Raw genomic sequence first — 513,642 nt, 5'->3', positions numbered from 1 at the left:
CATGTAAAGACAAGTCTCCTGGACTCAGCTCCCTGCTCACACAGAGAGCAAGAAGTTTAAAATGAAAACAGAAAGCAACAGCACATACTCTCTGGGCTAAATGTACAACCTAAATGCATCTTCCATTAAAGAAAAAACTCCTACCAAGAGATTCAATGGTTATTGTTCAGTAGAGTCTGTTTATGGGAAAAATAAGGAACAACTTGTGCAGCAGCACTGCACTGCTCTGGTTCGACACATGCCCACCTGCCCATACATCACTGCCCTCAGATGTCTGTAGTCCTTCCAGAGAGGTTCTCCAGACGTCCAACATGCTCTTGAGAGCTATACTTATTTGTGTCTCTTCCACCTAAAAAGAGGGCCACAGCAGGCAAAGGAACAAAAATCATTCCCACATAGCATTTTACAGCATCCAGAGGCCGAAGTTTGAATGTGTTACAAATGTGCACGAATTCACATTTCTCCCTTCACTAATGATGGTTTTACTTAAAATGCACTCATGGATGCTATAGCCTAATGATTTCTCCAGACTCTTAGTTACTACTACACATCATACACATATGCATCCACTGCACAGTAACAGTCCATGGTCAAAAACATTGTAAAAATAAATTTATTCATACATTGACCAGTTTTGTATTTCCTCCAAAAATGTAATGACTTGACATTATACTGTACGCAATAAACTTAGGAGAGCCCTTAAAGTGAGACATGCTAGTCAAGACCACTTAAATATGAGAAATGTTAAATTAAGGCCAATATTCAGATCTATAATGCAGAAAAAAAGCAACTTAAAAGGCCCCAAAGAACACTTGAACAGCTGATTAAATTTATTAGTGCTTCTATGCAATAAACACCTTCATGACCTCTGAATTGACATGGCACTGAGTAAAAATCCATTTTCATTTTGTTTGCTTGTTTAACAAGACTCTAGAAAGTCGCAGCACTGCAAACACACACTTAATTATGGAAATGGTAAGCATCTCTAACTTTCTGATTTTTTAATAAAGAAAACATTACATTAGATATACTTCCTCCACCCACAAATATAAAGCAAAGCTTTCGGGATATTTATTTTAAACTGTAGAGCTAAAATTAGAAACTGCAAAATTTGTATAGTTCTATCAAGGAAAGAAAAAATTCTGTGTTTGGCTACTGTTTATTGAACCTAATTTTGTGTGTGATGTGGTTTTACAAAGTCTCTGTCAAGATTTTGACAAGTTACCCCTATGCAAAGAAGAACCAGATGATCCTGTTTTATTTTGCTGATGCTCAGCTTCCCCTGCAGAACTTAAGTATGTTTTAATAGTAAAGATAATTGGGTGGCAACATGTAACAATCTAATTTACCAAGAGAAAAAAAAATGCATTCTCTCCAGGACTTTATGTTATGCTCTGATAATTTAGATTGGTACCTTGTGGCCCCAATCAGCAGAAAAACAGAGGCTGTGAACATCTGTGGACATTTAGGAGGTGAGCTTCCTGTGGAGAAAAGCACTTCTTTTTCAAAGAATACTACCTAATGGATAAACTGTCACCTTTCTTAGTAAAACAGGACTAAGTAGAGCCATGGTCAAGCACAGAAAAAGGAAGATTATTGTCTCCAAACTACTGCACTCTTTCCTACCACATTAGAGGAGCTCCAGAAGTATGTCTTTGGGGTAAGACAATGAGCAACGATGTGCCGAAAGCTGCATGCCCAGGGAGCTGGTGCTATGCCTGTTCCAAGGCAGTAAAGATACACTGATATTCTTGTAGAAGGCAGTTGTTCTGAATACACTTAGTGAAGCATCTTTTGTCCCAAAGATAGACTGGCCATGCTGACTAGCAAATTACAAGGGGCTCAGGTAATCAGTTTGCTGTTGTTTGAGCTCCATGCTGTTCAAAGACAATAGAAACCATGTTTGTGTGTAACTATCATCTCTTCTTTTCCTCTCCCCCACTTTCTGAATGCAAGTTTTGGTGGGGCATCATTGCCAAGAGATCCTCAGTTCTGCTTCCCAGAGGGTCATTAGACCTCTACATGCCATGGAAATAAACCCAGGGACACACTAAACCTAAACAATGACTTAGTCAAGCCAAACATTGGCTGAGAGGATTCCCCCAGCCAGAACTCCAAGCTAGTTCAGGGAGGCAACCAGTCAAGACATAGTTAAAGTGACACAGATGCCCATTAAGATGAACATTTTAACAGGGAGTGTCTCCCACCCATAAAAGACAGACAGAGTTTATGTAGACAAGCCATCGGTAGGAAGCTCTGATAGAGAAAACTACTGAGTACTGTTATGAAATTTATTAAACTCATTGCTCTGAACCTTAATTTTTAAAAAGTCAGGTCCAAATTCTTTTTTTACAGGTATTAGATCTTTGTCTTCTGATGTCTGGATGTTACAGCCACATTCACAAAGGAGATCTTCAATGCTAACCTTATATACAGTTTCTAAATTAAAGCTGTTGTTCTCATATAGCTAACTCAATTTCTAATATTGTGAGATCTGTACTAAAATAATACCAGCTGTAGTATGCAGCAAGATATCAAGTTTGGGGTAACCTGAAAATCTAGAGGTTTTCTAATACAGTTTGTACGAAGGATTGCCCTTCCTGAAAAAGCAGTCCTCTTTAGCTGTAGCTTGGATGTAGAAAATGCAGTCATTGGCTGGAGAACGTCACCTGTCTTGAACTATGATGAGATGGGATAGTGATGGGATGCTGTAGGTAATTGGAAGAAGTAAGTCTTTTCTTCCGTGACTACACTGATCTATGTTGATTTCACAAGCAAAAGGATTTCGGAAGCTCCCTGCAACTGATCAAGCACATAACCAGCTTGTCATATATATTGTAGACTCAGATACTTGGTAAAGTGAAAATACAGACTGAAGCATGTCACATGTAGCCTGCTGTGACTTCCTTTCAAGCTTCCTTTCTGTAGTCAGAGGATGGGAAGGATTCCCTCAAGCTTCTACACCAGTCACTGAATCTGAGTGATGCTGAGCCAGTTCACAGTCAGACCAGACCACTAAACCGCCTAATTGATTTCCTGTTTATCACATCCCCTTGAACATGGGGAATGCTTCTTGCAGCAGAGCCCAGGAACTCACTCTGATAAAGCTTATTTTCTGAAATTATCAAGTCATGTTGAACAACAGGAAGGTCTGGAAAGTTTGCCCCTTTTCTGGGAGTTTGTCTGTAAGCGTGGTTACACCTGACTGACATGTTTGTGTGTGCATCGTTTGATAGCCTTTGATTCTTTCCTTAAAACATACAAATAATGTAAATGAGAACTGCATGAGACAGGAAGTCCCTTAATAAATCAAAGAAATTAAAGAACTCAGCTTGCCTTCAGAGGAAAAATTTCTCAGCCCCTAAAGTTATTTAAGAAACTGGATGAGGTAGATAAGAGACTCACAGCATTTTTAAAGTCCTGGTACTGCTGCATTTCATGTTGTCATAGTGTAAGTCTGATGTGGCGTTTAAGAGGACAGCAATACTTACTGTTCCTCATTATTCTGTATAGCTAACCGTCTAACTTTTTGCCACCCCACTTTTGAGTTCAAGTTACTTGGTCATGCTAATAGTCAGCTGGCTGAAAAGAAGCTTGGTTTCCAGTATAGCGGAGGAGAGAGGAAAAGAGAAAGGAGAGGAGGAGAAACAAACTGATCTGTTTGTTGTTGGGATCACAAGAACTGCAAAGTAAGTACAGAATACAGAGGTGAAAGCTAGTAAAGCAAAAGAAGCAGTGAGAGGCACATCAAAGAGAGAAATAAAAGTAAGAAAAGTGGAGGAAAAAAGCATACAAACTGAAAAAAACAGAAACAGGATGAAAGTATAGTAAAAATGCTGTAAGCAGGAGATGCTTCTGTAGGAGCCTGGCCTGCCAAACAGGGACAGAAAGACGGGATCAGACTGGGTCATGAAAATGTAAACAGCTTTGATGGAATTGAAGTGCAAATGCTGCTTGCACAGGTCTTATCCTCCAGGGTAGCATTTTGCCTTGAAGGCAACTGGAGTGTGGTCTAAGCGCCATGGGTGTTCCTCCCCATTATCTGCTTCCACAGCCCTCCTGTGCTCCTCACAGCCCCAAGCTGCCCTCCTCCCCTGGCTTCTTACTTTGCTACACAGTGTACCAGTTTTTAAACATCTGCTTCTGGTGTTTCAGGCAGGGAGCTAGTGTTGTGTCTCACTAACTCCTCCTAACCAGGTGGGTTAAACAGCAAGGCGTGTACAAGTTGCTCCCGTAAAGTCTTTTTGGCATTCGCAAGGCTTTTTTTTCACAGCTGAATGTACAAAATGAAGCAATTGCTGATGAAGCTGAAAATGTTTCTGTACCTTGAAAATAAAAATGGTTTTTGTCACAGTCTTGGACAACAATGTGTCCTACATTAGGTGTTGGTAGATGATCCTGAATATCTCCGTATTAAAGCATACACCTCTATGCATAGCACACTATATATATTATATACAAATTGACTACAGCAGGGACACTCGTATACTTTCTTGGATGCAAAAGTAGAAATGTTCCTCAGATAACACAACATGTTAATAGAATTACTATTCTAACATATGCATGTTTTCAAACCCACCACATTACAGAATAGCACAGATTGCCAGGGATTGATATAGCAGTGCTCCAAGGATGTAAGAGCTCTGTACGCAGCATCTGTGAAGAGAAGATTAATGACATTAAGCCATTCCTTCCGTACTAATACTTCCACAGAAAAGCTTACTCTTTACTACCCGATAGTCTTCCATATTCATAATACCAAGTTCACTGATAATGTTTCCATTGCTGCTAGCACTGAATGATCACAATGATTTCTTAATTTGCTTGTGCATGCATTTTATATCTTGTTTGTGCTGTTTTGATAGGGTCTGGATTCCTAGCATCTTACTTCATTGCCAGAACAGCATACCTGAAATACCATTTTGAATGGTTGCTTATTTATACCTTAAAGTCTGTTAACCTAGCTGATGCTTATAGCCAAGTTGTACATCATTCCTTGCATATTTATAGACATGTGTTTGCACAGACTATAATGTTACTAAGTTTACCACTTAAAATTTAAGCCTAATTATGTTGTAATTCTGTTTGCTTCTGTCTGTACCATCAAAAATTTATCAGTAGATCATTAAAACCTAAGTAAAAGTCTTTTATTTATACTGTACTCTTTATAGAGGTGTAAAGAAAACCAAGAAGGCAATAAGGACTGCATACCAATCATTACCAATGCTTCAGGTTTTTTGTAAATGGTGTAAGGAGTGGCAGAGAGCTGGCTGAAACAATTTTCACCTTTTCAAAATAACAATTGGATCTTCTAAAGTGATTGTTTCATCTCCTACTTCAAAGCTTTGAAAGAAAGTATGACACTACTCAGCTTGGTATCAGCATGAAGTTTCAGGACCAGGATCCCATTTCAGGAACAAATTTAAGAAGCTCACCCACTTCTTGTTCCTTGCTGCGTAATCCTTCTGGCCTTGGAGCAACCAAGTTTAGAATGCTGTTGACCAGAACAGGTGCCCAGGTGCAGGCGGGGTGGGGGGCCTGCAGGAGTGACCTCTGTGGGAAGCAGATGGGTCTGCCCCCCACAGACAGTACCAGTGAGCTCCAACTGACCCACCGCAGGGCACAGCTGAGCCCCTCAGCCAAGATGGTGGTGGCTCCGTAGTAACATATTTAAAAAAGGGAAAAACCGCCGCACAGCAGCTGCGAGGGAGGACTGAGAAACATCTGAGAAACAGCCCTGCAGATACCAACGTCAGTGAAGCAGGAGGGGAAGGAGGTGCTCCAGGTGCCAGAGCAGAGATTCCCCTGCAGCCTGTGGAGAAGACCGTGGTGAGGCAGGCTGTCGCCCTGCAGCCCACAGAGAACCACAGTGGAGAAGCTACCAACACTGTAGCCCACGGATACCCCCACGCTGCAGTGGGTGGAGATGCCCTGAAGGAAGCTGCAGCCCACTCCAGAAAAGCTGTGCCCCATGGAGAGGAGCCCACACTGGAGCAGGTCTTGTGGCAGGACCTGTGACCCCATGGCGGACCCATGCTGGAGCAGCCTGTGCTTGAAGGACTGCACCCCGTGGAAGGGACCCATGCTGGAGCAGTTCGTGAAGAACTGCAGCCCGTGGGAAAGACTCACACTGGAGCAGTCTGTGAAGGACTGTATCCTACGGGAGGGACTCCATTCTGCAGCAGGGGAAAAGTGTGAGGAGGAAGGAGCAGCAGAGAGGAACTGTTGCGGACTAACCCCAGCCCCCATTCCTCATCCCCCTGCACTGCTGGGGGCTGGGGGAAGAATGAGGTAGAAGACTTGGCAGTGAAGGAGAGGAGTTGAGCCTGGGAAGAAGGCGGGGAGGTCTTTCACGTTTTGTCTTTTCTTCTCACCATCCTACTCTATTTTTAATTGGCGATGAATTAAATCCATTTTCCCCAAATCAAGTCTGTTTTGCCCACGACAGTAACTGGTAAGAGATCTCCCTGTCCTTACCATGACCTATGACCTTTTGATCTTATTTTCTGCCCCTGTCCTGTTGAGGAGGGGCAGTGAAGGAGCAACTGGGTGGGCATCTGGCACTCAGTCAAGGTTGACCCACCACAGAACTGATGATAATTCAGCTGATGTTAAAGTGAAACCTTAGGATCATGGTATCAAAAGATAAGCTTGGAATGGGTCTCAGGAGGTTTCTAGGTCAAACTCATGCTCAAAACACAGTCAGCTATGAGGCCAGACAAGGTTGCCTTGGGACATTATTCAGCCTGGTTTTTAAACCCTCAAAGGATGGAGACTACTCAGCTTTATACTCCCACACAAGTAAATGACAGCCATCAAGGCAGAACATTGTTTGCATCTGTATAAACATGCACAAGACAGCCACCAAATCAGGCACCATGTTAGTCTGCAAGAGTGTTTGAACATACCAGGGTTCTCTGACCACAGAGCATTCACTTCATGAGCTTCTTCGACACAGGTATGCCTGGTGTCCTTTAGACAAGCCTCACAGAAGATTAATAATTTGTCCATAATCACAAAGAAAACTCATTAACAGTGTGAGCTTTCGTTTTGCCTTCTATGAGAGCATGAGCTTTAAGTTCATGGAGGAAATCTGAGCAACTGAACCGTTGCTGGGTTTTGAGATTATTCAAACACCTATAGAGTTAGCCACTACCTGCACAGCATTTGTGGGATTATCCTGTGTATTTCTTCATAGGCAGAGACATATGGGGTAAAAGAATACCGAGAAGTTATTCAGTTATAATTAAATTATTACCCTTGTCAAGAGTTTGATTGCTGGCTAGTCGGGATCTCCAGCTTATTGGGAACAACACTTAGAAATACTCCTCCATGCAAGTTTTTTCCAGGATGTCCCTCCATGGTATCGGCTTGCTCAGAACAGCTTGCTTTAATGAAGAATCATTTTGGTTTTCCTCTTCATCAAAGACTGCATGCATTGGCAGGACCACTACCATCTACAGGAGAGCTAGCCAGAAGACATAATCCTTGAAGCCAGCTTAGTGCCAAAATCCGTCCTGTGAAGGCTGGTTTTAAACAAGCTAACAGCCACTCATCAGGTCCAAGCATAATGAGTTCAGGGTTTAAACTCATGGCCAGAGAAGCTGATGGTTCTTTATCTGTGGAATTACTTTGTTACATCTAAAGCCATTTCTAATGCTGCAGCTGATCTTGCATGAACTCCTGTTATACCTCCTGATATTTCATTAACCTGTCTTCTGAAGGGCAGCATGTGCTCAATACCTTACTACAGTTAGGACAGCAGTTTAACCCACTTTGCAGAGGGTATGTTATGACACAGTGTCAGTAGCAGAATAGTGGATTAGGAACAATGGTCATTTCTATTCCTACATTTTCCCCTCATAGTAAGCCAGATTGAGTGAATCTGTGTTTTGCTAACTATGCCACCTTGGGGCGGCGGCACTTACTGTTCCAGGTCACTGTCCCACACGTTGCTTTATCTGAACAGGGCACATAAAAAACACTTCCAAACAAATATGATTTCTAAACAAGGATGTTCTTTCTCAGCAGTCTCCTGGGACTATTCATTCAGCAGCAGCCTAGAAAGAGAATCACAAGGTTTGGATTTTTCATATGCCATTTGGAAAAGAGACTCCCCCTTTTCAGCTAATTTGTTGTTAATGAGCTGACAGAAAAGATCCTAGTAGCAGCAAGGTGCATATCGCTCTTCTTCCCTCTCCAGCAACTTGTGTGAATGGTTAGAAGAGTGATTAACTGATTGATTTACAAGGCAAAGTCCTTGAGCCATGGCCCATAAAAACAGCTGTCTTCTTCACAGGATGAGTTTCCCACCAGACCATTTTCTTCTGACATTCAGCATCGGTTATGACTGCCTCCAGAATCAGCATCTGCTGTGCACTAATTAGCCTTCAAGTTTCTTTTTCCTTAAATATCCATTATTTGCCATTATAATACTAAATCAAAGGAGATCAATTTCTGATCCTCTGTGATAGGATATTCTAACACCTACTTCATAAGAAACATTGTTAAAAATCATTGAGGGAATATAAAACGTAAAATTTAATATTTCAAGGCACTGTGAAAACATAAAAATAACTGATTGATCGTCACAAAGAGGAGCAAGTGAGATGGACAAAGGTCACTATGTTTTTCCTGTAGCTGAGGTATAGACTAAGTCAGTGGAGGAGTAAGAACTGCATTTCAAATGCCAGTCTCTTACGTGTAAAGAAGTTGGTTATTGCCTTTTGACATGCCATTTCTCCTCATCTCCTCAATAAAAAATGCCTATGATAAAAATATTAGTGAACGCGGTAAGTCATGATTTTTGAAGAGAGTGTAAGTGTCATGTTAACAGGCCCAGAACATTAGAAGAATATAATCCATGTTTAAAAAAAGGCAGATTTCAAACCTCAGATTATCAAAACCAGAAATAGTTACAACTTGGTATGCTGAAATTCATTCTTAATGTTTGTTGTTCCATTATTTTTAGTTTTACTTTGGCTTTCATGTAGCAAAAAAATCCTATGTGTGTCCTATGATAATATTTAAATTCCTAGGCCCACAGGCCCAGAGGCATAACATCAGTGGGATTTTTGCCTGAAAGCATGTTTATAGATGTGGAATTCAGCCTTGAATTTTGTTTCCTTCACCATGGAAGGAGTAGGAGGGAGATCATGTATGAACCACTCTGTGTCTGTACAATAAAAATGAGAAATCAAACACTTTAACTGATCATCTTACTCAAAGACAGAATAATATGTTCCTGCTTTGTTGTGTATAATCTAGGGTCTTGGGATTAACCCAATTTTTCTCATCCAGAGAAGCCAACAGGAATGAAGACAATCAGCAGAGCACAAGATGTATAGAATTTATATACATTAGATAACTTGTGCCCTAAGTGTCTGGAAATTATCTTCTATGACATTATTTAGACTGCAGAGTGAGGCTAGGACATGTGAATTAAGTCAGCCTGGCCAACAACCAAGCAGCATATTTAAGACCTTTGTTGATGCTGCCACAAGAAACCACCTGGGAGTAAGGACATGCTCGTTCTTCTCATGGATCTCAGCCTTCTGCAAATACAGGTCATACCCATCTATTTTGCTGTGCCATAGAATGTACATTCTCAATTACGTCTTTTTTCTGAAGAACTGGGTGGTTTTTTTCCATTTGCTTCTGGCAATGACATTGGTTTGATAGGGCCATGAGAAGAGGAAAGCCCACAGCAAAGCCCTGCATGTTCCCTGGTGACAGAAAAACAGCCAGACGATTGTGGGTCCTGTCAAATGACTTCCAAATGGATCATTCAAAGACAGCCTTCAGATAACTACTTTGTACTAAAGTATCAGGAGGGTGATCTTCATACGATGAGTCACACAGTCCTTATTTTTTATACTGCCACTCCTCTTTGCAGAAAAACAGGCCATTTTTCACTCCATAGTGGTTAAGCTGCAAATCTACAATGAAAACCAAAGTCTCACTTCTGGGTATGATAAAGCCAATGTGTTTTCCTATGCTTTTGTTTCTAGATACACCAAAATACAGGTGCGTGAAATTAACAAAAACAGAAAGAGTGCAAACACTACTGGCTTTTCAGGTACATTGTGCCACCAAAAACCTATCATACAAATATTCATGAAGATTCATGGTATTAAAACTTCTTGTGAAAAGCTTTTAAACACCTTGAAAGAAATCCAAAGGCAACACCAAAGTCAGAGGTGTAGAAGACTGGTAAACACCAGTAAACTATATCAGTAAGTCTGGAAGCAGATTTCATGGAGGTAGCTTTCTAATAGCATTTATAGCATGTCTAATGAAGCCTTCTGACACTCCACATCTTGTTTCCAGTTGTTATATAGTACTCAACAATACCACTATAATAAAAATAAAGAGTATGCCACCAAACTTTATGCCATTAAAAAAGAAAACAAGAAATTGTGTATTTTCCTCCTTTTCCCTGAGAGCTGGAATATGTCTCCAAATAAATACAAGAGCTGATATTTAATGCCTAGACTTAACAAACAGCTGTGGAGTGTGGGAGGCATGTCATCTACTAAATTAAGAGACCAAGTCTATGAAGTTTTCCATGCACACCCAGCCCAATGAAGTTTATTCAGTGCTTGCTGACAATCCTCACAAGCAAAACTAGTTAGACAAGTGATAGCTCCAACTACTGGTGCTATTTGTTTTGTGGTAGACAAAGAGGCTTTCTTTTGAAGTTGATTGAGGTTGGTCATTGCAGCCAAACGTCAGGCTGAAGTCAAGATGATCTGTCACTGTTGAGTTACTTGCCAAAAGAAGCTGACAAGGAGTCAATGTTCCCCCGCCCCCGCCCTCCCAACTAAAGGGACATTACCAAGATAAAAATCTGATTTAGAAAGAGATTTTTCCTTTGCTTGTCATGTTAACACCACATTTTGTCACTGAAAATATGATTTTTTCTAGATTAAGTTTCCCTGTAATTTGTTCTGGTTTTGTATGTGCTCCTGACTAAGGTCAGTCACTAAAGCAAGCTGACAAGTTTCATGTTTCACTCATTCTGTTCTGCTACCACAAACAAGTCTGTTGCCTTCAGCTTTCAATACTGAAGAAAAATAACTATTTGGGAAAAAGAACCATTTTTCAAAATTAAGACAAATATCACATGATCACAGAAAAACAGAAGAGTTGAGGTTGGCAGGGTCCTCTGGAGGTCATCTGGTCCAACCCCCCTGCTCAAGCAGGGGCACCTACAGCTGGCTGTCCAGGACCATGTTCACATGATTTTTTTAATATCTCCAAGGAGGGAGAGTCCACCACCTCTCTGGGCAACCTGTGACAGAACTCGGTCACTCTGACAGTGAAAAAGTGTTTCCTGATGTTCAGAGGGAACCTCCCGTGTTTCAGTCCGTGCCCACTGCCTCTGGTCCTGTCACTGGGCACCACTGACAAGAGCCTGGCTCCATCCTCTTGGCACTCTGCCTCATATACATTGATAAGATCCTGTCACCTAAAGGGTTACATAGCCTGTGGGTGTGTGCAGATCACAAACATGGGTTTGTGGGATTCCATAATACACAAGGACTCAGAGGCTTTTATCCTCTGGATTTCTCTGCTTTATTACAGATCACCACAAATTCTAAAAAAATCACCACTAGCAAGTATACCTATGATTATCAAGGAAAAAAAATTACATAGCAAGCTATTACAAATTACTATTGGCATTCAATAATATAGTATCAATCAATAGTATGGCAGCAGTTTATAATAGAAGCAAACCAATTGTATAGCAACAACCAGTAACAGCGACAGCCAAGTAGGTACATACTGTTACGAGTTACTACAAACTTATCATTAGTGAAGCACCTTATCAACAATACAGCAGCAGATAAAATTATGATAGATGACTTGTATGTATAATAACTGTATCAAGTGAATTAGGCAGATTTCAGAAAGAGCCAAACCATCCCAAAGGGGAGGACAAACCGATCCTGGAGGAGGACCCAGCCATCCCAAAGGTGGGAGGACAAACCAAACTGACCCCAAAACTGGGCCCAAAGGAGGACAAATAACATGAACAGGAAGACTCCCACTTGGAAGATGATCTGCGTCAGAGTCTGGCGTCAGCCAGGTGCCCCCAGTGAGAGTCTAAGGCCTCACAGAAAGTTTGTGAGGAATTCAACCTCTTCAGCAAAGGAAAAGTACACGCACCACTGGAAGTTCTCAGAGAGAGAGGCCCCATTCTGGATAAAAATTAAGGCCTCTTTATATCATAGAGACATAAGAGGGAGTAGGACATTACCATTCTGAGTAGCCAATAGATGCTGCTAATTTCCATATTTTACCTTAAACAGCCAACAAATGATGCTGTTTTCTGTTCTTTCAGACCAATTTTATTTTCCAGACTGCTTCCACTTTTTCAGACAACATGTTGCTGTTCTTTGGGGTTTTGTGCTTGTCGATGGTATCTCAGGATGTCTCTGGTTTTTAGGTACCCTGGTTGTTCTTCAAAGAGGCCAGCTGCAGTTTTCAAGGATGTTTCTGGTTCCAAGGCCCAGATCCTGGGCTCACAGCTCCCAGGCTGGCAGGCATTTTCTTTTGCTCAGTAATTTTCCCCTTCTCACCAGGCTGCCCTTATGGCTGCTCATAACAAATCCCTCTCAGCCTTCTCTTCTCCAGGCTGAACAGTCCCAGCTCTCTCAGCCTGTCCTCAGAGGAGAGATGCTCCAGCCCCTTCATCACCTAGGTGATCCTTCACTGAACTCTCACCAGTAGCTCCATAAATAAAGGGGAGTGACCTTGGAATACTTAGAATAGATCTAATTTGTCCAGTTGATTTATGTGTTACACAGGGGTTTATGTGGTACATATGGATTTGTATAGTATACTTGAAATAAGGTAGCATTTTTGAACAAGGATATAAGGTTTGGATCAATTAGTAGCTGTAAGATTCTCCACCCTTACTGTAATCTCTGATTTTGGTCTGATAAGATTTTGGTAGACAGATCATAGACAGAAAAGGATGTTTAATTTCAGCAAAAAGAGAACTACTACCCAAGCAATTCACAGAAACATTGGGGGGGGGGGGGGGTGTTGGTGCTGTTGACTCTCTTGAGGGGTAAGACACCTTGCAGAGGGACTAGATAGATTGGAGCATTGGGCAATGAATAATGGGATTAAATTCAAGGAGTCCAAGTGTCTAATTCTGCACCTGGGATGGAGTAACACTGCATAAATGTATAACTTGGGAGGGGAGTGGCTGTGGAGCAGCCCTGCAGAAAGGGATCTGGGGTGCTGGTTGACAGCAGGCTCAGCACCAGCCAGCAGTGTGCCCTGGCAGCCAAGAGGGCAAACCACGTCCCGGGGTACATCAAACACAGGATAACCAGCTGGGCAAAAGAGGGGATTATCCTGCTTTATTTAGCATTGGTGCGGCCTCACCTTGCATACTGTGTGCAGTTTGGGGCCCTGCAATTTAAGAAGGATGTGAAGGTCCTTGAATGCATCCAGAGGAGCGTGACCAAGGTGGTGGAAGGGCTGGAAGGCAAGTCCTGTGAGGAGTGGACGAGGACTTTGGGTTTGTCTAGTTTGGAGAAAAGGAGGCTGAGGGCTGACCCCATTGCTCTGTGCAGCTTCCCGAGGAGGGGAAGTGGAGAGGGAGGTGCTGAGCTCTTCTCCCTGGGATCCAGTGACAGGTCACATGGGAATGGCTCAAAGCTGTGCCAGGGGAGGTTTAGACTGGACATGAGGAAGCATTTCTTTACTGGGAGGGTGGTCAAGCACTGGAACAAGCTTCCTAGAGAGGTGGTTGATGCCCCAAGCCTGTCAGTGTTTAAGAGGCATTTGGACAATGCCCTTCAAAATATGCTTTAACTTTTGGTCAGCCCTGAAGGGGTCAGGCGGTTGGACTAGGTGATGGTTGTAGGTCCGTTCCAACTGAAATATTCTGTTCTATTCTATCTGAATCTGTCATTGAAAGACTTCTCTCATGAAGATAAAGCCTTGCCCAAAAAACAAATATCCATGGGCTGTAAACTCATCCTTTATGTTTGATCTAGTCAAAGTAAAGCTGGTTAAAATGTTCAAAGTAAATTCAGTGCCTTTCACATTGAAGTTTAGGTGCATACTAGTTTTCATTGTAATTTTCTTTCAGAAGCCCTAGCACATGACACAGAATTCCCAATCTATTTTAAGATTTTGTTAATTACTTCATAGAAGTACATAGTAAATGGACAGTAGAGAAGGCAATCCCCGTCCTTGGTTATATATATATATATATACATGTAAGGAGAGGATAATTCAATAATAAAGCATAAAATCTCAGAGAAGCACTATGAAAAGACTGATGACTTGTGTCACAGTAGCTGTGTAATGATGCCATCACTGGCCACCCTTTGCACTTCCTCTGCCACAGAAAAACCTGCTCACATCATTACATCAGTGAACAAGCCAACAGATATAGCAAAGAAACATCGTGTTCGTGGCGGACTGAGGCCAGAAACAGTCAAAAGCACAGCAGCCCAGGATCTAACATAGCACATTTTGGTACTTGGATCAAGATCTGAGTGTCAACACGGAAGTTACGGACACTGGACACAATCATTGGGATGTAAGGGAATTGTGAAAAAGCAATCTTTCAGATCAATAATTAGTAGTTTCCGATGTTCTGGAATCATAACAGGGGACGGCAGACCTGGTTGCAAAGCACCCATATCTTGCATGACCGCATTTACTGCTCGAAGGTCGTGTAGCAACCTCCATTTTCCTGATTTTTTAGGAATTCCAAAAATGGGTGTATTCCATGAACTTGTGGAAGATACAATATGTCTTGCTACCAATTGTTCATTCACTAATGTTTGTATGATTTGCAGCCTATCTTGTTTCAGCGGCCACTGATCCACCCACGCTGGTTCGTCTGTTTTCCAGGTGAGTTTTAATGCAGGCTGCTCTTCAGAGGCCGCTCCTAAAAAGGTTGTGTAACTAAACGAGCACCCATTTGGGATAAAAGATCCCGACCAATTAGAGCTATCGGTAAATGCATCACATACGGTCGAGTGGTTACCATAGTGTCCTCTGAAAAACAAAAGGAAACTGGTATTTTACTGATCATTGTTCGTTGAACGCCTCCTACTCCCACTACCCCTGTTGGCACTAGTGGCCACTCACTAGGCCATCTGCCTGCAGGGATGATGGTAAGGTCAGCTCCAGTGTCTACCAGCACTGACATTGCCAGGGATTGTCCATTAGGGTGCGATATTGTGACTTTTTCCTCAGGCTTTCCTCTAGCAATGTCAACAGCTAACAGCACTTGAGGCTGACCCGTGGGACCGAAACCCCCATGGCCTCGTTCCACGGCCTGCGCTCTGGGCACACGTGCCCAAAATGGTATTAGCTGGGCTATTTCTGATCGAGCTGGTATGGTAACAGGAAGGGTCAGCGTATAGACCATAATTCTTATCAGACCACAATAATCTGCATCAATAAGTCCTGGCACTATAAAAACGCCTTTCCGAGAAACAGAAGAACGACCTAATAGCAATGCGCTTAGCCCATGCCCCAATGGTCTTTTTTGATCAGAATCCGTAAGTTGCACTTCGGATGTTACCAGCGTAATGTCTACTGCAGCTGCCAAGTCCACCCCTGCGCTTCCGCTGGTTGCGGCTGCGCAGCGGTCCAGGCACCCTCTACTTGTGCCGTCGTGCGTGGGTGAGTCGCACTCTGAAACTTGTTTCCCGATCTCCTGCACTCTTGGGTGTTATGATTGTTTCGCTGACAGTTTACACACCTTTTTTTCTGTGAATCACTCGGGTTGGTCTCACTCGAGCCAACAGCTATTTGGCTCCAGCAATCCTTTTTTAAATGCCCCGTTTTTCCACAACAAAAACATTTTTTACCTTTTCGCACTCCTTTGCTTTTTGTTAATAGGGGTTTTACAGCCGCTCCTACCGCAGCAGCCACCACTGTTGCTTTTTCTGATTCTAGCATCCTCTCTGCAGCTTCTAACAGCTGAGCGGTGGTAGAACCTTTTGGCAGTACACTAAGAGCTTTTTTGGTTTTTTCATTTGCATTATCAAAAGCAAGCATATCCAAGAACTTGGTTTTCATTTCAGGATCTAAATCAGGGTGTGCCATGATAGCGGTATGCAATCGATCAATAAAAGCTGAAAACACTTCCGTGGGGCCTTGCTTCACCGAGGTAAAAGTATGTCCAATTTTCTCATCATGCACGCTACTCAATGCTTTGAAAGCTAAGTCCTGACTGAGTTGTAAGACTTCTGTGACAAATTGTGCTTGCCAGTCAGACCTGGTGTAAGGGCCCACACCCAGCAACATTTGAGCCTGTACACCACATAAAGGATCCCCTTGCTGTCGAGGGATAGCGGCTGCATTTTCACAGGCCGCTTGCCAGTTTTGATAAAACTGGAGCTGCTGGCATGGAAGCAATAACATTTGTACAATCATTTTAACATCGTACGGTGTCAACAAATGCGCAGAAAATACATGTTGAATAATAGATTGACTGTACGGTGATTTTAACCCATATTGAGTAACTGCTGCCTTAGCTTCCTTTAAAACTTTCCAGTCTAATGCTTCCCAAACAAGACCTCCATGTGCACCTGTCACAAACGGAATAAACTGACCTTCAACTAAAGCACCTCTAATTACCCCCTTCCATCTGTTTGCTGGATCTCCGACCCCACGCCCCGTTAACAAAGCCGTCGGAGGTGACGGCAGCAAAGGTGCCATGGCACCGATCTCACCCGATACGTCCTGTGAATTAAAGGGATTCGTTGGAGGTGGTCGCGGGAACGATGAAAATCCTGTGCTGAAAGGTGGCAGAGGTGCAGGAAAAATTGATGACACCGGCTCGGGCTTCACCAACGACTCCAGGCGGGCTTCGAGAGCCTCCAGCTTTTGTAGCATTTCCCTCAACTGCGTATCCCCCAGACCTGTCGCCCGTTCCTCCTTTTCCTCAAACAGGGATGGAGGAGTGGATGGCGGCAGCGGTGGATACAGGGACGAAGTGACTGGTTTAGGTGATGAAGAATGGGATCTAGAGACTGAGCTGTTTCCCGTCTCTTCTGCTGGTGGTGGTGGAAATTCTGCCAGGCTGTCAGCTTTTTCCAAAGTCTGGTCTCTGAGCTCTGGATCTGCTACCGCAGACTTCCTAGCTGCACAAGTCCGTGCGGAGACCCTGTTTGCCCCAGATACACGGGCTGGAACAGCAGCTGGAATTTGAGGCTGCTGAAAGAGCAGAGCTGTCAAGCAAGGCATCTTCTCCAGACCCTCCGGTCCTAATGCTGCAAAAGCAGACGCCGCAGCCGAGCACTCTCCTTCATACTTCTTAAAGTCTCTATAATTAACCTCCACATCGTGGAGAATCTGCTCGCCTCTTTTGAACCCGAACTTATGTTTTGCCAAAGTTCTTGCCCTATCTTTTCCCAAGTAGGGACGGCAAAAGCATCTCCAAATGTAGGGAGCAAGCCTTTTTCTCTCGCCCAAAGTAACAGGGCTTTCAGGGTAGACGAGTCATAACTTAACCCTTTCGTTGAGAGCATATGTTGGAGGAGCTTAACCACTGCTGCCTCTTCCTTGGACATAGTGGACCCCATCTCCTCCCTGGCCGCTTGCCTGATCAGGGCAAGATTTCCACAACACTAGCGTTTTCCCGAGTGCCGGGGCAGCACTCACCTATGGCTGGCTTCTGCACCCTCTCTCCGTCGGCTCCCGTCATAGAATCCAACACCGATCCGAGGGTCCCTGTTCGGGCGCCACTTGTCGACGCGGAAGTCACGGACACTGCACACAATCAATATGATCAAGCAGATGCCACTTTATTGCCCAAATAGCTCAGTTTATATAAGCATTTTAGTTCCTGCTCATGCATAAGCCATCTGTTGATTGGTTAGAATGTGCTGTCAATGCGCCTAAAACAATAATTTGATAGGATAAGGCCTTCTGATCATGCGAATGGTTCCCTCCGCCTGTATTCTGTCTTGTGTCCTGCTTTCAGTCACGTATGCCCAACTTTGTTCAGCTTTTTGTGCTTATTTCATCAAAATTTGTAGCAACAGTTAATTTTCGCTATGTCCTTGAGGCCTGCTGCCTGCAGAGGTCTCTGGCTCACAGAATAATCAGTTCCATTGTGTCTGGATTGTTCACTATATGTCCATTGTTTTCCAAATATCCCACATCTGAGCAAGGTTGAGCAGCCTTGTCAGTAACAGTAAATAGGACAACAGGGGCAAGAAACAGGAGCAGGAACAAGAACTTAGACCTGAGGTAGGAAGACAGGTCAGAGCAGAGCTCCAAAAGAGGCCAGAAATCTCTGTCCGACTTGCTAGTTAGAAATCTTTGCTCTGGTTGCCAGTTTGAAAGCTGTGCATGGCATGGAGTCTGTGCCCCACAAGTTCAGTAGCATTTGTCAAAGCCAGGCAATCACTCTTTACGGGTGGGCAATTGCTCTTATCCAGTGCAGACTGGAGCAGCTGAAGAGGGGTTAGGGCTGCAGATTGATTCTGCAGATCCCACTTTCTGCAGATTGATTCTTATTCATTTATAGAAGAGAAGGATCAAGGCAGCAAAGATTAGCAGTCCCAAAGATGTCATACTCTGGTTTGTCCTGATACCCAATCTCGATAGCCAGTACAAAAGATTAAGGGGAAAACAATCTGCCTTTTGCAGCTGTGCAAATTGAAGATACATGTTTGCCCACTGTAAATAAAACCATGATGTTGCTGATTCATTCCAATTTCTGTGAACTATTACATTTTGAAGATTAGTAAGAAACATGGATAGTGTATGTGCACTGTAAAGTACAGGGAGAGGAAAAAGTCGGCTGTGTAATAGTTTCTGCAAACCATCGTGGCAAATTTAGTAGCCATTAATATTTCTGCAGAGACTCTTGAATGCTTGTAATACCAGAATAAAGAACAGTCAGGCCAAGCTTTATTCCTAGTTGTTCCAGGGCGATTTAATCTTCTTCCAGTAATACTAACAATGCATCACACTGTATTTGTTTCAGTTCATCACAGGTATTCCTGTCTCGTGGTTATGGATAACAGGGGTAGGGGCATGAGAAATTGCTGGCTTCCCCTTCAGTACCACGGGAGCTGCGTAAATCGCTGCACCACTAGATGGCATTCAAAGCATGAGCCATAAATTTCACTGCAGTCTTGGCAGGATTCCGTTGACCTCTTTAATAATAAATTAAGAAAGGCCATTATGTGCCCAGAAGACCATTCAGTGAATTCTTAAATAATGATACTGATGCCTCAAGGGAATCTTGAAACAGAGAAGCACCAAAATTATCTGGCTAAAGGGCATTTCTCTCTCTACAGTACTGTAGAAAGCAGGAATTTTGAAGAAGAGGACAGTATGACCCCTGAAGTGAAATATTACATACGATATCCCACAAATGTTCCGATGAGATGAAGTAAATCATAAAAATTCTAAGAAAATTAGAGGTCTATGGAGATGGAAGCAAACTACTGTCTGCATACACATGCAAAGCATGTATACACATCTTATCCTTATGCCTTATGCCCCTTGACATGGCCAAATCTGACAGCCTAGCCTCCAAACAAAATCGAACCTGGCCAGACATACTGAGCTTAATCTTTTTCATCTATCTGAAACTACTTCATCAATTCATACAGAAAGAAAAGTTTATTTAAAAATACAGGTGCCACAGTTTAAAAGTAGAAAGAATACGGTCTTAATTACAGTGCAATGCAGAAGAATGCCTGGAAGTTTCAGTTTTCTCTCTCTTGTCACATCTCCCGTCTGTTTCTCTTCTTCAGGCTCACACAAATATGAATACACACACTTACTATTAGTTTCAAAGTTTAAGTTTAAGTTTATATGCATGCAAGAGGTGGTCAGAGGTAGCTGTTCAGAGGTTGTTTTATTCTACCTTTGCGCATTTCTTAAAAAGACCTAGCAGCGTCCTGGCAAAAACCAGGGGGACACTTCTCCTCATTCCCATTTCCCAAAAGTATTCCCAACTCAGCTTGTGCCAAGACAACATGGAAAAGGGACAGGGTCTTTATGCCAACTCTTAGAGTGCCTGGGGAATACCAGTTAGCAGGTTTGGTGTATGATCCATTATAGAAACTCTACAGCCCTTATGTTGTAGTAGTGTTAATGCAATGGAACCACCTGTAAGCAAAATAGAAACTAGTCTGTTATCCAAGACCATCGTAGATCTTCATTAGATAATGTTTTTTTGTCAATTAACAAATAAGAGGATTTCCTTTACAGGAAAAAATATTGATATGATAGAAGACTAAGAGTGTCAAGTATGTTTTTCTCTGTTTTTCAGGGAGTAAATAATGGATTGCTTGAACTACAAACTCTTGAGGGCAGAGAATTTCTCTTTGGTTTGTGCAAATTGTCACATCTGTGCTACTCCAAAACAAATCAGTAATCATCATGGTAATAATAATTAGCAGTCATAGAGAATGATTGAAGACATCATCAGTAGATAAAAGATGGCAGGCTGACAAAGACAATGTCATATGTAAAGGGATGTCATATACTTAGAGCAATGCCCAATGGAGTAATCAGAGAACATGAATAAAATTATACCAATATTCCAGAAGCCCAAACAAGACAGGGCACAAATAAGGGCATAAGCATGTGTTTCTGAAGGAGAATGAAGGCATGGCAATGGTCATTAAGGCCAGTTTTTAGTTTAGTCAGAGCAGTCTTTGACTGACTATGGAGTAAAAGGGAGATTGTTAGGAGCCGAAGAAAAAGGATGGAGTTCTAGGCTGGTGGGAACATATCAACCTCTAGAGTTTGTAGAAAAATCAAACAGGTACCAGTGTAAGTAAAGAACCAGTCAGTAAGGAAGCCAGAATCTCTCTTTTGATTTTTCAAAGGTTTAGAGTCCTTTGCCACATGAAAGACTTCAAAGGTAGCCAGAAATGTTTGCAATGACAGTGAGTTGTCTGTGTTTCTCATGTAAGTCTGACTTCACTGTGGTACATGTAACCTCTGCCCCAAAAATCAACATTCACAATTTATATTTTATAGCCTATTGGAAAGACTGCAATAGTTTGTTACATTACAAGACATAGTGGCCAAAACGTGTAAATCATTCTGGTATTTCATATGCAGCTAATTCTCTGAGCAAAGCATAACAGGAAATTCATTATGATAATAATTTTACAAATGCTAGAGGCATGTTTTTGTTATGTGGATTCCCCTTTGAAATACCTTGACTATTCCTCAACACTGAAACCTTCAGACACCTTTTGAAATGGTGTGTTGAAAAAGTAAAGATGAAACATTTGATAGAGTGTAACACAGTGTTCTTTGTAATACACCATTTATATTACCTTTCCTCATTAGCTACAGAGGCATGTGAAATTATATTGGGCTGCTGCGTTTACTTCAATAAAATGAACACAAGCAGTGGGTTGTGATGTATTTTCACTTCAAATGGATTAGCACGAGTAGAACTCACATAGCAAACCACAGTGTCTGTAAAGGAAAAACCATTTGGCTATTTTATGTAAAAAGTACCACAGAATACACAGAAACCTAATCCTACTTCTTTTTTTCATCTAGATAAAAAATGCTTTTTGTTTCCTTACAAGTAGATTTCAAGTGCAAGGTAGATTAGCTACCTGGAACATATCTGGTACGATCTGCCTAATTTATTTCTGCCCATTTTGAGGAATTTTATTACAGATGGGAAAATGAACTGAATAAAAGAAGTTTATCCGATTTTTTTGCGGGGGGAGGGGGGTATTATTAGGTCACCCTATAAAGGCACCCCAAGCTTGAAGGAACAGAAATAGCTTTCATGCTTTTTGCATGATGTAAAGTAATACCTTGAAACCCCACAGTCCTCGCTACATCTTGCTGTTTAAGACCAGGTGTGTCAGGCGTAATCCATAGAGCAGGTTCCGAGGCCCACTGTGCACTGCTTCCAAGTTGCAGAGACATTATCATTCAAGTTGTATGGCATAAAGAAGCCCAGCGTTGTTCTTCTGGCTGAGGTAATGAGTTAACTGATTGAGAGGAGGCTGCTGAATGTGTCTATTTATGAGGTTAATTTTTACTTCATAACTCAGTAGCTGTGTTTTACTTTCCCTGTTCCCTTGCCCACTTCCAAGCCTAACCTCTTTTCTTTCAGCCTTACCTCTTTGCTCTGAGAGTTTCTCTTGCTCTGCCATTTCTCCTTTCTCTGTTAAGTACTCTCTCTCCACATTCCCACATACCCTGGCTCTTCTAGAAGACTTTCACCAGGGGTCAAACAAGCCTGAACATGGAAATCCTCTGATTAATTGGCGGGGGTGGGGAGGAGGCTGCACAGGCAGCTGCAGAGATAACCCCTGAGCCACTGTAGCAGTTGCAGGCGGTTATACTGGTGCTTCTGCAGCCTGGGTGCAGCGGAGGCGAAGGGTTCTGTTCTCCTCAGCCTCAACACGTTTCAAACATGGCCGTGCTCTGATACTTCCACATGACTGGGCTCTGGCTACTTGTCAGTACCAGAAAAGATTGGGAGGAGCTGGACGTGAAAGCTGAAACGCCGCGTTCCTCCGTTTGCCCATGGTGCGGGCAAAACAGAGGATCTGGGGCAGGAGACCGCTGAGCTCTTTGATGTGCCTGCCATGGGAAGCAGGAGGATGCTGCCAGGCAGGGCAGCAGGCAGCCAGGCTTGCTGCTGCCCTGCTATTGCTACGTGCTGCTGCTTCCTCAACAGCAGCAGTACATAGATAGACTGTTTGGCTTTTCTGGTCTACAGCGTAGGCCAAAAGGGTAAGGCAATTTTCTTTCCCCCAGCAGCCTGTTGTCCTTGATGGCTGCCTTGAGTCAGCCCTGTCTCTATCTTATTCAGGCTGCAAATTTTTGAATGTCAGGAGATGCCAGAATTAAAGTTAGCTTGTACGTGCAGTCTGCGATAGCCTTTAGTTACATCTGCCTTGTCTCTGCAGAGCCCATGCTTAAGTCAACGTATAGAAAAGGCAACAGTCAATAAATTGCTATTTTTTCTACTCACTGTCAAAAGTTTAGGTTATAAACCTTGGGGTGGTTTTCTGCAAATTGTAAAGCCCCTCCTTCAAGGGAATTATTATGGGCTTTTCTATGTGGCTCCTTACAACAGTATCCAGCCACTTCACAAATACTAATAAACTGATAAAGCACTTGTGAGATGAGTGGTATTCTGCTGATACTCCACAGAGCTCAGTAGCACTTGTGGAATTTCTTAGTTCATTGCACAAGCCTCTGCCACTGGAGCTAACTAACTGATTCATGTTAGGATGCTTTGCTTTCTGCAGAAGGCGATGAAGTATATGACCACGGAATGAACGAGATGCTTTGCCTTTGAGTTTCACATACATTTTTTGTAAAGGCTGTAAAGGAATAGTGAAATTCAGGGCACATGCCATCCAACCTGGTACAGAGATCTCCACACAAGCGCTGTATGAACTAGTTCCACGTCTAGTGGCATCGATGCAGGACTTAGCAGCCCAGGAGCATCACCACACCAAGGTGGGTGCTGTTCAGGGATCCAAGCTAGTATTCTCCCAAGAGGTGCATGACAACTCATTGGCGTCACTCAAAGCTCATGTGTATCTGAGGAGGAACTGTACAATGCCAGGCAGGGCTGGGGATTTGGACAGACAGATTTGTCTGCTCTCTGTCCCTCAGGCTTAGCATCCTCTTCTCTGTTTCTTCCACTATGTTCATCCCAGTTGCATTCTTAAACCACCATTTGCTCTTTGTCCTGCTCTTGATCTCTTCTCTGACTTAGTATCCATCTTCCCTACTCAGGCCACTGGTCCCTGTCCCAGCCAAGAAATTCTGTAAGAAATTCTGAACACCAGATGTCGTTCCTGCCTCTGTTTCACCCAGATGGCTGCATGCCAACATCCTTCTCTCTGCTTAAAATGGAGCTTTAACTGCAGGCCACAAACATATTTTTATGTTTTTTCCTGCTTATGTATTACAGTATCACCCACCCTACTTTCCAGCAAGAAAGGTTCACTGAGACCAGGCGTATCCTTTATTTAAAGGTGTGATCACAGCTTAGGAAAATAACTTTCCTGTGGATACTCATAAATACATATGCACTGTTTAAAAAAAAAAAAAAAATTCTCCCAGAACTTTAAGATGCTAGAATACATGTTACTATTCTGAAAGAAAGTAAAATAAGGAGATGTCGTGGTTTAACCCCAGCCAGCAACTAAGCACCACACAGTTGCTCACTCACTCCCCCCCATCCAGTGGGATGGAGGAGAAAATCGGGAAAAGAAGCAAAACCCATGGGTTGAGATAAGAATGGTTTAATAGAACAGAAAAGAAGAAACTAATAATGATAATGATTACACTAAAAAAAATGACAACAGTAGTAATAAAAGGATTGGAATGTACAAATGATGCTCAGGGCAATTGCTCACCACCCGCCGACCGACACCCCGCCAGTCCCCGAGCGGCCATTCCCTGCCCCCACTCCCCAGTTCCTATACTAGATGGGACGTCCCATGGTATGGAATACACCGTTGGCCAGTTTGGGTCAGTGGCCCTGGCTGTGTCCTGTGCCAACTTCTTGTGCCCTGGCTGGGTATGAGAAGCTGAACAATCCTTGACTATAGTCTAAACACTACTGAGCAACAACTGAAAAAATCAGTGTTATCAACACTCTTTGCATACTGAACTCAAAACACAGCACTGTACCAGCTACTAGGAAGACAGTTAACTCTATCCCAGCTGAAACCAGGACAGGAGAGAAACAAAGTGAGCAGAGTTACAGAATCAAAGAAAGCACAATTGGAGGGGACCTTGAAAGATCACCCCAGCCTTTGTAACTCCTGCAACAAATGCCTGTCCAAGACTACTCCTACCTCTTTTGGCAGTCCCTCTCCCAGTACTTCACTTCCCATTAGAACACCTTCTCCAATATCTAGCTAAAATATCTCTTGCTCTGATTTAAGGTCATTACATTTTATCCTCCCCACTTTGCACAGTTAGCAAAGTGTTTGAGTTTATGGCAGCCGTTACTCAGCTGCAAATTATTATCTTGTCTTCCTTAGGCCAAAACCCACAAGATCCTCTGGTCTTTCCTTAGTGGTCATATTTGATCATTTTCAATGTCTTCTCCAGACTGTCTCCAATTACTTAGATCTTTCTTAAGGGCAATACCCAAGCTTGGGACAGACTCCAGCTGAGCTTTACCAAAGCTGCGTTGAGCAGACAGATTAATGCTCTATTATACCCCAAATATCCTGTTGTTGCCATGGGCAACAGCGAGCAGGAGCAGCTAGTGGCTGAACCCCCTCCCATTAGTGAGAACAGCATTTACAACCTAAGCAGAATTGAAAGAGATAAAGAAGGTTGTGGAAAATGGCCACGGGTGGATACAGAAAGGAAAACACCAGCTGAGTCCAGATAAAGGAGCAGCTGAGGTGAGCTGAAGGCAATACCATGTCCAAATGAAGAACTGGAAAACTGCAAAGTGATGGAGCAAAGAAACTGTGAATACTTGGTAGATTCATTAACTTAAAGAAGATGCTTCCAGTTGTCCCCAGATCTCTGGCATGTGCCCTCTCCAGGTTCCCAGGGCTCCAGGCTGCGTGGCCAACAACTTTGTGCCGCACACTCACATCTGTATCCATAACGTCTGTGTGCACAGGGGCAGACTGACTTAGTGGCAAGCCACTCAACTGGCTGTATTTATCACCCATTGCTATTCTCACATATACACATCTTGGAATGCTGTTTCCTGTTATCACAACAGCATTACCTTTTTTTTTTTTTTTTTAACTGAAGCTTTTCTTGTAGTCCAGTGTTCTCCAATTTCCTTTTTGAAGGACTGCCACCTTGTCACTTTTCTTCATTTTTTATTAGTAATAACACTTATCTACATTGCCCTTGTTCTTTCTGAATGCCATCCTAATTATTATTATTTGCCTTAATAATTTTGATTTCTAAACTCATCCTCCAGTGTACTCACTGTCCTTCCCACCTTCATTTCATTGCAAATTAATCAAGCTTATACTTCATTTATGCAGCTCCCTCATATTCTTTCTTTAGCATCAGAGCTTGCAACTGGTACACTTCAAGTTAGTATTTAGGACCAATTTTATTTGTTGTTTATTTAGGCTTTGATTTGCTTCCTCTAGCAGCTAAGGTTGAGAAAGGCACCTTTTCAGGAACAACACATAAATTTTTGCCCCTGCCCAATTTTTATAATATATTAAATTTTTAAACAATTTTTTATAATTCTAATCCAAATTACTAGATCTTGTTATTCATATCAAATGGCATAGCTACTAAATATGTGCCTGTTTCACAACCTTTTCAGAATTCATTAGTCATCTGAAATATTATTTCAAATCTTTTTCATTAAGAAAAACAATAAAATCCATATGTAAACTGCCTTTCATGCCTCCCTCTTATAATACATTGTGTTTAAGCTAGAATTTAAGTAATATATTAAAATCAAATGGTACAAATATATATACTAGTGTTTAATCAAAGCTATTAACTTTGAAATCAGGTTTTTTTCCCATTCCCATTTCCAATACAAAACAACAATATTGCTGCTTCTTAAACAGTTCTAGAAAACTCTCTTTTCAGTGCTCCCTCTGTGAATAAAATATACTATCTGCAGCCTCAATGCTGTGCACACGGCGTATACACGTCATTTAAATTCCCCCTGTTGGGTCACTTGCTTCAGCCTAAGCACAGGCATGAGCATTTGCCATGGTGGGATTTAAGAAATTGGTCTTGTAAATTTTCGCTTCCTCTGTGGATCTGAAGGTGTCCAGCCTCTGGCAAACACCAACTTTCTCTGCTATTGAAGTGACCAGCCCAATTGCTGTTAAAACATCCTTATTGTCCCCAGATTTCTCCCAAACTACGAAATTCCACAGCTTCTTTGATGTCTACAGTTTCAAAGATTCCTCTTAGTATTTGCTACAAAATGGAGTTTAAGGATGAAAGGAAGGTCTGCTTTCTAAAGCTGATGATCCTGAGAGAGCTAAGAAACCCCGCTCTGCAGCCACTGTGTTTCCACCGCATTGGTGCTGTGGTCAGTGCTTTCTAGGCAGCATCAGAGCAGCATTGGCTACAGTGAACAAGCATTTCCCTGAAACGTGTGCAACTGGTAGTTACCATAGTAACACAGAGATATCAAGTGAAATTACCAAAGATGTGCAGCTCAAATTACTTCACCAGCACTGGCATTAGTTAATATTCTAGATGTTTTAAGCAAACACTTTAAGAAATAAAGAGCTGGCAGAGCACTCTCAAGTTGACAAAGTAGTCTCTGGTTTTAAAGCTAGACCAAATTATTTGATAACCACACACAATCGGTTACAAATGCTTTCCTAATGACTAACTCTTGTTTGATACAGAGCACATTCAGCTACAGCCTCTGTCTAGCTTATCAAATACACAGCATATACCTTTAATAACTTGTGACATTCCTAGTGGACAGCTTCTCAAGTCTTATTCTACGTGGAGATTACTGTGAGCTGAAGAGAAAGAGGTATTCTCTAAAAGGTCATGAGTTGAATTTTCGTAAGTACCCAAATAATGTAATACAGATGTCTCCATTTCAAGAGGGCAGTAGGTCTGGAAGTTTGACTGTAGTGAGAGTCAGCTTCCTTCATACCTCTGTTTATATATCTATTTATAAAAGAAGTTCAGGTCCCAAATAATGCAGATACTTTTTGAAATTTTGCTGTTAAAGAACAACTCCTCAGCTGTAAGGAATGTGAACAGAAGGCCAGCAGTAAGTTTGTTACCTCCATTTTTGGGGGCCTATCTTTTACATTCTTTATTAATTATGGCATTGGGATACATCCTACACTGTAAAAGAAATAGCAGTATTTGAAGTGGGTGTCAAAAAAAAAAAAGCATCATACAAACTTAATACTCTTTTGGAACTTGGCAGTTCCCTTGTACAGCAATTTGTGGTGTTCAACACATGTTATAGCAAAGAATAGCTGATCTTATTACCTGACTTTACTTAGCTGCACTTCTAGAACAAGAAAAACTCTCTAGCCTTCTCTAGACCATTTGGACAACTCATCTCCACACCTTTTCAGAAAATGCTATATATAGACACAGGTAAAACAACATTCTAATAGGCATAGTATGTGAGCGGTTGTGTTGCACTGACTGGATTTAATGTGGGACTAATGTGGGAAATGGCATCTGTAACCCTCTGCTGATTCACAGCAGATCTCAACACCTTTAAAGATTAGAACACACTAAAGGGGAAACCTCCTTTAATAGCTCTGTCTTAGAGGAATAGTGACAAACTTATAAAAAGAAGTAGCAAAATACTTCCTATTGGTCAGATCCATGCGATGCGAGTTTCAAGTCCACAGGCAAAAGCAATTTCCATCATCTCTGTTCAACTTATTCAGAACACTTTCTTCCTAAAGATGTAACATTTGATTTTCTCAAACTGACATTACTTTTTGCTTCTCCATTCTCTCATAAAATGCTGTTGAGTTTCATTACTTTCACTGGATTTTGAAAATTCAGAACAATTTTCATTATAGAAATCTCTCACTTTGCTTTTTCCCATTAATAGAATCACTACATTCAGAAAGATGTACATTTTAAAAAAAAAAACACCCTAATTCAGTCCTGGTTTTTTACCTTTACTTGCATAGAATAAAGCTCAATTATTGCCAGCCAGTCTACTCTAGACTACCTTCTTCAATTTGGTTAAGAAATTAATTTGAAAGATTGCTGTTTCTGTGTTTGAAGTGTTGTGAAGGATCTTGCCAAGGCAACCTTTCTTTATTTTGCCTGAGGTTTCTCACTTAAAACTTTTTAAAAATCCATAAAAAAACAGATAATACCTTAAATATCAGTAGTGTTGTAAGTACACTGTGGTCACAACAATATAATTTTTCATTCATAAAAAGAGAACATCAAAGAGACTTTTTAAAAAAGACTATTTGGAGTGAGTTGCATGCATTTCATTTGCATTTGACTCAGGAAGTGAAGAGCAAATTCCCTATACTTAGCTGATTCTCCTCTATCTAACATAAAAAGATAGCTGCAAATCCATAAATGTGTGATACGCTGTAGAGGCATTGCTGCAATGTCATTCATTATAAAAATGCTGCAGGCATCTCCTTTTCACTTGCTCCTTTCTTCAGTATTTTTATTCCAGAAAATAAGCATAAAGAAAATCTTCAAAGCTATTTTTGTCTCTATATGTAGGAATTTAGTATGCATTAAAAACACTTAGCTAACAACTGTAGAGAGCGAGATTCCTTCTTTTAAATAGAAAGGGAGTGGCTCAAGCAGAAATCATTCAAACAGCATAAAAAAGATCTGATTCATTGTTTTCCTGATTTCTATGACTGTTACCCTAGTTATAAGCAGAAAAGTTTCCTAATAGAAGCAAATTATGAGTGAGGTCCTTGGCATTGAGCACGGGTGACTACATTGTCAAATAAATCCCAAAAAGGATTTGAAAAAGAGCTTAAATACAAAGGAGAGGAAATTTGCTGATAATACTGAACTATTCAGGATAGCCTAATCTAAAGCTGGGTTACTGGGTGATAAGATGTTAAGTGAAATTCGGTGCAATCTCCTAGCAAAACCAAATATAATTACAAATACCCAGTAATGGGCTCCAAATCACAACATCTGGGTGAAAGAGAATTTGGAGTCATTGTTCTCTGAAAATGTCAGCACCATGTTCAGTTGTGCTTATAAAGGCAGATAGGATGCTAAAGGGTAAGTAACTAGGGAATGTTAAGAAAGGAATAGAGGATAAGATAGAAAATATCATTATGTCACTGTATAAACTCTGCCATTCCCGCATTTTGAACATTACATGCAGGTCTAAAGCATGTAATGGGAGTACAAAAGGTGGAGGGTTTGGTAACAGGGATCATCAGAAGTGTACAACAGCTTTATGTTTCTATATGAGGTTAATCCAACTAGACCAGGACCCTTCAGTGTGGAAAAGGGGAAGAGAAGGCAGGAAGACGCTGAAGAGGAGACAGTTGCTTACTGTTTCTCATAGCTCAAGCGCACGGGGCACATAATGAAGTTATCAGGCAGCAAGCTTAAAACAAGTAAAAGGAGGATAAAACACAGCTAAGCCAGGGAATTAATCATCCTCAAATACCAAGTAGTCGGAGTAGGAGTGGGATTAGAAAATTTGACAGCAAACAAATTCAAGGGTAGCTGTTAAACACAACAGGGAGCATTCAATCTCCAGTTCAGGAAGTTCCTCAATCACTGATTGCCAGATACTCCTTACTTCAATACTATATTCAATATTATTACATAATTTCCTAAGTTACCTGCTACTGGACACTGTCTTGAGATGGGTTACTGGACAGTCTTTGTTTTGACCCAGTTCCAACTATGCCTCTGTATTTTTGTGCAGTATAATCTAAAATACGCTGGGTCTAGGGCTGGAACTGACACAGAACCAGCCACAGTATCAATGAGATACAAGAGATTTCAGGCATGAGGAGATTCTTGGGAGCAGTGAGGAGTCTATCCCTGCATTTCTATGACTTTGTGGACTCAAGCTGTCAACCCCCAACAGTGCCTGTTTTAAGAATGATCATTTATTAATGTAATAAGCGAGAAGCTGAAGTCCAGTGTGAATGTAACTGAGATTTCCAATTAATTTCCCACAGGCAATGTGCAGTCGCCAGATGCCAAAGACACGTGGCTATTACCCAGCTAGGATCAAACTCTAAGCAGAGTTCCTGTGGTCAATGCCTTTGTATCCATTAGCAAATTCCCCAACTCAGCCAATGCCTTTGTTTTCATATTTCTGCAATGGTGGCAAGCATTACCCTAATTTTGGATGTAAACAGTGCCATTCTTAGCATTAGGAAATACATGCCACTGACTAGGTAAGAAAATAAAAGAAAAAGTGTCAAAGGCAAAGGTTCAAATTTAAATACTATTGGAAAAATGGGAAGAGAACTAGGAGATTAAAGTAAGATAACCCCATAGGAGACTTATTTTTAGAAAGAAATACACATGTATGTTGATGTTGATCTGACAGGCTATGTCAGGTTACAGAGCTCCGCAGAAAAAGGTCACCACACTTCTTACTAATGTATTATTTCTCATGCTGCTCAGAGCAGTAATCTCTGGCAAGCAGAGATCAGCAATATTAAAAGGCTACAGATCATGAATCATGTCATATTCTGGTCTCCAGTCAACTTCAGCTCATGTCTCTCACAATATGTTTTAATTTCTTAATTTTTTTAATTAATTTTTTTCATGTTAAAAAATTAAAACATTGTAAGCAACATGAGCAGGTAGAGGAACAGGAAGATAGAGGTCATGATTAGGGCAAAATGAACAAGTAGTATAGAAAGATTATGTAAATAAATGTCTCTAATAACAGTTCTTGATAATGGCAGAGTTTTTTAAGTAGAATAACTGAATACTTTATGTAATCTGCTGTGATAAGGAATGATGATAAGGACTTTCATAAAGAAAAGGTGACACATTGAACATCTGCCAATTCCTTGCCTTTTACCTCATGACTGAGTCTTTTGTACTTTGGATGAAACAGCCGGAGCAGCAGCTGATAGAAACAAGAAAGGAACTTGTCCAAGTGTATTTTACAGGCTATGCAAACATAGTGTTTATTAGACAACCAATTACTTCAAAAGTTAGTGTGTTTACAACAATTCATGTTTCTCCTCAGAAAACAGTAGTCTACCAACATCCCCAAATATGCTTATAGTTGTAAAACAAAAAAGTCGAATGCAGAATGAAATGTTGAGCTTATATCAAAACAGAACATTCTGAATACTTTTTTTAAAGTATTTGTATAAAAATGAGGTCTTAATAGAAAATTAAAAGCTCGGACTTGATTCAGTTGAGATGAAACTAAATTTTCTAACTGTGGAATTCCCTCCCACAGAACAAAACCTACAGTTTACAATCAGCTTTTAAATAAGGCTTCTTTATTTCCATTTAAAAGTTTTCCAGCTTGTTTATCTAAGGGTGGAGGAATGAAGTGCCCTGCCATTAAACCCTAACAGTATTTTCCATTAGTTAAAAATGTAAGATGTTCTTCTGGTCATCTCCAGTCTTCAGATTTTCTCAAGTACTATCCCTTGATATTTATAATCCACCGTTCTAGGAAACCAGGTTGACTGTTAATGTTTTGGATGGTCAGCATTCCCCCTCTGGGTATCCTACTGACCTACTGAGCTTTCCTCCCAGTCTAACCTCAAATCAGGAAAATCCTTTTGCTGGTAGAATAATTCTTTCAACATGACCTAGTTGCTACTTATGGCAAGATTCATCTAATACAACGTTTAATTTAAAAGCTTTTTTACTGCTATTACTGTTCAATAGCTTGGGTTGTTTGGTTTTTTCCTTCATTTCTGTACACAATTGTGGGATAAAATGAAATCAGGTGTCCTCTCTTTGAGTGAAAAGTTTGTCTCTATTTCAAACGTACAAAAGATATTTGAATATACCCGCTTCCTAGTTAGAGTAATTTTTCTCCTTTGTTGGGTGCAAATTCTTAAAGATTTATTATTCCACTACAATCATACCCCAGACTGATGCACATCGTATGATAACCTTATTGCGGACTATCCTTTTATTGGACCGCTAATCTCAGCACAATCTTATTTGCAGCCTGAACACATAGCATATATGTCACCTTGATTCATCTGGTAATTGGATAACAACTGCATGGGAGCACATCCAAAGAGCCATCACACCCTGCAAGAGGCAGAAGTAACCTATTAGCAGAGAGACCCATGAGAACGCCAGAGCCTCAAACAACTTCTAGAACTGCTCCTTGCTGTCATTGATGGTAATAAGGTAACCTACTGCTTCACAAACAGTGACTGTTCATAGAAAAACATTCTGTTTGAGATGACAGCAGCTTTTCGTAGAGAATGAAATTACTATTGCAATAGAGGCAATGATTCACACATAACCAAAACTGACAGGCTTTTTTTCCCATGAAGCACTAGTTTGTGCCATTAACACACAAAATATTAAGGAATCTACACAGCGCCAACTTGCAATGAAACTGTTTTTAGTTTAGTGTTTCTTACCAGTTATTTTTTTTCCAGGAAGAATTCCTCCAGTGAAACAGTAGGAACTCACTGATTTGCATCAGACTGCACAATACAACATGAGCTTGCAGGGCAGGAAGATTGTCTCAATATAAGCAGGCCAGCAGTTTTATCTCTTCAGAGATGTGAAATTTTATGGCTGGCCCCAAAAATTGGACATCATCTCATCTCATTCAAATAATGGCCAATTACAGGTATTAGGAGAATGAGAAGATATGAAGGACATTCTAAATACAGACAGGGTGAAATATTCTGAATTCCACCCCGTTAGAAAATGTGGTATGATACAGAATTTTGTTTTCTGCTTTTACAGACTCTGTTGCTAGGCTTGCATCCTTCATGAGGTCTATAAGGACAGGCCTGCGCACCTTCCTTAGCAGTCCTTTGACCTTAGCGGAAATCCATTCTGCACAACTTGTTAAGAAAAAGGACCATGACGCCTTCAATCCTGTGCTGCAGTACAATGTCTACTGCAAAGAAAATTAAATCCCTAGACTACAGCTATGCTTTCTCTCTTTGCCTCATAACCTTCTTCCTTATTTTCTTTACTTCCTCTGGCTAGAAAGCTAATTGGAGAACACATTGACCCAATTTTACATATAAATTTAACATGTAGAAGGGACAAGAAATTTAAAGCTTCAGCTTTCACAGCAGTTATAATTTAAAACTGCAGGTGTTTATTCTAATATATAATAGTGGAAAACTATATTTGCATGCAGGGTAAGTTATGAAAACGAGCTTTTTATTTACACTGCAAATTACGTTAGGGTCAAATAAAATTGTATGAGTAAACCAGACAAATAAAACTAATTCCATTATGAAGAGTTTCAGAAGAAGTCCTCCTTTATGCTGGCTCCAGTGATAAGATAAAGAGTTACCAGCAGTATATCATCAGAAAAATTCATTTGCTGATCACAAGCCTGGGGGAAATACGCTGTTACCTAGCAACTAGTGAGAGTAGCCTTTTTAAAATAAATTAACCCCTTGATGAGTGTCAAATGCATAACTGGTCTGCAGGATTTCAGATTCTTGCTCCTCAGCTTATCAGTAAGACTGTTTCTGACCACATCAGAATGAAAGCCATTTTTTTTGCCATTTCAAATGGCCTACACTTGGCCTCTGAAGACATAAAATTGTTACACATCTCCCTTCATAACCAACATCTCACATAAAGATGAATCTGTCACATTACATTGTGTCATGGTGCAAAGAGCCTCAGCCCAGAAGAGACCTCTGTGTGACTGAGGTTTCTACACAGCCCAGCTTTGGTCGAGATGCCTTGGGTTCCCATACAAGGGAACTACTGTGTATCTTTACGCTCCTTTCTGCATTAACCAGTGCAAAATTTAAATGTGGTACCAAAGTAATGCTGCCACAGGGGATCTCTAAAGATCCTGTGTGCATGACACACCTTTCACTTTGTTCTAAGAAATACACAGTTTGAAGTTTTTGCTTCGCAGGTATAAGTTGAGAAATAGTTACAATTTTCTGGTAATGGATGTGAATAAAAGGCAAATACTTGGGCAGCCAGCACATCCAGTGAGCCATGAACTCCAGTTAGACCCTAGAAACTAAAGGGTTTATTATGCAAATGACAATATGTTTGAAATAAACTCTCAAATTGCATCTATTACCTAAATGCCAAGAGACCACAACAACCTATCAGCAAGCCTGAGTTATCAAATTTGTTTCCTAGGACTGTATTTGCAATGGCTGGAATACCTAAGATCAGTCAGTCCTCATGACAGACATCAAACCCGATTGGTCTCCTGCAGCAACATAAATATGGAGCAAGACCACTGAAATTAATTGAGCTGTTGTACACATGAAATCAGAGTGAGATCCTAGAGGTCACAAACTTTTGACAAGGGCAGGAAAGCCCACCGTTTTCAAGGGCTGTACTCAGAGTTTTTTAGTAGGTAAATATAGAAGCACCACTGTCTAGAGTCAAACAACCTTTTTCTGTCCTGACCTCTGCACCTGATCCAGTGAGAGCTGAGCGTGTCACATAAAGTCATACAAAGCTTAATGGAGGCAGCAGCAAAACTCAAAAGAAACAGAATGAGATTCAGGGCATGAAGGGCACTCAGGATGTGGTTGTGATCAGCAAAAGCAGCTTCTCACATGGCCAAGTGTGGCAGATGTTGAAAGCTCTGTAAAGGTAAGTGAAACTGCAATTTTTCAGAAATTTCAAATCTATTCCAGTGTAAGTATAGGCAGGTTGGACTGCAGATGATATTTTCTTTATACACCCTTTTACTACACAACAAGACCTCTTATGTACAACATAGCCTCTTTTCATGCCACAATCCTGATATGTTATGGAGGTCTTAACATTTCTGAGGAAAGATCTTGAATATACCATACAACTTTGGTGGTTGGCCAGATCTTTCTATTTGCTGATTTTGTGATCCTTCTATTAAGTCCTTCAGACAGGTGACTTTTGCTCTGCAGTATGAATACCCAACTAGCTGCAATATTAGAGAGAAGAGCACCTTCAGCAGGGAAGGTTGGAAGTGTCCCAAAAAAAAGGGGAACATCCTATGTAAAGAGAAAATATGCAGGCAAGAGAAATTATATTAAATTTAAATGGAAACTAGATAAAACATTAGAGAACTGATTACAGAAATATGTTAAAAGAAAAACTATATGGTAAAAATTCTAAGGCCAGACATTTTACAGAAAAAGATTCTGAAGTGCGTGGTGACAAGCAAAAAATAGAGATCAGAGAAATTATGCGTGTGTTAATTGGAGTGGAAAACAATTGCCAGTGAAGCGATCACCTCTTTCTTTTAACTGCAGTTTAGTATTTCTCATTCTCTACATATTCTGACCTATTGTTTTATTTTACAATGCCCTTTTTTGACAATAATTGGCTTTATTGTCTCAACACTTTCACAGATAGCCATTTTTAGTTTCACAGCTTGACTTTTAATGATGTCTTTTCTGACCTTATTTTGCTATTCCCTGTGTGTTTTTAGTAACCTTACTTTGATTTGTTGCAAATGTGCTGACACAGCACTAATTCTGGTTTCAGCTTATTAGCTATAAGTAGGAGTTACACCTGAGTCCTCTTAATGTCACAAAGAAAATCTAATTTGCCTGTCTGTGCAGCCTGAATCCTTAAAACTCAAGGATAATGCAGCAACCTGTGAAGCACATGCATTCCTACAGGCAGCGCTAAAGAAAAATGTGATAAGTAATTAGGTTTCATGATTTATACATCTGTTTCTTCTAGATCCTGCTTGCTTCAAAAGTACTAATGTTTGATTAATGTGGCCTTCCTTTTGATATCTCAGCTGAAAATACTAAGTCCTGGGTGAACAGATGGTGAATTAAATTGAATGATAAGAGGGAAGAAGTTAAAGCGCTTTGAACATGAAAAAGGCAGGCACAAAATGCATTTTCATTCCTTAAAGGCAAAATATATAAAATATCTAGCTGACCAAGGGAGGACCCTCTTAAATATTCAATTTCTTCATTTGTAGTTGTCTACATACTTAATTTTTAATATTTTTAACACAGTGTGTAACTAACCACTGAAAACTCTAGTTCTTTCTCAGAGAATTGTGTTCATATCAATGCTAAAAAGAGAGTATACTTCCTCTGCAGCACTGCCTGTTCAGTCCAGGTAAAAACTGTTCCATCCTGGGAAATACTGTTTTGGTGGGGGTACACAGCACTGCCAAGACACCTAGCCCATGGACTCCAGATGTGTACCACCAGAGAAGAAGGGACCAACCGGAGAGGCAGAGGACAGGATATCTCTGTCCCATTAGCGGAAGAGGAAGGAAGATTCTTCCTCATTGTGAAGATTTCTGTAGTAGCCTGATAGAATTCCTGTAGAGACTCTGCGTCTGTCACCACCACTGCAGGGATACAGCTGAAAAGACAGGGCAGCTCCTGAAAATGTTCTGCTTCGGCTGAGTTTCTGTTGCTTGTGTTGCTAACATTTCTAAGCTCATTGTAAGGCTATCATATTTCTGGTTTATAACATCCTGTATCTCCCACACAACATGCTACATTTTACTGATGCATCAATAAATCCAAGAGCAGATGTTTGTGTGCGTCTCATCTGTGAAGTTATGCCTGGCTGTGATAGCATTTCAATGTATCGTGTTTTCTACTGCCAGTCCACTTGAAGAGACTTTGTTCTTTCCTTTCGGCTGCTAACCTTTCTTCTCCAACTCCCATTGCTTAACATAAAACCTTTGAACGGGAAGTTTAGATAGTTTTACACACATAAAAAGCAAGCAGATGTATAGAACATTTTTTTAATTCCTCCCTGTATCTTTCTGGGCTAGTTCTTAGAAGATTAAAGAAAACTATTAAGCACATACAGATGTGTCCATTTCATGTTCTGATCATCTGCTTTTTCAAAGTGGAACTTCTGTGGAGGAGCTGCCAAGAATACAGCTTACATCAAATAAAACAAGAGTATCACAACACAAGTGGATTTGTAAACAACCACACAGAAAACTACTAAACTCCAGCCAGAGGTTAACCAGGAAAAAAAAAAAAAAAAAAAAAAAAAAAGGCTTTATTATGGAGATTGATATACCTACACTAAATGCTTATAAGATCTTCTGGTTTCATCCAGATATTCACCCCCACAATACTTGAAGCAAGATATCATACAACCATGATCTTTGCATTACTAACATCATATTGTGGGTCAAAATTTTACTTATGGTCCTCTGTCTACTGTTTTTTCTTATTGACCAGCTTGCAGGGCACCTGGCCACTAAGAAGCACTAGGTCCTGGCACTTTGGTGGGATCGAGGTTATATGAATATAGTCCTCTTCACAAAACAAATGTGGTGCAGATCCTCATCAACCATAGCTGCACCTATGTTAGGCATTCGTGTACCCCACCCTTGTTATGACTCTAATCATGGCCTTAAGAGGAATAGGTTGGATGATGCAGTTGGGAGGGCCTATAACAAAACACATTAAGAAATCTCAGAATGTGGTGAGTTAGACCTGATTTTCAGAGGTACTGAGCTTTAGAACTAAAGCAGTTTGCTATATATTTTTCAATCTTTTCTAGGCGTATACTTTACCGCTGTTACCCATAAAGAGCTAAAAAAGCATGTGTCCTTTGGATAAGTGGATTACAACGTCAGTTGCAGGAAGAAGTAGGAATTCATTATTAATGCCAGATAAAGCTAGATCCCACCACTCCAATTTCTCTGCTGTGACAATTGGAGGCTGCATGTTCTGCAGATAAGGGAAGTACATATGCTTCTAGAAAGTCTGGAAAGCAGTTGTGTGTGTGTGTGCTTCAGTTCATTGGCTAATGGGAGAACTGAACATCAGATCAGAGTATAGGTGAAGATTAATAAAAATGCTTGCAAATATACAGAATTCAAAAGGTGGCTGGGTCTTCTATACCAGATGGAAAAAGATGTGAAGAGAGACAGAGGCAACAAAAGGAATCATTACAAATATTTCCTGTTCAGTTCTGCTGGTACTAGCAACATTGGTGTGCAACACAAGCAGCTGCTTAAGCTATTTTAAAGTTGCTTAACACCTGCTGGAGATGAAGTTCCATATTTTAAGATCATGTTACTGGCCACACTGTAACATGGTGTCACTCCAAGTAATGACAATGCATGGTAGCAGGGATTTAAAGGTGTTAAATATTCTCTAATTCTATCTAAATTTAATTGCTATTTTAGCATGCAGCATATATTTGCTTCACTATTCTTTTTCCTAAACAACTAAATACAGTGTGTAAAACACAACAGCGCATAAATACTGCAGTACTCAGAAGATTTTCTTCATATTTGCTCAACCACAGGAATTACTGAGATGAGAAATGAACTGTGTAATTTAGACTTTAGAATTTATTTATGACTGAACAGCACTGCTTAAGAATCTTCTTGTTAAATCTGTAGTGATCCAAAGAATGTATTCATAATACTCCTACAATCACTGGGAGATGGCTCAGTGTCTTCAGTATCCTCTCTAAATTTATTTTTCTCCCCCCCCCCCCCCCCCCCCCCGCATTTAAAATTCTCAGATACAACTTTATCGGTACCTCTGCCTCACCTAATCATCTAGGCACCTGTTCTCTAACTGAGTCCAGGTCTCACCCCATAGGTAGGTGTCACCACAGCCAGGTCCCCTGCAGAGCCTAAGCTGGCTGGCACGCCTAGATCACAGCACCATCCGTGTGCAGGGTCAGAGAAGAGGATGTCACCTTCTGTGCAATGGGCTAATTGCTAAAAGAGCTATGCAGAAAGCAGGAGGTTTGGCTTTGTGCCCCTCCAGAGCACGAGAGAAATCAAACCCATCCTCTCTGGTTTTTGCCTGTGGTTTTACAAAAGTCCTCATGCCACCCGCAGATGAAATTTCCTCTGACACCCATCTCCCTTTCTCCTCTCTCTACCTGCCACATGGTCTTGTCCATGCCCTTTTATCTGCTCTGACGCTTGCCAGACCCTTCACAGAGATGCCTTACCTGACTGACACAGCAACACCAGAAAAAATGAAGCAAACACCCACCCTCCCTTTCCTCTGGTAATTTCTGCCATGTCAGTGAATTAAATCAGCTTATGAAGGTCTAATTAGTGTCAGGGGCAAGTGTTAAAGGAATAGCACTCAGGAGCAGAATCTGTTCTTCTTTCGGTGCCAACGGGCTATGATATTAGCTAAACCCATCTCATGCAGATGTGTTTTAAACTGGTGGCTGGTCACCAGGCTAAAGGCTAGACTGTCCTGCATAGGCTGCCTGAGAAAGTTACCTTCTGCTCTCCTTGCTGTGTGTGCCACTTAAGTGCGCCACTACATAGCCAGGAATGCAAGCCTAGGAGTTCACAAGAGAATGAGCAAATGACAAAGAGAATTGGTTTGCAATGTAATGGTGTTCAAAACAGGTCATTATTTATTTTTGCCATCTTATTGCTGATTATATGAGGAAAAAGAGAAGTTTAAGTGCTCTTCCTTGCAAATCACAAAACTTTGCAATTTTTTCTTCCTGACTTGTTAAATATCCATTTCACTTCTTTACACACGGTCTTAACAAGTAACAAAAGCATAATAGATTACCAATGACAAAATTACATGGTTTATGGCAATGCAGTGATATTTCTGATCTTTTTTCCCCATGTCTGCTTCCAAAATAGAAATGTTAATAGAATGGAATGTCCATGCATCTAACCACCATGGCATTCGCAAAGGAACACTTTTCCCATATATTTTACCTTTGATCTGAAGAATTAGTTAAATGATCCCTTTTTCATAATAGTCATTATCAGTTTTCACCTCCAAACCCAAAATCTAAATGCAAAATGAAAGACTACTTATAAACATGCTATTTTAAATCTGACAAATTTAATATGGGTTTTAATAAATGCTTCCTGTGCTCATCACAATTTTGCAATTAAACTGAAGGAAAACATTCATTTTATACTGACATTGAACTGATGATAAGACTATCTCCACTATATTCATGTTTAACTCATCCATTATTACATTACTTAATTAGGAAAAAGGAAATGAAGTAAAGTCTCCTTCTCCCTGGGTGATCAATTAGACTTCCTTATTCTCCCCCCCGCCCCCCCCCCCCCCACATTATTAGGGTTAAAATGAAATTACAGGGATTAGTTCCTATTTCCTTCTGGAAGCATGGAGCTCTGTTACAACAAATTATTGAGCTAAAATGCAAAATTTAGATTAAGAAATAAAGCCCTAGCACTGTAGTAACTACTTGGTTTAAAATGTGCATTTCAAGGGAAATATTTGTAAGCTTATTAAAGTATTGATCAGTTGATAGTCAAACAGCAGGAGGACTGAAGATCACAGTGAAGAATCTCAGTTAAAATGCTGTTCTCCTTTTGTAATTATTCAGGAGGATAGTTACCTGCTCTCATATTAGTACAAAGTTTATTTCATTTGTTACACTTTAAATGCACTTTCTGTGAAGATTAATGAAAGAGTTGATTGGAGACGCAGTCAATAATTAATAAGCCTGATCCCTATCTAGTGCATATATAATTAGGACAGGTGTGATTATTCTTTCTTTGTTAACAGTTCAAGAAGTATCTTGTGCCTAATGCATCCAATCCAGGCACCAGCATTTAGCTCCATATGAAAAATTGACTTCAAGATATGGCAAGATGTTGCCTGGCAACAGCTCTTTTATTCTGAATGGCATTTTTGGGGCAGAGAGTGAAAAGGGAAGAGCTGGAAGGGAAGTTCGACTCGAGAGGCCTGCTCTGAGCTAGATTCCCGTGTTACTACAGGACTGTGATTCTGCTCAGGATGGATGTGGATCCCACAGGGGACTGCGTTTTGTGGCTCTGTCAGTTTATAGGATTGCAGACGGCTCCACTTTCCCTTTGTGTCCAATTCAAGCTGCATAGTTTCTTTTTTGACCCGGCCAAACAAGCCTTATTTAGAGATGCAAATAAACTGTGTTTATTTTGGTGTCAGCCACATGAGGAAGAGCTGTGATGTCTGGTTCCAGAGAGGAGCACTTTTTCTTTGGAATACATGCCAGGATGGCCATAATGAAAAAAAAGGATCCTCATGCAGACCTGGGCTTACTTTGGTATCTGTACATTGCACAGCAGTCCTCCTACTCAGCCCTCCCAAATGCTACTAAAATTTCCAGCTCTGCACATGTGGCAGGAGTGGTTCATTCAGTCGTGGGACTATAAGTAGCAAATACACATTCAAAATGTCCTTTCTCAGAATACTTGGGACCTATGTCCCCATGACCCTCAGCTTGGGCTAGATAGGATAGTTCAGTCACCTTTTTAGTTTTTTGGAGGGCTTTGTTCTGACTCAGTTATAAGTTAGTTTATCTCTAACTAAAAAAATAGCCCAAAGGAAAGGAGAAGGTGGAGAAGTTTGGGGAAAAAAAAAACAAACCACCAACAAAGCAATACTCTCGGAAGGCAAGATGTGAGCTTAAAGGTATGTTAATATGCCCACAGTACCACCAAGAAAGCTGAACAGAAGCTAAAAAAGGAAAGAAAAAGACCCAACAAAACCCACAGAACTTAATACCAGATATTTTATTTTTCTATCATATGTCTGGACTATCTACAACTCCAATGTGTTTCTCTACAAAAGCAGTATTAGTTTAGAAAAAAAATTGTGTGACTGACTGCCCATGAGACTTTAATTGGGAAAAGAGATCAACTCCTGCAAAATCCCTAGATATTTTAACAGCAGCAAATCAAGAAAACAAGGTTCTGACTCTGCTGCTTATGATACCACCTTGTGAGGACTGTAATTTTCCTCCCCGCCGTGCTGCCATTCTCTTCCATCTATTCCCTCCAGGAAGAAAAAATAAAATCAATTGTTTCTTAAGTCACTTGAATCATTATCCAACAGTTTCCTTTACATCCCATTGGGTTCATATTTTAGAGTGATTTTGAAAGGGTATTGCTAACCTTTGAGCTTTTGACTGAGCTTGTCCTTGTCAAAAAATCCAATCTACCTTACTACTTCTGCTTTAGTTTTGTTTTTTAAAGTAAACATGGCATGCATGAAGAGTGTGGAGGAGACAAGTGTCTGATATGTTAGCCTCCATATTAAAAGGGGTCTTGCTTTACTTTGTGAGCTCTTTTGATATCCCAGAAAACAAATTATTGGGGAAAAATATCAACCAATTTTTTCAGGTTTTGTTCATGAATGCTGGATGCAACATGGGAGGATTTAGATCTATTTTGCTGGTTTTGTTTTGAGGTAAAATTAAAAAAAAAAAAAAAAAATTGAGATAAAAGCAAAGGGAATGACCTTACTATGAACCACATCCTCTAGGTCTGCTTTTAAGCTTACACTTTTTCTTTAGTTTTCTGCTCTTGCTTTCACTTACAGCATTATTGGTGATAAAAACAATGGGAAATACTAAAAAAAATACCACCTGCATGCAACTGACAGCCTTTTAATGCAATTATCAATTGGGCCTTCTCTGAAACACGGTAAAATCTTACCTAGACCCATGTTCCCACCATTTTATGTTTCAAAAGGAAAGGATCAGCATAGATGTGTCCTGGGGTCAGAAAGCAATTTACTGTCTGTGCTTATAAAATAAGGATTCGTGCAAATGATAATAACAGTTGTTAGTTTATTTAAACCACAACTTCCTGAACAACTGCCCCGCTATGGGTGGAGGGGTTTGGTGTTTCTCAGCCTAATGTTTGAACTAAACAAGAAAAAATGGCATACACTTTTTCTATTCAAAAAATGTTTCAAGTTTGATTTCCGATACTGCCCCTCAGAGTGACTGCAAACTTGTCATGGTGTTATCTGGAAACTGCACAAATATAGTATGTGTTCAACTATGAATGGAAATACTGTTAAGCGTAGGATTTGGGACAGTTACCTGTCAACCCAGCCTGAAATTCTTTCTCTCTTTCTAACAGCAGCTCCTTGACAGTTAGTTTCTGAGAGCAGCCTTTCAACCAGTGGTATATGAATGTACTAGTAATTTAATCCGGAACATGTTTTACTAGTTTGCTTTACAAAATGTCAAAGGCAACATCAGTAAAGCTTTTCATAAAAGGCAATAGACGTAACAGCTGTTTCCCACTTTGTCTACTATAACCATCACTCTCTCAAGAATGAAATTCAATTGATTTGACAGGATTTCTTCTTGATAAATCCATGCAGCCTCTGTCTTATTGCTTTATTATCCAAATGCTTTGAAATGGTCACATACAATTTGTTCCTACATCTTCCCTAGAAGCAGTATCAAGTGGGACTGCTCTGTAACTCTTCATGGTGTCCTTCCGCTTGACTTTTTTAAAGATAAGTATCACAGTTGCCTTTCTCCTACCCTTCCTTTTTCTTTGAAGAGATCTTGAAAATAATTGCTGAGGTTTAGAGAGTGCTGACTGGAATACACATAACTTATGTCTGTATTCTTTCAAGGCTTGCTCTTCCATTTTCTTGCCAGTTATTTAACCCTTAGTTAAAACTAGGTTTTGCTCAGGCAGCGATCATGAATAAGCTCTAATTGCCTTTCTGTGAAGAGAGAAGCAAAAGATATAGCTGAAATGCTTCAGCCTTCCCTGCTTCCTCCATTATTTCCTTTCCCCTTTGTTACATTGCTGAACTGTATTCTCCTTTGTAGCCCCCCCTACACGAGTTTACTTTCCACATTTTTTCAGTCCTTGCAACACACTGAAACTCAATTTGTGCCTTAGTATTCTTAATTTATGGTTACATGCTCATGGTAATCCTTTAAATTCATGTGCCACTTGGTTGTACTGCTTTAACAGTATAACTCAGGCGCATCACCTTTCCAGAAAGAATTCAGTTTAAGCTGAATTCAGTCCATGCCATTTCTGCATTAAAGCACAGGCTTTAGCAGTGGAAGTTTATGCGTGCTGGCATAATGGTGTCCCCATCAGCAGTTGTAAAACTAAGGCTGCAACTGGACTGTTTTTCCCGAACTCATATACTGCCTTGCCCCCAGCAATGTGTCATCTCTCTGCCTCCACTCTGCCTGCAGGTTTGCCTAAGAGGTCTTTATCAGGGATGGGTTAGAAAACACACAAGTAGTTCTTTCAGCAATTCTGACAGATGATACAGGCAAATTGGGAGAGGTTGTAGGCAGGAATCTTCTTCGCCAACATGGCTCTTCATAGACACAATGAGCGTCTGCTCCCTATTACCAGTAGGAAAGTACACTCCTAGAGAAATTTTACACCAGTATAAAATTAAGGTGTAAGCCAGATCTGTGAATTCCAGAGACAAAAGGTATCCCTTAAACTACATCAGTCAAGCACAATGTTTGCTTTCACCTTCCTTTCTGTAGGAACTGCCATTAAATGTGTAACAATCATCATGAGTATCACTTGACTGTAACAAGTGGTGTTTTCCAATCTGCCATATCTTGGCAGAATTGAACATACATTTAAGTATTGACATTGATATATTAGTTCCTTCTTCAGCTGACAGAACAGCTGAAACAATCAGTGACTTGGTCAGAAAGAACAGACATTTATTTGCACATCATCACTGGTGATTTGAGCTGTGGAAATAAAAACCGGACTTCAATAGTCACTTGCTACTTGTGCGGTTGAAAAAGAAATACCCCAACACTTGCTCTGTTATTTTCAAGACAGACATGAAAATGCTTTAGGAAAGCTGAGAATAAAAAAAGGGGACTGCAACTAAGTGGATTGATTGTTGATGGTACCATTTGCAAATGACAGTACTAATGTTAACTTTATCAACCACTCTGTTACAAAATAAGGTGAGATGAAAATGAACTTTTGCTTCCATTTAATTGCCCAGCTTACATACTGAAAAATACATTAAAGTACAGTATAGGTAAGTATAACCTGATTTTGAGGGTCGGGTAATATTTTTTCCTCACATATCAAAAGAATTTGAGAATCTTGAGTATATTTAAATTTGTAAGCCTTGGCACATACATCTGGTTAGGTACATCCCACAAATCAGTTATTTCTATATATTTTAGTTAGAAAGATCTTACTATGTTCTGCAGATTTTTAAAAATACTAGATTATTAGATTGCCCATTTGCAGTTTTTTAATTTTTGTAAGACAAATGTTAGAAAGACAAGTTATATTTCTTCTACAAATTGCTAAACCAATTTTGTGACAGTGTTAATAATGTGACTTTATAGGTGCTAAATTTTATGTCATAGTGTCCTAAATGAAAAAAAAAGCTAGAACGGTATTGGCAAATTCCTTGGTCATGAATTTCCAAAACACGTTTTAGAAAAGCATTAAAAATAGCAAGTGTTTTCATCCAGTAAAATACATAATCTTTCAAATAACTACCCTCACATTTTTGTTTCTCATTATATTTCAGTGAACAAAATTACTTCAATGACCTTTAACTCCTCTTTGGTATAAGAGGAAGTTGACCTTTTAGGAAACAGTAAGTCTTAGTGAGAAGCATCTAGCAGACATGCAAAGTTAGCATCTAAGCCTGGTGGGACTGTCCTTAGAAAAGATCACTACATAGTAGAACGCTGCTTAGCTGGCCTACTGGGTTTCACTTCTCATGTTAAATTGGTTGCAGCTAGAACATAATCTTGATTGCATGGTCTTTTTATATAATTTTGTTTAAATGCATTTTTACCTGTAACTGAGTTTCTAGCCTGGCAACTGAGAACTCAACCCTTTACTTCACTATCAGAAACTTGTATCCTTTGCTTTTATAGACAAAATAAATACAAACAAAATGGTATTGTAGACAAAATCACTTGCCACCCAGGGCAAGTTTGGGAGTACAGGTGACACAACACGTTTCTTGCTGTGTTGCCTGGGCCTATCTGGAGACTAGCATGTCTCCATACTTTTGCCTGTAGTCATATACTTAACCAATCCTACCAGATCATCTTTGAAAAGGGTATCAGTTTTTATTATGACTGTTGCCATTACACTCCATGGCAAATTAAAAGTCGTTAAAATTTTAAGCCATCTAACTAGCATTGAAGTGATGCAGATTACAATGTTATGATTTTGTTCTTTTCCATAGCAACCATTTTTCTGAACTATCATATTTCCTACCAAGAAAACAATTATCTAGTCTAAAACAAGACTTAATCATTTACATCATCTAATTTGACCCACAAAAACTTAACTGTTTCATCTTGCTCTTTATTCACATGATAAATGAAGGAAATAAGTGATATTCCTTAGAATAGGTGAGTGGTTGCTATTGTCCTTGAGGTTCTTGTTTGTTCTTTTCTTCTGATAAATGTTGGCTTTGGGAACCAAAGTTCCTGACTTACATCAATAATGAATCAAAGGTGCCTATGCTTGACTCTGAGCACTGTTACAGGTAGTGTAAATGCAGACATCTCAATTCCAGGGAGCAGCCCTGCCCTCCTGTATGCTTTCACTACTGTATCTTTCCAGCTTAAGGGCCCTTCCTACAATTCACTAACTCCTTCAAGTCTGCCAAAAACTTTATAAATAATGTAGTATGAGAAGTATTCGTTCTACATACATTTGAATAACTCCTAGCTTGCATTTTAGTTTTCCCAATAGACCATACATGGCATACCAATAATAAAGGTGGCATGTGTTTAGGGTGTCCTTTTCCTAAACTTGTTTTCCCTCCCTACAGGGTTCCATCAATTTAAGGCTCCTACTAGCACACTTGGTGTGACAGTTTCCATTTACAAGGACAGATATTATACTATTCAGTTAATTTATTTATGATACTGAACAATCATTGTATAAACCCGTTGCTTTGGACATCGACTTGTAATCAGGGGCCTCTCGGGTTGAGACTGCTTACAAGGGTAGGACTGTCATCTGCCCATCCTTTACCAGTCGCACAGATATCTGACAGCTGCATCTCCTAAACTATGGGAGCGATTATGGTTACTTTAAAATCTTGTGCTATGAACAACGGTGTTTCAAAGTCTGGCTGTTGAGAAACTGAGCTGTCTGCATAGCAGGAAGGCATGGAGCACCTCATCAGCCATCCCAAGTTAAACTTTCATTGCTTGTCAGTCTGACCCTGCAGTCTTTGATTCAAACTGATGGTTAGAAATGAAAAGATTTCAAGAGTATTATTTGGAACATTTATTTCCGCTGTATCTTTGACCGTTTATTTAATTGAAAGCAAGAAATTTTCCTTTTATAAATTTTTCATCAAAGTAAACTTTCTTTTGCCAGTAAAGAAAACTCAATACATATAATTAAAAATCATAGGTGCTAGCTGTGGCAATATAATTTCTCAATTCTGAATCTCAAAACACCTAACAAACTTCATTTACTGATAGTATTGATCCACCATTGTTATGTAGATAACTAATTGCCCACATTTACATACCCTATTTTAAAGCTAGAATTGGGCTTATTGGGCAGGAAGTAAAAATAGGCTACATTTTTGGCACAATCCAACCCAAACAAGAATATCCATGTTTCCTTTACCTAGAAATTTTTAGGCAAAAAGTCGTGTGTCATCTCTGAGACAGATGAAAGAGCTAATCATGCTGAAAGGATCTAATTCTATAGCACTCCAGCCCTGCAAAATCTGGGAATGTGGCAACATTGCAGCAAGAAGAGTCTTGCTGAGCAGCTGAACACTGCAGACTGACTGATCCGGAGCTCTGTCGGACTGGAGCTCATGTGCAGCTCTGCTGATTTGCTGAACTCTGTGGAAGCAGAGAAACAGAATCAGCAGCCTGTGATGAAACTTTTCATCTCCCTATAATTCAGAGAGCTAGCCCAGCAGGCTTTGAACTCATCAAAACTCAGATGATGCACTTGGAGCAGACCTTTTAAGATGGAGCCTATTTTATCTGAACATTATACATCTTCTGATCATGAGTAAGGAGAGCTGTTTCAGAGATGCCAAATCTTTCTATAGTTAAACAGTTTCCTTTTAAGCTTGACTTTTTATGCATGAGATATTTTTGGATCAGATAGGTTCTACAAAAGCATTAAAGATTCATTTACATTCACAGTGAAGAAAAAATATTTTCCCCTGAGGGAGCTGGAAAGCTCTGAAAAACATACGTTGTGTCACACCAAGTTTAATGGGAGGGGAATGATATCTTGTAACTGGCTTTTCATAATATCAGTATGTGCTAAGGTAAAAAATAGTACCAAGCTCCTCTGCATACAAATTAAAACCTTTCTTGGACATGTCTCCTCCCTTAGTGACTGACTAACTGGTGTTCAGGCATTTACTGTCCCTACCTCGAGTGGCACACACTTAAATGAGTGTTATTTTTTCAAGGACTAATATCCCAGCTTTAAATCTGGCTCCTTAGCCCAGAGAGTTCACTATTTTAATTGTGTCTATGTCTTGATCTCAACACTATTTATATAAATAACAACTACAAATATAAATGCACAGTTTGAGATTTATGCTAAGTGCCTACACTCCACTAGAACTGTAATCCCGTTTGCCCCTGTATGTTAGGTAACTTCATTTTGGAAATAAATGTCATAATTATCATAAGGTAAATGAGATTTAAAATGTTAAGCTACATACTTTGTTCTTTCTTCATATCTTCAGAACTGCTTGGATGTCAAAGGCTAATGACAGTGTTACATGAAGTTCAAGAAAGATTTTTGTCCTTTGAAAAATACTAACACATAGAATTATGCTTAAAAAGTGGTTAACCTTACTGAAATCATATTACAGTACATTACATTAACTATTGAACAGCCATTTATTTCACAAGACTGTTATTTGTTTATATTGAATATAGTCTCCTTTCAGCCTCATTTGGAATAATCACATGCATGTCATCTTAGAACAGTTTCACCACATGGTTGTCATCCACACATAACTCTATAAATCTTAGGTACACTGTTAAGTATGGGATTTCCAGACAGGATCACAGTGCAAAATAAGGAGTACCGGTCAGCAGACATTAACTAGATTTAAGAGTAGATGGGTTTGCAAGAATATTAAGAGAGCCTCAGGAAATGGGAGGTGAAATACATACGGATTTATAAGCTGAAGGCATCCCCCAGTTTCTTCTGTAAAACTATTAATGTCGTCATGACAGCTTTATTGTTTCCTTAGTTAAAGGAGTATCTCTGGGCTGCAATTGTCAGAAACACAGAGCCACAGCTAGCACATAATGTCCAGTGCTTCATGCACAGCTGTTCCAAATATTGAGCCTACTAGCAAATCTTGTTGCTGATGATGTGACCTCCATGGGTGATACTGATTATGGAAAAGTTGAAAAAACATTGGTTTCTGTCTATTCTCCTTTTGATTTTTACATCAGTATTTTCAGAGTAGACAATATGCTTTCCCACCTTTGCAGATCTACACTCAGGTGTAAGTGGGGACATGAAAACAAGCAGTTGTTGTGATGTGTGACCTATATTCTCTCTGTAACTTTTGGCGGGTCATTGAACATCTTTTCTTGATTTCTGCCTTGGCAAAATAAGTGCTACCATTTTAGTATAGTATGCGATATAATGATAAAAAAATAAAACAGGTTATTTCCATTACTGTATCAGCAACTTCTTTCAGAGAACTGTAGCAGAGAATTTGTTTAGTAAACTACTTCAAACTGCGACAAACTGATAGCAGAATGAATGTATACAAGTTGAACAAAACTGCTGAAGAAAGCACTAATTATAACAGTATCTCACATTAATGAGCTTTGTGTTGTTAGATAGTAGTATACTATGTGGTACTGCCGATTCTGAGAATTGAAAACTTAAAAGCCATTTCCCAAAAAACATAACACTGGCATTAACATATATTATTTTAAAAAATATAAAAATTCCTTTTTTACCTTTCAGACCACACTCAAAAAAGTCTTCAACAAATTCAAGGAACTTGTTCCTATGAGAATGGAATCTAAAGGGGAAACAAGGGTCCATCAAACCAGCATTTGAAAGAGGTAACATTAAAAATAGTGAATTATTCCAACAAGCAAGAAAACCAGGAAATATACTATAAGACTAAAATGGTGACATCAGAAGCTTGTTAATGCTCTGAAAACCAAAAAAGAGTCACAGAAACATGAAACGAATGACACATTGCTAGGGTACAGTGCAAGATAACAGCTGAAGCACGTAAGGACAAATTAGAAATTGGAAGTATTCAATGGCTTTCTTCACCCTTTCATTTAAAATAAAAAGTATTCTGACCCAATTTTTCATACATATAAAGTTTAATAATAAGGTAGTAGGAACACAGCTTTCAGAACAGGAAATGAACAGGCTAGAGGATATTTAGATGTAAATTTAAAAATGTTTTTAAAGTGTAAGTAACTGAAATCAACAGGGCTTGATGAAGGTCACCCTAAAGCAATGGTTCTCTCGTGAATTTTCGGCTCCCACATCTGACCACATTTTCTCTCTCACAAGACAAAGATAAGTAATTTAAAAAGAAGCTTTCTATTTAATTTTCTCAAGAGGAGAAAAAGCAGAGATTGAGGAATAATTATGAAATGTCATATATACAGGAAATACCCTTACTATCATATGCTTGAAGCAGTTTTAAATTTATTATCCAAGCAGCTCACATTATTAAAAAGTTTGGACAGTACTTTGACAAAATCTGTGTCCTTGACAATTCTTCTCCAATAGCAGCTAAGTAAAATAGATGCCACATTATTTGTCCTTTAACATTACTGTGACAGTTTTTTCCTACAAAATCTTATTTAAATATTGTAATTTGAAGGAGTATCAAATTCTATTACCACTCAAAGCATTTAAGAAAAACAGTAGGAAGTAATTTTTCACACTACACATACTAAACTGTAGAATTTGTTAATATGGAATGTTATGGACATCAAAACCATAAATGATTAAAGATCAGTTGGACAAGTTCATGGGCAAAAACCTCTGACATGTAGTTTCAAGGCTCTGGAAGTCCTGTAGGTCACAACTCTTTAAGTTTGGAACAGTACATTGGGAGAAATATCCCTATATACTTCCTTCAGTCTTGGAAATAAGTGGTTGCATTTTTGAAACAAAATTTAGTGTCAAATTTTGCATTCATTTAGTTCTCCAGTTATAAGTACTCAATAAGATGAAAAATACTCTTTTCTAATCTGGCACAGGCAAGCAGCAGTCAGATATCATACATAATTCATGCCTGTTGAGCCAGTCTTCAAACACTGAGTGTTTTAATAAAGAGGTAGAATTTTCATTTTTTTTAAAGACAGATATCTCTACAGATGTAGGAGACTCCAAAATGCACTGCCAAAAAATTAATATAGGTTTAATACTTAATATCATGAATTTTGCTTAAGTCACTCAGGCAGAGCAAAGAATTATCTGGTAAAACATTTACATATATAAGTATTATGTGTATGACATATTTACAGCGTAGCATGTGACTGTACAAAGCCAAAGTGGCTATAGCACTTGAAATATTTAAAGATGAGAGAGCTGTCAACCAATCTTAGCCTGTGGGGAAAAAAAATTTTTATCCAAAGCAAAAAACACAACATAGATTAGAATGAGTGATTAATAGATGGGACCCCGAAAGTAAGAGCCCTTGAGACAGAGATGTAAAAAAAACCAAGACAAGACAAGCAGGTAATATTTAAAATACTTGCTTTTAAAGAATAGTTTCTGGTGGTTTTTTAAGTTAATCACACTTATGGGTATCGGTGAAAAGAATGCAACTTTGAGGCATTCATAGTGTCAGGATGTTGTCTGGAACCCTGGATTTCCTCAAGGGAGCTGAGGTATTTTTTTAATTCTACATTCATCATACAATTTCCAATCAACCCACTTCAGCCACCTAGAAGTACATTTTGTGTCCTTTAGCATTACCACTACTACCAGCTTAACCTCAAAACTGCAGTAATCACAATTATGTGTCTGCTTGGTCAAACAGGTAGAAAGAGCTTGTATTTGTGCTAAATATCATGCAGATGTATTATTCTCCATAGCCTAGTGATTAGTACTCTTACCTTATTCTCCCAAGACTCTTTATGTGTTTTATGATGAACACTCACTCAGCATAAAACAGAAATAATACTCACAAAACGTTCAGAATAGATGATCACAATTATCCCCTCTGGCCACTCGAGCTATTAGCTTATACATCTGCAGCAAAACATTGGACATTTTTCTAATGGGATGCTCTTATGAAGAATTGAATCTCTGACCGATGCTCTGCCAATGTTGCAAGTAAACAACCTCAGGGTTCCTCAGTTGAGGCTCTTCTTTTGCTGTTATCACTCCAGATGTCTATGAAATATGACTAGATATCAGCCAAAAACCTTTTGGCTATTAATAAATGCCATTTCTGGTTAGAATTGTGTTTTAGCAAAAACATTTCAAAGGCCTGCATGCTACAAATAAGATGGTTTCATTCCTGACCTTATTATTTTTCCATTTGACAGTCAGCTCCCTGACAGATCAACCCAGCTAAAATATGTGGGTAAAATACTGCTGTAAGCAAGTTATGTATTAAATGTTTTAACCTTGAAAATAAACACAAATCTTTTTTTACCCCAGTAACTGAAAAAGTGAACAAAAAGTGAATGTTTTTTCTCAAGTTTGCCTTGACTATTCAGATCTGATTAGAAACTACAGGAATACCTGAGGCTGAATTAAAAAAGTGAACAGCAAGTATTATGACAACAGTGTCTATATGAAGTTTAACTTTTGTAATTCTGAAGTATATATAAAAGGTAATATTTCTACCACGGTTTCTAAAAATGGATCAAAACACCCCATCAAAGGAAACAGATCTATGATTTCTAGACTAAGGAGTGCAGTAACATTTCCCCTTTTCACCACCTTGAAGCTGCTTCTATTGAAGGCAAAGCTCCCAGATGGATATAGCTCAAAAGACAGAAATTAAAGCAGTGATGCTCTTGTCACTCTTTCCCTTCATTCGCGCACTGAATAAAATAATTTCCCTCATAATGCAGCTCTGTTTGTCTCCTATTTTACTTTCCTTTTCTCATGTAAAGTAGCTACATTCACTTCTATATTTTTGGAAGCTGCAGAATACCAATGACACAGAAGAAAAATACAGTGACTGTGCCAATATGCAGAGACTGATAGAAAAATACAAGATAATGAAATGCTCCCTCAGTGTCTTTGTTTTCAAGATACAGGTTTCCTAACTTTTACTTCTTTCTCTTCTTTTTTCCACGTGTTGTGTTTTCCTTTTCTTCAGTCCACCCTTCCTCCTCTTCATTTACCTAACCTTTCTCTTATTGTTTTTCTATTGAAAATAACATTCAAACTTCTGGTTTTCCTCATGAACTCCAGTAAGAGGATATAGCAAAAAATCCCTGCACTTCCTTTGCGAAATGAGTAACCACAAGCAGTGGATTTTCACTAATACTCTAACATGAACAAACGGTGGGAAAAAAGTGCCTCTCCCTCCTAGTGAGTGCGTTCAGGCTGCTCATACCACAAACGTGGCTCTGAGAGTGGTTCAGCCCCTGACCTGCTGCTCTACCTGTGAACATTCAGGTGCAGGAGGAAGCATTCATTTGGCAGAGCTGTGGCCTTTTTCCTTCAACAGTCCTCCACACCAATCAACGGAGATGGCTGGTTGCAGAGGAAGAAGCAGGCTGAAAGACCTTTGGCTGAGAAGAAAGCAGCAGGACTGAGATGTTGATGCTACCTATCTTGGCTGAGTATCTCTCCATACTCCTTTAGTCAAAGTCAAGAGGCTGACTCTGAGCACCTAATGTTGCAAAGTAGATGTGTAAAACAAGTGGGTCTGGACACATTCCTTATAATTCTTTTCCAATGATCCCTCTGTGGAAGAGGGAGGCTGTAGGTAAAACCAGAATAGACTGGACTGACTAAACCAGAAGGCTTCAGTTGACTTTCACTTCTTTTTCATTTCTATTTCCTTTACAAGAAAAGGTTGCTATACTGCCCTTGCTTGATGCCACAAAGGGCTAAATAAATTCCTTAGATTGCAGTAGTACTGCAAATTGTAATTTATGAAATATCCAAGATAAAGATTTTATGGCAGGTAATTCCATGTTCAATCCTCTGCTTACTGATGGCAAGCTGTGACCAGCAAATGTTTCTATACAATCACCCTCACTGCAGTTGTATAGTGATATTAGTTTCAGTGCTTTCTCTTAATGGTAATATTTCAAAGTGATGCCGAGTTGCATATTCATGCTTATTAGCATAATTCAGCACATTAGGAGGCATTCAGGAACTGGAAAATGTAAGGGGCAATGCATAAAGGGATATTTTCTTTTTAAAATATATACAGATGGCGAGCCATTACAAAAGGACTGAATGGCAACATAGAATAAGCAGGAGGTGTGTACTTGAGGAAAAGCTGTCAGGCGATATGCATGTATCCGTGCTGCATGGGCACAGCAATCAGCAACATCCCAGAAAGTATTGCTACACTGCCGGTAATTCTCTCAAAATCAATTGAGTCCCCTAAGGCAATGCAATATACTGGAAAACAAGATTGGTGCAACCTACATTATGATCATGGGAAATTAAAACACTAGTTCCCTTTGTTAGAAGAAAAGCAACCTGCTTTTCAGAGGAAACGTCATAGACGCAGCCCCCTCTTCATGATTTGCATATTGTGTTGCCTAAACCCTACTGGTATTCAGGAACTGAACAGTAGTTGATCCTGTAACTGGAGTATGGCAGAAACACAATTCTCTATGTTGTGCAGCCTGCCTGGTCCCCTTGCTTTAGCTTAGCACTGTCAGCACCCCCATCCATATGTAAAATCCACGCTTTGTTAGGATCTCCAGCTTGAACTCCCTGAGACTAGTGTAATATTTAATGGTTAGAATGTGGATGAAATGGCTTGTGAGTAGCTTGATGATGATCTAATTGTCGCCTAAAAGCTTAAGAGAGACCAGTGACAATGTGACAACTGTAATTTTTGTTCATTTCACATTCTTTAACACCATTGGTTACTTCACAGAAGCACCTGGCTACTTATAGAAGAGAAATAGAGACTACACAGAAACAGAGTTGTTGTATTCCGTCTTTTCCATTTAGCATAGAAAACCTCACCAACACAGGAGAGAAGGAAAAATATGATACTCATTATCCTGTATGTTTTACCAATTATTTTAAGACAACAAGAAAATAATTAACTCCAAATAATTTCTAGATTCCAGACAGGAGTCCAAAATTGAAACTACTTCTATGTGGAAAGCAGCCTTATGTTTTTATACTTAAGCTTTATCTTTTTTATTAGCTTCACTGACTTTACCATTTCCTTCCTGTACATAAAGATTTTTAGAATTTGAGGTTTATACTTAAAAAAAAACGCAACAAAAAATATTCTAATTTGTTTATTGCTATAACATTACTAAATTAAATATAATCTCCAGAAATTAAGGTACAACACCAGTGTGTAAGCAGTGGAGAGATGCAACTGAAGGAGTGATTTCCAAAGGGTAGGTTTTTATGTTTGGGAACAGAGTTACCTATTGTACTGTGGTCATTAATGATTAGTGCCACCAGAAACCACGCTGACATGACAGTAAGACTGTACTTGAGACAGAAGTCTATGTGTTAACCTAGCTTCTGACATAAACATAGCATCAATATACAGATGTGTGTTGCTGTTGTGGTTTAACCCCAGCCAGCAACTAAGCACCACACAGTCGCTCTATCACTCCCACTCCCCCTCCTCAACTGGACAGGGGAGAGAAAATATAACAAAGAGCTCGTGGGTCGAAATAAGGACAGGGACAGATCACTCACGAATTACCATCACGGGCAATACAGACTCAACTTGGGAAAAATTAACTTAATTTGTTGCCAATCAACCAGAGCAGGTTCATGAGAAATAAACCCAAATCTTAACACACATTTCCCCCACCCCTCCCTTCTTCCCAGGCACAGTTTCACTCCTGGATTCTTTACCTACCTCCACCCAGCAGCACAGGGGAACAAGGGATGTGGGTTACGGTCAACTCATCACACCTTGTCTCTGCCGCTCCTTCCTCCTCAGGGGGAGGACTCCTCACTCATCCCCTGCTCCAGCGTGGGGTTCCTCCCACGGGAGACAGTCCTCCATGAACCTCTCCAATGTGATGCCTTCCCACAGGCTGCAGTTCTTCATGAACTGCTCCAGCATGGGCCACCCATGGCATCACAAGTCCTGCCAGAAAACCTGCTCCAGAGTGGGCTCCTCTCCACGGGGCCACAGGTCCTGCCAGGATCCTGCTCCAGTGCGGGCTTCCCATGGGGTCACAGCCTCCTTTTGGGCACCCACCTGCTCTGGTGTGGGGTCCTCCCCGGGCTGCAGATGGGTATCTGCTCCATCGTGGACCTCCATGGACTGCAGGGGGACAGCCTGACTCACCATGGTCTTCCCCACGGGCTAAGGGGAATCTCTGCTCCAGCACCTGGAGCATCTCCTCCCCCTCTTTCTTCTTCACTGACTTGGGGGTCTGCAGGGCTCTTTCTCTCACATGTTCTCACTCCTCTCTCCGGCTGCAGTTTCTGTGCTGCAGCAACTTCTTCCCCTTCTTAAATCTCCATCAGACATGGGGGAAGCTTCTGGCACTTTCTCACAGAAGCCACCCCTGTAGCTGCCCCCACTACCAAAACCTTGCCACGCAGACCCAATACTGTTGCTAATCCGTAAAAAGTGGAGCAAGCTGATATCACATGGTGAGAGAAAAAGTTAATCTTGCATAGAAAAATTAACACAAAGCAAATGAAAAATAAATGTAATCATATATGCAAGCTCGGAGTTAGAAATCTTCACAAACACCTGAGCCAAAGTCAACAGGGGCAACTGATATCTCATTGCTATGACATCCCACTCATTTTTACAAGGAGAGAACATGAAGATAGCTTCTGTTTTGCTTCTTTTTTTTTTTTCTTTAATCTGCAAGAAAATACAATACTAGGTTAGAGAATAGTATAATGCATGAGGTCTTGTGATAGGATGCAGTGAAATATAGTATGTTATTCAAACTACGAGGAGCTAAAGAAGTGTGTGTGTATTATACCTCTTAGGAGATAGGAGAGAAGCATTACTTTCTTTCAAACAGTGGTTAATTTCTGAAACAGAAAATATCCTTGTTAGAATACCTACACAGAAGCACCTGTATTATATCCTTTGAAAACTTTTGTTTTACTAGATGGTTCATTTATTCTTTATTTATTTATAAAGTGACTTAACAAGGTGTTAGATGGTAAGATTTCATTTGAAAATACGTATTTATTTTACACAACCTATGTGTTCCTCCTTTTCCTTACACAGCACTGCATGATACAACAGCCCCTCATTAGAAGGAGGCATATTTTTACAGCCTTAAAAACATAAGTTTACCCCTCAAAGTAAACATGAATGAACTGCTTAGTATGAAGGGGGATTTGCTTACACTGAACTCTCAAAGAAAATACGACTGTTCCTCTCAGGTAGTGTATTGATCCCGAGCAGGAGAGCGTTCCACATTTAGGGACTAGCGATCCACATAATAGTTGACTTGTGTAGGCACAGGACTGTGCTGCATTAAGCTGCACACACAGGGTGGCTTTCAGGCCTGTGCTGTGCTGCCCAAATTGCTTGGCTGCGGAACAAATTCAGGCAGCTGACTGGAACAGAGGAGACCACAGGCAGCACCCACTGGGTACCAGCGATTATACCACTTGCCTGGCCTTGCCTTTATCTAAAAGTGCAGCAAGAAGTTCTCATTACAGCATCCTTTAGGAACAGAGTTACTTTCTTGTAAGGAAAATTTATAATAGCTCACAGGACCAAAAGGGAGAGCTTCTCTCCGTGGACAGGATCTGCTCTTAACAGTGCCATGGGAAAATCCATCTGGGCTCCACCCGATGCTACACAAGTGCAGGGTGCCCAGCAACTAAAGGGACGTAAGATCTACTCGCTACCTATATTGCTTTTCTTATTCTGGCTAATTAAAGCAGTTATCTTGTTAAGCCATTTGTTGTCAAGCCTTGCTTACCGATCCAGAAAGGGCCCTGCACTGTCTCTTTCTCACCTCACCCCTCATCTTCCACCCCAGTACAGAACATGCAAGTACATGGCATGAGGAGACAGGTATGCTTGCACAGCTTATGCTCTGCGTTTGATCTTTTGTCAGTTCTTGTTTGTACAGGAAAGTTTGTATACATTTGCCTTCTCCAGCAATAGTTTCAAGTTCAGATCTCAGAAGAATTAAATAAACTAATTCAATTGATTCTACCATGCAAGTTTCTAATCTGTAATCCATAGCCTGTAATCATGGAAATGCTTACATAAACCCATAATTGTGTACAGCATTATCCCTTCAATGAAATACACTTAAGTAAGTGCTCAATTTTTTCCATGACCAAGGCCTGAATTTCTTGCAGTACCATGTATCTGATGGTTGAATTAAGGCAAATCTGTTAGCCTGTCTTTCTCGTGTCTGTTTCCTTACCTATAGTACCAGCTGAGCAGAGCAGATTTCTGTAAAGATGGTAAGTAATCAGAGAAAATCAGAAGGACATTAGGGGATAACTGAGAGGAGAGAAGGAGATGGTGGAGATTATAGTAATATAAATGTCTTATATGCAGGAACTACTTTAAGCCCACACTTCTTTTAGTCAAAGAAAATGGTGTAAATATTTCTTTGTTAATAAGATCAACATATAAAGGTGTGGATATCGAACAGTTATTTATGAATCAACCTGATTTGCAAAAAGAAAGCTAGTAAGCTTGCAGCCAAATATTTTCAATGTCTCAAAATAAGGTCTTCTCTCAGGCCTACTTCTAATTGTTTATCATTATTTGTTAATGTTACTAACTTTTTGTCCATTGCTTTAACTTAATGTTCTGTCTCGAGAACACAGAATTTAGGCTGCTTTTTAATGAAGTTGTACATTATGAAACATTTTGAATAATATATGATAATGGATTCATTTCAGGAAGTGGCAGAGTTCCTAACAAAATCATATTAAGCTTGACTAAATAGTATTTCCAGAAATTATATACATTTTGATAATTCTGAAAGTATAAAACATTAAATGTGAATTTCCAGATTCCTAGACACAGATTTTTTCATAACTGTTAAATGAAGTTACCAGATTAGGTTTCACTTATTGCAGAGTTGAGGGCATAGTTACTTGCCCACTCTTCAAACAGGTAATATATAATCCATATATTCTGGTTATTTATTTAAGTGTCCCATATTTGCTACACAGATACAGGTAAGAAAATGGGTAAAATTGACCTCCTGTACTATTCTGTCCTTATTTATTTTCTCCATCTAATGAATAGCATAAGAAGTGAACCACAGATTTTTTTCTTCATAGGGTATCTATAGTTCAGTCAGCTAGATTATTTAATGAAATTGCATCCAGGACAGAATGTGTATGGGAGGCAACCTCTCTATTAAGATGCAGACTTCTCAGAGAAAGTATTTAAGAATGATGTAGCAGCTGTGAGAGTGACAGAGGTAATTAAACTAAGGTTCTAAAAATAAAAAAAAAGCGCATGGTGATGCATCCCATATTTGATTTTTCTTCCAGCTGCTAATTATGCAAATTTATCCTGATAATTGTTACTTAGGCTGGAATCTTCCTATTACATATTCATATCACTTACAAAGATTCAGTCAACCAACCTGTGTTTTGCCTCTGCCAATGTTTTCGTATACAGTTAAGCTTCTGACAACTTGGGCTTCAATTTCTGTACTGGTTTTATAATGGTGTTACAAACTAGGTAATGCCAAGGATGTCAATAATTAGTCACTCAGGGAGGAGGAGAAGCCAATTCTCTTTCTTACGTTGTCTCTGTGTGTTAACAGCCTCTTGGTTTCTATTTGTTTGTTTTTACATATTCAAAATCTTCAGATAAGATAGGGGACACTGTGCTTGCCCTGTAGTTTGTAGTTTTCAGGCAGCCTGAACACATAGAGGTATAGGCATATGTGTCAATATTTTGGAGCTTCTTCTCATAGGACTTTTAAGCTATAATCACGGGCAGCTGTAAAACTTGTTTTTACCAAACACTTTCACAGTGAATACAATTTCTGCTTCACTTGTAAATAACAATCCTAGTATTACAGTTAGATCCTGGTTCATTCAAAGTTCTGGTTTTTGCACTTGCTTTAAGATTTGTGTATTATCTTCTGCATCTCAAAATACACATGCTTTGTACTAGTCAGGAGGTGTTTTTATCTATCCATACAGAAAACTTCAGAAAAATATTTAAAAAGACATTATTCAGATTTTGTGCCTAATTAACTAAAGTTGACCAGGAATAGAAATCTCAGATTAGTATTATTTAGAAAATTAGACTGTGATGTAAATATTAAGCCATGTTTAAGCAAAGTTGTTTTAGCACTCTAGAAGTTATAAATATTTAAATTCAGCAGTTTCATACAAGCACATTCAAGTTTTTCAAATGGACTTGAAGTATATACTTATTAACTGTGTCCTATTGCACTACCAAGTAAGTATGCAGAAGCGTAACTTTTACAATATTCCTTAACAGGGACTTACTAACATGCAATTATACTTGGTCTATCAAGTCCTGCAAGATTTGGCTCCGTGACTTCCTTAGATTTCACAAACCTTTAGCAGTTTTTTCCTCTTGTTCTGATAACAACGTTCTTGGAAATAAAAGAAACATTTTTTTATTATTATTTTTATGTTTACAGATGGAAGATTCCCTATAATGTTATTTATTTTTAATGTAACACAGCTGCTATATAAAAAGGAATGAATACTTTTAAAGAGGTAACCAATCCTTTTTAAAATTATCAGTGTTTTCATCAGCTTAACCGCATCTTTGCTTCATCACAAGGATATTTCTCAATACATTACATGATTCATTTGTACCTAACTTGCTAGAAACATGAACATATGTTGAACTTGTCTCTGAGAATCAAGCTTTTTGAGTTACAAAAGAGGACAGGGAGGACAGGAATGCAAATCTTTCCATACAGGTAATGTGTCCAAGAAACTGCCTTAAATCCAAGTGTGAGTAGACCACATTAAGGAGAAAAACAAATGGAACAATATCAGATCGTCAGGACACAATGGCATTCACCCAAGGGCTCTAAAGAAACTGAAGGATATTGCTGGGTGACTGATTGAGCAACCTCTTTTCAATGGGCCCAAGCATCAGAGGACTGCAAAATGGTCAGTATGACACTGACTTTTAAAAGGCTTCCAAAGGAGATGCAGAAGAGGAACTACAGAGCAGTAAACCTGACTTCTGCATTGGGCAAGTTAGTGGGAAGCCATCAAACAACAAAAAAAAAAACAAAAAAAAAAAAAAAAAAAGGGGGGGGGGAGTGGGGATAAATGCTTTCAACTGGGGAAGAATCCAATAGGTATTGTATGACTTCTCTTTACACATGAATCCAATGGCATTCTTTGAAGGAATCAGTAATCATGTGCATTAGAATGGTCCTGCTGATATAGTCTACTTCAGTTTCCAAACAATGTCACTGTGTATCCCTGCATCTGGAAGGTTAGGCACAGTTGTCATGCCTCTGTGTCAAAATATAGAGTAAAACTCAAGAGGTACACAGACGGGTGTAAAAGACTTGGTACACCTTTCATATTAGGACTGACTAGCTCAACTAGCACAGTTCATCCTGGGAAAAAAGATGACTGAGAAGGCATTTCATATAAGAGAGGATTAATGGAGAAGAATTCCTTACTATCTCTCTGAACACATGAACTAAGGGGCTTCAAATAAATAAGCAGCATTCCCATTCAGAACAAACCAAACAATGTGTTCTTCACAGAGAGCATAACTAAGCCACACCGCATTCTATACATTTTTAGTAGATGTAGTTCACTGACTGATTCTTGATTCCTGTGAAAAAGATACCATGATTTTATGAGCAAGCATTGTTTCATAATATTCATATGCAAATGAAATTAATGAAGATTGCACAGGCAACCTTCAGATTTCTTAATATTTAAGTGCTTGTTTTTACAAATAATCTTTTTTAAGGTTCTCTGTACATTGTGCCTAATAGCTTTACCACTCCATGAGGCGGTACACGCTGACCCAGAAGTGATTGCCAATGACAGCTTTCTGACGCATAAGAAACATGCGTCTCTCTCCAATACTCCTGCAGCATCCCACTGCAGTTTTCAACAGTTTCAGAATTGATTTGCACTTGTGACTTTAATTCTGCATGAAAGCAGCTGTGCTGCTGCTGGAATTTAAGAGCTGATCAGCACTATTTGTGACCAAGCAGTGCCTCAAAAAAATCTATCTTGTACTAACACCTGTGAATGTGGAAATACTGTCTCCACTTCATGGTCTAGACTTAATGGGCATGTCAGAACAGCTTTGTTTTTCAAGTAACCAACTGAGCAGCTACTTAGAAATATTTATTTCTGAATCATGACTAAAACTCTTGCAGTTTATCTTCCATAAAAACATGAAATACATGAGAGCAGGACACTAGAAATCTTAGCTGAGCTCAAATATCCTGTCTCTGGAGTATAAAAATACCTCTTTTACTTCTAAACCAAGATTATGACGTATAATTCTATTAACATACCAGGAATTTTGAAAGTGGTCACGGATGTGACCTTCTGTGAGGTCTTTCCCATAATGAAGAATTCAGTAATACTACAGCCTATCTCAAGCAAAAGATATCTCTTATTTTTTCTTAGGGAATTGCTAAACTCAGCCAGCTTCTACTGCGCAAGAACTGTGATTAAGGTGTGGTCCATCACGTCGGTGCTGGCACAATTTTTTGAGCATGGCCTAATCTAAAACTATATATTTTCCCCCTTATTTTTCCTAAATCCCTACCATTTCTCAGTTCTTAACGCATGCCTTTAAGGGCCCTGAGAGCATGCTCCCTCCCGGCCAGGGCTCCGGACCAGCATGGGATAATGCAGCTGCTGCCCCTTCCAGCCAGTGACTTTGGGGTGAGGGCCCCAGGCAGGTGCCGAACCCCGTCCCACGGGAGCCGCTTTCGGCTGAGGCTTTACTGCTCAGCCCCAGCCAAGCCCCGGCTCCTGCTGCCTCGCAGCCCTGCCTGTGCCTGGCCACGCGCCCCGTTCGCCCGCTCCTGGACCCTGACCCCGGGGCCGGCTTGTCACTACGAACCTGCCCACCGGTCACGGGGCTGTGTCTGATGCTGGTTCCCCTCGCTGGCCTTCACCCTGACCCCCACCCATGGGGTAATGTCCCAGCGCAGCCTTGACCCATCCCTGTCCCCACAGAGGTGCTTGATGCTCCAGGCTGGGGACTGCCGCTGGCTGCCCCCTGGCCCACCCAGCTCCCTGCCTGTGGGTGGCAGAACGGACCCTGGCTGGCGATGCCCCTGCCCTGCGGTCCCCCGTCCTGTCCGAGGGTCTCCCTTGGCCCCCACGGAGCAGCGAACCCCCCCGGTGCCCTGAGTACGCCAGGTGTTTCAGCTGCTCTCTGAACTGCGGTAGGTCAGCATTTCTCTTTCAGCATTTCAAATAATGCTGCGATACAATGATCAGATCAATGATAACTAGATAGACTCTGCTTCCTGAAGCAAATACGCTCCTGCCTGATGAATGTCCCCTGTAAATTACTGATTATTCTATGAACTTCAGTAAATGAATCATGTAAATGAGAGAAGCTTGGATACGAGACAAAATCAAGCTTTCAAGGAAGCATCCTGACTCTCTAGCCGCTTTTTTCCTCAAAATTTGCCACTTGTGTCAGTGATGTCGTTATATTCATGAGCTTTTAATTTAGGCAGCCTTCAAAGATTTTTCCAGAATACCGTGTGGACAGAGACACTGTGCTTATCTTGAACTTTACATAAGCATTCCAAAAACTGTTGCTATCAGTGAACTATTACAGACTTTCAGAAAGAAAGAATACCTAGTGTTGAGATGGTCATGAGCACAGCCATTTGATCTCACTGATACTGACGCATCAGTTTAAATTGAGTTATATCTGACCCAGATCTGATAATTCAGGCCTCAAAGGGTTTTTTTCATGGAAACAGTAGCAGCATCTCAGATAAAGGTCACATGACTTAGGAATAGACCAATGACAGTAACAATCAAAAATGACAAAATTTCAAATTTCAAAATTGACATCTTTGACACCAAATCATCTATGTGTGTTGATTCTTACATAGCTTGCTTAAAGTATATTATTTGCACTAATTTCCTGGATTATTGTATTGTATCTTATTGTGTACTGATACAAGACAAGATTTCTATGTTTTCATTTAAGAATATAAATGCTAGACATTTAAGTCTAAATTGGTCTCTCTAGACTCCATTTATAATCAGCAGACAGAAACAGGTAACTCTAGCAGGTAATTTATCTTAACCGTCTAAAATAAGTTAGATTAATCACCCCATGTGGTATCTTCAGTGCAACTTCAGATGCCCAAGATGAATCTTACATAGGCTGTCCAAAACCATTTCCTATCCACACAGCGCACTGTATCATCTGCCATATTTACTCAAATTTCACAGAAATTAAGGCTTAATATGGAAATAATTATTATAGTATGCACTAGAGCATTAGCATGCTGAAACGAAGTACCAAGACTTTCATATAAAATGTCATATTCTGGAGAACACTGAAATGTACTGCCCCATTTCCTTCCTACAATTTCTAACTTTCTTCCTCCGAGAAAACTGCAAGTGTGGGTACTAGCAGTGTTAGTTCATTTATTCTACATAACAACCAATTGAGAAGAAAAATATGTCTAGCCCACACTTTTGCATAGTTGCTTCCCTGGTAAAGAACTCTGTCAGAAGTTGTATCTGATCATGAGCAAAAATTGAGGGAAAGAACAGATATTTGCTTCACTTGGAAGAATCCATAAAAATTGGTTCAGTAATGCTAATTCTATTGGGTTTAGGGCTTGTTTGAAATCCATATTATTCTTGCTGTTCGCAGTAATCAGTTACTCCTATACACAGAATAGAGACAGATTTTAACAAGGCTATATTTTTTTCCAGTTTTGGAAATGACCACATCAGCAAATTCATACACCTTTATTTTGTAAGTTCAGTTTTAATATCTTCACTGTGTAAACTATTTACCATTACTATTTGTTCTGTGCTGAAGTTTTAGCATGCAGCTGGCTGCCTGTCTTTACTCATAATACAATATTTGTTAATATGATTACAGTATCTTGGGGTACCATGTGTATTTCTACTGTTGATCATAGGCAATGTTTTAGATGTGATGATCAGATTCTAATTTCCCCAAAGATTCTATCACTTGTGTCCTCACCTTTGGTAGCTACAGCAGACTTTTAACTGAAACTTTCCTCAACAGAGTTTCCTTCGCACATCTGTTATGTACCCGTACTCTTTTCAGGTCTTTTGAGTAATCCAGAAAGAAATTTCTAACTCTGTTTCCTTGCTTATTGACCCCTCTTATTGTAAAGCAAGAACTATTTCACAGTCGTCTAGGCTTAATAGACTTCAGTACGTAAAGCACATGAACTGAATTTGGTCTTCAGGATTTCTCTGTCCATTCTATCTCTCAAGGGAGGTAACAGTATTATTTAAAGATGCAGACATCTGACTTTCACAAAAACCCCCACCCTTCTTTTAGAATGCTCAAGATTTAGGGTGCAAGTCCAGACCTCTTCTGATGTCTGGACTTGAGCATAACTCAAAATGATTCATTCCCTGGACTAAACTCAAAGCCATTTTTCATGAATATTCAAGACCCTCATATCTCATTTTCTTTCCCACTTCAATTCCAGCACAGGAAACTTGGACATATTCCATGCAACTATCGCTTTCCTTTAGACTGACAGGATAAAATTAACTAAAAATTACGTGGCTTTAAGAGACATCTCTATTTTTAATCCTGTAACCCCGAGATTGGATTTCTTTTCTGGCACTAGTGTCTAGTGGTTTTTTCCTTTGCTTTCCTTTAGAAGAGTGAAGCTTAACATGAACCAGACAACCCATCAATGATTTGTAACATGCTTCATTGCTCCAAGTTCTCTGATCTAATTAATTGGTGGACTGATACTTGACTACACACACACACACACACACACAAAAACCAACCAAAAAAAACCCAACAAGCTTTACAGGTATAATTACAACCTTAGGATTCTAGGGTTACAGAATATCCAAGTTTAGGACTATTTCTCCCGAGAAGCATCTTTTTTTTCCTTTGTTATACTTTGGAACCCTAGGCATAAAATGTTGTGGGTTCTTGCTTTCCCATTTCTTTCCATTGATTGCAGCTACCCTAGACAGTACATTAATGAGTGACATTTTAATATTAAACTATTAATTGCTCAAACCAAATGTAAAAAAGCAAAGTCATTCTTGTTAAAGGTCATTTGTTTTTGTGATTGGCAATTCTTAAATAGAGAAGGCTAGTCCCCCTATAGCAGACATCTGTAAAACTACTATCTAAATGGTTCTCTCTGTAGTTATACTTACTGAAGGTCCTCTGGACTGGCGTTTCTGCTGAAAGGTAAATGTTGCCAAAATGGCTCCTACAAAATCCACAACACTGCAAAGTGCCAATTGTGAGAAATGCTTTCCTTTTCAAACTATGAAGAATATAATTCTGCTTCGTAATACAGTTAACATTGTTGACAAATAATTTATTTTTCATGCATTTACTTAAAACTTAGGCCAACAGAAAAGCCTTTCACGGTGAGCTGTAGAAGTGCCCCTGCAAAAGCACTTCCAAAAATATTCCATCTTACAACAAGCATCTGAAGATATGGACCAATAGCTAGAGAACTTTTCTTGGTGGTCAAATGTCCCTTAGAACAGGCTATAACTTTTCAGAATGTATCTTCAGTATGATCATCTTGGTCATTTGTCAAACTACTGAATACAAGCTGCTGTCATTTTATGTTGCCCAGTAGGTTTTGGGGTCTTTCTGTCATATGGCCTTAGGTTTAGCAATTGAGGGCAGAAATTGACTTGTGTACATGTGTCAAACATTAGTGCAATGGGATACTAGTCTGATCATCGCCTGAAAATGCTCAGAAAAACTAAACTATAAATAGTAATAACCTTCAGATGAGTAACTGGCCAGCAGGCTGAAAAGACAGGAAAGCAGATTATTTCAAAGGCTACCTTAAGAAACATATTCTAGTCCGCTACTTTTGTGCTACCACGGTATATACCATTCACCCTTATTCAGCAAACTCCCCAGCAGGCGCACCAGAAAATCTTGTGTTTACTTCCAGAATGGGTAGACGCACCAGCACAAGGCGCAGTGGGAGGGAAAGGAGAGGTCATAGCTAGGGCAAATTCCTATTGATTGCTAATAGCATATGCTTCCTTATACCACCATTTAGAGCAGCCACAGCCAGGTCTCTTCAGAATCATAACTAGTTATTGTTTTTTTACTTCTCTTGTACCCCCTTATCCTGTAAGAGGCAGATTAGCTTTAGAGTCTGATACAGTGACTTGCTCTCCCTTTCATGGAGGCAGATGGCGTATAAGCCAAAATTTCTTTCTTCACTAGCAGTGTAGCAGCTGTTCAGCCACAGGGGCCAGGGAGGAACCAAGCTGCAAAAGCGCTGCAGCTGCTGCTTGAAATGCTCTCAGCATACCTCTGAGCTGGTCAGGCTCATGCTGCTAGGGCAGATACTCTACCTACTTTTTTCCTGTGCAGATAGTCCTGATTGCAGCACTTCAGTACAAAGGTGCAGCTCATAGTCAAAATGCATATGTTCACTTTACTACCTCAAGGAATCAAGGTACTGCAGATGGTATATGACTACTGCTGTTGTTTCATTTTCGTGAAGTTGCTTGCATTTGGCTTGTTTATCATTTCTTCAACAGAGATGCTTTAGGAAATACTGAATAAGAAAATATAAACAAGGAGTTGCTACCTCATATCTTCCTTCTGTTTTCAGTCTTCCTGAATGAGATGCACTCTAAGATTAATTTCCTTTCAACATTAGTTGCTTTTATTGTTAGAACTCTCCACCTGACACTCAAATGAATCATAGAATCACCAAATGGTTTGAGTTGAAAAGGAGCTCTAAAGATCATCTAGCCCAACCTTCCTGCCCTGGGCAGGGACATTCTTCACTAGGTTGGATTGCTGAAAGCCGCATCCAATCTGATCTTGAACGCATCCAGGGATGGGGTATCCACAACTTCTCTGGACAACCTGTTCGTGGCTCTCACCTCCCTCATCATAAAAAAATGTCTTCCTTATGTCCAATCTAAATCTGCCCTCTTTCAGTTTAAAATCATTGCCCCTTGTCCTGTCACTACAGGCCTTGGTAAAAAGTCTCTCTACATCTTTCTTATATGCAAGCCCTTTCTATATTGAAAGGGCACAATAAGGTCTTCCCAGAGCCTTCTCTTCTCCAGGCTAAACAAACCCAACTCTCTCAGCCCTTCATCATGGCAGAGGTCTTCCAGCCCTCTGACCATTTTTGTGGCCCTCCTCTGGACTCACTCTAACAGGTCCATGTCTTTCCTGTACTGGGGGCCCCAGAGCTGGATGCAGTACTCCAGGTGGGGTGTCCCAAGAGTAGAGGGGCAGAATCCCCTCCCTTGACCTGCTGGGCACACTTCTTTTGATGCAGCCCAGGATATGGTTGGCTTTCTGGGTGTCACGTCCCAATTTCTCAGGACAACGACTCAGGTGTGCTGATTCCCAGGTCAGGACTAAGGTGAAAAGACACTGGGGATCCTTTAACTCACAAAACTCAATTTTTATTTGCTCCACAACAATTGGCATGAAACTACATCAGTAAACTGTGTAACGTGCTATCCATACGTCACCAAACATATACTACAAGCCTCACCTATTTGGGGATCAGTTCAGGGAAGAAAATAAGGAAAGTTCTCCCACTGAGTCATAAGGTTCAGAGTGGACCCCCTTCCTTTCTAGACTCCCTCTCAGACAGGAGCCCAGGGGCAGCTAAGTCCACTTCTAGTCCCAGAGTTGCTCAATGGTTTATGTTTAAAAGGATGAGGTGTAGCGATTACGGAAAAAAAAGAAAGAGAAAGGTTTCACAAGTCCTGGGTCCAGCGTTAGTCCAGTCAGCCTAGAGGTCCAGTTCCAGAAGGTGTGCACATGTGGGGCTTCAATTCGTGTCGTTTTATATTCTCCTTGCCCCTCCTCTGGGTGGGCACTTGAACTCATTACGCTAATTAGGTGTCACGCACGGTTTGTGTTTCCAGAACCTTTGGGAAATGGGTCGGTGAGCTTGGCAGTCATTTGGGGAGTAACTTCTCCCTCCCTGCAGGCATGGCCATTGTTTGATCTTTGGCCATACATGGTGAGCTGCCCCACTCAGCGTATCAGAACATGGAGCTGCGCACCCTGCGGCCCCGCATACCCTTCACGCCCTGTTGCTACCCGGTTTCTCACCTGCAGTCCTGGGGTTTGTTGTTATGCAGAGTTCAATTATACAGAACTTGCCCCACTAGAATGTTTGAGACATTAACTCTTAACAGTCCCTCACAGTGGGCTGCCAGCTCATGTCCAATTTTTCATTCACCACTACCCCCAAGTCCTTCTTCTCTGCTCTCAATCCATTCATCCCTGGGTCTGTATTGAAAGTGGGGATTGCCCCGACCCAGGTGCAGGACCTTGCACCTGGCCTTGTTCAGCTTTGTGAGGTTCACATGGGCTCACTCCTCAAGCCTGTCAAGGTCCCTCTGGATGGCATCCCTTCCCTCTAGAGTATCAACTGCACCACTCAGCTTGGTGTCATCTGCAGACTTGCTGAGAGCACAATCCCAGTGTCTATGTCATCAATGAAGATAGTATTAGTCCCAGTACAGACCCTTGAGGGACACCACTCCTCACTGGTTTCCACTTAGACACTGGGCCTTGAGGGACATCACTCCTTACTGGTTTCCTCTTGGACACTGGGCCATTGGCAGTAACTCTTCGGACGTGACCATGCAGCCAGCTCCTTCTCCATCAAACAGCCCATCTGTCAAACTCTAATCTCTCCAATTTATAGGTGAGAACATTGTGGGGGACTGTATCAAAGGCCTTACAGAAGTCTGGGTAGATGACATCCATAGGTCTTCCCTTGTCCACTGACACAGTTACTCCACTGTAGAAGACCACCAGGTTAGTCAGGAGGAAATTTATTTGAAGATAGACTCTCATAAATTGGGTTCAAGAAATTTTGAAGGTTACTCTCTTTTATGAAGAGGAAGGTTACTGTGTGTACCACAGAGACATTTAAAATTGTTTTTATTTAGACTGTCATACAGCTAGACATTCTTTGATTTAATCCAAACTCCTTAGAATATTAAATTATTATGATTCTCATCTTTTAGCTTTTAGGCAATATACCAGGGAAACTAAAGGTGGCTGAATTTACAAAAATACTACCAAGAACCATTGTCTTTCAAAAAGCCATAATCAATCAGTGTGATACATCATATATAATTATGTAAAATACACCACTTGGAACAGCTAATATTAGTTCACCTCACCCATTTGCATTATATTGGTCAAACCCGTATCAGCTTGTATTTAGCTATTCATGATCACGGTTTGTAGGATACAGTTTTATGGCCCTTGAAATGGATTGGAGGATAATCAGGACACAGCAATGACAGAAATCACAACTAAAAATTTTATTCAAATTCCAGGAAAATTTCATTACTAAAATAAGCAGTACAAACAACATCAAAACATCAAATGCATAGACTCAGCTATTTATCAGTATGTGCCAGCTTTCCTAAGTATCTGTTTAACACTCACAAACACTTGCAGTTTGACAGCAGCTTGTGACAGACTCCAGTATGATCTCTGTCCAAGAGGAGTGAGAGAGGGCTTGGCAAGGCAATTCCTTTGATACTAACAAGGGGGCAGAACCTGTCTAGGCCCAAATGAGGAGAACAGAAAGCTGTAAAACACTGCACTGCAGGTCAAATCTAAGGAGGAAATGAAGAGGACTGAAAAATTATTTGAAGAGCGCCTTGCAAAGGATGCTCAAACTGGTAGTAAAAAGGCCTTTACCTACATCAAAAGGAAGAAGGTAGTTATGAAACTGGTGAGATTGCTTAACAACAAAAGTCTAAAAGGGGTATTGGGGGAGTGTGTGTCAATGATGGCAAAGCTAGCACAGAAAAGCTCAAAGCGTTGTCTGCCCTTGACTGCAGCTGGGGGTGCTGGGGATTCATAACCCCACACGGGCTTCACACTGGGGAGGCCGGAAGAACTGTATCCACCTGAAGTAACTTTACAGGAAGTATGAGCCCGAACAGGGAAGTAAAATACTGGGTGTATAAGCCTGTCACCTGGAAGTGGAAAAAGTCACCTGAACCAGGCGACATTCAGCTAAAAGTGATGAAGGACTTCATCTATGAAACTCCGTAACTACTGGTTGTGGTGTACAACCCATCCTTACAGTTGGGGCCTGGCCACCAAAGCTTGTCTGCCATCCCAGGGCATGCGAGAGCCCACCTTGAGAAGGAGAGACCGGAGACACTGACCTCTCTCGCTGTGAGGCTGAACCATTTATGTTAAAGCTCACCGAGCGCATGGACAAACATGGGCTGACAGGGAAGAACGTATCTTCTGTGAAGGGAAAGTGCCTGGCTGACTGCTGGGTGAGGGTCCCAATAAACACACAGAGAAGGGAAGGGGGTACATCCCACCTTTTCCTCCAGCTTCCACAGTTGGCTGCCCGTGGGCACACAGCTTTCTGCCAGGGCGAGTGGCGTTTCTGGCCTGCCTCTCCGACACGTGACAGCACGTTACTCTCCGCAGTCGAGCCAGGCCACACCCCTCTACACGGGAGTACCTCTGCTCTGCTGCAAGCACTCGAGCACTGCTTCGGGCTCTCACCGCCCGGCGACTTCGCCCTGTCAGCGCAACGCCGCCCCGCTCCGGGCCTCCGTGCGAGGAAAGGGCCCGAGCCCGGGCCCCGGCGCCGGCGCGAAGCCACGGAAGCGACAGGCGGCCTGGGAGGCGGCGGGGAACCGGTACCCGCCGCCCCGCCCCGCCCCCGCCGAGCCCTCCCCCCGCGGCAGGTGTGCGCCAGCGGGAGGGGTGCGGGGGAGCTCCCGCCTTCGCGCATGCGCGCCGCCCCGGCGGCTGGGACTTCCTCGACTGCGCCTGCGCGCTCTCCTCTCCCCTCGGGCAAGATGGCGGCGGGGCGATAGGTCAGGGGAAGCCAGTGAGGCGGGCGTTTGGGGGGGCTGGGCTGGCGGGGAGAGGGCCCCGGCGTCGCGGCTGAGGCGCGCCCGAGGGAGGCGGCTGCCGGGCAGGGTCTGGGCCCGCGCAGGAGCTGGGGCGGTGGCCGGGCTGTCCCGGAGCCCTCCGCGGGGATATGAGGAGCTGGGGAGACGGGGCAGAGGCCGGCCCTCGCCGGTGAGGAGGGGGAGCGGCTGTCCCCGTATGCGCGCCCGCCGGCTGCCCCTTCACGCCGCCCCGGGGAGGAGGCGCAGCTCGCGGGTCCGCGCCCGTGGCGGCAGCGGCGGGAGGCGTCGGAGGAGTCGCGGCGGCGCTGCCGGGCGGGGAGAGGAAGGCGGACAGGTGAGTGCCCGTCGGCCGAAGCGCCGGCCCCGGTGGACCCTGCCCGCTTCACCGGGCCCTTCTCGGGCAGCCCCCGCTAGCGGCAGCCCCGGGCGGGTTTGAACCAGGATTCCGTCTGGGGCAGGCTTGTGTGCGCTTCTCCCTGAAGGCGCCCGCCCCTGCCCCTCGTCCCCGGCGGCGGGTCGCCGCGCTGGCACAGGGCTGAGTCCCGTAGCTGCAGCCCCCCAGGCAGAAGGAGCCTGATCCCGTGGGTGTTACTCAAAGCCGGTAGTGGCTTGCTTGCCTTGCTTTTTGTTTGGTTTTTTTTTTTTTGAGTGTGTGGTAGTATAATGCTATTTGACTTCACTTAGTGGTTTTGTTCTTCAAAATCTGCCTTGAAGTATTCAGATATTAGGTAGCTAAAATACCACTGGAACATGAAGGCAATAGGGTTAAGGCCCAGTGACTAGGTTTTAGGAAGAGCTCAGCTGCTGTCTTGTTTGAAAAGATATTTAAAGTCCTTGACCTGCAAAAACTTTCCTCTAACTGTTAGGTGAGTCTAACTTCAAAACTTGGTATTAGCAGGGCTTATTTGTTCTGTTATGTGTCCTCTCTGACCTCTTGTATTGAGGGGTGGATCTGTACAGGTGTCTGTGACTACAGCCTCAGTTTCTGAAGTCAGTCTAGCCTCAGCTGTCATTCAGGGCTTCAGAAGTGATTGAGTGTGAAGTAGAATAGTTCAGGTTTCTGTAAATGTCGGCTTCATTGTGTAGCTGCAGAGTAATGGAGAAGTGAAGACGCAAGTTACTAAACTTTATGATGGACTTCTTTGTTGTTGCCTTGACCCCCTTCATAATAAACAATAGGATGGTAGTGACCTGTAAAACTGGAAAGACAAGCCTTTTGATAAAGCTGTCATAGAAACTTTGAACTTTCCGAAAAATAAATTAAGGTTCTGCAGAAACTGTTTTCGTGTACTTGTTCCTACCAAGTACTGATTGAACAAGAGAGATTTTTCTAAGGACCAGTGGAGAAACACAGATTGAAAGCTTTGCTTCAGGAGAACTGCTAACCTTTTGGTAAGTTAAGCCTATGGCAAGAGTTAAGTTAACATTAGGTTACTAATTGAAATGCAGAGAAACTGAACCTTTTTCCTATTCAGGTGCTGTAACCTTATATTTTTAAACTGTGTTTGAAAAAAATGGTATGCCAGATGGATTCAACCAATCCTAAGCACTCAAGAAACATTACTTTTAAAGTGAATGTCATGAGATCATTGTTATGCTTCAGCTTCAACTTCCTTTATGCATATTTTTTCCTTTAATTACGGTGAAGACTATTTATAGAATAGTTCTGTCCAGTGAGAAAGATCTTGCAAGTACTTGCTCTCCTTGGATGCTTTAGGTTTCAAAAAAAAAAAAAATAATTATTTGGTGGAAGGTGTTTATACTTAGGGGTATAAAGGAAAAAAACCCCAAAACTGTGGAAATCCAAATGGTGATATAGTTGATGAAATATTTTATTTCTAAATAATGCAATAGGAAACACTATTGAACATAAGAACATGTCTTACCATGTGTCTTATTTCCATGCAATGAAATCCATGCTCAAGTATGTTGTCCTGGCTTTGGCTGGGATAGAGTTAACTTTCTTCATAGTAGCTGGTATAGTGTTATGTTTTGCATTCAGTATGAGAAGAATGTTGATGACACATGGATGTTTTCAGTTGTTTCTAACTAGTGTTTAGACTAAGTCAAGGATTTTTCAGCTTCTCATCCTCAGCCAGCAAGAAGGCTGGAGGGGCACAAGAAGTTGGGAGGGGACATAGGCAGGATGGCTGACCCAAACTGGCCAGATGGGTACTGCATACTGTGTGACATCATGCCCAGTATATAAACTGGCGGGGGGATGGCCTGTGGGGGGATGGCCTGGGAGGGTGATCGCCGCTGGGGAACTAACTGGGCATCAGTCAATGAGTGGTGAGCAATTGCATTGTACACCACTTGTTTTTGTATATTCCAATCCTTTTATTAGTATTGCCATTTTAATATTGTTATTATTATCATTATTAGTTTCTTCATTTCTGTTCTATTAAAGTGCTTTTATCTCAACCCATGAATTTTACACCCCCCTCTCCCCCCCCCCCCCCCCCGTTCTCTCCCCCATCCTTTTGGGTGTGGGGGGGAAGTGAGTGAGCAGCTGCATGGTGCTTAGTTGCTGGCTGGAGTTAAACCATGACATATGTCAAGTTTTGATACCTAGGCATCTGTTGCAGAAAATGTTCGTCAAGTAACTAACATTATAACTACAGTTTCTTTAAAATTTACAACGAATACCATCAGCAATGTGCTGTGCCAATGTATGCACAAAGTTTTTAATACTCTGTTTTGGTCTTTATTAGTGCTACATGAATAGTCGTTGGCCCCAATGAATACCTGCATTTTGTATTTACAGTACCTTGTGTATGCTTTCAAAAATATATGTGGGGTGTGTGTGTATATATATTTACTTTTATAAAGACTTCTAGATTATTTCTAGAATCTCCTTATATCTAGATAATCTCTAGAGTAAGGGATTTATATCCCTTTATGATTGTATTTAAAACTAAATAGCATAGTTAACAATTAAACTTCCTTAATCCTGTAATGATCAAGAAAGAAGATTTTTATTTGGCTGTCTTTATTTTGGCTAGACTGAAAATTTGTTCTTTTCTTTAGTTGGGATTGTTTTATAGTAGTTAACTTGTTTGTTCAAGCAGCTCAGTAGCAATAAACGTAATCATTCACACAGGTATTTTTATATATATATGCTTTTGGAAATATTTTATGGTAGCAAGTTGTTCTGAAATATCATGAATGGCAAGTGAAAGTTTAGCACTGATTTAGGATAATGTGCATTTTGTTTCCACTTTCAAACTATGCTGTAGAAGTTGTTTCATAGCATTATACAGTAGAAATCCATTAATTCTGTGGTATTCTCTTGCACTATCTGAAACTCAGGGTAAGAATCCTTTTTTTTGTTGTACATCAACACAACAGTAGAAAGCAATGCTTCTTTTTCTTTTTTTTGTATCAAGGTACCATGTTTTCATGGTATCATTTATAGTAACTTGTAGGATAGTAATGGAATAAGCAGTGGTTTAATGGACTGGAATTATGTAGGTAGCCAGCTTGGTGAATAAAACATACACTGCTAACTTTTCATCTTTTAATGACAGTATCAGTGTTACAAATGTTAAAAGAAAAAAGTGTATCAAGATTATTTTATGAGCTTAGCTTTCAATGAAGTCTACATTGTAAGTTTAAAAATGCAGTATGACTGTACTAAATGAATGTATATGGACTCAGCTGGGAAGTAGTTGTAACTGATCTTTAAATGGATCTTTTAGTCGTTTGCTGTTCATGTTCATACTGTTTTCATCATCCATTTATTAACAGTATGAGCAAAGCAAAACCACTTCTACTGTATAGTCTTGGCTTTGAGTCCTTCAGATTCACATACATAACTTCTAATGTTATTTAATAACCCACACTGTTGGGATTTTGATCCTAATTAACTTGAATCATGGCTACAAGTATGACTTTGTTAAAACAGTGTTAAAATAACCTGTGATAGTGATTTCAATGGCAAGTAATGCTGTGCTGTTGTAGAACTTGGGTTGTATGATTGCCATTCAGTTTTAGTTGAAAGTTTTCATCATGTTGCATCAGTTGTAGCTGGGCGATAAAGCTGCTACACAGTAACCATTTGCTCAAAGTATCAGAGGTCTATATTCAGCAGGGATGCTATGTTTCAGTGACAGTTATGGGAGAGGTAGGTAGTTCCCAAAAAGGTTAAAAAGAATAATACTTATTTGGTTGGTTTTGTTATCTCCATGTGCTGCTATAGCAGTACATCTGATACTGCTTGCTGGTCATGGTCACAAGGCTAGTATACGCTAATTTGAATTGACTGCCAAAGATTAATTGGGTTCCATGAGTATGTTCATTTGTGTCTTTGTTAGAGGATGATGGCTTTAATGTTAGTCATCACTCGTGGAAATCAGAAATATTAAAAACATAAATGCTGTCTGAGATCAGAGAGAATTCATTATGCCATTACTTCCATGTGGATTTTCAGAAGGTGAGAAATAAAGTTCAATAGACAAGAGTTTCTTTCAAATTAGTAAATGCAGTTGTATTAGAGCACAAGTAGTTTGATTTCTCAATTGAAATGGTAAACTAAGACCTTGAGTTTAAGGATCAATAGCATTTTGATTTGTCTTTCATAAGCATAGTGTTATTCTTCAGGGGTGCATTTTAACTGCAAATTGATAGAATAGTAACCTCTAATGGAAACAGAGACCTTATGTAGACTTTACAGTTCAAAATAGAAAGAATTTAGGCTTGTGTTGAGATAGTATAACGATGCTTCTTTTAATGCTGTAGTTTTTTTGAAGAGATGAACTTTTTCTTATCCTGCAATAGAACTCTGGCGACACAGTAAGGCATTATGTAAGGCTTAGCTTTTCACACATAGATTAAATACTTTGAGTGAAAATTGTGTATTTTTTCTGGAAGTTGGATATCAATAAAAAGCTTTCTTATTTGTGCAGTTACTGGTATGAGTGTTGGTTGCTTTAAATAGATTCTGAAAAGTGCTGAGTTTCACAAAACTGAATTTGGCTGTTAGTAGATTGGCCTTTTTGTAGTAACTGGCATGTGGAGAGAACTGGAAGGAAACTAGGACTTCTCATTGTTGTGTAACAAGAGTGCAAAGAAATCATGAAAGCATAAATTGTGTGAGTTGGCTTTCCCTTTATTAATGCAAAAAAGTTCTCGGGATCACATGAGCTTTTTCTCCTCTCTGAAACCCCTGCTATGGAGATCTCACATTGCTGCTCTTTCATTTAAAGGGCTTCAGCTAAGAATCTCTTTAGAACTAAGCAATAATTTTTCTTATTGGGTTAAACAATCCAATAACCAAACAATTTTTATACAGAAATTTAGTTATATTGCTCAAACATGCCTAGTTTGTCTCATTGTCCTTTCACTTTGTCATGGTTTAACCCCAGCCAGCAATTAAGCACCACAAAGCTGCTCACTCACTTCCCCCCCACACCCAAAAGAATGGGGGAGAGAACGGGGGTGGGGTGGGTGTGTGGAGTAAAACTCATGGGTTGAGATAAGAGCACTTTATTATCATTATTAGTTTCTTCATTTCTGTTCTATTAATAACAATATTAAAATGGCAATACTAATAAAAGGATTGGAATATACAAAACAAGTGGTGCACAATGCAATTGCTCACCACTCATTGACTGATGCCCAGTTAGTTCCCCAGCGGCGATCACCCTCCCAGGCCATCCCCCCACAGGCCATCCCCCCACCAGTTTATATACTGGGCATGATGTCACACAGTATGCAGTACCCATCTGGCCAGTTTGGGTCAGCCATCCTGCCTATGTCCCCTCCCAACTTCTTGTGCCCCTCCAGCCTTCTTGCTGGCTGAGGATGAGAAGCTGAAAAATCCTTGACTTAGTCTAAACACTAGTTAGAAACAACTGAAAACATCCATGTATCATCAACATTCTTCTCATACTGAATGCAAAACATAACACTATACCAGCTACTAGAAAGAAAATTAACTCTACCCCAGCTGAAACCAGGACAACTTTAAGCTAATTGAGTCATAGATTGAGTTTTATGGCTTGGTTGTGCTTTGCTGGTATTTCTTTGAATAAGATTCCGACTTTTTTTCTATATACTAGAAATTGAAATTCATTTGATCAATAAGAAGCGTTCTCCTCAAGCCCCCTCTGGCTTTCTTTGTTACAGACTCTACTGGAGTTTGTCTTTGGATTGCGAACTCCCTGTTTAGTTAGCGGGGTGACTTGCGACTCAGGCCTGTCAGCCTGGCCTTGGTGCTGGGGAATGTTATGGAGTGGAACACCTTGAGTGCCATCATGCAGCATGTACAGGACAACCAGGTGATCAGGCCCAGTCAGCGTGGGTTTATGAAAGTCAGGTTCTGCTTGACTAACCTGATATCCGTCTATGACAACATGACCTGCGTAGTAGGTGAGAGGAAAGGCTGTGGATGTTGTCTACCTAGACTTCAGTAGAGCTCTTGACGCTGTTTCCCACAGCGTTCTCCTGGAGAAACTGGCTGCTCATGGCTTGGACAGGTGTACTCTTTGCTGGGTAAAAAAACTGGCGGGATGGCTAAACCCAAAGAGTTGTGTTGAATGGACTTAAATCCAGTTGGTGGCCGGTCATAAGTGGTGTTCCCCAGGGCTCAGTATTGGGGCCAGTTCTTTTTAATATCTTTATCAATGACCTGGATGAGGGGATTGATTGCACCCTCAGTAAGTTTGCAGATGACACTAAAGTGGGCAGAAGTGTTAATCTGCTTGTGGGTAGGAAGGCTCTACAGAGGCATCTGGACAGGTTGGGTCAATGGGCGAAGGCCAGTTGTATGAGATTCAACAAGGTTAGGTGCTGGGTCCTGCACTTGGGTCACAAGAACCCCATGCAGTGCTACAGGCTTGGGGAAGAGTGTCTGGAAAGCTGCCTGGCGGAAAAAGACCTGGGGCTGTTGATCAACAGCTGGCTGAATATGAGCCAGCAGTGTGTCCAGGTGGCCAGAAAGGCCAATAACATCCTGGCTTGTATCAGAAATAGTGTGACCAGCAGGACTAGGGAAGTGATAGTCCCCTGTACTCGGCCCTGGTGTGACTGCATCTCAAATACTGTCTTCTGCTGTGGGCCCCTCACTACAAGAAAGACACTGAGGTGCTGAAGCGTGTCCAAAGGAGAGCAACGAAGCTGATGAGGGGTCTTAGTAGAGCACAAGTCTTATGAGGAGTGACTGAGGAACTGGGGTCGTTTAGCCTGGAGAAAAGGAGGCTGAGTAGAGAGCAATAAGGTGTTCCCAAGTACCTGAAAGGAGGTGGTAGCAAGGTGCATGTCAGTCTCTTTTCCCAAGTAAAAAGTGACAGCACAAGAGGAAACAGCCCCTAGCTGAACTAGAGGAGGTTTAGGTTGGATATTAGGAAAAATTTCTTCACCAAAAGGATTCTCAGGCATTAGAACTGGCTGCCCAGGCAAGTGGTTGAGTCATCATCCCTGGAGGTATTTAAAAGACAGGTAGATGTGGCGCTTAGGGACATGGTTTAGCGCTGGACCTGGCAATGTTAGGTTTACTGTTGGACTTGATGATCTTAAAGGTCTTTTCCAACCTAAATGATTCTAATAAAATTATTTGAATGTCTGAATAAGTATGTCAGGATAGAACTTACAGCTGTCACTGTGTATGCAGAAGTGGATTCCTGCTCCTTATTTCAGTTTGTCTCCTGATGTTTATTTGTTTGTGTTTTGGGTTTCTTGTGTTTGGGGGATTTTTTTTTTTGTTATACAGCAGTATTTTTCTTACCTTCCCATATTCCCCCAAGTCAGTTAAGTATTAGTGTGAATAAAAATGTAGACTGAGGATGTGGTTATATAAATAAGAAATGAGATTCCAACATGGTGGTGAAAATCAGAAGTACTGTAATATTAAATGTATCCCTATGGCTTTAGTGGAAATTATGCATCAGATTGTCTTTGCAAGACTTTTTTTGACAAAAATCCTGTGAGCGTCTTTGGTCACAGACTTTATATTCAAGTATACACAGCAGAACAGATCTGAATCCATGTTACTACTTGGGTTATCCTTGGAGAAATAGAGTAATCTTCAGAGTGACAGGAGCAAAGTGTTACTACATCAGAATTATTACACAGAGTTTGTCTAACCTAGTAGTTCTATGTAATGTGGCTTTGTGTTGTAATTGTTTCCTAGAAATTGAGGGGTGTTACTAAAAACAAAGAAATATGACATGTAGTGTGCAGAGATTTTTGTTGTTGTGAAGAGTTTTTCTTGTTTGGGGGTTTTATAATTAATCGTTTTTCATAACTAGCCTTTGTAATAAATATGTGGCCTCTGCTGGGATAGAGTTGATAGGGTTCGTTCTTCCCTACAATTCAATCATTATAACGATGATTCTCCAGTTTGTTACAGGTAGCTCTTACTGTACTGTGGGTGTAAAGTTCTTGCTTACAATGTCTTACCTTGCAGCTGATCTCTGTTCTCAGAAGTGACTGATTTGCCAAGCTTGTGAAGTTTGTAATGTTGCTTTTTGTGCCAGTTGTGCTTGGATTTGAAGGAGAATATAGGAAAAGGTGTTGATGGTAGAAGAGTAGTTAGATGTTGTAATTAAGAGAAACAAAGGAGTGTGCTGTAGAGCAAGTTAAAATTGAGGTGAGTATATAGCTGTACCTGTATTTCAGTGCTTTTGTTTGAGGGAAGGAGAAGGTCTAGTTAATCCTATATTGGAATTTAGTAGTTCAGAGATTAGAGTCTTTCAGTTCCTGATTTTTCTAGAAGTGTTATTTCAGACCTGGTAACAGTACTGTCCTAGAATGTAGTAACTCTAGGAATAAGCTTTTCATGAGGCTCTGCTGTAAGATTTTGAGCAGATACATTCATGTTCTACAAGAAACAGTCATGCTACTTGTTATCCTAATAGATGCTTTAATGGTCAAGGTTTCTTCTAATAGCGTGATAAAGTAATAGCTTTTATTTTTGTTTGAATGATAATGGAAACAGTGAAACATTCAATTATCATTGCTAATTTAAACATTTAAAATGTTTCTGTATTTAAAAAAAAATTCTGGAGTAGAAAATGCCTAATTTATCTTTGATTTATTTTAGTAATGTAATCGATTCCTTGCTGGCTTGAACCATCTGAAAACAGTATGTTGGAAAGTGCAACAGGTTCTTTGTGTGTTTTTTTTTAACTGCATGAAAATGTCACTTCAGTCACAACAGTTACCTCCATTGCTTTGTGTATGTATAACATCCTTTGGAATAGGCTAAGATTCATTAAACTGTGAAACAAGACATTCCTTTTGAAAATGGAGCAAAATAGTTTCATTAAACAAGATCATAATCTTACTAAGTTTAATTTTGTGTGTACAGTATCTGAATAAAAATACTGAGATCCTCAGTTGTTCCTCTTGGATGCAGGTCATAGTAGTGCTGTCTTTGTAGATCTAAATTCAGATGTCAGTCTTGCAAAGAACTTCAACTTTGCCTCAAATTGCTGACATCTTAGTGTAATACTGCTGTTGTCCCAAAAGTGGGGTCATTTACCCGGTGTGCAAAAGGCCAATGTACACACAGAGCAGAGGTATTTTATTCCAATTCATGTCTGCGCAAAGATGGGAGCTAGGTGGTAATCCACAAAGCTAGCACACCTTATACCTGAACAGGCAAGCAGTTTATGCAGTTTAGTTTTACATATTTAGTTTCCAAAGTTCTTCCTCCGAACTCTTATTGGTAGTTGCTTATCTGCCACAGTTTCTATTGGGCTGAAGTTTTCCCCACTTCGAATTAAAGGTACAGTGTTCTTTTATTCTACAGCGCGTGCGCAGGGAGGGGTGGGGTGGGTATGACATTTTGGTCTTGAATTGAGTCGGTGGTCCTGATCTCCCCCTGCTGCCTTTACCTTCCCCCAGTTACTGAAGATCTTTGCTGACTTCATGCCCATTAGCAATTATGCAACTTTCAGTACCTTCTGGGGTAGGATGCTGCCTTCTTATCAGTCTTTTAGTTCTTCTTCAGGGGCACAGTTGTTAGCAAGGCATGCATAGTTTATACAGAGGGCATCCTGTTTCACAAGACCGTTGTTGCCTTTTTAAGGTGGCTTAAGTACATCATTTTCCCCCTTTGAGACTGAGATCTCTTCATTTGAGTCTTATAAGTCTCACTACTTTGTTTTATCATCATTATATATGCTCTAGTTGTGACTTGTAAAACCAGTCTCTTGATACAACTTAAAACAACACAAAGTACAATTGTAAAAATTACAACAGCGATCAAAGTTTTAATTAGGTTTGCCAACCATCTAGTAAGGGAGAATCCTATTCCGTGTAATATTTTATTTAACCACCCTACTTCAATTGTTGCTCAGAACTTTTTTCTAAGTCTAAAGTTAATATTCCCCAATTTAAAGGATTGTCTGCCAACTCAGGTGGAGGGAGGCAAGCGTTTACGCTGCTAACATTCTGGATTCACCTAAAGGACTGGATAAGCTGTAAAACTGAATTCTCTTGACCTAGAGCTTGTACCAAATGGGATATTATAATAATCAACTTCTTCATTCTCACAAAGTTCAACGATCTCTGATCAGCTGAAATTTAAGTTTCCCAGTCTGTGTGGCTCTCCACTTTTCTTAATCTGGTTCTGGTGCTCTTTTCACTCGCATGTAAGGAATCCAGAAGTCAATTCCTTCCACTTTGACTACAGTGTAGGTTTTAAATGAGAGTGGAAGGTCCTTTCCTTTAGAGGTTCATCTTTCCAGGTCCATATGTAAATGATGTCCCCTGGTTGGAATGGATTAACTGGTATATCCAACAGGAGGGAGAACTTCTGATTTACGTACCTGTGCAGTGAAGATAAAGTCTGTGAAAGAGGAATCAAATGTTCTTTAACATCAGCCTGCCCTTTTATATGCATTTGGTCTCTTTCGTTGTTCAAAAAAATTCATGGGATATGCTTTCCCATCCACAATCTCAAAAGGATTTACTTTCTCTTTGACCATAGGAGTTACTTGAATTCATAAAAGAGCTAAAGGTAAAATTTCTGTCCACTTAAGGTGTGTTTCTTCACACAGTTTAGCAAGTTGTTCAAGAGTTTGATTCATTCTTTCTACCTTTCCACTTGATTGTGGCCTCCAAGGGGTGTGTAATTACCACTTAATCTGTAAAAACTTAGAAATCCCTTGCACCACTTCTGCAATGAGGCACATTATCAGAGGAGATTCTTTCTGGAATACCAAATTGGAGTATTATTTCCTTCAGTAAGATTCTAATTAGCTCTCTAGCTGTGTTGGTACAGCAAGGGAAAGCCTCTGGCCAACCAGAAAAGGTATCTACCAAGACCAATAAATATTTATATTGGTTACACCTAGGTTGTAAAAAAAAAAAAAAAATCTGAAAAATCTGTTTGTTGGTATTCCCTAGGAGTTATTCCTTGTTTCACAATTCCTTTTATAACCTTTTTCCCGATTTTTTGATTATTAGCACAGCAGATGGGGCACTCTTTTACTACCATGTCTGCTACCCTTTGCATTTTTGGTCCAAAAAGATTTCTTTTGGCAGTTATTGTCAGTGCACTTCTCCTGTATGTGGCTCCTGATGTAATCTCTTGAGCAAAGTTTCTATCATTCTTTCAGGAATCAATAATTGCTTTAATGGTGTTATACACCAACCTTGTTCATTTTTGGAGCTGTCTATTTGTTCTGCTAATTGATCTTCTTTCTCAGTATATTTTGGTGCTGGTAATTCTAAACAAGGCCTTGGTATTAAAGCTTCTTCAAATTTTGGCTCCTTTAGAGCTGCCTTTTTTGCAAAACAATTAGTCTTCCATTTTTCCTTTTATAATTTCACTATTTCCCCTTTCATGGGCTTTACAGTGTATTAGTGCAACCTTCTTTGGTAGGAGAACTGCTTGCAGCAGTCTCAAAATTTCGGTCCCATATTTTGAGTTCCTTGTGAGTTTAACAGTCCTCTTTCCTTCCACATTGCCCCATGTGCATGTACCACCCTCAATGCATATTTAGAATCTGGGTATATATTAACTCTTTTTCCATGACTTTATGCCAGAACCTGGGTCAGTGCTATTCCTTCTGAGTGGAAGTGTTGCTAGGCAGTGCCTTAGTTTCTAGTGGTTGGGCATTTGTTACCTCTGCATATCCAGCTGTGGTAGGTTGACCCTGGCTAGGTGCCCATCAGAGCTGCTCTATCACTCCCCCTCCTCAACTGGACAGGGGAGAGAAAATGGGTCAAGATAATGACAGTTTAATAAAGTAAAAGCAAAGGAAAACAAAAGATTTTACTCTGAACTTCCCATCAGCAGGCAATGTCTGGCCACTTCCTGGGAAGCAGGGCTTCAGTACTCATAGCGGTTGCTCCAGAAGACGAATGTAAAATAACCAATACCTGCCCTTCCATCTCCCTCTACTTAACTTTTATAGCTGAGCTGATGTCATATGGCATGGAATATTCATTTGGTCAGTTTGGGTCAGCTGTCCTGGCTATGTCCCCTCCCAAGATCTTGCCCAGCCCCAGTCTGCTGGTGAGGGGAGGGAGGGTGCAGATGTTGGAGAGACAGCCTTGATGCTGTGCAAGCACTGCTCAGTGGCAGCGAAAACACTGATGTGTTAATCAACACCTTTCTAGCTACCAGTACAGAGGACAGCACTAGGGGGCTGCTATGGGGAGAATTAAATTCATCTCAGCCAGACCCAATACAATCTTCACCCCTTATTCTGTACCATTTGTGTTATACTTAGGTCCCACATAATTTAATACACATGTATCTTCTAACTCTTCCATTGTATTTAATTCTTATTACGGAAATCCTTCCTTACCAACACTTAACAACTGAAACTACATACTTAAACCACCTTTATACCTAACATACAGATTTATCTGTTCTTGTTAAATACTATCCCCTGTCCTTTAACAGATAGATATTCCATGGGCTTCTTCCACTCCTCTAGATGTTCATATACAGGCTATGACTTGGGCCCCATCTGTCAAGATGAGTGGTCAAGACAGAAGAAGCAGTATGTTCAGTTGTTGGGCACCAACACTGGCTTGGCTTGGGTCACTGTTGCACTTGTCTGGTTCCTTGCTAAATTCACTCTTCTGTGGTTCAGGTCATTCCCGCTACATTACTTCCTACAACATACAACTCGCATCACAGATTATTTTTCCCCCAAGGTTAAATGTCCTTGAGGCACACAGCAGGTCTCCCCATACTCCTGCGTTACCCACCAAGTACACCCAGGTCCTTGAGCAAAGCCAATCCCATGAATGGGTTTGTGTTTTCCCATGAGAGGAGCAATCCATACTGCCTTCCCCAGCCACTTCCCCATGTGCACTACGGGGACCTTATCTCCTCCCACAGTATGTAGGGGTTTTGTTTGGGCCGGACCAGGATGGTTATCAGATCCTCTGCTGTTAACTAGCCAAATGGCTTCTGTATCCCAGTACTTCCATGCCCCATTGTCTAGCGCTCTCAACATTGTCTTTAACAGTCCATTATATCTCTCAAGCTTTCCAGATGCTTGTGGGTGACAGGGGCTGTGATATACCCACTCAGTGCCATGTTTCTTTGCCCAGGAGTTTATTTCAGAAATGAGTCCTATTGATTCAATTCTTTCTGGGGTGCCATGTTCCCACAGACTTTGCTTTTCAAGGCCTAAGATGGTGTTCCAGACAGTGGCATGGTTTACAGGATATGTTTCTAGCCAACCAGTAGTTGCTTCCACCATGATGAGTATGTAGCGCTTGCCTTGGCATGTTTGAGGCAGTGGTCCAAAGTAGTCAATTTGCCAGGCCTCTCCATATTGAAAACCCAGCCACTGCCCTCTGTTCTAGGGAGACCTTACTCTTGTGGCTCGCTTGATTGCAGTACACGTTTCACGTTCATGAGTGACCTGTGTGATAGCCTCCATGGTCAGGTCCACCTCTCGATCACGAGCCCATCTATATGTTGCATCTCTCCCTACATGTCCCAATGTTTTGTGGGCCCATTGAGCTACAAGTAGCTCACCCTTCTGCTCCCAGTCCAGGTCCACCTGAGCTACTTCAATTTTGGCAGCCTTGTCTACCTCTTCATTGTTTCAGTGTTCTTCAGTGGCACGGCTTTTGGGCATGTGAGCGTCTACATAACATATCTTTAGAGCCATGTGTTCTACCTGGGCAGCAATGTCCTGCCACAATGCAGCAGCCCAGATGGGTTTACCCCTGTGCTGCCAATTGGTCATCTTCTACTGCTGTAGCCACCCCCATAGGGCATTAGCCACCATCCAGGAGTCAGTATAGAGAGAGTACTGGCAACTTTCTTCATTCTGCAATATCTAGGGCTAGTTGGATTGCTTTCACTTCTGCAAACTGACTTGACTCACTTTCTCCTTCAGTGGCCTCAATGATGTGTCATGTGGGACTCCACACAGCACCTTTGCACTTCTGATGGTTTCCTACCACAAGACAGTATCCATCAGTAAACAAAGCATAATGCCTTTCATCTTCTGATAACTCATTATATAGTGGTGCCTTTTGGGCACAAGCCACCTTCTCAGGCAGTGCTCCAAAATCTCTGCCTTCTGGCCATTCCATGATCTCTTCCAGGATTCCTGGGCAGTTGGATTTCCCCAGTTGAGCTTGTTGGGTGATCAACGCTATCGACTTATTCCTTGTAGCGCTGATTGCATGATGTGTAGAGGGGATGTTTCCTTTGAACATCCAGCACGGGCAGTTGTGGTGCCATGAGGAGATATGCTTCTGTACCAACAACTTCAGAAGTGGCTTGAGTCTACTCATATGCTACTAGTATCTCTTTTTCAGTTGGGGTATAGCGGGCTTCTGACCTTGGGTTTCTCCTGGTGTTTTCTGCCAGAGGCTCCAGGTAAGACCATGCTTCCCAGCTGCAGTGTAGAGTACATTTTGCACATCTGGTCCTGTCTGGACAGGCCCAAGAGCTACCGCACGAGCCGTTTCCTGTCTGATATGCTCAAAGGCTTGTTGTTGCTCAAGGCCCCACTCAAAATAGTTCTTTTGGGTCACTCGATAGAGGGGTCACAAACTGACTATAACCTGCAATATGCATTCTCCAGAACCCTTCAAGGCCTAGGAAAGTTTGTTTCCTTCTTGTTAACTTGTGGAGACATAGTTGCTATCTTGTTGACCACATCCACAGGCACAGGATGGTGTCCTTCCTGCCATTTTACTTCGCAAGAACTGAATCTCTTGTGCAGGTCCCTTGACCTTGCTTTTCTTTATGGTGAAACCAGCTTTCAGAAGAATCTGAATTACTCTTTTTCCCTTCTCAAACACTTCTTCTGCCTTGTTGCCCCACACGATGATGTCATCTATGTATTGTAGATGTTGAGGGGCATCACCCTGTTCCAGTGTGGTTTGGATTAGTCCGTGACAAATGGTAGGGCTGTGCTTCTACCCCTGGGGCAGTTGATTCCCAGTGTATTTGACACCTCTCCATGTGAAAGCAAACTGTGGCCTGCACTCTGCTGCTAAGGGAATTGAGAAAAACGCATTGGCAATGTCAACTGTAGCATACCACTTCGATGCCAGTTCATATTAGAGCTCTAACGTGACTGGTACAGCAGCACTCAGTGGTAGTGTCACTTTGTTCAGCTGCGATAGTCTACTGTTAACCTCCACCCTCCATCAGACTTTTGCACTGGCCATATGAGACTGTTAAAATGTGAGTGAGTCTTGCTGATGACTCCTTGGCTCTCCTGTTGATGAATCAGCTCATGGGTGGGAGCCAGGGAGTCTCCGTTTGTGCAATATTGCCGCTGGTGCACTGTCCTGGTAGCAATTGGCACCTGCTGTTCTTCAGCTCACAGCAATCCCACAATGAAGGGATCTTCCGAGTGGCCAGGGAGGGGAGATAGCTGTTTGATCTTCTTTGTGTTCACAGTGGCTACACCAAAAGCCCATCAGTGCCCCTTTGGGTCCTTGAAGTACCCTCTCCTGAGGTAGTCTATGCCAAGGATACAAGAGGCTTCTGGGCTGGTCACAATGGGGTGCTTTTCCCACTTGTGCCCTGTTAAGCTCACCTCAGCCTCCAATACAGACAATTCTTGGCATCCCTGTGTCCCCCCCAGAGATCCAGATGGGTTCTGTGCCATGAACCCTGGTGGTACGAGCGTACACTGTGCACCAGTGTCTACCAAAGCCTTATACTTCTGTGGGTCTGATGTGTCAGGCCATCACATCCACACAGTCTGATATATCTGGTCATCCCTTTACTCCTCCTGGCTGAAAGCAGGGATCCTCTACTGCTATTCCTTGTCAGACTATTTACTCTCTGACCCTTGCAGTGCCAGACCAGAAGTCCCCTCACCAGAATCAAGGGAGATGGTTTCAGTTGTTCTATGCCTGGAAGATCACTGATTGCTTTCTTGGGTCTCTACAGCAACTACACTGCCAGCCGCCTTCTTGGGTGACCCCTTCTTAACAGCTGTCTTCCCTCTCAGTTCACATACGCGGGCTTCCACCTTAAAGGTGGGTTCACCATCCCACTTCATCATATCCTCCCCTTGGTCACACAGGAAGAACCAGAGTGTACCACGTGGCATACACCTGGGACTCTCTTTCCCTCTGATCAGGTCAGGAGAGGACTGATTTCTTGGAGTGTTCCTAACAGCCAAGGCGCTGTCCCGTAGGGATGAGAAGATACAGAGATTTTCTTCAAAGTTTTGGAGCCAGGATGACACTCTCTCCACAGTTGGTGTATCCATATCCGGGCAATACATCGCTGCCAAGCTGTTAGAATATGACGCTGGGGCACCTTGAATCACCTTCCTCCATGTGGCCCACGTGCACAGGACATCCTCTGGATCTTTGAAGACCTCATCACCATCTAGATCACTGTAGGTGACTTGCAGCACTGCTAACTCTCTCAGGGACTGGATGCCTTCCTCTGCAGTAGTCCACTTTTCTGAGGAGTTCACAAGTTCTTTCTTGAATGTGCCCTCACACTTGAGAGGAGCCATCTCCAGAGACTGCAAATTGTTGCCTCTTCCAATTCCTCTCTGAATTCCCCAGTTTCTAGCAAGGGATCTCAGCTGTTGGGCTTCCTTACCTTTCAGTTGCTGACTGTCAGCCCTGTTATCCCAGCATCAGAGAAGCCAGGCAGCAAGCCGCTCACCTGACTGGCGGCTGTAATCTTTCCACATGTCTTGAAGTTCTGATGAGGTCAGGGACCAGGTAGTTTCTGCTTCCTGTCTAAGTTCTCTCACTCCTTCCTCCAATTTCTTTATGAAAGGACCAGCTTCTAGATCAAACCTTTCCTCTTCTCCTTATCCTTCTCTTACTAATTAATGATATGGACCCATTGATCTCCTTGTCCACTGTTTCTTTTTCACTACTGGGCCAATTACTGTAGTTGTTGTTGTTTGGGTCTCTATATCAAGCGTGGTGTCCCCAGGTGCAGTTTGGGTCCCTGCCTCAACCATAGTCCTCTTGAGAGTGCTGAACTGTGGCTGGATAGGCACAGGCCAGGCCCCAGTACAGTGCGAGAAGCTGCTTGTTTTCATTGGGGTAGGCAAGGCATCCCTCTATCAGGTGGTGTGTCAGTTTGCCAGGGTTGCTTGCCTGTTAAGGTGTAAAGTCCCAGGTTATAGGATGTGATAACCATCCTAGGAATCTGCCCAAATTCTTCCATACACCCTGCCACCCAGGGACTGGCTGCTTGAGGGCACATTTCAGTATTGCCTCACCCAAAAGTTGTCTTCTCTTATACCAGGATGAGACCAGATTCCACAAAACCCATAATATACCACCAGTATTAATTAGTAATATTGAACAGCTCACATAAGGGTGAACAAGGACCTCAGGAGCCTGCATAATAAAACCGTCCACATCAGTCTCAGGTAGGGAGAGGGAGGTGTATTCCCTCATCTCCTCCACAAGATAGCTCCCTCAGCACAGCAATGCCATCAGTGCCAGGGCAAAGCACATAGCCATTGTATTGGCAGGTTCCCAAGTTCCTTTATCCTCCCCACAAAATAGCTCCCCCAGCACAGTAAGGCCATCAATGCTAGGACAAAGCATGTAACTATTACTTGTATTAACACGTTCCCAAGCTCAGCAAAATAGAGATAAGCAAAGCAGCCAACAAACTCTGTGACCCACACAGGAGCGTGCCACTTAATAACTACTATAGCTATAGCACACTTAATGCAAAACTGCCATTGTCGGGTCCCTGTTTGGGTGCCAAAAAGGACTGTGGTAGGTTGACCCTGGCTGGGTGCCAGGTGCCCACTACAGCTGCTCTATCACTCCCCCTCCTCAACTGGACAGGGGAGAGAAAATGTAGCAGAAGGCTCAAGGGTCAAGATAAGGACAGTTTAATAAACTGAAAGCAAAGGTTGCATGTGAAAGCAAAGGAAACCAAAAGATTTTACTCTGAACTTCCCATCAGCAGGCAATGTCTGGCCACTTCCTGGGAAGCAGGGCTTCAGTACTCATAGCGGTTGCTCCAGAAGACGAATGTAAAATAACCAATACCTGCCCTTCCATCTCCCTCTACTTAACTTTTATAGCTGAGCTGATGTCATATGGCATGGAATATTCATTTGGTCAGTTTGGGTCAGCTGTCCTGGCTATGTCTCCTCCCAAGATCTTGCCCAGCCCCAGCCTGCTGGTGAGGGGAGGGAGGGTGCAGATGTTGGAGAGACAGCCTTGATGCTGTGCAAGCACTGCTCAGTGGCAGCGAAAACACTGATGTGTTAATCAACACCTTTCTAGCTACCAATACAGAGGACAGCACTAGGGGGCTGCTATGGGGAGAATTAAATTCATCTCAGCCAGACCCAATACACCAGCTCTTTGTTTTCCTTCCAGCATACAGCTGTTGCCATCAGTGAAGACCTCTACTTCCGCATCAGACAGGGGTTCATCCTGTAGGTCTGGTCTGCTGGAATACACTTGTTCAACAGTGGTTAGACAATAATGTTGCAATTAATTGGATTCAGAGATTGGGGGCAAGGTGGGAATATTCAAAGTGGAGATCAAAGAAAGTGTGACATCATCTTGCTCCACTAACACAGCTTGATATTTAGCTAATCTACTCAGGGAAATCCAGCGATGCCTCTTGTTCTCAAGGAGGGATGATACAGCATGAGGTACAAACACGGTAACTGGTTGGCCCAATGTCAGTTTTTGAGACTCTTCAGTCAAGGTTATGGTCAGTGCTACTGCCTTCAAGCAAGCAGGCCAACATTTGCTGATCTTACCCAATTGTTTGGAAAAGTACCCCACTGGTCTCTTTTCATTTCCCAATTTTTGTGTTAATACTCCCAGAGCCACCTGCTGTCTCTCATGTACATATAATTGAAAGGGTTTTCTTAAATTTGGTCATCCCGAAGTGGGAGCTTCCATCAACTTTCTTTTAATTTCATCAAAACTTGTACAGCATTCTGCTGTCCATTCCAAGATTCCCTCAGGTCTTTTTAGAGCAGCATGTAACTGTTTGGCAATCAGTCTAAAACTAGGAATCCGTAGTCAGCACTGTCTGCCCATTCCTAAAAATCCCTTCAATTGTTTCTTTCTTACTGGTTGGGCTCCTGGTTTTAATTTGACTTTTACTGGAGCAGCATTCTTGGCTCATCTAGGTTTCTTGGAGGCCCATACCAGAAGTATTACAGCACCTAAAATTTCCTCTGGGATTCTGGTCTCTTCTTGTTTCTCTTCAGTCAATAGACACAACTGAACTCTCCATGCTGTCTCTTCAGGCGTGTGTAGCAGAATAGACTTATCAAAAAATGTTAATTGTGCTTTCAGTTTACACAATAGGTCTCGTCCCAAAAATGGTAGAGGGCATTCTGGTTTATATAGAAATTAATGACTCAAAGTAGTATTTCCAATTGTCATTCCATGGGTTTTAAAAAAGGCCTAAAAGCTCACTTTCCTGTGACCCCAACAATTGGCATATACATTTTACTTAAAGGCCCCTTAGAGCTAATTACTACCGAAGGGATTGCTCTGCTATCTATCAGGAGATTTATAGCTTCGCTCCCCAGCTTTATGGGAACAAGGGGATTGGCTGGGGAAATCTCAATATTCTCTTCCTGTCCCCTTCATTCAGTGTCAGATATCCCTAGTGAATTAGGTTAGTACTTGATTCTGGCCCCCTTTTTCCTGAGGATTCAGCAAATAATTTTTCTTTCTGTGGGAATTCCTTCCACATTTTCTTGATAGGACCCCACTGATTGCTTCCAATTCAATAGATCTGAGGTAGTGAATGGGACATGCACAAATACTGGCTGTCCCTCCACCCTCATTGCCTGTGTTAAAGGAGCTTGCATAATGGGATGCTGTCCCCTCATTCTCCCTGAGATTGGGCTAAAATTCTCACTCCCAGCTCTTGAGCTGGAAGTGGACTGGTCTTCACTCTCACTACTATCCTGTGATTTCCTTTTCTCATCTCTTCATTCTACATTTAACCAGATTCCCCTCTGGGACAAACATCTACACATCTTAAGCCTCCCCAGTGTCCTTAACACACTTCATTTTACATTCTTTTCCAAAACAATAATTCTTTTTCTTTTCCTTTCTGTTAATAGTTGCTGCTAATACATTCCATCAGCATCATCCATCAACATTCTATGTTTTTATGTGTTTCATGATCACGTCTTAAAAACAAATCAACATGTGCAACTTCACCCCATTTATCCATCCCTCTACAAAACAACTTCAATTGTAAAATAATATTATAATTCAATAATCCATTCTCTGCCCTTTCTCCATCCTCCAATTCATACATCAGCCACCATTGTGCACAATAAGCTTTTAATTTATCTTTCTTCAGGGGATCCCCTCCAAACTTTTTCCAGTTTGTCAAGGTGCTTTCTAAGGGAGAACAAAGGGAAGTCTCCAGAGAAGTAGCATTGCCTATATCAGTACCACTTCTAACCCAGCGTTCCATACACCAAAATGAGGGGATGTCTCCCTTCATTACAAAACAACATGTAGAAATGAAATAATAACCCAGTGTTTCATACAACAAAATGAGGGATGTCTCTCTTTGTTACAAAAGCAATGCGTAGGAACGAAATTATGCTACTGCTGCGTATCTTTTGATGCGTCTTATGCAGAGCCCAAATGGGACAAAATGTCCCCCCAAATGCTTGCTACTCCCTCAAAGACTTTTTTTTTCTCTTTTCCCTTATTTATCTATCAGAAAATACCTCTTTTCCAATAGTGTTGCACTGTTGTGTCGCTTACCGCCTAACTGTAGGAGAGGAGCCAATAGAGTCCCTTAATAACAGGTTGGTGCATGCTGGAGTCCACTCGCTTCTCTCCTCCCCATCAGGTGCAGCAAGATGAACTGGGCAAGGCTGTCAGCACTGTCCCATCGTAGTGTAATGCTGCTGTTGTCCCAAAAGTGGGGTCATTTACCCGGTGTGCAAAAGGCCAATGTACACACAGAGCAGAGGTATTTTATTCCAATTCATGTCTGCGCAAAGATGGGAGCTAGGTGGTAATCCACAAAGCTAGCACACCTTATACCTGAACAGGCAAGCAGTTTATGCAGTTTAGTTTTACATATTTAGTTTCCAAAGTTCTTCCTCCGAACTCTTATTGGTAGTTGCTTATCTGCCACAGTTTCTATTGGGCTGAAGTTTTCCCCACTTCGAATTAAAGGTACAGTGTTCTTTTATTCTACAGCGCGTGCGCAGGGAGGGGTGGGGTGGGTATGACTTTTTGGTCTTGAATTGAGTCGGTGGTCCTGATCTCCCCCTGCTGCCTTTACCTTCCCCCAGTTACTGAAGATCTTTGCTGACTTCATGCCCATTAGCAATTATGCAACTTTCAGTACCTTCTGGGGTAGGATGCTGCCTTCTTATCAGTCTTTTAGTTCTTCTTCAGGGGCACAGTTGTTAGCAAGGCATGCATAGTTTATACAGAGGGCATCCTGTTTCACAAGACCGTTGTTGCCTTTTTAAGGTGGCTTAAGTACATCACTGCTACCGTCTATATATCTTTGTGCTGCTCAGATTATATATCTTTTTCTGGGGTTACTTGTTTTCAAATCACCATCCTATTATCGGATGTGTTTTGAAAACATAATGGAAAATTGTTTTTCTTGTTGCAGAGTCTTTTAGTACTCATATTCCTCTTGATGGTTGGTCACATTGGTCTAGAAGCTTGTTCTTTAGATCAGCAATTTGTCATGCCTTCATTTTTTGAACTAATTTTTGCAATTAAATGTTGACTTCTAGTTCCCAAAGCTTTGAAACATTGTCAGAAGTCTGCTTAATGCCTTGTAAGGGCCTAAGGAAGTGGGTGTCCTTCACTCTGCTCTTGCCTATTTAGTAAGAAATACCTTTCCTGTAGCTGATCCTAGTGCCTGATTTGAAATTTTAGTATCATGTTGCAACCTGCTTTTTTGGTGAAAATGCTGGCCATTTTGTTATGTTGCTATGCAGCAAAAGCTTCAAATGGATAGGTAGGAGTTTCATTTTCTTGACAAAGAAATCAGCTTCCGTTCTGAAAGAGAAGTTTGTATTTTATCAGTCCTGCTGTAGTGCCTTTCCAGTGCCCATAAAACTTGGCCCAAGAAAGGAGTGTCTCTTTTTGTCATGTTTAGGAGTTCTTCGAGTAGAAAATTCCCATTTATGGTGTGCAAAGCATAGGCCATAAAGGGCTAAGTAGCTTTCGTTCTTTTACTATAGTAGAAGGGATATAAGACAGACAAGTTGTTTTTTTGAACCCAGAACTACTTCTTTTGTTCGGGTTTTATTTTTTGTTAGGTTTTGTTTTGTTGGTTAGGCTTTTTTAGAATTCAGTTATGGGTGGGGAGTGGTGGTGGAGGTTTAGGTGTTTGAATTAGACATTCCGCAAAGGAAACACTGTACACGCTTGAATAATGGGATTTCTGGAGCTAAATGCTTGTATTGTCTCACTGAGATTGTTTTCAACTTCTGTATTTTCTGCTCAGAAAGATGTGCATTCAAAATGTCTACTCTTTCTAAGCTGTTTCCCACAGAACTTGAGATCCAAGGGCTCATGTAAAGTCTCCTTGATTACTCTGTATTAGTCATTAAAGGCTTGGCTGTGGAGTAAAATTTGGGTAAAATTGTTGGCTGTCAGCAGGTGCTATACACCAGGATCTAGACCACCAACAAAAAAAAATGCTGATTATGTTAGAATTTACTTATTTACTTACTTTTGGCATCAGAAGCCTCCTTGTCAGCAGTTTTGGAGTAAAAGCTTTGGTGCCAGTAACCTTGACGCTATAATGGGCAGCTACCGCTGCCAAGAAGACCGAGTCAGCAGGCAGTGCAGAGATACATGAGATTCTGAGGTTAGCAAAACCTAATATATGGCTATATTCCTTCCATATTGTTGCTTTTTAACACAAATCTAAATTGATTTTTTAATAATACCATGTAACAAAAATTTTGTTTATGGACTTCATCAATACTAGGGTTAAGCACAACTGTGAATACTTCCTAATTCCCTTATATGTCTATTTCTTTAATCTTCCTTGGTACCAGTCTTCCTCCTCCCCTGTATTTCAGCAGAATGGCTCTATTGGGATTTTGTTCCCTGGTATTCAAATTGTTCAACTACAAGCCTTTCATTGTATAGGACTCTAATTTTAGCTCAGTCTAGTGGAGTGGTGACTCAAACCTCTGTAAAATTCCTATTTCCGCAAAAGCAGGAAAAAAACCCACAGAGTTCCTGCCACTTGCTCTAGCATTTTTCTACATTTTATATTTTGTTGTTACTTCAGTGGAAACTGCAGATCTAAATTAGAAATACAAGCTGAAAAGTGGCATTAGCTAATGTGCATTTTCTTCTTTGGTTCCAAATGTAGCTTACTTGTTTATAGGTATTGTTATATATGTTCATAACTTCTTTAGTATTCTGTTTACTGCATATGACTTGGGGTAGAAATGCCAACATAGAATAATGGTACTTAATTCACATGTGTAAATCTCTAAATATGGTTCAGAATGAGCTCCAGAAAGGTTTAAGATCAGGACTCAGCTTGGAATCAGTGAAACAGTTTTAATTCGATCAGATCTTTTTTTCTTTTTTTTTTTTTTTTTTTTTTTTCCCCACTTGGATGTCATAATTGTATCCAGGCTACAAGGAAGCACAGAGTATGCCTGAGTACCAGTTCATACATGAATGTGGTTATTATATTTTTGTCTTAGAACATCCTTGCTAGTTTAACATGTGTACACTGTCAGTCTATGTCTTTGCGTTCAGTTAGATTAACTCCGCTGTTGTGTTAATGCATGCCAGTGCAATCAAGTAGCCAGAATATTATGAGCCTTCTTGTTAGTTAATATAAGACTAATGGGATGTTTGAATTGGCATGGAATTAGGTCTCTGACAAAAGGTTTAGATGCCAGTCCAAGTGATGGCTTGCTAATTAAATGTCTAAATGTCATTGTTAAGACCTTGAGAACTAGACTTGATTCTTAGAGCTTTTTCCAAAAAATGTTTCAAGTGCTGGAAGCTGAAAAGAGTGAATTGAATGGAGAAATAGAGCTTGTCTTCCTCTAAAACGAGTGGGTTTGTGTCTTGCTTTATTTGCATGAAAAAGTAGTTGTCTGTACATGACTGTCTTTATACTGTTCCAAATCTCTCTCTCAATTTTACTTGTGAGCAAGATGTCCAGGTCTCTTTTTTTTTTTTCTTTTTTTTTTCTCTTTTTCCACAAGTAGTGCCTTGAATGATGTAAAGGTACTGAAAAGTCCATGTAACAGTCTAGTATGCATGCAGCAAGGAAGACCTGAAGCTAGTTGTAATAACAAAGCCTGGTTGTAATTTACTGTTTTGTAAGTCTCGGGTGTTTTAGAATGTTTTAACTTTTTCAGAGAATAATGTGAAAACGTCTACCTTCAACATACTGGGGTTAAGTTTTGCATTTACTCTCTGCCAATATATTAATTCTTGTGTTTAAAATCAACTGCTCTGAATATAGATAGCGTAGGAATGTATGAATTTGTTACTTGCTCAATCAGTGTTTATTGCTTGAAAATTTTCTGACTTGTGACTTATAAGTGATAGAGTTCTTTACAAAGCCAAGTAGTTGTTCTTGGGCTATTTGCCACCTAGTTCACTGTTTGAAGGAGAATTGTTTATTTTATTCAATTCATATTCTTTTAAGTTTATTGCACCATTTGTAAACATGGATGGATAGTGCTTTTCATCATTCTTGCCTCTGTTCTGCATTTCCGAGGTTGTTATGTAATTATATTGCAGGAGTCTCTAGAAGCCCAGTAAGCATCAGAACTGCTTTGTGTTGGGCAAACCTCAAACCCATAAAAAGACGTGATTCTTGTTCTGAAGCAATTACATTGCTCATAGCCTGTGGTGTAGAATGTTACCAGGCATTTGAACTGGGGAATGAGATTTTCATAGGCTCACTACTAGCGCTTGCCAGCATTTACTCTTGGGGAAAGGAAAGGTGATAAAGAGTAAATAAAAGAATATCAGGAAAGTATCAGGCAGGTGTGGACTAGAAAGTCCCTGCTCTTGTAGCTTACTTGTTTTCAGTGAAGTCATGCTATACAGCCTTTCATGGAAGTGCTTGGACTTGATGGAGTGGCCATGCTCTATCACATGACTGAAGCATAGGTGTACCCTTCTATGTGGCGGATGCACATCTGGTTCCAGTCAAGTCACTCATCCAGACGACTTCTGTCATGTGCATGTTTGATCACATGAATAATGAGTGCCATGACATGAATGTCACATGAAATTTCCAAGACATGTCACAAGATAGGGCAAAAAATTCAGGGAAAGTGGAAAAAGTAAGAAGTGAGACTGGGGAGCAATTCATTCATAATCTTAAATAAGAAAATTTCAATTACTGCCCATTGCGTTTCTGGAGAAGGACTTTGGTTTTCTGTTCATGTGACGGAAGGGGTTTTTGCCAATGACATGGGATGTCTTCTGTTTTTTCTTCCTTGTCAGAACAAGTAGTACCCACTGTGCAGACTTTTTCTTGCCACCTGGGGTAATTAGCTTGAAAAATTAACCCATTAAGTGGTGTGGGAAATGCTTAAAATTCTTGTGATCTCAGCTTACCTTCATTTGTGGGCGCTAAGTTTGCCACCATTGGATTGGGGATTGTTTTTAAAAAAGCTCTGAGGAGTCTATAATACCTTAGGATATTTTCTCCTAATAATGAAGGTTTATCATCTGGTTTTTTTAGCAGTGACCTCTGTCAACCACAGTGTAACAAGAAACTGAATCTGATCGTGCATTTGCATGGGCATTCATCCATTTGTCATGTATAGATGTGAATACTGTAACTTCTTACGGTTGATGCTAAATATTAAGAAGAAGCAAAATAGGGCTTTGTCTTGGAACTTGGGCCACTCTAAGTATTCTAGGCATGTGCTCAGTTTCTTCTATTAGGTCTGACCCTTAATCAGTCTCTGGGCAGCTGGTGGGTATGCAGCCTTCGGTAAAAACGTAAAACAGAGCCAAGATAAGGACAAAGTATTCTACGACAGAGTGCTTTGATTACAAAAGATAGGTCTAGTGGTGACCAGGCAGATCCAGAGCCTGGCACTCTCCAAGAAACATTGGAAAACATAAAATTCTTGGTCTTTGTTTAAACATTTAATATTTTTCTACTCTGTGGCCCAGATGTGGAAAAGAGGAGAAATCTGTGTTAATTAATGAACAGTCTTCTAGGAAGAGCTTTTCCTCTGAAAAAATTTCCCCAGAGAATCCCTGAGGTACACTAGACAAGGGCTTTTATATGGAAGATGTTCAGCCTTCAATACGACTAAGAGATTACTGAAATGGCATTAAAGATGGGTAAGAAGGTGCAATTACAGTTTTCTAAAAGTGCTGAATAAGCCTTTACTTTGCTGGAGGTTTGGAATGAGTGGGTAGGCACATGCATCAATCAGTGGAGTAAACTAAACTATGCTTGAAAGTCAGCTCTTTAGTTTATCTGGTTAGTGTGAATTCACTTTCTGCACATTACAGACAGATGGTAAGTTTTCTAGATCGCATCTTTAAAATAAGCTTTCCAAATTTCTGTAAAAGTCCACTCCTTTAGAGGATTGAGTGAGCACCATCCATTTCTATTTTCTGCCTTTTTAGCTTTTTCATCTTTCTTTTATGTTGTTGCAATAGAGCTTTTTGGATAGGATTGTTTTTCCCTTTAAAAAACAGAAATCTTTGTGAAAATTAATGCCCAATGTTAATACTGGGTAAGATGAAGGTATCTGCGGTTAGCTGGGGAAAGCAAGAGCTGATGTAGGTATGTATTGAACTTCTCTGTTGCCTTTCGTCTGAGGTACTGCACAGCATTGGTCTGACTTGCTGCCTCCTCATGTCCTACAGGTGAGGCCCAGATTAAGTAACAACTTATTTTGTTATATTTGAATGGAAATATTTTTGATAAAGACTTGTACTCTAAATTAAAGTCTCTTAGAAATGAGGCCTAACAACTGTCATGCTTTGCCATAGTATTAAGAGGAGGTGGAAAAGAAAGGTAAATAAAAGGAAGTCTGAAAATACAATATGCAGCTGGTTAGAAGGGAAAGAAAACACAAGGCATGGAGGAAGTAAGAAGTGGTAATTACAGTACACAGATAACAGTAAACTACTTTACAAGCCTGAAAGAGCTGCAGTAGAGGAAACAAAGCGATGAAATACTGGGATGCTCTGTTGCTTTTAATTAGAGGACGAGGAAACCATAGGTAGCGCCACACAAAGTTTGTCAGATGGGGTTTATTATGTAGCTGAGATAGGAGTTTGCTATGCAAACTCTTCCTGTTATTTTTATACACTTTGTAGAACATAAGTGACCAATGCTACAGATTAGGCCTTAGCTCTGTACTAGATCTAACAGATTTGAGAAAGGAAGTAGTCCTTTTCCTTGAAGCTTCATTTCTTTAAGTTGCAGCAAGAAACCTGCATGCAGATGGAAAAACTCAGTGAGAGGGAAGAAAGCAGTACTTCTGGACAAAACTAAGGAATTGGCAAACAATAGAGAGCATGAGATAGTGAAGGATTTAACGAGCAGGTGATTGCTTTCTGTATGTCTGACTTATTTATGAAGTAATTAAAAGGCATGCATTTTTCTGCTTTTTCACTTAGCTTGTTTACATGACTTTCTGGTAGTTAATTGACCCCTGTGAAAGACAGATCTTTTCATTGTTTCTGGAAAAATCTCAACTTCGGGAATGTGTGTAGCACAACCTTCTGGAAAAAAAAAAGTGGAATTTTAGTATATATTAGTATAATAGAAAATCTTAACAGAACAACTTGATTTCTGGGTCTGTATTCTCAGTACAGAAATTTTCTGTTTATTTATGTAGGACTAGTGTCAGAAGAGTTGAGTGCATGTGGTCTGGATGATGCATTAGAGGAACAGTGACAGTTCTTTTCTCCATTCTTTCTGGATCTGCATGAGAAAGGTGGTCCTTTAGATTCTTGATCCTCAGGAAACCTCTTTTTCTGATGATCTTTCTAATTCTCATAGTTGGAGGTCATCTGTATGGGGAAATACTGTGCAACATTTCTGAGAGATTCCTGATGGACAAAGTAGGAATACAGCTTTTTGTGGTGAAAACACTGGCGTTACTGCTTATGGGAGCAGGTTATGAGTATTCCCAGTATGCGTATATACAAACTATCACTGATCCTAGTCACATGGTAAGGACAAGGCTCAGAGGCAACAATACACAGTCTGTGTGTGGTAGTGAGAGGTGAAAGCAACTTCACAATTTCCAAGGAAATGAGAAGCAGAGAGCATGTTCAGCTTCATAGATTTTTTTAAATAAGGTTGAAAGGCAGGAGACAATCTTTGGTTATAGCAGCTGCTAAAATATTTTATCAAGTCCTGTGTTAAGATGAAATTTGCATCTATGTAAAACAGATGTGAAATGTTTTCAGTTTATTTTGTTAATAAAATCTGTTTATAGCACCTTTCTAAAAGGTGCAGCCTGATGTAAGTCAATGTGTAAAAACACTTGTAAGCAAAGTTCTGAAGGCAAGATCTCTTAAATTGGCAACACTACACTTCACAGTTGCGTGTAATACCAACCATACAGCATGGCAACAGAGAGAGAGAATTTAACTCATTATCCAACCCACTCACTGCCCGGAGTCTCTGAGGTAAGTCGTACTGTGCATGTACAATGACTAGTAATGAAATATCAATCACTTTCATTATATTAAATAGTTAAAAGCTGCTAGGGAGAAGGGTACTGCTGCAGAGGATGAGGTTGTGAAGGCACAGAAAACTGTCCCATTTATGAGCCAGTTATCTAAAACCAGAAAACCTCTTGCATTTGCTGTTGTAATAGTCTTGATTTTATGAAGCAAATAAATATTTTGAGGAATGTCCTTTATATTTTAAAAAATGTGGATCTTAAACTGCTCAGAGCTTCTATTTAGCACTACTTAGTAGTGGTGGGGAAACAGGGTTATGATAATTTTAGTTGGTCTCAGACTGGATTTTTATAAATGCAATAACAGGTTGGGAAATACTTAGTGCATGGATTACATAAAATATTCTAGGAAAAGATTGCCAGTTCCTTTTCTGGAGCCAAATTCCCATTAGGCTGTTTAAGAATGCTGTGCTGGGTAGACTGCAGGGATCTTGTCCAAAATAATAGAAGTAATTGTATTTTGAATACTGAAACTGAGCTGATATTTTTCAGTACTAAAATGTTGTGTCCCTGAGATTCAATGGCTTCCATGCAGAGATTTCATTCTTTTGATAGATTTTTAAAGGAGTTTTTATGTAATACAGAGCAGGTATTGGTAGATCTGTCATGGTAATGGTATCTTTCAAAAAATGAAAAAGCCATCTTGTTCCTTCTGCCAGATAGAAAGTAACTAACCAAAAATAAACTTAGACTAAATAAGACTTTTCTCTGTACAATTCCTTTCTGTGTTTAATTTTTTCCTGAGAGCCTGACCTTTTTTATTCAAATACTGTTTCGTTGGTATCAGTTCTATTAGCAGAATTCCGTACTGCACAGAGAAAGCAGTTTTGAAAGAAAAAAAGAGTATGTGTAGCAATACCATTCACCTGTTTGGCTGTATATCAATGTTTTAACACCACTGGAAGGTACAGTGTGAGAAAGGTCATGTTATTACTAATAACATGCTGGTTTTTAAACGGTATTTCACTTAATGTTGGATTTTGCTTCAGAGTCAAGTGCATGGGACACAGAGACAAAACATAAGCTACCATTTTTATGAAATCATAACAGAATGGGCATTACTATAAGCAAGGAAGGGAAAGCTTTCTGCTTCCCACTCAGCTGTCATCTTGGCAGAATGTATTGGAGAATTTGTGCTGCTGCTTATGGTCTCCTTGTTCTGCAAATAAATACGGGACCTCATGCTATAGAGCAGTGAATCTAACATCGCTCATCAGCACTGAATTTACTCAGACTTATGCAGCTTGTGACTACCATGCTCAGAAAGGACTAACCAGTACCAGGACTAACAAGGATCTTTTCACAAAGTGAGAGCTATAGGTAGATTTTCAGAGTTGCAGAAAATGCAGTATGTAAATGACTGGAATACATTATGTAGCCTTCGATCTTTGATATTCCCATTTTGGATTCTAGAAAATTAACTGTATGCATTGAGCTTAGTTTTTCACTTGGAAGTATTCAATTTAGTTTTAAAGTGTATAGGATTTCAGTTTCTCTGGCACTTTCTTTGGCATCAGTTGTGTGGTATTGTCTCTGTGCAAAGTACTCATTCCAGACTGCCTTGCACTTGCAATTTCTGAACATGATTTAAAAGCATTACTGGACCAACCTGATTGGTATGTAAGCCACAACTCATATTGCAACAACTTGCTAACTGATAAGGTAGGTGTTGAGCTATGTCCATACTTATTTGACTATACACTTAGGCTAATGTAAATAATTTTATGACAGAGAGAGCTGCACAGTAAAAACCGGGAGCATTTTGGTTTGCTTTTCTGAGGGGAGGAACAGTGGTGTATATCAGTACTACATCAGTAAGGTATAAAGAAAGATGTCTTTAGGTCTAATGCCTAGCTAGCTTCTAAACTTTAAACCTGTTAAGACGCATGTGATAATTTGTTACAGCTGAATGTGAACTCAGTCTCTGTGAAATGAAATTGAATGGATCAAAAAACAGAGGGATGTCAACTATTGCTGTAATTAACAGCAGATTTGTAGCAAAAAATCATATAGCCTGAAACACTTACCTTTGAATGTGGCCCACTAAACTTTTGTTTAAAATGGTGTGCCATAACAGCTTAAGTGACAGAACCTCTATAGTTAGCCATACTGATGGAAGTCAAAAGAGGATTGTGTGTGATGCTATGCTGAAGGTAGCAGATGACATAATGTTACACATCTCTTTAATCATGAAGATGTTTGATGAAAGGTTATCTGGTAAAGAACATCTTTCCTGAGAGTGGAGCGTTGCCTTCTATGACTGGAAAAAGGAGCCATGAGAAAACTGCTGAAATTTGTAGTAGTATTTAAGTATCTGTGGTGCGATTGCTCACATGCATACACAGGTCTGTCGTGCCTTTAATTTTGTCTGGTCCCAACCATGAGGTATCATGAGCCTGCTTGTTTCATACAAATCAAAGAAATGATTATAGGAAAAATGAAATTTCCTCAGGCACGTAAAGATACATGTTTTTAATGAGCTATCTATCCTTATGTCCACTTGTATAAGTGTGTAACTTCATAATTCATGTGAAGTGCCACAGGGAAGGGCATTCATTTGCTCTAGCTGAGAAACCGTTGCACTTTTTCAGATGTTTTCCATCACACACTACTCTGTTGAGGTGGACTGCACTGCCCATAGATTCATTCTTGAATACTTCTAGAGGATTAAAAAGGCTTAATACTGTGCTGTTTCTAGAAGGCTGCCTTTTATATTAGAGGTGGATTTTTTTTTTGAACAACATCCCCATAGCACCTGTTATCTAGCTAACCTTTTTTAAAAAGTGAAAATACAGACTACAAACTCAAACAGCTGAAATATGGCTTAATTTCTGCTGTCTCTTATATTCAGTAGTGTGCTTCTGTAGGGTTTGAAGTCATCTTCATGAATACTGTTACATCCTTCTCCTTGGAGAGAGATCAGTTCTGAAAGAAGATTCTAAAATAGTTTCATTGATTTGTTTGTTTACCTGTCTTTTGGACTTTTTCCAACCCATCACTAAAACTGGTACTGACTGTTGTAATTTGGTATATTTTAAGCATATGCATTCTTGATCTGTTATTAAACTAGCAAGTAGCAGTGATAACTTTATGTCTGAAAAGCACATGAAAACAGTGTTTTTCCTGAACTGCAAATAGGTCCGATATACCCTTGAAGGATAGATACGCCTACAGGTCACCTTTTTCAGAGGCAGTGTCTGCATGTACTTTAAAAGTTAGATGAACTGTTTTAATTCTCGTACACGCAGAACCTCGTTTCATTTTCATATAAAAGCAAAGTATCTGCCTTTACATAAATGCAGAAGATCGTAGTCCAACACGGTCCTTCGTCCTCGTGTACTTTTACTGAAAGGAGAACGAACGATCATCGTCACCACCACAACCGGAGCCGCGCCGATGCCTGCGAGCCGATTTCTGCAGGCTGCGTCAGGTCTCCTGCCCAGGGCTGTACGGAGCCCCGGCGCTCGGACGCGCAGCTGCGCCTGCTTCTGCGTCGGGAAGAAGGTCCTGCTGCCTGCTCGGCGGCTCAGGCCCTCCCGGCAGCTGGCACGCCACGTGAGCCTGTGTGCGTGGACAGCAATCGCAGGCTCTGCTCTACGTCATGCGTGCGCAGCAGGTGGTAAGAGGCCGGGCACGGCTCAGGCCGCCGGCGGTGTAGCGCCGGCGGGGATGGCCGCAGGGCTGTCCAGCTTGGAGCGCGGCGCCCGAGCTCGCCTCGCCTCGCCTCCTCGCCTCCTTCCCGTTAACCTCCCGGCTCCCGGCCCCGGGCCTGGCCTGCCGCGGCAGAGCGCTCGGCCGCTCCGGGCGGCGGTGGGGCGCGGGGCAGCCCGCCGCAGTGGCCTCCCGCCGGCGCGGGCCGCGCCGGTGCCGAGAGCCGCAGCTCCCGGTCGGGCCGCCGGCGCGGCTCCGCCTGCGGCTGTGACGCGGGGCGGGGCGGGGGCGCAGCTGTTCGCCGCGGAGGGGGCGGGCGCATCCTCAGGGGCGCGCCGCCCCATTGGCCGCGCTGCCGCGCCGGGCCGCACGTGACCGGCGGGGCAGTATTGGCCGCGGCGCTGGCGCAGCCGGTGGGCGCGGGCGGAGCCGGCCGGGCCGGGCCGGGCGCGGGCGGCGGGATGGAGGCGCAGCGGCCGCGGCCATGGGGTGAGTGCGGCGGCGGCGGCGGCGGGCCGCCGCACCCGGGCGGCAGCGGCCGGCGGGGCGGCGCGGCGCGGCTCCCTGTGACAGGGAGGCGCCGGCGCCGCCAGGAAGGGAGAAGAAAACGGCTTTTGTGGCCAAAAAAGCTCCCCCCCCCCCCCGCCCCGGGCTGCGAGAAAGGGCTGTCGGCGCGGAGCGGGGGGAACCCCGCGCCCGGGGAGACGGGCGGCCAGGCACGGCGGGGAGCCACCGCGGGTGGGAGCGAGCCCCAGCCCGGCGCGCCGGCGAGAGGCACAAAGCCGCCGCGGAGCCCCGGTGCGGCCGTGCGCCCCGCAGCGCGGGCTCCGGGGCTGGGAGGAGGAGAAGGGAGGGGAGGCGGGCGCGGGGGTCTCGGGGCGGGCAGCCCCCGCCCGGCGTGCGGCGGTGCCCCTCGGGGGGCGGCAGCCCGGCTTTGTTAGTGGCGGGGGCGGCGGTGCCTCCGCTGCCGCAGCGCGTCCCTCTCGCCGGGAAGGGCGAGCCGCGCCGAGCGGGCCTGGCGGGGAGCGCTGCGGGGGGAGCGCTGCGCGTTCCCTGCGCCCGGGGATCCGCTGACTTCGTACAAATTATTTAACATCACAAAGGGATGCTTGGGTCCGCGACTTAACCTGAATGCTGTGGGAAATCTTAATAAATTATGTATGAAGCAGCGGGTCCTTTCTTTCCCTTTGTCAGATACGCAGCTTTTATTCTAGTAATTAGGTCATTGCCAGCAGAGCGCTCCTTGCTTTTGCAGGAACGTGTAGCGATTTTTTGAAGACGCATATGCTGCCTAATTGTTTCATCCTATTCGTTGTTTGGGTCGAGATTTAAAATCTTTCCTGTTGACTTACATGGAGGACCCTGGCTATGAGCTGTGAGGAGCGTTTTTCGCTTGATAGGATTTTCTTCAAGGGATCAGCGGAGCCCGGTTTTGACTTGATTTGGATAGTCATACACTGAAGGATGCCTTTTAAAGGCGTAGCAAGAAACGTACAGCTGCTTAGTTTGCGTGGAAGGCTTTTCAGTAAACTGTCGTGCCTACGTCAATAATACAATATAGATCAATTTTAGTTTTTAAAAACTACCCCCCCCCCCCGCTGTTCTGTTGAAAGCGCTCCTTAATGTTCTGCCTGCTCTCTTTTTATTACTTAGTTAATTTTTCCGTTACTTCTAATGCAGTTGATAGATTTATGAATATTTTGTCAAAATTACAGTTCTCTGAAAATACACGTAGACATATATACTGAAAGCAGTTTCCTGGTACCAGACTCTTCTCTATTTTTAAGGACACTCAAAGTAACTGGTAAAATATTCTTTTATCTTCCTCAGTTCTGTTAAATACAACAAATGATGCACAAAAAAGGTTTGAAGACAAGTCTAACTTACTGAGTTTAAATTTCTGCTTTATAGTAAACATGCCCTCAAAACATTCTCTCTATATACCATTATTTTTAGAATCACAGATTTTCTCTCTATCAGCAAGAGAGGCTTTGGATGATGTTAAATTTAAGACATCAGTTGAGGAGTAATTGGTTTCAAAAGGTAAATTGGTGATACTGGATGTTTCTTCTGTAATGTTTTGAATGTTTGTTACAGTTGCTTAAATATTAGGATACAGTAGATGCAGAGGCGCTTTCACTGCTTTTTTTTCTGAAATGAAAAAGGGTGACAGACGCATGGTAGTGATGATGATGATGATTGTTACGGTGATGCTTCTTTCTCTACCTTTTTAAATCTTAAAAAGAAACAGCCTTAGTATTGTTTTGTGTAACAAGCAGAGTGGTTCCTGTAAGAAACTGTAGTCAGGCTCTTAAAAATGGCAGCTTGAATAAAAGTTCACTTTTAAATATAATACTTTGAATTATTTATGAGTGCAGACTTTCATAAACATCATCACTCAAATGCTGTCGTACTTGCCAAAGTATTTGTACAAAATATTTGGTTATGATAAATGTACTGATACCTGTTGTCATAGTACACTATTAGTATATCATCAACATGGGATAATACAGCATAAGTTGGAAATGCGTATGGCTAAAGTTGGTTTCTTTGGTCTCTGAATTCTTACGTTGGATTTCAGTATGCGTCTTGGTTCAGTTGGTAAAATGTTTATGTTGAAGAAACATATTTAATTATTTTTTCACCAGTGTAATGAGATCCCACTTAAAATAAGCTGTACTACTAATGATGATGCTGTGACAGTAAGTTATTGTCAGTGAAGTCCAAGTCTCCACTGGTGGTTTTCCAAAATTCTTGCAGGACCTGTGTGAACGGATGCTGATACATTTCCTGCAAGACAAATGGTCTTCTGTTCCCTACAAGCACTGAAGGGAACCCTGGAAATGACCCTGATAGGTCACCTAATATGGGGAAGTACTTCTTTATTACAAAATAATTTTTTTTTTTAATTAAAGCTCATTTATTTAATGTTAGTGGGTTTAGGTTTAATTTGTGTTTTCAGTTAAAACAGGAAAATAAAGACCTGTCTCAGACTTTCTAATAGCTTATGAAGTTTCTAGAATTGAATCCTTAAAAGATTAGGAGAAATACAAAAGTAAACAGGAGCAAGTCATACGCAGTGAGGGCATACACAATTAGCCATGAATAGCAAAGACGATCATTATGAAGAATGAGTGTTCAGGCTTGTGAATCATCCCTGGTCCAATATAAGTTATGATTCAAATGATGTCTGGACTGCTTTGTGTTCAATATAGTATTTAAATGCAAATCATGTTTCGTATTTTCACAGTCGTACTCTGAATGCAGCATGACTAACCAGCTAAGGAACTTCCCAACCCAGAATTATAAAGGAAGAAGTGGGGCTTTTTTCTTGGCAGCGTAATAAAGGCTGAACTTGACTGTTCATAGCCTGAAATGTATGGCTTCTTGATTTCACTCTTTTTGTATTAACAGAAATATTTTTTTGATTGTTGGCATTCTTCAGTAAAATTCTAAACGTGGTGTCATTTCTGTTTCTCATACACACACACACACACACTTGACCCCCATCATACTTAACCTGTAATGAGGAACGCAGGCCAAGAGTTCAGACCATCATCTTCTCTTTCCTTCTCCTCCTGGTCGTTTAAGGAATGAGGAGGACATGGATCACTTATTATTTCATCAGCCAAGTTACGTTTTGGTTAGGAAGAACACATGATGCTCCTGCTTAGGGTTGGTGAGTACAGGCCAAGTATCGAACTTAAGGAAGTATCCCTAAATATAACTGGTTTGAAAGCTCTTGGCCAAGTTATGAATTCATTTATGGAAGAACAAAAAAACTCTATGCCCTACCCCCACCAGTCAAAAGGATTTAGGAAGGTCAGGTATAGGAACACTTCAGTGTTTTAGTCTGCTGTCCACAAAGATAACCTTCATGCAGAAGTGGGTAGAAAAAAACAAGAAGAAAATCCTGTCAGTGCAGCTGACGTTCAGAGAGAATTGTGTGACCTTCTTTTAAAGGGACTAACCCTTTCACACATTTTATTAGGATAACTGATAATAGTGGTGGCTTTTCATCAGGCCCCTTGTTTTTTCTACATGGCTGAAAAACCCAGGAATTCAGAGGGTACCTAATCTGGAGATTATAATTTGGTATAATTTGTTGTCAAATTTTTTCAGTGTCAGCTTTTTCAAATTATTAAAAGGGGTAGTGTTACAGAACTTGCAGTTCACTTTCTGATATCAAAGCCCTTGTTGCTAAAACAAGCTGATAAAGAGCAGTTTTCTGTGATGGCTTTTCTGTTCCTTCCTGCATCTCTCTGATGACCTGAGCATGTTAATGCAGAATGAATGAGAATGCAAACAGAAGGTACCAGATCTGCTGTTCCACCCACGGGAGATTCTCATTCTGTACCAAATACTTTCTTAATTCTTTTAAGCACACCCAAAGCCTTGCAGCACTTTCAGACTCCTCATTATATTTGTGTGCCTGCGTAGCCCAGATGAGGAAAACCCAAACAAAATAACTTCCCTTCTAGCTGCTACTGACTGGAATTTTTGTGGTTTGTTCTTAAATGCAGGTAGGGATCAGAGGATTAAATATGCTGGCAACAAAAGCCATTTTAATAAAGCATAATCTTATCACCAGGTGGAAATAACAGTTGTTTGGTGTGATGCTGGAGAAGGCAAAAATACAATTTTTCTGCTCTGTCTGGAAAGAATCAGGATAATGGGCTTTTACAATCTGAGACCAGTGGAGTGTTTTTCAGTGAGTAGAAAAGGAGGTTATTAAACAATGCCTGCGAAGGATAAACATTTTTAAATCTGCAAGCCTGGAAAGCTTGCCCCAGGCTGAAATGGGTAAGACAGTCCTTGGCCCACTGATGGTCATTTTTTATAAGTTCTTAAACATGGTACTTAGAGTGCTGATATTTTGCCAGAGAGGATATTTACATACAAACCTTTTAACCTGAAGACAGGCTTCAAGCAGAATAGTGGAAAATCTGATACAGGATTCAATGAGAAACTGAATTAATGTGACTTGGCATGCTTTGATATGTTCAAAATAAGAATGGCCAAAAAACCCCCTCACTTTATTCTCTTAGGTGTATTGATAAAGGTAACTGTATGAAATTTGTCCATGGAAGGCTGATGTTAGTAAGTGGGGCTGGCTTACCTTAGAACAGCTGTGCTGGATTTTTTTTGCCCCTGTGTGTCAGCCATACCCTTCTTTTGGAAATAGCCGTGTAACAGCTGCCAAGTGATTGTGGTCAATGGCCCAGCATAGTAAATTAAACTGACACCTATTTCACATTACCTTGGTAGTCAAGGCAGTAATCTGCAGTGGTTTAGGCAGCTGCCACTTGAGCAGCTGAGCCTTTCTCTCTTCCCTGGGTGGGAACCTTGCGGAGATGGGTAGGGCAGACAGCTGGGGGCAGGCACTGGTGCGGCTGTCCCGGCATTAGCACTAACCACTTCCAAGTCAGAGCCCCTGGACCTAACGCTTAAAAAAGTCTGGTTTCAAATGTATTTAACTTAAACTAATTGGAAAAATCTTGTGGCAGTATGACTGGTTTTTTCCCTGAATTCAGTGTGATATGCCCTTGAAGAAACAATTTCCTGTTAGTCACATGGGAATGAATGACACAAATGAACAGAATAGTAAAGAATGCTATGGACAAGATATTGAGCTTAGCACTGAAGAGTTGGGATAAAATTTGTGGATGTAGGAAGAAGTCAGAGTTGATGGTCCTTTCCAGCCTTACTGAATTATAATCTAGATATTCGTGAACTTTAGATACAACAATTACATGTTGTTGTATTAAGAACATAAGCTACATTGTGAAAAAAGTTACAGAGTGTAGGAGCACATCTGCTTACTGGTGGTGGTAGTAGAATGCTAAATTCTGTGCATAATAAATGCTTATTAGAGGGTTGAACATCTGATTTACTACTCTCAGTAAATCCAAAATCAATTACATGAACAGGAGCCTTGGTTGACATCAGTGGTTTTTGGATTGGGCCTTATTGAAGAAAGTAGTTTTGCTGTTTTTCACTGCTTTTGATGTTTGAAATAGCCATACAACTTATTTGCTAACAAAACCCAAAAATATCGCCCTCAGGCAGTTACTGTGGGTGACAGAATAATTATTCCATTGAAAATAGCTAAAATTGAAACAAATAGGCTGTGGTTGTCTAAAAATATTATCTAGCCTTACATATAGACAGTGCCAGGTCTCTGTCTTTATTGTTGAAAAAACACATGGTAAGGTTTTATAACTTAGATTATTCTATTCTGAAAAGACTACAACTAATTTGTTCTATAAAAGTTGCTTTATAAAAATAGGACACTCTGGTAACAATGATAGCTTTTATGGTTAAAAAATTAGTAATGGGAGTCTGAAATGTTTTCATAAGGAGATTTGATTAATGTATCACAAATTGTTGGGGTTCTTAAGTAGAACTTCTTTAGGGCATGTTGAGTATATCTGCTTACTGATTTCAAAGAAAAAGGCTCTGATCAATAAAAAAATTGTAAGTTTTCAGAGAGTATTGCATTTTTTTTCCTATCTCTTGAGATTTGAGACTGAAAAGAGTACATCTAAATTCCTGATTTCTGGGGAGTTGTTAACTGGTATAGATTTCTTAATGTAGAAGAATGTACATCTGAATCTTAACAGTATGTTTGCATAAATTTAGGCTTCTCATTAATTTTGATTTTAGTGTGTGAAAGAGTTATATTCAGCTTGAAATTCTTCTTTGATATGTATACTCATGCAAAATGCTGATTCAGTAAAGCATGAAATTTCTTGTCATAATTTCACCTTACTTTGATAGCAGATGGAGAAGAAGCTTCTTAATGATGAGAAATATGGGTCAGGGAAGTAGAAGACCTAGATTTTAGGTGCTTCTTACAATGAGGGAATTAAATGTAAAAGTTTCTGTATTCCAAGAGGGTTATTTCTTGGAGTAAATCTAGGGAAACGGGTATCTCCATTCATCCCTTTGAATGATGACTACTCTGTGAGGAACGAACACAGAGCGCAAAAGGGAGCTTGACAGAAGCATAATAGTGAACTTTGCAAAGGTGGGTTGTGTTGCATGCATCATGCATTTTCCCTTGGGCTGGGTAAAATGTGAAATGGGTATTGGAGGCCAGAGTGTCCGGTGTCCCCCACACCCCTTTGTGTGGGGGCAAGGAAGAGTCATCTGTTCTTGACTCGGCTGATTCTGGTCCCAGTAATCTTGAATATGTTTGTGTGAGCATGTGCAGTGGTACAGCTTCAGGCTCGTGGGCCACATGTAAGCTATTCTTTGCTTTCGTTTGGACTGGTTACTGGTTACTTCTGCTGTGAATGAGGTGATGTGGCTGTGAACCCTGTCTGGCTGAGAGGATTCAGAGTTTGACTCTTTCCCCAAGGCAAGTGTTTTGACCACTGAGAAATTACAAGAAGGGGGTGCGGTGATACAGGCAATTTCTATCTATGCCATCAATTCTGTGTTTAAAAAGTGTTTTTAAGTAATTTCTTTTCCCCACTCAAATAATTTGTAGCATAAATCCAAGGATTTGGTAAAAACCTATTTCTGGAGGAGAGGCAGATTTTAATTTTAAGGGTGTTAGCTCAATATACATGGAACAGCTTGTGTGTAATGGAGCCTTGTGATTTCACTCTGCAAAGTGCAGTGCCTGAGAGGCGTTGCGGCGTTCAGTATCAGGAAGCCTGAGCTGCTTGATGGTTATGCATTACCTGTGTCCATTTCCCTCATTATAAAATTAAATAATGGTGCCTTTTGTGAAATGCTTTGGCATTTCATTATTTCAGGACATGAAGATACAAATATCTTGGAGCTATGAAAATAAGTACAGTATTCTTCTGTACTGAAGTTTAGGAATGCAGGATTGGATTTCTGAACAGCTAAGTCCAGTTCCTTCCTGTGCAGTGAGCTAGGTGAGGATGTTGCTGAATTTACAACTTCTAATGGATGTTGCCAGCCTACGTTGATAAATGACTGATTTATACCCATTTGTTCTGTGTCAATATGGGTTTCAGCATAAGTATTTTTCTCCGTCTTGGGTGTTTTCCCTTCCCTAATAACAAAGTGTAGCTTTGTAGTGTCGTTCCAGCCTTTGTTGTGCTGAGGCAGCAAAGGCTTGCCTGTCAACGTCTCATATGGGAAAACCTCTAGTCCCCTGATCGCTTAGCATCTTTCTCTGCAACCACTTAAATTCACTTTTCTTACCCATGTCTTTGTAAAATGACTTGATAACTCTGGGGTTTGCTTTCCTTGTGCTAGTCTCATGTTGGTGGTGCCTGGGTGCCTTGCAGGCTGGCTGCCGAGAGGCTCCAAATTGCTTCTCCCTGCTTCCAGGTGACGAGATTCCTACATGAGTGACCTTACATTTTTATGCTATTTAAATCCACTCTGTTTCTACTGCTCCGTTTCTCAGTTCATCAGATTTCTTGTGTATTGCATGTAGTCCTCTGATCTTGTGAAGCCTCTTGAATTTAGGGAAGCAAGTTTTGATGCTGCTTCTTGTCCCAAGGTCAATAATGAAACATTTAAAAATACCTGTCATGGCCCAGTTTTGGGGGAACTTTGCTAACAACCTGCCTCCAGCCTCACAGTTCGGCTTTCAGTACTGCCCAGTGTCATCTTGTCTTTGAGCTACTCCTTAGCAATGTACAGTTTTTCTCCTCATCTCTCTTATAATTGTGGCTAGTTTTACATGTGGCACTGCATCAAACACCTTGGTGCAGTTGGGGTAGGTGAGATCTAGTATTTCTAAAAAGTAGTTTACTTTTCTCAAATGCATGGTAGTCCTTTATTACAGGCAGGAAAAAGGAGAATCAGAGGGCCAGGGAGGGAGGTATGCATCTGCATGCCCCCAAGAAGTCCAGGCGCTTCAGCCAGTGGGGTGGCAGGCATCGCTGGAAGCAGATGCCTGGGTGGCTCACAGCATATTGCTAACGTGAGACTGGCTGTTTTCAGTCCAGTTTTCAACATGGATATACTGACTGCAAACCCACTTTGCCCAGACCTTGCTATGCTCCCAAAAGATACGATGAGCCCTTCCTCCCCTTGCCTCCCCCTCCCCAGAGGTTCTCTTTAAAATTCTTGCCATATCCTGAGGTGCCTATGTGAATGCCCTGGTAGTAGAGAGCAGCTGCCAGGCGTTACTGCAATTCCTGCTGGTGCAGGCACCTTTGCGGCAAGGGCCTCAGCGGCCAGCAGAGCTGCAGTCAGGCAGCATGGGTCCTGCTGGATGCCAAACTGGCAGGAGTGAGTGTCTGCCTGTGGCAGTGTTGCTTATTGCCCATCTGGGCATCTATTTAACAACAACAAAAAATCTATTTAACAAAAAAATGAAGATGTTTTGGATTACCCAGCTTCTGGTAATCGCCTAACTCAATTTTTTTAATCTGAAAACCCACAGAGTAAAGTTTGACATTTGAATGAATCGGGAAGCGTCTCCTAGTCTGAGGCAGAATGCTGTCTCATGGTGGTGATGTCCTACTTCTGTGTTGTGAAAATAAAATACACAAAAGGAAGTTCGGGAACTTAGATCAGGACAGGGAGAAGACAAACAAAACCTCCCCTTCAGAAACTGGTTTCTTACTCATTTAACCTAAGTACATTTAAGCTTATTTGGCATTTAAAATTTCAGAGCTATTCAGTTGCTGTCTTTCTACTTTAGCTCCTTCCCTCATTCGGTTTTCTCCATTTTCTTTGTTGTGTGTATGTGTCTTGTTAATATGGCTAATTGTTTTAAATTGCAAATTTTGTGAGTGAAAATTGATTAGTGTGGACAGAAAATGGAAAAACTTGATATTTTTTACCATTACATGTCCTTTCATACTAATAATGAATTAAAATAATTGGAGAAAAAGGATCTTCTAGCTAGAGTCAAAATGCCTGTCAAATACATGGCACACAGCAGCCTCTGTAAATTAGATAGAGATGCATAAATGTATGATATTCTTGAGTTGAAACCAACAGATCCTATGAATATTACAATACAATACTGATTTATGACAACTAATGTGAAAATGCTTGCCGTTCTATCTACCTTTCCTTGGGCTTGTGCAGAATTGTCCCTGCGGTGTGTGTTCTGGAATGTTAACTACAGCTGTTGGTTTTATTAATAACAGTGGAAACTGTTACCTATTAAATAAAATAAAAACATACATGAAATGGAACAGAAGCAGTCTGCCTTATTATTATTATTATTATTATTATTATTATTATTATTATTTGGTTACAACTCTCTTTGACAGCTCTTTACCTTTTAAGTAAAACAGCCTGATTGTAAAAGCACAGAATTCACAGTATAGAGTAGATGTTTCAGATTGCCTTTATTTCTTTAAAATGAGGCCTCCAGTAAAGCACGACCAAATTTTGAAAAAGAAATTTGTTAGGGATTTTTTTTCTTCAGGTTATTGATAGTGTCATGGAAATCACAATTCTATAAGCGGCAGGCTTCTTTCTTCTCCTGTGTTTGATGATGACAGGTGCTTAGGGCGTGAAGACTTGCTTCTTGAAAAGGAAATAAATTCGTCCTATCAACAGCAGTACAGCTTTCGTTATTGTTCATGTCTTCAGTGGTATATATTCTTCTTTACGTTTCATTGAGTTTAAATTTAGAAAGATTAAACACAATTTTCAAAATTTGTGTTGGGGAACTAAAACCTTTGTGAATAATTTTACCTATTTTTTGGTAAGCTGGATAATTCAATTAAGATTCGTCTGGAAGAGCAAAGTTGATTACATAAGGAGTTACACAAGCAGTAAGGTCAAAGGCATAGTGAGAAGATACACAGAAAATGCTAAATAGGAACTTTTAATTCTTTCATCTTTTCTAACGTACTGCAGTAATGATGAAAAGGAATGTTGTCCCATAAGCTTTTTATATTATTTTTTTTTCCTTTGAGTTACAGGTCGCATACTTAGGAAATTCCTGCAATGACATTGGAAGGGTAATTTGTACGTGTATGAAGTGCTAGACTTCTTTCTATTCTCTTAAATGGTTGATGATAGCTTCAACTGTAAAGAGCTTCAAACATGGTTAGCCATGTTTTAGTTAACTTATGTTGTTAGATGACCAACTTTGATGGGTTTTGATTTGGAAAGTGGGAAACAATTTGGATTTTATAATTTAAATTGGAGTATTTGTTTCTTTCTCCTTTGCAATGTCTGAATAATTGTGGTGGCGTTCTAGAACTGTGTTGCAATATTACCCGAAATAATATGGGATATCTCGATATCAAGAATAGCCTTCTATCTTTTTATTCTACTGTGCAAGATGACCACTTCTTGTGTTGGAATTTTGTAAGTGTATTTGTTTTAATCTTCATACCTTGGAGGGTATTTTTACAAAAGACTTGATTACTACTACATTTGATGCTTTTTTCCCTGTTAAAATTCCTCAATATTTACTGTTTGCCTTTCATACATCTCCTTCAGTGTGTGCTATTCCTAGGAATTTTGAACATCTGTGACTATCTTTCATTTCATAAAATAAGTAGGCAGTCAGCATCTTTCACATATGGTTGAAGGTGCTTGTTGTCTATCCAAAAATTATTAAATGTGGTCTGTTATCTGCATAGTTTCTCAGTGTTAGTATTGAAATGTGAATAGTAAGGATGCTTTTGTATGATGCTATGATTTTCTTTCATGTATTCTGGCTTCCCTAATACCTAATGCAATTGTTAATGAACTTCTTTCATTTGCTTAATCATGTGTATCAAATGGAGCCCACTGAAAAAAAGTCTTTGAACTGGCATTAGTTCTAGGAATTAATAGTTTGGTTTAATGGATTTAAATGTTTAGAAAATTGAGTGGTAAATGGCAAAGAGAGAGATATAATTTTATGGTTAGATAAATTTGGAGTGTTTTTCTAAAATGTTTACTTTTTTAATTTTTTTTTTTAGGGCTGAGGGTAGCCCAGGATGGCTGCAGCTTCATATGATCAGTTGTTAAAGCAAGTGGAGGCATTAAAGATGGAGAACTCCAACCTTCGGCAAGAGCTAGAGGATAACTCAAATCACCTAACAAAACTGGAAACCGAGGCATCTAATATGAAGGTATTGCAAACTCTGTGCCTGTGCGCATCAGCGTTTCAGTTGCTGCCTTTTGTGTTATGGGCTGGTAGTTAGTTACTCAACAAGTTTTGTGTGCTTTTAGATTCCTACAGAAGTCCTCTTCCAGACGGTGTAAGGGAAAACTATCAAATCTACTTAGTGAATTTTTTTTTTAATTTGAAATATTTGAAAACAGTTTTTAGAAACAGCTTCCAGGTTTCATAGCTTCTTTTCTGGTGTGTCATGATACGTGCTACCATTTTAGCACTGCTATGCTTACCAGCAGGAAGTCCAGTCTGCTGACATAGTTTGACAAAGCAAGTATTGTTCAGCTCTTGAAAACATGGGAGGGACTAGAGGTTTTCAGTGTTTTAAGGTAAGTTTAAAAATTTGGGGGTTTACTGCAGTTACAGTATTTAACATCCTGAAAGGAAAAGTTCATTTTAAAATAAGACCACAAGTTCTCCAGCCTCTCCCAAAGCATAAAATCATACTTAATAATTTCACCCAGATCTGTCCATCTGGTGTTTATTGGCTAGGTGTAGGCCTTCAGAGCCACCTATCCAAGAGGAAACACTAGGCTCAGCTGGAATTCAGATGGATTTTGATCAGTAAGAAGATACATACACAGCTGTATCCGTGTGATCCATGACACTGAACAAGGCAGAATTTCACAAGCATTATAGCTGCATTAATGCAGTGCTCTTAAGCTGACAAATCCTGCTGCTTTTTGCTAATAGCCAGCAAAACCAGACTGCTTTTGGTACCTCAGTTAATAGGGCTCAGAAATTGTTGGTATCTCTGCATGTACTCCTGTATAGGGTAGGCATATTCTAAATATTAAACATTTGTATGTTCATCTCCTTGCTTTCTGTTCTTCATATCACAGATTTACTGTTCCTTTATAACTATTTATTTTTTTTTAAATATGGTAATCTGGTGAATATAGGAATTAAAAAGACTTTGAACTGAACCTTCTTTTCCTCCAGCATGTAGGTTGTGACCTGTATATTCACTGTAAGAAGAAATATTTTCTTGGGTTCTGAAGCACTGTCACTAGTTAGAGCACTTGAAAGAAGCACAGATTTTTCAGATGCATTTAATCCTTGCATTGCAGTGTAAAATGAAAATGCTTCTGCTAAATTGAAATGAAATTAAAATTAGTCCTTTACACCAGCTACTTGAAACAGTGGTTGGCATTAGCAGCTGTGGAAAAAAAAATTTTGTTTGCTCAGTTACGTATCTGAAAGCTAGTTCTGTCATCTACATGGTTTTTCTTAATATAAGAAATTTGTCAGTAACTCTCCTTCCCTCCTTGTCATTTCAGTCTAAAATAAGGGAGGGAAGAACAGGAGAGATGATCTTCTCATAGTTTGAGAAAGGAAGAGTGAAAATGTCTTTTTTCCTTTCTTTTTCCCCATACAGTTCTTTTTTCTTTTTTTTTTAGCAGATAATTAAATTTCCACTGACCTAGAGGCAGACCAGCTGTATAAGCTGGTCTCTAGGGCATTAATTTGGGATGTGGAACAGCTTTCTGTCCTTACTTAAAACCTGGCAGACCACCAAACGGAAAGTGGCTCTATCGCACTCCACAGAGGAGTCCTTACGAGTGTATTCAGAGTAGATGTCACATTTTTTCTCTCCTGAAATGCCATTCTAGATCCAAGGAATTTATCCTAAAAAAAAAATCAACTTAAATATCAAACCCAGTATGTTTCTTCTCGTTTTGGGGGATGGGTGGGGAGGAAATTGTTCAGATTAATTTGTTTTGTTGGTTTTTTACTCCATATTCTATGAAGAAATCCTAATCAACTGTGTTCTTTGGGGGTGCTTGCTCCTGTGCCTGAACCAAGAAGCTGTTTCTTTCGCTTGTTTGTTTCAGATGTGTTTGGAAAGGTTGAAACCTAGCTTTGACTTGAACCTGAAGGATGGTATGGGAATGATCTTGAGTCCGACTGGAGTCTGTGGGTGAAGTTTGATGGGGATCATTGCAGACTTCTCTAGTCAGGAGATAATTGCGTTTTGCAAGCTTTTGGAGGAAGTATGCGGTGGCTTTGTTCCACTGAAAGACACTGCATGGTTTGTATGCTTCCAGTGCCATAATTAGGGATAATTACAAGAAAAGTAATTAGAAGGACCAGAACAGTGGTGATTGAAAGCCCTTTGGCTACCATATAAGCAGTTGAAACTCCAAATATTTTGGAGAAATTTGCGGGAATGCAAGTGTCACAGAGCCCTAGCAGCCCCTCCCACCAAGTAAAATCCCAGGTACTAGTGGGGGAAGGGGAGTGGCAGTGGGGAGAACAGGCTGTCCTTCTGTGGCAAACATCACTGTTCTTGCACCATGAATTTTGATCTGTGGGCTAGCATAGAAACATCTTGCAGTGATTCTTCGGACTGTTAATGTATTAGCTTGTGTCTCATTTGCCTTATATTCTTTAATCAGCTGTGAAAGGCAATAGTTAGGAAGGACATTTTAAAGACAATGTTTTATCTTTAAAGAAATTGGGTTTGGAAGTAGTAGTGTTAAAATGTTGTGTAAGTGTGCCTCATCTTTGTAATCACTCAATTTCAGAAATACAAGGTAGTCATCCTGGAATTAAAAGCTTAACATGATCTCATCTTTCATCTTGCACATGTATTTATTACAAACTACTACTGACCTATATAGGAACAATGTCCGAACGCTTCGTATTTAAAGCTAAATTTCATGTTTAAATGTGGAAACTGTCCATTTGCTGGCCAGAAAATGACATGATGGGTGAACAAAGATAAATGTGATAACAGGGGTGCCAAAATGTTTAGTACAACAGTGTCCACTTTGTTTTTTAATTTGTGTTGTCCTAGGGATTAACTGTTCAAACACAATAAATCCCTCAGAGTATTATGACTAACTTGGGAAATTCAGTTGTTACTATTGGCTTACTGTCAGATGAAATACAGCAGTTTGGTAAGATAAAATGTTCTCGCTAAATCAACAAATGTGCTGTTTGATGGTCAATGAAATAATGATATTGGCCCATAAATGGAGAAAAAGGGTTTCAGTGTCTAGATGTAGATAGCAACTGCATAAAACAGACTATGGACAAATTTAGGAAAAAATAAATAGTTTTATTTCAATTCAAAACCTGTAAAATGCATGAAGAGACAAAAAGCAGTCCAATATCAGCTGTACTACTTTGTGTGTGTAAATGTAGGAGACTTTTTGTCAGACTCTTCTGCCTGGTTCTTGTAAAAGACAAGTATTTTTCTGTTAAGAATGGCTTCTTTTTTTTTTTTTTTTTAATTATGTCATAGCTAATTCATACCAGCATTTTTCCCCATGTAAAATTGGGGGGGAGATAGATATATGTAATTTCGAGTACTCAAGAAGTAGCAGAAGAATAACGTTGTGCTTGATTTCCACACTCACTCTCTGAGTGCTTGAGCAATGCGTGTTATCTTGTGTAAGAAAGCCATCTTTATTACATGTAATGCTCTGTGGGCAAAACGTTCTCTTTCATCTTTATATAGTACACTTAAAATTATATTCTATATATGATTTTCCAGCTTATTTAATGTCCTCTGTATTGTGTCCACATGTATCAATAATTAAATAGGAAGACTGAAGACTGTCAGTAGAACAGATTCAGATTTCTTGAATTTTTTTGAGAAATGTTCTAACCAGCTAAATATACACTGTAAAGAAACAAGGCAATGGTTAAACTCTTGTTCTCAGAAAATCATGAGCTGCTTATTCATGGGTTTCTTTACAGGTTGGGTTTGGGTTTTTTTTTTGTGGAGGGTGTTTTTTTGGCAGATCATTGTCCTCATATAGAGGTTTTAGTTTTAGTAATTTTCTGTGGACTTTTTTGGTTATTGCTTTGTTTGTTTGTTTTAAGGAATTCAGATTTAGAAGGCAAAGTCCTAGAGAGCTAGTTACTATCATGTCTAGTGCAGGTCCAAAGAGTGGTTTATTTTTGACATGGATAGTGTTCGTGGGTTTCTTCTGCTAATTAGACGGCAGGGTAATAAACCTTGTGATGCTGTTGTAATAGATTGGAGTGGATTTTGATTAAATAAAAAAGCAAGCGCTAAGATATTTTGAGGATTTTGATTTTAAATGTGTTTGTACAGTGTTAAGCTAAGATGATTTAATGTGGTTGCAAAAGAAATTTTAAGCCTATAGAATATAATATCCCAGATTTATTGCAGTGTTGTGCACACTCTGTGAGGTTGATTAATTAGTACTCAAATTAACAAAATTAAAGGTAAAAACTGTGCTAAAGAAGATGCCATGGTGCCTGTTTTTTGTCTTGTTTCTGTCATGATGGATTTGTGAGAGTATGAGAAAGCTTATATCTTACTAGAACTGAGTGTGATTTTACAGTTAAATATGATTAAGTTGCATTTTATTTTATCTGCAAATATAACTTCCTGTATCTTTTTATGACTATTTGAAGGGATGAATACACAAATCCTTAGCAGGAAGAGCAGACTGACTATCAAGTTAGCAACTTAACAGTTACAGTAGCTTGTTTTTTTCATTAAAAAGAGGAATCTGAAAAATGTACTTCTTCCAGGTTGGAGTTTGTTAGCATATTTTGTTAATAAGAACAGAAGATTGGTGTTCAGGGTGTTTCAGGAACTGGCTTGCAATGTTTTGACAATCTGTTACACTTTTTGGGCATGAACTTTTTGTTAGCCTGGTATGGAAGTAGCATTTTGTGACGTTTAAGCTGTGAGAGTTGAAAAAAGGAGTGCTGATCCTTTACATCATGTATACCAGGGCTGAATCACATCCTTTTTTTTTTAGAAGTTTACCGTTGTGGCAACATAGGAGTTCAGATACTATTGGTACCCTTTATCCCCCCTTGCCTAATTTTAAAGGTTTGCTTTAAAATGGCTGCCGAGGGATTCTTTCTTTTGGAATGTGTGACTACTTTTACCAGATGTCTCCTTGATTAGGTAGGCAGCTGATGACATTTTCTTTTAACTCACCAAACCCCAATTTATGGTCATACAATCTGCTTAGCTACCACGTCTTGATATTTAACCTTGAAAATCTACTTTATTCTGATCAGCTGTCTCTGATCATCAGTGTTTAATGATACTCATTGTAAAGCACAGAAGGTGCTAGGAGGTATTTTTGTAACTGGTACAAGAATTTGTAGTTCAATATATCATGGTAAGCCATGTGCTTGCAAATTAGAATTTGAAGCCTAAAATGTTCACAGAGACCTCTGATACATACAGCTTAACAATTTTGTCATGTGCTGTATACATATGGAGTGTGTATCTGTCTATCTGTATATGAGGTTCCTCAAGTAGACAGTAGATAAATACATTTAATGGATACCCATGTTTGCAATCCCATCTTCAGAAGTCTAACAGAAAAGGTTTTTATTTGGCATCACACACAGTAAAATGTTTCACCAAGGCATACAGAAATAAAAAACAAATGATTGAAAAACTATGTTAAGGTATGAAAGCAAAGCATTCAGTAGACAGAATAGAAATGCTTATGTTAAAATAGATACATTTGATCTGGGATGGCTATTAGTGAATAGACTACACATAGTAAGCAAACTGCAGTATAATTATGTTTGTATTTGAATCTTGAATTTAGTGTGATAGGCATTTCTTTGTGGATCCTGTTGCACATTAAAGTATTGACATCATTTCCAGAATTGTCACTGGAAATCTGATTTACAAGTGACCTAAGTTATCTGGTATGTTACTTCTGCTAAGAGGTCAAGTCAGGTATAACATAGTGGATTATAGTTGCTTCATGAACCAAACCCAATGTTGTGATAGCTCCACAGTAATTGCTCAGACGGAACTTAGGGGTATTTCCCTACTATGTAGAGAACATCTCAGTGCCTCTGTCTCAAATTTAGGTGTCAACAATAAAACTTCCAGAACAAAGGGATAAAACAGATACAGTGAATTGTCAGAAATAAATTATACTCACCCAAGTGTTTGAAAGCAACTTGAGTATGAAATTGCTGAACTCTAAGGTACTATGTGTTCCACCCTCTCCTCTTCAGCAGTTGGGAAGATTGAGGTATGACCCCTTTGGCTTTAAAGAAGGAGCAGATTACAGCGTAAGAAAGAGGTGAAATAATTTACTGGAGTGATTGTGGGATCTGGATGCTTAAAATTGTAGTAATGCAGATTATTTCCCATCTGTCAAAAGTCTTCATCAGTTTGTCAGCTGGTAATTTCTTGTTCATGGATTCTGAAGTTCCTCTATGGTAAGTTTCCTCCTTGCAGCAATTTGGCAGGTATGGCTTCTTAGTCAAAGCTTCTCTTTTGTGTAACACACACTATGTCAGCCTTACCTCTTAAGAGAGATCTTGTGTTAGTTAGGTAGCCCCTAGCCCCTGAGATTCTTTGCCAGCATCTTTCCACTTGCTTCTTTATGTCTTTTCCTTCATTTGTTTTCTGTTAAACTTAATGATACACTCTCAAACTGTAGAATTCAAACTGAAGGAAGTTCAGTAATCTTTTTGGTTTTTCTTGCTCTTCCACAGACAAGACATCTGAATTGCTTACCAAATTTGTGTATGCATGTCATTTTCCTGCAAGATCCTTTGCATGTTTAAGTCCTTCTGGTATAACAATCACTTGTGATTATCGAAGATCAAGATCTGTATTCTGTGTTTAAAATGGCCTCAGCATGCAAGTTATGGAAGCTGGCATGTGTGATGCCACTTTTAAAGAAGAAGTTTAGGAAAAACTGCTGATCTACTGACCTGCAAGCTTGAGTTTGTAATGGACATGTCAGAAACCACAGTAAAGAACAGACTACTAGTGGGCAAAGAGTTAACATTTCTTCCTCAGGGAGAAGCGTAGCTCACAAATACGAGTTCTCTGAAGGCATCACTGAGTAGGAGGTGAGCAATATTGGCACTGATGAATCTGCTTGGATTTCTAAAATGAGTTTAGTAATGTCCCTCACCAAAGACTCCTGAATAACCTAAGTTGATTTAGGAAGATTCTTTGATTACTATCCAACTGAAAGGTAGAAAATGAAGAGCAGAATAAATAGCCAGGGTTTGTTTTTTTTATTTTACCAGTAGTGTCCTACTGAGATTTCTGCCGTGACCTGTGTTTTTTCAAGATATTTGTAAGTTATCTGGAAAAAAAGAATGAGATTTTAAAGTTCTGTTTTTAGTGTGGTAAAAATGAACACAGAGTGTGAAGAGCTGCAGAATAATCTTGCGGTGTTGAGTGACTGAATTGAATACAGAGCAAATAAAATTCAGTGCTCCAAAGCATAAAACAATCGTGACAGAAACAGCCTTAATTTTGTATACGTAACGAGCGGTTCTGAATTAGCATACCAACAACATAGAAGAAGGTCTTAGAGATGCTGTAAATATCTGAAAATGTCAGGTTTTTTGCTAAGTGGTCAGGTTAGTGCTTGGTTTGGATCCAAAGAGTCGGTCTAATTTTGGGAATTACTGGGCATACATAGGGAAACAAAAAAAGCTGTAATTATGTCAGGCTGGACACTTGCTGCATCCAGAAGTTGAGTAGTATGTCCTGTTCTGATGAACCTTCTCAGAAAGGATCTAGTAGAATTAGTATATGTGCAAAGAAAATTAAGTGGTATGAAAAGCTTCCTTAAGTGGCATGATTGACTAGAATGGGACTTTTCAGGTAGAGTGAGCTGGAAGAAAGAGGAACAGGATGGGAAGAAGACTCTTGAGCTCTAAAAGATCATAAAATAGCATAAGGAAAGTTAATAGGGAATTACTAGTTTCCCTCAATACCAGATCTAAGGGACATCAAATAACATTATCGGATAGCAAGTGGAAAACAAAGAAAACAAGGTTCGTTTCTCATTGTAAGTCTTTGCCATGGGAGCATTTGGATGCCAGAAGAATTGATCAGGAGGTAGTGCCACTGGAGATGTGGTTTCAGGAAGTCCGCAAGTCAAGGCTGGTTGGAAGCTGAGGGGAGGACATACAAGAGAAATGAACGGTAGGTTTTGTTTTGTTCATGTATCCTCACCAGGTTCCTGCTGTGGGAGGTGGGATGCTGGTGTCGATGGGTGTTTGGTCTGTTTCAGTGTGAAGGACAGCATTTGCTCTTGGTTCTGTTTCTTTTTTTCCCAGTTGGATTATGCCCCCTTAAGAAGGGGGAGGAGGAACTTCCCTCCCTTCTAGAACTCCAGAGCATTGTGAAGGAAAGTGGCCTTCCTCTGAGGCAGTGGGGGGGTGGGGGGGTGGCTGAAGTGGGGTGAAGGAGGGAAGGTGGCAGCAGTAGCCTGTAGGAAACAGAGACCTCTGCCTAGCTGGTGATGGAGAGTGCGTTCTTGGACCAGGTGGTGCTCTGCAGTTCATATCTGCCCTGCAAGGGTACAGTAGGCAGTGGGTGGAGGTGGGGGGTGTTGCACCGAGACTCAAGAATAGGATTTGAAGTGTCTCTGCAAATAACTTTTTTTTTTTCCTATTCAGATGTTTGACATTTTTAATTAAAAGGTTAGCTAATTATTCTGGTTGATAGTTTAGCTTCTTGTTTTGTTTTAAAACTTTTTAGTCTTCTTTGGGACCTCAACAGAAGGTGTTAATGAGAAGGTCTAAGAAGATCCACCACAAAGCTCTGGCCACCTGAAACGTAGCATGGTCCCCAGTGCATTAGTTTTTATGTTCCTGGAGAACACTTTAGCAAATAATTTCAGGAAACCATTTCTGGTGAAAATTTGTACTTACGTCAGTTGGGACTAAAATGAGTGGTAACATAACTTCAGAAATCGTGTGTGAGGTGGCACTAGGATAACTTTGTCACATTAAAAAGTGGTAGGTTTTGTGTGATGGGATTTTTGTTTTGGTGGGTTTGAGTGGTTTTTTGAGGAAACCAGAGTAGTTAGATTGTTATGTAAAGGTCCAGTGAATTTGAATAATTTAAGTTGCCAATATGATCCCATAGTTTCCTTACAATTTATGAAGCAGTTGCAAAGCATCATGGTCATCCTGTGATGTCAATAATATGCTGCTATAAGGCTTTACCTCATTACCATTTTTTACTGTATCCTTTGGTTCTGGTATTTGGTTTTTTCGCATCATCCTAGTTCTGCCTGTGTATGCCTGGCTTACAGCTTTTTGGAGAAGAATCCTGTTTACCTGAATACAGATGCTAGTGAAAGAAACTTCTTATTTCCTTGCTACTAGCAGCAGTTAAACATAAATTTTCCCTCTTCAATTAGCCTGTGTGTCACCAGCTGACGAGAGCCTTCTAGCATGCTCTTTATTTGCTCATTGCCATGCAAGTAGTGTACCTTATAAAGTGGTGCCTGTGTTGAATCTGCCCTTGTTCTGGTATTGTTTCCATGCATCTTCCAGCCAACTCTAATGAATCAACGTCATTTTGTCTGTCTGATTTTTCAGCATTCTGGCTGATGTGGCCAAAGTTAAGGGGTTTTTTTTTGTACTTTGTACTCCTGGCCCTTCGGAGTTATTTGTATGGTACTGTACGCTCTGCTGACTTAACAGAGCTTGTTTTTCTTCTCTAAACTTCCATTTTTTTAAAGCTTGTTTTGATACATGCTCTGTCTAGCACACAGTAGAGGCTTTGTCTTGATTTCTTTGATACTTCACTGAATTTTGTTGTGACCCAGCTTTAGGGGAGCTTTAAGCAGGAGCATAAATTACAGCAGGCAATAAAAGGAAATGTAGAAGGAACTAGAAGTGTTTTGAAGGACAGCTCAAGGTGCAGTAGCAAATGAGTTTGTGTAATAAGTTTCCTGCTTTTGAGAAGGAAGCTATGGGAGGAACTGATGAATCAAAAGCATAAATAAGAAATTTCTGTGCGATTCTTGTCTGTATCAGTTTTCAATGCTGGGGACATTGCAATGAATCTGACCCCCAGATCTGTTCGTCGCTTGTAACGCTAACAAACCTTGTGATTGAAATAAACTACAATAAAGTAGTAATTCACACAATAGTTTATTTTTACTTTTTTTCCTCTTTAGATGAAAAAAATACTGCCAAAAAAAGACTTAAAATGCATTTTGTTTTATTTGGGTTTGCATATTCAAACATTATGGAAATGCCAGCTTTCAGATAGACAATGCCACCTTGATTTTGTCAGCTGGTGTCCTGGTTTTGGCTGGGATAGAGTTAATTTTCTTTCTAGTACCTGCTATAGTGTTATGTTTTGGATTTAGTATGAGAAGAATGTTGGTAACACACTGATAGTTGTTTCTAAGTGGTGTTTATACTAAGTTAAGTATTTTTCAGCTTCTCACGCCCAGCCAGCAAGAAGGCTGGAGAGGCACAAGAAGTTGCAAGGAGATACTGCCAGGACAGCTGACCCAAACTGGCCAAAGGGGTATTCCATACTGTGTGGTGTCGAGCCCGGTATATAAAGTGGAGGGAGTTGGCCAGGGCAGGGGCAGATCACTGCTGGGGAACTAAGTGAGCATCAGTTGGCGAGTGGCGAGCAATTGCATTGTGCATCACTTGTTTTGTATATTTAATTTCTTTTATTATTATTGTTGTTGTTATTATCATTACTATTTTCTTCCTTTCTGTAATGTTAAACTTTTCTTATCTTAACCCATGGGTTTTACCTTTTTTTTTTTTTTTTTTTTTTTTCTTCTTTCCCGATTCCCTCCCCCATTCCACTGCGTAGGGTTGAAGTGAGTGAGTGGCTGCATGGTTCTTATCTGCTGGATGGGTTAAACCATGACAACTGGTTTATACACCCTATGACACAATTTTATCTATTCTACAAAAAAAGCTTCCAAAGTTAGCATACTCAATGCTCACAGTAAGGATGAAGATATACCCTTGTATAAAATAGTGTTATTTTCTGATTTACCTCTGCAGACAAAGTCTTTAAATGCGGATTTTTGTGTATATAATTATCTGCAGAGAGTCAGGTATTTCGCTTGAAAGTTACTTCTTGACAGAAAGGCAGTTTTCAGGAAAAAACCAGAACTCTTTTTTTCCAGAAAGTATGTTTTATTGATTTTTTATTTTCTTTTACAGTATTAAACCTAAGCTAAAACTCCATCTTATTCTGGCAGCTGGATTTCTTAGCCAAACCATGTCTCCTTGAATGAGCTGTGGTCTCACTATGAACAGGTCGAATACATTGTGGAAGTTGCATGAATGCAGTCACCGTCAGAAACACTGTCTGCAGGCAGCTGAGCTAGTAGGAGAGAATTAAGTGACAATTGTGAGATACAGATCCTGTTTTAGCTTTATATTCATCCCACTCTGTACAATATGTGTGATTAAAATGGACAGAACGTGGTGACACCTAGTTTTGTTCTTTGAGTAGCCATACTAGCTTTCTACTTTTTTCCTCAAGTCTTCATATTTGCTTTGCTGAACTGCCTATATGAACAGTTTTACTGTAAATGAATAATAGCTAGCTAGTCTTGTTTGAGAGCGAGATGAGCTAGCTGTGTATAGTCTTAGAAAGGCTGTTCAACTGGAGAATAAACTCTTAGGGGCAAGTTGGCAGAGTACTAGCTACTATCTTTTTGCTGCCCAGTAGTCTTCCACTGACACTGACAATGCCTATTTTGAGGCTAAATTTCTGAAGACTGTAGTTGCTACTCATGAAAATATTATTTTTCAGTGTTTTTCAACAAATGCATTGCCTGGTGAACAAGTAGGGAGAAAATGCATTGATACAGCAGTAGAATTCCTTGCCTGTATAAATATTTGTGGAATAGGTGCTAAATTCTGAGCTTCTGTAACTTGTGCTGTGTGAATTCATCCAGTACATTCTTTCCAGTATATGCTTCATTTCCATTTAATTTCAATACATCTTTTCCCAATGTGTAAGAGCTTGAAATTCTGAAGTCTTTCAAGGGAAGATGGTTAGCATAGGAAACATGATACGCTTTTCTTTTTCTTTTTTTTTTTCCCTAGTGTAAGCTTTCATCTTCCTTCTCAAATTAAATCCCTTACTCTCAGGTGTTTGCAGAATGTTTTTGTGGTGCCCCACACACCTATGTCTTTCAGGCGGGAAGAGGTGATGTCAGTCTTAAGGCACATTAAAGGAGACTGTCACATCAGGATTGTGACATGGGGAGGAAGAATACTGGTAGTATAGTAGATCTGCAAGGGACAGTGCAATAGATAGATCCTCTAAAAATAAAAGTAATTTTGAGCATATTAATGTATGTTGGTCATTTGATAAATTCTAATGTGCGAGTGGGAGAAACTCTCATAAGCTGAACTGAGTTTTACAGATTGAGTCAAATGATGAATTCTCTTCAGTGACTGCACAACTAATATAGTCAGACATTTGCAAATAACTCTTTTTATGGTCATGTGAACTAAAAATGTGGTTATAAAAGTCATTTAGCATTTTACAAAACAGGCAATTAAAATAGCAGTGAATTTATTTAAGCAGTAAAGAAACAGCAGTTGTCATTATGTTGTGTTTGGTTTGTGTCTTTTTAAGTTTGTTGTTACGACTTCATAGTAAATAATATTTTTAGCATGATCTTAGCAATTCTAAAGATTGTTCCAGAATCCAAACTGGTTGGACAATTGAATACAAGATTTTTATTTATTTATTTATTTTTTAAAGAATTTAGGTGAAATTCAGCTGATGATTTATATAGTTACTGCTGTTATGTCAGACAGCATTGGTTTTGAGCATAAAATCAGATAACGTTAGTTGATCTGGCAGTGGGCTTGCACTAAAATCTTGGTACTGACTTCAGTATGTGGTTACAGCAAGTGACAGCTCTTGAGCATGGTAGCACCAAGCGAATTATTTTTCTTTTAGAAAATGACATTGTTTGAAATTAAAATGAACATGGTCATGTCACATAACAAATACTTTCTGCAAGGTTAAAAGTTGAGTTGCTCCAGTATTTCACCTCAGTCAGCAGTGCTGTCATCGTTATTGTCACTGGGACCTGGTTATAGGGTTGAGCAACGAAAACAATTGCTCAGCGGTTCAGGATCCCACCAAGCTTAATGGCGTAGTGGTGTAATTCACCAAAGTATATAGGAGTAAAGGGCCTCTTCCATAGCTCTCACTCAGCCCCTGTGAGTGTTATACTGTGTGTGATACAGTATTAAGGCACTTTCAAGTTCATGCAGTTACAAAGGGTCATGTAAGACCTTGAACTTAAGTTTATGCTGTCTGTAAATGCATAGAAAATAGTATTCTGCTGTCCATCTGTCCCCTACTGTTTTGACAGCTGCTTTTAGTATATGTTACCTTTTTTCTGCCCTTTTAAGCAAATAATAATTGAAACAATGTGCAACACTGGGTTGAACTTGAAAAACTGCTACCAGTTTAGAGTGCAGTTGGGTTAAAACATGAGTACAAATGCTGTCAGAAATATTCTCATTTAAAAATACTGCTGATTTTTTAAAAAATAATAGTTCTCAGTCATTCAATATGCATATTCCCATCCTATATGGTGCTAAGATAGATGTTCAATTATTGTCTGAAATTGAATCACTTTCTGTATTTGTACAGTTAAAGCTGTTTTTATACTCAAATGTTGTAAATGTAGTGGTAACCAAGATAAGCATAACATAAAAAACCTGAACTGAAGGATAACTCAATTTGGGTTTTGTTTACAAATGTTGAAAGAAACACACAGTGAAGTCTATGTGTGTGTATATATATGTAGGTGACAGGAATGTCTCTTCACACAGGCCCAAGAATAGTTCTTAGCTAAAAAGGAGGAATGGTTATGAAGAGTGTCTTACTAAAAATTGATTGATAGAATAGCTTTTGTTGGAAATCTTTTTAAATGTAGACTCATGCTTACCTTTAAAAGATCCAGTAAATTTCAAAACATCTTGTTGCCTTACTATTCCAGCTGATACTGGCCTGTGAATATATCTGGCGTAGTGCTGCCAGCAATTTCATGTATTTAATTTTCATGTTAGTTTTAATACATTTTGGCGTTTGCTGAATACACAAAACTTTTAGAAAAAGTGAATACAAATAATAAAGCTTCTTCTATTTAAAAAGGGGGGGGGGGGGGCGAGGCGGGAAGTGTTTACAGAAGACAAAAATGTATTTGATTTGTCTCAGTTGTCATCAGTGCTCCTTTTCTGCCAAAGGAAAGGTATGTGTCTAAACTAGTATGTCTTTTTACAGATACCGTCTTTTGAAATATTTCTAAATGTGAATATTAATATATATACTTACAATTCTCAAACACTGAATATACTTTAAAATCTTAATTCATTGGGATTTGAAATCTGGAATTTGTTAGCGTTGTTCCTCTGTGATTCTTTTCTTTATTAGCAGCTTGAGTAAATTCACAGCCTTTAAGCAGTTTTATTTACAACCCTTACCACTTAGATGAATGCATGTATTGTTAGTTAAGGTGCTTTTCTTCTCAGTAGTTTTCCAATTACTCACTGACAGGTCTGATCTTTTTTATTTAATTATCCATAAAATAGTTGTAAGGTCAGGACTATATTCACAGAGTCCAAAAAAAACCCCCCAAAACCAAAACTTTGTTTCTGTACTTCACAGTCCAGAGACTGTGAAGACAGAAACCTTTTTGAATGATGATGAGTCATAGGGCCAGCTCCATTTCCAAAAGCATTCTTTTGTACTTCTGCAGTAGGACGATAAACTAGGTTATATTTAAGTGACCATTAAAATAATTTGACTTTACATTCTTTAAAAGAACAGGAAAAAACTTTGCAGCCTTCCTTATAGATACACTTAGGTTTGCATATTTTTTTCAGTAAGTCACTACTAAGTCAGTAAGGAATTTGCTTAGAATTATGCTATAAACTGCTACTAATACGTTTATTCAAACTTGCATAACTAGAGGGAATATTAATCTAACTTTAGTTAAATTGATTCAGGTTTATTTGTGAAGAAGATTTTACACTATTTAGCAGACATATCAAATGTAATATAAAATTATTATGGAAAAGTACTATTTCGAAGCATTGTATTAATCTTGGGGGGGGAAAATGGGAGAACTGCATGTAAACAGCATTAGTGTTGAGTCCTGGAGTTATAGTAAGTGAATAAATAAAAATTTGCGTTATTACAGTAATAGATAACTTGTCGTATTTCCTCCAAATGGGCTATTGCAGAAACCTTCTCTGTTCCTTTATTCAAGTAAAACTGTAAATTCCCCAATTTGTCATTTTAGCACGCTGCCTCATTTTCCACCACTACCTGGCCCAGGGGCTGCATCTCCCTCTCTAACCTTTGTGTGCTTTGTCAGCCTAGATTTCAAAGCGTGCAGTGATTGAGTTTGAAACTGATGTCATAGCCTCATAATGGCATTGTTACTTTACAATGTTACTATTAAAAAGAAATGTAGAAAAATATAGAAAAGAAAGCTTTGCCTACTAATGTGAAAAAAATGCATATGCTGTTGAAAAAGAGGGTATAATTCAAAAACTAAAAGTTACAAACTAAATGAATGAGTTGTGGCAGAGAAAATTGAGAGATGCAATCCAGTATGCTAATGTTTAACTGTTGCCAATATTCAGAAAGAGCAGTCCCTAGCTGCCTGGACACCTCAGTCATGTAATTTGGCAGCACAGGAAAAGATGATAGTATTTCCGCTTAGCTGTTCATATTGGCTCTTGAAGAAGAAAGACTCATTCTGTAGGAAAGTATCCTGAACATATGATTGCTGAAATCCCAGAACTGCCACGCAGAGAGGTGGGAAAGAGGCTCTGAAGAAGAGAGTGGGAAGAGGAGCTAGACGTTTCTGTTGTTTTTTTCCCTTGCACCAAGGTGCTGTTCTCAGAGGAAAGGGATTCATTAGTTATTTCTAAATTTATCTGAGTTGACAGGTCTTTCAGAAGCCTGCAAAACTCCCAAGACCACTCCACGTACCCACATTGCCCTTTTAGGCTTTTCAGCTAAGACTGCTGTCTGCAAATGTTACCTACTGTTACGTCAGATAATGTAGGAGTCCTTCTTTGAAAAACACCAGATTACTTGTTTGTCTGACTTTGCTGACAAGGCAGATGTTACGTATAGAGATGGCTGGGCTATGCGGCTAATGAGGATGCCCTTGAATGTACTTAAAAGCACAAGCACAGTGGAGACATCTTTCTGAGAGTAGTGATTTTTATCACATCAGACTTGATCTAAAGGCTATGCCATCATTAACAGGTAGTGCAGTAAGAGTAGGGCTGTAGATGAATTATGTTGAGGACCCAGCACGCATACTATGTATGTTTCAGAGGATTTTGGTTTTGGACTAGCTCCAGCTAGTCCCATAGGAGTGAATGCCCATTAGCAGACTTGAGTGTAACTGCTGTCTTGGTTTGATCGGAAAGGAGTTTGATTCATGCTTAGAGATCACCCTGAGATGTGAAACGAAGTACAGCTGGTGGGGCAGACAGGAGTCTGGCATCAGAGTGATCCAAACTAAAATGCAAATGCGGACACACATTGACTCCATCAGTCGGGCAACATCTAAACTGGGGAATTTGGCCTGAACTCCACCTGCAGAATGATTTCCACAAAACAGTGTAAACATAATTAGCATGTCTGTACTCTTCCTAGAGTACCAGCATCTAATTACACGGTGGGTGGCTGCAGTGACTGTGCTGCTACCGTTTACTCTGAGTCTAGTGCTTGGAGATTATTTCCCCAGAACCCTGTGCAGTTCTTTACTCAAAATCCTTTTACTTTTTTTTTTTTTTCTTTGGTACAAGAAACAATACTTTGAATATAGAAAAGCTCAGTAGTGTGTCTGTTTAAAGAATACCTTGACTTCTTGTAGGTGCCGTTTTGTTTCCTTTGAAAAGAGCAAAATGCATTTAAAAGATACCTTCTATATAAGAGCCATTGAAACATTAATGTTGATAATAAGGTATGCTAGGCTCTTAAAAGAGCAAAACAGTGATGTGGAGATCTTTTAAATTGTCTAAAAGTCATTAGTTTTCAGGTCTAAACAGAAGTGCAATTCTGGGTGTAGAGGTATGTATGAAAAGTATGGAGTACCTTTTGTTATTGAAAATTGTTTTCATTTCCTGACTATTGCTGCTTCTAAAAATATTTTCTATGGCACAGCATGAAAAATGATATTTTAATTCCAGTAAGAGCTTTTTGCCTAGTGGCGAGTCTTTTCAATTTATATTTGCTATTGATGTGTCTGCCATTATGATCTAGAAAAGGTATTCACTAACTTGCATTTAATTTTCTACCTGAATTTAGGCCACTGAGCTTTAGGGACCTGGGGGCTTAGAAGGCCCTTTTAGTGTAGTTGTCATTGTTTACTGTGAATCTTTTTGTGCATTAGAAGTATGCTCCTTCAGCCATACCATTTTATCATACATAGTTTCAGCAGCACATGACAATATTCTTGGCTTTGAAGCTTCAGGTGCATGAAGGAGTCCTAAATCTCTGTCTTGTAGGTGTGGTGGTGCTAGCAGTAGTAGTAGTAATAAGCCAAATAACATGACACCATAAAGGAATCGTAAGTCTTTTCCTCATAGGTGTGGTGGTGTGTCATGGTTTAACCCCAGCCAGCAACTAAGCCCCACGCAGCCACTCACTCACCTCCCTCCCAGTGGGATGGGGGAGAGAATCAGAAGGGTAAAAGTGAGGAAACTCGTGGGCTGACATAAAGACAGTTTAACAGGTAAAGCAAAAGCCACACACACAAGCAAAGCAAAACAAGGAATTCATTCACCACCTCCCACCGGCAGGCAGGTGTTCAGCCACCTCCAGGAAAGCAGGGCTCCATCACGCGTGACGGTTACTTGGGAAGACAAACGCCATCATTCCGAATGTCCGTCCCCCCCTTCCTCCTTCTTCTCCCAGCTCTATTTGCTGAGCATGACACCATATGGAGTGGAATATCCCTGTGGTCAGCTGGGGTCAGCTGTCCCGGCCGTGTCCCCCCCAAATTCTTGTGCCCCCCAGCCTGCTGGCTGGTGGGGTGGGGTGAGAAGCAGAAAAGGCCTGGACTCTGTGTGAGCACTGCTCAGCAGTCACGACAACAGCCCTGTGCTATCAACGCTGTTCTCGGCACAAACCCAGAACAGAGCCCCATACCAGCTACTATGAAGAGAATTAACTCTATCCCAGCCCAAGCCAGCACAGTGGTAGCATTGATGGTAGTAGCTGTCGTAGTAGTAAGAATAATATGACTTTGCCGGTTTACAGTGGTGCTAAGGCCTCACAGAAAATAAGTCTTGGGGATTAGTTCTGCTCCAATATCTCTGAGGTTTAAAAAGTGTCGTATTCAAGATACTTCTGTAACTTTCAGAGGTGTCCAAATTATTTTTTTTCAAGACTAACTTCAGGTACACAGATGGAGAAATTTTAGCTAATTTCTCTGTGCTTTCAATTCTCCATCTGTAAATTCGAGATAACCAGTATTCACTTTGAGAAGAACTTTTAAATAAGCCGATGCATTGGACTATCAGAGAGGATGAGTTATTCAGGATATACTTTATATCGTGACAGTGCTTGGGGAAATACTATAGAATGTATTTGATGGCAATTAAAATTATGACACTTGATCACTGCTCACATGAAATATAGTTTACATCAGTGTCTCAGTAGCTGTTCCATAAATGTGCACTTGAGGCAGGATAAGATGTATTTACCTTGTGGTTTATTATTGTGAGGATTTCTTAATTAAGGTTACTTTCTCACAGGAGGTGCTGAAACAGCTACAAGGAAGTATTGAAGATGAGGCAATGGCGTCCTCTGGACAAATTGACTTACTGGAACGACTTAAAGGTAAATCTAGAATTATGTTTTAAGTGAGTTCATTTGTTTCTCAGTTGTTTTTTCTTCAGGATAAAATTTTCAGCTCAGCTGCGTCTGCTTTCCAGTGCTGACTGATGATTAGGCATAGTCTCAGTGCCTGTTATTGTTGCTAAGCATATTAAGACACATTCTCAAAAAAGTATGTTCCAATGCTGCTTTTATGCTTTTGCTACTGTTACCCTAAGGCTTCATACAAATTGCTTTTGATATAACTCACATTTAATTCAGTTCTTCAGAAAATATACATTTGTTTAGGCTAATGATGGATTAGTTCTACCAATTTCCTAAACTTGTTTGCATGCCCTGCCCTCTCCATGTCATATTACTGGAATTATGTCTGTTGTGCTGCAAATTGATGCCCCCTTTCCTAGAGCATGTGCTGTAATGTGCATCATCCCATTATATGGGATGTGCAAAGCAAGCCCAGACCTCTGACTCCCTGTGTACATCCATTAACCCTACCACTGAACCAGAAATTTCATAGGGGATGTCTACATTTAAAGGCTCTGTGGTGAACAAAGTTGTCATCATTTACATGACAGTGAAGCATCTGCAGGATATCTGAGAAAGAAGCTCTTAGGAAGTGGGCCACAAGAGCAATTAATATGACATTTACGCAAAACTCTGCCCATTTCTTAAGTCCTCTGGGAAAGAGGCAGGCAGGCTCATGTGGGGGATATTGTTCTGTCAGGATTGCAGTTTGACCATCTGCTCAGATGGCTAGTATTCTCCAAATGTATCATTAAGATTGGTTTTGTTCACATTACGTTATTCTGTGTATTTCCATGGAAAATGTTGCCATCAAAAAATCATGGATTTGTTTAGGAAATAAGAAATTAAGATAGAAATGATCTTTTAAATTTGTGCTGCTGAACTTCAACTCTGAAAATGTTTGCTCTTTATTATCCAGAACTGAACTTGGAAAGTACCAACTTCCCTGGAGTGAAGTTAAGGCCAAAGGTGTCTGTGCGTTCTTATGGGAGCCGGGAAGGGTCTGTGTCAAGCCGTTCAGGAGAGTGCAGTCCTGTTCCCATGGGATCATTTCCAAGAAGAGGATTTATGAATGGAAGCAGAGAAAGCACTGGTTATTTAGAAGAGCTAGAAAAAGAGAGGTAAATTTCTTTGTTTATTAATCTAGTATGGATTGACTTCTAATTTTAACATGAAATTTTACTGACACACCTAGTATTTAGCTATCATGCATATGGTTTTGATCACTGGTATATTTGTCTTGACGGGTAAGGAAACTAGGAGTTTATATTTAGGTGCACACAAAAAAATACAAAAATAATCTTAGAGCACATCAAAAGTCTCTGCTGCTTTTTCATATATGCATTTCATTGTCACTCTTTGTTTGCTGAAGGTTCTTTTGATCAGCAGATTATCAGCATCTGAAATATATTTAGAGAGAGGGGGCGGAGCATCCCAAACACCTCCATATCTCCTCACCAGTGTTGATAAGTGCTGAAACTGTAACAATGTGATGGTGCAATCTCTCCTTTTTTTCTCAAGTGGTTATAAGTACCATAGCTGGTTGATCAGTTATTTAATATTAGCAGACATTTACCTAGTGATTCTGCTCTCTCAGCAAACCTGTCAGCTAAACAAAGATATTTACTCTTATCTTCAAGATGCTGCTCCCATCTGATGGTTTATGTTGACAAAATCATGGAATTTCTTTCCTTGGAAGGTAGTGCATCCATTTAATAGGAAGAACATACTTTCAGGACATAATACAGATTTGTAGTACTTTATGAATCGCTTATAAAGAAAATGGAAAGAGCATGCAGCTGTTTCCGCTGAAGACATCTTTCTATTTTAACATGAACCTGACTGAAATCCCAGATGCTTTCAGAAGCCTGTCCATAAGACAGGGTTTCCTAAAGGTTTGGTCATTGACTGCTACTTAATGGATGGGATGTCAAGCTGGGGGCTGCAAAAGGGCTGCAAACCCAAATAAACAGCAACACAATATTTTTATGCCTAGTAGTCATTAGCAAGCAAAAAGATCCACTTCGGAGTCTTAATACAAAAGTTTGGTGGGTGGGTAATAAGTGGTTTGTGGGCAGCCCTTCAGAAACCCTTCCTCTAAAGGGCCTTTCCTGGTATTCAGTGAAATTTTTGCAGTCAAGAGCTGAGAGGAGTACACTTTTCTTCCAAGGTACTATTTCTAGCTCCCTTTCTTTTGGTCCTATCAGTAGAATGAAAGTAACTTCCCACGGGTCCATACTGAGCCTCTTTGAGCAGCCACTCTATTCTACTCAGGATGACTAATCATATTTGTTCTGTTGCATAAAATCTAGATTCCTGAGGGGCTGCATAGGAATATTTAGGAATTTGGGAATCTCTTCCCACTTGCTCATCCCAGTTTTCAAGAATCTAATGTGTTTGTCATTTTCCATCTTGAAAAAACAGTGTACTTGTTTGAATTCTTCCAGGGCTGTTTTTTACCACATGTGATGCTAAAATCTTTAAGTGTAGTTAGGACTTTCAGTTACGATTCAAGCGAACTCTGGGTACCTTCAAACAAAGAGTATTAATTTATAGCAGCTGGAGTTCTTCAGGGTCGTTAGCGCATCTGATTTATGATCTGTGATCCTTTCCCACTCTTACGGATTCTAAGGTGATAGTTCTTTGGACTTTTTTCTTGGCAATAAAAACAGTTTAGGCAGTGAACTGGTCTTTGTTGCAAATAATGCTGAAAAAAAGGGATAAGGATATTTTAATTTCAGATGAGCTTAGGCAGTGTTACTGTCACAGCTGATGGGGTAAGATTTATGCTGTGGAGAAGATCTGTAGAGGCATGGCCAGATCACATCTGGCTTCATTAATAGTGAAATGATGGATAATGCAAACTGCCCTATTCTTTATGCTGTTTCAGGGGACACGTAGGAATGCATGGGGCATTGATGCAGACCCTGGGTAGCCAAATGAATCAGAACTTGGGGTGGGGGGTGTAGGACCATGCGTGTGAAATCACTACAATTTCTGAAAGAAGATTAACCACTTGTTTTCCTATGCTTTGTGTCTGAACTTGTTTGGCATAACTTACTAAGTATAAACGTGTTATTTGCTAGTGGAATTTTATTTGGCACTTAAACAGATTTTCAAAGAACTCATGGAACTTGACAAGCCTCAAAATATTAAAATTATTTAGAAGAAACTAACATTTTTTGGAAACCTGCACCAGGGTAACATTGCCAGTCAGTATCTTAACACACTGGCACAATATATGCTGCTCATGGGCTACAGTGTTCGGGCAAGGACCAAATCATGTACTAACTGTGTGTGAACTTGGCAAATTCCCAAGATGTTTATTAATAAACTAATTCACTAGATGTTTATTAAAGTAAACAAGTAAGAAAAAAATTGCTAATATTTGTTTTTTATTGAAAAAATTATTTAGCTTGGCTAAAAGTGATCTTCTGAGGGGAAGATTAATTGATTCACTTGCCAGAATTAAGTTGAAATTATCTGCCTGTTTCTCATTTGCTTGGCTCTCCTCTAATTTCAAAGTCAAAAAAAGGAAAAGAGAAAAAAGTGCGGGGATGTATGTTTTTTGGTTGCCAATTTAGAATATGCTGTTCATTAAAAAAACCCTTACCAAGGTTTATTTGGTAAGACACTGTATTAACAACAAAACATTTCAGAGTACGCTGCAGGTTACTTTTTCTGTTGCTTTGCCTTTTGCAATTTAGGAGATTTAATAATCTCAACTTTGTAAATTCTGTAATTTACCACTAAAGATGATAATGTTGTGGTGAATATTTTACAAAAATGTATGCCTTGTTATTCCTTCTGGTTTATACCACCCTTTTATTTTCTTAAACTTGATTTTGAGCATTTTCTCTGTCTCATGACTGCTTTCTCCCTCTACTCTTCTCTCCCTTTGTCTGACTGTTACGGCTTACCTAAGTCTTTACAGCATCTATCAGGAGTGTGTCATTTTTGAGATTTTATTACCTGCCAATTTAAGTGAAAGTATTAATTATAATTGTAATTTACATAATGCAAGTAGAGTAGCATATAGGTTGTTTCCCTTCTCCCTTTTAACTGGGAATAACATTGACATAGTTATGCAGAAAAGATTTCCAAAAGAAGAAACCCGTTTTCTGCATTCATTTAGCTTCATATATTGTTGGGAGCTTCAAAAATACCACATTAGAGAAGTGTTTCAAAATACCCACCCTTCAGAAAAGCAGTTCAAGTTGGAAACTTCTTTTTGTTAACTCATAAAAGTAGTGTGAAGTTCCAAAAGCTTGCTTCATTTGCCTTGCTGCACTCTCACTGAACTTGACAGTGTATGACAGAGAACAGAATTTTCTCTGGTACTGTGAAAGTGTTGTTGTAAACAATTCTGGCATATAAAAAGGTGGATTAACTGCACTGTGTTTTTCTATGGTTTTTTTTTCCATGATTAGTAACAGCTCTTCTACCTTAAATGCTCTCCTAACCTCAGGAGGTTCCAGAAGGCTGAGAAGGAGCTGTACTTCTGGTTGGTGTAGTATCTGACAGTAATGTTAAGTGTGGGGAGCAGCTTATCACAGGCATATCTACAGAGACTTGCTTATTTCAAGGAAATTGAAGTGCAACCTGCTATAGTTGTACCAACCCTTCAGGCTTTGTGCTGAGCGACCTTAAAGACATTGTTAAAACCTCAATTCTGTGGAGCAGTGATACCAAACTAGTAATCCCAAATAAAGCATTACTCAAAAGCTAAAATGACACTGTTAAGTTAAAGGAGTTGCCCTCAGGTCATGCATTATGTTGTTTATGCAGCATTTATGGTTCCTAAGTTCTTTTCTTGCTTCTAGCATCCATTGTGCATGTCAAAACAGATTGAATGACACAGTGTCTCACAAACTGAATACTTTACATTTTACAAGAGAAACTTAATCACATGTTCACTTAGCTGAAAGTAATGCCTCCCATTTCTACTACCACTTCTTTGACATCCAGAGGCAGAACTAGTCAGTCCTTTAACATTTTCAAATCCTCATATGGTAAAAATACTTTTTATAAGGATTGCATTAATTTTGCTTTTGCAAATTTGATTTCACAAACTGGACACAACTGGTGCAAGGGCACACAAGGTGCTAAGAAGGGAAGCCATGCAGAATGCCTGCATGCGCAGAGATCAGGCACCCGGGGTATGTGTTAAGAAGATGGGCAGGTGGGAGGCTGAAAAAAATTACTTTCCGCACAGGCTTTCCCTGAGCACCATCCATTAGCTTTTCCTTCAGTCTGTCTAAAGGATTTAAGGAATTCCTGCCAGCCCCATCCTTGTGGCTGAAGAATTACTGTTTTCCTGTAATCCTGCTACAGTTACCTGCAGTGGTATGGTAATTGGTGTTTATTGCTTCTTTTCACTGATTTTGACTGTAAACCTGTCTGATGTAAAACCTGCCCAGTAAAAGACTTAATGGGTAGTCTTGACATCTTAAAACAGTTCTGTTTCAACGTAACTGTTGAATCAAATCTGGAAATTTATGTCATTGTTCATGTTTAAAAACATTCAGCACACTTAGATGTGTGTAGTTTTTCAGTCTTTTGCAGCTGAAGTGAGGGATCCTGTAAAGTTTAATTTTCCATTTGAACACTAGTCAAGTCACTTGCATTGGGTATGGAGTATAAACGTTAAGTCATTAAAACTAGTTTGAAACATTTTAAAAGCAGGAACTAAGTCAAACAGATCCTTCAAAATACATATTTTTAAATTCTTTCTTCTAGATAAAGTTCTGTCCTGTGGAAGTTAGATTATCTCCTATCTCAAACCATGGGTGGGATGCATTATCAAAGTAATCAGGGGAAATTTGTATTTTTGTTGTATGCTGTGGTTTTGTTCCTTAATGACTTACAGTAGTTATCCATAATGTGTTTGTGTGCTTTGTAAAGGTTCATGTGGCTATTGCTCAGAAAGATCACAACCTGAGTTCAGAGAGGAATGCAGAAGTTAAGGCATGGGAAATAATACTGGGCAAACTTATATGCAGCTTTCTGTCTTCTGGCTAAGTGTTGACGTTAGCATTTCCATTAATGTTAATGAGCAATATTAAAATGTCAGAAGGAAGAAGAGTGCTCACAGAAAGCATTTATAAGAAACTAATAAAACTTGTATTTGGGGGGGGGGGGAGAAAAGGGAAAAAAAACCCCAACAAAAAAACAAGAGTGGATTTTCTGTATACTCCTACTTGGTCAGATTTTGCCTGAAAATTTTAATACATATTTTGAAAAGTGCTGTAACAATGAACGCTATATAACGATAAAATTTACAACTATATAAAGGTAGTTCATGAAGGATTGATAAAATAGTACGTAAAACTTCTAACAGATTATTTTCTTGGTAGTCTGCGTATAGTAATCTTACCTTTCTCATCTTCTACTCAGGTATGCAGCATGCTTATGATACCCATTTAAAACGTTTTAAGCAGCTGCAAATGTATCCTGTCTATAACATTTGATGGAAAATACTCTTTTAAAGTATTTTTAATACTCATAAAAATAGCTTGATTTTTGTGTGCTTTACCCATAGTTTGGTATGGGTGACAAAGTTAGTAAGGAGACACTGTGTTGCGGTTTAACCCCAGCCAGAAACTAAGCCCCACACAGCCACTTGCTCACTTCCCCCCTCCACCCAGTGGGATGGGGGAGAGAATCAGAAGGGTAAAAGTGAGGAAACTCGTGGGCTGACATAAAGACAGTTTAACAGGTAAAGCAAAAGCCACACACACAAGCAAAGCACGACAAGGAATTCATTCACCACTTCCCACTGGCAGGCAGGTGTTCAGCCACCTCCAGGAAAGCAGTGCTCCATCACTTGTAATGGTCACTTGGGAAGACAAACGCCATCATTCCGAATGTCCGTCCCCCCCTTCCTCCTTCTTCTCCCAGCTCTATTTGCTGAGCATGACACCATATGGAGTGGAATATCCCTGTGGTCAGCTGGGGTCAGCTGTCCCGGCCGTGTCCCCCCCAAATTCTTGTGCCCCCCAGCCTGCTGGCTGGTGGGGTGGGGTGAGAAGCAGAAAAGGCCTGGACTCTGTGTGAGCACTGCTCAGCAGTCACGACAACAGCCCTGTGCTATCAACACTGTTCTCGGCACAAACCCAAAACAGAGCCCCATAGCCGCTACTATGAAGAAAATTAACTCTATCCCAGCCCAAACCAGGACACACTGCGAAGGCAGATGAGATAATTTAATTTAGTAATGTAATTCAGGGATGTATACGCTCCTTTAACATCCAGGCCTTTTCTTACATGTAGTTTGATGCATTGTACAAACCATATTGTCTAAAAGAAGCAGAATACAAGTTAGCACATGACTAATAACTTGTTTTTGCTTTCACAAAATGCCTCTTAGCTTTAGATTTCAAAGTGGTTTTGTAGAGAAGTGTAGGTATTTTGCTCTTTTATAGATGGGGACCCAATATACAAGAAGCTCTTGACTTGTTTAGCACAGAGGAATGGATAGGTTGATTAGCTAGGGCCAGGGAACTGCACCCACCTTCTCAAATGTCCTTAGTGCCCTCTTCAAGCCTTGTTTCTCATTTAACTTTTTTTATGGGTTTCAATGCCTATTTCTGTACCTACGTATGGTAATGAGGTCTTAACAGTGAGACATTTTCCACTTCTGTTTTTAATAGATCCCTTCTGCTTGCGGAGCTTGAGAAGGAAGAGAAAGAAAAGGACTGGTATTATGCCCAGCTTCAGAACCTGACTAAAAGGATTGATAGTCTTCCCCTTACTGAAAATGTAAGTACCTTCAGTATGTTTGGTCATGTATCTGGTGCTATGATCTCTGTTTAAATGCTCTGTGTATTTTGCGAAGTTGGTGACTATCTCTACTATTATTTTAATTTAAAGCATTATTTATTCACTATGTAAAACTAGCTTAGTCTAAACAATGCATTTTTCATGTATAATTTTACACATTTATACTGATAGGTATGAATTTTGTCAGTGATAGAGAGGAGCACTGCAAAGTCATTATGACAAATGAATTACATGTCAGTATGCTGCTTCCTTAACTCTATCCTCCAAAGGTCTTTTCTCTATCCATTCTATTATTTAGTGGATTCTTTTCTTTTTGAGAGCAATATTAGTCTAAGAGGCAATTAAGGAGCTCTTAATTCGTAACAGCAAGAAAGTGGTGCTGTAGCCTGTACATGTATTGTTGCTCCAAGCTTTTACCTTGGCATCTCCAAACTATTTATAGTCAAGTCACCATTATCTGAGATAATGAAGATGTCTAATATGCCAGATAGCACAGGTTTTCATGTTGTCAGACCTCAGCAACTTAGATATATTTGCACTGCATTCCTTCACACATACAGTGTTGGGAAGACCTGGTTACACGTCTTTACAGTCATACCTGATCAGGAATCAGTCAGTCACTTGGAAATGGGAACAGAGAATGGAAACGCTTCCGTGACTGGGGTGGAGCAGCTGCACTTCAGCAAACCTAACACTGAGTCACGGCTGAGCTTATCAGAGCACGAGAAGCAAGGGGAGAAGGTCTGAAAAGGATCTTGAGGAAGCGCAACCCATTCCCAAGGACACAGCTGTGTCTGTGTTACACTATTGCAGGTTTTAAGATTGTCTCCCCAGTTTCATAGGTAATGAATTAACTTAGGCGTTCTTATGATTAGAATGTCTTACTTAACATCTACACTAAATCTCTTTTATGATAATTTATATCCATTACTACTTACTCCAACCTCAACAAAATGACAGATCCCATTCTTTTTAGTAGCATTTTATGTATTTGTAGATGATTGTCTCTTTTTGACTCTCTGAATTGATCTTGGTGCAGTCTTCTGGAAGGACTGCTCTTGAAGACTCATTCATTTGCAAACTGAGTAATTGTCCAAAACCAGTCAACTGCTTTGCTCCTCCCTTGAAAAATCTGTATCAGTTGGAATGTCTTCCCTTAAGCTGTGTTGTTGTTCCTGAATTGAACACTTGTGCTTTTAGTTAGGATAGTTAAAAATAGGGTAGGTGGCAGATGAATACTATCACTATGTGCAGTAGTTTGATACCCCTGAATACTTTTGAAAATACTGATTCAGATGGCATGAATAACAGTTTTATTGGTATGCTGACATACATTAGTAGCCAGATATTATAGGCTTGTAAGAATGGTACTGTCTCAAATGTTTATCTATTACATTTAGTCATTTGGCAGAACTTACAGGTAGTTTGTTGGTTAAAAACAAGAACACATAATATTGTTTAATAATGCAGTCATTTTTTAAGGATCTATTACTATGTTTTGCTTGTTTATGAAGTTTGGTGTGGAAAAGTAATTGTTCTGCTTTTGTTCAGAGAAATACGTCATTTACATAAACTTTATTTACTAAAATGCCTTCTCTGTACTTCAATTTCAGTTCTCCTTGCAAACGGATATGACCAGAAGGCAGCTGGAGTATGAGGCAAGACAAATCAGAGCTGCAATGGAAGAACAACTAGGTACTTGTCAGGACATGGAGAAGCGAGCACAGGTATAGTTTGTCTTTCATAATGAGAAGGAAGGGGAAAAGTTTTCCTGCATTTTTATTCAATTATTGGTAGTTGTATCTTTAAACTGTGTGTAAACACAGTGATACCTTAGAGCATTTAGTTGGCCTTTCAAACACAGAAATAGGAATCAGAACATAGGAAATAACTACTCAGCAAAAAGTACCCTCCTCTGCCTGTTCAAAAGAAGACTTATGAGTAGGCAGAGGTAGGCAATTTCTTCAAAAGAAAATACTTTTCAATGATTATTTGTTTATAATTTATTACCATTTTTGCTTCAAACAATCATATATTTGCTCTAGTTTGCATCAGTCATGCTGGGTTTTTTCATGCTTTTTAGTTTAGAATAAAGTCCAGATACTTTTGTTAAGTTTCCTTAACCAGAAACCATGTATCAAGGAATAATCTTTGAAAACAAGGTATTCAAGTGAGTGAGTGAGTGGGTGTGTGGTGCTTAGTTGCTGGCTGGATTTAAACCATGACAGTAATTCACATACATATCTGGAATTTGTTTGCTCTCATGAAGAGCTGTTTTGCATTTGTGATGAAGACATGTACAATTCTGTATGCAAATCATGTTACACACATTTGGAAGTATAACTCAGAATGTAATTGTGTGGAACCTGTAAATGGATAATCAGTTTATAACCAGCTTGCTTGTTATAAAAACCATTCCCCCATGGTAGTAGAACAACAGTTTGTATTATTTCCTACCATTCATTTCCAGAGATGTTAAATAACCAGCTTGGTAAGATAGTCTGTTTTGTGGGGTTTTTTTTTATGGTGAATGTTACAAAAATAAGTCCTTTCAATAAAAATAGGCTGTTTAGGCTCTATTTTTCTTGCTAGGTTTACTCAACACAAAATTTTGCTACATAAGAAACATTTCTGGTTAATTTTGTTTGTAATTAGAAAAGCTGCTTTAAATTTTAAAGTAATTCAGTAGGACTTTTCAGAAAATTCTTATGGTTACGAGTATTAAGCAAAACAGATATCCTGCGATTGTCAGGTGTGTACATAAAGGCTGTGTAGGGATTTGTCTATATAGATGTACTCAGAGCCAAGTTTAATCTGCCTGGATAATAACTGGCTCCAATGTGGAAGCTGTATGGCTGTGTTATCAAGGTTTATCAGCACTGGTGATGCCCTGCATGAATTCAGCTGTGCAACTTGTGTCAGCCAGTCCTGAGTGAAGGCAGAACAGACTCGGGATTGTCTGCAGACAACTGGTTACCCCTATTACAGAAGAAAGTGTTAACAGCATTGACACTAGAACTTCTGGGAAGGTTTTTTTGCTGCTAACAAGCTTAAGCTAGAGTAAGGTGAATTAAGCTAAATAGGTACGGTAGGCTTCTAGCAAAATTCTGAATGCCCTCAGGCAGAGAATAAATGCTACCCAGAGATGTTGAAACATTTTATGGTTTTCTGAATTAATGTTTGCCCATGGGCTTATCACAACTGTTTATGTGTAACACTTACATATTTACAGAAATTGCAGTGTCTATTGTGATTATATGAAGATTATAAAGTAGGAAGTTACTTGTGCATGTGCTTCTTGTGAATTTGACTGGTAATTCCCCTTGGTTTCATTTCATCAAGGACAGGTGCCAAAACTGTGCAGAAGTTCATTGGTGTACAAATACATAAAAGCAAATTCTGGATTATTTCACTGTGATGTTTAAATATGCAAACTGAAATAGTCATATTTGGCAAGTATAGTGAAGTTGCTACTTTTTCAGCTTTCTTTCTCCTCTGTATTTTCTTTCCACCCTAACTGATTGTGACACACAGTACAATGCAAAACGTAGATTTAAGGGAGAGAACGGTTCAGCTGTATAAAGGCTGACATTGCATACATCTCTGTATTAAGAGTGCCAAAGATTATTCTGTGAGAGAGCTGATAACCTGCTGTTGCCCAAGCAATTGATGCACTAGCCACCCTTTCTTGTGGACGTTAAGATAATGGCCATCTTCTTTCATCTGTCATGATTGGGCTTTGCTTCCTTTAACCTCTTCTTTCTGAAGCAAGTTAGCTCACAGCAACTCACTGTTGATGTTATCTTTTATGAAGATTATATACAAGCACATGCCTCAGCAACAGTTACTCAGAAAGATGCACTAGAATACTGTTAGCAATTTATTTTAGTGTTTAATTATTTACACTAACTTGTACTATTCCCTGAAGCTTATAATTTCATGTGGTAGTTATTAACGTGAAAAAAAGCATACTTAACATGTTTTATTTTGAGTATTCAAATGTTGTAGCCTATATACCTAGTAATAAGTAGAAGCAAACTTAATTTCTGTAAAATATAAAAAATAAAAATTCCAATTGCAAGACTGAAATCATGTTCACATAGAATTTTATTTTTCCTTCATGCCAGAACAAGAAGGATCTCATTTTTTTTTAGGCTTAGAGTTCCTTAAAAGCTCACAAGAAGTGTTTATTGTCATAAGAATTTATGCCAAAATCCTTAAAAGTTTGCTAAAACAGCAGACCACTAAAGATATAAGAAAATTTGGATCCTGGAGTCTCACACACTCTTTTTTTCTGTTTGTACAGTGTTTGGTACAAACTTATGCTCCTGGTTAATGGAACTCCTCGATTTCCCTCTAATACAAATAATGAGTTAGTAGAAAGAAGAATGGTCTGGTGTTTAAATCTCTGCACTAAAATTGGGAAGGGTGGATTGAATTCCTGTTCTTCTTGAGGACTCCATCAATGATACTGGGCAAATCATGCAATTTTTTAAATATTTTTTTTTTTCCACCTGCAGAAAAATACTTCCCCATGTTTAGGTGTGTATATATGGATATTCAGATTCTCTTGATGGATTTATGGAATAAATTGCTGTTTACACAGAAAAAAACTCAATTAAGGGGAAATTTAAGTTGCTCTTAAAGACAATGAGAGACATATTCTGCATGCATCACGTCACTAATGCACAATTATTTCCAGGAATATATTCTTTCTAATACTTAAGAATTTCTTGATCCAGGAGCAAAGGCGGGATGAATTATCTGTTTACCTCATGTTGTGCTGAAGCTTCTATGTATGCAGCTTTCAAATTTTTATTGGCATTTTTTCTGACACTTTGCTTTACAAATCACATTAAATTTATAGTTTAATGTTCATAGCTTTGCATCTCTACTAAATCTTGAAGTTTATGCTGCTTTAGTTAATGCATCCTTTGCTTCACAATACAACTTGTGTAGGGTATATGTTATCCTGTAACATTTGGGTTTTTTAACATTCCCTTCACTAAACACAGAATGGTTGCAGTGGGAAATGAGTAGCCATATGGCTGTAAAAGACTCTGATTCAGAGATGTCTATAAAATCCCAGACAAACCAAAGAAGCAGTATGTAGTTTTCTTCATACTTAGCCTGTTAAATTCTTTGAGATTTGTAGGAGCAGAAAATATTCAGAGGCTGTGCATAACCAAAACTCCCAAATAATTATAGTAACTGAATATGATAGAAGTCATTCAGGATTTCATACCTTCCAGACACTCTGCAAATATAAATCTCTCTCAAATCTCTGTAAGGCAAGTAGAATTCTAACATTTGAGACGAAAGTCAAATAATTTGCTAAAGATCTGCACAAAGTATCAGTTTCAGAAACAGGAAAATTGTGTAAGTTACTGGAGCATTTTTTTTATACCTGAATGTGTACTGTATGATGACCTATTACATCCAAATGAGTATCAGTTTTATTAAAAACCCAACTACTCACTATGTTTTAAATGTTTGCAATCATGCCTGTGTTTTATTACAAAGAACACTTGAATTACCACATGAATGAAGTAGTTTTGTAGTCAGCTGTATTGGAACAGAACTCTTCATATTGCCATTCTATACAGTAAGTAAAAGAAGTTTTGAACAAAATCAAACAAAAATGCATTCATTTCAGGTGAGGGTGGCGAGAATTCAACAAATAGAGAAGGACATTCTTCGTATACGGCAGCTTCTGCAATCACAAGCAGTTGAAGCGGAGGTTAGTGAGCAAATATTTGCCTTCTTTTTATTATGGTATGTATCTTTTTCTAAAAAAACCCCTGAATTATGTAAATAAAGTGATAGGCAAGATTACTTCCATCAGCTAGTGATGTCACAGTCAATCAGTAGTTTATATGTAGGGTGTTACTTGCTCTCTTAACAGTGAACTGAGGGTAGAATACTTGGATTAGTCTTCATGCTACTATTGAACTTTAATCACTAATGATATATCAGAAGTTTAGTTTGAAATTTCAGTAAGAATGGCAAAGTGCAATGTATTATAAAGGCTGAGTCTTGGTTTTAGCAAATAGTTATAACAAACAGTTGTACATGCCTTTCTAAATATGAATCTCTGATAAGCACCTTTGTGGTTTGCTTGTCTTTTGAGAGAGATAAGATTAAAAAAAGGGTGAGTACAGCTTCTGTCAGACTTCATTGTAGAAGCCTGGCATATTTTTAGTATTTAAGTGTTGGGTTCTGTATTAAGAAATACAAGATAATGTTTTCTGTAAATTACAAAGTCTGTAGTAGTAATTGCCAATAGCAAAAACTGCTGTCACAGTGGAAATTCACTTACAAGGTCAACTCCATTTCTCGTACTGGTAAATTAAATATAAATTTTATGTTGGACCTGAATATTTTATGGTTTATCTTCACCCAGAGTAACTACTATGAAAGCACAGAGTAGCATTTTGGTTACTAAGGAATGTATATTTTTCCATTTTGAAAAATAATGATTTCATATTTCCAGGATTTTGGGGAAAATCTGGTTTTGTAAGTGAAGCAGACAACAGTATGTTGTGGTGGGTTGACCCTGGTTGGATGCCAGGTGCCCACCAAAACCGCTCTATCACTCCCCCTCCTCAGCTGGATGGGGGAGAGAAAATATAACAAAAGGCTCGTGGGTCAAGATAAGGACAGTTTAATAAAGTGAAAGCAAAGGTCGCGCGCGAAAGCAAGGAAAAAACAAATGATGTTATTCTCTACTTCCCATCAGCAGGCGATGTCTAGCCACTTCTCGGGAAGCAGGGCTTCAGTACGCGTAGTGGTTGCTCCGGAAGACAAAATGCCCCCCCGTTCCGTCTCCCTTCACTTAGCTTTTATATCTGAGCTGACGTCATATGGTATGGAATATCTGTCTGGTTAGTTCAGGTCAGCTGTCCTGGCTATGTCCCCTCCCGAGATCTTGTCCTGCCCCAGCCTGCCATAGAGGGGGCAAAAATGTTGGAGAGGCAGCCTCGATGCTGTGCCAGCACTGCTCAGCAGTAGCCAAAACACTGGTGTGTTATCAACACCTTTCTGGCTACTGATGCACAGTGCTATGAGGGCTGCTATGGGGAGTATTAACTCCATCTCAGCCAGACCCAATACATATGTATAATCAAAGTTGCCTGGTCTTTTGACATATTAGCCAATCCAGGTGTTTATACACATTGATGAGATCCCCCCCGAGCCTTCTCTTCTCCAGGCTGAATAGTCCCAGCTGTGCTTGCTCCAGTAAGTCCATATCTTTATTGTACTGGGGAGGCTGGAACAGGACACAGTACTCCAGATGCAGCTTCACCCGCTGAGTAGAGGAAGGATCACCTCCCTCAGCCTGCTGGCAACACACTTCTTCATGCAGCCCAGGATATTGTTAGACTTTTTGCCACAAGGGTCCATTGCTAGCCTATTCAGCTCGCCCACCAGGACCCCCAGTTCTTTTCTGCCAGGCTGCTTTCCAGCTGGGCGGCCCCCAGCACGTACTGGTGCCTGGGGTTGTTCCTCCCCAGGTGCAGGACTTTGCGCTTCCCCTTGTGGAACTGCGTGAGGTTCCTGTTGGCCCATTTCTCCAACCTGTCCAGGTCCCTCTGGATGGCAGTGGGACCCACTGGTGTATCGGCCCCTCCTCCCAGTTTGGTGTTATCTGCAGACTGGCTGAGAGTGCACTCTGCCCCATCATCCAGCTCACTAATGAAGCTGTTAAACAGGACTGGACTCAGTACTGACCCTGGGGTACACTGCTAGTTACTGGCCTCCCACTAGACTTTGTGCTACTGATCACAATTCTCTGGTGCTCAGCTGTTCTGCCAGTTTTCAATCCACTGTCCACTGATCTAACCCATACTGTCAGCTTGTCTATGATGATGTTATGTGAGACAATGTCTGAAGGCTTACTAAAGTTGATGTAAATAACATCATCTGCTCTTCCTTCACCCACCAAGCTAGTGACCTCATTGCAGAAGGGTCAAGCCTGTGACCTTTGTAAAACCCTGCAGACTGCTCCCAGTCACCTTCTTGTCTTTCATGTGTTTGGGAATGCTTTCTAGGAGGATTTCCTCCATCACCTTCAATTGCCAGGGACTGAAGTGAGGCTGACAAGCCTGTAGTTTCCTTGATTTTCCTTCTTGTTATTCTTGAAGATAGTGACATTTGCTTTACTCCAGTCTTAAGGAACCTCTCCCTGTTGCCATGACCATTCAAGAGTGGCCTCGCAATGACATCGTCCCTCTCCCTCAGCACCCATGGGTGCAACCCATGAGGCCATTAGGACTTGCATATGTCCAGTTTGTTTAAGCTCTCCCTATCCTGGTCCTCCCCACCAAAGGTAAGTCTTCGTTGCTCCAGACTTTCCTTCTGGTCTCAAGGACCTGGATTTCTGAAGGGTGGTTTTACTGGTAAAGACTGAGGCAAAGAAGGCATTGCGTACTTTGGCCTTTTCTGTGTCCTGTGTCACCAGGTCCCCTTCCCCATTCAGCGGAAGGCCCACATTTTCCCTACTCTTCCTTTTGCTGTCTACATACCTGTAGAATACTTTCTTCTTGCCCTTCACTTCTGTGCATGACTGGACAGCAACTCTTTACTCCTGGATTACCTGACCCCACTTCTGCCTCTTGTATTCTTCCTTTTAATGCCCAGGTTCAGTTACGAGCCTCTTGCTCATCCATACAAACCTCCTGCTGCCCTTACTTTGTTTCCTGCTTGTTGGGATGGACCTTTCTTGAGCTTGGAGGAGGTGATCCTTGAATATCAGCCAGTAGTCCTGGACCAGTCTTCTCTGCAGGGCTGTATCTCATGGGATTCTTCCAAGCAGAGACCCGAAGAGGCTGCAATCTGCTCTCCTGCAGTGCAGGTCTGTGGTCCTGGTTTTTGCCCTTCTCCCTCCTCTTAGGATCCTGAACCCTACCATCTCATGGTCACTGCAGCCAAGGCTGCTTCTAACTTTCACATCCTTGACCAGTTCTTCCTTTTTTGTAAGTATCAGATCCAGCACAGTACCTCTCCTTGTTGACTCTTCAATCACCTGCGTCAGGAAGTTGTCATCAGAGCAGTCAAGAAATTAGAATGTTCCATCCTGCTATTGCCCCTCCAGCAGATACCAGTGTGGGTGAAGTTCCCCATGAGGCCTAGGGCCTGTACGTGTGGGGCTTCCTCCAGTTTTTTGGAAAAGGTCTCATCTGTTTGTTTTTCCTAATCAGGAAGTCTTTGGGAGATGACCACTACAACAGCACCTGTTTTGGTCTGCCTGCTAATCTTCATCCCTAAGCTCTTGACTGACTCCTGACCCATCCCTAGGCAGAGCTCTATGCACTCTAGCTGCTTTCTTGCATAAAGGACAACTCCTCCTTGTTACCTTAGAATCATGGAATCATTTAGGTTGGAAAAGATCTTTAAGATCATTGAGACTGACTTAAATCTTGACACTGCCAAGTCCCACTAAACTGTGTCCCTAAAGTGCTACATCTGCACGTCTTTTAAATACTGCCAGGGATGGTGACTCAACCACTTCCCTGGGCAGCCTGTTCCAGTGCTTGGTAACCCTTTAGGCAAAGAGATTTTTCCTAATATCCAATGTAAATCTCCCCTGGTGCAAGCCTAGGCCGTTTCCTCGTGTCCTGTCACTTGTTACTTGGGAAGAGAGACTGACACCCACATCACTACAACCTCCTTTCAGGTAGCTGTAGAGAGCAGTAAGATCTCCCGTGAGCCTTCGCAGCCTGTCCTTCCTAAAATGTCTGTATTCCTCAATTGCAGCCTTCCAGTCATAGGAGCTGTCCCACCATGTCTTCATGTTCCCAGTGAGGTTGTAGCCCTATGGCTGTACACGCTTTAACTCCTCCTGTTTGTTCCCCATGCAGTGCACCTTAGTGTAGAGGCATGCCAGAGAGGCACCCAGCTGTGTCAGTTACCCAGCTCTCCCCACAAGGCTGTACTGCTGCACCTCCTTCCTTACATGCCTATGCTCAAGGGGATTCCACTTCATCTGAGTTGTATGGATTGCCCTTAGGTTCCCGTCAGCCAGGGCCCTTGCCTTGCCTGCCCTACCCCCAGCTTCCTTACTTATTTGTTGAGGAATTGCTCTGTCCCCTGTTGTTTTTAGCTTAAAGGTCTCCCTACCTGGCTGGCCAGCCTCTCGACGGATACTTTAGTCCCATTTAGTCAGATCCTGTCCCCAGAGTGTTTCTCTCTGGTAAAAAAAAAAAAAAAGCACTGTATTTTGGACTTCCTTAAGCTGAAGGACTCAAACGGCATTGAGATGCGACTACAGAATTAAGGAAGTTTTTCTCTTAATTCTTCACTCCTTTCACTACATTATTTGGGTGCTGAATGCATGGAAATTCTAATTTATTGAATTTTTATTCTGGTATGTCTTATCCTTAAAGTGTCTGGATGACTAGTTGTATAGTTACAAGTTTTAGGACAGAGTTACCGGGATGTTTGTGACAAAGGTGGCAGTCACTACACACTTAGTAACACTTTATAGTGTATTTTAATAATTTCCAAAGGATGGCCATCTTTTATGGAAAGCAACTGGATCTAATTCTTAAATTGCCTGGTGGTAAAGAGGAACGTAGTAGCAGTCAAACTGCAGAGTCCATATAGCTGAAAAATTAAAACATGAGACATTTATTGTCTTTTTATACTGTGCCTGATATAGTGATACCCAAATTGAACGTGTTCCTTATGTTTATAAAGGTTTAGTAACAACAATAGTAAATACCATAGCTTGTCTACTTACACAGTGGGCACCTGTGGTGATGCCAGTCACTGTGGAGCTCAAGTGCAATATATCTTTGTAGACCAAGACCAAATATAATACTGCACCATAAAAACAGCTTTTGGAAATCAATGAGCAGAGAAAATTCTGGCTCACATTTTTACAGTTTGGCAGATTACTTAGTCTTGTAAATGCTACTAGAAAAAGTTGAAGTAATTTTCCTGTGAGTGGTGATACCTTCAAATTTTGTGAGACTTTGTTAGATATTTTGCAAGATTTTCAGAACAAGGTTTGAAATCCACTGTAGAGTTAGACCACTCCAAAGAGAATTTTTGGCTGTCAGGTACAAATCTGAAATTATTGAAAAGAAAAAAGCAAATTCTTGGCAAGTGTTTAATATAGAGTATTCAATTTGTTATAGTGGTACAGGCATTTCTTTCATAATATCTGTCATTTGAAACATATGAAATATTTCCACTGGGCAGTGTTGCTGTAGATAAAATGTAAAGGATTTATTCCATACAGAACTCTGCAAACTTTAAACTGTTTGGACTGTGATGGACAGGGGTTCTCTCAAGTATTTCACTCAGCAGACTTTCTTTTTTTCTTTGGCTCAACTGTAGCAAAATTGTTTCAATCTTACGGTTTCTTATTTTTGTTTGTTGCATTGTTCTTTGTCATACCTTTTTACTTATAGCTGTATGTGTATTGTGTTTAATATGAAGTAATGGCAAAATAAACATTTTCTGGTACCTAGAAAACAATGGTATATATGTAGGTTTTCAATACACAGAAAATAATAGGGTGAGTATTGGGGAAAAAACAGTGATTTAGGCATGGAAAGATCTTCTGTCCTAATAAATACACAAGAGGCTGCTTTGGCAGCTCATGTTGACAAAGTATTAGGTAAAATTATTTGTAATTGATTGACTTAGCAAAAATTATCAAGGCCTGCTATGCTTGCAAATGTCATAAAATAGCTAGAGATTTATCATTTTTCTACTAGTAAATACAGGGAAATTAATAATTGACAAGTGATAGCTATTGTTGACTTCAGAAGCACTTGGAAAATAGTGGCAAACAAGATGGAGGGAGCGACTCTTATCTTCCTGTAATAGGCACCTGTGGTCTTCCACCATTTTGCTGCAAGAGCAAACAAGCATACTGTGTTAAAGTGACTTTTGTAGTGTGATGCCAGAATTCAGAAATTGCAAAGGGTTATAAACCCAGTTTATTCCTCTTCAAAAATTATGCTTCAAAATAGGTGGTACTGTTTAACCCAGGGGACACGTGTGCCATTTTCTAGCTGCTGTACCTCATGTACAGGTTACAGTGTCTGCGGCTGTTTACATGCTCTGGTTCTTTGCTGATGTGGTTTGTAGTTTATATAATTTTCATCCACAGGTCCTGTGTTCCGTGTTAAAAGGTAATGCAAAGAGGGGACATACTTGCAGTGGTTATACTGTCTTTATAACCACTAATCCACAGTCTGGCAGATGAATATTGGTTTATTTACAGTAATACTATATCCATAAAAATATATTTTAATAATCCTTTTGTGTGTATACATATTATTTTTATATAATATCAATATATAATAAATATATGTTGGTACTTAAATATATATTAACACATCTATAATACATATCTATTTATATTTATGTAAAGAATCAGTTTTCAATAAATACCTGCTATCTGCTGCCTGTGTTACTGTTAACTCCTTTGGGCCAGTCTGCATGAAGGGAACAGCTTCATACTGCAGATTATTTCTGTAGCTGAACTGGTAAAAACTCTTTGCTGTGAACTTGCAGACTTGACATTCAAGCCCAGCCAGTGACTCATCTGACAATAATGTGTGTGCATGTTGTGAGTGCATACTGCATTTAAAGTTATATAAGCCCCACTAGTAACTGTTAAAAATTGCCTTATAAATTAATTTGGGTGTTATTTTGACTACTTTTTGTAGCAGCATATATTTGAGAGCGCTTGAGTGGGAGCGGGAAGCCACCTCATTCATAAATAGCATGTAGCAAACAAAACGTGTGTGAATGGGAGAAGGACAGAATGTGGAGAAGAGTGGAAACTCTTCTTGTCAGGGAATGAAATATCTCTGTGTTTGTGCTCTGGATGCATCAAAACTATTTAAGAGATATGCTATCCTTACCACCGCAAAAAAAAATCACCCCAAACCCAGGAGTGGTCTTGAAAGAGTAGTAGTATTCCCCCTCAGGTGACCCAGTGGATCAGAGCCTGGCTAATGAACAGTTCAGCTTTTTGCCTCTAGGCACTTTGAATACTATTTCCTTCATGGGATTGAAAACTACTGTCACCTAATGACTGGAAAGTTCTGTCCTGAGTTATACCGGACACTTAGATGTAGATTTTGTGAAACTCATCATTTATCTTTTATTCAAGACTGAAAGTACTGTGAGACAGGGATTCAGCATATAATACATTATACTGTATTCAGCACATAGTACGGCAAAGCCTGATCTTCACTGCGTCCTCACTCTTACATAGGGAACCCAATTTCTTTAGTTGTTGTATGAGCATGGACAACAGTATTATTTCATACACAACAATAGAGATGGTGAATTTTAAAATTAGAGATAAGATTTAAAAGAATAGTAACTTTGTGTCTCATTTTGTGAGTTTTGCTTTGTGGGTTACTCATTTTCTGTAACTGAACATACAACGTTAAGAAAATGTTACCTATCATTGTTTTCAATTTTCTCATGTTATTAATTTGTCTAATACTGCCATGTTCTTTGACATACCTTATTCCTTTAGTTAAACTGTATAGATTTAATTTTTTTATGTTTATCCCTAAATTATCACTTCACACATATTTAGTTAGTTACTGGTTTCTGAAATTCTGTTCAACGTTAAATACTTTAAATGTTTGAGAATCTAATGTCTGTATGTGAACAAAATAGTTAGTATGCTAGTGATACTGTATGATTTTGATCACCAGGTAACTAAAGAAGTTTCAGTGAATGTACATTGAAGAGAAGTATGTTTCTGCTAAAAGTGAAAGAGAAATTTACATAAAGCAAGATGAGGCAGACTGCTATCATGGGCTGTACTGCTCAAGAACATTGCAGAGCCACATAGAAACTGAATTTAATATACCAAGAGTAGTTAAATTAACTGAGAGGGATAGAAGAGTGTTGTCTGTTAAGGTAGTAGCCTCTGAGTCTGAAAAAGGAGGTTTGGCATCAAAACTAATACTTTTGAGAATAATCATGCTTCAGAGGTAAGGGGATACATTTTCAACTCCAGATTTCAAGCCAGTTCCATGGACAGCATTATTTATGTCTTTCTGAAAACCTGAAACATTTTAAATGTTGGATAGATAATGTAGTGTGACAACAATAGAAAATGTTGGATACTTCACAGCTGCTCAGTTATTCTATTTACTTTATCAAGAAACTGTATTCAAAGGCCTGATTTTCGTGTTGATCTCATGATCCCTGTCAGTGGCAGGGACACCAGTTCAATTTTCATGTAGCTGTATAGAAAATTGGGTCTCTTGAAGGAACTGAAACGTGTCTGTACCAGCTTGCCAGATCAGTTGAAATTATTTTGATAAAATATTAAATGGATCAGCATCAGGTTATATAAATTTTACTTGCATCAAAGTGGTGATTCCTGCACTGTTTGTCCTTAAAATTTAGAAGGATTCTTACAGTACAGGTATCCTTCTGTTGACGCAGAAATTACTCATCTTTGAATGCGAAGCTTAATTGAACTATGCTAGCTGTAGTCTCCAGTAAATGTATAGATCACGTGACAGTGCAGAGAAGACAGTTGTTTGCTCCAATTCTGTTACATTTCTGATAGTGATGTGAGCACAGCTGGTGGAAAATGGTGTTCCTGTGTGTCACAGCAAATCCTTTGTCTTGCAGGGCTATAATCCTCAGAGGACATGCTTCACTTTCATCTTGCAGTTTTTCGAAGACACTCGGTCTAGCTGTTAATTTTTGAGGCTAAGGTTATGAAATACAAAGTACTGTTCACTGGCTTTATGAAGATGCAGCATTGATGCATTCACAGTCTAGAAAGCTTTGAATGGTAAAGTGTACTTCATTTCTGTATGTAATTTCATAAACTCTTATATTAACAGAGAGCACCTCAAAGCAAGCACGATGCAGGTTCCCATGATACAGAGAGGCAGAATGAAGGTCAAGGAGCAGCAGAAATCAGCGTGGCAACTAGCAGTACTGGGCAGGTAAATTGATTATTTTGTTTGTTGATAGTATAAATAAATACTCAAAATGTACAATGCTTATATATTGGTATATACCTTACGATGTTTGTGTGCCTGCTTATTTTAAAAAGATATATATTTTTCTTCTTTACATCTATACATGCATGAGAAATTTCTTGTATTTATTGGAAAGAAATGTTCTAATAAGATGAAGTATAAATATTCAATAATGCAGGGAACATTTCTCTTTTGTTTAAATGATTAATGAGCCTAATGCTATGAAGGAGATAACAAGAACGACAACAGAAAATGTATTTTATTGTGGGTGAACTGTAATATTGGAAGTATGATTTAATTATGGAAAATGTTTCAAATTTTCACTTTAGTGATTTTTAAAAAAGAGGAGAACCAAATGGTTTGTCATTAATGTTTCTTTAATACTGTTTTAGATAAAGCTTTGAAACAGTAGTCTCAATGAGTTAATCTCCTGGAGGTGGACTGAAGGGTTATTTACATTCTTCTAAATAATCTTTCATTGCTTTTCCTTTTATTAGTGAAATACATTAGTGGAATACTTTGAGGCGTACATTAAATTCTTTATTTGTCTTTCAAAACAAATATTTATCAAAATTTATGACTTCCTTCTTTGGCTAAAAATGCTTTGATTTATTTACTATGTGCTAATGATCATGCCCTTCATGATTTCCAACCATAGCTGAGACATACCCACTAGTGATATAAGTTCTTAAAACTTCACACTACAAATTTAATAGTTGAATTCATATGCAAAATATTTTTGCTACTCCAGGGAAGTAGAATTATTTCAATACTTCTGAAAGTGTCTTGTACAAGAAGATTTATCAGAAAGAATTGTGGTTTGGCTAGAATATTTCACTTGATTAAATATTAAGCACAACCCAGTTTTGCTTTCAAAGTATGTTTGATTACCATTTGGAATTAAGTTCTGTCAGCCATATCCAAGCAATTGCTTGAGGCTCTGACTCTAATTCTTATGACAGCTTTATCGTCTGGGAAGAAAATAGTTCAGTGCTGCTTTGGGGCTGAAAGCGTAATGTACTTAAATAATTGATGTATTGTGGCTGTATCTCCATCTTCGGTGTGTGAATCAGGATATTTTCTGGACAGAATTTTACAGGGAAGGAAGGAAGAATTGTCATGTCTTGGCAGACCTATGCAAGTGGGAGATTCACTCAATAGTTCATTTGACGTCTTATGTTGAGGATTTGTGCAGTTTTGAACTTTGCCTCATAAAAATGTATAAAACATGCATATTCCTTCCTCCTGGAGGTGGATAGAGCTGGGGCACTGAATCTGTGTTAAAACAGACATCTGGAGATTATTTACTTTCAGTGCAAGTCCAGACAGAGGAGGTTTAATGGATTGGGCATAACATTTATTTCTGATAAACCAGCTCAAAATATACTTGGAGCAATCACTATTCAGTGGAGTGCAAAAACATTTTAACCAAATCATTTAGTTCTAATTGGTTTCGTTGTCACATAATCAATGTTAATTGAAACACTGCCAATTGAATCTAGGATTTTTCAGGATTCAGTTATGTCCATTTCTGCAGCATCTTTCAGCTGTCTTCTCTTTTCCATTACACTCACTATCCTGCTGCTGAAGTAAAATTTTTTTCATACCTTTGTTTTGCAAGTTTTATAAAGGAATGCAATGAGATTGTCTATTTTGTTAAGAAAATATGCCACAAAATAGGGAAAATTACATAATTGACAGAGTAAATAGCAAGCATAGTAAAACAACGAGTGAAGGATGGTAAAATATGGAAGGAGAAAACAAGATGAAGTAGACAGACAGGAGAAGATTTTGAAAGAGCAGGTTCTACACAAGAAGAGTCCACTTAACATATCCTTGCCATTTCTTGTTTTCTCAGATGAATGGCTACACTACACTAGTTTTTTCACGTCAGCCTTTAGGAGCCAGTAAGAAATGTAGTTACACTTCATTTGGGCATCCTGGCATCCTCAAAGTAGCAAGGCCACGTGATGTCTCTGAACGGAACAGTTAGCTGAATCACAGTTGATACAGTTTTGGGGAAATGATAGGAAGATTACGCTATTTCTGTCTACACCATGGTGAATTTGAATAGGTAGTGCTCCAAACTTAAGTACTTTTTACCTTCTTGGATTAAACAATCATACTGAACTTAATGATGGAGAATTCCGGCAAGTACCTCATGTTGAACCTGTAGTCGTCTGAATGTAGTTTGAGGTGAAGATGGTATGAAGGCATTGCTTGGTGTAAAAACCTGGGAATTCATTCCTATATTCCTAGCACTGCAGATTATTTAAGTGAATAATTGAGAAAATCCAATAGAATTTTCATTTTAAGCTTTAAGGTTTTTAATTTCTCCTATAGTCAACAGAGAAAATAAGGGCTTGTTTACATAGGAAATATATATTCAAATAAATTGTGTGAATTTAAATAATTCTAGTTATACTCTTTCAGCATATTACTTATTCTGGAACATGTATGAAATGTTCTGGATTCAAATGGGAGAGTGAAATGAGTATAATATTGTGTGTTTAAATATTCCAGTAGAGCTAGGATTTTTTTCTGTCTAGTCAAACACTACATAAAGTTATTCCTACCTTTTACTTATAGTCACTTTCAACTTCAAATTTAAGATGTTGAACTGCATGAACAGCAAATACTCTGAGAGGAATATTCTTATTCTTTCTTTATTATGCACCTAGGAAAAACATAGAAATTATTTCAAAGTGTCTTTCATACAGTTTTCTTCAGTGTGTTACATATTTTTATTAAAAAAAATTCATTCTCATTGATCCGGATAATTTGCAAAACAACATTTGCAATCTAAGCTAATGATTTCATGAACAGATTTTTGCTTTTGTAGAGGATCAACAAAAGACTGGTGACTACCTCAGTAAAACAGTGTTCTGATACTGAAAGTATTCGCTAGTCAAATGTATTTTTAAGTTCCCCAAAGTGAATGGGAAGGGAGGGACATAGTAAGGGGAACTTCATAGATAGATAGGAAGCAGAGAAAAAGAAAACAACAACAAAGAAAAAAAAAAAGGCAAATAGTGTGAATGGATAAAAGGTGATAAAAAGAGGAAAAACATAAGTACACAAAATGGATTAAAAGAGGACAAAGATGCTAATAACGGAGTCTTGCTAGTACAGTTAGCTATTTACAGTAATTTCTAGGAAAATTACAGCAAATAGTGTCAGCATTATTTTATAGCTTTTCATTAAAAAATGAAATGGATTCATCCACTCATAATTTGCTTTTGATATGGACAAATTCAAGTAGGGTTACTCCTTGTCCAGATGAATTTCTTTTTACTTGTCAGTTCTTGCATACCTGCTTGTGTTCTGAAGAAGTACAGACTTACTCCTCTGCACTACATAATCTGACACAAAAGTTGAGGCTGTTTTTTTCTCTCCCTGTAAAAACTGTAGTTCGGTTTGTTGCAAAGTCCACTTCTTCTTGGTGAAAATAGTAATTATAAAAGGAATTCCATTGAAAATACAACTCTATTGAGACTTAATTTCAGGAAAAGTGGTTAATAAAACCCAGTTGAACTGTGACCCCTAAGTTGTGTCAGGGCAGAGAGGACCTAACTTAACAAAAGTAAGTTGACAGTTCATTACCATCAATATGATTTCATGATCCAGTGCTGAAACTGAATTGGGCAATAGTTATTTTTTCACTCAGACTTTTTTTTATACTGAATTGTTGTTTAAATTTATAGGGTTCTGCTGCTCGAATGGACCACGAGACAGCCAGTGTTATGAGCTCTAGTAATAACTATTCTGTTCCTCGCAGACTGACAAGTCATCTGGGTACCAAGGTAACCGAAGATTACAAACCACAGGTCGCTAATGCTACATTTTTACTAATACAATAACCTCATTGTTTCTGCCAATAGTACTAATATTAGCTGAAAGATCTATCCACACAGTGATTTTACTGAGTTAAAGTTTTACAATATTTTTTCAACTTTTAAACTATATGCACAGAAATCCTTTTTTTTACTTGCTGATGATCAGTTAAGTGTTGCTACAGCAAGGAAAAAATGAAAATACTAGAATGTCTAAAAAGCTTGTGATGTTGATTTATAATCCATGATGAAAACGAATCCTTTTAAGAGCAGTTCTTCGAATACTTTTCAAGAGTCCAAATCCATAAAGCAGATGCAGCTGCTAAGAAACTGAATGAAAAAACCCCCACCAAAAAACAGTTATGTAAGCCCTTCACAGTGACACATGTCTGTTCACAAAAGACTGTGCTCAAACTATATGTGCAGTATGAAAAGAGATGGGGAAAAAAGGGGCAAATCTGTAATACAAAACTGAGTTCATGAACCACTGGAGTTTATACTGCCTCTGGAATCAGCAGCAGTATAGATATTATCGGTGGTGTGCTGGCTGAGTGCAGTCTTCTGGGAATCGGAGCTTATTAGCTCAACATAGTATTAATTACTTTGGGCCTTAAAACAGTGTTATAATATTGTCATTTTGGTCCTGCACGGTATGCATATACCAAATGGAGGTGACATCAGCTAGTCTATCTGTGAGTTTTCCTTACAAATTATAGAATTCTCAAAAGCTGCAAACAGCGGGAGAGGCCTGAAGGCAGGGAAAGGGACTGAGTGTGGAAGGATACAGGCAAAGAAACAGTTTGAACTGAGTGTGCTGTGGGATAGGAAAAGCTTAACATTAATGCCTGAGAAGAAGGGAAAGTGGTAGAGGGTGTAAATAGAGGAATGCATCTACAGATGCAGAAAGAGATGTTTCAGTGGGCAGTGTGTATATACAGAGGGAGAGACAGACAAATTTTTTTTTTATTTTTTATTTTTTCAGTTTTTCCTGTACTATTATTTGCCACAAGCTGGAGGCCAGATTGTGGTGGCTTCTTCAGCTGTATTCTCTGACAAAAACTTTACCTTCTAAATCCAAATAACACTGGATTAAAGCTGCCACTTGAAATATCTGTCAAGAGGCATGCATAAAGCAGATTAAATTCACTCTCCCTTAGGAATCCAAGTGGTTTGTTTTAATACTACATTTGATTTTTCCCAGACCAAGAAAACAGCATCTCCAAACTGGGATGCTAGGCTGTCATAAAATTGGCTCCAAGATTATTTCAATGGATTTTGCATGTGATCATACAGTTTCACAGATTCTGTTTTCTACTGCTTCAGCAATCCTATAGTATTTAGAGAAGTACATGTTAACAGACTTGCTGCTTGATCTACCCCCTGCTATCCAATTTTTTTATAACTTGGTATTTGTACTTATCTTCAGGCACATTTGAATTGTCCCTGAAGAAACCAATTAAATAATTCATTGGTCTGGTAACCAGTGCAAGTATCTAGTTATTAGAAAACTTCGTCTAACAGTCCAAAGTCTCATTTCTTTCTTAATTGTTCTATTCTAAAGAAACACACAGTCTGCTACTTCACAGTTCCCTTTGATAGTTTCTTTATGTTGTGCTTTGATTTTGAATGTTCCTGTTTATCTTGGCTTTAGGAGTTTGGAGTTTCTAGGTAGTATCTAACACCATCCTCTACATCCTGTTACTCTACTAAAAGTTCATTAGAAGAACCAAATGCATTTCTTGATCTAAAGCTATTGAAGAAAACAGAATGGGAAGGACAAACCAAATAGTGTGTTGACCACTGTATTACATGACAGCCAAGGGAATCCCTCAAAAATTGCTATTTTTTGATAAGAAATTTGGTTACTCCAAGGTAAATGTGTAACGCTGGGTTTTCATGGCTTGATTTGATTTGACAAATGCTCAGGATTTTATGTATATTAAGTGAGCATTTGTTTGCTTTACTGGTTTTATCCCTGTAAACTTGAAAAGGTGTTAATTTAACTCTTCCATTTAGCATTTGCTGTAAATAATCTGGTCCATATGCAAGTCAGTCATCATAACAAAAAATGGTTAGTTAATTTGAAGTAGTTTTAAAGGAAAACTTTAAAATACATGGATATCACATTTTTTTAGCATGATGTAAGCTAAAAATGCATGTAATCATTCTTATCCTTTGTCTAAAATAATGGCTTTTAGTTCCACATAACATAGTTTTTCACTGAAGAGCATCTTTACATGTAAGTGTGATTCATACAGAACATATTTTTTTGAGACAGAATTAATTTTATATATATTTTAGATTTCTCAAACTGAAACACTTTCATTAGTATGTTTATTTAATCTTTTTGTACAATGGAAGTTTAGAAGTCTTTGCCATTGGTCTTGTAAGTTAATACAGTTACATCCAGCTGCCACCCACTTCTTCTAGCCACTTAACTACTAAGTGAAATTTATTAAGATTATGAATTCTGAATTCTAAATAGCACAGATGTTTGCACCATTAAATAAGGTTATCTTGTTGGTGTACTATTCAAATTTAATTTTAGTTTAATTTAATGTGTATCTTTTAAATGTAACTGTATTTTTAAAATCATTTGACCTGCAGGTGGAAATGGTGTATTCGTTGTTATCAATGCTCGGTACTCATGATAAAGATGACATGTCAAGAACATTGCTAGCAATGTCTAGCTCCCAAGACAGCTGCATAGCCATGCGTCAGTCTGGATGTCTTCCTCTCCTCATCCAGCTTTTACATGGCAACGATAAAGACTCTGTCTTGTTAGGAAACTCTCGTGGTAGTAAAGAGGCCCGTGCCAGAGCCAGCGCAGCACTGCATAACATCATTCACTCCCAGCCTGATGATAAGCGAGGCAGACGGGAAATCCGCGTGCTCCATCTTTTGGAGCAGATCCGTGCTTACTGTGAAACATGTTGGGAATGGCAGGAAGCACATGAACAAGGCATGGACCAAGACAAAAACCCAAGTAGGTTCTGCAAGCTGTATAAAAATGTTGCAAGGATGTATTGAAAACAGTGAATTTACAGAAAGTACAACGTTAATCTGACTTCTTGTTGAATGTATGTGAGTGTGTGTGTGTTGTTTTGTTAAGCTGAGGTAGTGTTAGGAAATAGTATCTATTACAAATATGATACCCTATTTATAAACTTGTTATTTAAATCATAAACCTTGCTGTGCTTTCCAGATAATAGTTCTAGTGTTCTGTATTTATAATCTGTAAATTAATATTGAATATGTACTCATTCTGTTTTACATTTTAGTGGATAGTGAAACATACCTACATAAATAATCCCAAATTGCTTTTCATGGAGATGTATTCAGGAGATAGTACATTTCATTTAAGAGAGGAACAGAGAGCACAAATTTCTCAGGGGACAGTTAGAAGAAAGATTTAATCTTCTGGATTGCTTAGCTGCTTTTCTGAATTGAGGGCATTTTGTAAATACGGTCTGCAGGTGTCTGTGACAGATGTAGTACTAAAATCAGTGGGCTGCATCATGGGTGTTGGAGTTTAACACAAGAACCATTTAGCAGGAGTGGGGATCTGAACAAGATGTACCAATACCATTTGTGCATTAGCCAGAATCTAGCTCACAAAAATATGAGCTTAAAAATGTCTCAGTTATGTAGCAAAGGGTTTAATTAACCATTTGTAAGGATTTAACACCCAAAGAAGCAGCTTCACGTTAGGTGGCACCAGAATATTTAACCTTATTAATTTGTTTCACTAAGATTATTAATTTTTAAAAGTAATAAGATAGTTCTTTTGTACTGGGAGTCATATTTCTTACTTAATATGTACATTTAGGATTCTGCCTAATTTCTTTTTCAGCATCAAGTGTATTTATAGTACACACATTTGTAAGTAACAGTCTTAACTAATTGTCTGTTCGTGGATTACTGGGAAGATACAAACCCTGAACAAAACTGCAACTGATTTATTTTAAGATTAGATTCACTTTGGAAAACTTAGGATCTAGACAAAATCATCTAGGAAATACTAATTGTTACCTATTTCTGGATCAGTGCCTGCTCCAGTGGACCATCAAATCTGTCCTGCAGTATGTGTTTTGATGAAACTTTCGTTTGATGAAGAACACAGGCATGCAATGAATGAGCTTGGTAAGACCAAATGTATTTCCCTGACTTCCTTTGAGAAGCTTGCTGGGAATGCTGACACTTGTGTACCTCACTGAATAGAATATATGGCTTGTTTTTACTACTAGTTTAAACAGATCATCAGTTCATTCGTGTCAATTGCCCTCTAAAGTGATGAATGCAGTTTAAATTAACCAGACCATTAGTAGATAAATTACTATGTCAGTTACTCTTTTTTCTGGCATGAATTGTGAATTTTGGAAGAGTAGTAGTATTATGCAAATATTTGCAATTTTAGAAGTGTTGGACTTACAATGGAGACTACTTTCCAGGGTGGGACGTTTTTTATTGGTGTTTTGTTGTTTTTTTTTGTCCTGAGTTGGTTCTTGTCTTGACAGCCTGAACTTTTTTAGTCCATGCTCAGTTAATTCTGTGCATGCAATTTTCCTTAATTTGCTACATTTCATTATCAATTAAAATATTCTATGTATTTTTCTCTGAAACTAACATTCAGTGATAATAATTAAATCAGTAATTTTTCAGATTTACTAAATAGCCTTTTATGTAACTGGTGTGAGTTCATTGGTCAGACATGATTTTGGCTGGGTAGAATTAAAAGATGAGTGTGCTTCTTAGTTCCTCATAATTCGTCCTGTTCCCATTTTCCCCTGAAATCTCAATGTTGTGCTGTCATACCTTGCAGCTGCTACTAAGCACAGGGTTAATATCCAGAGTCAGTATTTAACAATTCATTTACTTTTCTGAGCCTTTGGATTTTAAGATGTGATATTTGTTCTCTACATATAAATCCAATTTTCTCCTTGGTATATATGTATGGTACTCATGATATTAGAGTACAGATACTACTTACTGTCTTGTTTGTTTTTAAAGGAGGTTTGCAGGCCATTGCTGAACTGTTGCAAGTGGATTGTGAAATGTATGGACTTACAAATGATCACTACAGCGTTACCTTAAGGAGGTACGCTGGAATGGCTCTGACAAACTTGACTTTTGGAGATGTGGCAAACAAGGTAAGAGTAAAATTTTAAACATAGAGTAATTTCAGTTCATAGCTATGTTTGAATTGTAGTTCTCAAGACAGGTGATGAAAATCTCCAGGATAGGATATTGAGTTTGAGCTCAAGACAGAGGTTCAAAATACCTGTCTTTCCCATCCTGTTCCTGACAGAGAGCGCCACAAACTGGATGTTTTATCATGCAAGTATAGTATCAACTCTCAAATTAAATCACTTTTAATTTGTCACTGAAAGTAAGGTTTTTATCTATTGGCTTAATTTTTTAATGAGCATTAGTTTCGCACATAATGATTTTGGACCAATGATTACGGATAGTGACTGATTTTTCTGAGGATGTTGAACTAGAATCGTTAATTGAGTCAAATTTTGTAAAGTTGCCGGTTATTTAATGATACTATTACTGTCTGATGAAATTTTGTAAACCTCTTCAGGCTGGAGCTTGCTTTTAAATATCTGGAGCATATCTGGCTCATAATGGGCACTACTTCAAATTAGTATAAGAGAAAATAGGTTCCCTAATTTCCCACAAGGACTTTGCTTTCAAGACATAGAAAGTTTCAATAATGTCTTGTCCCAGAGTTTGCCAAGCCATGGATCTTAAAATAATTTTGTACTGAGAAGACTTTTATCTTCTGCTCTAAAGGAAGATGTTTCAGGACTGAATGGAAATAACAGGCTTCATATAACTTGGGTTTTGTTCCAAGTTTTAGACAAGAGTAAAGCATAAATCCTTGCTGCAAATGAATAGCTTCACAAAATATTGTCTCTTTACATCATCCAATGAGTAACCACAACAGGGCTGCAGTTACTGAGTTTATAGCATAAACTTAAACACTCAGATATAAATGTATATGCTCCCTAGCAGATGAGTAGTACAGTTCTAACACATACTTTGTTTTTGAATAATTTTTAGTTGTGCTTTGTCACAATTTCCAACTTAAGCCTTACATTTTTTCAATTGCTATTGTATTCTTAAAAAGTTATTCTTCAAATGTCAGAAATATTTGTGTCAGTCTTAAATATTCATATTATTTTGCATACTATGTTTATATATTAAAAAAATATGATTATATATAAAAAAATATGATTGTGAGACTCAGTAGATAGTAGGTAACAAAACATTGCCAGCTCACAGGTGATTTTTGTCTGGCACGTAGTAAAGAAGGCTTCTAAGGTAGTAAAGTTCCAGATCAAGTCCTAGACCTGTTGTAAAAAATAAAAAAATTAGCACAATTTTACCACTTATCTATTGTCCAGAATAGAAATTTACAGTTATGCTTAACTTTTTAGTAGCTGTAGACCAAATATTTATTGTTGGCAAGATATTTTATTAAGCTTTTATTGAACTTCAGATACAATTAGCTTAAAATATCAAAACATTGTGCAGAAGCAAGCCACCTAACCTGTTATTTGATACTATTCACTTTATTTTTTCTTCTGGTTACTTACAGGCTACATTATGTTCTATGAAGGGCTGCATGAGAGCTCTTGTAGCCCAATTGAAATCTGAAAGTGAAGACTTACAGCAGGTAATGTCCTTTTGAGATGAAGTATTTCTTTAGCTTGGACATTTCCATCACTTTGCATCCCATGAATTACATTGCATTGTAATAAAATACTGTATTTCTGCTTTCCTTTCCTAATACTTTCCTTTGTTCTACTCATTTGGCCTCACCACCAGTTATTTTTATGCTTGGATTCTATCATCTTCATGAAGTTTCTAATGTGCTGTCCACAGCCAGCCTTCTCTTTTTTTAATTAGGCTTTCTCTTTGAAATATGCTTCATTCATCCCAGGCTTGTTTTTTGTTGTTGTTGTTTTTATTGTTATTGTCATGTTGTATTGTCTCCCTTAACTTTGATGCAAAGTTTGTATCTGTACTCATTCCACAAATTATGAAGCAGAACTTTCTTCTTGTAAAAATGCTTATCTCTGGGTCATATTCTGTTTTTTTTACCAAAGCACATATAACACATGGGCTATAAAACTCACTTTTATGACACTGATCTGTTAGTGGAAGTCCAGTTTTAAAGATGAGTTTGAGTGATCTTAGATTCTCTAATTTAGTCTGCTAGTGATGGTGTTAATGGACTGGTATTACCTGGAGAATTAATACAGTATTGTGGCTTCTCCTACAATTGCAGCAAGTAAATAATAGGGGAATAATAGTAGAGAAACCTGTATTTCAAAAGAGAATCTGAATGTGATTTGACAAGTCATACATAACTACTCTTGACACCAGCACCACCCGAAGAAGCTTTCCAAGTATGAGCAAATGGTGTGACACCTGAGTGTCTCTTCCGATGGCTCCTGCTGTGTAAAGAAAACAGCCTGAAAATAAAGTCTGTAGGAAGTGCTTAGGGTGATCCTGAGAGTTGAGAGTGCAGAACTGTTCTTCGTTGGTGTGGAACTTGTTTAAAATTATTAAATATTAACTTATAATCCATTCTAATTAATATATACTGTAAACAAGCCGGAACAGCTTTTGGAAGGGAAAACCCTGTTTTCCTTGCAGTTTGAGTCAGCAATTTTAAGTAAAATTGACTTTATCTCTTAAAACACTTTTCGCAGAAAATTTTCTCCACTAGAGGAGGAGCTAACTAGTTACGACCGAGAAAATAATTAGGAATACAATAGAAGTTACTGGGTAAACTCTGATTTGGTATTAGGGCAGATATTAAGTACATTTAGTATTCTTGGAAGGGAAGTCAGAGACACGTGGGTCCTCTGACCCATGGTGTGTCTTCAGCCACTAGCATGTAGACCCCCATACACGTGCACACACGCACACACAGAGCAGGAAGTCCCTCACTCGGGAAGAGTTAGAAATGGAGTTTAATAAGAATATGGGACGGACTGTGCTCATCAGGCAAAGGGCACGGCGATACAAGCATATCAACCAGCTGACTATTGAGATGCAACTGTGCCTTTCTGTCCCCTTTATCCCTGTGTTTTCCCATGCCTGTGCCTCCCCAAATCACATAGATCCATTCCATTTCCTGCCTTCGGAACGTCTGGGTTCCCATCCCATAATAAGTCTTCTACAGTCCCAGAATGTTCTTCCCCTGGATCCCAGAAAGTGTCCCACATCCCTAGGCCAGGATTTCTAGGCTGACCTGCCTCAGTCTAAAAGGGGCAGAGAGCTGTTCCCATCGACTTTTCGTGATGGGTCTCCTGAGAGAGCCCTGGAAAGAGCCCGGACAGGGTGCCCCCTCCTCTGAGCCCTTAGTTTGGGTTCCCACCCGCCTTTGGGCCCCTGTGCTCCTCTCTGCGTGCTGAGATGGGCCCCTGATGGGCCGATGGCTCCTCTGGTGGGACTGGGAGCAGCCAGGGCAGGGGATTACTGGGCTCTTCCATCCGCCACTGCCTCCCTCTGCTCCCTTGCGGGTGTGAGCAGGGGAGCATTCATCACATAATCTAACAAGCTTATTGCACTTCTGTGACAACGAGAGCATCGATAGGTAAAAGTTTTCTGTCAGATTTCATGAGGGATATACATGCTTACTGCAGCCCATAATGGATGGAGTTTAATACTGCCCACTGTAGTGACAGCCTATCTCAGTCTGGCTACTAGCAAGGACAAGGACATAGGCTGAATGGCTACTCATCTTCTATAGAAAACTATTCTGGTTGTAAAAGACACAACGTATTTTTAAAAGATTTCGAAGAGCTTTATAAACATTAATCAAAGTAATCATACCATCTGAGAGACAGGCAAGTCTTACTGTTCTATTTTACAAGCAGAAAGGCTGAGGAAAAGATTATATAAATCTCTCCTGAGATTACATAAGTAGTGTGGACATTGGAGTAAAGCACAAATCTGGATTATTTGGACCGATTTTTCAACATGTGTGGAAAGCAGGGAACTTGATTTCAAATCTTTGTTTTAGGTACCCACACAGAAAAACCAGTACTTCTGATCAAACTTCATGCTGAAATGTTAGAACAGTCTAGCAGGCAACAAAACAAAAAGCACATTTCAGCAAATTTTAGTTCAGTAGCTGAACATGACCACTGTTAATGAATCCACAGCATTCCAGAAATCCAGGAGGAAATCTGATAACCTGCTCTAGAAGTAGCTATATTGAGATACATTATTTTTCTTTCACATTTTGTAGGTCATTGCGAGTGTGTTGAGAAACTTGTCCTGGCGAGCAGATGTAAACAGTAAAAAGACTCTAAGAGAAGTTGGAAGTGTGAAAGCACTAATGGAATGTGCTTTAGAAGTTAAGAAGGTATTCTGTATAAATGATTGAGATAAATTTTGGAGAGATTGCATTTATTTTACACAAAACACAAATATTGTTGTCCTTTTTGATAAAAGCGGTTGGTCAAATATTTGGGGTGGTTTAGGTAACTTGCTTTGAAGAGAGTTGCTTTGAGTTAACATAGCAGCAGCCCACAATGTAGCAATGACACCTCAAAACTACTAGTATTTCTGTACTTTTATTTATGAGGGTTGACAGCTTTTGCTCTTCAGTTTCATGAACTGTGCTGTTGAAATAGCTTTTTTTATAATTTTGCAATTTAATAAAACCTCTTTTGAGTTAGTGAATAGATAACTACCACTTCTGTAATTTTCTACATATATTTTTGGTATCCAGACAGAGTCTGGATTCCATCAGAGTCTCCTGCCAGCTAGTATTCAAGCCATTTTTACCATTATGGCAGCTAACAAATATTGTAGCACATATTTCTGAAAACTTTGGTGCAAGTAATACCAAATCCATAGCTGAAGGAAGGAGAGAAGCAAACAAAAGTATTAACGTGTGCACTGCTGCCTGCATCTAACTTATCAGCCCAGAAAGCAGCAATTGGAACATACATAACTCCTTGAAGCTAACTTAGGTATTTCTGAGAGCTTGTGATCAATAGTTGAAAACTTCTCTAATTCTGTCATTTTGTTATTTACTTAGGAATCCACCCTAAAAAGTGTTCTGAGTGCCTTATGGAATTTGTCAGCACACTGCACTGAGAACAAAGCTGATATATGTGCTGTTGATGGTGCTCTTGCATTTCTAGTCGGCACACTGACATACCGGAGCCAAACAAACACTTTAGCCATCATAGAAAGTGGAGGAGGAATATTAAGAAATGTTTCTAGCTTAATTGCTACTAATGAGGACCATAGGTGGGTGTACTTTTTATGACAATCTTTAGCAGTTCCGCATATGTATTTAGTAAACAGTTTCTATGACTGAGTCTTAATATGTATGCATGTATTAAGTATATTAATTAAGTACAGTTAATTTTTAATGCATTTGATAAGGCAAGTATTTCACTTACATAACAGGAATATGCGGATTAATACCTGCTGCTTGTTAATGATGAATTCTACTAAAAGCGAACTATTTATATTTGTAATAGGATTTGATTAGCATTCAGATGAAAGCTAGAGGAAATATGAGATAGATTTGCACTGGAGAATTCATGATTATCCTTTCTAAGGGCAAAACTTGCCTCTAGCATAATAGGTTTGTGTTTTGCTTTGGTTTTTATCCTTTTGAAACGCCACTTACTGGTATTTGCTTTCCATTACTCAACACCAGGCAAATCTTGCGAGAGAACAGCTGCTTACAAACCTTGTTACAACACTTGAAGTCACACAGTTTGACAATAGTCAGTAATGCATGTGGGACCCTGTGGAATCTTTCTGCACGAAATGCAAAGGATCAGGAGGCGCTCTGGGACATGGGAGCAGTCAGCATGCTGAAAAATCTCATTCACTCAAAACACAAAATGATAGCCATGGGTAGCGCTGCAGCTCTAAGAAACCTCATGGCAAACAGGCCAGCAAAATATAAGGATGCCAACATTATGTCTCCAGGATCAAGCTTACCTTCTCTTCATGTCAGAAAACAAAAGGCACTGGAAGCAGAATTAGATGCTCAGCATTTATCAGAGACTTTTGACAACATTGATAACTTAAGCCCGAAAGCATCTCACCGTAATAAGCAGAGGCATAAGCAAAATATATACAGTGAGTATGTCTTGGACTCCAGTCGGCATGATGATGGTATATGCAGATCAGAGAGTTTTAATGCTGGTAATATGACTGTACTTTCACCATATTTAAATACTACGGTGTTGCCTGGCTCTTCCTCTTCCAGTAGAGGAAATATAGAAAATTCTCGATCTGAGAAAGACAGAAATCTTGATAGGGATCGAGCAGTAGGTTTAACTACCTATCATCCAGCTGCAGAGAATACCGGGAACTCCTCTAAGAGAATAGGAATGCAGATTTCTACTGCTGCAGCTCAGATTGCCAAAGTTATGGAGGAAGTAACAAGCATGCATATTCCCCAAGAAGACAGAAGTTCTGGTTCCACTTCTGAAATGCACTGTTTGACAGAAGACAGAAATGCCCAGAGGAGATCAGCCACTGCCCATACTCATTCCAATACGTACTTTCCTAAATCTGAGAATTCAAACAGGACATGTCCTGTGCCTTACACAAAAATGGAATACAAGAGAGCTTCAAATGATAGTTTAAATAGTGTTAGCAGCACTGATGGCTATGGTAAAAGAGGCCAAATGAAACCTTCCATTGAGTCTTACTCCGAAGATGATGAAAGTAAATTTTGTAGTTATGGTCAATATCCAGCTGACTTGGCACATAAGATTCATAGTGCAAATCATATGGATGACAATGATGGAGAGCTAGACACTCCTATTAATTATAGCCTTAAATACTCAGATGAACAGTTAAATTCTGGAAGGCAGAGTCCCTCTCAGAATGAAAGATGGGCAAGGCCTAAGCATATAATAGATGATGAAATGAAACAAAATGAACAAAGGCAGTCAAGGAGCCAAAATGTAACCTACCCTGTGTATACTGAAAGTGGAGATGATAAACACATGAAATATCAGTCACCTTTTGGACAGCAAGAGTGTGTTTCTTCCTTTAGATCGAGGGGATCCAGTGGTTCAGATCAGAACAGAGTAGGCTCAACTCTTGGAATGAATCAGAAAGTAAACCAGTCCTTGTGCCACATTGATGATTATGATGATGATAAGCCAACCAACTATAGTGAACGTTATTCTGAGGAGGAACAACATGAAGAGGAAGACAGGCCAACTAATTATAGTATAAAGTACAATGAAGAGGAACATCATGTTGATCAGCCTATTGATTATAGTTTAAAATACTCAACAGAAGTTCCTCCTTCTCAGAAGCCATCTTTTACTTTTCCAAAGACTTCTTCAGTGCAAAGCACTAAAACTGACCATATTTCCTCAAGCAGTGGGAGCACATCAGCCCCCTCAGCTGGTTCAAAGAGACAGAATCAGCTTCACCCAAATTCTGCACAGAGCAGAGGTGGTCATGCGCAAAAGAGTGCCTCCTGTAAAACTCCTTCTATTAATCAGGAAACTATACAAACTTACTGTGTGGAAGATACCCCAATATGTTTTTCAAGGTGTAGCTCTTTGTCATCTTTGTCATCAGCTGAAGATGAAATAGGACGTGATCAATCCACACGTGTGACAGATGCTAACAACACACTACAGATAGCAGAACTAAAGGAAAACAGTGGGGCTCTATCTACAGAAGGTGCAGTAAGTGAAATCACATCAACATCGCAGCACATCAGAACAAAATCCAGTAGACTTCAGACTTCTAGTTTGTCTCCTTCTGATTCCTCTAGACATAAAGCTGTTGAATTTTCTTCAGGTGCCAAATCTCCCTCAAAGAGTGGTGCACAAACTCCTAAAAGCCCACCAGAACATTATGTGCAGGAAACACCGCTCATGTTCAGCAGATGTACTTCTGTAAGTTCCCTGGATAGTTTTGAAAGCCGTTCAATTGCTAGTTCGGTTCAAAGTGAGCCTTGCAGTGGAATGGTAAGTGGTATTATAAGTCCCAGTGACCTTCCAGACAGCCCTGGACAAACAATGCCTCCAAGCAGAAGTAAAACACCACCCCCTGCCCAAGCAGTTCAAGTAAAAAGAGATGTAGCTAAAGGTAAAGTACCTAGTGGAGAAAAGAGAGAGCCTGGTCCTAGACAGGCAGCTGTAAATGCAGCTGTTCAAAGAGTTCAGGTACTGCCAGATGCTGATACACTATTACATTTTGCCACAGAAAGCACACCGGATGGGTTTTCTTGCTCTTCTAGTCTGAGTGCTCTGAGTCTTGATGAGCCGTTTATACAGAAAGATGTAGAGTTAAGAATAATGCCTCCAGTTCATGAAAATGAACATGGAAATGAAGCAGAAACTGAACAGTCAGGTGATACGAAGGATAAGCAAGACAAGAAAGCGGAGAAGCCTACTGAAGCAGAAAAAGACATTCTGGATGATTCTGATGATGATGATATTGAAATATTGGAGGCATGTATTATTTCTGCAATGCCAACAAAGTCTTCACGTAAAGCCAAAAAGCCTTCTCAAGCATCTGCTCCAAAAGTACCTCCTCCTGTAGCCAGAAAGCCCAGCCAGTTGCCAGTTTACAAACTTTTGCCTTCACAAAGCAGATTACAATCCCAAAAGCATGTGAGTTTTACACCAGGAGATGATATGCCACGGGTATATTGTGTTGAGGGTACACCAATAAATTTTTCAACAGCTACATCTCTGAGTGATCTCACAATAGAATCGCCCCCGAGTGAGTTGGCCAATGTAGACAGCGTGGGTACGGGAGCAGAGTCGGGGGAATTTGAAAAGCGAGACACCATTCCTACAGAAGGTAGAAGCACTGACGACTCTCAGAGAGCAAAAAGCTCAACTCTGACTCCCCCAGGCCTGGATGATGACAAAACAGAAGAGGGTGATATTCTGGCTGAGTGCATTAACTCAGCTATGCCGAAAGGAAAAAGTCACAAACCTTTCAGAGTGAAGAAGATAATGGATCAAATTCAACAAGCATCTTCATCTCTAAGTAATAAAAACCAACCAGAAGGTGAGAAGAAGAAGCCAACATCACCAGTAAAGCCTGTTCCCCAAAATAATGAATACAGAGCACGTATAAGAAAAACCACAGAGCCTAAAAGCAATATTAATAATGAAAGAAGCTATGCAGAGAACAGAGACACAAAGAAACAGAGTCTTAAAAATAATTCAAGAGAGTTTAATGACAAATTGCCAAATAATGAAGAGCGTGTAAGAGGAAGCTTTGCATTTGATTCCCCTCATCATTACACACCTATTGAAGGAACTCCCTATTGTTTTTCACGGAATGATTCCCTAAGTTCTTTAGACTTTGATGATGATGATGATGTTGACCTTTCAAGGGAGAAGGCAGAATTAAGAAAAGGAAAAGAAGCAAAAGAAACAGAAACTAAAGACTGCACTAATGCAGAACAGTCTTCAAATCAGCAATCAAGTAACAGGACACAAGTTTGTCAAAAACACCCAACAGGCAGAAGCCAGCCTAAAACTTTGTCTCAGTCAAATAAAGATATTCCAGACAGAGGAGCGGCTACAGATGAGAAAATGCAGAAATTCGCTATTGAAAACACACCTGTTTGTTTTTCTTGCAATTCATCTCTTAGTTCCCTCAGTGATATTGATCAAGAAAACAATAACAACAAAGAAGGAGAACCTGCGAAACACTGTGAGGCTACTGATTCACAGATGGAACCAAACAGACCACAGACTTCTGGTTATGCACCTAAATCATTTCATGTTGAAGATACTCCTGTATGTTTCTCTAGAAACAGCTCTCTGAGTTCTCTTAGTATTGACTCAGAAGATGATCTTTTGCAGGAATGCATTAGTTCTGCTATGCCTAAAAAGAAAAAACCCTCAAGAATAAAGAGTGAAAGTGAGAAAAATAATTCCAGAAATACAGGTGGTATATTAGCAGAAGATTTAACACTGGATTTGAGAGAGATACAGAGGCCAGATTCAGAACATGGTTTCTCACCTGATTCAGAGAACTTTGATTGGAAAGCTATACAAGAAGGTGCAAATTCTATAGTTAGTAGCTTGCATCAAGCTGCGGCTGCTGCATCGCTATCTAGACAAGCTTCATCAGACTCTGATTCTATCCTTTCATTAAAATCTGGTATTTCTCTAGGGTCACCATTTCATCTTACCCCAGACCAAGAAGAAAAACCTTTCACTAGTAGTAAAGGTCCAAGAATTCTGAAGCCAGGAGAGAAGAGTACACTGGAGTCTAAAAAAGTAGAATCTGAATGTAGGGGAATCAAAGGAGGGAAGAAAGTGTATAAAAGTATAATTACAGGAAAAGCTCGCTCCAATTCAGAAGTTTCAAGCCAGTTGAAGCAACCACAACAGACAAGTGTGCCTTCAATTTCACGTGGTAGGACAATGATCCATATTCCAGGAGTTCGAAATAGTTCTTCAAGTACTAGTCCTGTTTCCAAAAAAGGTCCCCCGCTCAAAAACACAAACTCCAAGAGTCCCAGTGAAGGCCAAAGTTTGACTAGTTCTCCAAGAGGAGTCAAGTCATCAGTGAAACCTGAGCCAGCTCCTGTAACTAGGCAGCCATCAGGGCTGAACCAGAGTGGATCAAGTAAAGGACCTTCTAGATCAGGATCTAGAGACTCCACTCCTTCTAGACCTCAACAGCAGCCATTAAGTAGGCCGCTGCAATCTCCAGGCCGAAACTCAATTTCCCCGGGAAGAAATGGTATAAGTCCTCCAAACAAACTGTCACAGTTGCCAAGGACATCATCTCCTAGCACAGCTTCAACTAAATCTTCAGGTTCAGGTAGAATGTCATATACGTCACCAGGCAGGCAGATGAGCCAGCAAAACCTTACAAAGCAAACTGCCTTACCCAAGAGTACCAGTAGTATTCCACGAAGTGAGTCTGCTTCAAAAGGGTTAAACCAGGCTCTCAGCAGTGGTGGATCAAACAAAAAGACTGAACTATCCAGAATGTCATCTGCAAAATCTAGTGGAAGTGAATCTGACAGATCTGAGAGACCTGTTCTCGTTCGTCAGTCAACTTTCATTAAGGAAGCTCCGAGCCCGACTCTAAGACGGAAATTAGAAGAGTCAGCTTCATTTGAATCTCTGTCTCCTTCCAGACCGGATTCTCCCACAAGGTCTCAACTACAGACCCCAGTTTTAAGTCCATCTCTTCCTGATATGTCTTTATCCACTCATTCAACTGCCCAGACTAGTGGTTGGCGAAAATTACCCCCTAATCTCAGCCCTTCTGTAGAATATGATGGGAGACCAGCAAAACGTCATGATATAGCTCGTTCTCATTCTGAGAGTCCATCTAGATTGCTGATCAACAGATCAGGAACATGGAAGCGTGAGCACAGTAAGCATTCCTCATCCCTTCCTCGTGTAAGCACTTGGCGAAGAACTGGAAGTTCCTCGTCAATTCTATCCGCTTCTTCAGAATCAAGTGAAAAGGCGAAAAGTGAAGATGAAAAGCAACACGGAAGTTCTCTTTCTGGACCCAAGCAAAGTAAAGAAAGCCAAGCACCAGCAAAAGGTACTTGGAGAAAAATAAAAGAAAATGAAATTCCTCAGATAATGAATGATCCTCAGCATTCTTCCTCAGGTGCCGCAAATGGTTCTGATTCCAAAACTCTCATCTATCAGATGGCACCAGCTGTCTCTAAGACAGAGGACGTGTGGGTGAGGATAGAGGACTGCCCAATTAACAATCCTCGATCTGGAAGGTCACCAACTGGAAATACTCCCCCTGTTATTGACAGTGTTTCAGAGAAAGGGGGTGTGAATGGTAAAGATTCTAAAGAGATTCAAGAAAAACAAACCCCAGGGAATGGAGGTGTTCCTGTTCGTACCATTGGTTTAGAAAACCGTCTGAACTCTTTCTTTCAAATAGACAGTCCAGACAAGAAAGGCACTGAAACAAAGCCTCTGCAGAATAATCCTGTTCCTGCACCAGAAAATAATGAAAGTACTGTAAGTGAGCGTACACCATTTAGTTCCAGTAGCTCAAGCAAACATAGCTCCCCCATTGGTGCTGTTGCAGCAAGAGTGACTCCTTTCAACTACAATCCAAGCCGCAGGAAGAGTAGTGTGGACAATAGTTCTGCTCGGCCATCACAGATACCAACACCGGTAAATAACAGCACGAAGAAACGTGACTCCAAGTCTGAAAATCCAGACTCCAGTGGAACTCAGAGTCCTAAACGTCACTCTGGCTCTTACCTGGTAACCTCTGTTTAAGTGCAACAAAAAATAAATAAAACTGATGTATTATATACAGCAGCTATTTAGAAATTTTGTTTCAAATGAAACTTTAAAAGATTGGGGATTGATTCTTTTGTTTTTTTTATTTGTTGTAAATAGTTTTGATTCTTGTTAGAGGGTCCTTGTTCTGGAAGCCATATTTGATAGTATACTTTGTCTTCACTGGTAATATTTTGGAGGAATACCTGATGGACAGTTTGGAATAAAATTGCTAACGCAAGTATATTTGTACAGTATGTTTAACATATATTTAATTAGCATCCCATCCCATAATCCTTTAAATATTGCTTGTCGTTGAAGTCATGGAACACTGCAGATAGAGATGATACAGTCATGTTGCTTTATCAATTATTTCTAGATTACAGACTGACTAAACTACATCAGGGAAGAATTGGTATTATTTATGCAAAAAAGTATACTCCGTTTTAGTATTTGTGAGTCCATCTAACCCAATAATTAATCATGTGGCTGTGAAATTCACAGTAATATGGTTTCTGCTGAACAAGCCTTCCCAGCCTGCTTTTCTGCATGAATGGAACTGATGGTTCATTTTCTGAAGTAATGATTAACATTTCTGTGGTCACATAATGTGCATAGATAGTTATGGTGTAACAATTTACACTTTCTTTGTGCTCTGGAAAAAAAAAAAAAGGAAAACTGTGTAACTGTAAAACCTTGAACAAAATTATTTTACCTGAATTAGAGTTTATCTTAAAGTAGGTAGAATTTTTTTGCTATGCTGTAACTTGTTGTATATTCTGGTATTTGAGGTGAGATGGCTGCTCTTTTATTAATGAGACATGGGTGATGTCTCAACAGAGACTAAAATGAACATTTCAGAATAAATTATTACTATATGTAAATTGTGTGTGTTACTTCTGCATTACCTAAAAATACGGTATTTTGTTTTGAGATGTCACCATATAATGTGTTATATAATGCACTTAAACTTGAGGCCTGATCCAGCAGAATCTTGCACCTCCAATATTTGTTCTTCCTTATCACTGATAAATGGCTGTTGTAGGATGCTTATAACAGTTGCAGGATCAGGCCCTAGGTCTTCTGTAATATATTTGTAATTGAGACAGTTTCACACATCTCAGGTGCATAACAAGGCTAAAAGGCAGGGTTTTTCCAGTAGCCAAGCAGTATAGTTGTTTTCGTGACTGCAAGCCTGAAACAATATTGTATCTATAAAAATAATATTTGTAAAACAAAAGATTTTTTTAATTGGGGGAAATAAGGTAGAATGTGAAATAGTGACTGTAAGATGAAATTTTAATTCTATTTGAAATCTTCATGCATTTTTTAGATTTATTTTTTAAAAACTATGAAGGGGAAAATATCGCAAGAATGCCATGGCAGCAAGAAATTTGTTACCGTAGTAGAAAAACAATTTTATACGCAAACCAGGACATTTGCTGCCCTAAGCTTTTTGGATGCAAATACGGTTTGTGCTACACCAATGCTGAAAAGACAGATTTATACTTTAAAAATATAAATATAGTATGAATTTAGATGAGAATTGGTTTGAAGTAGAAACATGAGAGAGCAGAACATTACCCATTCTGTGCATGATTGAACAAACCATGAAACAGTATGTCAGTTTTGTTGTATCTCAACTGGACTATTCTAAAATTAGCATTCTAAATAAATGATATTCAGGATTCAAAATGCCCTGATTTCAGGAAGCCCTGAAATGGAGCAATTTACCTTTATGGTAGCTTTAACACAGTTGCAGAGTGTATCACATCTGTGGTTTTTGTACTTCACCTGATATTGAAATGAATCAATTTTTGTCTTGAATTCACCATAAGACATGAGCTGTTTATAAACAGAATTGAGATACTATGAGCCGACAGAAGTCAGCATAGATAAAGTCAAAAGCCAATACCAAAAATATCTGTTTGGCAAAATCGGTATCTTATTTGCTCTTTTGTTCTTTGCTTCCTGTCAGATTGGCTTAGAGACATGCCGTGTTTCTATATCATCCAGTAGATCTGTTAAAAAGCAGTGCTCCTCATTGTTAGCATTTGAAATATTTTGCATATAGTATCTTCACAAAGCTTTTAATGGGAATATTAGTGTCCTTTTAAAGATGAAATAGGAGGCAGAGATTATCTGATGTGCTCAAAGTCAGAACTTCCTGTTGGAGTAGGATACAGAACTCCGTCCTTGAGCTTAAAATGCAAGACCACTTTCGTTAAAAATGATGTGATACTTTTTTTGTGCTGGGCTTTTAACTACTGATATGAAGATAATACCACACAATCCAGGATAGCTGTTCAACACTGGCTTTACATCTATGACATGTTGATATAAGAATTTAAAGGTAAACTCAATCTCAGTAGAGAAATTCTGATTTTAGTTTTATAACTGAGGGAATCAGAAGAAGATGAGGTGAAACAATAAATAATTGTATATGTATCAAACACCAGAATGTCTTTGAAAATTGTAGTAGCTTCTCTAGATAGTCTTGGAGGTACTTCATGATCATTATAATTGGGAAGTTTCTCTTAATATTGTCATAAGTAACCTATATTTATAGCAAAGACAGATGAGAGAAGCTTTCCAGCTATAAGGGTAGTGATACACTAAGATATGCTTCCCATGGGAGTTGTTAAATTTCCATTATAGAAGATATAAGAAGAGGTTTATGAAACATCTCATAGGGATGGACTGTAGTATATTTCGTATTGCCTCTGTGCAGAGATGGGCTTAGGTGATCTTTTGAAATCCCTTCCAGATCTACATTTCTCTGATTCTTTATCTGAAATATTTAGTATCCACTAAGAGCCTTTTAGAATATTTAAGGACATCCATGCTGTTCGATTTATGTTAGGGATGAGGATACAAAGTTATATTCTAAGCTTAACTATAAAAACAGATCCCGGAAATACAAAACTCAAAAAAAAAGAAACATGGCTGTAGTAAGTATAATTGGTCTTGGATTTTGTTAGTGATGTCTTAATTAATGATAGTCAAATTTGATGTATGCTGCTAAATATTTACTCTTTCTTGGTTTTATGTTTATGAAGTTGCCACAGCAGGTGCAAGGACATTCTTTACGTCAAGACAAAACAAAGGAAAGCAAGGAGCTAAGGAAACCAAGACTCATTTTACTGTTCTTCTGGGAGGCACTGCCTTTCTTTCTGCAGATCTTGATAGAACTTTTGTGACTTATGCTCAGACCTTCAGTTGTCCTTGAATTAGCTTACCATATCCAGAACATATAAAACTTGTACTTAAAAATCATTTTATACTGAAAATACACTCATAAAGCTCATTTCAGACTTAGAGCTTTGTCCTCTTGATGTGAAAAGCAGAAACATGACCTCTCCACAAATTGTAATTGGTTCACTTTTTAAAACATACATTCATTTTAGTTTCCTGCTGTGTGCCACAGTTAAGGTTATTGCTCATTTTCTGTGAAAGCTCTTCTGATTAAATATTGCAGACTTTAAAGGGGAACTAATCTATTTCTGTTTTTCATGTGCAGTTCTCTATCAGAGTATTTTCCCCTGAAAGCTTTAAGGTAATTCTCAAAACTCTGTCAGAGATGACAGCTTAAAAATTGAAAGCCTTGCCAGGATTTCCTGATGAGATTGGAATATTGTTTCAAGCAGGATTTGGCTGCAGAATGCAAGTATATATGTGCTATAAACTTCAGTAAGCAACAGTATTCCTCAACATAGACTAGTATCTTTGATGGTTTTGGGAAGTTAGTTGCTGTGTCTTGGGTCAAGGGGGAGGGCAAAACAAGGGGCAATTTCGGAGACTCTCAGCCATATTGTCCCAGGGATGTACTTTCATATCTTCCCCAGTAAATTATATAAGCTGCACAGGAGAGAGATAACATTTTGTCCCACAAATTAATGAGTGTTTATTCTGAAAGTGTACGAGTAGACCATGAAACTGCAACACTTTTGTTTGATAATCTGACAGTTGAATTCTTTGATGGTCGCTTTGGAGGACTTCCTAACTGTCTATCCCCCCATCGCCTGTAACAGAAATTGAGATAGAAATAGAGATTACCAAGAAGATAAGAATGTATTAGTGTCTTCATTTTCTTAAGGATAAAGATCCATATTATTGCTAGAATCAAAGAAACAGAATGCACTGTTGAAAGAAGTTTCCTTCTCCCTTCTGTGCTCCTGGCTGTGAATCCTGGCTCTCATCTGACCTTTCAGTGGACTAGCTCACCTCTTACTTAGCAGAACTGATGGAGGGCGTAGGATTAGTGCTGCATTTAGTATGCTGAATTTGCTTAGTGCAGAGTTTGACAAACACTGCCTGAGCCAGCAGAAAAGAAAATAAACAGCTAGGGCTGGTAGAAAGAGGTTGGGATAATTTCCTTTATGGCTGGTCAGTGGGTTGGATCAAGCCATTGCAGGCAATTTTAAGCTGATATGCCAAGTTTCAGACCTGTTCTTTGCCCCTTTTGAGACAGCAAAAGCAAACTAAAGTGTGTGGGGGGGTGGGGTGGGTGGGGGTACTTCTAACTATTTTTCACTTTGAACTTCTGCTTTGCATTTAAATACATTATGTTCGGGTAAGTCCTTTATCCTGGAAATTATGACAGCTAACTTCAGAAATATTACATCAGTCTATAGTTTGCGCTTGTGGAAAAGAAGTATTTCTTCATCAAAAATACTCCAAGAACAAATTTTTCTACCATACATAAACTTCTAGGCGACAATTTTTAAATTTACAATATTGAATTCAATGCAGTAAATCCTTCCAGTAAAAAGGATTGTTACGAGATGCCTCCCAAACCATCTTTTCTCATCTAGCTTTCATTAAATAGTATGAACAGCCATAAGTGTGTGGCTAACAATCCCATGTAGACTTCCACCTAAACATAACTTCACATATCTACTCTAATGCCTTGCAAAGTCGCATCCACCTGCCTGACAGCTCTGTTCTTGTTGAGATGTGTGATTTGGATGAAGCTGCGTATCAGAAGTGAAGTGTCAGTTAATATGAAGCGTGACTTCCTTCATATGCTTAAAACTTTGGGGACCTTCTTAATACCAAATTGCCCAAACGTATTCACCCTCTGGTTCCACAGCCATCTCCTTTGCACTTTTACATTTAACCAGAAGAGATGCCCATGCTTTTATTTTCAATTCAGATGACATTGTAGAAATATGGTTGCTGCTTCATAGTTTCCTATATGCAGAATAACAGATTGTATCTGTAAATGTGTTATAGAGAATGTTACGTAGTTATGGTTGAGTTTGTAGTCAGAATGGTAAGTTAACTGGTTACGTGTTGTGTTTGGTTACATATTGGAAGTGCAAGGGAATTAGTTGTGGTGCAGAAGAGCTTAAGAGTTCACAACAGTAATTAATGTAGGTGTCAATTAATTTGCGATGCCAAGATGAATACAGAGTATGTATTTAATACATAGGTTTTCTGCTGTCAACTTTCAGTTTACCAGATGTGCTGTTTACTTACTTTAAGACTGGGTAATGCCTCCCTAGCATAGTTTTGCAAATTACCTTTCTTAGGAAATTTCCACATAGTTAGAGGCTTATGTATTTATGAATTGCTGCCACTTCAAGATTTCAGGAAATTATTCTAATTCTGCTGTTTGTGAAAACATCCTTTGCTTGAGTGGCTGTGGAATTGAGTTAGGACATCAGGAAGATGTAGAGGGAGCTTGTTCACTCAGTAAAACGCACTTCTGCCCAGACCTCAAGCCATATGTACAAAGAGTATCTCTAATGCCCTACTTCTTGGTGGGATTTAACATGCATAAAGCTTGTGCTGGTTCTCTGCAAGTAATTAAATTGTCATCCTCTGAGATCAGATGCATTTTCCCACCTGTAAATGTTGTTTCTCTTGAACAAACTCGGCCCACAATCATCCTTCCTTCAGTTCTGTTGTTTGCTTCTGCCTGAGATGCATTACTGTTTATACCCTAAAGCTGTAATTAATTCTTTCTTCAACTATTCTAATGTATTTTGTTTCACAGTATACTTATTCTGAATTTAGTCTTGCTATGCATAATTTATTTATTACTTGCAGCGTTATATAAAATTTCCTCCTGATTGCACCTTGTCAGAGTGGAATTGTTTTCTTGGCTACTACTGAAAGTTGGGTGTCTGCTGTATTAGAAATATGATTTAATTTAAAAAGGAAGTTGCTGTTAAGACACTTCCGCAATGATTCAGCATATCAGAACAAATGCTCTAAAAAACCATGCAATTTTGTTTTGGTGGTAGTCACGCTTCAGGTAAATAACAAGTGGAAAAAAGCAGCTCAGAGACGTGTGGTTCACCAGTAAAGCTCTGTTTTCTTCCATGCTTCATTTTAGAACAAACTGCACAAAACAAAAAATCTAGGTCCAGCAGAGTGTAATTCCATAATCTCTCTGTTACTGACAAGAGGTTTGCAAGAAGGTTTATTTCATTATGACTCATAAGCACAGCAAAGACTGGGTTAATTCCAAAGTCTGTCTTTTCCATAATGAATGCATTCTTTAGTCCCTGATTAGAGACTATTAAGAAACCTAGGTTGATTAATTCCCAACACACACACAAACCTGTATTTATATATACATGCATATTTTGCACTCTTACATTCACTTCAGGCTTTGACTGAGTTAGAAGCATTTAAACTATAAAAAAAAAAAAAAGGCATTGTTGCTGAGTTACTAAGATCCTTTGTTTTCTAGTATTTGTAGTAGCACTGTGTTTCATAGTCGAGAAGATGAATTCTAATTTTAGGACTGATTAGCTGGTACCTTATTTTTGAAGTGTTCTAGAGAAATAAGCACTTACGTCTCAATTTATATGCAGAAAAGGAAATTGCCTTGCTGGTAATATACACAATTCTATTCAGAATTTAAAAAGAGCATTGTTACTATCACCTGCAGTTTAAAGTCAGTAGGGATTGTGAAAACAAGGGAGATTTTGAGTGATTACATTGACTACAAATGAAGGTATGGCTAATTCTGTCCCTTCTTCTACTAATTGTTTGTACAAAAAGAATATTGTTGGGGCGGGGCGGGGGGGTGGAGGCAGTTTGAATACACCATTACAGAATTCAGATTTGCTTGTGTATCTTACTTAGATTATTGGTAAGGTCTGTGATGGCACACATTTAGAGTGCAAGTAGCTATGAAAGAGCAGGCAGGTAGATGTAAAAACTAAGCCATAATATGAATGGTGAGAAAACTCACATTTAAAAAAAATCGTTTTTTATTATTATTATTCCATTGTGTAATGAAAGGGAGTTGACATCTTTTTTTCTTCCTACAATTGAGCAGTTGAACAACCACAATGGATTGATACTTTTAAGTGTTTTAAGTCATTTGGAGTTCTTACAAATAGAAGTCCCCTAGCTTAAGTGAAAGCTATGGATTCAGTGCAAATACTGTATTACTCTGTCACACACAGATGATTGATGGCTCCTTTTGATCTTAGAAACTGACTGTACACAGCTGTGACTTTACACAGCTGTCAGCTGTTCTACAAGGCTAAAACAGAAGGCCAAGGAATGACTGGGTGTAAAATCTGAGGTCTGTACTTCAGAGACATAGTCTTTGCAAATATGAAGGAATGAGAGAGAGGTAGAAATCCCTGTTTTTCTATTTCCACTTTGCTGGTTCTCCTGTTGCCAGCTAAATAGGGATTTGGATAAGAGTCTTGGCAATGTGGTGAACGACAGTCTCCCCGTATCTTAGTGAAGTACTGTATATATTGGCTGCTGTGCTTTCTAAATTAATTCATGTAAGTCAAGGCTTGGGTCTAGGTGGCATAATCCAAAAGATTTTTAGCTCTGAACAGCCTACAAGTCAGGATGACAGTTTCAAGGCCACTTTGTGATTCTCAGCTGCTCTTGTGATGCAGCACTTACACAGATTGAAACAAGTAAGCCCAATGTGGCTTTAGAACATCCCACATGCCTTAAAAAGGCACAAACATCAAGATTGTTTATAGGCCTCTACCATTGAGATGAACAAAAGTGATGTTTCTGATTAATAAAGCTGTGTAGCTGTTGTCTTTGTAGGATAGGCATGAGGTAGTGCGGCTCCAGAAAACACTTACGTAGAAGATATGATTTTGGATTGTTAAGACTGAAAGAACTGGGGTAGTCTGGATTTAAAATAACCACTTCTTTAGGGAAAATGGTATATACAGTCTTTTCAAAGTGGCACATACCAGGAGTGGTACAGTTAATTCTGCATGTTGAAGTTCCATGATAAGTAAATACCAGTTTTATGAAAATAAATGAAGGGCAGCATTATTTTCTCTCTTCTCTATGCTGTTTAGCTCCCTATGCTCTGTTGGACAGACTTAGTTCACACCTGTCTATTACTTCCACCTTAAGAGTCATATTTCATGAAGTATGTTTCCATTTCAAACAGTTTCTTTTTTTTTAGTCCAGCCCCTGTATTTTACTTAAAAAGGTATTTTTTGAATCCTTGCTTACAAAGATTGTGGAGAAGATCCTTCTCAGCTTGACCCCTTCCCTTCAATGTCTACTGAACCAACCACAATTTCACTCTATGTCCCCTTTCTTTGTTCTGCATTTTATCTGCAGTCCACTATGGAGCTCTTTCACCAATCTAGCTGAAAATACACCTCCTCCCAAATGACCTCACTAGTCCAATTATTATATAGGCATTTCTAGCATGTTTAGACTATGCAGTGTAACATCAAGTTAAAGAAAACTAAACATGTAAGCTAGGTCTGAATAAATTGGCACCTGTACACGACACTTCCCAGTAAAACACAGAGAAACTGTGTCTCCTCAAACCATCTACATTTTCTTGGGCTCCCACTTCTAGTTAGGACACCTGCATTTATCCCAGGTGAAATGTACCAGCCTGTACCACAACTGCTTTGAATTTCTGTTTCACAGTTGTACAGGGCTCTTGTTGCTGGGTTGTTTTGTTTGGGGTTTTTTTGCTATTTTTCTTCCCCAGACACCCCAAACAGTAAAAAAATAGAGTCTGACTAAGAATGCCTGACTTGCTGCTGACAGTTTATGCGCTGAGGGAATTCTCTGCTTGAGATGCTTGTAGCGCAGTGGTTATTCCCTGCGACTTCCCCTTCCACTGCAGTTACAGCAAATGAATAACCTCACGAAGTTACATGCAGCTTTCAGACACCAGTATGCCTGCTACTAACCAAAGGCATTATTTGCAGTCTTGAAATTTTGCTGTAGATGTACACAAGTCTTACCCTCACCAGCAATTATACTTTCTCTTCATACTGCTTTAAAATGTTTAAAAAGTGTCAGCTTTTGATTCCTTCATCATTCAATTTTTGAGGTCAGGGACAGCAGATACTTGGGAAGCACATGCACCTACAACGTGCCTGAGCTAGTGTGCTTTGTGACCTACTTCTGTCTCTGAATTCCTCAGGCTAGAAATAATGCAGAATTCCAGTCTGAAATGTATTTCTTATGGCACTAGAACAAATGCAGTGACTGGATACCATGTACTCAATGAAGTCATTCTACAGTGATGATGAGGATTAAATTGACATATCTGTAGCCAGTGCTTCATTTTAGGCATGCTAGTTTCAAGATACTGTGAATTCTAGCACCAATAAAGGAGACTGGTATGTAATAATAGCATCTGCAGAAAAGAAGACATGCTTCCCCTGTTGTGGTCAGTCATGTATGCCATATGATCCAATCTGTAACTCCACAAACTCCATTTCCAACAATTTTTGAATTATTTTTCCATCTGAAAAAGATGCAGAAAATAATTTTTATCATTGCCACAAATACTGATACAGGCTATGTAGCTTTTGTTCTGTTACAGTAAGTTTAAATATTGTTTTAAAAGAGAAGCCATTAATCTAATATGTTGGTATTAAGAAGTTTTATGAATTCAAAGGAAAAAAAACCCATGCAATTGTCAAATACAACAGCATTAAACAAATAAGATCTTTCTCAGTGTCCTCACTAAGTGGACTGAGAGCAATATTGATATGCAACAATGGTACTGTTCCACTCACAAACTGTAGCTGTATTTAATGCCTTCTTTAACCTGATGTTGGAGCAGTGTTTCTCAAGGTGATGTTCAGTGGTAGCCCGTTATGGACCAGAAATTGCTTTACAAAGTAACTGAGAAACTAAAATCCTTGCAGAAATCTAAGGGAGGGGGAAAGAAGTAAAATTTAATTAAGTTTTAGCCTGTTTTTTATTTAATTGTATGTGAAGCTGTGGTAATACCAAATAAATATTTCTTAGCATTTTTTTCCTAAAAGCATTAGATTGTTCTTCAGTTTAAACTCTGCTACAGCACTGTCCTTCAGAGGGAGATTTGTGTTGGTACCCTTTTTGTGGGTTCAAACCTATGTGTCCGAGAAGGAAAGGGCTATGCATATTATTTGAAAAAACCAAACGGCAATAAGCTTGATTTGTAACGTGGTTTAGCAATGACCATGTTTCATGCAATGGTCAGATCATAAATACGCCCTGCACACTGCATGCCTGCAGAGAGACACAATCAACATGTAATGAAATCCAGCCTGTCCACAGTTCACGTTTGTATGTATGGTCACAGAGGATTAAATGGTGTTAATATTCTTGAAGCCTTTTTTAGCTTTAAGACCTTCTTCTCCCCAGTCACAAGGACAGGGACCACAGCCTGGTGTTTGAGGAGCACAACCCCACCACTGTGGGATGTGGTTGCCATGCAGGGGCCATGCAGGTGAAACACTTGTAGGCCAAGGCTACAAATGCTGCTGACCTGCCCACCTCCCTCCTTCCCGCCCCTACAGCCTACCTCTGTCTGGCTGAATGCAGGTGACAACAGTTGACAAGTTTCTGCCACTGTGGCTGATGTGCAGTTGTAAGCACTGACAACATGGACAGTAGGACGACAGCACCCAAGGTAATGGCAGCTCTAACACTTTTTTAGGTGGTGCAGATCTCAATGGAAAGTCGTTTAATAGACACATGAATGTGTGTATGCAATGGAGATTTAAAAGAAAAACTCTGTGCAAAGAAGGAACAACACAGGAGATCCATTACCAAGCTGGTGTTAACAAGATGAGAACATTTTGTTGTTAAGAAAAAAAATATGTCTAAGTAATTGTTTTTAATAGATTCTCTCTTAGAGGGGTACACTTAACTCTGTATCAGCCAGCTTGATGGTAATTGGGAGATAATCCTCCAAAACTCTGTCTTTAGCACTGGACAACTATTGCATCAAAAGCTTCCTTCATAACTTGACACACCTTGTTCACATAATTTTTTATTTTTTTTTAGCTGAGGAGCTTGCAGAGTCATGTTTGTGAGGCACTGCCAAATTGCAGACTTGCTACCAGACAGCTGTAGTTACATTTTCAAAAGCTGCTACTGCTGAGGCCCCACATTTGTACTCTTCGTATTTTCTGCAGTACTTTTCTACAGTGTATTCACTTCTGACACAATGAAAGCAAAGACAGAAGACAACAAAACTGACCATCATTCAAAAGACTGAATAGACAAATAACTTATTAATCAGTGCCAAATGCCACCCTGATTCTTTCTGAAGCTTCTCCGTAACTCTTAACTCTTCCACGTTTTCATGAACTGTACTTGCAGTTCTTACCTGGGTATATCACTGTGCTGCACTGGGTCTCAGCACGCTCCTCTTCTGTATTTCATCATGGGGAGCTACATGCTTTGGTGGAGCAGAAAAAAAACATAAGAACGTGGATAAATATTGAATAAATACCTTCAGTTCTTTGGTCTGCTACACAGCTGCTGCATGCAGTTTAACTGGTGAGTGCAACAGTGAACAAAATGTGCCATGTGAAATTCACAGAGTGACCAGATGGCTGAGGTTGTCAGGGACCTCTGGCTGTCATCTGGTCCAACCTCCCTGCAACACTCCCCCTAATGCAGCCGAGGACACCGTTAGACCGCTTTGCAGCAAGAGCATGTTGCTGGCTCACGTTCAACTTGGTGTCCACCAGGACCCTCAGTTCTTTTCTGCCAGGCTGCTTTCCAGCTGGGCGGCCCCCAGCACGTACTGGTGCCTGGGGTTGTTCCTCCCCAGGTGCAGGACTTTGCGCTTCCCCTTGTGGAACTGCGTGAGGTTCCTGTTGGCCCATTTCTCCAACCTGTCCAGGTCCCTCTGGATGGCAGTGGGACCCACCGGTGTATCGGCCCCTCCTCCCAGTTTGGTGTTATCTGCAGACTGGCTGAGGGTGCACTCTGCCCCACCATCCAGCTCACTAATGAAGCTGAGAAGCAGGACTGGACCCAGTACTGACCCCTGGGGTACGCCCCTCGTCACCGACCTCCCACCAGACTTTGTGCCCCGATCACCACGCTCTGGGCTCATCTTCGATTAGCGCTCGTAGCCCGTTCCGGGCGCGTATCACCGCTCCGCCGCCACCATTATTCACAGGCGTGCCAGGCAGAGGTGGCTGCGGCCGCCAGGCCTCCCGCCCCCTTCCCCCGGCGGAGCACTGCACAGGGCCCCGAGCGGGAACGGCGCTCCCCGGGGCGCAGTGCGGCCCCCCGGCCGTCTGCCGGTGGTGGGGTCTGCCGGTGGTGGGGCTCGCCAGCCCCCCCCCCCCGCCGGCTTGAGCCGGGTGCTGGCTGGCTCTGCGCGCTGCAGCCTGGACGCGGTCTCTGCGGGTTTGCAGGGGCGGGCTGGCGGCGCGGCTCACGCACCCCGACGTGCCGCCGCAGCGACTCCGCTCTCGCACGACGCTTCCGGCGACGGAGACGCGGCCGCCCTCGCAGCCCGAGGCGCCGCGGGGCGCCTTCCCCAGCCCGGCCCGGCCCGGCCCGGCCGGACCCCTTCTCCTCAGCCTGCCCCGCACCCACGCGCCGCGAGGGCGCATGCGCGGCAGCGCGCGGGGCCTACCAGCAGCGCTGCGGGGCCTCGTTCGAGGGTGACGCGCTTTAGAGGCAGCAGCACCGGCCAATGGGATTCCAGGATGGGGAGGGGCGGGGGCGGGGGCGGGATTTCCTCGCGAAGGGAAAGACCGGCGAGGCCGGTGCGGGTCGGCGGCGGTGGCAGCAGTGGTGTTGGTGTTGGTGTTATGGCCGGTGCTACCACCGCCGCGTCTCCGGCCGACAAGGAGAGGTAACGTGGTCTGTGCCCTCCCAGGCAGCGGCGTGCCCAGCTGCTGCCCTCCCGCCGGGGGCTGCCGGCGCCCTTCCTCGGCGTGGGACACGGTCGGCGGCGCCTGAGGGCTGCAGCCGGCCGTGAGGGGCTAGGGCTGGGGCTGGGGCTGGGTCTGGGTCTGGGTCTGGCTGAGGGGGGATGGCGAGTGGCTGGCGCCGGGCTGGCGGGCCGGGTGGCCAAGGTGCACGTCGGCTCGGGACGGCGGGAGGTGGGTCCGGCTTGCAGCTGTAACAGCGTTTGCAAGTACGTGCGGTAGTCTGTTGCAATAACACGTCACGTAAGATGGCTGCACGCTGAATCGGATACGGGCTGGCACGCTGTCTTTCGGTCGGACAGCCCGCGTCGCGGTGAAGCAGGGCCGGTTCCCGGAGGCGGCGGTCGGGTTTGCAGCCCCGCGTGCAGGGCAGCGGGCAAGTGTCCCCGCCGCCGGCGTTCCCGGCGGCCAGGTCGACGTTGTCCTCGGGGAGGGGGCGTATTGCAGTGCGGGCTGAGGTTTGGCGGTGTCCCCTCGGGGGGCGCCCGGAGCTGTGCTGCGCTGCCGCTCCGTCCGCGTGTGGCGTCGCTCAGAACGGCTGAGGCGAGCAGGGGCAGGGGCAGGGGGCGGGCGGCGGAGCGTGTCGGTGGCTGGGAGCGTCGGTACCGGGACCGAAAATCTCCTGCGCAGAACTCTGCCGCTTTTCGCAGAAGTCGTAGTGGGCGCGGGAGGAGGGCTGCAGCTAAGAGGGGAAAATACCAGTGGAAAGATATCTGGGAGAAAAAGAGTAGCAAGAGTCGGGACGACCGAGCCTAGCTTTACAGGCAGCAAGAAGTGTTTTCGGGGGGGGGCAGTAAGGATCAGTGGTCCTCGTCAGTCTCCAGCTAACTGAACATTAGCCTGCTCTGAATTACTTGATCGCTTTCCACTTCCCTGTTTTCTTACGCTGTCATGGCTCCTCATTAAACATCGGTGCTCTTCAGCCTCTCCTTGTAAGCCTCAGCTAGTTGCTTTTTTTTCATTCTCTAATAAGAAGAACAGTTGAGGTTTTGCCCCTCTTGCCCCCTGTATGTGCTTGACAGGTTTAAATCTACTGAAAAATCGTTTCCGTTTCTAAGCATAGTTTTACAGAGGCTTTATAACTTACCCAAATCTGGGTTGTTCTGTGTGTCGGGGGGGGGGGAGGCAAATCCATAGCAAAAATAACCCGCTGCTTGCTTCTGTTAAGAACTTGTGTACTTGGTGTACTACAGCCTTTTCAGGAAAACTTTTTTTAATTCTTTTCAGGGAAACATATGCTTCTTTCTGGGTTTCAGGGGTTTAAGAAATGGGTCAAAACATTCTCTTTCAGCCTTCTTATCAAGATAGATAGCACCATCCTTTGTACACACTGTGCCCCAAAAAGTGGTGTCGCAGAAGAAATATTTCTGACAAATGGTCGTGCAGTGTCCTGGTTAACTTAAAATGGGGTTTTGCAACAGCCTGCTAATTGGTCTAGGGAAAAGTAATGGTTGTTCTAAGCTGCTGTGGGAACTTTTGTGTTACAGCTGTGAGATTTATTTTTTGTTTTACTAGGAAAATACTGCATAAGCAATTAAGGAGTTTATATTACTTACTGAAACTCACTGTTTTCTCTTTTTAGATTCATCTGTATTTATCCAGCATATTTGAATAACAAGAAGACAATAGCAGAAGGAAGAAGGATACCTATAGACAAAGTAATTTTGTGGGTGGCAGGGAAATATGATGTTTTGTTTTGCTACGCAGTAGTGTGTAGAGAGTTGGAAAATAAATCTCAAGCTGTTGATCTTTCCTATCCCCCATGGCAAGTAGCTCGATAACTGGAAATTATAGTGTATTTGAAGATAACCTAGAGTCAGCATGCTAATTTGGTAGAAGAGCGCTGGGTTTAAGTGTCTACTTTCATGTGAGCAGCACCTTTGGCAAGCAGGTGAAGTAATGAGAAATTTAATGCACTCATCCTCCTACATAAGTAGTTTGCCAAATTAGAAAGTGATGCAGAAAAGAATAGCTAGCTAATGATTGTTCTTTGGTGACTGACTATATATGCCTGTACTCTATGCCCTGTCCCCTTTGCCTCTCTCAAAGATGGAACTTAACAATTGCATTTGGCACATAGCCTTGGTAGTTGTTCTTGCTTTTAATCTGTCCAGAAATAGCTTTTGATCATCTCACTCCTTTGTAACATTTTCAGTGAACAGTGCTGGGAATATAAAAAGGGCTTTTCTCACTGCTTAGTAGTTGTTTGTTTGGGTTTTTTTCTGATAATGGTTAAAGTCTTTCTTGACCATGCAAGTTTGCCAGTCAAAGATCTCTCTATGGGAGGAATCTGTTGCCCTGTGCCTGGAAAGTTTCCATTCTTTTCTCCTTCAGTCCTTGCTATATGTTTGCTGTTGCTGATTTATGGCTTATGGGGTTTTTTTGTAAATATAATGAATGTTATTTCATTTCAGTTACTTTTCCTAAGCAATGTTTCTACTTGCTCCCCTGTCCTAATTAATTCTCTCATCTGTTTCCTGCTTTAATGATGTCTTACCTCTTCTTTTTTCTTTTTTTTTTTTTATGTTTTCTAGACCATAGGAGCACTCACAGGTGACTTCTGCAGTAGATTTGTCATTATTTCAAGTGCCCTCTCTTTCCTCACTGCTTTTTCTAGTTACAGAGTACAGGGTGGGAAACAGCTAACTGTTGCTTTATAGGTAGTTCATAATTGAAAAGTAATTAACTGTAATACATTGTTTTAACAGGCCGTTGAAAATCCTACATCTACAGAAATCCAAGATGTATGTGCAGCCGTTGGATTCAATGTGCTTTTAGAGGTAATTTAAAAAAAACAAAACAAAAAAAAAAAAAACCAAAAACCACAAACTTGTTATGTGTGTCTGTTCTTCTTTCACTATGACTTTTCCTATGGACAGGATAAATTATAATTGAGAAGTTTTTTGTTACTAGCCAAGATATTTGCTTGCTTTGAGTAGAAGCTGACCATAATGATGAAGTAAGTGTTGGAAAACCCAGATCTCTGAGACAGTGCTACTTTTAAGCTTATAAAAAGATTACTGTTAGTTAACTGTCTTTCTGAGAAGACTATCCTAGATGCTTAGAAGTGTGTCAGAATAAAAGCTAATTTTTCAAGCTGCAACTCTGCAAATTAAACTTTTAAAAAGGCATATTTTTAATGAAGGGTGGTTACCTTTTGGAATGAGCATCCTATAGGAATAGGATTCTGATGCTTGAAATCTTCAGAGTCCTTTGGAGTTAAGTTTTAGGCAGAGAATGTAATTTTTTTAATTTTTTTTTTTTTTTTTAGTGTAATACCTGCTTGCTCTTTAAATAGTTTAAGTTGGTTATTTTTTTCTTAGGGAATGAGTCTGGGTTTCTAGAGAAGTAACTTTTAGCAGTTTGTTTTCTGAGGTAATTATTAATTTAAAATACTGTTAAATTTTCTAAGAATAATTTAGATCCTTATCTAAGAGTGTGACTGGTATCCAAAACTGAGCACAAAATCACTTTGTTTTTTTAGAAGAGCTCAAATATATTCCTGTTAGTGCACACCAGCCTGTGAAATAGCCCATACCAGTAAGAAACCTGTAACATTTTAATCATAAAGAAGGCTGTGAGTATCCAAAAGCAGGGGTCCTCAGACTGTGACCTATGACTTACTGTCTCTAGGTGTCCAGGAGGGTTTGTGGCTGTGGAGATGAAACAAAAACTTGTGTCACTGCAGTCCAGACTGGTGGGGAAGTAGAACAGTCCCTGTAGCAGGTTGCTCACTAAGTTGTTCAGTACCAGTAGCTGGTTGCAGCAATGCTTCTGAAAAAGTTGTGCTATAGCTTTGGATACTACTGCAGTGGCTAAACGGTGGATGACACTGTTGGAGAGCTATGGTTATGGTTTACATCTGTTCAGAATTCCAGGCTGCTATGACTTAGATCAATTGCCTGCCAAATTTTGCAGAAAATATTCCAGTACTGATTACAGTAAGTTTCTCCTTTTGTATAACAGAAAAATAAGATGTATCCTAGAGAGTGGAACAGAGATGTTCAGTACAGAGGTAGAGTACGAATCCAGCTCAAACAAGATGATGGCAACCCATGTTTACCTCAGTTTCCAACACGTGAGTAGAGCACCTGGGTTAGGCACTTTATCAGTTAACAAAACAGAAAGACTTTGTTTATTTTATGTTACCATGTTGTTTAATTAGTTGTACTATTACAAATTTTACAAGTTTACATTAAATCTCTTTGCCTTTGTAAGTCAACCAAATCAATCTCTTTGCCTGTAGAAGTGAACCAAATCAAGTTGGCCTGTGAGCATTGAGTGGAGTTTGTAGAATGTTGTTGTCTTTGATTCTGCTGTTTCTTCAGCGGTTGCATTGGAGGGGATTGGGAGGAGCGTTGTGTGATTGCCATGTAGAGCAAAGCAGCTATTGAGTTCTGGCTTACTGTTTTGTTGACAGTTAAAACAGAGGATTTGGTATTAAAATGGCTCAATTCCACCTTTATCTGAGGGTTACATGCATCAGCTAGGTGTCAGTATGGATGCCAAATCGATAAAACACAATACTGAGTTCAGCTGAGCTTTCTGCTGGCCATTGTCATAAGTTAACAAAGGTGCAGCTCCCTTTAATTAACAGGAGTAGTTCATCTTGAATGACAAGTAATACAGTCTTCTGCATTTTTCCTGAAAATGAACCAGTGTGTAAAAGGGAAGCAAATATATATCTGAAGTATATATCGTAAGAGCAAGAAGAATACTGAATCTAGCATAAGAGTGCTGTTGGTCAGAAAGAGACAATCTAAACCCGTATTCCTGCTGGAGGACAGCAGTGCCTCTCTAAAAATGCTTGCAGCTTTTGCCTGGTCATTCTGTCCGAGGTATTTTAGGCCGTTAAGAGGTGAAGGGAAAGAGTAACAGGAAGGGTGTAGATGCTTTGGAGATTGTCCAGTTATGTGCCTGTTGCAGTCTGCTATCACATTTATTGGTCCTGTGCTTTTTTTAAATTTGAGGGTGGGGGGCGGGGAGGGAAGGTTGAGAAGAGTTTTTCACAAACTTATAGCTGTACGAAGGAAGGAAGCAGGACTCCTAGGCTTTATACCTAGTTTAACAGAAATCTAAAGTGGGGCTAAAGTTTCTGACTTTGAAAATGATGCAAACGTTCTTAACATAGAAGGTGTGCATTGATCTCTGCCTGTATTTTTAGGTAAATCGGTGATGCTGTATGCTGCGGAAACCATTCCCAAACTGAAAACAAGAACCCAAAAAATAGGAAGTAACGATCAAAGTCTTCAGCAAGGAGAGGGAGGCAAGAAAGGTAAAGGGAAGAAAAAGAAATGACCTCATGTCTGGAATAATTGTTACGTCACATAGTTGTACTTAAGGAAAACATGGATGGACACTCACTTGCTGCAACTTTGAAGTGAAATACATGAGGAAAAAATGAATAGGTGAAGCCGAATAGAACTGCCTGCTTTTCTTGAACTGGAATGCATGAAGCTGCCTCACATATGTGTAACAATAAATCTGTCTTCACACACAATCTGCAAGCCTGAAGCTAGCATCCACTTTTAAAAGTGGAAAACCATAAGGAAATGGGGTGGGTGGGAGAAGAAATATGCAGCCTTTGATAAATAATTAAATATTCTTATGCAGACTAGATATCTGAAAACTGGTTGCCTTAGTAAACCATTTATCTATGCTAGTGAGGTGATAGTCTTAATTCTGGAGGGTCTTTGCCACTAAAAGAAAATGTAGATCGATGAAGTTGATGGCTCTGTAAACTTCCCTTGCTAATAATCTTTCACAATTGTCAAGTGTACTAATAAAGGTGACATGTTAATTTTTAAAAAAAATGTAATTTTATAGAATACTTTTTCCAAAAGTGTTAGTTTTTCCTCCACAGCCTGTTGTAAAGAAGTTGGTGAAATACATTGTAAGGATAATATTGTAAAGTTTTAAGATAATTTGAAAAAAAATCTCCCTTTTATCTCTTGTATAATATGGGATACTACATTATCCTATTTTAGGTGGTTGTTTGAGAGCTTAGGAAATGTGGATGTGTTTTCTACCAGTCAAATTCTACTTCTGATATCTGAGGCTTGCAATATCGGGTAACCTAAAATATTATTTTTTTTATGTAGTACACAGACAGGGACAGAAGGTTATTTGGAGCAGATGAGTTGGTCAGAACAGCTGTCCAGTAGCAAGGCTTCTTCAAAGTAATTAAGAAATGTACTGTGCAAATTAAGTGAGGGGTAGTTTACTATAAGGAGACTGAAAAAGAAGCAGCAGTACCTGTTTTGGTTTAAAAACAAAAATCCTGCATGAGTTTTCTAATCCTTACTATATGAAAACAAAGTCAGTTGAATGCTTTCACAGGTGACTGCTGGAAACAAGTTATTGAATTATTTTTGATAAATTTTTTATGTGGCAGTATTCTTTTTCAGGATTTGTCTTGTTCGTCTATCAGGTATACTATTCTATGGCATCAATTTTTTCCCACTTTAAATATAAACAGCATTCAAAATGTATCTAGACATTTAATGACTTTTCTAAAGAAATGAAACTTGGTAAAGCTCTTGACAATGTCTCTGCTGAAGTTACTTGTGATTGTAATTTGAGTTTTCTTATGTTCTTACATTTCTTGTTCCACTCAACTGCATCTTTTTCAAATAGATGGTGAGTTACCAGTGCCCCTTAAAGGTGATGCTGATAGGTACCGATAGTGCAACTGCATAGAGGCCTTGACTTGTGAATAATTCAAAGTCAATTGTATTTCCTGTCTGTAGTAGTTGGTAAGCGTGGTTCTTGTGTTGCATTATTTAATGAAGGAGGAGGAAGTGTTCTCATTCTCATGACGAAGTTCCTCAAGCCAAGCCCTGTACCAGTGTGAGAGCAGCAGTATGTAGGCACTCTAAAATAGAATGGCTTAGGAGAAGAAATTCTGTGTTCTAAGGCTGTAATTGACAGTGGTCACACACAGATGTCTTCAGTTTTTTTCTGCGGATGTAACAGTTTACATGAGCTACATTTGGAGTGTCTGGCCTTGAAAACATGCTGAAATTTTGAGAAGTTGAAGAAGTGGTATTTCTGTGAGTTGATGAAATGATATGGGGTAGGAACAGCAGGAACAGGTGTATCTGAAAAGTTTTTTTGTTACAGAAGACAACTGGACATGGTTGGAGGTTGTTAGTTAAGTCCACTCTGTTATAGAGTTAGGGAGGTGCTACAGGTTAGTTGCAACATGGGGAAAAATACAAACTGAGGCATGTGAGCAAGAGTGGAAGATAGACTTGTAATATAAAAGACCACAACTGCCCATGGATGGTGGGGCTGAAGTTATTCCTGGCTTTTCCTGACTGCTGAGGAACTTTTGTGGACCTTTATTTATGAGAGCTCTGTGAAAATTATTTGGTACAAGATAACTTTGTGGTGTTAAATGGAGAGGAATGACTCCGGCCAAGTCATGATCCTGTTATGCCTAAGTATTTTAAGTCAGAGCTTTAGACTACAGACAGCTGAAAAATGTGGAGGTCAAGTCTGAGGGGGTATGTGTTTACAGTGGCCAGAAATTAAATACCTTAAGAACTTGTCTATGCTATGGTATGTATGTTGAGAAAGAACCTTGGTGGCATTGCTTACCAAAATTTCTCAATCAAAGACCCAAAATAGTAAGGCTATTAAAGTGTAAGGATCTTACAAAAGAGACTGAGAAGGACTTCTGAAGAGAGTAATACTGAGCTCAAATATATAAAACTGTCATTCAATCAAATGAAAAAAGAAAGCTCTACAGGTGTTTTGGGTAAAGCTGGCTTTTTTTTAAGCAAATTGTGCACTGCTAGGAAATCGGATGATTGCTACCATTAGGGAGATGAAGTCTGATTCCTCCAACCCCTGCCCGCTTATCCCCCATCTCTAAATGTGTTCATTGTTTTGTTTGTTTTGATTTCTGTCTGGCTTTATAGTAAGTACACTGTGTGAGCAATATTTGCTCTTAAATGAGGCATCACAAACACAACTCCCCTCTTTCTGCCTGGGTTAAGCTTATAAACCAGACTTTGATTTCTGTATTTCCTGTTTTTTATTAACCTGGGCTCCTTAGAGGGTTAAAACCAAGCAGGTCAAGATAGTAAGTCAGGTTCTTCTGCAGGTCTTTTCCCCCTTCTTCAGCACCCTTCCCCTCCCGCCTTCACTCCCTCAGTTCCTGGGAACAGGGAAGATGGTCAGAGGCAGTTGTGGGACCGGGAGCGGAGACAAGACTGCTGTCACAATACAGAAATCCTGCAACTGTTGGTCTCAATGCTATCAAGAAAAAATCTTTTTAAGATAAAAACTGGGTGATAATGGATGTCTTTTTATTTCAACTCTCTTAAGCAGTAACTAAAGACACTGATGGTCTGTGGTTTCCTGTAGGTGGCAGTATTAACAAAGGCATGCATTGCTGAGTGGGCATTTACTCTGCGTCTAAGATGGGAAGAATATGTATATTGAGCTTGTGTCCTGTCAGAAGATACTAGTCTAGCTATTTAAAAGTATATCCTTGTACTGTTTTTTGGGTACCTAGACAAAGATTAATCATTCAAAATTCACATGTGAGCTCAGAATCCTTATAACAGTTTCTGTGTTGGCAACAGATCGGAACATTGATGTTGGGCATTAAGCAGATCTGAAGACAGGCAATCAACAAAGGAATTACTAAAAATGAAAATTCAGCACTGTTGAGATAGGTGTTTTATTCTTATAGATGTATGGAAGAAGGCACATAGCCACTGTAGTGGAAGCACAACCATCATTATTCAGTTCTTAATGCAAAGAAAGTGAGTTCCAGAAGGTCGTTTTGGAATGTGTTTTAACTTGGGAAGTGACAATAATGTATGCTTGTATGTCGTTCCCCACCTTCAGCCATGAAGTAAATTTCTCAAAGACCAGCTCTGTGGAAACTCTTGCAAAACTTGCCTGTGTGTATACCCTGTTCCTTGTGTGCACCTAATGGTTACAGCCTTTTAGCCAGAACTCCCTTTTGGGGCAGCATCTACATCTGGGATGTTTGTATGTGCTGTACTGAGAGCGTGAAAGATGGTGTGGCTCCTTTGTTTCCTTCTCTGTAGCTGCAGATGTAGTTGTGTTGGAATGGAATGGACGAGACTATTTCAGTTGGAAGGGACCTACAACGATCATCTAGTCCAATTGCCTGACCCCTTCAGGGCTAACTGAAAGTTAAATTATTAAGGGCATTGATCAAATGCCTTCAACACTGACAGGCTTGGGGCATCGACCACCGCTCTAGGAAGCCTCTTCCAGTGTTTGACCACCTCTCAGTAAGGAAATGATTCCTAATGCCTGAACCTCCCCTGGCACAGCTTTGAGCCATTCCTAGGTGTTCTGTCACTGCATACCAGTTATTTAGCTTCCTGTTACAGATTGGCCTTTATGGGGTTATTTTAGCTCTTAGGACAAGATAACCTCACTTTTCAGAGAGGGTTTTTTTCCCCTAAAGAAAAAAGATTTAATACAGATACTCTCTTCATCTATTGCTTTATAATTTTTGAGCCTGTCAAGTCATTTGGTTGACACGATAAAAAAAGCAAAGGTCTCAAAGATAGTAAATTCCTGTAAGTCATGAAGCTAAGTGATCAGATTAGGAGATAAGACTATGTTAATGCATCATTCAGTGAAGAAACTTTCTATGCCCCAGATGGGACAAGGAGAGGCAAGGAGAATGAGGGTTCATTCTTTCTGGTTGGCAGTTTGCTCAGATGAAACTGCATTTAATATGTTGGGTGTTCAGTCAGCACATGTGAAGCTGCAGATGAAGTGCAGATTATATCTAGTAAAATCGCTACCAGGCCCTGAAAAGATGGGAGAATTGAGCATACTGTAGTGGCTGGTGTAAGGGAGATGGGAGGAGGCTGACAGTCACTGGGAGTATGGGACCTGGGAGAGAGCAGGGAACGCTCCAGGCAGGAATTGAGTAGGCTACACTGTAGTGCTATTTCTTGTGAAACAGTATGTATGTCTCTTTTATTCTCTATCAAAGGTTTGCTGGTTTTTGGGGGGTGTGGGATTTTTGTTTTGTGGTTGTGTGGGGGTTTTTTCCAGAGAACAGAACTTTGACGAAGTTAGACTATGTCTAACTGAAGGCTTTAGGAATTCTCCTCCTGCAAAGATGCAGTAATAGAAAATGGTAGGTATATGAAGTGTTGTTTTGTGCAATCCCATAGCCTCAGCAAAGGCGTCAACTACATGGCCTTCCAGAAGATGCTAAATTCAAAGCCATTAATCTTCAGTTATTTTTTACTTTACTAGTTCATGAGCTCATGTGGTCATCTGAGGATTTTTTGCTCCGAATATCTTAATCTTTTATATACCTGGAGGAAGTCTGTTTTTCAGAAAGTTACGTCAGCTTGGTTGTACAACTGAGGACTCCCTTAGTGGTCCTAGGTTGTTACTCAAGTACCATTTCATTCCGTCACACTGGATGTAGAAGTTCTCTGGAAAGACAAGACTGATGTTCACTATAGTTGCATGGCTGCCACACATGGAGTTTACAGGAAATACTGACAGTGTCTTATGACCTACAAGAACTTGCACTTTCTTTTAAAAACTCTGTTCTTCCTTCTTTGCATAAGGAAGTTATTGTTGCTCAAGTCTGAAATGGGGGTGGGAGGTGACTAAGGAATTAGTCATGTTATTTTTGTGCTGATTCTCAGGCTATTTCAACAGACTTGACAAGACCAGAATGCAGAATCAAGACACATACTTGAATTTGTCAAATTAAAAAAAAAGTTGTAAGGGTTTGACCTGACAAGCATCTGTCACATCTTCCACTACTTAGAAGAATTTCCATTTTGTTAACTATCTTGCCTTGGTTTGAAGAATTCAGTTTCATTTTAGTATTACTAGTGGTGATGTTATCATTGTGGGGCTTTTTAAATGTTTTTTTCTGAACTTTTTTTTTCTTTTTGCTAAGTTTAGAAATGTGTACGATAAAGCAGAACAGATGTCCTACTTAACAGTGGTAGCAGAAAGAACTCCTAAGTGTAACCCCCCACCCCACGCCTGCCAATAACTATGCATCATTATTTTTTTAGGTCATTTACAGAATACTAGAAAATCCATGGGCAAGGAAAAAACTTTGAAGTCCCTGTAGCGTACCATTTGTCCCCTCTACATTTCTAAAGAACACTAGACCTTGATGATTCCTTAGGTAAGCAAGGCCATGAAGTCTGGAAAGCTGTGCTGCACAGGCAGCTGCTTGTGGTGCTCACTGTTGAGAACAGATTTGTACTGCAAACTCTTCTTTTAAGGCCTGATGCTCTAAACCAGCTCCGTTGCACTCCAAGATCCAGTCATGAGGCAGAAGTACTTCCTTCAGGCTTTTAGAGAGGTTTTTGCTAGTTCCACAGTAATGAAGTTTGGGTAAAAAAAGTTAATATCCTATAAGGACCTTCTGCCTTTTTAAAGTAATCAAGTTTTCAGTGTTGAGGTATAAGGTTCTTAAGAACTACTGAAGCATCATATCAGTCCTGTAAGAATCTCTTTATTTGTGTCCATTTTTATTTAGCACATTACAACTTCAGCACAGACATGGAGTAGATGTGTGTACCAACATTTGCACATACAGGTTGTGAAGAAGACTTTGAGAAGAGCACTGATCTGTGGGGCCAGCCCAGTGGAGTTACTTGCAGGAAAGGGTAACTTGCTGCAGAAATTCAGTCATTTCTACTTGCATCAAGGCAAACAGGAAGATCAAGTTCTTTTAACAACAAATGGTAGTTCTACTTCAAGTAGAAATCTGACAAAGGAACAATGAATTTAGCTGCTGGTCAAGAATCAAGTTGTAAAGACAGGAAGTTGACTAAAAGCCTAACTGTTCAGTTCTAAGAGAGATGTAAGCAAGCAAATGTTTTCACATTTAACCTAAAACTGTTTTATCCCCATTGTAACAGTGGAAGAACTGTTGAGTAGTATGAGAAATGAAAAATAAGTTCTGTCTACTACAACCCTTGTCAGGCTTGGAAAGTCTAAGATTTATCAGCAGCTTTTAGAGAAGTAAGTTATGTAGTACTTTTGTACCTAAATCAAATAGACTATTAACTATCTTTATTTCTTACTTATTTCAAGAGGTGAAACTAAATTACACTGGCCACGCGACTGCTATGTACACAGTTTGTAGTGTTTAAAACACAGCACTAGGATTTAGTATGGCTGTTACAAAAAAGTTCAGTGGGTTTAAGACAGAGGAAGATATAAACCACTTAAATGGCGAGTCACTTCAATCTTTTAACTTGCTTACATCTACAGCTTTGCTGTAAACTTTATTCTCTTCAGCACATCCACTCATAACAGAAGGTTGTCATGGAATGATTAACTGTGGTATTTTACCTTTTTTCCTTCAAATGACAAACTGCATGCTGTCCTACAGAAAATGATGCACAGTGGGTCTCATGCTTCCCTATCCAAGTTGAAAGCCGTAAGGGCTGTGTTTTCCAGCTTAAAATGCTTTCTCTTAAGACACTTACATCTCTTCTTACAATACATAGCTCTCATTTAAAACTGACTTGCTGAGTTGCACTGTGTGCTTCATTCCCTTGCAGTTCTTGCAAAATTTACAGTGAATGTGTATACACCAACTTGTTGCAGAAAGCCAAAAGTCTTCAAAAGTCTATTTTATGATTAAATCTTTTGAATCTTAAGATTGTGGATCACAAATCACTTTTTATTGTATAAAAAAGCTTAAGCTTACCTTCTGTGAGTTAAGAACTATTATAGCATTACTGTAGGCTTTAAAGAAATGTCAGCATGGAGATGAGAACAGGGAGATTCAGTAGTTCATGCTTAATTTGTTGAAAATACTGAAAAGTGTGGAAGAGTAAATACAGATTCAGATTAGAAAAAAAAAATAATCCTTTCCACTACTTGCAAAAAAGCCTTTATTCTCTTAATAACTTTGTTTGCATTCTTACTGACTGGTCAGGAATATATTATGTATGACACCAGCATCTCTATTCAGTAAGTTTCAGGGCTCATGCAAAGTTCTTCTTAGTACTGTCAGAAGAGACTGCACATTTTTATGAGCAGAAAAAGCTCACGGAGGATGTAGTCCATTCCCTTAATGATGTAGTTCTGGGACTGACACCCAAGACAGTTAGTTAATATTTCATTCAACAGGACTTTAGGAAAAAGTGTTTGTAATGGTATCACACCTTAGTGAAAGGTGGTTTGTGCTTTTGAGTGTGATCTTAAAAGGCACTCTATTAACAATTTTAGATGACAACTTTATTTAGCAAGAAGAGGCAAGGAGCTGTACTTCAGTCATCTTGTGCTAATATCTTGTGCAATTTAATGCATCCATTTCCAGCTCATATAAGCTTGATCACTTGAATGAAGTTACTCTTTCCTATATTTAGTATCTATCCATTTAAGAATATACACACAGTACCAAATATTGTGTTACAACAAAACATGCAACAGTGAATAAACTCTCTCATCAGGTGCCCAGAACATGTAGTTTCATCATTTACAACTTCATTGGTGGGGAATACATCTGTTATGCCATCTCTCACAGTAATTCCCTGTATATTCAAGAAAATCCCTCAGACTAGTACTTTCCTTATACAATAGCTTCATGTCACCAGATGAACCACAGTCAAAATGTTAAGAGTAATTACATACACAAAGAGACAACTAAAGTGCAGAGGCTGTGGGATATATACTTTTTATTTAAGTTACTGCAGAAAGAGATTACTGAAAGATTTCTTCTGCATGAAGATGAATAAAATATTTTCATTAAGCTTCAGATGCTGTCCACTGCATTGCTGTTAAATAAAAATGCTTATTTTCTATCATCAGACACAGCAAAGTAGTAAGCAAACTTAAAACACATTCCTTTAATATATCAAAATGTTTCCAAGGCAGTATTATTAAAATTATACCACAGTTCCCAGTAACATCAAGCTTCATAAAGAGGTGGTAGGGAAACTTTATCCAGTTAACAGTTTAAGTGCTCTTCTTTTCTTCACCCAGTAAGTTCACTGTTGCTTTCTTGGCTGCAGGAAAATAAAAGCAAGTTTAATCTTAGAGGCCTACAGACTAAGTGGCTTATTCAGTGTTCTTGAGCTGCATAAAAAAATAATTTTCATTTTAGTCACAAAAGAAGTATCACAAAAGAAGATCATAGCTTTTGTATACACATACAGTCATAAGACTGATCATATAAAGATTTTAAAGAATAAACCATAAGCAAGGAGCAGCACAATATACAGCACAGACTGACTTACAGCTATTATTACCAATAAAATAGAGCTGCTCACAGTTTAGGACATACAGGTTTACAGCAAGAAATATACTACCGAGCTGATGAAATAGGGCTGGAATAACGCTAATATGTGTGTGTGTATACATACGTTCATGTGCATGACTTCTTAAAAAATACATGTATGTGGAAATCTTTATATGTAAAAATAGGAAAAAGAAAGAATAAGCAATAGCATGAGAACAGAAAAATCCCCTGTGCAACATGGAAGAACATTACTAAGATACCTGTCTAACAATTCAGGAAGGGTCATGCAGCAAAATCTCCAAGCATAGTTGAGAAAGGCAGGTCAGTTAAATACTGACAGGAAAACTGCTTAAGCTGGTAAGAGGAAATGAGACTGCATACGTTGTATGGGGGAAGGGAGACTTAAGGTGCTTTGAAATATCTTACAAATAAATTTCCTTTCAAATAAAATTTAAATAAACCTTCATTTCAGCTACTTAATACATTTCTTTCTCTTATTCATAAAATGATCATCACACATTCTAGAGTATGAGGGTCCACAATAGAATGCAAGGAAATAAAAGTAAAAATCAAGCAATCTACAGGCTGTTGTAATATTCATTCTAACTAAAGAAAAACCTAAAGTAATTTCTTTAAGAGTGGGCTCAGAATCCTTTGTTCTCCAGAGAAGGAAAAATACAAACACTTTTAGATGGGAAAACTTCATTTCACATGTTGCTGTTTATAAAGGATTTGCTTTACTACACAACTGGCAGCCCTTCTATACTACCAGGTATTTGAGATGTTATTTTAGGAGATACAAGAATATACTGAAACAATAACTCTATTTATGGAAGGGATCTTGTGAGGATGTGTGGACCTGCCTCTACACAGAATGCTCATAGTGATATGTATGGTGGGAAGACAAACAAACTAATTAGCCATTTCTTCCACTCATAGCTTATACTCATTCTCACATAACTGTACTCCTAGAGAGTGAGATCCACTGCAACCCTCTTTTCCTGGCATCTTCATCCAAATTTAACTTCTCCATTATAATTTACATAGTCTTCTTACAATTTTTTTCCCCGCAAATGATGAATATTAACTGTATTATTGGAGTTGCTCAGCGAAATTCCTCCTACTTGATGGGAACAGTCTTTTCCTCACCTTCTTTAGTGATGGTATCTGCAGTCTCTGCAGCCTTGTCTTTCAGGTCTTTAACAACACTGTCGAGCTGAGCTTCATGCTTCAGGAAGAAAGGCCGGATAATTCGATGATAGAGAAACTCTGCCCCATTAGAAGGACTTGGAGCCATGCACCACAACAGGAAGCCACACTACAAGGAACAAGAACATCTGCCTAAGTAGAAGAAATGAGCAGGAGACAAGATGTAGCATGCCTTCCTAACTCTGCTAGACTTCAGCATATTTAAAACAGTACATCACCCCCTTCATTTTGTGTAGTCACAGTCCAGTAAGTATGCACATCAATATAGTTATATACAGAGAATCTTTATATTGGAATAATTTCATGGACACTGACAGGATAAAGGATAAGGGCTTTAACAGGAAAGCTAATCTGCTAACAGGTGTATCAAGACTGCATAGAATCATACAATTCTTTAGGTTGGAAAAGACCTTCAAGATCATTGAGTCCAACCATCATCCATGCCCACTAAACCATGTTCTGGAGTACCTTGTCTATGCTTTTTGAATACCTCCAGGGATGGTGACTCAACCACTTCCCTAGGCAGCCCACTCCAATGTTTGACAACCCTCTCAGTAAAGAAATTTTTCCTAATATCCAACCTAAACCTCCCTTGCTGCAACTTGACGCCATTTCCTCTCGTCCTATCTCCAGCCACCTGACAGAAGAGACCAGCACCCACCTCACTACAACCCCCTTTGAGGTAGTTGTAGAGAGCGATAAGGTGTCCCCTCAGCCTCCTTTTCTCCAAACTAAACAGCCCCAGTTCCCTCAGCCACTCCTTGTAAGGCTTGTGCTCCAGGCCCCTCACCAACTTGGTTGCCCTTCTCTGGACACATTCTAGCAACTCAATGTCTTTTCTGTAGTGAGGGGCCCATGTACTTGGTTTTTTTCTTTTAAAGGCAGAAGTATAAAACCTGATTAGACAAAACTTTAGTCCCTCTGGCTAATTCTAAACTATGTGGCACAAGCCGGACTGAAGGTCTAGGTCCCTAAATCACTTAAATCCAGCCAAAACATATCCCTGTCCCCTCTGCTTCCCTGCTTTGCAAATGCAGTGAGGGAAAGAATGGAATTGTGTGCATCCCAGAGCTGAAGTAACAAAGAGGAAAGGTATATCCAAGCTACACATAGTGTACAGATAAGGGTAGTGCTTTTGGATTGCACAGTTTAGGTATAGCTTTTATAGCACAATCTGCTCTCTGGTAAAAAACCCCAAGCACCAGAATGTGTGGGGTAACATTTCTGCATCTTACAAAGGGGATTGAAAGACAGCTATTAACATGCATTACAAGTATCTGTCTTTACTACTGAAGCACCTTTGTTTGGTTTCAGTTCCACTGTCATACACAATACAAAGATAGCTATGCAATACAAGATCAAAACATCTAAGGGACAGGAAGTGCCTAACTAAATTTGCTTGAGCTCTGAAAGTATATATAAAAAGATTTTAGAGGATAAAACTGCAACAAAATTCAGCAAATTTTCTCAGCAACTGTATAGTTCTTTCCAGACACGAATAGTACAATATTATTCCATGTCAAAAGCCTCTCCATGTTGCGCAGGATCCACAGGGGACATCACACACAGACCAATGTGATCAAGTGAAGTCCATTTACTACAACTTTTAGCACAGTTATATACCTTATGTGCTTGTGCACACGCCTTATACAATACTCTAATTGGTACAATACCCCGGTTCATGCAACGCTATCTTATCCTCTATTGGCTGTGCAAGCTTCTTCACGAGGTGTCCAGCAGTTACTCATCTCATTCTTCGGCATCCAGGAGTTGCTTGTCAGGCTCTTCTTATCTTCCTTTTTCCCAGCATACAGGGACACAGCATCCTTGTCTGCTCCGGCACTTTGTAAACTTATGCTTCGTTCCCACCGAACGGCTGGATTGCTCACATGCCCTTGCCCAGCCAAGAAATCCTCAACATCTCCAGAAAATAAAGACAGAACAGCTTCTGACAGACCACCTTTTCTTAAAACACAAACCAAAACCACCTCAGCCTTAGCCAAAATGTGCTTTGTTTTGATGTTAGACATGATTAAATGTTTGAGGATTTCCAAACATTTTGGGGAGGAGAGGGAGAAAACACAACAACAAACACTCAACTCTTCCTCCTGAAAAAATAACCCCTCCAAACAATTAGCTAAGTTAGGCAGCAAAAATCAAACTAAGAATTTAAACTACTATAAAACCATATGCAACTTAAAAGTCTGCATTTAAATGCAGTAGCACTTATTTAAATAGCTTAGATTTCAGAAGTTTTCCAGTTTTCACAAAGTGTCTACAGCAGCCAAAGAGATGTTTCAATGCATGTGCTAGCTTCTTTAAGTAATTTAAAAAATATAAGCAGCCATATTTATTTACGAGGTTTCCAGTACAGTCCATAGCCAGACATTTCTGTCTTCTCTCCTTCCCCTCATACTTTTGATTTCCCACTGTAAAACTGCAAAGGCAGAACTACATCCAGATATTTGTTTTGGTATTACGTGAGAAACTCCTAAGTAACAATTTGACTGTTACAAGGTGACTGACGTCAAGAGAGGTTATTTTAAAAGAAAGGCTCAGAGTTTAACAGAAAAAAAAAAAAAAGATAACCCTTTTTCAATTATGAAACCCACATAGTCTTCTTCAGGGAAGCCTTCCGAGTATTTCTGAGTATCTCCCCCCTCTATTCTTTCTCAGATAAGGGATATTGAGATTGAATGTTCTATATGTTCTGCTCTTCATACCTGTAAATTTTTTGCTTTGTCTTCACTGCAGTGCACACCACAGTAAAATTGATCCCCCTGACACACATCAGTTGAAGAAAACACCTACTGGTTTTGGAGGAGATTGCTACTCCTTGTTTCTTTAAGGCCACTTGTCATTCCCCTTGCCCTAGACAAAATGAGTTATATTTGGAGCTGGAGAGGTTTCTTTACAGGCTGTCTCTTTGAAAAGGATCACTGATTCCTGGGGATAACAACTGCCTTCTACAGAAGATTTCACCAAACCAATTTACCATCCTTTTAGGGAAGCTTAAGCTTTCTCCTTTAAACTATTTGATCATGGTGTCAGAACAGAATGATTTGAAGGACTGTTTGCCCAGAAGACAAAGAAAGGTTTTTCTAAGTAAAGTGTCCACCAGTGAGAATGCCTACCAGGAACATTTCAATGAATTAAAAGAAATAATTCAACATGCAATAAAATCTGGCACTAGTAAGCGGCAACTGATGCAGTATCATTAAGCATGGTCAGAGAAAATAAAGGCAAAAAGTGATGGAATATCAATTTTCAAAAGCTTCTACTATTTGGAACTTAATGTAAGAGAAAGAATAAATTGTACTATCTTATGTTGTTACCTTTCATTAAAAGCTGAGAAGTATATTGATTTTATTTCCTGTTAAAGAATACCTGGCCAATTACTGATAGTTATTTTACCTGTACCAATATACAAAGGTGTTACTTATTTCTCCTTCGTTTCAGGAAATCTCTCACTTGTTAAGTCCAACTTCCTCTGAAACTGAAAGAAATTGAAATTTCCCTTTTCTCGCCTAAGAACAAAATTAGTAATTTGGATTTTACAACTTTGTCTCAGTCTAGTCTAGCAAAAAAATCAAATCTTTTACAGTTATAGATATGTTCTCAAATGCCTATTACTTTTCAAGTGTACTGAAACAGATGTTTATATACATTTTCTAGAGGCCACATACCAAAGTTGCAAATCTGGCTTTCCAAAGCTTAAGAATGTCAGACTGCTAACTTAGTTTATTTTTCCCTTGTCTCTCACGAAACTGAACTAACACAGACTATTAAAAATAAAGTAATTTGTAGAAAGGCCCAGAAAGCTCAGTGTGATAAAATTGTTAACTAGGGAAAAAAACCCCAAACAACCCACTATATTCTTTGTGACCCTCCAGACCAGCCAGAGGAGGGAATGGGATTCATGCAATCAAGTGACTTCCTTAGGCAGACACCTGATCTGGGTCTAACCCACTTGGACCTGGTGCTAGCAGCTGTTCTTGCCCTGGCAGCACGAGGCTGAATACGGCTGGGTTTGCCACTACAGCAGAGGAAATGACTGCAGCTGAGAAACACAGCAAGCGTGCCCATGGCCAGTTCCAAGCTTCTACAGACAGAATACTATCAAAACCCAAGGCACGCCTCATATGACCATAAATATGAACACACTCCTAATAGACAACTGCATTCATTAAAGCAAGGTGTTAATTTTAATGGCAGTGAAGTACTCTTTAGTTGAAATCAATAATTAATTGCATGGAGTGCATGGGTGAGAGGAGGGGATCTCTGTCTTGAAGCAGAGTTGCTACACTCATGTTGCTACACTCACAATGACAACTCCTCCTGCTTCATTTGGCTGAGTGCCTCGTAGCAGCAGTTTGCATAATGCACCCAGTGTGACGTGCCTGCTAGGAATTCTGTTCAGAAATAGTATTCTATTATTTCAAGACAGAACTGTTAATAGAGTCAGTAGTCTCCTCTCCCTCCCACTACCAAGAATACTCCTAGGATGATAACCTACTTTCACTGGCTACAGTATTTTAATACCTGAATGCCAAAGAAATCTTTAAATAACAGAAGTATTGAGAAACAGATCACATACACATGAAATCATGAGTTGCATGCATGTCCTGTGCTTCAGATCAAAAAAGCAGATAAATAAATAAAAAACCCACAAAACCCAAGAAATCTCAAAACAGTTTTCAACTGGAGAACAAAAGTATATGCAAATATCATAAAATATTCAAAGAAGTTTTTGAACATGCCTTTCTCCCACCTGTATAAACTCCCAGTGTGCTGAAAGCTTTGAGCTGACAGAGCCTAGGCTCTGGACTTAGGGGAATACGGGAACAGCTATGATCAACGTCTCAAACCTGCACATCAAAGTGTATAGAAATATCGAACAGCTAAAACTCAGTTTGGAGTGGAAGCTATGAGCTGTATCAAATAAATGTGAATATGCAAATTTAGCATATTTGGAGAACAAAAGCAAGCTTGAAATCGCATGAATGACATTTCTGGGCTTCTATTTTGTAACATCATAAAAGAGACATGGAGACATCACAAACTACATTCAAGAGGTTTTATTTGTGGAGGGGCTGAAAGTTGGAAGCTGCCTGCTTCCTGCTTTTCCCCACATGGAGTAACTTCCATCCTTCCACCCAGTCAGCAATATGTTCTGATCCTCAGCCAACACTTTCTGTCTGCCTTTGTACCACAAAAGTAAACCTCTCCTACTACCTACCCACTACTGACAGTAAATACGTGACTTCTGTGTGCCTTCGGCAGCTATCGTAGAAAGCTGTGCATTGACCATAATTGCTTCCTTGTGTTTGCTTTTGCTGAATTGAGAAAAGTACCTTTCTGTTGATATCACCACTACATGTAAATGTGGCACTTCTGATACAGTATTATCAGAGCCAACTGTGGTTGGTCTTTATTTGCTAGGTCAACCTGAATTTCAACGGCACGTTCTTCAGAAAGAGTGCTGTGCTGGCATGAAGAAATCACTGCTGCATCTTTTACCACCAAGAAGTTAGAAAAGAAGCTCTGAAAACACACTGTATGAATTCAGAACTGTGAGTATACATTACTGCAGACAATGGGTAAAGTCATAATCCTGCTGAATTGTAAGGTGAAGTTGGAGATGTGAAGTAACTGCGTAAGTGGTTAAGAACAGATTCTTCCAGTGCCATAAGCAATCCTTCTGGATCTTATTCAGATCAGATCAACTTGCACTTTGATCACTATTTGGCTTGGTGTTAATATATTAAAAAAGTGAAACTTTCACATATCTCTTACCCATGCTAAACTTCAAAAATTAGCAGATTCTTCTTAAAAACTTTGCAAAACCATTAAGCTTGAAATGGAAAACATATCTTCATTTTTGATTAGGGGAAAAAAATAAAGGGGGGTGTCGTGGTTTCAGCCCGGCCGGTAACAAAGGACCACGCAGCCGCTCGCTCACTCCTCCGCCCCCCTCCGGTGGGATGCGGAGGAGACGGAGGAGAGAAAAGAAAAAGAAACTGGAACCTCGAGGGTTGAGATAAAGGCAGTTTACTGGGACAAACACAAAAAGATTACAACAACAACAACAACAACGGCACTAATGAAAAAGTATACAAAAAGAGTGATGCACAGTGCAACTGCTCACCACCCGGGACCCGACGCTCCGCCACTTCCCCCACCGAAAACAGAGACCACCCCCCGGCCCGCTCCCCATTTATATACTGGGCAGGATGTCCCATGGTATGGAATAGCTCCTTGGCTAGTCCAGGTCAGCTGCCCCGGCTATGCCCCCACCTCCCAGGTTCCTGTAAAAATTAACTCTATCCCAGCTGAACCCAGGACAGGGGGTGAGAGAGAAAGAACTTTGTGTGACAGGCCGGAATATTTTTAGTTTGAAGCAGTAGGTTAAATATGTGCTTTTTCTTAGGGAGCTAGGGAAATAAATGTCCAAATGGTTGTACAGTTGATGCCTATTAAAGATTCAAAAGGAACAATGCAGAAGTGTAACCGAGCTATCGAAGTCAATTTTTGTCTTTAAAATATGGCATTTCCTGGAAAAAGCATTTGGCAACATCAGACTTTACTGTCAAAGTTTTAAATGACTACACCACAATAGCTAGCAAGCAAATCCTTTCAAGCACTTTGGTGGGGCTAAACCAGGCTAGCAAAGCAAAAGAGAAGGAATAGAACAGGCCATTGAAACAGAAAATAGGTAACAGTTCTTTAAACTAAACAACTGACTCTCCAACAAGCTAGAATGTCTTCTACCCAACAGCATACATGGTAATTGGCTATCTCCTGGAATAATTTAACATATTGAAGTTGATTGACAATACACTTACACCTTAGTTGACAAACAAAGCTTGGAACATTTTAAGCAAGTCATTGCTGGTAGTCAACCCACGCTAACAAACGCACATTAGCAACAAGCTCCTCTGATACCTGCCATTTCCTTTCAGAAAGTGGGCTTAATTAAAAATGAAGTCTGTATGATTCAAACTATTCATACGTTGCAAGTTTCTTCTTTGCTTCCAATAGCATGGACGTTAATACTTCCTTTTGCTGTCTTTGTAATTTTACTCTCCACTTTCACTACTGCGCTTAAAGCAAAATTACAGCCACTCTGTAGAGTTTACCATGTGCTGTCTTCTATCCCAAATTTACCTGAACACCAAGACAAAGAACTGTCTTTCCACAGTACAGCTTTCCCTGCCACCCATCCCAACTTCCCCTCTTGCCTCCCAAAACCATCAGCCATAAACAGATCACTTACATAGTGGTAAACTATGTTTACCAGCATGTAACCAGCATCTAAAAATAAGGTGTGACTGAGGAGTGATTCCGAGGGAATCTGTTGTCATCTATCCATTCTTGAAGACATTAAATCAGTTATATCAAAGGTCTCAGTTTAGGAGAGGGGTCACATAATCTAACATACCTTTAGCATGTAGTAGAAAGGGAACCAGGACAGAAAGATATCAGAGAAGAATTCCACTATGCTGAAAACACCATACACAACCCAGTAAGTCAGCCACTGTGTGTCATCATCTTTGTTGGGACTTTCAATGGCCTTGATTCTGCAAGGGAAACAAAACAAGTGAGCAGATCAGTAGCATCAGTCTCCTCTATAAAGGTGAAGTTTTTATGACTCAGATTTGTTGTTACATATGAATCCTCATAATTTAATTACTCTGTAAATCATACTATTAATGTTAGTAAATCATACTATTACTGTGATAGTATCTATCATACGGACAATGTGTCCAAGATCGTTGAAGAGCAAAGCTTTTCCCTACATGTCAGACTTCAGAAAGAAAAGGTAGTCAAGCTATTTCTAGCTCCGTGATTACAAAAAAGGAACAAAAATAATTGTGAGCATCCTGACCTCGTTCATGAGACAGATCACGGGACAGGGAAGAAAAGGGATAATCTTTGGCCAGTTCCAGTTCTGGATGCATTGTGGTAATCCTGACCAGAAGACTATTGTACATCGAAGCATTAGTGATCCACGTAACAGTTAACCTGAGTGAGCCCAGGCCTGTGCTACACATACAGCCTGGCTTTCAGGGCTGGGCTGTGCCATGCTGCACAAATTCCCTTTTCACAGATACACTCAGCATGCTCACTGAAACAGAGGATCCCACAGGCAGCTCCCACCAGGTACCAGTTATTACACCACCTGCCTGGCCTTGCCTGCATCAAACAGTGAACATCCTCCCTCTCTGACAGTAGGAATGAATTGAGTTGTCTTCAAAGAAAAATCCTACAATAGCTTAAATTATCAAAATGGGGTAACCTTGTCTACAAATAAGGTCTGCCTAGTGTGCTGCGTGTGGATCGCAGGCCCTTTCAGTGCTGCACAACTTGGGGTTCCCAGCATCTACAGGGATGTAAGATTGTCTATACCATTCTCTGTTTCTTTACAGTGTTAGCTCTAATAAATAGCATTTCAAATGAAGCTTTAAAGAATCTGAATGCCCTTCTTACTGGGATAACAGACCAGCACTTCCCAGTGTAAACAGCATCTAGGTAAAAATTTTAAATCTAGTTCAGGATTTAGAGTGAATCTCAAATATCTTTACTCATAACGTAGATGCACTAGATTCCTCTTTGAAAAGGTAAACCGTTAAGATTTGCTCTAACTACTAACAAGCAGTTGTTCTACAGAAGCAGAGGAGATCCAGTACTCCCCGCCCCATACAGCGAGGACTACGCATCTGCATCACCAATTGTTCTGCTCTGTAGATCCATTCCTACAGGATTTGCAAATCCTGATGTAGACTAAGGTATTAAAAACAGAGCGGAGCAACCTCTAGTAAAGTCTCGGGCTTCCTGCACAATGACTAACCAGGTTTTTGTTCTCCAGCTGGGAGGAGAATGGCAGTTTAAATTTACACAGTTCTAACAGCAGGAAGTTGAAAGAAAGACTCACATGTGCTTCCTTCAGTAAAAGCAGTAACGTGGAGACTCTGGACTTGCTAAATTCCAGATTAGCACTGTAAGAACTTTTAGAAGGCAGCAACTGTGAGCCTGGTAATATGAAGCTTGAATATTATAAAGCATTTGTCCTCTTCACTCATGCCGTAGGATTAAAATCCACAGACTCAGTTTAATGAATTTAGTTTTAATTCTTTTATAGCTTATTCCTTTAATATCAGCTATATTGTTGCTGAAGCAGCATCTGTGGGATATATCAAAGGTGCAAAGTTTTCTTTTAGTCCATAAAAAAGTATTGCGAGTTAGGGAGGTTTACAAAATAGAAAACAGATAAATGGCTAGCTGCAAGTACATTTCCTGGTTTGAGAATCGAGAAACCCTTTGGACTCTGTCACTTCCTAGTTCTGTAAATTAAGAAAAAGAAAAAAAGAAAAAAAAATCCATCATGTGATATGCCATATGTTTTAGCAAAAGCACTAGCAAACCCACCACACACAGAATTGGCATAGCTACTGGACTGAATTACTTTGAAATGCAATACAAAGATCTGATGGCTTAATTTATGCGGTTTCCATCAGAGTTTGTGGCTGGCCACCAGGGTCCTGCAATGGGAAGAGCAACAGCCCTTGCCATACCCCATCATGCACAATAAGGCACTGTTATCGAAGTACTGCATCAGCATAACTGGAAGAACCGGTTTTCCACAGGTGGACAGCAGCAGGTCTGCCTACTGCTGCTCTTAACAACACAGTGTTAGGAAACAGTTGTCCAGGCAGTCTGCTCAAAGGCAGTGCCAACCTCCCATGATAAACCACATTTTTTCTATGCCCCTACTTCTCAGGTATTCTAACACAGGTGGGTGAGAAGGCCCTTCAAAAAAAATTCCCAAACAACACAGGAGGTAAGGGAGAGGGATACTGTTCTATTTTTAAGGTGTGAAAGTGTACTTCTGGAGGGAAAGAAAAAACACAAGTGACTAGTAGGGAAGTCAGAGTGGTGGATAAACAGAGTAGAGAAAAGAACTAATTGCAAAGTTTCTCAGTGTTAAGGAAAACTTCCTGTAGAGGTTCATTGTGTGAGTTTCTCTGGTTCTGCTGACAACTTCTCCATTAGAAGCACACAGGTAAAGACTTATTTCACCACAGTAAGCATGATAGCTTGGTATTTGTGAGAACACTTTGCAGTGAAACTGCTAACAGTCTTGCTGTTTTCACCGTCTGAAGCCATCCTTGGATTTAAGGAAGAATTGTTTAATTTTTTTTAACATTATTAAAGTCATCTTAGTAATCATGACAATCAGTTTTCATAAAAAAAGCCTAGAATCCCCAATTTTGTGGCAAAGAGCAGATGGCATATCACTGTGTTAGTGAAGCATGCTCTATTATCTTCTCTCCTGTAAAAACGGATGGCCTTTGAGAGCTTCTAAATGCCATGCCATGGGTGTGCTCCCTTTGAACGTTCACCATCTGCTGCTGTAGTTCCTTAAGGCGATATCTTGAAGGGAATACATGAAAAAGACACTTTCATGTCAGACAGTCACAAGCAGCAGTACTACAAGTAGTCAAAAACCCATCTGATTTAACCAGCTGACATGCAGCATTACATCCATGTGTGGTATTTTCTTGCACACTGTAGGAAACAACGCATTTCCCCTCCTTCTCTAATGAATGGTCTGAACTAGGTAGGCACCACGGGACAAGCTCAGGTGGCAGAACCCTACCACACCCACTAAGGCGACAGCCACGTCAGCTCCGAAGGAAGGGCAGAAACTGCATCTGTTAGCAGTGACTCCAGTCCCAATCCCATTTACTGGGAGGCAAGGAAGGAAAAAGCAGGATATAGCAGAGCTGTCAGTTAATTGAAGTTTTAACTGAAGTTAAGGAAAGGCAAGTATTTTATAAATATTCTGCTTCTGAATGGGAAATATGTCCCTCAGCTGAGACTGTCAGTGGAAATCCAGTCTATCTCCGTCCTTTGCTACTTACATACTCCTGAATTAGCAGTGGCATAACAAATCATTGTTAAGAGTTAATTCACACATGCTGTACTCAAAGAATAAGCATATTATAGGTACAGAAGTTATCAGTTTGGGGTGGGTTTTTTTGAGTCCAGATGTGGGAACCAGAAAGAGAGAAAGACATGCCACATTTTATTCCTGTAGTCTCACGTGAAATGATCACTCAGATCCCTGCAACTTACAAGGTGTACCTGATGACTCTTGTATAAATAAAGTTACAAGTTTAAGACAAAAGATAAGCCTTTAAGCCCAGTGCTTATGTTGTAGTTAGGGAAGACTGGACCATTTTGTGCATCCTTTCTTCAGTTTTCTAATTAGTGCTATACTAAATGAGTAGGTGGGCGTATTTGTGACCCTCTTAGCCAAGCGTAACTTTTTTTTCCTGTTTAACTTAAAAAAAAACCTGAAATGACCTATACTTCTAGAGCTTATACTTACAGGTTTGCCTCAACTCTTTACAGCCGGTTGCAGTGAGTCAAAACTTACTTCTAGCTAGCTACCCAGACATACCTGTGGGATCAGCACTCCACTGCACCACAGACTGCCTCAGTTTGGTGCCTCCCTGTCATCCTCATTTCAGACTCATCTTGGCAGGCTGCCTCAACGACATCTCACATCATTTCAGTGAAACAAGCACCTACATAGTTGTATTTGCTTTATCATTTTGTCTTCTACATTTTCATCCATCGGTTAAAAGCCTTCTGTCTTCCATCTTTCTTCCTCCTTACTGACTTCAATGGCAGAGTCATGCATTTGCAGATACTGAAAACATCTTCCTGCCAAATGCACTTACACAACGGCTACAGTGCAAGTCTACCATCTCCTCTCTCAAAATCTTCTGTATCCAGAAGATGGCAGCAGACAAATTCATGAAGGATAGGAAGGGGAGCTCACTGTCCATGCAGGGACAGACACCATTAGAAGACAACAACAAACAACATGACAGTAGTATAAAGGGTTCTACCTTCATTCCTTCAAAGGAAATGCAGACTGAGGCAACAAAAGGAGCATGTGCCATTTTGCCCACCAGTGAAGCAAGTCCTACAGACTACATATTAACACGACACAAAGCTAGATTCCTGAAAAAAAGCAGCAATCCTCTCATTTCATTGCCCTCTGCTCATTCCTGGCCAGCTCTCTTCCAGAAATTTGTAGGGCCACATGATGAGTCATTTCCCCAGTTCTGACTCAGGTTAAAACCAGCTTCCCCCAAACACCCACCCACACACATGCAGGCTTTTTTTACTGGGATTAACATGCATCAGTGCCTCAGTCCAGCCTGCCAAACCATTTGGTTACTGCTTGTTCTGCCACACAGGCCAGGTGATGCAGGTAGTGCTGTGCAGCAGGAGCTCTGGCAGGCTTCAGCTCTCTACTCCCAGGGAAGCTGTCCACACACTCTCTCTAGAAGGGGGATTTCCTCCACTTCTACCCTTAACACAGACAAGGAGAGTCACTGCGGCCTTCAGCATGGCTCACCTGTGTATGCAGTCTCAGGCTAAGCTTTACCAGCTTCACTGTTGGCTGTACTTTTTTACCTGTGTAGTGCAGAGATGCCAGATCCCACCAGACGAAGCCACTTACTAAGGATCCACAACACAATGCTTCTCTACTTTTGACGGCCGATTTTGTTTGAGAGAAAAAAAAAACATTCCACATGCTTTGGTTTCTTCTCCACAGCTGTAACTGTTTAGGGTGGAGGCACAGAGATCAAAAAGTACTGTTGTGACCAAATGGAGAACTGGGCCCCTGCTACGCACTTACAACAATACAGAAAGAATAAAAGTTACATTTTCCTGTCAACCTATGCTGCACTGTGGAGGCTATATTTCAAGTGTAATTTTGTTAGAGATCTACTACGGTTTTTCAGTTCTGTTTACTGCAATATTGGCAGAAGAATTCTAGTACGGCCTTAATTTATACAAATGTAGAGTAAAGCATGACATCATGGTGCAACATTTTCAGACTTGTATTAGTTGGTAAAATGTTGCTGTTTCAAGGTAATCACTGTGTAAGGAATTTTTAAACTAAAAACAAAAATCCTGCAGTTTTAATTACTGAATCTAATTTTAAAAGTGACTCATCAAGGAGGGGAAAGGGATTCAAGTCTTAGGCTGAGGACTAACTTCTGGGTTGAGGCTGGTTTACAGAGACCTTAAGAATCTCCTTTATGAGTACAGCGCTAGTTGCTAAGCTGTGTAGCAACAAAATTTTGTTATTTTTCTTTTTAAAAAACATTTAAGTGCACAGACCCTCACATGAAAGTTTGCATTTCTATTCCTAACAGCCAAAGACAGCCTCATTATCCTCATCTAAAAATTGTGTTATCTTGCTCATTGGATACATAGTTGGCAAGTAGGCATCCTTCTTTTTGGGATAGCAAGATCTTGCCAGCTCTCCCGTGTCAGTCTCACAGCTGTGAAGAAAGACTTTTAAAATGTAACTAGAGTACATCACACAACAAAACAAACAGGAAAACAAGAAAAGCAACTAACAATAATCAAATTTTTTTAATCTTTTTGACTCCAGCTCACTTTTTCAGCATTTAGTATTGGCCATGCTACACATTAAATGTTAGAAGCATTGTGACTCACCAGGAGGAAGGGTAGTTTAAAAATATATTCCAGCAAACCCCACTGACGTAAGTCTATTCCTTCAACATCTGTAGGCCTACATCAACCAAGTCACTAGCAGTCAGCACAGTAAGAGGGAGGACTGCATACCAGCTGTAGTACTGCAGTGCATCTTGACCAAGAAGGTCTGGTAAAATGCCTTCATTTATGCCTCAAACATATCTGCAGTCCTTAAAAATAGTATCTATATCAATTATAAACTGGAAATCTTCCCATGAGCTTAATTCTGATTGTGGACCCATTTGCATAACAAAGACCTTTTTCTTTCTAACCTAAATTTAAGGCATGGATGGTAAGTTCAAGTTTTCCTACAATTATCACAGTACTACACTCTTTCTTGCATCTAACCACTTGCCATCTCTAGAAAGAAAAGCACATAATTTATCCAACCAGCGGAAAAGACAGCTTTTATTTTAAACATGGCACTCTAAAACCTAAAAAACAAAAGGCAAGTATGTTTGGAGGAACTGCTTTGGGAGAACATACATAACGAAGTCAAAATACACTTTTTAGTGTTTGAAGGCCCATGTAAAGAGTATCAGCTGGGAGAGGAAACAGCATTAAGTGCAGACAAATTTGGAAGCTTTCTGCTTATATTTGTACTGAGCATTGTGAATCTGGCTAGATACACCAGGTCTCTCAAATCACTTTTATAAATAAAGCAGCAGCAGAGCATTACTTGTGAACATTAGCATATCATTCAGTGCCTTCCATGAAGGAAAAAAGTAAGCATTCTCCTCAAAACCTGTTAAGAGAAAGCAAATTTGCTGCCCTAGCTCTCAACAAATACAGGAACAGTTTTACATTCTCTAAAGAACTGTGACCAAAGCAGGGTTCCTGTTTTAGAGGTAGAGAAGAGGCAAAGGAACTAGGAGACAAGCTCAAGACCCATGACAATATTCAAATTAAGACTTGAATTGCATGTTTATACTTCTCTATAATTAATCTAGATTGTTTCCTGTTTGTAAAATGCCATGAGCAGCACTTACATAGTAAAAACAGCTGAACTGAAGTAACAGCATAAAATCAGCCAAAGCAGAGAGGGGCATGATTGTACTTTATTGCTTTTCTCCCTTGAAGACACCAGTAGTTAAGTTCAGACATTTTACTGCCCAAAGCTATTTCCACCTTTGCAATTTTTAAACCCAACGTGATAGCACCTCTGAAATTGCCAATCCTTTGCATGATTTCTTAGTCATCAAATGCTTCCTTCCTGCTTGCACTCTCTCTCGAATTTTTTTGAGGCAGTTAACCACCACTGGCTATGGGTGGAGCTACATTTAAACAGGCTAGCTCTAGAAAGTTTACAGCAGCAGTGAAAATACTGGCAATGTTATTCTTCCATCTACTAGTCTAAATATTGCCTTGTGCAGTTAAAGCTTGCTAGAAGTAAAAAAAGTTGCTTCTTACCTTTGTGGTAAACTTTTCAATGCTGGTTTACTGCAAACACAAAAGCCTGCAAACTAATATTAGATTTCAACTTAAAATGAATTATTCTATTTCATCACATAGCACTTAACAGAACTTTAGGGAATAAGACTAGGGTTTTATGACAAACTTTAATCCAGATTGTCTGACTTACTGGCAAACAGCCAGATAACGTTTACTTCGAAAACTACTCCTTAATTTTGCCTATGTTAAGAGCCTCGGGTAAGTCCTTGCCAGTGACAGAGCACAGAAGACTTGGATTTTCAGGAAGATTTTGTATTGCTACAGAAGAAACTCATCCATGTATAAAACCACTAAAGACTTACACAAAGAAAAACTGAAGGTGAACATGAACAAGGGGGGAGAAGAAGTAAAACAGCTGTGCCTGCCTGAAACTGTAACAGGCATTAACTAGGGAGCTGCCCCCTCCCCTCATGTTGGCTTTCAGCCTTGGCCGAGGCCAGCACCGCAGTGATGTGAAAGCAGGCAGCAGCGCAGCTGCAGCTGTACCGCTTCATGCTGACGGCCAGGCACACCCCATCTGCTAGGTCTAACCCAGCGGCTACAGCCTCCAGCACTTCACTGAAATTTGCACCTGCTGCACAGCACACACTGACAATGAATACAGATAACGATGTAAATGAAAGAAAATAAGCTACAGAATTATACAAGGCCTGACAGGCAGATACCTGCACATCCGTCAAACTGTCTTGGTTTCACATGTGAGCAGACCGAAATCTGAGCTGAGCATCCTTCTCCGGGGTTGGTTTTTTTTCCAATGTATTTTCTTTCAGGCAAGCAGAGATGAACTGTAACTACCATTACTAAGGTAACCTGTAACTAAAATCCTACTAAAACAGATCTGGAACATGCCTAATGGGTCACTCACCCGGTAGTGCATTTGCCATTTTAAACAACTGTAAGGACAGGAGGCGATCTCCCTAGCAGAACACAGACATTTGTCGGTCCCACTCCTTCATGACTGTCTTTTCTGCTGAGCAGGAGCCTGACCCAGTACTTCGCTGTTTTTCACTTTAAACAATTCAGTCACTGGCAATGCAGAAATGATAACGCTGATCGGCTTTGCAACAGAATAAAGTAAGTTTACTGGGGAAAAGTAATCTGCTTTTTCTCTTTCAGTACCTTTCTAAGACCTTTCAGGCTTAGATCCATTGTTGAAACGCCTGCGCAAACATCAGACTAACACACCCTGTACAATACATTCTGTTCACAGCTCCTGAACTTTTCCAGAAGCCACCACCACTTTTACAGCAAAAGCCATTTCAGGGTGTTTGCAGCTGATGAAAACAGCCGAAACCTGTTTTCTGCCCAATGCTAGGAAGCAAATATCACTACTGTTAGTTCATATAGCAGGCTCTTCAGCTGTCTTTTCAAGGGGGACAGACCAAATAGAAGAGAGCAATAAACAAACCACCCTGACTAGTGTTCTTTGTGCTTTGGGTCTTTGTGCTTTATGAGCATGGGGGACAGCACTTAGCAGCACCCTGACTGCAGTACAAGGATCCAGAGCAGCAAAAATGAAAGCAAGGATCACTCCAGTAATTCAGCTTTATCTTCTCACAGCTTAGCCCTGCATTAGGATAGAGATCCTACGGTAGATATGGAGAGTGGCATGCTAGCACCAAGAAGAAACCCTTATGGTGGAAGAAGGGTAATCACCAAAGAGCATTCTTGCTTTTTCACTGTCAGGCAGCCCATGTTTGACTGAAAGCTATCTCGGGACATAGCACAGATGTCCCGGTGTATTGCTGTCAGACTGATCCCATAACACGGTATGGGCTAGCAAGGGCAATGTGGCCCATCCTGAGTTCACACACTGCACTCCCCAAAAAGGGGAAACTGAATGGGACCGTGAAAACGCATGCGCTAGTGCATGTCCACCCATGTCTGCTCTGCACCCACACTGCTGGCTCTGCAGGCTTGCAGGCAGAGCAACACGTGTGGGAAAATGCTACGTACCAGTTCTGTACTTGGGAAGGCAGGAAAGGGGAAGGGATCAAGCCTACCTGTGCTGTCAGCAGGCTGCTTTATGAGCTGGAAGCTGTCTGCAGGCTGCCACTGAAAGACACTGGGCACACAGCACATCACATACGTTTTAAATTAGATTTTCACCCAAGACTATAATTTTCTCCTGAAAATGTTTCAGCATTAGAAAGCGAGCTAAAGGGAAAGCATTAACTGAGCACGAATTGGAAAAAACAGAACTGGCATTGTATTCATGTGCATGTTATTCATCATGTTTTTTTAAGTAAAATTTGTAGCCAAGGACAATGACATATGCACCCATTGCTGAAAAAAACCCCAAATCCAAAATCAAACAAAACCAGAACACTCCACGGTACTAACATCCTGAAGGTAACTTTTCACATTAAGATAAATTTAAAACCACCTTAAAACATGAAAAACAGTAGACACTCTACACAAAGATTTTTAAAAAAGTAATTTTCTAGATTTGGAATAAAAAAAATTGGAAGAGAAAACCCCATTATTCATATTTGATTTGCTACTCTTGCCTCCGCAGTTCTAAAAGCTTTTATTATCAATTTATTCACCACAGTGCATGACAGCAGATTTAAAATATAATCCCAAACCAGTTTTAAAACATATTTTAAAATTTAAGTATGATTTTAGAAACTAATTATGTAAGTTTAATAGTGACTTGTCAGACACAAAATATTACATAACCATAATTCCTACACAACTATTTTAAGGTTTTGAAGCTTTGTTGGCTGATATTTTTCACTTTCAGATTTTAATGAAAAAATACCTTTTAACTGATCTTTTCACTAAACATTGCCTTATAGAAAAAAAAAAAAACCCCAAGGTTCTCCAGAGTTCGTGGCCTATAATCTCCTAAATCAGTGCTCATCAAAAACAGCAGTTACGGAAGTGTTGCTTAGTTTTAAGCATCACAACCATAAGATGTTTCAAAAGAGTCTAAAACTAAGTCAATCTCCCACATCTTTGAAAAAAGCAAAAGGATCCTGTTTTGTATTGCCCAGGAACTAATTACAGAGAACGTATTTTTATAAGTTGCTGGCTGTATTTAAACAGTTACATAAAAGGCAAGCCCTGTGTTTCAATGATATAGCAGTATAGCTGGGAAGGACTTCCATTTTATGGATGTATTAGGCTACAAAGAATGTTTATTTAGTACATTTCTGAAGTCACTTGGAACATACTGCACTGTGGCCTTAACTAACAGGAACTCAATTTTGGTCTAGTAGCAATATTGTGCCCGTGAAAGACACCCGATATTGCCAAACCCAAAACATCTAAGGAGGCTTTCATTTGAAAAACTTAGTATTTTTAAGTATTCTACATCTAAGAGGAGCTCCAGTGTCTCCCCTTTCCCTCTTCTCATCGGCTAGGTGGTTTTGGAGTAAAGAGCTGTCCTTAATGCATCTGTGTCTCTGGCCCGTTACATTAGCTAGTGCTTCGTATCAAATATATGCTGGCACTGCACCAGTGCCTTCCTGCGTATCTGGGAGCGTCCTCAGCTAAAAATATCAGTGTGGGGTTTAGCAAATACTGTTACCACAGCGATTCTCCCTCCTGTTAGCGGCAGCAGGTAAGACACTTCAATGCAGCTTCTCGCTGAAGATGACGAAGCTGGGAACCTGCAGCCGAAATGTAACTCTCTACAAGGAACCGGTTTCCGAGTGTGGAAATTACCCAGCGTCTCCCATTTGTTACGTAGCACTTGCCAGGTGGAAGAAACCCCATTCTCCACTTAGCACGCTGCGCCTATACATGCTAAGGGAAAAGGGTGGGCGGGAAAAACGACATTTTGGAGCGCGGTCCTGCCGTGCCACCGTGACAGACTGTGCACCGGCACAGGGCTGTGATTTTGCAACCGTGTTGCCGCCTCCGCGGGTAAAACACGTGCCATCATCGCGGTGAGAGGGGGAGAAGTCGCGACACTCACGAGACGTAGGCGGGGTAGCCGAAGCCGATGATGTTGCAGAGCAGGGACGCGCCGTAGCCCACCACCAGGTACACGGCCACCGCCCCGACGATGGCTGCGCGGGGAGAGAGCAGAGAGCCGTGAGCGCGGGCGGCCCCTCACCCCGCGGCGCTGCAGGGGGAGGTGTCGCCGCCCGCCGCCCGGGGAGGACGAGGAGGAGCGGGAAGGGCGCGGCCGCCGCCATGGGCCGTTCCGCCCCCGCCCTCCAGCCCCGCCGTGCGAGGTGCGCCCCCGGCCCCCCTCGAGCGCCTGAGGGGACGCGGGCGGGGACGGGGACGCGGCAGCTGGCGCTCACCGGTGGCTATGTACGTGCGGTTGACGCCGGTCTTGCTCTCGATCCGCTCGAGCACGGCGGTCATGCAGTTCTTCTCGTGCAGGAACCGGTCAAACCTCTGCCTCATCGCCGCGCTCATGGCGAGGCCGCCGCCGGCGCCGGCTCCTCAGCCTCCGCAGCCCCGGGCGCACGGCGGCCGAGCGGCAGGCTCTGCCTGTGGCGCCGCCCCGCACCCGCCCACCGACCCACAGCCGCGGCGGGGGGAGGCACCGCGCCCGGCCCCGCCGCCGCCGCCGCCGCCGCCGCCGCCGCCCTGGGCCGCCGGGAAGCGGCGTGGCGGGGGTGGAGGGGCGCCGCTCCGCCGCGGGGAGGCGGTAGCGGGGAGGCGGCAGCAGGGAGCCATCTTCCGCCGGCCCTCGGACGTGCGCCCGCGCCGCGAAATGGAGGTCGGGGGGCCGCCGCCTGGCCTGGGCAAGGCTGCCCCCTCCTTGTTTCTGGGCAGCCCCGGGCGCGGGCCGTGCTGCAGCGCAGGGGAAGGGGTGAACCGGCCTACGGCCTGCGGCCTACTGCCGCCCTCCAGCAGGCGGGGCGGGCCGGCTGCGGCAGTGTCCCTGCCGAGGCGCCGGGACAGAGGGGCGACCAGGGACAGGCCTGCAAGGAAGGTGCTCTTTGTTGGAGTGAGCAGGTAGTGAATCCCCCGTGTAAACGAAGCTAAGGAGGCGGGGAGGGGGGGGGTGGGGGGGGGCACACATAGCCAGCCCTAAAATTGCTCAGAAGGCTTTAAAAAAAAAAAAAAAAAAGGCAGCAGTATGCGTTATCACTAATTTCAGATGTGCTGAGCAAATGTCAGAGATGGATGGTAGGAATTGACGTGATGTAGAAGAAGGGTTATGGTGACAACATTGCACGGCTACCCAGAAGGTGTGTGACAAGACCGAGGGCAGTGGCTGCTAGCAGTAATTACCCTAGAATTTGTGGTGTGCACAGTGTTCTTGCCAACTAAATATAATTTATTGGCTATGATGTAGTCCTGGAAACTTCCATGGCTGGGCTGACCGTTCCCAGCAGCTCCTCTGCATTTGACTCAGCATTACCACTAGTAACACAGCCTTTCTGTGCCTTCTTCAAACCTGCGTCACTCATAAGCATGGCAGAAAATAAAAATCAGACTTTAAAGATTTTGTGTGTCTTATCATCACCTAGAAGAAGAAATTAAAATTTAAATGTAAAAAGCACACTGTGTGTTCCAGCTGTCATTGTTTTGGGGGAAGGCATCTTGCAAAGAATTTAAAACAACTTTGTTTAACTCCTGAAATATGTTTTCTTCTTTCAAGTACCTTATTAAAGGCAGAGGTGAGGAGAAGAGGGAGACTAATACCTAGTTACCCTGGTTAAAAGGTTTGTCCCGTAATTTCAACCTTTTTTTGGTGACTGAAGGTTTAATCTTGTTTAATGGAATCATAAAATACAGTTAAAAGGTATTTCTGGACGTTATGTAGTCCAGTCTTTCGCTCAAAGCGGAGCTAATGCGAAAGCTAGACCATGGTGCTCAGGGTTTGGAGCACTGGGGTCTGAAAATGTTCATGGATGGAAATTCTGCAACCTGCTTGGACAGCCCATTGCTATGCCTAAGTGCAATCACAGAGAAGATTTTTTTTTTTCCTCGTGTTTGAAATTGAAATTTCCCTTGATGTCACATGTGACTCTTTCATCTTGTCCTTTGCCCTGGTCCTCTGTACCTCTGAGGAGGGTCAAGGTCTCTTTAACCTCCAAACAGACAGCTGAAGGTAGCAATCCGATGTCCCCATTTACCCTTCATTTTTGAGAACAAGCACAACAACCCCAGATCCCTGAGCCTCCTCCTATGCCATGTCTTCCAGCCCCCTTCCTTTCCTTTTCTTTGCCATATCCATCTGATGTGTCTTGGCCTTTACAGAGAATGTGGGGGACTGTTGGGACAGGGGTTACATAGCATGAAGGGTGCTGCTGCTTTTAAATGAATAATGACTAGTAACCGTGCCAGATATCCTTAAGAAATGGTCCTTAACAAGATGTGCGTGAGATTTAATTCTCAGCTGCAGACAGAACAAAATTCTATACCTGAATTCAAAATACAGCAATATTAAGAATGTTAGCAACTTCACTGAGATTCGCTTTTTTGTCAAGGACATTGCTGTGTAGCAATCCCCCATTCTTAGAAGAATACTTCGCTATTCTGATGTACCTAAGGGTTAAAAGTGACATAAGGTAAGCATCACCAAAGGATGCAGAAAGCAGTGTGACCCTTATTTTGCTTATGGGTATGCTGGGATGTGGAGAAATTATAGGACCTGCTAAGTTCTAAACGAGCAATTCTCAAACTGAAAAGGGATCTGCGACTCAGATCATGTTTTGCAGGAGTGCAACAAGCCCCATGGAAGCTTACTTTGGTCTTTTGGGTTTTGTTTTCTCTACCATGCTCTCTTTCCTTATGCTTAATATTGTCCCTCTAAAAATCCTGATTTTTTTCATCATGCCTGTAAGACTGAGGGACTGAGGAGAGCAGATACAACACAAAACTATTCTAGAAAAGGGAATCTAATAAAAATGTTAAACACAACTGAATTCCAGCTGAGTTTTCATAGTAACTGTTTGCATTTTTGTTCTTTTATTCAAAAACATACTTTTAAATGTGGCATTAATATCTCCCCCCAGTTAATCTGTGCTAGACAAACATTTTCAGTGTACTGCAATGTGCTGGGTAAATTCCTTTTAGCAGTAACAAGCATAACTGTTTTGTTTATGATGCTTTTATTGTTACGGAGCGAGAGAAAAATGGGTTAGAAGAAACAAACTGGAAAAGCAAATAGAAACAAAGGTAGCGTACTGTACTAGAAAATAACAATGCTCTTCCAAGACAATACAGAGAACACACAATATAGGGTAGTGCTCCTTCTTGTTCGCAGAAAAGCCTTGAATTAAGAACAAGGAAGGAATACTTGAAGGAGCTAGCCTGGAGAGGAAAGGTAAAGGAGGATTGTGTGACCTGCTCAAGGAGCTTCTGCTGGAGATGAGGAAAAGCCGAAAGAAGCAGCAGGACTAGCCTGTGGAGGACCAAGAGATGAGTGCCTTCCTGTTGGAGCGGCGGAGGAATGCACATAAGTCGACCCAATATGAGTGATAGAAGTGATTCAACTTTATTTGCACGGATAGCTCATATTTATACAGTTTGCGATAATTATGCCTACTAGTCCTAATATGATTGGTACATTGCTAATGTTTATTCATTACTAAAACACACCCACTTGTGATTTGCAGCTATGCGTGTTCCGTAACTTTCTCATGGGAACTTCTTCAAGAGTTACTTATGAAGTTATACCAAGGTCACACCGTCCCTGTCTTTCTCCTGATAACAGCGAGACCAGCTGTTGTTTTTCTCCCAATATCAGTAAAGCCAGCTATTTTCGGCCAAGGCCTAGTCTTGCTGCTCAAACTGACATTCTTTCACACAGAACTCTGCTCGCACAACTTTTCCACGGGCCCATGTCCTTTTTCAGCAAGCCACTCCCCAACAATTCCCCCTTTTTCTTTTTGTGCGAGTAGAGCTTGGTGTGTCAGCTTTGAGACTCCTTTTTTCATGCACCCATAAGCAATTTTAAGTATTACACAGATTAATATCAATATACCCAACCATCGTAAGGCTTCCTTAATCAATGACATTAGCCATGGTGTTATCCCACCAAATATTGAGTCTAACACCCCATCAAACCAACTAGTTTCTTGCTGGATCTTTGTGTATGTTTCTTCAGCCAATCTATTTGTTTGTGTATAGCTTGAGGTAAAATTTTAACACCTGCTGTATTGCCCTTTGCAAAGATCTGTGAACACAATTAATTAAGCACAGTCAAAACAACATTATACCTAATAAAATACATAAGCACACAAAACCAGATTTGATTAATAGCTTTAGCTAGTGACACCCAAACATTCTTACTGTCCCATGGCGTTAACCGATGTGGATCAATCACCGGTGTCACTGTCATGCTGCTTACTACAGTCAGTGTGTTCCATATCAATCTCAGCATAAGGTTTCAAATCTATGGGTAAATCAGGAACGTATCTGCCAGACATGGATGATGTGATTTTTTGTCCAATTGCTGTCAAGGCTTGCCATCCCGGTGCACTTAGTTGTCTTGTAGAAGTTAGGCTATCGCTGCCCCTCAATAAATCCAGCAGCGGCTGTAAGTCTGTATTTGTAATACCACAACAAGGTCGAATCCACTGTAGGTCTCCGTTTAAATCTTTCTCCCTCTTTTTGTTTTTGAGCAATCCAGGCTTGCTTAATAACTTGGGGTGCCATTTTCCTTAATAAGCTGAACAAGGTAAAACTATTACAATAGCTACAATCACAGTAACTACAATAATGCCCATAATTCTTTGAGCCAACCTGTTACCCCTAATGACCCAGACCATGAGGACTATGAGGAAAATGAACCATCCATACATTCTTGTGCCATCTTGCTCCACGAACTCAGCCCAGCAATCGGTAGGTGCCAGCTTTCCGTGGGCGTCCCCACAGAGGCAACGACGGCCTCACCGTACACCAGCCCGATGCTCTTCGGAAAATCCCGGTATTTATACATTTGCAGAGGAACGGGTTTTAGCACACGTGGCCAGCGGGTGCCAAAAGTCCGCCTCAGTTGCAATCTATGACGCATGCGCTCGCTGGCCAGGCACGCTGCACGAGTCATAGCCATCTTGTCAATTGGTTCATGGGCTTTACGATACAGTTGCGATGCACAAAGAATCTTGACCTGTTACGTTAGCCAAGGTGACCTATACATTAGTTTTCGGCTGAGGTAGTATTCATATTGTCACATCATCTATGATGCTCCAGATGATGATGGTCGTGCAAATCGAACAGGAGTCCATCGTGGGCCTGTATCTGTGGAAACACAATCAACCTCGTTCCCAGGTTATTAATGGAAATAGACCTTACCCCTAATTTTGGCTTTAACTAACTTTTACATTTACCCCACACTGTCTTCCCGTAATCACGCTATGTTTAATCAAATTATGCTTAACACACTTTTTACCTAAAGCAAGTTCTATATACAATAAGGCACGCTGTTCTAAAAACCTGTCTGAAGGACTCGGTGTCCGCTAGTAATACTCTATTATTAGAATCTGTCGGATCAGTGGCTTCAGCACCCACCGGTGCCGTGCCAGTTGCCATTGGGACAATTCCGGGTCCAGCATCAGTGCGAAGCCATGGCTTGACCCACTTAGCCAGGATCTCCCAGTAAGTTTTACTTCTGCTGATCCGCACCATTTCCTGGATTCTGGGTCCTTATACATTACCATGATTCCTGTACTTTGTTGCGTCCTTTCTGCCTGTAAAAGAACATGATGCACTACCATTGGTGGGTCTTTGTGATCACCTGTCAATCTAAGATAATTTAGCACAAATAAGGCTTTGGCCAATCGTTCCTCTGGGAGTAAGCCCTGGGTTCCCCCCTTTTTGTTTTTGCAGCATGTTCTTTTAGGGTTTGGTTGGCCCATTCGACAATAGCCTGTCCTGTGGGAAGATGTGGAATACCGGTACCGTGGTGAATTCCCCACAAATTACAAAATTGAGCAAATCGTGTAGAACCGTAGGCTGGGCCGTTGTCCGTCTTAATTTCTTTAGGCACACCCAGTACTGCAAAAGAAGCGTGAAGATGTCATTCAATATGTAAGGCCTTTTCTCCAGTTCATGCCGTGGCCCACATGGCAGCAGGATAGGTATCAATACACACGTGCACAGAACGCTTTGCACCAAACCACATGACATGGGTGACATCCATTTGCCACAACTGCAATGGCAAAAGACCTCATCGGTTAACCCCACGGCCCAAGCCCAGCCCTTCCTTTTGACAGTCGGGGCATGCTTTAAAGATACCTTGGGCGTCAGTAAGTGGTAAGTCAAATTGCTTTGTTAACATCCTAGCGGGTTGGTGCAAGAACGCATGTGATTGCCGTGCTTTGTTGAAAACGATTCCCTGGAGGAGGCTCCCGTGGCGCTGCAACCAATTGGTCAGCTCTGTCATTTCCCGTTTCTCATCTGCACAGTATTCTCATACCCAAGAGTTCTACCAGAGGGGTCATATCGCCATTAGTGATACCGCAAAGATTCCACACCCACTGGATATCTCCCACAAGCTTCTGGACATCATGTAACGTTGAAATTTCTCATGTTATTTGAACCTTCTGAGGTTTAACATTGCTAGCATTTATGTGCCACCCCAAATACTTCCAAGGTGCTGCCTCTTGCACCTTTACAGGAGTGATTATTACTCCACGATGGCTTAAGATGCCCTGCAATTGAGTTAAAATCTCATCCTGTGGCAAGTTACTGAGGAAACTGCTTTCTTACAGGCTCTGATGCCCAGGCCACATACACCTGACACATCATGGGGGAATTGCGCATTCATTGCGGTAACACGACCCAATGGTATCTCTTATAGGGATCTGCCTTGTTAATTGATGGTACCGAAAAGGCGAACCGTTCAGCGCCATCTGGGTGCAATCTTTTAAATTTATAATTAACAAATCCCATTCTTCTGGAAGCATAACTGGAGACGGCAAACCTGGCTGCAGGGCTCCCATACTGTCCATCACCGCATTCACAGCTCTGAGATCATGTAACAGTCTCCATTTCCCACTTTTCTTGGGAATGGTAAATATTGATGTATTCCATGGACTAGTAGAAGGGACAACATGTCCCGCTCTCAATTGGTCTTCAACTAACCCTTGTATTTTTAGCAACCTTTCAGAATTTAGCAGCTACTGATCAATCCAAACAGGCTCATCTGTTTTCCAGTTAATTTTCAAAATTGGCTACCCCTCAGTGACCGCTCCTAAAAAGGATGTGTCACTAACATTGCCTTCATTTGGCTCAATAAATCATGGCCTACGAGGCCAAACAATTCAGTTGGGGTAGTCATGACATATGGACACGTCGTAATGTGTTCACCATCGGGGAACACAAATGTAATCGGTAGCTGACTTACTAAGGTGGCTTGTGTGCCCCCTATCCCAGCAATACCAAAATTTGGATTGATCGATGGCCGTGATGGAGGCCAAATGCATCATAAAATAATCGTAACATCAGCTCCTGTATTGATTGTCGTCGGTTTCTTGACGACAACTCCATTGGGCCCTTCCAATTGCACTACCTTTTCTGGTTTACCTCTTGTTGTGTCCATGGCAAAGTATACCTGCGGTTTCCCTGTGGAGCCAAATCCACCATCTCCACGTTGTACTTCACCCGGGTTCGGAACGCACGACCTGAATGGAACTAATTGTGCTATTCTGGTACCTTTAGGAATAGAAACAGGAGGGATTACAACATGAATCATAATTTTCACAGTCCCACTATAATCTGCATCAATAAGCCCTGGGAGCACCAGAATTCCTTCTAGAGCTGTTGAAGATTGCCCCATTAAAAATGCACTAAGTCCAAACCCCAATGGTCCCTTTATGTTGACTGCGGTTTCCACATCCACTCCGGAGCTTCCTGTGGTGGCGGATCTGGTGGTTGCGAGGCTGCCTGAGGGCTGGCAGCTCAAGCCCCTTGCATTCGTGTCGCCGCGCGAGGGGCCTTCGCAGTCGGTGTAAAGTTTCCCTTCTTCCTGTATTCTTGGTGGTATGGTTATCTTTCTTACACTTGTTGCAGCACTTACTGTTAACAGTACCTGTACATTTGCTCCTAATGTGTCCACGTTTGCCACAGTTAGAACACTTGACCAAGGGTGTCTTACTGGCCTTGTGTTTCTTTGTAGCTCCTTGGAGAGCTGTGGCAGCATAGGCAACTTTCTGTGAGTCCACTGATCGATCCGTGTATTCTATCATATCAACGACGTCTGCATTTTTCGGCAAATTACACAATGCTTTGCGTGTCTTTTCAGTAGCATTTTCAAAAGCGAGTATTGAGGTATCAGCGTATCAGCAGAAAAAATGAATTGCAGTATTTGGTGAGTTAACGCAAATTTGATTCCGTACTGACTCACAGCATTCCTTAATTTCTCAATGACCTTCCAGTCAAACACCTCCCATTTTTTCTGTCCATTTGATGCAATAACTGGGAATGCTTGGAGCATAGTCCCTTCTATAATGGCATCTTTTATTACACTCCTCCAATGTCTCTGCCTTTCTTCTGCAGCGGCTATTACAAGCGGCTATTACAGGCGGCTCCGCGTCTATTACGGGTGCGGTTGGTTTCCCCGTCTCTTTTCTGCATTTCCTTTAACAATTCTAACATTGTCTCTTTTTGTTCTATTATTAGAGTAGCCAAGTCCTTGTTTGCATTACTTGAATCAGGGTATATGCTAGGTATAATTTGTTCATGTTGAACGGTGGTATCTGAGGGCTGGTTTTTCGTAGGCAGATTTTTACTCACTCCCTGATTCTGTAGGGTTTCCTTTAATCGTACGGTTAGGGAGGCTTAGGAACTGTCAGATGTCTGATTAATATCGGCAGTCCCAGGGAGTGGAGCAGAAGTCAAGGGCACAAGAGTAGGCGAACAAGCTCCAAAAAGTCTCTCTCGCTGCATTATGTTTTTCTCCCCGCTTTTCCCTTTCGCTTGCGGTTGGAGAGAGAGAGCAGCAAAAGCAGACGCAGACGCTTTACGATCTGCTTTCATTTTTTACAGAGTTGTCTTAATCAATTTCCATAAAGTTGCAAGATCTTTAACTTCTTTAGACCTGTCACTGATTTCATCCCATAGGGAGGTTCCGATAGCATTCCAGGTACTAAGCTCAAAAGCTGTACCCACACTAATTGAAAGGTTTCTGTCCTTGCTTCATTAGTTTTTTAGCTGATTTATCATCGTCAATTACCATATCCCATAATACGTCTCCTAATCTACGCCATTCACTCTCCTTAAATAATAAATCCGGATTCTTAAAGCATCCCTTAACACGACCTAAAGCAACTAATCCCAAAACTTGCTTAATGCAATTTACCCCCCGCTTTTCTAAAAAGCAATGTAATAATTTTAGGGCTACCTCTTGATCCATTGCCGGCCGGCTTCTTGATACTCCTTGGTGCTACCTTGATTAAGGCACCTCGGTTAAAAAGTCTTTGCAGCCTTTTTCCAGTAGCCCTCACTGACGGCGAACCCCTTTTGGACGGTCCAGGCACGAGAGTTAACACACCAACCAAGACGATCAGCGTTCGGTTAATCTTTTGCCCCCCGGTCGCTGCTCCCGGTGCTTCTCAGTGTCCGTCGCTCCAATTCCCCTTTCTTCGGTCCCCGTTCGGGCGCCATTTGTTGGAGCGGCGGAGGAATGCACATAAGTCGACCCAATATGAGTGATAGAAGTGATTCAACTTTATTTGCACGGATAGCTCATATTTATACAGTTTGCGATAATTATGCCTACTAGTCCTAATATGATTGGTACATTGCTAATGTTTATTCATTACTAAAACACACCCACTTGTGATTTGCAGCTATGCGTGTTCCGTAACTTTCTCATGGGAACTTCTTCAAGAGTTACTTATGAAGTTATGCCAAGGTCACACCGTCCCTGTCTTTCTCCTGATAACAGCGAGACCAGCTGTTGTTTTTCTCCCAATATCAGTAAAGCCAGCTATTTTCGGCCAAGGCCTAGTCTTGCTGCTCAAACTGACATTCTTTCACACAGAACTCTGCTTGCACAACTTTTCCACAGGCCCATGTCCTTTTTCAGCAAGCCACTTCCCAACACCTTCCCACCTTGCAAGTTTTGAAAGTAGCAATGTCCTAGATATCAGAACCAAAGCACATGCAGTAGTAGCCTGTTTGTCCAGGCTACTCTGCTTATAGCTGTAGATTATCACGAAATACCAGAGCTGACATCTAAAGTCACAGGCTACAGGACACACCTGGGCTGGAAAGAGGAATTGCACCCTTATACCACATGCAGACTGGCTGGCTGCATATTCTGCCTGCTGAGGGTTGCATTCTGAAAAGAACTGAAAGAAAACAGCATGTAACAGAGTTATTTCCTTTCGATTGTCCTCCATTTTTCATTTGCCCTTTTTGTACCCTGTTTTTTCGTCTCCCTTTGTTTTCCAGTTAATGCAAATTAGTATCTTTGCTTCTCCACTTTGATGTTTTAAGCTATTTAGTCTGATTTTAGGATCAGAATGGCCTAGGGACTAGATGTACTCACTGACTTCTTTATCTGCCTTCCACACTACATGTCTTTTCACTCTGAGGTGTGGTCTGCTATCATCCATCCAGAGTCAAAGGCTAGCTTCTGGCTTTAGCACAGGTCCATACTCCTCCAACAATCTGCTTTAACTTGGAGTTTGGCTGGATCGTAATGCCCAAAGGATGTGTAAATGTGTTACCTGTATCAGCTGGTTGAGCCTGTTTGAGTTCAGTGTTGCCTTAAGTAAACCATGCAGTCATGCCCTATAGCCTGCCCTGTGCTTTACTGCATGCTTGTCCTGTATGTATAAGAATGCACATGTTATTGCCATTAAATTAATGATTACCTGCAAAGTCTTAAATCAGAAAACTCTTTGAGTGAATGTTAGGAAAAGCCTAATGCAGATTTTTCTGTGCAGGCTTATCACAGCTCTCTATACATAAAGTAAACATGGGATCGCTGACTCTTCTTCTTCCACAGGTTTCCTACCTCCTCTGCAGGGTTCAGAGAACCTCACCAGGGTTTAGTTACCATACTTCATCCAAATCTTCTACTGAACGCATCTTATTATTATAATTTCTTGTGCATCACTAAACATGCAGCCCCCTCTACGGTGCTTCTCATTTAATAAAAAAATCACAAACCCTGCCAGATTATTTTCAGCAGATCTTTGTGGTTGTCTTTCCTTAACAATCAGGGAACTGAGACAAACATGGATTTAAGCCTGAATTTTCATTAACTTTGTGTGGGTGATTTGCTATACTTAAACCTTGCTTCAAAATATTTTAACTATTTATGTTTCTCAGCATGGGTTATATAGCATTGGTTATATAGTATGTCCACCATCCACCTAAGATATCGGTCTGTGTGAGCTCTCCCACTCACCTTGTTTTCCATGTAACACACCAACTGAGCAGAGCAGGGGAGTAGTGCTTGCGTTGTCTCCTTGTAGCTTTCATGGAAATTTGACCCAAAATACCAGCTTGCAGCAGCTGGCGTTGCTGAGCTCATATTGCTTATGAAAGTTAAGTCAGTGCTTTTTGGCCCTCTTCCCTGCTACATCCATTAGCTATCCTCTGTTGGAGATTTTAGTACAGAAACCATTTATTGAAGGGCTTAGCAGAATTGATGCATTTTTGTGATGACCTAGGCAAGCCTCAGACCAGCTCACTTGTTTGCAGACTTGCCGGGATCCACCTCAGTCTTATTCTAATTAACATAAGCTGCAAACACATGTTTATTAAGATCTGGGTTTGGCTGGTTCTTGATTTCTTAGAGTATCCTCCTAGTCAATGCAATTCTATCTTCCACTTTGGTCAGCTTCTCCAAGCAAAACATTCTCCACCCTTAACTGTCGCTTTTCCTGTGCAACCTAGCTCCTCTTCTGGTACTCCTTTCTGACTGTGCCAACAGCTGACCCTTTTTTTTAATTATTATGATTTTCTGCTACCTTCTCTCCTTGTCCCAGTGCAAACAGACAATAAACATTATTTTCCAAATATCCTATTGTTGCCTTTCTGACTGACTGCCCAGGTTAACCGGTAAGCAAAGATTAAAAACCCGCTTGACTACATCACTGGGTGATGCTGCAGGTTGCTTGGACCTCTAAGGTGTTGTAGGTGACAGGTGAACCTGCAATGGTATACCTGGCCCTCCTACTATCCTAACTGCCCTTGCAGCTTGACAAGAGGCATTGCCAACTTTGCCCTCAACACATCTGTGCATGGAAGTTCCCTGGAGGGGCCTAGGTATAGATTTATCTCTGGGGAAATATTACAACCTGAACATGTCAGCTTTAAACTTTCTTTGTGTAGGCTAATGGATGAAAGGAGTGCACGTTATTTTAGCAAAGGAATTAGAAAATGCACAACAACATTCTAAGTGAGGAAAAGAAACCACAACGATACACAGTTCCAAATCCCACTTAGGAACACATTTTTTCTTACATTTGTGTGCTGGCTAGCCTAAAGTCTTACGGCAATGTCTCAAAAATGGAACAAGCAGGAATGTTCAAATGCGTCTTTTCTCGCTTTTCTGTCCTAGCAGCTTGGGAGCACTGTCTATAAACTTTCATTATGTTCCTCAGTTAGTACATTTCTCCTATGTTAAGTAGCTTATTATCCAAGAGTGTTTTATAACTTAGGTACCATTTGACACATTTACTTCTTCATTTTATCAGGGTTTTTTTTCAGAAACCACGAATACGCTAATAGTAGCAGAGATAACATAAGGTGTCAAAGTGCATTTTCTAAAACACTGTTTTTTCTCCAGTTGTAGGAGCTCCTGGTACCACATCCACATGGATGGGGTGGGGGGGGAAGTAGTAGAGCATGGAAATACACTAGCAGGAAGAGTCCTCTGATACCTGAAAGGGATGCAGGTCATGTAACTTTTACAGAACCTCATACGTCTACCCTTTCTGGTAGAAACTGAACTCACTAGAACCCTGAGCAAGGAGATTTACCAATTTGCAGTCATACGTCTACCCTTTCTGGTAGAAACTGAACTCACTAGAATCCTGAGCAAGGATGTAGGGTTCAGTTATATGGAAGTTAGTTATTGGACCTGAAAATAGCTCATGGTCACAAGATTGTTCCAGGCGCCTTTAGAAGGCCTTGAACAGAATAAATAAGAAGATAGAAGAAGAAAGATCCCAATTAGGAAAACACAGGTGCACATTCCACGATAAAGAGAACTTGGCACAAACAACCTCAATTCAGGGGCTTATCTTGACCAATTGGACTAAGACAAGTCTTGTATGCTTTAATTAACACAACCAATTATGTCTTATGTTTGTGCGCGTGGACAGTACCGATGTAACCAATCACCGCTTATGCTTATGCGCGTGGACAGTACCGATGTAACCAATCACCGCTTATGCTTGTGCGTGTGGACACCAAGTGCTTGCATGTAGTAGCCAATCAAAGTCTCTCAACAACTTAGAGAATTGTATAAAAATGATTAGCTAAGCTCAATAAACTGGCGACTTTAATCATCACATTGGTGTTCCGTCGTCCGGGCCCCGCACGGATTAATCCCTAAACCCTACATTTGGCGACCTCCGACGTGATCCGAAGAGGAACAAGAGGCAACGCTACTGAAAAGGCGGGGGAATTGCCGCGGACCACGGTGGCTTGAAAGACAGCACCGGCACTGCTCGAGAGAGGCAGGACACTGCTTGGGAAAAGCAGGTAAAATCGTAAGCTTACGTTGATAAAAAGGGCGGCAAGGGTTTCGCAGCATCTGCGAGGGAAAAGACAGCCGGAAAGATATTTATGAGGCTGGTTGAAAAAACAGAGAAAAATATTAAAAAGGACAGAAACCTTTCAATTAGTGTGTGTACAGCTTTTGAGCTTAGTACCTGGAAAGCTATCGGAACCTCCCTATGGGATGAAATTAGTGACAGGTCTAAAGAAGTTAAAGGTCTTGCAACTTTAGGGAAATTGATTAAGATAACTTTGCAAGAAATGAAAGCAGATCATAAAGCATCTGCATCTGCTTTTGCTGCTCTCTCTCTCCAACCGCAAGCGAAAGGGAAAAGCGGGGAGAAAAACATAATGCAGCGAGAGAGACTTTTTGGAGCTTGTCCGCCTGCTCCTGTGCTCTTGACTTCTGCTCCACTCCCTGGGACTGCCGATATTAATCAGACATCTGACAGTTCCCAAGCCTCCCTAACTGTACAATTAAAGGAAACTCTACAGAATCAGGGAGTGAGTAAAAATCCGCCTATGAGAAAACAGCCCCCAGATACCACCGTTCAACATGAACAAATTATACCTAGCATATACCCTGATTCAAATAATGCAAACGAGGATTTGGCTACTATAATACAAGAACAAGAGAAAGCTAAAATACATGCTGAAGCTCACGCTGTAGCACTCGCGGTAGCATTACGACTGATGGTGCGACAGGGAAAAGGAGACTACGGCCCATACAAAGACCCCCCCGTGTGTCACCAGTGCGGTCAACCAGGGCATTTGAGACGTGCGTACCCTCAACACATAGCAACGCAGCCTCGATCTGTGCCGGCACGGACTAACAGCAGCCGGTCAAACTTTCCTGGGGTCTGTGAGAGGTTGCAGAAGCCTCTGTACATCCACAAAAGCTATCGCTACACAAAGACATATGAAATGTACATGATGTACAAAAAACTTGTCGGAGACCTGCAGTGGATCCGGCCTTATTGTGGTATCACCAATACAGACTTACAACCACTGTTGGACTTATTGCGGGGCAGCAATAGCCTAACTTCTGTACTACATGTAAGTGCGCCCGGGTGGCAAGCCTTGACAGCAATTGAGCAGAAAATCACATCATCTATGTCTGGCAGATATATCCCTGATTTGCCCATAAATTTGTATGTATATAACTCAGACAAGGAAGTTGCGGGAATTCTGGGTCAGTGGGATGAGCAACAAAACCAAAACCCATTGGTAATACTAGAATGGATATTCTTGCCTGCTAGCATGTCAAAAACGGTAGTCACTAGAATTGAAGCTCTGGGGATGTGCATTCAAAAAGCAGGGGTAAGGGCGATACAAATTTCAGGGAAGCAAATGGACAAAATCATTTTACCTGTATCACTTGATATTGTGAGTAATGCCATGACGAAAAATGACTGCCTTGCAGTAGCTCTGCTGGACTTCAAGGGGGAAGTAGATAATCACTACCCCCCCCCCCCCATTATTTAAAACAATGTTAACAATGGAACCACACTCTATCTGCAGCAATAAGCCGCTGGAAGCCATTACCATTTTTACTGATGCTAGCAGCAAGACAGGTAAAGCAGGATTTGTATATTTACAGGATGCATCCTGGAAATCCGAAGTCATTCTGTCAGAGGGGTCAGTACAAGTGCTCGAGCTATTAGCCGTATGCTCTGTTTTTAAAAAATGGGATAAAACACCTGTCAACCTTATTTCAGATTCTCAATATGTCGTGGGGATAGTCAAACGTATGCATAGGTCCCTACTAAAAACTGTAAACAATAAGCAGCTGTTTATGACACTTTTAAAATTATGGATGTTACTAGAAAAACGGACAGACTTATTTTTTATCGATCATGTTCGTAGCCATGCAACGCTGCCGGGATTCATTGTGGAAGGTAATGCGTGCGCGGATCAACTGGTAGTAGCCAATGCAAACATCTATTTTAATACACCCAAACCTGATTTGTTTGGACAAGCACTGCTATCCCATAAATTTTATCATCAGTCGGCAAAAGCGCTGAGTAAACAATTTAATCTTCCATTGCAGCAAACCAGAGCTATTCTTGCTGCTTGCCCAGACTGTGCGAATATTCCAAACTTACAACCACAGGGGGTGAACCCCCAGGGATTATCACCATTGCAAATTTGGCAAACAGATGTTACGGAATATCCCAGTTTTGGGAGATATAAATTTATTCATGTATCTATTGACACATATTCGAACCTTATGTGGGCTACTGTTCATATATCAACCAATGCTAAAGCCGTAATTAAGCACCTTTTGGCAGCATTTGCTGCCATGGGAGTGCCAACAGAAATTAAAACAGACAATGGCCCGGGATATCGCTCACAGTCATTAGAAACATTTTTACAGATGGTGGGGGTAGCTCATAATTTTGGCGTACCCCACAATTCCACTGGTCAAGCTATTGTTGAACGTGCACATTGGACCTTAAAGGATCGTTTAAACATTTTAAAAACGGGGGAAGATATGCGGCACTGTACTCCCCAAGAGTTAATAAGCAAAGCACTGTATGTTTTGAATTGGCTACAGCCACGTGGTACTGAGGATCAGATCCCAACTAATAGGCATATGTGTGGGAACAAAAATGTTGATAAAAATCAGCCGCAAGTTTCAGTATTCGATCCGGTTTTACAGCAATGGCAAGGACCTTGCAAATTATTTACGTGGGGAAGAGGGTATGCTTGTGTTTCCACAGGTAATGAACAACCCCATTGGATACCGGCAAAATGGGTCAAGCCGTGGATTGAGCGACCAGATGCCACAGACAACTCAGAAGAGCAAGAGGCAGCGGAGACGTCAGCAGGTCCTGAAGCCCTAGATAGACCGACTAGACAAATCACGACGGAGACCGGCAGTCAATGTGGAGATTAAGAATGCGTGTAAAAAACATGGAGTATGATATCGTTTTTGAATATGTATTTTAGTGCGAGTGGGTAGAAAAGAGAGTAAATCATCAAAAAAAAAAAAAAAAATTTTTTTTTTTTAACCACTGTAACAGACATTCAACTAATCATAATCAACTAACCTACTAACCTATAACTAATTGTATAGAGGCTAAGCAGTTTAGAGTAAGTGCTGTAGAGAATAAGTAAATATATATATATATATAGTTTAATGTTAATCAGTCCTCGGCGAAACATTACTCACAGAAGCCGAGTGTGGAAGTAGTTTTAAGATACCTGATATGTAGTCATTCATTAAAAAAAAAAAAAAAAAAAAAAAAAAAAAATTTTGCTAAACAGTTAGTTAAAACTGAAATTAGAAGTAAGGTCATAGACTCAGTTAACAATCTAGAAATAGGGTGATGGGAGAGTCCATTTTTCATTAATAACCTCAGGGCGAGATTATGCTTATGTTTTCACAGGTGCAAGCCCACAATGGACTTCCGTTTGATTTATGCGACCATCATCATCCGAAGCATCATAGATGGTACGGCAATACGAATACCACCTCAGCCAAAAACTAATGCGTAGGTCATCTTAGCTAACATAGATTAAAATTCTCAGTGCATTACGGCCGCATCACAAAGCCCATGAACGAATTGATAAGATAACTATGACTTGTGCAGTGCGCCTGGCCAGCGAGTGCATGCGTCATAGGTTTTCAATTGAGGTGGATTTTGGCACCCGCCGGCCACGTGTGCTAAAATCCATTCCTCTGCAAATGTATAAATATCGGGATTTTCCGAAGAGCATCAGGCTGGTGTGCAGCAAAACCATAGTTGCCTCCGTAGGGACACCCACATAAAACTGACACCTACTGATTGCTGGGCTAAGTTTGCGGAACAAGACAGCAATATGGTATCCAAAAAAAAAAAAAAAAAAAAAAAAGTGAGAGAGGGGGAGATGTAGGGTTCAGTTATATGGAAGTTAGTTATTGGACCTGAAGATAGCTCATGGTCACAAGATTGTTCCAGGCGCCTTTAGAAGGCCTTGAACAGAATAAATAAGAAGATAGAAGAAGAAAGATCCCAATTAGGAAAACACAGGTGCACATTCCACGATAAAGGGAACTTGGCACAAACAACCTCAATTCAGGAGCTTATCTTGACCAATTGGACTAAGACAAGTCTTGTATGCTTTAATTAACACAACCAATTATGTCTTATGTTTGTGCGCGTGGACAGTACCGATGTAACCAGTCACCGCTTATGCTTGTGCGTGTGGACACCAAGTGCTTGCATGTAGTAGCCAATCAAAGTCTCTCAACAACTTAGAGAATTGTATAAAAATGATTAGCTAAGCTCAATAAACTGGCGACTTTAATCATCACATTGGTGTTCCGTCGTCCAGGCCCTGCACGGATTAATCCCTAAACCCTACAAATGAGATTTACCAATTTGCACTCAGACCCTTCCGCCTGTCCCTCTGCCTAGCCATATTGATAGTATTGTTAGTGCTTGGCTTCCCTCCCTCTGCCAAAGTACTTCTGTACGTCAACATTGATGTGAGCCACCCATCACCTCAAATATCCGATAGCCATAAAGGTAGTGGGGCAAAAGTAATTGTCAAATACCACTGTGTGGAGTTTGCATATGTCAATGTGTTGCTTCTACTAAGATTGTGCTCTAAAGTCTTCTTATGATATTGCTCGTTCTATAGGTGGTTGAACGTCCTTCCTTTGTACTTCTGCAGCTATCGTGGAGTCTCCTGTTCTTTAACTTTGGAAAGGAAGCAAAGGATACATTTCTCGCTTTCTGTCCTTAACAGTTAAGAAATGAGTTATGAATATACATATGTGTTGGGTCTTCAGGGTAACACAGGCCTGGTGTCTTTTTTAGGTCCTCTCTTTATCCAACTGACCCTGTGAGCACGCTGATTTTAATATTATGTGCTTAATTTCATAGCACAGCCAGAGCCAAAATTTCTCTAGATCATATTTCTCTTTGTTGTATTTCTCTAGATTTTTTTCTTTGCTAGTGATCTTTTTCTTCTAAAAAAAGATTGCAGTTTGAACTGGGGAGTTGAGTTGGCTCAGTACAAGGCCCGGTGGAATGAGAGAAGTAGAGCGGCAGAGGTAAGCCTAAAATGCGCCATCCTCCTGTCGGTGCTTTCAGGAAGTTAGACTGTGTGAACTCACTACAAACAGTTTAGAGGCTCCAGGCTGTCGCAGGTTATCATCCCATCATCCTTCCGATCATCCGTTCTTATCCTCTCTCCTCTGCTGATACCGACCAAGCTGGTTTTGGTAGCTGAAGTGGAAAACTACGCAGTGCTTTACACATCAATTTTTCTACCGGTTCTGTCCCCGCTATCTCCCTGCGAGCCAGTGCAGAGGAGGATGGGACCGCAGCAGTGACAACCTCAATGAAATTGCCGTGGCAGTGCGGTCTGAGGCAGCTGAGGCACCTTGATGAGGAAGGGGCGGGGAGGGGACACGGCGAGGAGGGGACACGGCCAGAAATGCTTTAAAAAGCCACTTCTAGCCGAAATCAAACGCGGCCTCAAGAGACCGGCCCGCGGCGGCTGAGGCAGCGCCGGCTCAACAAGGGAGCGCAGCGATACCCTCTGCCGGCTGCGGCGGAGCGGCTTCCCCACAAATGCCGCCCCGCCGGAAGCGTTGTTCGCCCGGGCATTCTCCTCGTCTCTGTACCGCAGGTAAAAGTGTCTTCTGTACCTGGTTACTTGCACTGCGAGGTTTAAATATCTCCAAGCGTTGAACTTCGGGACTCCAGCCCAAAGCCTGGATGCTAACGGAAGTGAATTAACGGAAATACGGTGCTAGAGGCTTCGTATTTCTCTTCAAAGCCTGTGAATTTCAAAATGCCCCCCCCGGTCCAAAGTGAATTTAACGCGTGGATGAGGAGGGTGAAGGAAAGTCTGATCCAGAGGACGCGGACCACCTCACGCCCAACTGCGGCACTCGCCGAGGATGGGAAAACCATGTTAACCCGGCCGGGGGCTGCGAGGAGCCGAAGGGCAAACGCAGGGCCCTCGCCTCGCCTCAGCGGCGGCAGCGCCCGCTCTCCCGCCCGCCACCGCCGGCGGCCGCGGCCTGCGCGGGCCGGCAGTAAGCGGCCGCCGCCGCCGCCGCCAGCGGCTGAGATGGGCGGGACGGGCGCGCTACGGCTGGCGTGACGTGCCGTGCCGACGCGTGACGCACCTCGCGGCTCTGGCGGGCGGCCTCCCCGCCGCGCACGCGACGATGACGCCCCGGGCTGGCCGCAGCGCCCATTGGCTGCCTCCCGCGATCACCTGAGGGACCCGTTCCCTCAGCAGCTCTCCAGCGGATTGGCTGGCCGCGTCAGGCCGCGCCGCCAGGCGGGAGGCCCCCCCGGCCGCCGGCGCCAGGCGGTTGGCGGAGGAAGCCGCCGCTCTCCCGCCGCCCCGCCCCGCGCCCCGCGGGCACCAAGGAGTCCCGCCCCTCCCCTCCCCCCGCTGTGCCGCGCTTCGGGCTTCGCCGCGTCGGGATGAGCCGCGTTTTCCCATGGACACCAAACGGGCCGAGATCCCCAGCAGCGTCTTGGACGACCTGTGCAGGTAAGCCGCGGGGCGGAGGCGTTCCCGGGCGCGCCTCACGCCCGCCGGCCCCGGCCGGCCGGCCGGCGCCTCCCCCTTCCCCCGCGCGGCGGCGCCCCCGTCCCGCGGTGCCGCGGCTGGCCGCGGCGGGGGGGCGGGGTGGGCGCCGCCTCCCCGGCCTGCCCCTTATTCCCCCGCGCCGCCGGGTCTGCTGGGCCTTGCTGGGCAGGCGTGGCGGAGGGCGCTCCGAGGCTGCTCGCTGCTGCGGCGGGAAGCGCTGCGTGGGCTGGCGGGACTCCCAGGGCGGAGCGCGGCGGCCCCGGGAAACGAGGGCGGCGGCAGTCCCGCTGCGGGCCGGGAGGCGGAAGGAAGGGGCTCGGGGCGGCTTTCCCCATGCCCTTCTGGCGTTGCGTCCGCCGCCCTTGCGGCTTCCTGGTCGGAGGTCCGGCCACCCCGTGGCAGGTGCTCTGGCGGGGCGGCGCTTTCCTCTGCTGTCAGCAGGACCTGAGGTAGGGCTGAACTGGCGGCGGGGCAGGAGCCGAGCGCGGAAGGGGGTGCAGGGAGCGCGGTCTGCGGGCTTTTCGTGCGGGGTTGAGCTCCTCGTGCTGTCCGGCCGAGGAGGGCAGAGCTGGGTGGGCGGTCTGGGCGCGGGTGGGAGCTGGAAGCGCGAGGCTGGTACGGCGGGCGAGCTGGCGTGGTGAGCCCCCCCCCCCCGCTCGGAAGCCTGGCCTCGTTGAGGAGGGCTGGCGGGAAGCCCCTTCTGCTGGTCTGCCGCTGCCGGAGGAGAGTGTTCCTGTGAGGAAAAAAGCGGGACGAGCCAGAGGAATACCCTTCGCTCTGAAACTGTCCTCTCCTGCTTGCCGGTCCTTTTCAGAGTAAAACGGTTAGCTTTTCATATCCCGAAGGCTACATGTTTAAATTCTCATGAAACATGGATTCTCTGCTCTTGGAGAGGGGAGAGGCATGCTTTCCCCATATGATCTCAACCTCTGATCATCTGTGGTGCGGCCCTTTGGACGTCTGAATTCACCTGTTGTCCCCAGAATCTGATGCCCCAAGCTGGGTGTGATATTTGACATGAAATAATCGTTCTGTCTTACCACCTCAGAAGGACTCTTTCTGAAGTACTTATGTACAAGAGGGGAAGGTTGCTAGAGAGGAATTCCACTTACTGGAATTGCTGTGCTCAAATGAGTGAAAACGCGTAAATGTGCGCATACCATAGGAAGCTAGAACCTCTTTGCTCTGTAGCGTTTTGTCGTGTATCTAAGGCAAGAGTCGGAGTTTGCAATACGCAAGTAAATTTTCCGTTCCCTAAGTCTGGCCTCTGAAGCATGTTTGTGTTTCCATCGTGTCTTCTTTGGGCTCCCTACAGAGAGATGGGACTTGTCGTTTAGGTCCCTGCTGACATATGAAACGGGGCTTAAAACTTCTTCAGAAAATTCAGAGAGGAATCGCAAAGCTTGCAAAACTGAAATAGCCTGTTAGTGTCACTCCTGTGGGGTGACTGATAGAAGGGCGCGTGAGTATTCGTATCTTATGTTGTTACAGAGTCAGTCCCGCTGTCTTACTGTGTTCCTCTGAGCTGCTGTTGTTGTCTACCTTTGAAATGGAGTTTTGTTTTATAATTCTATGAATGTAGTTGTGTGGCTTTAATTTAAAAAAAAAAAAAAGGCCTTAGAATGGTAGATCAGGGGCTTGTAGTTACCCTGTGTCTTGCTCTTCGTCTTTTCCTGATTCACCTTGTTGACTTTCATTAGTGCTAACAGATAAGCCCTGCTTCAAATACGTTGCCTTGCTTAGATAGGGACAGAAGAACTGAAAGGAGCAGAGGAGTCAGGCTTTCCCGTGGGAAAGAGAGAGGACTCCGGTGTGCATGGGGAGAGTGACAGGGCCTGATAGGCCTTGGCTCAAGGGAGAAGATAAACTGTTAAATAAGTGGAAGACCAGTGGTGCTGTGCTGCAGGTGGTTGGCTATAAAGGCGTTATTAAAATACCTGTTGCTTCCCACCTTCTTCAATCCACATATGGTATTAGTGGAAGTTTTGGTAGAAAGAGTCAAGCAATGTTTCATACTTGGTTTTTGAGAAGATTCAAAATATTTTCTAGCACAACCTATACTTTGTTTTTCTTTTTTTTTAATACTGTCAGCAAATAAAACTTCAGTACTAAAATAATTATAATTTCAGTATAACATGTTTGGAAAGTGACAGGACGCGTACGAATTCTCTAGTATCATTTCGCATGAACTGTAGCAGTGTGAGCTGCAAATCTAAATAACTGTTAGTAAATTTTTAGGAGATGAGGAGCATTCATGTTACTCTTACTAAGCTAAGCAATTAAATCTACTTTCAAGTCAAGTTTGCCTAGTATGTATGACATTTTTATGTTCTGTTTTTCTGTGTGTGTGTATTTGAAAACCAAAAGGTAAGTTAGATGTCCACAAAACAGAACTATTGGTTTTATTTGTTTCTTGAGAGTGCTGGAATATCTCTGACTTCTACATTTCATCTTTGGTCAGGAATATTCTCCTTTGTCCTGAAGCCGAAGGCCTGGATTCTCTGCAGAAAACTCTTAGTTGTTAAGAACTTCTGTACGCAGGAGATGGGATCATCAGTAATTCTCACTGTATCAGCCATTTTACCTGCTCGATACATTTTCTTGTGACAGAAGGATCACTGTGAGCTGGTGCTAATTCTATCAGCTGAACTAAAATGTGTTTGGATTTTACTTTAAGCTGAACCACTTTCTCTAGATTCCTCACAGGGGCTCCTGTCTAGGCAGAGGCTCAGGGAGGTTCCACGCAGAGCCTACTTCAAAGAGGCTCATTCTGGGTCCTCAGATCACCTGTAGCTGTTCCAACTAATTCAGCCAATTAGTTTAAATAACAGTTACACTGTTTGGGGCAGCTACAGCTGCTTTAATGCCTGCAGGTAATTCTCATGGCTGTTGCTAACTCCAAAGGCACACAAAGATGCCTTAGCTGGTATCTTAATTTGTATATCTTGAGGGGAGGGTGTGGTGGTTCTTTTGTTTGCTTGTTTTTGTTGCGCCTGGTGGGTTAAAAGACCATGGGTAACCTTCACCATGTCAACTATTTTAGTTTTGCAATTGTGAGTCAAAGCTTCCAAGTTTACAGGTACTGTGCAGGATGAGTGGATTTCTTTTTGTAGTAATCAATTTTGATCTTAAGTTGACAAATACTGTTCAGTTGTGTAGTTAATTGGGTTAAGACTCCACATTTTTATTCTCTGCAACTCAGTTTTGAGATATATCAACTTCTAGGAGGGTCTGGATTATGTTCTTAGGCTGGGTTCGTGGCTTGATGTTACTTCTGCAAAGTTTTGCTTGCAGTATTTGTATGATCATGTATTTTGCTGAGGTTGAAGTTCAGCTATTTAGTAGCAACTGCAGCATTCAGCATCAAATTAAATTCTAATTGGATAAAAGAAACTTAGTGTACCTATTTATTCTGTGGAAGGAAAAAAAAAAACCCAACAAACCCTGCAGGCTCAATATGTACTTGTAGATGTTCTCTCTGATACTAACCTTAGTGTTTTTCCATGCTGTGAGCAGTGGAATACATAATACTTTCATATAGGTTATAGCTAAGCTTAGATGTAGAATTTTTAATGCACGTTACTAAAAATTCTCTTGCATGTTGGTTTTATTAAGTACATTGGGTGAATCTCAGGCCCTGGGCTTTGTTTGTCCTGTGAAGCTCAACATACGAAGTTACCTGCTGTAATGGGTATGTTCAGAGTCAAATGTTCATAGCTGACTTTACAGAATCTAATACTGAAATATACAGCACTGAAACCTGTATTAGAGAATCAGTATAAGCTAGCTCTTTAAAAAAAACCAAAACAACAACAACAAAACCCCAATAACACAAAACCAAAACAAAACATACAGCTTTTTCCAACAGTGTAAAATAATAAGTAGGCTTTTATATTCAGCTGTAGAGATCTGTGTGAGAATTGAGTGTAAGTGATAATGGTGGTGGTGATTACTGTTATATTCTTTTATTGCAAAACCATTCTCCTAAGGATAACAAAAATAAGATTAAAAACACTAGTCCAATGCACTTTCATTTAACGTTGTTGTTGTTGTTTGGTTGGGTTTTTTTTTTCCCCCCAAGCTGTCACAGTTTTTCCCTGCTGGTAAACTAAATTAAGAGACTTCTACACTTAGAATTTGTATTCAGAGAGTAAAATGTTACTTGCCAGCATCTGAAAACAAGTTGAAAGCTAAAGCCAGGTACATAATGTCTTCAAACATCTGTTGAGTTCCTAGGCTGTTTTAGAATCACACAATGCCAGGGTACAATTTATTCTAGTTCTGGTAAGTTATTGTTTGTTTAAGCTTCAGTAGTAGGACTGCTCTGACCCATTCTGTTAAATAACAAGTCACAGGTATCCACGTCATTTCTTTGTCATGCTGTCTTGTGCTACTAAGTTGTTCTTTACTGAATAAATAAGTGGAGATACAGAGTCTTAATGTAGGTTTTGGGGCTTCTTGGTGTTCCCTTTCTCCTATAAGAAAGTGCTGTTACCCATCTTTTGACTTCAGGACTGTGGTGGGGTTAACCTTGGCCAGCAGCCAGAGCCCACCCAGCTACTTGCTCCCCCTCTTCAAGAGGATGGGGGTAGAAAATAGCATGGAAAAGCTTGCGGCTTAGGATGACGCAGGAAGGTTGCTTACCAGTTACCATCATGGGCAAAACAGACCTGACTTGGGGAAAATCAATTTATTTTCTTGCCAGTTAAAATTCCTGCCTTCAGGAATTTTAAATTTTAAAATTGCCTTCATTCCTGACTCTTCCACCTCTTCCACCCTCAGCAGCGCAGGGGGATGGGGAGTGGGGGTTGTGGTGAGTTCGTAACGCTTCATCTCTGCCTCTCCTTCCTCTTCATGCTTTGCCCCTGCTGCAGCGTGGGTCAGTCCTGTGGGCTGAATTTTCTTCAGGACATACCCATCTGCTCTGGCATGGGATCCTCCACAGGCTGCAGTGTGGATATCTGCTCTGCCGTGCAGCACCTCCTTCCCCTCCTTCTACTCTGACCTTGGTGTTTGCACTGCTATTTCACGCTCTTTTTCTCTCTTCCTCTGCCTGTCTGGCATTTTTGTCCTTTCTTAAATGCACTTTCCTAGAGTTGCCACCGTCTTGGCTGCTGGCTTCAGCTGTACCCTGTAGTGGGTCTGTTGGAGCCAGCTGTGTCCAGCATGGGCAGCCCCAGCCTCTTCTCAACGGAGGCCATCCTGCAGCCCCCTGCTGCCAGTACCCCGGCACCCGCACCTAGTACAACCTAGAGATAGATGCCTGTTGTTAGTACTTAGTCACAAGAGTGACTGAGGAGTTAACTTTTTGATTAATAAGTAGTGTTCTAATTGGCTTTGCTCTTGTTACTCTAAGCCTAATGCTGGCATGTTCTTATTCCTCTTTGGTATTACATCTACATATTGTAATCTTCAGATTTACATGCAGCTGCAGTGCTGGGGCAAGAAACCATCATCAACTAGTTATAAAATAAAATGGACTTCTACTTTTTTTTTACCTTTAATCTACAGCAGCTTTATATGTAAGGGCTATTTTCCACAGTAATAGAGCCTTCAAAAAGAAAGGAACAGTCGGGGGGGTGGTATTGTGAATTGAAAATTGGCAAGTAGGAAAACGTTGTTGAAGCGAATATGGTTATTTATGTAAGGGAGAGTGCTGTCTGGTCAAGGACCTTCTTCAGTGCAAAAACAAGATAGTAAGAAAAGGAGGAAGCCATAAACAAAACGTACAGGGACACAAATCTGAGGGAGGCAGTGATGAGAACCGAACCTGGCTGCTGATTGATGAGGGTGGGTGGGAGTGTTCATTCCAGCAAACTTATCTGAGTGGGGACCTGCTCCTGGGAAACGAAGGGAAAAAGGGGAACCAAAAATACACAGACACAGACCTAAGAAAACAAAAGTGGAGACAATGACAAGAAACAAACCAGCCAGGCACAGTAATTGATGGGCTAGCCAGAAACCACAGGCACCACTTCCAGGAAGATCAGCCTGGTTTTTGCATCTGATGAGGCTGTAAACCAGGGGGGACCCCACACACTGGGCTGGGAGGGGTGCGGCGGGGGAAGGGTAGCAGCGGGGGCCACAGTGGGGGTAGGCAGAAAGGGGTATAAGAGGGGCTGGTTGTGTGTAAAACTGGGCTGGTCTGTACTGTTGTCTGGCTGAGCCTTTCACCGGATTGCCACGGTCTGTCCTGTCTTCTTACATCTTCCTATTAAATCTTTTCTTAACGTTCTCTCTGCATAATCTCACTCTCTACCCCACGTACATGTGTGCTGCAAGGATGAAGTGCCAGGTACTGATGAGCACTGTGTGTGTGAGTGGACAGGGCCGCAGCTACTGGAGTGAGAGGGGATGTCAGCTAGTCGCGTGGGTGGGGGTCTTGGCTTCCAGCTGCGGGGTGGGGGCAGAGATGGTGAGTGTCCTGCTGCTGCAGGGGAACTGTGTGAGTGAGGGGCAGAGTGCCGGTGGCTGGAATAGGACCGTGGGTCACAGCCCATGTGCCTGGTGGTGCCAGCTGCTGGGCTTGGGGGGGGGGAGGGGGGGAAGGCGGCGAGTGTCTTATCTTCCTCAAACCTGTCGTGCACATGTACTGACTGGCAAACTTCAGGCTGGGCCAGCCGGTGTGGCAGGGACCTGTGTGAGGGGTATGAGGGCCTGGGGTCTGGGCAGGGGTGTTGGGTGGACAAAGGGAGCCGTGCTGGTACTTGAGGGAGCCATGAATGTGTGTGTACTTGTGAACCTGGAGAGTGCCAAGTGTGTGCCTGCGCTAGCGACCTTCTGCCTCTGCCAGCCGAAGAAGAGAAGGGGACTTGGCGCTCTGCTTGAATTTTGTGTGAGTCCTCCGTGTAGGTGCTGTTGAGGGCAGCACCTTGTCTGTGGCAGGCTGTGTGACCCGCTGTGTTAGTGTTCTGTGTGTGTGCCACTGGAATATATGCTGGGCTCTCCTACTGGTTGAACCTGCCAAAGGGAAAGCGGCAGCCATGTCTGTCAGCCTGAGCAGAGACCCCGGGGCTGGGCTCCAACAGCCAGGCCAGGGACAGTCCTTGCCAGAGTGGCTGGGAGAGGCAACCACTTCGGACATCCCTCAACAATTTATACTTTGTCAAATTTTAAGTAAAGATGTCTTAAGTATTTCTGGTTGTGGCAGTGATACTACGTGCTTTTAGAACTTGGCTCATGGTACTCAGGAGCAGAATGTGAGAGATCTCTGTCAAATGGTTTAAGTTCAATGGGGTGGACGTCCTTAAATTTCTAAAAAGAAAATTCTATTGTTCTTGATCTTACAAATAAATAAATAAGTAAAGCTTCTTCTGCTTAAGTAAAATATGCTATCACACAGTGTTGCTTACACTTAATATGTCTCTGGGACTCTATATTTGTGTGCCAGTACCTGAGCTAAAGCGTAAAGGAGACTTGAAAAATAAACCAATTGTCAATGTTCTGTTTCAGACTGAGAAAATTAATGGGATCCTATTGAATTTTAAAATCTACATAAATTAATAGGTCACTGTGGTTTTAAGTGGAAATACACAGCTGTGTTTAATTTGTGTCCGGAAAAAAAGTGTTGATATCTGTTACCAGAGTTTGCAGGTGTTCTTTGCTGGACATGTAAAAATGCCTTCATTCTTGTAATGTAGCCATTCAGGTAGAATGTCCTTGTCCTCCCTGTTTTCACAACAGTTAATTTACTTAGTTTATTGTAATTGACTTTTGTGAAAGAACGTCATGATCCATTCTCCTTCTTGACATTAAAGGTTGTATTTTACTTTGATCTGAAAACCTTTTTCTGTCCAGACCACCAGGAAGATCTGGTGGTGTGTTGCTCTGCGCTAATTTATCGGGAATTCACTGTTGCAATGCATTTTTGTTGTTAGATTTAAATAAATTGATAGATTGGGCTAACCTTACTTTTAATTCATTCCTTGCAGCCGATTTATTTTGCACATTCCAAGTGAAGAAAGAGACAATGCAATCAGAGTGTGTTTTCAGATTGAACTTGCCCATTGGTTTTACTTGGATTTCTACATGCAGAACACACCAGGATTACCTCAGTGTGGGATAAGAGATTTTGCTAAGGCTGATATCCTTTTTATTACTGTGATTGTTTTCTGTCTTGGTAGATAAAGTGCAAACTGAATATTGTTAATGAAATTTCATACTTGCAGCAGGAAAATGTCAGTTCATGTGTTGGTAATTAAAAGTTAGTATTGCTAGGTATGTGATTTTTATCTGTTCATTGCTTCCACAGTTTGTGGCATCCACAAAAGAGATGTTTCTCACACTGCTAAAGAACTATGGAAAAAGGGTAGTTTCTGATCTCTGAGGATTTTTTCTCATGATTGTGCTTTGGCAGACTAGGTGGGTTGTCAAAGATGAGCTGTTGGAGCTTGTGCTGATTTTGGCTGGGATAGAGTTCATTCTCTTCATAGTAGCTGGTATGGGGCTCTGTTTTGGGTTTGTGCCGAGAACAGCGTTGATAGCACAGGGCTGTTGTCGTGACTGCTGAGCAGTGCTCACACAGAGTCCAGGCCTTTTCTGCTTCTCACCCCACCCCACCAGCCAGCAGGCTGGGGGGGGCACAAGGAGTTGGGGGGGGACACGGCCGGGACAGCTGACCCCAGCTGACCACAGGGATATTCCACACCATACGGTGTCATGCTCAGCAAATAGAGCTGGGAGAAGAAGGAGGAAGGGGGGAAGGGGGGGGATGTCCAGACTGATGGCGTTTGTCTTCCCAAGGCCTTCCCAGAGATGGCTGAACACCTGCCTGCCAATGGGAAGTGGTGAATGAATTCCTTGTTTTGCCTTGCTTGTGTGCGTGGCTTTTGCATTACCTACTAAACTGTCTTTATCTCAGCCCACGAGTTTTCTCACTTTTACCTTTCCAATTCTCTCCCCCATTCCATTGGGCTTAGTTGCCAGCTGGGGTTAAACTATGGCATAACTCTTCATGGTGTTTTATCTCCTTAATTTAATCCCTTTCCAAGGATTAATTAGTGGCATAAACGTTAATGTAGCTGAAGGTGGTATGTGTTCCCCCATGGGCTGTGCCATGTATTTCTTAGAAGTACTGAAAGTTGCTCCTAGAAACAGTTCTGTTTGTAAGGGAGAGGATGCATTTTTACTGAATTCATATGGTTGGCCTCTGTTTTTTTTCATTGCTTACAAGGGCTGCTGGAATGTACACTATCTAGTCCTTGCTGGAGGAAAAACTTGTGACTTTCATCCAGCAAGTGTTTTATTTGTAACCTTTTCCTATATGTTCTTGGTGTGGGATTAGAGTATTGCTTCTAATTTTCATGATAATACTGGTTTCACTACACAACATACTTCTCTGTTAGTTGATTACATTAACTTGAAATGCTACAGCTTTTAACACTAAAGTGTTAGAATATGATAATTTTCTGTTGCTTGATATTATGTAGTTATATTTTATTTATTTTGGCTATGTTTTTAATTATAAATGTATTTTCAGACCAACAGAATTCTTCTAGTAATTGTAGGCAGTGCAGGAAAAATACAATGCAATAGATGTTACTTGTTCATTACATCTGTCCCTCTCCAGCTCACATTCGCCAGAAAAATTAGGTTTGCTGCAATGTGGTATTTTTAAGTACTCTGCTACAGAATATTTTTTTATTGGTAGTGTAATTTTATATATAATACATAATATTAATACTTTTATTAAGGACTTGCATATTTGCTTTCAAAGTTTTAGAGTTATAAATGTTGTTCATGTTTTCTCTGCATGGTGAGTTTTGGTAAAGTGTGTTAGAACTTAGATCTCTGTAATTTGATGTCATTAAAACTAACTGTTTTGCACAGTAAATACTTAAGTACAGATTCTGTACTGTAGTCTAACAAATGATTTTGGGAAATATATATCTCCAAGCAGGAGATGAAACTGTATTTTTGTCTGTCTCATTTCAAAATGAAAAAAATGTGTTTAAGAATAACATATATTCAAAGTAACTGTTATGTGAATACGTTTTCTTTAGAATTAGGGGAGACCTTCCTTGAAACAAGCAGTGTTGCACTGTCTCCCCCCCCCCCCCCCCCCCCCCCCCCCCCAAATAGGCTTGTATGAGAATTACCAAATTACGTGATGCTTTGTGACATTTGGAGTTTGGTAATGGATTATTCATAATATTTTTACTTCCAAGAGAATATGTCTTGAAAGCACTTAGGGGGAGGGAGTGTGGTTATTGTAAATGTTAAGTGGGTATCTTCTGTATGTCTGTGTGTGATCTGAAACTGGATGCTTAAGTTTATCTTCCTTAACATGCTGTTGTACTCTTCAGTCACTGTCCTTTTTTACTGCCTCAAGGTGAAGATGTACAAAAGGTTTTAGATGAGTGGAAAGAATACAAAATGGGAGTGCCAACCTATGGTGCAATTATTCTTGATGAGACACTTGAAAATGTAAGTACGGAAATAGTTGTGAAGGGCTAGAGCTAAGGATGGCATAATGTTGGCAGAAGTAATCTTTTTGTTGTTTATGTTTTTCATCTGGAGGAAAAAAAAGTGCTTCACATTCACAAAGACCTTGCAGGTACTTGACACTGTTGAGTATGTACAGAAATATAATATGGGAGACAGTACACAGACTTCCACTTGCTTTCCTACTCAGTTTTGGTTTTTTATTCTAAGTTGCATGATCCCATAAAAAATTTCACAGTTCTTGCTGGAACACAGAAAACCTAATGAGTTCCTTCCTCCAGGCTGAAGTATCTTTTGGGAGAAGCAAGGGAAGGTGAAGGGAAGACGTTAATAGAAATTGGTTACAATAGTGGGTGTTTGACAGTTGCATTCCCTTGTGTTTTGCAGGTTCTTTTGGTTCAGGGCTATTTAGCAAAGTCTGGCTGGGGATTTCCAAAAGGGAAAGTAAATAAAGAAGAGGCTCCTCATGACTGTGCTGCTAGAGAGGTAAGTTATATTTGATTCCCTTAAATTTAAGCTAAAGAAATTTTTCTGAGAGCTGGATATATGCGTTAGATGAAAAGACATTTTGCTTTGGTATCTCTTTATTGAAATCATGTAAATAAAAAGTCTATTCTCGTAGGAGTTGTCTGCTGTAGCTTTTCAGTGCTTTTCTGAGTTCCAGAGTGATAATAAGGGTGTGATTATATAATTTAAAATTAATGTTCAATGTTTTTAACTTTTTGCACTAACTTGCTAAGTTAAGTACTATTTTTAAAGTTCTCTGCTGAACTATCAATTTACTTCTAAGTATTTTTGGTGTTTGGGAAATCTTATATACTTTGTGGTTTTGGAATATTAATTTCAAGGGCCACTGTAACTGTAAAAAGGTAGAAGAATAGGAATTTAGCTTACGTATACTTGGCTATGTAAACAGGCTAAAGAGTTGAGTTGGAGGTTGTAGAATATTACGTAAAAATTATGAAGAGCTCTACTTTTCTATTTTTTTAGTGATGCAGGAACAAGGAGCAGTGTATATAGCAAGGAAAATCTGAAAACTAAAATCTATGGGATTTGTTGCTGATGGAGACCTAGATATATAGTGAAGCTACATATTAAAAATAGCTTGTAAAAGACTATTATTGGTATAAATTCAATGTTCATGTAACATAATAAATGCAGAATTTTTTAGAGGGAAAATTAGGATGAGTGAAAGTAGTAAGATGCGTTAGTTTTCTTCATGGTTGGACTGAATGAGTATCTGAGAAACCATGGATATTTTTTTTAAATATACCTATCAAAGATGCATGAATGAAAAAAATCCGTATTTCTGATTCCATGATGGTGCTTTCCGTACCACTCATATTTAATATGGACTTGGAATAGCAAAATAAGGTGCTAGATCTTGACATTGCACTATTATGTGATGGACACACATGAAATACACTTTCATGTTAGCAGGTACTGATTTCTGAGCGTAGAACATTATTTATATAAGTGACTTGCCAAAGAGTGAAACACCTGAGCTACAGATGCAGTGGGCTGTCAATGTGGAACTTAAGGGCTGGGAAGGATGAGCAGAGACTTAGTAAGGTTAACTTGATTATTCAATGCATGTCTCTTTCCCCCTTCCCCATAAATAACTTGTTCAGATAAACATTTACTAGTAAGGTGCTTTTAGGGTTGGTCTAAAGAACTGACTGAAGGGAGAGGAGACTATAAAAATACATGGACCACAACAGAGTGGACAGGACAAACTAGGTGTTAACTGCTTCAGGAAGGAATGATGTGAAGTATGACTTCCTCTTTACTTCAGGTTATGCTAGCAAAAGCATTCAAGTGAGCACAGTTATAACTGGGAAAAAACATTCTCTCTCTTTTTTTTTTTTAAATTTTATTTGGAGAATTGATTTAGATTACACTAGTGAACAAAACTGTTGCTATGATCTTTTCCATCAAGGTAAATTGTCATTGTGGGTAAACTGGCAAATTCTTCAATGCTTACATGTGGCTGGAATCAGGATGTCCGTAATATCTGTGCATAAATCTATAAATCTTTTAACTGCCTTTGCTGGAGTCAGCACAGGTCTAAAACCATAAACTGCATTTGTGTAAGGTCTAATTGAAGAGGTCTTCACTGGGTAGTGCTTGTATGGTTCAGTAGTATTTTAGAAGCTGATGAGAGCAAAAATGAAATGGATGATTCTCTTGGTACAAGGAGTTTCTACAATGAATTCACCTGAATCATCTGGAAAGATCATTTAGGAAGGGAAAACATTAGTGTTAGTAGCAAGAATAAGTATAGCAGAAAAGTGTATCTTCTCTTAATTGAGATTGTGTGGTGGGTTTTTATGTGGGTGTCGTGGTTTAACCCCAGCCAGCAACTAAGCACCACGCAGCCGCTCACTCACTCCCCCCATCCAGTGGGATGAGGGAGAAAATCAGGAAAAAAAATAATAAAACTCCTGGGTTGAGATAAGAACGGTTCAATAGAACAGAAAAGAAGAAACTAATAATGATAACACTAATAAAATGACAAGGGTAGTAATAAAAGGATTGGAATGTACAAATGATGCTCAGGGCAATTGCTCACCACCCGCCGACCGACACCCCGCCAGTCCCCGAGCAGCCATTCCCTGCCCCCACTCCCCAGTTCCTATACTAGGTGGGACGTCCCATGGTATGGAATACACCGTTGGCCAGTTTGGGTCAGGTGCCCTGGCTGTGTCCTGTGCCAACTTCTTGTGCCCTGGCTGGGCATGAGAAGCTGAAAAATCCTTGACTTGAGACTAAACACTACTGAGCAACAACTGAAAACATCAGTGTTATCAACATTCTTCTCATACTGGACTCAAAACACAGCAATGTACCAGCTACTAGGAAGACAGTTAACTCTATCCCAGCTGAAACCAGGACAGTGGGGTTTTTTGGTTGGTTGGGCAGGGGGTTGGTTTTTCCCCTAAACTCTGCTATTCTTAATGTAGTTAGATGGGAAGATGGCTTGCTTTTTATTTTGATAGAAGAGGAGTTGTATGTGCTAATGTGAAGAATAACTGGTCAGTTACTTGCTTTGAATTAAAGACTTCTTTTTTTTCATATTTGTGCTTAATTTCCTCTGGGTTTTCAAAAATTGAACAACCATTTTGCTGATGCCAGTATATACATCAGTATTTTGCATAACATACTTTGAGTATTTCCTGCTCTTACTATTTTATATGCAGTTATTTGATTCTGTTTTTTATTATATGTACCCACAGGAGATGGGGTCGTAGAGGAGGTTTTACTGAAGATCCTGTCCCTCTTTTTAATCCTAAATCTGTTTTTAAAAAATTTAGCTAAGGACTTCTGCCTTTGGATTTTTGGCAGTGGGGCTTAATAGCCCTGGAGTTAATATCCAGTTCTATGAGTGATTAATTGTTCACATGCATGTTCCACTCTCTGGGCAGAAATGTTTTGGACAGTGGGATCAATCCTGCATGTTTTCTGAGTACTTGTATTTCCTGTGGAGACTTTGAGGACTAGGAAGTTTCTAAAAATAAGTATTTACTTAGTAAGCTTAGAGGCATGATCTGATTTAAGCTATTAGGTGTGTTTGACATGAATCTTTTTATATTATAAATTTTGTATATTTGAGAATGTTGTCACAAGTAAATATTTCAATGTAAGGCTTTGAGTAACCTGATCTAGTGAAAGGTGTCCCTGCTCATGGCAGAGGGGTTGGACTAGATGATCTTTGAAGGTCCCTTGCAACCCAAACCATTCTGTGGTTCTATGATACTTCACGGCAAGACCATAAAATATGCAAAGAAAATGCTCTTTTAAAATATCATTGTCTTTCTAGTAATCTCCAGCAGGTATAACATTCCTGTTTTTTTCTTTAAAGTAGCTGACAATGCAGTTTTAAATTTCTTTGTTAGCGTGAATATGCAGTTTGAATTTTGTAATTAGAGTTTTGCTACGCTATTGCTGGGTTTTGTTACTAACGTAAAAATGATTATATGTATTGGGGGTAGAAGGTTTTTGAAGTAGAAGGACTGTTGAAAGAGAAGAAAAAATGAGATGCAAGTAAAAGTTGCTAGAATTTGAAGATGTCTTTGCTCCCCAAATAGTAGTTTTTGCTGTGAATAAGATTTCCATGCATCCAGCAGCATGGAGGAGCAGCTAGAGACTCCTCATCCATATTAATAAATTGCTACATGAAGGTGTAATAGAGGTGTTTCAATTTTTTTTTACAGGTCTGTCTTAGAGAAATATAAAGCACATAGGATCTTAGATACTTTTTCCATTATTGAGCATATATCTATGTGTAAAGGCTTGTCTTTCCCAGTAGTGGCCTGCTTTAATGGATAGATCTGAAAAATAGTCATTCCTTCCCTTGTGATGATAGGTTCTGAAAGGATAAATCTGAATACACACACTGATTTAATCTATATGCTTCTCAGGTGTTTGAAGAAACTGGGTTTGACATAAAAGAGTATATTTGCAAAGAAGAATACATTGAGCTACATATTAATGATCAATTAGCACGGCTGTACATCATTCCAGGAGTTCCCAAGAACACAAAATTCAACCCCAAAACTAGAAGGGAAATTCGGGTATGTGTTGTTTGAATCTATAGGAACCTTGTTGTGGAGCTTGGTTTTTTAAAGCTAATGGTCTGTAAAATAATGAAACTACCAAGGATGATGAATACCTCAAATACTAGGTACAAATGGCATCTCTGCACTGTAGGGTCTTGTCAACTTCTTGCAACTCTTCTGCAGACTGATTCTTGACCATCTGTCTGATGTCTCTATCCTGAAAACAACATTAGAGCATACTGTCAAAGTATAATTCTCCCCTTCTTTTCTCTTAGGTGGTGTATGTGTTAAATCATTTCATGTTATTCCTAGTTATAACTGCCTATATAACTATATATTCTTCTGAATATATAGTAATTATTAATTGGTGATATATAAAAGCCTAGATATCAGAAGGAGAAACTAAGGATTGTGTTCTCTCTTTCATGGCTGATACCATCCAGACTTAGAGAATAGTGTATTTTAAGGAGGAGGTTGGGAAGGGGACACAATGGGAACTGTTTTGGATGGTTTGTGTACCATTAGGCTTTTAAAAGGTATCGTGAAAGGGAGAAGCAAAGACTCAGGTAGTAGACTGTTGGAAACTTTGTTCCTGATATCCATAATCTTTGAAGTTTGAATATGTATCTTGTATTGCAATTCAGTTTGAAACAGCTATCCCCATATTTTTCATGTAGATGGTGCTACTGGACAGGGCATCTGGTTTTCTAAATAGGAAAAGATACTTCCAGTTGACTAGACAGGAGTCTCTTAATTTCTTGCATGAGAGACCTGTTTTTCAAAATATGAAGTAAAAGATTATGAACTTTGAGGTTTTTTTAAAATGTACAGTAAATACCGCCCTTTGTATAATGGTGACAATCTGCATGGGGGTGATGAAGAGTTCTTACAATGACAGATTTCTGTCTCCCTGCTGAAACAATCTTCATCTGATCTAATACAACTAGGTGTGCTGTTTGTGTATTCCCTGTAGAACTATACTGAAAACCTGTTCAGTTTGTAACTTATTTCCATAATATGCATCTTATCTGGACTTGGGGCTTTGAGGCTAGGTTCTGCAATAGAAAAGCTCATGTGGATTCTTCTATGTGTGTATATTCAGAATTCCTGATTTTGTTCTCATTCTGCAAAGCATACAGCTTTAACAATTAAAACTATAATATATAAATTATAACACATGTTCTGTCCTTTACCCGTAGGTTGTTTTATAACAAACTGAAACTTGCTCTGCAAACTAAATCCCCTTCTTTCTGATAATTTTTGAACTAGTATTGGTGGTCTAGTTTTGATGGCATTTTAAATAAAAATAGCAAGAATAGAGTAACTCTGAAAGTTAGTTAAAGCCTCTACCTTTATTTATGGCACTAAGTGTGCAGTGGTTTAATTTGGTTTTTGAGACCCTTATTCACAATTTAGTTGCTGGATAATACCTTTCATATTTTAGGTGCCATATCTTGCAATGAGTATGTGCTGTGCCATCTCTTACTCTGCAGCTGCAGTCAGAAGAATGACCCCATTGTTAATTAACCTTTAGTGAAAAACCCTGTTGTGGTCTGTTAATTAAAGTCTTCCATTGTCATTTTTTTAATTGAGGGAAATAATTGTGGTTGAAACACATTTGTAACATTCTGTAAGGCTATAGTAGTGGGTGTTTTGATTTTATTTCTTGTTTTTCTAGAATATTGAGTGGTTTTCCATCAACAAATTACCTTGCCACAGAAATGACATGACCCCGAAGTCCAAGCTGGGTTTGGCACCTAACAAATTTTTTATGGCAATTCCCTTCATCAGGTATGTCTGAGATGAGACAAATGCTAGGCCAGTGCCTTTCAGACATGTTTAATTCCTTTAGATTTGTTTTAGTAAGCAGATCTTGTTGCACTTCTTGCTCACAGGCCATTGAAGGAATGGATTTCCCGAAAGAGTGGAGATTCCTCAGATAGCGACAATGGATTTTCATCTGCATTGAACACACCCTCTAAGCCCAACTGGGAAAAAGCTAGGTAAGAAGCAGGTCAGTTTAACACCTCTATATTCTTTCTATAAAACACTGGTCATGCAAAGCTGTTTGTCCTTTCTCTTGGTCTGAGTATTTGTGTTCCAGTAATAGAATGGGTTAAGAAAAAAAAAGTTGTGTCCATATCTCATGGGACTGTAAATAGGATGAGAAGTTAATTAGTGTCATGATACACTTTTTTGGTAAGTTCTGACATGTGTCAGAACTGAGATTATTTCCTGAGTCCTGTCTATAGGAATCCAAAAAACAGAAGCTAAAACAAGTAGGTAACTTACAATGCTTCAAGTTCAATGCTTTTGTTACTTCCACAGAGGAAAAACAGGACTCTCTAAAGTAGGACTGTAAGGTACTATCAGAAGTAGCTAGCTAGATAAAACCTGTGGGGGTTAATAGGGGAACAAGTGCTCCGGCTTTTGATTCAGCTGAGCTAAAAGCAGAAGAGCAAACTTTAAAACCTGTAGTCCCAAAGAGAAGAACATGCTCCAGTAATTCGAGTCAGGTCAGAACTAACACTGAGAACAACAGGACAAATGCTAATGTGGACCTAGCTTGCTGTCTATGCAGAGCATAGGTTTCATACCAGCAGGCAAAACAAAGCTGGGTGAATGCAGTGAGCATTATTAATTTCCACACTAGGTTACTTAAGCTTGTCTTCCAGGTTTTTCTCAAAAAGCAGAAAATTCATTCGTATTTCTCTTCTGCTATCAATAGGTTTGAAGTTGTGTTGTAAAACGTTTGTTTTCCTGTACTAGATCCAAACTCCGCTGTAGTCATCATGTGCTTACAGATGGCTTTTCAGGAGAGCAGTGGGTGAAGCCAAAACAGCCACAGAAGCCATATAATCATCCTGAGATGTCTGAAGTTTTGAAAATAAAGGTATGTTGTTTCTTAGGCAAACATATGCATCTAAGCTATTTAACATATGTCTTTGTTCATAAGAGTTCCTCTCTGGAATGAAAATAGTGGATTTTATCACCATAGCATGCAAAAATAAAAATGTGGGGGGGGGGGGGGCAAAATCTTGGGGATTTTCAGATTTATCTGGCATTAGAGGTGGTGGGTATCAGGTGGCAGTTGTGTTGTTTCAGGTATAGATAGTAATTACTACTCACCATTTTGGTGTCCTCCGTGTACCATTTTGAAATATTTTGGGTACTATTAATATATATGCATCAGTGTATGGGAACTCACTGAACTGAATTTATTTTGTGATACAGTGTCTGTGATAGCACAAGAGAGACTGAGTAACAGCTGATGACTCTTTGTAATTTGAGAATATGTTTGGTTAATTTCAGTGTGTTTCAGTTTGTCTACAGAAGATACTGTTCATGTGTTTTGAGGTTATTTGGAGGTTACTTTAAGTAGGAAGAGTCAGTGCAGTGATGTTCAATGCTGCCATTTAAATTCTTCTCTTTGCTACATTTTGCACTTTATGGCAGGGTCAGACCTTGAAGACCAATGGCAGAAAGCAGTATCAAGACACTTTTAGCCAAAAGAAGCGAACAAATGGAGTCCACAATCAACCAGTTAAGCAAAACTATACCTTGGTAAGAAACATGCAATGATTAACAGGTTCCAGTAATGCTTAACAAATCTTCAGGCCGATGTCCTGCTGAAACAAAAGTAGAGTGCATATCTAACAAAAGTATATTTGATCAGAATATTTGGTATGTATTTGTACAAATATGACATTTCTTACCTTGTATGCATATACATCTATAGACAAGCATACTAAACTTCAAAGTTTGCATTTTGGAAGGAAGTCTTATTTTAGCAGTTGAAAATGTCATCTGTTTTCAGTAGACAATCTTGCAGCTTTCCAGGTACCTGTCAGGTAATAGCCTACTGTAGTGTGTCATTAATAATAATTCAGTGTAGTACCTGTCTTATTTATGTATGGTATATTATTGTAAGCATGGAGTTCTGTTATGCAGCAGTTAGATACAAAGTGGTAATGCATACGCTTATTATTTCCCTTCTCTCTAGTGAAAATATTGAGATGCAGACTTGACTTGAACACCAGAATCTCATATGGTTTTTTAATCATACAGTAGAACTGCAGCGGTCTGTAAATTCCAGTATGATATTCTTGGTTTGTTACCTTTTCCTTGCAGTAACTGATTGTCTTTGTCCCCACCATTCTGCTGGCTGGGAGAAGGCTCACTGAGATACCTCTCTCTTTTTAATACAATGTCTTTTTGATTCCTCCCCTCCCCACCTCCCCCATTCTTTACGGCTCTCCAATTCTACTTTGTTGGCTCTTGTGCAGCAGTGAGCCCCAGTTCTCCATGCAGCTCAGCTGGCTTGTCCAGGCTTCAGTTTTTCTTGTTTACTGCCTCTAAGCTAGATGTTTCCCATTCTGGCTTGTGATTATTATCTTCTCTCTGTTTTTCATGTGAAAGTGCAGAACCATTTACTCCTGTAAAATCCTCAGTATAGCAAGAAATGGTTAGCATTTGGGTCTAAGTGTAGAAAAATGAAAAGTTGAAGAATTGACTGCCCAGAAATTTTGACTGTGTAGAAAAAACTATAATGGGAATCTGTAGGATCTTGATGGAAACAAGTAGAACTGTTAATACTCCACAGTTACTTTGTAGGCTTTTTACAGACTTTGTGAAATACTTCTGTGGTATTTCATATGCATTTTCATGATTGTCAGTCTTTTGAAGTTTAAATATTTCATGTCCCAGTGATAATTTTGTAATACAATTTGGAGGCCAGGGAACTCTTAATTCTCACAGAGTGCAAAGGGCAATACTTTTCTCTGTATTTATACTTACAGCAGCATACCTGGGGCTAAAACTTAACTCTTCCCTGGAGAGTTCTAAGTTTGTGTCTCTAATGCATGCTAATTTAATTGGCAGTAGCAGTGTGTTTGCAAATACATTCCCCTTGCCTTTTGGGACAAGCCGACTGAAGAACGGGCTTATGCATGTGCAACTTTTGATTCCACACCATCATATGAAGACCTTTCCAGCTTAAAACATTTATAAAGTACTCAAAATTTTTCCCTAAAAGCCCGCATTTTAAAAATTATTTGTTGACTGTTAAAAGGTTGCATGCTTCTGAAAGACTTCTGGACTTGAAGCATGATTACTAGATAAAATAACATGACAGAATTCATGCTGAATTACAAGTAAAATAATTCACACATCAGGAGGTGTGTTAAAGCAAATACAACCAGCATGCCTGTTAGCTGATGCTTAAGCTATGCCCCTAAGAAATGGAAGCCATTTTTAATGAATTGTGTAACATATGGTCATTCTCTTAAACAGAAATGTGAAAAAAGGCTTCATCCAAGAAGACTTCAAGATAATTTTGAAACAGGCAAGTACGGTCTGAATTTTCATCCACTGTCATGCATTACAGGCTGAAGGCACCTGAATAATGGTGGTCTTTCCTTGTATGCTAACCTACCAAATGTTATAAAGCTGTATTTTCTAAGGCAGTCTGAGGGGCTTGGGGTGGGGAGTTTGGGGGGTTAACTTCCTGTGCTGCTTCATGTTGGTTTTGCAGTTCTCCTTAATTAAGACTGTCAGATTATACCAGGTGGCTGAGTAAAAAGTAACTGAAAGCTTGTTTAGGAAAATAGCATCTGAGTCAACACAATGCTGGTAACTGAGTGTTGGTTCAAGGCTTTCTGTCCAGCTAGCAATAAGCTGCAGTTGATATTGGACTACTCTGGAGAGTGCACACAGTTCTTTACTTACTGCTCAGAAAATCAGCCGTATTTCTTTCCTCCTTATTAAGAAATAACTTGCAAAACAGCACCTGTGGGTAAAACTGGCTATTGACAGTGTCTTCAGATTGCTGTGACTTTTAAGATTTGTTCTAGCCACTAGATGACTTCTAAATATGGCTGTTTGAGTTACCGTTTTCTGTTTATGACCAGACATACACATTTTGTCATAAATATTAATTGAATATATATTTGAGGTATGGCTTTTTATTGATACTCTTATCGATAACCATCTATTTAAAATTTTTTATGCTTGTTTCTCTTTAAGCAGATGCAGCATACGACATGTATTGCTTCAGTGAAGACCCACTGCCAGAACATGTAGAGGGACATTCTGTGGCATGGAATGGCCATTACAAATTTGCTTTCTCATCAAGAGCTTTCTTGAGTTTCAAGTTTGACCATGATGCCATAATGAAAAGTTTTGACCTCTGACAGCAAACTTAATGGGAACAAAAATCAGACTTGCCTGTTGCAATTGAGGGGGTTTCTTATCCAGCCTTACTCTTTCTCAGGAGTTTTGTTTTTTTGTTTTTTTGTCTTTTTTTTTAAATGCAATGCAGGGACTGACTGGTGGTTTGGAAGGGTTTGTTCTTTTTGCAGTATGGCAGTGGCACAGTCAAGTGTTGCACTTTAAATGCAGTACAGCCTTTTTCCACAAAAGTACCTTTCCAGTGTTCAGTTCACTTGTTCCTAGCTGTGCATTAGAGGGCATTCTTTTTCCTTTGGTTTTTTTATTAACTTGCTGTGTGTTTTGTAGAATGTCATTGACTTTTTTTTTAACTGTTGAGTATACCTGCTTGCTAAACTTCAACTGCTCTGATGTAAATTATTGGACTTGTTAGTCATTATTGCATAGTACATTGCAATATTACAGCAGTGGCAATGAAACTGATACTCAGAGGACTCCTCTGTCCTAGTGATTTTGAAACCAAGTTGCACATTTCAAACCTAGCCTCAGCCTGTCATCCTTTGTGTGTCCTGGTTGCTTCCCCAAAATACCTTCCCTCCTTCACATTGATAGTTTCTGTTGGCTGGCAATCAGTAGTACTTGGAGTCAAATCTATAGCATGTTGACTTCTTGTACCTACTCTGCCTCTGTCTTCAGTTAGGATACACAAACTGGGTAGGACTTAGCCATTCAAAGTGTCTAGCTTCAACTCTTATGCAGTGTCCCCAGCTGCATAAGAAGGAAGTTGCAAAGTTTTGTGTTATCCCAGCTGCAGCTGCTTTCAGAAAGGAAAAGCTTAAACTTGCCTGTGAGAGGTTACTTGTGTAGAATTTATACTGAATGTAAATAGGCCTCGAGATCTTGCTGAGGAGGAAGGCAGGTGCATGGATAATAGAGTCATTGTGTGACACTAAACGGCTTAATCAGGCTTGCAATAACTATTCTAAGGGTGTCCAGTATTGTATTCTGTGCTGTTGTCCTCAAATCTCTTGTGTAGTGTATGCTCTGTATATATCCAGTAGTACTGAATTGCACTTGCAGTTAGCATTTAAATGATGTAGCCTCAGTTGTTTTCAGCTACAATGCTTTCTTAGTAAAAATATAAAAAATTTGGGGGGGGGCGGGGGGGGTGGGGAGTAAGAGTTGAGGTGACAAACTGTTAAATCACCTTCATGTTTCACATTAAGGGGTTTTGAACACGTGCTTTGCAGTTAAGAGAAATGCACTGAAATAACTTGTCACAGCAGCTTGTGGCAGCAAGAATGTTGTCCCAGATTTAAAAATGGACTTTTCTCTAAAGTAAAGGCAATTGGTAATTTCATAGGTTGAATGAACTATGCTATGCCCTTGTCTCATCACAGTGTATGGTCATGCACTGGGTCTTTATGCAACTCGTGTCATCCAAAACCAAAATCCTGGTCTTCCTTCAACCACCCTACTTCATCTACCCTACCTGATGTGTTACTTAGTGCTTTTCCTCAGAAATAGCTTTAGAACCATCTCCTGGTTTATTTATCTGTCTGGCACCAGGTGATTTGGGACTATAATGCTGTAATAGTCTTGGTGATGGGAACGCTGGACTTATCAGTCAACAGGAGAAACAGACTGCAGCATTTCCTCCTTCTGGAGGGCAAGAGTCCTGAGGGCCTTGTCTTTCAAGACCAAATTATGAAATAGCTCTTGCTTTGTCTCACTTTGTTGTTTTTTTTTTTAAAAAAAAGGTATCCAAAGGCTGTTCAAAACAGTAAATGGTGAAGAACAGTAATTGAGAAGGTGGGATAATGCTGGAGGAGGTTGTTACTCAGCTTCAGGTGAAAACTAATCTTTAGTTACTTCTTTAGTGTAAGTAGTTGATTTCCCAGCAAAAGTGCCTTTACTCATGGTGAGGCAGAATCTTGTATTTGGATCTTGAGGCTGCTACTGCCGGTGGAGTTAACAAGACTCTCCTAAGGCATGATTAAATACCAGGCTGTGGAAATCTTTAAGTTGATGTTTCAAATAAATTACAGTTATATTTCATCTATATTTCATGTGAAGTAAGGGGGATACTGATGAAACAGTGAACTTGCAGCTTCTGTCAACTGTTTGGGAAATCATGTCCCAGACAGAGGAAGTCTTTAGAATGAAGCAAGTGTGTCCTATGAATAGGAGGTGCTAGCTGCCCTCTGTATTCACTGGGTCATTTTTTTCTTTAGTGAAAGGTTGGTTCAGCATAAGAGAAATTGGTTCCTTCATTAAGCAACCCAAAGTGGGGCTTATACATATGTCATTTTAGTAAACCTAGCCTTAATGTGAGTTGCAAATAAATGTGATAAATATGCAATAACTTACTTCTATGTATAAGGGTACTGTTTCTTGTAGTAGCATTGCTTTCTGCTTTCTCAGTAAGGTTTCTAGAACAATGTACGTGTGGTGGCATGTGATCTATCTACCTTATGGGTTCCACCGTGCCCTGCACTGTGAACATTTTGAATCGTTTACTATTGTTTATGTTCTTATTTCACCATTCTTTTATAATTAAGTATATTTCTAAGTTTAGAAGTACAGTTTACATTATCTTCTGTAAAACAGTGAAGAAATAACAAGTGAGATACAGAATTTAGTTCCCTGAATTTTTATTTTATGGGAGCTAGACACAGAGAAACAAGTAACTGTTTGCATGTCAGACTCAAGAGCTGATGTTAAGATACTTGAAAAACAAACATTGCTCAATTTGAGAATGCTTGCCTGTAAGGGGTTATTCAGATTATGAATGGTCATTCAATGTTCTTGAAATTTAAGAACTCATGGAATAAGTGAACATTTAACAAAGAAACCTACAAATATTTGGGTGCTGGGAATCTAGTACAAGTCTGCAGTTTCTAGTACTACATAAACTCCCTGCTTCAGTGTGAAATTTTTAGTATCTCTCCTTTACAGAATGCTCTGAACTTTGAACTCTGAAGAGTGATCTGCCTAATTGAATGATGTATGTTCTGTGCTGAAATGCAATTAACATCAACTCCTTGTACATGCATGCTTTTCAAAGTAGCTGTGTCTTACATAGTTTGAAGTCTGGAAACGGTACTGGGAATAAGAGGGGAAATGGCTTTATTTATTGCACAATCAAAGTATTTTCTTTAACACAATATAAGTTGTTTAGACAAACCTTGCATAAATAGTTTCTAACAAAATTTTGGGCCTAGTGACTGTTCCAGGCTTCTGTGCTGTGCTCCAGCCTTCCTGATTTAATTTGGTGATTTGAGAACAATATTTACTGTGTTTTTCCTTCACCTACCTGTTAGAAAGGAATTTACATTTATAAAACAAGGCAGGCTTTGCGTCTGGCTATTCCTAACAGACTTGCTTTCAGATTGTAATTTCAGATACAAAATTATTTTTTCCAATTTTTACTTTCTGTAGTAGAGTTGCTTTTGTTGACTTGCAGTTTATAGCAGCACTCATGTCATTCTGGTATGAAGAGCAAGAGTCTACATGAAGAATCCAAGCTCTAATATCCTGTGGTGCAAGACAGCACTGCTGCTCCATGGGTGACTGGCTGTCCAGTTGTTGGTCAGTGGGCTGTTTAGTCCTCAGCTATCCATTTTTTTATAAATTCTGAGCAAGAGAGGTTTTTTTCCAGAGGTAAAGTCGGGTGCCTTCATCTTTTAAATCCGAAGTTATACTCAAAATGTGTTAGGAAGCTCAAAATTATTGAGAACTGGTAGAATAACCTCTCTTGTTGATTTAAAATAATTTTATTTACAGAAATTGTCTTGCACTGTAAATGTTAAATAATCTGGTGCTTATATATGACTTCATAATTTCAGATTGTTTTTGTTATTACAATGTTTCAGCTTTTGAAGCAACCAAAATTATTAAAATATGGTCAATTTCTACAGACTAACTGAAGGTGCTTTTACAGTAAATTAGGCTTGGAAATGTCACTACTCTTGCATAATAGGTTTTTGTTCTTACGCATTTATAGCAATAGTGTAGTTCAAGAATGAAAGTAGGCTAAATGCTAGTATTTGCACTGTTCTTAATCCTGTATATAAGCACTGATAGATGCAGTAGGATTTGTGCTGTGTGTGCATTTCACAGTAGATCATGAACCTATAAGGAAGACAACATATGTAGCAATTACATTGGCCATATTCAAGATCATACAAGAGGAAGTATTCTGGATTAGTAATCATCAAAATTTCACAGGGTACAGAATGTTTAAATTTGAATAGGTCCACTATGAAATTTATTGAAAACACTGAGTATTTTGTCATTGTTAAGGATTTATATTGTTGATCAGAAGAACTAGCTTCTAGTTTCGATTATGGGTTACAGTTCAGTGCCTTTAAGAAAATGATTACAGCTCATGGAGAATTAACCATTTTAAAACAAGGCACTTAGAGCTTTTAAAGAATATAGATCCTGGAAACTCAGTTCTCTACAACACACTTTCCACTGTGAGAAAAAACTTACTTTGCAAATTTTTTTAAGCATGTTTGAGCAAAATTACTGAGCTAGGGAGATGAACCATTTGTATCTTGCTGGTTGGGTATGTATTTTTGTTATGCAGGAAAAGTATGCAAAACTGCATGATTAAGAGCTCTCAGCAAATACTTCTCCAGCCTATACTTAAAACGGGATCCTTAAGTAACTTTACTATGTCTGCATGGCACTGCAGTATATGGAAGCTGTAGCTCAGCCCTGAGCAGCAGTTTAGCTGGGTTTGCAAGGCACTTTAACATTAAAAAACAAAACAGACGAAGGTGGGTTCATTAGTTTTGGCATAATGCTAGATTGCTGTAGGTGTTCCAGGACCCAGGCTGACTCAGGTATTGCTGCCCAAAGATAACACTTTTCTGTGCAGCATTGCATGCCTCGCAGAAAATAGGGAGCTGGTGTTCTATTATATGGCTCATGCATGAAGGGTTATGTCTTCCTCCTGTTTGTTTAAACCTCAAGAACTTGATCTGTTTTCCTCACTGGTATGTAAGTGGCATATCAGTGCTAATTAAGCAGGAAGTATGTACAGCTAATAGGGTTAAAACCATGTAAAGTTACAGATTTTGTTCAATTTCCATTATGTTATCTTGAAGAAAGTTTGCATTGGTCAGCTCTTCAATTTTAGTAAATAAAATCTGTAACTACCTGTAACATGCTGTACTGATGATTGTGATTTTGTTATTCACTGATGCAGAAACTGAAGCACACCATTTAAGAGGCTATGACTAAACTGACATTATCTTCTATACTGTAATTTTTCTCTGTAAAATTAAATGACTTGTGTATAAACTTACTGAAGTACTGAAGTATGAATATAAGCATTGCTGATCAGTGTGAAATGTAAAGCCTGTGCTGTGGGTACAGGTTATTCATTCACTGTAGCATGTTTAAATGTTGCCTTAAGCCAATGAGCAGCACTGATTATATATAGTTCCAAGAACAGAAGTATTATTTTTTCAAGTCAATTGTAAAGGTGGACAACGGGCCCACTGAACACAATGGAAAGCAAAAAATTTTTTTTCTAAAAGGTGTTAGATGTACTGGAGAAAGGAAGTATGTGAACTTCAATCAGTGCTCTTGAAGTATTTATGAAATAGCAATTTTTTTTTTGTCCATGTAACTTCTTATTAAAAGAACTGGATGTGTGGAAACGGTTTCATATGTGCCCTTCCATTTCTATAAAGTGCTTGCTGAAGCTGTAGAGGGTTTGGGGCAAGTACTAATGTTCTTGATCTCAGCTCAAACCTGTGATCAGATCTCCAGTGAGTTCTTGCCAACTTTTTATGTCCCTATTATGGGAACTTCCCTGATAGTGTCACACCATCTCCCTCAGTAACTTACCTTGGAGAAGGTCTTTGTGGTACCTTTTAAGTAGATCCATTTAACAATAAGATGGCAAGGTATCGTAAAGCAACCCCCGAGGCAAAGAAACAGCATTAGAAATTTATTCAGAATATAAGAACATTTGTAAAATAAGTATTATAAATGTCTCTGTATAAATAAATGCAGTTTTTACAATTCTATATCAAATAAACACAAAATAGCTATTTTACAGCAGCTAGGAAACTAAAAAGCAGCAGCACATTTAAAGCTAATTCAGTAATGTGAAAAGTTTCTAAAATTACAATGCATGGTACAGTATTAAAGGAGGAGAAAATCCTAATAAAACCAGTGGAACAATACTGACATTAATGCAAGTGTAGTCACATGTGCTTTGCAATAGCTAACAGTACATTCAAGCTGGTGAAGATTTATACATTTGATTAGGGAAAAAAAGTACTTTTTTTCTGAACACATTGTGAAAGACAAAGTTTCATGCATTCTGATGACTTAAAAAAAACACCCTAAGATTAACAAGTGAACAACTTGGGTTCTTTGGCAAGAACCACCTCTTTTTCTTGCTTTGCAAATGTACTGTTTCTGCACCAAGTGTTAAGTGAGTTAGGTTGCTGTGACTCAAGGTGATTTGTGCACTTGTCTAGAGGCTGGTATTTTGGTATTTCAAACAGTTGCGTAAAAGAAGGTGATTCTTTTGGTATTTATCTTCAGGGTTGGTGCCATTTTAACAGGTACATTGGAACTGCAGCTAATTGTTAATATTAAACACTTTTCACAGTAAGAATAAACTTTTTGCCACTTCCCTATTAGTCTTTTCCATTATGCCAACAAATGAAGCAGTAGCCGCTTGTTTAGGCAAAATAACTGGTGGTCTGGTGAACTATAGCTACTGCTGAGGCTGTATGATACCAGTCTAGATTTTTCATCTACAAGCCCTATGGGAAGAGAGGGGGAGTGGCTTACATTTACTGATGATTTATAATTTATTCTAAAACACTTTTAGAGCACAGTTGCCAGGGAACATATGCAGAGATGTAGTAAAACAGCATTCAGTTTATGCAGAATCAGCAACTTGTTAGGCCTGAAAAAGGCACCGAGGGACACTGCAGCTTTTTATGCCTTTAAACCCAGGTGCATTTTATGCTTTCTTAATTTGTATCTTTCCTTTGAAGACAGGTTTCAATTCAAATGCTTTAAGCTTCATTGTATTATGTTTAGCAGCTTCTCTAGCTACCAAGAAATAGAAAAAAATGAACACAAGAGGAAAGCCAGTGCAGCAGTGGTTTCTAGTCACCTTAAGCAAAAGGTATTTCACATGGACAGTCTGAGATGACCTCAAGTTACATGGGTATTTCAGATGCAAGAAGGCAAACCTGCAACTGCATTTTTGCCACAGTCCACAGTGGATAATTTTCTTTGTGTTTCTTCAGAAACAAGTGTGACCAGCTGTGAAGCTTACAGCAAAACCCCACATTCCTGTTGGTGAGAAACTTGGTGGCCAGAAAAGGGAAACACCATAGACTGATACTTGGCAAAACCATAAAGACCGTAAGAAATCAGTGTGCCTGCTCCCTCAACAGATTGGTTTGCAAAATTTTCCATTTGCATTATAAATTAAGAAGTGCAATTATCTTGAGAAAGAGGACTGATCAAAACTAATCCCAGGGCATCACTACCTACAACTTAATTTTGAAATCAGCATTGTTTTCATTTGCTATTGCAACCAGTCACTTACGATGCTGGCTTTGCAGCTGATGTGTTAGACTCCAGAGTAGGAATCACTACCCTAAGAAAGAGGAAAATAGCAGCTACAGTAATAAGAGATGTCATGAACACCAGCTGCTACAGTTTCAGATGTAACCAAGACTCAACAGTAATGCCATATTCTGAACACAAATTCCCACAACACTTTTGGCTGCCTGGCCTAACCCAAGAGTAGACAAAAATGGTTCAAGTCCTCTAAAAATATTTCCTTAGTAGTAGTAATTGGAGGAATAAATGAGAGAAGTTATCCTAATTCTAAATACACTAATAAAACTTGAGGTGCAACACAACAGGTAAAGCAAAAACAATAAACAACTCCTGAAATCAGATTCACTTGAAAATAGAGCCTAAAAAAATACAGATTAGAGGTGTAAGACCATAACAGGCTAATGAAGTTAATGGACTCTAACTTGGCATGTTAAAACAAATGTGGAAGCTTTTTACATACTTGGTCACAAAGAAGCAAATTCTGAATGAAAGGTGGTATGGCAGACTCCTGTCTTTTGCTCCCTAGAGAAATCAGCTTGATTGATTGCCATGCTTTGCTTAGTGTTCATTACTGTAATAGGCCAACATTTTCAATTTATTCAGTTTGATAATACAGTAACATGATGTGACTTAAACAAAAGACGAGAATGTTAGCAGTAACAAAAACTAACCTAAGAAGCCGTATGAAGACTTCACCATTCACATTCTGTTTGTGGCTGTATATCCATACACCTACACATTTATAGTTTTGTGCCTATGTATTCAATATTAAATAGGTACATTTCTAGTAAGTACCTTTTTTGGTCAAAACAAGTATAAAAAGAAGACAGTCTACCTCTCGATCACAGAAAGCCATAATAAGCACTATACACATGACAAAAATGGCCCAGCTTCTTAAAGAAAACCTTGGCTATAATGTATTAACAAGAAAAACGAACTGTTTCACAACATAATTGCAAACACCATGCAATATAAATACCAGGAGGTCTCCTGTAACTTCTTACCCAACCTTGGCACAATCTATATCTGGCATGGTGAAACTCACAGCCTTTTGTCCTCTTACAAACTGTAAGAAGTACACTGTTAACATAGTTTTCAGAGATGCAACTAGGGTTCCTTTTTTTTTTCCCAAATCGACAGGAATTTTCCTACCTGATCTGCACTATGAGTGACAGTACTGCAAGTACGGTGCAAAAAATAAAGCAAGCCTATCATCTCCCCACTCTGCAAGTCTTGAGGGTACAATACAGAGCTGTGTGCTGAGGGAGCTGAGGGATGGGGAAAACTCTAATCTCCAAACTTCCCAAATTAAACCCTCTTAACATGAATTATTTTGCTATATGACACTGTCACCCATGGGACAAACATAAAGTTTAATAGAAGCTGTATGAATATAGACATAATGACACAGACAACGTGCATAATTATAGCATGATAATTCAGGCACTGCCATTTTACATTATGAAACAGTCCTTAAGGTTAACACTTACATTATCCCCATGGCACCTCTCTGGGATCCCAGAGAAGGTGCTTAAGTACGTCAGCATTGACAGTCAGAGCTTTTAGTGTTTGAAGCTACCTAAAAGTCAGCCTCCAAAAGAAAGAAATTTGTAATGGCACTAAGCATCTTTGAAAGAGATGCATTTAAAGTGAAGTTTCATTGGTGTGTGGTCTAGAGTTCTCCTCTTCTAGTAAAGCTATTCTTTGTTTGAGCATCCTTACTTGTGTTTCATGTCTCTCCACCATGGCCATCATTTGCGATTCCAGTTTCTTCAGCTTATTTTGATGCTTCTTCTTTGCTTTTTCATAAGCTGCTACCAAGTTGCTGTTAGAAATACATGGCAATACAAGGTCATTCAAAAAGGCTTGTTCATAGCAAGTAAGTAAGTGCTACAAAAATCCACACCAAACCCCCACCTTCAGGACACTCCAAAATTTGGGTACCAATCATCTTCCTAAAATACTAATACTTTAAAACGCGTTAGATCAAAACCTCATTGATCCAAACCCAGATCAATGCTAATCTCTGTATCTTTTTTGGGGCAAGTACACACCTTTACCAGTAAACTGGTTACTGAAAACATTTTTAAACATGGTTCAAAAAACCAGCTAGACAGAGGTTACTGATGATGACCTCGCAAAGCACTGTTTGTGAGTCGGTACCACAACATTAAATGTGTAATGATTTACAAAAACATGGCACAGCCAGAATCTGCTTACAAAATCCAGCACTGATTTTGCATTTTCCATGTAAAAAGTAAGTTCTATTCGGAGGATAGCATCTTGTGCTAATTTGGCAGCTGCTAAGCATCTTTTGTGCCTCCACCCTGACTCAGAAGGAAAGCTCGAGATGGGTACTCTTCCTCACCACAAGGGCTTTCAGGTATAATTTATTAATGAAAACTACATTGTAAGCAATAGGTTCCTTGCAGTACGGGCAGCTACAGTCCTCCATACTCTCAGTCCACCCAAACACAGTGCCAGAAAAATCTATGTAGAGTGAGCAGTAAAATTTAAGCGTGATTATTGAAGCCAGTTGATTAATAAAGAGGTGGGAGCCAAAGAAAAGGGAGCAATTTTAAACAAAATAACATTCATAAATCTGGCTAAGTGGAGGATTTTGTTTGTTTCAGTAAGAATGCATTTACTAGTAACTCAGTTAAGATTAACCTATTTCCCCCACTCTGTTCTTAGCTGTGTCCTACATGGGAGGTTTGCACTTCCCCCATCTCTAACTATAACCTTAAAGAAAGAGCCAACCGTGTGAATGCAAGGATCCAGAAATGGCTCATTACGGTAGGGGGAGGATTACCGGGACACAGCAAAAAAAATCAATGGTGCAGCCATCTGCTGGTAGATCCTTTACCTGTTTGCCCTTTTAAGGTCATTAACAAATTCTGCAGACTGCTGATGTCTGATTTCACTGCTCTTCGTGAGTCTCTCCAAAGCACTCACTAACTCTTGCACTCTAGCTTTCAGTTTCTTCTCCCTGGATCAGGAGAAAAGGAGGGAGAAAACTATTTTCAAAACAGAAATAACACTTCAGCTTGCAAGTGCATGATCCTTGTCCTGTGCTGGGTTGACAGGCTGAAAATATTTTCCTTACTATCACTTGGGTAATACAGGAGGTAGTTCCTACATTAAACTTTTCCACAGATTGATTTTTATAATATTCACCATTTTAGAATATAGGATCAGAGATGCAGCAGACAGAAAACAAAACAAACTTCTCTGGTGGATCATGGTCTTGTATGAATCACACTAAGAAATAATCACAAAGATACATAAATAAAAATTTAAGAATAACCTGGCACATACCACCTACTGTGTCTTGAATGAGATACCAAAGAGAACTACCAAGGGAAATCAAACATCATGGTAATCATATAGGAATTTTAATTAAAAATACCATACCAGGATTGCTCTTAAGGAGCAATCACAGCAAGGCCAGTCCATGTACCAGCAGGAAACAAAAAGTTAAGAACAAGAGAGGGGAGTAGAGACAGAAAAGGGCAAGCACAAGAAATACAGAAGAAGAGAGAGCACAGGCATTTTCTGTTATAAGGTACTCTTCTTCTTTCAAATAAGCCACAGTAGTGAGGTTTAAAATGCCAATTATGAACCAAAAACTAATTACATGAAGTGTGCCAAAATGGAAGTACGGTACCTTATAATTATTTTTACATTACAAACATCTCTGTGAGGGAAAGAAAAAGTGAACAAGGCAGAAGTTCTGTGGAGGAGTAAGCATTACAGCTTGGGGTTCAAGCTGGCTTTAAAAAGCGCTTCCAGCACAGGCGAGCGTGTTTCATGAGGGGGGGTGCCTCTTCCTGGGGAGCTCCCTGCTGCAGAGGCAATGTCTGCCCACAGCCTGCTCCTGTACAGACATGGGACTGTCCCACCTCTTGTGCAAGGATGCCGATGTGGAGACCCAGGAGCCTTTCTCTGTGACCCATCCTCACAGCATAGACAGCCCAGAGAGAAAAACATTAGATAGGAAAATAAAAACAGGGGGATAAGAGTGATGTAGAGCTGGGCTAAACTGGGACAAAGTTAGATTTTCCAGTGTCGAACCTTACACTTTGGGACCTTTGCATGTATGAAGACAGTTGTCTGTGCTTTGCTGCCTAGAACCGCTTTGCAGTGATTTGCCTTTTCCTCCTGCTTTTGTTGCAGTTGCTGCTGAATAGACTGGATTTTGTCTCAGTAACAAGACTACCACTAGCTCGCACATAAGCCCACTGAGCCTCAGGGGAACGAATACCCTGAAGTTTGTGAAAGCTTCCCCAGCTCTGCACAGACAACACGGATGCTCCTTGAAACCCAGCTCACCAGCCTGCAGTTCCGAGGCTGGCCCGGCAATGGCAGCATTTTATAACTAGAGGCAAGGACGGCATATGTGGCATGTTCCACTGTGCCCGGCTTCAGCAACAGAAGGGCTTTCACAGTCAGCCAGGGAAATATTCCAAGTTAGCAGTTTATCCCAACACACTGCAGACGCTGGTTTACTGGCCAAATTAAAAAGGACATAAGAGGGGCCTTGTTGATGAAGAATCACCAGTATTCTTTATGTGTCCTTTCACTGAAGTAACATACGCAGAGTTTTCGAATTACACAATCTTTTCCCCCAGCAGTCAGAAAGACTCAGCAGAGTCTACAGTCAAAATCTGCGTTCTGCAAAGAAAACAGGAACACACACCCCCACCCCGAGGCCAGACCTATTACCTAACATGTGTGTGGCACTACTAATATGACAGAACAGAGTAGGGTAATTTGCTGCTTGTCTGCTCCGAAGTACACCAACAGCCAGAGGCTCTGGGAAGGCTTGGTAGCACCGTGCCCAGCACTGCGACCTAGTGTGGACAGCAAGTCCAGTGGAATAAACATTCACAGTATTTGGATAGGGAGAGAAAACAAAATCATGTGAGGCTGATTTAACATTACATGCAAGAAAAGGTATAGCTGGGAAAACACTGCACACAGTCCCATGGGGAAGAACCCTGTGGAGCCACAGGTTTACTGCAGCTGAAGTCCTTAACACACCTGCTCTAACAAAAGCTGCACGGAAAAGAAACACAGTGGAAAGACTTGGAGGAACTTGTCATGCACTGTAAAGCTTGGTTGCTATGGTGACTGTTACCTGATTATTATATCACCTTTTGTCTGGTTTTGCACTTACACCTTGCAACCAGTCATGTTCAGTCCGAACTCAGCTAAACATCAAGCGGTATTTCTTTACGTTTGGCCTGTAACATCCTTGTCTTGCTGCTTGCCAAAGATACAGAGCCAGTGGAGTGGTAAGCACCCTGGGCCTCCCTCCACAGGCTAGCTCAACAACTTTCAGATGCTAGTTCTGAACCACCTAGCTAAATAGTTAGCAGTGGGTAATCCTTCAAATCTAAAGATGCCTCAGATTTACATTCATACTAGTAAAACACATGTATTCCCTGAGCACTGATCCACAACAGTTCTTTTGGCTTTTCTTCATGTCTTGAAGTCAGTGAAAACAGCACTAGCTAGTGCCTACTCCCACTTTAATCGCAGGGAAAGCAATGGACAGTTTGATTGCATGTGCTGAAACGTCCCAAAATCTTACAGAAACAACACATAGGGATCTACTTCTACACTTACTGTTCCTGATTTAAAACATGCCTATCTAAATATCTTCACTTCAAGTGGCATTTCATAGACAAGGAACAGCTGAGTAGACAGACACAGCAGCAACAGTAAAGGCACAGTAAATACCTTGCTTTAGTCTGGGAAATGGAGATGCATATACACTTGGTTAATGACTATTACATGCAAAAAACCCACGTAAGGTTTTCCCTGGAGTGCTGCATGTTCTATTTTAGTAGCAGATGAGAGACCTCAGAGCTGTACCTAACTGGCTGGCCAGCAAATGCTCTATCCCTTTGTAAAAATATCATGCCTCATAATGCTAACTCTTCCTACTTCTCTCCATTTCTATCAAAAATTACCTCAGTTTGGACAGAAAAAATTGTCCTTATCTGTGTCTCTCCAAAACTGATTGCTTAGTTGGGCAGTGAATGGGAGTAATAATGAATCCTGAGGTGCTATTTGTATTCCTTTAACGCATTACAGGGTTAGCTGTCTTCATGGGATTTCTAGCACCACTTCGCTTTCCTGATAGCTATTATAAATCAGCAGGATATGAAGAATCAGCCATAATAAGGCGTAATAAGACAGAATATTTTAAAACAATAGTCCTGGTCATATGCAGCATTTTTCCAGGATGAGAACGTGTCAAAGCTGCGAACCAGGGATGGAATTGCATTTGATGCGACAACCATAGGAACATCCTCCTGATAGGAATCACTGTATGGCTGTGGCACAGCCTTCTGCTGCTGGACGGTCTTCCAGAGTCTGAAGAGCAAACTTGCAGAGAAGCTTACATGCCAAATTCACACTGCTATTATGCCCCAGGGCTGTAATACGGACCAGCATAGATCCTGAGAAAGCATTCATGTGTGTATTTTGATGGGAAGAGGGAAGCAGAAGCAAGTATTTTTATGAGAACACAGTTTCTGTGAGCCCCAAGTCAATTGGGCCACAAAAGTCAGCACAGCTTTTGCTCCTAACAGTTCCTCTTCCAACTGGCTACTGCTGCTGGAGCTGCAGAAAACACAGCCGCCGCACCTTGTGCACACCGAGGAAACGAGCATGTATTCTCAAAAGGGGGAACAAGCTTATGATCTAAGGGCATGGTTCGCTTCCTACACAAGGGCTCTCTGCTCTGGGGCACTTGAGAATTCAGCTGGGGAAATCCCTGACTGCTCCCTTTCCAACGAAAAGCTCAGAATAAGTGTATTTGGAGGCCTACAGCCTACTCCAACATGGCTAAACCCACTATTTTCAGTGAAATGCCTAATATGCCAGTAACAAAGGCTTTTGTTTTGTATTTTCACAATCAAAACACTCAGTAGGCAGTTGCTAAGTGGTTTTCAGGGTTTTTTTGTTTCAGACTTACAAGACGGTTTGAATAGGAAGGCAAGCGGACAGGGCCTAATGTTTTCTCTGGTTTGAAGGCTACCGCTGCAGAGCGCAGGGAATTCTGCCAGAGCTGTAAAGGAAACTATCTAACATCGGGTACGTTTCTGCAGTTTCTGTGAGTTTGGCCTCTGCACAACGACACCATGTTTGGCCCAGAATAATGTAAGCAAGATCTTGCGCACCTTATATTTTCCCTTCTGTCTGGGCTTTTCCAGACATGTTCAGGTTTCATATGCCAGAAGTCTTCCCAGGCAGATTTTCTGCCCTTGCTCATTTCATTGAGAATTCCCCAGTGCTGCAAACAAGGAGCTGCTCTTTCCTGGCACACAGAAAGGTGATTTTTCTGCCCCTGGCCTGGAGTGTACCCAGCTAACTCCCCGCCTTGTGAAAGCACAAGCCATCACCCCTCTGCCCTGGGGTCAGGAGCACCCACAGCTCTTGCTAAATCTGGAGCGAAAGAGGAGTAATGAGATCTCTCCAAATCAGGAGGCAAAGTTTCCCACAGCCGGGCAGAAGAGTCAGGGGCCTTTGGGGCCTGATTATCCTACGTCTTGCCGTCCCTAGGAACATCCTTTTACCCACCCAGGGAGCACTGCCTGCTACAAGCAGACCCCTTTCAAAGTCTGTCTCCCCTGTTGGAGTGGCACCATTAGCTTCAGCCCAGCATCTGCTCCCGAGCTTCACATGCACAAAGCCCTGGTACAGCAGCCAGGGGCGCAGGGGCCTGAGGTTTCCTGCGTGTAGGTACCTGTGCAGGCTGGCCAGCCCCCAGGCACATGGGGTTTGGGAAGGGGAGGGAAGAAAAGCACCTCCTGCGTGGCCCCTAGCTTTCTGCATGGTCCCTGCTTTGAAAAGGAAGCACACACGTCCCTCCCACCCTTCGCTCCTAGTCCTTTCCTAATATCCTCCTGTTAATTTTAAGCCTGGCGTGTTCCCTCACTCCCCTCTCTGCCTTTTCCAGTTCCAGCTGAACAGGGTGACACATGATTGTTTTTTTAGGCATTTGACTCCTCTTCTCTCAGGATGTAACAGCTGGACATTTAAAAGGAACGCAGACAAATTCTCTTTTCATCAGCAGTTTAAACCAACCTCTTAACATCAGACTGGCATACAGAATCCCCAAGCCAATTCAAATGCATGCCTGCCTCACTGGACTGGGTTGGCCTGCTAAGTAAAACAACTAATATGTAATAGAACTTTTTCCAAAAGGCAACAAAACAACACTACACAAATGCCAAATGAGTCTTAAAATCACCCTCTTCAAATGCCTCATCTTCCTGTCTCACCTCCTTAGGCATCAGTGGGCTTAAGAATACCTGTGCTGCCTGCTACCTGTGCAAAGGTAGCCCTTTCTGATCACAGAGAAGACAGAGAGTGCTTTAAAAAATGCTTTGCTGGTGTTAAGATACTGTACTGTTTTTTTTGCTGATTGTCAGATGCTTAGAGCAGATCTCAAAAACCAGACAGTACCACAGGCATGTGTTACACCACCGGCAGTGGGGAGACAGGCCAGGTGTGGTCCTGGAAACAATAGACTGGCAGCAAAAAGGGAGAACAGGCCTGGAGGGAGACAGCAGCATGCCTGCCACACTCACGCCTCAAACCTCCCAGCCAGCTTTGCTTTTTTTCCAGCCTGGAAGCTCTCCAAACCTGGAGCTATTTGGAGCTCTCTGTGATGATTATATCCAAGTGTACAGCAGCTCAGATATCCATGCAGTGGTAAGGAGAACTACTTATTCCATGTCAAAATCGGAGGAGAAGAAAAATGACAGTTATCTGTGATGCATGTAGAAAAAATAGCTACCCGAGGCGCTTCTGAGGAATCTGTCCCTTGTATCACCATGAGTCACTTCTGTTCCCGCATGAAGGTTTCTCTCAGTGGGGCTCCTGGTGGTGGGGATTTCCAGAGGCAGGCCATGCCTCCTGAACCCCTCAGGCAGCCAAGGGAAATCACAGCAGGAGACTGCACAGTCATAAAAAAGAGAGATCCCTGAAATTTGCAATGACTGCAATCCATGCCAGTCTCTGGCTTTCAAATGTCCCAGAGTTTCGTTATGTCCCTATTTAATGGACGTGATAATGAGAGAACAGAAATAAGCAAATGTAACTGACAAAAAGCAGTGAACAATGCACTGGAAAAACTCATCAGTAGCTCCTGAATACCAACCCCCACCTCCCTCCCCCCACTTTTATCCAGTGTATGTTCATCCTGTACTTTGGCCAGAGAGAGGATTTTACTAATTCATTCTTAAGAGCCATTTTAAACCTGAATCATTACAATTTGATGTGTTTTAGGTGCTTCTCTTTCATTTCCAAGACTTAGCCTTACTGACAGTCAAGATAGGCCTGAATTTCTACCTACTCCTTGATCCTGCTATCATGAAAGTAAGGGTGGCCCTTGAAAACACGCTAAGCTAAGATGTCGTCACATAAAGTTTGTGGAAATTTAAAATAAAGGAGGTGGCTTGATTCATCTCTGGCTGACATAGTTTCAGGAAATAGTCACTGCCATGCGTTGGCGCAGCTTTCTGTTGAAACAGTTACTCTCTCAAAACAAGCAGTTTTGGCACAACAGAAGGTTGCAGTCTTTGGACACATATAAGGACTTAAGACTGGCAAAGAACATTACCGTGTCTCAAAAGACACACAGAAGCTATTGCAATAGCATGAATTTTCTATGTTCTACTAGAAATACCTGCAGTTTTCACTTCCGGAGAGGCAGGACCATAGCGCTGTGCAAAATATACTTTAAGAGGAAAAGAATTTTGCCAGTCTACTGATTACCACCCTTTTCCCTCTCCATGGTGACTTCTCCATTAGTAGCATCACTTACTAGGTTATCTCTCAGTTCAAAAGTCATCAGATGTGGTAAATATATAGCTGCTTTGTTGTGCTGCCAGATGGAATGTCGCCCTTTTGTGAGGGAGATACTGAAACACATCTAGACCGACACAATTCATGTAACCCTGCACAGCCACCAGAGATCATAATTTTGTGCCAACTGATGACCTGTCTGAGGTCTGAACAGTCAGTCTAGTTACAAAGTGTTTTGTCTGCCATGGCCCTTACCTAGTATGTCAGATCCTTCCTGCCCAAATATTATAAAGGATTGTCTTAAATACATACACAAAATACAACCCTATGCAGACAGAAGAGCTATCAGCAACTGCAAATACAAGGAGAGACTGCAGGAGGACCTCAACAATCAAAGCATTTCTAATAAGGCCTGGGGAGAGGAAGAAGTTTCAGTCTTGCCAGCTTGGCCATTTCTCGCAGAATGAAAGAATTTAGCAGGGAAAAAACCCTTAGTTGTACCACCATTACTATCACCCTGCTAAAGCAAGAGCACTTCCTGTCTGGCATTATTCTTACTGTCTCCTTCCTACCATCTCTAATGCACTTATAACCTGGTATGTGCCTGCTAAGTTATCAACTCGTACAAGTCATCTACAGTGCTCCCTTCCCCTGCTGCAACAGAGCACAACACACCAGCAAGGAAGATGTCATTTTAAGGTCTCCCTCAGGGACTGTGTAATGTGCCTGATTTTGGGGTATTCAACCAGATCCTCTCTCATAAAACTGGCCTCTGGCACAATCATTGAGGTATCAGTGCCAGGCCCAGGTCATGAGGCTGCTGGGAATACATTTTTGCCTTCCCAAGAATAAAGTATTTTGTGCCAACAAGCTCATTTATGGATGTGTCAAACTCAAGAAAAAAACTCAAGACGCTTCATGTCCATTGAAATATTCCATCATTCCATCAAGAAAGGAGAGAGGTGAAAACAAAATTGCAAAAGACCATGGCAGAAAGTATTTATGCTTGGCTGGAACAGGATGTCTCTCTAAATTAGTGGCCTTAGCCTGCAATACCAAAGTTTGGTAACCTAGATGTAACTTTGACAACATGGAACTTGCAGATAATTTACATTTCTCCTAGTTAGCATAGTGGTCATGGAAAACAAAAGCGACTTCTGTGGAAAGTCCCTAAGATGGGTTTTAATGCTGAACACTGCTACAGGAAGCCGCGCGTCCTACTGGAACAAATACATTATCAAACAATAAATGAAGACTTGCTCCTGCCTTGAATTTCTGCTGATAGGCAGTACCAATGACAACTTGGGGAGCTTCACAACACACTGCTGGATTCCAGATTTATGAGAAAATCACATCTGCAGAGAGAAGACAGGCTACCTCTGTGTATGAGACTGTTCTGCTGCAAAGCCATTTGCAGACTATGAACAAATAAATGCTTCCAAACCACACCAAAATCCAAACCGTAACTGCATCCTGCTGTTTTATTGGGGTTTCACTCTATTTCAATTAACTGAGAAGAACCTGACAGTTCTGCAGCAACAGAAGGACAGTTAATGGGAAAGCAGCAGAGGGGAGAGCTGCCAGGGCTTTCGTTTCTGTGAAGACAGGATGGGGAGGGGGCAGCCAGGGCTGTTGAGTGATATGACATTCCCCGACAAACAGAAGGACCCAAAAGCAAATTCATTTTTGTTCCTATCCTTGCAGCTACTGTCCCCTGCACCAATGTCTACTGCCTGGAGTAACAACACACAGGTCCAATTGCTGGATGTGTGCACAAACTGCAACCAGCACTGAAATACTCTTGAACATTGGTATTTAAATATTGCCTCTAGACCACAGATTCAGTGTGTGATATTTTCACTTGTTTCACATCACCCTCCTGCACCCCAGCAAACATGGTTACCGGGCAAAATACTTTTTATTTTGAATTCTGGTCCTACTACTTTGGTGGGTGAGGAGGGTGCTAGTGGGAGTCACCAGGATTGAATGTTTCTCTCCTGGTTCACTCACAGTGCCAGGACTTGTTTTCCCATGCAAGTGGGAATAGCTCTGAGAGATTGGCACACGCTAAGCACAAAGAGTTAAATTCACTTTGTCCCCAGAGATATCACAGTCACTTCAGACCATTCTGCATTGATGTAGCACTTGCAGGGAGGAAAATGCACTTTGATTATTTTAAAAATTCTTTTGTGGATCCACAATGGTATAAGTTTCATTGTGATATCTGAGGCTTCATTCATCCAGGACAGCAGTTAGGAACTGCTGGTATTTTTTAGCATAGCTGTGGCTAAAAAGGTTGCAGTGAGCTTTCTCTATGTGCTAGACAGACCTTCTACAGACTTTCAGAGAGAAGACTTCAGGATAAGGAGACTAAGCACTCAGCCTGATTTGGCTGGCACACCGATTAGGGAGAAAAATACCCTGTCCACATAGCTCACTGCAACTGTGCTTGAGCCCCAATGGCAGTAGCAATCACATTTAGTACAGTCGTATTCCCATTACACAGAGAGTCTTCACTCCAAAATTTATGTACAGTTTAATCCGATTATTTTTCTTCCCCATTTCTGCCTGACAAACTGTACTTGCTAGGCCCCTGGCTAGAAATCCATGCTAATCAACTTAAGGCCTAGTAGATAGAGCAAAGTTTTTTTCTCTGTGTTGTCAGCAAACCACATTTCATGACTGTACTCAAGCCTCCGCTAACTAAGGTCACTGGCATCTTCTTGAAATCCAGGAGCAAATAACAAGAACAAGAAAAAGCTGCAGCTTGAGTGAAGACAGAAAATGCCAGCAAAGCTGCTCACACAGGGACTGGAGTGTGGGGGGTATGGAGGAGGCCAATGGCTCTATGCGATGTTTATGCAAATGACTTTGTTGATGGGTTTTATCCTCCCACACACAAATGACAGTTTTGATTATTCTAACCACAGAATATTGTTTCCTGCATCAAGCAAACTAAATACTCAGCAACTGCCAGACTATTAAGCAAATGGTATGAGATGTATTGATTCTGCAGTGGTAATGATCTTACATTTTTACATAATGCCTTTCAGGCTTAAGTGTCCCTAGGCACACTACAAAGTTGCACCTATGAAAAAAGCACTTCAGGAATGAAACACCACAGCTGGCTAAAAGGACGTTCCACCATTAAAAAGGGTGCAAACACCAGAAAAGGAAAATACACTCTTCCCAGACAAAATTCTTAGTAGCATTTTGGACAGGTTCTAAATACAATAATCAGATTAGATATTAGATAGCCATGTCTTAGAAAAGGTGGAACAAGTACTGAAGCAACTACTGAAACAGTGAATATCTTTGTAATGACGTTTACCACATAGCTGGTGCAGCAAAAACTGCTGCACAAACAAATACCTAGTTAATGTATAACTGTACTGAAAGCTTTGGCTTAAAACCTGGCTGTTGATAAAAGCAGTTTGTCAAGACATCAATTTTCTCTCTCGTTAGAAAGCTAATGCTTGACACAACAATGTCATTTGTTATTGAACTGTGGCTCTACTTACATACTCAGGAGGCAAATGCAGCATCTGAGTCATCAAAATCACTGCAATTCCTACTCCTGTAACTCCTACCCAAGTTCTAATCTGTGACCAGCCTTCTTACTAAAGATCACACTTCAGCTCCTGTCTTCGCTAAAGGTTTTCTGCATGCTCTCAAGCAAGTCATGTCACTGTTTTGTGTCTCATATTCTTTCCTGAATATGGACATTCTTGACATTTTCAGCGTTTCTTAGAGATACAGTTAATCTGAATTTTAGAGAACCTCAAGGAGAATGGTGCTCAGCTCCATTCAGCTCCAGGACTCTCATCAGCTGACGAACAACAGCAAAAGAGAGGGAAAGGTTAGAAGAACTTCGATACTTTTCCTTCTCACAGGAAACATCTGTGATGGCTCGTAAAATCACTTTAGGGTAAGAGTGAAGGCTCAGAGCTAAACTGTGCCCTGGGCCTACAGAACAAGTCATGTCTCTGGTGAAGGAAGCCGCTTACCGCCTGAGTGCATTTGTCAGTTCAGCAGTCAGTTCACTCTCGTTGTATGGTCTCAGCTCAGCTAGTGTTAACGGTGTTGTGGTGCCATCACTGCATTCCTGAGAAATGAGGAAAGGCCATCTAAGTTGAAGTTACTTACCATCTTAATTAGAAAACTCTGAAAACCTCTTAGTTTGCAGTTACTTTAAAATGGAGGGAAAATAAACATCACAATGTCACAACAACATGGCAGTGTACCAACATACCAAGAAATGGACTAACGGATTAACACTTTGCAAATCCTTCTAAATGTTTCCTAAACCACCACAGCTCACTGATCTGCAGAATTCTGCTGTAGTGTGCGGAACTGCTGGTGCCTTATATTACTTTGACACCACACTTGAAACAAAGAAGCACTGGATCAAACAACTCAGATGAGGCTTTGCCAGAAACAAATAAGAAAGACGCAGTTGATACACTAGCTCTGGATTTTGTTTTTAAAGGTATTACTGAGGTTTTCTGGGGACACAGTACTAAAATAACAGGACTAAAGTTTTTCTAGGTATCACTATTTCTTAATGCAAATTATTAATGTAAATGCAGAAATTTGTTTATTTTGCATTATACTAAGGAGAGGAGTGTCTTCATTATCAAATAATTACAAACTGTCTGACTGCAACAAAGAGACTGTCATTACAATGCTCTAACTGCTCTGTTTTTTCATATTTTGTGTTTGGAGTAGGGGGAGGATGGTGTTTTGCTTAGACTCTCTTCCACTGCTTCCAGTGAGTGGCAACAGGCAAGACACAACATGTTCAACCACAGTAGTTTGTATGTTTGACAAGAATGCCTTTGTTGTACTCCTCCCCAAAATTACAACCTTATTTTAGACCAGACTTAAAAGTAATTCTGCAAAGTCCTCATAAGTCACAGCATGGAAAGAACCACCTAAAAACTGGAGAAGAGAGAAGAAGACATACATATAGACAAAACAGGAGAATGATTAACATCCTAAAGACTGCTATCGGGAGGGGAAGGATACGATAAATCGTGTTTACACCAAGTTTGGAAACTTGTTTCACTCCTGACCTTGCCCAATTTGTCTTTGCTTCCGCTGCTGGTTGAGCTGAGAGACCTCATTCTCTGCTCTTTTTGCTCTTCCACTTCAGACTTCAAGTGCTCAATATGGACAAGGTAGGCCTGCTCCTGGGCCTCTCGAGTGCTCAGTTTCAATTCCAATGCCTTCTTCTCCTTCTCCAGCAGGTAAAGCTGTGCCTTGAGCTCAGCCATCTCCTCCTGTTGAAGAAACATTATCAGCATGCTGTTTCATGGGACTACATACCTAAAGAAAGATGAGGTTAAACAAGGTTTTCATCCACCATACACAACTGGAGGTTGAAAAAATTGCATCTGCTTATATTCTTCCATAAACATGATCCACAGAAGATAGACACTGGTACTTCACAGAAAGCAGCTCAATTCTGAGAGCTAGTTCTTGTGTGTAAGTCTTCTGCCACTCTGGTATTTATGACAGGACTGTCAACTCCTGTAACACAACAACTGCTATGTGGGGACAGACCTCCGCTTTAACATCTGCTCTGACAGTGGCTGGGCAGAAATGTAAGAACAAGGCATAAGTGCAGTGACCCTCCTTTCAGCACTTGCTCCCAGCCTCCCATGAGAAGAAAGCTGATGGGTATCCTGAACCAGAAGGCTCTTTGTGTTTAACACCACTTCAGAAAAGTTTCTTCCACAAAATGTCTAGTTATTTTCTGAACTCAGGAAAACCTAGCATCCACAAAACTTTTAAAGAGATAGTCCTAAAACATAATTTACATTATAGGTTTAAAAAAACACCATCAAACAAAAGACTGCCAAAACAAAAAAAAAAACCACCCCGCCCATCCCAGAATCACATTCTCACTGTTGAGCTGTCCATGCCCTAGGTCACCTCATGGGTGAATACTGAGCTTATGCAGCCATCTTCTGGTATTACAATTCAGTTCTAAACTTGTTCACTGTGTAAACATCTCTGAAAGGTGGAAGTTTCTTGTTGTGTGGCCAGCCTAGGAACAGATCACTTTTTTTTAGTTATTTTTTTAAACAAAAAACCATATTCTAGTCACAAAAATATCAGAGGTATCTTACCTTATCCTTCAAAAATAATGTTCTTTGTATTATATCCAGTATCAACAAAGATTATACAAACACAAACCTTGGCACATATTTAGGCTAACTTTTTCTGTAGAAGAGAAGCTACATTCCTACCAAAGATTTGCTGTCTGGGTTAAGTGTAAGCAATGCACACAGGTGTAGCACAGTTACAACCAGCATATAGTAATCACAGGTAATCACTGGCTTATTCAGAATCACCAACCAAGCAAAAATAAAATCTATATCCTAAAAACCCTCTGGCTTGGAAAGGGTTTTATGAGCTTTAAATCATTCATTTATTCAACTAGTTGTTTGTGAACTGAAGTTTAGAAGCACAATCAGTTTCATTCAATGTTGTTTACAGAAATTTAGTTGTTAGGCAGACTTATCACTAATCACCTTTGTCAACAGTAAAAATGTAAATAATACTGGTAAATAATGATGGGGAAATTTAGTTATAGGAGTTGAACTGGATTGTCTGGTATACTTAAGTGTATGCATTTAGCTTCTTAAGTCTCTATTTCTAAAGCCATTAATCTACTTAGCCTGCTTAGTCAAGGCTGAGAAGTAATTTGAGCAGAGTATTTTGGCACTTATGTGAATAAAAGATACTCTTGACAGAAGGCTATCTATGTGGGAGGGTCATAACAAGATCTTCCCAGGCTGGAAGTCGAAGCTAGGCAAGTTCAGTCTAGAAATAAGGGACATTTATTTAAAAAAAAAAAAAAAAAAAAGAAAGACAAAAAAAAGAAAAAGAAGGGTGAATTTAACCACCGCAACAATGAATTTGTGGAACTGATTTTCCCACCACTTGGAAGTTTTAACTTAAAGGCTGGATGTTTCTTTGTACTATGTATCCTAGCTCAAAATAAATTTGAGTATCAATGGTTAACTCCTTTGTTTATGAAGACAGTAAGCTTAGATCATCATATGAATTCACAAGTTTGCATCCGGTCCCAGAAGACATATCATAGACTCTAAAAGCATCCCCCCCCCCCCCCCATATGTTAGTTTTCTCATGTCGAGACAACGTGACTTTGAAGTAGAGAAGCAAAGACAAAGCAGGGGAAAAGTGGAACAACTGTCATCCAGTGTATTACAGAGGCTCCCAGGGAATGAACAGGAAGGAATCGAAAGGCTGAAGTTAGAAATTAAAAACTACAGTTGAGGATTCTGGTATGGACACATACAATCTGTAAAGCGAAGTGGCAACAGTAACATTTCATGTGGGAAAATTTAAGTAGCTCAAGTTTACTTAGAGAGTTAACTAGTCTTTTACATATGCAGTAATTTTTTCCATGAAAATATGTTTTCTACAGATAGTGTCTGAATTTAATTTCTATGACAACGTCACCTTTGTATATTTACTGTCCCCTTTTTTTCTAATTACAGGATGCTGGTGAAACATTTTGCAGCTTAACATACCTGCTTCTTCAGAGTGTGGGCCTAAAGCACAAGTGCATTTACAAAATAAAACCCTGAAGGAGGAGGTAGAGGTAGGAAGCAGTCACTCTTCCAGTTGACTTCTAAAACCCATGCAAATTCACAAGCTTCAAGCACCAAATCTAGCTGTCATTTCAAGACTAATTCACTCAATATCGAGGAATATTTTATACTTGCAGTCATACTGTAATTCTGAATTTCGGTGAAAGTTTGAATGAAAATTAACTACTGATGCAATGTAATCAGAAACACCACAGCATCCTCAAAATTAAAATTTGTGTTGGACATGGTCATGTCAGAAGAGTAAAACAGCAAGGACTTCTATGTGGCAAAAAGTTCTAAAAGTCATAAAAATGGATGCCAGAAGGACTACAGTACACAAGGTGGAATATACCAGCCTTCAGAAGTAAAACAAGTCTCAGAGCAGATAAATGCTAGTTAACTGTATTTTACTATATACATCTGTAAGAACATGAAATGCTATAACAACGGTGGACAACAGGATTCTTAACATCTTCTGCAAAGAGACTGTAGTCTCAAAGCACATTATGAGCAACATTATCACCACCTGCACACAAAAGAGGAAAAATTATCAGTGTAGAAAGCTGAGACTTCTTATCTAGATTAAGTCCTTTGAAATGCAAAAAGGCTGTAAACCAAGAATTATTTACATCCATCAGAAGTAATCTCCTTGCTAACTGGGGCATGACAACAACTGACCTCAAAGCAAGACCACTGAATGATGACAAACCACAGACGAGAATATATTTGGAAACATGGTTAATTATTGCTTGAAGCAAAGAATTGGATTTTACAGAAGTATTGGTGGACCACTACGTCTTACACCCTGGATCAGTAAAAAAAAACCACAACAAAACAAAACAGGGCAACAGATAGACCATCCCCAAACCATCTTTTTATGGATCATTTTCATCAATAATGAAGAACTGGTGTAAAGGCATTTTCAGAACATTATCAGCATAATGCATAGATGCAAGAAGTAATACGACTGATGTGGTGATGAGTTTTTACTGGGAGTCACAAATGAAAGATGCCAAAAGATGCAGCAGAGATTCCAACACAGATACAAGTTTCAGGAAGACAGCAGCAGGTTGTAAGACCCAGCAATGCAGGAAATCCTTGAGCAGCTCAATCAACCTGTATCATCCTTGCTAAGAATGTGGAAGGGAGGGAACAAATTAAGAGCTGCTACATGATGAGGTCCTCTGCAGCACAGATGAGTCCACCTGCTTCAAGTTAAATAAAATACCGTAAGGAAATTTAAATTCTCCAGTTGTCTCAGAAGGCAGATGCATATGCTATTCTGTATGAGGTACATGTTCCAAATAATAGATACAAAAAATGCACTCAGAAAGCCAAGACATCCATGAGTCCCACCCATAAGTTCAGCTATGTTATAGTTTGCTGAATGTAAAAGCAAGCTGTAACGCAGACCTGAGCAACAACCATGGATGCTAATAAGGTAGCACATTCTCTTGGGACCAAAGCACGCAGAGTGTCACTGTGCCTTTTGTAATGCTTTATGCATAGAAAACAGGCAGGAATTTTCAATTTCTGTAGCAGGAGAGCACTTACCAACAAATCCATTCCAAGCTTTGACAAACTTGAGTATTCACCATATCCCCTTTCAGAAACCTAGGAATTTCCTGCAGTTGTGAATTCCAGCAAAGTACAACAAATTATAAACAGTAACAGTACTGCCAGTTTCTCTGCACCAGAAAGGACCGAAGGTGACTTCAGCCACCTATGTAAAATGTGTGTCTATTCCAGAATGCACTGCACACAAACCAACCAAGAAGAAAGATTTCTTCTTCTAGGGACAATTCCTGCAGTGAAAACTCAACATGCTAGGTCCAGCCAAAAGTTATGAGTGGACACCACACGTCAAAAACAAGTTAGACTATCATTTAGTGAACAAAAGTATTACCAGCACTCAAAACTGTGCCAGAAATTAGGACATGCAACTGTTGATGTTCCTGCCAGTTCAGGGAATGCAAAGGCACTAATCACAAGGGATAGCTCTGCAGTTTGGCTTTACCAATCAATTTAAAGATAGAGGTAAGAATGGTGTACAAGAGATTTCAGGGAAAGTCTGGATGCAAAAGAGGAGAAGGAAGTGTGATATCTGAAATACACAACTAATTATCTATAAATGTCTTCCAGTACATCTTGCACGCTTTAATTATGGGGAGTATATTGCTGTTAGCCACAATATATTCAAACAACTAACATAATTTAAAATCTTCTGACTGGTAGCAGGCAATCTTTTTTTCTGAACTGCAAATGTTGAGTGCATTATTGCAAAACTGTATTTGTCATTATGGAAAGGCAGCACCACTAAGAACATAATTATAATTACTAACCTACCAGTTAGCCAGCAGCAGCACATCTGAACAAAAATCTATAGCTTGAGAAGCTTACAAAAGTATTAGGATTTGCTGTCCCATATGATACCATCATTTGACAGATCTGCCATTAGTTGACTAAAACAGGAAACTTACACGAACTGAACCAAAACTAGACAATTTCTAAAAGCAGACATGTGTTTGTATTGCCTTTAGTATGTTCCTATGTTTTAGTTCACCTCTCTCAAAGTCAATACAGAAGCCAGATTTAAAATGATATAAACTCTATACCTGGCCAATAAAGGCCAGTTTTTCTAGATCACATCTTCAGAACTGGATGGGTAAACCAGGCCTGAGGGACCAGAGTTTTCTCTGAAAACCTCTGTTACTGCATGTCATTATATACTGCAGTCTTTGCTTGGGCTCTGAACTGAGCTACCGACTGCAAGACAGTGCCTAGAACAGCTCTGGAGATGTGACCGACTGCTGGAGAGCATTAGGGATGATAGCTTCTGACAGACCATTCCTCCTCCCACGGCACTATTAAAAAGAGGTGAATTTTTTCTGCTTCAGTTCACAAATATTCAACATGCACATTTGCAAGCTTGTAAGGAAAGTAATGAACTGTCTCTTGGGAAGTGCTGTATCATGCTTTTGGTCACCCTCAAGCAACTCAGCTGCCGTATCTCTCAGAGAGAGCATCTGGTTTGTCAAGGAGAGCATTCCAAGTTTAGAGCCACGGATGAAGTCCTTGCCTAATTCAAAACACACATAGCTCGTCACTGTTAATGCACTGCCTTCTGTCACTTTCTGACTACTGGATTTTTATCCCTGATTATGTGTTTCAACAAAGTTACCCTTTATTATCCAGTGATCACTATCAAATCCTCCTGTATGTGTGACTGAGCATGTTTTTGTAGCACAGGCGCATTGTCAGCAGTGCAGTTAGCCTGTTGGATATTAAAAAAATACCTTCATTGCCATAAGTTCCTGCATCAAGACTGCATTTTCCAGGTCTAGCCTCTGGCTGTCTCCACGAGGTTTAACGTCATAACTAAGGGGATCAATGTGGATGCTTTCCAGCTCCAGCATTGTCAGTTTCACTGCTGCCCTGTCGTTTTTCAACTGCTGGATGTAATCCTTCAGCCGCTGCTCATCCTCCTTTGTAAATTCCGTATCACAACTGCTTGCAGTGGAGCTGGTAGTACTGGAAAGAGAAAAGAACCTTATTAAAAAAACATTTGGAATAAAATCTCTATTTTTACATCAAACACTCTCCCTATACTTCATCAACACATCTAAGTCTTACTTAAAAGTTCATAGAAAGGACACACGCAGCACGGACTGGACGTTGCCATGTTCAGAAGATGCAAAAGGGTGTGACGAATTCAGAGAAGAAATTAATTCTCTAAGCTGCATGAGAAAATTGGATCATGTGACAAGTTCTCTGCAAAGCCAGATACTCTGTGACATGTAACTGAATTACTTTTTCTGGAATGGTGTCTTCTGAAACAAGTTTTTAATTTTTTATTTTTTTTTTAAAGCTACTCAAGATTTCTTAGCAATACCCTAGCAGGGAAAGCTTCTCTCTGCTGCTCAGACATTGGTTCTTCATGTTGTCTGGGAAGAAGCATCTGCTAAGAAAAAAGAATCAGCCCAAACCTCATTTATTTCTGCTGATGGCAATACCAGTTATCATCTCGGATATTTTTAATGGATACTTGCAGGAAAAAAACTGAGCAGAACTCCACTGCCAGATGCCAGGAGGTAGCATCTTTCAATTCATGTTAAGGTGTGTTCCTCAGTATACTGACACTCCTTCAGGGATGGAGGGGCTTAAAACCAACCCATAAGTTAGCAGGATTTTTAATAAAAAGTCATCATCAGACTTGGTGAAACTTCTCCTATCTACAGGCATCAAGCAAATGACTGCCCAACAGTCTGCCCCACAAATGATTACACAGAGATTGCAGAAAGGGAGAACTAATGTCTTAGAGCAAGGGTGGCTCAGTGCTGCCTAGCCACCTACTGCACGCCAGTACTGCAGGGGGCCAAGACTGATACAGACGCAGCATTCCAGGGCTGAATATAGTTGCAATAACACTAAAAAGAAAATAAAATGCCATGTTGTTTCTGTAACCTCACTCAAAGCTGCCTGCTGTCTCCTGAGGTCCTGTAATCAGCTGTCGGGTGAGGGATAAGTCATCCATTAACTGTGCTTGTCTGGAATGCTAGATGATCTCAGTTATCAGCAGGGGAATAAATCACTTTCTGTATCAAATTGCACTGCTGTTCAACATTTTTGTAGGAAGAAAAAAAGCCCCACCCGCTACATGCTGTGAGAGTCAGGATGATGTCCTAAAATATATTATGCATGTGAAAATGGGGAAGCCTACCAAGATAGGCTTAATTTTGCTCTTTTCTTTTGGTTCTATCTCAGCTAAAGCTACATTGATTTTTAAGTGCCTCAAATAATTGCAAATGTTCCCACAAATTCCAAGCACAGACTTGGAGATGGAGAATTGGCAGGTCTACAAAGATTTCCTTCCCTCTCATGAAGTATCACATTACAGTTCTCTACTACAGTTCTCTGTCAATTTCCCATTATTCCCTCCTTTTCTTAGGGATAATAGGTGCCATATTTACCGCAAGTGTAAAGTGGTCTTTGCTTTTGTTTTCATCCATTTCCATCTGCAGGGAAGCTAAAAACACCCAGTACCTACATCACACTGAAACTCGGATTGAAACAAAGTTTTGTTCATACTGAGTTCTTCATTAGAGAATCTCGAAACACTTAATAAAATTTCCTTATACAGAGTCTAAAGATACCTCTCTGAAGCAGATATTGATATAAAAATTATGGGGATAGACAATGTGAGAAATACTTAATTCTGTACTGAAGTCATGTTGCAAGTTTCCTCAGCACCCAAAGACAGCAATTGCACAGCTTTTCTGGATTAAATGTAAAACAGCTGTTGTTGAAGGAAGGACAGCTTTTAAAGCCTACACAGGCTTCAAATCCTGGGACACAAATGGCTCATCTCAGTTTTTGCTTGCAAAAGAAAGAAAACCTAGCTCTCCTGCAGGGAATGAAACCTGAGCAAAAATGCTGAAAGTCTATTGTTAAGTTGTGTTGGATCTCATACTCACTGGATACTCACAGATACTTGCCCTTAAAGATCCATGGCTATGCACGTATATTTTAGGGGAGAGCAGTCCAAACTAAGGAAGGCAGTTTGGGTTGTTGCCAGTGATACTCAGGCTGCTTTTACTTCAGTCCTGGCTGCCCGCCTGCCTGTCTGCAGCTGAGTTGGCTCCTCTGGTGAATTGCTAGCAAGCTGCTCCTCTTCTTCTTCTTCTTTTTTTTTTTAAGAAACAAGGGGAGCTTAGCAAGGAACCTGTCTCAGCCAGCACATAAAGGGACAAGAATCTTCCCTCTCCACCCACATTTAGCAGCAAGCCACCACCCAGAAGACTGGAAGGAGTATGGGTTGCAGAAAGCCGGGGTACAAAGCCCACTTTGCACTGTTGTAAAAATGAGGCTGCATGATGAGGGACAGAAGCAACGCCACAGCGTTTCTGAACTCTCACAGCACAGATCTGCTAGGGTGTGTTCCCCCCAAAGCCCCACCATACAGCTCCCCACAGCCATAATGAGAGTTCCTCTATTTAAGGGCCCACAGCTGGTGAGCATATGATCCTGAATTTCAGATACTGCTTTCCCTTCTAACAGCAATCAGGACAAAGGAAAACAGACTGACAGAATGCATATGTAACATAATGCATTCTTCCAAGAAACCACATGAAACTGTTGCAAAAGATGTGCAGTTTCTCATTTCTCAAGCATGTAAGTAAGGATAGAGAAAGGATCACAATTTCATCACACCTGGAGGGAATACAACATCAATCTACTCATTCTCACTCCTGTTGTAGTCACAACAAGCAAAGAGAAATGTTCTTCCCATCCTCTTCATCCCTCAAGTCTTTTACAATGACGTTATGCCTGGATGATGTAAATTAATTTTCATATACACCCTGTGGAAAATATGCAGGTTGGTATAGTATAACATGCAGTTTTATTTGCTGCATGTGTGTGTTTGCATGTACATGTGTGTGTATAAAATGCAGTAGATGGATATAAATGAGGCTTCCAACAGTGCCTCTGTGTAACTTCTCTATGCTACAAAATTCTGTCCCTAAAACCCTGTATAAACTTCAGTTCATCTGTTAAAAATCAAGTCAGTAAATAAATCTGCAATTCAGCAAGCTGCACATAATACAAAAGTTGATAGAACTAAAACAACGCTGTCAGAACTGAATTCAGGAAACTTGTTTGAATGTCTGCATGTAACTTTACACTTTAAAAAATGCATTTGATACACAGTATACATGGGCCAACCTCTTCTAGGTGAACATTGTGGCTTGAGATCTGAAACAGCACAATGCTGAAAGACAGTAACTTCCTGAGAAACTAAAAAATACTCCAACCAGCCAAAAGATAAACAACAGTGTATTTGGCTGAAATCAGAACCTTTGGTGAAACTACCCTGCTTCCTTCTGCGACTAGTTTAGTCCAGCAATGAAGTGTTATGCAGATAACATTAAGATACCTGTTGGGATATTTCTAAATAACTTATTTTCACGCTTCAGCCAAGATAACTGTCTGTCAGCAACTTATCTGAAACCTGAGGTGATTCTGATGAGAGATATAGTCCTACATTTGGCTGAGTTCAGATATTTCATGACACTGTGTAATACTGAAAAGAATTTCCTTTGCATGTAAGAGACCAGATCTTCCCCCCCATTAATCCAGATGTAAGATTGGGCTTACTACCACTGTAAGGAACAAAATCCACCATTTTCAGTCAGTGTTACAACTGGAGTACTTCTCTTTTGTTTCCTTCTTTTCCAGGTACAATCAAACCTTGCTGGCAATTTATGTTCTATAGTTAGCTTCTGTCCATTAAAATAATTATGACTTCTAACTACACTGCAGACCTATTTCTAGTTTCAAAAAATGAATTGGCAACATTATTGTGTTGCTGCCAGCCAAATGAGTTGCTATTATTTTTATTCACTTCACCAGTAACAAGCTCTGCAATGCTCTTTCATTGCATTTAATTTCTTTTCATTTCAGTTGCTCCCTTTCACAGTCTTTAACCACTTGTCACTAGTGGCTCACCAAGCATTTATTCTCAGTAATGTGTTCAGTGATTTGACATTCAGAATCTCATTTGAAATGCCAAAGCTAAAGATGGGTCAACAATTCCATTATAAGTCTCTATTCTACAGGATTTCAAACAGCAGGGCAAATTACTCATTTGTCACAAGTCTCAGCAAAGGAGAGTTTTCATCATTCCACTACCTCTTTACTCAGTTGGTTTCAAAGGGAAAAGGTAGCAATATGAATCTGCAACTAAAAGCCTGCAACGCTAGAGCAGTTATGGCAAAAGATCAGTCTTGCAGATTCAGCGTATGCTTGAACCACGTAATGTAAAAATGTTTTTATTTCAGTGCAGTGGTCCCCAAATGGTGGTTCACACAGCACTCACTAGTGATGTGGGCTTGTTCTACTCCCCAGTTTTATAGACTGCCAAGTTCTTCAAGACAAATAAAAAAAAAATTAAGCCTGCAGGAACAGCTAGAAATCCACAGTCTGCTATCCTATCTCTGCTTGGATTGCTATTGTAATGGAAAAGAAAGGAAAATGGAAACCATCAACATCAAAGAATAATACAAGGCTGGAGGTCTGTGGCAATGGGACCTCAGTCTAGAGCAGCAGGGAGCCAAGTCACAAGGGAACACACATTAATGGGTTGAGAAAGCTAGCAACACAGGCAGGATAACTCCAAAAAGCAGGAGCAGTGTCCTGGAGAGAAACAAAAAAGATCCAGAATGATAACGAAAGGAGACTTAAAGACAAAATCTTCAATTTTTTAAACCTGAAATAGAACATTTACTGATATAAATATAGAAAAGTGTGTGCCCTTTGAATCAACACAGATTTTCCATCTACAGCCTGGCACAGTGTCATGTGTCTGTAAGCTGAAGAAGGGATGCCTCTATTTTGAGACAGGGTCCACAGGAAGGAGAAATCTGAAAACACCTCTACCACATACCACTTGAACACAACATAAGGAAAGAACAGAAGATTTGTATTTCATGGAGAGGGTAAAAAAAATATTTTCACTGATATGTATGTTTAGACAGAGACAAATTACATTGGAGGGGTGGGAAGCGAGGACAATATGTAAGTGATGATCTGATCAGGATGCCCCTATGACACGTTCCTTACTTGCTGTGTGCCCTTCAGCTGAGTGAGAGAAGCTTTTCGCTCTAATGTTGCACATATATCAAAGCAGATTATAATAGTTACCTTATTCAGTACAATATCTTGCTTCATGCCAGAAGAAATTACCCTACAATGACAATGACTCAAGCTAAAACACCTCTCTTGCACACACAAGCATTTACATTTGCCTTTTTTCACATTTCATGACAGTTTATACTGATGAAATTTGAAAACCTATGCCATTTTAATCATACTCTGCTGAAACTTTATCTACTCAGCCAACACGTTACGTGCACACATACACACATTGCCAGCTGACCACCAAAAGTTCACAGTAAACAATGAGCATGAGGGATGATTTTCCTCCCCAAACACGCACACCTTACTCCCTTAACCTCCCCCTCAAATAACCAAATATGATGTTCAACAAAGCAAGGACTGTAGAGACTATATTCCTACCAAACACTTTCAGTGAAAGGTTAGGAGAACAAACACTAAAACAGAACCACTATCACCACCCCCCACCTCCCCTGCCAATTTCCCTTGTCAAAACTGGGAAAGATTTAAATTGTTTTCAAGAAAAAAAAAATTATGCCCTGAACAATACCAGGTATCTCAGAAGGAAGGAAAACACTGGGCTAGTTATGAACAACTGAAAATGACCCTTCCAAATAACAGAAAGGAAAAACAAGCTCAGCCGAGGTAGTGGTGTTGCTACATGTGGCCACTTACAACATACTCACATGCAGGTGCAGATATGCCGTAAGTGCATGCAGACTGAGGCAAGTCAAGTATTTGAAACAGCTTTGTATAACTTCTTTCCAAGGTCAGTAAATACTTTCGGTACAATAAGCGATCAATGTGTTAACAAGCGCAGATGCTACCACATTAATTTCTATATAAAGATACAGCCTTCTTGGACTGAAAGTGCACCATAAAAATTCTTTGAATAAAATGTTAAAATTACCTCACATTTGGACCCTGTTCCCTCAGGTTACCCTTTTGCTCACTTTTTAGCTATTCCATGCTAGTCACATGGCAGGAAACAAGATCTTTTGGAGGAGGCATCAGCAAGAAGAGGAAATGATATAGTACTAAAATAAACTTCTAAAAGTGTCAAAAAATGACAGCATTTGAATAAAGAACTGGCTCAAAGACTGAATTAAAATGAAGTTTTAGAGTGAATCTGAGAAACCAAAATAACTTTTAAAAAGAAGAATGTTAATCTATATTTATCCAGGATGCTTGCCAAATTCGTATCCAGACACAAGCACACATTCACTGCACACAGTACAATTACACTGCAGGCAGGCAACAACTCAAAATGAAGCTGCTAGCAGATGTATTTGAACTGGAACACTTCTGCAATAATAGCTCATTTAGGTTTCATTATTTTATAGGTCTTCAGAAAAACTGCAATATCCAGCCTTTCCTGGAAGAATCCACTCTGTCTGTCATGATGTTCGTCACTCCATGTGCAAAAGAATAGCATGGAAGGGAAGAATTTGGAGGGGGGCAAAGCAGAATGAGAAGGGAAAGGAAATGGTTTAAAATAAAATGGCTGGATTTGCAACATTTAGAAAAACAATTCCTGAGGACTCCAAAACGCTGATGGAAGCATACTTCTGATCTCTGGTTCTCTGTATGTCTGTGCTGTCTGCATACAATAGATATGAGTAAGAAGTATGTGATTTGAGTTCCAATAAAACAGCAAGAAAGTCATTTAAGTAAAATAAACATAATGGGTTTGCCCTTTATGAGGAAGATCAAAGTTCAGAGTCACTCATTTGCAACAAATTTATGCAAAATCCTTCTTGGCTGGAGTTGCTCAAAGCCTGAAGACAATTAGACCACTGAGGCATGGTGACTTACAAATCAAAGCAAAGAAGCCAGTGGACTGAGGTGAGGGAGGTAGGTCAGCAAACACAATACAACATAACTTCTGGTCTAAAATCAAACCCTTGGGAATTAGAGGAGCAGAAGAGTTGCAGTTACCTTGTGTGGCTGTTGGATGACAGGCTTTCCCATGGCTGCACGCTACAGCCTGTGATTGCATAGGCTCCCCCACAGCTCCCATCTAGTTTCATCAGCAAGGCTTTTGCTGCGTTCTCAGCTGTCTTCCTGCAGTCATGAGCTCTCTTAAGCATCTGGGTGATGTTTTCGTCACCTGTCTGGTCTCCTAGTTTTCAAGCAAACAATCTGTTTCAGAGCTTTGAGGAGGGTGATAGAAATTAAGCCAAGAGTAGAGATGCTTCTATGCGCTCTCAGTTTATACCAAAACGATGACAATAAATTACCGATCTGTGATGTAAAAGTAACTTCATTTCTGTGTGAGCATCAGTGGCAACTGGGCTAATGGCCTCAATGCATCTCCCTCCCAGCTACAAGCTCCAGGTACTTGTTGCTCCAGGTACATGTCTTAAGTGATGTTTTATCTTCACTAGCTTGTCTGTTTGTAAGGGTGTACATTGTGCATTAGGATTAGGTTAGGATGTTCAAATTAATAATACACTGGAAAAGCCTCAGCCTAAATTACAACTCTTAGTCCAATCAGTCCAGTGCTGTTTCACAGTGCGGTCACTTCCAGTGCTTTTTCTCACAAGCACCTTTATCTCAAGCCTAATGGTTTGCAGAACACCTTCTTACAGATTACCTTTCCAGCTGGAAGAATTCCCTTACTGCTTACATACAGCCTTTCAGAGTTTATAGTCATGCATACTAAAACAAAAGAAAACTACCACTGGTGTTTATTAATTTCCTATAATTTTTAGTGGTTATGCAGCATCTATACAGCTGGTAAGCCATCCCTTCAGCAGAGGCAGGACAGAAACCACCAGTGTCACTATTCTTATAGTCCTAACTCCAGATGGAGTCAAGTCATTAAAGTAAGACACATTAGTGGCTACCCTGAAAGTCTCAACAAAGTGACAATATATTCATATTTTACCACACACAATGCAAAGATGTTAGAGAGTATTAAAAAAAAAACCAGTTCACTCTAAGTCAGATTTTAATTTCATCCTTATTTGAGTCAAAGACCAATTACCCACACTTCACGCTTGCTGAGTGAAGTGCATGCACTAGAGATAACATTAATGCAGAAAAAAGGAAGGGACAATATTCTGTTACGAGCAGCTGGATATGCTCAGCTCTAAGTGATGCAGAAGCAACTCCCATGAATTTTCCACTCACAGACGCTGATATAAAACTTGACTGATCTTCAAACCAAAAGTCTGCTATGTTATCTAGGTGTTTTAATCAAATTTCACAGTGAAGTAAAGGTACATAAACCAAACACAACTTCCTCCAAGCTGTGTTATGTAACGGGAAATTGGCACTATTTCTACCACGGGGCTGTAACTGGTAATACCATAATTAAGAGCTGTAGACAGACACCTATATAAAAACTAAACTACACGCTCTTTCATAAAATGCACATGAGATGAAACCCTACTCAAACCCAAAGTATTTCTCCCTTCTAAGCTCTTTTTCTGCCACCTATGTGAACAGAAAATCCAAGACTAAATTAATTCACTTCTTCTGGCCACTGATCTCTGCCAGCAGGGAAAGCTTAGTAGCACATTGTGGAAAGGAATGACCAGAGGCTGGAAGAAAGGTGGATAAAAATCTCAGGCATCCACTCTAATGTTTAGCATATGGCACACACTGCACAGGCCAAGACAGGTAGACAAGGGCCTGCTTCTAGCACTGGGAGAGATACAAACTAAGGGCCATGGTTAGCAGCACAGCAACTGTGGGCTGAGTGCACCTAGTCATCTGAAACAAGCAGCTGATCATGTCAGTCCTGTGGCTCTAAAGCCAGATGGTCACTCTGTCTCTAAAAGCTTTCCATTTACATTTCAGTGATTCCTGAGAAGCTAGCACTATAATACTGTCTCAACCAGGTAGTTACTACATCTTAGCACAGCATGAAGAGCGATTCTTCTCCCTCTGAAGGCTTCCCCTCTTTCTACTTGAAGATTACTATGGCTACCTTCTCCTATCAGTAAAAGGGATGGGACTATAAAACATAGGTTAACATTTATTGTGTAAACACCTCTTTCTATCAGAAAAGTGGAGCCAGCAGCAAAGTCAACCTCCAAACACTTCTGAACTGTACCTATCATAGCAGCTCATTCATTACTTAGTGAGCAGCATATTTAAAAACAACATCTAGCCACAAGATTAACTATGCACAAAATATGAAAAACCGAGTACCTATAGGCTAATAACCCCAACAACACAGTAAAACAAGATACAATGTTTTAAAATTTCAGAGTAGAGGTAAAATGTGGGGTGAAAAACTAGAGCAAATTTATTTTTTTTTTGGTAACTACTCAACCCTACCTTTGTATTGTCTTAATCCCATTTTTTCATAAGACTACACTCAGTTTCTAGGGGGTCAATGTTGCTGCTTCAAATAAAATCCGTACTTGCAGTTACCACAGCTGTATGGCCCCAAGCCACATATGCTCATACTGTTCAGTAATTCTACTCTCTACAGTTGCATGGCTGTAGCAGCCTCACCACTGCCAGAACAGGCATCCCCTTGTGATAGTACAGGTAGGTTAATTTAAATTGCTGGTGAATTTTATGATTTAATTCCTGTCTCTCTTTTCCTTTTCCTCTGTTTTTAGGTGTGTGAAATGGTTTACTTAGTTAAAAACAAGAAAAGACTGGAGACCATTCTTAAGTGATGGGTCATGAGATGATTCACTGTTACAACTAACTCTAATGCTAACTGACATGCAAAAAAACCATTAAATAAAGTGATCGTTTGACATCTTACCAACAGAACCAACACCTGCAGCTCTGAACTGCCCAAGAATGAGACTCTGCTCACTTTCTGCCAATGCCAACAGCAGCTCGTATGCTTCTATGCACTGTTCACTAAAAGAGGAAACAAAATACAGAAAACAAAAATCACACAAAATAGATCTGCAATTTAGAGGGGAAGAATACCTGCAATAGCACCAAGAAAAAGAGGTAGCTTATGAACTGCATGATTCCCTACTACTTGCCTAACAGTAGGGATATTAAATGGCATAACACACATAGTTGCTATCAGAAGCATTCAACAGTCTTTCCTTCCTTATGATGGTCCCAGGTTGGCCTCAACTAAGGTAACAAGTTAAAATAGAACCGAATGACCTGATGCGAAGTAAGCTCCAGAAGCGTGTTTGAAACAGTCAACAATATGAATGGTGGTCGACGTGATCCCTTTGAGAAACTTTTTGCTTGCCTTCTTATTATACAAAATATAGTATTCTATACTCTACTGTGTAACTATACTATACAAAGTATAGTAAGAAGAAAAGAAAAATACTTGTTGCACTGTCCTGTCTCTAAGATTTTTCTCTTTACAACACAATGGCTTCTAAATACAGTTCTGAGTCACTCATTCCTGTTGCATTCTAATGTTTTTGAAAATATATATATATTAATAAACATATTTGCAATTTATATTTCCTTGTAATCTGCTCAAGGCTGATAGTAACAGAATACATTCTTTAAAAGGCACACAATTTATCTTAAGACCAGAACTGCCTGTTCCAAATTAGTTGCAGCTGAAGAAGTTAAATGACACCATCTTTTTACATATAGTTTAAAGCAAATTTAGATACTTGTAACCAGATACCAAGCAATTCATCCACATTTCCAACTGACATAACATAAAGTCGCTCTGAATTATGTGGAGTACAATACTACCCTTTGGTCCACTGGTCTTGTGAAAGGTGCTAACGTAATACAGAGAACCTGTATCTTAAGACTGGATACAGCAGGGACAGTTTGAACCTGCACACAACCCCTAATTCAATGTTAATTCAGTATTTAAAAATTAAAAGATAAATCTGTATATTTCTATTAGATTGAGTTCACTACTGCTGGTGAACTACAGCTGAAACACACTTGTATCAGTAACTTCAGTTCTGTAGTTTGTCAAGTAGTTTAACCAAAGGGCCATTTTTTCAGGGAGGAAACAAAAAGAAACAGTATTACTATGGCACACCAACAATTTCCCCATCAAAGACTTCTATCAAGTCTCCCCCACTCCCTCTTTTTCTGTCTGAGACACCCTCTGCATAGGCACATACCTGTATTGCAATGCAAGCCTGAGGGCTGTGGCATTGGACTCATACTTCCCAACAAGCATGCTCATCCTCTCCGCATTGCTCTTGCACTCCTCCAGTGTTATAGTTAACAAGTCATTCTGTGATTTCAAGTGCTCAATACGGCTGTAGAAAAGAAAGGAATTTGCAACCTTCAAGCTTAGCTTCCAGACACTGTCCTGTAAACTCTACAACAACAGTAATTTGAAACAACACATACCATTTGGTCTACACAGGTTTTTAATGAAGATGGCAAATCTGTGTCCCATATCAAGAGCCAAGAGAACAGCAATTTCTCTTAGAACAGCTTCTTCTTCTCCTCTCCTTCCCATAAAATGTAATCACAAACCTGTGCAACAGCAGCAAGCAGGAAGCTGTACCCTTATTTTGTAGCCACAAGACTGAGTAGGAGAGTTTCATATTAACCTTTTGCTTAGTTTTTCTGCCTCCATTCCTCACTTCCTGCTGCCACATTTGTGTCTTGTTTTAAGTGGCATACTCATTAGTGCAATGTGTGGGTGTGTGTAGGGGTCATGCAGCTGCATAAATGCTCCCTTTCCTTGGAACATCCAGAATAAGTGTTTCACTTGAAGTAATATTTTGGCTGTGATTAGAGAGGTAACTTTCAAAATACGAAGTTTCAATGAGGCAATGAAATCTTCGAAAGTTCTGGCAATAGCTAAACAGAAGCTCATATCAGAACTTAACTGTAATATTCTGCTCAATGAGGTTGGCTCTGAATCTGAAAATGACACTTCAGAATATCAGTATTATTGTTTATTCTCACTGCTGATAACTGCACTACACATAAATGTACTATGCCTAATCTTCAGAGTTGGACATACACTGAAAACAGGCAAATTATTTCAAAATTTGGACAGGTAGCTAATGAAGAAATCAGTGCCATCTAGAACTCTAAAATCACTGACTTCCTAACAAACACAAGAAGAAGAAGGGCTAGTATACCATTTATTCAGCAATCAGAATAAAGCCCTGACTTTCGTAGCTGCTAGAACTCTCAGATGCTTCACCTTCTATAACTTCTTTGAAACCTCCTATGAGGATACATGTTGTCAAAGTGTAATTGTGCAGTGCACAGAAAAAAAGAGAAAAAAAAAGAAAAAAAAGAAAAAAAGAAAAGAAAGAGTGTATTTTGCAGCACTACAAAAACATGAGCTACTAATAAAAGATATATTGTACTGATCAGACTAAATTTGAGATAGCTGTGGGGAAGGGAGAACTTGAAAGGAAACATGCTGAGACACAATTCTCATGCTCCTGATCCACAGTTTTATGTGCTGAAGAGGACATGAAGCATTGGTTTTTATAGAGCTTATTGAAGGTTAACATCAGCAGTATTTTAAGTGCAACCAGAAAGCTGCAACCTTTCTTCTGCAGACATGTCTATTTACTGGTGTATGTACTACACTACCATATATTGGTACATTCACTGATAAAGTTAATGCTGTAATTTTGTTTCATCAGGACAAAACCAAGAAAGCTAATTCCAGAATGACGGAGAATAAGTTAGGGGAATCTGTATTTCTAGCAGTGATGTGTCTTATGAAAAAAGATGCCATGTCTACTTGGTCAGTCATAGAGAAGGACACTCTACAGTGCGAATTGTCACAGGTGAAGGTGCCATGCTGATCTAATAATGCGTGACCAAACTGTCATACTAATGGAAAGAATCCTTAGCATACAATTCAATCTTCTCTTCATCAACTACATTCCATGTTTATCTGCAGCTGCCACAGTTGAGCTGGGACTGAACCAAGAAATGTTCAGAAAGGATAAACAAGTAGTAACTTTAACAAAGCTAATAGCAGACAACACATTTGAGCATATCTAACTTTCAACCTTACCTATTTAATCTCTCTGTCTCCACTTCAAACTCTCTGATTTTGCTTTCAGAGATAGCAGATCCATGTGAATAAAGAGTCTGGAAGATTTCCTGGATGTTTGAGCAGTCTTGGAGGGAATGTGCCAAATGTTCAGCCACAGTACTAGACACCTGCACAGGGCAGTTAATAGATCATTGTGAAGAGATAACCACTGGATTCCTCCCACAGGCAGTCTGCATTGAGAACTGCATTTGCTTGCATGCACTCACTTCAAGGCATTCATTATTCAGTTTTTTCCTATGAATTTTATATTGACTAGAACACTTACAAGTTTTCACTTTAAGAAACAACTATTTTGTTTTAAAATTCTACTAACCAAAGGGTGAAGTCCACTATTTCATCATACATTTAAAAAGCCTAGTATGCAAGTTATTTTTACTTTCTTGAAAGCTTAGCAAAAGGTCAGAGCTAAGTTCTTCAGTGAAACAAGTATTAACACACAGTAACAACAGCACTACAGATTTACACTGGCATTACAAAGCAGAACTCAGTTTTCTGTTGATTCAAGTTGTGAAATGCAACTGTACAGTCTTTTCTTTAAGAACAGTAATTTGGAGGAATTTACTCCAAAATTACCCTCTTGAAGTCACTCAGAGAGTGTTTTCTAGCCATCAGTTATCAGATCTTAATACTGGGTGAAATATTCTCTGTTGAAATATTTTTCTCAAAATAACTTTTAAAGTATTTTCAGTTAGCTCATATATTAATCTAGTAAGAAAACAATGCTGTTTTTCACGGAACACAGGTCATCTTCAGAAGGTATCATGCATGCACATAATTACTAGTCCTTACCCCTATGCTGCTGATTTCTGATCCTAAGACAGGTCTATCAGATGATGAAGACTCTGATCTTGTCTTTGACAACTTCACTCTTTCAGCAATCTGTAAGTCAGAATGCTGCATAGGTTACACAGGAACCCACACTCCATAACGATTACACAAAATGCATTTGTTCACTGACTACACTTGCAAACCCAAAGTAAACTGCTGTAAAATTGACACCTGTGCTCCGGGAGAATTACAATCATTAGCGCTTAATTAACTAGCGCTTTTCTGCGGCTCAAGTTCATGCGCCTGCTTAGGACCCCAGAAAACTCTGGGGATTCTAGCTATCTCCCAGTTAATCACACACTTGCACAGCAGCTGTGCAAAATGAAGCCTGCTTCTCCCAGATAATGAGGAGTGTTACTGCAACACACAATAGCTCACCTTGGCTATCGGAATGTCATTGCTACTGCTGCTTGTGCTCAGCTCTCCGGTGCTGGGATTGATGGGTCGATTGGCAGAAGTGAGACGACTTGGGCTGGATGGGCCTGTGGCCTGCACACTTTGCAAACGTGTTTGCAGTTCCCGAACCTACAATAAAACACAACATTCTGTTTTTTCCACTTTTATGGTTTAATAGTTTGGAGGTTTTCTCATTGTCTAGCCAGGCCTAATTGCTTCTGGCTTTAGCAGAGAAGTTGTATTTTGTCCTGTGGTGGAGACAAAGGTTTCATGTGGGGAGCAGATGAATGGAGGTTGTCTTAAAATGCCATTGTTTTCAGTTTTTTGAACTATTTGAATGTGGAAATATGCAGATGTCATACTGTAGAGTAATTACTCAAAGTTTCAGCTTGTTTTATACAACCCCTTCAGTGCAGCTGTATGACGTGTATAGAAATTATTCTCTCTGGGGTGAAGCTAATGCTCCAGCCTAAGATTATGATGGCTAAACAAATCAAATTAAGATCCTGCTATTAATGGAAAGCTCCAGTATTGAAAAAACTCTTGACATAAATGTATCACAGAGTGACTTCATCATATTTAAAGGTCAAAGAATTCAACTGTTAATCACGCTTTCAAAACTACAGTTAAGTAAAGCTACCATATAGTGAGTAATGTACAGACAAGAAAATACCAGCAAAGTACCCAACCAACAGTCTGCAGCAGCTCTCTGTAAACATACACTGCAAACACTGCATGGTCCTCGTAACACATCAGATACTTCTAGATCTGACGTCAAAAGATTTGCAGGACTAAAGGGTAAAAAAAAAAAAAAAAGTCAGCAGAAGCCAAACTAGCTGAGCTAAAGATTATAGTGTTTACCTTGGAATAATTCTTAACAGACAAAGAATAAATGGTCTGCTCAACACCGGAACTATGCCACAAGGTAAAGTGACAGAGTTCATTTTTCCCACAGAATCTCAGACAAAAAGTGTGAGATGAGAGAAGAGGGAGGAAACCATCTGAAGAGGAAATTTCCCCAAATATAGTGTTTACTTTAGTACTCAAGTTTCTATGCTGATTTTGCTGGAACAGTCCACCTACAAAACAGAACTGGTGAAACTTTACCAGAAGTCCAGTCCATTTGATATCCCCCTGTAGCATGAAACACAACTCGTGATTCCTACTCTCTAAAACAAGGTGGGATTTTATACTAAATACAATACATTTACACAAAGAACTGATTAAGGAAGCTGAAATCCCCTAGTCAAAAAATATCAAAGTTGCATTAAAGCTTAGGCTTTCTTCAGCTATAGGCTCACCAAGTGCACGGTCAGTGCTTTAGCAATCTCCGTTTGAAGAAGCAGCAGTCAGCATATTCTCTGCACGACACATACAGATCTCTTCAACATACTTCGCTGAGGAAAAAGCTCAAGATGGAACTCTCTCCAGTCACCAAAGCAGTTATCTTATGCCTCCTATGATGCCCTACAGTCTGCTTCTGCTTCCCTGAAGAGCACCCCTGCCTCTCCCTCAGCTGTATGCAAACTGAAGGTCAGATTGCCTGAGGACTTACTGTCAAAGTAACAGAGTTTTTAGGTATGTGCAAATTACAAAAAAGAAAAAAAAATCCATGTTTTACGTAACAGAGCAGAGTAATTGCATGTTACTAATAATAAGATGTAGGTGGCTACAATAAGAGCACATAAAGGCTAACTGCATTTATAACTTCCCTGTTCAGTCATGGAGGAGTGCTACACCTTAAACAAAATGAATCCAAACCACTCCATTGGGTCTCTCTGTTAAAAAAAAGATAAAAGTACACAAAACCTCAAATCCAATCCCCAATGTTTAAAGTAACTTGCTGAAAAATGGATATGGGTGCTTGTCCCAGAATTATACATCTTAACCACAATTACATCATGAAGTTAACTGAACAGAGTGTATAAAGTGCACATTTGTAGCACGTTATCTTCTACATATTTTCAGCTGAGGCCTCCTTTGTACATATAGACATACATAATTTCAACATGGGTACAGCTGCAGTAACGCGAACCTTAAGGACAGAAGTGCTCTACTGATGCAAACCAATCATTTCAGCCTGCTGATATGCATGAAACTGAAATGAACCATGTATGCATGTTTCTGCTTGCAGAAGTGGAATGCCAGTGCAGATAGGATTTGTACTGTGGCATTAACACTGTGGAAAAAAAAAGCAACCCCCAAACTTCATTAAATCAAAATCATATTTATTACTATTTCTTTTAAAACCTGGGCTGTTTCAAACTAAATTCCCCAAGTAATTAAGTTACAGCATTGTTTAAAAGCGAACTGTACTGGGTTTGTGTGGCAAGGTTTTGGCAGGGGGTGGTTACAGGGGTGGCTTCTGTGAGAAGCTGCCAGAAGCTCCCCCCATGTCCAACAGAGCCAATGCCAGCCAGCTCCAAGTCGGACCCACTGCCAGCCAAGGCTGAGCCCACCAGTGACAGTGGTAGCACCTCTGGGATAACAGATTTAAGAAGGAAAAAAGTTGCTGCAGCACAGAAACGGCAGCCGGAGAGAGGAATTAGAACACGTAAGAGAAAGAACCCTGCAGACCCCCAGGTCAGTGAAGAAGGAGGGGGAGGAGATGCTCCATGCACCGGAGCAGAGATTCCCCTGCAGCCCGTGGGGAAGACCATGGTGAGGCAGGCTGTTCCCCTGCATCCCAGGGAGGTCCACAGTGGAGCAGATCTCCACCTGCAGCCCGAGCAGAACCCCACGCCGGAGCAGGTGGGTTCCCAAAGGAGGCTGTGACCCCATGGGAACCCCACGCTGGAGCAGGGTCGTGGCAGGACCTGTGGCCCCATGGAGAGAGGAGCTCACGGAGCAGGTTTTCTGGCAGGACTTGTGACCCCATGGGGGACCCATGCTGGAGCATTCTGTGCCTGAAGGACTGTAGCCCGCAGAAGGGACCCACACTGGAGAAGTCCATGGAGGACTGTCTCCCATGGGAGGGACCCCATGGCGGAGCAGGGGATAAGTGAGGAGTCCTCCCCCTGAAGAGGATGAAGCTGCAGAGACAACATGTGATGAACTGACCCCAACCACCATTCCCTGTCCCCCTGTGCCGCTGGGGGAGAGGAGGTGGAGAATCCAGGAGTGAAGCTGTGCCCAGGAAGAAGGGAGGGGTGGAGGGAAGGTGTTTTGAGATTTGGTTTTATTTCCCATTACCCTACTCTGGTTGATTGGCAATAAATTAAGTTAATTTTCCACAAGTTGAGTCTGTTTTGCCTGTGACGGTTAATTGGTTGAGTGATCACTCCCTGTCCTTATCTCAACCCTTGAGAGCTTTGTTATATTTTCTCTCCCCTGTCCAGCTGAGGAGGGGCAGTGATAGAACGGCTTTGGTGGGCACCTGGTGTCCAGCCAGGGTTAACCCACCACAAAAACAGGAAAACCACTAGGGATATATTCTTCATAAAATCAAATCCCTGCCTCAATTGACTTAAAAATTGCTAAAATATTCACCTATGCCCAGAACCCAGTCCTGCAAGATTTCAGCCTCAAAACAAGTACCATGCTAAATTTAAGGGCAATCAGGAAACAGAGTGTTAAAGTTGCTTAAAATGCTAAGTATTCATTGACTCCAAAGTTTAAAACCACCTTAGGTAAGGACAATATTACACAAAACTTTAAGGCAGATAGGTTTCCTTTAGTCTATGTTTTATTACTGAGCGGCAACTATTGGCCATGATCACAAAGCCAATTATTCTTAAGGATCTGTAAAACAATGTTAGCAACAGAAAGAAAAATGAACACAGCTAAGTCTGTAGCCAGGCAAAGCTTTGCTCAGGAAAGCATTTATAAAAGAAAACTTAGAGCGCAGCACAGTTATCACTCTATGTGAGTCACTGCTTTAACACTGTATCGTAGAAGCAACTACAACTTAAAGAAACTGCCTGCTTATTCATGTTTCTTGATGTATTTACTGATTCAGGACTTCATTTGAGAAATTACATGCTGAATTAATTGCACTAACTTTAGCAACGCTGAGTACTGGATGGTAATTCTGAGTAGGATAACAGGGCAAGTTTGTCTGACCTGTAAAATCACCAATCTCACAATTCACACGTTCACCAAGCCAGAATCTCACGACTGGGTTGCCCACCCACCAGATTGCCCAGAGACAGCTTAGGTAACTATTTCTGGTCACTGAAACCTCCACCGTAAATACAGCAGCATGCACCACCTCCTCAGAACGTACTTTTCACACTAGTAGTAATTCTACAGGAAAAATAAAGAAGACTAAAGAATGGGAATAATGAAAAAAAAAAAAGTTCAGAAGAGCCAGTTTCTTCTCTGGATTGGTGAATGCACGAGTTATGAAAAGACTAGTTTAAAAAGTATGATTAAAAATTATCTGACTACCCCTGCTCAATACTTCTACCAGTCTCAAGTGTCATTACCAATGTAATATAAGTTATTCTGAAGGTTATGTTTATTAGTAGAAAGAAGGTAATTGCAGTACTGCACATGAGACACAATAAACAATTGGAAATTGGAGACAGAGGAAGGGCAGATCTCACTGGAAATGGATGACAAAATTGGCAAAATCCAATGGGTGAAGACAAGTAAAGAAACAAAACCAAAAAAAGTTCAACTGAAAGACAGAAAAGTGTGGATTTTTGAGTTGGGGAGGAATAACAAGGAAGGATTTAAAGAAAAGATTTCTTCAGCCCTTGCATCATACTAGTTTACAGACAGACATATCCAGAAGGATATAAAAATTGCCAAAGTTCTAGAACTCTAAATTGAGAGAGAAAGTGGCTGACAGGCAGGTCTAATTATATGATCAGAAAAAAAAAAAAAAAAGGAGGCGAGAACAGAGGAAAAAGGAGAAATCCAGGGAAACATCTGTGAAATCCACATTGAAAAAAAAGAAAGAGCAAAGATCTTCTAAACAGCTGGAGGAAGTCCAAAGAATTACAGAAATAAAGAAGTGCTGGAACTTTGGAAAGAGCAGCAGCGGGGCATTAAGTGAGGCACAAGGCAACAGAGCCATTAGACTTCTGAGCAATGGACAGCCTAGATACCAAGATAAGACATGTGCAAACAGATGTTCTCAAGTTATTAATATAAATTTAAGTAACTGGAAATTTTATTTATTAATATTTAATCTTTAGCAATATGAACCAATTGTTTAGCTGCATTTCTGATTTTTTCCTTTGAATGCTGAGAATTGGAGTAAGAAATAGGGGAAAATAAAGCATAATTTCTTCTGGATACCTTAAGAACTAAATAAAGAGACAGCAAGGGTAGAGAAAAGAGGCTGACACACTACAGTAATGTTGGATTTATGAAAGACTTCATAAGTGATTAACAGGCATCACGGACATGTTTGCAGAAATGCATAGTGGGTTACAGAAAATACTTTGGTATCTGTAATCATGAATCTAAGAAAGATGTTTTTACTCTTTGTACTTTACACATGCATACTCACAACTACATGATTGGTTAACATATCCCAAATAAAAAATGACAGCTACAAACTGCATATTTTTGTCACTGATTTCCACATTCAAAGGACACCTGCTGCTTTTGTTTCTAAACCAGTTTCAAATAAGGGGCATGCCTGTGATTGTTTTCTTTCTACCCTACTTATGACCTGTGTCATCATGCAGTATCTTTGAACCCTTCAACTAATAACATTTTTTTCCTCAGCATTTTAATACCACTTTAATTTTTTCTCCCTGTTATATAGCAGAGAAACATGAGGTGTAACAAAGCACAGGAAGTGAATATATCTCTCCCAGTTTCTAATTTATTCATGAATACTGCAAATCTGTGGAGGAGAAGATGGAAAATGAAATAGTGGTGTGACAATTCAAGCTGCTTTCAGCAGTGAGGGCCCTTCCCAGCCTAAAGCACCGCTAACCTTTCCATCAGGGCTAGTGTGATTATTTCCAGCCAGATAATTTTCAGCCCCTCTTAAATCGCGAGCACCACAGCTAACAAGGTCTGATTTCCTATAGGTTGTCTGTTGTAGTTGACCGCGTATGGTGAAGAAGTCTTTCCTGGTATTTGTAAGGGCCATCTCCTCAGTGAATTCTCTGGAGTTCTTACCAGTTCAAAGGGGGCTTTTACAGAATCTCAAAGATGTCTACTTTCAAGAAATATGTAAGAACTTAACTGTCACTAGGAGCCCTAGTCCTCTGGCAGATCTGAAAATTAGTCTGCAGTCTGAACAATTATCTTGAGGAACAGAGAAAAGGAACAACACACAGACACAACAAGCTGCAGGAGAACAGGCACACTGCTACGGTTTATACATATGACTTTTTTAAGCAGCAGGAGAGACTACAGGGTGCTGGGGGATACAAATATGTCACCAAGCAAGCGCTCCTCTGCATTTGACACCTTTCAGACAAAACTCCCTCATGCAGTGCTCCATGAGGAAAGATCTGCGTGCCGCACCTCTACAAAGGAAGCACAGCAACAAAAACCAAGGACATGGCAGGACATGACATGGGAGGTGAAGGGTGGATTTCCTAAAAGCTCTGAGCACAGCTTAAGTGTTCTGATCCAGGCTGGCACACAGTGGCACAAATGAGGGCAGTAAGCCTATCTCAGGCTTCTTCTCATTTCATTTCAGATTAATCACTGATCCATTTGCATACAAGCTTGAAAACAGAAGCAAAGCTCTAGTTTGTTAACAGCTAAGTGGAGATACTGCTGCATAAGCAAATACCATGCAACTGAAGGAGGCAGAGAATGGAAATAGCTTTTGGCTGCTACCTCAGGTTTCTGGTGCGCACCAAAAGACAAGAAGACAACAGTTCAAGGATCACGTTAAGCTGTGCAAGCTGGTAATAATCTCTAAATGTTCGTAACGTACCAGTGCTCTCTAGCAACCTAAACAATACTTTCTGATCCCAACACAAATGACGCCAAAACATGGACAGCTGAGCAGTTTGTGCCAGCTTTGTGTCATCCGAGAACAGTGCCTGTGAGGCCAAGGATCTGACTCCTGCTGTGGTTTGGGTAGGTTTCAACTCCTCGCAAGAACAAGGCATTTTGGGACAGCCCTCGTGCTAAAATTAAGTTTCTTGGAGTGGGAGCAATCTGGGCAGCTGGAGGGATCACGTATTAAAACAGCACTTTTCTACTTCTCTGCTGATTATGTTTTCATTAAGGTCTTAAGTCAAAGATAGCTAAAATACTAACTCTGTTCTTATTATCGTCAGTTTGGCGAATTCAGCAGAGTTTGGAGGAGATACAGAACAATCCTCACAACTAAGAGCATTTGATTAACTGAACAAGTTGACATCTGGCTTTTGCAGAGAATAGACTTAAGATACCTCCTGAGCTGGAACCGCCTTTTCTCTTTAGACTTACTTCTTCAGAACAGACTCAGAGAAGCCTGAAGACTGCCCACACCTACTGCTTCTCATGTCAACAGGCTGCTTTTGGGACTGTGCTGAGGCACTACTCATCTGGCAACTTTCATGGGCAGTAATTAAAAACCCCACAACTTTTACTTGGCAGTCAGGATGGAATTTATATGCTGTATCAGTGCTGCTCATCTGACTCCCCTGGTGGATACAAGAGATTTTGTGTAAGAACACAAATATTACTTTTTCTAGTATTATTTAAGTCTGTTACTACATATAGCAGTCATAAATAGTGCTGATCTGATTACAACCTTATTCTCATGTAGTAATAACATCAGTCCCATGAACTGGTACAGAAGTTCCCCGGCATCTTATCTGTATTACCGGATTCAGGATTATGGTCAGCTATATGTGAACAGTTTTCTAGGCCATTGACTGGCCCAGATTTAAATCGATTTTATTTTTAATATGGCAATATCATACAGAGGTAAAATAAACCTCTATGTTATGACATTAGTCACTACATTGCAGGAACCCTACAGAAAAAAGTGATTACCTCATTTACTAATGAGCTGTGAGAAATAAATTCCATATGTATATTGTTTCTTAGCCACTGTTCTAGAAAGAGGCTCAATCTGTTAACTGAGCACAGTAAATACCTAATTAAATTAAGTCTCCAACAAGCCTGAGAAAAATGTATTGAAAGCACTCTGCTTGATTACAGACATTGGTCTAAAGCAACAGACCTATTGATCTGGTCAACTTCAAGCTTATTCACTTCACCCAATTTAATTTGAGAAAAACAATAACTAAATTTTAGTTGGATCTCCCTTCCCAGTCTCCAGGGAAATAATCTGAAGTGACTCTGAGTTCAGGTGGTATGCAGAAAATATTTAATAGGTCAAAGAAAACCATGTACACCATTACATTAAAAATGCAAATACGGTTTCCAGTGCAAGTTATATACTGTTGCTGACAGGGTCATATGCCATGGACAAACTTCTCTGGTGGGGGCAATAAACCAGTTGTTCTGCAAATTCAGGATGATATTAAAAACCATATTTCAATAAAGTGCTCTATAGGCGCAAACTAAATGAAAACAACTGAAAAAAACCCCTGCCAGCTGTGCCTGAGTATGGAGGCTGCTTGATTTTGTTACACTCTGTGACAATCCGACATTAACCCTTCCTCTACTGGGCAAGACATCTATCCAATCTGTCCAAGAAGAATTTCCTTAATTAAAGAGGAATGAACATTTAAACTGGCTTGCTGTACACGAGACAGCTCACAGTCTCTACAGAGCAATTCAAGACTTACCCTCTCCAGGGTCAGTGGTGTGAACATACCTCAGGTCAGTAACATCCCACTGCTGCTATCATCTGACAATTGCTCTAGCCACTTACACGAAACAATTTGATGACCTAGTTCTGTTTCCATCAGAGATGCTTCCATAACAAAGAGGCATCAGTAACACATGCAGCATCCCTGCCAGCAGTTCCAAGAGACAGGCCAGCAACTACTAGATCAGCATGATTAACACACCATCCTTTCAGTGCTAGGCCCTGCCTATACTAAGGAAATTGTGAAATACTCAATAACATAGCCAGTACTTGTGTGGCTCCACAAATGCTTGGTTCACTAGGGATTCCAATACAGATTGACCAAGTCAAGCAGTATCTGCATACACAGAACTAAACAGCATTTTCCCCATCATCTGATCCAACCCTCTGCTGTTGCTGGCAGCCAGGCAAAACGTAACAGTTTTGTGCAGAGATACTAAGGCTAGCGCTAGGATTAATGCAGCTGTATTAACTGGGCCAATTTAAAGTACGCTTTTTTGCCTTCCTTTGGATACAATCCTCATGTAACCATCCTGGGTTTAATAGGTATCCCTGCATAGTCACACATTTCATTATACAAACATAACTTTAGTATTTTAAAGCTCCATTTTCAAAGTGGCCTATTAGTCAGTAGCCTTACTCCTTACTGTTTCTCCAAAAGCACAATCCTCTTGTCTGTTAAACACCTCACAGTCCGATTTCTGGCCTAATACAACCTTGAGTGGTTTACACTAATCTGTTCTCACTCCAGTTTGGTCTCCATTAGCTCCCATTCTTACTTGCTTTCTCCAGCGCTTGTGAAAAGAAATCAAATTCAGATTTTGCTGATCTCTGGTGATTGCTGGTGATCACAAACACCAATTCTTTCCCCCATTTTCTGTTTTTTAACCGAGGAGCTCCCGGCTGTTGGCATAAACTCTTGTTACCAATCTTCTAAGCACCTTAACTTGCATTCTGTACCTCTCAAAATTTAAATATTTTCTATTAATTCTATCCTCAAGGCCACCTATTTTTTTTCTTGTTTGATATCCCAATATTGATCCATATCACCTGTACTATCAATATCTGCATTTTTGTAAGCAAATTTCACAAGCACATGCTTCTATTCTCTGCTCGCTTGCCACCCCCATCCCCCCGTCCCAATCCTGCAATAATTCACCGGGTGTATAAATGCTGCTTCTGTAGCTCAAGGCATAGTACTGCCTCTGCTTAAAAAGAAGTGCAAATATAAAACCAGTCCAAAAACTTCAGGACTGAAACCAACTTACACTTATGTTATATAATAAAACTAAATTTTACTAAGGAAAAGTTGAAGTGGTCTTGTTTTACATGATAGCAGATTACTCTTCTTCCCTTGTTGCACACACCTTTTTTTTAGTGTTAAGAGAGGATAGTTAGTTTTGCAAAGTGGTATCTGAAGATTGGAAGTCTCACAAAACGCCCCTTCATGCTAAAATGATACACTCGCTACAAAACAATGTTGTTTTAGAAGCACAGTATTTGCATAAAAGGTTGATCTGCTGCCAGTAGGTGAAGAGCAACACTTCCAATAATTCTACCAAGATACAGTTGTCTCAGTTGTCACTCAAATTGAATAGAAACTTGAAACTGCCTGTTTTGAAAACAAAATTATTTCATATCTAGTCAAAACTCTGCAGATTTAAGAGGGACAAAGTCAACAAATTTTAAAAGTAACAGAGACTGAGGTCACGTTCTCTTGGATCTTTCACCTTTTTCGTGAACAAATATCCAGGCTTTTTTAGTTTCGATTCCATACAAAGCACAAGGCCTTTATCTGACCTTGCAGCATCATAAAACGTAGACAGGGAAGCAGGACATGGCTGGGACTACTCATTGTTCAGTTCTGAGAATTATTACCCACTGACAGGAGTCCTGCTCTTTTTCTTTCTCCTAATCGCAAATTGAATTCCCGTTAAAAACAAAGAAATATTTGTTGTTTACAGGAAAACTCACTAAATGAACATCTGCTTTTTCTATAGACAAGTTACATATGCTTCCTTAGAGATGAGTATCAGGTTTTCTGTTAACACATGATTTCTGACATCAGCTTGTTGTACACCTTGGCTGTTCATCACACGTGCTTTTTCAATTATGTTCAGTTTTGTCCCAGTTCTGTAACTTGTATAGCTCAGCTTTAACAACAAAAAGCCCTACAGCCAGTACAGGAAGCAAGATTAAAGAGAAGCTTGTTCTGGTGACAAAATTATGCAGGCTAGGAGGAACAAGAAACCATCATCTATGCAGCACTCTTACCCTTCTACGCAGTCTGTCCCTTTCTTCACGAATAGCATTCATGGTGGCCTTGGTCCTGTTCAGCTCCTCCTCTTTGCTACACAGCATGGCCGTGAGGCTCTCATTCTCTTCCCGCAAGCCAGCTAGCTCCTTTTCCCATCGAGATCTCTCTTCAGATAGATTTGGATAAAGGTCACGTCCCAGCACACCCTCAATCTCTTCCACGGTCTGCAAAAATACAGTCATCAAAAAACAGAAAGAGGCAGAGAAAGATCACTGAACAAGAGTAATGGTACACAGGACATGTGTGTAACAGGCAACTATATATACTTGCATGTACACACCCAGCCCCGCAACACCATCAGTTTGCTCTTTTGTTTGATAAGTAATGTCAAACAACACTATTGCTTATTTTGTTTGATAGTTTGACCATTTTCTTAAAATATTTCATACTGACCAACAGCAAAGCAGATGGATGTTTTACATTCAAATAAAACATGTCACCCACGAGTGACAGAAGTCCCAGTAGTTTCACCTCAGAACACTTTAAAGCAAATTAATGACTCCTTGTCATGGGTGAGCATGGTGTTTGTTGTTTCCCTGCCTCAGTAACAGGGCAGAAAAGTAGAAGCCTGTGAACGTGCATGGCATGGGGCCTTTTTTGGTTTTAGGCCAACTCCGCAAAAGGGCAAGGAAAAGAGTGGGACAGTAAAAAAACAGGACTCTTCTTTCCCATGTTCCTGAACATGTTTTCCTCGAGGTGACAGAGAGATGAAAGAAATAGAACTCGCCTTGGCTAGGCTTACGTTATACCAGAAGACATTACAGCCTTTGTAGTGCCTAAAAAAAGAGCTGGGTTCCTCTGGGACATATAATGCCATTCAGCATTTCCCACCCCATCCCCTTATTCAGAACTGTGTCTTGTAGGCACCATTCAGCACAAAGGATATTCAGCAACTTCCACTGGGTGAAACTAAATACACACACACACACCACCAGCAAGGTAATACTGCCATGCCTGAACTTATCTACCGTCAGACTGGTCATTCAACATGTTGAAACACAGCATAATGCTCAATGTGTCAGGTAACTACGTGCAGTTCTGATTCTACTACACAGTGTATGCTGTGCCTGTATCCATTTTTTTCACTTATGGAAGACTTTTGCAACATGCAAAACCCCTCCAGATGTTGCTTATAAGCTTTTGAATCTCTCTGAAGGCAGCCTGCATTAAAACGGTAGGAAAACGACCAGCCTGGCTGAATGGGGAGCTTTTGCTAGGACTCAAGGAAAAAAGGAGAGTTTATCATCTCTGGAGGAAAGGGTGGGCAACTTGGGAGGAGTACAGGGATCTTGTTAGATCGTACAGAGAGAAAATTAGAAAGGCAAAAGCTCAGCTAGAACTAAAGCTGGCCACTATGGTAAGGGACAACGAAAAATGTTTTTACAAATATGTTAACAGTAAAAAGAATCCCAAGGAGAATATCTTTCCTTTAATGGATACAGAAGGGAACGTAGCAACCAGTGATGAGGAAAAGGCCGAGGTACTTAATGCCTTCTTTGCCTCAGTCTTTAATAGTGAGTCCAGTTATCCCCAGGGTACTCCAACCCTTGAGCTGGAAGGTAAGGATGAAGAACATAACATACCATCCTTAATCCAGGAGGAAATAGTTAGGGACCTACTACACCATCTGGACACTCAGAAATCTATGGGACCTGATGGGATCCATCCAAGAGTAGTGAGGGAACGGGCAGAGGTCCTTGCCAAGCCACTCTCTATCATCTATCAGCGTTCCTGGTCAATGGGGGAGGTCCCAGAGGACTAGAGGCTTGCCAATGTGACACCCATTTACAAGACGGGTCAGAGGGAGGATCCGGGGAACTACAGGCCTGTCAGCCTGACCTCGGTGCCGAGGAAGAGTATGGAACAGTTTGTCTTGAGAGCACTCGCATGGCAAGTCCAGGATAAGAAGGGGATCAGGCCCCGTCAGCATGGGTTTACAAAAGGCAGGTCCTGCTTGACCAACCTGATCCCCTCTTATGGCCAGGTGACCCGCCTAGTGGATGAGGGAAAGGCTGTGGACGTTATCTACCTTGACTTCAGCAAGGCCTTTGACACTGTCTCTCATGGCATACTCCTTGAGAAGCTGGCGTCTCGTGGCCTGGATAAGTGTACTCTTCACTGGGTGAAAAACTGGCTGGATGGCCAAGCCCACAGGGTTGTGGTGAATGGGGTGAAATCCAGTTGGCGGTGGGTCACAAGCGGTGTTCCCCAGGGCTCGGTGTTGGGCCCCGTTCTGTTTAATATCTTTATCGGTGATTTGGATGAGGGGATTGAGTGCACCCTCAGCAAGTTTGCAGTTGACACCAAGCTGGGAGGCAGGGTCGATCTGCTGGAGGGTAGGGAGGCTCTACAGAGGGACCTGGACAGGCTGGATCGATGGGCTGAGGCCAGTCGTATGAAGCTCAACAAGGCCAAGTGCCGGGTCCTGCACTTGGGTCACGGCAACCCCATGCAGCGCTACAGGCTTGGGGAAGAGTGGCTGGAAAGCTGCCCGGCAGAAAAGGACCTGGGGTTGATGGCTGACAGCCGGCTGAATAGGAGCCAGCAGTGTGCCCAGGTGGCCAAGAAGGCCAATGGCATCCTGGCCTGCATCAGAAATAGTGTGGCCAGCAGGAGCAGGGCAGTGATCACCTCCCTGTACTTGGCACTGGTGAGGCTGCACCTCGAGTGCTGTGTTCAGTTTTGGGCCCCTCACTACAGGAAAGACATTGAGGTGCTGGAGCGTGTTCAGAGAAGGGCAACCAAGTTGGTGTGGGGCCTGGAGCACAAGTCTTACGAGGAGCGGCTGAGGGAACTAGGGCTGTTTAGTTTGGAGAAAAGTGGAGGCTGAGGGGACACCTTATCGCTCTCTACAACTACCTCAAAGGGGGTTGTAGTGAGGTGGGTGCTGGTCTCTTCTGTCAGGTGGCTGGAGATAGGACAAGACGAAATGGCCTTAAGTTGCAGCAAGGGAGATTTAAGTTAGATATTAGGAAAAATTTTTTTACTGAGAGGGTTGTCAAACATTGTAATGGGTTGCCCAGGGAAGTGGTTGAGTCACCATCCCTGGAGGTATTCAAAAAGCACATAGACAAGGTACTCCAGAACATGGTTTAGTGGGCATGGATGTTGGTTGGACTCAATGGTCTTGAAGGTCTTTTCCAACCTAAATGATTCTACGATTCTATGAAGAAACATGGGAAATAAGTGAATATATGATATAACTAGCAACCTAGAAAGTTTCATTTCATTGGATAATCCAAGAACAAGTTACAGCTGAAGCCTATATTTTTAAGTTTAATATGGAAGATAAGTAACATGTACCAAAGTTAAAAATAGTCTGCTTAGTTGTATTATTGAAAAGGGCTTATTTTTTATATATAACAAAAATTACTAACCGAAGTTTGGCTCCTTAATTTGGGGGACACTAAAAGAACCAACCAGAGTACTGCTGAAAATGACAAACCAAGTTGGAAACACAACTCCACTTTTTTTTCTGCTAGAAATCTTCCCACTGTCTGACACTGATGTGTCAGTGAAATTTTATTGTATGTCTATTATAATGGAAAGTTGGTTATTTACTGTTATCCATTAATTAATCTTAAAGAATAAATCTTGGCTACAGCAAGACTCCTTAGTGAGGAGGAAAAGACACTTGTACAAAAGGAAAAAAACTATTTTTAACAACTAGTTTAAGACGCCTCTATGGAAAAAAGCAGGGACAAAACTTTTGCAGTCAGGTTCAGTTTATCCTTTTAAATTGTATTTCATGTCTCTCTTGCATAAAACTGCCATACATTTAGAGTCATAAATATAAAACTCCATTGACAGAGTATCTACAGTATAATTCTGCTTACTTATTTGGTAGTAAGCTTAAATTACTTTTCTAAATGAGCAATGCCTTGCAACATCTCTGTAAGATGAAAGAAGCCGCAGCTCTCCCTTACATTAGTTTCACTTGGACCTAATAGGTCTCAAACTATGACAAGGTAAGTTATTTCAACACAACTTAAGGATGAGTTCAAGTTCTGAATAAGCACAGGGCGGTTACTCTTACAATGTGAAGAAAAGCTCTGTAATGGCAGGAGCATTCTCTCTTGATGATGCTAGCTTTATTTTAAACTGTCCCTCTTCGCTGCTGTCTTCTCTCCCTTCTTCCCCCAAACACCCTCTCCTCTTTCACGCACTTCCCCTGCTGTTCCTCACCCCTCTAATGCCAAGTTCTGCTGCTGCCTCCTTCCTCCCCATACTCCTAGTGTTGCTGTTTTTCCAACCCCTCCCTTTCCTAAGCCTCTTCTCCTCCTCAGAGCCTCCTGGAGCAACACGGAAAGAGGAAGGGCTGTCATGAGGAAGCAGCGGCAGTGGCTCAACACCAAGGAAGTATCTTCAGACAGAGAGGCTGCTGCTCCTTTTTCCAGACTCCACTGCTACTGTTTGCCCACACAAGTACAAAGTTCACGCAGTGACAGCATCAGCATGCTCTGACAGTTGTACTAAGGGCTGCCCTACAGTCCTTACAAAGCTGAGGGACCTTTCTGCTTGCTTGTATGCTCCTTCATTTTGATGTGATCAGTATCGTTTTGCTGACTGAACTTTTACTACAATTCTCTGGTTTGACGACCAACATACTACCATCCTCCATGGTAAATAAAACATGAATATTGTACATGGATATATCTACATAAACTACGGGGTTGTTTATTTTTCTTCAAAGCAGTATTACAGAGCAGTTTCATCTGGCACGCTGCTGTACAGCAGATAAATTCAGGTATAATTTCATGGATTACAGGATTGAATTACAATATATAGTTCTGAGCACAGGGCAGGATGTCATACCATGGTAATTCCAGTCTTGTCTCTGACACTGCCATCAGTACTCTCTGCCTTCGTTTCCTTTCAAGAGGAGTTGTGTTACAAACATGGTATTAAATTAAATCAGCAAGTGTCAGGTTTAAAAGAAGCAAAAAGCAGCACTTTTTCACAAGGCATAACTCAACAGTAGATTTTATTCCTAATAGAATTTATGGAGGCCAAAAACTTAGGCAGTTAAAAAACAGATTAGATAGAAACACGGAAGAAAGTTCCATCCATGACTATTAAACACAAAGATATCATCTCTGGCTCAAGAAGTTCCTAAACCCACCTTGCCGGAGGCATTTTTGAAGGAGGCAGAGGAAGGACATACTATGCATGTACTTTTTGATGCAGTCTTTCTGTTGGCATCTGCCACTAGACAGATGGACTTTTGGTCCGACCCAGTGCAACTGTTTTCATGTTCTAAATGGTCCATGTTTGGAAATATTTACATCTTTTTTTTAATTGGTAGAGTTTTAGTGGTAGGTATCTGTTACTGATAGTTATTTACTCTTCAAAATACAAGAAGCATTAACCAGCCTACTCTATGGAAATTTTCTTAAACAAAGGATAGTTTTGTAACTGTTCAGTTATCAGACAATCTGATAAATGTCATTTCAAGGTCTTTTCATTCTTTGTGGGACAGAAACAGTTGAGCTAGCTAGGGTCACATGACTTGTATAAAAGAAGCAAAAAAATTATAAATTTACCAGCAACAGCATTAAAAGAAACCCAGTAAAATTTAACCACCAAAGCAGAAGGATTCAAAACATCTAAATGCATTAGTTCATCAGTGAAGAAAAAAGCCAACACTCAAAGCAAAAGACAGTCAGAATTTCAGGCTTCTGTTCATGATTCCACCTGTTTTAAAAATCTCTCAGTTCTCTGTCTGAGTAAGCAGGAAAGCAGAAATGACCTGCAGCCATGGGTGGAAATGTGGAGAGGGGCTCCACGTGTAGGTTTTGCTATATTAAACACATTGATGACACCCTTCCCTAGCACATAACTGGAGCATCTCAGAGATTCATATCTTCCTGAAAGGCTAATAACCTTTGCATGCTATCACTTGTCAAACACAAACAATCCCAGGCTCTACAGCACAGGCACTGGAGAAAAGCTTTCCCAAAAAATGGCTACACATGTAGAGATCACCTGAAAATAAAAGGCCTGCATTTCTGAAGCAGGAAGAAGCTGCTGACAGTTACTTGTCATTACAAAGTTAGACTGTAGTTCATTTGAATCAACAGTAAATAATGGGGTTAAAATAAAAAGCTTTAGAATTAAGCTTATGGCAGCTATTTTGACATTTTATTGAATCCACCTCCTGCTGAGGTTCTCATCTCACCTCACTTCAGAGACCTCCGTGGACCTCACACAGACCAATCTCTACCTGTTTTCCACAATCTACAATCTCTCTTGGTGAATACTCATTTCTGAGAACACTTAACCCTAAAACTCCAGATAATACTGGGTAACATTCAAAGTATTGATCCTAATCCTCCAACACACTCAAATAAACTGCTTCAAGACCGTTCCCAAGAACCCAGAAGTCAGTCTGTGTCTCTCTCAAATATACCCACATTCTTCAAACTACTACTCAACATTAATTTCTTTATAGGCCATTATATTTCTCGGGCACCACCAGGCACAGAGGGGACCATTCCCAAAGGGCTAAGCTGTCTAGAATGGTCACAGACCTCCCCACTTCAAGAGCAACCTGTCAATATATTTGTTCTTATGTAAATGAGTCAGTGACACCTTTCCATTTGACGCAAAAAACTTGTTCAGCTCTTTCCCTGTATGTAGTAAGAGACTCTATGGTTCCATCGCTTTCAGGTTCTGAATTGCAATCCCTTCATTACATGTGCTACCTGGCATCCCTCTTCTTGTTCTGTTACACACACAATAAAACCAAGACATATAAATATCAGCTGAATTACCTGTGCATGTGTCTGGCTTCTCTCATTAGAATTAATATACCCCATATGTTTTGTGTTAAATACTAGCTTCGTATTTTAACACAGCAAAGGCACAACTTAGACATAATATATGGCATTTTATCTTCAAATTTCAGCAAGTATGACATATTGTAATTTTTGTACATGTCTATACAAAATGTACATTTTTGTACATTGTTGTAACATTTTCTGTTACTGGTCAATGACTAGCTGTGTGACCTTGGGCAAGCAACAACTTGTTTGCTGGATAACCTGCAGAAAGTAAATTAACTGCTGAGTGTCCCCATTTCTCTTATCTCTGCAATGAGTGTAAGACAAATACATTTCTGATTTGAGATCAAAAGTCTGTAGGTAGCTCCTCCTGTGCCTTGGAGAATTCAGTGTAAAACAGGCGTATTACTGCCTACCCAACACATCCCATGAGCTGGGGTTGATTTCTGTGAAGTACTCTGACACCTTTGGAAGAAGGTGCTATTAGTACAGAATGCTATCAGGTGTCTCAAGCAATGTACGTGCTGCATTTAGAGCCTAATGTTACTGTTACCTTAATGGCTAAATCACAGTGTTCACTGGCGGTAGTGAGTTGTTCAATATGTCTATCCACTTCTGCGACCGATAAACTGCAGCTGCTTTTCTTCCTCCCACAGACAACATTTTCCAGACCTGTCAGCACTCTTTGGAGTTCTGAATTCAAGTCACTACAGTTATCTAAAAGAAAGCAAAACAAAACAAAACAAATATTGCAACAATTAGTGACTCAGTGAAAAAACCCTCTAATCCAGGAAGTGCCTGCTGCAGAACAGCTAGGACTGACACCATTCAAGGAATGTCCTTGCAATCTGCTGCTTTTTCCTCACCAACTGATAGGCTTAAATACCATAACCACATCAACTGAAATAACGAATTACCTCCCATCTGACAAATAACACTCCCCCTACTTATTTGAAGTGTTCATTCTTTCTTCAAAAAACTCTCTTTTCTGAAGGACGTTTTAAGACACCGCATGCTTACATCCTCTGCCATTTCTTTTTTTGTTATTCTTTTTGCCATTCAGCAGCTACTATCCTGATTTTATTACCCTCAGAGGGTTTTCTCTGTATATTCAACATTTTTTCTGCCTGGTATATTCACTGACCTTACGATTTAACATTTCTCAGAAGAATTTTTTAGGCACTACTTGATTTAAAAAAAACAAACTGGTGTTTACAGAAATAATCCCTACTGACTATCTCAGCACCTATGTTTCATTTTTATAACTATTTCTTCTTGAAATGCAACTGCAGAATATAAAAGAATCATAAAAGCACACCTTGTTCTCTGCTATGTTCCATAGTAGAAACATATTGGCACTACATACAACAACACTATTTAATTATAAAATCACTTTAATAAGGAGGGAATCACTTTCTTTTCTGTCTTTAGGCAAAGCTCTTCTAGTGCCTTTGGCACCACCACAGCATCCTCCTTTTCTGTGAAAACAAGTGGGTCTCAGTACCCTGCTAGCTCACTTCATAAATTATTTTCGTTTTTCTTAGGCTCACATCTGGCAACAGACAGTGGCAGTTCCTAAGGCAGAGACATGGTAGAATTCACTCTTGTGCTGTCTCTCAGATGTGCTAGTTAGTATTTCTGGCTTACTAGTTAACAGTTTGCAGTAACTACCAACGCTACAGCACACAAGTGGTGCACTATGATACAGCAGTGTGCTGGCAGTTCCTATACCTTACTAAAAACAGTGGCAAGCATTCTTGCTGGAGGGTGTTATTTCTATACTACTGCTACAAGCGTTTCACCATGGTCAGGATTCCCTAGTAGCCTCCTGGCTGTGGTTCTTAGAGGGGACTAAAGTAGCGGGCATTGAACTGTGTCTGAAATTTAACCAACATGAGACACCAGATGACTGTACACTGCCTTGAAATCTCTCTGTGCAAGAGAGGACTGAGACCGGTTGGATGAAGGGATGAGATGATCAGAAAGTAAAAAATTGTGAACTCGTTACAACAAATCTAACTCCACAGCCTAACGCACATAAACATGAACCTATTGCTGACCAAAAAGAAGAGTTTAAAATGATGTCACAATATTGTATGAAAAATGTGAATGGGCAACACACATAAAACTTTACTCTTGAAGTCATATTCACTAGTTCTTGACTAGCAGCCACCCATCTGTTGTAATAATAGCAAAAAATCCCTTTATAATAACAACTCACTTATGACCAGTATATACCATGCAGGACGCTTAATTGTAAAAACCTCTATTTTGTTTGTTTGAATTTGTTTGTTTCCATAACATCTTCTATAACAGACATTTTGTCTATTTAAACAACCTTCACGAGACCTGTATGCTGAGTTTTGTTCCTACAATAACATTTTCCCCAGAAAATAAGGGTTTTCAACAATGAGAACCCCACTTCTCACAGAAAACCAGTACAACCCAATCACAAGCTCTGCAAGATGTACTGGAGAGCATTCATAGTTTTAACTCTTGGTGTTTTATTTCCTGTAGCAATGGAGCAGCATATCCACATGCATTAGTGTATCATGACATATTACTGTTTTTAGTAAGTCACTGATGCTCATTCCATTAGGGCAATAACCAAGGTCATGCACATGGTTATTAAGTCATAATTTTTTATCCTTACATACCTGCATCTAGAAGGATAAAAAAATACATATTTGTGTGTATATACATGTGTGTACACACACACACACACACACACACACACATATACACACAAAAGGATTTATTTTCACAGGAATATGGAAACAAAACCCCAAAAGGACAGAGTCTATGTATAGAAGAAAAACCTGGAAAAAAAGGCAAGAATCCCTGGAGTTAACATTCTTATTTTGTCCATTGCTATATTTCATTTTATTGCCATGTTTCCCACTGTTAGCAGAAACTTAAATGGATAACTTGCTGTTAATATACACAAACCCTGCTTCAGCTCCACTCCATGAAGAACAAAATCAAAGCCCTAGCCCCAAAATAAATGCTGAAAAGTAAATTAGTTTGAATTTTTTGTCAAAAGAAAGGAAAAAAAAAAGGAAAGAAAATTAAAGGAAAAAGAAGTCCTCATGTTACAATCTATTCAAGTAGGAACTTAATACTAAGCATTAACTTTTGACAGCAAAACCACTCATTTTTTAAGAATATAAAAACCTCTACTTAAAATATCTTGACTCCATGCAATATTTTGTTAAGAATACTTTGAATTCTGTATGTTAGACACTTTGCAATTACATTATTATTAATATTATTCTACCAATGTTTCTAGAAATTAAAGACACTGAAATACAAATGTGCTGTGGCAGGTCTTGCATTTATAAACAAATACAGCTCCAGAGCTGGTGTATTCATTACAATTTCAGAAATCATAAAGAAAATCTCTTTTATACAGTTGCTTACAATAACAACTTGTTTTCTAAATTATTAAACTCCACTTGAGGGCAATGAATACTATGCCCAAAAGTCAGCCTGCACTCAGGTCCATTCCTCTAAAAGGCACTGTACTGGAAAAAGCAGCAGAAAGTTCTCAATAATGAAGTGCACTGCTCCAAACAAGTGGAAAATGTTTTAATACAGTTTCTTATGTATGGCAGCAAATATTGCATGTTGCACTATAACCATCAAAGCCTCATGTAGAGGTAACAGCTTAACAAATTTAAGGATCACAAGCTTTGCAACAGGGCTTAAGACTGCTATTTCAACGATTTCCTGAAACAGTGCTTGTGTACGGTATCACCCGAAGAAGCTCCCAGCCACCCAGCTAGTTTACCTAGGGAAGAAAATGGAGACCAACTATTTGGTTTTAAATATAAATTAAGAGAAATAGTATTCTGAAGAGAATTCTGAAAGTAAGTCATAGTGAGGATTACATCAGACTTGTGTTCATCTACAGCTATAGTCCTCAGTTACCGTGCCCAAACACTTAAAACATTATCATACTGAAGGCCTAGTAACTGCTCATGCTTATGTTGCAAACTTTATGGAGTTAATTATTCCATACTTGGAGGTTCTTCAAATGATCAGTAACTGTGCTTGGATGACAAAATGGATGGAATTCTGAAAGAAAGATGCTTGCCCTCTTAGTTCTTAATCAGAAAAAACTAGTTACAGACTGTCTGGAGGTGCTCCCTACTTGCACTGTATTTGAACGTCTTGTGTCAGATTTATCCTTGTCTAAATCCATTTTGGCAAGCTATTCCACACTTTAAAAACTTTAAAACGCTCTCAATTTTCAGAAAGTGCAGACATCCTTTACAGTTAAAGCTGTAAAAGAACTGGACAGACAGTTCCATTCCCCATGCTTTCTCCCTCAACTTTTACTCTGTCTGCAATTCTTTTCTAGAGTTAGACTACTTTACAGGCACATGTAAAGTATGTGAACAGCTTTTTTCTCCCTCTTCTTTCCTATAAGTCATGAGCTCTCCTGAACAATCATTCCATTTTAGATTCCATAGCTATTCTACATCAAGGCAAAGAGGTTACTTTACATCTAAGTTCATAGTCATGGGGAAGTTCAGCATTTGTTGTCATTAACATAGCCTAGATTCATTTATTTCCTCACCAAATGTTTGGATTTGCATTTCAAAGGCTATTATGCCTTTCTGCTGCGAGAAGGCATCACGTCTACTAAGAAGCATAACTCACCCATGTCTGCAGTGACCATGGTGGACTGATTCTCTGGTACTGAAACAGAATTCTGGTCCATGCTGCGTGAGTCTTCGTTAACCTCATGCTGGCTGTGGCTGAGCTCTGACCGCAGCTCTGAATACTCATCTTCCTCCCTGGGGGAGAGAGGGAGAGCAAAGGCAGAAATAAAATCCTCTGAGAAAATACATATCTCCGTGACACTTATTTCAGACCTGTAAGCTGAGCCACAGGATACAGTCCACACAAGTGCAAGTGTTCTGCCCCACTGGCGGAGAAGGGTTTATACCCTTCATGGCAAAGCAACTGTGCTATGCCCGTAACACCCACTTGCAGCAGCCAGTGCCCGGTTCCCACTTCTTTATTCCCAAGTTCACTGTTACTCCAGACCACTGTACAAGGAAACAATGGGTGGAACTAAGTGCAAGCAAGCATGTGTGCAAGAAGGACATACAAGGCCCTGCAGTAACTCTCCAACCAACAATTCTTAATCAGCACAAGTGGTTTTTTATCCCAAAGTGGATTAGCAACAACAATTTTGGTCTCTTTCTCAGTTTCAGGATGCCACTGGCTTGTGCGCGAAGCAAGTGTGCACACACACATACCTGCATATGTGTATCAAAATGTTCTTGGGGACAGGTAGGTTTTTCATCTCTTCTCAAAAGGAAGCGAACAGATAAGCGAGTATGGTGCTGAACTGCTGGAGTTAGTGGAAAATAAAAAGCCTCAATTACCTAGGTTTTAACTTATTTGTCAAGCTGGTTCTACTAAAATAATTGAGGACAAGGAATACTTTAGCTAAAGCTAAGGAGCTTAAAAAATTAGGGCTTTTCCCTCCTGTCTCCACACAAAGAGTTCAAAGCACTGGGAAAGAAGATAAGTAAATGAATAATAGCTTTGCCTAAGAGCATTTGTAAACATTTTTTCTTTTGATCCACTTGCTGATTCGACTCAGGATTTTTTTTATTTTTTTTTTACTTCCATAGTGACTGTTTTGACATTAGAGTATATATCTTACACCTGAGAAAAATGCCAGCTTATCCAGGTGCAGAGCCGCTCTGATAAGTAAGCAAACAGCCATCATTTTGTTACAGACTAAATCAGAGATTCATTTTGCTGCACATTCAGCAGAAAAGTGTGAGAATGGAACTGTCTGGATTTGGAAACAATAAGATGTAGCAAAGAGCTATCTGGTGATCTGCATCTGGGAGGGGCACCTGTAAAGTCAAGTCTGCTGTGCGTAGCTACATGGTGATGAGTGTTTCTCCCAGAAATACTGCAGCATTTAGCCTAGAGGTGTGTCTGGATTTGCCAGGCAAAATAGCAGAGAAGATGGCCCATCCACACAGGGAACAATGACAGAAGTAACGTCTGCTCCCAAAGTAGCAGAGGTGACAATTTATGAACCCGGCCAACTCAGAAAAAGAATTTCAGCTTGCTTGCCAAGCAGGGTTTCCCAAAGTACTGAGATGTAATCTACAAGAACTATTATGCTCTTTTACCCCTTACATTTGCTTCAGTGCAAAGAAAGTCTGACTTTATCAGAAGCACTTAGTGACTATTATTAAACAAAAATGCAGGTAAGCTGGTTAAAATTGAGATTTAGATCAAAGAAAGGTCTTTCAGGTACCATGCAATACATGTTTAAGAAAGTGTGAGAACTAAATCATGAACAGCAGGAATTAAAACAGGGTAGTGAAGACACATAAGCGTGAGTTAATATTCCACAAACTCCTTTATTATTAGCCACAGCACAAGCCAGTACTAATTAGCTTTAGACAAAAACAATTACCAAGCATTCAAACAGTTGCATGTTTTTGATCTGAAGGTAATTTATTTTGACATTGATGAAACAATTAGTCCCACATTTTTAAGACATGAATTACTTCTACAAATGTACAAGAGGCTGTATTGATCATAAAACAATGCCACACAATAATAATTTCTCACCACTTCTTTTGTTGGCTCTTGTTGCATAGATTTTCTGTTTAAAATCCAACACAGCTTCATCTAGCTAGCAGTAGTGCTGTTTTTTCAGTTTAAGCACCCTCAGTATCTTGGGGCAGTTGAAAAGTATGTCATACGGCAGGACTCACACCCTTCTGACGGCTCAAGCCAGAAGTCAGTTTCTGAATGAACTAATGCTTCTAAAACCCAACCAGAGAGATCAGAAATCCATTTCTGGTAAAGCAACAGCCAGGTCAATCGGTTTCTCCACCACCAGCCTGATGGGGAGCAGACCGAGGGCTAAAAACAGAAGGGGGAATTTGAGGGGAGCGGTGCAGCACAAATACAAATTCTGCCTTTAAAGCTGAAGCTGGCAGTAACAGAAGGTGCTGTTTGAGACTCCCCCTTCCCTAAAACAGAAGAGTCCTCCAGTGGCACTGGAATGCAAGGCGCTCAACAGCTGACGACGACTAGCCACAGAATTCCTCCCACACCACCCAAAAGGTGGAGCCATTAAAACTTCCTTGTTGCTGCCATCACCTAGGGCCTTGCTGGAGAAAGCATGTATTTGTTCTCCTATGGGTCCCCCCCTGCCCAGTGGTTCCCAGTTGCTGGAATGTCATGGTGAGTTGGAAGCAATTAAGATGCAGATCAAGCTGTTCTAAACACAGACCTGCCTGGGATCAATGCCGGAGCAAAAAAGTGTGTTTTACAGCTATGTCTGCACTTATTGCTTTCCTCACGTTCGCGTGCAACTGAGAGGATCACAACTGCTGCACAGACACTGAGAAAAACTTGATTAAGTAGTGAGCAAAACAGCGTGCTTTCAGCATCCTTTCACACCGCTGACGAGTTCTGCCAGGACGCTGGCAAGGTGCACATTTTCTTCATGGCTGCAAACAGTGCCTAGTTTCACACTTCAGGTGCCAGCAGTTTTTCAACAATCATTTTACTTGAGCAGGGATTTTTAAAGCATTCTAAGCCCCTTCAGATAGAAAACACTACAGGTGTTATGCGCACTGCAACCCAGAGATTGACTGCTCCCTGTGGATATACACTTAAGGTCCCTCTGAACTAGTTCACCTGTTAACAAATAATGACACACTTGAGACAACATGGGAATTAATCACTGAAAGTGTGTGGGGCTGGGCATTGTATGCTGAAGCCAATGCTATCACACCCACACTGCCATTTCAATTGCATCCAAGTAGCTTCCACCTGGCAAATATTTAAAAGCTAGAATCAGACCTCCAGGTCATTGTGAAAATATAAGTGCCATGTGTTGTTTCTCGTGATGCTGTAGTCTATTCATTCTCCTTCCACATTAACTCCAACACAACCTACTTTCTGGATATATTTCAGAATAAAAGCTTTAAGTCTGAACAAATGGTTTTACAACAATGGGTTACAAGCTTCTTGACAACTGTTTCAAATAATCCTTAGCAGGCACCAATATTCAACAGAGTATATTTCTGTTTGGTATTGCTAAAGTTGCCTACTATTTTTAGAGATGCACAGATGTACCCAAACAGCCACTGGTTTAGAACTAAAAGCAATTTGATCTCTTCCTTTTTCCTTTTGCTGAACCTCAATTCGACATGTAAGAAAGACTGTCAGTCAAAGTTGTTTTTGCACAGCCAAATTACAGATGATTTTGTCAGCCAAAGACATGATTGAGAAAAAGAGTTGAGTTTGAATGAATCTAAGGCAATATTAGTAATTTCTGAAGTCAGGAATATTCACCTTTAACCTAGATGTAATTCCCTTTTAGTACACAGAATATTCACCTTTAACCTAGATGTAATTCCCTTTTAGTACACTACTGTGTAATCTGTAAATCCTTTCCGTGCTTCAGAGTTATCAGTTGTATCCTTTATGTCCAAGTATTTACAATATGACTCTACAACTGGGAAGATCCATTTGATTGGCTTTGCTGTCTTCTAAGTTGTACACACTTGGGGAGAAAATGGGAGTAGGCATACACCTTCTCAAAGGACAGAGAACCGTTGCAATGCAAAAAAAAAAAAAAAAAAATCTCTTCTACAAATTGAAACAGCAGAAGTAGGGGTAACAATGCCACTGGCATCCATTCCACATGCTAGCAGGAACCCCAAGCTACTAGCATTGCTCAGTGAAAGCTGTTCACTCTGCAAGAAGCTGACAAAATGTGCTCCGCACAATCATCATAGGCTCTTCTGCCCAACAGTCTTGAAGAGTTTGATGAAATCCTGTGGCTTGACTTTTATAATGAATTTAAGCAAAATACTAGCCACCTCCTCCCACTCTCTCCCTAATAATGTAGACAAGAACAGTGAGACACTGTCACACAATTACAATTTTCCAAGAAAAAAACCAAAGCCAAGGTTTATGTTTCCAGACTGCTCAAATAAAAAAAGCATCCTTATCCTAGTGCACCACTTCTTTAGTGGTTTTTTGCTCCCAAATTGCTACCTTCTTCAGCTGGTAGTGGGTAAATTCTGCACTGTCACATATAAAGAACTAGGCAAGCAAGAGGCTTGTCTACTTGCACAGTATGAATAGAGGCAGCTCTCTTTTTACCCTTAGTATCAAATCAGTCACAGCTGTATTTCAGGGGTTTTTTTTTGGGTGAGGTTGGGCTTCCAAACCAGCTGGGCTGTCCAGAGCAGCAGCAGCAGGGAGATGAGACAATTGCAGATGAATGTTGGCTTGCTCACACAACCACGGTGACCTCATTTTCCTTAAGGAATACTTGAAAAACGTAGCACAAGAGCAGCAGCTAACTTCATGTGGCCACACACATGGAACTTGTTGTACCCAAGAAATGGCTAGCAAACCTAGAACAACCCTAGAAACTTCTAAAAATACTCCTGTAAGATTACTAAGATCAACTTATCAGATATACCTGGGAAGAGGCACAGACATTGGCATGTGACTAAAGCTCTCTTCCTAGAGCTGGCATTACTAAACCACATGAGCAAAAGCCATTACACTTCAAGCTGTGTAAAACCCCTGACACTGCAAGGGCAAAAAAAAAACCCATCAAAAAACAAAGAAAGAAAAATTCTCGGAATGGAGAATATTAACTAGCTTATACAGCCTGCCAACACTCCTCAAACTGTTGCAATACCTTACTCAGATTTAACCGCTCTTTCTGCTTACTTTCTGCCCTACTTTCTGAGGGTACTACTCACATTCAAACAAAGAGCTACAAATTTAAAGATAATACAGCTCAAGGAGGAGAGTCAAATACCCTCCATGAAACTCCAGTTTCTTCTAATTGTTTCCAGAATATTTTTGGGTTTTGGAAAGAACCATGAAGCATGTCATAAAGCGGCAGTACATCAAGCTACATGTTAGTTTATTTTTACAGCCTAAAAATGATACATGACAGTACTGAACAATTTCCGTGTCAGCACTGGGGAAACATTTATCTGTTCTGCAATTAAAGTAAACTCAAGAAAACTGTTTCCACATAGACAGCCTAAATTTTGTGATAGCACAAGTAAAGCCTCCACTCAGCATTACTTGCAAGTATCCAAGAGTCAAATCAAAACTAAAATTCCTCCTGTGTTCTAGTTTAAAGGAAAGTATAAATGCTGAGGCGCTAGCACGGCTGTGCTCCCAGAATCCTTTCTCTAAGGACTGTTTTGTTCCAGCTCCCGGGCTCACAGTCCCCATAGCCAAGGGTGGGGTGCTGTGAGTCACACCTGTCCCAGGGAGCACCGCAATTACACCTCCCTTGCTCCATGGGATGCAACAGCTTCTCAAGAGTGACGCAAGTAGATACCAGAGCGGATTTACAGAAAGTCACAGCAGGAAGTATCAGTTTTCCTTCTTTCAATTGTCTTTACAAACCCTACGGAATCCCTCCAATTCTACCTCTGCTTGCCGTTTTTAGGAGGAATATTACTCCTCTGTTCCCCAGACACCAAATTATTGGCCTACCAGAGAAAACACGCTATTCCCATCAATAAAGGAAATAAAAAAATCCACTAACTTAATGAACGTTTTTGTTCTTAGTAATAAAACCAGAACAAATAGAACCAGAGGAGGCATCCTAGCTGTCTGAGCAAAACAAGCTCTCATGCAGTACGACCAAACAGGTGGGGCATGGCGCTGGTGTGGTGTGTGTTGCAGCAGTGTTGTTCTGAAGCCTTCAGAAGCCTGCATCCCCCCCTGAAAGGGGCAGCCAAACTGCACTTTTCATGAGAAGCAGCACGCGCTTCCCATCAAGCTTGGTTCTTACGTCTCGCTTTCCTGTGCATGCTACAGCTGACTGGTTTATGGACATGGTTAAACATTCACAGTATCTACCTGATCCCAGTATTTTGTAACTGAACACCACTTGGTGTTTACCTTGCCACAGGGACTCCCAAAAAACCAATTTTTATGGATTCTATGTAGTATTTTTCTTAAATGTCACAGAGTTCTTCTGCCATTCAAGAAAAAAATATCAATGCAGCTCTCGTGCTTCTCAGATTTTGCTTTCAAACTAGTCTTTTCAATTGGTAGAGCTTTACCAGAGAGAAGGGCGGGATGGGCTGCCAGTATCATGCTGTAAAGAAAGGTGACTTGAAACAAGGCTAATGGAAAGTTTGTCTGCAGAGGTATCAAGCATGAGTGAACATGGCAGTCACAGGGATTTTTTCAGGTAAGTACTACCAGTTTAGAAAACACTTACCTGAAAAATCTCACCATGATCATCACTAGTTATGATCATCTCAGAGATGGAAATAGTTCTCTTCTTAAATAACATCAACATAATGTGGTATATATGTGTGAAGACACTTTCTCTTATTTACGGTACACCAAACCTTTTTCCTTTTTTATACAAATAGATTCATGAAAGGTTAAGTAAGTAGTTGTAACAACATTGCCTGGTGCTAGGAGAGACATTTACAAGGGAGAACAAATGAAGCAGTTATCAAAAAACCTTGCAGCTAATAGGCAAGGAAAACTGAAAATTTGCTACACGGGCAGAACACCGTGCCAACACTACCTATAAAAGTGTGAAATCTAATTTGATGTCCTCTAGAAAATCCATAGATTTGAGTAGTTTAGTTACATCCTCATAAGCTAAACTTTTAAGAGCTCCTCCTCATTCTAGTCCAACTTCCTCTATGTTGAGAATGGGTAAGAGCAAGTGAGGAAAAATAAAGTGTTTTCCTGTAGTCAAATGTAAAGCTTACTTTAAGACAGTAACAAGTAATGAACTAATGTAATCGTCCAAGCTTTGCTGCTCCAAAGACAGGCAACAGCATGATTTGTACCATTGTGTTTTGTCACAAATACCAGTACAAGTAGATGGAAAACCTACTGAAATCCATTTGAGCCATATTCCTCTCCGCAAGTGACTTGGCCTAGGTGATCTATAGGATGCCACAAAATAAAGTTAAAAGTAGAGGTGCAGGCTGGATGGCTACATCTTCCTTTATCCACCATTACTATCACTCATCCGGTACCTTGGCATGTATGTTACGCTAAAGGAATATTTAGATGGCACAGTGCAGTTCTTCACAGTGCTCATTAAGCTTTGTGAAGTGTGATTTTGCCATAGAGAATGTACCGCTTCTGAGCCTCGGGATGATACTCTGCAGAACACATACCTTAACTATGGGCAGCTACACAATACCAGTCATAACAAGCCTAACTACCTTAAAGTCATCATCAAATTATATTTAAAGTATAATTCCCACCATGTTTTGCACCATTCTTACATTGGCCCAGAATATCAAGGAAGTTGCTGTACCTTATTGTTGTTCCCTGTAGTCGATCAATTTTCTTATTTAATTCGGCAATGATACTGTGCAGCTCTGTGATTCGTTCCTCATAGCGTAGTGTTGTTCGCTCCTGCACGTCTTCATGCTCTCTCATTAGGTGGGATTGTTCACACTGAAGCAGAGAAGCAAGGAACAGAAAGGGTCTTTATGAATAATCGCATAGAGATCAGATACAAGGCAAAAGTGCACACTGTTAATGGTTTTCTTACTCATCAAACCAATACTGCCTTAGCAAGAGAAAAGGACAGACGCAAAATATTGACGTACACAAAGGTATGCAATTACAAGATTTTAGGAACTGAAAGACTATGCAGTGTACTTTTATTACTATTTTTTTCTAAAGGCCAGAAGTTGCCCTTCTTGCTTGAACAAAAAAATGCCATTTGCAACTCAAAATAGCTATAAATGTCTCATCTTTGAATCCGTGAACTTAATGACGCATCATGAATCTTCAAGGACCTTCCCACCGTGGCCTGAATTAGAACAAGTCCTAAGGCAGAAACCTCATTATTGTAAAGAAAAGTAACCACACTTAGAGGATATGACTTCTTCTCTAGTATGAGTACTTGTTTTTATTAGCCTTTAGCGATAACATAGCATATTTTTTATTATTTTAATCCTCTACAATAAAATGCTTATTATTGGAACAATTAAAAGGCTACATGGCTGCTTGTTTTTTTATACCCATCATGAAATCCTCCTTTTTCTTTCCAATAGAATTTTAAAATCCAGCCTCGCTGGCTTACTCTTCACGCCAGCAAACAACTCTACTTCAATTACAGCAAACAATTACAGTCTACTGCAATTACAATGCAACAGTGCATGCTGATTGAAGTTATGCTTGGTAGTGGCTGGAAAGAGCAAGACTCCTAACTTTTTGTCTCTGGCCCCCTGCAGGAAAACAGTCAAGCCTCCTTGCAACCACAGAATGGTATGTACTATGCTGTCAATAAAAGAAAAGTCACAAGCCAACTGACAGTATAAAAATCACTCTTGTTAACCGAAGACCTGCAATGTAACATCCTAGTAGCATTTCTAAAGGCTACAATTTATAGTATTGGATGAGGTCCTCCAACATTACTGTATCAAAACTTATTTTTTCAAATCAAGTAAACACTCTATACAGAGGTAACTGCCTCAGCCCTTTGTATCATAAATATGAAAATTATACCCAAACTACCGGTATGCCAGCATTTTCATAGTTTGCCCTTATACTTTTTGGCCACTCACATTCACAGCTTAGGAACATCATCTACATAAAAGGATGCCTGAAAACTAGAATTTATGTTGACTTTCAATAACATTTTTATTTTAAATTTTAAATAAAATTTCTTTCAATATTTTTAAATTCCAGGAATATGCACATTGAAAGGTAGCCCAGACATTAGAGCACCCTTCCACAGACTACAACAAAATGGTTTCTTACTCCAGCTGGAGTCAAAATCATTTTCACCTACACTAAGACAAACAGATCATATCTTCACACTGAAGACGAGAGCAAAGGGTCACATTTTAGAAGACTGATAATGTTCACCTGGCTTTTAAGACTTCATGTTGGCAATTGACATGGTTATACATGTGTATTATAATGATTTTTTATTGTAGGATCATTCCGCAACTTATTTATCACGTTCCCGTATCTTAACATTGTATCTGGCTGAAGAACTACCATGGCTCTCAGAGTGCAGAATTAACACAGAGAAAATGTTTAACAAAAGCTTTAGAACAGCTTTAAGTGCAATAAAGAGTTGCTTATTCTGCCCTTCTAAACCTGAATTTCCTCCAACACACATTGATACCCACAAATGCTACCTAAGCATTATTCAGATCAATTACGTGCACTGTTTTTTTTCTTTTAAACCAAAGGATGTTTCAGATGGAGTGTGTAATAATTATTTTCAGACAATAAATAAAAACTCTACCACAACAATTTTTGTCTTTCTAAGCAGTGCACTGAAAAGCAGGATTTGTTTATCTTAAGTGAAGATATATGGACTCTTGCTAATGGACCTCAGCCACATTACCAGTCTTGCTTTCTGTTTTCTCCAGCCATTTCTCAGTCACCATTTTTCAGGATAACCATAATCTAGTTAACAGACATACTTTGTGAACAACCAGCAGTCTGGCAACAGAAGTCAACAGCTTCACACTGGTTCTTTAAAAGGGCTCTTGGATTATCTTGGGCAAAAGTAACTGGAAAAAGGCAGAAAGGAAACCTCTGTGAAAGACAGGACAAGATGCTAAGATGTACTGCTGTGCCTTGGAGGTGGGTACAGAGTTATGTCTCATACGTTCTAGTCAGCCATGACAAGTCTCAACTAAAAAAAGGAAAAAGCATCCAAACAATAGAAACATAGTTCAGTATGAATCCCAAAATGCAGCAATGGAAAATTCTTCTGGTTATACAGGATTGCTCCTTATTATGGCACATTCAACTCAAAGCTTAAGAGGGAAAAGAAACAAATGCATTTTTTTGGTACCCGTTGCTAAAGTGTTTTTCTGGGACACTGAACCTGTTCATCATCCTCTTTAGTTTGTGTCCTTTGAGTCTCTGAACAATGATATGACACCAGTTCCTATTTATTTCCAAGGTGTACACATTCAGCTCTTGCAACTTATTTGCATGTCACTCACATAAACTTTTTAAGATAAATACCTTACACCCTTTTCCTCATCCCTGTTCCAGGCTCATACTGCAGTTCTGATCAAAACCATTAAGAGTTCTAATTCTCTGAGGAAGCAAACACAGGGGTAATCCACTGAGAGGATGCAAAAGATGAGCAATTGTTGAGGTTGGGGAAAAAGTTTCCAGCACAGCTCTCGGTGTAAGTGACCCTTAACTCGTTTTTGATACAGACTAAAAAGGTTATTTCAATTACAGTATAAATTAACAATGCCTGGAAACACCTTTTTCTGACATCTTGATGCTGGGAAACAACCACAAGAGCAAGAAGACTATGAGGGAGAAGGATGATAAGAGAAAATATTTTAACCCAAGGATATTGTCTCAACACATGATTCTACTGCCTATTAATGTACACAAATTCCTAGCACAGTACATACTACCAGTGCAAACCTTTATGTTAAATATGCAGTATTCAGTCAGAGGACAAAGAAGGAACCACCAGCAGCAGTGCTGGGTAAGAGATCCCCCAGTGCCTCAGGCCCTGTGGAGACAAACACTGGCAATGGCATTGTTCACCAAGAATACAAGTCATCACCTGAATGAGCCACAATGATAAACCTGTTTAACAGGCTCGCAGAGGCTGAAAATCTTTGCTCAACTAATACAGTATTTTAATTTAAGGGGAGTGGCAGATTTTAAAGTGGCAATCCATTCACCTAATTTTAAGTATAAACGCAAGTCCATTGTGCCAAATCCTCAATCACGAAAACATGCATGGTCAGAATTAATTGTTTGGTTGTATATTGTGTGTATACTTGATGTGGAAGAAGAATACAAGTACACAGGAGTAATCCATGCGAGATAAGGACATCACACAACAGAATGAGTAATTTCAACATACATCTGAACACCATGCATTTGTATTTCGAGTTACTTTGTTAAATGAGAAACTGAAGCCTTCCCGTAAAGTTCACACATCCTTATATGACTACAGAGTGTTAGTTTTATTCTTATACTGAAATTCTGTTGTGCCCCTCTAAATTCTGAATAATTGAGAGGATGGTAAAGAATTTTTACTGCAGTAATGGGACTTACTGCTGTGTCATACAGGATCCAGAATAATGCAGCACAGTCTTTGTTACCCTGTGTTTAAAGCTATTGTAAAATTCCAGAATTACAAGGACTACCTTGTGAAAGGAGATGAAACGACAAGAAAGATGTGGTAAGTGAATTGTCTATTCTTGTATTTCCTGAAACGTTCAGCATGTCGTTAAATCCCATGTTCTATCACAAAACTGCAGAACTCAGCATCACAGGATGTAAGAGATGTGAAGAATGTGGATGGCTTAGGAAGAAGACTAGATAAATCCATGGAGGATAGGACCATGGAGGACTATTAAATGTGATGCAGCCTCCTGCTCACAGATGTTTGCGGAAAGGTGGGGGCTATGAAGGAGCACAACTCCCCACATGCGTTTCTTATGTTCTCCCTTCAGACATCCACTATTTATCATTATCAAAGCCAGGATATCGTGACAGACAGAAATACTAGAAAGCACTACTTTTCTTCTCACAACTACAGGAACATTTTTGGAAGAAGACATTAGTTGTGGTTGACCAGTACTTCACAGTAAATTTCATTCAAGAGATAACTCCATTGCCAAATTGTACACCGATACTAACATAGCAACAAGGAGACCTGCTGTCTTACTGAAATAATAAAAGGGTGTAGGCAAATGTTGTAACAGGTCTCCACAGACTGCAGTTTTGGAAATGAGCACGATACAACAACCAGTAACCAATTACATCCTTTCACAAAATTTTAAGCACAGGCTATCCAACTATCTTTCTTCACCATTTGTCACCTATTACCTGAATTGCTGTTCCCCAAATCACCTCTGCTCTGCACATCACTAATCCTTTCTTCCAAAGTGTCTCACATGCCTCAAGAAATGATGGGAAGGGTAATATCAAAAATGTGTTTTAAGAGCTCTTTGTTCCAGAGAGTATTTACCATGCTAGCTGAAATGAAGCATGCACTGCCTTTGTAAGTATAGTCCAAATGCAGAACAGAGATTTAATACTGACCCACTAGCATCCAAATATGGTCATGCAGAACCTCAAACACCTCTCATTTAATGCCTTCTGAACCTCTGATTCGCATTAGTGAGGAAGAAATGCATCAGAAAGAGGTTGTAGAGGAAACAATTACATGATATGATACATGATATTAATTTGGATGAATCTCTGTGGAGTGGGAGAAAAAGTTCAAAAAATTATGTTAAGTGGAGCATCTACTTGGAAGTGATGCATTTGGAAAAAGAAGAAAAGATACAGTGATTTCACCAGAGCCTGTCTAGTACTCAAACGCAGCCAACACACTGAATATATGAGTTGTGCTTGTTTAATGGCTTATTCCTTAAGGAAGGTTGTATTTTATTTAGTACACACCCCAAAAATTTTCTATCCACTTGAGGGCTTTAAAAAAACCCAACAAACAAAACTTGAAAAGAAAAAAATATTAAAACTTCATAGAAATTGTTCATTCAAAAGGAATTTTTTAATCTGAAAGCTAGCTAGCATGCTGGCTTTCAGATATTGTGATTTTATGTTATGCACAGTTTGGGTAGCCATCATCACTACGTATGTGTTCACAGGTACACAGCCCAAGATCACGTAAAAACCCTCAGCATTACAAACTGAGCACTACATACGCATGCATAATTGATAACCCATCAAAGAAAACACCAAACAATCTTGTGCTGACAGAGCACACGTTAATTGGGATTAAGGACTGATCCTTAATCCCAGTCACCATCAAGAGGGATTCATTACTGTATGGGAGCACCTACAAGGCATTCTTCATTGGCTGAGAGATGATACATGTATTTTTAAACAAAGATCTGGAAATAAAACTAAAACACTAACAAAAACCTGTGGTTAGCACAAGACCCTGCAGAGTTGTAATAAATAACAAAGTCAGTGTAGTCACGCAGAATGATGTGGATCATTTGGACACAGTGGATCCATCCGACTGTTTAATGATTGTCAAATGCAGCCTCATATCAAACTGCATGTCAGAAAGAGGACTCTATCTCAGAGTGCAGCAGAAATTAGAAAAGGCTCTCAGGATTATAGCTGATAAACAATGTTAACTCCCAGCATGGCTCTGGCTCACATAACGAGGGAAATAAAAACACAAAAGTGTTTTTTATTTCTGGATGTTGCATTAACAGTCTGCATTAAGAGTATCACTTACAAGCCCCAAAACCTTAAAGATAGCTGAAAAAACATCAGAGAATGCAGACAAGGGCCAAAATATGGTTGGAGGACTGAAGGAAGAGCCTTAAAATCTAGACTGCTTAAACATTTCTACATTTGGCTTGAGTTTAAGTAGCACACAGTTACAAGACCCTACCAAAATGCACTGCATACTGAAGACTCTAAATTCACAAAATCACAGAATGGCTGAGGTTGACAGGGACCTCTGGAGCTCATTCATCCAACCTCTTACCCAACTCAGGGAGGGTCACCTAGAGCAGGTTGCCCAAGACCAGGTCCAGGTGGCCTGAGGACTTCCAAGGCTTAAGTTTCCACAGCCTCCCTTGGGCAACAAATAAGATGCTATACTTTACAGGGCAAAATGCTTTGACTGTCTCTAGTATAAATGATTATATATTTTGAATTAGTTTTGAAATGTAAGTACTTATAAAAGGTACTGGCCAGAATGACAGTATCTGAAAAAAAGGTTTTGTTTATAGAAGAGAGAAATATTAAGAACAATAGCTCAGTTTTCCCTGTTTGCATTTGCCTCTCTGCATACACCTTGATCTGAGAAGATTTTTTTAATTTATTTTTTTTTAGAGCTGTGAAACCATTAGAGTTCTGACCTTATTCTTATTTAATCCCTTGGCTTTCCACTGACGGTGTTTTCCACCACAGGTACATACAAACTGGCTTACTAGAAGCTAGACTTGAGATCACAAATAATTTCTCACAAACCACCAAACCATTGCCAATTGGCAATAGCTTTTGATCAGTGTTAACGTGTGCCGTGTTTGAACCTGACCCAGGAGTGAAAGGCTCTGCAATCAGTTACCTAATCGACTGAGAGTATGCTGCAATTTTTATATTCTAAAATATGTCTAAGCAGTTGCTGTTTATATTGGCTTCAAAACAAAACTAATTCTTTCTTGGTGTTTTTTAGAAGAATGTCATCAGCACATAAAACTTAAAATCCACAGCATCTGTTTCTTGCAGTCTTAAAATTCCTTTCACTTGTGACATTGTCCAGATATTTTATCCTCTCCCCACGCACGATATTCCTCTCTGAAGAACAAGGACAACAGAAAACCAAGGACCATCTTCAGAATCTTGAACTATTGCTCACCTGTGCCTTTGCCAATTTCTTTTCCAGTAGGTCACGCTCCCTTTCTGTTTGTTGTAGACGTTTATTAAGCTCCACTATGTCTCCCTTTAATGAAGCCAGGGCTGCCAAATGAAGCTAGAAAACAAAAGGAAAGAAACAAATTAACCAACTCACAAGCCATGTAACAGTAGCATTTGAAAGAAGATACAGTATTATATAGCACCTATGATATCTGTGGATTTCTGCAGTAGTTAATAGGAACTTTACTGTAACAAGAGTCTGAAGGAAAACCACATGCTACTAAATACTTTTTACATGGAATTCTCCTCTCCAGACAGCACACACATTCCTTCACCAGAAAACACATTATAAGGATAAATACAATGAAGTATAGTCCAGTTGGATACATGTAGATTAGTTCTAACATTAGTTTAATAGGAAGCAGCTCGAGTCTGGTATTATAAAACCTTACATTCAATGTTGACTCAGATTTGTATTATGAAAGAAGGTCTATCATGTTTTGATGCCTTCAGACATATATAGGTGATAGGTTTGGTGAAGGGAGTAACTCCATGCATAGGATTTAGTTTTATTTTGCAACTAAAGCTTACTCCACTTTGAGCTACTACTCTGTACTTGTTGTTCTCCTTGGTCCCACGTCAGTGAGTTTCAGTGATTCTCATCTACTGAAGCCAAACGTGAAGAACCTGAACTGGTTTTCTTTCTGCAGCAGATCCTTCTGATGGAAGACATGTTCCACATTTCTGATAGCATGGGGAAATACATAGCAGACTGGGATAACTAACATAATTTAAATTATGTTAGCTACACAACTTAGAAATCAAGAACAATTCCCAAAAGAATCCTGTACTTGTAACTCATTCACACTCTCTTCCTGTCCTTAAATATCCCATTCATCATTACACCGAAGGCATCAGCTAGAATTCAACACTTAGTATTGACAACTAGAACCGAAAAGGCCAGGAGGGAAACTAGCCACTAATACTGAAGTCTTTCTTTGTAGTAGTAAGGAAACAACTCCCAAGTTATACTGGGTGAGAAAACAAAAGTGACCTTTCACACTGGACCAAGTAACACAGAAAACAGCGCACTGCGGCCAAGATTCAGACTGAAACACAAACCCTGTTTCTAGTCCTCCGGCCAGTTTCAGTCCTTCACGCCGACATTTTATTTGGCAGGTCACTTTTGAGTTATTTTTCTTGTTCCATTTCCAGTCAATCTGCTAACACATCCTATTTTGGTATCAGTTTTACCTTTACAGTACTGGAAGCCAGCAAAACCATAGGTGTTTCCATGTACTGATGTGTGAAAGTAGCTGTATGACAGGTATGGCAGCAGAGAGACTAGATCATTTAGCAACAGCTCCTTCACATACGGTATTCCCATTGTTACAGAAAAGGCTTCAAGACAGAAAACATAATTTCATAAAGACTTTTAGATGTGAATTCTGCAGTTTTAAGTGCAGTGTAACTAGTTATGCTAGAAGCTCTGGACATCCTCATTTGTGAGTTCAGTTGAAAGCATTTTTATTACGTCAGCTCCACAAACGTCTTACGCACGTGCAGCTATTCATTTCAGTACAAATATACATGCACTCATTTTTATGTTGCAGCAGGTTTAAGATTCTCAAGGCAGCTTCATTTTTCAAGTGAAAAAAACAGTACTTCAGGCTTGGTACAGGCTTATGCTACACAGCTGCTTTCAAGAATGTACGCTGAAGTCTCTTAATAAACCAGAGACACCCTGAATATCTGTAAGTATTTTTGGCCTTCAGCAGAGGCCTTCCTTCCTACCACAGGAAACTATGCACTGGTTTTACAGTGTGGAGAAACAAGAACCAGCCTAATTATACCAATCTGTTCATAATTGACTTCCAATTTTCAGGAAAGCTGGTGAATTTATCTCTTTCTGTTATCTGGCCACTGTTTCACCTTATTCCCTTAACAGAGGGGAAGTGTTGCAATGAAGCTCACCAGTTTGTTCGTGAGATATTGCATTCTTCACCACAGCCTTCAAATAATACAGGAAAAATGGCTGCAATTCTCTAAATTTAATAAAACAATGCTACATAGTCAAGGAAGTATCATTCCCTTTCGTACACGATAATCAAATAATCACCAGCTGTGGTTTTAATTAAATACCAGACCAATAATGTCCATACACATGGCGCTGTAATATAAAAGGACACTGTTGATCTAAAAATCTCAAAGAAAAACAACTTGTTCTCTGAACAGTGGAACTAACGAGGCGGATCTTCTATGGATAACCTTTAAGCAACAGGTCCCACAGAGAACTACGTCATGCAGAGAAAACAGTTCATTAACAAAGCCTCCACTATGCATAAATATTATACTGATCCAATACAGCTACTGTTGAATTCCACCAGGAAAAAAACCCACTACGTGATGCTGATGCACCCAAACTGTCCAACAGGACAGGCAAGGTCAACACATGTGAGAGCAGTGATTGAAAAGGGATCAGACAAGCCAACCAACTTGCTTCTCTACCATCATCCAAGGAAATACGAATTCCTTCAGAAACGAAATCAGATGCATAGTATTAATAAAAAAATGCATCACCTATCTTAACTTAGAAGCTACAATTTCTGTGAATTTTTCTGCAAAGACAACAGTAGGTTGTTTACTGGAACACATAGACACCACATATTATACCCAATACTATCCCACCAGATTCTTATATATTAAATATATAATGGCAGTTACTATATTCTTATTAATATAGCATGCTATCTTTAAAATGCAAACCACTGTACAGCTAAGTTTTGAAAAATACAATAATTGGAAAAAAATAAGAACAAGCTTACGAAAAGTAACCTCCTGACCTTTCTTCCAGCCTCCTTTATGACTGCAGTCTCTTCCCCATTATACCTGCTTCTACAAACATCTCATAGAACACTGCAGACATGATTTAATGATGTATATTTTGCACAGTGCTTTAAACACTGCTTTTGGTGCTCAGCTTTGTGAAATATTCTATGCGGGTACAGTTAAAAACACTATTTGCTGGCAGTGAGATTTCTCAGGAATTTTGTGGGGAAAAGAATACAGAAGTGGATGGGATAGTCGTATCAACTGAATGCCAAGGAAGTGGGGGACTACCGACAGGTCTGTAGTACATATTGCTGGAAGCATTCTGAGGCCATGAATAAAACAAGAGAAAGATGCAAAGGGCAACGAAGGAGGGTGCTGAAAAAATGACAGGTTAAGGTTAAAGCACTCCAAAGTAGTACAATTACTCTTATAGTCAGCATTTTCACATGCCAATGTGAACTGTGATACTCACCAGGAAGTTCGATCCACATTTTTCTTTCCCTCAGCCTGGAACCAGACTAATTAAACCATATCGCTGCAACCAGTTGTACTCACTGCTTATGTTTGCTATTTTCAACAGTGAAATCACAAAAAGGACCTAAGCACACCCTTCTCTCTGATATTAAACAGCTAATGTTATCTTTTTCCTCATTTCCTTCCTTCCTCAGCTACAGCACTGCTGCACATCAGCTTGGGAACAGATGTCCAGAAACATAACCTCTGACATAACAAGGGAGCCATAAAAGCATCAAGATCACCGTAAGGAGATAACAACCCACATAGCAATACGAAGCAGCCAAACACCAAAGGATCCATTTATTTGTTCTATGTGTGTCCTCTATGACTGACTGGTAAACCCCGACCATGGAAGAAGCTGTCACATCCCAGTTTCTCAGGACGACGCCTCAGGTTTGCTGATTCCCGGGTCAGGATTAAGGTGAAACAACACCAGGGATCCTTTAAGTCACAAAATTCAATTTTTATGTGCTCACAACAAGAATCGGCATGCTCACCATAAAATCGGTATGCTCACCACAAAATCGGCATGAAACCATGTCAGTAAGCGATGTAAGGTGTGCTAACCTTGCATCACCAGACATATACCGCAGGCCTGGCTTATCTGGGAATCAGTTCAGGGAGGACCATAAGGAGAGCCCTCCCATTGAGTCAGGACGTTCAGAGCGGACCCCCTGGCTTTCTAGACTCCGTCTCAGAGAGAAGCCCAGGGGCTGCTGGATCCGCTCGGTTTTGGGGAATAATGGGGAATAATGCAGTGTTTTTACTGATCACAGTTGTTACAAAGAAGCTGACTTGATCTCAACACCAAGGGGACTTGAGGGTGTTCTTTTTAGATAAAGAGCTATCAACAGCTGAGTGTATCAGCTGGTGGTGGAAAGGTTTCTCCCTATGTTAATTAAAAAGAGTGTGAATGTCTCCCTGCATTAGCCAGGCCAACAAGGGGCAGGTGTGTATGTGGCTCAGCTCAACATAGTGTATAAAACCCAGAAAACTAGCAAAAGAATTTCAAAGGCAGCAATGGACTTGAGCTGGCTTCAACCCATGGATGTCTTCCTAGCGAGACTGGGGACACCCAGCACTGTGACAGTGAGGGTATTACAGATACCAGTAATGGGAATCACCCTGGCATCGTGACTGAACCGTGTATTGCAATGCTACACTCTCCCACGTGTAACTCACATTTGTATTGTGTTTTCAGTGTCTTTTGTATCACTCTGCTAAATCAGAAATCCCATGTAACATCAACTATCTTCAAATGAGTAAATCTGATGTTAAACATGACACCCAGCACGTGTGGAATATCTAAAAGAACCTGGTCAAACAGTACAGGGCTCCGACCTCCTCTCCTCTCTTTTGTTTCCCATTTGCATTTCGCATGGTTTAGTGCAAATAGCCCACAGTACAGACATTTTCTGTGTATTGCTACTCTTATCTTAATGACAGGCAGTATACACAAAAACACCTGATCAAATATTCAGAACACTGCCTCACCTCTGAAAACCTCCCCATTTTTTTTGTTATCAAGTGACACTGGACACCACAATGGATTTGAAAACCCAAGCTGCTTTGTAAGATGAAAGATGGGAGGTATAGAGGATAGCATGGGAAATAGTCAGAGTCCCAGCTAAAACTGCAGACAAGGCAAAACAACAACCAATGCCTATACATGGTATTTTCTGATACCCTTCTCCTTCAAGGGAAAGAGGGAAATATGACTAAAACCTGCAATTGCTGTCAAGGAAGCAAGAAGGTTGGTAATGGAAGTTCATAATAAAAAACACATTTTAAGCCACAGAACAATAAAACCTTGCCTGGATTTTGACTTCAGGAATCTCAGGGCCGTGATGGTGCTGTGCATTGCTAACTTTCACTAATGGCAGTAGAGAACAGTATCAGGGTTTGCCCAGGAAAAGCTTAGACAAGGCTGGCACTCATCTGCCGCAGTGAATGAGAACCTGTCACGCTAACACATGGCAGATATACTTAAGATGGGTAATAAAGGTGCAAGAGGAAAAACTTACACAGAACAAAAAATATGTAAGACATTATGGCATCAGTTCACATGACCAGGAAACATCTTAAAATTTTCAAAACAAAGGAAAATCTAGGCAAAGCTTAAAAAATCTTCTAAGACAGAAGTTAAAGATACGAAACTTGTGTTACAGACATTTGCTGTACATAAAAACGGAAAGGCATTGACAATTTTACATTTTATCAAGAGCACAGATCAGCACTACTTGCAAATAATATGCTTACTTAAAGTGATCGTTATATAAATATGTAGCTGCTCTCAACCATTTTTCTTCTCAGTCCTACACAATTTTCATGCCACCTTTTCCTGGACATGCTTCATGAATGGTGCATTTTTATGGTCCAAGTGATGAAATAAATGTAATCAAAGTAAATTTCTATGGATGTACTGACAAGATGGAGTGGAAAGACTTAAAAGAACAACCATCTCCCAGAAGCAGTGACAGGACAGCTCAGTATTACCTAGACAATTTCAGTTGTATGATCTCTAGAGCATAGCCCTGAAGTACCACTATCATCACCCCTTCAAGTAATTACCTGAGACAAAGTCAAGATATCTAAAAAAGAGGTACCAGTGAATTGTTGGATGTGCCTACAAACATGTCCAGAAACTATGTTTAAAACAACTGTGCTAATAAAAAGCCTACAAATTTTTGGAGTGATGTACAAAATGGACATTTTGTGACTATGTTGCAGAAGCAATTATTGTCATATTAGACAGTTACTTCATATTCTTGTGCAATACTAAACAAATAACGTGCCAACACAAGCCGGGATGGAGCCATCCAAATTCTAGAAAAACAAAGACCAAGTGTTTGTAAGACATACTTTGTTTTAATTTGAAAAATCTGCAGAAGATGTGTTCAATCTGTTTGCATTACTTATAAACAATTTCAACTGCAAGTTTGTTTTTTTTTTTTTAACTGGAAATTAATATTTGCAGGCACTTGTGAATATTTCAAACCATTTCTTTAAAGAAAACAAAAATTCCCACATTATCACAGTAAAAAGTATTTGATAAAGAAAATATACTACAAGATTGTTCCAAAAATGTCATGGAACAGGTAATCTAATGTTATTCCAGTGAGTAGGATCAGTTTTAGAACACATTTTTGTTTGTTTGTTTTTAGAAAAGGATGTAATCACGGAAAAGATCTTCCTTTGAAAAATTAACCTGACACAGTTCACACTTGATGAATGGAGCACAGTGCTAATTTGTACTTCAGAGTGTGCCTGAGGGCTAGACTAACAGCTCTACTTCTATTACAACAGGTTTTTACACCTTCATGGAAGATTAAATTGTAGGTGACATGAAAAGAAAAGCCTGAAAATAAGACCTAAAAGTAACCAAAAGAGACAAATCTCTGAATCTGGAGACTGCGCAAAACAGCTGTACTTTGCAAAGTTTACTCTTTTGGGATTCTTAAGAAACTTAACTGTCCCATTGCAGGGCAGCCCACACATCCAAACCGATAGCCTCTTACCTGGCTTTTGCACCATGTATGAAGGCTCAGCCTTCCTTTTGCCCTCCCCAAAGGAGGAACCTGTTGCCACTTCCACTCCCAGTGACAGAGAAAAGCAACAGTAATGCAGGGGATGGAAATGTGGTGGTGGGGAGACCGTGGTTAGGACAAAATACTGTCATTTCAATTCAGTCTCAACACTTTGTCTGCAACCACAGCTTTTCTTGAAGTAAAAATTTAAAAATTGATATTAATAAACCATTATGAGCTAGGGAGGGCTTGGTATGCCCATACTAATAAGCATTTGATCCTACTTCAGTGAACTGACTTAGCATTCCTACCCTCCTTACAATTACTCTCAATATAATTTAAGTAAGGCAAATTGCCTCTTTTTTTATCACTGAATTGATGGAAAGAGGAAACAGACCTGCTTTTTTTCCTATCACTGCTTCTGCCCAACACAATTGAAGAAAATGAGCCAAGAAGGGAGAAAAACAGTGAGGTTCAGTGCAGGTCCTTATCCCTTGTAAATCTCGGGATGCAAAACCACTTTTCCCTCTCCTTTTCCAGTTCACAACAACTGCCGCAGAGGTGAGGAGCATATCATTCTCCCCTCAGGAAAGAAAGGAGTGGAAAACTAATCCCAAGAATGCGCCTCACTCAATTCTCTGCATTTAGCATTAAGGTGACCCACATTTAAGTGCCGGATACAACAAAGACACAGAGCGGGTGTGAGCTCATCCACATCACCTTGGTTTCCAACAGCCCCAGCGTTCTTTACACCACCTTAACTTGCTCCTTCAACGTCAGTCTCTTCTGACTGAGAACAATCCAGATCTTTCAAAACAGAGATCACCATTCAAGAGCCACTCAAAAATTAGACACTACTTATTATGCTAATTTAATAATAATTTTTAAAAGCATCCCATGGCTCTTGTGCTCTTTTTAAAACTTCTCTACTGGAAAATTATTTCTGATTTCCAAAGATAAGACTGTGGACTACCAACAAAGCTGCACTTACAGTGATACAAGGATCTTTGTCTCCAGCATGACGAACATGATCTGCTATCATCATGAATTTAGAGAAACAAAATTTGTATTGCCAGGTCAAATCAGTGATTCACCATGTCCAGCATTCCGTCTCCCCCATAAGCCAAAATCTGATGCTTCAGCAACGACAAAAAAAACACCAAACCAAACAAAAAAAACCCCAACCCAAAACACAAACCCATCAGCTAAACCCCCTAGAATGTACTTGTCCAATTGTTTGAAATTCATAGAAAGCAAACATCTTCCCAGCTTTTCTTAGTCAGCTCATGCCCTAAAGTGCTTTATTAGAATGTCCATTATGTAGCTTCCAAAAACTACCGCTCTAAAATCGTTTTCAGAAGTGGCTGAACAATTTTAGAGCCCGCAGCTGTGGCAGAAAAATTCCCCGGATGAGCACATGCTTGCTTAACAAAATACATTCAGTTCCGTTCTTAATTACTTCATCGTTCCAAGGTTAGCTGCATCTCGGAGACCTTCATATTCCCCTCCCTGCTTCTTTAACCTCAGGCCACCAGCCAGCCCGTCCCCGTAGGGCTTCAGATGGCCGCTCCTCCCAGAAGTCCCTGCACCCGTAGTTGCACCCACCACTTACATGTTTTCCAGAGTAAGTGGAGAACAGGCGGAGAACAAGTTGAGGTCTCCAGTGACCTCCTGGCTTACAAGAAAGTAGTGGTTTTTAAAATGTTTTTAGAAAGGTAACATACTATGAACAACACTCAAGTTGTGCATGGTCGGCCAAGTATCATCCCACCTTTACACTCCTGGCTGTAAATCTCAGACCTCTCCATGCTATGGTCCCCGGTCAGTGTCTCACTGTTGCGGGTCAATTTGTAGCACAAGCGACTGTCCCCTAGGTCATACCTGCCGTTTTAATCAGATCTCAGTTCTTTCTGCCTAGCAAGCTTTACCAGCCAACCAGTTCAAAACTGGATGTGCAATTTCCCCAAGGGGAATTAACTTCTTCAACCTTAATACAAATCCCTAGGCAAGAAAATTACCTATGCTACTGTAATATATCTTCAGGTCCTGCAGGAAGCTTCCACAATTTCCCTCTTGCAACACGCCATAAACCTTTGTAAAAGTTATCTTTGGGTACTCCATTCATGAGCAAGATCCAGTGCATTTTGGCACTTCCAGACTTCTCAAGTCCTGCCTCTTTCATTGCCTCCTCTTTCTTATTACCTCATCAATACACCAGGGAAAAGCTGACTGATTCTACTGAAAGCTTTGCAAATGGATGGCAAACTGTGGGAGGCTTTGCATTACTTCCAGTTGAGTTTTCCCACTGCACTGGATGTTATTACTGAAACTGTAATTTTAACAAATTGGATAGAAAACAATCACCGTTGCAAAATGCAGCCCTGATAAGGCTCTGGGGTGAATCAGATTTAATGTTCAAAAAGAGAGTTACTACAACACTGTTAGAGGAGTTTGTTTGCAACAGGAAAAGCTAAAAAAGCATCTGTTTAGCTGGGCTTTAGTACATCAGTAACTAGTATTTGGTTTTTTATATTTAGATAAACAATTAAGCTCAAATCTTGATAAAAGCATGTTAAATAAAGAAAAATCTCGAGCACAGTTTCTACATTCTACCCCAACAAACTCCCCTCCTTCTAAAAACAGTCCATAGGTCTACCCAAATAAGTTCTTGCTCTCTGTGGTGTAACTCATATGAAATAAATCTCATATTGAAGAATTCCACTTAAAACCTCTACCTCTTTCTTGAAAAACATGAAAAAAAAAATTGCATTAGTGAAAACCACTAGTTTTTTACCTGCGAGACCAAAGCAGTGAGTCTGAGGACTGAGAAACTGAAAATGCCCTCCACCACCTTGTCGTACTCCAACTGGTACCAGTTATTTGCATGTTCATATCTGGTGCTAACCATCAGAAAATCTTAAGCAAGATTTCTGCATGATGCCTCAAACTCCTTCCTGATGTCAACTACCTTTAGAAGGAAGCAGGCAGCGCAGAGATACACCATTTGTGAACCAGACGTTTTGAAAGAAATTAAATTGCATGAATGAATTTTTCTTTTCAAGTCATTATATGGCTTATATTTTGAGCAATGGAACCTCCAGCGCACAAACAACTGAAACAGTCAAAATAAACATTTATAAATATTTATTATCAATTGCACTAGCACAGGTAAGTCTGCACAGCTGGCACACTTCAATCTGTTTACTGAATAGGGATTTATGTAGACAGGTTTTTTAGTATTTCAGAAACACCTGGATATATTATTCCATTCAGGAGAACTATTTTCTTTTGTTGTGCACTGGACCAATAATCTAAAATGGTATCTTTGTCCGTAGCATCAGGCATAGCATTTTGTTCAAGTGGCTTCATACTTTTTCAACCATTTATTTAGCAGGCTTCTCCAAATACAAAAGCAAGTAGCTGTAAAATCTGCAGAGAATCAAGTGTCTGTAGCGTGACAAAACCCTACTAGTACATTTGAGTCAACTGGTGATAGCAATTTGTAAAGATAGCATCAAAAGTAATTCAAGAGTACAAGTAGCCAATAATTACAAACATGAAGCTAATTGAACTGTCATCCATGAATGTAACGGTTAGAATTTCAGCCCAGTTCACAACTCGGTCTGCACAACTCGTGGGTGGGAAAAGGTGTCTCATAAATCCTAGTAGAAGATTAAATCTGTTTCTCATAACCTCCCCTCCCACAATGAGCTCATTTTTGTTCTTTTGTATCATAAGTTCAGATGCAAGGACTTGACCAATGAGCTTTAGTTCTTCTTCAAGTGAGGAGGCCTCTATTTTCTTTTTCAATTGACGTTCAAAAAATTCCCTTGTTCATCAGGAAAAAGTGCTTAACAATTTTCTTAAATGTCAAAAATTTCTGCAAATGGAAAAGCCATTTTCTAGCCAGACTACTATGTACTTTGGTTCAGACTACTCATTTTATATGACCTTTTCCCTGCAATTTCTCTGAAAAAGAATAAAAGTTAAGATTTAAACGTTTTAGAGTGTCTACTGGAAAAAATTAATCTTCACTGGTATATACATGCACTCAAAATTTAACTGCACTGAATGAAATTACAGATGCTGATAACTAACAAAGCTGAAAGCTTCAGTCAAACAAAAAATTAAAAATAGCAATTGCTCTAACATTTTGAGATTAATTTACATAGTATTTCCACCATTATGTGCCTGCCTCTACCAAGCCAAGGCAGGTTCATTCCTTATCTTGGACTCTGAATGCCAAAATCTACCCCATATTTCACCCATGCAATCCTATTAAATAAACAGGAGTCGCATTGATATTTATGAGTCCAGAGCACAGTTCCATGGAAAGTGCACATCCCATGAGACTGTCATTCTCTCCTCGAGTGTAATTTTCTTTGCTTTAAATCATCAAATAATAACACAAAAAAACATTACTGATTCTCTAAGGAAGTCAGCACAGCACAGGAAGTTACTTCTAACGCATTTAATAAAATACATTTTTTATGTTTATATCATACAAATGCACGCTCACATATGCACATATATAAAAGAAAATCAGGGGTCATGACAAGACAAAATTTATAATTTAAAGGCATTGTACATGTCACACAGCCCATTTAACACTTCAAAATGTCTGCATCCTTCTTTTGACCACTTTCACTAACATACACAAAAAAAGACTCGCCGTGAACATGGCTCATAAAGAGCTTTCAAGCAGTAACTGGCACAGCTATACATCTACATAAGGTTCAGGAAATAAATCTTGTGCTCTCTGCTGCCCATACAGGAACATTAATCTTAAGAGGAACACAATACAGTCCCTCCTTATCTGTTTAAAGTAGGGCAAAGATTTTACTCATGTTAATTGTCCTGACAGAAGAGGATCAACACTGCATTAATCCATTTAACACATGGCTTATTTTTCACCCCTGCATACTACATAGGCCCAAATGCCTGCCGATACCAAAGCCAAAGCTATTCTGCATTAATTCCTCATAGAGCATGTTCCTCACTCATATAGCACTCTTGTTTGTATCTTTATACAGCATGCAGCATATTACTCACATAATTTGGTAGAATGAAAGTGAAAGTTACTTTTTTCATATTCCATGGCTTTATTGTTTATGTAACATGATACTTCACAATTCAGGTGAAGTTACATTGTTGCATTATTATATTTTTAATTTACATTCTCAAAAATGGTTTCTATGGGCTCTATAATCTTCACATATTAAGAAGTATTATCTTTAATGTAATTTTAATAATGAAACAGTAACCACTCCAATCTAACTGAAGAAACATCAGCGAAAAAAAGCCAGGATTGTATTTTTCCCGCCTTAAAGCAAGTTTCCTGGTTCAAAGAGCATACTTAAGAAGTGCTGTATCAGGCCAGACCACAGGCTGACAGTCCAGCATCCTTCCTCTGAGAGTAGTGAATCATAGAAGTTGAAGAAAAAGTGTTAAGAACGGGGTACACATTTGTAATGCTTCCCTGGTATTGCTTTGTATGTTCTGCACATCAAGAATAACTTTCATCCCTTTTGATCTTCTTCATATCACTCATGAATTTATAATGCTCTCTCAAAACATATACCCCTTTTTATCCCTTATCACCTGAGGCTGACATGCCCTAATCTATTTAACAGAAGGTGCTCTTACAGTTTTGATCCTCCCTTTTGCCCTTCTTTGGAACACTCTGGTTTTACAGTTCTGGTGCTTGACATATTACAGCCCTGTGGGACAGTGCCTGGCCACAGAGTTGACAATGCTAACCATTTTTTGCTGTCAGCAACCTAAATCTATGCATATATTACATCACTGGCCTCTGCTATATTAACATTTGGGTCAATCTAGCCTGTATATAAGCAATCTTTGTGTTCTCAAGTATATCTCTGGGGTATATTCCATGGTTCTTTGTGCTGAGAAGTTCGAAGTTGGTTTCCCCCCCTGCTCCTCAGCTAACTGTATCAACTGCAGGAAAAAAATGTTTGTCTTCAGGAAAAAGCAGTGGGAAAGGCATTAGCAGTTTCCTTTTTATGAAGTGGGTTGGCTCCGGCTTAAGCTAAAGCATTTCTGGGGCTTTAATGAGTATCCTCAGGCACAGAAGCAAGCATCAGTTCAAAAGGCGGACACAGGCATATGCTGCAAGGTTTTGTGTGTGAATAGTGATAACAACTACTGCTATGTAAGTAGGAACACAAGACATGACTATGCACATGACAGCTGTAGAAAGAGCAAGAAGCCAGCTTTCAGGTGACAACACCGTGGTATGTATTCGAGACGACAGTTACCTGAATTATTCATATCCCACAGAGCTGTGGATAACTTGACTTGTGTTGCTGACATTAGTGAACCAAACTCCTGTTTTCATTCATATTTCAACAAATGCCATCAGAAGTATGCAGTTCTGCTGAATCACCACCACATATACCCAGCATCCATCCTGAGAAACATTCCCCCACTTTCTAACAGAGCCAGCTAGCTCGGCTAACCATACCATTAACACAGTGTGCTGTTTTAATACCCAAGCTACACCTCCATTATACCATGTGGACTTAATTGTAGGCCTTGACATTCGCCCATGGAGGTCAAGAATAACTAACCATGCAAGTGGCTGCATCCCTGCCTCCAGTCTGCAGTTCCAGCCTGAACTCTCTCTTCCTTCCCTCCTGCCTGTTACGATTTCTTCTCTCTCAGGGATCCAGGCGTAGGACACTTTTCCATGTCCTTTCTTTGCTGGATTGTTTATTGTCTTCCCTATGTACCGTTCTTCTGTTCCCTCTCTTCACCAAAGCTGCCAGGCTCACCACAGCATGGCCTTGTGCAGCCTAGAGCCTGCAGTACAGCAGCTGTTTGCAATCAGCCCTGTGGTCCCTCTGAGGACGGAATTAGCCCCTCATTAACTCTCTCCCTCCTGCTGTTATGCACCGATGCAGCTATTTACCTAATTGCAGTGAGCAATTAACATGGCCTCTGTTTGCAGGCACCATTTTTGCCTATTTCAGCTGCAATGCTGAATATGCAGCAGAAGCAGCAATCTCAGGTGCCACAGGTATCTAAGCCCCAGAGAGCATAAAACCTCAAAGCCTCTTTCTAGAAATTCAACTTGATAAACAGGTATTTTAAAAGAGACTTCGTGACACGGATCAGATTTACAACAGCAAGGGCCGAGTCTAAAATGTGTTATTGCTGGAAAAGAGCAGCAACATTAAGAAGAAACCTGTCATTTTTTTTCCCCCCTAACCTGCTCAAAATTGTGCAACGCTTCATGATTTAACTTAGCTGAAATGCACCTAACTGCTAAATCACATGCCAGAATATCTTGGAATATGTATTGAAAAACAAGCTTTTAAAACCCTGCTGAGATAAATCTGCTCTTTAAAAAAAAGTGATAGTTGTAGAAAACTAACATTAATTAAGCTGTCATTAATCCTTCACAAGGATATTCTTACTCTGCAACAAGAAGGTGCTTGTTCCTCCTCCTCCCAACCCCGTCCCTCCATCTTTCTCAGTCCACTTTCAAGTAACATGAAAGCACTCTGTCTGTTCAAAGAACCTACACAAGAAGGTACTGCTGGCTACCTTTCATACATAGCTACACTCAGGCATCTCATCTGATTTTTAGAAGTGGAATTTGCCATTAGATGGACCCAGACTGAATTTTACACAAAACCATTATTAAAAAATAGCCAAGCTTGAAACGAGTTGCACAGCTCTTACAGAAGTACAAGCTGCAAAGCTGGAAGTGACTACCCAGGTAGAAGGAGCAACCACTCAGTGCCTGCAAACCAAACCCTGATCAGCCAAATACGCACATCCCTCCTCCCACTCTCCCTGCACTCCTGGGAACAATCACAGGATAGCATTCTGCACTTGGTATAAGGCTTGCTGTCCTAGAAACAGACCTTCACCATCACTGTTTTACTCTTCCTCTAATCCCACCAGAGGCCTTACTATTTCCATGTTGAAAGAAATCTCACTGCAGAACCTGGGACTCACAGAGCAAACTCTTAGCATCACAGAACTGACTCTGAAACATATGTTTAACTGTTTACTCAAGTGAACCTAAGACTGCATTTGGGACTCTTTCTTCTAGCCATGCAGATGCTGAAATTTCTGAGGGGGTTAAGACTGGGGAACAAACTAAAAGCAAGCCAACAGTTTCCATCTGAAGGAAGAATCCTTACCTTGTGATCTCAACTTAATGCTCTGGACACAGTTCAATTTCAGTCACTGAGCATATCTCAAAGCACTCTGCAAAGCACTCTTGCAGTCTCAACAACTGGCAGGTAAAAGAGCTACAGATGCCACCGTGAATTTGCTCTTAACTGAGCCACACAACAGCATACCTTCCTGCCAGCTTAGTTGCTCTAACATCACTGTAAGGCAATTTAATCAGCGGCAATCCAAACCTCCACTACAACAAAGAGGAAAAAGTAAAATTGGATTTGACCCAGAAAAAGGGGAAAAGTAGGTTTTTTTCCTCTTGTTCTAAGGTTCCAGAGCCAGACAATGTATTTAAAAGTCTGTGCCACTCTAAATAAAGACCTACTGATAAACACTGTATGTTACCAGAGCAAAAAGGTGTCAACCTCTGTCAGGACACACTTTTGAAAGAACTATTTCTAGGTCCTGGACTGAGACAGAAAGTTTATAAAAAACATATTCCACCAAACTTCCACAGTGGAGATAAAATAAGCCTCAGTCCTAGTGTTCCCTTCCACTTCAAAGAAACTGTAATCACAAAAGCGTAACTGCATATACAGTGTCATAGGATATGTAAATTTTAGTGCAATTTTTTGTGTTCCTAACATACCATATATCTACATCCAGTCAAATTTAAGTGCAGGTATTTCTTGAAGGAAGGGAGGTGAAGGGCTGGAAGGGAAGAAATATTTCCTCAGCTTGTGTCCACCAACTGTATGAGATTCTCAAATTTATCTTCTCAAATACCTCCAGTGGAGTATTTTTGTAAACATAATTTGTAGTGCTCTTTAATCCTGAGATTTCCCATTTGTGCAGTCTCAACAACAGAGAACCAGAGAAATTTATAATCTGCTTCTCTGAGCTCTGATCATGCACGGTTCATATATACTCAAAATCTCCACTGAAGCTCCATTTACATACATATTATGAGACTGGAACAGTCCCCCTGCACCATCAGAACATTACGCAGTCTCCTCAAGGTGCTGTGGGTCAGAACTGAATTAATATTAACCTGGTTAAAACTTTTTGCTGAGGTCAGTTCCACTGCCTGGCAAAAGCATGAGATTCAAGAGTAAGCCTACAAGAGTGCAACATGTGGGATACCACAGGAGCCCTTATCTCCCCAGTCTTTCCCCCTTTTCCACATTTGGCTAAGAATAAATGCCAGTTTGGGCTGCTGTTAGAAAACAGAGCAGGAATGCTTAGGCACCCTGACTAGCAGAGCTTTTTCTGAGTCACAGTGGTCCAAACTCTCCAGCGGTGAGAGAAGGTTCATAACGCCTATTTCATGGCCCTCCTTGCAGGTAGAAGCAGCTGGCTGTGTAATTCAGTGCTGCCCACCAGCCACACGCAGGAATTGTCATTTCTGCCTTCTCTTCCTTTTCGTACAAGGACACAGCAACAGCAGCTCAAAGTTTCCTTCTCAGGCTGTGTACGAGCGCCTAGGGAGACACTCAGCTGTAGGGTTTACGTATGCTTCCCCTGTAGTCACCCTCCCTTTTCACAAAGGCTGTGATGGCAGACTGTGTGGACTTGGTCTGTAAATTGTGCTGTGTAAATTAGACCACCCTGCTCTGAATTGATATACTGGAGTTTTCTGAGATTTAAGTTAGCTGCTTTTCTTGAGTAAGGACATTAAGGACTTTTCTAATTAATAGCAAATGTTCCACTACATTACAAAATCAGAAAAGACAAAGATCTGGAAAAGAATTCAAGGACAGTATAAACCAGATGGCTCTAGGCAAGAACATTACGTTTAAACATAAACATCTTTCTGCTCAAGTCATGCACATTTTTGCAGTGTTACTGACTTAACAGTTCCAGCATTATCCTATATCCCAGAACTATACATTGCAGGAGATACAAATGCAGCACAATCAGCCAAGGGAAAATTAGGTTTTGTTGTACATCCTCAGCTATGTAACTATCAATAGACAGATTTGAACTGCCAACAAAAATTATGGAAACTCTGAGAGTCAACCACTCCATCTGCACCACCAACTCAGCCACAGGCAGAATGTACACAGAAGGGTATGGCCCAGCCCTCTAAAATCCCAGCAGGCCTTACACATTGTAGCTTAATTTCCATCGGAGCTGATTTTGCGATTTCTAATCCATGTGGGATGGAGCAGTTTCTCCCACCAGTCTGAATCATCCACTTTAAAACTATTACATCCTCCTTCTCCACACTCGCCACAGACCGTGGGAAGAGTGGGGACTCTTCTATGCCCAGTGTGACAGAACTACACTATGATCTTTCAAACAATTTGAAAAATTATTGCATGGGCAGAGATTTAAGAAGAAGTTCTCAACAGCCCTTCCCTTAAGTCTTTTCAGCTAGGTAAAACCATAATAGCATTGTGGAATTTAACTGATACAGTTTACATGTAAACTAAAAAAACCCGACGACAAATGAAACAACACTCCCCTATCCCATCCCCCCAAAACAACAACAACAACAAAAAAACCCAGATAATTTCATATTCTTGGAGTCCAAGCCATTTAGGCTGACCTTCCAAATAACACCAACAATAGCATTACATCCAGATACTCCTGTATCACATTTAAAGACAGAGCTAGGAGACTTATTACGGTCAACTCTTCTGAATTAAAGCCTGCAAACACCACATGCTACTGGTTAAGGATCCCTGGGATTTCCTAAGCTGAGTCAAAAAGTAAAATTAATAATACTTAAAAGTCTTTGAGTGAGAAGTACCATATAAACCCTTTGCAGAAAAGGGTAATGGTATATCTCTCCATAGACAAGAATAAATGAGATTGCTTTTCTTTTGCACACATTATACAGGGAAGGGCAGACCTGGCACTGGAAGCCAGGTGTTTCATTTCCCAGACCAGTGCTCTAATCATTCAACCATCTTGGCCCCCAATGAATTTTATAAATATATTTTGGCAGGCACAACATAGTGTTAACACTGCTTACTATCCTATTCTACTGTGCATGAATTATACACTACAGAACTGACATAAAAATGGTTAGTTCTTAGAAACTAATAAAACTCTGAAGTCAATACTCTTTTTTTAAAAAATGAAAACTGAGGTGACATTGCCAGGTTCTTGGTGGCAAATAATGGATCTTTTAGATTAGGACAATGGGAATTAGCAAGCTTGTTTTGAAATAGTAATTGAGAAGAGACATTTCATTCACATAAAACCACAATTGCACCAGTGATTTTATCTGTCTGAAGCAAAACCATGGAGCGAATGAAAGAAAAGCTTGTACTGTTGCACTAGAATGAATATGGAAATGAGGGTTTTTTTCCATTGTAGATGTTAAAATTTGGTTAACACTTTTTTGGAAACCGTGTAGTAGGTATTAAAATCAAGATATTTCAATTTGTCTTTGCTGAGCAGAGAAACAAGAAAAGCATACACTGCCCCCCTGTACCAGAAACGAACAAAAAAGACTTCATAGATCATCATCCTACACCTTAAAATATTTTAATGCAGCAGCTATAATACAGAGGAGAAAGTAAACTAAAAAGGAACAAAGATATACAGAAGCTACACTGGGCACTAGTGTCCAGAACAGAGTATGTAAACGGGGCTGTCCATTATTTATAGTTAAGAAAGCAGGACCTCAGATGGGAACTGAAATAATAGATACAGCTTATGTTAGTTCCAACTTGTTCCCATTTCATGGAAGCCCTGCGGTCATTTCAGAACTCCCCGTTTTCTTTTATAAATTAATCATAGCAATGCGCTCTGTTGTCAGACATCATGGAAATACACGACCAGTTGACAAACAGAGTCCTTACCCTCATTTTACAAGATGACCAAATTAGTTCTTTACAAAGGACCTATCAGTAGATAAAAATACATCCGTCAGCGCACATAAGCGGTATGTTTGGAAATTCAACCTGGATTTTAAAAGACTTATGAAACTAGAGCCAATGCAACGTATTTACTGTTATTTAAACAGGGAAGCAAAACCTGAGACATGAGCAGTCTGAAAGATCAGCCGTGGTGTAAGGCTGATGAATGGTACAGAACTGTACAATGATTCACATTGGAGGGTAGGTCTCTATCCCGATCTCCTGCTCACAGCAGAGTCAAGGTTGCTCAGGACTTTTAGTACAGCTGGGTCTTGAAAACCTCCATGGGTGGAGACTGCACAGCCTCTCTGAGCGACCAGTTCCCTTGCTTGACTGTCCTCACAGGGAAAATTTTTTCCCATATATTCAGTTAACTCTCGTTTCAATTTATGCAGATTGTCTATGCACCCTCCCACTGTGCACCTCAGCAAGAGCCTGACTCCCTCTCCATGATAGCCACCCTGCAGGTCCAGGGGGCTTTTGTTAGACCAACCTGAAGCCATCCTTTCTTCAGATGGAACAAGCCCAGATCCCTCAGCCCCTCCTCCCACAGCACATGCTCCAGACCCTGAGCATCTTTGCAGCCCTCCACTGGACGCCTCATCTTTATGGTACTGGCAGGCCTCACAGTGGATGGATGCATAGCCATAATGGGCACAGAAAAGAATGGATCTAGAGTACAAGGCACAATGCGTTTAAAAACACAATGGCTTTTATTTGTTAGCTAAACAGCTTCACCAGTAACGCCCAGCTGCTAAGAGGCAAAAAAAATAATTGCAAGTTTATAATGAAAACCTCTTCCCAAGCACCCTTACAGAAATGCAATAAGGCTACTGCAGGAAGTGGCTTCACTTCCATTCTGCCACCACTACTTTATTAAAAAACAAAACAAGAAAACCCAGTCAAGCACCCAAAGCAAAAAGCCCTAGATGATGTAACCACAGAATACATTCAATTTAAGTAGAAACTGCAAGCATCTCAGGAACACTTCATTTCAGATTTAATTAACTAATACTTGGACATAAACAATGCCACAATGCAGTAAACAAACAAGGTACTAAGCTGTGCAGCGGTATTAACTGGCGAGTCCCACCTTACCTAACTTCTTCAATACCTGTAAAAGGGAACTAAAAATGAACTAATGACATCTGCAAATGAGAGTAAACAAGGCGGTGCTGGAAACATCAGTGAAGATGAGAAACAATACAAAAGACCCACAAAGATGGTTTGGAAATTAAAGTGAATTTGGAAGAAGCCCAGATAATGTTAAGACGAGGGGATATTACACTAAGAGCGAGTTAACAGGTAGGAGGGCCCTGAGAGGGCACAGAGGGGAAGTGAAGCAGCAGGAGAACAAACTGTGTCTTTATGGAAGGGGTCTTGTCAGGGAGTCAAGAAGATGACAGCTCTTGCCCGTGCCGCTCAGGTAAGAAGCCATCTGGAATAATCCATTCGGTCCTGAGAAACTGAACACCAAGCACAGACTGAGGTACTGAGGGAAATTCAGAAAAAAAGCCAACAATAAGAAGCATAAAGCCACTGACCTGATTGCTTTGTGTGTCCATCTACCTACTCTCAGCTGCCATCTTCATCACAACAGTTCTGTACTTGCATGAGGCATGTGAAGTTGAGACGCATAATCTGGGTAAATGGCAAGGAGCACGAGCAGCTAATTCCAGGGTATGGACCCGAGGAGGAAATGCATTTTGGCCCACGAGAATTTAGATATGGAAGAATAAGAAAGGGATGTATATCGTTATTTTTTTCCAACTATATGATTTTGTTCAATTCCAACAATCTCCCAAAAGACATTTTGAGTTTCCGTTATTTACAACATGTTGAAGAGTCGGAAAAGGTTCTACACAGTAGTAGCAGACAAAGATACACACAAGGTACGTTGAGTACTAGTGTTAGGAACAGAACAGAGAGAAATCTTGCATTTGGTCCTCTTAATCTCTTGTCTTTAGAACATAAAAGTATATGTGAGAACAAAAAAAGGAAAAAAAGCCCAAGAAGAAATGAAAGTATAGAATTATTCTTACTCTAAAGCCTTAAAAAAAATATAACTTACATTTAGAACAAAGAAAACTTAACACCATAACTAGATTTATACCAACAGATCTTTATTACTGTATTACACCTCCTGCGCACAAGCTAATAGCTTCTCTTAAAATGTGTGTCTGGTAGGGATCCAAGAATTGTGCCTGAATTCCTTTGAAGAGTCATACTTGTCATAAACGCGAAACACTGTGGGAAAGCATGTAAACGCATTAACTGGATAGCCCAGTACAGTTTTGACTGGCATTCTTCTAATCTTGCTTTGGGTCAGCGTTATTTCTGGCTTGCCACAGAAGACACGGTCAGAACGCCTGCCTTTCTGATTCTCCCCCTCACGCCGCTGCAGGACAGCGAGTGAGTGACCGGCTGGGGGCTTGGCTGCCAGAGGGGGTCAACCCACCACAGTACTCTACAGCACTGAGCAACCCAGCAAGTTCCCAGCTGGGAGAATCTGTATCAGTCGCAGCACCTTGATCCTCGCCTTTCTTCCAGACACACCCCAAAGACTAATTGCATTTCGGTACATGACTACAATTAGAACAAAGAGGGCAAATGAGTAAGTAGAAGCAGAAAGTAACTAAGTCTAGCAACGTTTTTTTTAAATCTACCTAAATTTAAGAACCTAAAAGATGCGCTAATCCAGCCTGCTAAAATGAACTTTCCAAAATCTAAGTGAGATGTTATATAACTCACTGAAACACAGAAAAAAGTACTCTGTGCCAGAGGAGGAGACTTAACAATTGCCTAAAAATAGCTTTTAAAAAACGAGGGAGTTCACTTCCAAATGAGAGATTCTGACTTTGCTGCTTTCATGCTGGCTGTAATCCAACTCAGCAAGAAAGAGGTTTGCCTCTGCAGGTCTGACTAACGCGGAACTTATGTCAGAGAGAAGCAACTTGGAAAATAATCAAATACCGATCTGTTCCTTATTCTACAATGGCCAGAAAATGACTTATGGGTATAGCAGATGGGGGTCACGTGCACTGTAGCTTTTCAGAACTTGTCTGAAATGAGTTTCAGCACATCCAGAAAGTTCCTTCTGTTGGAGTGAAAACTGACAAAAGGCCACGGCCATAAAACTTCCTCCAGATTCTCTACAATTAAACCTCTGTTTTTTTATGGAAGCTCTAATGGAAGAAAAAACTGGACAAAAACAATAGCAAAGCTAACTGTCAAATCACAGAGGAAGCCAAGCAAACTCTGCTTAGGAAGCAAGCCCAGGAGATTCTGTGACCACAAACCTTGGTTCTTAGTCAAGAGCATGGAACTAGCCTGCAACAGTGGAACAAATTACCAGCATGAAGATCAAGGGGGCAAATGCTGTCTCCGTTGTCAGAGCACGGCATCCCTTTCTCCTCCTGAAAGGCTCCTCCAGAACAGAACAAGACTCTCTCAGCTGAGCTACTTCAAGGAAACACCTTTTTTCTCAGTCCTCACGACCATCCTTTTAGGAGTTGCTAGGAAAATCAATGGGCCACAGCTCCGGCCGAGTCCCTTGTCATCACCGTCTCTTCAAAGTGCATCTGCACCTTCATGTGCAGCATGCACAGATCTATGCTGCTACTCCGCACCCGCACTGTGTTTGAAGTCGCTCGTGCACCCTGCTATGTGCCTTCTGTCCACACCGCTAATAAGGAATGTATCAGCGACCTCTCTCTCTCTGCCAGATCTCCATCTCCCCTGCACTGGGACCGCTAGCACCATCCTTTGGGCAACGCTCATCAGCAAGACAGAAGGGCTAACTCTGCTTGCTTCACACTGAGATTCCTCCTGAAGCCTGTCATCTCCTGCTCTCCAGTGCTTTTCTTCATCGTTAAAGACCTGCTCTGTGCTTTGGTCATCTTGACTGTTCCCATAATTCCCCCAGCATACTTAAAATGCCATGGAAAAATGCTGCTGTCTTCCCAACCTGGCCTGTACCACCTCTCAAAACATCTCTGCTGTCTCTGTGGTGAATTTTTGACCCTGTCTTCACACAGGTGTTTTATGCAGGTGTTTATAGAGGTCCATGGGGAAAGGCTCACTTTTGCCTGTTTTTTGAATTACTGAAGCCATCCCCTAGAGGGGGAAACAAAGCTGTCGGGTAAGCAGGACTGTGACAGATTTCCCGAAATTTAAATCTGAAAATTAATAGTGCAAGAATAAATACGACATGCCCGAATTCTGAAAAGCGGAATGGCGACCCTAGTGAGAAATAAGCAAGTCTGCTACTTGGGCTGCCATCTCTCACTCTCGGCCTCTATGCTTATGCTTACCAGAGCACCCTGTCCACAGGGAGGCGAAATCTATCCCCTCTCTGAGTGACAGACGGTGTGAACAACTGGGTTGGGGATGTTAATAACAGACAGTCAGAGCATGTGAGCAAGTGAGAGCGTCAAGATGTGCACGCCTGCCTCTCCAGGCACGGACCAGCGTCCCACTGACAGCTGTAAAGCACACGATGAGTTCGGACAAGGAAGAGGAAGAATGCACAAGAGGAAGGTCTGTGGACACGGCTGAACATTTAGACCGCACACACTAGCCCTTGCTGTTCACTCTGCTATAATGTTACACAATGACAAAGGGATGGGAAGGGAGGTCTCCAATAGCAACAATAATGTGTGTATTTTGGCTGGAAACAGAGGATTTACCACACTGGATCAGAAAAGCAACCCATCTGAGGTGTTGTCTTCTGCACTGATTAAAATCCTGCATTTTGGAGGAAACAAGGACAGTAAAATGTATGTAGTTAATGAAATACTCTGCATGGAAGATTAAAACTATTCCTTATTCCCTACTGTATTTGGGCTGAGGTAATCTGTGCCACATCATCTTCTAACACTGAGCAAGATTAGACAATGTACTGGTAAAAACAAAACCTCCAGAGTCCTGTCTATGCAACAGCTGCCCTTGTGATAGCAATGAAGGAAGTGAATAATGCATTTGAACTTCTGTCGCAATAGTAAGTGGCAAATGGTGAATGTGACTTCTTTAAGTACAGAGCGGCGAAAGGCACTGTATCCATCATACCTCCCATTCTTACTCAAAGCTTGGAAAGACCCTCCTTTAACAGGAGGAAAAGGAACGTAGCAAAAAGACAGGTGGTGGCTTCTTCTCTAGGTGTAAAGTTTTGGTGTATACCGATTTGTACAGGATGGATACAGTGCTAATCTAATGTAAACCAGCCCAAGCACCTCCAAAAGGAAGTGGAAAAAAGAAAACAAGCAAACAAGGTTGGACACTTTGAAAGGCCTACACCAACAAAATAACAAGCTAGGCACAAAACAAAACAAGAACTGTTTGCAATGTTACTTGGACAATGCCAGAGAAACGTACAGCGAAAGGGAAGGCTGCTGTAGATCTTTCTCTTATTGTAACTGCTAAAAAGCCTTTAAACCTGAGAACCAGGCGGGGGGGGGGGGGGGGGGGGGGGAAGTGGGTTTTTTTTTAAAGCATAGATATCTTTGGAAAAGAAAGATTCTTTGGATTTCCCAAGAGCATGTTTTAGAACACAGCTCCCTCCCAACTTCCTCAACAACAGGAAAGTAGCTAAGCCACAGGGAAGTAAATGGAGAAGAGGATCCTGTACTATAAATCCTTTCTGCCTTGTCTCAGCCTCCCAAAGCAAGTAACGACTATTTAACAAAGCAGAGGCAGCGCCTGCAGCACTCTTCAGAAGCACTGGCCAACTCAAAGTGAAAACTGAGGTTTAGAAGCAGTCCTGGATGTAGCACAGGCAAGTTCATTACTCCTAACACACAGACAGAGGGAAAGAGTAGAATGGACTGCCCTTTTCTACCTTCTTTATTGTGGACTTGGTAGCAAGAACTTTTCCTGTTTGAGCAAATCATGTACAACTCCTCCCCTTCCTACACCTGCTCCGGTTCTCGTGGGCTCTGTGGCTGTCACAACAGCACTAAATTTGAGAGGGTTCCAGGAATTTTCGCCATTGCCCTTTACGCCCTTTCTCATAAGATGGAAATAAAGAAAATATATTACGGGCTGCTAGGGCTTACCTGTACTAGCATGCACAAGAGCTGACTGGCAAGGTTCGCTTTGTTTTCTAGTAAAAGAATGTAATGTATGCAAAGATGTGGAAGCAGGTTAAGGCTGTAACAATAGCTGTTATACGATGATTGAGATTAAAGGGAAATGCTTATTGAAAAATAAATGCTATGGTTTTTATCAGGAAACTTTATTACCGTTATCTGTTGCAACAGACCATTTCGCATAGGCCCTGCTACACACAAGAAAGTACCTATGCAGTCTGGTCCAAAAGAGTTTATGCTCTGGATAAGAATGTGCAGAAATTAAATTTCCCTCAAATGCAGTGTATTCAGCTGTGTGGTCTAAATGCTAACGATAACTGTAATTAAGTATTATCTCGTATTTTTTTATTTGTCTCTAGCTCTTCTGTACTGCCAGGTAGGTTCACATCAAAACACCATTTACAACCAACCCGCATCTGGCATTCCAGTAAATGTACTGACGTGAATTAAAAGGCCTAACAACTGAAAACAGGTTTATTCTTGCAGCCGACCTCTGCCACGTTTCCAGCTGGCAATGCAAGTACAATGCCGATCAAAATATAACGGTATAAATTCTTTATACTTAGGTAGAATTTGGTAAAAAGCCATTTTAAAACATTGTCAACACCATAGTCACTGCAATGGGTACACAAGTGCAGGCAGACTTTGTTAACAAATTACTTTAGAAAAAAGACATTTTTAGTGAAGGAGTTCAGGATGCTGTATATATTTCCACTACATAAGCGCTGCAAATATTTTGTGAACATTTTATATAAAATAAGCTTGTTAATTGTTTCTCTTGTATTAGTTGTGGGGATGGAGGCAATTAAAAGCTATGGAGAAGCTTTCAGACCAAAGGAACGAACACGCTTACTATGACATGAGGTTTTGTTTGGTTTGTGTTCTGAGAACACAAAGCTTCCCCGTAACTCTCTAGACCCTTCGCTGACACAAGCTTCCTCGTGAGTCAAAATTCTTCCTCATCTTTTTTAAGTTTCAACGGTCAGCTCAGTCACGCAATTCATCTCACCTGTATGTCCAACACAGGACCTCCTTCCGTTCTTTTGCTGGAGCTCCCATTCCCAACATCTCACCTGTCTGGTATCCTCATATCCGGGCCGCTTAATTACCACCCAGCGCCACCTCTCCCTGGAACCTACCTCCACCTCTGAAATGCACGGCCGCGATCCCCGCACGCAACTCAGGCAGGGAGTTTGCAGGACCGCTCCCAATCCTTCCTGAGGTACTCGGTGAGCTCATTACTCACCCCCACGTTCACGCGAACATATTTACAGCGCAGAAAAAGACGAGAATCGTGTTTTAAGTCGCTGCTCCTGCCAGTTAAGATCACGCAGGGATTAAACACGCCCGACGGGTACGCACTTACTATCCACAGCCCGACGCTTTTGTGTCCAAACTCAGATTCAAAAGTTTCGTTCACGCAGGCTGGCCCCTGCCCGAGGTGCCCCGAGTCACCTGTCCCGCTATAAACCAGGGGGAAAACAGCTTCAGCTGCAGGAAAGCGGGGGGCCGGCCACGGAACCCGCGCCCACTCGCCGCCCACCTTCTCTCTTGCTGCCTCCCCCGGGTCTCTCATCCTCAGCGCTGCGGCGGACGCAGCCGCCGGACGAGCGCCCCGCGGCCGACAGCCCACAAGCACGCCGCCCGCCCCCCAGGCTGGCCCAGCGCCCCGCGGCCCCAGAGGAGAAGCGGCGGGTCAGGAAGAGCGCTCCGCGGCGCCCCGTGATGTCACCGCAGCACGACGCTGAAGCTAAGTGAAGTTGTGCGGGGGGACCGACCGGTGGAAATAAGGATGCCTCGGCATGCTGCCCTCGTGTCCGCAGAGCCGCCACACGACACGGCGGCTGCCCCGTCCTAGGTTTCAGGGGAGAAATAAATCTGTAGTAAACTCACCCAGAACACACAGTTCGCTGGGGCTTGGTTGGGTTTTTTTTCCTCTTCTTTACCGCGAGCTGTGTTTCTGGCAGCGGGTCTCCTCCTGTCCCCTGCACGACCTGAAGGTGACTGACCGAAGCCCCAGGGAGGCAGGCAGCACCACCCCCCCCCGAGCCCTGCCTGCCGCGCACAACTCCCCCCCAGTCCTCTCCAGAAAAAACCCTATGCACAGCTAGTTGTTGTTTCAGCAGCTGTGTGCTTCCTCTGGAAAGGCTTTCTTCTTCATGTGCGCGGGCACGTATGCGTATACATGCTCGGGAGAGGAAGGGGCAAGAGCGAAATGCCCTGGAAGAGAGGAGTGGCCAGTCCAGCAGCAACTGCTCCTTCAAGCGCACCCCGAGTAAGTGCCACGCTGCCCAAACGGCAGCGGAGTTGCCTCCTTCAAACAGGACGAAAACCTCCTCGCGCTCTACCCCCTCCTTCGGCTACAAACCTCTGGCTACCCCGTACCCAGTATGGACCAGCTTGAACACCCATCAACACATCTCTCACCAAGGACCTGCAAAAGCACGTCAAGTCCAACACCAGAGAGGCGCTTCACGTAATCCTGCGGTTTTGGCCATTCTTTTCCCGCAGTGCCTTCCGGCGTGGCCTTCCGTATTCTGCAGATACTTATTCCTGCTTCGTTTACAATTTGTACAGAATGTCACAAAATGCAAAGGAATACTGATTATTTGTGAGAATTTCTGCTTTCCTGTTTCTTTATGAAAGCTCCTTAGCCGCATGAACAGGAAACCTTGTGGTAATCAGCCTCCTCCCTTTTGTTAAAAACACTGATGCTGACTGCCTGGGAAGCAAAAACAAAGCCATCCTGAGTTCAAAGGCATTTCTGCGTTCCTGTTGTTTCTCTGACAATGCTATGTTACGGGAGCAGCCAGGTTTTTTTCCAATAGCAAAGCAGCAAACTGCACTTTAAAAAAAAAACCACATACACAACGAACAAAGCTCCTCACATCTGCTTCTGAAGAACAATGCCCTTACCTTAATAATGAACTGCTTACTTGTCCCATTAGCAGTGAACAGAGCACCTTACATCTAACAAACTCTGCAATTTTTTAATCAGTGCAGCTTAGTGAAGCACTAGCTGCTTTCCCACCCTCGGTCTCTGCAGCATAGGAAGCATCTCAGCTTCAGTCTTCTCTCTGAGTCGATCCCCCTGCTCTCAATCAGTATATGATGAACATGTGACAGCAGGACTTCTCCATCGAGACTCATCCTCATATCAATAAGAGCTTTCAGGATGTCCCAAACCACAGATTACTTCACGTCTCAATGGTACTTTGCAGACCTTGTCTGGAGGCTGGAGAGTGTTCCCCTTGCATATCACATTTCCAGCTTAGCAGCTGATTTATTTGCAGGTGCTCACATTTGTAGTAAATTTCCGAGTAACAAACCTACAATAAAGCATGCATATACACCAACAGAGGACAAAACACTCTACAATTCAACCCAAGATTAGAAATCACAGGTCAGAAACAGAGGAGAAAGGGAAACTTACTATTTTACTCTAAAGACATGCATATTCATCTGGTTTTGCAGCGCTAAATACCACTTCGACAAAACACTACTACATTATTTAATAAGCCAAACTAAAACACACAATCTTTCCATATAAGGGGCATCCAGAAAGTACTATAAGAAGTGTAAAAGCACACAGGAAGATACTCTCCTTTTCTGTCAAGTGTTTGAGTTCTTAAACCCAAATATATAATTGTCATCATCATTAATGAAAAAATAAGAAACCATGAAAACATGACGTATACAAGATGATCCTAAAGCTCAGCAGAAGATGAATAAAACAAATATATATCATTGTCAATACTCAGCTTACAAATGTCACCACGCTAAAATTCCTTCCAAATAAAGTTCTGGGTTGCAGATCCTAACAACACAGCCAACTTCAGTACATTGCAATGTAGACTGTCATATTACTATCCACATATGATCCTTTGCATTTGAAAATGCACATGTTATTTGTCACTGGTGCTTGCAAGCCATTTCTAGAAAGGCAACTAACCAGTGGTCAGACTAGTATTTTTTGTCTCTTTCCCTATGGTTTAGCACAAAAACATCACAAAGCACTTTCTTATGGAAGGAAGCCACTCCAAAAGAGTTGGTGATTTGCAAGAGAACGCCCATCTCTTGCACAAATCATCACCCAAAAAAATCTGCATTAATTGGCACTACGTGGCTGGATGATAAATTTCATCACAAGTTTGGTTTGAATATGAATGACAAATTTCAGTTCTGAGCTATTTTACTGAAAACTGAATTCCCTAAATACATACACTTGCATATACGAAAGTTAGAACGCTGGAATACGTGAATACTTTTGTACAGATACATGCTCCTTTTTATAAGCAGTAATTTGGAAATTTGATTGAACATCCTGACGAAAATTAAATTTTGTTCACTACTGCAAGATTAGCAACATATTTAAACAAAACTGAATTATTTGACAATACTTCCATAACTAATGGCTGTTAGCTGTCTTGAGTGACATGGAGCTTCCTTGGACAGACTGTTTTCAGAGCTTCTAACCTCACCTACCAGGTGAATGGCACTGGCAGTCATTCTAGGTTTATCTCTCCGAGTCATTGTCTGCATATACATTCTACAACAGTCTTGCCTTGCAAGCTTTTACCATTACATGATTTAAAAAAAAAATAAATATGGCTCATGTTATCCATGTAATCCTGCTGTTCTACTGTGCCGGTATTACGGGCACAGGTATATCTCCATTCTATTCTTCATAATTTCTCTGTAATTGCTCTGTTCCAAAGCTGTTTCAGACTCTGCCCCTGCCCCAAGTGCCATACCACCATTGAGCTGTGCATTTGTGATGCATGCCAACTTGTGCTTCCAATTCCCTTCATCATAACTGATACCAGCATGCCTCTGCAACCCTGAGGAGCATTTCTGGATTCATCATCAAACTGTGATATTTTAAAAGGTGTGCAACTTCTAAGGATTTATTTGCTTCATGCACTTGTGTGCTAAAAAGCTTCCTTCCATTTCCTCCCCTCCCGTCTTTTGTGCTATAAATAAATAATAAAAAACCCAACTGAAATCAGCTGGATAAAGTTGCTTAAACTGCTTCCTAGTAACTAAAGTGAAAAACTCTCTGATATCCTCATTTAAATGTATCCTCAAAGACACAAGGTGCTCTGACCAACACGTTGACATCATCAAAGCCCTTTCATAAAACTGTTTTGCAAGAATCTTCAGACCAGCAGTAGGTGCTTCTGACAATGGTTTATGCCACCAGGAACAACCAATTCTCATACTATCAAAAGGAACTTCTGAAGGAAAATGGTAAAAACTTCGCACTTACAATACAATGAAACGGCCAAAGCCAATGAGCGCGCAAGCGTGTGGGTTATGGCAGACCAGCCTCTGAAGCACTCATATTTGGAAAATACTTGACATGAGACACAGACAGGCATCCTGCCAAACAGTAATGATAACCCTAAAAGCTGTAAGTAGCTATAACCACCTCCTCACTTACCCAAAATATATCCGTTTACAGCTAACAAATACGTAAAATAGTAATACCAGAGTAATCCGTGGGCACCTTGCAGATATGGTAAGCTCAAAAACAGCCTCTCTAGCAAATCTTTTTTACTTTCAGCCTTTAAACCTCCTTCCTGTTCTTCTAAAAGCAAACTGGGATTCAAAAAGATTTTTTAATCCTTACTTTTTAAATCTGTATTTTTGTTTCAGAGAAACTAAATCAATATCCAGCCAAACCACACCAAATACCCAGCCAAACCATATAAACAAAACCAGCAAGGGGTGTCAGAGAAAAATACAATAAAAGCAGCAGTTCTATACATAAATTTCCTTTGGAAAGGTTGCAACATATTCCTCAGACAATAATCAGAAAGATGTGCTGTTGTACCAAAAGCTGGTGTTATGCCCAGTGCTCCTGAATTACATTAGAACAGTTAGCAGCTTCATCTGACCTATTTATGTTCCCTCTTTTAATGGGCATAGCTGATTCCAGAGAAGAGCTATGCAGACCATCTGTCAGAAAGACATTTAAAAAAATGTTTGGAACATATAAAAGACAACAGTGAGTGCAGTATTTATTAATTCTTCCATTAAAAATAAGACTTCTCAGTAATTTTTTAATGAGCTTTGTTGAGTAAAATTTATATATCATCTCAAATGCAGTATTTGTCTGACTGACAGACTCATCATCCTATCCCAGACCCTGCAAAGAAAGGAGGGAAATCTACAGTTACCAGCAAACTAATTAATATTACATGACAATCTCTCTATCCATAGCAACTCTACCATTTGAATTGCTCCAAATAAAACCAAGTATTCTAACAGACAGATAAATTGGGTCAGGGCAGTAAGTACAAAGAGTGGTGCTGACTGAAACATTATTAAAATGGGAGAACTGCTCTGACATACATCCCAGTCTTGTCCTTCTTTGAAAATCATGACTTCCCTTCCCTTCTTCAGAAAGCCTGGCAAAACAATTATTTCTGGGAAGCAGTGAACTCAGAGAAAGGAGAACTTTATATCTCACTAACACAACCGACAGCACTGCAGTAACATTAACCAGTTCAATACAACCAACAGATTTTAATCTGCAGAACTAAAAATTTATTTATATTTATGTAAGCTAAAAAAACCAAACCACCTCCCCCCCAACTTTTTCAACAATTAGTTTCTTCTTTTGTATTTTTATATATGTACATTTATGTAACAGCATTTACATATTTCATGCATACAAATTCTGTGTCAAAACCTAGCCTTTTATCTCTCAGTAATTCTCATGCAAAGAGTGTTAAACTTTTGCTACCCAGGCCTTCAGATTTGCCCTAAGATTGCATGCACAGGTAAATTCATGCCTGTAACCAGCACTTGTGAAAATGAAGGGAGAGGTGAAGATTTACCAGAACAAGTAAAGGGCTGCTTACAGATATCTGAAGTGCAAAAAGGCATTATTTTCAAGAATACCAAATACATCCGGTTGAACCAATCTTTTGGCCAATCCTGACCTGTACTTTGAAATCCCAATGCTGGAAACAGACTAAATGTTCATTTGAACGCAGCCAACATCATACAAAAGGCTGTCAAGCAACAGCAGTTTACTGCGAGCTGACCCATCTACTTTGTCCGTAATTCTGCACTGATAACATAATAATATATAATAACATGTTATATAATATACATAATATATAACATACAGAATAATAACATAACTCCGCATAACACACAATTCTGCATTGTGTGTTTTATTATTCCTGTTTCTAAACCTGAGCGATGTGCTGCCTCAGTTTAAAACAGGTTCTATCGATTTAGCTGAAGTTAGCCAAGAATGCCTGAATTTCTAATTCAAAACTCCTTAATTTTCAATTCCCCTCTCTCCCCCTGAATTAACTCCATGTCACCCAAGTATATAATTTTTAAAGATCCATTTTGCTTACCACATTGACCTGTGGGAAAGCTCTTCATGCCCTGGAAAACTGGCAGCTCTGTTACAGTGTGAGCCACATACGGATGCAAGCCGATTTGGGTGTGTCGGTGATAAACAAGTATGGACAGTGATCGCATGGAACAACTGGTTGCATTACAGCCACAGAATTTAAAACCAGAAGAAACAGTGATGATCTAATCTGACCTCCTGCATAACACAGGTTGTCTCACCCCACCTAGCAATTACCTGCCTCTGTGACAAGCTTGATATGGTAACTCACCAACACTGGTTTTGCCAGATCCGTTTTGAAACAGTCACCTACAATGCTAATTTGAAGCATGCTGCGTCAGGCAGGTTCTGCACCTCCCAAACACGCTTCCCAGAAGACGGAGGGGGTGTCCTCTGCTGGATCCAGAGATACTGCCCTATGTTACCACCCCACAGTTGTGCTGACAGAGCAGTCCTTTGCTAACTTGCACAAAGCAGCCGAATTAGCTCACCCTCCAGAAGAGCAGTCATCTGTCTAGCGTCTCATGGAGTACATGCACTGGATGCAACACCCAGGCATTAGCACCAACAGCTGCGACTGTCCGGCCAGCAGCTGTCCAGACAGCAGATAAGGCCAAATGCACTGTTTTAGCTCAAGGACTTGCACCCCACCTTAGGGTGAGCACCTGGAGATGACCCAAGGCAGATCTGTTGCATGACTTCAGTGGCTTCCACAAGCCTTGTGAGAGCAAGGTATCCCACAGCTGTAACACCTAAATGAAAACAACCTGAGCAAAACATTTATTCAACTTCTAATTGGTTTTGGCATTGTCAAATAAATTATTCAGACATGCTAGCAGACACCTACTCTTTCAATACAAACATTTTAGTAAGATTTATGTTGCAGGTATGTTTTCTAAGTACAAAGACATTTTTGTGTCACAGAGACAAAACCAATTAGATTGACGAGATAAAATTATTTCAGGTTTTCATATTCTTCATTAAATTAGGTTTTGTACATACCTAATATCTTGTATGATTATTTCAACCAATTTGTTTGACAGCCTGAGCCCATATACAGAAATATATTTAAAATTGAGTTTCAAACTCTTGCTTTCTTTAGAACACAGGATTTTCCAGTGAATCAATTTAGTTGTTATATTTTACAAAGCTAGAAGATTTTAAAAGCTTTTTTTTAAAAAAAAAAAAAAAAAAAAAAAGTCATACATTCCTTATACACATGGGCATTCAATTGCTGAGAAAACTCTCCCACAAAAACATTTGCCTTCTGACTGCAACCTACACTTTTTCTCTGCTCAGGATTCGCTCCTCAGTATTTATCATGAGTCAAAACAAAGGAAGATAACCAAAGTAGACTACCTCAGAAATCTGTCTTGAAGTTAACTATCTCTCCTGCCCTTTCAAGTGCAGTAGTGATCAGCATATCAAGCATTAGACAGAAAGGTTTTGCGTACTGTATCTATCTTCCTAGTCATTTCACAAAATAAAAACTGTTTGGAAGAGCTGCAGCACTACAACTTGCTTGGACTACAACAGCTGAAGCACAATTAGAGTTAGAAAACCCACAGTGCTGTAACTGCACCTTTCAGCTCTGTGCACCTTCTCCTTCTGCCTCCTCAGGTAACAACAGCTTAACTGTACTGTTACAGAAAAGAGGTTTTTCTGATTGTTTTTTCTTCTGTTGCTATATGAACTAGTGAGTTAGCTAGTATATTCAATTCTGCTTCATTTATCACTAACAAAACCGCCAATCAAGTTCTAAAAGCAGAATTATTTCCACAAGATACAGAACGAAACTACCATCTGCCTTTTACATTCCACATTTTCTTTTTTGAGTTATGCACATGGTCTAGATGTTTAATACCAATGCAAAGATAAAATCCTTAACAAAATACAAGGGCTTTTCTGTTTTACTGATGTGTAGGTATTTTTTTTGGCAGCTTCCAACCTGACACCCGTCATACTGAGGGACACAGTGTTTCAGGTCTCTGTATTCTGGAGATGCTTCTGCCTAATCCCTGTTCAACATCGGACTCAGTCCACCATAACTTTTCGAAGAACATTTTCAGCGTTTATCAGAGACACAGTCAACTCCTAAGTGTATAATATAATTGCAAGTGTATAAACTAAAGACAACTGCTGTGTTTGTTCTTTCCCAAATACAGTAATCCTTTAGGGAAAACACTCAGCATAAAATATTTTACGCATGAATACAATTTTCATGCTTTCAATTTTTATATAAAAATACAGAGACAGAGAGCGCGAGAGCACGTAATCCTTCAGCAAACAGAGATGTGGTTTTATGGGCCAACAGGCAATATGGCTTGAGGGAGAAGTTTCCAGCAGAATGCTCTGATCACAGGTCAGTGATTTAGTTGTAAAAAGTTATCCAAGTATTCTTCTGGCTTCTCATTTTTAAAATCCTATTAAGTTATACTGACTCCATACTTCCATGATATCACACTGTTTTCCACATTTCAGATGAGGAAATAGTTTTAAATAGATGCACAGTTGAAAAAGCAAGGTTGTGTGGATGTCGGTATCGCCATCCTAACCAGAAAAAAGATGTGGTTTAGTGTTCAGAAAACTTGGCATATCACAACTCTCGCACTGAAGTTTTTATTTATCACTGGATAAACCAGGTAAAGTGGATTATAGCAGATGATTTCAGGGGTTTAGCTCAGCTGTTGTGAAAACAACCTTGTGTCCTCTCCATTAGGAATTCATAATGAAATACAAAAACATTTCTTGTTGTAACAAAAACTGCAGCTGTATCCTTTCCGAACTGTGAAAGGAGGGCAGGAGGCATGGCCAATGGCACTGACTCACGCTGCCAGGAAGAGTTAGACAGTGCAGCTGAAGCAGTTCTTCCCTCTAGCCGACCTCTCCGATTACCTCCAGAATACATACTTCTTCCTGAGCCATTGCAGCTCACAGCCATCACCACCAAGTATGAACCATTCGCGGCTTCTGGCTGCATCACTGTGTAACAATGCAAACGATGTGGCTGAGAAGCCCAACTGACGTCCAGCTGAGCCAGACCGCTTACGGACAACAGCAACCTCAGAAAGGCAGTTAACAGCAGCTGGACAATCTCAGCCCAAAAGCATGACTGAGAGCTCAGAATAATTTCTTTTAAAAATGCTTTTGACTTTCCCCCAAGAGGTTTGCATACTCTGTGTGCAGATATATATCCACTATATGCATATATATTAAGAACAGATCAATTGGTCTGCTCAGGTGTGAGATAAAATAGTAATGAAGTAAATTTTACACTTGCATTTTTCAGTATCAGATGTGATGCTTACACTCCTACGGTTACTGAAAAGTGCAATCCTCATAGCTTCTGTACCTGTTTCAGATCAGTTATACTTCTGTTGTGTAAGCGTCACAGAGGTAACGGATTTTAGGCTAAATTTAATCCTAGATCAAAACCATTAATGTGTCACCCAAAACTATTATTGCAAAAATATTTCCTTATTACAGATAGCCCCATTTTAAAGTCAATTTCTCAGTGGTGTCACAAAATTATTCCCTATTACACTGTTACGTGAGTACAATTACTGTTACAGAGAGATCTCCCCACCAATTTTCTTATGTTCTCTCAAAACTTTCCCAGAATTATTTCAGTACTTCCATCCACGTAAAACAGATTTGTCTGCACATGCACTAAACACTTAGACACACCCTGGCTCCTGAACACATTTCCTCCAATTAGTAGTCATATTAACCTTACTTCAGAATATTTTAATAAGCAAGTATTTAGAGAGTCATGTCCCCCTCTATCACTAGCCTTCATCTAAAAACCCATCGTGGTAACCTCTCCTCAGCTCAACAGGGGGGGAAAAATGTAACAAAGGGCTCGTGGGTTGAGATAAGGACAGGGAGAGATCACTCAACAATTACTGTCACAGGCAAAACAGACATGACTTGGGGAAAATTAATTTACTGCCAATCAGAGTAGGATAATGAGAAATAAAAATAAATCTAAAAAACACCTTCCTCCCTCTTCCCAGCTCAACTCCACTCCTGGTTTTCTCTGCCTCCTCCTCCCAGCGGCACAGGGGGACGGGAATGGGGGTTGGGGTCAGTTCATCACACGTTGTCTTTGCCGCTCCTTCCTCCTCAGGGGGAGGACTCCTCACTTGTCCCCTGCTCCCGTGTGGGTTCCCTTCCACAGGAGACAGTCATCCACGAACCTCTCCAGCATGGGTCCTTCCCATGGGCTGCAGTTCTTCACAAACTGCTCCAGCATGGGTCCCTCCCATGGGCTGCAGTCCTTCAGGCACAGACTGCTCCAGCATGGGTCCCCCATGGGGTCACAAGTCCTGCCAAAAAACTTGCTCCAGAGCGGGCTCCTCTCTCCAGGGGGCCACAGGTCCTGCCAGGAGCCTGCTCCAGCGTGGGCTTCCCACGGGGTCACAGCCTTCTTCAGGCACCCACCTGCTCCGGTGTGGGGTCCTCCCCAGGCTGCAGGTGGAGATCTGCTCCACCGTGGAGTTCCATGGGCTGCAGGGGGACAGCCTGCCTCACCAGGGTCTTCCCCATGGGCTGCAGGGGAATCTCTGCTCCGGCACCAGGAGCACCTCCTCCCCCTCCTTCTTCACCGACCTGGGGGTCTGCACGGTTCTTTCTCTCACAGGTTCTCGTTCCTCTCTCTGGCTGCTGTTTCTGTACCCGCTGCAACTTTTTTCCCTTCTTAAATCTCTTATCCCAGAGGTGCTACCACTGTCACTGACGGGCTCAGCCTTGGCCAGCGGCGGGTTCATCTTGGAGCTGGCCGGTATTGGCTCTGTCGGACATAGGGGGAGCTTCTGGCAGCTTCTCACAGAACCCACCCCTGTAACCCCCCCTGCTACCAAAACCTTGCCACGCAGACCTAATACACACCCTCACAGGGAAAAAGTGTTTCCTGATGTTCGGCAGGAACCTCCTGTGTTTCAGTGTGTGCCAAAGCTGTCAGGAAGAATGCTGAGGTAATGCAGTATGGTCTCCAGTGAACTACAGACGTGCAATATTGCAAAGCTGTATCTGAGTAATATCATAGCTTACAAAAAAGGGGGGAATTAACATTAAAAACTCCAATGTTAATAACTGGTTCTGGTTAGAGGCTTTTGGCCATCACCATATACAGACTGCAGATACTGCAGATGCAGCAAATAATTTTCCACCTTTTAAAAATCTTTAGAGTGAAAAGGTGTGTTCTTTTTATTCTGTTTTAATGAAAGTGACAGTGAAGCACTTGCAAGTCCAACCCATAACCCCTTTTTATGCCTCTATCTGTAGAGTCAGAACACAGACATGCTCTGTTCCCCCAAAAGGTGGAACGAAACACATTTTATTAAACAGGAAAACGTCTATCGGGTTGTTGTGGTTTAACTCTGGTAGGCAGCTAAGCACCACACAGGTGCTTGCTCATGGGACACGGTAAGAGAAAGGAAGAGTAAAAGCAAGAAAACTTCTGGGTCAAGATAAGAATTGTTCAATAAGTGAAGAAGTGGAAGAAGAGAGAAAGAAAACAGAACTAAACTAAGTGATGCAAAGGCATTTGCTCACCATCTCCCACAGGTAGACCAACGCCCAGCCAGTTCCCAAGCAAGAGATGGCTAACCCCCTCAAATCCCCTTCTCTTTCTTCTTACTGATGAGCATGATGGTATATGGCATGGAATCTCTCTTCGGTTAGTTCAGGTCACTTGCCTGGTTGTGTCGCCTCCCAACTTCTTGTGCACCCCCCCCAATCAATTCACTGGGGGCGGGCAGAGTGAAAAACAGAAAACCCCTTGACTCTGTGCAAGCGCTGTTCAGCAACAGTTAAAACATTACTGTGCTATCTGCACTGCTTTGGTTAGAAATCTAAACCAGCACCATATGAGCTGCTATGAAGAAAATTAACTCCATCCCAGCCAGGCCTAGTATAAGAATGAAAAATTAATGCGGATGAATCACATGCTAAGACAAGAAAAAATACCTCTAACTGTAAAATAAAATAAGGAGGAAATGTTAAGAAAATCTGTTTCAAAAATGTTTCTGGTAAAAATGATTGAACAAACACAAAACCCAGTGTGCTAATCTGAGGGTGAGGCTATTACATGATAACTAACTCAGGTCTGCAAAGATGTTAGTGAGCTAAAAATAAAACAAAGATGGGTGGCAAGGACAATCTACAGCTGCAACAAGAAAAGTAATTAGACTATAAAAGAGCTTACTGTTAAGGAAATCCTGACTCTTAAGGAAAAAGAAAATCAAGGACTGACTCTTCACTGTCTCATAATACAAAAATAAAGTTGTGACACCGGAAACGACCAGATGCCAGGTTCAATACAAACAAAAAGGTACCTTCACACAATGTGCCACCGGGCTTTGGGACCACTGCTCTGACATGTTGTTGATATTTTCAGTTTACATGGATGCAAAGAACTAACAATTCCATTAATACACAAAAAATCCTTCAAAAACCATTAAGCAGAACGGCCTACCCCTAAAACAGAAAGTCCCATGCTGAACACAGTTGGCGGGACACGGCAGTACCTCACTGCCTTACTTTTGAACAAGCATCTATTCTCAACCACCATCTGAAGCCAGACCACGGGGTAGGTGGACTCCTGGTCTGATGTCATACGGGCTTCTCGCTTACATATGGCTTAAGAAATTATCTTCTCATTTATCAATTTAAATTTTACAACTCCCCAAAGCTTGTTTTCCTTTAAAGATTTTCCATTTCAACATGGAGCTGTTTGGTCCCACTCCCACAAGGTTGTTTCCAGACCCTCACAGTGTGTGCAGCTGATTGATTCAGCCCAGATAGGACCCAGTGCCTTGCAGGCAGAAGAGCATAAGCCTTCAGAAGCAGAGCAGCCACTAGTGAAACAGAACTCTCCTCTCAGGACAGGAAAGTGCTAGCCCTGCTCCTGCTTTCTGCCCAGAGCACTCCACCTCCTCACCCATGCCAAATCGTTCGGCTTGTACGCCAGCTTGTTTTGCTGCTGCCTGAGTGCGCAAGAACAATTTATTTACTTCACTTCCCCTCAAATTCATTGCTGCTTGTTTTCACTAACACCAACAAACACCAGGGAGATAGTGGCTGAAAAGGAAAAGAATCTGGAAGAGCACGAAGCATAATAGGAAAAGGAGAGGAAAACAGATGGAGAGAGGTTATTTGGGAAATTGAAGCTGAGGACTGGAAGTGCAAGTCCAACACAGTACAGCAGAAGAAGCAGGTGATGAGATCAGTGATCAATCAGCAAGGAGCACTTTAAGCATATACACTGAGGTTTTACCAAGGTATTTGGGGGATTTAGGTAGCCAAACAGCACATAAGTTTAGTAGTAAACACTAAGGGAATGGCAAAAAAAGTAGTTTTAAAAGGAGGATTTTCCTTCAGGAGAATGCAATACAGAGCAGTTAGCAGAGACTGCAAAACATGGAGGACAAGATTAGGATTTCTGACAAGTTTAAAATCCTTGAAGCTGGGATCACATCATCATACAGGTTTCATACATCAAATCAGCCAAGAATGCAGTGTGTCTAGGAAGAAAGGACAGCTTATTTTAAACAACCTGCATTTGAGACAATGCAGAAAACACTGTGGGAGCAAAGAGAGGACACATGAGCAGCAGAGGTATTTCCATATAGCTGCAGTCTCAACTACCACTTCGGTGATGGTATCAGATTAAACCATCCAGTGAACATTACAGGAGAGGGAGCTTTGTGCCTACAGAAGCAAAGTGTTCACTGGTATGCCAAGAATGGTACCGCTTATTTCCACTGCCAAAGAAGCCAGGGTTGCAAAGGAGAACCTAATCTAAAGAGGTAAAGGACAAATTCTGCGCGGGGCTCTCTCTAGAGCAGCTCAGCAGCATAAGCAGAGGTATGAAGGCTAGTGAATAGGAGTACAATGCCCTTCACTCCCAGTTAACGAACAAGGCCGCCAGGACTACTGCTCCTGCTATCAGCAACATTTGGTTGTTCTCTGTTTATATCACGCCCTGATGAGATCAGTATTGTTAGAACTACTCCTATAAGAAAGGATTAGGGCTGAAATGTGAGACTTGATTAGCATGGACAGGTAAGCTATGTAACAGCACTGTGAATCCATACAGTTTAGACCCCAGTCAAAATTCAGCCCAAAGAGCATTTACTGAAAGCTAGATCTCTACACTATTAAACATACAAGACCTAGACAATTTATCTCTACCAAAAAAATTAAAGTCAATTTTTCTTCATGTGTGTAGCAGTGCATCAGTAGAATTTTAAACATTGCATGAACGCTATGTCATTAAAAGAGTTTCCACCCTGTGACAGCAGCAGTGATCCACTAACACTAAACAACAGCACTCAAGTGAGAACAGAAGGATCCTTCAATCAGTGGCCAGCAGCATGAGATACCAGAAGTGTGAATGCCTTTGTTTCCATTTATCTAGTTATCCATTTCTCTCTGCACATCCTTCCCAAATAAAGCAAAGGACAATGTCTTCAAAATGACTCAAAGAAGACAATATGCTACCAACTTTTATTCAGAAACATTCAAAATGTGGAGGATTGAGCCAGACATGCTGGCAGAACCCTCTGTCGGCAATGAAGGTTTTCAAGCAGAAACAGAATGAAGTCTCTTTCAAAAGAAGGAAATACTTGTCCATAACGACAATCTGTAAAGCTCAAGGGAAAAACAAAACTAGCACAGAGATTTTTGCTGATGGTCTCATGTGATAACTCAAGACCACAGGCATAATTTACCAGCCTTAATATAGCTAACAATTAAAAGCATTTTGTGTATGAAATACTATCATCTGTTGCCATCCGACACTGAGGGGACAGACCGGTTCTTTTAGGGATCCTTGGCAGAATGATGATGGCACTAAATTGTAACAATATTATGATTAGTATAGCACAGAACTTGTGGTTAGAATGGTACAGGACTTCTACAAGTAGAATCAGTACACTATAATCTACATGTAGCGTAATACAGAATTTATAATACAGCTTATAACTTTTAGTCACCTAAATAATACAGAATTTATAATACAACTTAACTTGTAATTTCTAATCACCTGGACCCTCCGCAGATTGGGTCAGATCTTAATACATGATTGGCCATATCAATGTAACAATCACAATCTAGACTCAAAAATCATATAAAAGAATACGAGTCACTCACTCAGTCCTCGGAGGAAGCAGATGACGATCGAGGCATCCCTGGCCGCCGGAGGGTCCCTGTCTCACTCTCCAGCAGCAGCTCCGGCCCAGGTTCCCCACTTAGGGCTTGTTACTGCTTGATTTTATGGTCAGTGTTCTGGGTGGCGTTACGCTTCCCTGTTCTGTGATAGGGTCATCATGACCACGGGGTTGGCTGGGTGCCTGGGACCTTCAAGGCCAGTAAAGAAGGAGTGGTTGCCCTGGCGCCTAGGAACCTTGAGGCTGGTACGGACGGGGAAAAGGAATTTGTTTAGTTTGTCTGCTTGCTTCACAGGACCTTCAGGGCCTGATATCGAGGGGAAAGGAATGAATATGTGACCCCCCCTCGGTCACCGAGAATGGCGGCTTGCCTTAAAAAATGGCATTAGTTATGCTAACCACATTACCAGGGGTCAGGAGCAGGGGGTACCAGTCACACCTGTGCACCGAGATGTCAGCAGACAAATGATGATACATTTGAGCACATATCCGCATAGAATTCAAGTGTAACCAGGCTTCATGATCTTTCCCTTACCAAAGCCAAATAAATCACTTCGACGTTTCCCAGAGTATTCAGGAGCATGGCACTCCCCATGAATACTTAAACAGAGGGCAATACCCATCAGAGCAACCCTGCCACAGCAGAGAACAATCTTGACTCCCACAAAGCCATGATGAAGCCATACACTGCCAAAGCACTAGTGTGTACTCATGCCTAACACAGACCCTCTGGACATGCCCAGTAAATTGAACAAAGCTCAGAAGAGGTTTTCAGTGCATATACCTACATTTCCTGACCACCTCCCAGCATCTGAAATTGGACTGACACAAGAACAATTCACACAGCTTTCTTCTAGCTACTGTTCTTCCTAGGGACATGTAAATGTGAGCTGGGAGTAAAGCAAGGCAAACTGTTCTGCTGGGTGACACAACAGTCCCCAGGAGCCTACAATACCAACCTCTCATCAACAGTGAGATGTACAGTTTTTCAGTGACTGGGATGTCTGCATTTCAGTCATCCAAAAGGAAAGGATTATTCACATGCAGATCACAAAACATAATGAGCAATACAAGAACAATTTGCAATATCAATCAATAAAACACTAAATGATAAAATTTCTACCCATATTCCATCTCTGAAACATTCTGTGGAAATAGTAGCTATGTGAATTTGGCTAAATTTAGGAGAGAGGTTTTTTTGTTGTTTTTTTAAGCTCCTAATATTATTATTAAGGTGATTTTCAGTGACAAGCTTTATGCACACTACCATATGCATGTATAAAACAACTAGATGAAGAGGAACAAATCAGCAAATGTGCAAGCTTTGTGAAATCTACCCATGTATATGCATTTTGCAACTACCAGGGAAATCATCTGAAGAAAAAACATCACAAGAAGGTATGAAAAGAAGCGCAAAAGGATTCTTTTGAATGCTGAACAATCCTCAATCATTGCGTCAGGTATGTTTAAAACCTTTCAAACTTGTAGCAAGGCCTCCCTTCAACCCGGCCCACCTTAGCCTTTCACATAAGCAATTCCAAATAATGTCCATTTTGAATACAAAATACCTAACCATTCCAAAAACAAGCTAGCATGCAAATCACCAGTAAACTGAAATACGCAACACAGTACTACTCCTTAATTTTGTTCAGGTACATCCAAAGTTTAAAGTGGCAGGAGGAGAATGATATTATCCAAGTGGAAGTAGAGAAGACATACTATCACTGATTTTCCACAGGAAACATTTTGGAAAAAAAAAAAAAGACCTTTCGCAGTAGCAAGTATTAACCATCAGATTTCTGCTTAGATGTTGCTTGGGGTTTTTTTGTTCACAAAACCAGCTTATTGTCCCAGCTCCCCAGCTCCTTTTAAAATAAACCTAAGAAAATCGTAAGACTTGGCAGCACATCTGACAAACTTTTTAAATTACTTAATTTTTCATCTGTGAGAGCATCTGTTCTCTTTGCAGTTTAAGAAGAAAGTCTGTTTGTTAAATCGGCAGTTTGGACAGCAATATCTAAAGCAGGCATTTCTTCAGCTTTCACAGTTGTTAACATGAGTGAGTAAGCATGCAAACACACATATATATACAACAGGTAACACACAATCATACACAGCCAGCAATTCTTGTATTACAGCAGGATTAAGTGCCCAAAACATCGCAGTAATCCAATGCAACACTCCTGAATTATTAAACCTCAACCTTGGTACTAGTTGAGTGCACAATTAATTACTGCTTTTGATAAATTCTCACTACGGTTTCTTTATGCAAATGTTTTCTACATATGCATGGAACCAAAGAAAGAGAAAAAGTAGAAGACTAAGCTATAAACACAATGGCACCACTGTCATCACACTCCACAGATAAGTGTCTCTGCAATTGTGCATGTATTTGAAGGGTATCTGATAAGTGTTCTGTTTGACGTAGTCTTTAGTCAAAGTAGTCTATCTTTAAGATAAAAAAAGGTTCCAGCTGAAACTGGAGAATACTGTGGGTACTAATGATATCACAACAAAAAGTCTAAGGTCAATCAAAAGAGACTGGTAAAAAAACTAGACTGGTAAAAAAAATTCAGGATCACAACCAGTGTTTCCTCAACCCTCCCAATAATAGGGAAAGACTTTGGGAGTAAAAGGCAAGCCCTAGATACCAATACCTGGCTCCAGGACTGATGCCTCTGCACCGAAGAGTCTTTGAGCACAAGGTATGCTGGGGCCTGACAGGATCCACCTGTGCAGATGCGCAAAAAGTGTCTTTGGACATAAGCTGGTGGGACTGATTGAGAGGGCTTTAAACTAGAATCAATGGGGGAAAGGGATACCAACAGGATTGCCAAAGGTTAGCCGAGGATTGGCATGGCATTGCCAGAGGGTGGCAATACTAGCGGGAACATTTACGCTGCTCTTGGGAGCACAGAAGGCTGAGGAGCATATCTAAAATTCTTGTACACCAATGCAGGCAGTATGAGAAATAAACAGGATGAACTGGAAGCGTTGGTTGGTTCCCACGACTATGATATCATTGGCATTAGTGAGACTTGGTGGAATGAGCCCCACGACTGGAGTGCTGGGATGGAGGGCTATAGGCTGTTCAGGAGGGATTGGCAGGGCAGGCGAGGTGGAAGTGTTGCACTGTATGTAAGGGAGAGGTTTGATTGTACAACCCTTACAGTTAGTGGTGATGTGGTCAAGAGCCTCTGGGTAAGGATTAGGGGGATGGAAAACAAAGATGACGTTGTAGTGGGTGTCTACTACCCATCGCCCAGCCAGGCTGTGAGCACTGATGAGTTATTCTATAGACAATTAGGAAAAATTTCTGTATTGATAGCCCTTGTTCTTAGGGGAGATTTCAACTTCCCAGACATCAGCTGGGAATAGCATACTGCTGTGATGAGCAGGTCTTGGAAATTCTTTAAGTTTGTGGGAGATAACTTCTTGTCAGAAGTACTCAGTGAGCAAACTAGGAAAGATACCCTCCTAGACTTGCTATTTGTGAATAGAGGAGGAGTCATGGGGGATGTGATGATACATGGCTGCCTTGGGCACAGCGATCATGGAATGGTTGAGTTTAAAATTTTCAGTATAATGAGAAAAAAGGACAGCAGAATTGCTACCCTGGACTTCAAGAGACCAAACTTTAAGCTATTTAGGGAGCCACGTAGCAGACTGCCCTGGGAATCTGCTTTTGAAGGCCTAGGAGTCCACAAGTGCTGGCCAGTTTTCAAGAACCACCTTTTAGAAGCACAGGAGCAGGCAGTTCCACTGTCTCATAAGTCAAGCAAGGGGGAGAGAAGACCAGCTTGGCTGAACAGGGAACTCCTTGTGGAGCTCAAGAGGAAAAAGGAATTGTACAATCCCAGGAAGCAAGATCAGGCTTTGCAGGAAGATTACAGAGCCATGGTTCATATATGCAGGGAGAAAACATGAAAGGCCAAAGCTCAATTAGAGCTGCACCTGGACAGTGCTGTGTCAGACAAGAAGAAAGGCTTTTTAAAGTACATTAATAGCAAGAAGACATCTAAGAAAACACTGGACTCATACTTTTTGAAGATGGTCATCTGACTAACAGGGATGAAGAAAAAGAGGAGGCATTCAATGCTTTTTTTGCCTCAGTCTTTTATAATATGGATACCTGGGGCTGACTGATCCCCAGAGTAGAAGGACCATGACTGCAGGAACAATGACTTTCCATTCATGGACACTGAAATTGGAAGGGACCAGCTGTATCAGCTGAAAGTCCATGGAGCCCAGTGGGATTCATCCCAGGGTACTGAAGGAGCTAGCAGATGTTACAGCAGGATCCCCCTCTATCATCTACCAAGGTCTCGGGAGTCTGGGGAGGCCCCTGCTGACTGGAAGGTAGCCAGTGTTAGTCCTGTTTATAAGAAGGGCATGAGGGATGACACAGGAAACTGCAGACCTGGTAGTCTAACCCCAGTACCTGGAAAAAATTATGGAGAAGATCACACTGGATACTACTGAACGGCATTTAAAGAACAATGCAATCATCAGGCACAGTCAACATGGGTTCACAAAGGGGAAGTCCTGTATAACTAATCTGATATCTTTCTACAATAAGGTCACCCACCCAGTGGATGAAGGGCAAGCGGTGGATGTAGTTTTTCTGGATTTTAGTATGGCTTTTGATGCTGTCCCTCACAGCATCCTTCTGGACAAGCTGTCCATGTGTGGGATAAGCAGGTACCTGCTGTGCTGGGTGAAGAACGGGCTGGAGGGCAGAGCTCAAAGGGTTGCCATGAGTACTTCCTTTACACTGGGTAATAAACTAAAGTAATGCCTAAATTACAATTCTAACAGAACGGCAGGTTCAGAAAACACCCTACTATCTTAGGGACTTTGATCTTACACTCAAGCTCTACCCATAAAATGCAACTTGAAGATGTTATTCCTGCACAAAAATTAACACTCAGAAACCAGTATTGTGAGCTCCAATGTGACATCAGCTCCTTTTCAAAGCTGCCTTCTCACCTCTACGTTGCAAATTTAAAAAATAGTAACTAGTCGTCAGCTGTTACTATCACAGTGAGAACTACAAAAGGTAATGGGAATGTAATTGATGCAGAGGCAAGTCTGGAGACTGACAAGTTCAAGTTTTGAAAGATGTGAGCAACTGACCTCTGACAGTAAGTAGCTTAGGTGCTCGTGATAGTAGTGATTTATAGTGTGAATCACTAACTCCTGCACTGCCTCTTTGACTGGGGGATGATCAGCAGCCTTCCGGGCACACTGTGAATGGCAATGAAGGGGGCAGGAGAAAGCAAGCAGCATCAGATATCAACTTTTATTTTTATTCTCTGTTTGAAAGGGGAGGGACTCCATTTCTCTTTTTGCAATAGAGCATGACATTATTTTAAGTTTCACTGAGATGGAGAGAGCATAAAGAGACCCAGCAGAGTGCACACACTCATACTGCTTGAGATATTTCTCTTTTCTTAGATGTTTATCTTAGAAAGACTCTTCTGAGGGTCTCGTTTAGAACTGTATCTGTACTTTACTTTCTCTTTGTGATACTGATCAGCAATATTGTTCTAGTGAGTGTACTCAAGATCACGCCCTCAAGAGTATGGCCTGCATAGCTTGCTTTGGTTCTGGTCTGCAGAATCCTACTCAATTTTAAATAATTTCTGAATCAATCTTCTCCCAAGAGCCAAAAAGGGGAAAAAACAATTGTAACAGAAACAAGATGTATAAAAACTACAGAAATATTAAGCGACAACAGAATGATTCTCAGAAAAATGTAAAACCTGTCTTTAATCCAAAAGCATATTTTTTCCTTCATAAATCATGCTTCCCTTATAGACAGCTGATGTTTGTTTTACTACCCCTTGTATTTTACCCACTATTTTTATAGGCAAATAGACTTCAGTTCACAAAAAACTAGTCTTGCCAGCAGCCTCCTGAAGTCCGCAACCCAGAAAAGGCATCAGCCTAGCAACTGCTAGCACTCGCAAAGGTCAGGGCAGCCGGTTATCTCTTCCTTCCTGGGAGATAATGGCTTAGCTGGGTGTCCTTCCCAGAGAAGATTTTAAGCTTTCAACCTGGCTGTGCTCTGAGAGACTGTGGGGAACTGATGATTAAAGAGGTTGACTTTTTCCAGTTGCCTATGCCATTTGTGTACAGTGGCACAAACTTCTAGAGCTAAATGCCACAGGGTTCCAGTATATATCTATGTCATGAGAGAAGAAATCTGGCTTTGCTCCAGTAGCTAGGAGTAAATAAACAGATTAAGAGCAACAAGGAGTTACAAAATCAAAAGGTTTATTGTCTACTCTGCGTAAATTTGTATTAGATGCATCCATCTGACATATTCATGATATGAAAGTGCCCATCAGTATAGTATTTGCTCTTTAAAATTCAATTCTGAAGGAACTTCAATATAACTTAATTCTAAATTGACTAATTTAACTTCTAACCCAACTTTCAAAAGAATTTTTCTATCCATATATGAGCAGGTCTCTGAAATTCCTTTATTTTCAAGGGAAAAACAAGTGAAGGGAAAAATCACTGGATTTACCTTGTCAAAACAAACAAAATGCTGTTCTCTGAAGCAATACACTGAGATTTTCCTTTTTTTCCCTTTTTTCTTAAAGTAATAGTGATTAAAACCAATACATTTTGTACACCCAGAAATGAAAGAGAGCAAAACATGACTTCCTCTCATACAAAGCATCAGAGACCAGCACCCCACACTTACCTCCTGTATCTTTCCAGTGGGTCCTAAATGAGATGGTTTGGGGAGTAAATGGGTGAATCATTCTACACTTTTTCACCAGCAGTTCCACTCATTATGGAGGCATTCTGTTAAACAGCAGGTCCAGAGCTGTGCATAGACCAAATTCACTTGATTGTGACAATGCTGTGGCACTGCTGTTGAAGAGATTTTAATTATCTTAGAAACACAGAAAATATCCTGGATTTTTGTAGTGTCTTCCATCAGTGTCTTCGTGGGCACGCTAGTATTTGCTTAAATCCAGCCTAATTTTCTGTAAGAAGCAAAAAACTGTCTGACCTGCCCATATTAATGCTCAAACTACGTGGCACAATCAAGACCAGTGCTATTTATCTAATTGTAAGAGATGAAGAGTCTTCATGTTTCCATATTCTAGTCCAAGACTTCTAAATGTTTTTGTGTAAGCACTACAGAATTCAATTAATCCACTAAAATCTTATCTTAAAATTCCACATTAAACCACATTGCATGCTGTGTCTGGTCACAATTTGTTAACTACTGGTAAGTGAGAAATGAGAGCTTCGTTTACAGGATATGACCTTTTACCTGTTACATTCCTTCTGTGCAGCCAAGTCCGTTACAAAACATCGTTTAACCACTTTTGCTACTTCCTTGTTAGCCTAATTTCCAGAAGGAAATCCTGCTCCAATTCAGGCAAATTTTCTTGACAGCTGTGAAACTTTAAACAGCGTAGGTACAGTCTATCCTTGCCAACTTGTCAGTAACTCTGAAAGGAATGGCTTGAGATGTTGTGATTTAGAAGTGGAGTTTAATCAGTAATCAAGAAGGTTTTAGTATATGTTCTGATCTAAATTTGCTTTGAGATTTTTTAACCTGGTCAGCATATCTTAAGATGTCCAAGCTACTTCTTGACTACACTACAAGTCAACTCTATTTGCACTACCGTCTGGTCTCTTCTATGATGAACAACTCATTAATTGGCAATATGTTTTGCAAAGCCTGTTCAAATTTGAAATTTAAAGAGGCAAACTCTTCATTCATTCTAAGTGGCTTAATAAACTACAGTTGTGTTGATATTTTATTTTCACTGGTAGCACCAGGAACTGCATGTCATTTACTGCATCTTTCATTCTTCAGAAAACAAGAAAACACTCCCCCCTCTTCTGCCACATCAATGACACAGAAAAAGCTTATGATGCCCTGTAAAATAGACAAAATTTAAAAAGGCATCCAGGCATGAAAAGCCATAGCCAAGCTTTGGCATTCTGCCGTATTCTCCTTCACATCAACAAATACTGCATCCAATTCCTCAATTACTCTGGCAAACTCCAGGTGACTACCATAGTTTCAAAATTAGTCCCTAATCTGATCTGAAGTTAACATGGCTAGAACTGCAATAGTGTAGTGCAACTACAGCATCCAATCACCCAACTTCAAATGACGCTCAGGTAGACTTTCTTTTCAGTGAGGTTCAGCTTCAGTATTTTTTCCTGTAGTTTAAAAAACAGGGATTTTAATTGGATTATGTATGTAACCTCTGCCATGAGTTGACTTTTGAAATTTATTTGTTCCCTATCACCTCTGTGATCTGCTAAAAAAACCACAGGAAATAAAGTGTCAGAAAAGCTGGCGTTATTTACATATTTTGGCAAAATCTTTACCAAATGAAACCTGAAATGATACTTTAATCCAGTTGACCAAAGCCAGTTTATTTTGCAAAAGGTATTTCACATAGTGCTTTTTGAAAATAATTTCTGGACACTGCATCTTCCAATCAAAGGTAAAAATAGTATCTGGAAAATAGGCACCCTACCAGGAACAATCTAGAGTGGTCACCAAAGACCACGAAAGTTACAAGAGCAATTCAAGTAAAAGCAGTTTTTCTGTTACTCTGGAAATTCCCCAAACCAGAAGATTCCCTTCCCATTTGAATAAAACATTCTTTATTATTTATTAGCAATAGCCAACTACACAACATTTACACTTATGCAGTGCTTAATACTGGGACATTAACTTGCTCATTTCTAAAGTCATATTTCTATTAGTGAGCAAACTAAATTAAGTGGTAAGCAAGCCATTTCAAAGCTAATTAACCAAGGCAGCATGCCATAACAACCAAGTAATGCTACACTAAGATGTCAAAATGAGAACTTATAATGAAATCAAAAGTTTTACTGAAACTTAACCAGTAAAGAAAAAGATTCATTACAGGAGGTTATAAAGAAAATCCTACAACACATCTCTGGACCCTACACAGAACTGATCCCTACATGCACCACTAACTCATTTCCTGTGCAAGAGAATTCAAGTCCTGTGAATTTCACAGAAGGTATGACAAAAGGGGGCAAATACAGCATGGGGAAATTACAGAAGGAATACAGACCATATTAGAGGAGAAAAGAGGTTTTATGCAAAAAGATCCATATAATCAAAGATTTTAAAAAACCTTCTAAAAGAAATAACAGCAGCAACAAAAGCCTCCTAACCACTTTTCCCCCCACTTAAATATGTGTCAATAACTTGAATATACTTCAGGCACTCACTGAAGACAATTACTAACTTTGATTTTCCCGAGACTCCTTATTTTTCAGAATTACTTTAAACTATACTTGAACCATACTTTCAATACTCCACCCATAACAAGGTTTTAATTTACTTCTAAGTACACCTTTGTTTCCTAGGTATCTTTATAAACACCCAGGCTACATGCATAAAAAAAGCTTCTTCTTAAATCCTTTTCTTTTCTATTTTCTTTCCTTTTTTTTTTTTTTAAATCTTAGTTTCCCATTGGCACAAGTGGTTCATCTTTACTAGAAGTATTCCCAGAAATATTTCCCATTATCTATAAAAGTTTATGAGATCTTTGACTCCAGACAAGTGTGCTCAAAATACACTTCACAGTAGCTGGTAACTAAGCTATGTATTTCTGACAGTATAGCTTATTATTTAGTACCAATATGGGACATTTCTCTGGAAGGTTTATGGAGCCCATCCAAGATTTTTTCATTCTCTCTACTTTTCTCAATTTCTCATTACATTTTGTAACTTCCTATTTCAGACAGGGAAAGCAGACATTAAATAAAACTTTGATGACACATAAATACATACCACACTGGGAGTTAAAAAACAGGCTTATCTTCCAGCCCATTCCATTAATAATAATGTAGGAACCTGCACTCAAGTTCTCCTACATAGCAGTATACTCTACATATATGAACTGATGGTTGAAAATAAAAACGGTAACTAACAGAAGCCAACAGCAAAGTATGTTCAGTGCTAACACAGAAGCACAGACAATGGATAAGTATCTACGGATCTCAACGTAACCATGTGTTTTCTCTCAGTAGAGAAAACAGAGGTATGTCCACTTCCCTCCAGTTTACCATTCACGGCTGCTTGATGCATGGTTGCATTGTGCCTGAAAATGGCTATATTTTAATGGAGAAGGGATCATACAAAGATTATGGTATATTTTGTTCCCTCTTTGATTAAACTTTGGTTATCATTATTAATGATCTCTCTCAGCCTCCCTTTCAATGATACACTCAAGGGCAGGCTTGCCACTGAGAGGGACATGAACACACTGGAGGAACGAGCCAGCAGCAATATCATTAAATTCAACAAGGACAAAGGCAATGTCTGGCAGACGAGACGAACTAAACTCTGCAACAGGGCATGCTGGGAACTGCCTGCCTGGGCAACAGCTCTGCTGAAAACGGGCTGGGGGTGCTGGTGGAGAGCCAGCTAAACAGGAGCCAGCAGTACACGATGGCAGCAATGAAGACTAACAGACAGCATCCTGGATTGAACCAATGTGAATGCAGACAGGATATTAAGCTAGGTGAGTACTCCCATCTACTCTACACTCTTGAGACCACGTCCAGAAGTGGGGGTTTGGTTTTGGGCCTCACAGTACCTGAAAAACGTTAATGAACTTGAACAAGCCCAGCCAAGGGCCAACAAGATAGTCAGGGGGCTGGAGCACTTGAGGAAATGCTCTGAGAACTTGGCTTGTTCAGACTCAGCATGACGCAGCTTTGGGGAACCCCATGGAGCCTGCCAATACCTATGAAGATGTTATCAAGAAGATATAGCCATGCTCTCTACTGAGATGCATGGTGGGACGACCAGAGAGAATGGAAATAAATTGAAACAGAGGACATTCCAGATGGATGTATGGAACAACCTTTTCCCTGTGAGGACAGCCAAGCAGCAGAAGGGGTTGCCAAGAGATGCTGTTAGAGGTAATCGTAAAAGGTTTCCAGTCCTAACTGAATAAAGCCTTGAGTTGCCTGGTCTGAATTCAGTGTTGACTTTGCTGTGAGCAATAAGTTGGTTTACAGATATCCTGAGGTCCCTCCCAGCTTGGATAATTCTGATACACAACTTCTGCTCTGTGAAACAGAACCTGGCAGAATTTAGTCAGAGACAAACCACCAGCTATTACAGGCTCAATATTACAACACCATTAGAAGTTAGACCGTATCTATAACCACTCATCTCTTCATTGTTCAAGCAAGTAAGTATTCAAAACCCTGAGTGGCACAGAAGAGTTGAAAAGGACAGTTATTTACTTTGTCTTCCGACTTGTTTGGAAGCATGGGATAAGCAGAAACCACTTCCAGTCTCACCTCGGGCTGGATTCACAACAGCCTATGAGCCCTCGTGGAAACCATGGTTGAGAACACGGCAGTCCCAAATCTGAACATGGCCTGAACACCAGGCCAGGAATCCAATATTCCCAATTATTTGTAGTCCAGCTGCCATGCAGAGGCACTGTTGAATCCTTAGTCCAGTTATTTGCTACAGCTGTACAGATCGCAACAGACAGTTACACAGGTCTCAGGGAAACCATGTCAGTAAATCAAGTCCCCAAAAGCTCCCTCTGCACGCAGCTTCTCTCCATGCTACAGATCTGACCCACTATCGGTGGTGGCCAATGCTCCATCTTCACCTAATTCTAGAACAGCATTTGTCACTGACTGCAGCTGTTCAATAGAAACATTATCTTCTGCAAAACACAAAGCATATTATCACTGTGAACAGCTGAACTGAATATGAGAAACACTTTTAGATAGTTGTATTTGCATAAATAGATTTTATTAAACATCCTCCAACATTTATGGATTGCCAGAGTAAGTTTTATTTACTGCTCCCACTGTGTACTATTTGTAAAACAATTAAAAATTATTTTTGGCATGATTTTTCATCTTACAGAAAGGGCCAGCTTCTACTCAAGAAAGCCAGAAAAAGAAAGGGTAGAATCCTTGTCAGAGTGAAATGGCTTTAGGTCCCTAGATTACTGGAAAGGAACATAAACTGATTTTAAGGTCTATATATATGACTGCGTTAGGGTTATTTTACTACAGACTATGATCTCAACATAGGAGATCAGAGGCTGAATAAAATGATCTAGATCCAGACCTGTCATTGAGGCAAAGTAACAGCTATAATATACATACAAACACAGCCACATATAAGTAGTATATAATTTGAGAAAACCATTTCTCTCACTGACCTTTCCTTTCTCATGAAGTATACTGATTTAGGAAAGCTAAAGAAGAGATGTAGATGCAAGCAGGAAATAAAGTGGCATATACCACCTGTGTCTTAAGGGGGATAAAGAAAAACCTGAAAAATTCTTAGACAGTTGAATGGAATGGAAGTCTTATTGCAGTTGCCCCGCATTCTGTATCTGCATTACACCCTTCAGCAACAGCCACAAAATCAAATGAACTAGGAGAATAAAAGTTCATTTCAGCATTTCCTGTTCTTCCTGTCCAGTATCATCAGTGCTAAACTATTTCTGGCTAGATTAATATAAGAAGTCAAGAAATAAAAATTCTGCTCAAATCATTGCATGGGGTTATCATGAGTCAAGGCAACATGTGAGTGTGCACACCCTGAGCAATGAGATTTCAAAAAAAAAAAAAAGAAAAAAAATAAATCCATCTATAAATAACATCATATTCGATTATCCATCCAGGATTTTGCATTTTAACAATGATACAAAACTAAAAAGGTAACAAGTGGTAGGATGAGAGGAAACAGGCTCAAGTTGCGCCAGGGGAGGTTTAGATTGGATATTAGGAAAAGTTTCTTCACTGCAAGGGTTGTCAAGCACTGGAACAGGCTGTCCAGGGAAGTGGTTGAACCACCATCCCTGGAGGTATTTAAAAGATGTGTAGATGTGGCACTTAGGGACATGGTTCAGTGCTAGACTTGGCAGTGTTAGGTTCATAGTTGGACTCAATGATCTTAAGGGTCTTTTCCAGTCTAAATAATTCTATGATTCTATGAAATCAATGACATGCACAAATGCTCATCACAGTGTAGTTAAATCTAATTTTAGGCATGTTAAATGCTCAAAACGGAACAATCCTCTTCTCCAACACATCATGTTTTGTAATACAACACAAAGTATTTGAATGCTAAAATGGGAAAACTAACTACAATCATATCGGTTAATTCAAGACATGCTAAGACAATTTTCTCCTTCAAAAAATGTGAACATGTCAAAAATACTTTTCAGTCACTGGTCTCAACAACATAATGAAGAAAATGTAGTTTGATTCACAAAGTTAATGCATCAGTTATCATCCATTGTTCTACCCTTTAAACAAGCAACTCTTCAAACCAGCACTAACCAGTAATGAGTTTCAAAAATTAAAGGGTTTGCACTTTCACATAACTGGAAGATTACATAAATGCTGATGAAAGTGCAACCTACCAGCCAACCCTGCTGGACTTCAGTCTTAAAGTCCCATATGGGTCAGGATGGGATTATGGGGTGTAACTGGTGTGGTGAAATGGGAAGATTCTACAAATGAAAGAGTTTTGAGATTCAACAAATGCTATGTTTCCAATGAGAACCGCTTGCTTACATAATTCTCCAACAAACGTTTTTGGCATCTTTTCTCTTGTGTCTGCATTGCTGGCTACCCAATGATATTTCTTGAAAGGACCAGGAATATTCAATGACTCTTTGCAGCTTTAGGTTGGAAATCTTCACCAATGGGTCAGAAACACAAGACAAGTAATGATGAAGTAGTAACAAGCCAAGTGCTGACAAACAGCACACAAATCTGTGTGCTAACACAGACTTTATTTCACCATTTTTAAAAAAGAAAAAAACCCCCCACAACCACCAAAACCCTCAGCTCTTTGAACCCCAAGTTAACAAATAGACTTCTCCCTCACATAGCTTTCTGTTCTCTCTTCTTTCAGCCTGCCAGCACCTCAGGGGGTAAATACTTCATCTTAAAATGATCATAGATAAATGTTCATACCAATTACTACCCCTGGGATAAGACAGTCACTAGAAGTTATTTTTTTAAAAAGGGGGGGGGACACGGGATGGGACTCAAATATACAGAATATGTAGCAAAAGATGAGATAGTTTCTGGCTTATATCTTGGAACAACTTTCCAACTGTGAAATCACAGTGAGTGCAATTCAAGAGTTGTAAGTGCTCTTCATAAGAAAGACTTCTGGTCTAATGCCTTCTCTTATTTTCTTACGTTGTAAATGCAAGACTGTTAAAGACCTCTTCAACAGCATCCAGATGTAAAGATGTAGACAGCCACACACAAATACAGAAAAAAAAAGAGCACTTGCCTTGTGAAACAGGACTCTTACTAAGAGGTGAAAGAAATAACTTCAACTTTCCTCACTTCACTGGGAGGAGAAGAGGCCACTTTGCTCATTCTCTTACAAGTGAGAGACTTGACCAATTCATTAATGATGTGGTAGTTAATATTAACCAACAAGCAAATGAAGAAAAAATATGTCCACAAGCATTTTTAAACAATGGGAAATCTCACTGAAATGCAAGAAAATAATTATGATTTTGAGAGACAAAGGTTACTCTGCTGAATAGTACTTGGTTTACCACTAATTTAGTATTACAAGGTGTTACTAGGTACAGGAACCAATCTAAGCAACCATGTAATTTAACTATATTAAGGGTGGAAAGAAGAAAAGAAATTAATGAGCAAAATCAGTTTAAAGATGGGGAATGAATGATTGTCCAGGAGGATCTATTTTGCAGCTGAATTTTCAAGTTCTTACCTTGAAAATTGGGCTAGTGCACTCACACTATCATCACAATTAAAAAAATCACAACTCTCTTGTGCAGTGGAAAAGACAGAAATGCAGAAAGAGAGTTTAAAAAAAAAAAAGGTATACCTAAGAATGTTGAAGTAAAACAAAGAATACTCAGACAAAGTTTAAAAAAGGGCGACCCTGACAACAACATTCAGAAGAGTTGTATAATGACCTCTCAAGGGAAATGCTAAAGACTCCATGACTTGGGAAGCATACACCCAGACTGGATAACAAAATACACATAAGGAAGCACTCTTACACTGGCAGAGATGTGGAATAGATGATTTTATGGATCTTTCCATCTCTAACTTGTATAGTTTTCCAGTTGACATAATTTCAAAGGTCATCAAGAAACCATAAAAAACCCCAAAACCTGCATCATTTAAAAAAAACAAAGGCAAAAATACCAGATTGCAGACAAGAACATTTGAAGTGACTTAACCCAGCCATATGAGCAACATACCCAAAGGAATACAGAAAAATAGATTAAGACACAATTCCTGCTGCATTTACTGTTTTCTCTTTTTCCACTTTATTCGCAGTTCTGTATCATCAGCAAGAATTAGCTCAGTCTGCAGTGGACTTTTTAGCTTCCTGGGAGTAGGTTTGATCTAACAGGTTGGACTTGAGTTGCAGAGCTTGCCACATGGATATTTTTCATATCAGCTAAATGTTAATAGGATTGTATTTAACATCTAACACTAATACAAATAAATTTTATCCACCCTGTAATAAAGGCGATACAGGTCTAAATACTGCCCTTAGTCCTGCTTTTGCACTACTTCCGTACACATGAACTCTTCTGCAAAAGAAACCCTCTAGGCCAAGCAAAAGATCTCCAATGTACGTAGAAATGACACATGGAGAAGACAGCGGACACAAGGAAACAGTAATACAATATTAACAAGCAGACCGAAGAGTGACAGAAGCACATTGCTAACCTACTCAAGGCTTGTCTAGCCAGGAAAGCTATACAGGATTAGGGAAATGTTTAAAACACCATAGTTGCTGAGTATAACTTAGTGTGTATTTGGTCTTATTTTGTATTTAGCCAAAAAGTTGGGGTTGTTTTTCCTTTTTTGGCTCAGTTCAAATCACTTTCAAAGCTGTACACCTCAAACCAGAAAAGGGCACGTTTCTACTCAGAGGAGACTCTCGCTCAGGGAATTCTACCCGTATAATTATGGCTATTTAAATACGTGCACTGGCTAACAGCACAACTCCACAACAGCCCTGTGTAGACAAGCCTTTACTGTTTTCTCACATATAATACAGGAATAGCTCTACTTCCTTTCATCACAAGGGTGTTGATTAATTGCAGCACTCTAGATAATAGAACATGCATTTTTTTCACACAAACATGAAATCTCACCAACTTTTTTTTCAGATGGGACTGTTTTCTTAAGTTTTTTTCCAAAAATTGCTGGCTTAGCAGCCCCACAGTCTGATAGCTCTACCTTTAGCTAAGGGCAATGCGTCTTGTGTGGAAATATTGTTAAAGTTCTTGTTCACCTAAGTCACCTGGAAGAATCATTAAAAAACAGTGACTTGGCACTCAGCAGAACTGAAGTTGCTGCTGTGGCTGCTGCCACCACTGGGACATTCCCAGCTTTAGACAACCCAGGCACACTGAAACCAGGCTGGCACACAATGAGTGACCAGTAACTAGTTAATGTGCCACATACACACGGGACTATGGAAAAACAAGACTGTTGTGTTTATTCTTTAAATGAGCAGACCACGGTCAGCAAAGCTCCGAGGTTAAAATGCTTGACAGAGACTTCAAAAAAATACAGTTAAAGGATTGTGCAACACTAAGCAAAGGAATACTGTATTACTTTACCTCTTTGATTGTCATCTGAAACACTGTATTGAGGGAATCTACAGAAATTTTTGAAACTGAAACTGAAATTCAAGCACTTGGCTACATCTACCACTACCCCTTCTAGAAGAAGATAAAAACTTGGACCAGTATAAGGATGGCCACCTCAGATGTGAAACGGTATCATTCTGAACCATCTAATGGCTCAAAAGTTAAAATATCCTTCATGTGGACAAACAAAAAAACAGATTTGGGAGGACTGAGGAATGCCTGAAAGAATACAGAAGACTATCATAAACATCTCTCCTGGTAAGTGTTGGGATAGGCTGCTTTTTGAAGAACTAAATTAAAAATAGGAGAGAAGCTGACTTGATTTACTGTTTTTTTTTTACTTTATTAGACACATACATTAAAAGTATAGTTAGCCACATAACTTTAGATATTTCAGGCCACCAAATTAGAACCCTGGCTATTTATATATTAGTAGCTATAAATTACTACATGGAGAAAAGTAGAGCACAATCACCAACACCTTTCCTGTTTGTTTTTATATGGAGGCTAATATTGGACTGTATTCGTACCTCCCTTAAATGTCACAAGGAAACTTAGGATATTTTTCTGAACTGAAAAGATATGGGTGAAGAAAGCTCACTTGAAACAGGATTACAGTCTTGCACAGATTTAGAGAAATAATCATGGAATCTGCCTCCAGAAATGCAAATTGGAGTTTTCCAAGGAGTCTAACAATTTCAAGTACAAGCTGATGTCCCTGGGATTTAGGTATTTAGCTTCCACAGACTCTTTCAAAAACCTCAACTCTAAAGGAGTACCACATTTATTTCAAATTACAGTAGGGACTACTACAGCATCCATATCTGGAAGGCCCCTGCTAGCGCTTCTCAGCGTATGAAGCACACTGTACAGATGAGGTACAGGTACCTCCAAGGGATGTGCAATTAATTTCATGGCCTAAATACCTGAAAGTCACAGTAGTAAACCAGCTCACTGATGGGAGGTTTGGGAGTTCTTTAGCAGGGGATGGGGAGGTGAGCTGTTACAGGGGGTATGTGTGTGTGAGTCGTTTTACAACTGAAATCCACAAGGGTAGGGTAGGAGAACTATACATTATAAGTAAGGAAACCTGACACACAATATACCTCTTGTCCAAGACCAGGTAATAGAGGATGATGTATAGGAATAGTCAATGCAACTATATAGTCTATAGATAAGAAACTACAATCTTGTCAGCATAGGTCCTTACGTGAGCACACTTCTAATGGGAATGCCTTTTCACCATTTTTGCTACACTTCTATTTTTTTTAAACATGAAGTATATTCTCATTCACAATTGTGTTGGACTCCTGTCTATGAACTAAAGGGATTCAGCTCTAAGAGGATAGATAGATACTTATATATGTCTCTCCTACTCTTCTGCTGCTCCAACACCTGAAGACTCAGACACACTATTAACAATTAAGCCCATTTAGACCATGACAGTGCATTCAGGTATACTCTAGTCTCACTTTTTTCTCTTCTCCCTCCAGTTGCAAATTCTTTTTCCTCAAAAGTGCTATACCTCTTACTGCTGTTCTTGATGCACTGCAAATCACAGTCACAGGTAACCCACAAGTAACCTTGTTTCCTGCAAGTAGAGGTTAGTATCACATCAGTCTGTTTTGATAGGTTTTGGTTGAAGGTCAGACGTACTTGACTGCATGAGTGATAGCTTGAACTGGAAGACAAAATACTTGAAAGTTCAGCTCTACAAACTTGAACTAGATGTAAGATATAAAGGATGAAATTTTCTTCAACCTGCCCTCTCCTTCCTTTTTTGCCTTTGTTTTTGATTAAACTGTATCTGATGCCTGCTTCCCTAAGCAACAGATTGAAAAAAAGAGTGACAGAAATCCATAAGCTTTCTTGGAAGCTTCGTGTGATCACAGACAGGAGTTCATGGGGTTTTCTCCTGCATCCACTTTGCATATTCAGTGGCATTTTACTAGCAGGAAAAATACAAATAAGGACAAATTAAAAAAAAAACACCAACAAACAAAACAAACCACAAAACAAACAGAGAACACCCTGCACTTAAATGAAGGGAGTAGTTTTAATACTCATTCTACACTACTGCTTTTAACCTGTGCCCCTCCCTTGCTTTTTTAAGTTTGGGGTTTAATATTTTTTTTTTTAAATCACATCTGGATGCTTGCACTTAAACATAAACATAAAAGGTGAGTATCTCCAGAAAAATACCAACTGTAAAAAATAGTGTGTCCATGAGAAAGAGGGACATCAGAAGCAGAAATTAGGCAATTTGACTAAAACTATTTACACGTTCAATGGCAATGCTTCAGTGAGAAGTAGGCAATGGCATATCACTGGCGGCAGTGTTTAACATCAGAGTAGCAAAAATGAGAAGAGTAGGAACAGTTTCCTAATTGACATATTATAGCTCAGGTTCACTATTTGCAAAATAAGTAATTCCTCAGGGTTTATCTGAGAATGAAATATATGTTCATAGTTTTAAAGATAGATTTTATGATAAATAAAATACACAATATTATTTTTACTTAGATAAATTAGTTCCATTCTAAGCCTAAACAAGTCACTTTAGGGATATAAATGTGCAACTCTAACTCCCTCCCAAGCCAGGCAATAATTCCTAATATTCGTTTTAAAATTAAAATGCCAAATGGTAAATGACTTGACAGTACTACTTTTATCATATTGTTCTGTTGCAGTTTCGGTTTCCTTATTATGTTATGAAATCCTTAAGACAGAGTAAAATTAAGACACAGTCCCTATGTACAATGCATTGTACAATCCCAGAGCTTAGTATCAAGTCCAGGCAGCAACTGTTGAAGTGTACACTTTTTAGTGATCTTTTTACTGAAATTTCTATTTCAGTAAACACGACAGCTGGAAATTACTATTCAAGAATAAACAGTTACGTGTACATACAAGTCTCCATAATACATGGAAATGTTGAAACGTTAATTTAAGGAAGAAATGACCCAGAGAAGTACCCAAATGTAGGTGACCTTAGGACTTTTTTTATTGGACAGCCTACTCAAAGTGTCTAAGCAGCACAGTATTTAACTCCTGTGAGGGTATTTCCAAGATGACTGGAAACCTTCAGAACATCTATGATCTTCATGATGAATTTGTGGCAAAACATGTAAGGGAAAAAACAGTCTCTGCAATTTATTTTTTTCCCCCAAATACATTTTTTTTTTTGAAAAGAGCAAGCTACAGAATAATGTTAATAGAGCAGGCTGACTGTTGCTCAGAAGACACTCAAAGAAATGTATCAATGGAATGAGCTACTCAACCCTCCTGCTACCTTCAGAAAATGAAAATATTAACACTACTCTGAAAAGAATTAAGTTATTCATGCCATTAACTCCTAAGCCTCAGGAATCTGCTGTAGACAAGGATTAGTTTAGTGCAATAAGCACCCTGCTTCTGACTGGCAGATGTTATAACCACATCAGAGTAGTCTGAAATAAGTCCGTTGGAGTCTAGAAGAACTTATTTTCAGAAATGCTGCATACTTGCAAAGGGAATGTCTGGACTGTAGAAAGTAAGTAAATAAAAGCTACAGACTTAACTTTTTATATTGGAATAGAATGTAAATAACACAAGCCATTGCTGTGTTTTTAAACAAATACCCCAACAACATTATTTATTAAATGTTGGTATAATAAAGTCATGCTATGTAGGAAACAGCTTACTTAAAGCAGATTATTTTATATGTTTTAGAAATGATTTCTCTACAATAATTTTGCAAGCTTTATAATGTATATTTTATTTAATAATGTGAGCTAGATAATGTATTTCCTTTTTGTTTATTTAAATAGATCGGAAACATTTCTGGTGGCAAGAGTAAAATGGCACAAGAAAGTATGCACAAGTTAACACACAGGCAAAAAATCCACCTGGTCGAGACACTCCAGAGATGAGTTTGAGGACTTCCATCTGGAGCAGAGCTTGCTTGCATCAAAGTACTAAGCACATTTGAAATCATGACACTTTGTGTCAACGCTTAACTCTGCAGAGAAAGATCTGAAGTGGGTTTGACTCTGCAGAACAAGGCCACAAACCCCGTGACTCCTACTATCTGGTCTGATGAGCAGCCTCCTTCACAGAGCCTCTCTGCCTGGTATCGCACAGGGATCCTTGTGGTGCGAGAGGTGTGGTATGAAGAGTGTCATGAAGCAGTAAAAGCACTAGTAAAAGCACTTCACTGCTCTTTCTTCTGCTACCAACAGAGGTTGGTGGGAAAAATAACAATGCGAGTGAACAAGAAAAGTTTCTATTCCGATTTGTGGAAACTGTGATTAAAAAAACACATGCCAGGTGATATGAGACAAACTCTACAACAAGTGACAAAAAGTTATGTGCAAAAAGTAGCCAACAGTTTAAGAATGCTAAGAGTTACAGCAGCCATGCCAGTACCTATCGTATCAATTTGGTTTCTCTAACAACTTTTATTTTAAGCACACTCTGTTTCTGTTTGTAAGGCATTTTGCATAACACTCCCTAAGGCGTCTACTTCATTCTTCATTTAAAGAAAGTTTTCTGCCCTCACGTTAAGGTGCTCGGCACACCAATATGTACAAAAAGGGGGGTAAAAAGCACCTAGGCCTTTGCTACTTTAGCAGTCTGTTTGTAATCAGTCTCCTCAAACATATTATCAAGCTTCCTTCACATACTTGCTTAGGTGCTGAGAGGTACTGTAAACATAAAACTTCAAAGAGCAAAAGAGATCTGCATTTGGCACAGACTAAGCTTTCACAGAATATCAAATCTCCATGAAAATAGTTCCAGAAAATCTGGCACAATTTACATGGAAGGGAAAAAGAAAAGAAAAAAAAAAAGTGATTTTTTTGCAGAAACTGATTGATGCTGCTTTGAGAGGGGTCTTCCTGTGGTATCAATGTTATTTTTCTGCACTGTCAAGTAAAGTACAGTTAGAGCGTAACTTTGCATTCCTCATTCAGGTAGAGGAACTAAATGGGAATTCCGCATCAAGTCTACACTTTTTGAGTTTTGATAGCACACCTGCCTTAGCCAATGGCAAAAAGAAAGTGTGCTTCCAGTTCTCCTGAGCTGACAAAAACTTTAACATAGTTGCAGTTAAATTGGCAAGAGTACAAAGAATAATTATTCTGGATCCACAGTACCAGTGACACATCCATTCAGAAAGTCAGCAAACCCACTGACATAGACAAGACCCAAGAAAAGGATGCATGCCCACCAGGATTAAGCCCTTCATAACAGGAATTCACAGCTAGAAAACTTTACCCGAGAGCACTTCGCTTGTGTCAATAACCACAGTATCCCTGCAAGTGCATGCACAAACAGAGCATGCAGTCCCTCAGAATGGCATTTGCACAGTTCTGAGCAACACAACCAACGACAGACGTTAATGGCGAACTTGGTTTCGCAGCGTTCGGACAAGATGTCCTGGAAGCCATTTACAAAGCTACCACTCTCCAGCTGTCCCTTCTGCCACAGGTTGCCATTCCTAGAGCAGAGTCAGCAGGAGACACTGCCAGAACCTTGGTGACTTCCTCACAAACCACGGTGCCTTATATGATCTCATGTTTAGCTGTGCTCAAACCCCATCAATCGGTTCTACACCAAAGCAGTACTGGCACATACTCATTTCAGTACAGTAGGCAGGAGGTGGTGAATTGACCAAAACAGCGTTTTTTGCTAAACTTTAACTTCAGCAAATGCTGGCAATACCTGGCACAATACCACGTCCTTAAAGTCTCATCTTAGCCTACTAGTGAAATAAATGGGATGCATAAATACAACAATTTCACTTTGTGTTTATCTATTACAACCTTAAATGCATTAAAATAAATTGATAGCATTTTGTCTCACCAAGACTTCAAAAATCTCAGAGAACAGAACATTTTATTTCAGAGAACAGAACATTTTATTTGTGTGTGATTATAAAAGCCTGTGGAACAGCTTGTGGAGCCTTGAAGCAACGTGCAAACTGCGACCAACAAAGAGAGATGGATGGTACGATTCCTCTGAATTCAGAGAAAGGGCTTAGTTGCCATATCACTGTCAGACTAGATCACCATTAAACCACTGACTACTGGAAAACCATTGTTAAACAGCAGATCAAATAGGTACTTAGAAGAGGAAAGAAATGGACACTTCTCAAGACCCAAGTTCATATCAAGCAATACCAACATAATGTACTGATACTAGAAATATTGAAAGATCTAATCATTAATAGAAGAATTAAACAATACAAGAAAGTATGTCTTAATGTCTTACCTGAAAGTGTTTACAAATATCCTTACAGACACAGAAACCCCTATAAATATTCAAAAATTATTTCTTGAAAAAATCCAAAGATTGTTTCTGTGTTTTTTTCAAAAGATAACATTTAAAGTGTTTTCAGGTACTGACTAACATACCAGCTATATTTCTAAAGATTTCTTTTGTTCAATGAATTTGTCATGGCATCAATATCAGCTGCTGTAGTGATATTCAGAAAACACAACTGAAAGTTTGTTCTACCCTGCAGGGAAAGTTTGCTCCCAACTTCAAAGCAGTCAGTGGCAGGATACTTTTCTTTAAAACAAAGAACCCGAGAGTCAGTGTCTGACCTCAGGCAGCCACTAACTTACACTTCACGTCAATGGCCACACTTTTGAAACACAAAAGAGTGTTATGCAGTGCGGCAAGAGCTCACAGCAGCTGAGCTGTGTCTGCAGAACACAGCTAGGACTTGGGGGGCATCAGTGGGAACAACTGGCAAGTCTATACATTCATGCATCCATACAGCTCACAGGCACTATAGGAAAACAATGAGTTGAACACAGATATTGGAGGACGCATACTGTTCTGTAAAGAAGGAAAGAAAGCAAAGGGGAGCAGAAGCATGTGTTGTGAACTGTCTGCCAGGCTATAAGAAGGGAGAGTAGGGATGAAATAGAAGCTCAGGATCATTTCAGAAAGAACAAGAGTCTAAGATTTGGTTGGGAGTTTATGATAAACCAGCCAGGCTGCACTGAAGCAAGAACAGAAATCGTTATACTGTCTATGGGGCATCATGGGAAAAACTAACTTCTCAAACATCAATGCCAGAACAAGCATTCCCAGCAGTGGTGAGCCTAATCACTTCTAGATGTCCTACCTGGATTCTTCACTGGTCCCTAAAGCGAGGGCAATACTGCTAATCACGAGGGATTTAAAATAAAAGGAGCTGGGCTTTAGAGTGAGCAGAATTAAAGCAGAGGCATCTGTTGGAACAGCAGCCTCCAAAAGAGGTGGTGCAGACAGCTGGTGAATGGCAGCTTCTCAGACTGCTGAGGCAAGATGTGCAGGAGCTTGTCTGTCAGCTCCTTAATATAGTACATTTGAAACTGAAGTTTCAGCTAACTAGTGAATGTAGTACATTGTAACAAAAGAATCAAGAATCTGAATGCTGAGAAGGTTCAGAAATTCCTTAAATTAAAAAAAAACCAACCCAATAATAATGAGGGCACACCACCAGATCTATCAAGATTAATTATTATTTGGGGAAAATAGTTAACTCTATGTATTTGGCATATTTTATAAAGCTTATTATACACTAATCAATTTTCTTATTGTCTTCTGGAAAGAAAAACATCTTGAAAAAAGCAAAAAGCAGAGTGGCCATGAAATCACACCTCTGGCAAGGGAACTAGTATAGTCTCTGAGGCTCCTCTCAAATAAAAAAACAAACAAACAAAAAAAAAACAACCAGAGCGTTTTTCAGGTTGACAGCATCCCTTTAAATTAAGCATTTATTACTGCACTTACTCAAGGCACACAAGACAAAGCTCCAGCAACTAAAAAAAAAAAGGTTTACTTTGAATATATACCATAAACGCAAACTGCCTTGATTATTAACTGCACTGCATTATTGTGGCTCTTAAAATTGATACAGTCACTAAGACCAGAAAGACATGGTTTGTGCAAATTATGATTCCTCATGACTTGCACAGACCCCTGAAAGCCATGCTGATTGTACCAGGATAGTTTTTATGAAATGAGCTTGACATTCTTGTTTTATTTCATCCACAGTTTTCGTCTCTATCAAGACCAATCACTGTCTGTAAAGAATAATTTATTCCTGTGTCAAGCCCTTTAGTTATTCTTTAGGGGATGAGTCATCAAGGGATAGTAGCTCCCTTAAATCTTTGCTTTATCAAGACAGTGAACTTGCTGTAGTCAACAAAGCATGATGTAACCATGAAGCACAGATAAAACCTGGACAATGTAAAATAAATTCTTAATTGATTTGAGATTATAAACAGGCATTAATATAACAAACTTTTCAAGGGAACCAAGTGCCAAGGACAGATGTTAGATCACGTGCCCTAGAGTTAAGAACTCTCATCCTAAGAACCTCAGCCAAAGCTACAGAAGTACATTATTATCAAACAAGATAATTTAAATCAGAGAGAAACATGGAAACACTGAGTTTATGAAAGAACTAATTCTTTAAAAAGAAAATCTAAAATCTGCTAAAATCTACTCTGAGGGTGAAGATTCTTGTGGACGGCCGTCTGCTTTAAAAACATGCTGCATAAATGGATGCATTAAAATGAGTATATTTATTTCCCACATCCTTTATTGTTAGCTATATATCAGACTAGGGATAAGGACTTGGTCGAATGACTGCCATTCCTCTTGCTTCGTTGATAGCTATGCTCTGTTTAGAAGATGCCAGACAGAACATTACTTTGGAATGCTGGGCAGTCTGGATTTTCAATAGCAGCCAAGTCTGCTCCATGATTCATAGCGGATAAGGTTTTCAAAATACCAGAGCCCTTCAGGCAGCTGCCCAAGTAATTGCTTTTAGATTATTATTACTACCACACTAAGAAAGAATATTCATTTAATAGGTCAAATGATCAGTCTTCAAAAAGGACCAGAAATTACTCAGGATGAGAACTGGTAGAAAGCAAAAAGGAGCCTTTTTAAAAAAATTAATCCTACCTACTTTCATGGTGGCTGTAAGACTTCAGATGTGCCTCTCAGACATGTTCTCTAGGGCGCCCAGTCTAACAAAGACCAGTATTTTGATATAAAGAAACAGACCTTGAGATCATCAGATTTTAAATTATATATATAATTCAAGTAATCCTTTGAGGAAACAATATCCTTTTCTCTAGAACACTGCCAGAGAAAGCAGGGCTCAAAGGAATAGGAAAACATGAAGAAAATCATGGGGAAAAAACATATTTAATATCACACTGTTAACAAAGGAAAACATCAGTACAACAGCATGAGAAAAAGTGCATGGCATTGCTCAAAAAATCTGGATTTCTCATATATTCAAAACTGGGGGCACGGGGAAAGAGAGAGGGGAGAAACATTTCAGAGTGGCTGATAAAGCCCTGAAATAAAATATTCCACGAGCCAAAAAAGATAGTAGAGCAGTCCATTTAGACTACAACAAGGTGACGACAAAGCTAGAATATTACTGACCAACACTTTATGAGAAACAAATGGACAGACTCTGGAGGTTCAAATCAGTTGGGCAAAGAAGGAAAAAAAAAAATGAAATCCAGATACTTACAGAGCATAATGTGTCAGCCTCACTTCCCAAAACATGATTCTGCAAATAATTTAGCTTAAAAAAAAATAAATAATAAAAAAAAATAATCCAAAGACTGGTTCATTCCATCAGCAAATACTTTTCCTACAGAGGACCTTCTTCTAACTTAAATAAAAACAAGCCATCTTTTTTCTAATACAAGTGATGTTTTAAAGGGCTAAGTAATATATAGTAGATACATAGTATTTTGTGCTTCCAAAACACTGTACAAACACTAACTAATGCTCAGAACAACCCTGTAAAGGTAAATAAATGACACAAATAAGAGTAAATTCTGATTAAATTAAGCATGGGAAGGGAGGGATCACCAAGTTTCCCCTTGCCCTGGGACAAATATACTACGTGCACTTACTGCTCTTCCTTTTAAAACAATTAGCCATTTGGAATGTCTGCTGTCTCTAATGGCTTTCTGCTCCACCTCGACTGGAATTCATGCCAAGAATCCTACATATTAAAAAAGGTCCAAATAAACCTGCTGTAATTCTTGAAAACTATATGCCACAAAAAAACAGTTGACTGGATTGCAGCTTTAGAAGGCTCAAGGATATTAAATTCCCGTCTGTTTTTGCTCATGTCCTGCAGCTACCCCAGCATAAAGCTCTGTAATAGGTCATATACGTTGTCATTTGGGAACCAAAAGGAAAGTACTTTATCTTTTACTTGTGTTCAGGCTCAATACACCAACTTTCCTTTTCCTAAAGGAATTTAAAATATTCTTTTTTCTTTCTCCATGTATGGAATCCACCCATTGCCAGCTGGTTCACAAACTTTAATGGAAGTGGAATATGGGACCACTTTTAACTTTTTTTCCCCCCAAAATTACAAACAACATATATTTTCTGGAACAGTTGAAAAAACCCTGTACAATGTTTCCCAACACACATAAAATCTTTTCAACAGAATGCCATGACACTAGTCCAGTTCTCATTCTGCCACAGAACACTTGGAAAATGATGTACTAAAATCTGCACTGAGCTTTTTAATAAAAATAGGAATTAATTTCATACTGGTAACTTCAGCTTTCATACAAAAAAAACTCACTAAGAACATGTGTAGGCCTAAGTCAGTAAACATCGATCACTTGCAAGATCAGTGATACCCTCAAATGTTAGTTTGTTTTAATGTTTTACTGTGTTAACATGTGAGTCCCAATATGTAAAAAAAAATGTACTGTCTTTTATTACATCTCTTTGATGCTTGCCTTCTGCATCTAGTGCTATCCTACCGTCTTCTGTGAAAAAACAGCAAAAAATTTTCAGATTATCTGTAGGAAGAGCTCCTTCTACTCTTGATTTTCATCTCCTTCCACACTTTGCCCTTACAGCAGTGCAACACTGGAAGTGGAGTATTGAGCTCAAGCATCTCTATGCCTCTCCCTATCTATGTACTTTATAGATGTCTGAAAACTATTGCTTAGACTGTGGTACCACAATTATTAAAACCATATCTCAACACCACCAGACCCCTAGTAGAAAAAATTCCATCTAGATTGGGCAAGGTCACATGTCTGTATTTCCAATGAATAATCCAGAAGGAATGATAACAGCACTTATACCAGCTTATACCTTTATGCTGATTACTGGAGCACAGACAACAGATAATCAGGCATAAAAGTAACGTAGTTCAAGCATTACCTGATCTGGTATGAAGCGTGCTGGTAAAAAACGAATGTGTCAAAATATTTTGAACAACTCCAAAGAATGAGTACAATTTTTTTCCCTCTGTTTCCTTCCTCTCCCGCTCCCTTTTTTTCTCCCTCCCTCTCCCTTTCTCTCCCCTCTACAGGGCTCCTAAAGTTAAATTTACTGTGTCACTGAACTGCAGTCTAGGACCCAAATTAACATGCACTGCAATACTAAAATTCAGCCATTGCCTATCAGGGTTCCTAATTGCAATGACAGCTTTGTAAGTGCATGGTATTTATCAGCAAACCACAAGACTTTGTGAGCCCCATTGTTCTGGTGGCTCTGACAACTTACTTTGTAGGTTATATTAGTATGACAGAGAGCTTAAAAAATGCTAGTATTGGCACTGCCTCGTTTGGTTAAAAAAAAAAAACAAACAGGTTTAAGACTAAGGTTCTGATATACAAGAAATAACTTCCCATTCAAACATAGCAACATGAATCCAGGAAAAGCTTAAGAATTCAAATGAATGTGAGAAATAAAGGAAGAAAGGCAAAATTGTTCCAAGGAAAAATGATTGTAAATCCTCATCTAGTCAAGTAACATAAAATCATGTGATCTTTATTAGTCTCCTATGAAGACAATCAATATTTTTTGCCAGCAACTATTGAACAAGTAACAACGTCAATTAATTACTTTTTTCATGTCACCCAATCTTAGATAGAAGTATTCTATCTACTATGACCAAACAGAATCCTCTCAGCAGTACTACAGAAACTGCAGCTTTCAGATGCTTTAGGACAGCACTTTATTGTATTTTAAAAGCAATTTGACAAAAACAGAGTCATCAAAAAAGTGAACAAAAATAAAAGAATTATTTTCATGTTTGCCAAATTATAAATGGATATGTTTCAATTAAAATTTCAACATATTGCCAGGCTTGCAAAAAAAAATTCTTGGAACATGACCTACCAAAACACTCTATTCTCTGTCCTTTGCATTCTCTTTTTACTTCAGTGTTCATTTTATTTCAGCCCAATGAGAAGCAATGTTTTCAGGTGGCTTATAAAAATGTCCACTAAATGAGGAAGATTTTGATTTATATTGACAAACTACATTATTGTATTGCAATGACTTCATAATCATAATCAATGTACTTGGCACACAACCATAAATTGTGTAGCACTTATTAGATTTGCTAATTAGGAGGTTGCAAGGTCTTTATCTTTCTGCATATAAAATTTTATAGATGAAATGCAGCAGCACTGAAAGCAAAACACTTGGGTTAGTACCACTAATGAGTGTAGCAATGCTAAAACGTCCATGACTTCACTCTGGTTACGAAGGTGTCAGTTTATCTAGATCAATTGTTTTTCATAATTTCTATTAAAATGCCAAAGAGAAGTTAGTAGACCACCAGACTGAAGAGAACTAAGTTAAACTTCAAAGCCATTCATTCTCTTAAAAGGAAACAAGAGTATTTGGTAGAATTACATCAAAACATTCAGTTATGTTTTCTTCTCTACTTAAAATTTTGTTTTCCCTTTTAAGATGCCATAAGACTCTGGCTGTAGGCAAGGAGAGAAACAGTAGTGGCACTGGGGCAAGGGAACTACTAGACAGACATACGACATTTGCAAATTAGTATTGGGAAACTAGCTCCGAATGACCAGAACTAACTACATTCAGACACTTCTCAAATGCTGCAGCAGGAAAAAAGTTTTTGAATAGGAGGATATTTCAGGAGATTGCAGGAGGGATCACAGAGAAAAGGTAAAGGTATCCTCATATGATCTATTATCACTTAAGGTCAGCAGAGTAGTAATCCAACATAAAATCTAAAGAAACAGCTATTTGCAAAATAGTAATCTGACACACTGGCATTTCAGCAAAAATCAACCTGGCCATCAGCACTTGTGAGTTCTCCAGGAAAACTACTCCCCACAATGTCAAAATCTGCCAAGGAAGCTTGACTTTTCAGAGTACACCGCAGGAAAAAAGCAACTCCTAAGGAAAAACACCTAACCATGAGTTCTCGAGAAATCTTACTTTTATCGTCAGGATTTTAAGTACTGTGTAATCCTCAGGGATTCTAAATCTATGGGTACACAACCAGGAGTGGTTTCAAGTCAAAGCACAGCACTGCATTACGGCTCGACCAACACCACCTGCGACCACCCTGCCCTTGCCTGTGCTAGCCTTAGCACTGTTGCTCATTGTATTTAGTTATTACACTGGTTTAATTGTGACTATTCATTTGCTACATCATCACATTAATTAATCACAGGGCAGAAACATGCCACTGTGCCAAAAGAATTGGCCCCTTTCTCCAAGGAGTTGCAGCCTTGTACAGTCAACGCTGCAAGAGGCAGGATTCCTTCCTCCTTTACTGAAGACTATCAGTGAGAACTCCGGAGGACCGTGCGCAATCTTAGAGTGTATCATAAATAAAAGAGTGAGGCAAAGAAGAGGGACACGGGCACATGTCAAAACCAAAGGGATCAAGGGCAGCAACAATAAATTAGCAACTGCAAAGGGGCTGAAAGAAAGGGCAAATGAAAGCTGAGAACATACATGGCATCTAGTAAAGCTCCAAGACAGAAGAGAATGAGCTACAGGCACAGAAAACTGAGAAGCAAAAAAGCCTACCCAGAGGCAAACTATAAAATTCGATAAACATCTGCTGATTGAGCCTCCAGGCTCTACATACAACTACTATGAGGTAGGGGAAAAAGGACTGCCAGCAGTTTTGCTAGCAATTTTTCTTTAAATATATAAATAGGAGAAACTTCGGTCTAAAAATCCTATGTGTCATGGTCACCTTTTTTTTTAATCTATTCTCTCAAAATTACTAAATCACAACATCTCTTCAGGTAGTGCAATCAAATCTGCTTAAAACCTGTAACACTGTCATTCTTTAAAAGTAAAACTGTCCCAGCTCAGCCCATCATTAAAAAACCTCTAAAAACCCTTTCTATAAAATGTTTTTTTGAGTGTAATTTCACAACCATGCCCCGGTAAGACATGTTGCTCTCTGTAAGACCAAGCGAGGCAACCGGAATTGAGTTATCAGTTTGACTAACAAGATTTCTGATAAAGCATGTAACATAATGTAATTAACAAATTGAAATGTAAGTTCTCATACACTACAATGACAGAATTGCATCAATAATGGTGTACAGCTTTTTGCAGCTCCTCAAATGAAATGCACTATAAAGTACAAAGCATCACTGTCATTGCAATGGTACTGTACATTACTGGTATTTCAAATTTAACACAAAGCCTACTCTACCAGTTTTCCTATTTATCTTTTCTGTAAAAAAGACAGGGTATTACACTTTGGCCTAAATAATACCCACTAAATCTTGGCAACTTGGTCCTTTAACCATTCCAGGATAAGTCAGATAATTTAGGGTTACCAACTGTTCACAATTCCCATTCAACCAAATAAAAAGTACAGCTTTAGTGATAACCCAGGTGTATGGGAAAAAAATAAATCTAGAACATACTGAAGAACAGAACTATAACTGGACTGTGAATTAGTTCATTGACACCAAAAGACCACATAAATTCATCACTTTAATTTCTCAGTAATGCAATGGCAAACCTGGTTTTGATGATGTATTTTCAGTTGTAGAGGAAAGGAAAGGCAAGTCCACGGGTGGTACAAAATAGCTAAAAAACCCCTTTCAAAAATAGTTCTAGAATTCCTGAGTGTCCTCTTATGTCTTTACTGACATTTCTTGTAAATAGGGAATATTTTCTTTTTTATTACATTTAAATATTTTACATTATCATATCCATTCATTATCATTCGTATATATATAGCACGTTTTACCATAAATATTGTATTGTTCTGCAGCAACTTAATATTGCTCGTTTGTGAGTTTGCAATTTTTTTCACATTAAAAGGCATTAAGCTCTGGTGATGACACATGAAAGACACCACATGACCGTAAGAGCATAGCTTCAGTTTAAACAGTCAAGAAAAAAATCTCTGCTGTTAGATTTATAAAATGAACACTGACTCGGTTGTCAGAATGATGCCCTGAAACCCCTCTGAAGTCATGCATCACCAATGGCAAATGTTCACAAATGAGAAACTCATTTAACTTCTCATGACAAGTTTGAGGTTCATTTTCTCTAACCATCTTCCCACTTCTTCCTCCCCTCTCCCAATGGATGCTAGCTCCTGTTCTCTCCTTTTCCCACACTGTAGAGTACTTCCATCCTGATTGTGCCAAGTACCAAACTGAGTGTTCATGTAGCTATGACAGAACAGTGGTGTTAAGACAGTCCCTTCCGCGGGAAAGCAGAAGGGGATTACTAATTTTTAACTTTGTTTTAATCCATTAGAAGCTGTGCTTATAAACTCTCAATTAACCGGAGTATGAATGGATTTTGATCACTGTAGAATTTCCTGCTTCTCAGAAATAATGTCCCATTAGTGGCCGACAGTAACACATAGATATGCCAGATAGGTCTGTCATCTCCAGGGAACTTCATATTATGGAGTACAAAACAACTGTGACACCTATACGCACATCAGGAATTATTCAGACTCTTCTTAGATTGAATTTACTATGAATATGTCTTTGAAATGGAAGTTTAATTTCAAAGCTGATTTAGGTGAACAAACTGAGCTGGATTCTGGATCAGCAAACTCATCATCACTAGAAATTCCCACATTATTGCATTTCAAAAACAAAATCTAAATTTAAACTTCCCTATTGTGATTTCTGTAGTACTGCCTTTTCAGATCCTTATGAAGGCAGCAATACATGCAATAGAACATACAGAATGTCAACATCTGTTAAGAACTAAAACTGCAAAATTCTTCCTTTGTTCTCTTAGAAGGAAAGCTACTTCCATGAAAAGCCACTATAACTTACTCTAAAAATTAGCAGCAAGGGCACAAAGAGGAACAGTGGAAAGGTTTGCCTCTTTTCTTTTTCTTTTTTTTTTTTAAAGCAGTATAGGTCATCCCTTGTAGTAGTTTGCCATTTTTTTGGTTTTTTTTTTTTTAAAAGCAGAACCATGCAAAATCTACTAGACCCTAACCACATCATTCTGCAAAATGAAATGAAACATTTAAATAAACTGACAATTTCTGATGTGTATTTCTTTTAAGGAATTAATCATGATAGGATACTACCCTCTCTTGCCACTCCAAGCTAGAGAAGTTTCTGACAGAATTAACTTACTAAATGTTCTTCAAAATGAGTATTCTGTTATTCACAAAAAGTTCCCGACTGCTTTTTTAAATTCTTTTTTTTTTTTTTTTCCTTTTTGGTTCCAATATATACTATGCTCCTATCATCTTCAAAGGCGCAATAGTTCATGCACTTACAGAAATACTATTTTATCACTCTTACGACCACAAGATCATGGAGTTCGGGATCCTGAGGGGAGAGAGGAGGGCAAAAATCAAGACCACAACCGTGAATTTCAGGGGAGCATGCTCTGCCTTCCTCAAACATCTCCTTGAAAAAGTCCCATGGGATAAGGTCCTGGAGGGAAAGAGGCCCAAGAAAGCTAGTTAATATTCAAGGATCACCTCCTCCAAGCTCAAGAGAAGTCCATCCCAGCAAGTAGGAAGTCAGGCAAAAACACCAGGAGGCCTGTGAATAAGGAGCTCCTGGCAAAACTCAAACACAAAAAGGAAGCATGCAGAAGGGGGAAGCAAGGGCAGGTAATGTAGGAGGAATACAGAGACATTGCCCAAGCATGCAGGAATGAGGTTAAGACAGCCAAAGCCCGAACGGAATTGAATCTGGCCAGGGAAGTCAAAGGCAACAAGAAGGGGTTCTGTAAGTAGACAGGTGACAAAAGGAAGGATAGGGAAAATGCGGGCCCACTGCTGAATGAGGCAGGGGACCCGGTGACACAGGACTTGGTAGAGGCTGAAGTACTGAATACCTTCTTCACCTAAGTCTTTACTAACAAGACCAGCTTTTAGGAATCCCAGGCTCCAGAGACCATGGGGAAAGGCCAGGGAAGACATACCCTTGGTGGAAGAGGATCAGGTCACGGAAGACTTAAGCAAATTGGACACACATAAGAGCATACCCTGATGGGATGCACCCACAAGTGCAGAGGGAGTTGGCAGCTGTCATTGTGAGGCCATTCTTGGTAATTTTTGATCGATCATAATGACTGGGAGAAGTGCCCAAAGACTGAAGGAAAGCAGATGTCACTCCTATCTTCAAGAAGGGCAACAAGAAGCACCTGGGAACTACAGGATGGTCCGCCTCACCTCAATCCCTGGGAAGGTGATGGAGCAACTAATCCTCAAAATAATTTCCAGGCACATTAAGGACAAGAAAAGCATCAGGGGTTGTCAGCATGGCTTCACCAAGAGCAAGTCATGCTTGACCACCATGATCAGCTTCTACAGTAGCGTGATGAGAGGACGGCAGTGGATATTGTCTACCTGGACTTCAGGAATGCCCCTGACAGCATCTCTCATGAGATCTGCCTAAAGAAGCTGCTGATATATGGGCTGGATGAGCAAACAGTGAGGTAGACCAAAAACCAGCTGAACAGCCAGGCCCAGAGAGTGGTTATCAGTAGAACAAAGCCTGGTTGGGGGACAGTAACTAGCAGTTTCCCCAGGGGTCATTACTGGATCCAATACCGTTGCATATCTACATTAATGATCTGGATGATAGGGCAGAGTGCACCCTCAGCAAGTTTGCTGATGACACCAAACTGCGAGGAGGGGCTGATATGCCAGAGGGTCCTGCTGCCATCCAGAGGGACCTGGACAGGATGGAGAAATGGGCCAACAGGAACCTCACGCAGTTCCACAAGAGGAAGCGCAAAGTGCTGCACCTGGGGAGGAACCCCAGGCACCAGTACATGCTGGGGGCTGCCCAGCTGGAAAGCAGCCTGGCAGAAAAGAACTGGGGGTCCTGGTGGACACCAAGTTGAACGTGAGCCAGCAACATGCTCTTGCTGCAAAGCGGTCTAACGGTGTCCTCGGCTGCATTAGGGGGAGTGTTGCCAGGAGGTCAGGGGACGTCATCCCTCTCCTCTGCTCAGCACTGGTGAGGCCACACCTGGAGTGCTGTGTCTGCTGCTGGGCTCCCCAGTTTGAGAGAGACACAGACATACTGGAGAGTCCAGCAAAGGGCCACCAAGATGATGAAGGGACTGGAGCATCTCTCCCAGGAGGAAAGGCTGAGAGAGCTGGGACTGTTCAGCCTGGAGAAGGCTCAGGGGGATCTCATCAATGTACATAAATACCTGCAGGGAGGGTCACAAGAGGACAGAGCCAGGCTCTTGTCAGTGGTGCCCAGTGACAAGACCAGAGGCAGTGGGCACAGACTGAAACACAGGAGGTTCCCTCTTAACATCAGAAAACACTCTTTCACTGTGAGGGTGACCAGCTCTGGCACAGGTCTCCCAGAGAGGTGATGCGAGTCTTCAACCTTGGAGATATTCAAAAGCTGTCTGGACATGGTCCAGTGCAACTGGCTGTAGGTGACCCCATTTGAGCAAGGGGTTGGACCAGATGACCTCCAGAGGTCCCTGCTAGCCCCAACCATTCTGTGATTCTGTAACAGAAACTTAAATCTCATTACTGAAGAATATGATCATGTAACATTCTGAATGAGATATGACACTTACCTATACCTCATTGGAATCAATCATTATGTTTGAAACTGTTTAAATAAGACATAAAAAGAGATTCAGCATAACACACAATACAAAAATATAGGAAGTTAAAGAAACTCTCTCGGGAAAGGAGAAAACCTACTTTCATAAGAAGCTATTAGCATATTTATTTCCATTGCAGAAGGGGTAGGTATTGAATTCAACCACACGGAGTTTCACAAAGACGACAACTATGGGTGTTCACATGTATTCAGCCCTGTACAATGTGAGACAGAAATTGTATTTTTTAAAAAGCATGAAAAAAAAGTTCTGTGTTTGCAGAGATCTCTCACAGAGTAACTAAATTAATACAGATCTCCATGCCATCGTGGCTTGACTGTTATGAATCAATATACTTTTTTCTACTTTGCACCACAGGGAAGATATCCGTCAGCAGAGGAGGAGAAATAAAGAGATTCCATCCACTCTGAAAACCAGCACCTCAGAAGACAGAAGAAAATCATCATTGGAAATATTGTAACAATTTTTTTCCTTCACATATAGCAGTCACCTCAATGTTGCTATCATACTGGTATCATTCACAGCAGTTAACTGACGCATCATGCTACAGGCAGAAATACATTATCCCTCAAAGATTTAATTTATTTAACTGATTTCATTGAAAGAAACTGCATGCTTATTTAGCATGGGTCAGACCTCTCAGCAGGCTAGTTATACGTGGCAGAACATTGACTTCTAGGATACCAAGCATCATAAGAGAATCATTTGTTCCTACAGGAATCAGATTACCATATATAAAAAGAAAGAACCAGCTGATGAACAGGTAGACCACCATGAGTTTCAATAAAAAGAACCAAGTATGTCTGCAAATCAGTTTAAATAAAAAGAACCACCTAAGTCAGTAAATCAGACAACAGCAGCATCAGTAACTTGCAAAAATTATGCTGTACTATGCTATGCAAGCAAAACAGAAAAAGAGATGAAGGGGCAGAAAATGAACTTATCTCAGATTTAGCAACAACAAAGGACAGTCCTCAGCACACCATTCTTAAGTGGGTACCTGGTCTTTTCTGCAGATGACAATAACCACTTTGGTTTCTGTATGTGGCTGCAAAACCCATCTGAAGCACACTAGCCCCGGCAGTCCAGGAAAGGATGATACAGCTGACGTGCCACTTGAAGAATGATAGTATTAACTCCAACTACAGTTAACAACAAGCTAGATTCTACTGCTAAATACCTGGCAACAGGTTAAGAGTAAGCAACCTGTGCAATTTAGGTAGGATGCAAAGTGCAAAAGATTATCAGACTAGATGGATTCTGCCCTCTGAAGGATAACTCTTAATAGCAAATAAGAACAGTTTGGGGTAGGGTTATCTCAGTCTCTTGTAGATGAAGGTCAGATAACATAACGTCTTTGCAAGCAAATGACAGATTTGGGCGTACAGTCTGCAAAGGATAGACTTTGCAAGATAGGCACCTGTGCTGTTTTGTGGGATCACCAGCTTCATCCAAACCTCTGTAAACATGGTTCAGAAGGGCACCGAGCTGTCAATGAAATAATTTTGGACTTATCACATAGCACAGTAATGATCTTATATTTCTCTGCCATCACAACCGTGTATCATAGTTCTGTGTTGACAATTGTAACTCTGTCACTGCAACTAAGTAATTTAGCCTTTTGGAAACATTTCAAAAAGTTGCTCTGGCAAATCAGAAAACAGAGGTGCTGTTATGATTCTAGCAAACACTGAAATATCCTCACATTTTAAAATGTATAAATGGCCTATTTTAAAAACAGTATCTCATTTCAGTTACCAGCAGAAGGCCATTCTCCATAAGCCTGATGCAAATTTCTACTTTGTGATGTATTACATTCTAGTGATAGCTTGGTAATCCGCAATAAAATCCAGCAACCACCTGCTGGAGCATTTCCACAATTCTACAAAGGTTGGTGATGGTAATTTACAAAATTTAGCATGCAATCAGTAATACTACAAACAACCAGTTTTTTAAAAAAGAAGCATTACCATGGTTCAAAACCCAAGAGCTGAAACTTAGAAGTGCTGGATTTACAATGTTAATACAAACATAACTAAAAGCCTTTGCACTACTGTATTAAAACAGATACTACAACTGCACAATGTTTTTCCTCTGCATAGATGGGAAGCCTGCATGTATTTCCTATACCCACATATATTCAGGTCTGGTCTCTCCTTGCTGAGCTTCTTCTCCATTCTCCTCTATCCCCAACTTTTTGTACCATGGCCCACAGCCAGGTCTCACCCATACTCTCCCCAGCCACCCTCTTTCCCCAAACTCACAGGTCCCCATTCTCATCTCCCAGACACCTTGTAACATACACAGCTTCCTGCCCAAGGAGTACTCCCTGTGACCTCTGCTACCCTGTCCTTCTGTAACACCTCCTCACTTCAAGTCCTGGTTTCTCCTTCCAGTCCACTTTCCAGCGTCCTTCATACCTGCCAGGCAGAGTCCACTCTCCCTTGTGCCTTTTCCTGATTTCCAGGTCCAGCTCTTGTCCTTTACAACTTTAAATCAGAAAGCATGATCTTCAGAAACTGACAAGGCTGGACTGGACGGTTAAGAGTGGGAATTATCTGGAGCCAGAAAAGAGCAGACATCTTGACAGCTTGCCACAGCGACTGTAGCCTAAACCAAAAACCCAGGGAACAACTGTGGAAGACTTCCACTAACCTCTGAGATAATGCAAACTTAGTGAAATCTTCACAGCAGAAGCTTTAGCTGCAGTGATCTAGACAAAACTTGTAGCGAGCACTTACAAACATTTTTGCCTCCTTCCATGAATACCTTCACAAGATCAGTTTAAAAAAAAAAAAAAATCACATAAATGCTAATACCCTGGGAAATTCCATTCCTATCGCAAACCTGCGTGGCAGCAAAAAGAATCACCACATGTTCTTGTATTTTTAACGTGAGAAAGCTTTGTCTGTTTCACTAGCTTCATTTGTGGAAACAAACATAATATTTTGTCTGATAATCTTCCCAAATAATTCATCCTATGAAAGACTACAATTTCAATGGTCAAAGTTTTGCAAAATGTTAACCCTGTCATTGCATTACAATACAAATTTTTAAAAAGATTTATTATGAAGGCAAGGCCAACCACAATTTTGGAATTTCCTTAATGACCACACATGTTTAACACACAAAGACAAATCTAGTATTTTAACAGGAGTTAACTATTTCCACCTTATTTTGTTCAATGTTCTATACTTTAATAACAAAAATTGTGTTTATTACTATGTTAGCAGCCATTAATATTTAACTGTTCTTTACAACACTTTCTCATTTAGCTGAAAATAGTGGAACAACACAAGCACAAACAAGCAATGACACGCTCACACTCCAAGTAGAAAGCTCTTAAGATAGTAAGTAATGCCAGTAATTCTTCAGTCATCACACACTGACCACATTTTTATCTGCGTTTAGAAATATTTAAAACAGAGACATCTGGATATTGCAGAAAGAAACATCTGAACAAAGTTTAGTTATGTTTAAAAACACAAATTTAAACATCACAAGCTTTTCTGCTTCAATTTCAGGTTCACCTCCTAAAGCTAAATATTTACATACATACTGTTTTAAAATATTTTGTACAATACAGGCTTCCACTGAGAGAAATAGCTTTTTCGAAGTGCATATCAAGGCAGCAGTTCAACAGCATAAAGCTGCACTCCAAACAGAATTTCAAACCGTGAAACAGAGAAGTGAACTGTGGATACCACTGTGGAAACTGTTACCTGTTACCATGATTGCTTCCAGCTCACATCATGTATCTGTAATGCCAGATTCTGAGTTCTACTACAACTCCTTGCTGACATCTGAGTTTTCATTATAAGCATCTTGGGATCTTTAAGTGACTCAAATCATTATTAATTACACACATTCAAATAATGACCAGCAGTCCCACCACAGCTTCACCATACTAATAGGAAACAATCCTTAGTTTAGGAGAGTTTACAGTCAAGGCAGGCAGGGCAAAAGATATGCACATAGAAGCAGGGAGATTTACTCAGGGTCAGCACAAGGAGACACAGCCCAAGTCCCAAATAGCTCTGGTGCCATCTCTATTCTACCACCAAGGCCCCTCTTCAACCAAGATGCTGGTTTAACGTCTTACCTGAAAAAAAAATAAATGTCATCACAAATAGCAATACTGAAAAACTGAGGGAAAATAAAACCAATTTTTATTTTTTCTCTAGAATTTCAGATACCAACTACATGCTTCCAAAAGCTTTGACTTTCTAAAAAAAGACAATACTCTAGTCAACTTTATGATCTAGGAGAAAAATTTATATATAGGTGGGGCATATCTAAGCATACTGAAAAAATACGTCTTTCTGTATTTCTTTAAATTTGGCAGGACTGAAAAGATTTCTATCAATTAATATTTTCATTCCAATGACAAATTTTCGTGTATAATTACAACAACAGAGCTGATTTGCAGACTTTTAATGAATATTTCTATACATCGGAGAAGGTAGAAATCTAAATGTTCAGAAAATATAAATCGTTTATGCAGAAGGTTCATTTATATGGCAAATCCTGACATGGGACTGACTAATGCAGGCTGCCACCAGTGCCAAAACACTATCTTCACCAGCACCAGATCCCCATACCAAACCTCCATCCTTCCAACACAGAGAATCTTTGAATTCAGAGACCATCACATTTCCCTACAGAGTACATAAGTAGGTATATTATTACTACATGTAATAGAAAAGCTCAAATAGGCTTTTCCATGCTATTTAGGAAGCAGAAATTCCCAGCACAAGTAAAACCTGCAACTAGAAATACTATGCAATGTCATAAAGGCAATAAACATGAGGAAAAAAACCATAAGTGACAAGAACACATATCACATATCAATCATTTATCAAACTACTCAGAGCTCCAGAACAAAAATACCTCATTACACCCCACCATAGCTGTCCAATCCCATCACAACATCTCTCTCCATGTCCCCTCTTCACACATGCATACAGCATAGACACTTCTGCCCTTGCAAACATTAACTCTGCAATCTTTGGATTCTTCTTTCAGAAGCTTTTGTTTATGTGTTCCTTTACAGACTACAAACCCATAGATTGCAAAGGAACGTACAAAAATATCTTCCGAAAGGAGAATCTTGTAATTGTTCCCACACAGCACCATGCCATGGTATGTCCAAGTCTGATCAAGGACAAAAATACATTTTTCTTTTCCAACACAGGTTGGAAGGGCAGGAGGGAAAGGATGATAATCTTTATCTCCAAAAATCTCCCAGGAATGAACTCTGGCTTTTTTATCTAAGAATAAAAACTATCAAGTATCTAAAAGCATTTAGAGGATCCAATACATTGCTAATGTTACTTTCACAGCATACATTTGTCTGAACTGATTTTTCAGCCCATAAGGCATTTTTCAAACACGATTTTTTAGGAGCAAGGAATATTAAAATATCAGGCAGATAAGTTACATAATCTCTGACTTTTTTTTTTTTTTTAATTAGGAGGCTGCAAAAGAGCATTATCTGTGCTGACAGTGTCTGGGCATTTTGACTAATCTTTTCATAGTGCTTCAATTTAATAATGTCCAAGCCTGGAACATACTCTGTGCCTGATAAGCAGCTCACACAAATCCACAAAAAAAATCTTCTTTGAAGTCACTACATTTTAACACTGGAAAAACCATGCATCGGTCACACTGTAAATTACATACGTTGATCATGCCAGAGCCCCCTCAGCTCGACTATGGTTTCGCATTCATGTTCTAACCCATGTTGCTAAAATCAGCAGTACAGGTCACTGATAACATAACTTGTCTATTAAAAAACCGTAGATGTCCAAAATACTCCACAAAAACTGACCTCCCCATTTCAAAGGGTGCTCTCACCTATATAATTTAACATAAGATTTCAAAATAAGCTATAAAAATAAATTAGATTTTTCAAAGACATAAATAATCTGTAGTAGATCTATGAAATAGAGCAGAAGTGTATCCAATCTAAATGTTGCATTCAGACTTGACAGTCATTATGCAGGAGCACAACCATTAAAGTTTCCCACTGAAGTCTTTTCTTTAAATTAGGAGAGATACATCAATGTAACTGAGACATACAGTAATTCTTTAGATTCTGTAATTATGTTTCACATTTACTGTCTCAACACACTGCAAGACAACAGTATAGGAGTATGTTGGATTTGCAACGTTGACTAGTACTTCACAAAGCCCGTTTGAACCAGGAAAGAGAGAGTTCACCCAAAGAAGGTCTGCAAACTACCTCAGCATCTCTGAAGCAATAAAGCTGAGACCACTCTTGTAAGGCTATAGGTGTTTGCTACCACCAGATCAAAGTTTTATCCAGATCCCCACTAGAATCTGTTTAAGAAAGTTCTCCTTAATATACTCTGATCTAAGCATACTGGGTTGCTGTGCTCACTTTTCTAAGACTTTAGCAGTTCACAAACACTGTTCACCTTTCTGGTTTGACTACTGTTACCAAAGAAATCAGTTACACACCTTTTTCAAGGTTAAAATAATTAAAAATATTTTTAAAAAAATGACATAGGTGTTTAACAAACACATATAAATGATATATGTTTCTTTTCTGAGTTAAGTAAACGTGGCCTGTCCACCTATGTCGAATCCGGTAGTCATAGTCCAAACTGCTAAAATTTTGACATTTCCAATTAATGTTTTATCCAAATTTAGGTTAATATGACGTGTCATGATCACGAGTTTCTTTTACTCTCCCAACCTTTCCAGTGTCAAGGCTGATCCTTCCAAGATTTTACCCACGGACATCCCTGTCTCTAAATGTCATGAGTCAGGTTAATAGTACCCTCGATGATGTGGCAGCAGGGTAGGGGTAACTTTATTAAAGAAATAAGTAGCAATAGAGCAAAAGCAATAAAAAGACAAAACATAAACAGATAATTAAGTTCTTACAACAGATCTCGAATGACTCACAAACATATGTACATTACCAACCGATGTAAATAAAGCTTTCCTTGAAATACATCATGCAATTTTTTCCTGTCAGGAACTTGAGATTCCTAACGCTTTTAACACTTTGTAATTGCCAGAATACCATCTTCCTCGCACACCCACAGGGAATCCCTTAAATTTAATATTTCTAGCATTCATTAATTCCCAAATTTGATTTTTAAGATGACAATACTTCTTTACTTTTTCTGCCGCCGCATCCGCCAATGATGACAATGTACTTTCGTATCGAATTGTTATATCGATAACCACTGCCTGGCCTCTTTTTCGAGGTTAAAACATTTTAAAAATATGCCATGTTTAGTATTTGATAACCACATTCCACTCTGTTCTATTGCAGGGCTGCAATATTTTAAAGGATTAACAATAAGGATTTATCACACTTCCCAAAACATCTTCTGACCAGGGAAAACATATACCTTCTCTGGTGGCAAGATGCAGTACTCTCTTCTGTTACAAGCTGCATACACCTTTGACACTGAAGGCCAAGACCATGTCCAGTAGCAGAGATGGAATTGCAGTAGGAATTGGTGTTTACCTGCTCACGAGAAGTACTGGAAGTATACTGGCATGCTTGTTGCACGGCCAGAGACCATTCAGGAAGCAGACACAACATTCGGGTGACATTTACTCGTTGACTGTCTTAATAAGAAGACTACCAAACCCAGGAAGGTGAAACAAGTGTTTGAGATTTAAGCCTAGACTTGAATGTGTACCAAACCTGTTCCCCATTCCATCAGTGCTATCTCTTCACATGCATGCACAGTGTGAGCACAAGCTAACGCTTGTTCTAAAAGAACAGAGACACACATGCGAAAATACCTCAGGGTGGGGATTGCCATTGTTGAGCTTTTCCCTTGCCAGTGAGGCTTGGCCCAACCTCACCCCGCAAGTCCCCTCAGACTTACTGGCCTCATGTACACAACTTCAAGACACGCAGTCCCTTTTCTTTCTGTAATTCTTCTTCTATGTCATTTTTTCCTCACAGCGTTAATTTCTAGGTATAGCAGCAGCAGAACACAAATCTTAAAAGAAAGTGCAATATTGTCCAACTGTAAAATCATAAAAAAAGTCCCAGTTTAAGCCTTTCAAACTTGGCTCTCTCCTCACTTCTTCACATCTGGCATTACATATAAGATTTTGGTTAAACCTTTCTTATGAACTCACTACTCTGCTTCCTACACAAATACAAACTTTGAATCCTATCTTCCCTCCCCCTCCCAAATTTTAAATACCCTATTGTTAAAATAAACAAACAAACCAGTTACTCATTTTTCCAACACAAATACCCCATCTGTTTATTCCAGTCAATGTAAAGGGTTAAGAAATATGTAGCTGTATCTAATGCTGCAAGCCACAACATTCACATTCTAAACCCTTGACTTCCAAGCACAAAGCAAGAAGCAGAAGGTATAAAGTATGAACCTAAAGCAGCATGGTATCTTCTGATATTGCTGTGCAGAAAGAAATATATCCTTTTTAGAAGTTATACACCATCAACTTATACGGCAAGTGCTAAAAGAATACAATAAACAATCACATTATACAAATCATCTGTATCTAAAGTGCTGAATGTATTGCAATACCATAATGCCAGCCCTTATCCCACAACAAAATCTCTTAGGCACAGTTTTACCATCAGCAAGTTCACAAGGCTTACTTTAATTAAAATTATATCTGAGAACATAATTTGGCTCTTAATGCAAGGATATAATTTAGCCCTTAAGTATACAACTGAGAAAAATATAATTAAGCTCAGTACTTATATTTCCTCCATGTTCTACACTACTAATTTAAACTGTCCCAGAATTAGTCATGGGCGTAACTGCTGACCACATTTAGCCCAATAGTTGTAGTAGGTGAGACCACAGATCTCCCTACCTCAGCACACCTTCTCAACAGTGGATGGCCAGGGGAGTGTATAAGAACAAAGCTAGTATGCAGTGATACTTCCCCAGAATGCAGGGGCTTAAAGCCAGGTAGTGTCTTCACATTTGGAAGAAGAAGAAGAAAATATAGATTAGACAATCCAGCTCATTCTAGATGAACACCCCTTTCTGCAGAAAATCTGAATGAATATGTACAAAGCATGTAAATTCTGATAGAAAGTTTCATTTTTAACTATGTAAAAAACAGTCTGTAATTGCAGTTTCTGTGCACTGAACAGTTCACCTGTACACATTTTCAGTAACGTTCACGATATTGGCTCTAAAAATATGCTTTGTGATTACATTAAAGGTTTACAGTATTGTATGACTAACAACCTGAAGGGATCCAAAGAGCGCTTACCTAATTTGGGTGTCATGTATTGCATACAAATCACATGCTTCCTTGATCAAGCCTTAAAAAGCAAACTCTGCAAATCATGTTAAGCTCTAGTATTGACAGAAGAAGGCCCATTTCATAATAATGGAACTGAGCTTGGCTGGACACTGTACTTATTTACAAAAGCACCAAAGGCTGTCGTGCATCCTCACGGAGTACAGCAACAGTCATCTGCAAATTCTAGATTTTTTTAGATTTGCCTCTCTTAATGTATCATATATTAAAGAAAACTCCAAATGTAACACCACCACCAAGCTAACCTTGCTATGCAAGAACAATGCTTCTCCTACCTCTCTATGCAGTTACGACACACTGAATCTACTACAGCACACTGGCTAATCTTTCTTTCTCTGGAGAGAAGAAAGAGAAGGTTGAAGGGAGAGAAAAGCAGAAGAAATGGGGTAACATTATCAGCAAACAACAGCTTGAACTCTGGAGCTAGGGAGCCACAGAGCATGAGTTTTGTAGAAGTCTGACTGACCTACAACAGAAATCAGATTTTTTTTCTGCTTTCTGCATGACCTTTAGACAGGGGCGGGGGGAGTAAACAAAGACTATCAAGGTCTCTGTTTACCTGGACAAGAGTTTAGGAATAGCAAACATCAACCACACACAAGTTTCTACAATCACACTGTGCCTTGGAAAAAAAAAAAAAAAAAAAAAGCCTTAATTTCTTCTCATTTCCCAAAGAGTGATGTAAATCTCAGCAGAAAGTTTCAATACAAATGTAATGAGTTGCAATAATTTAGTTTTCTATTTCGTTTAATGCATCCATTCAAGAATGTATTTACTATATCTTCAGGGCTTTCTAGTTTTCCTGTTAATTTTAATAACAGTAGTTTCATGCCTAGAGGTCCATGTACTGAGATAGCGCCTACACCAAAACCCACTGTGCATCATGTGAATTATGGTCTTTCTTGGTCTGTTATCGTATTTGCCATTCAGACACACGCACTAGTAGCAGCCCACTGTGATGTGAAAATTTGAGCTGACTGCAGAGATAGCGGTGCAGGTGAAAACACACTAAGACAACAGTCATTTAATAGAATTCCTATTGTAGCCAGTTTCAAATTTTTCCATTGTTCAAATGAACACAATGCTACTGTCTTCCATTGATCAAAAATAAACACAGTATGCAGAAAACACAGCCAGAAAGGAAGGAAAAGGGGGAGAGCATGACGAAGAGGGGAGAAACACAGGTATATAAACCGTAGGTACAGCCTTTACCCAGGGCTTTCCACCTTTGATTACAGCAAGCAATACAGTACCAGTCACCAATAGGAAAAGGCCTAACATGAGCGTACAAATTACAGGGAGTTGGCTGAGTAATTAAGGGTTAGAGGTGAGCAACTAACTGCATCTTCTCCCATATGGGAGGTGGAATATGATGCTTCTGTAAGGCCTCCATGTTTCATTCAAAACACACTGTTTTATCCAAGACCAGTGCTGAAGCTGACCCGGCCCTTTCAATGACTCAGGCTAAAGCACGCTCATGCAAGCGGCTCAAATCACAAAGATGAAGACTAGCAGCAAAGCAATTATGATTAGCAGCTGGGGAAAGTTCCCTGGTATGTCTGCAGTCAGAAAGGGGCCTATTTCTAACTCTCCTCTAGCACTAGAGTACAAACGTGAATTAAGTATTCAAGTAAGCTTGTTGGAAAAAAAAACAAACAAAAAAACCCAACAAAAATGTTGCATGGTGCACAGTCACAGACTTCTTTCAATATTTCCCATATTAAAACATCAGAAGAAAAAGATATTTCTTACAACAAAAGTCTTACTTTGTGGATGTGTGAAGTAAACTTGAATAGGTAATATTTCAAGGCACCAGTGCTACCAGTGAATACTGCCTGATCCAGATAACAACCCAAGAATCAAATCTTTGTGACACTCCATGTTTTACGTGATACTGCACAGTCTTGAAAATTAAATGTTGAGGGGATAGGAAGCAGTGATCAGCAGGCCATCAATACAACCGTAGCTAGAAACACCAATGGCAGACTCCTACCAAAAGCAACTCTGGCTTTTATGCTGAGTTTATGAACCCCATTAATGCCGCATTGCCAATACACAATTTCTAAGCAATCTTTCAAAAAACTAACACAGAGTTAAAGCAATTGAGCTCTTTTGTATTTAAAGGATGAACACATCAAAATTTCTTTCACAAGAACTGCCCAGTCACAAACCTGCTGCTGCTCTTGCATGGCAGGGTACTGCACTTGCTTAGGTCTCACACGTTTACTCTGCTTCCCCCCACACTGTTGTCCGCCTCACCAGCCTACTGATTTATTTTCCATTCTATACCTCAGTGTCAACCTCCTCTGTACAATTAACTCCAGAAATTGTTAACGCTCTCATTCTGCCAAGCATATCTTACCCAATATTCCTAACCCTCCAAACACATAAAGTAAACAAAGGGTATGTTGCAGTAAAAGGTGTATCAGAGAAATGGGCAAAAGGCAAAGAGAAGCATTTCAGTTAAACTGGGACAAGACAGACTGCAGATTCAGTTTTCTACAAAATTACCTTAATCAAATGCTTGGGAATTCATAGCATAACTAACTTTGCAGTTCTCAGTAAAGCCCATAAGGATGACATATCTAAGACATTTAGTAACTGACAAAATATGCCACTGCTAAAATATTTATTAAGAATTTGCATTAACATCTGATATGGCTTTAATTTCAAAATTATTGAAAACACACACACAATCATGTTACACAAAACCCAGGCATGCCCACAACTATAAGAAATAACAGCTTGCTATGGTTTCCAATGGAAAAGCAGAAAGTTTCCCATGGCTTGTTTTCTTTTAGGCAGGGAAGGAAAGTAACCTAATTCATCTAACCTAAGGAAGCATTACTTTGGCTAAATACAAGCAAACACAACTTCTGCCAATGTTGTTGTCTTACCAGTAAATATTTGTCATCTTCCTCTCACCCCACTTCCCTCCTAAATTAGTCACCATCTGCTTAATCTCAAGTGAGATCTCCATATTTCATCTACTGCAAACATGAATGTTGGGCATATACACAGCTCTTGGGAGGAAAGGCAATCTCTGCTGCAGGATAACAGGAAAAATGTCTCTACATGGTTACAGTCATTTGCTTTTCACCACTTACTCCGAGTAAAGCAGCAAAAAAGTTCAGGTCATTTCCTGACTGGCACAGCAAGTTATAGCAAGATACACATTCTATTAATTTTTAATTGCGTTTCTTGCAAACTGAAAGCCCAAAAGGGGAGTGTTTCTTTTTAAAGCATAAAGAAGGGCACTGAAACTGCTTACCTCACTCAGCTCTGCAGGGGAGTCATTTCCATATTTCATAGCAACTCCAGAATTCATGATTAGACTTCTCAGGGCTTGACGATTTCTGCAGATTTTAATGCTTCACAGCTTTGTTCAAGAGATTCAATACTTTCTTCTCCAAAATTTTTCCGTCTTACACATTTTGCTCTAGACAGCCATTTTCACTCCACATTGATAGTTTAAATTAATGGTGCAAGATCTTCTACAAGAACCAAACTGGTTTTGACTTCATAGACAATCCATTGCTGCGAGAGACTTGTTAACACTGTGAAGTGCTCTGAGAATGCAGCGAAGGAACTGCTTGCCAGAATCCCGTCTTAGTCCATCTGCAAGGCGTGCTTCACCTCTGCTGTCTGTTATATGACGCTCTTTTCCACAACTCTGCTTAAGGGCATCTCCCAATGCTGCTTAAGTACTCAGAAAAATGTGGTGAGCTTCACACAAGTTCACAGAGAAATTAAAAGAAGAGTGCTGTTCAGGAAGGGAGAAGGGAAAAGAGAAGAAAGCTCCCCTCCCTGAGACAAACCAACGCTACACTTCACGCTGAAGTTTCCCCTGCCAGTGAGCCTGGAGTTTAAGTGGTTTATGATCAAACACAGCTGTCTTGCTGCTGGCTAAAGGGTGTATGGAAGGGGCGGTACTAAAAGGAGAGTGCAAGTGGGAGGGAGAGAGCTACAGAGAGTTCATTTTGGAATTACAGGCATCTTTCCAGCTTTCTGCATACTAATTACTATACACAAAACTATAAAGCTAAGTAACAGGAAATGCCACTTGGATAACAATAAATTGGATTCCTGTTTGCCCATTCCCATGCGCAATTAAGTAAGGAAAAGTTGGGGGGGGAGGGGGGTGTAGTGGGGGGTGGGGATTGTAATGATTTCAGAAGGTCACGGTAAGCCCAAAAGGACCATTAGAAAGCTGCAGATTCTACGTAACACACTGACATTTTATGATGACTTTGGGGAGATGCTACTGGAAGAAGGGGGGAAAAAAGCATTTGCTTTCAACATTCAACCAATAATCTAGAAAAATCTTTTAACAAGCGGGACTTGTGGACATGCTGCACCCATTGCAAGAAACGACAACCTCCTTTCCCCTTCCTTCCATCCCCTAAAACATACTGTAATCCCCACACACTTTGTGATGCTGGATTATGATGTACTTTTGGAGTTAGAAGTAGGAAACAACATACTCTGCAGCTGAAATTTACCTGATCACCTTAATACAAAGTCTTATTAAAGTGTCAAATGAGTTCAGAAAAAAACCCGTAAGAAACAGGACTAAATGCTATCTATACAAGATGTGGCATAATTCTTGATTTACAAGGGAAACAATGCTCTCCAACAGCAACATTTTGAAAATCATCTTGTGTTTGGTTGGGGTGTGTCCCCCCCCCCCCCCCTCCTCTGTTAATCACAGATTAGTATCAGTATGCAGACATAGGGATAATTCATCCAAATGGCAATACAGAACTAAGAACAAGAACCAAGATAAACACATATACATTGGCCCTATGATACTAAAAAGCAGTAGCACTTTCTGGGTCCCTGTCCTTCCTCCGTGCCCAGCATCAGAAACTGCAACTCTCCTCTGGCCCAGGGGGTAAGGGGAATGCCACAATCTCTTTACAAGACTTTTTACTTTCACCCTCCAGGTCTATTTTCTAGGCTTCCCCTTCTCTTTTCTGTATTCTTCCTATTCTCTAGCCTGCGTTCTAGTAGCCCGTATCCGGGGGGGGGGGGGGGTTCCCTTCCTCTTTTCACACCCACCTTGCATTGCCTCCATTCCTCCTTGAGGAATTTTTCCTCCTTGAGCGCATCCTCCCTGTCTCACCTTCTACATTCACCTCTACATTCTAAGCCCCCACGCTTAGCGCTTCTCTGCCTATTCCTCCCAACCCCTCCGCTTTGTTCCCGGCGTGTGTTCCCATTTGCCGCCCCTCCGATAGCGGCAACGGGCTGCACCGCTCCCTGCTGGCAGGCGGCTGCCGTCTCCGCCACCCCCGCGCCCCCGCGGCGTGGTGCCCCGCCGGGCACCCTGCACCTTCCCCCCGCCGCCAGCGGGCAGGAAGCCAGGAAGAGGCAGAGCCCTCCGGGACGACAGACTGCAGTATGGCACCGCACACCCACAGCGGTTTTGTGCACCGATACCCCGTGCATTCAAACGGGATTAGCAGTGCTTCGTACCCAGGAACAAAGGTGCTGTGGAACGTCTTACCTCAGGGCACATCCAGCAGAAAAAAACACCTTCAGTTCAAGAATCCCTGCAGCTGACGCGGTACGTTTAAAAACGTTCTATCTTTTTCAAGTTCTGCCTTCACAGATGGGAGGGTGACAAACTTCTTGTGTTTTGCATCCCTACCCCTATCAACTTCTATTTTCCCTCTCTAACCTGCTTCGAATCTGCCCCGATCTGATCTTTGTCCAGTCCTGTCACAGGTATCACAGGTTCACCAACACAGGGATGAGTCTCAGAATTACTGAAGAATAAAGCTCTAAGGTTTTCCTTCTCTAAAGGAAAGGTCATATTAGTGATGGCTTCAACATACTGTGTTTCCCGTAGTATATCCCTATACTGCCAAATACTTCCGAGCAGACCATAAACAGGCATTCAGAAATTAACTTTTGATTCGCTTTCCTCACTCAACCATTGTTGTCCATTCCTGGCAGACTAGCCATCAGACAGACCAGAGCACATGGCACTACAGATGCATCCCAAGCAAACTGGTGCAGGACACTTGAGGATCTGAACTAGATCCACTCTGTACTGTACCCATACGCTGCAGAGGATTTCTTTTTGCCTCCTTCCTACTCCATACAGTAACATGTTAGAAAGAGACACAGATACTGCCTGAAAAACAACAGCAGAATTCACCGTTTCAGATGTGCACAAGAACATGGGAGATACACGCAGGTTCTTTCGGAACAAATTTTATTTGAAAGTTTAAAATTATTTTCACTCACATGCAAATTAATGAAACAGTTAAACCAAACTGATGAAAAACGGTTTTACTTTAACCGCAACTGACTCCCATTGCAATCTCTGCATGCTTGCACTGAGCGGTAGGGGATTACCCATTTCTCAGCTGGAAAGCAGCAACCGTTACTTTTAACTAACCCCCAAGTACTGGTGTTGCTTGTTTCAAGGTCCTTATAAAATCTGCAGGCATTTCTTTATTGTGGAGGGCTAGCTAAGACTAGTAAATGTAATCATTGTTCTAAAATCGTTACTATTGCGTCACATTTTTAAATACTCAGTAGCATCAAGAACATACTCTGAATACCTGAAGACACAGAACTTGTTCCTCTGTGAAATGTCATACTACCTAGCATTGCTCCGAGTCCATTTACTAACTCAATGAAAACATTAGATCACAAAATTAAATTCCCAGGTAGACCTGACCAGTTGTCTCCAGGCAGTGTCACCATTTTCAAATACATGCAAGTGATCGAATACAGTAGCAGGGTACTAAGAACTTTGTTGAAGCCAAAGTGTATTTTCCCTTTGGCTTGTGCCAAACGCAGGCTTCAAAGAAGAGAAAGGAAAACCTCAAGTATGCCAATTTCACATTGCCAGGAAAGGAACACGGCACCCTCAGATCGAGAGAGAGAGAGAGAGAGAGAAAGAGAGAAGTGCCTGTTGGACTCAGTCTCTCTCTGTTTCTGTTTGGTGTCTGACTGTTTGTTCTTTCTTTCTGACTCAGTTCCTTGCCTAGGACAGCAATGCTCCCTCGCCCTTAACCTTGTGCCTGTCTTCTTTTTTAGCCTCTACAGTCAGGGAGGGGTTCAGGATGGGAACGGGAAGAGAACTCTCTTAACCTACAGATGTACATTTCTTAGCCCAAGAGGACATGGTCTCAGTGGATGCCTCAGTGTGTACTGTGATACAAACAAGAAGGGGGACACAAGAAGCTAGACGAACCTGACTGTCTAAAAGCCTCAGTAGGCTTTCAGAAACAACATCCACCAAACGTGTTCTGTCAAGACAGAGATGCTGGCCTGGGCTTCCCCTCAATCTCAGTGCATTCTGATCAATTACTGCTTTCTGTACCTCTAAAGCACTCATGATGCATACTGCTTGTAGGTAAGTGCATTTGCACTGACAGATTCTTCCCAAGATAATTTCAGAATTATCCAGTAACAACCATTAGTGTGGACCGTTTGCTGATTGCTGATCTAATAATCCTACGGCCACTCTATTCTTTTTGTTTACTCTTACTAAACTGTAGTAAAAGAATCAATTACATGTATCCAAGATTCACTGAGGAGCCTACCTTTTGATTTTATCTGAATCATCACTTAATAAGATCTACTCTATCACCTGGTGTAAAAGGATTCTTTTGGGACAAAACAGAGGTCTCTTGCCCTTCTCACCTTTACTTTTGAAACTGCCATAGAATATGGAAAAAATTAGCACTGTAGTTATTTTACAAGGCTTTTCCCTCATATGTCTCAGTAATTACAATAATCTATTTCTTAACAGTTATTGGAGCAGGTGTGACAACTGCCACACATGAACGTTCCTTGTTTCGACAGCTGCTAAGTGAAAACTACTGCATAAAAGCAATTATCTATTAAATATGTATGTATCACATATTCTTCAGCATAGTGTGTACCACTTTCCCAGAAGCAGTTTCACTCTGTATATACCATGCACAATTAGCTGATGACAATTCCAGGATGTATGAAATAAGGCCTTCTTAGTTAGTTCTGTTTAATTAGCTCTGTAATTGAAATGCAACTAACTGAAGTCCACTGAGCATTTAGTTAATTTTGTTTGTTTCGATATCATCTCTACAGTTAGAGCAGCAACCTGCATAATCCCACACACAAATAAATTACACCTTCAAATATTGCAAATCTACTACACATAATTTGAGTACAACATGTTTTTGTTCTCACTCTGGCACAAAACACAGTGGTGTAGTGCCAAAGTCTAAATTTCCATGGACAAAATAGTAGCACTCAGAAGGTTAGCATGAAGGCTAAACTTGGAAGCAGAAATTCAATAGGGTAGTTGGATAATGTTTCCAGAAAATTCTTTATTCAATAGCACTAATGCACTATCATTTAAAGGGGGGAGGCTGAAAGGGATGGTAGGTTCTTCTTGATGCAAACTGTTCTCATTAATGCTAGTGAAGGTTATGCACCTAGGTTGAGAGAAAAAAAATCCACCTCATTGCAAGTAACCTTATACTGAAGAATGAAGCACTGTCCCTGAAGAAAACACAAGCAAACTTCTCTTCTTTCCTTCAGTCACACCATCTCAATTAGTCTAACACAGATAACATCTAGAATAATGTAATTTCCAAATAGCACTTCAATCAGCTACTCTCACCTGTTCACTCTTCCTCAAATACTTAATTCACTTAAAAAGTCATGTCCTTGACCTGACCAATCTCTTTGGGAGTTCACATTTGATCCCTTTTTCCATCCTCCAGTATTTCACACCATGAAGCCATTCACCAACCTGTCAAACAGCCACTCTCATTTTCTGTCACGTCATCCAAAGCCATCACATTCATTTTGATTCCCTCTGACCCCACAGAGCCTTAGCATCAGATTGGGAAAAGAACCAGGGAGACAATGTGTGCCTGTTTTTCACGTTAGAAACCTCTCTGTGAGGACAATGGGGAGAGACGGTAACAATTCCTCTGGTTTTTTCATGTTGCAGCCACCTAATTATCATCACTGCTCATTTGCTCCTTGCTTAAAAACACAAACAAGGCCATTCTGTAAACTACAATTCATGCCATCATACTTCTGCTTAGCTTCCCTTCATCGTCCAGCATTCCCTCAGTTCAGTCACACATTCCTCCAGTTATTAACCACGGGGTAAATGCACTCATTTCACTTCCAGTCCCTACAATCTTGGTAGCCATTTTGATTTAACTTCTCTAGATACAGCCTGTGGTTTTGCATACTTACTGCACTAAAAATATGACCACACTCGGTAAAATGCCTGTGGCTTGATCTTACCTTTAAGATACCAACTCTTCTACTTTATCAGAACTTGTATTCCCTCACGTTTATCAGTTGTGAACTGACTCCCTTTCAGAAATTATCACTTGTATAAGAAAGATTTGCCAGGACTCCCCTGCTAAGTCTCTCCCATTTTTCCCAATTCCTGATAGTGAGATTTCCTCAGTTACATTCTCTCCTTACTCCTAAACTCTCTTGGTTTTATATCTTGCCCTTCATACTTTCACTTCCAGTTCCAGTCCCCACTCCACAGTCATGATCTTGTCTCTGCAAACATCCAGCAACCCAGTTCATCAGCTGCCCACTTCTCTTTTACTCTTGAGCCCTTCCAAGACATCTATGTGTGCTCAATCTGTAATTCTTTTCCCCAGTTATAAGATTCCTCTCCACTCTAACTTCCATTACCATTGGCATATTGAACACACAACTCCCTGACCTGGATCAGCAACCATGTAAGTGCCCACAGTGACACAAAGAAGACGGAGGGATCCCAGCACTAGGTTTAGATCAGAGCTGTACTTGGACGCTTCAGCCCCCACCTAGCCAAGCATCCCATTTCACCATCTATGGTCAAGATCTCTTCTGCATGTTTAACAGATGCAGATGAACTGATGGATACTTTCTGACTACATGTATATACAGACACATAATACACACACACACACACACACACATTTGTGTGTGTATATATACACTCATATACATGCATGTACACACATTTATCTATATAAATGTACATATATATGTATATATACATAGGTATTTGAAAATTTGCATTCACTGAAATGTTCTATTTGAAACATTTTCAATCAGATGAATTCTGGCAAATGCAAAGCAGGTGTCTGACAGATCCCTACTTGAAGCTCTACAAGACTTTTTGGCTGGCATGAGAAAACAAGAGCATCAACTTCACTAAGAGCTTAGAGGGTTTGGGGAGCTTTTATTTTGGCAGAAATTATAACAAAAATTACTTCAACAACGATGTGAGCTGAAATTACAGATATAAAACCTCTGGTGAATTAAACTCCCTAGTTTTCAACCACATCTATTTTACTATCAACAGTTTATTTCACTTGCTATCTTCCTTGGCTGTATAGTTTTGTGGCTGCACATGAAGATCAGCAAATTAGCCTACAGATCACTTCTCAACTCCCTAACTATTTTCTGCTCAGTAAATATGAGTATTTCTTTGTTTTTGTAAAGGTCTGTGGTTTGGGTTTTTTTTCCCCTCTCACTGGATAGCTAAACATAAAATCCAAGCTCTCTATTCTAACCCTCCGTCTGGTCTATAAAATTCAGGGGTTTGCCCTTCTAACTGCTTTACCATGTACCTTTTAAATCTCTCCAGTGACTTTTTTCCTACACGTCTTCCTACATTTAAGCTTCTCATCAAAATCTTCCAAGACTGCTTTACCTCTGCCTCACTCTTTCCTACTTCAACCTTCGTATCTGTCAGTTTCATTTTACATCGGGAGGGACAGCAAACATCCCTCTTCAGCATTTATGATATCTCTGACTTTCTTGTATGGTCTGTTTGGTTCTACAACCAAAGACCTGTTTACACTTTTCTCAAGCCAGTTACACTTACTTGCGGTTCATGAAATATAATTACAAAGCTAAAATCTTCTTTACTTTCAGGCCTCATCGGGATAGTCCCTTACTTTATTAAGTTTAGAAATTACTTGCTAAATATTTCTAGTGTTTACTCTTAGATAAGGGTCTATCAACCAGCTAAACCAAAGCAAATAAACAAACCCGTTCCAAAAAAAAAAAAAAAAAAAAAAAAAAGGTCTTGTTTGTTCCGTCTTCACAATTTAGAATCCTGGCACAAGACATTTCATCATCATGAAGAAACACCTGGCACCCCTGTAGGTGCTACAGAAACAAAGATTTTTCCCTCCTTTTCTATAATGCATACCAGAAAATCAATATTCATGTAAAAATTAGATTCAGCCAATAATACGCACTTATAATCTCTTTACAAATTAATACGGTAGAAAGATTCAATGTCTTTTTCTCCAGTCCCTTCTGCAAAATTGTAGCTTCAAGTAGGTAAAGTAATAGAAAACTCAGTGTAGGAAATTAGAGATGGCTATTTAGCTTAAAGGCACAACCCTCACTTGAGTACATCAGTGAGGTTCTTATTTCATTATGAACTCTTCACAGAACAGACACTGCCCTTCCTGAAACTCAAAGTTCACTTTGCTTCCTACCATGATGAAAAGTAGAGTTTACCAACACGCTGCAACATAGCCATTATAATCTGTCTCCCAGCTGAGAAGTGATAATGTGGTTTCCTAGCCCAAAGTGAAGCAATCATGCTGAAGCAGTTCTTAACAAAAAGTAGACACAGCAAGCACAAGAGAGTGCCTGTGCAGAAGTACTCGCCTCCCATATCCTCTGCACTGGCATCAAAGAAGTCCCCCAAAACAGCTTTGCTGACAACCATATACTCATTTTAAAAAAAAAAAAACAGAACATAAAGAGACACAGCGGGTTTAAACAGTTGTGGCATTCTGCACTGCCTGAGGCCAATGTCCCAGACTTGACAGTGACAGAGAAACAATTCCAGGGAGCAGAAGCATCCTGATAATTTAACCATGGCACTGACAGGCTTCTATGGAAACCCTGCCTTGTCTCGCTTGGTTGGCCAGAAAACGGTTGATTACTCCATTACAACTGAACTAGCACTGAACTGCAAAAGCACTTAGAGTCCACTTGCAGCTGTGCACTGCAGTTAAGATTTTCACTTTATTAGCAAAATTCCTATATATCATGTAACCAAAACATAAGGGGTTAGTATGTGTGTAGAAGGGGAGGGGTAATAAGTCTTCTCATCTTTTTAATAAACAAGGATTCACAGCAGCTCAGCACTGCCAACTGCAACTATGTCAGGCCAACTGTTCACATTCAGAGAACAGGCAGAAAACCTGGTAAGACAGAAGACCCTGTGACAAGAGCTACACGGTAGTCTGTTTTGGGTTTGTGTGGCGGGGTTTTGGTAGTGGGGGAGGGGCTGCAGGGGTGGCTCCTTTGCGAAGCTGCTCAAAGCTTCCCCGGCTCCAAGTTGTACCTGCCTCTGGCCAAGGCTGAGCCCATCAGCGGTGGTGGTAGCGCCTCTGGGAGAACAGATTTGAGAAGGGGAACCTGCAGTGAGTAGGGGGAGATTGAAATGTGTGAGAAACCCCTGTGCAGATACCGAGGTCAGTGCAGAAGGCGGGGGAGGAGGTGCGCCGGAGGAGGGGATGCCCCTGCAGCCCGCGGTGAGCCGGCAGGCTGTCCCCCCCCAGCCCATGGAGGGGAGCGGGGAGCAGATGCCCACCTGCAGCCCGGGGAGGACCCCACGCCGGAGCACGGGGATAGCCCCGAAGATAGCCATGACTCCATGGGAAAGCCCGCGCTGGAGCAGCCTGTGCCTGAAGGACTGCAGCCCGTGGACAAGACTTGCATTGGAGCAATTTGTGGAGGACTGTCTCCCATGGGAGGGACGCCACACGGGAGCAGGGGACAACTGAGATGTCCTCCCCCTGAGGAGGAAGGAGTGGCAGAGACAAGGTGTGGGGAGCTGACCCCAACCCCCATCCCCTGTTCCTCTGCACTACCGGAGGGAGGAGGGAGAGAGAACCGGGAGTGGGGTTGAGCCGGGAAGGAGGGAGGGGTGGGGGAAGGTGTTTTAAGATTTGAGTTTACTTCTCATTATCCTGTTTTGATTTGATTGGTATTAAATTAAAGTGATTTTGTTTCTTCCCCAAGTTGAGCCTGTCTTTTGCCCATTACCATAAGTGGTGAGTGATCCCTTGTCTCGACCCACGAGCTTTTCTTTATATTTTCTTCTCATCATCCCACCAGGGCTGGGGGAGAGGAGTGACCAAGCGGCTTTGTGGTGCTTTGTTACTGGCCAAGCTTAAACCACCACATAATCTTTCCGGCACACCAGAATCCAGGAGGCTAACGTTGCTTCAACAGACTAATCCTGGGCCTCAGGCTCATCTTACCACTGCCAAAGTGAGGTAATAATATTAATAATATATTCTGTATAGCTGTGTGCAGTGGTGCTGGCCCAATATACCAGGAGAATTGCTCTTCATTTCAGACAATGGCAAAAAAAAAAGTTTGGAAAAGTAAAAAGATCTGAACACCTGCACTGGAGTCAGAGCTCCCTTAACTACAGCAAAAAAATGGGATGCATGAAGACAGTTTCTAGGCAGCGAGAGGGGGAAAGATACAAATTCCTTGCAACTAACTTAAATTAAAGTTTTGAAAGTAGACTTTCAAAACATCTCCTAACACACACTTGTTAAGACCCCCTTTTCTATAGCACCTTATTGCCACATGCCACTTCCCATCATTCAATTACAACCACAGAGCTGGGTCAAAACCCATTATTCTGTGCACTTCACCTTAGTTATATGCTTGTAAGAGATATTGTTCAACTGTCACATAAAAGATCCAATTAAAAGCCTCAGTCAAAAGGATCTATTAAAAGGCTGCCTGAACAAATGTGCCCTGTGCTGACACCCATCACATTGTGCTGTGATTGTCTGCAGATGGAAATAGTAACAGAATTTAAAAAAAAAAAAAGAAAAAAAAAAAGAACCTCAGCATATATGCTACTGAAGGGAATTTTCAAGAAAGTTTATAATTTGCCTTTTGCTCACCTCTATCTCTGTCATGATCCGGTAAGTTCAAAAGACGGAAAAACTACATTTCATATAAAATAGATGAGTTCTGGTAGACCTAATCCATAATATCTATTTTAACTTATAAGAGAAAAATGAATAACTGAGCATTATTAGAGGGCTATGGAAGCCAGGACTGTATAAACACAATGTATAATCCTATTTCACCTGATGCCTGCTTCAGTCAAACAAAATCCATTACAATGCTGGCTTGAAATCAAAGGCAAACAGCAAACAGCTTCCCACATCCCTAAACATAAAAAACGTCTGTCAGACAAAACTGCCTTTGTGCCTGCTTTCTGACAAGCCAAGCCTCCTGAATCTATATTCCAATAATCGGCTCTTGCTTTAATGGAATTCTTGGATTCTATTTTTAGCCTGACAGAATGGAAACGATGCCTAGTTTGGAAACAAAGGCACAAAAGGCAAGGTTATCTCGGGCACAAATCTTGTACAAAGAGTAGGCTCTGCTGTCCACACCACTAGAATCTTCTTCAACTTCAGGCCTTCCAGCTTCCAGCTGAAGAAATCATTAGGCTACATTTTACAGCAATAGCTTTTATTGGCATGAAAAATAAATTGTAATACAAGTTGCATGTAGGACATGGAAAACAAATGGCTGCAAGGGGAGGAGAGAAAGAGACCCAGCTCCCACGGTTTACTGTAACAGTATGCACTGTTTCCCATATACAGAACAGACTCCCCAACAAAATAACCTGGGAAAAATCAGTCTGTGCACAAGTAACAGAATTCTGACATACCCTACAAAGTCGCTATAGTACAGAACCCAAGTGTTTCTTATCCACACTAGCCTCACGCAGAGGGACTAGAAAGGCATTACTCTCTCATCCAAAAAGATGTGCCTTGAGAGCATGGGATACCTGATGCTTTGGGGCCAAATTTCCCTGTCTATAAGGGAAGGCGGGGGGGAAGCTTAAGGAGCAGAGCTTCCCAAAGGAAGGAACAAACAAGCTTAATTTAAAAACAGAGAAGATTGGGGGGTGGAAGGGGAGAGAAAAAGGGGCAGACTTTGCCAGAAAAGGACATGCCAATATTACCGAGTTATAAAACTTAACAGTGACACCAAAGTAGCCTACAAACTGGCCATGGAATTACCTTTCACAGTACAGTTCTGTCTTCAGAATTCCTTGATACTTTCTCTTAAAAGATCACTTCCCCAAAGATTTCAATAAAACTCACAATTAATTTACAGCTGATGGCTATAAATTAAACAATAGAGAAAATGGTTCATATTTTGGATAGCTGTAATAATATACCTAGACTGCCACAAATCTCTATGAAGCCTTTTTCCTCATCCCCTATACAAAAGTATTTTTGCTTTCTTTGGCAACTAGACAATCCTTCCTGTTTTTAAGGAGTCCATTTTAAAATCTACATTTACTAGCTTAGTTAAAATGAGCCAAAACTGTAGCTTAAAAAAATTACAGTACACATAATGATGTTTACAGCTTTTTGGGAAGGTATTATGGGGGTTTTAAGCAGTGTAATTTTTACTCTCTAAACATGCTAACATTACAGTGAGTTGTGCCAGATAAAAACTTATATACATAAGATGGACAAGCAGACATCTGTTATCAGTGGATAATCTGATCATATCAGTCTTTGCTAAGGAAAGACTGTCGGCTACATAGGCACATCCCCTGCTAGTCACACAGCAAACGACACTAGGAACATCAGCTGGCTGTCCTACAGCCAAACTGGGAGGTAACAGAATAACTAGTGTATTGTCAAATGGTCTGAAGTGCTGGAGAAAGGGCTGGACAGAGAGATTAAATTCAGCATTTTTAATTTCATCACAGAATGTCATATGTGAATATACACCAAATACCAACCATCTCTATAATATTCTCTTGCTAAAGTATTAAGTACATTTTATAACATTAAGGCATTGCAAGAAACCATTATATGCTCAATAACATGACAGCAGAATAGAATTTACATGTGGATCACTTAATTTACATTTACATGCATCTCAGAGCACACAAATGGATACTGTGACCCAGGATGAAACAGCCCATCAATGCTGTTTCAAGCAGTTACCCAGAACCAGCTGCACTACAGTCTGACATAACTGTAAACATAATGATAATATTAAGTGTGCTCTTTTATACCCAAAAGTTATTCATATAAATAGGCCACAGCAAGTTAGGTTTGCTTGATTATAGAGTAAATAATCTAGGTGGGAAAGGAAAAATCACCTGTCCCTGAAAAACATAATAGTGACTTTTGGAATATTATCACTCAGAATGAACTATGTGAACTAAAAAGAATAGCTTTCCCAAAGCAGTGGTTCTGTCTGTCATAACTTGCAGCTCAGTGCTCTTAAGGAGGAAAAATTAGCAATGCAAACATTCACCGAGTCTGATTAATGAAGAGGTATCACAGTAAGAATATCTATTTTCAGAGAACATGATGCTTCCTAAGACAAAGACATTAAGTTCTCATCTGCTAGTGATCATGCTGAGAAACTAATGCTAAAACAACTACATACTGCTTTGCTATGAATATTTCCAGTATGCCTTTGTACTTTATAAACTTTTGGGTTGTGTACCCAACAGAGATGATATCTGCATTTGGCACAGAGTCTAGTCAGAACTAAATTCAGTTTAGTTGCCTTAATTCTGCTGTACAGAAAGTATAGCCTGTGTCGTGATTTAACCCCAGCCAGCAGCTGAGCACCACACAGCTGCCCACTCACTTCCCCCCCCACCCAGTGGGATGGGGGAGAAAATCGGGAAAAGAAGCAAAACCCATGGGTTGAGATAAGAACGGTTTAATAGAACAGAAAAGAAGAAACTAATAATGATAATGATAACACTAATAAAATGACAACAGCAATAATGAAAGGATTGGAATGTACAAATGATGTGCAGGGCAATTGCTCACCACCCGCCGACCGACACCCCGCCAGTCCCCGAGCGGCCATTCCCCGCCCCCACTCCCCAGTTCCTATACTAGATGGGACGTCCCATGGTATGGAATACCCCGTTGGCCAGTTTGGGTCAGGTGCCCTGGCTGTGTCCTGTGCCAACTTCTTGTGCCCCTCCAGCTTTCTCGCTGGCTGGGCATGAGAAGCTGAAAAATGCTTGACTTTAGTCTAAACACTACTCAGCAAAAACTGAAAACATCAGTGTGTTAACAACACTCTTGGCATACTGAACTCAAAACACAGCACTGTACCAGCTACTAGGAAGACAGTTAACTCTATCCCAGCTGAAACCAGGACACCTGTCACACAGATGCACAATCAAAATGGTCCATTCCCAAGCTCAACAAAATCTTTAGTACCTCCAAACGAGGTACACACACATGCAAATCAGACAGGAGTAGCTGAGGAAGAGCATGTACCAGAGCAGTTACAAGAAGATGCATTAAGGATCTTGCTGCATTAGCTTTCTGTTTTGTACTTGACGGAGACATTCCAAAAGCAGCTCCTCATAAGATGAGAAGTAAGTGCAGATTTGGCAGGTGGAGCAATCTGTGCCAATGCCCTCCTACCTAGACACAGGCATCTTGCATTGATAGCCCTGAACAAGATAAAGCAGGATTATGCCTACTTAGTTATTGGCCAGAACAAGATGCTGCAGGAAGCAACGCTGGCAACTCTGTAAATATGCCCTTCCCTCTGAGTTAGTAAGAAAAACCACATCGGTGGTACTTGCATGATTTCTTTGAGGAGGAAAGAGCTACACAGGCTTCTACAAGCAAGTGGTTATGAAGAAATTGTACCACACTATTCTCAAAAATATAGCTACAGTCTTCCCCTCTGCAAGTCAACCATACCCTCATCAAATCTTTCTAAATGTTTTCAACCAAAAGGGGTCTGACAAGGAAGCTGTGGTCAAACAGCTTCCAATAGAGGTGGAATGTCTTTGGAAGGAAAAATCAAAGATTAAAGGATCCTGGTCCATACCAGTCCAGGGACTGGATAGTTAAAATCCCCATGTATCAGCATGCTTGGGGTCACATTTTAAAAATGTAAGATTTTTGTGCAGAGACTTTCTCAGCAAACCAGAGTTATTTAGAGCTAAAAGAACAGAGGTATGAGATGTTATCATCATGGCAAAAGAAACAATCCCAATCGGGTTTACTTATGTGAATGTGGCTACTTGTCACAACAAATACATTAATCTTAAACTAACACTAAATTAAGGCATCAGAAACTAATAGCAAGCACACAGACACGTATTGGCATTTATATGCACAATTCTACTAAAAAAATTAATAATCTAGTCTATTTTAATCACATGCCAGGAGAATATGAAAAGGGAATTAAACATATCCAAATCTCATTGCTTCAGCTTATTAAACTTCACTGGCATTCTAATGTGAAATACGCCTATCATATTGAGATGCTGTCCCGTGCGATGTTTTCAAAGAACAGCAATACTTCAGCTCCTACAACAGAGTGCTATCCCTCCTGATAGCACCGCAGGGAACACATCAAGATTGCATGGCCGCCTGGGAAGTGAACAGATGTGACACCACATGAATCAGCTATTTCACTACAGTTATATGACTATCCACATTAGTGATCCTTGTCCAGCTTTGAAGATTAAAGTACAAATAAAAAACCACTCCCAAACATGCACACACACAAAGAAATCCTTTGAAATGCTTGAATTCTTTTCTATCCATGAAGACTATCTGAATTATTTACATCCCAATGCAATAAAAACCAAGCTCATAAATGATTACATTTGGAACACATACAAGGGTTCCCATCAGAGATATTTGCTAGCAGTATTTAACCTACTGGCACGAACAGGTAAATACATCATCAGTAAGTGGTGACAGGTCATGAGGGTTAATATGTTAGTCATAAATATTGGTACCAAGGTGAGGAGCTATAAAGACAAATGTGTTCTTAATATTTAGGTGTAAAAATCTGAATCTGAAAAACACTGAAAGCATTAAACGCCCTATAAAGACTACAGAATAAATTATTCAGGTGAAATAAAAGCTGAATCTGAACATGCGCTAATAAACCAAAACACAGCAGAAAGATGTGAAATGCGCAGATAAAAACATACGCAGTGAGTATGAAAGGTTAAATTTCAAACAGCACTTTTAAAAAAGAAGCATTGGTCCTGTGAAGGAATAGGAATAATGCTTCAGAGCAGGTATTATGTTTTTATAAAGCTCTGTAGAGCTGTACATTCACAGGATTTCAAAAAAATGCATTGATAAAATTACTGTATAAAAACTAAGCAAAGTGATAGCGGACTGATGTTCATTTCGCTTTTGCAAATTGAAAACTTAAATGTTAAGGGCAGTATGGAGACCGTCTGTATTGACTGAGGAGTATAATCTATGCTGTAGTAGCACATAGTCACCACAGGCATGTCGTTAGCCTGACTGCACAGTTTAAAATCAATAGAAGTCTGTCTTCTTTCAAAAGAAGACAGAAAAGAAGAAAGCAAAACAGGAAATCAAGTTACAAGAATTGACACTCCAATAGGGAAAAGCACTTCAAGGTGCTAAGAGAAAAACAATCACATGACTTTAACCAGAAAGCACCTAACTGATTTATATTCACCCATACAATAGTTACTTTGTTAGACCTCTGAGTCTAAAGTCCAACCATCTAGAAAGAAGTGTAAAAACCATTGCTTTCAACAGTGTATCCATATGGCCTGTGTAGATGCATTTGGGAGAAGCTGCCAGGAACAGCTCATCGGGGAGCAGGATGACACAGAAAGGCTCGGCTCTGCTTTTTCTTAAGCACTCTGAAGAAGATAAACCTCTTTGGTTAACTTTAGGAGCATTTAGAGTTCCAAAGAGAAATGTAGACAGAGTCTGTTTTCAAATCTTTCTCCTTCTACTACACGCCTTTACAGAAAGAAATACAATCAACTCCCGAAGGGAAGAAATGCAGTTATTGAACATCCATCAGGTTTTTTGAAGTAATCCTACTTACAGTACAAAGGAGTCTGCCCAACTCCTTGTGTACAACTGGAAAAGTTTGCTGGATTCAACCCATAAAAACGTGAAAGCTGAGATCTGTCATTTCTGAGAATGAATGCAAGGCAGCAGCTTAGCTTGTCATTGCAGCAAATGCAGTTAGGTAAAACAATCTGAGAAAGAGACAGAGAAGGAAGTACCCATATTAAATCACAGCTCTAAGAAGGCTATGATTATGTCTTTAGAGAGTCTAAATTTAGACTGCAGTGGGCATGCCCCTCAGCATTAAGAACTGTGTAAAGGGAATAAATGTAAATAGTGAAAAACAAAGCAAACCATTCTCTCAATTTTCTCCCATTCCTTTCTTGCTCCATTTTAATAAAGCCAAAGCAAAAATTTACATATGACCCATGACACTAATGCTCAGCAGGAGTCAAATGGAGATCTTATTGTATTTATCTACATATAAATGAGAGACTGCTGATTCTACTATGGCTTGAAAGAACAGAATATTTGCAAGCAGAAGTATAACAGATGCTTGTTAAAACAAAGATTAGGCATCCTTCATGACAGTAAGCATAGAAGTAATTTAGAGATGGGAATGAAAATAAAGTCATAATACCTAGGGATCTTTCTTCCTTAGGAGCCTTCAGCATTTTTATTTTTAAGATTTTTACATGTCATAGCAATGCAGTAGCCTTCACACTGCATTCTTGAATAACACTGTACACCTGTCTTCGTATTTGCAAATGTACAACAGGTTACCAAAGCCCATCAATTCTGAACCACTGTCAGCCAGGAACATAGACAGAGGATGTATTAGTACCCACCCACCTTGAAACCTGAATGAACTCCAGATCCAAAAAGGACACAGCCACTCACAGCTCCTAATCCAGAAACAAAAGTATGCAAGCCACTCTTTTTGCTCAGCTATATTGGTCTTAAGCTGCTGTACTTAAACTTCTTTTGAAGCGCATTTTACATCCTTTAAAATAATCAAATGTGAAACAGCTCATGTCTTTCCAAAATCATAATTTTTAAGCAAGTCAGTCAAGGCTACGGAACATGTATAACTGAACAGGAAAATCTATGTTGATTCACTATCTTCCTTAGACCTACACTTGCACCTTGTTAATGAATTATTGTGAGATCAGTTTTCCATGTGGGGAAGTACTTATTTCATTTGAGTTTGGCAGTGTTTTCATTCAAGTCAGAGAACACAGGACAGAAGAGAACTCAGAAACATTCAAAAAACCAATCCCTCACTATTTTCAAATCAGTTCAATATCCAACTATTAGTAGTTACATTTAAATGATGTTTCTTGCCTTGATGATGACATTAGTCAAGGCAGGGTCAGATGTCTTACTGGAGAAACACAACATCTACTGCTTCTCTTCTATCTCCGAAGTCCATCATTCTGTTAAAGGAGATACTAGATTGGATGGATGTGATTGTTTTTTTACAAATCTACATGTTCTCTCTTATTTAAAATTGCCCACATTTCCAGAAAACTACTGGAACGTATAAATAAGCTGCTAACTGGCCTATAATTTCCCAGGTCCTCCATCTTACCCTCTTCATAACACGTGTGCCTGCTTGTTTTCTACTCTTTCCAGCTTCCATATGCTTCTGTCCAGCTTTGAAGATCAAAGAGTTTATGACTTATCACAGCTGATCCTTTACTATCTTTCCTAGGGAAAACGAGGACACAATTCCTTTAAAGAGCTGTCAACTTCCTTGAACTCTTTTCTCCCTTACATAAGTTTTAATATCTACATATTTTTACTCTGCATACGGGAACTTTAGGTCCTATATCAGCTCATGTTCAGGAACTTAAAAAAAACATAGAAGGCTTTTGAAAACACTTTCAGAATATTTTTCATAATTTTCTTTTCAAATAATGCAGCTTAAATAAGTTGATTTTCCTGTTGCCAGTAATCACTTCCATTAGATATTATGCCTTGACCAGCATGTTGGACTAGATGACCTCCTGAGGTTCTCTTACAGCTTGAATTATCCTATGGTACTGTGAACTAGGAATCTATTTCAGCAAAGTCAAGCATGCCAATAAACAGTCATTTTAAAAATGAGAAACTTTTCACTTTCATTTTAGCATCTTTTACTTCTCCACTTAAACTCCTGTGCAACATAAATCAGAAACTTGCTACAAAATGAGTGGTCTTTTATAACATGTCTGGCTTAAAATTAAAACATAAACTTGAACCCAATACACTTTTGGGGAAGCAAAAAATAATGCCCTACTCCTTCAATAGTTACGTGGGGTTTTTTTTACAACAGAGAATAGATCTTGCCTGTAGAAATAAAAAAATCACAGTGCTAGCACACCAAGGCTTTAAACCAATTGTTAAGCAATTTAGTGGGCAATAATGAAGTAACAGGGGAAGACTTTTTCTGCACAACACTTCTGAACAACCTGACACCATACTTAAAAAAATTAATAGATAGGAAGTTTTCAGACACAACTCTTCCGTTAAATCATACAAATTAAGAACTTCAGTTTGGCTCTTCACAGACTCCTATTCTTTTTGATGAAACTTTGTTACACAACCTTTGGAAATCCTATACACCAACCAGCTGCTAAAATCACATCGTTTTTCTGGTAAATGAAAGGCAACAGCAGCATGGCATTGTTTCCATGAAGGCTCAAAGGCTCTAAGACTGGAATTAATATGGTTCTTTGGAAAAACAAAACAGAAAAAAAATTTACAAAACTTAAAAACAGAGGCAAAATGAACTTACAGTGTTGGCAAGTTCTAAGTAGCTTCCTCCAACAGAGTTGCTAAAATTCGAGGCCTGAACTAGAAGTCTTTGCAGAGCAGCCTGTTGAGTCACATTGCTTCCACCATACTCCAACACCTTTTGTAGTGTAAAATGACTCTGGAGGTCTGGACTCTGAAGGTCTCTTGCTCCTGAATCATACTCCCAGCTTTCTCTGGCTCCTGATAAGGCACCTAAAATGCAGAAATGGAAAAACATTCTAGTATGGACTGTGTGTAAAGAACACATAGAATCACAGAATATCTCAGGTTGGAAGAGACCCGTAAGGATCATCGAGTCCAACTCCCTGCTCCCTGCAGGACTACCTAAAACTAGACCATAGGACTAAGAGCATCATCCAGACGCTCCTTGCACTCGGACAGGCTCGGTGCAGTGACCGCTTCCCCGGGGAGCTGTTCCAGTGACAGACCACCCTCTCAGTGAAGAACCTTTTCCTAATGACCAATCTGAATTCCCCTGATGCAGCTTCATTCCATCTCCTCGTATCCTATCGCTGGTCGCCAGAGAGGGGAGATCAGCACCTCCCTTCTGCTGCCCCCCCCCCCCCCCCCGCCCCGGCGTTGAGGACGTTGTAGACTGTGATGAGGTCACCCCTCAGGCTTCTCTTCTCCAGGCTGAACAAGCCAGGTGACCTCAGCCGCTCCTCCTGTCTTGCCCTCGAGGCCTCTCTCCATCTTGGTCGCCCTCCTCTGGACACTGATAATCTTAATGTCCTTCTGATATTGCAGCGCCCCAAACTGCACACAGGAGTCGAGGTGGGGCCGCCCCAGTGCAGTGTAGAGTGGGACAATCACCTCCCTCGACCGGCTGGCTGGACTGTGCTTGATGCACCCCAGGACACAGTCGGCCCTTTTGCCTGCCATCGCACACTGTTGACACATGAATAAGCTTGCTTGTCTTTCCAGAAAGAAAAAAAAGCAAACAGGTCCACCACCATTACTCCTCATCCTGCACATGCTGACAATGCCAGAAAAAAAAAGTAGTAACATTTTCAATGCACAGATGATTCACTAAATTACAAGATCCAGAAGGAAAAATAAAAGCATTTGCATGCATTATTTGGTATAGAGTAAAACCAGCATAATTTACAATAGCTAAGGACCACTGAATAAGCGTCATTTATTGTGTTCAGATTGAAAAGCAGCACTGATCAGAGAACAAAAGAGGAAAACCATAATTCAACTCTTTTTATTTATTGAATACCAACACAATAAGTGAATCTTCTAGCAGTATAGTTCATCACTTTTTATGTCAGCACTGCCTTTCTTATTTTCTCAGGATTGCTTGTTTCAGTTCAAGTTTTAGAGACACATCAATCACAAGGTGTTTCATTACAAATCAGTGCAAGAATATGATCATGTAGCTAGTGGCAAACAATGAACACTTCAGAGAAAATTTCTGTACTGTGAGGCTGTAGGGTTGCTGTTGCTCCGTATACAATCCTTCCAATTCTCTACAGCCAGGGACAGGCTGAAACCCTAAAACAAATTTAACAAAATGTTCTTATTTTATCGGTAACTACTTCATCCCTGGGCACTTCTACTTCCCATACAACTGTCCCACTCCTTTTAAAATATTGTTATGTTTTAGGCTCAACAATTTCCTATGGCAAAACATTCCACAGTAGATATTAGATTATTTAATAACCCTGGGCAGCACTGTAAAATTTCATATGTAGCATAATGAAGATTAAAAACAATTAAGTGACTTGTCCAAGCACACATTCTAAGTTAATAGAAAAATCAGAACAGAACCCAGAGCTACAGACCAGAGCAAAACTCTAAATCCACCATGCAATCATCAAACTGCAAGTAATTGTCTGTAATGCCATCATATTAGTTTGACAGTTTTTCCTCTTTATGAACTAGTTCTCTCTCTCAAATATTCATTACCATTCTAAGTGAGCATTTACTAATCAGTGGTTATTACTTATTCAGTACAATGCCAGGGAGAAACAATAAACTATGTAATGAACAATTAGGAGAATGCCTCCCCCTTGCCAAGAAAGTTTAAGCTGCAAAAGTGAAAATAGAAAACCAGCCAGAAGGGAAGCAAGACAGCAACTAAACTGTAGGTTTAGGTCAACACCCTAACACCCTGTAAAGCAGTTATGCATGATAAACCAACTTAGGAAACTCAGAGATAGTTCCCCTGCCTTACCGTAATGACAATATGCCAGTCTTTAAACATGTAAGTAGAAAATAACACAAGACAAAAAAAGAATGACATTTTATACTAATATAATTAACATGATTCATTACCACAGGTAACGATTAAAGATTAATTCAATTACTTTTACACCAAGAGCATGCACCATCGTACTTAACCTAGCTACATGCTACAAGCTCTCCGACAGAGCTGAACTAAGACACTGCTAGCAGCAGTATTTTACATCGTGTGCAGCGTACTACGACTATTGACTATGCGCAGTGTTAGGTATCTCTGCCCTCTTGTGGCTACAGTACACCGTACAGAAAAAAAAAAAAAAAAAAAAAAAAAAAAAAAGAAAAAAAAGGCAGCAGCCCACAGAGCTGAGCAGCAGAAACGTCTCAGGAGCCTGAGGGAGACAGGGGATCAGTTCTGCTCTCTCCCCGGCTTCAGAAGAGTACGGGGAACAACTCTATTGGCACAACCATAGCCACAGAATTAGGAGAGCTGGTTATGTTAGATTGATACTCCTCCTCTGTAAAACAGAGCTAAATATGGCACATATTTCAACAGAGCACGTGCACTAGATTTCTACTACTCAAGCAACATTGTTCTGCAGAAGAGCTTTCACATTCATTCAATTAACAACAGTAGCTTTGTTGAAGACCCAAGTGGCCTTCATAGATTGCACCATCTGCTATCAGATTGGAAGCACAACATTCAGCTGGCTCAGAAGTCACCTGTCAGTCACAGATGGATCCAGGAAAGATTGATTTTTTATGACTGTGTTGTGACTGTATTTTTAACCCAAGTTTTCTTAAAAGTTCAACTCTGTACTCCTAATTTAAAACATACTAAAAATTCAAGGAGAGATGACTGTTACAAAGGAAGGCATTTCCAGTATTTTATTTTGGGCTTAACCCCAATCTCTAAATTTGCCCACTATTTTCCCAACAGATTCAAAAACTCGGGCTGTTAAGATGCTGTCCTCGTGGGTCATGCACCTTTCAAGTCTTAGCTCTGCAGGGAAACTGTGGAGGTGTCAAAACTGAGATTTCAGTTGTAACTGAAAATTCAGTCAGGAATTAACATACAACTCTTTTATGTTGCTGTAATTAACACACAACTCTTGCTTTTACAGCAGTAATCAGAAACAAGGAATCATTAGGTATGATGGCCAAAAGCTCATAGCTGACCTGGTAACTAGGAATCTGTAGTTCCTAAATCTGTGTTTAAGAATTAGTCTTTACAGAACTACACACATCCCATAGTAGTTTTCCCTGTTGCTCTACACTTCCTTACAATCGTATGAAACATGAAATTTCTGTATTAAATGAAAGAAAATTATTATCATGAAAATTCCCAGGTAATAAGCATGCTGGAAAATTGATGACTAAGCAGAAAAAAATATTAGTTGCACAATATTATATCAGCCAAGTAATATTAAAGCATGTAATTGTTTTCAAATTATATAAGTAACATTCCAATTCCAGAGTAAGAGAACTGAACCAATCCTTTTTGGAATGAATAGATACATGAGACTTCTCTGAAAGTATAAAAGCTTCTGATTCTACACAAGCTTCTACACAAGTATTCCTTTAATTGCCTTCCTAGCACTACTACTACTTGCCTGTCTTGACCTGTAATTAATTTTGGGTGAAATTCATGTTATAGCAAACATTCAGTACCTAACAGGAACTTTTTGTTTCTAGCCTTTTGCAGAGTAGATGAGTGGAGCATCTGAGTGTACGTGGATCCATTAGTACTAGTCAGGTCAATAACAGCAGGACAACCTAGATCTTGTCTGAAACATTTATTTAAAGATTTTGTCTTCTGCGGGTTTTCCTGTTCATTTAGTTAGCCCCAGCTCTTACTTATTTCCTTACAATTTACAGTTATTTAACCTTTGACATATGATGTCACGTTTAAGAAAAACAAAGGACAGGTTAGTTTGATGACACATACACATACAAGATTCCATAATCACAGATAAAATTTCAATTTGTGAATTGTACCAAAGCTGTTTAAAGTAACTTTAATCAATTCCCTTGACAAATATCACTATGATAGGACACCTTGACCATCTGCATTGAGACTTCTTGACAGCTTAATCTTCCTTTATCACCTGCAAAGCTCTCAGTAACAGCACAGAGGTCTGTGTTCTGGTACTGGTGTCACCCTACCATGCTGACCTGAAAGAAAATGGCATTTCATCTTCTCTACTAGCAGTTAACCTTCTGCCTAGAAGGCTTGTATTCTGCAATGGAGAAGCAGGTGCCTACCATAACTACAAGTCTACCCATACAGCCAGGCTTTCTGGTTTGGTAAAGGTTAACTTCACCGGGCTATGCTGATGGACCAAGCATTATGTGTTTTCACCTTTGCTCATAGAGTAGGAAAGATAACCCATCAAGATGGCAGGGTGCTGAAGATGTATTAGCTGCTGAAAGGATCTAGGATATCAGGAAAAGTGAGTACTATAAGATTAGCCCTGCATCAGCTTCTCAAATGAGTCTGGCTTAAGAATGGCAGACATGAAGGCAGTTGACAATGTAATACACTATCAGCACAACCAGCCTCTAGGTCACGTAGCTACACCTCACACAATGAGGAGAGTCTTAACAGCAGAGACCTGAAACCTGATCACTGTTTTCCCTAATGCAACAGTGACATTTAGCTTCTTAAACTTATTTGAGGAACTCCCGATGTTTAACACAGAGTATGATTTATATGTGCACTGGGCACAGCTTACAGCTTCTGGGAGAAATTTTGTCCTAGAATAGGATGATTTTACTGCTGAGTGGGCAGCATCAAGTCCTCTCAGTTCAGTGTTAGCCTCTGGTCTCAAAACCTGTTTCAATCAGCCATGATTTTGTAATCAGAAGTTGCATAATTACTTTAAAACATTTTCTTCATGCCTTACTACTTGTATACAACAATTCCTGCAGATACGGTCCACCTGATTATACCATCTCATTTCACACACCAGATCACTCAATAGGCATAACAGGTTATAGATTTAGGCAATCAGTGACTTTGCAGTTTCCTCAGTCGAGCCAGACAGTTCCTCTCTTTTCCACTTCTATTTTGTTCAACATTCAAAATTCAGATTCTGACTACCGGAAGACAATCCTTCTGTATTCCAAAAGCTTTATCTTACCAGAAGAATGGCTATTTTTCAGCTTTTTTTTTTTTTTTTGCTAATCTTTCATTCAACAGTTAAAATGTGACAACCTATCAAAAACAGTGGGAATTTTGAACACTTATTCTATTATTCAATGAAGGCAACAGGGAGATTTGCAAAAAGCACTAGTCATGTCAAAGCTCCCTACTAACTTCAGTAAAAATGGTTTTGGAGGTAAAAGCACCATGGACCGAAGGGAAAAACATACAAAACTAACAAAGAATGGTTATTTTGCACTTAGTAGTCAGCTGAATAAGTTGTCCAGGAGTAGGCCTAGCTATAATAAATGGAGGGTAGGCCAGGAAACCAAGAGGAATGCAGAATAAGTCTTCAGACATTCAGCTCCCATAAGCTGATGCAAAAATTACAAGGGCCAACTTTAAAGAAAATTTAGAAGCTGAAGAGAGCTCTGATTGCTCAAGCAACGTATGAAGTACAGTAAATCATAACAACTGGAAAGAAGCTATGCTCCAAAGAAGGATCAACTTTATACTAAGCCAACCTGACGAGAGTAGTGAAAATTATAAAGTTGTATTTAGAGCTTATCAAAACTATTTCCATTGTTTTCTACATAATATCACATGTCTCTGTAAAACCAATGTTCTCCATAACACATTAGAAAACAAGTGTTTTCTCTCACATCCTGCTGCCTGGGACACTTTTCCTGGAAAAGTTATAGGAAACTAATGAGGAAGCAGGGACAGCTTTTTTGTTCACAAAAACCTTCTGGTAGAACTGCTTATGTCTGGAATAGAACCTACTTAAAACCACAAGATAACCACAAGAAGCTCCATGCAAGGCATGAAACCACTCCCATACAGGAATCAAAGACCAAAGGCTCCAGCTTCACTGACCATGGTTACCACCTGCTACATGCCTGAAGCCTGTCAGCTAGAGTAACTCTTTCCTATTTAACACAGAACACACTTTAAAACCTATTTATTATTTTGCATCAGATGACAAAAGAGTATGACAGACAGCATGGCAACAGAGTGATGATAATAACTGATCCTCACATACAAAGGTGGGTAAGAATGTTTATTTAAAAATACAGAAAGCTGTCTGTTAAACATCTATTACAAGTTCTGGGAGAATTCAGAATAAAAGAGGTTTGGGGATTTTTTTTGTAAAAAAAAGTGTGCGGAGACATAATTTTTAAATGCATTCTCAACTCAGCATTCAGTCCTAGAGAAGGTTCTCATCAGATTTGCAACTCTTCTCCAGTGACCTAGAAGGAATTAATTTGCTATGGGAGAAGCAGTTATGGGAAATGATGAATCTTCAAGACAAGGGTCTGTGGGATCACTATCTAGGTCTTGGTCCTCCCACCATACCCTTATACGGTTTGATGAACACTGCGTAGAAGATACTGTGCTGGGCTATGTTATTTCAGCCGTTTCCTCATTAGGATTGGAAGTGAGGATAACAAGCTCTACAGGAAGAAAGCTACAGCTACACCCCTGACTAAGGCAACTTACTCCATGGGAAAAATCTGTTTCATGAAATTAGATCTAAGAGGAAAATTGAACCAAATCAATCATTTTTGCTCTAAAGAATAAAAGCATTGGACTTCTCAGAAAAATGCATGTGACATCTTTGATAATTTTTGTTTAGATTTAGTGTTTTCTAAACCCCCCAAAGAACAAAAAGCTTCAGAACACTTCAATATTATGCCAAGACAAGAAAGTATACTTTGAAAGAATATGACCAGCATTCTATAGGCCTTTAATAGTACTAGTAAAGTACTAGGAACTTTACTAGTACTAGGAACATACAATACAATGCACATGCTTGATAGCATTACAGAGATCACAGAAATACTCCTCAGTACCAAACAAATGACCTAACAGAGCATAATGTTTTTGGCATGAAAATATGACAAAGAATAAATGGAAAGAGAAGCCAAGATTTCATTCAAAGAGTAAAATTCTTTGCCTTTGAGAACATATAAAACTAATACAACAGACAAGAATTCTCTTGTAGACATAATTCCATAAAATAAATCTTCACCAATTATGTTTCTCAGTGGCCACTGAAGGCTCATGCACAGTTTTAGGTGTGTATCGTAAGTGTAGCATGTACACCAAGTGCAGTCAGCTCACGCTTCATTTCCCCTGTGTCCCTGAACTACAGTTACAACATTTTCACTTTCTACTGGTATGTTTCTTAAAATCATCACAAAACCTGAACCGTATTTCAGGTTCACTGAAGTATTCTCAATATCGATACATTCAGAATTCAGGAATTGTGGCATTTTGTGCTGCCAGACTCGCTATAGGGTATAACTATAGAGTAAAACTGGTAAATACTTAAATGCAACTTTAAAGAAATTAGAACAGTTTGCAACTTAACCAGCACTCTCACTTGCTAAACGTTGTGGTTTAAGCCCAGCCAGCAACTAAGCCCCACACAGCCACTCGCTCACTCCCCCCATGGCAGGGTGGGGGAAAGAATCAGAAGGGTAAAAGTGAGGAAACTCGTGGGCTGACATAAAGACAGTTTAACAGGTAAAGCAAAAGCCACACACACAAGCAAAGCACGACAAGGAATTCATTCACCACTTCCCACCGGCAGGCAGGTGTTCAGCCACCTCCAGGGAAGCAGGGCTCCATCACTTGTAATGGTCACTTGGGAAGACAAACGCCATCATTCCGAATGTCCGTCCCCCGCTTCCTCCTTCTTCTCCCAGCTCTATTTGCTGAGCATGACACCATATGGAGTGGAATATCCCTGTGGTCAGCTGCGGTCAGCTGTCCCGGCCGTGTCCCCCCCCCAACTCCTTGTGCCCCCCCAGCCTGCTGGCTGGTGGGGTGGGGTGAGAAGCAGAAAAGGCCTGGACTCTGTGTGAGCACTGCTCAGCAGTCACGACAACAGCCCTGTGCTATCAACACTGTTCTCGGCACAAACCCAAAACAGAGCCCCATACCAGCTACTATGAAGAAATTAACTATCCCAGCTGAAACCAGGACACTAAAGCAATGCTAACATCTCTTTTTTTAGGCTTTTGTGTTTTGATTTTTTACACTCCATGACATATTTTTCTAAACAGATTTTTACCCAGTATAAAAACTACTTAAAATCTTAAGAAAAATAAACTGAATGCCTACAGAAAAATTGGACAGATAAAAGAATGAGCTTGCCGAGAACAAAATCATGAAGTAGACAATCAAGGTTTGTATCAGGTAACTCATTCCTTATAAAGTCTTGAGAAAGCGAAACATTTAGTGAAGTGTCTCGTGAAAGAAAAAGTTCTTCTCATTACAATTTCCCAGTCATGAAACACAACTTTGTGGATGAAGAAGCTGGGCTTCTTAAACCAGTAGCCTAAGCCATGCATATTATCAAATGCTTGTGGAATTTCCGTCAAATGACCTTCCTCAAATTTATTTCAATTACTGTAGACATGCACGTGTGTAAACTATTGTGGTTTCAGTATTTGCCAGCTGACTGGCATTGGCCATACAGGAAATGATGAAACAGAAAACAAAAAGCAGCACACTATCCATGACACCTTCATACACCTGTCCTTGAATCTGAAATGATTTAAGATTATCATTGAGACACAACAACTATTTCCTCTATTCAGACACAAGAAATGGAAGATGAGAAAGACTTATCAACAGTCTAGAAACCCAGGTCCCCTAGAACCCAGTGTTGTTTAATTACCAAACTAAATTTTGGCAGAACACTGATGACTAACAACTGCATTGTACTCAGGAACTCAATCTAATATTTCATTTGAAGTCTATAGTAAGGGACACAATAATCCTTTTTTCCCTGGAAATTAATGATCGCTAGTACAACGGGGTATATAAGGAAAGGAGGAAAAAATAAGGAAAAAGGGCACACAAAACCTGAAATGATACAGAGGCTAGGTGAAGTTCCAACATACCTTCCAAGTACAGTATTTGTACTGTATGCACTGTACTTTTGAAAAAAGTTATTTTCCCTCATATGGCAATTTTCTCTATATATGAACAACCACCTTCCCCTCTGGATTATCTTCCACTCAAGTCAATCTCAGTTTGGATCTGACTTCAATTTGTGAGTACCAAAGCAAACAAACAAAACAGCCTGAGTTTGTTGTCTGTCATTGTCATTTTGTAATGATTTTTCAGCCTCAACTGGCCTGCCTCTCAAGCTTACCAATAAGTTTAATCTGAAGCTGAATTTCTACTATTCCTTTGACTAATTCTCACGCTTGATCCACAAAGTAAATAAATTATCATATCAAATTTTCAAGGGACTTACTTTCAGTAAAGAGAACAGAGGAGTTGGCTATGAATTAATTACTAACTACTAACCTACAGCTGAAGAATGCTTATGGACCCTGGTATTCATAACTATTTATCTAGAATATGAAATCAGATCAGTAAGTACATGCAGCTTTCAGTGGGACAGGAAACCATTCACCTTTCTAAAGAAAGGATTTATTCATAAACAGTACAATTTCTTGTTCATCCTCAAAAACAGTGGGTACTAGAAATATATTTTTTATCATGGGGAAAATGGCAATTTGCTCATTACCTGTAAAGAGCTAGACAAATCTATACAACATACAATATAAATAATTCTAATTCTAGTTTCTATATAAGACATATAAAACTATGTAACACTGACAAACCTGACAGTAGCCACAACTGTTCAGGCGACTTCCTGCCTTAAATCATGAGGTGTAGTTCTGTTGTATTATAGGCTCTCATTCACCAAGCAATCCACTTCCCTCACTCACTAGATGATTCACACAGATTTATTGTACCCATCATGGCTTTTGGTCTCCATAACTGGAAATAGGACCCACAGATCTCATCAGTAACTGACATTCTTCCTGTATTTCCTACTGAAATGATGTATTAAAGAGTCAGGTAGCATATGGTCACTGCAAGATTCCAGCAACATTTTCAAAAGTGATTTATTCATTTTTATTGTATTTTAAACAATGTCAGAAGAAACATTAACAGAGTTCACATTCCATTTCACTTATAGAAAAATTACTGGTTATTACTTGCAAATTATTGTTAAAGCTCCCATTGACAGTAATAGTGTAGGGTAAGAACTACAATACATTATAATAGCTTTCAGTTGCTGATATCCAAGCAGCAAAAAGCATCACTCTAATAACTTGCAAAATGTCTTTATTCATGCAATTGAATAAAAGATTAAACTTTTAAATCTGTACACTCATTTGATTGTCAAGGTCATAGATAGGGATGCAGGTTTGGCTTACTGAGCACATGTATGACTGGGTATTAATAAACCTGAGTCTTGTACCTTGACTAAAATAGTCAGCTGGTTTCCTTACTTCTCCATCCCCCCTGGAAACACAGGAGTGGAAACATTTATTGGGCAAAACTATTAGAATAAAAAATGATGGGTGAGATGAAGTTCAATAGTAATTTAGATGTAATTTTTCTTAGGACCTTTTTTCCAGTTATTTTCTTTATAATGAAATGCAAAAATTATAGGTAGCAAGTATAATCTTTTATTTATATATATGCATATGTTTTTGCATTCTTTGTTAAGAAATTATGAACAGCCACAAGAAAAGCCTGCACAAAATGCTGTCTGACTGCTAATCCCTGCACAATTACACACCATTACAGAAGTTGGATTCCTTTGCTCCAGATCACAAGGACTCCTGCTACTCAGTGACAGTCAAATGAATTTTGAAATTTTTTAATTTATGCACCCCACATGGATAGATGATAACAGCTTTCAAGGATTATCTGCAGCTGACACATTACGTAGAAATTAGCCTTGAAAAAAGCCCTGTATACTATCTTTGAAAATAATGTTTATTAAAAACAGTGTTCTTTTTCTGAAAGAAAAAAAAAAAAAAAGATACACAAAAAAAAGAATATCCACCAAGTTTATATGTTTGATGATGTCTTCTGTCTTAAACAATGTTTAGAAAGCAATAGCAAACAGTCAATACAACACAGTCAACTCTGATTACTAGTGAGTGCATACATGAGACCCCAAAGACAGGAAAGGCATGGAAGCAAATGCAAATTGTAATTCAAGCTTGACTGCAAGTATAATTCCTCAGCTCTCATTATGTTCATACTCTGTGCAGTGTTTATATCACAGAAATACATTACAGTGGTGTTTCCTTGACTCTTTAAAAAAAAAAAAAAAAAAAAAAAGATCTGTAGAACATCTTGAACAGTGCTGCCACAATGGTTTTCTTTTACAACCAAATAAAAAACAGTTGCATTCTAAAGGCTCATTATTATTATTTCCTACCACCCTGTTTTTTATTCACATGGGGAAGCATCTCCATATGTTCTCTAATTATTAAAAAGTCTTACAGAATCTGCAAGAGTCAAGGCAGGACAAGTACAAAAAAATTAATTCCCCATAGGTTTAAAAACACAGTACAGTAAAATAGTCAGGCTTCATCAGCACAGAGCAAAATATACCAAGGCAGGAAATTCAAAGGTCTTCTGGACTTAACTTTTGAAAAAAAAGTTATGAAAAGAAATATGAATTCACTCACCAACTTTAAAAATGCATTACATTACTCTTGTACAGCTAACAGGAATTGGAAAATAGAAGAAAACAGTACGGATTGAATTGTATGCACTAACAATTTTGAATGTTCATGTATGACTTTTTTGGCAGCAATTAATAAGGATTTCTTTGTGGGATACATTTTGAGACTAATGCAGACCTTCCTCTGGTAAAGCTTAGGACCTGTCTTTAGCCTTGATTATTACAAACCATAATTATTAGGCTGGTCTGTCTAAGAAAGAAGATTTTAAAACCCAAGTTGCTAGAAATCTGGTCAGCAAACAGGGAAACTTTGTACAGCAGTCTGAGGGCAGAAGAGTTTTCTGTTTTGCCGGAAAATACAACACTGGCAGCATTGAAAAAACAGGCAACAGAGGCAGAAGATAATTTTATGAGCTAGGGAACACACACCATCATTAACCCAGTAAAAAAAGATATTAGGCATCATCTTGGTTCTTAACTGTTGTCTGATATAGCTCCTGAAAGAGATTCATGGGCTGGAAATACAATTGAGCCCAAGGATGATGAAGATACAGTACACACAGTGATGGAGAAATGGGCATAGACGCTACGGAATTAATCGTCTTGCAATTCAAAAATATATATGAAAGAAGGATAAACAGAGGAAATGTTAACAACAAAATACCTCTATGACAAAATATGACTGAAGCAGTAAAAGAGATGAGATGGAGAATAAACAGAGCTATGAAACAGATTTGCTATGCCAAGCCAAAAGCCAATGAGCATGAGATGATGGGATGGTGAGGGAGAAGTGCAGTCAATCTAAAAAGCAAGAGGATAAGGAAATCACCAAGGATACAAAACAAACAAGGAAAATTTGAATGGCTGAGATGACCAGCCAAAAATACATGCAGAGTTACTAGGAGAGAGAATAACATGCTAAACCCACCCACCCCCAATAAATAAATAAATAAACAAACCCCCAAACACAAAACCAAACCCCAAACCCAACACATGCCAAATTTTACATTCTAGCAGACTGACTGCTGAAAAAATAAAGACAGGTGTGACTGACCAGTAAACCCCTACCATGGAAGAAGGCTCAGAGGAGATGGGCCAGGGTAACGTGCCGATGAAGCTCAGGGAATAATGCAGGGTTTTACTGATCACAGCTGTTTGCAAAGAAGCCGACTTGATCTCAACACCACGCTGACCTGAGGGTGGTCTTTGCTTTAGGTAAACAGCTATCAACAGCTGAGTCAATCAGTGGTGTGTTTCTCCCCAGTTCATTAAAAGAGTGTGAATGTCTCCCTGAGTTAGCCAGGCCAACATGGGGGAGGTGTATACGTGGCTCAGCCCAACATAAAGACTATAAAAACATGAACAACTAACAAAACAATTTCAAACAGAGCAATGGGCTTGAGTTGCCTTCAACCCACATATGTCCTCCCAGCGAGACTGGGGATGCCCTGTGTCATGATGGTGGGCATATTAGAGAGACACTGGGAATCACGTTGGTACTGTGATTGAACTGTCTATTGCAATTGCTATATTCTGCTATGAGTAACTTATATTTGTATTGTGTTTTCAGTGTATTTTGTATCACTTCACTAAATCAGAAATCCCGTGTAACAGCAACTATCTTCAGATAAGTAAATCTGATGTTGAACAGCACACCCGACACACTTGGAATATCTCAAAGAACCTGGTCAGAGAGAACTGGACTCTGACAACAGGTCAGTTCCATGAGGAGCCAAAACACGGACAAGCAAGCTCTCGAGGAAGACGCATGAAGTATATTTGACTGTAAAAAAATATTCCTAACTTAATTTATGACAAATGCAAAGAAAGACTGTTGGGATGACTAATGAAGAATCTTTCATTAAAAAAGTATTTTAAAAAAAGTCTAGGCTCATGTAGTCTAAATGAAAGGTTGAGGGGACACAGCTCTAAATACAATCAGAGGCTGATGGCCACCTTCTGAAGCATGGATGTAGGTCAATTCCAGATCATGGGCCAGCAGTCATGTTCAGCTAGTATGCAGCTGCTCTAGGGAGCTAGAGCGTTGACAACATCCCCAGCTTTTTCCATAGTACCTTGCATTTTAGGAATTTTGACCACAGAAGTTGTGTCCTCTGCTCTCTTGCATCTGCTACAGGGTGAAAGGAAGCATTTTGTAGGTGTTAACATTTCTGATCTAATGCCGATTGATCACAGTGCTATCAAGGACTGGACTCAATGACACAGACATTCCCTCCCTACCTCCCATGTTTCTGTAGATGGCATAGCAAGGATGTTTGGGTTTGGGGTTTTTTTTCTGGGTGGAGGGAGGGCAAAAGGAAAGGAGAATTTTTGTATTCTCTAAATCACAAGGCACTTCCAGCACTCAAGATCTTGAACTAAGTGGAATGATTTTCAAAGCATCCAAGAAACATCCATATTCCTACAGTATATCACATCTGAAAGACAAAAGACTAAGGTTATCTCTCTCCTCTTTTTTAGTATTTCTACCTACGTACCTGTCTGGGCGTTAGAGGCAACAAAATTGCTCACTGGATCTTCAGCCACCAGCTGAGCTCTGCAGATCTTGTCCTTTCAAGAAAAATAGTTGTCTTGTGCAACTTTTCGAGGAGGTTTTTCGAAGAGGATGTTCTGCACACATTCTAGTCTACATACCAATGACCAGATTGCATCAGTTACAACGGCACTCTAATATATGAAAAAATTATGCCACAGCATATTCACAAAGCCCTTTAGGGGAAGTCCTGATGCCAGTAAAATTGGTAACAAAACCCCTGGCATTTATCCTTTGTTAAATTACACCAACAGGATATTTAAAAGTCATACCTACCTAAACTGTTATTGCTGCTAGCTGGCCAGGAAGCTATCCTATCCCTTAACTTTTTCTTTTTACAAGAGTCATCCGATTTCACAGAAAGCTCCACTTCCTCCTTCCTGATTTCTCGTACCAGTTCCATGCGGCACTGACTAAAATCCTGGAAGGAAATTTTTCCATTTTCATCTGCTCCCAGCTGGTGCATGATCTCCGCGACCGACTCCTCCATATTCAGCTGGCGGCACACCATCAGCAAGTCATTCCTAAGGATATTTTTAGAGGGAAAATGGGGGCAGGGAAAGGATGGAAGTGGAAGAAGGATTGGAGAATTGGGAACAGAGAAGAAAAAAACAACAATTTAGTTTAGAAGAAAAGGAATACTAACTCTGTCTAATCTGGAAATGCATTAATGCACAGACATTTAAAACCAATAAGCCAACTATTGTTAATTCAACAAAGGAGCTATGAGGTTGGCAAGAAATTACAACACAGAAAGACTATGGAAAGGAAGGGAACATTTTTCTTTAAGTGCTAACCTCTATTTTCATGCCATTATTAACACTTCTACTAGCAGAGACGGACACAAGGGAGAGCTGAATCCTGCTGTTGATCTTCACAGTATCGCCTAAAAAGGTGACATAATAAGAATTCAAATAATTCTCTTCTGACTAGATCAATGGCTGCTTAAATTTCCATTTTACTCAGGACAGGTCAAGGAAATTTCTTTTGCCACTGAACAGCAGTAAGCTAAAGAGGAAAAACAAATAAAGGACAAAGAAAACAGCAGAAAAGTGAAATAGTATTTTGATTGACTGGCTTCAAGCCTATCTCCAAACATTCTGACTACAAAACTCTCTTAAGAAGCTTGCTTGGTCCAATTGTTTAATGAAACTCACAAAAGGGGGAGGAGGGCAGTACTATCAAAAATACGCTGGCACCGACTGCAGGTGGCCAAGACAGCTACAACCAAATCGATATGGAAAATACTTACAGCATCTGATAAAATTTACAAGTTTATACAATGTGCTTTTTGGAGAGATGCATGCAAATGACCCTAAACATACTATCCAGGCAAAAAAAGGTCAGGAACACTATGACCAATGCCATTTTCTATTTTATGTGAAGACAAGAACCTCAAGAACATACCTTAGGCTCAATTTGGGGTAGAAAACTAGTCTCAGGAGAAAATATTCTGAGGGGTTGTTCCCCACCACTGCCTTTTTTCTTTTTCAAAACTGAGGTAAGATTAAGTATTTTGAAAGAATTCTCAACAGTAGCCGTTGGTAAAAAAATAATTAAAAAAAAATCATGAATAAGAAGTTGATAGCTAAATAAAGCAAATAAAGCAAGCTGAATAACCATTAACAAGTCCACTTGGGGAACAACAGGAAAGAAGGTATTGGACGTTAATAGGATACGAATGCAAGTGGACTATTATACAAACACCTGATATTCTCCAACAGTGGCAGATGTGCAGCTCAGTGAAATTCCTCAGTCATTTGTTTCCTCAGAGACTAATGCTCTCAGAAAAGGGAGGGGTTTTTTGAAGACATTGTCATACTGTCTTTTTTCAAAATGTAAACCCCTTGCTGTTCTTAGACAAACACAACTGTGCAACTGTAAACCCAGACCAAATAATCTTCCTGAGAGAGCAGAGAAAGCACCTCTGCTCCTTTCCAGGTGCTTATAGTTTTAATAAACAGCAGGAGACAAAGTTGATAGACTCAGGCCTGTCTCGTTCTGCTGCTGCTCAGAGTCTCAGCCACCAAAAAAGGGGAAAGCCAAAAGACCCTCTTTCATCCTCTTTTCCTCCTGTTCCTCTACCACCTAGCCCCATCTCACTTCAGGGAGGAAGAGGCATGGGGAAAGAGAAGGAAACAAAATCTTGAAAAAACTTCTCCAGCAACTGAAGGATGACAGATACATATATGTCAAATGACAACTAATCACTTTCTAAATAAAATGTGGGTAACCCAATTCAGTCAGATCTGAAGCAACAGCTGCCCTACACTATCAAAATCTTCTTGGTGCCCAATTTTCTCCAATTTCCAATGTTTAAAAAAATTACCACTACTTTGCCACTCTCGCACTTCACTGTTTCTTTCCTGCCCTCCTTTTCTTAAATACTTTCCGAGCTGGATTGCGTAATACTACCACACTGATTCATACCACAAATAGTATGAATGTCGTGGCTTCTTTTAAGTGTTGTTTATTTTTATGTTGTACAAAACCCATCTGTAGGAGGAAGGTAAAGGAGATGTGTAATAATGTTTGTATTATGTGAACTATTAGCATATTCAGTGGTGTTATTATTTCATTACTAATATCTGATCATCATTCAGAAGGTTTCTATGAAAATATGATACAGTGAAATATGCAAAGCTCTTGCACTAGCCGTTTCACTAAAGTAACTTATTATCACAATCAAGGCCCATCTATTCTACGTAAAGAAGCTGTACATCGGGTGGAGCTTCTTAAGTCTGTTCCAACAGGAATTCCAGAGCTGCCCCAACAGAATTCTTGGCAGAGGTGTTTACAGTAAAACTCGAGGGTAATACTAATACTAATTATATTATGACCATATATTCTAGCAATAAATAAATAAATAAAATAAACTCTCCGCTTATGACAAGAAACAAATTAATTGTAAGAAAATCAAACTACATTGCATAGGCCAAATATAAGTGATTGATATTTGCAGTTAAAATTTTGGTCAAAGTTTTCTCTTGGCTTTGAATCTGGTCAATGATGAAATAAATAATCTTAGCATGGTTCAGTTCCCCATTTTAAAAAATTAAGACAACAATCCAAACCAATCTCACAAGGGTGTTGCAAAGAAAAATAAGGATGACAAAGCATTCAGATTTTTACAAGGGGTATGACAGACACAATTAAGCTATGTCTACACCTGTTCTCGGTACAGCGCCACAGACTGAGGAACTCGATCTGCTCAGAGGAGTGCTAGTTTTGAAGTAAGCATCAGGAGAAGCAGTGCAGAATGAATCTGCCAGGGGCTTCCAGGACAGCCCTCGGCTCAGAGGAGCGGTTTCCCCACGCTGGGCTGGCCGGAGGCTGTGGCACTGGCCTTACACAGCCCTGTCTGCGACGGCTGTAAGGCTCCATCTCAGCACAGCCCATAAAGGACATCTACAAATCAGTATCGGGTTCCCGACAGTCAAAAAGTGCTAAGCTTTCTCTCCTGTTACGCGAATATGAGCTGAATATAACTTGTAGCATCTGCAGCCCGAGGACATTGCCTGAAGGAACCTACAGAAGCACGAGAAACGAGGTAATAAATTACAAAAACCAATATATTGGAGGCTGCTTGAGTACCTGAGGACTACTAGCACTGCTGAAAATAGGTTTCATTTACTTGGAGTGCATCGTGCAATCTGAAATTACAAGAGTTTTTCCATGCTCCAGCTACAAACATTATCAAAAGCATTTTTATTTTTAAGTAAAGAAAAACATTTTCATTTTAAATTCTACAAACATTCCCACGTAGATCTGCAGGAGTTTCTCCATGTAAATATCTACATGTTGAGAAGCACAACTAATTGGAACTTCTAGTTGCGTTAAAAGAAAATTCTCAAAAGCATTCTGAAATGTAATAAAAAAAACCCCAACCAACAAACAACCAAACTTGGTAGTGTAAAATTCTACAACCAGTGATTATGACACCAAAGCGTTCTGCTGCAGATATGGCCCTAGTGCTTAATAACAGAAGCAAAGAATCCTCTTTTCTAAAATGAAAATAACATTAATTATAAAATAATCCAGCCACCTATTTTGATACAACTTTTAAAACCGAGATGACTATAAAAGTCTCTCCTAAGACACCAGTTCAATACAGGCAGAGAGATGTACATAATTCCAGTACATCTGCTCTTAAACCTAAATGTACTTTATTCTGTGGGAGTTAACTGACATCTTTCTACTAACTGCTACGAAATTTGGATCCCTTTTTATGGTGACAGACACACAGGAGACAGTTGGGAACAGAAAGTATCTATGTTAGAGAACCCACTCAACCCATCCAAACATATTTCAAATGAATTCTCAACTGTATTCAAAGGCAGGAATTTTTCAGAGCCCAAGGTTTGGGCATTTAAAGCTACTGGGATGCTCTGAAAATACCAGCTAACATGTAACATATGAATACCTGCCACCCTGTTACAGAACTGTTTTTATTAAACACTGTCTTAGGCCAAATCTGGCTTGCTCACCTTAAGCTGATGAGCACCAGAAAAAAAAAAACCACAACTAGAAGACACAGAATAGACAGAGTTTTCAAAGAAACACAGGATTAGAGTAGATAACATTTACAAGACTATTTAGGCTTATGAATACCGTAATTTATAACATTTAAAAATATTTAGAATGTTTGTACTCTTGGAAAGGCTTAATTTCACTTTTTGTGCAGTTTTGCCCACAGCACACAACTGGAAATCAGAATCTAAACAGACAGCTTTATTATTTCAATTGTAGTTAAAGTTTAGCTCTTCAGAAAACAAAGAAACCAAAACATAAACCACAACAAAATCAAAACTGTAATAGTTCACAGTAAAAAAACCAAGAACCCACCAACCTGGACTTTCCATAGTATCACCTTCTATTAACAGTCTCAATAGACTATATCCCAAACATGTAAAAAACTCCACATAAAAATACATATTAACAGATATCAGTGCAAGAATACAGGCCCTAAACCATTTTTCATTCCACAAATCAGAAAGATATGTTGGATTCAGCAAGCTTGCTACATAATACTAAAACCTTTCTCCAAAATACATAATCTGCAATATTTTTAGATTAAGAACCCCAACACTAGGAATTTGCTTAAATAGAATCTTTTAATTTAACTTTGAATTAATTTCACTTTCATTGGAAAAACATACTAAAAAAAAAAAAAGGTACCATGTACCAGGTTTTAAGGACATGTTGGCTAGCAGGTCAAGGATACCTAGATTTTGAAAACAGCCAGAAAGCAAGCTAAGGAAGCTGTAAAGCTGAACTTCTGCTGCCACAAGAAACTGTTGTTCTTTTAACAGGAAAACATCAGGTCATTCTGTCACAACCTATTCTAATTATTTAGCCATCTACCTACCACACCAATCCTTCAAGAATTGTTATACATTCCACCTTGTTAATTCCTACTAACACGATTTAAAAATACAGGATTTCTCTAACAATTAGCTTAACTTATAACTCGATATAAATTTGAAACATTTAGAATTTCTCACTCAAGAGAAATTAAATATAGAAATACCGTCATATGTACTGCATGCTATAATAATATTGGGCAGTTAACACATAAATCAAGCATACACATGCATACTCTAAAAATTACAACATAAAAGTGTTTGGGGGTTGAGGGTTTTTTATTTGGTTTTTTTGGTTGGTTGGGTGGGTTGGGTTTGTTTTGGTTTGGGGTTTTTTTTATAAATGAAAGATCAAACTTAAAATGAGTGAAACTTCTGTTAGACACCAAAACAGGATCAGTAACATAGTCTTTTTCCTTCCTATAATAGCCATACTCCCTGCTGTACTCATTTTTACCTTCTGATTATTGCTCTGGTAAGCATGAGGAACTACCTAGGTAAGCCTACATGCACGCTGCACAATACCTGCAAGAGGTTGGCTCTGAGACTGAACAGAACCCGTGGAGTAATTTTCCTGTTCTTTCTCCATCTTATGTTCTACCAAATTCATAAAGGAAGTCTGGTAAGGATGGTTCTACAGCCACTACGTAACACCAAGAACAACTATATATTTACTTAAAACTATTTAAATTTTCAGCTACTAAAAAGATACGGTCATTTTGCTGGGAAACATTTACTCTTTTGCTTATGCAACTTGCAGTCTAGGTGCACAAACACCTTTGAAGAAGAAATGTCAAAATTAAAGATGCACCCAAGTTCCCTAGAGGCAAGTAGAGTAAGTAAACAAACAATGTAAGAAAACCTGCTCCATGCAGTTCTGTTGAGAGTCTCTTCTAGACCAATACTGTACATAAACAGTGACCTGTTTGAAACATTAATTTAAAAAGGACTAACCTGGAAATGCCTGTCTAATGGAGCACTCTGTAGCATCCCCAGGAAATGAAGGAATAAGAAGTTGCCGATATAGAATATATACCAGAATCACTGGAGTTAATCACTTTTATCCCTGGTAGGAGCATGTTTAATTCAGTTCCCTGGCACAGCCACCAGCCTCCAGAGCACTCACTGCCAGACCCTGACCCAACTGCTGTGTTTCTGGGCCTCACGCCGTGCCCCATCTGCTCTGATTCTCACAGCAAGTCAACCCCCTGACTGCTTAAATCATGGAATTACACCAGTTCCCTAGCTTTGATTTTTCTAAGAACAACTCCAGGCAAACAATCCTGGCAATGATCTCGGAATTGTTGTTTTCTCAACCAGCTCACATTTGCTACTCATACTAAAAGAGTACTTTCCTAAAACACCCGATTTTGCTTTCTCGTTAAGAAGCTGTGGACCCTCACAAAAGAGAAAAAGAGAAATCCAGTCTGAACAAAAGCTGCCACGTCACAGAAAATGCTAACAGAACTCCCTCCCTGCAGCTGAACGTTCTCCAGACTTCTGTCTGGGATTCAACTACATGGCCTCTGCAGGCTTCAGCTGGTACCACTGCCTTCACGGAGCTTGGAGACAAGCAAGTAAGACCAAGACGGAATTCCACATACCTTAAGCACACCCTCCCCCAGGAATTTCACTGTGTGGGATTTGGCCTAGCAAAGGCAACGACAGCCTAAATTTGTAAGACATGTCCTGCATGCAGAATTCTAAAGCTGCTCTTACTTGAGATAGCCCATAAAAGCGGGATGCAACTGAAACATAGACGTACTTTTTGCCTCTACTTCTTCACCAGTCTTTGATTAGACCGAGGTCAAATAAAATCCTCCAAGAAGTACCTCACTTCTTCCTGCCAACAAAAGTTTTCCTGCAAATCACCAGTCTTTTCCGCCCTGCCACTCAGCTTCCCTCCAGATGAGAAGTAGCTTTCTCCTCTGACATTCTATCCTTCTAGTCCTCTTTCCTGCCCATCATTCTGGCTTCCCAAAGCAGTCTGCCTAGGTTCCTTTGCTGTTTTCTACTTCTCCATACAAACAAGCAAGAATGTGCGATACGGTAGGTCAGCTCGTTGCTGTCAAAAGCGACGATCCCACTCTCCCACCCCTCTCCCCACATTTTCCTCCACCAGGGCTGTCTCAGCAGGCAGTTAAACCAGCACAAAACTGATCATAGTAAAGGGAGTAGTTTTTGTTTACTCAGCTCCGCACACGGGTTCGCTACAGAGTAAGATAAGCCAGCACTAGGCCAATAACAGCACCATTCCCTTCGGAGGCAAACTAGCCTCTGGTTTATCATTAGACAGCCTGCTCATTTTCTTCACTTTCTGTAACTCACCGTCCTACCAGGACAGGCAATCACATCTTCACCTTTGTAACACAGGACTATGGCAACTCTCTTACATGTGGAGACCTTCAACTGACAGAGCAATTCCATCAGATTGACCAATACTAAAACTTCCCATGAATTCATCCATCAACAAACCTTATAAAAAAAGCTGTCCTCCAGCTCGCTTGTTTTATTGGCCATCAGTGAAAAAAACTTTGGAGAAGAGCTTATCATCTTATTCTTAGAACTTGAAATAAGTACAAATGTACAGCTGATAGACTGTATCATCACACAAAGACTACATGGCACAATACTTCATTTAAAGTTTTGGGAGGAAAGTTGAGAAAACAGCCAGCAACAACTGCAAAACAACTTACAGGTAGGTTTCCACTGAGCTCAACCTTCAGTCAGAACTTCCAGAAGGCTCACAGAGTGACACCTTGTGCTCAGAGTAGAGGATCACCTCTATCAGAATTTTAGATGGGGAAAGAAATGGCTAGATAGCATGCCCTAAGCACCACATGGAACAGGTTGTACAAAATGCTTATTCTCCATCTGTACCAACAGGAGTACTCACTACAATTCCAAAGCCATCTGATATACCCAGAATGCATAAGCAACAGAGAACGTATATTAGAGAAGCCCTCTGTATTACACTATGGTCTTTGGCAAACAAATCACCTCGAGGTAAGCACCCAAATAGAGAGATCACTTTTGAAGGTTACCAGACTGGAAGACTATGTCCACTGCTCCACCTGTAAAACATGATTAAAACAATGTCCTCACCTACATGTGGTGCCAGAAGGAGAATTTAAGTAGTTTTGCATTCCACCTAAGGCCCGATACATGTTTTGACTCTACAAAACAGAAAAACAATTCTGGAAATTTTGCTAACAGATATAGCAGTCTGGTAGACTAGGAAAGGAGACCATCATCTATATTAGTTCTTACTTAGCATTTTTTTCTGAAGTACTGATTTCTAGAACCAGCAACGGTCACAAGAAGAAAATTCTGTTCCTCTAATCACTTTACGCTCAGTAACATGAGACTTCATCATCTTTATCACAATCTCAACAGTTACCAGTTTCCACAGACCGTTTCATGTACAAATACTTTAACAGGTATTTTTTGATTCTCCGATTCCCTCAATTGTTACTAAATTTGATGGTTTAACCACACAGAAGCTATTACTATCTCATGTGCAGATCATCCTGATAGACTCATTCAGGATTTCCATGTTGTCTTTTAAAAGACGAGGTAAAGCAAGACTGAAGTTACAGCTTCTGAAGTTAACAATCAGGACAACTTCACAACTGCTGGAATTTTCCACCTACTACTACCTAGACAGCCCAAAGAAAGGACAAAGAAAGAAGAACTGCAAACTTACTGCAACAACACATCTGCCTGGCAGCTGTTGTTAGGGAAGAAGGCCCTCAGTTCTAATCTCAGTTTAGTAAAGTACATTCATTCTCATCCCTACTATTCATTCATAGAAAGACTGATAAATTAATGTGTAAACAACTAATTTCTTACATGTGTATTTGGAATAGTCAATACATTTTTTAACAAAATAAATTTTGTTTCAAGAGTGTTCTTTTTGGTTTTATTCCCTAGTACTAGAGTCCCTAGTAGTATTCATCTACACTTACAAACCACGTTTTAAATTAATGTAAAAGATATGCAGTAACACCCACATTGTTCTTTTTTTTTTTATGTGAAGTTCCATTTCCTTTTTACTATCCCAATACCTCTCTTTTTCTGTGTATCAAATATATTGTCAGCACAAGGCAAAAGTTGTAAAGGAGGCATTTGCAACTAAGCTGATGTTTTTGACAAGTCATGAATAACGTGAGGCGGGATGGGATGCGGAATAGGCACATTAGCTGGGCACGCTTGTTAAAATGCTGAGCAGCAACACTGTTGATATTGGGATTTGAAAACTCACACTGAGGCTTCAGCTTTAACATCTCATTGTGATCAGGAAGAGAATTCACACAGATGATTTTTCATGCTACATGAAGACTTGGGAAAACATAAGAACATTGGTTGCCATTTGCTAGTTTTAGGATATTTATTTTTCTGGTTTTTTTTCCCAAACATGAGGGAATGAAAGCAAAACGTAAATGTAAAATTGAAAGCACAATCCCACAAGGAGATATTTATTCCACAGCTACTGGGTTCTGCATATTTGGAGTCTATATGGCACTATATGGAGTCTTGCACATTTGCCTGATGATCCCACAAGCACAAGAGATGAATTGCAAAACTCAGCAAATAACCTCTTAAACAGCGGAAGACAGGCAATTAAGTTCTAACAGTAGAGAAAACACATTTGACTCAAAAAAAACCAAGACAAAAAAAGTGCTGCAGAAGTAAACAAGGTGGCCGTGTTTGCAGCAGACATTAGCCCATATAAGGAAGCAGAGAGAACAGCCGAGTGTACCACTGACCATGTTGCGCCAGCATTTTTAAAAGTACAGAAATTATTAACCTCTGCACTAGGAGCACAATATTGCTTCAAACTGTTCTAAAGAAAAACTACTCCTACGTTCTCAAATATGATCTATTCTCCCAACATGGCATAGTGAAAAGAACCAGGGTACACAGCTGCTGTTACAGGATCAAGGGAAAATAAGAGTCAGAGAAGCTTCAGGAGAAGAAAAAGGAGACATAATATCTTGGAGGGAAGGAAGCTGGTAGGTGTCTGTTCTGGGAAACTGAATGAAAAGGTGAAGGAAAAGCAAGGAGATTTTAGCTGTGTTTTAAATCTAAAGAGGAGTAGCGCAGAACTCCATTCTCAGAATTGTATAGGTCAGCTGAACGAGCCTAATGTTATTAAAATGTCACTCCACAGAAATACAGCACATAAGGAGACCATGGAAAGGACTGCAAAGGAAAATTATCCAACACTGTAACCAAGGACAGGGAAAAAAATCTCCTGGTGTCATCGCTGATGGATGGGTGTCTAAGCTGTTTTTAAGGCTGCCACAACCTCTGTTGGTGATCTGTCCTAGTGTTTCACTGTTCTCTGCTGCAAGTTTCCTAGTTTAAAACTTCCCAGCTGCAATTCAGAACATTACTTCAGAAAGAAAGTTAACAGCCTGTTTTCTGCAATCACAGGGGATAAGAAAAACAGTCATTACATATTTAATACCCATCATCAGATGTCCCACCTTCTTTTGAGTAAAGAACTCCAATTTCTGCATCTCTGATCATCTTCAGTGAGCTGCTCTTGTCTCTCTCCAACTGATCCACCAATCTCATGAATGACAGCATGCAAAACTAGACACCAGCTTCAAGCATAACTGAAAAGAGTAGAAAAGTTGAAAGCAGATGTCCTGTCTTATAATAGCATGATACTGTTGATTCAGGTTTAACTTGAGACCTACTATAAATTGCAGAGGATTTTCTTCAATCACACATCCTGTATTTTTACCACCAAATGTGCTATGGTGTACTTGTCCCTACTGTATCTCTCTTGATTTTTTTTAAAGCCATATCTCCAATTTGCCAGCACCAATTTTGACTCCGATCTTAACCCCCACCATGTCTTCAATCTTCCTTAGCTTGGTGTCATCTCAAATTTAAGAAAGTTTACTCATTATCATGAGTCATCCAGATCACTAATCCTTAACAGTACTGATCTGGCCCAGGCCATCCTTCCAATTTCAATTTGATGCAGTCTTTTATTTGTAAAACAAACTATTGGTATCTAATGATCTCCAAGTACAGCTTGAAAAAACCCTAAATCAAACTCTCTCCCTCACTCTGTTTCTCTGGCTTGCCTACAAGCATCATAAAACATCAAAAGCCTTAACAAAAAAGACAAGACAGAAGGCATCTATTGTTTCACTTCCACCACTAACTGCTCTTACTAGACTTGAGAAAGATCAAATGGGTTCGACACAACTTCTTTTGTAACAAATCCGTATTTGGTCAGTCAGTTATAGGCTGTCCGTGCGCTGATCTCCATCTCACCACAATTTTAAAGAAAAGAAGCGTATTTTACTTTTCCCCACTTTCTGGTACTTCTATCTCGGGAAAAAAACAAACAAACCTGCAGAATAGTTCTGAGGCTGCCTTTAAGAATCTTACATCAAGATTTTCAAGTACGACTAATTGAAACAAATCCAAGGACTCTCTAACTTCCTTCTCCCCACTTCCTTCCAAAGTATTTCTTACCAGTCCTATTTGCAGGGACCAACTCGCCATATTTGACATTTTCAGTGTCAGAAACAAAAAAAGAGAAAACACCGCCTGCTTCTCAGCCATCAACAGCTCACTGGCTCCCTCTCTTGGGTAACGTTTCCCTGGTTTTCCTGTTACCGTTTCCATACTCCGGGAGAATTTTTTGTTACACTTGAAACACCTCGCTAGTTTGGTTTTCTGCCTTGCACGTTCGGATGCCTGTTCCGTCAGTCCACCGTCGACGTGCAACCTGACCCAGCAGCAGCAGCAGGAAAAAGACAAGGGTCAACAGCCAGGCAGCCCCCAAACCCTGTAGGCTTTAGCCGTAATTCAACCAGCTAAGCTTTTACTTCGCAGCTCTGCCCTGGCTTGGCTACCTCTCACAGCACTTTTCCAGGCGCGCGGCCCACACCACCCCCGCTCCTCCTTCTGGGGAAGCAGGGGGAAGGAAGGTCCCTTCGACGGTCAAGGCCTCCCCACCACGGGGTGCGGACCTCGCCCCCATGTCACACCACCTACGGACGAGACTGCCTGCCCGTCTGTCGCAGGAGCTCCCAGAACAGAAATGCGTGTTTTACCGACGGCACTACAAATGCACATTCTACTCCTGAGACGTAACTGAAGTGGCGTACTCTGAACATCTACGCCAAGCTGTTAACACAAACGGCATCGCCCGACCTGCGAGAACAGCGTGTCCGTTTCTGGCTAAGGCTGTCACCTCGGGAGACAGAACTGTTGCAGGCAAACAAAGGCCCATTTATCAATGGAGAAGCAGAGCTTGTCAACAGAATCTCTGCCATTCTATGCTTTCCTTTGTGCTGCTTACTAGTTTCAAATTTTGCTAAAACACAGTATCAATTCAGCCTACAGACTCTACCACAGGGCAGGGAACTACCAGGAGCACAGTTTTCCTTCAGAGGTAGTCTGGTCTTTGTTACCTAACTTACCTTTCAAAATTACAGAAGGGATTTCATTGGATAACTGCTAGTACTACATAGACACTGGTTTATTCTAGTAAATATAAGAAAGTACTCTTGCAGAAAAAAACTTTCAGAAGAAAGGAGATGCTAAATGTGCTGATTACAATTCATTATTACAGCTCATTACAGCTATGTTAATTAACATAAAAGGTCATGCGTGCAAACAGTCACTATGCCAGGATGAATTCCACATACGCACTATTTATTCTAAAAGATGCGTGTGGACATTCAGGGTAAAAATAAGGTGGATTTGATTTGTATCCACAGTGTAACTATTTTTCTCCAGAAGCCATTCGAAGCCCATCCTTTGGACAGCACACGACTAGGCACAACATTAGCCTTGTTAATCTCTTTCATTTACCAGCTGAGATACCAAGAGTATAAATAAAACCTCTGCTGTAGCTTTATATCTTTTAAAACAATGCCATTTTTATGGTCATGAATTAACTTTTAGAGATGTTTCTTAGTTCAGAGCATTTGGAGTGAACCGTGTTTAAAAATCAAGCAGACATAACCAGAGGCATCACAACTAAATCCCAAACTCGAGTTTCTTAGCCCTGTCTTGTGCCAACACTAAAAGTCACACAGTCATAACATGAGTCAGAACCATGAACTGACCATGCTGGAAAGAAATATTTCTTACTGAGCTGGTTATCAGCTAAGGCAGTTCTTTTACCGAACAAATTCTAGCACAGACAGAGCGAAACTTCAGGACCGCGCACAGTGGAACAACTCATTTGGCAGTGTAGTTTGACTTAAAAAAACCCATGAAACTTCCACTTACTTTACCCAGTTCATTTCCTAAGAAGCGTAGGCGCCTAGCTTAGGGCTGCATATCTGCAAGAAGGGCCAGGTGCCCAAGCATCTTGCGAGGCTCCTTGCTCCCCAACAAAACATGCATGACCTGTTGCTTGAATTCATTTCAGACACTAACTACCCCACCCCAGCAATCTAAGGAAAAAAAAATTTTTTTTTAATTGTTTTAGAATCCATCCACAATGGCCAGCAAAATGCTTGCATGTGGCATCCTCAAACTGGACAAACAATGGGAGAGAAAGAGATACAAGGAGTTAACCACCCACTGGCAGAACTCTTCTTTCATCTAAGTGCCTCCCAAAGGAGGCAACCCGTCCATTAATTTCAAACTACAGGTTTTGGCAAATTAATTCTGAAAACATCCAGAAAGTTGCCTCTTGGAAACATGAGCTAACGAACAGTGGTTAAGGAGGATGCTTACTGCCTCGTGTGCCGTAAGCAGAAGATGTAATCACACACGAATGAGACAAATTCAAATTTTTACTGTAGTATGCTAGAACAGCCACCAGTGGTTTCTATGTTATAAACCTAGGGCTATGGATTTGCTAGAAAGGCCAGGTACCAAAGCATCTTGTGAGGTCCTCCTGCTCCCCATCATCCTTGGGAGGAGAGTAACAGACTATATTCGTGAAGTTAATCTTTCAGAAATGCCACCAAGAAACACAAGAAAACACAAGGAAAAAAATCCCAGTTTAACAACTACCTCTTTTTTCCCCTCTAGGGACCCAAGAGGGAAATTACTGACTTTAAAGAGAGGTTCAATTCTCTTACAGTAATAACCCAAATAACATGGTATTAGCAACAACCTCGTTAAAAATTAGTAAAATTCAGTAAAAATTAATAAAGCTAAGAAACAACTTCAGCACTTAGAAGATAACTGGTTGGTAACTTTCCAAGGGATCAAAAAGTTTGAAAATTGTATTATCAAGTGACTCGCTGTTTGCTTAGTTTTTCAACATCACAATCTACCTGGACATCAGGCTCCCAGGAAAAAGAATAGAGTAACACCACGTAACAACAAACCTGAGACATACTTAAGTCACTCTTCCCAGATTACTAATGCCAATGAGGAAAGAAAAATGCAATAACCTGTATAAAACACACCAACTAACTTTAAAACATTAATAGCTCCAGCTACAATGTTGTATTATACATACCCCTTGAAGTGTCTGATGTTTACATAAGAACTAAACAGCTAATTAAAAAATAGGAAGATTTAAGTTTGAATATATTTCTCTGACTGTGTATTAGCTGTAACAAATACAGACTCTGAAATACATAAGCCTCTTATGAATGTTGATTCTTGGTATGTTTTCTGGACACAATATTTAACCAAGGGATACTTTTCATCCTAAACTAAGCATGCAGGATGTCTCTCCAGCTTTTCATCTATATCCGTCCCTCTGTCTTCCCTCATAACTTGTTCCTTTTTTGGTTATGATGCCCTGAGCAAACCTGTGGACGACAAAGACTAAAATCCCACAGAATTCTATACAACTGTGGAACTATTGACCAAGGCAAGTCCCAAGAGAAACGGAGAAAACAGATTACAATCATGTAAAAAAAAGCACAGTGCTTTCACTCACCATCTTATTTGGCATACAGCAAGTATTGTGCTGTATCCATATACAAGCACTCCTTCAGTTACATGGATCACAGACCCCTATGACAGCTTCCTAATGGAGATGGATGAAAAATAAAATTAAGTCTAGGAACAGAACCTGGGAGGTAAAACTGTTTTCAAGACACACTCAAAAACTAGTGCAAGAATAAAGTCAGTTTTACCAAGGTTCAGGCATTTTTTTTGCTGGAATTCGTAAAACTGAGTTGTGTGAAGCTTTCAGGAGCTTCAAGAAAGCACAGTCCAGATCTCAACTGAAAATAAAATCTTGTACTGGGATCTAACAACTTCTCTAACTCCATGGTAAGAACAGCCCAGCAATATGAAGAGCCAGACTGAACACAAGGACTAAGCAACTCCTCGCCCCCACCTTGGTGACATTTTGCAGACTGCTTTTAAATGATGTTCCCTTGTTAGATGGCTGGATTGAAGCCAGACTTTGGACTGTACAGTACAGGGACCAAACTGCTTTTGAAATCTGAAACCCCAGTACCTGCAAAACTAGCAGAATAGTATTACTTCTCTCACAAGTCTTCAAAGGCAGTTTTTTATTTCCACCTGTTCTGTAACAGAGTTGATCTTTTTTAAACCTCTTGCTTCTAGGATATACGGCTTTATCATTCCCTAGTCTGCTGACAGCTAAGCACTCACAGCAGCTTCTATGTGCACATTTTGCTCCTGATGCTGCTTCCAACCAGCACAGAATAGCCTGCAGGGACTAGAAAGCATCTACATGCAGAATACTAACTCATGCCCAAATTAAGTTTTCAGAGATCCTGACTGAATGTGTTTGCATGGGCTCATAAATGATCATCTTATGGTTAAACCCCATGTTTTACCACCACAGGGCTGCAGAACTGCATGTACAGTATGTAAAACTTTATGCCCACAAAAGAGGCTGATAAAATCTTTGACAAACCTGCCTGTGTATGATTGTACATTTACAGAGTTTAGTTTAATTTTAGCAGCAATTACTGAGTTAGAACAGTCTCCAGAAGGTTAGTAGTGTATATATGAACCAAATGACAGAAAAGCTCCTTGTTCGGATCTTTTTGCAAAGTCTATATATTGGGCTTATTTCAGAAGAGGCATAATTTTAACATTAAACTTGTAAATCCACATTATCACACCCATACAACTGCCTCTTCTCACCCTTCCCCAGTTGTCCTGAGACCATTTAATGAAAGGAAAACAATTTAATCACAGGAGAGCATTAACAGAAGTTAGAGAAAGAAAACATAGTGACAGAAAGAGCATGCTCACTTTTTTTCCTATATGTTTTCTTGCGGCTACCACTGTCAAAAGTGCTTTGGTTAAGTACAGCCTTTGAGATAAAAGGCCTTTTTCTCTGGCAACAGAGTTGTTTGCACTCTGCTTGACAACTCCGACCAACACTAAGAAATTATTAATTGCTAAACACAGAAATACACAGCAGAAAGGAGGAGTCCGAGAACCTCACAGCCATGCAGTAGTTATATTCTTGACGTGGTTAAAGACCTTGGCGTACTGCAGTCAGCTCCCTTGGGAACAATGAAAGTTTCACCTCAACATCAACACAGCGCACCTCTGCAGTCTGAAGAGTAGCAGAAGAGAGAGGCTAGCAACCACACAAGGCCAAACCTCTGTCTTCTTTAATTCTAGTAAAAGTGTTAAGTTACCCAATTATAGAATTTGGAACTCTGTACCTATCAATTTATTTCTCAGCAAATATCTATGTTAAATACTATGCATTTGTTTCATTTACCTATTTTATTTACAGGAACTTTCGCAAACTCATCATAATTTACCCCACACCAGTAGCTTCTTCGTGGTTTTTTTCCCCCCCTTCATAACAATCTGCAGTGCAGTTCTGAGCTCATCATTTACTCTATGACATTCAGATCACTACTTCCAATTTATATATGAATTTTAAAACACATGATGCTTGGACAAGATCTGTGACAATGCTTTGTATGAACCTGATTTGTGGTTTCATATGGAGCTATATCCTAAAGTTTACTGTATTCCCTCTGAACAGCTGCAAGGAGAAAAGTCAGATTACAGCCTTAGGAAATATCTAGATTCACCCTAAACACCTTGCAATCATTACTTATGTTTAAAGGGGAGAGTAAAAAAAGGAATAGCAAAAGATTGGTTTAGGAAAAAAAGTATCTTCTACTTTTTAAACACAAAAAAATCATGGATACTTTTGTAATTTCATAGTTCTGTTTCTTATATGTTCCCTCCTGAAGAACACCACATCAAACTCATCAGGACGAATACTATGCTACTATACTACAACCATCTAAAAGTTTGGCCCACATTCAGGCAATAAAGAGTAAAACTTCTCATATTTTACATACGGACCATGTGTTTTAAATAATTGAAGTATTATTTTTATTCCAAAATTCTCCAGTTATTAGGCCACTCTCTATCCATTTATTTAAGAAGATTCCAAGGCGGTCAGTTTGGGCACTTACATTTCTCAGCAGTACTTATTCTACTTACAGAAAATGGCAAGAAAAGAAAAAAAAATTTAAAAAATCAAGAATCCTGTAAATAGATCTAGTTCAACCAAGTTAATAAACGTATTTACACGAATGCCAGTTTGCAACCTGGATTACAGCAATAAATATTTTCAGTTTCTTCCACGGCTACAAAAACCCAGCTTATTTAAGTACACACCAAAAATTGTAACTGGATGTCAGCGTGAATTACTAATCTGCTATGACACAGCATACGTATTTTGAGTCTCATATACCCCAAGTAACAACAGCACAATAGCCAAGGCAGTAACTTGGCTGGTCACAGACAAGCCACATCGATTTTGCTCCTTTCATGTAATTGGTCCTTTTGTGCTTCAACAGGTATCTGTTTAAATATCAAGCACAGCAGTTCAAGCACATTAGCAAAAGCAACCACCTAAAAAAAAAGTTCAATGGCAATGGCTGTGGTGGAGAGTAACAGCACAAAATCTCTTCCCTTATAAACACAATTAATAGATACATACTTTGTCTTCTTGAAAAGACTTTTTTCTTCTTTTGTAATAGCATGTGGCCAATAGATGCTGAAACACTGAGGGGGGGTGCCAAAATATACTCAGCAAGAAAGATGGGAACGCCCTGCTGCTGCAGCCCATTAAAAAGGGCTTGTCCTTGCAAAGGTTTCCAGTTCCCAGAGCTATGTAGCACTAACACCACTCAGATCAAATCCAGCAAATTCCTTTTAACGCTTCTGTGAAGGGCTAGCAAAGGAGGTAGCCCTTCCACATGACCTTTTAACTGGCTGTACAAGCTCAATATAAAATCAGTAGGTTTATGGGTTTTTAAACATCTTACTCTACTTTCATCAGAGATTTTCTCCAAGGCGTTGACCCCACTGTAAAACAATCTGTGTACACAGAAGAAAATGTTTTCAAACTCTACAAACAGAACTTCGTTCCATTTTTCTCAATATCATGACAATTCTCTGAGTTAAACGCTAGCTTTACCTATCTACTTCATACCCCTAGAAATTACTTATCCTTGCTTAAAAATTAAAATCAGAAAACTAGCACATTTGTAACCTAATAATGAAATTAATTTTTTTCTTCACCTATTATCTCCATAGCTCATAGCTTTGTTTTTTAAGCAAAAGTATTTCCTGCAGATTCTATGTTACCTTATTTAGACCTTGCAGTGTTAGAACAGAATTATCTGGAAACCCGTTTAGTGACTTCTGTGGTAAAGACTAAATGTGTTATGTGCTAAATGGAACTTCAGTACAATCCACGCATAATAAAGCTACAAGGCAATTAAATTTCTAAAGAAGACATTAATCTAGCCTGCCACCTGTAGAAAACCGGCATGCTCTCACTTTCCTCACTGACATCAACCAAGGCCACATGTGCTGACCTTAAAGAAAAAAAAAAAAAAGAAAAAAAAAAAAGAAAGAAAGAAAGAAAGAAAAAGCTGCAGGTGCTATCCCCAAATGCACCAACCCTCTGAAGCTGAATATATTTTTAACTGTAACATCAGATTCTGAAGCTTTTCAAAGCAAACAGAATAAAAAGCAAAATAAATGAATGCAATTAGTGTTTTTTCAGTTAACAGCTTTTTGTTAGTAATAACACAATCCAGCTACAGCTGCAAAAACAAAGTTCTGCTGTAAACACTGTTTAAGGCTGCCTTTTGCTCCCAGCAAGGCTGATCCAGCTGATCTCAAGCATTCAGAATCCAACCTTAAATATGGACTACTTTGCAGCTGGTTTTGGGTTGTTTTTTTCTTTTGTAAAGTTACCTCTCATATCAGAAGAATGTCAAGCACTTTCAAGGTGTTAAAATAATTAAGTAACTAATATTAATCCCAAAAGAAGCAAAACCCATTTCAGTACAAACCAACAAGTCAAAACTCTTGTGTTTTCTTAGTACTTTCGTCTTGCTACATGTTGCAAAATTTCAATATGCACATGTCAAATGCAATGCTCAGAGACACAGGCTTAGCATTTCATATCCCATCATTCAGCTTCTGGGTTATAACCACCCACAGCACACATTTAATTATGGTTTATCATCTTGATATCATCCTATTTAGAGCCTGAAAATTAATCAGTATCTCAGGTGAGAACCTGAAAATTAATCAGTATCTCAGGACACGCTCCTCCTCTCCATCTGTGCCTTTACTTCCCTGCTATTATTTGAAGAGGTCTACAGTTCGATGCACAACAAAGCATTTCCACAGCTGAGACACCATGTTACTTCATTAGGAATGCAAATAGCTCTTTTCCCCATGCAATATGAACTAAATAAACATGCATACAAAATGCCTGCCTTTGCTGCAAGAATAAAGATCTTCTCTTCCACAACAGCTCTGGAGTTGGAAAGAAATGTTATAAACCCCTGCATGTGTTACACAAACAAATGACTGACTAAGCTTCAGCCTGGCAAGCAGAAGAGAAGGGATACTAATTTTGAAAGATATGACAACTTATGCCAAATAACAGCTGTAAAACTGCAAATTTCAACCCCATTGCACTGAAAATAAATAAGTTCTGAAAAAGAGGCTCAAACCAATAAAAGGCTATAGCTAGTTCTAGTCCACAAGGAAGCAGCCAACTTTACAGTGCTGGCTTCTTGGTTTTCAGCTCTTCATACCGATGCCCAGGCATTTATTGCAACATGTAACCTGCTGTAAAAGGTGCAGTAACCTGTAGAAGTCAGCCTACCATCTCCACTGGGGCTACAAGGAAGGCAACAAAGAAATTGTTGCCCTCAAGGACGAACAAAGAAAAGTCCAAGGAAGCAGGGCAAGAGGGAACAGGAAAACCAAGCAACTGGCCTGTATGAAAAAAAAAAAAAAAGCAGAAGCAAGACAAACAGTATGCACAGAAAGGCAAGACTAAGTTTAGTGTAAAATCAGATGTAACTTTTTTTGTCTTTATTTTAATTAATTACTTTAAAAAAGATGCAATTACCTAAACACCACCACCACCCCCAGTTGCTATGCTTTTGACAGGGACACTCTGTGTCCATGAAACAGAAAGAGCTGTGTGTAAGACTACGGTGGTGCATACTATAGATACATCCAAGAAGCACTGGGCAAGTCTGCTCCTGCATAGGCCACTGGCATAAAATAGATCACGAGGGAAACTGAGACACTACACAAAGCAAGGAATGCATTCCATTTACAAGACTGATTACCTAGGATAGTTAATGAAGTCAAGAAAAGTAAATGACTCCTTCTCATGTCAAAGATAATTTGTTAAACATTCATTCACTTCTTTCTCACAAATACGGAAATCTAAGGGAAGACAGTAATTTCTAACACTGTTCTCTGATCAAGGCCACACCAGTTCGGCCTTGAAGGCACAACTCCCTTCTGAAGCACGGTATTGGCAACCTTCAACAATGGACCCACCATCTCCTGAAGGACTTTCAGCCCCTATCCTCTGGGCTTTATTTCCATTTCCTGCTGAAATCCTGTGTCCCTCCTCAGACATGTCCTGGAGTTTTCAAAGCTTTCTGAATGTTGCTTGAACTACACTGTTGAAACATCTATTTTGAAATACACAGAATACAAATTTGGAACAAAACTTAGGCAATGTAGAAAAGTCAATCAGAAATGAGTGGCTTGTGTCATAGTAGCATCTCTCAACTGTCCATACGCAGCACTAAAACGTTAACATTCCCTCAGTAAGGTCTTTAAATTATAAATATACAGAAGTCTATTGAGTTTACGTTGCAGAAAAGTATCGCAGTACAGATCAGCAAGTGTGGTCTGAGGAGGCAGCGTACGCGTTTAAGTGAACATCCTAAGTGTTCAGACATCAGAATAATTTCCATGAAGACAGTAAACAAATGAAAAGAGAAGTGATCGTAGCACACTGGTGGGAAAGCATACACTTTCAAAGTTTACATTTCAGAACCACAACTGTCAAAATAATCATTAGACTGGGGGAAAAAAGAGAGTTCAGGGAGCTGTTTAGATAAGAAATATCATGAGCCTTAAATTTTATTTTTAAAGTGACTGCCAGCTGTTACAGGTTTTCAGCAACTTGCTGGCTCCAAAGAGATGACAGTGGGGATTGAAGTTTACTTAGCCTTTTTGCAGGGTCATATTTTTAGGTTTCAGGTTAGATGGCAGACTTCAAAACTCCCTCACTCTGACTCGGCTCTCTAGAGGCACTTACTAACTGTAACTAGCATAGTTTTCATTTTGAAAACGCAAGTTCGCACCATCTCTGGCAAATCTCGCCTTTGGAAGTTCACTGTTTCTTAAATTACGGTGTGAGAGCAGAGGACTAGCTCCAGATATACCCTTCCAACAAAACCCAGTCCTAACCAAAACAGGCTGCCAGTATTTCCAGATGCACGGACATTTCATTACGGCTTACTTCCAACTAACCTACGGCAAACGCGCAAGCTCACCGCCTCGCCCTCAAAATCCATCAGCCTGGGTCACATCCCGAAACTAACTGGGGACCAGCAGAGGAATTTCAGTGAGACTGTAAAACAAGGACGTTGCTAAAAGCTTACTAAAAATAAACCCCCACAACGACGTGGGAGCTCAGTCCGAAGTTTCTCTTCGATTACCTGTGACCAGCTTTGTTCGTTTACTTGCAAAAACCACCTGCCTGGTGCGTTAGCTGATAAAAGCCGCCCAGGCGTGACCTGACAGCAGCTCTCCCGGCGGCATCCCTCCGTTCCCTAAAAGCTCTCCGGGCTGAGGCGCGGCCAGAGCCCTGCTCTCAAACCCCTCGCCCCGGGAGCCGCGGTACCGGCTAGGGCTGGGGCTGGGGCTGGGGCTGGCCGGGCTGGGGCTGGCGCTGGCCGGGCTGGCCGCTCCGTGCCACCGCCGGCAGCGGGCAAGGGAGAGGGGCGCTGCGGAATGTCCGCCCCCCGCGCTGCCAGCGGCACAAGCCGCGGGGCGAGGGCGGCCGCCCCGCCGGCGGCGCGGAGGGTCCGGCCTGGCGGCGGCGGCTGCGCTCCGCCAACTACTCAAACTCGGCGAGAAGTTGAGGCGCCGCTCCACGGGCGGCCGGGGAGCGGGGGGAAAGGACGGGGCGGCTCCGCGCCAGCGGCGCAAAGAACCTCCTCCCGCTGTCGCTACCTGCTGATGAAGCCATCCCCGTCGCCGTCGCAGGTCTGGAAGAGGCGCCTCATCCTCTCCTCCTCGCCCGTGCTGGAGGTATCGCTGCTGCTACTCCCGGCGCTGCTCACCGCCGCTACGGCGGCTGCCGCCATCATGCGCCCAGCTCCGGAGGAGGAGGAGGAGGCGGAGGCGGCGAGGCTGCCTCAGGCGCCCGGGGCTCCCGGTGCCGCCGCGCCTGCCGACTGCGAGCGGCAGCACAATGCCGGCGCGGGGGCGGGGAGCCCCGGCCCCGGCCTCGCATCCACCTCCCGCCGAGCCCAGGCGCGGCCCCGCGGGGGCGGGCAGGGGGGCCGGGGCGCCGCGGCCGGAGGCCGGAGTGGCCGGGCCGGGCCCCCGCAGCCCCGCCTCCCGCCTCGGCCGGCACCCTGCGGCAGGAGCCGCGCTGCCGCCGCCGGGCGGCGGGGCGTGGAGGGGGAAGAAGGCGGCGGCGGCGGCTGCCCGCGTCCCCGTCCCCCCCCCCCCCCCCCCGCCTCCAGGTTGGCCCGTCTTTCGGCCGGCCTCTCTCCCGGCGCCAGAAGCCCCGGCGGCAGCGTGAGCGAGCGGGCCAGCCGAACCGGGGCTGGCTGCCCTCGTCACTAGGGTTGCGCGCCCCTTCGGGGAGAGTCCGGCCACCAGGTGCTGGGCGAACCTGGCGCGGTCCGGGGTCGCTGCTTTTCCTCTCACTGCGCGGGCCCAGCCCCCTGCTTCGGGAGCGCTGCGGCCTCGTTTGACTTCGGCTGGCCCGCGGGAGCCAAGCCTCGGCAAACTGCGAGGAACCCGACGCTCTCAGTAGCCCTATCTTTGCACTTGGGACGGGGGTGTCGAGCGGGTGGGAGCGTTCTGGGGCACAGAGCACCAGCCCCTCTGGACGCAGCCGGTTCCTTTCCACTGCTCAAGTTTCACCTGCGAGGTACGTCGGTTGTTTTTCTGCTCCAACGGTTTGTTGACAGCTAGCGCTCTGAACTTGGGTCACGGCTTGCGCCTCTCGCCGTCTTTCTGTCCCCTTTGCATTCAGGGAAACCCCGTTTTCTTTGCAGTCTTCGTGTTGCCACGAAGGGGAATAAAACATTTTCATCTCACGAGTAGAGGATAGCTTCTGCATTTCCTTTAGTATCCTTGGCACCCTTTTTGACACCTAATTAAGTTTTAATCAGCCCTTTTATTCATGCGAAACGATCTGATACACCAACAGCACCAATGGCAATATCTTCTATCCCTACTGGAAATATGTATTTTGAAACCGTCTAGAACAGCATTTGCCTGTTTCACGGTAGTGTTACATTGCTTACTCCATCATCCTGTGACTAATTAGGTCAGCCGAGTTTTTTCCTAACCATTTCTGTATATGGAAGAAAATACCTACTTATTAAGGACATGCATTTCTCTCATACTACCAGATACTATCCTTCTCCTATTACTTAAGTCTTTGAAGACATCCAGTTCTTCCCACATAGCAACTTGATCTTCCTTGTTTTTAACAATGGCTCATGAATATGTAAAGTCAGCAAAGTTATCGCACTTATCTTGTTGCATAGTCCCTTTCAAGTATAAGAACTGATGGCAATAGTTCTAACTGTTAATATTTATTGTACCCTGATTAAGTAAGTCATTACAAGGCAAAGAGACTCCATGGAGTTTTATTAACTAAAACTGCTTACAAGTGCAAGCATGCGTGTATACTCACTCTTATATTGTCTCAGTCTCTGCCGTTTTCCAAATTAGGTTGCTCACGCTGCTTCTTGCTGGATGACCAGAGCACTGGGGTATGGAGCCAGCACACTTCCATATTCTCTCAAGGCAGTGAAAGCAGAGAGTACTGCAGCCATCCTCTTTTCAGATTGTAGTGTGTAAGCTTTGAAGATTTACATAATGTTCCATCTTTTGACTTACAGTGGTCTCACTCTTACTCTTGGCACGTTGTTTTTCCAAGTCCTATGCGGGATGTTGCTCATGTGTGCGACTGGCAATTTACTGCAGCTCTTCGCTTTACATTGAGGATTGGATGAGCTGGGCAGTCATAAGACCATTTTCTTCAGACAGATCCCATAGACTAGCTGTTCAACACCACACACAAGAATTCTTGCACACATTTTGCAAATATAGGACACGGTTCTTCTTATTAAGAATTGGAAGTCTTAACCGTACAGAGTCCTAAAACAGCGTTTCCTGACAAAGCCACCGACACCGACATAGCAAGATCAAATCCAAAACGCAGCAATGAGAATCTCCAAGAACAAACTCCCTCCATTGTAATGCTATCCTCCAAGCCTCACAGTTAGCCAGTTCTTACCTTTTTTCTCTTTTTAAACTAATCCCCCACATCATCTCTAGCCAAATTTCCCAGTTGGCACTTCATCTTTGTTCTCATCTTACCTGCATCCTTCATACAGTAGCTTTCTTTGTGGATCAGGAATTCATCTACCTCTTATATTCTCTCTGCTCCTTGCTAATGACCTTTCTGCGTTAGTTAATTATATATTGAGTTTTTTCCTGCTAGCTTTCCTTGTTTTGGGGGATCAGTTGCAGTTAAATTTTTGCATTTTCAAGGTAAGTCCCAAGAAAACCTAGTGCAGTAGTTTCTGACTTTTCCTGATAAAAATATCACTCACACCAGTTCCTCCTAGCTAATAGGAACAGCTGATATCCTAGCTGTGGTATGGCATGCAAGACAGTAAAACCAGCTGAGCTTGCTGGCTTTATCGTGATCCACATCTAACTTTTAAAAAGATGTTTCACATCGGTTGGGAGGCCGTAGTCTAAGCTGTAGTTCCCCACGTTGCCTGCTGTGAATTATGTGGCGATTCACTCCTGCTGCCAAAAATGAGAGTTTCAGGTGGCAAAAAACATATTTAAAATAGAGAACATGCTGTGCAGTAGAAGCTACAATCCTTCCTGAAGTGCATTTTCACTGTCCCTGGTGGGAAGGGTGCGTGGTGTCCAGAAAGTTATGATGAGAGAACAAAGAAGGAGGGCAAGGAGTGAGGCCTCCCTACTGCTGCCTGTCCCCTCTCAGAAAATAGACTTTATATTTCTCAAAAGAAGAGAGTTTGTAGGTGTTCTTTTTGAAACTGGGGATCTTAACTGTCAGTCTGGTTTTTGCTTATCTTTTCATCCAAGTTAAATGAATCTATAATTTTTCAGTATTATTTTCTACAATCAACTTTCCGTAATGCCCTGATTTCCAAATGCAAATACCAAAATACACCAGAGAGGCATTGCAAAAATTAATAAAAATGCTAGTAGTACTAGATGCATTTATTCTCCAATCTTTATATACACAAAATCTGAGATCTCTGAAAGTTAGGCATGAGACCCCAGATTTCCAGATGAGCTGTACTCCTAAGGCTTCCCACCAAATCAACAGGAGTTTTAGGTTTGTGTGATCTCTGAAAGCCAAGACTATCTCAAGTTAGGTGTTGAACAATAGAAAAGGAAAACCGTTGTACACCCCTCAAAATTTTACTGCAGATGGTTTTTCTTCTGCAGAAGAAAACAGCTAAAGTGACTCTACGTAGGAAGCTGCCAAATGACCAAAATCAATTGACCAAAAAAGAGAAAAATTTCCTGCTACGTAGCTTTCAGCCATAGCACTCTTAAGATTAACCTCCTTCAAAACCAACAAACAAAACAATCACTAACTTAAGATTTCAAGTAGTAAGTTTTAATTTAGTTATATTCCTTTAAACAATGTAGCCAGGCTGTGTAACACAGAACTTCCTCGGCATCAGGAGTCCAATTCCCCAGAATACCATCCCTTCCCATTTCCTGAATACTGCGTCCAACCCTTTTCCAGTTGTGCCAAACACACCTTCTGGAGTTCCCTGTTTCTCCATGAGGTTCTCTGGTAACAGGCATTTCACTGTAAACTGTCTGACACACTGGCATGCAGCACTGAGGGGACAGATGAGTTCTTTTAGGGATCCTCAGCAGAATGATGATGGCACTACATCATAGTTACAATTAAAGCTTTATTTTCTTAACAGGATATTATGATTAGTATAGCACAGAATTTAGGATTAGAATGGCACAGGATTTCTACAAGCAGAATCAGTATCATACAATCTATAAGTAGCATAATACAGAATTCATAATACAACTTAATGTATAATTTCTCATCACCTGAACCCTCTGCACATCAGGTCAGATCTTAATATGTGGTTTGCTGTATCAGTGTAACAATCATAATCTAGGCTGGAAAATCATATAAAAGTATATGAGTCACTCAGTCCTTGAAGGAAGCAGGTGTCGGTGGAGGCATCCCTGGCCACCGAACGGTCCCCGTCTCACTGTCCAGCAGCAGCTCCGGCCCAAGTTCCCCAATTAAGTAGTCCTACATTTGAGTTACGGCCAAACTCTGGTGACACTGCTCAATTTAGGGTTAAACACGATGCATTGTCCTTTAAGGAGGACCATTACTCAATAGTTTCACCATGTAGGCCTGGTTACTTGGCATAAACAATGAAGCTTTGCCAGTGACTATACCCTTGAAGAAGTGTTTTGAATTTGTGTGGTGGGGTTTTGGTAGTGGGGGAGGGGCTGCAGGGGTGGCTCCCGTGAGAAGCTGCTCGAAGCTTCCCCGGCTTCAAGTCGGACCCGCCACTGGCCAAGGGCGAGCCCATCAGCGGTGCTGGTAGCGCCTCTGGGAGAACAGATTTAACAAGGGGAGCCTGCAGCAGAGAGGGGAGTGGGAGTGAGAAAAACCCCTCTGCAGACACCGAGGTCAATGCAGAAGGCAGGGGAGGAGGTGCGCCGGAGGAGGGGATGCCCCTCAGCCCGTGGTGATGTTGCCAAAAAACTCGGAATAAAGAACTTATCAACACCAATTTAGTGTAGATAAGCAGACACTTCTTTATTGACGGCCGGGTGCGCGGGTGAGTCCTCTCAAAAAAACCACACACCCCTGAACACCAAAATCATACACCTTATATTAAACTTATTAATTCATATTCATTAGATTTCTGAGAAATGTTATGCATATTCATTAGATTTCTGGGAAGTTATTAGCATACGTTAACGTCCTTTACGCAAGCGCATTGAAGGTCTCTGGTGGTCTTCTAGAGTCCTCTGGTGGTCTTTCATAGTCTTCCTCCCTTGTCCGCTTCTTGACCTTCCTTAGGTGATTCTGCGCAGTTTGGCCCTTGGCAGGTAACTAACTGTTTCTTGGCAGATAACCACAAGTTGCTTCATAAAGAACTTATCCGTTTCCATTAATTTAAAATTCTGACATCTTATACATTCTTCTAGGTTATAACATACTCCTACTATATCCAAATTATCTTAAATCTTAAGCTTGTTATTTAAGTTCTAAATGTTCCTACTAGATGATTTTGGCCAATTCCTCAGGCCTTGGTACAGGGTTATACAGAGGATTTCACAGCAGCTGTTGGTTGTTGGTTAAATGTATAAAATGCAATAGAGATATATAATTCTATATTCCTATTAAAATTGAATATGATTAATTCTAACTAATAACAAATCAATAACAAATCAGTAACATTTCCCCCCTTTGAAAGTGTTGAAAATTATTTCAATACTTTCACATTATCTACATAACATTTATCCACTACTATTTTGAGAGTTAATATTTGTTTCAGTATATTTTGGTGGTGGACTGTATTCTGGTGGAATAATTGGAACCTCTCTCATGATCATGTGATTGACTGCAATTCTATCAGTAAATTGTCTCTTCAGACAAGCATATGTCAGCATGATCATCAAAAAGACAATTAGTAACAGAAACAAAGTTTTGATTATAGATTGTAACCAAGAGCTCAGATTCCATCCTAATCTGCTAAATTTTTTTCCCAACCAATCTTCTGACATATCCTCTTGAATGTTTTCAGTTTCCTTTTCAGTTTTGCTCAATAACTCCAAATCATGTTCTACGTCCTGAGTGACATTAAGAATATAACAATGGTCCAATCTATCCTTGAGGTATCCACACACTTAAATTCATAGTTAGAATTCCCCAAGGAATAGATTCCCCTACTGCTCTTGGTATTGGCAAACAAGCAGTAATCTGGGTAACATTTTGCAAGCTGGTGAATCCCTTAATCAATCATAACATCAAATTTTCTTCAGACATTTTTTTAGGAATGCTAATCAATTGTTCTGTTTCTACTTGTCTTTTGTTCCTAATCATCAAATCAGTCCAGGTTCCCACCAACATTATTTGCCGAACTAGTATAAAAAAAACAACAATCACAAACAGATATGAAAAATTAGACATGTTTCAGAGTCAGTTTTAAAGTCTTTGGGTCACGGCTAATAATCTTCCATGGAGTAGGTGCCTTCTTCACTCGAGTGTAGTGTATCCAAGCATCCGATTCCGCAATCTTAATAGCCGTGAAGGTGGTTAACAGTATCTGGAAGGGTCCCTTCCAGCGTTCCTGCAGGGGTTCGGAAGCCCACGTTTTCACATAGACATAATTTCCTGGTTGAAAGTCATGCACCAGAGCTTCCAGGGATAATGGTCTATCACACTACTGCTCTCTGAATTACAGTCAAAGTTTTTCCTAAGGAAAACAAATAGTTATACACATCTTGTTTCCCTTTTACATGCATGTTTAGGTTTGGTTCTGGGGACTCATAAGGGTTTTCCATACAATAATTCATAAAGACTGACTGAGGTTCCACTCTTTGGCTGTACTCCGATTCATAATAATGCCAATGGAAGTGCTTGAGGCCATTTTAAATTAGTCTCTTGACAAATTTTACTTATTTGCCTTTTTAAGGTTTGATTCATTCTTTCTACTTTCCCACTGGATTGTGGCCTCCATGGGGTATGCAAATCCCATGTGATACCCAGAATTTTGCTAACATTCTGGACTACTTCTGCAACAAAGTGTGGACCTCTGTCAGAAGAAATTCCAATAGGAACTCCAAACCTTGGAATTATTTCTTGTAGTAACCACTTTACTACTTCCTTTGCTTGTGTGGAACGACAGGGAAAAGCTTCTGGCCATCCTGTAAAAGTATCAACCCCCACCAGGATGTATCGATACCCATCTTGCCTAGATAGTTCTGAAAAATCTACTTGCCAATAATCTCCAGGCTCTGTACCAGATTTTATTCAACCTATTTGAACCTTTTTCCTGATTACTGGATTATTTTTCAAACATACTTCACATTTTGCAGTTATTATTTTTGCCATTCCTAACATTTTGAGCGATACCACTTGTTTTTGTAAAGAAGTTACTGGGGCTTCTGCTCCCCAGTGGCATTCCTGATGCTTTGTTTGAATTATTTGTCTCATCAGAAAGGGTGGAACTACTACCTGTCCTTTAGGTGTTACCCACCATCTGGCTTGGTTTTTCTTAGCATTTAATAATTGACCTAACTTATCATCTTCTTCTGAGTATTTTGGTTCTTCCCTAGGAAGAGTTACTGTTTTGGAGGGAATTAATGCCATTTGCAATGCTCGTTCCTTTCCTACCTTTCTTGCCGTTCGGTCGGCTAAATTATTTCCAGCAATTTCCTTTGTGTTTCCAATTTGGTGTGCTTTACAGTGCATGATTGCTACCTGACCTGGTTTTTGAACTGCTTGTAATAATTGTAAAATTTCATCTTGGTGTTTAATATTTGATCCCTGAGAGGACAATAATCCTCTTTCTTTCCACAATGCTCCATGGACATGTACCACTCCAAAAGCATACTTTGAATCTGTTCAGATATTTACTTTCTTCTTTTTGCTTAGTTCTAAGGCTCGAATCAAAGCAATAAGTTCCGCTTTCTGAGCTTAGGTGGTACTTGCCAATGCTTCTGCTTCTATAACTGCGGTGTCTGTTGTTACCGCATATCCAGCGTATAGGACTCCTTGCTCCACAAAGCTGCTACCATCTGTATACAATTCCCAGTCCGGTCGCTCCAGTGGTACATCCTTCAAATCTTCACAACTGGAATAAACATACTCAATAGCAGCCAAGCAATCATGTTCCAATTGTCCTTCTTCCTGTATGGAACTAAAAAACACCACTGGATTTGCCAGGTTAGTTGTTTTTAAAATTACATCATCTTGTTGAGTCAATATTACCTGGTACTTCATCATTCTGCTTGGAGATAGCCAGTCTCCCCGCTTTTGTTCTACAACAGTTTTCACCATGTGTGGGACATAGACTGTTACTGTTTTTCCAAGGTCAATTTCCGAGCTTCTTGTATGATCATTAGTGTTGCAGCCACTACTCAAAGGCAAGTTGGCCACCCTTTACTCACCCTGTCCAGTTGTTTGGAGAAGTATCCGACTGGTCGTTTCCAGCTTCCCATCTTCTGGGTTAACACACCAAGTGCCAAGCGTTGTCTTTCATGAACGAACAGCTGAAAATCTTTACTTAAATCAGGAAGGCCTAAAGCAGGTGCAGACATTAAAGCACGTTTTAACTCTGTAAAGGCACTTTGCTGTTTTGGACCCCACTCAAAAGGAGAGTTCTTTTGGGCCTCATACAACGGTTTAGCTATTAGACCATAGTTCATGATCCAAAGGCGACACCACCCTGCCATTCCCAAGAAAGCTCTAAGTTCATGGATATTTTTTTGGCTCAGGTATACTACAAATGGTTTCTTTGCGATCTTTTCCCAGTTGTCACTGCCCTTTTGAAATCTCAAAGCCCAGGTATATCACAGTCTGACATGCTATTTGGGCCTTCTTCCTGGATACCTTGTACCCATTTAGTCCTAGAAAATTCAAGAGGTCAATGGTTACCTGTATGCAGGTAAATCTTTCTTCTGTAGCAATCAGTATGTCATCCACATATTGTAAAAGTAAATGTTCAGGCCTTGGTTTGTCCTGTTTCCAGATTTCAAGCTCTTTTGCCAGCTGGTTTCCAAAAATTGTCAGGCTATTTTTAAATCCTTGGGGTAGTCTTGTCCATGTCAACTGCATCTTTCGCCCAGTTTGTGGATTTTCCCATTCAAAAAGCAAACAACTTTCTGCTTTCCTTCTCCAAGAGTATGCAAAAGAAAGCATCTTTCAAATCAAGCAATGTAAACCACTGATGAGTCTCCTTTAACGATGTTAACAACGTATAAGGATTTGCTACCACAGGATATATATCCTTGGCTATTTGATTCACTGCTCTCAAATCTTGCACTAACCTGTATTCACCCAAGGGTTTTCTGACTGGTATAATAGGAGTATTATATTCAGATTCACATTCCTCCAAAATTTTGTACTCTAAAAATTTGTCAATCAATTTCTTCAGCTCCTGCCTTACTTCTGGTTTGATTGGGTATTGTTTAATTTTTACTGTTCCTGCATCTTCTTTTAAATCTCTTTTTACAGGTGCTGCTAATTTTGATTTACCAGGAATATCTGTTTCCCATACTGTAGGAATCACTGCAGAATCTACCTCTGGTGGAATGTATCATCAGGATTTCTCCTGTTTTTGACTCAGGTATTTTCAAAAAGAGTTCTCCTTCCTAAAAAACAATTTGTGCATTTAATTTAGATAACAAATCCCTTCCTAACAAGGGTATCAGGCATTCTGGTACATACAAAAATTCGTGTGTAATTATTTTATTTCCAAATTTCAAATCCAGAGGTTGCAGGAATGGTCTGTTTTCTTCTTTCCCTGTTGCTCCTATTATGTTTGCTGGTTTTGTTCCAATTTTTCCTTTACAAGTATTTAATACCGAAAATGTTGCTCCTGTATCCACTAGAAATTTAACTTCTTTTTCTCCCAGCTTAATTATAACCAGAGGCTCAGCTGGGTTCCCCTCCGGTCCCCTTCATTCATCCAAAACCATCATTCTGGCTACCTCCTTCCGAATATTTCCTCCTGAACATTGCTCATTTTTAGGACAATCTCTTTTCCAATGTCCTTCCTCCCTACAGAAAGCACACTGATTCACTCCTAAGGGGGTGTTAAAATTTCGATTGCTAAAATTCATAAATCCTTCCCGTCCACTGACACCTCGTCCTCTTCCTCTACCTCGTCCTCTGCCTGCTGTTCCTGTCATTACGGCCAGTAATCTATTTTCTCTGGTTTTCCTTTCCTCTTTTTCCCTGTTATTATATACTTTCCATGCTGCCTCCAGCATTTTATTCAAACTCCTTGAATCCTCTCCCTCCAGCTTCTGAAGTTTCTTTCTTATGTCTGGTGCCGACTGTCCCATAAAAATCAAAGCCAACTGTATCTGAGCCGCCTCTGTATCTACTCTTAAATCAGTATATTTTCTGGCAGCTTCCTTCAGTCTTTCCAGAAATGCTGGGGGAGATTCATTCTTGTCTTGTCTCACCTCATATAATTTAGACCAATTCAGAGATTTAGGCATAGCATGTTTAACTCCATATAAAATCCATTTCTGATACCGACTCAGCCTTTCTCTATGTTCCACGTTATTTGGATCCCACTGCGGATCCCCAGATGGAGAATTCTGCTCTAATGTTCCACCTGTTGTCCCACTCAGTACAGCCACTTCTGCCTGTGCTTTGCCAATCTTTAGTACCATCTGCTTTTCTGTATCATCCAACAAATTATCCAAGATCACCTGTAAATCACTCCAGTCCAGATTCTGTGTTCTAATTATAGTATCCACCACTCTGCCTACTCTCTCAGGATCTTCTGTATATACTCCAGCTGCCTGCTTCCAAGCCATCAGGTCCGTAACCAAAAAGGGCACTTCTACATACACCGACCCATCGTTACCAACTCCCTGCCGCAGGGGAGCTATTGTTTGTGCCTACTAGTTAGCTTGCATTCATTCTGCCAATCCCGTCTCTGCCTTAAGTAAAAGAATAAATCCACATATGGTATTTCACTCCATTTCCCTTCTCTTCTACAAAACAACATTAACTGCAGAATGGTGTTATAATTCAGTGTCCCATTCATGTGCCACCTTTCCTGATCTTCCAATGTATACAGAGGCCACCAATGATTACAGTATTCAGTCATCTGGCTTTTACGTAAATCATCATGCAATTCACCCCAATGTGCTAATAAACATCCTAATGGAGAAGTTTTGGGGATTTTTCCATCAGTGGACAAATTTCCCATACTCTTACTCTTAAATAATTTGGCCAATGCCATTATGTTTATACCCAATACCAAATATCCATTAGATATATATCAAATATCAAATATCAGAAGTCAATAATCAATTATCAAATGTCAAATACTGAACCAAATATCAAATGCCAAGTATCAAGTACAAAGTTTCAAATACCAAATGTATGCATCAAATACCAGATATCAAATAAATACAAATAACAATTGTTGCCAGGTAATGGAGTCCACCTGCTTGCCTAGGGCACAGACAAAGCCGACTTCCCTAGGCAAGAGTCATAACCAATATCCCCTGGCAAAATTATTAACCAACAAAATGTATTCACGCTTTATAACTTCCAGCCTCAGTTGGAGCTGTACCATACAATATACGATTACTCAAATCTGTCACTTCATTCTTCCAAACTCCACACTCGCTTCGTGCACGTCTCGCACTTACAACACTCACACTCACTCCTTTCCACAATTGTTAGTTTAAACAAAGGTATATAACACACTATAACACAACTCTTAATTCTGATTTGTGATACTTCCAAATACGCCATCTCACAAAACTACACATATACTTTTAAAGGTTCCTTGGAATTGGGACTCAAACCCAAAGTTTCCAAAATGCTTTTAAAGCTGGGACTCCAACCCAGAATCCTCAAAAGTTGTGGGACTCTAACCCACTCCAAAATGCTTTTGAGGCTGGGACTCCAACCCAGAATCCTCAAAAGTTGTGGGACTCTAACCCACTCCCAAATTGTCCAACCCAGCAATAGCTTTCGCTTATGTCTTACGGGCAGACGCCTAGGCTTCCACTTCCTTCAGGATCCTTTAGTCCAACCCTGCGCAGCTTTCGCTGCGTCTGACAGGCAGACGACACGGTGGGACTCTAACCCACTTGGTGGGACTCTAACCCACTTCAGTGGGACTCTAACCCACTATCCCTAATATTTCAAAGAAAAGAAGTGTCTTACCAAAATCCAGGGTATGTTGCAAAGAGCCTTATGGATCGGGGATCGATGGGTATCCCCGAGAAATCCTCGGTGCCGGCTGAAACCGATCAGGTCCCCGACTCCTCCGGTCTCTCTCAGCAAGGTCCCATCTGGGTCGCCAGAAACTGTTGCCGAAAAAACTCGGAATAAAGAACTTATCAACACCAATTTAGTGTAGATAAGCAGACACTTCTTTATTGACGGCCGGGTGCGCGGGTGAGTCCTCTCAAAAAAACCACGCACCCCTGAACACCAAAATCATACACCTTATATTAAACTTATTAATTCATATTCATTAGATTTCTGAGAAATGTTATGCATATTCATTAGATTTCTGGGAAGTTATTAGCATACGTTAACGTCCTTTATGCAAGCGCATTGAAGGTCTCTGGTGGTCTTCTAGAGTCCTCTGGTGGTCTTTCATAGTCTTCCTCCCTTGTCCGCTTCTTGACCTTCCTTAGGTGATTCTGCGCAGTTTGGCCCTTGGCAGGTAACTAACTGTTTCTTGGCAGATAACCACAAGTTGCTTCATAAAGAACTTATCCGTTTCCATTAATTTAAAATTCTGACATCTTATACATTCTTCTAGGTTATAACATACTCCTACTATATCCAAATTATCTTAAATCTTAAGCTTGTTATTTAAGTTCTAAATGTTCCTACTAGATGATTTTGGCCAATTCCTCAGGCCTTGGTACAGGGTTATACAGAGGATTTCACAGCAGCTGTTGGTTGTTGGTTAAATGTATAAAATGCAATAGAGATATATAATTCTATATTCCTATTAAAATTGAATATGATTAATTCTAACTAATAACAAATCAGTAACAGTGAGACGGCAGGCTGTCCCCCCCCCAGCCCATGAAGGGGAGCGGGGGAGCAGATGCCCCCCTGCAGCTCGGGGAGGACCCCATGGCAGAGCAGGGGGATAACCCCGAAGATAGCCATGACTCCATGGGAAAGCCTGCGCTGGAGCAGCCTGTGCCTGAAGGACTGCAGCCCATGGAAAGGACTCACGTTGGAGAAGTTCATGAAGAACTGCAGCCCGTGGGAAGGACCCACATTGGAGAAGTTCGTGAAGGACTGTCTCCCATGGGAGGGTCCCCACAGTGGAGCAGGGGCCGAGTGAGGAGTCCTCCCCCTTAGGAGGAAGGAACAGCAGAGACAACATGTGGTAAACTGACTCCAACCCCCACTCCCCATCCCCCCTGAGCCACTGTGGAGGAGGAGGTAGAGACAATCACGAGTGGAGTTGAGTTGGGAAGGAGGGAGGGGTGGGGGAAAATTGTTTTGAGATTTGGTTTTACTTCTTATTATCCTTGTTTTGATTTGATTGGTAGTAAATTAGATTGATTTTGGTTTTTCCCCAAGTCGAGCCTGTCTTTTGCCCGTGACCATAAGTGGTGAGTGATCCCTCCCTGTCCTTGTCTCAACCCATGAGTTTTTCTTTATATTTTCTCCTCCTCATCCCACCAGGGCTGGGAGGGGGGGGAGGAGTGAGCAAGCGGCTGCATGGTACTTTGCTGCCAGCTGGGATTAAAACACAACAAGAAGGAACTAAAGACTGAAAAGAAAAGAAACATCCTGCTCCAGAAGGCACCGAAGGCCAGATGATTGCCAAAGAAGCATGAACTAGGGGAAGAGTAAAGGCGGCGGGGGGAGATGGCGACCACCGACTCAGTTCAAGACCTGAAGACTTGCACCCCGACTCCTTGAGCATGTGCTGTAGAATAAAAGAACACTGTGCTTTTAATTTGAAGGGGAGAAAACCTTAGCCCAATAGAAACGGTGGCAGATAAGCAACTACCAATAATGATTTGGGGCAAGGACTTTGGAAACTAAGTGGGTGAATCTAAAACTGTGTAAGCTGCTTGCTTGTTTAACTGTAGGGTGCGCTAGCTTTGTGGAATTACCACCTAGCACCCATCTTTGTGCAAATATGAAATAAATAGTGTCTCTCCTCAGTGTGTGACTATTGGCTTCTTGCACACTGGGTGAGGAGTCCGCTTTGTGGACCACAGTTTTTGGCACCTCAGATGAGACAGCTGTGAAGACTTGAGTGGCTCAACTTGCCAGCTGCTGACAGGGAGAAGCTGCTCTTTGGACTCCAGCGCATACTGACCTTTTCTTTTGGGGACTCCATGAGTAGTGTCCCTGTCCAGAGCAGGTAAGCAACTCAAAGGTGCAATGTGCATATTAGAGACATTGCAAGGGGGGGGACTGTATATGGTAAAGGTATATAGAGGTATTTTATAAACTTTGTGCACACTTGACAGTGACAACTGGAGTGCATGAAAGTGTAGATAAGAAAGTTCTTTTGTGAACAGGTCTTATGAGGAGCAGCTGAGGGAGCTGGGGCTCTTTAGTTTAGAGAAGAGGAGGCTGAGGGGAGACCTTATCGCTCTCTAGAACTACCTGAAGGGGGGTTGTAGTGAGGTGGGTGCTGGTCTCTTCTGTCAGGTGGCTGGAGATAGGACAAGACGAAATGGCCTCAAGTTGTGGCAAGGGAGGTTTAGGTTGGGTATTAGGACAAATTTCTTTACTGAGAGGGTTGTCAGACATTGGAATAGGCTGCCCAGGGAACTGGTTGAGTCACCATCCCTGGAGGTATTCAAAAAGTGCATAGATGGGGTACTCCAGAACATGGTTTAGTGGGCATGGATGATGGTTGATCCTGAAGGTCTTTTCCAACCAAAATGATTCTATGATTTTGGGGTAACAGTATGGGAGCAGGACACGGGGCAGGACAGTCTGCAGAGCCTCCCCTTTGCTCTGCATTAGGATGCATCCTAAAACATTGGAACAAGTTTGGTGGCAATACCCTAACAAGGAAGAAATTAAAGAATATCGTATTCACTGGTGGCCAGCATATAAATTAGATGATGAAGAAAAATGGCCAGGAATGGGAACTTTGAATTATAATACCATTTTACAGCTGATGTTGTTTTGTAGAAGGCAAGATAAGTGGGATGATATCCCATAGGTGGATATGTTCTTTGCTTCCAAGAAATGATTATGAAACAAAAAAGAAATGCAAATTGTCAGTATCTGATTCAAACGTGTGAATGAATGACAATATCTCAACTGATAGAGATTGCTTATAAGGTGTATAATAACAAAGAGTTTAAAAAGAAAGAAAAACAAAAAGAGAAACTAAAAGATCAGAAACAAAAGGCTGCTATTTTAGCAGCAGCATTTACTTAAGCACAAACATCCTCCAGGGGAAGGGGTTTCCCGAGAGGACAGGGGTGTGGAAGGGAACAGGGAGGAGGGGAAAACATTGAGAATGGAATCGCTCGCTTTGGGGTTTGACCAATGAGCCATTTGTAAAGAAAGGGGACACTGGAAAAATGGATGTCCAAAGAAAAGACTGACTTGGTCTCCCCCTTCTGCCTCTATCCCTGAGGCTGATTTACTAATGATTGGCACAGAGGATTCTGATTGACGGGGACCAGGGGCTGAGAAGTTTAACTCCCCAGCTGAGCCCCTGGTTCCAGTCAAGCTGGGGAATGAAATTGTTTAGTTTTTGGTAGATACAGGGGCAACTTATTCTGTGTTAAGTAGCTGTAAAGGACCTATGAGTAAGTTCTCTATGTCGGTGGTTGGTGCCACGGGAAAGCGAGAGGTTAGGCCCTTTCTGCAACCTATGATGTTTGAAGTTGGAAATAAAACATTAGCACATGAATTTTTGTATATACTAGAACATCCATTACCTCTATTGGGACGGGACTTACTAAATAAATTGGGAGCACAGATAACTTGAAAAAAACAAAATTCAAGTGCGTATTCCTCAGAGTAAAGCCTGGGGAGCACAAGTTTGTGTTACAGGAACCAATGGAAATCAAGGACATGAAGAATGAACAAGTTGCAATCCCCTCCAAAATAATGGATGCAGTGGTCCCCTCTGTGTGGGCCATGGAGAGGCCTGGAAGAGCTAAATCAGCTGAACCAGTGAAAGTGGAATTAAAACAGGGAGCGAAGCCAGTAAGACATAAACAGTATCCTAAGAAATTGGAAGCTTGCATGGGACTGGAACATACAATAAATAACTTTTTGAAGCATGGACTGCTATGAGAATGCCTATCCAAATATAATACCCTATTCTACCTGTTAAAAAGCCACATTCTCAGGAATATTGTCTAGTACAAGATCTAAGGGCTATTAATCAAACAGAGACTGATGTCCATCCAGTGGTACCAAACTCATACACTCTGCTGAATGCAATAGTCGATTTTAATGTTTATTTTATAGTTCTGGACCTAAAAGATGCCTTTTTCTTTATTCCTCTGGAAGAACAGAGTCAAAACCTGTTTGCTTTTGAGTGGGAGAGTCCTACAATGGGAGGCAAGATGCAGCTATGTTGGACAGTACTTCCCCAAGGATTTAAGAACAGCCCCACCATCTTTGCTAATGTACTGGTGAAGGAACTGGAACAATGGCAAGGTAAGAACTCATTAATTACCTTGCTACAATATATGGATGATATCTTGTTGGGGGCAAGTACTGTTGAGGTGTGTAAAGAAGCAACTATTAGTTTATTGAACTTTTTAGGGCTGGCTGGATATTGAATGTCTCAGAAAAAGGTTCAGACTGCACAGAAAACTGTGACCTATCTTGGTTTTGAAATTTCTCAAGGAGAAAGGAAACTGGGGATTGAGAGGAGGGAAGCGAGCGATTTGTCAGATTGCCCCACCCAAATCAAAAAGAGAGTTAAGAGGATTTCTTGGAATGGCCAGGTGGTGTCGCCATTGGATACCTAACTTTGGATTGATGGCTAAACCTTTGTATGAGGCTAGTAAAGGACCAGGAGAGGTGTTGGAATGGACTCCAGAATGTCGAAAAGGGTTTGACGATATAAAGGTTGCTCTTATGAGGGCCCCTGCACCAGGCCTGTCCAATTTGACAAAGCCGTTTGAGCTTTATGTGCATGAACGAGGGCATCAAGCGATGGGAGTGCTTGGGCAAAATTTAGGGGACTGGAAAAGACCGGTAGCTTACTTTTCAAAACGGCTGGCTAGTGTAAGCTCTGGATGGCCAGGATGCCTTCAGGGCAGTAGCAGCCACAGTGATGATGTTAATCCAGCAGGCACGAAAGTTAACAATGGGACAGAGAATTACTGTTTATGTGCCACATGCAGTTATAGCTGGCTTGGAACAAAAAGGACATCATTGGCTGTCTCCGAGCAGGATGGTACAGTATCAAGCAGTAGTACCTGGACAAGAGGATGTGGTAAGGCGTCATTGTTGCCCTCTCAAGAAGAAGGATTAACACATGATTGTTTACCGACCATCGAGCGAGTATATTCTAGCCGTCCGGATTTAAAGGACTCCCCTCTACCACATCCTGATTGGGAGCTATTCACCGATGGAAGTAGCTTTGTAAATAAAGGGGAACAGAAGGCTGGGTGTGCTGTTGTAACTTGGGAGAAGGAAATAGAAGTGCAACCATTGTCTGTAAATACATCTGCCCAGAAAGCTGAACTGATGGCTTTAACTCAAGCTTTGGAATTATCAGAAGGAAAATGAGTTAACGTATATACTGATTCAAAATATGCCTTTGCTGTGATACTTGCTTGTGGTGCAATTTGGAAAGAAAGAGGATTGTTATGCTCACAAGGGAATCCCATAAAATATGGCAAAGAAATTATGGAACTGCTTGCTGCAGTTAACAAGCCTAAAGAAACAGCAGTTACACATTGCAAAGCCCATCAATCTGGATGTACTGATGTCATTAAAGGAAATAAAAAAGGCTGATGAGGCTGCAAAGAGGGCAGCTTTATGGATAAACATGGCAGCATTAATCCCAGAAAGAGTTTTGAAGATTGAAGTACCTGTATACACTGAAAAGGAAAATAAGCTTGCAGAATTACTAAAATGTAACTAGATTCCAGAAGGAGAGTGGGTAACCTTGAAGGGTCAGTGTATAGTAACTTTGCCTGTAATGAAGGAGCTAATGGAAAGGACAAGTAAAAGTATGCACATGGGGGTTGAAGCTTTGCCTGAGGCAACCAGATGATAGGCTGTGGGAATTAACATGTTGTTAAAAGCTAAAAGGATTACACAGAAATGTGGCGTTTGTTTAAAGAATAATCCTAAAATTCAGAAAAGTCTCCCGCTAGGAGAGGTAAGAAAAGGTTCTACACCTGGAGATGACTGGCAGATCAATTTTTCTGAGCTACCTAGTTGTAAGGGATATAAATATCTATTGGTGATTGCAGATACTTTTTCAGGATGGCCTGAAACTTTCCTGTGCCACACCAAAAGGGCAAGAGAAGTAGTAAAGGTTTTATTGAAAGAAATAATTCTGAGATTTGGGGTACCAGAGGGATTCTCCTCAGATCGAGGACCACACTTTGTAGCAGAAATAGTCCAAGGGGTATCCAAATTTTTACAAATCAAATGGGACTTGCATACACC

The 513,642-nt window shown here is 40.4% G+C and overlaps 6 protein-coding genes and 2 long non-coding RNA genes across 16 annotated transcripts; 3 read left to right on the top strand and 5 right to left on the bottom strand.

Moving 5' to 3' along the window:
• Window positions 1–14,520: 14,520 nt before the first annotated feature.
• LOC126035841 (endogenous retrovirus group K member 5 Gag polyprotein-like) lies at window positions 14,521–18,147 on the bottom strand. Its single transcript, XM_049794858.1, has 2 exons — window positions 15,855–18,147; window positions 14,521–15,033 (listed from the first exon to the last, which is right to left on the bottom strand). The coding sequence occupies exons 1-2, from the start codon at window positions 17,233–17,235 to the stop codon at window positions 14,924–14,926; spliced, it is 1,491 nt and encodes a 496-aa protein (XP_049650815.1). The 5' UTR covers window positions 17,236–18,147; the 3' UTR covers window positions 14,521–14,923.
• A 54,305-nt stretch (window positions 18,148–72,452) lies between these two features.
• APC (APC regulator of WNT signaling pathway) lies at window positions 72,453–389,935 on the top strand. 6 transcript variants are annotated; one of them, XR_007505045.1, is made up of 17 exons: window positions 72,453–72,833; window positions 117,117–117,269; window positions 135,851–135,935; window positions 136,876–137,077; window positions 143,609–143,717; window positions 145,352–145,465; window positions 149,395–149,478; window positions 158,585–158,689; window positions 162,430–162,552; window positions 165,166–165,544; window positions 166,606–166,701; window positions 167,569–167,708; window positions 169,166–169,243; window positions 171,833–171,949; window positions 172,631–172,845; window positions 173,264–183,595; window positions 389,920–389,935. XR_007505045.1 is itself a non-coding variant. In XM_049794814.1 (16 exons), the coding sequence occupies exons 2-16, from the start codon at window positions 117,135–117,137 to the stop codon at window positions 179,829–179,831; spliced, it is 8,526 nt and encodes a 2,841-aa protein (XP_049650771.1). In that variant the 5' UTR covers window positions 72,453–72,833; window positions 117,117–117,134; the 3' UTR covers window positions 179,832–185,899. The 6 variants fall into 6 exon arrangements, 5 of the variants coding, with proteins under 5 accessions (XP_049650771.1, XP_049650769.1, XP_049650772.1 ...); XM_049794814.1 differs by lacking the exon at window positions 389,920–389,935 and having other exon boundaries at window positions 162,430–162,528; window positions 173,264–185,899; XM_049794812.1 differs by lacking the exon at window positions 389,920–389,935 and having other exon boundaries at window positions 173,264–185,899.
• On the bottom strand, window positions 186,111–191,506 carry LOC126035862 (uncharacterized). The gene is made up of 3 exons (XR_007505059.1): window positions 191,419–191,506; window positions 190,609–190,820; window positions 186,111–189,561 (listed from the first exon to the last, which is right to left on the bottom strand). It is a non-coding gene; the product is annotated as an uncharacterized LOC126035862 (long non-coding RNA).
• SRP19 (signal recognition particle 19) lies at window positions 192,761–202,379 on the top strand. Its single transcript, XM_049794873.1, has 5 exons — window positions 192,761–192,909; window positions 194,568–194,643; window positions 195,694–195,765; window positions 196,952–197,063; window positions 198,150–202,379. The coding sequence occupies exons 1-5, from the start codon at window positions 192,761–192,763 to the stop codon at window positions 198,281–198,283; spliced, it is 543 nt and encodes a 180-aa protein (XP_049650830.1). The 3' UTR covers window positions 198,284–202,379.
• Window positions 206,648–227,963, bottom strand: REEP5 (receptor accessory protein 5). The gene is made up of 5 exons (XM_049794872.1): window positions 227,738–227,963; window positions 227,404–227,497; window positions 215,878–216,016; window positions 208,377–208,545; window positions 206,648–206,994 (listed from the first exon to the last, which is right to left on the bottom strand). Exons 1-5 carry the CDS (start codon window positions 227,853–227,855, stop codon window positions 206,945–206,947), a joined length of 570 nt encoding a protein of 189 aa, XP_049650829.1. The 5' UTR covers window positions 227,856–227,963; the 3' UTR covers window positions 206,648–206,944.
• Window positions 233,362–237,118, bottom strand: LOC126035861 (uncharacterized). Its single transcript, XR_007505058.1, has 3 exons — window positions 236,743–237,118; window positions 234,913–235,055; window positions 233,362–233,396 (listed from the first exon to the last, which is right to left on the bottom strand). It is a non-coding gene; the product is annotated as an uncharacterized LOC126035861 (long non-coding RNA).
• On the top strand, window positions 247,489–273,973 carry DCP2 (decapping mRNA 2). Of its 2 annotated transcripts, none has more exons than XM_049794866.1 (11): window positions 247,489–247,589; window positions 255,560–255,711; window positions 257,926–258,053; window positions 258,459–258,557; window positions 262,493–262,645; window positions 264,309–264,421; window positions 264,526–264,633; window positions 265,400–265,523; window positions 266,087–266,194; window positions 267,923–267,974; window positions 268,658–273,973. In XM_049794866.1, the coding sequence occupies exons 1-11, from the start codon at window positions 247,537–247,539 to the stop codon at window positions 268,819–268,821; spliced, it is 1,254 nt and encodes a 417-aa protein (XP_049650823.1). In that variant the 5' UTR covers window positions 247,489–247,536; the 3' UTR covers window positions 268,822–273,973. The 2 variants fall into 2 exon arrangements, with proteins under 2 accessions (XP_049650823.1, XP_049650822.1); XM_049794865.1 differs by lacking the exon at window positions 247,489–247,589 and adding an exon at window positions 247,870–248,077.
• MCC (MCC regulator of WNT signaling pathway) lies at window positions 274,752–495,376 on the bottom strand. Of its 3 annotated transcripts, XM_049794828.1 has the most exons (19): window positions 495,225–495,376; window positions 472,648–472,895; window positions 457,952–458,163; window positions 348,901–349,014; window positions 341,854–341,996; window positions 334,176–334,312; window positions 330,064–330,227; window positions 322,686–322,892; window positions 311,702–311,848; window positions 311,285–311,374; window positions 310,454–310,602; window positions 308,574–308,714; window positions 307,268–307,368; window positions 304,474–304,657; window positions 297,159–297,393; window positions 291,313–291,519; window positions 290,245–290,342; window positions 279,279–279,401; window positions 274,752–278,237 (listed from the first exon to the last, which is right to left on the bottom strand). In XM_049794828.1, exons 1-19 carry the CDS (start codon window positions 495,359–495,361, stop codon window positions 278,057–278,059), a joined length of 3,018 nt encoding a protein of 1,005 aa, XP_049650785.1. In that variant the 5' UTR covers window positions 495,362–495,376; the 3' UTR covers window positions 274,752–278,056. The 3 variants fall into 3 exon arrangements, with proteins under 3 accessions (XP_049650785.1, XP_049650784.1, XP_049650786.1); XM_049794827.1 differs by lacking the exon at window positions 472,648–472,895 and having other exon boundaries at window positions 495,225–495,334; XM_049794829.1 differs by lacking the exons at window positions 457,952–458,163; window positions 472,648–472,895; window positions 495,225–495,376 and adding an exon at window positions 438,585–439,172.
• Window positions 495,377–513,642: the final 18,266 nt, after the last annotated feature.

Source organism: Accipiter gentilis, chromosome Z (genome assembly GCF_929443795.1).
Source record: "Accipiter gentilis chromosome Z, bAccGen1.1, whole genome shotgun sequence".
Lineage (NCBI taxonomy): Eukaryota > Metazoa > Chordata > Aves > Accipitriformes > Accipitridae > Astur > Astur gentilis.
The sequence above is the reverse complement of the archived record's forward strand: the minus strand, read 5'-3'. Positions and strand labels throughout refer to the sequence as shown.

Coding starts and splice junctions, on each gene's coding strand:
- SRP19 (XM_049794873.1), top strand. CDS start 192,761: ATGGGGAGGGGCGGGGGCGGGGGCGGGATTTCCTCGCGAAGGGAAAGA. Junction 192,910..194,567: donor TCTCCGGCCGACAAGGAGAG/GTAACGTGGTCT, acceptor TTCTCTTTTTAG/ATTCATCTGTATTTATCCAG. Junction 194,644..195,693: donor GAAGGATACCTATAGACAAA/GTAATTTTGTGG, acceptor TTGTTTTAACAG/GCCGTTGAAAATCCTACATC.
- MCC (XM_049794828.1), bottom strand. CDS start 495,361: ATGATGGCGGCAGCCGCCGTAGCGGCGGTGAGCAGCGCCGGGAGTAGC. Junction 334,313..341,853: donor CTACAGGGAACAACAATAAG/GTACAGCAACTT, acceptor TCTCTCCCCCAG/GGAGGAAGATGAGTATTCAG. Junction 310,603..311,284: donor CAGAAATCAGCAGCATAGGG/GTAAGGACTAGT, acceptor TGCCCTGTGCAG/GTGTCTAGTACTGTGGCTGA.
- LOC126035841 (XM_049794858.1), bottom strand. CDS start 17,235: ATGCCTTGCTTGACAGCTCTGCTCTTTCAGCAGCCTCAAATTCCAGCT. Junction 15,034..15,854: donor AAGCAAAGGAGTGCGAAAAG/GTAAAAAATGTT, acceptor TTTGTTTTTCAG/AGGACACTATGGTAACCACT.
- APC (XM_049794812.1), top strand. CDS start 117,135: ATGGCTGCAGCTTCATATGATCAGTTGTTAAAGCAAGTGGAGGCATTA. Junction 117,270..135,850: donor CCGAGGCATCTAATATGAAG/GTATTGCAAACT, acceptor ACTTTCTCACAG/GAGGTGCTGAAACAGCTACA. Junction 137,078..143,608: donor GAAGAGCTAGAAAAAGAGAG/GTAAATTTCTTT, acceptor TGTTTTTAATAG/ATCCCTTCTGCTTGCGGAGC.
- REEP5 (XM_049794872.1), bottom strand. CDS start 227,855: ATGAGCGCGGCGATGAGGCAGAGGTTTGACCGGTTCCTGCACGAGAAG. Junction 227,498..227,737: donor CCGCACGTACATAGCCACCG/GTGAGCGCCAGC, acceptor CTCCCCGCGCAG/CCATCGTCGGGGCGGTGGCC. Junction 208,546..215,877: donor CTTTCTACTACATGCTAAAG/GTATGTTAGATT, acceptor TGTTCCTTGTAG/TGTGGCTTCCTGTTGTGGTG.
- DCP2 (XM_049794865.1), top strand. CDS start 247,962: ATGCCCTTCTGGCGTTGCGTCCGCCGCCCTTGCGGCTTCCTGGTCGGA. Junction 248,078..255,559: donor TGCTGTCAGCAGGACCTGAG/GTAGGGCTGAAC, acceptor CATTCCTTGCAG/CCGATTTATTTTGCACATTC. Junction 264,422..264,525: donor ATGGCAATTCCCTTCATCAG/GTATGTCTGAGA, acceptor TCTTGCTCACAG/GCCATTGAAGGAATGGATTT.